The sequence below is a fragment of the Saccopteryx leptura genome, chromosome 6 (assembly GCF_036850995.1).
Source record: "Saccopteryx leptura isolate mSacLep1 chromosome 6, mSacLep1_pri_phased_curated, whole genome shotgun sequence".
Classification (NCBI taxonomy): domain Eukaryota; kingdom Metazoa; phylum Chordata; class Mammalia; order Chiroptera; family Emballonuridae; genus Saccopteryx; species Saccopteryx leptura.
Window position 1 is genome coordinate 25,467,511 of NC_089508.1, and position 551,245 is coordinate 26,018,755.

Below are 551,245 nucleotides of genomic sequence, written 5' to 3' on the forward strand. Positions count from 1 at the left end.
GTATACACATGGACCCTGTGCACACACATGGACCTTCCCGCCTCAGTTTCCCTTTCTAGGCTTTCCAAGATCTCCATGTGTCTCACATCAAAGCTCTAAGGTAGGTGTTGGTCTGTCCGTTTTAGAAATGAAGACATGAAGGTACATTCAGGACTAGAAAGGGCCAGAACAGAGATTTATGTCAAGATTGGTCAGGTCCCAAGTCTACCATCTCCTGCTGTGCCTCACACTTCCTCTGCCTGCAACTCATCAGGGGACCAGCACTTCCCAGGAAACCAGTGAGTTCCGGGGCATGGCCGGCCCTCAGGGGTTCTGTTTGGGGCTGCATGGTGGAGGAGGCAGGGCCAGCTCAGTACATGTGAGCACGAAGCCTGTGTGTGCAGAGTCCATGTGTGCAGGGTCCATGTGTGCCCAGGGTCCATGTGTGTGCACAGGGTCCATGTGTGTGCACAGGGTCTGTGTGTGCCCAGGGTCCATGTGTGTGCACAGGGTCTGTGTGTGCACAGGGTCTGTGTGTGCCCAGGGTCCATGTGTGTGCACAGGGGCTGTGTGTGCACAGGGTCCATGTGTGTGCAGAGTCTGTGTATGCACAGGATCCATGTGTATACAGAGGGTCCGTGTGTATGCAGAGTCTATGTGTGTGCAGGATCTATGTGTGTGCACAGGGTCCATGTGTACACAAAGTCTGTGTGTGTGCACAGGGTCTGTGTGTGTGCAGGATCCATGTGTGCACAGGTCCATGTGTGTGCAAAGTCAGTGGTTATGGGGGGCAATCTCTGCTCCCCCACCCAGCTTACCTTTTCTCACAGCCACCCACCTGGATCTCTGAGCTCCCAGTGTTGGAATCCCTCCCCTGGGCCCTCCCCTTTTGCATCGCCTTTTCCCTCCCATGGTGGGCAGGAGGAACAACGGATCCCTTGGTTGCTATGACCAGAGCTCCTAGATCAAAGCCCAGGGTCTGCATCAGACAGCTCTGAATATCCTCTATGACGTTGGCCTGGACCTCTGCCTCATCTAATCCTGGTTCTGGTTTGTGGGTCTTCTAGTACAGACTGGATCTCACATTGCTTCCAGATCTCCCTGCAGCCTCACTAGGATGGGCTGTCTGACCCCAGTGCAGAGATGGGGGTGTGGGAAGATTTTCTCAGGTGGGTTCCAGACAGAGGGAGAGTGTGCTTGCTATGATCATGTTTTGGGAAGAGAAGGTAATTTATGAGGTCTCCAACAGTTCCGGGGCTTGGAGACATATGTGAATGCCTTCTCAGTAATCTCTCAGTTGGAAGCACCCTCTCCCCAGCTCCCAGCCACAAGAATGTCAGTGCATGAGCTATATACGTCAGGCTTTCCCAGGCTGGAAGCTTAAACCACCATCCGCTTCATTTACGCAACAAAATTGTAGTTAGCACCCACTATGAGCTCCTAGGAACTGGAGAGATTAAATGAACAAAACAGACAAAATTCCTGGTCTCATGAGGACTAGATTCTAGTAAAGGAGTCAAACAACAAATAAAAATTAAATAAGAAAATATCCAATAACAAGAAATGTTATACAAAAAAAATGTAAAGATTTGACAGTGACTGACTAGGAAACTCCTTTGCCTGGGTGGTCTGGGGATCTGAATTAAAAAAATAAAGAAAAGAACATTCTAGATAAAGGGAGGGACTCATGCAAAAGCCCTGGAATGGGAAGATGCTTGGCATGTTGAGGGAACAGAGGCCAACTAACCACATCTTGCATATGAGGTGGGCAAAGCAGCTGCTCAGTTGTTTGTATGGGAAAAGCCACGCAGGTTACGATCGTTGCAGTAACACCATTAACTCCGAAGAATGTCACAATGGCACAGTAAACACAGCTTTGCCCACCCACTCCTGTATGTTGAGCAATTAGTATGTGCCGGGCAATATTCTAAAGCCCTTACAGTTTGTCTCATCCCACACAACCATCCTCCAGAGGAAGGTCTTTATCATTTCCATTCCACAGATGTCAAGAATGAGACATAAAAAGGTTGTCCACGGTCATAAAACCATTTGGCAAAGTTGAGATCCAAATCTAGGCAGTCTGTGCTCTTGACCATCGGGCAAGGCAGCCTGAGGCAAGGACAACACTGTAAAAACTGGTTTGGGAACCTTGAGCACAGATGACATTCGAAGCACCAGGACTGAACAGGCGGCTCAGACTGAGGCAGAAAGAGAAAAGGAAAGAGGGTGGAGAGAGGTCTAAGCCCCGGGCACTCCAGCATTCAGAGGTGGCGCAGAGCCGGCAAGAAGCAGAGAAGGATCAGCCAAGGAGGTGGGAGGGAAACCAGAGCCTTCGTTGTCATGGCAACCAAGGGGGAGCTTGACTCAAGAAGAAGGGATAGGTCAGTGGCCACCTGTGTCAAATGCTGAGGAGAGGCCAAGTGAGGTGACCACAGGGAAGTAACACTGGATTTGGCACCATGGCTGTGGGGAGTCTCTGATGACCTAGAGAAGCACAGTTTAAATGGGACAGAGGGCTCAGAAACCCCCTGGGAGTGAGTGGAGAGAAGCGGAGACAGCAAGCTGAGTTGGCTCTGATGTGTCGTGAGCGGAGCACCGGACCAGGAATCCACGCTCTCCCCCGTGCACTAGTCCTGTGATCTTGAACAAGGGGTCTAACTGGGCTGAGCCTCAGTTTCCTCATCTGTAAAGAGGGGATGATGTTAATACCCACTTTGCAGGACTATACAATGAGAAACCCAACGAGAGAAAAGAGAATGCTTTGAAAACCAGGAAGCCCTATGAACAGACAAGGTATTTTAGGGCTCTCAAATAGCTTCGTTCACGGAGGAGTCGGGATTTGCTCCCCTCCCTCTTTTTCTGCTTTAACCATCTGTCTCTTCAATCTGAAATCTGTTCGGCCTGACCCCTGGCCGACCGGAGCCTTCCCTCTCCCTCTGCCCCGCCACAGCCCCCTCCTCACCATCCAGGCTCGGCTCTGGGGGGCTCTGATGAATATGCAAATGTCTCCCCAGCCAGCTGGTGTCTGCCTCCCAGAAACACATGTTCCAAAGCCCCTCCGCCTCGCTGGGGACACGGGCCAGAGCCTCCGCTGGCTCCACAGCCCAGGGAGGACACGTGGCCGGGCAAGGAACGCCACAGCCAGCAGATGGGGAAGGCTGCCAGGCACAGGCAGAGAGGGCTGGAGCAGGGCGGGGATGTGTGTGGGCAGGCGCACCGGTGGGCACAGGTGCCTGCCCGCTCAACACAAGGGCACACCGTCCACGGGGATGCAGTCACCCCTGCTGACCCATCCAGGGGCTTCTTGGTAAGATGTTAAGGCTTCCAAAATTCTACTGGGTTTTGCAAAATTAGCCTTGCCTACATTATAGACATAAAACACTTAATTGCTTCTCAGCCTTTTGGCTACGAGCAAGTGTAAAATAAAATACTTAAGACCTCTATCAAGAATAATACGAGGGACTCTTATACATTCACCCTCCAGCCTAAGAAGTCACACGTTGTTTTCCAAATGCAAGTGGAGGCCCTCAGGCACCCGCTCCACGTGTACCCCCTCCCCCCAGGGGAACTGCAGTCCTGAACTCAGTGTTTCTCATCCCGGTACATTTCCTTAGACTTTCAGCAATATAAATATACCCCTGAACAAAACGCACCATTTCTGTGCATGCTTGAAGTTTCTATGGCCACCCCTCATCTTCCTCCTTTCTCAGCTTGCTCTTCAGGCTCCACGTTATAATCACGGGACTGAAACATGTTGACAAACCACTCATTTTAATGTGCATCTTGCCCCCATGTTTCACAGAACTCTGATCCCTCAACAGAGGGCACTCAGACTGTGGCATTGAATCACTGGTTCCCCCAACTCCCCTCCCCCTAGCCCAGACAAAGACTCCGGGGGAAATTCAGCTCAAAATCTCAAGCTATGGCCTTAAAGCTGGGGCCTGGCCCTAGCCAGTTGGCTCAGTGGTAGAGCATCGGCCTGGTGTGCAGGAGTCCCGGGTTCGATTCCCGGCCAGGGCACACAGGAGAAGCACCCATCTGCTTCTCCACCCCTCCCCCTCTCCTTCCACTCTGTCTCTCTCTTCCCCTCCTGCAGCCAAGGCTCCATTGGAACAAAGTTGGCCCAGGCGCTGAGGATGGCTCTGTGGCCTCTGCCTCAGGTGCTAGAATGGCTCTGGTTGCAACAGAGCATCGCCCCCTGGTGGGCATGCTGGGTGGATCCTAGTCGGGCGCATGCGGGAGTATGTCTGACTGCCTCCCCGTTTCCAGCTTTGGAAATATTAAAAAAAAAAAAAGCTGGGGCCTGTTTCTCTTTGCAGCTGGTCGTCTGTGAAGACCACAGGAAAAGAGGCCCCTGTGGAGAGAGGGTCCAGTAGAAATCTCTGCTTCTGACCAGTAGGGCTGCAATAATGAACGGGCTACAACAGAATGGATTGTCGCTGCCACCACCACCATCATCATCATCACCGTCATCACCATCATCATCGTCATCACCATCATCATCATCGTCATCACCATCAACACTACCATCATCATTGTCATCATCATCACCATCATCACCATCATCATCATCGTCATCACCATCATCACCATCGTCATCGTCATTATCCACACAACACATACCATGTGCCAGGGGCTACTAAGCACTTTATATGTGTTGACTCATTTGATCCTCACACAATTAATCATATGAGGTAAATGTAATTATTTTCTAAGTGAGGAAACTGAGGCACAAAATGTTCAAGTAACTCGCCAAAGTTAGCGAGCCAGGACTTGAACCTGCGTGACAACACGACTGCCCCCTGGTGCATCCGTGTGTGCCCCTCCCCGTCGACCAGGTAACCGTCACCTCTGGCCAGAGGTTGGTGTCTCCCGCAGTCTACAAGCTTCTGAGCCTGAAGATGCAGCTAAGCTCCTGCCAAAGGCGCCCCATCAGAGCCTCGGGCGCAGGTCACAGCAGAGCAAAGATGCGTGGCCCAGACACTTCCTCCCAGCCCCGCTATAGGCTGCAGGACCCGCTTCCTGAGGGCAGGGGCATTGGGACCCGAGGACAGCTGTGGAATTGGCTATTTTAGTGCAATGGGTTCCTTCTTCTCAAGATTTTGGGGCTAGATGTTTTTTAAGATCCCTTCATCTCCCAAGTTATACGATTCTAAAGTAGACAATGGCAGACATTCTGTGAAGGTCCAGGAAGTAAATCATTGAGGCTTGAGGACTGTAGGTCTCTGTCACAAATAGACAACCTGCCATTGTATGGTGAAAGAGGACACAGACAACATGTAAACTGGCGGGCATGGCTGTTACAATGAAACGATGTTTACAGACACTGAAATTAGAATTTCATATAATTTTCCACTTGTTACAAAATATTCTTTTTCTTTTGATTCCTCCACCACCACCACCAACCACTTAAAGGCGTAAAAACTTTTCTGAGCTCACAAGTCACATAAAAATGGGCGGTGGGCAGCAGATTGCCAACCCCCACACTAGTAGGAAAAGCCAGGATGGGAATCTGGAAGTCCTGGATTAGATTTACACACAGCTCTGCCACTTTTTAGCTGTGCAACCAGGAGGCAGTCCATGACCTCTCCAAACCCCACATCTCCCGGGGACAATGGAGATGCCACCATCTATCCCCCAGACGGAGGGACTAACATGAGAAGATTCAAGGGCATAGCATCAGCCCTTGGCCGTAGAGGCGGTCCTCAGGAATGTCAGCAGGTCCACTGTCCTTCCAAGCTGAAAAGGCCAGGATACTGTTCACGCCTTTCCATTCTCTGCTGCTGCCTCCCTTTGTTCCCCAGCCCTGCATCACCTCTGCTCCCAGCACCTGCTCCTGTGATTGCCCAAGCCACGCAGCTGTGGAGAGTCCAGGACTGGTGTGTGCTCCACCAGCCACCCTGGGAACCGGTGGCCAAGGCGGACCGGTGGCCAAGGCCCTTCCCTGAGAGGGGTGTGTAGTCTCCATCACACCACCTACTCTACCCCCAATCCAGAGCCCTTAGGCAGGGGAGGAAGTCACATGGCTTCTGCAAGAATCGAGAGTCCCCTTATGTCACCAACGTGGCATGCTTTTTCTGAACAATGCCAAAGGGGAAGAGGCTTAGAGCAGAAGGAAGAGATTGTAGTGGGCATCACAGAAGTGTGAGCACCCATCCCCAGGGCCTGGAGGGGAGGTGGGCAGCACTGAGCCCTGGAGAAAGAACCATGGGCAAAGCCTGGCATGCAGAGAGATTCCCCTCCTGGAGCCATGTGCCATCTAGATTCCGGCCCTGCCGGGCGAGGAAAGCAGCGGAGTTCTCTGGTAATTTCAGGCACACGTTGTGCATTTCTGGTCATGGGGAAGGAGGGACCCAGAGCAAGGCACATCCCGGGCAGGTGTCCCCCTGAGACACACACAGTGTCAGTTTGCCAGTACTGCCATACCAAAATCCCATACGCCGGTGGCTTAAACAACAGAGTTTTCTTCTCATAGTTATGGAGGCTGGGAGTCCAAGATCAAGGTGTGGGCAGCTTTGGTTTCTCCTGCGGCTTCCCTCTGGCTGGCACACAGCTGCCTTCTCACTGTGTCCTCCCCCATGCGGTCTTCCCTTTGCGCACGAGCACCCCTGGTGTCTCTCCCTCTTCTTATAAGGACACCAGTCATGTTGGATTAGGGTCCACTCACATGACCTCATTTTACCTGACTTGCCGCTTTGAAGACTCTTATCTCCAAAATCCTGTCACATTCTGAGGTCCTGGGGTTTGGACTCTAACATATGAATTTCAGGGTGTGGCACAGTTTAGCAGCACATAGCACGGTCTCTCTACCTCCACATCACACCGTGCAGCCCATGGTGATGTGGGCACTGGGGGAGCCCTTGAAATCCCAAGTCCATAAGTTCATGCAGACAGGAAGGGGCAGCCTTCCAGGGGGAGGAGGAAATGTTTTTGGAAGTTGGGGAGCGTGTGAGTAGGTGTGGGGTTGGTGAGACAGGGGCCCGTGTCAGTGTGAAAGCGGTACATTCCTCAAGGGCCCAAACGTGGCTGTTTGTGGTTCCAGGGAGCAGCGGTTGAAGGGCTCCTGGAGGGCCCCTCGGAAAGGCCACAGACCACAGCCCACCTTCTGCCGGGCAGCACCTCTGTCCCAGCTCATGTAGCTGGCAATACCGAGCTGAGACAGTGTCCCCATCTTTTGATCCAAAGGCAGTCCAACTGCATGCATCCTGTTCAAAATCACTTTCAAAATCACTGCCTGGGTCCCCTGGGTACCCTGGGTCCCTTGGGTCCCCTGGGTCTCCCGGTCTCCAGCTACCTCACTCCATAGCGACACCCCCCACCAAGGGCACAGGCCTGGGGTGAGTGGGAGATGTGCACAGGGCAGGGGGTGAGTGGGGGATGTGCACCCAGCATGTCCGCATGGCCTTCATCTCAGGGACTCAGGCCTTCCCAAGCCGCGCCCTCTCCTCCGCCCCTGCTAGTGGGGAGAACTTTCTCCACCGTGTGCCTCCCTCCAGCGCCTCCGCCCTCGGCCAGGCCTGTTTCTCCCGGGCCTGTCCCCCCAGGCAGACTCGGGGGAGGAAGCCGGCAGACAGGGAGCCCGCTAACACACCGCCTCTCCCTTTGTGCCCACCTCCCGGTACAATTATTAAACGTAAATGACAAAAGATGTGACCCAAACGATCTGTACTTCTTCTTTCAGCAAGTGCTGCCTGCAGGGCCCTGATTCCAAATTCCGTTTCAATTATCTCAGCCATTTTAGACACAAAGCAGCGGTGTTTGTCATCGGCAGAGAGGAAGGAGGCAGAGGGAGGACGGTCTGGGGGCTCAGACTCAGGACGTCTGCCTCGCCGGTCTGAATTTCCACTTGGGGTGATTAAAGGCAGAAGACGCTGGAACACGCCGCATGAGCACACTCCCCGATGCCAGCAAGGTGGGGTGACAGACACAAGCCCTGGGTTCTGCGGTCCCTGAGATGAAACCACAGAGGCTCCCCTGGCGACAGAATGTGCTGGAGAAGCCGCCTTGCCCTTCCCCTCTGCTTCTACTTGGTGGCATACCCTCACTGGGTTGGACAAGAATAGAAACTTCTAGGAGAAGGAGCCACAATCCTCCCCACCCCCAACCGGGCGTACATAGTTTGTGGGGTCCAGCAGGAGGAGCCTCACGAAGTAGAGAGGGAAACCAGCTGTGAATTTGGCTATGGCCTCTCTCTAGCACCCCTGGTTCCCATGACACAAAACTGTAAACACAGCCTGGCCTGTGGTGGCGCAGTGGATCAAGCGTTGACCTGGAACGCTGAGGTCGCAGGTTCAAAACCCTGGGCTTGCCAGGTTAAGGCACATATGGGAGTTGACGCTTCCTACTCCTCCCCCCTTCTCTCTCTCTCTCTTTCTCTCTCTCTTCTCTAAAATGAAAAAATTAAAAAAAAATTTTTTTTAAACCCGTAAACACAGGAGAATGATCATATCTTGCTCCCCAGTGCGCCCAGCCTGTGGCAATGAAAAAAACAGATTCTAGAGTCCAGGAGGACTGCCCTAATCCTGGCTCACCGTTCACTAGCTAGATGACCTTGAACGAGTTAAATGACCTTGCTAGGCCTCCATCCAAGTCTTCATCTGTGAAACAGGAACGGTCATGTAAACTATACCTTGTAACCTTAGTACAGTGCCTGGCACATGGTTATATGTGTAGTGAATTGGAGTTATGACCCAATAAATCCGGAAGTCTGAGCTGCTCTCACCAAAGCCACAGGTGTAAACATTCCAGCCGTCCTTCCCCTCCCACACTGCCACCTCTCTCCCTCTGGGACACCAACGATCCCGATCCAAGGAAGGGCGTTGGGGGACCGGCCAAACGCTGGGTCTGCTGGCCCCCTGGTCCCCCGAGGGGCCATGGAGAATAGGTCCAGGCCTGGGCAACGGGAGGGCGATTTATAGCCGTGCTTAGCGAGGGCTGGCGAGTCGTTTGTCACTGCGGCCCGGGCACCTTGTTCTACCTGTGTTGAGTGTGTTTTATTGGTGTTGAGCTGAGTGAGGCCAGAGCCAAGTCGGGGATAGGAAACCCACTCAAGTGAAAAATGAGGAAAGCCAAATGGGATTGAGCAGAGCGAAAGCGGGAGAGCCGGCGGGGTAGAGGGTGAAGGGGTGGATTGTAAAACACAAGACGAATGTGCGCACCTGCCCTGGGGTTCACGGAGCGAGGCTCCCAGCTCCTGTGCCCCCCTGTGGGGTGGGGGCCCACGGGCACCCCAGAGGCCCACGCGGCTGCAGCGGCAGCTCAGAAACCTCGAGAGTAGGTTAAGGTCCAGGGGAGCCCCTGAGCCTATGGGCTGGGGGGCCAAAAGAAAAGAGAGTTTTAAAAAGAAAAACAGACCCATCCTGAGTCTTCTGCTCCCCGCAGCCTCCCCCCAGCCAGCTCGGGAAAAGAAGGCAGGTGCTCACTGCTTAGCATTTCATAGCCTTCCCTCTGTGTCCCTCAGCACAGAGGCCTCGAGTCTAAAGTCATGAAACAAGACTGTGGGGGAGGCAGATGTAGAGATCTCCCTGTTAGAGACAAGAAAGGAAAGAGAGAGAGAGAGAGAGGACGCAGAGGAAGAGAGAGAGAAAGAGAGGGGGAGAGAGGGAGATAGAGAGATAGACACTCGGCTTTGTGCCTGCAACAAGCCACTAAAGGTGCATTTTTAATTAAATTTATACAAAATGTGTCAGTTTTATCTCTAGGTTTCAAACCTGACTCTTTTCTATCAAAGAGGAGTATTGATCTCCACTGCCCCGGAGCTATCTGACTGAATTAAACAGAATAAATAGGAGGAGGAGGACAGAAACAACCGGCAGAAAGGCAAAAATCTAATGGCTCCACAGTCATTTGCTGCAATTAAAAAACAAAACCATTTAGAGAGCCTGTTAACACCTTGAAGTCAGAAAACTCTCCCTTCAAAAAAAACGGCTCCAAACAGCTCCCAGGCAAAACATTTTAATTGCTCTCAATCCTTCCATCTTTGGCCGCACTTGGGTATCCATGCCGCTTCCTGCAACAGCCAGCACGTGTATGCTCTGTCCCCAGCGCCCCGGCCACGTCAACCCCAAACCCTCATTAGCGCTGAGCACCTCCCAGCCCCGGACACACACTTGGGTCCAATCAGCTGACTCTCTCACTCACTAAGCAACTACCACAACTCTCTCTACCTCAGTTTCCCCAGCTGTAAAAAAGGTGAAAATAATATGCACTTCATATGCTTATTGCAAGGATGAAATCATGTACGATAATATATGAAAGGGCTTCTTCGTGCAATGCCTGGAACAGGGTCCATCCACAGATACTGGCCAATTCCCCTGAAGGCTGGAGGCTTCGTGGAAATACCGGTTGTGGCACTCTTCCCTGTCTGACCAGCAATGTCCCGTGAGGATTTTTCCTACTGTGTTTTCTTATTTGGAGCTCATAAGACTGAATTGTGAATCCTGGGCCCCATGACCTCCCATTTTGTCTCTATGGGCATCAGAAGGGGACATACCAATCAACTTAGGGACTGCAGAGTGATCAGCAGGTCAGCAACGTGATGGCTCGTCCGTCTGGCTCTCTCGCTGTGGCTGGAATCTGCAGCCTCACGGCCTACAACCTGTGCATCGACAGAGCGCTGTGCCCTAGAAAGGCCCCCTGTGAGGTCTGGGGCTCTGCTCTCCCTGCCTTGAAACTCTCAATAATTTTTGAACGAGTGTCCCAGTGTTTTTATGTTTCACCAGGCGCTGCAAGTAATGCAGCTGGTCTTGACCCCCGCAGAGCCCCGCCCCACCCAGGTGTTCCCTCTGGACTTATTCCTGCCACGCTGAGGGCTGCTCAGGACCTGGAGGTGTCTTTACTCTTCCTCCCTTTCATCGCTACTAAGACCCCAGGGCACTGGAGACCAGATGTCAAATCCCCATTCGTCACTTTCCCTTTGGTCCCAGCACTTGGTGACACGGTTCCCGGCTCAGTTCCTCAGTACCTCGTATCTGGGGGGTTGCAACAGTCCTCCCTTCCCCACTGCACAAGTCTTTTCCTCTCCAATCCATTCCCAGTAGGACACACTCCCACCTGGCCAGTGTCCATCACTAAGGAGAGGTTGGCCCACTAATGTAGCCCTGACAACCACAGCATCAGCACTACCTGGGAGCTCATTAAGTATTCGGATTCACGGCCACCTCCTGAGTCGGAATCCCCAGAGGTGGGCCCAGTCATCTGCATTTCACCAGGCCCTCAGGTGATGGAGGCTCACTAAAGCTTGAGAAGCGTTGCTTCTCAGAGGGCACTGGCCACCAACCACTCCTGCCTCCTCAGCTCTGCAGAACCACTGCAGCCCTTCCTGGGACTCATGCCCCGGCCCTCGGGCCCGTCGGGGGAGGTGGGATGTCCAGGCCACAGAGCCCGTCACTCCTCTGCCTATCAGGAGAACCGATCACCCCCGTCTCCACGTGGGCCGTGGTGGGCTGACCAGCACTGCTTAATTAAATGGGGAAGAGATCAGGTTAATGCCAGATAAGCAGGCAGGATTAAAACAGACAGAAAGAATGGCAAGGGGGAGCTGTCAGCACCCTGGCCTGTCTAGAGTGATTATTAATAACGATAAGCGGGAGAACGGGAATAATAAAGGAATAATGAACTGGTTCTGAAAGTGACAGGAGATGGAATCTGATAGAAGGCCAGGCCCTGGGTGCCTGCTGCCCCGGGGTGGGGGGGGGGGAGAGGCCACAGGAGCAGGGCCTATTTGTGGTGGAGGCCCGCGGCTGGGGAGACGCAGGGAGGCCAAAGACCAAGAGGCCTGTCTGACCCGGGCCAGCTCCACCTGCACTCACTCTTTCCTCCGATGACTCTGGGTCTTAACGCCGGAAGTCCGTCAACTCCACCGGGCACAGTATTTAAAACGCAGATTCCTGTTCCTTTCCTCCCTGGCTGCTTGAAGACTGGAGCCATCATGGAAGACACAGTCACTATCCAGAGCAGGAAGTGAAGTTCATGACCAACAGACTACTTCAGTGGAAAAAAATGGTCACAGATGTCCCTCACCCTGGGCAGGCAACAGTACCTAAGACAGAAATTCGGAGAAAAACTAGCCAACATGCATAAGCCACATCAGGAGTTATCTTTGGATTTGAATTTGGTGGTGGCAAGATAACTGGCTTTGGCACAGTTTATGATTCCTTGGATTATACCAAGAAAAACGAACCCAAACATAGACTTGCAAGACACGGCCTGAATGAGAAGGAAAAGACCTCAAGAATAACAGCCAAGCTTGACCAGGCGGTGGCACAGTGGATAGAGCGTCGGACTGGAATGCGGAGGATCTAGGTTCGAAATCTCGAGGTCACCAGCTTGAACGCAGGCTCACCAGCTTGAGTGCGGAGTCGCTGGCTTGAGTGTTAGATCATAGTCATGACCCCATGGTCGCTCTCTTGAGCCCAAAGATTACTGGCTTGAGCCCAAGGTCACTGGCTCGAGCAAGGGGTCACTCGGTCTGCTGTAGCCTCCCCCAGTCAAGGCACATATGAGAAAGCAATCAATAGAACAACTATGATGCTGCATGGAAGAATTGATGCTTCTCAACTCTCTCCCTTCCTGTCTGTCTGTCCCTCTCTCTAACTCTCTCTCTGTCTCTGTCAAAAAAAAAAAGAAAAGAAAAAAGAGAAACAGCCAAAGGAACGCAAGAGCAGAGTGAGGACAGTCAGGGGCCTGCGAAGGCAAATGTCGGTGCTGGCAAAATGGAGTGAAGATTCTTCAGTGACTTTATCTGTGGTGAGTGTGCCGACTTCTCATGCCAGAATAAACTAACAACTTTTATGTGAAAAAAAAAAAAGAAATAAGATGCATAATCCCAGACCTGGCTGCAGAGATTCTGATTCCCCAGGTCTAGCGGGAGGCCAGGCTGCTGCCACGTGTAAGCCTCCCCAGGATGATCTGGTGTGCAGGTGGTTCGTGAACTCCGCTTTGCAAAATACCGATCTTACATTGGGGAGGGGGCACATTTCGTGTTTGCACACATCTGGCAGCAGCTGCCAAAGGAAAAGAGCAGAGGGGTGGGGCATGGTGAAGCCACACCTGCCACAGAAGCTCTGCCAAGCTGGCCAAGGCAGCCAGCTCGCAGGGAGGGAGTGTGCACCAGCATTGGCCTTGCTCATCAAGCCCGGGTCGCCTGGGCGACTGACAGATACAAGCATTGCCATTTCCTTCAACCAGTGGTCACAAATGTCCGTGGAAGCCAGAGGTGGAGACTGGGGAAGACTGGGCGGCCCAAGCCCTGTCCCTTTTCTCTAATTAGTGCTTCAGGGGGAAACCGGGCCAGATCTTTCCAAAGAAGCAGAGGTCTGTTTGTTTTTCCTGTGGTACCCCTAGATTTTAAATATTAACCACAAATGCGAAAATGTCAAGAAAACTGTTTTAGCCAGCTCTGTGAGTGCTGACTTCAGCCCGCGAATGAGCAGTCTGCAAGGTTCTCAGATAGGCGATGGTCCCAATCACATTAATGAAACCAAGTTCTAGGTCTCTATCTGCTCATCCGTGTGCATGTGACGGTGCTGAAACATCTGGAAGGAAACCCTGGTCCCCTGTGGGCGGGCTGTGGAAAGGGCAGAGCAGGGCAGAGTGAAAGCAATGTTCACTGTATTTCCATATGTAGTTTTAAATTTAGTGAACACATGTTAATTGTATAAGTAAAGATAATATTTTAATAAAGAGAAACTATTTTTTTAAAGATATGCCATCAGTTCTGACATCCCTGCTCCTCCCCCGGGTGCAAAGAACAATTGCTCTGCAGAAGGCGGCTCGGCCTGCGCCCTAGGGCCACGAGCTCTGAAAAGGTCTCGGAAGTCAAGAGTCTCTGTGTCCTTCCTTACTCTGGGCTCCTCAGAGCTGTGCTTCGACTAGAACGTCAAAAACGATCCCCAAATGCCTGTGCTATGCTTCAAATTGGACCATCTGCTGTCTCCAATAGTCAAATTCTCTAGATTTTCCTTTCATGGAAAAACAGCCTGCAGATAAAATGTAAAATAAAAGCTAGCTCTGGAGTCTGAGTCGCCCCCTGACCTGGGGCACAGAGGGTGAGATGGCGCTGTGGGGTCCCTCTGCTCCGACCTAGTTCACAGGCAGCCACCCTCTGCCTTGCGCTGTGGCCAGGAGGTGCTGCAAACAGTGGTCAGATGCAGTTGGACAAACAAAACTCCCCCCACCCCCAAACTCGTGTACTTGAGATTGTGAGTGATGATGGGGAGGATCTTTTTAAAGTCATATTTACTGAGGTATCATTTATGCAATAAATATCACCATTTTTAAGTGGCTCATTTGATGAGTTTCACAAATATAGACAGGCAGGTAACCACCACCACCACAGCCGAGCTACGGAACATTCACATATGTAACCCCCTCCCCGTTGCCAGCAATCCCCGCCTCCTGCACCACGGAGGTTTTGTTTTTGTTTTTCTCTGTTCTCTATATAAAGAGCTAAACTTCCCTTTCTCTCTCTGCTTAGGTTTCCCTACTAAGTACTATCCCCATCATTAGCACCCTAGGAGGCAGCCTTCCTGTTCTGTCTTTGTTTCATTGTCTTTCTCCTTAAAACTGCAAGCAGACAGCACTGCAGAGGGCAGGGAGCCTTGGGTACAGGGAAGTGCTGCCCTCCAGGATCCATCAGAACCGGGATCCATCAGAAGGAGCCTGGCGGTCCCAAAGCCCCGGGCAGCCTCCCTCAGCCGGCAGGGAGCACACCACCCCACGCTGTGCTGCAAAGGCAGCTCTGCTTCCTGGCCCGGCCCTGCCCTGCCCTGCCCTGCCTAGGGCTGGGGTCCAGTCACCTCAAGTCCATCTTTTTTCTCCCACCCCCAGCAGAGATGTCCCAAGTCCTGCTGGGCCTGGTATGCCACGAGAGATCACTGTTCTTTGCCCAGAAAGCCACCAACAGAGACTCATCAGGCCCAACAGCAAACAGCAACAAAAATCTGTTTTCTCCTGCTGAGCAGACACTGAGTTCTTTTTGCCAAATGCCTGTTCTGGTGAGTCAGTTCCTCCTTTCTGGGCCTGCTCCACTGGATTAGGTTCCAAGTTGGCACTTAAGGGGTGAGAGAGGAAACTCCCTCCTTCTATCCACTCCACATAAACCCACACCCAGCCAAGCCCACGGGGCTCAGAGGCGCCTGCCTCTGGAGAAGCCACCGCCCCTCCCCTCACAGGCCCCTCCCCTCAGCCCTGCCCAGGAGTCTGCCCCGCCCACCCAGTCCAGCTGGACCACTCCAGGCCCGCTGTTCTGGGTCCGCAGGGAATCAGACCAAGTAGACTGAGAAAACAAAAGGGGAGAGGAAGCAGGAGTAACAGGAAAACCCTCAGGTGGCCATGCAGGTCGGACACCTGTCAAGAGGGTGAGAAGGGGCCCTGGCCGGTTGGCTCAGTGGTAGAGTGTCAGCCTGGCGTGCAGGAGTCCCAGGTTCGATTCCAGGCCAGGGCACACAGGAGAAGCACCCATCTGCTTCTCCACCCCTCCCTCTCTCTTTCCTCTCTGTCTCTCTCTTCCCCTCCCACAGCCAAGGCTCCATTGGAGCAAAGTTTGCCCGGGCGCTGGGGATGGCCCCTTGGCCTCTGCCTCAGGCGCTAGAATGGCTCTGGTCGCAACAGAGCGATGCCCCAGATGGGCAGAGCATCGCCCCCTGGTGGGCGTGCTGGGTGGATCCCGGTCGGGCGCATGCGGGAGTCTGTCTGACTGCCTCCCCGTTTCTGGCTTCGGAAAAATACAAAAAAAAAAAAAAAAAAAAGGTGAGAAGGAGGAGAAGTAGGCAGCCTCAGACTGGCCAGCCCAAGGGGGAGCCTGGTGCCAAGATTGCCATGGAGGGGACCTGGTGACCTGTACCACTGCCAGGGTTCATAGCTGGCTAGGCACTACCAGGGAAGCATGTGGCTTCGGCCCGGACTCGGAGGCACACACTGAAGGCACCACAGGTAGAAGCTGATGGCAAACTGCACTTCTAGCCCAGTTTTCTTTTTCAGGGGAGCTGAGTGGCTGCACCGCAGGGCTGACCCCTCCTTCCGCGCCTGGCATGGAGATCCTGCTAGCCCATGGATGGGGGGTACTCTCCTGCTCCTGACACCTGCGAGCCAGACATTGTCCCTGCAGCCTCAGGACCCCCTCGGAACACCTCAGTCACGTGACTGAGGCCCTGGCGGCTGCTGTGGAGAAATGACGTGGTTCCTGGAGTCCTGTGAACGCTGAGCTGGCCACTCTTTCCAAGCAACACCGTCTGCCCCAGGGCGGAGTGTGAACAGTTCAGTGCGGGGCAGATGGCTAAGCAGTTACTGGCTCTGGGGTCCTAGGGCTCTGCTCAAGTTCTTGTCAGATGCATGCTGGACACAGGGTCATGCTTCCTGGTCATGGAGGGTAGCCCGATGGTAGGTGCACTGGATCTCCTCCAGCACTTACGTGATTTTAGGTCATACATCACAGGGGGCAGGGGCCTTGGTTACTGACAAAGGACACTGGCCTGCGAGTGAGCACTTGAGTTCCAGCCTCAGGAACACGACCCCGGGTCAGTGTACTTGCGGAACAGGCTCCTCATTGGAAAATGCGGAAGGTGGGCGGAGTCTCCAAGTCAATGGCCACCGTGGCGGGGCAGAAGTGTCCACGTGGTGGAGGACGGGGTGAGCGATGAACCACCCCTGGTCAAAGGAGCTGTTGCTTCTCAACTCCGGCCCACCGCTACCCCAGGGGGCTGGAGCCCCAGAGTGGACAGATGTCCCAATTTTTAAAGAGAAGCTGGAAATCTGGGGTTTAATGTGAAATCTTAAATTTTTCAATGCGGATAATTAACTGAACAATTCAAAAAAATGTGTTAGCCTAACAGTCCTGTAGGTCAAAGCCAGTCTGGGGGCCCCTAATTCATGACCTTGAGCTAGATGCTAACGTAGGTCCTGTCAGTGCCCAATTCCCCTGACTTCCTGTCAGAAGCAATCCGTAAGTCGTTGCCCGTGCTCGCTATGTGATCAGAACTCATCTTCATGGAGTGCCTGCTTGGGGTCAGACCCATGACAAGGATCAGCTCGTTTAATCACCCCCAAAGCCTTACGAGACAGGAATCACTTTCTACCTCACTCTCTAGGTGAGGAAACTGAGGCACAAAGAGGTATGAGGACCCATCCCCAGTTGTACAGGTATGACGTGGAAGAGCACAGTCTGTATTCGTAGCCACTGTGCCTCCTGCCTGCTTCCTCTCTGTGTTGAGGGACACTTTGTACCAGATAAGCAGCCCAGATGACATTCAGGGCTGGTACCCAGGAGGGCGTCCCAAGGCCCCTGTGCATTCCTGCTATCGGAGGCCCTAGCTCCCCCTGCCCCTCCCAGTGCAGTCCCTTGTGTCACACCCTCGGTCTGCTGGCAGGATGTGTGGCTGGAGGGTCGACTCTGCTGCAGCCCGAGATCTGGAAGAGACGAGGATTGCAGGACTCTTCCCGGTCTTCTCTCAGCCCCTCCGCAGCCAGGCATTTCCTTGCGGAGACTGCACGGAGGGCCCCCCCTCAGAAGGCAGGGCTGCTTGCTGCAGCTGCGGCAGATGTTCCCGGGCACGCTGGCCAGCCATTGTTCCGTGGGAGCCAAGAGCCCCTGCAGCCCGGGGATTCTGGGCTAATGCTCAGCCCTGGCATGGTCCCCTCTTTCTCGCTGACCCCTCCGGTCCAGGTCACCACGACAGATGCTGGGAACATATGCCTGGAATTAATTCACTCCATCACAGCCACAAGAGGGACAGCCACTTCCTCTGTCTGCTCCCGACTCCCTTGCTTTCTGATTTCGACCTCAACAGAAGAAAACCCCGATTTTTCCCCTCCTTTGCTCCTAGCCCCCTCCACAGGGCTTTCTCTTCATTATTCTGAGCCTACTGCCAAAGGTATTTGACCCCTAGCGACTCCCCCATCCGCATCCTCAATAGGATCAAAGGGCCAAGAAGCAACCTAGAGTCACCCTTCCTGGCTTTTTGTCTCAGATTATGTGCCAACTTTGCGGGCACTGATGACTGTTTTTTTCCTTTTCTTGGAAAAGGGAAGTTTGTCTCCCTCTTTTAGGAGCCAGAAGCACCCGGCCGTCCATCCTTTCCTGACATCCCGCAGGTCACTCCCGCAGCAGCTCACCCCTGGAAGAGGCCACTGGCTGGACTCCGGGCGTGCGGTGTTGTTATTTCCCACCCTCACTGTTTCCTCTAAGGAGGAGGCAGCAGACCTTCTCCATAAGGACCAGACGGTAAACACTCCAGGCTTTGCTGGCCACGCAGCCTCTGTCACAACTCCGTTCTGCTATTGTTTCACAAAAGCAGCCACAGACGACTGACTCTGTTCCAGCAAGATTTTACTAGAACCAGCAGTGGCTAGATCTGGCCCACGGGCTGCAGTTTGCTGATCCCTGCTCTGAGCGAACCAATTCCAGTTCCGTATTTCTTGGTGCACATATGAAGCTCCCCTCCCCTCTCCCTTAATCTGCTCTTTCAGGGGATCGTGTGGGCTCCTCCATTCACCTGAAAGCCTCTCTGGTTTTCCAAACCAATGCTTAGAAAATATAAATGAGGCCCTGGCCAGCTGGCTCAGGGGATAGAGCATCGGCCCAGTGTGTGGACGTCCTGGGTTCAATCCCCGGTCAGGGCACACATGAGAAGTGACCATATGCTTCTCTTCCCTCTCTCTCCTCTCTCCTCTCTCTCTCTCCTCTCTCTCTCTTCTCTCTCTCTCTCTCTCTCTCTCTCTCTCTCTCTCTCTCCCTTCCCCTCTCTCAGCCAGTGGCTCCATTGGTTCAAGCATCAGCCCCAGGCACTGAGGATACCTTGGATGATTCGAGCATCAGCCCCAGACGCGGTTGCTGGGTGGATCCTGGTTAGGGTGCATGCAGGAGTCTGTCTCTATACTTCCCCTCCTCTCATGTTAAAAAAGAAAGAAAGAGAGAGAGAGAGAAAAGAAAGGAGGAAGGAAGGAAGGAAGGAAGGAAGGAAGGAAGGAAGGAAGGAAGGAAGGAAGGAAGGAAGGAAGATATAAATGAATTCTGTCTGTTTCTCTATAGATTGTGAGCTCCTTAGGGTTAGTGCGATGCCTTATTTGACTCTGAACTCCTGGACTATGCACGGGGCTCAAGAGAAACAACACCCCATTTCATCTGGAAGAAACTCCCAGGCTATGGGGATGGGGGAAGGGGGGAGATGAGCTCTGTCTCTCCACACAGAGATAAGCTCAATGACAGGAAGAAGAAAGGGAGGGGGAACCAGGAGAGTGTGCCTCCTATAAATTTAACAACAACCTTGGAAAAACTATGGAAAGAAGAAAAAAAAAGAAAGAACTTAACCCTGATACCCTAAAACACAAACAGAACTGATACCCTGGAAAACAGTTTGGCCGTTCTTAACAGTTAAACATAAACATACTAGATGACCCAGCAACTTCACTCCTAGGAATCTACCCAAGAGAAATGAAAACCTATGTCCACACTCAGACGTCCACATGAATGTCCACAGCGGCATTATTCATCACACCCCAAAGCTAGAAACTCAAACGGCCCTCAGCTGGTGAGCAGCAGTTAAACAAGGGCGATATGGAGCCCGCAAGGAAAGTCAGCAACCAAAAGAGCGAACTCCTAACACCTGCTGCCACGTGGGGAGCCTGGAAAACATGCTCCACGGAAGTGGCCAGACCCAAAAGACACATATTATCTGAGCCTATTTCTAGGCACAAACGTACAGTCAGAAAGCAGATCAGGGTTGAGTAGGGCTGGAAGTGGGTGGGAGTGGAATTCACTGGAAATAAACACAAGGGAGATGAAAATGTTCCCATACAGGATTATGGAGATGGTTGCGTAACTTCATAAATGTACTCAAATCACTGAATTGTATACTTTCAGTGGGTGAATGTTAAGGCCTGCCTATTATACCTCCATAAAGTTGTTACAAACAAAGCACAAAACCGCTAGTGCCAAGCCATTCAGAGTTCTGTGGGGGGAAGTGAAGGGGGCATCCCCTAGCAATAAAATATCCAGAGCGACTCATTCTATGCTCACTGTTCAATCACATCCAGTCCTAAAGTCTAACAGCAGTCAGCTTTCACTGGGGATCACAATCGCAAGAGGACAGAACAAATATCCCCATTTTACAGTTGAGAAAACAGGATCAGAAAGAGAAAGCAGCTCAGGCAGGGACCCACGGCTACCAAGCGGCAGAGCTGGGACTGGAACCCAGGCCTGCCTGACCCAGAATCCGTGTTCTTTGCCTCTGCTCCCTACCTCCTCCACCGAACCCTTCCCCACTGACTCCCTGGCCCCCAGCAGACGAGGACAGCACTGCTTAGGCAAGAAGGGCAAGGATGCTCAGCCGTCTTGTCTTGCTGTAGCCAATACCGCCTTTCACCTAGATCTCCAGCACCAAAGCTCACTGCCCCCCCCCCCCCCCACTAATCAAGAGAGGCCTTGATATATAAGCAGCACATTCTGGTGTAGGCACTAGCGTCAGTTTCCATCTGGAGCACATACACTGCTCACAAAAATTAGGGGATCAGGGACCGTGCAGATACTCCAGTACTTCCTGCCTTTCGTCTGGTGTATTTTCACCAATGAAATAAAACTTGGTTGTGCATCTCATTTGCATAATTGAACTTTCTTTGACTTGTCCTTTGCTTTTCTGATGTTCTTGTTTAATGAAAAAAATCAAATACTTCTTTTTTTAATCGCTTCATATTCATTTTGAAATATCCCCTTATTTTTGTGAGCAGTATAGTTACAAAAGCCTGTCTTGAGTGCCCTGGGGTTTAGCAAAAATGAGCCAACACTCAGGGGTAGAGACGACTTTTGGTTCAGCCACAAGCCTGCCCAGACGAACTGCTTGCTCGAGCTTTCCACTGGAGCTGCAGGTTTCCGTGGAGTGGTCCACTCCGGGGCCACACAATGCCGTCCTGTCTTTCCAGCACCCCGCCGGAGCCCGCAGCAGCCTCCTGACCTCTGGTCCCGGGCAGACAGAGCTCATTGTTTCCCACTCTCCTCGTGCAACATCAACTGTTTGCTTTCTCCAGGCCAGGCATGAAGAGGCTGTGCAGCCGGTTGGATAGCATTTTCCAAAGGCCCCTGGCAAGCCCGAGGGGGTCTAAGAGCGTCTCTGAAGGGAGTGAACTGCGCATGCCCACGGGCTTTTCTGGGATAAGCACAGGCCTGGGGCCAAACAAGGCAGGGTGGCTCCTCCCCCCTTGTCCCCTCCACTTGAGACACACAGGCTTCCTGCTGCTACTCAAACAAGCCAGGGGCAGGGCCTCCTGCTGGCTCTTCTGCAAACACAGCTCTCACTCCTTGGAACACAGTTCCTCACATCCCCGTGTTGGTCCCTCTTTTACCTTCTTCAGGTCTTTGCTCAAATGTCACCTTTCCAGTGAGGCCTGCCCTGACCACCCCGTTTAAAGGCACAGCCTCCACCCAGCACTCCCTTGCCTGCTCTGTTTATCTCCACAGCATCTATTCCCATCTGACATACCCCGTTTCCCCGAAAATGAAACATCTCCCGAAAATAAGACCTAGTGCAATTTTTTTCAAGCTTAGAAATATAAGGCCTCCCCTGAAAACAAGACCTAGCATGTCTTTAGGAGCAAAAATTAATATAAGACACTGTCTTATTTTCGGGGAAACAGGGTACTACCTGTCTTCCTTATTTGTCCACCCCCCACTCAGCCCCCAGGTGTATGTGCCAGGAGGGAAGGGGATTTCCTCGTCTCGGTCTACCTCTGCCGTGCCTGGAACAGAGCCTGGAACATACTAAGTAGCTATCAGTATCTCAGGAAGGAACAAATTGGCCCACCAGGGTCCGGCAATGCAAAGACACATGGAGATTTTGTCAAGAGACCAGCTGGGACTTCTCAAGCCTGCTCAGAGGCGACACAAGCCAGTCTAGACGAAACCAGTAAGGCCACGGTCCCCATGCCGCAGAGACAGCTGTACCAACACACACCCATGCCTCCCCCATGTCTGCACAGAGCCACACTGTGGGTCCCCGAATGCCTGTCCATTCTGCCATACCTCGTGGGCCATCTTCTTAGGAGGCCCTCTGAAGTGTGGTTGGGCAACCCCGCTGGCTGGAACATAAGGTAGGTATCTGAGCTGTTGATGAAAAACGGGGAGGATGTAGGTTCTGGAACGGCCTGTCATTCTCTAGAAACTCTGAGGAGGTGATGTCAAATGTATTATTGTAAAGGATGAAGCCCAGGCAGGGCGTGACCTGGGCCCAGGCAGGTGACAGGAGAACTGGCCACACGTGGCCTGAGCCTGGCTCCTGTCCGGGCTTAGCTCAAGTAACAACGTTCTACCTCTCCTAGGTCCACGGGCTTTGTCCTCTCCCACCAGGGCCAAGACTCGTGAGCTCCGCCATGCTGAGGGGCTTCACACCCAAGCCTGACAGAAGCCCTCTGCTCTGTGGTCACTCCACACAAAAAATGGATACCTGGTCAAGGAGGGGGGGGCGGGGGGCAGGCAGTTCCTCCCAGCACGCTGCTAATTCTCCCCTCTGTATGGCAGGTCCCCGTCCCAAGCTGAGGTCAGCAGAGGAGGAACAATACCACAGGTGTTAAAAGCACAGCAGCGTCAGACAACTTGGTTTTGAATTCCAGCTCTGGCACTAAGCAGGTGGATAATCTTGGGCGATCTCTTGACCTCTTCGACCCTCAGTTTTGGTATCTGTAAAATGAGCTAAAGACCTATCTGCTTTGTTGAGCAGTTGAGGATTAAGCAGATAATTCCTATGTGCAAGCCCAGTGCCTGGCATGTGGTAAGTGCTCATACATGTTTGATCTTGTTGCTGCTGTTGTTGTACAACAAAGGGAGGGAGGGAGGAAGTCCACCCCTCGCCACGTGGTCTGGCAGGCTGAAGACCTCCAAGGTTATCGGAGTCCTGAGGCAGGTGTTTGCCGGTAATTAACGTACCAGAAATACAGCCTTTCTCCTGCGGGTTTCACAATCATGCAGATGCAAGAAAGACCAGCCTGGATGGGAACTCCTCGGTGACCGTGGGAATTATTCCAAAGAGGGGCTGTCTGGGCTAAAAGTGTGTGACTCTGGAAGACGAGAAGAGACCCCAAAGCCACCAAATCCCAGAGTTTATAATTAGCAGACAAGCCTCCTCTGTGCCGGTTCTGGGGCCCGCGTGGCTCACCGGGGTTAGGGCACACGTAGTCAGACAAAAATAACCCCCCAGTGGGTTCTTGAAGTGTGGAGCCTCTTTGTTTTTCTGAATTTTAATGAAGGGCTCTCCAGGCAGGATGAGAGCAGCACCACGCACTTCGGTGGCCGTGGCCGAGGGGTGGGGCTTCCTCGGCGTCAGCCCGCGCGGGCCTGACCCAGGGCGTCCAGGAGAGGTGGCGGGAAAGCGTCCCCGTCCTCACATGAGATGGCTCGGGGAGAAAGAGAGAAAAACAAAAACTAAAGCTGTTTCTGTTTAGAAACAGGGTTGGGCTCTGTTCCAGATCTTAGCACATTTTGGAAACGGGCAGTAGCGCTGCGTGGGGACGCAACGGAGACCCAAAGGGTCAGAGGGAGGCCCAGGCCCCCAAGAGAGCATTTCTGCGGAACCCTCGGGGCTGCCAAGCTGGCCCCTGCTAGCGGGAACCAGAAACGAGGCTCGGGGACCTGTGGCAGAAGGGAAACCTGCTTCGGGAGCCCTGGGCATGGGTTGCAGGAAGAGGGTGAGAGGGGAGTGTTGTCAGAAGAGCCACCAAACCCCGATGTGAGGAATGGGTCACCTTATCACACCTACTTCTTGCTGTGTCCTCAGCGAAGCCACCTAAAAGCACAAAGGAGACAAGTGCAACTTCACTAATGCAACTGAAAGTCCACACTGAGAGAGACGTCCCGCCAGGCCCAGCCCGGCCCAGCCGGCAGAGCCCTGCGCTCCGGGGCTCAGGGGTAGATGCTGCAGGGGCCACGTGGCCTCTGCGGACTGAACAATGCTAGCGCCTTCTCTCCCCGAGCTAGCTCTCCCTCCCGCTCTCCCACTGGGGACAGTCCCCATCACACTGTTTAACAGCTATCCCCGCACTACCGAAATGGAAGAGACAGCCACAGGAAAAAGCAATTTATTACAACTGAATGAGCCAATGTGGTCACCTGAAAATAAATATTTTTATTACAAAGTACTCCACATAAAAATTCTAAGCTGCTTGCAAGCTTCTTTAGTTTTAGTCTTATTGCATTTTTTTAAGTCCAAAGCAGAGGTTATTTCGTGCAGGGAGTGGTCCTTTGTCCCCCATGGGGTCAGGTGTGTGCAGACTGTCCCACGGGGTCCTCCTTGGCTGTCTGCAGCAGGTCCCACTCAGAGAGGAGCTCCGAGGACACCTCAGTGTACAGCCGGTCCCAGTCCCAGCAGACGTCGTCCTGCCGAGAGAGGTGCGCTGGGTAGGATGAAGGGAGGCCCCCTGCGAGCACAGCCCTCCCACCCGTCTGTGGGGAGGCGGGTCGGCCTGGGAGCCAGCTCGAGGAAGGACGGGCGGACGGAGGAAGGAGCTGCCGCTGCTACCTACCTCCCGGACTTCTGGCTCTGGCGTGAGGACTGCGGAGAGCAGCCTCAGGTCAATGCTTCCATTCTGTGAATGCAAACAAACAAACAAACAAAAAATAAAGAAAAAAGGAAAGAAAAATATCTGTGTACCTCGAGAGGCCTTCAGACAGTTGTCTGTTGCAAAATGAGGAGAACCAGGTGTGTGTGTTAGAACTTCCCAGAGGCAGAGCTCAGGAATGCTTCTCTGAGTAAAATGAGTGGACCGTGAGGCCACTGAGGGAACACGACGTCTACAGGCTGGGCATCCTTTGGGGGAAGGCCCACACTAGGAGGGCAGGGCCTGCCAGCAGCATATCGCCAGGACCAGTGTATCTATGGACCCCAAGTGGGCAGCCACGGACACAGGTGGGATGTGTTGGGTCTAGAGGTACTGTAAGACCCCAGGATGATGCCTCCGGCAGAGGGACTGTTGACAGCAGCCTCAGAGACCCCCAGAGGGCTGAGAAGTCCCTGAGGGTGCTGTCTGGAGCGTACCCCTCCAGGCAGACGTCCCACTCACCAGGCTCTGAAAGGTTGAGTACTTCATGAGGTCGTTGTCCAGGTCCCGGTAGGTTATCACGCGGTTGACCTGGGTGCTGCAGGAAAGACAGAATGTGAGGAGGACCCACAGGCAGGACTGGTCCCAGGAGTGCTGCTGGCCCATGTGAGGAGGACCCACAGGCAGGACTGGTCCCAGGAGTGCTGCTGGACCATGTGAGGAGGACCCACAGGCAGGACTGGTCCCAGGAGTGCTGCTGGCCCATGTGAGGAGGACCCGCAGGCAGGACTGGTCCCAGGAGTGCTGCTGGACCATGTGAGGAGGACCCGCAGGCAGGACTGGTCCCAGGAGTGCTGCTGGACCATGTGAGGAGGACCCGCAGGCAGGACTGGTCCCAGGAGTGCTGCTGGCCCATGTGAGGAGGACCCACAGGCAGGACTGGTCCCAGGAGTGCTGCTGGGCCCGTCCCCAGAGCCTCCCCGCCGCTGGGGAACCACTGAACGGGAAGAAACGTCTACTAAAACGGGAATCCTGAGAGAGAGCCCATCATGGGCACGTGAGGGTCTGCCCGGGCGCAGAACCACGTAGACGGTGTCTGGGGTATATCAGTTCACATGTTCCCTGCCTCCTGCAGCTTCTTCCCTCATTTACCGTACCTGGGAGGGGCCGCCACCTGCAAAGCAAAGTCCTCTTCCTGTATGTCTTCCAGATCCGGAATCACAAGAATATCTGCAACGAGAGAGGCGGCAAAACTGTCCGCAGAATGAACAGGGACCTCACCTCCTCTCCATTTATTACTTGTCGTCATCAACACGCCCACCACGGACGGGGCCAGAGGCTCGGGACAGAGTGGACACGTAGACACAGTCCCTGCCCTCCAACGGCTCCCTGTCTGGGGCTGTGGGACTGAGCTAGAGGTGCACATTCGAATCAAAGGGAGAATGTCAACAATTCCTGAATCCCAGGCTTTACCCCAGAACCAGCAGGATTAGAACCTCCTGGGTGCGGCTCAGGCGTCTGTATTTTTCCTAAGACTTCTTTGAAGATCCCGATGTACACTCCAGGTTGGGAGTCATTGGAGTGGGTCTCCAAGGCGAAACGGAAGGAAATGAGAAGAGCGTCCCAGACAGCACTTGGAGGAGCAGAAGGAAGAGGAATCAGTGAATGGGCCTGGCAGGGTCAGAGACAGAGGAACTGAGGAAGCTGAGTGCCCCGCAGTGAACGTCACTATGCACACACCTCCTCGTGACCGATGAGCCCACTGTAGTCCCTGCAGTCCTCACGGTCCTCATGGCCCTGAGCCTGGGTCTGACGGTCATCTCGCACCGAATGCTACAACCTGGTTCCCCAGCAGTGAGATCAGAGCTCCATGTGCCAGGTCTGACCCAATACAGTGCTGATTCTAAAGACGCCGCTTCTCCTGCTGTCTCCCAGAGGCTGCCCTCTCTGAACTCTCTGTTCGAGACAGACACACAGACATAGACGGAGACCCAACAAGACAGACACACAGACATAGAAGGAGACCCAACAAGACAGACACACAGACATAGAAGGAGACCCAACAAGACAGACACACAGACACAGAAGGAGACCCAAAGCCATTTCTTTCACCAATCTAACAAAGTCATGCAAATGGAGAAACAGAGACAGCACATTTCTTAGCTGTGGCAACTGGCCTAAGGTACAAAAATAGTCCTCTTCTCACGGGGACAACCTCACACCATAGTTTTTCATCTCCAAACGAGTATCACTGACCGGAAGAGGAGTTTTCTTTGTTTTACCCAGACTGCGGAGGGGGCAGAGTGAGAAGGGGCGGGAGAAAAGGCCGGGTGGGTTGAGACAGACCCGGCATTCCCAAACCAACCGCAAACACTCAGAGGAAAACCCTCAGAGACGAGAAAGTGAAGCCCCTTTATGTCTGCTTCCGTGGATTGAATTCAGTTTTTATTTTTTTTAAAGTGATGCAGAGTCATGTCAGGAACAGCTGGGAAGGCCCTGGCCACTTTCAGGTTGTCCAGTACTTAGACTGTGGTTGCTCTGGACGGGTCAGTTCCATGCACGGTGTCTCACGATCGCCTGGCTGTGGGGTTACAGACGCTGAGCCTGGAATAAGAGACCGTCCGCGAGAGAGGCACAGAAAATAAGACACAGAGATACAGGCAGAGAAAGAGAGTGATGAAAGGAACGAAAGGGGTAAGATAAAGAGAAATGGCTGAGGGGGACGTAAAGAACACACACAGCACCCAAAATGATGAACCACAGTCACCAAGTCGTATATCTAGAAAGCTGTTCAGAACTCACTGCATCTCTCTACCCTGCCAGAGAACTAGAAATGGAACTCTCTAAGATTCTGTTGCTTATGCTAATAGACATTCAGCTTTTTTGTACACTCCCGCTCCGCGTGACTAATGCTCCATGGTGAGGGCTGCCGCCCACAGTGCCCTCCGGGGCCCAGGGCGGGCGGGCGGGCTCCTGGGCTGGTGCGGCTGCACCGACTGCAGTGGGGCAGGCAGACGCCGCTGTGCCACGCGCTGTCAGCAGTGTGACAGTTTTGGAGTGAGCCAGTTAGCAGCTCCTGGCTCTCCTTGGATGTGGAGTCCAGCCTGAGATGAATATTCAGAAGTTGGTAAGAAAATGCCTCATGCTGAGCTCAGGGCTCAGGCCAGGGTCTTCCCAGAGTCCCCTTTCCCTCCACAACACTAGCATTTGGGTCCTGTCAACTCTGCCCAGCTTCTCCAGCTCAGAGGAACTGCCCTGCGGCCCGGCCTCCACTCCGCCTCCCCACAGGCTGCTCTCTCCGTCCCCACCCCCCTCCTCCAAATGCGCACGAAGGAGTGTGGGCTGGCCCATCTGTGACAGATCAGAGGTCAGTCCCGGCCTTGGCAGAGGGGCCTCGCAGAGTGGCACTGGTGGGGCTGGCCACACAGTGGGATTTCTCTCTAATTGGAAGCCTGGTGCCCAACAGAACCCGGTAAACTGCCTGAGTGGGACAGAGCCAGCGATGACAGCCAGGCCAAGGCAAGCTGGAACATTCCGGTGCAGTGACAGCTTGAGCCGTCGCAGCCGAGTCAGGCCCTCACGCCGGCCCCTGTGGAACAGGTGGCCGCGGAGCAGGTTGTGGGCAAACTTCAGAGAACTTCATGATTTTATAGTTTCGGACTTGCTCGTGTGTACATGATATGTTCTCGGGAGTTTTTGTTCTTTCTCTGCTTCCCTCCGCCCCGCCCCCACCCCCCACACACAATGAACAAACCTAGAAAAAGAAAGTGGGCCTGAGAAATCCACTTCTTCACAAAATTGCCCACAGGAAACGATGCGGCCCTGCCTAGTCAGCGTGGCTACCTGACCTGCAAGTCTGGCCCGGGACCCAGTCTCATTCAGGGGGTTTCACATTCAAAAGCACATGCTTCCCATACAGACAATAAGAGGAATACAAGAATCTGCTCTTGTACTGTTGAAAAGCTACCACTAGTTTTAAAAAACGAATGATTATGTGAACTTTACCCTCATTTTCTTCTCTCCTGCTAAGAAGAGGAAGACGGTACCAGAAACACGGAGCTAGTTCAGCACATGGGCAGCGCTCCCGTCCACAGGCTGAGAGCGCAGGCTCTGGAGGCAGGGTGGCCGGCTTCAGGTCCCCCACGTACCAGCTGTGTGACTTCCGCCTCTCTGTGCCTCAGTGTCTGCATCTGCGAAACTGGTATGATTATACCCACCACATAACAGTTGCTATAAGTATTAAGTGCAATAATCTTTATAAAATACTAAGTGCTATGCTATTCTTACTCATTTAACATATTGAGCATAAAGGGAAGCTATACCTTCATTTTCTCATTTACTCCAGCCCTTTTTCCAGATGAGAACACTGAGGCTGTGGGACATAGAGCAGTCTGCACGAGGTGAAACCATGAATAATGAACAGAGCCATGCTTACAACGCCAGTCTGACTGCCCCTCAAGCTGCTTCACACCCCACTCATGCTTTCTTTGCAGAGCTAGAGTGCCTTTAGAGAGATCCCTACAGTGGGGGCGCGACAACTGCCTGCAGCCGAATGTTTCCACCTCGCCTTAGACTCCATGTCCTCTGTTGTTGGGCTTCTCTCTCGATACCACTAACCACAAGTAAGCTAAGTCTCTCCCTCATCGTCTGCCCCAACTCACCGCTCTCCCACAACAAGGCCACTGGAGCAGAAAGAAAGTGTGCAGACATTAGAGGGCCCTGGGACTCGTTCTCCGCCCTCCTGGTAACCACCTCCACGGAGGAGGAGATAGCTGGGCACCTGGGACAACCCCAGCAGAGGGGAAGGCCAGGAAGGGGCCGCATCCCTCCCCCCAGTTCTGCCAGCAGGGCCCCACGCAGGCGCAATCCTCACACAGGTCAGCTGCTGCTCTGCCCCAGCTCTGACACCTCAGACTAAACGGCTTTCTTTGGTGGTCTCTGTTCCCTCGCTCTGCAGTCAGCCACCTCAGGCTGTTCAAGCTGCCTGTCTGCCCCCCTTGTGCCAGTTAGCCACACGGTAGGGACACTGCACTACTCCCTTCCTCCCTCCCTCCCTCCCTCCCTCTGGACACCGTCCTTGTCTCTGTGGAGCTCCAGTGTGGTGGGGGACAGTAAACAAGTTCAATTATTTACTGTGAGGGAAACTACCTGGATTCTCTAGCTAAAAACAACAGGGAGTCCTACTTGTCTTATTTTCAAATGCTACAGAAAAGTTTGAAAATTTTCCTTTCTTTATATGAGCCCCAGCTGTCTCCCTAGAGGTAATCAGTATTAACAATTTTGAGTATAAACTCACTGGAAAGAATTTATGCCTACCACAGCACACCACACACATCTTTTTTTGTGAGAGAAGAGGAGGCAAAGAGACAGACTCCTGCATGTGCCCGACCGGGATCCACCCAGCAAGCCCACTAGGGGGTTATGCTCTGCCATCTGGGGCCCTTGCTCCACTGCAACTGGAGCCATTTTTCAGTGCCTGAGGCAGAGGCCATGGAGCCACCCTCAGCACCCGGGCAAGAGGGGGAGGGGTAGAGAAGCATATGGGTGCTTCTCCTGTGTGCCCTGACTGGGAATCAAACCTGGGATATCTATATACTGGGCGAATGCTCTGCCACTGAGCCAACTGGCCAGCCAGCACACATATCCTTTTAAAAATGTTTACAAATAAGATCACTTTCCATACATGTTGTTCTACAACTTGCTTTTATTGTCCTGATAATATACTGATCGTCTATTCTTTGGTGACCACCTGGTATTACTGCACGGTGCTCCATGATGTGTTTTGTCCAGTCCATGGAGGGTCTAATTTAGAATTCTGGGGGTGGGGTGGGTGAGGAGTTAGGAAAGCTCTCTGAATTAGGGACAGTGCAGTTGAACGCTGAAGGATAAAAAGGCTTCAACCAGGCAGGGATGGACATGCAAAAGCACTATGAGGTGGGAAGTACCTCGGAACACAGAAGAAATGAAAGGCCAACCGGTGCGGCTGGCATATAGGCCCAGGGCACAGTGGCACGGGTGAGGCAGGAGAGAGATACCTGATACCAGGAAGAAGATCTGTATCAGCGGTTCTCAACCTGTGGGTCGTGACCCTGGCTTTAGGCGACCCCTGTGTTTTGGTCGTTCGGCCCCCGCCGGGGTCGCGACCCACAGGTTGAGAACCGCTGATCTATACCAACCAGCCAGGGCACACAGACCAGACTCCTCTGGGGCACAGCAGGGGAAACCAAGAGGGACTGAGCCTGGCGAGGTTGCAAAGGGAGGGGTCTATCCATAAAAAACAATAAAAGAGCAGATAAGGAAAATGCATGTACTTCCTTCGTGCATCATCTCAGGATCCAAAAGGCAAGATTCAGAGCTTGCTCCCTGGTCTCTCCACCAGTCCTCATTCAAGGCCGCAGGGTAGGCCTCCCTACCTTGCAGTAGGTAAAGTAACCTTGGCCCTAGTCCTGCCTCCTGGATGCTGAACCAGCTAAGGGCAAGGACCACATCCTGCTCCCTTCTGCATTCCCGAGGGCTGGCGAACTGAAGACAACTGAACAAAAGGGCATCAACAGATGCCCCTCAAGTCTGAAAGTCACACACATGGAGAGCTGTGCGCCAACCCTCTCTGTGTTATTCCAATGACAGCATGAGGGCTACTGAATCCTGAAGTTGTCTGAGTGGGTGCGTTTCACAAGCACAGCCAAGAGCGATCCCTGGATGCTTCCTGGATTTGGTAACATCCCAGCAAAGGCTGCAGATGAAGACCCACTCAAACTTGGCCCACCTGGACCTCCACCCTGAGGCGGGGTCACATGGCTCTCACGTGGCCTGCCCCCTGTGTTTTTCTCCTCAGGTCTCCAGTGTGTCCCACTCTACAACTCACTTTCTGAGAGCCCCCAATAATGGCTTGTTAATGCACAGAAGAAGCAGTAAGAACTTATTTCAAAGAGAAAGACTGGCAAATGGGAAACTCATGATACCAGAACACTGGTCTGCCAATGGATCTACCCAACAAACTATCAGCTGAATCCACAGAAATAAATGAGGGATGCTTAAATAAATACTAGAAATAAATAGTGGGAACACGGAATGCCAGTAGGATCCGTTCCAAGTGGTTTCAAAAGCATGAAAAGCGGCCCCTGCCCTGGAGTACATTCATTACAGACGGTGTCATCACCGCGCACGGGATGCTCACGCCCCGTCCAGTCCCGGAGGCTGCTTTCAGCCCCAGTGGCCTGATGGGAGGAGCCTGCTGCCTCTCCCTGTGGAGGGGTGCGGGCGCGCTGCGATGCATTCTGGGATAGCCCGCATTCAAATCCCACTGTTTGCCAGCTTGGGTATAATTAGAACAGAGTGATCTCTTGGACTGGACTCGGCTTGAAATGAGCATCAGTCAGGCTCTTGTCTTGGGAGCATAACCCTCAGTCCTGCAGGAAGGAGGGAACAAGGAAGGCATCCCAACTGGCCCTTAGGTCCCACAGGGAGCCTTCTTCTCTGTGTCCCTCTTGGTTGGGGCTTCCTGAATGCAATTCCTTGTCCCATGCAGAAGGGTTTCCAGAGAGCTACATAAAGAGTGTACTACACTCCAGCACTGTCTTACTTTGACACCTTAGTGAATAATACAAGTGGTTGGTCTACCTTGTCAGGGTCCTCGGGGCACATACTGATGGCATCTGTCCCTGTCACTTCAACCACCAACTGAGCTCCCCACCACAAAGGCGCTGCCCGGTTACACACAGTCTCTCCCAGAGCGGCCCTCCCACTCGGTGCCTGGCCACGGCAGAGCACCCGCAGGCTGTTAAGGGCTCCTCCCATCCATCACCCATAGCTAAGTTCACTAACCAGTCCACATGCGAGGGATCTGGACATGCTGCTTAAGGACACCCAATAAGAGCTGTCCAGACAACCCCTAATTCTGTGCCCAGAGTCAGCAGACCTCAGCGGAGCTCATAAGCCAAAGGAAACAATGTCTATGGTTTTAGGAGATGGCAACTTTCAACCAGCGGTCATTATAATTTTCTCTGCAGCTGCAAAACTTTGTTTCACTGAATGCCGTTACCTTCCGCACCACGTAGGGGGAATTTTAAACAGGCAAATGGAAGAAGGTCTGATTGAAGATGAAGTTAAGTGAAAGAAATTGGTCTCATTTAGCCCATGACAGGATTCATCTGTGTTCCCAAGTCCACTGAGGTGGCATCATGGGCGTTTCATATTCATGAGCTGCGGCGACACTGTGTCCCCTCATTTACAAAGAGCCGTGTTCAGCAAATTCTGTCCCTGTGGACACTCCGTGCATTTCATGGTCTTGTCAGAGAGACATCAAACGCTCCAGTAACCAAATACCAGAAAATGGCTTTAATTAGTGGATCTCAATCGTATAAATAATTTTTTTTCTAAGTGAAAAATGGAGAAATGTTTTAAAGGGAGAAGTAAAGGGAAAAGCAGTAGGCAACAGGCTTCAAACACCCGAAGGAACAAGGGGAAGAGACGGTCTCAGAGGGTCTCCCGAGCGAGCCGGGCCCAGCGCGCCGTCCCCTGCTCTCCCTGAGTCAGGGTGCGGGGTGCAGAGGCCCGTCTGCAGGTCCCTGGCAGGTCTGCTTTGTGGAGACTTACTCCCTGTGATTTCACCTGGTTCAAGCTGGTCCAGCCACAGTCGTTACCGGCCGAGGAGGAGAATGGCAGAGGACACAGGAGAAGAGTCTGGAAGCTGTGGTGCTGGCCAGAGAGCCAGGCCACAGGCTGAGAAACAGGACTCACCGCGAGCAAAGTGCGTGGCCCAAGGTGCGGCAGAGGAAGAGTGTGACAGACAGACAGGAAGAAAAGCCCGTCCTGAGGGGCCCGCTTGGGGCTGTTTGTTTCACCTGTGTCCTGCATGTTGAAATGCCCCCATGCTCCTGCCAGACCGCATCTGTCCTCCTGCTGCTGGGGAAGACCACAGACCCGAAGGTCAGAATGGCTGATGGTTCCCCACAGCCCCCTCGCTGTGGGGGCTCACCTGGCTGACGACGGTTGGACAGGAAGGTTGGGACTGATTTCGGTTTCTGAGCTAAGCCAGACCTCGGCACAGTGGGGAGAATCTGGCTGGTTCACGAGCAGAGAAGGGGCTTTTTCTTTGCTGAGAGAGGCGACCTAGTCTGTGGTATACCGTGGCGTGTGAAAGCCAGGTCGCACGGCACTACCCACAGAGGGACATGGCACGTTTCTGAAGGAGCCGTGAATGCAACAGCCCAGAGTGAGACCGGCCCCGCCGGCCCTCCAAGTCCATCGAGTGCTGTGTAAGAATCTGTATTGGCCATGCAAAGGGCTGTCAACCAGGACTGAGCCTCTGAGCAAGTCAGAGGTCGTGCTGGTGAGACACAAGCGTGGCCCTACAGGGGTTCTCTGTGAGGAAAGATCTCACTCAGCCCGAGAGCCTGACATTGGGAGGACCCCAGTGTCACCTGCCGGGTGACCTCTAGGGAACAGCACATCACTGGTTCTGGACAGCTGAAGGGAACAAAGAACGATGAATAGGAATGCTCTCTACCGCTCGACAGCTCTGGGAGCTTCGTGGTGTCCCAGCTTTGATCTGCTGAGATCTGTTAAGGATCAGTAGGGGTAAAGGACTTTAAAAATGTAGAGGCATGAAGTGGCTGGAAGGAATGGAAACTGAGGAGCCTCCACTCTCTTCAATAGGACCCAGGATGAGTGACACAGTATTAATGTGACAGAAAACACCTTCTCAGAGCCGCCAGTGGAAGCATGTTAGAAACCAGGCATATCTGATTCCATTTCATCCTCTTCGTGTAATACTCAAAAAACAAGACAAACTACACTGCTTTTATTCTAAATCCTTAGTTTTGTATTTTCCTTATATATATTTATTAAAAAAATGCTACTTTGATCGGTGCCACCCGTGACACCCCACACACGGAACGCTTCTGAGCGGTTCCCTCCGTGCAAGGCCACTGCTGGTGACAGCCAGCTGGTTTTGATCACAGCCACTCCACATCGGATTTTCATAAGATAGATGAGGAGTCTTACTGCTGCTCTCTCTCTTATCAGATGAGAAACGGAGGGGGGGGGAGGGGAGGACGCGTCCTGAGGGAGCTGCGCAACAATCAAGGGCTGCGGCTCTTTCACTGTCCCTCCGCTGCTGCGATTTTCAAAGGCATTTGCCTCAGGCACTTTTAAATGATGGTGTCTCAATTCTGTAATCATCTTTCAAGAACTTTCTCTTAAAGGGTCTTTTAGGTAAACCTAGTCTGTCAACCACACTTATGGACTCAGGAATCACATTCCCAATGTGTCCTGTGTGTATAGACGAGTATACACACACACATACACACACACGCACACACAGCGAACACCTGTGAATTTTTAGAAAGCTGGTAGCACCTAAAGTTAGATCATGTTAATCTCTTGCTAGGGTAAGAGGGTCCCTATCTATACCTTTCTCTTGGATTTCTGTTCTACCTGGATTAGGGATCCTTCTTTAGGAACTAATGTCCACGTGTGATGTGTCAGAAGGAAAAGACTTCTCCACCTGAGGGTTAAGTGATGTGCTATGTCCAACCTCAGATGCATCAACACTCCTGTCCCTTCCCTTCCCACATAAGCGATATCTGGCCGTCACTCTTTAAGCTGCATCATGCACCACATCTCTTCGGAGAACACACACAGCTACCAGTAATCCCAGGCCTCAACGTGCTGTGATTTTGGTTACAAAGACTATTTGGAGCATCTCTATAACTCTACCTATCTTTTCTCTTTGTAGAGAACACATGGCTCTTTATATAGACTCCATCTTTTGAACAGACATCCTAGAACACCAGCCTCTATTACTTTCTAGTCCAATAAAAGTCTAAGTGGGCCCTGGCCAGTTGGCTCAGTGGTAGAGCGTCGGCCTGGCGTGCAGAAGTCCCAGGTTCGATTCCCTGCCAGGGCACACAGGAGAAGCGCCCATCTGCTTCTCCATCCCTCCCCCTCTCCTTCCTCTCTGTCTCTCTCTTCCCCTCCTACAGCCAAGGCTCCACTGGAGCAAAGTTGACCCAGGTGCTGAGGATGGCTCCATGGCCTCTGCCTCAGGCACTAGAATGGCTCTGGTTGCAACAGAGCAATGCCCCAGATGGGCAGAGCATCGCCCCCCGTGGGCGTGCCAGTGCATCCTGGTCGGGCGCATGCAGGAGTCTGTCTGACTGCCTCCCCATTTCCAACTTCAGAAAAAATACAAAAACAAACAAACAAACAAACACAAAACTCTAAGTGGTCTCAGATCTTCCCAGCTGTGGTCATCACCACTGTAGACCTGTCTGCAGTAGGTTCCTCGCCTTCTCACCCTCACTCATTCATTCCCTTCACAGCTGTGTGGAGAAGTATCTGCAAAGCTGCAACACTGCGTGCAGTCACGTCTAGGACCGTCACAAAAGTAAAAGGGGTTGGTTTCATCCTGTCCTGATCCTGTCCTCTTATTCAACCAAGACAGAATGCTAGGAGTTACAGAACAAATACTCTGATCTCGATAATGATTTCAGCAGAGGCGGATTAAGGTCGGTTGAGGCCTCAGGCGCAGAAGAAAATATTGGGCCCCTGTCATTAGAAAAAATTACAAAGTTGGGGTTTTGTGGGGCCCTTCAGAAGTTGGGGCCCAGGGCGTGCCCTGTTAAATCTGCCTCTGGATTTCAGGTAGAGTCAGCTGTCTTTGACTTTCGTCAGTGCTTGATGTTGGATGATTTATTATTAACCATATTCCCCGAAACAGATGATGGCATGGCAGATTGCTGTCGGAGCTTTCTCCCTGTTCCTGAGAAGGTGAATGCAGCCTGCTTCATGTACAGCACGCATGCGTGCATGGCACAAGACCTTTGTTGGGCAGATAAAATGTATTATGCTCACTTTGTTAAAGATAACACGAGGAGGCCGTCGCCCAGGTGATATTAATGTGTGTTGGGGTGGGCTAAAGGCAGGCAGAATCCTTGTAGCCTGGGGCTTGGTTTTGGGATTAAGCCTTTCCTACCCTTTTTGATGTGGGGTGGTACAATCCAATCATGCCTCAGAAAGTGACTTTGTATTAGAGACTTCCCTATTTTGTATATTGGATTAAGGGTTTGGATTTCTACAATATAAAATGGGGACGGAGCGGGAGTTTGTTCTCTTGGTTCCTGAGATTATCATTAGAGGAGGGAGCAGAGCAGAGAGCAGAAAGAGGCCATGTGGCCAGGAGAAGCAGCCAAGATGGTGGAGTGCTGAGTGAGATGCCAGTTTGTGCAGTTTGTATCTGGGATAAGGAAGGAGATGGGGAACTGAGGAGAATAAGGCTGGTGAGCTAGAAACCTTTGATTCTAGGAAACTCGGATAAATCAGTAGCTTTGTGAGCACTGAATGTGAGTGGGTTTTGGAGCCCAGTGTATGTTTTACTTGCCCGCCGGGTGCAAGCTAGGATTAAAGATGACAGCCCATCAGTTCTTGGCTCTGTTGTTTCTTTGCCGACTGTCCGAATCCAATGCGAACCTGCACGGGCAAGGCGGCTGTGATAGTGGCCCTGGCCGTGCCTGCTGGCTTTACAACCTTCGTTTGCATTCTTCCCATTCCAAGTCTTCAGATGGGGAATACAGGTAAGCCGCACACGTTAACAAAGAGAATGAAACCCCAGACAGGTCACTGGGAACTGTGTTTTGGGAGAAACGTGCATGATGGTTGTCTGGAAACTCTGATGTGACCTAGAGATTTCAGGGCACCACTAGGGGCATAAAGCACTCTGTCCCAGCTCTGCCAACGAAGCTGGAGGTCTGGGCGAGACTCTGGGCTGTGCCTGAACCAGAGTAAGGCGGAAGATGACTGAGTTCTTTTCTCCAGAGGACCCAGCATGGGCACAAGAATTCATTATCTGAAAGCAATCTCAATGGATGTGATAGAAAAGACAGCATAAGAGAGGAAGGGGCAACTCTGAAGATTCTGCTTTATGTCAGAGCTTTAAAGACCTGGCCTCTGGCTTTTCCCTACTCAGCCCAGGAGCTGCTATAGATAAGACTTCAGTGAGAGGTTTGACGAGGGCAGGCAGGTAAATCTGAGAACCGGGATAGGGAGCAAACATGCAACAGGGTGGGGACAAATGAGTGGAGACACGCCTCCTCCACCGGCAGGGCCGAGGAACGAACCCACCACTTTTAAGGGCGAGGAGGGCTGCGTGAGAGCAGAGTGATCGGGGCACAGAGACCACATCTGAATTCCAGCTCCACCACTCACGAGAGGGGGTGTACTGGAGCGGCTGGTTCGCACTGACTTGTAAGAACCAAAGACTACATTTTTAGGAATTCTGCATGCAGGCTGTTAAACATAAACATTATTAAAGGTTAAATTACACACCCTTATAATAAAATAAATTATATTAAAAACAAAGGTAATGCTCAAATTTTATCACTTCCTAAATTTTGCTACATTTTACTTTACCTAAGCCCTCGAGATTATTTACACTAATGTAGCAGCAGGAAAATGCAGTTCACTCACTAGGGTGCTACTGCCCATCTCTTCCAAGCTCTGTGGTCAGTGACGTCAGGTTGGGAGCCTGAAATCAACCACGGTGTGGGTATTTACACCACAGAAGCCAGCAAACACAGCCAATGAGGATTTTTCCCCTGAAGAGCTGGTTGTTAAATACGGCAGTCCTCCCTTCAAACTTATCTGCAGGGGATAAATTCCCAGACCCTGGCGAATGCCTGACACTGTGGGTAGTACCAAGCCCTATACATACTGTGTTCTATCCTATATATACATACCTATGAAAAAGTTTGATTTATAAATTAGGCACAGTAAGAGTAACAACTAATAATAAAATAGAACAATTATAACAATATACTGTAATAAAAGCTATGTGAATGTAGTCTCTCTCTGATAACAGCTGATAACAGAGACAGCTGCTAAGTGACTAATAGAGAGCATACAGCACAAATGTGCTGGACAATGGGTGATTCCCACCCTAGGAGGAGCAGAACAGGACGAAGCAAGATCTCATCACACTACTCAGAACAGCATGCAATTTAAATCCTATGAATTGTTTATTTCTGGAATTTTCCATCTATCTTTTCGAACCATGGCTGACCACAGGTAACAGACCACAGAAAGCAAAACCACAGCTAAGGGACGGTGTGCCTGTATTTACCAGCACGTCACTGTGACCTGTGAGTTACTTAACTTCACAAGGCTTCAATTTCTTCCTCCGTGAAAGGGTGATAATCAGTCCCCTCATGGGACTGGGAGAACCACCTAAGTAGGACAGGTAACACAGCACAGTGCCTGGCTCCTGGCAAACACGTCAGCATTAATTATCAGTAGCATTTCTTACAAGACTGGCTTCTTTTTCAGATTTCTAACTCAATACCCCATAAAGAGAACAAAGCACAGACAAAGCAGAGACAAAAGAGGACAGCTACTCCCCGCACCAGTGAGAGCCATCCCAGCACCCCAGCCCGCCACGCCCCACTCCCACTGTGGATGTTTGTTGGTCAAATAAGTTTGTAAATATGATATATATATGTTTGCTCGCTTATAGTTTGCATTGGGTGTGGGGGACAGGCTGTAAACAGGCAGGGTCATTATAGCCTAAGGCTTAGTTTTAAGACTAAACCTTTCCCACCCTTTTAATACTAAGATCTTTTCAAAACTGAGCTTTTCCCCACACCCTTGACTGTTGCATGATGTGGGTGGTGCACTCTCATGAGGAATCCCATTATGCCTCAGATAAGTGACTTTGTATCAGAGACTTCCTTGTCTGTATATTGGATTAAAGATTTTGATTTCTATACTATAAAGTGGGACAGAGGAGCCCATGCTGGAGGAGAGCAGAGAAAGGCCATGTGGAGGAGAGGAGAAGCAGCCAAGATGGCAGAGTGCTGAGGATAAGCCAGTTTGTGCAGAGTTTGTACAGAGAGAAGAAAATGGGGAACAGAGGTGAATAAGGCTGGTGAGGTAGAAAACTTTGATTCTAGGAAACTCGGATAAGTCGGTGGCTTTGGGAGCCCTGAATGGAAAGGGAAGTGTTTTCCCACTGTGTGTATTTCTTGCCCGCCGGGTGCAAGCTAGGATTAAAGCTTATGACCCACCAGGTCTTGGCTCCATTGTTTCATTACCATCTGTTCGAATCCAATGCGAACCTGCACAGGCCAGGCGGCTGTGATGGTGGCCGTGGATACTGGCCTTACAATGTTTAAGTAAAAGGAGCTCCCGCATGTGTCCGTGTCAGGGAAGGGAAGGGGAGGGAGGCATGGATTTAAAAAGACCTTAGCATCTAGTCCTACTGACTTTGAATTTAGAAAAAACAAATTGATTTTAAGAAATATTATTTCATTTAAAAAATCAGTGCTGTAAATTCAATGCAATACCAATTAAAATACCAATGACTTACTTCAAAGATATAGAACACATATTCCAAAAATTTATATGGAACCAAAAGAGAACACAAATAGCCTCAGCAATCTTGAAAAGGAAGAATAAAGTGGGAGGTATCACACTTCCGGATATCAAGTTATACTACAAGGCCATTGTACTCAAAACAGCCTGGTACTGGCATAAGAACAGGCATATAGATCAATGGAACAGAACAGAGAACCCAGAAATAAACCCACACTTTTATGGATAACTGATATTTGACAAAGGAGGTAAGAGCATACATTGGAGTAAAGACAGCCTCTACAACAAATAGTGTTGGGAAAATTGAACAGCTACCTGCAAAAAAAAGAAACTAGACCACCAACTTACACCATTCACAAGAATAAATTCAAAATGGATAAAAGACTTAAATGTAGGCCGTGAAACCATAAGCATCTTAGAAGAAAACATAGGCAGTAAGCTCTCGGACATCTTTCACAGCAATGTATTTGCCAATTTGTCTCCACAGGCAAGTGAAATAAAAGACAGGATAAACAAATGGGACTTTATCAAACTAAAAAGCTTCTGCACAGCTAAAGACAATAAGAACAGAATAAAAAGACAAACTACACAATGGGAGAATATATTTGACAATGCATCTGATAAGGGGTTAATAACCAAAATTTATAAAGAACTTGTAAAACTTAATACCAGGAAGACAAACAATCCAATCCAAAAATGGGCAAAAGAAATGAATAGACACTTCTTCAAAGAGGACATACAGATGGCCAATAGGCATATGAAAAAATGCTCAACATCACTAATCATTAGAGAAATGCAAATTAAAACCACAATGAGATATCACCTCACACCAGTCAGAATGGCGCTCATCAACAAAAAAACACAGAATAAGTGCTGGCGAGGATGTGGAGAAAAGGGAACCTTCCTGCATTGCTGGTGGGAATGCAGACTGGTGCAGCCACTGTGGAAAACAGTATGGAGATTCCTCAAGAAATTAAAAATCGAACTGGGCCCTGGCCGGTTGGCTCAGCGGTAGAGCGTCGGCCTAGCGTGTGGAGGACCCGGGTTCAATTCCCGGCCAGGGCACATAGGAGAAGCGCCCATTTGCTTCTCCACCCCTCCGCCGCGCCTTCCTCTCTGTCTCTCTCTTCCCCTCCCACAGCCAAGGCTCCATTGGAGCAAAGATGGCCCGGGCGCTGGGGATGGCTCTGTGGCCTCTGCCCCAGGCGCCAGAGTGGCTCTGGTCGCAATATGGCGACGCCCAGGATGGTCGCAACATGGCGACGCCCAGGATGGGCAGAGCATCGCCCCATGGTGGGCAGAGCGTCGCCCCATGGTGGGCGTGCCGGGTGGATCCCGGTCGGGCGCATGCGGGAGTCTGTCTGACTGTCTCTCCCTGTTTCCAGCTTCAGAAAAGAAAATGCAAAAAAAAAAAAAAAATCGAACTGCCTTTTGACCCAGCTATACCACTGTTAGGAATATACCCCAAGAACACCATAGCACTGTTTGAAAAGAAATGCACCCCCATGTTTATGGCAGCATTGTTCACAATAGCAAAGATCTGGAAACAGCCCAAGTGTCCATCAGTGGACGAGTGGATTAAAAAGCTTTGGTACATATATACTATGGAATACTACTCAGCCATAAGAAATGATGACATTGGATCATTTACAACAACATGGATGGACCTTGATAACATTATATTGAGCAAAATAAGTAAATCAGAAAAAACTAAGAACTATATGATTCCATATAGAGGTGGGACATAAAAATGAGACTCAGAGACATGGTCAAGAGTGTGGCAGTTACAGGGTGGGGGGGAGGAGAAGGAGGGGGTTGGGGGAGGGGAGGGGCACAAAGAAAACCAGTTAGAAGGTGACGGAAGACAATTGGACTTTGAGTGATGGGAATGCAGCATAATCAAATGTTAAAATAACCTAGAGATGTTTTCTCTGAACATATGTACCCTGATTTATCAATGTCACTCCATTAAAATTAATAAAAAAAAAAAATCAGTGCTGGCTAGCACAGTTTTAAAAAATTGGAGAAGCAAAGGAACCAGGCTTAGGAACCATGTAAGAAGTCCTATATGTTGTACTAAGCCTAAGGAAGAAATGCTAACATGATGGAATGAATGTTCTTACTCAGCCAGAGAAAGGAATGGAGACATCAGGGTTCCAATTTACCTGTACTTAAAGAATTCTTCCCACTTCCCCACTCTCTGCATTAGAGCTCTTTAGGCTCGGAATAACTGCTATTTGCAAGAGAATGGATAAAAAGGATGTGATGGAAGGATTAAGCAAAGAATGAGAAAGAACCCAAAAGAGAGTTAGAAAGCCCAAAGACAGAGATGAATGGGAAGAGGGGAGAGAGAGGGCGACTGAGTGATAGCTCTTTATAGATAGCATTTTTCTAATTCCACTGACAGTCTAGCATCTCACATCTCATCCAGCCTCATTGCTTGGCTGTGTTCAGCCACTTTTACCTATTTTCCCTGTTGACACGAATAGAAAATGGAGCAATTACCCTTAAACTCAGAGCTCTCAGATCATCCAGATTGCTACACTTGCAGAATTAAGTCCCCAATTGCCCCTGGCTAGAAGTGGCTCAACTCAGCTTGTCCTTTAGGAATTAAACATTTTTCGGCTGGCCATAAGGATTTATTATTCGGAAGGTTTTGAGATACTCAATTCTGTCAGAGCTGGACTTCAAGATGCAAAGAGCACAGCCCTCGCCGGTGGGGACAAGGCCTGCCCAAGAGGCACTGGGAGGTGCCAGGAAGAGGGAGCGACAGATCCACCCACAGCCCGGGTTACACCAAGAGGCAATGGTTATACGCAAGAAAGAGCTGATCCGTTTTTATGTAGCTCCTGTTTTCAGGGGCTTTCCACTTTCTAAAGCTGCGTTTTGGGGCTCACAGGCTCTTTGTTAACAAGTCTAACCCTGAGGTAAGTTCTGAAAGTTCAGTCCATATCTAACTGCACTTTCAGAGACTCTCTCAACTTGAACACTGCTCATCTTTTTTAAAGACAAAGAATTTCTCTCCCATCTGTGTGCCTCTCAACGTTCCTTCTTAAAGTTTCACTTTCTCCAGAGCCCACACTCTGAAAGCTGGATTTTAGGGTGGGATACGCTTTTGGGGTTTGAGAGGGGACATGACTTTGCACCTGCTCTCTTCTCTACCAGGGTGCCCCCACCCAACTTCCACCCCCACTGCTGGCAACTCGATCTTCCTTCAAGCTGAAGTTTAAGTCACTTCTTCAGTGGCCTTCCCTCATCACCCACTCCAATCAGTGGACTCAATTGCGATTTGTCCTTATTTAGTTGTGTGACTATTTTTTGTCCCTATTTCCCTAACTAGATTATAAGCTGTATGAGGACAAGGACCATCATATCCCCAGTGCCCAGCCCTATGAATCATACACAGAAGGTATTTAACAAAAGGCGGTTAAATGAATGAATGAATAAGTGACTTGCCCAGAATCACCTGCAGAGATTGGGTTTACTCCTATTACAGATCTGATGTTCTTTCTATAACACATGCAATCTTCCATGACAGAAGTCTAAAGGCCTTAGGGTAAATCAGTAATTTGATTCCAAGAATATGAATGATGTTATCACTAAAAATGGTCATCTAGAAAAATCAGTTTTGCCATCTTACAATTTGGGGATCCTGAGGTCATTTTGGGCTTGAGCTGTTTGTCCATCATCCTCAGCTATTCTCCATAATCATGAATCCCAACTTTCCTTGAAGCACGGTGTTAGCTCTAGCTGTTGAGTGACACCACCTGGAATCAGCAGTCTTCGACTTCACTAACAGCAGTTTATACAGGGACACTGACTGTGAGTAGTTGAGAATGGACCAGAATCAGGCTTAACTCTGCAGAACAGCCTTCTCTTCTATTACCGTGAATTCCTTATCCATTCTCCACATGGAGTCTCCCATCACGCCAGGCTACCTGCCTTGGACGGCCTTTTACTTTCTTCTCTACCTAACCAAGTCCTATCCGTCCTTCAGGACGCACACACATCCTTCCTCAATGCCCTCTGCCCACAGGGATCACTTCCTCTTCTGAACTCATGGCCCTCAACAGAAACCCCCAATAGCAACAACCACTCGCTGCCTTTGCCACCTAACTCCTGGGATGCCATTCCTCTTGTGCGCTGTGTCTCCCCAGCGAAGTTCAGTGTTCCTTAGAGCACAGCCCTATAAGGTCTTAGGAAGGCTTTGCAAATCACTTCCCAAAGGCCTAATCAAATTGGCAGGTGCATTTTGTTCTCTTTCTGAAGTGCTTTTAAAGGATTCTCTCTGTTATTTTGTGAAATACGAATTTGAAAATTTTTAGGCCATGCCCTCTCCTGTCTGGGTTCACCACAGGCCCCACCGTTCTGTAGCTCCATGTGGCTGTACTGTCTGCCTGGCCCCTAAGGGCACTTCAGCTTGTAGCCTGTCACGGTCTTGCAAACAGTCCCCATTCAATACATTCTGGATGACCAACAACCCCCAGATTGCCTCAATACCACTCACTCTCCGTTTCTCATTCTAAAACCACACCTTATCTTAAAAGTTCCTTTCTTCTTCTATTTTGCTGTTCTCTTCCCTCGGAAGCCTGAGGCATCAGTGGGGGTGGGAGAAGTGCTTCTCTTCTCTCCCTAGGCATCTTCCCTGGGGAAGAAGGAGCAACATGGACCAACAGTGAAGCTAGGGAGGCTGAATGCAGGGCGCCTCCTGAGAGTCTTCTGTGAAAGAATGGGGAAAGCAGGACGCAGCTCCCTCGGGTTTGTGCGCAGGGACAACCTCACTCACCACTCCCTCTGGCGCACAGAACAGCACGGGCCACAGAACACCATAAGCAAGCCTGTGGGCTTTCCTCCATGGGGCTGATGGGGAGGAGACCAGCTGCCTGGGGGGGGGGGGGGGACCTGAACTTTAGATCCTAGTTTTTGTTCCCCGAGACTCCTCTTCTCCAAGACGGCTCACCTCGCCAATCACCCACTCCCAGCGAGTCCAAGGGAAACAACAGCCCCTTCCCAGTGTGTTCCTACCACTGATGACCTCAAAGAGCCTGGATGTGTAAGTTCCCCAACAGGTGCCCACGGATCTGTTTACTGTCACTGCTGAATGGGCGTCCAGGGATAAGTCAGGGCAATCACTCGTGGAGTCTCCCCACCCACTGGTTATTCTAGGTTCAAAGGAGCAGCCTTCACTAGCCAACCAAGTAATTCTCTTAGCAAAGATAATTCTAGAAACTAGTTATATGTAACATATGAATCCTACTGCATAATGGATTCTAAACATTCACATACAGTGAAATGGACTAAGTCAAGTGTGAAGTGTAACATATGAACTGATTTCCCATTAAAGGACTCAGGCATGACGACATGGACAACAGATTTATGCCTGGAAGAGGGCTGTCCCCCCCCCCCCACCACCACCAAAAGGAAGATCAAGTGGATGCTCTGACAAGAGGGTTTAATGCTTCAAACCTCAGAGCCAAAATAAAGGCCAAATCACAAATTTCACATTCAAAGTTTATGACAGGAAATAAATGCTAGAGAAGTATTCTTTGAAAATAGGTATCTTTCTTCTCTTCCTTCTTAATGAAATTATATGAAGCCTCCATCCTGTCAATCATTCTGGGCCCTCTATATTACTAACCTGGGAGCTAATATTAATACACCTACTTGTGGAAGGAGATGCCAACATAGCTGGGGGTCATACCATCTGTTACAGCCCAGAGGCCAAGGGCAAGGACTCTGGGGGTCAAGACCTGTATTCAAATCCTGGCCTGGGCTGTGCAGCATTGGTGATGTGGCGGTGAGCACAGTGGCTTCCAAATCCTGGTGCTGCTATGTACAAGTTGTGTGATCTGGGGCAAGGTTACCTTTCTTTACCTCAATCTGCTCATCTTTAATGAAAAGAATAAAGAATAATCCACATGTCCTTTAACAGGTGACTAGATAACCAAAATGTGGTATACCCATGCGATGGATTAGTATCAATAAAAATGAACAGGCCAGTGGTACATGCAACAACATGAATGAATCTCACGATCATTACAAAGAGTGAACAAAGCTAAACACAAAAGCACACACACATATGATTTAATTTACATAAAATTCTAGGAAATGCAAACCACGCTATCATGACAGGAAGTAGATCAGGGGTCACCTGAGGATGGGGCAGAGGAAGGCTGGACTGGGAAGTGGCGTGGAAACTTCTGGGGGTGACGGACGTGTTCTGCTACTGACTGTGGAGGGGTGTCCCGGGGTTTCCGGGACATATACATCTGTCAAAATTCAACCTGTGCACTTTAAATGAGGGCGCTTTATTGTACATAAATTAGACCTCAATAAAGCTGATTTTAAGATACTTTCCCATCGATTTGTTTTGAGAATTAAATGAGAAAAAAACGTGAAACACTGGGCTTGGCCAGCGGTACCTGGTAGATGTCCAGCTGCGGGGCTGGGAACACCGGGTGAGAGCAGTGTTCTCTGAGAGTCGGACCAGAGCTCCCCTCCGAACTATTTTCTTTAATGATCTCTAAGATTCAATTTCTTAACACATCCAATGACAGGTTTGGACAAGACAGCCTGTGCAGCTGCTTAAAGTGCGACAATGTGTTGCTAACGTGATGACACCCTGACGCAGCTGGCATGGCCGCCTACAACGTGCCTTGCAGTGTGTGCAAACTGGAGCACTCAGGAGCCTGTGCTGCAACACGTAACAGTCACTCCCTGAAGCAGAGCATTTTTCACATTGGAAAATAATGGAGAAAATAGGATTTCACTGGATCTTAGCCAAAAGGCCGAGAAGTAATGGAGAAAGTAGGATTTCAGAAATCCTTTGAAGGCATTGGGAAGAGGTCCAAGGAAGGGTGTGGAGAGGCCCGGAGAAGAGCTCCAGTTGAGTAACCCTCTGTAGACCACGGATTAATAAGCATCTCAGAGTTATGAGCATCCTGACTTCCACGCGCACTGCTCCCCAACCACCCAATGGCTTTGTGGACGGCTGGCCGGGCCCCTGCCTCTTGAGTCCTCTGCCAGAGCCTCCTGGACGGTGACCCCACTGCCCTACGCAGCCAATGGCTAAAGCACAGACAGCCTGTGAGGGAAGGCAGGCCGGAAGTCACTGAACCGCCACACTGGCCAGCTGAATACCGACAGAGGGCACCCTAGGGACAGGGCTGGGAAAACGACTTTGGGAACAGCGATGGAGAAGGGGTCACTGGCAATGATCAGTGGGTGCAGAAGTGTGCAGCTACGAGGAGTTTAGTGAGTGGAGCTCAGGAGGACTACCTGACGAACAGAAATGAGCTGGTCAATAAGAGATCAGGGAAGAGCAAAGAAAATGCTGAAGCATGGTGAGAGTCTGCTCATAAGCTCTAACAAACCCGAGCAGGTGGACTGCAGCCCCGCCTCCAGTGACTACCTGTAAGCCCCCCTGGAATGAGTCAGGACAGAAGAACTTTCACACTCCAGCCCTGGGTCCTGCTTTAGAAGCACTACACCAGGGTCGTCAACCTGTGGTCTGCAAAATAGTCATGCAGGGAGTGTATCAAAATTAATGTACCTCCCTGGGCCCCAACAGCAGCTTCTGCTTTATGGGTGGCCTGGGAACCTGCATTTTAAACATCACTCTAGAGTATTTCACAATGTCCTATGTGACCCTCGCCCCAATCCTCTGAGGTAGCTCTGAAACACAGGTAATCATCAAGTTTCACTGACTTAGTTCTCTCCTTCACTTTGTAGTCACATGCAAAGGTTCAGGAGCAGAAGGCTGTGGACTCCACTTCTAGCCCTGAGAGGGTCACTGGTACCAGACTTGCTTTCCTGCTATAAACAATTAGAAATCTGGGAAAAAATGCAAGATACAACTGATCTCAGACAGTGGAGAAACAGCACAGGACTGTGTCCCTGAGAGAAGGGAACTAAGTGAAGGGAGCCCTGTAGTCACCCTGGCTTTCTGCCGACAGGCACCTCCCGGCACAGGGAGGGGGAACCCCAAGTGGAACATGGAGGTCTTGCTGAGGTGAGGAGACAGAGGTCAAAGTTTACAAGTCTAAGATGGCTGGATTTGAGAAGCAGTATATAAGAGGGGAAGCTACGTAGGAAAAGAGCTCTAGAAATCTAGACGGTCTGCACAGTAAGTTGTGTACACACAGGGTCAAGCTCCACAGGCAGGGCAAAGGATGACCATCAGCAAGGTGTGAGCTGAATGACCCCCAGAGCTTACACAAAATGGGAGAGGATCAGCTCCACCCAGGCCAGTGGAGGGTCCCTACTGAACAGTACTCAGAAGAGACACCTGAGTGTCTCACTGTTTATGGCTAATTCCAGACTTGTACTAATAAAGCTTAAAAACAATTCTCAAAACACTCAAGTTGATCAGCCTGAACCGGGTAGTCAGATGGTTAGAGCATCATCCCAATAAAACAAGGTGGCGGGTTTGACCCCTGGTCAGGGCATATACAAGAAATCAATCAATGAATGCATATAAGTAAGTAGAACAACAAACTGATGTTTCTCTCCCTTCCTCTCTTTCTCTCTAAAGTCAATAAATTTAAAAAATTATCAAATTCATCAATAAATACATTAACTGCCTACCAAAAAAAAATATTGGTCTTTAAAGAGAGAAAACTAGATCCAGATACTCAAATGAGTAACATTTACAATAGCCAGATTCCAATCAAAAAGCTATAATCAAGCAGAAAAATATGCCTTGTAACCAAAAGAAAAATTAGTCAACAGAAACAGACCCAGAAAATATACAGATGATAGAATTAGTAGAAAAGACTTTAAAACAGCTACTATAAATGTTAGTATCAAGGAAAAATAAAAACACAAATAAAATAGACAAATGGAAGATATACACACACACATACACACACACACATACATACATATACAGAACTGTGTGAAGCTTCTAGAGCTGAAAAATACAATACCTGAAACAACAAATTCAGTGGATGGGTTTAACAACATTACAGAAGAAGAGATTAGTTACACAGCACGGAAACCAACCAAACTGAAACAGTTTAAAATGGACTAGAAAAATAGAATCTGAGCCTCAATGACCTGTATGGCAATTTCAAATGATATAATCTACAAACCTGTAATTGGAGTCCCAGAAGGAGTGAGAGGGGAGAAAAATATACTCAAAAGAAATATGGCTAAAATTATCTGAATCTGATGAAAACAATAAATCCACAGACTCAAGAAGTTCAAGTAGGATAAATACAAAGTAAGCCACACCAAGGAACATCATAATCAAATGGCTGAAAACAAAAGATAAAAGGAAATAAATCTTAAAAGCAGCCAGAGAAGAAAGACACTGCAGACCGGGGAGCAGAGGTAAGAGTGACCACTGACTTCTCACCAGAAACCATGCAAGCCAGAGACAAGTCAATGTGCTCAGTGGAGAAACAAAGTGGTCAGCCTAGAGTTCCATGTCTGGTGAAAAGTCAAGACATTGTCAGACAAACAAGGCTAAGAGGATTGTTGCCAGAGAACTTGCTCTACAAAAATTGTTAAATGAAGTTCTTCAGGCACATGGAAAATGATACTAGATGGAAACTGAATCTTACACAAAGAAATAGAATGTGGAAATGATAAACATGTGGGTTTAAAACAAAAAGGATTTGATAATTTAGGTCCCAAATATAATCTCCTCTCTAGTAGGTTTCTTGTAAAAATTACACACAAACTAGATCTTTCGCCCCTGAGTTTTGAATGTGGGCTTCAGCTGTGACATGGCTACTGGCCTAATTTAGTGCTGGTGCGCCTTCATTGACAACGCCAGACACTAACGGACTACTGTGTGTCCTGCACTGAAGATGCAAAGACAAGTAAGACACGGTGTCCGCCATCAAGGAGCTAAAAGCCGAGAACAGTCCGTCAAAGAACTAAGGTGTGGCAGCCACTTAGCTCTCTGACTGGGCAGCTTACTTAACCTCTCTGTACTGAGTTTCCTCAACTATTGTATAAAACAAGGATAATAACAGCACTATCTCATAGGGCTGTTGTAAAGGTTAAATGCTTTACATCTGGAATCTGGCAGACCAGTGCCTGATATATAATAAACACCTAGTAAACCTTAGCTGTCTCTGCTGCTGCTGTTACCATGTTGCCCAGGAGGCTGAAGGAGCACAAAGAACATCTGAGTCAGACGGGAATGGATAGGAAAGGAAGAGATTTCAGAGGAGGTGATGCTTCGGCTGAGTTTTAAAGGAGGAGGAGGGTTAGTGGATAGGGAAGGGGGTAAGCTACTCCGGGCAGAGGCAGCAGCTCTAAGTGATGCACAGATGAGGCCACTGCACGTGCCTTCAGGAAGGCTCTGTGGGCCTGGAACATCTCTGGAAGCCCTTTTGACTTCCTCTAAGAGCATCTTACCTCCTCCGTCATCTGATTCATCCAGGCTCTTCTGTCTGAGGCGGTAACTGCCCCCCAAAAGAAGAAAAGTAGAAAATCAGTTTCAAACACAGAAAGAAACAACCCCAATTTTTATGGTATCCATTCTTTTTCCTAGATGCAAATGTCTCTGGATCTACTCTCCTCCATCCACTTGCTCAAATCTAGTTGGGCAACGGGGTCTGCCAACTGTGGTTGCCCCGGCTGCATATTGCACCATTCCTCAGGGTGGCGTCACACAGCCTGCGACATGAATGCTTCTCTTGCCTCTGAAGCTGTGACATTCGATGGCCCTGACTTTACCCTCCATCTTCACCTAGAAACTTAAACAATATATATGTCTTAGAAGGAGGCTAGGTTTAGAAAGCTGGCACTGCTTCTGCCCATTTACTTCAATAAAGTAGACCCATGGGTTGGTCCTCTGACACCTGGACATGTAATTCTAAAGACCACTGAGCAGGAGAGAGGGCGTGGCTCTCAGCCTGCAGCTGCAGCAGCAGTAGTCAGACCCCGGGTGCGGCAGGCATGTTGCCAGCCCAACACCACAGCCAGACGCACACTGCCTACTCTCTGGATGCTGTTCAACCAAGGCTGCCCTGTCAACTAAGTTCACCAGAGGATGTCACAGTATACTAGACACATACTCTTCTATTTCTTCCGAAATCCTCCTTCCTGACCTGAAAAAAAGAAAGAGAAAGTTTATGAGAACCCACTAGTCCAGGGGTCAGGAACCTATGGCTCGCGAGCCAGATGTGGCTCTTTTGATGGCTGCATCTGGCTCACAAATCTTTAATAAAAAAATAATAACGTTAAAAATATAAAACATTCTCATGTATTACAATCCATTTATTTCCTACCGCTCATGTTCATGGTTGTGGGTGGCTGGAGCCAATCACAGCTGTCCTCCGGGACAGCATCAAATTTTTATTAGATAATGTGTAAGGTATATGGGTCGTTGTGAGGTCAGGAAGTAAAATTCCCTCCTTTTAATCAAGTAGTCAGCTAGCTAATTGCAGAAATCCTTTTGACGAAGAAGATGGTTAAAAGAAAAAAAGATGAGGAGTATCGTACTTTTCAGCAGGAATGGACAAAGGAATTTGCCTTTGTGGAGAGAGCAGGTTCTACAGTGTGTCTAATATGCAATGATAAAATTGCATCAATGAAACAGTCAAATATAAAGCGGCACTTTGACACACGTCATACTACATTTGCATCGAAATATCTAGTGGGGGACAGCAGGAAGAAAGCATGTCAAGAGCTACTGTGCAGAGTGCAAGCTAGTCAGCAGCAACTCCGTGTTTGGACCCAACAAGGTGACTGGAATTTGGCTAGCTTTGCTGGTGCTTTAGCAATTGTGAGAAACGGAAAGCCATTCACAGATGGGGGAGTATGCCAAAACATTCATGCTTGATGTTGCCAATGAACTTTTTGATGACTTTTTGGATAAAGACAAGATAATCAAATGAATAAAAGACATGCCTCTGTTGGCAAGAACTGTTCACGATTGTACCATCATGATGGCAAATCAAATAGAGGCAACACAAGTGAAGGACATAAATGCAGCACCATTCTTTTCTCTCTCTTTGGATGAGTCAACAGACATAAGCCATTTATCCCAGTTCAGCGTGACTGCAAGGTATGTTGTCGGTGACACACTACGTGAGGAAAGTCTTGCTGTTTTGCCTATGAAAGAGACAACAAGAAGGGAGGATTTATTCAAGTCTTTCACTGAGTTCGCTAAAGAAAAAAAATCTACCGATGGATAAACTTATTTCGGTGTGTACTGATGGTGCTCCGTGCATGGTGGGGAAAAACAGAGGATTCATAGCGCTTCTTCGTGAACATGAAAAGAGACCCATCCTAAGTTTTCACTGCATCCTACATCAGGAGGCGCTTTGTGCTCAGATGTGTGGCGAGCAACTTGGTGAGGTGATGTCACTGGTCGTTCGGGTGGTCAACTTTATTGTTGCCCGAGCTTTAAATGATCGCCAGTTTAAAACACTGTTGGATAAAGTTGGGAATAATTATCCTGGTCTGCTTCTGCACAGCAATATGCATTGGTTGTCAAGAGGGAAGGTGCTCAGCCATTTTGCGGCTTGTCTGAGCGAAATCCGGACTTTTCTTGAAATGAAAAATGTTGAGCATCCTGAGTTAGCTAACACTGAGTGGCTCCTGAAGTTCTACTATGTCGTGGACATGACTGAACATCATCTGAACCAGCTCAATGTGAAAATGCAAGGCGTTGGAAATACAGTCTTATCCCTTCAACAAGCAATGTTTGCATTTGAAAACAAGCTGGAACTCTTCATCTCCGACACTGAAACAGGTCGTTTACTACACTTTGAAAAACTGGAAGAGTTTAAAGATGCATGCACAGCAAGTGACCCTGCTCAACATCTTCATCTCCAGAAGCTAGCAGGCTTCACACCTAATCTCCTGCAGTCATTCAAAGAGCACTTTGGAGAATTTCGTGAGCGCACTCATCTTTTTAAGTTCATCACCCATCCATATGAGTGTGCAGTGGACAGCGCCGACCTGAGTTACATCCTCGGTGTCTCTGTCAAGAGATTTTGAGCTACAAGCTGCTGACCTGAAGGCCTCAGACATGTGGATGAATAAATTCAAGTCACTGAATGAAGATTTAGAAAGACTTGCATGACAGCAAGCAGAGTTGGTGAGCTAACACAAGTGGGGAGAAATGAAAAAACTTCAACCCACGGACCAACTGATTGTCAAAACTTGGAACACGCTTCCCGTCACATACCACACACTGCAGCGTGTAAGTATTGCTGTACTGACAAGTTTGGCTCTACGTATGCATGTGAGCAGTCTTTCTCACATCTAAAGAACGTTAAGACCAACCTACGATCATGTTTAACGAATGGAAGTCTCAATGCCTGCATGAAGCTTAACCTCACCACGTATCAACCAGACTACAAAGCCATCAGCAAAACCATGCAGCACCAGAAGTTGCATTAATGGTAAGAAGTACTTTATTCATCATTGGTTAGCAACAGCATAACAACGTTATTAAAAAGAATTCAGAGACTTTTTGTACTTTAAAAGTGCTTGTCTTACATAAAATGCACACCTTTACTTGTATTTAGTGTTAAAGATATTATATGGCTCTCATGGAATTACATTTTAAAATATGTGGCATTCATGGCTCTCTCAGCCAAAAAGGTTCCCGACCCCTGACCTAGTCTCACGCACTGGCGTGGTACGCCGGAAGGGGTGGGGCAAATCAGCATATCCCCAGGCCTTATGTGTCTGGATTCCTCTTTACAGGTCAAGGCCCATAATCAGCGTGAGAATTATAGATACTGTAATACTTTCTTATAACCTTTTTTCAGCATGACTCCAAATTAAATTATTGAGTTTAAATACAGGTTCAGTGAGCTCAAAAGTCAAGTGAATACAGATGATACAGCACCCTCCTTTCTTTCAACAACTAATTGACCAGTTTATCGAAAACTTTTTAGGACTGAGACCTTGAGTCCCACGAACAGAACGGGATGAGCCACCATGCAGTTCAGGCTGCAGGTGCAGGGCCTGTCTTTCTGTGTCTTGCACATGAAGGACCAGAAGCCCTGTGAGTGATTCTGGGTGAGAAGTGCCCTTACGATAGATCAGGCGTCCCCAAACTATGGCCCACAGGCCGCATGCGGCCCCCTGAGGCCATTTATCTGGCCCCCGCCACACTTCCGGAAGGGGCACCTCTTTCACTGGTGGTCAGTGAGAGGAGCACTGTATGCGGCAGCCCTCCAACGGTCTGAGGGACAGTGAACTGGCCCCTGTGTAAAAAGTTTGGGGACCCCTGCGATAGATATTCCATAGGAACTGAACTATTCTGTGGGAACTGGGAGCCTGTTTGCACACAGACACCGTCACGGCACTGGTTCTCAGTCTGAGACATCAGAACCATCTGGGATACCTGAGAGATAAGCACATTGCTGGACCTGGCAGCAGCGATGTCTGGATCAGCTGATCTGGGGGGCGAGCAGCCCAGGAATATGCATTGTAAACAAATTTTCAGTAATTCAAATCCAAGCAGGATACTAGTGACACTCTAAGAAACACTGATCTTAGGTTTCCTGAATGAGATTGGCAAATGATGATTACTAAAGTGATGGGTAGGTGATGATTACTTTCTGCATGTCTGAACATTTCCACAATAACAGACGTTTTATTTTTTATGACTTCTTATGAGTTCAAACTCAATCACCAAGATGAACAGAGGCAAAGGATGGTGGCGATGTCTTAAAGGCCGAGGCAGGATGCATGAGAAGGACCTTGACCATGCTGGGCCCACATAGCCTCACCGGGGGGGCCACGCTGGAACCAAATTGCAAGCCCTTCAAAATGCAAGCAATTCCCACTAAGAGTATAATAATAAATTAAGCCCAAGTTTAAATAGACTACTTTCCATGAAACTTAGACCATTCCGACAGTATAGTGAAGGAAGAAAAGGAGGAAAGGAGGGAGGGAAATGTGGGAGGGAGGAAGGGAGGGAATTTTGGCTGAAGTCAGGGACAGAGAAAAGTAAGAGTAGCTCAAGTTGGAAGAACAGATGAATAACTCTGAGGGGACCCCCCAGGCTACAGGTTTTGACTCTTAAAGGGCCTCGTAAAGAGACTGAGCAACTAGGGGAAGGAGGGCGAGGGGGACAGAGGGCAGTAAGAGGCACCAGGTACTGCAGAGATGCCCGGGGCAGCACCACGTGGTGTTGGGGGATGACAGAGGTTTCCAGTGCTGTTCCAAGCCATGTAGAGCCCCTGTCTGTGTGGGAGGGAAGGCTCTGCTCCCCACTCACTACCTCCAATGGCCCTGGTGAAGCTGAAGTCCATAAACCCACTGCCCAAAATGACTCAGTGATTACGATGTCACCAACAGTAGAAGAGCTTCAGTGAAAACAGAGATGAGAGAAAAAAGGGAGCGAAGAGGCCAGGTAGCCTAGGCCAGCACCTTCGGTTGAACATAGGAGACACATCCATCTCTGATTACCCTTAGGAGTCAGGATGGAATTGGTCCTTCCTAAGCAATGTACCAGCAAAAGTAGCGGAGACTTTGTCTGAAGGAGACAATAATGATAACGCTAATCTTTGGGGGGAAGGTTGATTAATTGCCATTTATCCACTCAACATCCAAAAAGGGGATGAATTCCATATTTGGCTTAATTGCTGCTGAGCCCACATCCTGCTCTCTCTCACTCTAGGGGAGCCAAGCATTCTCCGGCATCTCATGTCACCTGAAGGGACAGAGCAAGATGACACGGAGCCCTCACGGCTGATCGGCCTGGATGCCCTCAGGTGGCGCTCTCTCTCTCTGTCCCTGTCCCTGTTTCTGTGTGTCAGCCAGGAGCTCAGGTTGTGTGAGTCTCTGCTCTGCGGGGGAGACGGCAAACGGCACAGAACACCCTGCCTTGGGTGAAGTTGGCACTTCCGGGCCTTATCGAGCTTGCAGGTAAGTTTGGTCTAGACCACACTGCTGTTTGTTTTTATTTTGTTCCGTTTTAACATGAATTTGTTGTCCAAATGGGGAGATTTTATACAAAATTCCAAACTTCTAAATTCTTCAAATACACAGCCTGGCAACCCTGGACTACATTCCCACAAGGGGAACAGGGAAGCTGAGCTGTGGCCGCCCAAACCTCTCCCCTCCCCCGCCCCAGAAAAGCCTGGGCGCCCCGCCTCCCCATCATGGGGTCCAGTGTTCCTCATCGTTCCTTCTGCAGCGCTGGTGTCCTCACAGAGTGACGCCCTTCTTGTAGCTATGCAGCTATCCTATCAACAGGAGGAGGCGAAAGGGAGACTAAGTGGGAAGCGTATTTTAGGAGAACTGGCCGAGAAAATATTTCTTTATAAAAGTATAAATGTGCAAATAACTTCTATATGTATCTCAGTAGTATAATTCAAGTGCTATTCTGAAATAAATCCACACTTCATGGATTTGCTTCACGTACCTGGTCCCCAAAGGGACCTCGGGTCACGTAATGACACGGAGCCCAGTGCTAGGACAGAATCCAGCTCAATGATTTCAAACTACAGGTCTTGGCCCATCATGAAAACAATTTAGTAAATCCCCACCAGCCTTCTCTTAAATAGCATAGAGTATAAAAGAAAGTATTAGTATCACATAATTTAAAAAAAATTTATATACATAAAAGAATGAAAATGCAAAAAAAAAAAAAAGAAAAAAGAAAGAAAGAAAGAAAGAAAGAAAACGCAGTTGGTTTGCCACAGTCCACCAGGGTAGACAGCCAGCAAACTTCCGGCTGAAGTCCTGCCTCGCACAGATCGTGTGGGGTGGAGGCCGAGGCAGAGAATTGTGGGTTCTGGGTCACCTCTTTCTTACAGGTAAACTTCTGAAGAAACTGTGTGACCCAGTCTAGCTCCAAGGCCAGTGACTGCAGAGCTGGTCAGCTCGGCCCTGGGCCTCTGGTCTCAGACTGCACCCTCGCCTGTGTGCCTCTTTCCCCAGAAGTGGCTGCTGGAGGGTTTGGGAACACGACAATGACAGTAATGTCGTGTGCCGTCGTACGCAGACGGACGCTTTCCGATACTCTTCAAGGACTCAGCTGAACGCAGGAAGAGGTGAAGCAGGTGTCGGCGGCACCACCGTGGACAGTGGGCGTTGCGCTGCGCGCTTCCCCCAAATCACAGAGCTAGTTAGTGATGAGGCCCACACAAGAATCCCGATCCCCCGACTTTCACTGCCCTGAGCCTTTTCAAAAGCAGATACCGCTGGTTTTCAGATGTCCTCAGTGTGCCTAGACATCTGGATTTACCGCGCAGACAGTCATTCCTGACTTCCCACTTTAGAAGGCGATGGATGGTGCAGTCCTTACCCAGTGGGGCACCAGAGACTTATACCCAAAAGGTTTTTCAGTGTCCACGTGCTGGGCCTCACCTCAGAGCCCCTGGGGTTGTACGTTCTAGAAATGGGACCCAGTCACTTATATGAGAATCACTGCCCAAAACCTTATTTAAGACAGTAGGCTGAACTCCCCAGTTGCTAAGCAGCAAAATGAGGATTCTGCCTTATCCTTCTGAATTGCCTGCTACCTTCTAACAAAAGCGTTCATGAACTCTGACTTGACCCGCATGCTGAGGACAGCAAGGAGAGGGCTTCACAGACTGAAGCCCCAAACTGAGTGATCCTGAGTTCGCTACCCCGAAGTTCAGACAAGATTCCCTGGTGTTCATAAAAGCTAGGCAGAAGTTCCCCACCCGAGCAGTCCAGGCAGTTCAGATCCAATTAGAGATGCTTGTTCAATATTCAAAATGTAAAACATAGAGGTTGCTGAACCAGCACTTTGAAAAGTTAATTAAATGCCAGGTTTCTTTTTAAGAGCTACTCCATCATTTGCTGATTGCTTTGGCCATTTTGCAGAATGAAGCTTTCACTCTGGACAATGAGAGTCAACGTTCTCCCTCACCTCCCACCCTGTGGAGACAGGGGACAGGAGTAAGGGCACTCTGGCTTCCTGCTTCCCAGCGAGGACGAGGACGCACTGGGCCTGCTCAGTGACTTGCCAGAGGGGAAACCAGAGCTGTCACCAAGGCCCTTCCCAACCACCAAACACACTCAGCCTCACACGAGGCTGCCAGCTCTCTACACAGAGGCTTCTCCGGTGGAAGACCTCAAGGTTAAGGGTGCGGTCTCATTTCTCCACCTTCATTTAAAGCCCAGCCTTTCAGCTCAACCCCCAACAAGACTCCTGGGTTTCAGACCCACGTCTCTATGATCCACACCCCCTGGCTGCACAAGTCACTCCCAGGCCTCAGGGGAAAGCCATCTCCTGGCCCCAGTCCCCACAAGCCTGTCACAGGAAGGATGATGGCTGATAATAACAGAGAGCATTTATTGCGCTTATTGGGTGCCAGGCATTGTCATTATGTTCTCCTATTTACCGTATTTTTCGTTGCTCCATAAGATGCACTTTTTCCCTCCAAACAAAAGTGTAAGCGAAAAATACAGTATTTTATTAAATATTTTAACACACCATTTGGTTCAGAATATTTTTTTTCTTATTTTCTTCCTTAAAACCCTAGGTGTGTGTCAACCTGGGAACGCTGAGGTCGCCGGTTCAAAACCCTGGGCTTGCCTGGCCAAGGCATATATGAGAGTTGATGCTTCCTGCTCCTCCCCCTTCTCTCTCTCTCTCTCTCTCTCTCTGTGTCTCTCTAAAAAACAAACAAAAAAAAACTGAATAAAGTTAAAAATAAAATATTAAAAAAAAACCCAAAACCCTAGGTGTGTCTTATGGTCAGGTACGTCTTATGGAGCAAAAAATATGGTATATGTTACTATTATATAACATATATCATATATTAGACATGATATTATAAATTATTTATCATATTACCTTACTACTCCATCTTACGGACAAGGAGACGGGCTCAGAGAGGTACCGGAACTTGCGTACGGTCACCCAGCTAGAAAGTGGTAGGGCCGGAAGACAAGCTATCTGGTGCCAAAGCCAGTTCTTAACCCCTACATGGGAGAAGGACATGCAGGCAGCGCTACACCACGGGAAACGTGCATTTCAGAGGTTCTGCTTCAAATCATCGGTATTTCCATGACGAGATATCCTTTCAACTTACAGCAGTACTTGTAGCTCTGTCGGGCTTGACAGTTTGGTAGTAATATTGGTTTAATTGGTCAGTGCGATTTATTGTGTATGTTTTATTTACAACATGACAGCTTGCGTTGTGGCAAGAAAAAGAGATTCCATGAGCTAAGTCACCTTTTCTCCCGTGTACTCTCCTTTTCCAGGTTGTTCTGCTCACATGCAGTCCTTTCTTTCTGCATTTAGAGACCACACCGGCATCCCTCAGGCATGGTGTGGTCAGCTGAGGACGAGCTCGATCGCACTGACACATCCGGGACTAGAGCAGCACAGGGCCGCTGCCCAATCCTGGACCCTCAGTTTCGTGCTGGGGCTCAGGGGTAGAGATGTGCTGTCACGTAAGAACCCCACCTGCGAGGTTACGTTCTCCATCCTCCCTGCCATATCAGACAGGCCTCAGCGGCTGCTTACATAGGTTACACGCTGAAGGGTGAAAGGCAGCCCTAATGTAGACATCATCTCAGTTAAAATGTTTCTCTGGAGTTTAATGGAATAGTGCAGAGATCTAAATGGAGATAAAGTGCCACGGCTCAGAGAACAGCCAGGATGCTATCTTTATGCAGCATGACAGTGCTCGGTGGTTAATTAGACACCGTTAACCTATTTTAGCAGGGGACATAACTGGGATAAATGGGGGGAAGTGTCCTTGAAGTCTCTTAATATCCACATCACATACTGGACCCCAGACTCGCCTCCCAGCTATAAGACAGAACAGGCTTTAAATAGACCAAAGTGCCAGGCATCCAGAGCCCTGACTGTCCCCGTGGATGACCCTCTCCTAGCCCCTCCCCCACAGGCCTCAGAAGGCGAGATGCTGTGAAGGGTCTGGACACATGGTTACTATTACAACTTGTTGCCTGTGAGAGAAAACCTAAGCCACAGTAAGGAGCTTACAGGGTTCCTGTTACAAAAAGAAAAAACTGTGTAGCCAGAGGCCAAATTCCTAAAGAAACACTGGCAAGGGGAAGAACAGGAATACCATACCAGCTAAACTTAGGCCAAAAGTACCATACATTTTAAAACCACCCCTCTCAAAGAAGTCAGAATGCCATTTTCTTACAAGGTTTTCTACCCTCATAATTTATAAATGTCCAATAAAAACCTCACAAGTGACCCCAAAGCGCACTAAGGTAAATTTAACTAAGGCCTAAGAAAGAGGAGGTACTCTTTCCTATACCTTGTAACATGTCACCAGCACACCCCAGACCAAGGCTCTGCTTTATCAATTGTGACTCACCGAATGGACCCGCACAGTGAAAACCGAAATCCGAGCAAAGGAAAATTTTGCCATCGTCATCTTGGCTATTGTGTCCATTCAGTATCAGGCAGTAGGCTGGCAAATTGCAGTCCTTCTGCTCTAAGATGTCCCCATACCTGTCACACTGATTAAAAGCCAGATATATCTCATGGACTGAAGTTTTCCTCAGCCAATAGATTTCTCCTGAATGAATGAAATATCTCCTGAAATCTAAAGTCTATTCTCTCTCTCCCCTAGGAACCTAGTTGGTTTTTTTAAGATTTTATTTATTAACAAAATATAGGGGTGACAGAAGATGATTTGACTTTGGGTCATGGGTATACAACATAATTGACTGTCCAAACAATGTGAAGATGTTTTCTCTAACTGTACGTACTCTGATTGACCAATGTCACCCTGTTAAATTTGTCTAAATAAAAAAAAAGTAAAAAAAAAAAGAGAGATTTATTTATTTATTTTATAGCAGGGTGGGGGTGGGGAGAGAGACGCGGAGAAGAGACGGAGGAGCAGGAAGCATCAACTCCCACATGTGCCTTGACCAGGCAAGCCCAGGGTTTCGAACCAGAGACCCCAGCGTTCCAGGTCAATGCTTTATCCACTGCGCCACCACAGGTCAGGCTAGATAGATACCTAGTCTTGGCATTCATGTGTTTAGTGCCCAGCATGTTTTAACTATTTGTATTTTCTCCCTTCCTATAAAGACAAGGAACAATTCCTTAGCACCTAAATTTTGGCACTTTAGGGTTTTAGGTCACATTAGATCATATTTGGCTATTGCTGGCAAGGTGTCAAATCAACAAGGTGTTTCATGAAGACCAATGTCCATGTCCTGTCTATAGACTGCCAAGCCCTATCAAGTTGAAGGTACAGTGAATTACAAGACAATTCCTGGGTGAAGTTTGCCCCCTGCTGGTCAGACTCAAAATAACACCTTTGTTCTGAACCTCTCAAGGAGCATTAATTATCAGGAGGAAAAACAGGTGAAATACATACATATACATATATATATATATATAAACAGTTTTAGTAACTTAAAATAGTTATAGGAACATAAATGTATGTATATTTCTGCTATCAAAAAACTTAAACAATGGAAGAGTTTAGAACTCTAGGTCTTAGAGATCAAGTGAACATTATTTTATTCAGAAACCTTATTGGGAGATATTGCTCAGTACAACCTGGCTGGTGAAAAGAAGGTTATAGAGCAGGGGTCCCCAAACTTTTTACACAGGGGGCCAGTTCACTGTCCCTCAGACCACTGGAGGGCCGGACTATAAAAAAAACTATGAACAAATCCCTATGCACACTGTACATATCTTATTTTAAAGTAAAAAAACAAAACGGGAACAAATACAATATTTAAAATAAAAAACAAGTAAATTTAAATCAAGAAACTGATCAGTATTTCAATGGGAACTATGGGCCTGCTTTTGGCTAATGAGATGGTCAATGTGCTCCTTTCATTGACCACCAATGAAAGAGGTGCCCCTTCCAGAAGTGCAGCGGGGGCCGAATAAATGGCCTCAGGGGGCCGCATGTGGCCCACAGGCCGTAGTTTGGGGACCCCTGTTATAGAGCCTGACCAGGTGGTGGTGCAGTGGATAGTGTCAGCCTGGGACACAGAGGACCCAGGTTCGAAACCCTGAGGTCGCTGGTTTGAGCACGGGCTCATCCGGCTTGAACATAGGCTCACCAGCTTTAGTGTGGGATCACTGGCTTGAGCCCAAAGGTCACTGGCTTAAAGCTCAAGGTCGCTGGCTTGAGCAAAGGGTCACTGGCTCGGCTGGAGTCCCCTGGTCAAGGCACATATGAAAAAGCAATCAATGAACCAAGGTACCACATAAAGAATTGATGTTTCTCATTTCTCTCCCTTCCTGTCTGTCCCTCTCCCCCCCAAAAAAACTAAAAAGGATTATAGAAATGACAGTAACACCTCCAGGAGATTCACACACCACAGTGACTGAGAGATTCCCACCACTCACCCTGTGCACCTTCCAGATGAGGAAATGGAGAGGGAGACCAGGAATTGTTAAAGGGACCTAACTAAAGCCCCAAAGCTAGCTGGACGTGGAGCTGGGACTGGAGACCAAGGTCCCCTCCTTGTCATCTGCTGCTGGTCCCATCATGCCCCAAACTTGACAGGACAAGTGAGGCGGATGCAAGCAAAATGTCATGGGAGCACTAAAAAGAAGGACGAGCCCGCCAATCAGGGCAGCCTGGGGGACTTCCGGGAGGACTCGACAGAGGAGAGCTGAGGAGGCTTGCAGTGGGCACACAAGCTGCGGGAAGGCTTTTCCGGCTGGGAACAGCCCGAGTAAAGGCAGGAAGCATGCAAGGGTCAGGTGTGTTCGGAAAACAGCAGGGGTCCTGGCGTGGCTGAGACAGACATGGTGGTGGCTGAAAGTGAGACTGCATCAGAGCTGGCGGGGAGAGCGGCCCGACTTGAACAAGATGTCATTACACCTTGGAATCCACTCCATAAATACACACCCAACACTGGTCAGGGGCCAGCAGGGAACCATGGGGCTAGAAATCAATTGTCATTGGGCTCCCTTTTTTCCCTTCAAGTTACTTAAGTCCACAATTTTTTTTTTTTTTTTTTTTTTTTTTTTTTTTTTTTTCTGAAGCTGGAAACGGGGAGAGACAGTCAGACAGACTCCCGCATGCGCCCGACCGGGATCCACCCGGCACGCCCACCAAGGGCTACGCTCTGCCCACCAGGGGGCGATAATCTGCCCATCCTGGGGGTCGCCATGTTGCGACCAGAGCCACTCTAGCGCCTGAGGCAGAGGCCACAGAGCCATCCCCAGCGCCCGGGCCATCTTTGCTCCAATGGAGCCTTGGCTGCGGGAGGGGAAGAGACAGACAGAGAGGAAGGCTCGGCGGAGGGGTGGAGAAGCAGATGGGCGCTTCTCCTGTGTGCCCTGGCCGGGAATCGAACCCGGGTCCTCCGCACGCTAGGCCGACGCTCTACCGCTGAGCCACCGGCCAGGGCTAAGTCCACAATTTAAAGAGAGGCTGCAATGAAGAACAGGCAGCTCAGCCCGGACCCCGCGGCACTGAGGCATCACGAAGGGAGAGTGTGAGAAGCTCTGCCCCTCACTGGGGGAGAGGATGGGGGAGAGGACAGGAAGGAAAGCAGCTGGGGGGACGTGCTCTGGACAGGGCTTCCCTAACATCGTCCTTTTCAAACGCTGCCTTCACTAATTCCTGCTATAGGGGTGGGCTCCCTGCGCCTACTTTCTATTCTCTTTGATTCCCTTATTTTACTTCCCAAAAGTCTGAGCCTGGGTTTATTCTTTCCTTGTTAAAAAGGTAGATTAGTGAGGTTAGGAAGGTGTAAAAGAAACCCCAGCTGCAGATGGAGACTTTCCCGCTGCCATGATGGGAGGGGCTACAAGCAGACAGAAGAGGGAGCAGCCTGCCTCTGCCAATCACTGGGAACCGTAGCTGTGAGGACAGACAGTGAACGACACAGGATGCACTGACTGGAAGTACCGGTCCACAAGTCAGGGGGCAAACTTTTATCAGTGTTTCTGGAAACCTCCACTCCAGTCCATTTGTAATTGCTGAACGGGCTGGGTCTTGACTTCTCCTGGAGATCTTCTGCTCTGTGGTGGAGAAACCTGTGAGGATTTCCTCCCAGTCGCTTCTCCATTGTTTTCTCTGCCCCTCTTTTCCATCCCAAAAAACAACGGTCACGCCAAAAGCCCATGAGTATGTGGAGACTCATACAAGTGAGGAGGTGCTCAGAGAGGCGGTGCCTCCTGCCGTTGGGGGACCCCTTCCTGGACGCCAGTGCGAGGCCATCGGCAGTGCAGGGCCATGTGGCAGCCTCCCGGAAGGCTCAGGACCCGCTCCGGTGAGCCCCTGTCCCTGGTCCAGATGAACCAGGGACACCCTGGCCCTTAGAAACATGTTTGCACACTGACCACTGTGGAAGCAGGAGAAACCAGCGCGGCGACCGGCAACCAGCTGTGGTGAGGGTAGCACAGGTCACAACCTAAAGTCACTGGCAGACTCACGAGGCCAGGAAACCTGGATTATGTGAGGAGGCTCAATTTCGTGTGCAAATTCACACTTATGTGTGCCCAAGCTGCTGCTTCTGCACTGAAACTGCTTCTAGTTACTCCTCAATAAAATACTAAAAAGAAAAGAAAAAGTAGGTATGATGTTCACAGACGCATTTTATTTTTGCAAGGCGGAATCCATCAAAGGGAGAACAAGGAGCTCATTTATGTCGGCAGAATTTTAACCAATGGCTGCCATCTCCAGTCATTCCCTCCTGGCTCTTAGCTGTTTGCGCTGCAGAGCAGCGAGTCCCCCTCAGCAGGGAGTGGGCTCAGGGGATGCAACTTTTTTCCTTGAAAATTTTTTTATTCAATAAGATTGCTTCATATGATCAACATCTCATTTCTGTGAGGGTCCCAGAGGATAGCAGTAAAGACAATTTTATTCTAACAGGCTCGCTATTGCACAAATAGCCTAGTCCATGGCCTTTTCATGAACTTGAGATAAATGCGTGCAGCTTTCAAGGTTTGAGGATGGGCATGGCTGCATGAGAGGCACATTCTATTACACTAATTAGCTGTCTGACCTTGGGCAGCGGGCAAGACGACATTTAAAGGCTTTTCTAAGCTAAGATTCTATAACTGAGTCACTTACTCGCCCACCACCAGGCCTCATTTTCTCCATCTCCAAACTAAAGGGGCCACACTTCATGACTTCTCAGGCCCTTCCCCAGCTGAGAATGACATGGACCCTGCCTCTCAGGATCCTGGTTCCACCCCCCCCCTCTGTTCCTCATAAATACTATTCTCAACCCTGAAAACCCCCAAGCAACCCCTTCTCCACAATGGTTTATCCAGTCCTAAAACTTCAATCAACACATTGTCAAGTGCTGGTTTAGAGATCCCAAGGTCAACATGGTGGGGAACAACAAACAAACAAAAGAAAGGAGAAGAGGAAAGAAAGAAAGGAAGAAGGAAGGGAAGGAAAGGGAAGGGACCCTCTTCCTTTCAGTCAATCATTTCTAAGGACAAAGTTAACACAAGCTCTCTTCCCAAGAATTTCAGACATTTTCCTCCTTGTTGTCAAAACCTGCCACGACTTCCCTCATTGCATAGAGAAACTGTATTTCCCCTTTATAGTCCTTTCCTGAATAGTTAACCCACTCCTAACATTCCCACTTGTTTGCTGCCTGCTATGACTCCCTTCTATTTCCTTTCCGAGGAGCTGGAAGAAGGATGTCTGTCTGGACCTACTGAACCCTCTAACAGGTACCTCCAGAAACAGCCCTGTCCTGGTCCGGGAGGGCTCAGTCCCCGCAGCTCAGTGCCCCGGGACCCAGCCAGCCTGCTGGGAGTGGGTGCTGAGGCTGGCTTACGGCTCACAGCAGAGCCCCAAGTATGAGCTCTGCAGTCAAATCAGAGTGTTTATCAGCTGTATGCTCTTGGGCAAGTACCTTAAATTCTGCAAAACTGGTGATAATACCACATTGTGGTTACGGGGATACAGTAACAATCAAATAAGTTAATTAATGCAAAGCAATTAGCATAGTACTTGGTACACGGGAAGTGCTCTGCGAACAGTAGCTGCTCCTTCTACTGTCTTTATTATTATTATCACTCCAGGCTCTATCGCCTACATTGCTAATCCTTGCTTGCGATGCTTTTTCTTCCGTGGTCTTGTCACTGAACCCCAGCCCAGAGATGGGTGCTGGCTCGCTGTGCCCAGCTGAGTCACTTCAGGCTTTTTGCTTCTAGACCCATCGTTCCCCCATCTCACCACATTCCCGCTGGCCCTTGCTGACCGTGCCTGGACCCCGGAGCAGACACGCCCAGCAGCCTGCCCTGGAGATGAACAAGCCTGTCCCACCTGGCCTGCTGCCTCCCACTGCCCGTGAGGAACGTCCTGCCCAGCCCGCTGAGCCTCTCCAGCAGCTGTCCCGGCTTTCCACAACAAGATCAAGTTAGCTTCTGGGGCTCCCCTCCAGGTTTCCCAGCGAACCCCCATCTCACCTTCTCCTTCTCTGCTTTGCTTTTCTGTTCCTTGGTTCCCTTCCTTCATTAGGCCACTCCTGTTTATCCCTGTCTAAAAACTAACTTTTTTTCTGGCTTTTGAATCCTTTCCAAAGGATTTCCCACTTCCGGGAAGCCTTCAGAATTGGGTGAAGTTGTTTCTATGCTACTTAGCGCGACCCGTCTCCATCACACGTAGTCTTTAGAGCAAGCAGGACAGGCTCATCCAGCGATTTCTGTATCTCAACTTGCAGGGGCCAGACCACAGAAACAACTTGGTGCCTCCCTGAAAATCATCTCCCCTTCCTCTTTTTTTTTTTTTTTGTATTTTTCTGAAGCTGGAAACGGGGAGGCAGTCAGACAGACTCCCGCATGCGCCTGACTGGGATCCACCTGGCATGCCCATCAGGGGGCGATACTCCGCCCATCCGGGGCGTCGCTCTGTCACGACCAGAGCCACTCTAGCACCTGGGGCAGAGGCCAAGGAGCCATCCCCAGCGCCCGGGCCATCTTTGCTCCAATGGAGCCTCGGCTGTGGGAGGGGAAGAGAAAGACAGAGAGGAAGGAGAAGGGGAGGGGTGAAGAAGCAGATGGTCGCTTCTCCTGTGTGCCCTGGCCGGGAATCGAACCCAGGACTTCCGCACACCAGGCCGACGCTCTACCACTGAGCCAACCGGCCAGGGCCTCCCCTTCCTCTTTATCCAAACTCCAAAATTGTGTGGGGTAGCAGTGAGCCCACCTAAGGATACTCAATTCCCTGGCCTCTTCACACTGAGGGTGGGCACCTACCACGTTTATGAACAATGAGAAAGACGGAGCAGTCCCTGCAGAGCAGGGCCCGCTCCATCCACAAAGACAGATTCTTGCTAAGGCTCTATCTTCACCTCCACGTCACTCCCCCGTCTTTCTGTCTGGAAAACAGCGGTGAGGCCTGGAGGTGTGGCAGCCATCATACGACCATGAGGCATGAACATGACGACAAAGGCCCCACGCTAAGGGTGGTGGGCAGGAGGATGGACGAAGTTCCACTCTTCCTGTCGTCACGAGCTGCCACACCAGCCCGGGACTCTGGAACCCTGGGCCTCCTCTGAGACAGACTCCCCTGCTTAAGCCTCCATGGATGGGGTTCTCTGTCGCTTGGAGATGAATGCAATCTCAACTAATACAGCACATCCAGTGCAAATGAGGAGTCATTCTAGCTGAGAAGGAACACATATGCTATGAAGAAAACTAATCTCATATAGTCATAACTAGTTAACCTTAATACATGGTCTCATAAGAGAAAGCAGCGATCTGAAATGATACCAGAGGAGTGCAATTCTCAGGATACAAATGAGCAACATCACCAAAATCAGCAGGAATGACAGGTGTCAAACTCCGGGAGAAAAGATGAGCAGGCCGCTCCACAGCTCTGTCCAATCTAGAAGAGGACACCCATCTACAAACAAGGATGAGATACTCCTTAGGAAGAGGACACTGCACTCGGAGAAATGGACGCCATTTTACATCTGCAAATACAGATTGTAATTACACCACATTAAAAAGGTGTTCAGATGAAATGTGACAATGTGTCCCTTGCACCTTGGTCATACTCTTATCAACACTCCAGTGGCTCCCTGATCCCTAAATAATGAAGTGCGTGTTTACGGCTCAAGGCCCTGCACATGGGCCCCTTGCTTGTCTATCACCTTCACTTTCAGGTCATACTGGGCTACGGTCACCCACCCGCTCATTCTGAACACACTGGCACATGCATGTCCCCATGCACACCGCCCCTGTGCCTGAAGACCTGTCCTTGTCTCAGTGTTTGTCAACTGGTTCAAGGCAATGATTCGAGACGAAATTAACTTGTTCCAATCAGCCATCCAGAAAGCATATTTCAAAAGTTCAAACATACTGGTACTTTCTGAGTTGTAGAGGGCCTTTGAGACCATTTAATTTTAACAATGAAGAGACAGAGCCAAAGGGTGCAGAGCTAGTGACACAAGGTCACACACAACCGGTCCTGCTCCTCTCTTTCCCAACTTGTTTCAATGCAGAGAAGTCCTGTATACACCAGGGCTCAGATATTTGGGTTTCCCAGAGTCATAATGCCCTAGGGCTGAAAAGCGAACTTTGAGGTTATTTAGCCCAAACCCCTCAGGGAACCTATGCCCCAAAGGCCCACAGGACAAGATCGTGCGGTGAGTGAGTGGCAGAAGAGGACTAGAACACAGGCTGATGATGTCCAGACTCCTGACACATGCCAGGGGAAAGGGTGGCCCCAAGAAAGGCAGGCCAGAAACGAACTCAGGACATGACCTGCAAGGCGGATGCCTGACCGCATCTGGAGCACCCCGCATTGACATGCACAGGAGCACCCCACTCTGGGCTGAGCAGCCCGACTGCTCTGCTCTGGAGCACCCCGCATTGACATGCACAGGAGCGCCCCGCTCTGGGCTGAGCAGCCCGACTGCTCTGCTCTGGAGCACCCCGCATTGACATGCACAGGAGCACCCCGCTCTGGGCTGAGAAGCCCCGACTGCTCTGCTCTGGAGCACCCCGCATTGACATGCACAGGAGCGCCCCGCTCTGGGCTGAGCAGCCCGACTGCTCTGCTCTCAGCCTTGCACCGGGGACACGGCCGGGACCTGGAGGCGGGCTGCTCGTGCACCGGGAATCAGCACTGCTCCCTCGCCGGCTGGCTGGGAAAGGATCCAGTCCTTGGAGGGCACTGCAGGGTTAGAAGGAACGATCATTTCCAATGCCTAATTGAACTTAATGACTAGCCTAATTAGGCTCTTTAATGGCAGGACTGGCGTGGTCTTGGCTCGTGCCCCTAAGTACGGGTGGCGTGCTTGCACCCCCCGCCTTCTCAGGGTCAGGAGCAGCTGGAGCACAGCTCGGCAGACTGGCAGGCCAGAGGCGGCTAGGACGGGCACGGGTCACGCCTTTATCCCTGCTCTTCTGCCCACAGGCCTAACGTGCTGGAGCCATGGCACGGCCGCCCTCGGGGAACCGGCTGAGGCTCTACCCCAGAAGAGGCACCAGCATTACACCAGGGGCCGAGGGCACGGACACGGAAGGCGGCGAGGCACGGAGAACAAGAGCGTGCCCCCACAGTCAGACTCACCTGGGCTCAGATCCTGCTGCCTACTTACCTACTGTGTAACCTTGAGCAAGTTACTTAACCTTTAACTTCACGTCATCTGCAAGCAGGGATAATAGCAGCAACTACCCCTCATGGGCTGTGTTGAGAATAAAGTGAGACGACTGTGCTTAGCACTGTGCCCACAGGACGGCTCTGCAGCCTGGCCCGGGAAGGCACAATCTGGATCAGAGGACAGAGCTCACAACTGCCTGAAGATGAGCTACTTTTAAAAAGCAGAGGGGAGTGGTAATGGCATAAAAATCAGGAATAACCTCAACGCCCACCAACGGGGGAACAGCACATCCATATCATGGGTTTATTATGTAGCAGTTAGAGAAATGAGGCAAATCTACCTGTGCTGAAAGTTCTCCAAGATGTACCATTAGCCTGACCAGGTGGTGGCACAGTGGATAGATAGAGCTCAGCCTGGGATGATGCGGACCCAGGTTCCAAATCCTGGGCTCAGCAGCTTGAGTTTAGGGTCACCGGCTTAAGCATGAGATCATAGACATGACCCCATGGTTGCTGGCTTGAGCCCCAGGTCGCTGGCTTGAGCAAGGGGTCACTGGCTCGGCTGGAGCCCCCCAGTCAAGGCACCAATGAACAACTAAGGTGCCGCACTATGAGTTGATGCTTCTCATCTCTCTCCCTTCCTGTCTGTCTGTCCCTATGTGCCCCCCCTTTTCTCTCGGTCTCACAGACTATAAAAAAAAAGATAGATGTTCTATTAAATAAAAAAATGAAGAATAACTAAGAAGCAGAACAAATCTGATCCCATTTATGTAAAAAAGTTTGTATATATGTAAATCTACTGTGTAAGACTATACACTGTACATCTACTGTTGGTAAGATATACCAACAAACTATTACCAGTAGTTCCTTCTAAAGAGATGACCAGGCTTGGAGGAGATGGTAGTTTCAGGTAAATTTGGCTATGTCTTGTCTGAATTTTTATATCATTAAAGTGTTCTTGGTTTCCTTGTACAACTAAAAAAAGACTAAAAAAAATACGCTTCCACTGAGTTCCCCACAGTGGAGGAGTTCAAGCAGACCCCTGACCAGAATCTGACAGGAGAGTGGATGAAACGGGCTCTGTGCTTCCAGTTCCGAGGCCTCTGCACAATGTGATAATCCAGATGGACAAGGGAACAGTCCACAGGAGGTCTGCTTTGTGGCTGTTGCTATTTCAAGCACACTCCTGTGTGCCTGTCATTTCTTTCCTGACCCTTAGAGACCCCCCTACTTCACAGTCCTACCCCTGGCTCCAATCACAGGAGAATCTGCACTTCTGCAAAACCAGAGACTGTAAAGGGCCCCAAGTCAGAACCTTCATCGGGCATGTGAAGAGCCCATTCCAGAACCACTCCTGGTTTTCAGCTACAAAAATAAAATTCAAGGGTAAGTTAACCTGTTAAGAAAAAGCTGAAGGCCTGAAAGGGAGCTGGGAGCGGGCTCTGGGGGCGGTGAGGGTCAGGCCTGTGCTGGGCAGGCTTCGGCGGACCTCCCGCGGGCCTCCCCCACGGGCCTCCTGCACGCCGCCCCACGGGCAAACGAGGAGCAGCCCTGCTGGCTCGCCTCCCCCACGGGCCTCCTGCACGCCGCCCCACGGGCAAACGAGGAGCAGCCCTGCTGGCTCGCCTCCCCCACGGGCCTCCTGCACGCTGCCCCACGGGCAAACGAGGAGCAGCCCTGCTGGCTCACCTCCCCCACGGGCCTCCTGCACGCCGCCCCACGGGCAAACGAGGAGCAGCCCTGCTGGCTCGGGCCCCTAAAGCACAGCCACTGAGCGCTGCGGGCCTCAGCTGTCCTTCCCTGGTGCACGTAAGCACCAGGTTCCTCTCCAGTCACTGCATGTGCCTGTCCCCTCCTGCCTGGGCACCAGGCACTCACCTCCGCTCCAGGGAGGGACTGGACAGAGCACCTGTCAGGAAGATGCTCCCCTTTCAGAGTGGGAAGTGACGTATCCAAATATACTGCTCCACACGGGGCTTATGGCAGCAGATTGCTATCACCGTCAATTGGGAGGCACTTGACAGAATTGTAAGACTCCAATTATTTCATATTTAGTCATTTGCATAAGTAAATTGGTTCTGTGATACTAGACAAGCCATCCAGGGCCCTAAACTACAAGGAGTATAACATACAACATCTCTGCTTGCTCTGAACCGAAAATCACTATGTCAAACCAAGTGGAAGCACATGAAAATGCCCCCAAATTCTCAATGAGAACAAGGTGGGTGCATGCTTCATATCTGTCCTCTAGCCTATGGGCTATATATGTACCATGTCCTAAGCCTTGGTGATACTTTCCAAAGGGTCATGTCATATATGGTAAGGACATGAACAAACACTGGAAGTCTGCTTTGTCAGCCTGCGGAAATATCACAACCGCAGTCTGCTCACGATCAGTTTTATTGAGAGAGGAATTCTAGAGTACTATGCAGCCCTTAAAAATCAGGCAGTTAGGCGCTTGCCAGATAGCTCGGTAAGTTAAAGCATCATCTGAAGCACAGAGGATGCGTGTTTGATCCCTGGTCAGGGCACACACGGGAACAGATCAGAGTTCCTGTCTCTCCCTTCCTCTCCCTAAAATCACTAAAATAAACATTAAAAAACAATCAGGCAGTCAGCCCCGGCTGGATAGGTCAGTCGGCTAGAGCATCATCCTGATATGCCAAGGTTATGGGTTTGATCCCCGTCAGGGTACATACTAGGATCGATCAATGAACGCATAAATAAGTAGAACAAATTGATCTCCCTCCCTTCCCAACTCACTCTCCATTCCTCTCCCTCTAAAATCAACAAATAAATTTATTTTTAAAAAAAACAAGGCAGTGCCTGACCTGTGGTGGCGCAGTGGATAAAGCGTCGACCTGGAAATGCTGAGGTCGCCGGTTCAAAACCCTGGGCTTGCCTGGTCAAGGCACATACGGGAGTTGATGCTTCTAGCTCCTCCCCACCTTCTCTCTCTGTCTCTCTCTCCTCTCTCTCTCCCTCTCTGTCTCTCTTTCTCCCTTTCTCTCTCCTCTCTAAAATGAATAAATAAAATTAAAAAAAACAAAAAAAAACAAGGCAGTTATTCTCTAGGTCAGGCGTCCCCAAACTACAGCCCGCGGGCCGCATGTGGCCCCCTGAGGCCATTTATCCGGCCACCCACCGCACTTCCGGAAGGGGCACCTCTTTTATTGGTGGTCAATATGTGGTGGCCCTCCAATGGTCTGAGAGACAGTAAACTGGTCCCCTGTGTAAAAAGTTTGGGGACCCCTGCTCTAGGTTGAAAGAAAGATTACCAAAAAACATTATTATATGATTAAAAAAAATGCAAGCCCTGGCCAGTTGGTTCAGTGGTGGAGCGTCGGCCTGGTGTGCAGGAGTCCCAGGTTCGATTCCCGGCCAGGGCACACAGGAGAAGCGCCCATCTGCTTCTGGACCCTTCCCTTCTCCTTCCTCTCTGTCTCTCTCTTCCCCTCCTGCAGCCAAGGCTCCGTTGGAGCAGAGTTGGCCCGGGTGCTGGGGATGGCTCTGTGTCCTCTGCCTCAGGCGCTAGAATGGCTCTGGTTGCAACACAGTGACACCCCAGATGGGCAGAGCATCGCCCCCTGGTGGGTGTGCCAGGTGGATCCCGGTCGGGCGCATGCGGGAGTCTGTCTGACTGCCTCCTCGTTTCCAGCTTCAGAAAAATACAAAAAAAAAAAAAAAAAAATGCAGAAGAGCTATCCATTTGTGTGAGGCAAGTCAAACAGTGACTAACATCAGAACCGGCACGGTCCCCGTCCCCGCAGCTTCCTCTCTTCTCTCTCCTGTCCTCTTGAGGAAATGACTTACCTGCTCACCTCGGCCACACTTGTGCTTTCAGGTCAAACAGGCCGCACTCCATAAAAAGGCAGGAAAGGGGATTATTCTAACAGTCAGTCCTGGAGGCATGTGCCAGCTGGCTGAGGGACAGTGCTGACCATGTCCACAGAATGAACAAATGTGTGTCGCCTTCACCTCTGCCCAGGAAGGGCGCCGTTCAGTAAGGGCCGCACAGCGGCGAACCCTCAGGGCTGAGTGGGAAAGGACAGCAGCTAAGCCCACCCTGCCCAGCGCGTCTCTGTGTCCTCCCCACCTAACTGACAGCTACCGGAACAACACAGGCGTCTGGAGACAGGAGGGCCGTGAGGACGGAAGGAGCCCACACAGCCCACTCTTTCCCCGCTTCAGCAAGGACGTCTATTTCTCACCAGTTAGTTCAACGTAAACAGTCTAGGTGTTATTTGTTTCATTTCCAGATTCTACTGAAGGGATATGGTTTACAGTAATAATGCAGTTAAATTATAATTTTCTTAAACACACACACACACGAATTCTCCAAGTTCACTAAAGTAAAAAACTTATCTAGATCTTCCTCTATCATCTTTCTGTCCAGGCTCTGAACATACCTTGAGAGCAAAGCAGTAAATTTACCTTTGGGGAGTCTATACAAAACAAACAAACATAGGCATGCATTAAACAGACACGCTGTCACCTGGCCCTGAGACCACCTTTCTGACTTGGCTGTGTCTTGGAAGCCACGTGGAGGAGAGGCACGTACGCAGGCAGAGCAAGGACGATAAAGCTGAGACACTGGTCCAAGCAGGGGGCTCTCACGGCATCTCCAAAAGCTCCAGAAACAGAGGCACGGTGCCTGAGCCCTGCGCAGGGCTATGGGAATGGTGCACAATGATCTACCTTCTCCTCTCAGCTGTCTCACATGCAACCGGCTCATCTGATGTCACCCAACATCGGTCACTCACCTCTGATGCATGAGCTACCTGGCTGAGAACCAAATGGCTGTTCACCCATGGAGCCCAAGACCCGCGATCATGCCATACCAATTCTGAGTTCTTCGTGGCCGAGGGCAGCATGTGCAAAATAAGTTCTTAATACTTCTAAACAAAATTGTGTTTATTGATGAAAATCTAAAAGTCGAGGATTAAGTTCTTTTACTTCCTTGGGGCTCCAGGATACCTAGTCCCTTTTGAATTACTGAAGCTCTGTAAGAAACGCCCAAAATTCACTCACTGATCAAATCTGTACTGAGCAGCTACCAGCTACATGTTCCAGGCACTGTCGACCCAGAAGCAAACAATATAGACAAAAGCCTCTTGCAAAGTACTTATTTACTAGTTACTAGTAATGCAAATGCTAAAGCAGCTGCGGCTTTCAAACAGCTGAGTAAAAAATACAAGCAGAGAAAGAGTGAGAACAGAGCCACACGTGGTAAAACACTTACAACTAGAAGGGCTTATGTACTAATCAGACTGGAGGAGGGCAAAGGCAGGATTACAGGTATAAATTGTATTTCAAGCAGCAAATAGTCAATGAGAAAAAGTGTTCCATGGAAGGATGTCTGTTAATCAGTGAACATGAGAGATACACCCTTTGACATCCTTTAATGAAGTGAAAGCTCTGGGCAACAACCATCAGTAACACTGTGACCATCAGCTGGGAGTCTGATGGGGGCGCAGAATGGAGGCCACACCCCAACCGCACTCGTCAACCACAGCCTCACTGAGCACGGAACCAGACATCTGTGCCTGCTCACGGCAGCGCTCTCAGCTGTGACACAGCAGGCTGTACACAGCACCACCTACAAAGGGTTCCTGCTGGACAGGGAGCCTGACTATGCTCAGGGCAGCGCTCTCAGCTGTGACACAGCAGGCTGTACACAGCACCACCCACAAAGTGTTCCTGCTGGACAGGGAGCCTGACTATGCTCACGGCAGCACTCTCAGCTGTGACACAGCAGGCTGTACACAGCACCGCCTACAAAGGGTTCCTGCTGGACAGGGAGCCTGACTATGCTCAGGGCAGCGCTCTCAGCTGTGACACAGCAGGCTGTACACAGCACCACCCACAAAGTGTTCCTGCTGGACAGGGAGCCTGACTATGCTCACGGCAGCGCTCTCAGCTGTGACACAGCAGGCTGTACACAGCACCGCCTACAAAGGGTTCCTGCTGGACAGGGAGCCTGACTATGCTCACGGCAGCTCTCAGCTGTGACACAGCAGGCTGTACACAGCACCACCTACTAAGTGTTCCTGCTGGACAGGGAGCCTGACTATGCTCACGGCAGCACTCTCAGCTGTGACACAGCAGGCTGTACACAGCACCACCTACAAAGGGTTCCTGCTGGACAGGGAGCCTGACTATGCTCACGGCAGCGCTCTCAGCTGTGACACAGCAGGCTGTACACAGCACCACCTACAAAGGGTTCCTGCTGGACAGGGAGCCTGACTATGCTCACGGCAGCGCTCTCAGCTGTGACACAGCAGGCTGTACACAAAACCACCCACAAAGTGTTCCTGCTGGACAGGGAGCCTGACTATGCTCACGGCAGCGCTCTCAGCTGTGACACAGCAGGCTGTACACAGCACCACCTACAAAGGGTTCCTGCTGGACAGGGAGCCTGACTATGCTCACGGCAGCGCTCTCAGCTGTGACACAGCAGGCTGTACACAGCACCACCTACTAAGTGTTCCTGCTGGACAGAGAGCCTGACTATGCTCACGGCAGCGCTCTCAGCTGTGACACAGCAGGCTGTACACAGCACCACCTACAAAGGGTTCCTGCTGGACAGGGAGCCTGACTATGCTCACGGCAGCGCTCTCAGCTGTGACACAGCAGGCTGTACACAGCACCACCTACAAAGTGTTCCTGCTGGACAGGGAGCCTGACTATGCTCACGGCAGCGCTCTCAGCTGTGACACAGCAGGCTGTACACAGCACCACCTACAAAGGGTTCCTGCTGGACAGGGAGCCTGACTATGCTCACGGCAGCGCTCTCAGCTGTGACACAGCAGGCTGTACACAGCACCACCTACCAAGTGTTCCTGCTGGACAGGGAGCCTGACTATGCTCACGGCAGCGCTCTCAGCTGTGACACAGCAGGCTGTACACAGCACCACCTACCAAGTGTTCCTGCTGGACAGGGAGCCTGACTATGCTCACGGCAGCGCTCTCAGCTGTGACACAGCAGGCTGTACACAGCACCACCTACAAAGGGTTCCTGCTGGACAGGGAGCCTGACTAACTACCAGTGGATCCAGATCTAACTTCCAGTTTCACAGGAACATGGAGGCCAAGGGGACAAGTTAGACATCATGACTAGAAAGCAAGGGGCCAAATCCAGAACGTGGGACACTCTACAGGACAAGATTCTCAGAGAATAAAAAGAACGGCATGGGGAAAAAACAATAGGAGGTGGTGTGCATGTGTGCGTGTGTGCAGGGAGGCTAGAGTGGTGCCGAGTAAGAGACTAAAGACATCTAATGACGAAATGAAAAGGTGTGGACCCTGATTTGCCCTTTTGACAATACAAATGTAAAAAGACATCTCTGAGACCATGGAAGTACCTGAATATGATCTGCGTATCAGATGACATTAAGGAGTCATTATTAATACCGATAGGCATGATAATGGATGATGGTTAATAAACAAAACAATCCTGTCAGTTAACAAAAATTGCCTCTAACAGGGAAGGGAGGGAGGGATGAGGCAATGACATTCTTTATATATTGTCAAGCTCCCCTAACTCATTCTTGGCTTCATAAAAGATAACATGCTTTTCACACCCATCTATACACTTTCTTAAGATTAAATAACTATATAGATCCTTATATATGTAACCTAGAACTTCCCCGTCTTTTTCAAGACTTGGAGCACCTAAAAATATTAATAACATTTGGATTGAAAACTAGGGTGGATCGATGAGACGGCTCCTGGTTATAGGTGACCAGCCTGGGGTTTTGGTGGGTGTAGGGCTGGCCAGCGGGGCCGAGGGCAAAGCACCCATGTCTTGGCACACCTGCTCCCACAGCGCAGCACACAGCATGGCACACCAGCTCCCACAGTGCAGCACACAGCATGGCACACCTGCTCCCGCAGCGCAGCACACAGCACACCAGTGGGGATGCTCTGTGACACTTTCTAAGACACTGACTTCTGTGGGGATGGACGGCTGTAACAGAGCTGGGTCAAGAGGACACAACGTGCGTCTGCTACTGTGCTTACAGAGCCAGGAGCCTAGCAGCGCCGGGAGTCTTCGCCTTTCACACTTTCGTAGCTTAATAAGAATTAACTACTCGCTGCTAACAAGAAGGTAAGACTCTGGTATGGCAATGACACAGAGGGATAGGACAGAGCCCTTAAGTATTCTTGAAACATCAAGGCCATTAAAAAAAAAGCAAGAGGGAGAGGAGGAGGGAAGGGGGCAACCTCAGGACCAGCACACGGCTGTGCCACCGCCATCTTGATGTCCTTGACGCGTGCAGATGGTGTGGAAGCGGCTGGCACCTGAACAGCCGCGAGAAGGAACGAGTGGCCAATGGAGATTTATGTGAGGAGAGTGAGATGGACAAGGTAAAATTGTCAGGAGGAGTTGTTAGAAAGTAAAATATATTGTGACAATTCCACTCCTGCCGTTCATCAATAAACTGACAGATCATTTAGTGTCAATTAGGAGTGATAGATGGACAAGTCCCCGTGATCCTGGGCCAAAATTAATGGCTGGGAGGGAGAGGGTGATTGAAAATGACGGCTGACATTGAGAGCAAAGTCCTGAAAGTCCCTGAGGGGCCATTACTTGCCTCATTCCCTTGCAGATCAATGCAGGGACAAACCCAAAAACAGACACTTTGAGACAAAACTTAATCAAACTACCTTTCCTTCCTCTCTTTACCAGGTCTGGTTGCCTCGCATCCAGCTCCACTCCCCATGGCCAAGCCAGTGCCCACCTCAGCAACTTCAGAGCCAAGGACAGCTTGGCCCCAAGATGGAGTCTTTGGCACAGCAATGACTTTGGTGCCAGGAGAAGGGACAGGTCATGATCCCAGGTCCCAGGTAATTCTTGAACACAGCCCATTCCTGTGGCTCAGGGGTGAGCATCTGAGTCCCAGCATCCAACATCTCTAGCCACTGAGGTGGATGCCACCTGCTCTGCTCTTCATCTTGGGTAATGTCATGCAAATAAAACAAAGGTGTCCCAGAAACTACATCCTGCGGCTGTGACCAGCCCTTCTACTTCCTCCTGACAACATAAACGTAGCTCTACTTCCCTCCTACCCCCCTCGTGAAAAGATGCCTACCTTACAAATGGAAGCCACCTGCCCGAGTCCGTGTAATATACATGTAAGGCGTGAGTGTGGACTGAACGTCTGTGCTCCCCCCCAAATCCTCATGTTGACACCGCAGTCTCCAATGTGATGGTGTTGCAGCTGGGGCCTTTGATAGCTAATTTGGGACAGATGAGGTCATGAGTAGAGCCCCCATGGTGGAACTAGCGCCCTTGTAAATCGATGAAGACACACTGGTCTCTCTCCCTGTGCATACATGCACACCCCAAGAAGGCTACGTGAGGACACAACCAGGGAGAGGGCCCTCATCAGAACCTGACCATGCCAGTACCTGCTCTCGGACTGCCAGCCTCCAGAACTGGGAGAAGCAAGTGTGCGCCGTCTAACCGCTGCCCAGTCTACGGCATTCTGCTATAGCAGCCCAAACTGACGGAGACAGGGCCCAGCACAGTGCCATTACTATCGTCGCACGAGAACTTAAGGTAAGTACACTATTTTTCAGTGTGAATCCTCCGCTCTAACCAAACTGACAATAAAGTTACTGCTCTCCCCCCAACACCTATGCCTACACTGGTCCTTAAACCAAACTGCTCTCCTCACAATCCTCTCAGGCCATCAGAATTCACCCAGGCTGACCCCATCATCTCACAAGGGACTCCCTGACCAGTGTGGTCACTCTCCTCTGAGGCCACCTTGCCAGAGCTAGCCATTTCATTTGCTTCTTGCTGATCATGTGCTCCTTCTGCCCTCCTGATTTCTGTGAATGAAAATGCCTGATCTCCCCAATTAGAATCCAGGCTCCTGCAGAGCAGGAAGCACATTTGCACTCTGGGCTCCCTGGAGCACCTCGCAAATAGCAGGAAACCATGTTGTCCCTCCTCCATGGGGCAGATCCTCAGTGGAGCCCTCATCGCCTCTCTTACCCCTAGTCAATCCCTTCCTCTTTCTGTTTCAGATCTGTTCTACCTGCCTCCAGATGCCAGCTTGCCTTTGCTCCAACATGATCAACAGTCAATTTGCCTTCCTACTTTGAAAAGAAAAAAAAGAGGCCAATCCAAAATGAAATTCCCCCAATTCTCTACTCCCCTCCAGCTTTCTTTCATTTTTTCCTTTTTTTTTTTAGGTGAGAAGAGGGGAGACAGTAAGGTAAACTCCTGCATGAGCCTCAACCGAGATCCACCTGGCAAACCCATCCTGGGCCGAAGCTCAAGTACCAAGCTATTTTTAGCACCTGAGACCAATGCACTCCAACAGAGCTATCCTCAGTGCCTGGGACCATGCTTAACCAATCGAGCCACTGGCTATGTGAGGGGAAGAAGGTGAGAAGGGGAGAAGCAATCGGTCACTTCTTCTGTGTGCCCTGACCAGGAATCAAACCCAGGACATCCATATGCCAAGCCAATGCTCTATCCACTGAGCCACCAGCCAAGGCCTCCAGCTTTCTTGATAACAAAACTAGCCTTTCTAAGCTTTCTCCTGTCATTGAGGAAAAATGTCCCCGCCTCCTCCTGTCCAAGATTAATTAGTTTCTCTTGGAAGGTCTTAACCCTGTCCCTCCTCCAGGATCTGACTCCTTCAAATCCGCCTCATTTCATTTGCACCCACTCTTTTCCCAGGTATTACACACATGACTCGCTACACAGACACTCCCTTCCATATGCTCTTTTTCCTTTGTTTCTCAGAGCGGCTGCCTATATTACTAACCCCACTTCACTCCCAAACTGCACAAATTATCTAAGTGGACCACCACCAGTGCCCCAAGCCAGCTCTCTCCACCTGCAGTCCCTATCTGAGGGCACCACGACCTAACCAGTCATCAAAGCGAGGCACCTTGCAAGTGACCTTCAACTCTTCCCTCTGCCCTACATTCCACCAATGGCACTTCTATTAACTCTGCCTCCAAAACATTTCCACTCTCCTCTCCTACCACACTCACCCGCTGCCCCAGGGCAGGCTTTCCTCATGCTGCGCAGTGTCACCTGCCAACAGGTCTGCCAGCCTTCTAGAGCTCTACTTCCTGCTGAAAGCAAAGCGACACCAGTCAAAAATTCTGACCCGATCATGCACTTGTTCAGTAGTCACTGAGTGCTTATTATGGACTGGCACTGTTTGAAGTAATGAACACATGCAGATAAGAGCGTGTCTCCTCTCATGAAGCTTACATCACAGTAGAGAGAAAAAGACAATACATGTATGTGTACATAACACACATATGGATGCACATGTCAGGTGGTGACACATAAAGCAGGGGACGGGGAGCCTGCCCAGGCAGTGGCACAATGGATAGAGTGTCAACTTGGGACGCTGAGGACCCAGGTTCAAAACCCCGAGGTCGCCATCTTAAGAACAGGCTCAACCAGTTTGAGCGTGGCATCATTGGTCGCTGGCTTGAGCCCAAAGGCCACTGGCTTGAGCCTAAGGTCACTGGCTTGAGCAAGGGCTCACTGGCTCAGCTGGAGCCCCCTGGTCAAGCCACATATGAGAAAGCAATCAAATGAACAACTAAGGTGCCACACCTATGAGTTGATGCTTCTCATCTCTCTCCCTTCCTGTCTGTCTGTCCCTGTCTGTCCCTCTCTTTCTCTCTCTTGCTAAAAAAAAAAAAAAGCAGGATATGGGGAACGTGGAGTGATGAGGGGTGCTACTTTATTGAATATGTGGTCAGGGAGAGCCTTGTGAGCCACAGTAAGGGCTGTGGGGTTTAGTTTGGCAGGAGAAAGCCAATGGAGGGTCCTGAGCAGACATGTCAAATGATCTCCCCCATGTTTTAAGAAGGTCACCTGCTCTGTGGAGATAAGACGGAGGGAGGCAAGGGTGAAAGGCTGACAGGAGGTTCCCGCTTGAGTCAATGCTAGACATGGTGGCAGCCATCGCTGGGCACGGGCAGTGCCGACAACAGGTGTATTTCAAGTGCAGACTCAGCCCAGTTCGCTGACAGACTGAACAGGAGTGAAGACAAAGAGAGGACTCCAGGGTGATCCCACAGTGTCCGGTCGGAGTAACGGGAAGGATGGGGTCACCATTTAGACATCTGGGGAAGACTGTGGGAGGCACGGGTTAGGGGAAGGGGAAGAAGGGGTGGAAATTAAGAGGACCCATTTGGACACGGTAGGATTGTGTTTTCAAGTGGAAATGTCACATGGACAGCTGGATATTCACAAGCAGGACTGGGCTAGAGATATAAATTTGGAGTCATCAGTGTGTAAGTAATAGCTAAACTCCCGAGACTGAGTTGAGATCACGCCAAGAATGAGTGCTAACAAAAAAGAGAGGAAGTTCAAGGATGAGCCCTGGGTACTCCAACATTTAGAGGGGTCAGGACCAGGCCACAGGCTGAGGAGCCAAACAAACGAATCCCTTGACAGTAACACATGAAATGGAAAACATCTCTCTCCAAGAGGAAATGGATTTCATCTGAAAAAATCCTTTATATATTCATTGAGGAATAAACACTTGAGATTCTCTTCAGTCTTCTAAGAAGTAGATATAGGATTTGCCTCATTTCCATATCTTAAAATAAATACCACATATTAAAAGCACTAAAATCCCCTATTAACTCAGAAAAATGGAGCTCCTCACTCACTAGGATATGAGACTTGCATTTCAAAGTCACCTTCTTATTCATGGTTAACTCTAAAAAGTAGTGTTATGCTGAGTAAAGGAAACAGTATGGGCCCTGGCCACGTAGCTCAGTTAGAGCATCGTACCAATACACCAAGGTTGCAAGTTCAATTCCCAGTCATGACACATAAGAATCAAACAATAAATGCACAGGTAAGTGGAAAAACAAGTCAATGTCTGTCTGTCTCTCTCTCCCTTCCTCCCTCTAAAATCAGAGTTTTTTTAAAGGAAACAGTGTGGTACCTAGTTGGCATACAAATGGCCAGAAAGACCAATAGAATGGTGTCACAAGTGCAAAGTAGATTCGCGTACATAAGCAAATGCAGAATATGGTAAAGGTGGCTTCTAAATTCACTGGGGAGAGATGGGTTTCCAAATAAATGGTGCTGGGACACCAGCCACTTAGAAAAAGGTAGAACTAGATCCATACTTCTTACCATAAAATTAATTCCACATGGATTCCAGGTCTAAATTTTTTTAAGATTTTGTTTTATTGATTTCAGAGAGCGGAGAGAGAAATAGAAAGGGGGGAGGAGTGGGAAGTGTCAACTCGGTAGTAATTGCTTCCCATACGTGCCCTGACCGGGCGAGCCTGGGGTTTGGAACCGGCAACCCCAGCATTCCAGGTCAGCCTTTTATCCTCTGCACCACCACAGGTCAGGAAGGGAAGTCTCAATTTTAAAAGTTAGATATAGGGTGTGGTTGCATTCCAATAAAACAATCTATAAAAACAGGCAGCTGGCCTGCGGGCCATAGTTTGCTGAATCTGAATATATGGAAACAAAAAGGCTACATTTTTTTTTTTACAAATTTATTTTTTCACCTAAAAGTTTATGATCTTCTCTCCACATAGGTGAGAATTTAATGAGTGGAATTCTCCCTTTTTGTATTCATAAGGGTATTCTGTGTTGGCCTGTATGTAACAAAGATGTCAGGAGGAAAGACAAGCCTCCCCAAATAGTTTGCCAGAAGGCTACATTTTTAAAATTTATATATGCGCCCTGGCCGGTTGGCTCAGTGGTAGAGCGTCGGCCTGGCGTGCAGAAGTCCCGGGTTCGATTCCCGGCCAGGGCACACAGGAGAAGCGCCCATCTGCTTCTCCACCCCTTCCCCTCTCCTTCCTCTCTGTCTGTCTCTTCCCCTCCCACAGCGAAGCTCCATTGGAGCAAAGATGGCCCGGGCGCTGGGGATGGCTCCTTGGCCTCTGCCCCAGGCGCTAGAGTGGCTCTGGTCGCAACAGAGCAACGCCCCAGAGGGGCAGAGCATCACCCCCTGGTGGGCAGAGCATCGCCCCTGGTGGGCGTGCCGGGTGGATCCCGGTCGGGCGCATGCGGGAGTCTGTCTGACTGTCTCTCCCCATTTCCAGCTTCAGAAAAATACAAAAAAAAATAAAATAAATAAAATTTATATATGCATGCTTAGTTTTTACAGAAAAGAAGTATAGAAAGGGTAAAGCAAAAGCAGTTAGCCGGAGGGGACGGACGGGAATGAAGTGGAGAGGATAAGGATGAAAACAAGACATCTTTGACTATATCTTTCTACACCATTTGATACAATAAAAAAGTATACATTATCATCTGTTCTTGCCAAAAAAACATTCACTTGACTCTAATTATGAGGAATCAAGCAGAGGAATCCAGAATGTGAGACATTCCACAAGAAAAGTGACCTGGATTCTTCAAAAAGGTCAATGTTCTGGGTTAGAGGTGACAGGGGGGTTGGAGTTATTTTAGATCAAGAGACTGAAAGAGACAGAACTACCAAATGCAGCATGTGAACACTGACTGGGTCCTGGAGCTAGCAATAAGACCTTTTCGGGACAATGGAAGAAGTTTAAACTAGATACTAAATCATTATGAAGTTTCTTAGATGTGATCACGACACTGATCATTTGAAGGAGGTCCTTCACCTTTAGCTATGCACTCTGAAGTCTCCAGAGGCAAAATGTCATGGCGACGGCAACTTGTTTTCAAATGATTCAGGGGGGAAAAGCGAGTGTGTGTGTGTGTGTGTGTGTGTGTGTGTGTGTGTGTGCGTGCGCGCGCACGTGCAAGCGTGCATGCGTTTAGAGGTGGGGAGAGGAAGGGAGAAGGACGAAGAAAAGAACTGGAAAAAATATTTTTGATAGTGCTACTTTGAAGAGAACTGCTAAAGGAAATTCTTAAGAGCAATGTGACTTCTTTGAGAAAAATAAATTCCCTTCCTGAGTATACTTTAGGTTATTTGTTATTGTTTATTTAAAGGTTTTACTTACTGATTTGAGAGAGAGAGAAAGAGGGGGGAGCAGAACACATCTGTTCATGGTAGCTGTTTCTTGAATGTGTCTTGACCGGGGAAGCCGGGATTTCGAACCAGCGACCATTATAGGTCGACACTTTATCTACTGCGCCACCACAGGCCAGGCAAGTTGTTAAGCTGGATAGTTGGCCGGCCCACCGGTGTAGTAAATACTTTTTTCGTTTACCTTTCATCTAAAACTTAGTGCAAGGAATTAAAGACCAGAATGATTTGCAATCTAGTACTAACGGGAAATTCCATTCTGTTTAGAAAACTACACTAAGAACAACATAGGATACTACAATATAGATGAACTTGGGAAACACTGTGCCAAGAGAAAGGAGCCAGTCACAAAAAGACCACATATTGTATGACTCCACTCTCTGAAATGTGCAGAGCAGGCAAGTCAGACACAGAAAGCAGACTGGTGGCTGCCTGGGGCTGGGGAGGCTGCGGGGACGGGACGGGACGGCTAATGGGCACAGGCTTCCTTGGAGGGTAATAAAAATGGTGATGACAGCACAACTCTGAGATGATACTAAGAACTGAACTGTACCTTTCAAATGGGTGAATTATAAGACATACAAATACATCTCAATACAGTTCAATAAAAAAGAAAAACAACACAGGGGTGAAACGCCCGAACCCACCCTGCCTGCCCTCACCTCCCCCGAGCTGCTGGCACTCACTTTGAAGCCTTCGCGGAGTCATCTGCCCAGCCTCCGTGCAGGCGGGGTGGTTTGGGAGGGGGCGCCTACAAGGAAAGAGAAGCCAAAACAGCACTGTCACTCAGCAAGTGCATCCAAGCAAGCTGCAGCTCAGGTTAAGGTCACCTGAACCACTAGTCAACCTATCAAAACTTGTCAAGTAAAAATACAGTAACCTTTTCTTTTTTTTTCTTTTTTTTTTTTTTTAATTTTTTGCATTTTTCTGAAGCTGGAAACAGGGAGAGACAGTCAGACAGACTCCCGCATGCGCCCGACCGGGATCCACCCGGCACACCCACCATGGGGCAACGCACTGCCCCCCAGGGGGCGATGCTCTGCCCATCCTGGGCGTCGCCATGTTGCGACCAGAGCCACTCTAGCGCCTGAGGCAGAGGCCACAGAGCCATCCCCAGCGCCCGGGCCATCTTTGCTCCAATGGAGCCTCGGCTGCGGGAGGGGAATAGAGAGACAGAGAGGAAAGCGCGGCGGAGGGGTGGAGAAGCAAATGGGCGCTTCTCCTGTGTGCCCTGGCCGGGAATCGAACCCAGGTCCTCCGCACGCTAGGCCGACGCTCTACCGCTGAACCAACCGGCCAGGGCCAGTAACCTTTACTTTTAACGGAATTTATTAGGGTGACATTAGTTCACATAATTATACAGGTTTCAATAACCTTTCAATTCACTATGAAAATCTGGGCTCTTTCACACCCTCTTGGTGGGTACAAACTGCCAAGATCTGGAGGATAACGTGGCAACGTCTACTGAAAGCCTTAGAAATAAATGCTCGCGTTTTCTGAGTCAGCCATTCTAACCCAAGGAAGTTATCCCACGGAGATAATCAGAAGAAAACATGTTGTCGTTTTTGAATAGTGAATACATCATTGGAAACAACCAAATAGGCAGTAATAGGAATTAAGTAAATCACAGAATATACATGTAAAAATACCCTGCAATAGTGAAAAACTATGTTGAATAAAATAGTTAATGATAGAAGGGTCAATATACACTAACTTTTAAAAACATGTAAAACAGTAAGTATTTGCTTCTGATTTTGTGAAATTATTATTAATACTTATATCTAGTGTTAATCAGCTCTAATTACATGGGTGAAAGGGGACTCCAGTGACAGAATTATGGGAAATCTTCATTTTCCTTCTTTGTACTACTGGGCATTTTCAAAAAATTTTTATAATCATTTTATAATATTTTTATGAAGAAATAAAATAAAAATATAAGAGAAAGACTTGCTTGAAAGACATAAACTATACTAGAGGGTTAAAAATCTGGTCAGATTATTTGGGCAGGAAGCAGTCACCTGCAATGGATACATTCAGAAACCCAAGGAATTCTCGTTCAGCATTATCTCAACTAAAAGTCCCAAAGGAATATCAAGCAATCCACTCAATCACTCAAGTTGGGTAAAACAGCAAAGAACTTTTCCTATTTTAAATAACTCAGCATTCACCTGGATAATTATTTTTTTAATGAGAGGAGGGGAGGCAGAGACAGACTCTCACATGCACCCTGACAGGGATACACCTGGCAAGTCCCCTATGGGACAACGCTCTGCCCATCTGGAGAGTTGCTCAATCAATAACCAAGCTATTCTTAGCACCTGAGGTGGAGGCCATGGAGCCATTCTCAGCGCTCGGGGCCAACTTTCTCCAATTGAGCCACGGCTGCAGAAGGAGAAGAGAGAGATAAAGAGAGAAGTGAGAAGGAGAAGGGTGGAAAAGCAGATGGTCACTTCTCCTGTGTGCCCTGACCAGGAATTGAACCCAGGACATCCACATGCCAGGCCGACAGTCTACCACTGAGCCAACCGGCCAGGGCCTTACCTGGATAATTTTTGAAATACTTCTTTTTTTTCCCCCCAATTACTTCATATACTCATAATTGCTGTTCTAAGTCTAAGGAGACACTTAGATATATGGACTAGAACAAGGGTTGGCAAACTTTTCTATGAAGGGGTAGGTGGTAAATACATATTTTTTATTTTGTGAGCCCTTCAGTTTCTGTTGCAACTCCTCCCCTTCGATACTGCAGGGCAATGAACAGCTGCAGATAATAAGAAAGCAGATGGGTGTAACTGTGTTCCAATAAAGCTTTACAAAAACAACCAGCGGGGCAAACTTGGCAGGAAGGATGTGGTCTCCTGACCTCTGACTAAAATGTGTCACTGAGACGTCCTTCAAATCTGCTGCTTAAGGCTTAACCTAACTTTTGAAGAAAACACTCCCTCAACATGCCAAAATACCTTTATACTGCTGATACTTTTATTTTGTACCAAGGTACGTTTTTGTTCCTGCTTCTCCAGTGGCACCCCAACTCGATGAGGACATGCTCCGTCTAGAGCGGGCCTTCTCACAGGCTGAGGCAGAACCTGCTGGAATGACTGACTGAGAAGCAGCTGAGCGCTCGCATGCCAGTACCCAACCCCCTCCTGGGAGTGTAATTAGTACGCTAGAGAAAACACACTCGATTTCTCTATGCTAGAGGCCAGGAATGGAGCTCAGTGAAGGCTCCGCACATGTGTTAGAAACGACAAGAATAGACGTGAAGAACAAGCTATTGTTTGTCTCTCCCATGGGAGAAATGCAAAGACGTACCAAGAGGTCCTTACCATCATTCCTAGTCCACACGTCCTTTCTGGGTCCCTGCCACACTCCACACTCGCCATCTCTAGGCTGGAAGGGGAGGCCTTATATGCCACCACCCTTCTTCCCTGGACACAGCTGACTGAAACAGGCCTGACCCCATTGGAACCAACTGAATTCTCTGTCCCAGGAATCGGGAAGCGAAGCTCTGAAGTTAGGCTGCTCAGACAGCACCGAAACTGAAACTCCTGGACTCAGAATAACCCACTCTACCAGCAGCCAAAGTTGTGTCTAAGCAGAGACCAAGCACCTGGCCTTGCTGAGCTCTTACCGTAGGTAAGGCACTGTGCTGCAGAGACTGAAATGTTAGGGAGAACTGAACTGAACTCATAGCAGGGCCTTTGAGGATGTTTTGAAACCAATTTGGCTTTAAACCATCCATGCGCGCTTACAGATAACATCTATTATTTCTTTACTCAAGAATAGAACCATCTTGTGATAATATGAATTCCTGAACCTAAAGGTCTAAAACTTGTAACCACAAGTTTTGTTTGGTCACACAGTGGTTTCGTTTGTTTTTATTTTAAAATTTAAGCTACCATTTAAAAAGTTTGGGTGGGGGGGGGGGGAGGCTCCTTTAAGCCTGGCCTGAACTGTCACTTTGATTACTAATGGACATTGTATAGTTAACAAAATTTCCCTATAATCAAAAAGCCAAAATTACCGCTTTATCTTCTTTAACCGCAAACCCCAGGAAGCCTAGCTTTTGGGAAGATGAGTGAAATCCTTCTCACCTGGAAGTAACACAAGAAACATCTTCTCTCTCTTTCTTCCCATCACGAAGTGGTACCAGCTGCTAAGTTAGGACAGCAGCTTCATAACATGGATGGCGAAAAGGGGGCACTGTAACCAACCTAAAAGAGTGACCTCACGGGGGTCCCGTCATGAATTCCTGCCTGTGCAGGCCACGAAGGCCAAAGGAACCGTCCTTCCCGGACCACTCGAAAGCTAACCTTGTCAACTATCTGTGCCTGCTTTCTCCCCCCTTCATGTAATCTTCTTACATTCCTCCTGAACTCTGAAATGTATAAAAGAAACTGCAAAACTGTATTCTCTGGGACATTTGAGATCTTGCTTCCTGGCCATTGTCATCTGGCTCAAATAAGTTGTTATAAAAATTCTTTATAGGTTTGGACATTCTTACATTGACAGAAACAAAAAGATTCCAGGTCGCTCCTCCACATCTAATACAATTTGACAACTAGTTCCAAAATGAAAAATTTTTTTTAAATTTATTTTAACACTAACAACCAAAGACGTCATTATGCAGCATAAGCTATCAAACTGTAAGCTACTCTTCCTGAGATCACCTGAGAGGAAGGGTCACAAAGAAACTCTGGCACACGTGGGGCAGGGTGACAGGTGTCCTTGCTCGCGGAGGGAGCCCTGGCCCACCTCAGGAGAGAGCGCAGAAGCAGACGGGAGATGGCAGGGCAGGCGAAACCTGGTGTCTACCAGCTAGGCTTTGGGCATTTCATGGGAGGTGCCTCCTTCCTGATGGGGAATCCTCAGGTTCGTGATTGAGTACTCTGAGTCCAAGGATAAAAATTTCTTTTGTAAGTAGTATCTACCCCAAGCCTTGGTATAGCAACATACAAGTGCCCTGATTGGGTGAGACGGACTTAATTAACTATTATCAAGTTATAAAGCAGCGGTTCTCAACCGCTGGGGTCGAACGACCAAAACACAGGGAGAACCGCTGTTATAAAGGCTCTCCCCGGAGTTCAACTTTGTTCCCTTTGTGGAGAGCTAAGCACTGTCCTATGCGCACCAGGTGAGTTAGAAAGGCAGGATTTCATCCCTGGCCTCCGATGCTGCTCCAGTTCAACAAGACTATGGCGGAGGCAGAAGCCAGGTGCATCTGGTCCACTTGAAATCTACATGATTGGACATCAGGCTTAATCTGAACCTTAGCTGGCCACGGTGGAGGGGGGAGGTCGGTATCAGGGTGGAGGCACTGAGCATCCTTGCAGGGAGAGGCTCTATTCAGCCAAAGGTGAAACTGAGGAGGACGCCCTCAGCCATGGGGTAGTTCCACTGAATTCTGAAGTTTTCTTGTCACTTTTGGTGGTTTTTATTGGGCCACTTTCTCCTGGGGTATCACTGAAACAGTATGTTCTGACAACATGAGTCAACTTGCAACACATAACTGAAGGCTAACAGACTTGTACCAACTTGGGAAGTGCGGAGGGCAAGGAAAGGTCGAAGAAGCTTTATGAGAAAAGTGGAGCCTGCCCTGGATTGGCGAGATAAGCAGATGGTTAGAAAGCATTCCAGGAGCACCCAGACGCAAGGTGCCAGGCAGCGCGTAACACTCGGGCTGCAGTAAATGCGGTCCACTGATCATCGTACTGGAGGGGGCCCCAGAAAGCCTCTTTGGGGGTACCATGAAGAGCTCCTCAGCACCCATTACTTTACAGTGCAGGATGTAAGATGAGGCTGATGTAACCTGATCATAATGCAGCAGTTTGAAATTAGGTGCAAATTATCTGTTTGATACGTACGCAGGTGACAGGCTTTTAGCAATTTAAAAGGCCTGGTGGGTTTCTGCGTGGATGGTTCAGCCCGACTGCCTGGCGGCTTTCCCTCAGAGCTGCGATGACATCTAAATAGCCAGTTAGCCCCGATTCAGACAGCGCCCCCTGGCTCTCTCCCAGGGCGACCTGAAACACAGGACACACTCCTCGGCCAAGCTGCGCCCTTCAGGACCAGCTGCCAGACTGCTGTGCTTCCCCTCCTCCAGTGGTACCAGACCAGATGCTGGGGCACTCAGGGCCCTGGGTGCCCTCCCCAGGGCAAAGGTCAGAGCCCAGTGCCCGCCTGCAGTAGTGAGAAGTGGTAACCCTTTAGTCACCGATCCTTCCCTCAGGGCCTGGGTCCCTTCCCTCTCCCACCCATCGGGTCTGGGTAGGCCCGGAGAAGACATTGAATATGCGATTTATTTTTTCTCAAATCCGTACATCTGAGTTCCCTGTGTTCTGAGTTCTCTGTGTAATGGCCTGGAAATTTAAACGAAAGGGAACTTACTCTTGCTTCATCCTTGACACTAGGAACTTAATGTCTAGGCAGGCCAAGATGGCTGCAGCCCTTTCCTCACGGAGCACACCAGTTCCAGACTCCTCCCTGGCCCAGCACTTGGGAAGACGTCACCAGTCTGTCTGCGTTATGACTCCGGAAGAAATCTGTCTGCTGTCCCCGTGTGAGAGAGGAAGAAAGAAGAAAAAGCCTGGCTGGGTGAGAGGGAGTCGAGCTCCAGTGATCTCAGCCAGCAAGAAGAGAAGGCCTGATTCCAGAATTCAAAATCCTGGTGTGTTCTTTAAATTGCTCTGCTTGTGAAATTCAGAGGCACAGCCCCAAGACGTCTGCTGGGATATTTCCAATTTTGGCAGATTTTCTGCCAGGTAACATTACCCAAACTTGTTTTTAAATAGAAAGAATCTTGACATGTGTAACGCCAAGAGGGACAGAAATAGGAGCCGCGATGGTGGCCCTGAGGCAGTGCATCCTCCGTGTTCTCTCTGGAAAGCAGAGTCACGTCTCCGAGTGTGGGAAACGAGCAGTCGGCCGGCTCTGCAGCCTGACGGACAGGAGGGCAGGACCCCGCATAGCTCCTGAAGAGAAGCAAAAATGTGCTCCCTCCAAAAATAAACAGGGGCAGGACTGACTGTGAGTGAAGAGTGGGGAGCACATGACTAGTGGTTGCAGTCCTAAAATACCAGCTTTCTACCAAAAGGACCCTGTGACAGGCAGAGAGCGGGAAATTCAGGAAACAGCCTCTTTATATGGTCTCATCCGAATGGGCCAGGATTCAACCAACTGGAATTACCAAGTCACAGGGAGCCTGTAGGGCCAGACTTGTTTCTGATCTTTATATGGTTTCCCCAGATTCTTAAGATGCCAAAATAGAAAAGATGCTGCAGTGCCAAAAAAGGAGCCTTTTGAGTTTAGAAACTTCTCACACATTCTCACAAGTCCCAGAGAAACCCCACAATATGAATCAGTCCAAAAGCCAAACTGCAACCTGTTTCAAAAAGACCAATCCAAACACTTGCAGACATTCCCAGCAGGAGAGACATCTGCGTAAGCAAGATCCACTGCACATTTCACACCTACCCATCTTCTAGGAGCAAACAGTTCCCATGTTCAAAACTTGATTACTGGCTAAAAACGAATTTCCCTTCCTCTCTCCAGCAACTGGAAAGAAGATCCAAAAAAGCTGTTCTTATATGCTTGATGAGAGAGGAGACTGACAGTAACATGTGCACATGTATAGCTTGGTTGGTTGGAATGTCGTCCTGATACACCAAGGTTGCAAGTTCAATCCTCACTAAGGGCACATGCAGTATTCAACCAATGAATGCATGGATGGGTGGAACTACAAATTGATGTTTCTCTCTCTCTCTCTAAAATCAATAAATAAATCAGCCTGACCTGCGGTGGCGCAGTGAATAGAGTGTTGACCTGGGAGGCTGAGGACCCAGGTTTGAAAACCCAAGGTCTCTGGCTTGAGCGTAGGGGTCCGGCCTGAGCACAGGGTCACCAACTTGAGCATGGGATCATCGACATGATTCCATGGTCACTGGCTTGCGCCCAAAGGTCTCTGGCTTGAGCGTAGGGGTCCGGCCTGAGCACAGGGTCACCAACTTGAGCATGGGATCATCGACATGATTCCACGGTCACTGGCTTGCACCCAAAGGTCGCTGGCTTGAAGCCCAAGGTCGCTGGCTTGAGCAAGGGGTCACTGGTTTGGCGGGAGCCTCCTGGTCAAGGCACATACGAAAAGCGATCAATGAATAATTAAAGTGACATAACTACAAGTTGATGCTTCATCTCTCTCTCTCTGTCTTCTTCCCTCTCTCTCCTCTTTCTCTCTTGCTAAAAAATAAAGTAAGATCAATAAATAAATTTTAAAAATGTGCATACACTCCAGTGCTGACACTTATTCCTCAAACCCGCTGGGCATGCACACTTCCATCTCTGCCAACTGCTCTTCCTTCCCCAACCCTGGGTCTGACAACTATTTCATTCTAGACCTGAGTTTCCCCTCATGCAGTGAAGGTTATGAAAGGTAATGGACCGTCTAAGAAGCCCTGTGAGTAAACATAGCTCTTTCAAGCTGAAATGGACATATCAAAACAAAAAATCTGATCATCAATAGATGCTAAAGGCGTTAGGTGCAAGACTGACTGATGGGAAACTGGACATCGCATGGTGCCAAAAAATCATCCCATAGTTACATGCCAGTTGCGCGGGGGTGGGGTGGGGGGAGTTCCTCAACAGCAGAGATACTACCGCCTCCCTAGCTCAGCGATGAAACTGAGCAGCACCACCAGCGGGACCCGAGGTGCTGCCACTGAAGCATGCAGCACCACCAGGAAAACCCTGCCACAGACGCTCCCCCGGAAATCTATCCAAGCCTTCCAATCCGATTTCCAGCTTCCTGGAAGTAAGTTGAAGGAGACGAGGAAGAAGGAACCAGACAAGTTCAGCATGGGGGAAACTCTGTAGAACAACTGGGCCAAACGCTTCAAAAAGTCCACACCACTAAAAAGGTGTGAGAAGATGGGGTAGGGGACTACTCTAAATTGACACAAGAGAAACTTAATGGAGTGGTTCTTGATTGGATCCTGGTTTGAAAAAAAACAGCTATAAAAGACATTTTGGAAACAACTGGGGAAAATGAATTATCGACTGGGTAACAGATGATATTAAGGAATTGTTAATATTATTAGGTGTGGAAAAATAGATTTCTAGGAGAATGTTCCTATTTTTTAGAGATACATGCTAAAGCATTTAAGTGACTTGCCATGTTTGTTTCAAAATAATTCAGCAAAAAATTATATATAAAACACAAATGCAGCCTGACCAGGCGGTGGCGCAGTGGATAGAGCGTCGAACTGGGACGCAGAGGACCCAGGTTCGAGACCCCGGGGTCGCCAGCTTGAGCACGAACTCATTTGATTTGAGCAGAAGCCCACCAGCTTGAGCCCAGGGTCGCTGGCTCCAGCAAGGGGTTACTTGGTCTGCTGAAGGCCCGCGGTCAAGGCACATATGAGAGGGCAATCGATGAACAACTAAGGTGTTGCAATGCGCAATGAAAAAAAACTGATGATTGATGCTTCTCATCTCTCTCTGTCCCTGTCTGTCCCTCTCTCTGACTCACTCTCTACCTCTGTAAAAAAAAAAAAAACAACAACAAAAAAAACACAAATGCATTATTTTTAAATATTTTATAAATTATCATTTAAACGAATATAGCAAAAATGTTGATAACAGTATCTATGGAGGATATGTTCAGCAAGACAGGAGGACCAGAAAGTAGCCTAGTCTAATCCCTATCTATTTATTGAGACAAGCGGACAAAGGGGTTAGGGCAAAGTCTGGGCTAAATAGTGATGCCCCAAATAAACTACCCAGCTTGAGCACTGAGCAGACTGCCAGGCTGAGCTCAGCACACACCTCTGCACCCGGAAAGTAGCTGTGACCTACTGCACAGCACAAGTCTTCTCCTCACACCAACAGGGCAGCAACTTTAAAAAGTAAGAGACCAAATGGGAAGGGAGAAGTGAGTTTGCCAGGGAGAAGGAAAGGGGAAAAGCTACAGTTTTGAAGGAAGGAGAGGGAGGTCAAGGTGTGAGAGGGAAGAGAGGACAGGGGAGGTCAGGGTAGAGGGAGAAGAGGGACAGTCCTGGGTCCAAATTCTAGAATTGTCACTTTCTAGCTGTGCGGCCTTAGCTAGTCACTTTACTAGGCCCTCTTTTCCCCAAGTGTAAAATGAGATTGGCCATGAGTTACTGTAAACACTGGAGACAATCTCTGGTGCACAGCCAACACTTAATAAGTGATGATGATATGACTACTATGTTATGTATCAGAAATAATAACAGTAATAAAATGAAGGCTTTGAGGAAAAAATCTTAATAAAGAGATAATGGGAAATTTTTGTTAGAAAACACCGTAGAGCCTTTTACTTGGGACTGCCTTATACAAGTTCCATCCCCGGGTCCACCTCTTACCTCTCCCAGCTTCCCTGGAGAGAGGGAAAGGCTTTACAGCAGCCTGGACCTCGGGGAGGAAACCACAGCGGCCACTTGCTGGGATGTTGGTGCAATGCACAGAACCACAGTGCCCGAGGCTTACTCTGGTGGTGTCACACTCCCCAAATAGCCCCACACAACCTGTAATAAAAAGCCCCTTATCCCATCGCTCAATACACAGTCGTCAAACTGCCCACTTGAAATGACTCATGGGATAGGCTTCCAGCAGTTTGTTAAGGAGGCTGATCCAAAGAGAACAGATTTCTGCCCCCAAAATCGTTCTTACTATTCACCCTGGATTTTCCTCCCTTCTATGGCATTCTCTTAATCTCAGTTATATCCGATTGGGTCACCCTAAATCAGCTCTCCCCTCTTCCTGGGTCGATACCTCCCAGACACTTATAAAGAAATGTCCTGTTCTCCCATACTTTTTGCAGTTCAGCCAAAATAGACATTCCTCTCAACTTTCATCATTAATCAAAATCTATAGGTTTTTGTCATTCTCCAAACTCCTTTCAGTTTGTTCAGATCCATCCAGCACGTACGGAGCCAGAAATGCGCACGATGTCGAGAGTGGAAATTCCCAGCGCTCCGCGAAGCGAGCCGTCCTGGCACCTGCCACTCCGCAGGAGCACAGTCTAGACTTGCCACCTCGACCAAATCCAGACTGGAGTGACTTGGAGCAAGTTGAGAGCTGAGGAGCAAGCTGACACCTTGACGCTTTAAGAAACCTGATCTCTCACAAGTCTCCGTAAGGGTGAGGATGGAAAAGTGGAGGAAACTAGAGAGTGGTATTAAACCACGCGCCGGCAGCCCCCACCTTACGAGCCCCGGCGGGGAGGCCCGGCTGGGCTCCCCAGGCTGCTCACAGGGTCCCTCACCGCAGCCCCTCCTCATGCAGCCTCGGCTGTGGGAGCGAGAGAAGACACTTCAAGCACACAGCAGGGTCATGGCTGGCGAGTTAGCACTCACTTCACTCTATCCCCATGACAACGTTTCAAGTGACCCCAGTAAACCTAAAGTTTTTTTTAACTTCTCAAACTATTTGCCATATTTCTAGATTTCACAAACTGTCAGTATTTCAACAAACTTTGGAGGGTTGGCTGTGGTTGGCAGCACAGAGTTAACAGTTTTTAATTTTGTTAAGAATGGTTTTATAGAACCACCATTTCTTCTGTTTGTCATTTCATTTAAGGGGGACATTTTCCATCTCACCAAATTAGGAAGGACATAAACCAGGATGATCCTTTAGGCCTTGCTGGTTGGCTCAGTGGAGAGAGTGTCGGCCCAGCATGCAGATGTCCCAGGTCCAGTCCCCAGTCAGGTACACATGAGAAGTAACCATTTGCTCTTCTCCCCCTTCTCCCTCTCTTCTCCTCTTGCAGCCAGTGGATTGATTGGTTTGAGCATCGGCGTCAGGTGATGAGGGCAGCTCGGTTGGTCCAAGCATTGGCCTCAGGCACTGAGGATAGCTCAGTTGATTAGCTCAGTTGATTCAAGCATCGTCCCCAGACAGGGGTTGCCAGGTGGATCCTAGTCAGGGTGCATGCAGGAATCTGTCTCACTATCCCCCCTCCTCTTTTAACAATGAAATGAAAAAAGAAAATTAAAAAAGAATAATCCTTTAGGTAGCGATGGTATCTACCCCCAGGTCCGAGCCTGGCCAGCCCCTCCCTTAGGAGATTTTCAGTCAGCCAGCCTCTGTTCCACTGTAACCAAGCGTGACCTAAAGACGGCGATCAAAAGTGCTGTGATCAAAAATGCTGATGTGTCCAAGGAGGTGCAAGAGGACTCAGTAGAACGGGCTACCCAGGTGCTAGAGAAATATAAGATAGAGAAGGACAATACAGCCCATATTAAGGAAGGGTTTGACAAGAAGTACAACCCTGCCTGGCACTGTATGGTGGGAGGAACTTCAGCAGTTACTGACACATGGAACCAAACACTTCACCTACTTCTACCTGAGCAAGTGGCCATTCTTCTGTTCAGAGCTGGTTAAAAACATGGACCGCGCCATACACCCAGTGATCCATCCACAACCAGGACTGCAGCCCAGATTCCTAATGCCAGAGACTAAATCTGCAGCCTTACCGAAAGGAACACCTTGATCTTGAGCCTTTATTGTGTTGTTTTATACAGGCATTCTCTGCACTCGTTTGCTGTGATGATAAAACAATTAGCAAGAAAAAAAACATGATCCTTTAAATTAAATAAATTTAGTGAATGAAAAACTTACTGCATTGTTCTTGGTTTTCTCATTTTGGTAAAAACTTCCTCGGAGACTAGTGTTAAAGCATGCTGTGCTCCCTTTTCCTCAACTCTCTTCCTACCCTTTCTCAAACAAGAAGGGCTGAAGGCCACTCTGCTGCTCCCAGGTGACAACGGCCTGACACAGAAGGCATAAGATGGGCACAATCTGTAACATGTGCTCCTCAGCCGAGGCTACACAGGAAGACTCCCTGCCCTTGCAAAGGACACTGTCATCTCTCCACCCTAGAGGCCTTCCTAGATGAACGTGTCAGCGCAGCATCTGCATGGACAGGTGCTTCACCCTGGAGGCTGTCTCCCGGTTCTCGGGGCCTCTTCATAGCCATGCTTCAGGCCTTACTTGCAAGCACACCACGGTCAGAACACCTTCTCGTGCAATAGCTAACGTACCTGACTACCTGGCAGTTACCCCAAGAGAAAATCGACACAATCTGTTTCTACAACCACCATTCTTATTCCTTCCTTGCCAACAGTCCCACTGGGAAAAATTCACAGTGTATTCTGAAAAGGTCCAAAAGCAATGGGCTGCTTCTCGATCCAAGGATGTAGGAGCAGTTTGCATTCAACTAACCTCCACACAGGTAACAATGATAAGTGCTGGACAAAACGATGGGCAATGATTTGAAGGCACTGGAGGGCAAAGAAAAGTAGGCAGAAACAGGGAGGGATTTGATCCTTAAAGAAAAGAATTGTACTGGGTAAAAATTCACATTTAAGTGGATTTTCCTTGTGAGTACAATCACCAGTCTGGGCCGCAACTGAGCAGCTAGAATTCAAGCAGAAAGCTGCAGTTTTACTGGTCTGAAGACAAATTTTGGGGTTGCCAGAGACACTGAAAATAGAGAGGAAGAAACCCTAGGAGGAGAGAGTCCCAAATGTGCATACTCCCCCAAAGCCTTTATTTAATCCCTGAACTGCACATGCATGGAGGAGACTCCACGAAACCCAGTGAAAAGCAGCTATTGATGGGCAAAAAGGAAAAAAATAAATAAAAAGTAGAGATTTCAGCTGCTTCCCACTGCAAGGGAAACAGTGATTGGAGTCAGTTCCACAGAGACAGAATGCCTGGCCCACACCTCGGGTTCACCACAGAACAGAAGAGCCACACCTGGGCAGTCAATTCCACAGAGACAGAATGCCTGGCCCACACCTCGGGTTCACCACAGAACAGAAGAGCCACACCTGGGCAGTCAATTCCACAGAGACAGAATGCCTGGCCCACACCTTGGGTTCACCACGGAACAAAAGAGCCACGCCTGGGCAGTAAAGGCCATGCTCCAGGACTAGGGGCATCTGCTCTGAAACTAAGGGCAAAGCCCAAACAGACCTGCCCCAACAAAGCCTACACCCGACTGCTTGCTAGTTCAAGGTAATATAAAAATAATTAAACTGCCTACTAAACAAAAAACAACACTTTTCAAAGGCAGTAATATAATCCAGAGTTTCCACCATGCATTATCCACACTGTCCTCAGTACAAAAAAAATTGCTAAACATGTGAAGAAACATGAAAATGTGACTCACAGTCAAAAAAGTAAATAAATAAAAAATAAAAATTGACCCCAAGATGATCCAGATATTGGAATTAACAGACAAGAGTTTTAAAGCAGCTACTATAAAAATGTTCAAGGATTTAAAAGAAAATAAGACTCGTGCCTGACAGGTGCTGGCGCAGTGGATAAAGCATCAACCTGGAATGCTGAAGCCTCCAGTCTGAAACCCCAAGGTCTCTGGCACTGAGCGCAGGCTCATCAGTGCAGGGTCGCTGGCTTGAGCCAGGGAATTGTCCACACGATCCCAAAGCTTGCTAGCTTCAGCCCAGAGGTCACTGGCACAACAAGCTCACGGTTGCTGGCTTGAGCAAGGGGTCACTGGCTCAGCTAGAGCTCCCCAGTCAAGGCACAAATGAGAAACAATCAATGAACAACTAAAGTGAAGCAATTAAGAGTTGATGCTTCTCGTCTCTCTCCCTTCCTGTGTGTCTGTCTCTGTCTCTCTAGCAATAACAACAACAACAACAACAAAAACTGTACTAAGAAATGCCAAGAAAAGTTCTTCAAGCTAAAGAGAAATAACACCAGATGGAAACTTGGGTCTAGAGGATGAAAGGAAGAACAACAGAAATGGTAGACATGTGATAAGTGAGTGAATATAAAAGACTACCTCTTCTTTCTTTTCATTTCTCTACATGACAACTGTTTAAAGTGAAACGGCAAATGGTATTGTGGGGTTTAGAACATGTAGTTTTAAAATATATGACATCACTAGCACAAAAGATGAGAAGGGACAAATGGGACTTACACTGCCACAAGAATCTCACATTTCATGCGAAGTGGTCTAATAATGCTATGTGGCCAGTGAGAAGAATGCATATTCTAACCCTGACAGCAACCACTAAACCAACAGCATAAAAAGCTATCCTAACAAGCCAAGGTAAAATGGAATATAAAAGTAATCAGCTAAACCCAGTGACATAATTCTCTATTATGCTGAGTAAAGACATGCGACCAGGAAGTTTTCAGTCTATCACCCGTGACATTCAACATTAGTTAGTACCTTTTTCCCATAAAGTATCATTACTGAAAGAATATTTTACTACCATTCTGCTCCTCCTCAGTAAGTATCGACATGCTACATGATGAGAAGAAACTTAGCCTAGCTAATGATTTCAGTGAGGCTTTGTGATCACAACCTTACAGTCCTAAGCCCACTCCATCTCCTGGCCCCTCCTAAACCCCGGCTTGCCCACAGGGACTTCTCGGCTCTTGCAAGTTCTCTCAGAGAGAGCTTTCTCATTCTTTAAAACCCACATGCAAACCAGGGCCCCAGAAAGCATTCCAGCTTTACCTCTCAAAGTTCTGTAGAGCACTGGCTTTCAACATTTTTACACTTGGGGACAGGTGAAAATAGTATTTCAGGGACCGCTAAGGCGGAAATCACCCTGAGCATGCGCAAATTTGACTAAGACTATTGGCTCTATAATCTTCATAGAATATCAGGGTGGTTAACTCTTTCACGGACCGGCACGAAATTTCTGGTGGTTGGTCTACAGATCAGCAGTTAAAAAACACTGCTCTGGGTCATTCCTCTTCCAAATTATTACAGAACACTTCCTTTGAAACTCAAACTGTTCAGCTATATCCCCCTCTTTCCTTCTTCATCCCTGTCACTAACAATCGCCTGAGGACAGACTGATCAAAAATTGGGGCATTCCTGCTCCACCACTAGTCCCATCATTCCTTAAGCCTTTAAATGCCAATGACTTTGTTACTTTTTTAAACTTGTTATAACCTGAAACTGCTCCATCTCTGAAATATCCAGGTCCCTCCTTCCCTCCTTATCTAAGGAGTTCCTTCTTGGTTTCACTTCCTTCCCTATCAACCCAGCTCACTTTCAAGGACCCCATACCTCACTTCCTTACCTTTTACCACATTTCCCCCCAAAGTCCCCCAACCTGGGTCAAGCCAACCATATGCCTCCACTGTGTCAATGCCCAACCTACTGAGGGGTGTTGGAGAAAACGCACAAAAGTGCAAATTAAGGATTAACAAGCTCATGTTTTCTGCCTTCTCTCATCTGGGCCCGACCTGATCTCCCTGCTTCCGGTCTCCCCTTTCTCCAGCCTATACTCCACTCCTGCATGGGCCCCTGGGAGTCACAGGGAGTCTGGGGTAGGGAGGGGACGCTAGGTCTCAGTCAGGAGGCACTTCTCTGCACGCATCTCTGGGACAGTGCCTCACAGGATCTCCAACAGCATCAAGGCTCTAGTAACTTAGCTGTGGTCTTTTCTCACTACAAATAACTATTTACTTTCGTATCTCATTGTGAAGTCATCATTTTGAATCCTTTTTCTTGAAGACGGCCTCTAAGTTATATAAGTTTCAGGCCTCACAAAACCTGGCTCCATCCCTGTCCAGTTACTGCCAAAGTGTTCTTTCTAAAATGCATGTCTGATATCTCTTCCCTGTTTAAACCCCCCCCCCACACACACACACACGCACTGAAGGTCACGAAGGATCCGTGTGCCACCCAAAGGAATCAGAAGTCCTTCCTACATGTTCTTCTTAGAGACCCCAGGATATGTGCTGATGACTTCCACATCTGTTATCACTAGTTTTCAGCTCTCTCTCTTAAGCTCCAGACCAAATGTTCAACTGTTTACTTGACAGACCTCACTGAAAAACCTAAAGGCAACTCAAATTCAACATGTCCCAAACTGAAACAATTATCTCTCCTTGCTCCCTGACTCAACTCTTAAATTCTAGCGTCAACAATCTCATTATCTCTCCAGCCTGTTCACCACACATGCAGTCAACCGCAGGCTCTCCTTCCCTGTCACCACCAGCCGCCCATCTGAAGTATTACCGCACCTTCCCCGTCCCCCCTTAAAAATGGCTCTGGCACCCACTGTGCTCTTCGCCCCTCTGCCAGGCTTTCGTTCAGTTTCCCAAGTAAGGTACATAAGCCACTGTGCACGCGAATGGGAGGTGGCACGTGGATATGACTTCTAAAAAACAGCCATGCATGTATTTTAATGTGTATTAGGAAAACTATTACTATCACAAATTGTAATTTCATCAATAAAGTTTCTCTTTAAAAATAATGTATTTAGCCTGACCAGGCGGTGGCTCAGTGGATGGAGCATCGGACTGGGATGCAGAGGACCCAGGTTCGAGACCCCGAGGTCGCCAGCTTGAGCGCGGGCTCATCTGGCTTGAGCAAAGCTCACCAGCTTGGACCCAAGGTCATTGGCTTGAGCAAGGGGTTACTCAGTCTTCTGTAGCCCCATGGTCAAGGCACATATGAGAAAGCAATCAATGAACAACTAAGGTGTCACAATGAAAAACTGACGATTGATGCTTCTCATCTCTCTCCGTTCCTGTCTGTTATCCCTATCTGTCCCTCTCTCTGTCAAATAATAAAAAATAAAAAAATAATGTATTTAAATACAAAATGGGAGTTGAATTAAACAAAAATATTAACAATAATTCAAGTGGTATGTAGATACCCCAAACTGAAAAACCGGTTTGGGAATGCCTGGAGTTCATGTTCCAACATCTCTCAGGACTCAGGACTCCTCCAACTGCCTCCTGCTAGTCTCCCTGGCAACACCTCTCCCAGGCTCAACCATCAGCCACATAGCTGCTAGATTGGTCTTCCTACAACAAAGTCAATCATGTAATTCTCTGCTTTAAAATCTCTGTGGGCTCTCTACAGCATACAAAATAACCCCTGATTCCTCCACTTGGAACACAGGCCTATGATCCTAATACAGTAAATTGTTTACCATGCCCTGAAAACACTGGGCCCCTATACAGTGGCATGCCTTGGAACAGGCTTTTACCGCTATTCTTCTCCCTCCTTCACAAATTCCTACTCATTCATTTCAACTCGCCTCAAGGGTCCCCTCCTTCAGGAAGCCTTCCTTAAGTCTCAGGCAGGGTCAGTTGCTCCTTCTGTGTTCCCATTCTGACACTACTTAAGTATAAATTATTGTCAAGAGTTATATGAGCCTGACTGGGCGGTGGCGCAGAGGATAGAGAGTTGGACTGGGATGCGGAAGACCCAGGTTCGAGACTCTGAGGTCGCCAGCTTGAGCGCGGGCTCATCTGGTTTGAGCAAGGCTCACCAGCTTGGACCCAAGGTCGCTGGCTGGAGCAAGGCATTATTTGGTCTGCTGAAGGCCCACGGTCAAGGCACATATGAGAAAGCAATCAATGAACAATTAAAGTGTTGCAACGCGCAATGAAAAACTAATGATTGATGCTTCTCATCTCTCCGTTCCTGTCTGTCTATCCCTCTCTCTGACTCTCTGACTCTGTTAAAAAAAAAAAAAAAAAAAGAGTTATATGATTCATTTTTATGTACTGAATTGGAAAGTGTGTATTACATTTAGGATGAATGAATGAATGAATGAATGAATGAAATTCTACTTATAAATGTGTTAAAAAATATACATGAATGGATGGGCGAAAAGGAGTATGGGGGGATCAAGTTCTCTGTTATCACTGGTGGAGAGAAAAACAAGAAGAGATATAGAAAAAAGAGAAAGGAGAGGAAAAGGGAAAAATAGAAGAAGGCTCAGTGGGAGAGGAAAAGGCAAAGAGACAAGAGATCTGGGAAGGAGACAGGCTTCCTACATTCAGTGATGAGTGCATGCACGTCATAATCTATTCATTGAACCCTTCCACAGTAGTAACTGAGAACTGGCCTAGTAGGTGGTACTGTGCTGGCACACACAGAGCCTGCTCTGCTTCCCAGACGAGGACCTCTATTGCTAAATCCAACTGACCTGCTCCAGAGGAAGGGTCTCGCATTCCTGGATGCTCTTGGCAGCAGCAAACACCCTCGACCCCTGAGTCCTTGGCATGCTCTCGTATCTTGGTTTAGGACACCACAGGTGCCTGGTTTTCCCTTCTCCCCTCTGGCCACTCCTTTGAAATCTTCTTTTGTGAGCTGTTCTTTGGCTGTGTTCCTTAAACACAGGTGCTCCTCAGGTTCTGTCCAAGGTCTCTTCTCTTCGTATTCAAAAAACTCTCCTTGCAGACAGAGCTGGGCTTCCACTTGCCACCTCAGTACTAACGGCTTCCCAATCTTTAGCTCCAGCTCAAAGCCCAGTCCAACGAGTCATACATGTTAAAGCCTCCTGGACATCTCCAGTTAGTAGTATCACGGGCACCTCAAACTTATCCACCCTGAAATGCACACATCAGCCCCCGTGCCTGTTCCTCATTCACAGACCGAGTGCTGACTGAGGGGCTACAGAGTGCCAGGGAGCAGGGCAAGCACTTCTAGAGCTTGTGATTAGTGAGAGACATGGATCTAACTAATTACACAAACATAGTTACAGTCTGTTGATGGGGTGACACAGAAAAAGTAAAAAACAAAGAGAAAAGCTACGAGAGAGAATAATAAGGGGGCCTAATTTAAAAGAGAACATAATTTTCTCTTTTAATAGAGGGAGTGATATTCAAGTTGAACCCAAAGAAAAAGTAGGAGTCAGCCCAGAAAAGAGTAATGGTGACTATTCTAGGGAACTATTCTATTCTACTCTACTCTACTCTATTCTATTCTACTCTACTATATTCTATTCTATTCTATTCTATTCTACTCTACTCTATTCTATTCTATTCTATTCTATTCTATTCTATTCTAATCTACTCTACTCTACTCTACTCTATTCTATTCTACTCTACTCTACTCTACTCTACTCTACTCTATTCTAATCTACTCTACTCTATTCTATTCTACTCTACTCTACTCTACTCTACTCTACTCTACCCTATTCTATTCTACTCTATTCTATTCTATTCTATTCTACTCTACTCTATTCTATTCTACTCTATGGAATTACAGTATCTTAAGGAACTAGAAGAAGTAGAGAATTGTGTAGCAAAATAAAGAGTCCCTGAGGCTGTGACAGAGGAAGCAGATGGAAATGAGTTTGGAGATGTAGGCAAAGCCAAAATGACACAGGATCGAAGTAAGAATTTGGGTTTTTATTCACCTAAGAACCATGGGTATCCATGAAAGGGTTTGAGTGTGAAACAAATGATGTACATTTTTATAAGACTGCTCTAGCTAAACTGCAGGAGGGCAGGAACATAAAATGTGAGATCAGTTAGGAGTCAAGCCAGTTTCCAATATTACAGTGGGATCTGACCCATTTCATGTGGAATGGGTCATAAGCAGATAGGTCCTGTAGTTACTAATCACATGTGTGTTCTTCTAATGCAAATTAAGGATGCCAAGAAGTCTAAGGTGGGGGTTTTCATAGTTCTTGAGGCACTGCAATAAGCCATCAAGCACAAACTAGACTGGTATCATTGATTAGTTTACACATATTTTTATTATGCATCTAGCATTTACTTGGAATTAGCAGAATCTAGATAACTTAGTCTCCTCCTCATTTTCTCCCCATGGGCCCATACAACAAAATTATGTAAATCACCTGACCAGGCGGTGGCGCAGTGGATAGAGCGTTGGACTGGGATGCGGAGGACCCAGGTTCAAGACCCCGAAGTCGCCCGCTTTAGCATGGGCTCATCTAGTTTGAGCAAAGCTCAAACCAGCTTGGACCCAAGGTTGCTGGCTCGAGCAAGGGGTTACTCGGTCTGCTGTAGCCCCACGGTCAAGGCACATATGAGAAAGCAATCAATGAATAACTAAGGTGTCACAACGGAAAACTGATGATTGATGCTTCTCATCTCTCTCCATTCCTGTCTGTCTGTCCCTCTCTCTGACTCTCTCTCTGTCTCTGTAAAAAAAAAAATGATGTAAATCAACAATTGAGGATTATTCTCTGGAAGACTGCCAACCTCTAGACAGAGGGTTTTACCTAAAAAAATTTTTAAATAAATAAACACACACACACACACACACACACACACACACGGAAAGGTCTTGGCAAATAACTGGTCGATGGCATAGGCAGAGATACTACGAGAGGAGACAAATAAAATGGGTCTTAAAAGGACTCCTCATCCAAATGTTCCTTTGTCCTAAGACCCAGCTTGTTCTATAAAATAACTATCTTGGCCAGAACTGCATTTGAAGATAAACTGATAATACTTTCTAATTCTCACATGACACAGATAATAACAATATTTAGTACGTGGTGAACACTGTCCTAATAGCTTTATATAGTATGTTCTCTTATCTAATTCTCCGACAACACTATGACCCTCTCCTACTGTCATCTCCATTCATCAGATAAGAAAATAGGCTCAGAGGTTAAGTAACTGGCCCACGGTACATACCAGTGTCAATAACAACAACTGCTGATTTAACGGTGCCCTACACTAAGCTCTTCACATGTATTTCTCCTTTATCCCTCCCTGCAGGTAAGGCAGAGAACCTCAAAGCACTCTTCCAGCAGCACCCTCCAGCCCAGGACTTGCAGGAAGCCAGCAGAGCGAGTCTCTGCTTTACTGAAACGAGGCAGGAGCTGTGGGAAGCAAGTCGTACTGGGACAGTGAAAAGGCCGGGCCCGGCTGGAGGAGACTCTTGAGATGCTATTTCTAACTGCAGGCTCTACCCTGAGCTGACATTCCCTCCCACACAGTGGCGGGCCCCAGGGATGGGTCAGTGATGCACATATGTCCACCCCAAGGGAGACTTCAAAACTGAAGCATGCAAAGCATGACATAAATATGAAGTGTGGAAAACACATTCCTCATGAACAGTTCCACATCGAATTCCCTGCATCCCTCCTCGACGACGTTATCAGAAGCATCCTTCAATCCAGCCCATTGGAGAGGGGCTGTGAAAAAGGCTGAAAAATGTGACCAATCAGGAAAGTTATTTTTGTGAGAAAGAAGAAAAATGTCACCAAAAAGGGTCAGCAGATAACCCGGTCGGGCTGGAAATAACTGCCGGGCTGGCAGACCAGTCAGGGGATGGGTGGAGGGCAGGAGACGCAATGCCAAGCTCCAGGGGCCTCCAGCTGAGCAAGCTGCCAGGGGATGAGGAAACTGGCCTAATTTGGGAACATGAGCCCAGCAGCATTTCTGAGATTCCTTCGAGAGAATCTGGCTAACTTTCAGCCTGAGTCCTCGGAGGAACACTGCAGGGGATGGGGGAAGAGAAGGGGAACAGCTGCGACTCCAACGCTTCTCGGGACAAGTGGGTGAATAAGGGTGATCAAGTGAGAACTCACTCCCTCTCCAAGGGATTCCAAAACAGAGAACAACCCAAGTCTCTCCACTCTCTCCAGAAACCCTTCTCTGCTGGGAGGTCTGTGCGTCTGCCTAGCTAGCAGGTAGGAGAGGTCGGGTGGTGGTTAAACACCTGGCCAGAGCCAGAGGAACCGAGACTAGAGACGGAGATGAGCTGAATGACTCTGGACAAGTCACCCCACATCTCCAAGTCTCAAGGTCCTCAGAGCAAAAATAAGATAATGGGGCCTACTTCAAGAGCTACCGTGAGCCTTAAACAGTATTTGCAGGTAATTAATAGAGCGGTAGCAACTGTTCCAATGTCAGCTAAAATCATTGTTATTATTAAAAATATATATATATTCAAAATAAAAGCTAAGCCAAAAAGAGGTGTAGACCCAAGTGAGAAATGTTCACCCAAAAGACTGGTCAGCCTGGAGAGGTTTCGCCCAAGGTTACTTCTCTGCATGGTAGAAACTGTCAGGTCTTTGCTTGAAGGAGCTGTATAAGAACAGCATCTTTTGAATCGATGAATCGATAAAGAGATGAAAGTTCAAACAGAGAAACCCAGCTCCATTCTCAGAGCTGGCCTCCCCAGAGAAAGTTATACACCGCAGACAAGTGAAACTCATCATGGAATTATCTTCCAGTAACACTGTCAATAACTGTAATGTCAGCTCGAATTGCCAACTGAAATATGTGTCTAGTGACCCAAGCCTGATTTGTGACCGGTGGCCAAAAAAAGCCAAAAAGCAGAAGAGTACAGTCATAAACTTTGTTAGTATTTGCCATTTCTTGAGAGAGTACCGTATGCTGGATACTATGCTGAGCACTTTAAGTGCATTACCTAATTTCATCTTCATTACAACCCTAAAGAATTAGGTACAATTCTAATCAGCTCTGAGGGGGTAAAACTACAGAAAGAATTCATTGTTCTTGTTAATCAGTACAACGAAATAGTTATGTTCTTCGAAATGTACAGAATGACTACTAAGCAAATAGAGACCTTTCCTCTTCTTTGAAGAGAGGGAGGGCCGAGTCACACATACTCTGTAGGCAAAAAGCCCCGGTGGTTAGAGATAACTAGAAGAGGGTGACATAGGCAATTCAAGCAGATTTCCAGGAACTTCGGGTCACACAATTTTTCACTGAACTCTACACAAATTTAAATTACAAAACTGGAGAGGAATGTGGATTTATTTTTTTTTTTTTTTTGCTACGAAAAAATAATCCTTCCCTTCCATACCCTAGCTTACCCTCTCAAAAAAAATAAAATAAAATAAAAAAACCTTTGCATATTCTATTTTTTAAAAAATCAACATGTCAGTGCAAACTGCCTACCCAGTAGCTGCCGTTCTCTTCTCTCTAACGAGAAAGCCCGATGTGTTATGGGTATGGCCACATGCCCAGCTGAAAATTTCCTTGCAAGTTAAAGTGGTTAAGACACAGTTCTGACCAATCAAATGTCACTAGAAATCTTCTTGGCGAGGTCTCTGGCTACTGTTTTCCTAGCCAGCAGGGAGGGACACACAAGTTGGCACGCACCTTGAACTCTTCAACTGTCCTCTCTCTGCCTACCTGGGATGTGGCTCTGATCCCTGGGGAACAACCAGCCACTCTGCAACCAGAAGTCACGAGCTCCAGCTGGCAGAGCTGGGAGCTAGGAGGGCAACACAGGACAGTCTCCAGTGACTGCACCTACGCTGCTCTGCCCTCGAGGCTCTAGGCTTCCTGCTGCGAGAAAAATCATGCCTGTTTGATTCAAGTACTGGGGCTGAGTTTCTAGGGGATGTCGCCAAATCCAACACTAACAGACACACAAGGACACCTGAATCCATCCGAGAAGAAAAGGAGCTTGAAACTTAAACAGAAACAGAAGCCAGGCAGACCACACGTGAGCAAGCCTGCCCAGGCGGGTTTGAAGGAAGAAGTGGCAGAACGGAGAGGCAGGCTGCACGGGAGCGAGCGCGGCCATCAGCTCCGGACAGCTCCGGGCAGCTCCGGACAGCTCCGGACAGCTGGGCCAGGCGGGACGCCCGCCGTCACCCCACTGGGCCGGAACTTCCGGTTTTAAAGAGAAGCCCCAAATCCGGACTTTCACATCAAGTTTTCTAGTTTGTAACTTATAACAACCAAGTTTAAAAGAAATTAACTCTGTCTGGATCAAACAAGACGTGACTGTAGGCTAAATTCAGCCTGAAGACCACCAGTTTTCAACCTTAATAGAGAAGGTCAAGGCAAATTAAAAAGACCACTGGAGTTCTAGAGAAATAATGGTTAGCAGTACAGTAGGCACTAACGTGTCAGACTGCGCTTAGGGCTTTACATCTCTGACCTCGTTTTTCCTCTCTAGCTGCCCTTATCAAGCATATAATATTAATATCCTTGTTTTACCAATGGGAAAACTGAGGCTGAAAGAGGTTAAGTAACTTGCTCAGTCAGAGTCACGGATCTAATGTGTGGCAGAGCAGGCTGTGAGCCCAGGCCTGTATGACACACACCCTCCCCCCACCCCGTATGAGCCCAAGACCTGCACCGTATCCACTCTTTTTTTTTCCTATTTTTTTTTTTTTTCTGAAGCTGGAAACAGGGAGACAGTCAGACAGACTCCCGCATGCGCCTGACCGGGATCCACCCAGCACGCCCACCAGGGGCTACGCTCTGCCCACCAGGGGGTGATGCTCTGCCCCTCCGGGGTGTCGCTCTGCCGAGACCAGAGCCACTCTAGCGCCTGGGGCAGAGGCCAAGGAGCCATCCCCAGCGCCCGGGCCATCTTTGCTCCAATGGAGCCTCGGCTATGGGAGGGGAAGAGAGAGACAGAGAGGAAGGAGGGGGGGGGTGGAGAAGCAAATGGGCGCTTCTCGTATGTGCCCTGGCCGGGAATCGAACCCGGGTCCCCCGCACGCCAGGCCAACGCTCTACCACTGAGCCAACCAGCCAGGGCCCGTATCCACTCTTATAAGGAACACCCACTGCACCCAGAAAGCACACACACTGCTTCGGATCCCTGCTAGACAACCTGCGGATAAATGAGCAGCAGCCCTGAACAGCCTTCCACATCGTTCTAAAGAGAACCAAGCTTACATCCTCGTCCTTTGCTGCCCTCAACTAACAGCAGCAGAGACCGTCTACAGGCTCATTTATTCACTAGTGTACTGACTGAATAAATGCTTCTGCCATGCTTTTCAGTTTATAGTGTTTCTAAATGCATTTCACTTCATCCCCACGCCAACCTGGTAGTATTATCACCATATGACAGATAATAAAATGGAGGATTAGAAAGATTATTGGACTAGTTCAAGATCCAGGCAATTAATTAACCGAGCACCGCCAGCCCTCGTCCTCGCTGCCAAGTCCCGTGCGCTCTCTCTTCCAGCAGACCACTCCTCCGCTTCCTTCACCACGGCTCCCAACTCTACCACCTCACTTTAAAACAAGCCTTCTGAACTAATCCTTCTTAACTCTAAAGTAATTCTAGGGCATATGACAGCTCCCAGGTATCACACTGACGTTTACGTGAATAGCTTCATCCTAGAATATAGTCATTGAGCGGACAAAAATAAACGCATCAAGTAATACACTCGGAATGTAAATGGGCACACACACAAGCCTTGGGATCTAATTTTAGAAAGAAATGGCCAAAAGTCCCACACAGCACAGTGCGCATCTGGCCCCGGGGAGGCTGCCCACGCTGCTTTAAACCTCAGTTAATGCAGGGAGAGAAGGAATCCTGGAATCCTGGAATCCTGACTGGCATTTCACTGTCAGATGTACCAACTGGGTGAAGAACAGAATGACTTTTCATCATGTTCTTCCAGAAAAATGCTAATGCCCAGAGTTTAAAAAAAAAAGTGCCTGACCAAGCAATGGCACAGTGGATAGAGTGTCGAACTAGGACGCGAACGACCCAGGTTCGAAACCCTGAGGTCGCCAGCTTGAGCACGGGCTCATCTGGTTTGAGCAAGGGGTCACTCGGTCTGCTATAGCCCCCCAGTCAAGGCACATATGAGAAAGCAATCAATGAGCAACTAAGGTGTTGCAACAAAGAATTGATGCTCTTCATCTCTCTTCTCCCTTCTTGTCTGTCTGTCCCTATCTGTCCCTCTCTCTCTCTGTCCCTGTCACTAAAAAAAAAGATAAATTCAAATTGCCAAATACAACATATAGGATAGACCTAACAAAAAGGAACTATCTCTGAGGAAGTAGTTGGTGTTCCAGAAAGGCTGGCACCCAGAAGGTCCGTCACAAGTCTGTGCCTCTGGAGTTATACGCTGCAGAACCGACCCTTGCCTGGGAGCCACGGGAAGGGAATGGGCAGGGGACCAGCGCTCACTGACCCTGGCCTAGGAACCAACAGGTGTAGGAATTACACAGGGCTTCCAGGCCACTGGGTCATTCCAGGACATCCTGGCCCATCACAGGCTCACTCACCTAACCACTATAGTCTATCACCTCCTGCAGTTAAGTAGACTAGAAATTAGTCTTCTTAACTGCCAATAATCATAAGAACATAAGTCCATTATGGCAAGGAATCTTGCCTCTTTTGTTCACTGAAATATGCCAACCCCTAAAATGGTGCCTACATACAGGAAGCTTCAATAAATATTTGTTGGATAAAAAAATAAATGACCTGGCATTGGGATGGGTCCTGCTAGAACCACAGCCTAAAGTGGCCAGAGGCCAAGAATAGATTTCCATTAACCCAGTCACTGCCTCGCCCACTTTGCCCTTGAAGATGCACACTGCTGCAGTTCAAGCTTCTGGAGACCCAGGGCTGGGGCTGGTATGTCTTCTTCCACTGTCTTCCTACCCTGTTCCACCATCCCCCATAACTGTGCCTCCAGTTCCACTACCTGCCCACCCTCAACCAGTAACGGCATTACTCAGGTTCTAAGAGCCCCCATCACACACTATGTACTTCACCCTCAGTGTCAAATGCGTGCCTGCTCTGTGCCTGGCACTGTGAAAAACAAAGGTGTACAAGGGCGAGACACAACCCCTGCCTTCCCGAAGCTCACATCTAACGAAGGAGCCGAGCCAGACAGGTACACTGTTAGAATACCACGTAACAAGCACTATAACGGAGGTACTCCAGCCAAAGTCACAAACTGACGACCCTAAAGCCGAATGTAGGCCATATGACAATTTTATTTGTGTAATTAATTACTAACCTCTGAAAATGTGTTGCTTTCACATAAAATTTTATAGACTGCCAACATCTCTTGCAAAGTCAGAGGATCTGGCCATACTGGGCCTGTACTCCCCACAGACCAGTCAGCTCTGGGTCACCCCGGTAGAAGGCACATGTGGCCTCCAGTCCCCACAGTCCCCCCACTTTCCCTGTCCCTACTGTCTTCAGCTTTTCTGTATTGGCATGGCTGGTATCCCAGAGTAGAGAAAGGATTCTCTGTACCCACATTTCTCCAATAAGTAAGAAAACAAAAGGTAAATTGAAAGGACCTTATGGCGCCCTGGGAGAAATGACAGAAAGAGTGTTTCCTATAGAAATGAAGAATATTCCCATAGATGTGACACGTAAGTAAAGTGTGTCAGTGTCTTGTCCCCAGGATGCTGTGCTCATGCACTTTCCTGGCCTATCAGGCTTCTCAGTGACATGCCCTCATTGATTCTAAACCTACTATGTGACATGCCCTCATGTATTCTAAATCTACTATGGGCCCAATGACCTAAACAATTGAAAAGTCAGGTCTCCTGCTGTCTGAGAACTCACTGTCTGGAAGGGCAGACAGACAAGTAAACGAAATGCAGCATTCAGCATATAATGAGGCGTTCTGTGACAGGAACTATGGGAACTGAGAGGAAGGAGCCCTACTCAGCCTGGAGAAGTGAGGAAGAGCTGGCAGAGGGGACTGATTACCCCAGAGCTGACTTTCAAATAGGGCCAAGTTTTTCAAATGGACAGAGGAAGGTGAAAGGGGGCTCTGAGTAAAATGCCTGAAATAGGGCCCTGGCGTTCTGTGCTGCTCACCAGGCTGCCCTACCCTCCACAGAGAAGCTGGATAAAGTCCCATAAGCCCAGGCCACTCAGAGGAAAAGTTTCCAGGAAAGCAAGGCCAGAGCTGATCCCCTTCCTGCCTACAACTATAGAAAGTGCAGGCCACCACTGAAAGCCAACATCTAGTTGTGTAATCTGACTTTAGGTCACCAGCATGCCTCACTGGCCTTTATTCAGCAGAAATAAAAACGTTGGCTTCAGCTAACTTAGGAAAGTTCTTCACTGAGAATATAAAGCAATACACAGAAACTACTCTGGCATCCAAGATAACACATTTCTTTTTCATTTCATTAACAGGACACATGCCAAGGAAGGGAATTCCCAAAACAAGATAGGAGGAAGAGCTGACCTTAAAGAGAAGAAATATGGAATACCAAATCTTTGTTCATTAGGTAATCACTAACTTTTAGTTATTATCTTCAGATTTTTTAACACTCACCTCGCCAGCCAGAGCTGAAGAATTCATGCCACTGAAGTGACTTTCGGCTTGAGCTGACTCCTGTTGAGCTCGGCGACCCATCTTGGCCCCCTATAAGGAGAAATGAGGGGAACTGCTGACCCAAACATCTTCAAGTCATTATGAGGACAAGAATTCTGGGAAAGTAAACAAGAACTGGATTTATGAATACATGGGGAGGATGCGATTTGAGTAATTTGAACATATTCTAAGAAAATGCTCCAAACCCTAAGAGCAAATGAGGTCAGTTCCATTTAGTAGAACAGGAAATTCATGGGTTAATGATCATAAGGTTTTCACTTAACTGCTACAGCTCGTTTCTACCCAAAGACGTGCAGCTAGAGATTCCTCTAGAATGGGCAGAGACCTCATGCCACAGTCCCAGGAAGAGTGTGGTCAAGGCTGCCATGTTCCTATAAAGGATTTTAGGCAGACCTAATTTCAAAGCTGCAGCTTAACATGTAAACAGTGATCAAAAAGGAGTTCAGAAAAAAAGAATTCCTAAATTTCACGGTAACTGCCCCCAGAGAAATACAGATAGCACTTGCTTTAATATGGACACTAATTGGCCTGACCTGTGGTGGCGCAGTGGATAAAGCGTCGACCTGGAAATGCTGAGGTCGCCGGTTCAAAACCCTGGGTTTGCCTGGTCAAGGCACATATGGAAGTTGATGCTTCCAGCTCCTCCCCCCTGTCTCTCTCTCCTCTCTCTCTCTCTGTCTCTCTCCTCTCTAAAATGAATAAATAAAATAAAAATTAAAAAAAAAATATGGACACTAATTGGATTGCCACTTACAACATGAAAGGAAACCTCATGCAAGACTTGTGAGACACCAGCTTTGGAAATCAGAACACTTCAAATTCTAAGTCATCAAAGGAACCATCCACAAGTTTTCCCCAAAGTTCTCCTGGGTTGGAGGCTCTGTATCTCATTTGCTTCCCACCATGCAAAACTTTATTTAGGCAAACCAATAAATACTAAAATACTTATCTATTCATTTTTTGGCTTTAAAAAAACCCAGCACGCATATATATATACTTTTAGACCTCGTTTACTACAGCTTCTCAGAATAAAAGGGACTAACGTCATTGTAAAAATGAGGACACTGAGGTCCAGGAAGGCAATTATGTGGAAGACATAAATCTAAGAGCAAAATCTTCTTGTCTTCAAATCCTGAGTTCTTTCTACTATACCATGCTGAATTTTCAGTTTTAAGATGTTCTAAGAACTAACCGGTGGTGGCGCAGTGAATAGAGAGTTGACTCAGGACCCTGACGGCCCCAGTTTGAAACCCCGAGGTTGCCAGCCTGAGCACAGGCTTGCCACCTTGAGCACGGGCTCACTGGCTTAAGCACAGGATCATCGACATGATCCCAAGGTCACTGCCTTGAGCCCAAAGGTCGCTGGCCTGAAGCCCAAGGTCACTGGCTTGAATCCAAAGTCGATTGATTGGCACGAGCGCCACCCTTCAGTCAAGGCACATATGAGAAGCAATCAATGAACAACTAAAGTGAAGCAATTATGAGTTGATGCTCATCTCTCTCTTCCCTCTCTCTCTCCCTTCCCTGCTCTCTCTCTCACTAAAATAAAAATTCAAAGAACTGACTGCATCAATAAATTGAGAGGGGTTACACAGGAGCTGCATAAACACCCTTACAGAGTGTTTACATGTCAAATTTTAATCAGTTATGTAGGTTTCCCCCCAAGGCAGACAGTTCCATTTCTTCACCTGTGGTTACCCTTTTCCATTTATCATCGCACTGGATATCTAATATGGCATATTAACAGGCAGTGATGGAGCGAAAACAAAAAGCCAGTGATCTTGTCCAATGTTCTTTATAGATGGCTTCTCTAATAATTAAGTACTTCTAAGTTTTAAACTTTGTGAAGACCTTGTATAAGTCCACAGATACGACGGGTAGAAAAACCACATCACTATCTGGTTTTATATATTTTAAATGTCTATTCATTGTCCATCTTGCCCCACTGGAACATAAGCCCCATGAAAGCAGGGACTTTGTTTTATTTGCTGCTATATTTCTAGCACCTAGGACAGGGGTCGGGAACCTCTGGCTCGAGAGCCAGATGTGGCTCTTTTGATGGCTGCATCTGGCTCACAGACAAATCTTTAATAAAAAAATAATAACGTTAAAAATATAAAACATTCTCATGTATTACAATCCATTCGTTTCCTACCGCTCATGTTCATGGTTGCGGATGGCTGGAGCCAATCACAGCTGTCCTCCGGGACAACACCAAATTTTTATTGGATAATGTGTAACGTACACGGGTCATTGTATGGCTCTCACGGAATTACATTTTAAAATATGTGGCATTCATGGCTCTTTCAGCCAAAAGGTATCCCTGACCTAGGATAATACCTAATACATAGTGGGGGTTCAATAAATATTTGTTGAAAGAATGAAGAACTACATTCATATCCCCAGGTACTAATGAAGTTCACATATTCGAAAAGCCTGGTTCCCTACTATTCTTCTTGGTCAGTCAAGTCCTAGAACAATTTGCTCCTATCCTTCAGATCTCCCTCGGAGAGGTGCTCCTATCCAGCACCCTGGGAGGCCATCGGATGCTATCAAGGCATTTAAAAAACAAACAAAAAAACACTTAGAGGTTCCACAGCACAGAGATCTACCCTACCGCTCAGTCTTTTAGTAATTGTGATCTTGACAATTTTAAAGGTAAAAAAAAAAAAAGGCTTGATGAGGCTGTGCTGGATGGAGTTAAGACAAAACAAAAATCACTGAACTTGAGTCTTGAATCGAGCTTGGTTTATCAGGGACTCTATAACCGTGGGTAAATCACAGCTGCAGAAAGCAACAGCTAAGGTCGTCTAATAACTCAGCATATGCCAGGCACTGGGTTACATGCTTTTCCACGTGCTATCCCGTTTCATCTTCACCACAGTTCCTTCAAGGAGGTTTCAACATCATCCTGGAGGTAAGTACACGGAGGTTCCTAGAGGTTAACTTTTTTTAAACCCTCGCAACAGCTTTATAGTCCATCTGGCCTCCGGGCCCCCTGCACGTTATAAATCTGAGTCTTGGCTTCCCGAACTGCAACACTGAGGTAGAGCCCACCTCCTCCTGGGGGTTACGGCAAAACAGGCCTTCCCCGTTCTCTCGCCTGCCTTCCACGCACAAAACAGAATGTTTTTTTACGTAAAGGTGCGGCAGGAAAAGTCAGACGGGAAAAAGCTCCTGGTCGCAAGTGCGACCTCGGCCGGGGCCCCTCGGGTCACCCGCAGAACTGCCCTTTCTGAGGGAGTTCGCACTTGGGGCTCCAGAAAACAAGGACGAATGGGGACGCTTCCCACTCGTCCCAGAGGCCAGCGGGGTGGATCAGTTTCCCACTTCTTGAGCATTTTAAAGGAAGCACCTCGCAAGCTGAGCCCACCGCCGCCCGGGGGCGGGGCGGATGAAGCCACCGCCCCCCGTCCAGCCGCCCCTCAGGGCGACCGGGCCGCGGCCGCCCGGGACAGGCGCTCTGGGGCGCCGCAGGCAGCCGGGACCGGCGGACGCCCCTCCCCACCCGCTGGATTCTGGCCCAGCCCCCCGCCCCCGGCGTCGGTCCTCACGAAGGTCGCCGGGCCGCCGCGCAGCTCCTCATCCAGGTCCAGCAAGTCCTCCATCTCCACGGCCGCCTGGCGTCACTTCCTGGAAACCGAGCGGCGTCCTGGCGTGCCTGACGACGGCTCCGCCCTTCCGTCACAATATTTAAAGGGTCACGGCTTTATTCTTGGATTATCTGTGCCATCATCCCCCTTAAACATTTCCTAAACCGGCCTTGCTTGACTTCTGGAAGAAACTTCCAAGTATTACGTCCCACTAAGACTTATTTGGGACAGTGAAAAAACATCTGTCCTTTTTAAAATACATAAATTATTAAATGCAAAGTATCAGTACTTACAGGAGTAATTATTCTGGACTCTCCCTTTGTAAATTGCTTATTGCAATGCACGGAGGACGTTTACAGGGATTAGCTCACGTGAAGGGCATAATAACAACAACCTTGTGCTGGAAGCAAGATAAGTTGTATTACCTCCATTGGACAGGTGAGAAAACAGGCTACAGGGGCTCAGGTGTTAATACATGGTTTATAATGGAAAATGTTATGGGAGTTGATGCTTCCTGCTCCTCCCCCTTCTCTCTCTCTCTAAAAATCAATTTTAAAAAAATATAATGGAAAATGCAATATGCATAATTTCTGCCTTCAAAAAGTTTATAGATAGGCTGAACCAACACACCAAATACCAGAGTAGTAACTTTCAAAAGTCAAATAATCTCTCCAACAACCCATAAAGTAAGCAGCAGCAATATTCAACAATTCAACTGAGGACACAGGTACAAAGAGATGGCTTGAAGGAAATCGTTAAGCAGCAGCAATATTCAACAATTCAACAACGAGGACACAGGTGCAAAGACGTGGCTTGAGGGAAATCACTAAGCAGCAGAGCCGGGTGTCTTTCTGACACCATATCTTACTGGAGTAGTTTTCTTCAGCATAGACCATTGGTTACCAGCTATCCTCCTAGGCCAGTAGAGGATGATATCCCTCAAATCCCCAGTGCGGGGGAGGAAGAAGCCCTTCTAGGTTCTTTCTGCTGGTCTAATAATCAAATCGATGTGAGACAGAGTAACAAGAGAAAATAACCAAGTAGTTACACAAGTATGGGAACCCCATATACATGAGAGAGTCAGAGACCCTATTATACATGAGAAGTTCAGAAACAAAAAGGGAAAATAAGGCACACGTGACATTCTGAGCTAAGAATGAAGTACGGCGTCTTGGGGGGTCAGAGGGGATGAACATCCTTTGCAGGTATCGAAGAGCAGATGTTCAGTAATTAGAGGTTTGCCCTGCCCCATCGATAGTGATGTAGATATAAAAGGTTATTTCTGGTGATAACTCTTTTTTTTTTTTTTTTTTTTTTCTGAAGCTGGAAACAGGGAGAGACAGTCAGACAGACTCCCGCATGCGCGCGACCGGGATCCACCCGGCACGCCCACCATGGGGCGATGCTCTGCCCACCAGGGGGCGATGTTCTGCCCATCCTGGGCGTCGCCATGTTGCGACCAGAGCCACTCTAGCGCCTGAGGCAGAGGCCACAGAGCCATCCCCAGCGCCCGGGCCATCTTTGCTCCAATGGAGCCTTGGCTGCGGGAGGGGAAGAGAGAGACAGAGAGGGGTGGAGAAGCAAATGGGCGCTTCTCCTATGTGCCCTGGCCGGGAATCGAACCCGGGTCCTCCGCATGCCAGGCCGACGCTCTGCCGCTGAGCCAACTGGCCAGGGCTGGTGATAACTCTTAATATGGGTAAGGCCTCTATTTACATTCTTTAAGAGAGAAGTAAAAGTTTATTATGAACCCACAAGGTCTCCATTGTCTTCAGTTCAAAATAACTCACATGTCAAAGTGGCACATCTTGGGGAGGTCTGTTCGGAACCCCTTCCTTCACCAGCCTAATGGGGCATGCAAGTTGAGTTTGCATTCTCAAGTCAACACTATTGGCTGTGTCCCTGGCACGGGTTACCCAGGACTACTAGATAATAGATTCATGGCTCTGAAAGTGAGCAATATCTCCAATATCACACAGTGGGTAAGGCCTAGAGGCCACTGCTTAAAAGCAAGGACTTGCAGTGTGAGTAGCAACCCTAAAATTAGATTGCAAGCTTTTTTTTTTTTTTTTTTTTTTTTTTAGTGAGAGACAAGAAGGGAGAGAGATGAGAAGTATCAATTTGTAGTTACAGCACTTCAGTTGTTCATTGATTTCTTTCTCATATGTGCCTTGACGGGGGAGGGAGGGGCCTTCAGCAGAGCCAATGATCCCTGACCCCTTGCTCAAGCCAGTGACCTTGGGCTCAAGCCAGTGACCCCATGCTCAAGCTGGTGAGCCTGTGCTCAAGCCGGGAACCTCAGGGTTTCAAACCTGGGACCTCAGTGTCTCATGTTGATGCTCTATCCACTGAGCCAGCACTGGTCAAGCAGATTTCAAGCATTTTGTAAACACCCAGTAGATTACTCAGTTCAATCATGTTTACTGGGTAGGGCTGTGACAGCAAGATCATTGCCTGGATGTCAGAAGAATTGAGATTTCAGCCTAGCTGTCCGAATAACTACCTATGTAGCCAGGCAGAGATTCTCTGCACCTCGTTGTCCTCCCTTGTAATTACTCTTAGAGATTATCCCTAAAATCTTTTACTTACTAACTCTCATTCTCAGTGAGAATACCCTAATAGATTTTAATCTGAAGAAACATTCGTTGCTAAAAATCCAAGACAGATGAAATACAAGCTCCCATGAATCCCTTGTTCCCTTCTTCCTTGGCATCTGAAAGAGAAGAAGGAATTAATCTCTGGACTATTTCATTCTTGTGAATTCATAGTCATACCACCACCACCTTACAACCAGTTTTCAAACCTTCGCTCCCACTTCCTCCCCAACTTCCTGAAAGCAAAAGTTGCCCAGTGCTCACTCTGGGCAGGAAGAAGCCCAAGAGGAGTGGTTTCCAAACCTGTCTGGGTACCAGACTCACCTGTGAGGTTTGTTAAAAGAACATATAACAGGGCCCCATCCTTACAGATTGATTTAGTAAAGGTGGTGTCCAGAAGGATATAACTTTAATAATTTTCCTGCCTATTTCCAAGTGTTTGCTTAAAGGCCTCAGTAAGGCCTTCTCTGATTTAAAATGGCAACATCTGCCCTGGCTGGGTAGCTCGGTTGGTAAGAGCTTCATCACAATACACCAAGGTTGTGGGTTCCATCACTGGGCACATACAAGAATTAATCAATGAATCCATAAATAAGTGGAACAACAAACTGATGTTTCTTTTTCTCTCCCTCTCTCCCTCCCTTCCTTTGTTTCTAAAATCAAATAAGTTAAAAAAAATAAAATTGCAAAACCTATTTTAAAGTCTAACATCCCTCAACCCAGGCACTTCTTACGGGGAGAGACAGTCAGACAGACTCCCGCATGCGCCCGTGATCCACCCGGCACGCCCACCAGGGGCGAAGGGGCGACGCTCTGCCCCTCCGGGGCGTCGCTCTGCCGCCTCTGCTGAGACCAGAGCCACTCCAGCGCCTGGGGCAGAAGCCAAGGAGCCATCCCCAGCGCCCGGGCCATCTTTGCTCCAATGGAGCCTTGGCTGCGGGAGGGGAAGAGAGAGACAGAAAGGAAGGGAGGGGGTGGAGAAGCAAATGGGCGCTTCTCCTATGTGCCCTGGCCGGGAATCGAACCCCGGCCCCCCACACGCCAGGCCAACGCTCTACTGCTGAGCCAACCGGCCAGGGCCAACCCAGGCACTTCTTAACCTCCTTCCCTCTTTTATTTTCTACCATGGCACTTAGCCTTTTTCATTCTACATAACTTACATATTTATCTAGATTATTGCCTTCCCCCCTGTCTACCTCCATCTCTAGAATGTAAGCTTCATGAAGGCAAGAATTTTGTTTGTTTGTTCTGTTCACTGCTGTATCCACAGAGCCTAAAATAGTGCTGGGTATACAGTAAACATGAAAAATAGTTTTCAAAGACTGGCCGAACTTCAGAGGTAGTATACCACAGTTGTTATATTCATAGATTGCAACAGACTCCTTAGTCCAGATCCCAGTGTTGACACACACTGGCTATCTGACCTTAGGCAAATTATTTTTAACCTTTTACACCTAGGTTTCCTCATTTGTTATGCAAATGACAATGCCTCCCCAAACCGGAAAGCCAGATTAAATGTCTCCTCTACCACTCATAAATTGCTCTGTGCCTCAGTTTCCTCAACTAGAAACTGATCATTTGCTGGGGAGTGGGGGAAGGTGCAGTGACCATCCTTCCAGTTAGTAGCGTAGGAGGCAAGAGCAGAAACTAGAGCTGGCTGGAAGGATGCAGGAAGGTTGGGGTGGGGTGGGGTGGGGTGGGGTGGCAGGGAGCAACACTGATTCCCAAGAAAGTGATTCCATTCAGGGGCCAGTCCTGTGTGGATTCTCTTCTGGGAAAATACCTGGAAGCTTAGGCTGAGAAAAGGAAGGGAAGCAGAGAGAAAACTTCCCCGCACCCATCTGGGAAATGGGCTCCTGCCAACTGCTGACTTCCCGCTCGCTGGCGCAGCTCCTCGCGGAACCCCCGGCGGGGAGGGAGGCTGCAAACATCTGGAGGACATTTCTGCGAGAGCGGCTGCAGAGAGGGGCTCCGGGGAGGGAGAGGTGCACTTGTACGCACACGGGACCGAGAGGGAGGCTATTCCCCAAGGGCCCCGGGCTTGTTATCCTCTGCCTCTCTAGACGCCCCTTCTCCCCAGTCCCCAGCCCCCAGCCCCAGCCCCCAGCTCCCGGCCTCCCTGGCTCCGACCCGCCGAGCCTCTGTCACTGGCGGTCTCGCTTCGCCAGAGGGCACCCTCGATCTGCCGGAGAATGCCACCATTTTCAGAGCCCCTGGAGCATCTCCAAGCTTCAGCAAGCTGCCCGACTCCAATCTTGTCAATGAAGAATCGGGGCCAGGATGGCCACGGAGCTGAACCCAACTCCAAGCCCGTTCCAACACCGGGCGTCACCCTCCACCGAGGGTGGCACGGCCGCTGCTGCCCAGTGTCCGGCCTGGCCCGGGGGCGGCCCGGGACGCGGGGCCAGGGAGGGAGCGAGAGACCAGCCCAGGAGAGGACGGACTGACAGCTGGAGAGGGAGAAGGAGTTGGGGGGAAAGGAGGGAGGGGATTCACCGGAGTAACTTTCCAGAAAAACAGTCAACGTGTTGCAGGAGTGACTCCAAGAGGAGGAAAAAAAAGTTCAGTTACCACGTCGAACGAGAGGGCTCTCAAAGTATTTTTCAAATGGGCTCGGCTTTTCCTGTGCCTGTTTAAAACATTAAAAATCGTGCAGCAAAAGAGGCTGCGTGCGCTGGTCCCTCCCTCCCCCACCCCGGACCAGAGACGTCATCGAAGGGAGGTATAAAATTTCAGCAGAGAGAAATAGAGAAAGCAGTGTGTGTGCATGTGTGTGTGAGAGAGAGGGAGAGGAGCGAGAGCGAGAGGAGAAGCAGGAGGGAGAGAAAGGGAGGGAAGACGACAGCCAAGTCCGAGGGAATGAGCAGAGGGAGGCGAGAGATAGGGGAAGAAGCATGAGAAAGAAGGAATACCAGCTTCCCGGAGCAGGCGTGCAGTGAGCTGGCTGCTATTTTATTTTTCTTTTCCTTTTTATTATTATTTTTCTTTTTTAAAGAGAAGCAGGGAGCAGAAGCAATGGCCGAGGGAGAAGACAAGCCGAGGTGCTGGTGACCCTGGGCATCCAAGTGGATTATTGGGGCTGCTCTCCAGGGGCCTGCCCTCCCTGCCTTCCAATTGCACATAACCCCACATCCCAGCCAATGAAGACAAGAGGCAGCGGGAACAAAGTCATTTAGAAAGCCCCCGAGGAAGTGTAAACCAAAGAGAAAGCATGAATGGTGTGCCTGAGAGACAAGTGTGTCCTCCGCTGCCCTCACCTTTAGCTGGGCCATCAGCTGCCCAGCCCTGCCTCTCCCCACCTACTCACTGGTGATCTGACTTTTTTTCTCTCTCTCTCTCTTTTTAACTTTTTTTTTTTTCCTTTTCTTTTCCATCCTTGTTTCTTATTCTCCTTCAGAGCCAGGCAAGGATTCTGATTTTGGGATCCAAGCCATGGTCCTTCTGCTCCTTCTTTAAAAAACCCACTTTCTCCTCATCGCCAAGCGGCCTTTGGCAATATCAGATATCCGCTCTATTTATTTTTACCTAAGGAAAAACTCCAGCTCCCTTCTTACTCCCAGCTGCCTTGCCACCCCTCCCAGCCCTCGGCTTGCCCTCCACCTGGCCTGCTGGGAGTCAGAGCCCAGCAGAACCTGTTTAGACACATGGAGAAGAAACCCAGAGCCACAAGGCACACAGTCGGCTTCTTCGTGCTCAGGGTTGCCAGCGCTTCCTGGAAGTCCTGAAGCTCTCGCAGTGCAGTGAGTTCATGCACCTTCTTGCCAAGCCTCAGTCTTCGGGATCTAGGGAGGCCGCCTGGTTTTCCTCCCTCCTTCTGCACGTCTGCTGGGGTCTCCTCCTCGCCAGGCCTCGCAGCCCCCCCGGCCCCTCTCCCCGGCTCGCACATGAAGATGCACTTGCAAAGGGCTCTGGTGGTCCTGGCCCTGCTGAACTTTGCCACAGTCAGCCTCTGTCTGTCCACTTGCACCACCTTGGACTTCAGCCACATCAAGAAGAAGAGGGTGGAAGCCATTAGGGGACAGATCTTGAGCAAACTCAGGCTCACTAGTCCCCCTGAGCCATCGGTGATGACCCACGTCCCCTACCAGATCCTGGCCCTTTACAACAGCACCCGGGAGTTGCTGGAGGAGAGGGAGGACGGCTGCACTCAGGAAAACACCGAGTGGGAGTACTATGCCAAAGAAATCCACAAATTCGACATGATCCAGGGGCTGGCGGAACACAGTAAGTCCACATTCTCGCTGGGGTGTCTGCTCTGGAGGGTCTGAACTGGGGTAGAGAGCTCCACTGAGAGAGGCCTAGTGATGGCCACACAGCAGGGCGCCCCTGGGCACCCACCAGAGCTCAGGAAGTAGGGATGCGCAGCTGGGGCTGGGTAGGTGGGTGGGGAGGGAGACAGAGCCATTCTGGTAAGATCCGGGCCCTTCTGGGAGGCCGGGAGGCCTGGAGTTGAGCCGCTTGCTGAACTCGCATCACATCCTTGACCGATTTTAATTTGGAATCGCATTGTGTTGTCCCGTTAACGTATGTGCTCTGGCACATGCGAGCAGCTCGGTCACTGGAGGCGAATCAGTGCCATAAAGGGGGCAGGGCTGGCTCTCTCTCAGCTCTATAGTTCTGTGAATCCGGAGACCCCCATCTTCTCCCTGCTTTCCACAACTCACTGTGACATGTCTCTGGTTCAGTGTTTCCAATTCTTGGGAAGAGTACCTGCCCCATATTAATGTATGTCAAGCTTTTAAAGCCCAGGCAAAAGATATCTTCTTGCTGTCTGGGCCCTTCAATCTCCGCTACACACATGACCCACGTGAGTGAGCTGTGGGCGTGGGGGAAGGGTGCACACCTCCATTCACATGTACATGCGCTTGAGGGCAATGTCTAGTCTGGATTTGTACAGTAGACAGACTCATGGGCTCAAAATGGGTGTCTTCCAGGCCTGTGGACAACGGGGAAGCGAGGGTTGTGGCCCTCGACATGCAGCTGATTGCTGGCGGCCCTTTTGTGTCTGCGTGTCACAGGAAGAGTGGGTGGGAGGTGTGGCTGTGGGTGCAGAGGGGGACGTGTGTCTGGGCTCATGTCCTCCCAGGAGGCTCCCGTCTATGCTGAGGAGCTGAGAGGCTTCTGGGTGAGACGTCTGTGTGTTTGTACACGTGTGGAAGTCATGTGTGTTTACTGAACGGGGATTTAAAAAACTTCAACATGAGAGAGAGATTTGGCAGATGTTGAGAAACTGACAGGCTAGGAAGGAGGAGTGTGAGCCGGACTGTGGGAGCAGCTCTGCTTTTCCTACCAGCAGGTGTCCTCGCCACCCGGACTGCCTCAGCACCGGCTCACCTGGGAGGTGGGCAGTGCCCGAGTGGGGGCTGGGGGGAGGGGTCAGCTGGGGGAACTGCAGGGGTTGAAAGGAATCTGGCTAGAGAGAAGAGAGCAGGAGGTGGCTGATGGGTGGATCAGCTCTGGTTGAAGATGCAAAAGGCCCCAGTGGAAGCTGGCTCACGCCAGGCCCAGGAGCCTGTGGTTACTGGCGAGGGGTTCCCAGTCTCGTGTCCTGTGGTTGCCTGAAGCGCCCTGCCTTAGGATGTGGCTACCACGTGGGGGAGAGGCTGGAAAACAAGGCAGGACCAGCACTCCCTGCCCAGGGTCCGCTAGGGTGGAGCGACTCACTGTCTGCCAGAGGCCCACGGTTCCCAGAGGTGCCAGCAGCTGGGTGGCTAAGCCTCCAAACCCCTGGGCACCTCTGAAGGCAGGAGATAGTAGCCATAGACTTTGAGGAGGGTGGAAAGCTAAGGCCAGCAGGAGAGGTCTGAGGAGAGCCTAGCGCAAGAGAGAAGGACTGGGACCTTACTGATCCAGGTCAGGAGGAGGAGTCCCAGGGAGGAGGGATTGTGAGTCACCAGGGCCCAGCCAGCCTGGAATCCCCAGCTGAGAATGAATGAGCCAGAGAGATGCAAGGGCACGCAGGTGCCAGCGGACCTCCATTTTGTGCAGACTCCGGGCACAGAGAGTAGAGAGCCCTGGGAAAAGCCAGAGCAGGGCTGGGCAGCTCCAAGCTGCAGCACCAGGACCCGGAAAGTAGCAGGCAGGGGGTAGGCCTGGGGCCAGGGACCATGGTCATGCAGGGAGCAAACCCAGAGACAGTGAGCAGGATGCTGAATGGCAGGGGCCGGGAACCTGTGGCTCACGAGCCGGATGTGGCTCTTTTGATGGTTGCATCTGGCTCACAGACAAATCTTTAATAAAAAAAAATAATAACGTTAAAATATAAAACATTCTCATGTATTACAATTTATTCATTTCCTACGGCTCATGTTCATGGTTGCGGGTGGCTAGAGCTAATCACAGCCGTCCTCCGGGACAACACCAAATTTTTATTGGATAATGTGTAATGTACACGGGTCGTTGTATGGCTCTCACAGAATTACATTTTAAGATATGTGGCGTTCATGGCTCTCTCAGCCAAAACGGTTCCTGACCCCTGTTGAATGGGATGTGGTATGGAGGGGTCATGGCCCAGTGGGACATGGGCAGTGCCAAGGAGGCTCACAGGTGCACACAGGAAGCAGGCCCAGACACTGCAGCTGTTGGAAGTGACACAGAGGCTAAGCAGACACAGCCCGGGCCTGCCCTGCCGCTGGTCAGGTGCCGAGCCAGCCGCGCAGAGGCAGACGCACGAGGCACACCACTGCGGTGGGCACTTGCACATGCTGGCAGATGCTGCGCGGGGCAGAGAGCCATCATCAGAGGCTTGGGGTGAGGGACGCCTGCCCTGAACTCATCAAGGTGGGCAGGGGGTGGCGCTGGGTCTGTGGTGCCAGAGCGGCCTCTGAGAGGAGATGAGGTCACATTCTCTTCCACAGGTTGTCACTCTCAGCCCCCTCTCTTACCCAGTGGACAGGCACTGAGAGGGAAGTGACGGCAGGAGCTGGGGCAAGGTGACAGGAGTGCCTAGAGAGCAATGAGCAGGAAGCAATAATTTCTGGTGGCACAGGAGAGAGGGTACCAAGGTGAGAGTGGAGAGGGCAGGGCCCATCCTCTGGCTCTGCCCTGTCAGACAGGTACCCTGATTTCCCTGTGTGATAGATTAAGGGACTAAAATGCATCAGTGAAGTAATTTGCCCCCAAAGAGCAGGGACCCTAACTTAGTCCTTCTTTCTGCCTGCAGAATGCACGCTGTTAAAAGCATTAAAACAAATGTGCAGAACACACCTTGTAAGTCCTACCTTTCACCTTTAGACTCCAATAGAATTTTGAGTAACAACATGAATGAGTCACCCTGTGGAACCAAGGTGGGGGGGGGGTGGTTAGGAGCTATTCTCTTAGTAACCTCAGGGGCAGATTGCAGAGCGATAACTAGGTGCCTTCTTTCTTAGCTCTATTTTTATGGCCAGGAGATTTCTACTACCACAAAAAAAAAACATTCTCACAAACTCAAGGAAAGGGTTTTTCTTTATCTAGTGAAGAGCCTCAAGCAGATTGTGTAAGCACACCACATGGAATTGGACAAGTCACCTCTCTGAGCCTCAGTTTCCTTATCTGTAAATCAGAGATAATCTCTAAAGTCCTTTTTAGCTGAAACAACTTTACAGTTGCATCTGGGATGATTCAACAGTCTCTGCCAGGGAGAGAAGGCAAGACTCTAATCCCTTTTATAATTCTCCAGGGTTTTGCTATGGGAAGCGGGTTGGATCTTTCTCTGATCCGTGTGGTGGGGAAGACACAGCCTTTTCAGTTCCTTGGTCATCCTTGTTATCAAGGTATCACCAGCGTGGTGTCATTTTATCTGCTGGCTTGTAATAACCTGTATCTGGTGGGGGACTCTTATTTTCATCAAAGGGCGGTGCTAAGACAACGAGCAAACCCAAAGTTCCTGAGAAAACTTGGTATTTTAACCCTTCTTTTTTTTTCTCTGGCTGCCACACTTAGATTTTGTTCATTCTGAAAATTAAAAGACAAATCGACAGAACCCATTTGTCCTGGCACCTGTGCCCTCCACCACTAAGTCCTGTTTGTCCAAGTGTGGCCCAGAGGCTAGGTAAATGTGACAACCATGGCTTCCCAGGCCCCACCCACCCCTGCAGAACCAGGATCTCTGGGGATGGAGACCTGGGGGATCTGTATTTTCAACACGCTTCCTATTGCTTCTCAAACTCACTGAAGCTCAAGACTCAGGTGAGCTAGGGCAAAACCTTTCCTTAGAGTGGCTGCAAATATGAGCGCCCCGCAGGGCCTGGCAGCTCATGCAAATGACCCAGAAGAAAAGCCACAGCATGGCACCATGGGAAATCATACAGGACACTTGGCCTTAGGTCTTGGAGAGCTGATGGGGGGACCTGGAGGGCACACACCCTGTGATAAAGGGGCACCCTGCTTGGCTCCTGCTGATGTTTGCAGTTAGGGCTACAGGTCCAGCTTGACCCGATCATACCTTTTTTCAGAACAACAGAAAATCTAGATCTTTCTGTGAATTTTTCCAACCTTTAATACTAGCTTAAAATTTTTATGGTATTCTAATTCAAAATTTTTAAAAATGATGCATTGGCCAAACAACATGTCTCATACATTGAAAGGTTAATCCATTCAAAGGTTAAACCATTAAAGCTGTGGTTTCTCAAACTTTCAGAACATCTGGAAGCCATGGTACCCTTTACAGAGCACTATAAACTGTGGTTCTCAACTCTGACTGCATATTAGAATCATCTGGAAATCTTAAAAAAAAAAAAAAAAAAAAAAAAGCAAGCTCAGGACCCACCCACACTCCAATGTAGTGAGAATGTCTGCTGGGGAGTGGGTCGAGGCAGCATCTGTTTGCAAAGCTGTCCAGGTGATTCTAACGTACAGCTGGGATGAAGGAGGTTGGCTACGCTGATATATAGAGTCCCGTCACTGGAACCAGCAGTAATTTTACTGGCAGAAATGATGTATATGGGCAGAGGCACATCTATGAGCCCAGGTGTCTGAAAACATTTTAAATGGCATGGTCTAAAACCATGGTCAGCTGTTTCCAAGTTTTTCCATGAATACTCTACATAAATATTATTTTGCTTGTTTTTCTCTTCCCTATAGCAAAAAAAAAAAAAAAAAGAGAGAGAGAGAAAATGACAGCCATCGATCTATATAGTTTGTGTGTAATGGAAAATATTGGTCACAATTTAATTTGTAAAGGTCAGCCCTCTCGTCCAGCTCTCAATAACACTAGTGTTCTGCAGAAGCAAGGCTGAGCCACAAACCTGACTGGGAATTGGCTCTTGTCTGAGGCTTAGGCTGGCATTCGTAGACGCATCTCATGGAATCCTGCCCCATTTTGTTGGTGAAACCATCCTGCCATTAGGTGAGCTCTCAGGCCCCCTCCAACTTCCAGAGTCTCCACTTCAATAAACGATATCAGAAGACCTGGGTTCAAATCCCACCTCTGCCATCTACCAGCTAAGTGACCTTGTGAAAGTCACTGAACTTTCCTAACACTTGCTTTTCTCATTTGTAAAATGGTAAGTTTTACTTATTCTCATCCTACTCAAGAATCATTAGATGGTCAAATGAGTTAATAAAAGTTCTATAAAATGTAAGATCATGTTATTACATTTTGGTTACTTATTTACACTGACTTATTTCACAAATTACTAAACAAATCATTATTATTTGGTGAATTTTCTTTCTTTTTTTTAGCGAGAGAGACAGAGACAGAGAGAGGGACAGATAGGGAAAGACAGGCAGGAAAAAACAGAGAGATGAGAAGCATCAGTTCTTTGTTGCGGCACCTTAGTTGTTCATTGATTTCTTTCTCATATGTGCCTTGACCAGGAGACTCCAGCTAAGCTAGTGACCCTTGCTCAAGCCAGCTACGTTGGGCTCAAGCCAGTGACCTTGAGCTCCAAGCCAGCGACCTTTGGGCTCAAGCCAGCAACCATGGGGTCATGTCTATGATCCCTTGCTCAAGCCAGCGACCCCGTGCTCAAGCTGGTGAGCCTTGCTCAAACCAGATGAGCCCACGCTCATGAGCTGGCAACGTAAGGGTTTCGAACCCGGGTTCTCTGCATCCCAGTCCGACGTTCTATCCACTGCGCCACCTCCTGGTCAGGCTATTTGGTGAATTTAATTGTCATGAAGATGATTACATTTTCTTTTCTGTCCTAGGATGTTCTTTTTATATCAATAACAGTTGTGTCTGAGCTGTGCTTATTAGTGTCAATTTGCTTCTGTGTGACCCTGGTCAAGACCCCTTTGGACATAAATTTCTTCATCTGAAGGGGGCTGCACTAAACGACCCCTAACATCCCTTCTGACTTAGAAATTTTTAGATCCCAGTGATGAAAAAAATGCCCCTTCACACCTCCTTCTTGAAATCTCCTTGAAATTCCCACCGAGAGGAAGCCTCCGGCTGGGATAGAAGCAGCCAGGAAGGGCTGGCCACTGGGGCGCCTTGAAGACTCTCTCAGCTCATCATTCTCCCCTCGCCCCGTCTCCTGGCCGCCCGCTGTCTTGACTCTCCTCACTGGCACATCCCTTTTTCTGCTCCCCTTTTCCCTTTCACGGCAGCACACACGTTTCACTGACATCCGCTTTACTCCCTCTTTCAACAGCTTCTGAAGGTACTAATATAACTGAAGCCATGTTGATGACAGCCCCTTCAAGAACTAAAGATGTTAGTACTTGAGAGGGTTTGCTTACCCATATCTAGAGGGTTATAAACTTGCAAACTTCAAAACTAAATTGCCATCATGACTCCTCTTCTTGGTCCTATCTGAAATGGTTCAGGGAGTGGTTTGCAGTATTTGTTCTTTTGAAACCAATTATTAATCAAGGCTTCATTAGCTGGCATTCACACATTTGTTCTCCTAACATCTGTTCCATTAATTTTTCTAAGAACCAGTGTCAGGTCCACCAGATGGCAATTTCCAGAAACATTCACTCATCCTTTCCTAAAGATCAGTAGCACATTTGCTTGTTTCCAGGCCTCTGATCCTTCCCGCCTTGTCCGTGACTTCCTACACCACCCCTCGGGTGATTATGAGCTCATTCCAGCCATGTCCATTATGTGTGGAATCTGGGTCTGTGAGCTTGAGTTTCAAGTCCTGTCTATTGTTACCAGTTGTGTAGAAAGTTTTCCTCTGGGTGTTAATGCTGCTCAGGCCTTGAGGTTGTAAAGTATACAAGAGAAAAGACAAGTTCTTTCCTTTATCTGCCTCTCAGGGGTGGGAGAGAACATTTGCTGCCTTCTGTCTCATGGACAGGGACGGAGAGGCCAGTGGGGCGACAGAGGCTGGCACAGCGCGTGCTGACAAGGGAAGAAACCCTTGGAGAAAAAGGAGCCCTGGTGATGGATCAGCTTGGTCTGAAGAAACATCTAAACATCTGTGGGTCTGCCAGGCTTGAGATGTGGGCTCTTTGCCAGACCAACGTTGCCTCATTAGGTCTCAAAGCCAGTGTTGATTATGTCACTGCACGGCTCTGACGCTTTCCATGGCTCCCTACTGTTAAGGGCAGGGGTCCCCAAACTACGGCCCGCGGGCCACATGCACGCCCCTGAGGCCATTTATCCGGCCCCCGCCGCACTTCTGGAAGGGGCACCTGTTTCATTGGTGGTCAGTGAGAGGAGCATAGTTCCCATTGAAATACTGGTCAGTTTGTTGATTTAAATTTACTTGTTCTTTATTTTAAATATTGTATTTGTTCCCGTTTTGTTTTTTTACTTAAAAATAAGATATGTGCAGTGTGCATAGGGATTTGTTCATAGTTTTTTTTTATACTCCAGCCCTCCAACGGTCTGAGGGACAGAGAACTTGCCCCCTATGTAAAAAGTTTGGGGACCCCTGGTTAAGGGCATAAAATCCAACCCCTCCGCCTGACCTTTCAGCCTCCCTGTGGGTAGACCCCAATCCATTGTCTTGACCTGATCTCCTCTGCTCCAGCCTGGCCGCTGGGGGTCACTCTTACTCACCTGCCTGTCCTTCCCGCCCTGCCTTTGTTTCCGGCAGTCCTTCCATGGGAAACTTCTCTCCTCTCCATCCTCAAACCCTTTCCTCTTGCGGGACACACCTCTTCCCATAGAGGGCTCCTTGCTTTCTCCCTCCTCTGATCTCTCTGTGGCAACTTCTGGGCTTCTCTAAAAAGCCTTCAACACTGTCCCTCTGGTCCTGATGTTTAGGTCCACGTATTAATAACCTCCCTGTATGTTAGTGTCCTTGGAGGCAGAGACCATGTCTATTCCTCTTTGCGTTTGGTGTTAGCACTGTCCTTGACACTTAGTATTTGCTCAACACACGTTTCATAAATGAATGAATGCCCGACTGAACAAACACATTGACTGGACCCACTGACTATGACTGAAACCGTTAGGGGATGCGGCTGAGATCCTCTGAGAATCTGTACTTTCTAACAGAGTACCAAAAATTTAAAATAAAAATAAAAGAATACAAAAAGCAGGCCTGCCAGGAGAGCCTGCCAGGGTTGGTGTTGAGGCCATGGGAGGACGGGGTGATTACAGTTGAGTGGCCAGTCTTTAGTGCCATGTCATGGGGCTCCGAGGTCGCTCTGCTCCTTTCCCAGGTCTGTGTGTGACTTCAGGGCCACCAAGGGTCTTCTTCCTATCTCCACTGTTAGTTCTGAGGCCTCAAGCCTCTAGCAAGGCCACAGGCGAGCGTCCGCTGGCATCTCCCAACCCCTGGGTGTCCCTCACCCTGTGCCTCCTCGCTGCTTCGTCTCCTAGATGAGCTGGCCTTCTGCCCGAAGGGAATCACCTCCAAGGTCTTCCGCTTCAACGTGTCCTCCGTGGAGAAAAACGGAACCAACCTGTTCCGAGCAGAATTCCGGGTCCTGCGGGTGCCCAACCCCAGCTCCAAGCGGAACGAGCAGAGGATCGAGCTCTTCCAGGTGAGCCCCCTCCCAGAGCAGGAACCCACCCGGTGGGAAAGGCGGCTCCTTTGCCACGTCAGGCCTCCGCTGGGCGCAGAGTTCGGCAGACCTGGAGGCGAATCCTACCTTTCCGAGCCTGCGTTCCCCTACGTGTCGTTAGGAGTTAGCTAAGGTGCTGGAAGGCGCATGCAGGCACTTCTAGCTTCATCGTGCTCTCCTCGCCTGCCCTTCTCCTCGCCTGCCCTTCTCCTCGCCTGCCCTCCTGCACGGTGACCGAGCTGCTGGGCCTCGGCCCAGGCCCCGGGCGCTTACTCCCTTCTCTGCCCTGTAGATACTCCGGCCGGATGAGCACATCGCGAAACAGCGCTACATTGGCGGCAAGAACCTGCCCACGCGGGGCACCGCCGAGTGGCTGTCTTTTGACGTCACTGACACTGTGCGCGAATGGCTCTCGCGAAGAGGTAAGCTGACTCTTAGCATGAGCATCGTGGAAGGAACCTCAGGCCCCTGGAGACTTCATGAAATAGTGGAAGAAGACAGAACTAGGGAGGGGAGTCACAGATCCGGGTTTAAAACCTCGCTTTGCCGCTGATTCTCAGTGGGTCCTTCCTTCGTTCACTCAACTGTCATCGGTTAAATGCTCGCTCTGAGCCAGGTCCTGGATTCAGCAGCGAACGAGAGCAGCAGACAGATGGGCGTGGACGCAGCCAAGTGGGCTGGGGAGTCAACGAGGTCGGTGGGGCCATGTGATTTCGGACCTGTCAAGCCACGGTCAGGTTTAAGGACGTATTCCAAGGGTGAAGAAGAGATGTCCTAGGAGGGTTGTAAGCGGGTCTGGGGATATGAGGTGAGGTGATTGGTTTTACACAGCCCTCTGGCTGCCATGGGGTTCAGGGGAAAGGCAGGAACACCAGGGAGGGGCCTGGCAGCAGCGTGGATGAGAGCAGTAGAGGCCGCGGCGAGGGGAGGAGCAGCAGGCGCGGAGACCATGTGGATTTATTCTGTATTTTGGAGGAAAACCCAGTAGGACAGGTCTGAGGGCACAAGACTTCTAAGATTTTGGACTGAACACCCAGGTGATAACACTTATTGAAATAGGGAAGGCTGGGAGGAGAACGTGTTTGGGGAAGGCTCTGTTTTGGTCGATTAAGTTTGAAAAGCCCGCTAGCCATCCCAGTGGCGGTCAACAGTTTTTGTTTTGTTTCTTTAAAGTCAAGAGCATTCACGTAAAACCTAGACTTCTGGCTTTTCTTGAAAAAAAACTGGAAGATTTCCTGGTAATGACGGATTGGAGATAAATAGCAGCCACCTCTTGAGGTGGGGCACACTTTCTTCATGTCACCACAGGCTCCACCATTTCCCAGCGTCCCCCCAAGAATGAGGCTGGCAGTTCCTATTTAGCACGAGGTGCTAGCTTGCTCTGCTCGCTACCTATCTGGGCTCTGGAGGCACCCGAGTTCGCAAGTCCCCATCAAGGGGACATTACCTGGTGGCTGAGTTGGCAGATCATGGGCTAGAGGTCCTGTCCCTTCCCGAGCACGAAGGCAGAAGCTTAGGAGAAGCCACGTGGGTTGGCTGACAGCAGCACTGTTGGCAATACTGACTCAGACCGTGCTCCGCCTCGAGCCTGATGTGGCTGCGGAGAGGAGAGGCCGGGGAAATGAACCTCTTAGCTGCCCTGTCTGATTTTGATCAGCTCCACCTGGATTTCTTTGACGCCCTGAGCACTCGGAGTTCTTATTTTCACAGCTGCAGAACTCAATGAGCAGTCTTCATTGAGAATGATTTCCATTCTCCTTTGAGACATCAAAAAGATAATTTCGTAACAAAACCTATGGGTCCTCCACCCACCCATCCCCACTGCTGCCAATTGTGAGGTTCCTTCTTCATCGGAAACTTTGGCAGATGTGGCCTTCTCTCTGCACAGGGAATAGTACACAGACCTTGACTTACACAGGGCTCGTGAGTCTTTTCAGAGTTTGTGGCCCCAAACGAGGCAGCAAATGGACTCCAAATGGAGCAGTAGGTGGTGTGGACTAATGAGGAAACAGAGTCACACATCTGGTCTTGCAGTCATTCAGCAAACGTCTGACAGCCTACTGTGTGCCAGCTTCCCAGGCCCTCCTAGCTCTGAGCTACTGCTCCACACCATGTGCACAGAGCCACGCCTCCCCTAGCAGGTGGGGCAGGTGGCACACCCCACATTGTGGTCCAGGAAAGGCGGGACTCTGGGAAAACACAACTGTTTTGCATCTCAGTGAGTGTGTGGGTATCTTCCTTGGCCCCTCTCGTCTCTCTTTGTCTCTAACAATTAGGCGTGTCACTCTGGCATCAGGCTGCGTGGGTTTGAATCTTGGCTCTACCACTCACGGGTTGAGTACCTTGGATAAGCCATTTAATTTCCCTAAGTCTCAGTGTCCTCGGTTCTGTATCATGAAGGGTAGTAATAGTTCCCACTTTATAGGATTATTATGAAGATGGAATGAGTTAATACATGAAAATCTTGGAGTGGTGCTTGATGTGGAGTAAGGCTCAACAAATGTTGGTGCTTACTGTCCTCAGTCCCGGAGCTCTCTACCTAGACAGAGCTCTTGCGGCCAAGCCAGGGCATCACCGCACACTTAACACCTGTATTTTAACCCCAACTCTCCCCAACACATCTGTCTGCAGACTGATTTCTAACTCATGGAACCCCAGACCTTGTCCATGCCAGGTCTCCCCCAGCTCACTTTCAATCCTTCTGGGTAACAGGAAGCACACTGTGTTTCCTGTAGTCCATTTCAGAGACTCTAGGTCCTTCCTTAGCTGCCTTCAACCGGGAAGAGGACATGCCTTATGCCTTCCTCTCTGGTCACTTATTCTCTCCAGCTGGGGCTCAGGCTCCTTGTTATGTGGGTCCCTTGCCCCCCTCTCCCCCAAGATTTCTGGAACAGACATCTTCAAGCTCGGCAGGTGTCAGTGTGTCCCAGAGGCTGTGCTCTGGGTTCAGGGAAGAAGGGAGAGCTAGTTTTGAACCAGTAGGGCTGGGCCATCCAGGTCTGCGTAATGGGCTTGGGCCATTCTGTTCATGAGAAGGATGCTGAGCTGGCCTGGACTTTTTGGGGTTTTCCCTGATGACACAGTTCAGTAAGACTCCAGGCAGGTCCCAAGGCTGGAGGCGCACACAGAGCTAGGGTGGCCTCAGACAGCAGTAGATGACTCAACGTCCTGAGGCGCTGACCTGACCCCACAGGGCTCCTTCCCCCGTGGCCTCCCCGCACCTGACCACTGCTGCTCCTGGGTCAATAGTGAGTCCCCAGTTGTCCTCCCCACCAGAATTGACATGATCCCAGGCCCTCCCTGGTTTTCCTGCACAAAACTATTGAATTCAGTTCAAATTCTTCCCTTCTTATCTTTCTTTTTTTTCTTCCACTTTACTCAACCCCTTTTACTAATTTCCTTGCTTCCCCAATTTTAGTTACTGAAACACCTGCTCCCACAGTGAGTAGGGGGAAGGGCCAGAGCTGGCCCTCTCGCACCAGAATCCCTCACACTCCCTCATGCTTGTTCCCCGGCCACACGTCGCCTGGACCCTGGGCCGTGGTCCCGGGCTGCCTTCTCTGGCCTGGGCTCCAGTTTCACAACTGACTTCCCCAGCTGTTTGGTTTCTCTCAAGGAGCCATCCACATTTCCAACTTCCCTGTTAAGGTGAACTTCTACCTCCTCACGTCCTTGTCCCTTAAGGAAACTATAGCCACGTGTAGCTGTGATTTTCATCTTATCTGCTCAGGGACCTGCCGCTGTGTGTCCACAGCCCTGGCCCCGGAGCAATGCTGGTGGCTTGCACTGAGACCCATTCTGCTGCTTGTCTGCAGCTGACCTGGCTCCCACACTGCTGCTGACCTTTCACCCTATGGCTCGGCTTGGACTGGCCACCTTCCCCCCAACTGGTGGCCGTTTGAGGTGGGGGCCTTCTGAATCACTGCCTCTCTGCCCCAGAGATCTTCAGTTTTCCCCATTCCCTGGTCTCTCCCACCGACCGTCTGCCTCTCCCCTTCCCCCTCAGCTCGAGTAGCTCCTCCCCCAGGTGGTGGGGACTGTTTTATCTTCCTTCTGCATCCTCATTCTTTTGCTTCCAAGTAGGCAGGTGACAATTTTTTCCCCTAACACCACATTCTTTGAAAATAGATGAGTATAGAAATTCTCCTTCGGAACCCCCACTAGTTTACACCTCCCGACCTGACCTATGTGGAGTGTGGCCACACGAGCAGGAAATCCCCGCCAGCTCCGGGAGGCGCTGGCCCTCCCGGGTGGGCGGCAGGCACACTTCTCCGTCACACAAAGTGCTTTCCTCACCAACCCTGTCTTATTTTGCAGAGTCCAACTTAGGTCTGGAAATCAGCATTCACTGTCCGTGTCACACCTTTCAACCCAATGGAGACATCCTGGAAAACACTCACGAGGTGATGGAAATCAAGTTCAAAGGTAACCAGTGGGTAGAAGAGGAGACCCCTGCCAGACCCCCGGGGAAGGAACCAAGTCCCTCACAGAAATGGCCAGCTGTTTTGTCCTGGAGTAATCTGCTTTGCCCGCCCCAACCCCAGCAATGAGTGTGGCTTTCAGTGTCTAGATCTAGAGAACACATTAGCATTTGGAATACAGCGTGGTGTTGGTAAGAGTAATGAAATCATGTGGGGAAGCGGGACCACCCCTGAGCTCAGTCAGGGCTACTGGGGTCAGAGGGCCTCTGTCCCAGGGGCCTTATGCAAATTCAGTGAGATTACAGAGTCTATAAACACAGCGATAGTTGCCTTCCCCTTCCCTAAGAGAACTGAACTTTGGTGGCTACGGACTTGGAGTGTCCTGACTGCCGAGTGTGCCAGGTGTCACGGAGGCACCTGGTCCTTGCCCAGGGGCGTCTGGGTTGGAATGACCGCTTCAGGGCTCTGGCCTTTGGTGCTGAGATGGCGAAAACGTTGAGAGTCGTTTCTGGTTTAGCAATGTGTTTCTAAGGCGCTCAGCCTAGAGACGGTCTCTGGATCTCAGGGGCGCTGTCTTTCCCTTTCATAGCCCCATGATGGGTAACTGAGGCACAGCTGAGGCCAAGGGCTTGGTCAAGGTCAAACCAACCAAGTCAAAGCCTGTGGTCTGGGGCTTGTCTGGAAGAAGGAGCAGTCTCTCTTGGATCCCTGCCCTGGGCAGTGCTTACCTGTCAGGGGCTTGGTTTCAGAGCCTTTCTTTAAGCCAAGCATTTTACATCCTAATGACACAACCTCAGAGCTTAGAAGATCTTTGGAGTTCTTAGTGACTGGCCAGGGTAGGACAAAATCCTTCCCCTTCCGTTTTGTTCATAAAGATTTTCAGGAAAGGAACTTGGTGACCCAGGCCTCTCATTTATTTCAAGGACCCAGTGCTCCCTCGAGAGGTCCACGTCCCTCCCGTTTCTGTGGAAAGTACGCTCCTCAGGCTCCTGTCCTGGGTGGAGATGGACAGGAGCTGGCAGCTGTCACAAAATAAACCTCCTATCATTGAGACACTTTCTAATTCAGTCTTCATTCTTTTCCTTTTTCAGATGAAATAGCAGCTTTTTCCCCCCCCGAGTGTGTTTGCTAAGCTGTTTGTCGTGCACTTCGTTAGCTCATCTGAGTTTTACAGGGAGAACATTTTGGAAACCTTAAGTGCAGTGTGAATGGGACCGGTTACTCAGTCTCCTTCCTCCGGCTTCCACTCACGATGTCTTAAATTGTGACAGCTTAAATTACAGCGGGGACTCCTGTGCTGTCTTGACCAATTCAGAGTGTAAGAGGAAACTCACATACCCCAAAATTCTAAGTCCCCAAAGGAATGTGAGGTGGCCACCCTGAGACAGAGATGCCTCACAGGTCCCTGAGCTGCCGAGCATCTCGGAACGGCTCGCTGCCCTTTGGAAGATACGTGCACGCAGGGGTCCGAAGGGATCCAACCAGGGGTGTCTTGTGTGACCCTTTGATACCGGTTCCCCCACCTAGACTCTCCCTACCTCGCAGACCACACTGTGCCTCCTGCTGGGCAGAGATGGGGTGGGAGGGGAAAGCGTCTGCCTTCCTCAGACAGGAGACTGTCACCTTCCTTCCTTCCTTCCTTCCTTCCTTCCCCTCTGTAGGTGTGGACAGTGAGGACGACCATGGCCGTGGAGATCTGGGACGCCTCAGGAAGCAGAAGGACCACCACAACCCTCACCTAATCCTCATGATGATTCCCCCACACCGGCTCGACAACCCGGGCCAGGGGGGTCAGAGGAAGAAGCGGGCCCTGGACACCAATTACTGCTTTAGGTGAGCTGGGGCCCACTCAGGATCCCTGAGCTCCTGAGACAACCTTGACTGCGCACCCATTGTGCGCCGGGCCCCAGGCCCACACCACACTCAACCGAGGGGCCCTGATGCTATTCACAAACATCTCCAGGGAAGAAGAGTTAGAACCTCTCACAAATCTCCTTGTTTCTCCGGGAGCTGCAGTTTCGCTGCAGCCCAGCTCTGTGAGGCCCCGGATGAAGCATGCCAGGGGAGTGGGCTGCTCTAACGGTTTGGATGGAGAGAGCAGGCTGAAGCGTCTCCGTGGCCCTCACGGAGGAATCTCCATGAGAGGAGTGCCCGCTCCCTTACGAAGGGCCCACGGATGCTGCTGGATGAGGGACAACAGAGCCGTCTCCACTGGCAGGGGGAATCTGAGCTAGAGAAATGAATGAACTAATTCAGATGGCGTTGAGTCGTCCCTGTGAAAAGAGTAAAAAAAAAAAAAAAAGGAGCCTCTTCTGTTATTTAGGGGTAGTTTACCTTCTTGTTTATAAAGGAGGGGCCATGGAGGCAAGTATAGCGATTACTAAAAGGCAGACAATGGCCACATTCATGAGAGGGTCTGAGGATGATGTGCTTTAAGGATCTGGAGCACCTGTATGGATGCAGGAAGGGCTTCAGGAGGGTGTGGGAGCTGCACCTTCGGGACGAGCGGGGTTTGGGTAGGAGGGGACATGGAGGAGGACGCTCTTCCGGTAAGGGCAGGTGCATGAACAGGAGGATGCCTGGATGAAGCTAGGAAGAATGACTTGGGACATTTTTAGCTCTAAACTCTGTCTTTATCAGGAACAGCTGAATGAATGAGGGATGTTGTGCTTGGGAAAAGGAAGGGGTAGGAGAGGCAATGTGGTCGCCTCCAACTGTCCGAAGGCTGGCTTGTAGACGTGTTCTGTGTGGGTGGTGCTGAATCGGTCCGGAACGAATGCCCTCAGCTGCAAGCAGCAGTGGCCTGAACCACATAGGACTTCTTGTCCACAGGAAGCCTGAGGCTGTAGGTTCAGGGTTGGCCGGGCTCCTTAGTTATGCCACTGGGGATACAGGCTTTCTCTCTCTACCCAGTCTGCCATTCTTAATGCGTTAGCTTGCTTTTCATGCCTGGTTTGTGGTTACAGTGGCTGCTAGAGCCCTGGCTCTCTTGTCCACACTCAAGACGAGAAAGCGGAAAAGGCAGGGCCAGCGGCTTTCCTCTCCCATCTGTGACTTTTATATGGAATCAAATATTTCTTTGCCAGAATTTGCCCTCATCTCCTGCATAACTCTCCTATGTTGGGTTGTGGCTGGGTTACCTGGCCACCCCCACCTGCAAGACGGGCCCGGAAAACAAGTGTCTGGTGTTCTAGACTCTATAATGGGAAGCGGCCAGGAAGAAGGAGGCTGGGAGTGGCTATTGAAGAGATAACAAAGAATGTTGGCCATAGTTCACCCTCAGAACCCACCAGAAGCCAGATTTTGGACAACAGTTGCCTTGCAAGTAGCGAGTTCTAGGTCTCAGCAGACACTGAAGTCCAGACTAGCTGCCCACTTTACAAGGGGTATTGCCAAATGGATTTCTGTCGGCAACAGAGTTGAAGAGGCCTCATAATCACATTTGGGGTGATGTCGAAATCATGAGTCTGGTGATAGAAGGATGTGCCTCATTTTGATTCAGTGGCCTCAAGATCCACTCTAAGCAGTCATCTACTATATATAGTACATAAGCTACGAACTTAGAGTTCATTTCTGGTTGGAGGCGCAGAGGAAGGTGCTAAACTCAACTTCAGCTAAGCTGAGTTGCCTAATAACGTTCAGTGCTTGGTTTTATGTGGAGCAATTTAAGTCTCTGCTTTGATTCATAATGTAAAAGGGGGAGGGCCCTCTTGCCTTTTTTCTCTTCCTCATCATCTCTTTCTGCCTTTTATGTCCTTGGGATTATGGTCTTCAACACAGAAAATGCCTTTATATTCTATTCAGCTCAATGTTCTTGATTGAACCTAGGATGCCTTTTACGAGGACCAGGAAGGACTCCAAATGCAAATATGAGGGCCATTTGTGAAGTTGTTTATATTGGTGGTTTGCCTTTAGGTTGCTTTTCTAGACACGTGTTTTGTGTTGCAGCAACGTGGAAGAGAACTGCTGTGTGCGCCCTCTCTACATCGACTTCCGTCAGGATCTGGGCTGGAAATGGGTCCATGAACCTAAGGGCTACTACGCCAACTTCTGCTCAGGCCCCTGCCCGTACCTCCGCAGTGCAGACACGACCCACAGCAAGGTACGGAGCGGGGCTCACGCCATGGGGCGCACGGGGGCTGAGTCAGCCGGCTGCTTGTTTAAAATGTTAGGGGAAGGACTGAATGTTGAATGAGCGATGAGCTGGAGTGAGTAAAATCCCTTTTGTGAAGATTCTGATGTTGGCACCCTGGTCCAACTCTACGTGGGCACATTCTGCCCTTTATAATCTCTTACCTAGTTTCGACTAGCCTTTTTATTTGTTCTGTCGAAAGCTTTTGTCCCGTTCTGAAAATTAATTAGCTATCACATGCCACCCTTTGTGTCAGAGGTGTGTGCACATGGCTGGCAAGGAATGTTGGGGCTGAACAGCTTCTGCCGTCAGTTCAAGGACTCTGATTCCAGCCTCTTGACTGTAGAGAAATTATTCTGAAAATGTCAAGTATGCAGAAGCAGCTACATGAAACAATAGGAAGAAAAGCTCAGAGAGAGAGAAGTCCATGACTCTGAAAGCAGCTTGTCTTTCCCTCAAGGGGACGCAAAACCAGGACAGTAATTTATGAAGCACGTTTCCTTGTAGCTCATTATTTTTGCATCTCGTCTGGGGCCCCACACTTGCCAACTACTAAATGGCAGTGTTTTACGAGAACATTTCTCACCAAAGTGACCAGTTAGAGCAAGGAAGATCAATATAGGAATGTTTTCATAACAGAGAGAGAATTCCATGAACAATTTAAAGGCCCCCGATAGCTGTAAAAATGCTGAAACTGTGAACAAACAAGAACAATGCTCCCATGCCTCCTCTGTGGACGAACAGTACTAGCCACTCTTCCAGACGGTGAGCGCATCCGTCCATGCACATGCTCAGTCTTGGGAGCAGCCTCGAGAGGGTGGGGAGTGTTCCAGGCCTGAGCCCGGCTTCCCAAGCTCTAAATGATGTATCCTCCCCAGGTGCTGGGCCTGTACAACACCTTGAATCCGGAAGCATCCGCCTCACCTTGCTGCGTGCCCCAGGACTTGGAGCCCTTGACCATCCTGTACTATGTCGGGAGGACCCCCAAAGTGGAACATCTCTCTAACATGGTGGTGAAGTCCTGTAAGTGTAGCTGAGATCCTGCCTGCGGCAGAGACAGAGGAGAGACAACTGCCACTGCCTGCCCGCCCGCTCCTCGGGAAACACAAAGCATCAGACCTCACCTAGAGGCCTGGAGCCCGCAACCCACTGCTTCAGGCCAATGGCTGAGACGGAGGTTCCCTTTTGGAACATTTATTTCTTGCTGGCTCTGAGAATCACTGTGGTAAAGAAAGTGTGGGTTTGGTTAGGGGAAGGCCGAACTCTTCAGAACACACAGATCCTTCTGTGAAGCAGACAGAGGTGGTGGGGACGGAGGAAGAGGGGTGGCAAGTCGACAAGTCGTGCGGCAATGGGGTTGGGGATCCCTGGGGAGGAGGAAGGGCACAGAACGGCCGGACGGGGCCAGACCGGAAGACACTTCTCATCCGAGGTCAGATTTGCTCATCGCTGCCCCACGTCTGCGCTAGGGAGTCTGGATGACGTTATCCGCGGCAAGCATTTTCCTTCAGACAGTTTACCAAGACATGCTCCCAGCGCTGTGTCTAGTACTGCCTGGGTTGAAGGACAGACACAGCACTTATTTTTGTAAACTGTCCCCTTTGCAAACTGTCTTCCTGACACCAGTCAGCATCAAGGGTCGTCACAGGGAAAAAGTCCAGGTCATGCAGGTCCAGGGCCATCAACTATATTGGGCCCTGTGGATACAATGAACTCAGAGGCAGGTGGGAATTCGCCCTCTCCTGTCTGCCCTGGGTCCCTCCTCTCACCTTCTTTGATCGTCTTTCCCCTTGGACATCTGGCTAGACACCTTCCAGGTCACGGTGCACATATCTGCATTTGGGGTCTGTGCAGCCTTTGGGGCACTATGGGTTTCCCCTCTCACCCCTAAGACCCTGTGCTCATCTGGTGTTCCTGGAAGCAGGTGCTACAGCGTGTGGGGCCTGCGGGGACGGCGTGGTGCCACACGGCGACCTGGCCCCAGACACGTAGGCTGAGGTAGAAAGACAAATACAAATATTACTCTCAAAATCTTTGTATAAATAAATATTTTTGGGGAATCTTGGATCATTTCATCTTCTGGAAGATTGTTTCTAGAACAGTAAAAGTCTTATTCTAAGGTATAAGTCTGACTCGATAAATATTTTTGATCATCATTTTCTTAATTTCATGTCCTGGAGGACATGAAATCAGAGGTAACTAGAAGCTGGGGCAGAGACTCCAATGTCAAATCCACTGCATAGTGTGAGTACCCTGGACAGCGGTGCACCACGCTGCCTTCCCCGAGTGCAGACTGCACTATTGCTTGTGTTCCGTTTTCTTCCCTGTCCTTGTTCTCAGACAGAGGAAGGGGCTCAGATTTGCTGAAAGAACAATCTATGGATTTGACTTCTGCTTAACTGTGGGCAAAATCACTATGGGTGTGGACCCTTGCATATGGAAATGTGTTGTTTTGTACATTCCCTATAAATGATCATCTCACCCCCCTAATCAGTGAAATCAGACTGTCCGTGGCGAATAGCCTAAGAATAAAAGACCGATTCTGTTGTCAGGTTAAGCCTAGCAAGAGCTCACCGGGAGCCCCTGCAGACAGTGGGTCTCTTGTCGGGGCTCTGGGAATGGGAGAGGGCCAGGAAAGCACAATTCCAGAGTTCTCTGCGGCCATGAGGCCGCAGATCCCAGAGCGATGCAGAGTTCTGTCATGGTGTCAGTGTGCACCTGACACAAACCTCGGCAGTGATCGAGAACCATCCAGCAGCTCCGCAAAAACACGCTCTCCAGGGAAATCACTTTACTGCTGGTTAAAAAACAAAACAAACCCCCCCCCCCTGAAACTGTCTGAAGCTAAAACCTGCAGGTTGAAGGGTGTGTATGAACCACTTTGGGGGGTGTGGACCTTGCTCCGCCAGGGTTCTCCCAGATTGAGCTTCTCACTTTGGTCACCAGGAGATTTTTCCTGCTTTGCCCAACCAATTCTAAGGGCTTCCCTCTCGGCCTTCATTCCACATGGCACCCATTCCTCCCGCTGTACTGCAGGGCCCACCGCTGCCACAGCGGGGGGGGGGGGCTGTCTTCCCTCTGACCCCCGGGAGCTGGGGGGGTCTAGAGAGGGATGTAGCATGTCCAGCATGTCCAGCTGGACGGGGGCCATCGCGATCCCAGCTTTCAGAGTCTATTCACTTGTGGCTGGCATTCTCCTTCAGTGGGTATGACCATGACCTGAGTGTTGATTAAAAATGAACAATTGCAGGCTGCAACTCTAGAGATGTCTTTGGGCCTGGGTAGGGTCCCAGCTGCCTTTTAAAAGCAACATTTTGAGAAGCGGTATAGGCCGTCCCCAGGTTACAAACAAGGTAGGTTCTGTAGGTTTGAGAATGTTGAAGTGTGTATAGGCACAGAAACGTTAAAACTGAATACTATGTAAAGACAAACATCTGTTTAAGTTGCATTTAGTACGTAAATGTGCCTGTTCCAACTTACTTACAAATTCAACTGGAGAAGAGACCTACAGGACCTATCTCGCCTCGGCCACGACCCGGGGTCTGCCGGGATACCGTGCCTGACATGATCGGTCCTTACTTGAAGCTTAAGTAAGAGGGAAATAATCTCTGTGGCCCTACAATAAACCTTTCTTGTTATACAAGCTCACAGGACATCACTGAAACACTGGCCTGTGGTTCATCCTGGTGAACCAAGGCAACAAGACGTGTTTCCTGAAGTGTTCCAAAGAAAACAGAACACACTGCGATTCCAAATATCCTTTTTATATTAGAGCTCCACTCTTCTCTTCATCAGCAGAGACAAATATGGGCGGGGGTCTGATGTCCGGGTTCCCCCACTCCACACGTCACTACAGAAGCTTGAACTATGATGGCTTGTCCATCTACACAAATACATGCTTGTGCCGGGGAGGGTAAGGGGAAACGCTGGAAATGATACTGCTGTTGGAGGGGGGACCATGTGGTCTGTCTGGTTAGTTACCGAGAGAAACCTAGTTCCAGTAAAAATGACTTGAGCGACCCTGGGTAAATGAAGAGCGATCTGGAGTCTGGTCCGACAGCTGATCAGCACACGGTGAACGCAGAAAGGAACTCCAGGACCCCTTCGGAAGAATGACCAAGGGCGGTTCCAAGCACTCTGCTTGGTCTACAAGTTCTTTCGCTGGGCTCACACTCTCTTATCCTTTCTCACAAGATCTGCATGGTGAGTCCCCCTGGACACCGGACTTGTCTCCTAACTAGTTCATAACTAACTTAGCCAAGAGGAAAGGTGACCCTCAGACTACCGGGCAGTCCCCGGAACATCCAGCACACATTCTGTCTTCTCCTGCAACCGGCAGACCTTCATCCTTCACAAGCAGCAAGGATGCTTGTGTGCTCCAGCCTTTGTTTCCATTCACTACAAAGGCAACAAAGTCCCTCTTCTCTCTGCTTGTTTGGGTGTCATTTCTCTTTTGGGGGTTTCAATGCGGAGTCTATAGGGCTTGTTGGAGACAGCCCGACTCTGGATTCTCACTCAGTAACGCCCTAGGGCAGCTAAGTCAGTCCTTTGGTGGCCTCTGCTGCCGCGTTTTAACCTTTCTCCAGCAGAGGCCAGAGAGAGGACCTGGGGAAGAGGAGGGAGTGGAGAGTGGAGAGTGGAGAGCAGAGGCAGGCAGGTGGGGAGCAGGCAGGGCTGCGTCCCGCCTTAGTGGATTGTTTAGGTAAACAATGTGCACTTGGACACAGTCACAGGCCGCTGGGGGACCTGTCTGCTGTGGCCTGACAGTGGAGACACTGGTACAGACCAGCCTCCCAGGTGCGGGAGTTGCCCTTGTGGAACATCCTGGACCCACTCTGGTAGGCAGGTAGACAGACCTGAGCAGAGCAGGGACCCTAGGCCAGCCTCAGGTCACCAAAGAAAGCCCCAGGAGCCTAGCAACAGCCAACACTGGGAAGAAAGACAAGGACCTCGCCCCTAAGGTGACCTTTCCTCCACTGGCATATTGCTGGTCATGTGGGCTAGACCCCTTAGCAGGGGAGTGAACCGGGGGCCAGAGAATACCCTAGGGGTAACATCTAGTCCTCAGATGCATTTCAGCTCCAGGCCCAGAAAAGCAGCAAAACCAGACAAGCAATGCCACCGCTGACCTCAGGACCAGCTGCACTGACTAATGACCCCCCTGCGAGACTTTCTCATGCTAACATATACGCTCAGCAGTGACAGGATTACTTCCATATGAAAAACGAATCTCATAGGAATAAGAGATTTAAAACTAGCAATGGGGAATGATAGGGGAACTCAAGAGTTAGAAATTTAGCTTTAGTAATAGTAGCTTTTAGTTACAATCAATAGGATTAACGACTAAAGCAAAAGCTTTGCTCCAGGTGCTGGATACATGCATGGGCCTACGTGACTTCATGAGGCTGCAAACAATCCACCTTTGTGCCCCAGGCCCAGGAGGTCTGCAAACAAATGGTATCTAAGGACACAGATAAAGAATTACTGGTCAGCAGATTTAATAATGTTAGAAGAATCCCTGGACTGCAACTTTTATCTAATTGCTTCTCCTTTAAATTCCACACCCCTTACCTACACCTCTCTTCCCCTCATAAAAAAGATTGGCTGAGACAAAGTAGTAAGATGGTTTTTGGGCACGGAACCCCATAGTCTCAGATCAGCCGCCTGAATAAAGCACCCATGAAGATTCCATCCCTGTCTCCGCTTATTTGGCTGCGTGGTGACAGGCAGCACCAGCGCGGGTATCTTTCCAGTTTCACCGCCACCTGCTGAAGCGAAGTGTAAGAAAACACCTCTTTATAGCTCACATTTCTAAAATGAAGTTTAAAAAATTTGCCCAGCAAAGAAATAAAATGAGAAGTTGGTCCCATGTTAGTCTCGTTGGTGAATAGTAATTGGTAAGAAATTAGTAAATGGAAAAAAAGAAAATAAAAATAGAATTACTTTATTAATTTTAGAAATCAGTAATTCCAAAGGGTGCCTTTCCTGGGGCTCGGGCTGGCAGCGCACTGACTCCTCTCCGCTCTCCGGGAGACCCCTGCTAGCCGCTTCCCTCTTCCCTCCAAACCCTCTGAAAAGGGAAGAACAGCTTTGGTCGATCGTGCTGTTGGGACTTCAGGCTTGTAGGAAATAAAGCTTAATACTGCAGTCTGGAAAAGAAGAGGAAGCAAAATGCAAATAGCCAAAGAGCCTCTTTTATATCATCTCTGTGGTGGCAGGAGAGGGCAGGGAAGGCCTAAGCCGGCGGGGGAGGGGCGGGGAAAGACACGTGTGCGCTGATGGGGTGGGTAATGCATCCGGTGAATGTCCCCGCTGCCAAGTTCCATCAAAATCCAGCGGATGTGTTTTCCTGTGCTGACTGGCAACAACCTACTGCCACTTCTGCTCGAAGGCTTTGGGGACTGAGGCAGCAAAAAAATACTATGGACTCCTCGCAGCGCTGGTGGACGCTTCACTCTAGGTCGCACACCCAGTAGAGAAGTCTGTAGGTTCTTCCTCCGCATGTTTGTGGTTCATCTCTTAGTGGGAGCTGGATCTGAAGAGAGAAAGTCAAGCACTGAGTGAGCACGCCGAGAGCAGCGTTACCGAAGAACGAGGAAGTGTAGTCCATGTAAAATGATGGTTCACCTTTAAGTGTTAACTTTTACTGGAAATCTTCCTAAAACACTCCTGGTTCTGCTGCTGCTTTTTTGTGTAGTTCCTTTAGTTTTTCTTTCCCATTTTCCCTAGATTTTATCCCTTTTGCTGCTTAAGGAGAAGATGCTAAAAATGTTAACCATTCCTAGACACTCAGGGCCAGTATTATTAGCCTTCAATATTGGAACTGTGGATGAAAAAGGGGCCACATGCTGAACCTGACCTGCTCAGGGAGGTCTGCCTGGTGGCCTTGCAGACTCAGTGACCTAAGTAACACACAGGATGGTCTGAAATTGGGTACTCATGTCCTAGGGTGGTATCTTACTCTGACAAACGTCCATGCTTACCTTAATGGAGCCTGTCTGTGGGCTTTTGCATCTATAACAAGGCACCTGGTAACATACCGTTAAAATGTAAGAGTAATCTGCCCCCCTCCCCTCAGGGCACCGCCCCACCCAGAGCAGAGACCTCAAATCCCTCCTTGTTACTATCCTGTTCATTGTTAACTGTTAACTGTCCAAACCTGCGCTGTAAGCGAGTCTATTCCTGTTACTTCTCACCCAGTCCCAGCGAGTTCCCTGCTGTGCCTTCTCCGGCCTCCCCAATCTACCGCCAATGGACGTCAAGTAACCCTTACATCTTCCCCTTTGATTCTGATGTATAAATAAGGGGTGAAATTGCCACTTCCTGGGACGTTTTCTCAATCCACTGAGATTTGGCTTCCCAGCAACTGTAGACCGTGGCTCAAATAAACTAATGAAAAACTCTTATAGGTTTGGACATTTCTTACATTGACAAAATGCATGGAAACACCGCTCTGAGTTTGTCTAAATCTTCCCTTAGTGTTGCTGTCAGATAACACTGCGCTCTGCACCCCCTGCCCGCTCCCACCGGACACGTACGCCCCACCTCCCAGAGTAAGAAATACCACCATTACCCTGAAGCTCCTGAGACTGTCCCGATCCCTTCCCATCCCTACTATCCTGAAGTTTGTGTTTTTCTTTCCCTTGTTTGCTTTTTGAAAAGAAGCTTATTTACTATATACTTATACAGTGGTCCCTCGTCTATCACGGGGGTTGGGTTCCAGAACCCCATGCGATAGGTGAAAATCTGCAAAGTAGTGACCTTGTATTTATTTTATTATTTATATATATTTTTAGGCTTTATAAACCCTCCCCACACTCTTATAAACCTTTCCCAAACTTATTTTGCTTATTTTACCACAAAAGTAATTAAAATATATAAAAATGCCTATATACCGCAAAATCCCACGATACAAAATTAGATATATACAATTTAAAAATCCGCGATACAGTGAGACCGCGAAAAGTAAACCGTGATATGGCGAGGGACGACTTTGGTATCCCTAAATACTCTATTGCTTTGCTTTACGTGGTGTTAAATTTTGTATTGCTGCTGGGACTATTCTTACATGTGATCTCGGTGCCCAGCTGAAGAAGCTGTCTAGGTACACTTAGGAGTGGAACTGCCACAAACACGTGAATCTTCAACTGTCTAAAAACAATGCCTTATTCTTTTCTAAAGTGGTGGTGCCAATTCACTCCTCTCTGGCAGTGGACGAGCTCCCCCTGCTCTGCAGGGTATTCCCAAATTTAAAACCTTTGCAAATCAAGTAATACAGTGGTATCCCACCCACTGTGGTTTCAATTAGCATTTCCCTGATTGGGAATGAGGTTGAGCATCTTTTCAAGTATTATTGCACATAAGTGTTTTTCCTGTTGTGAAATGCCTGGGCATGCCTTTTGCTTATTTTCCTACCAAGCTGTTGTTCACTGATGTTTTCATAAAACAGCTTTATTGAGATAGAATTCACATACCGTATAATTCACCCACTTAATGTGTAAAATGCAGTGGCTTTTAGTTATATTCAGAGTTGTTAATCCATCACCACAGTCAATTCTATAACACACTCATTGCAGGAAAACAAAACCCCATACCTCTTCGCCATCAGCCCACACGTCTCATCCCGAGCCCGAGGCAACCACTAATCGACTTTCTGTCTCTAGATATGTCCATCCTGGACATTTCCTGTAAGTGGAATCACACAGCACGTGGCCCTTTGTGTCTGTCTTCTTTCGCTTGTCATGTTTTCAAGGGTCATCCACATTATAGCACACATCAGTGCTCCATTCCTTTATGGATGAATAATATTCCATTGTGTGTATATATTGCATTTTATTTATTCACTCATGAGTTGATGGGCATTTGGGTTGCTTCCACCTCTTGGTTGTTACTAATAATGCTGCTATAAACATTCACATACAGGTTTGTTCAGAAAAATATTTTCATTTTTGTTGGATATATGCATGAGTGGAATTGCTGGGTCTTATGGTAACTCTGTGTTCAGTGGTTTGAGAACTGGCCAAACTGTTTTCCAAAGCAGTTGCAGCATTACAGTCCCATCAGCAATGTATGGAGCTTTCAATTTTTCTGTATCCTTACCAGCACTTGTCAGTGCCTGTCCTTTCGTTAGGGCCATGCTGGTGCGCGTGGAGTGGGATTCACTGTGGTTCTGATTGGCATTTCCCAGTGGCGAAGGATGCTGGGAACTCTTTCGTGTGTTACTAGTGCTATCTCCTTTGTGTGTTCACATCCTTTGCCCATTTAAAAAACTGAGTTGTCCTTTTTTATTATTAAGTTGTATGACTTCCCTGTATGTTCTAGATACAAATCCTTTATCATATACATGATTTCCAAATATTTTCTCTCATTCTGTTGGCTGGCATTTCACTATCTTGACAGTGTCCTTTGAGGCACAAAATTTAAAAATTTTTGACGATGTCCACTTTGTCTATTTTTTTGTTTTGTTACTTATCCTTTTGATGTTATATCTAGGAAAACTGCTTAATGATTTTTAAAGTTCTTTAATATCTTGGGTATAATTTCTTGGTTCTATGTGTTACCCAAATGCCTTCACCTAGTTTGTGATTTGTCTAACTCTCTTTATGGCGCGCATATATATATATATATATATATATATATATATATATATATATATATAATTTAAAGGTTGCTTCATTATTTATTAATTTATAACTAAAGTCTTACTCAGAAATAAAAATTAGACTGCATTTAGATACTTAACAAGTGGCCTTTTCAGAAAATGGTTTTTAAAAAATGTTAAGATGTCTAAAAAACCAAGATAGTCATCATAAAAATAGATGGTTTCTTTTAAAAAAACATTTTTGCCCTGGCCGGTTGGCTCAGTGGTAGAGCGTTGGCCTGGCGTGCAGGAGTCCCGGGTTCGATTCCTGGCCTCGATTCCCGGCCAGGGCACACAGGAGAAGCGCACATCTGCTTCTCCACTCCTCCCGCTCTCCTTCCTCTCTGTCTCTCTCTTCCCCTCCTGTAGCCGAGGCTGCATTGGAGCTAAAGATGGCCCAGGCGCTGGGGATGGCTCTATGGCCTCTGCCTCAGGCGCTAGAATGGCTCTGGATGCAATAGAGCGACGCCCCAGAGGGGCAGAGCATCGCCCCCTGGTGGGCATGCCGGGTGGATCCCAGTCGGATGCATGCGGGAGTCTATCTGACTGCTTCCCCGTTTCCAGCTTCGGAAAAATGCAAAAAAACAAAAGAAAAAAAAAAACATTTTCAAGTAAAAAATTTCAAACATACACAGAAGATAGGATAGTACAAGAAGACACCTCCATGTCCCCATAATCTACCTTCGATAATCATCAACAATCTACCTTGTTTCGTCTCTCTCCCAGATTTCTTCCTGGCACACTGCACAGCACACCCACGACAGTGCTTCGCTTCACCCATAAATCTTCAGTATGTACCCCTAATGTCTAACGACTTAAAGAAAAGAGAAAACAAAACAGCCCCCCGCCCCCGCACACTATCTTTATGGTGTCTTAGAACTAGTCTGAATTCTTCATTTGAATCAAGTCACATCTATCACTGTTCATCTTCACAAGTCTATACTTTTGTGGTCTAATTTAAAATCCTTCCCTTTCACCACGGACACAATGATACTGCCCTATCATTTCTCATAAAAAATGGACACTGCTTTTCATAGTTAAATCTTTAATCCATTCTAAATTTGTGTACAGTGCGAAGCACAGATCTAATTTCATTTTCCCCACATAGTAATGAGTGGTCCCAGCACTGTTGAAAGGCCCACTCTTTCCTCCTCTGACTGCCATGCTTCTCTGCCATAAACTGCTTCCACACAGCAGGCCAACCTTCGGCCCTCCTGCCTGGCTGGCACCACGCTCGCTCTCTTCATTACCCTAGCTTCCTGAGAAGAGTTCCCGGTATATGGTAAGACAAGCCCCTATCTCTCATTCCCATTCTTCAGGAATACAGGGTTATTCTTGGCCTTTCCGCTTCCATGTAAATTTTAGAATCAGCCTGTCAAGTTAAAAAAACAAACAAACCAACAAAGAACCAAAAAACTAATAAACTCTCAAATCTACAGATCACTTTTGGGGAGAACTGACATCTTTACTAAATTTTTAATCTATGAACATTTATCTCTCATTAATTTGTTTTTTTTAACTGACTCAATAGATTTTTATGTTTTATTTTCTTTTTTATTAAAATTATTTTCTTTTAACTTGTTTTTAGAGAAGAAAGAAGAAGAGAGAGAGGGGAGAAGGGAGAGAGGGAGAGAAAGAGAGAAACATCGATTTGTTCCTGTAAGTGCCCTGACTAGGGATTGAACTGGCAACCTCTGTGCTTCAGGATGAGCCTCTAACCAGCTGAGCTATCTGGCCAGGGCTTTATAATATTTCAAAATAACAGGTCTTACAACTCTTTCATTAAACTTCCCCTAAGTACTAAATACATTTTGATAGTTATACCTTTGATACACAGGGTATCTTTTCTATAATCATACATTCTCCCTGTTTGTTCCTAATGTATAGAAATGTAATTGATTTTGAAAACTCTCTTCTGAACCTAATCATTTATTTGAACATTCTTCTGGTTTCCAATCAAACACATTATCTGAGAATAATGACAGAATTATTCTTCCTTTCTGATTCCTGTCAGTTCTGTTCCCTTTTTTCTTTATTGACGTGTCTTTAGCCCACCACGCAAGGGCAGTAAGGGTCTCCTTGTCTTGTTCCTCATCTTAAAGGGAACGTTTTCCAAGTTTCTCAGTTGACTGTATGATAGTTACTCTTGAGTTTTTGTAGAGATACTTTATTTTTAGGTTTCCTTCTATACTTAGTCAGCTAGGATTTTTTTTAAAGTCATAAAGTTACTGAATTTTATCAAATGCTCATTCTGAATCCATTGAGAGGAGCCTATGGCTTTTTTCCTCTTTAATCTGTTACTACATTAAAGTACATTCGTTAATTTTTAAATATTAAAACAATCCTTGACTCTCTGTGATAACCCTAACTTGATCATGATGTATTCTGTACAACATTGCTGGACTCAGCTTGCTAATGTTTCATTCAGAGTCTTTTCACATTTATAGCCACAATTAATAAGATTGTATACCTTTTGAACTTTTGTGGGGGAGGCTGTCCTTGTTAGGGTTCGATATTAAGATAATAAAAGCTGGGAAGTGTTCCCTCTTTCCCTCTATCTGGACTAGTCTGTAGAAGATTGGTGTATCTGATCCTTGGATGTCCAGTACAACCATAAATGCCTGGTGGTTTATTTGCAGAAAAGCTTTTGTTTTTGATTCGCTCTCTTGATAACTAAAGAAATATTTGGGCTTTACATTTCTTCATGAGTAAAAATTTTAAAGTTAAATACTACAAATGTAATCCAAAACTTCACCAAAGTTTTTAAAATGTATCAGCATAAATTTATTCTTAGTATCTTCCTACTACTATCTGTTTAAATCTCTGAGGCATGTATGATAATGTTCCTAATCATTCCTCCTGCCTGTATGTTTTCTATTTTATTAATTTCCTCCTTTATCTTATTTATTTTTCTTTACTTTCCAGTTTCTTTGGATTTATTTTGTTCTTTTTTTATGTTAAGCCAGATACTTAGCACATTAACTTCCAGCTTCTCCTCTCTTTACTGTGTCAATATCCCTTTAATATTGCTTTAGCTATATTCTTCAGGTTTCTGATAAATAGTAATTCCTAATTATGATTTTCTTGCTGAGTTAACTTCTTACTTTCTAAACACATGAAGATTTCCCAGTTATCTTTTTGTTACTTCATTGTGATCTGGGAATACAGTCTTTGAAATGTGATTTAAGGCCTAGTACAGTTTCTGTAAACACTCATGGACGCTTGCAAGAATGTGCATTACGCATTTATTTAGTGTGATGTTCTATAGATCTATTCGATCTGTAAATTGTATGGTTCAAGTTTCCTGAAACATAAGTGATTTCAGACTGCTTGATATACCTATCACTGAGTTACATTAAAACATTCCAATATGAAGGTGAATTTGTCTATTTCTTTTTGTGGGTCTGTTAGTTTTTTTGCCCAATAGATTTTCCATAAATATTCATTTTATTTAATTTTTAATATCAGTAAATATACCAGTTAAAATAAGTCAACAAGGTAAACTACTTTCCTGGTGAATCTTTAGAACTTTTAGCCATAATGAAGTGAGTGACCCTCTTTATTTCTTGATGTGCTCTTTGCCCTAAAATCTATTTTGCCTGATGAAGATAGCTACATTTCCCTGGCATATCTTTTCCCAACCTTTCATCCTTTTAATATCTTGATGTCTTAGACATCTCTTTTAAATAGGCTAAAAATGAATTTTTAATTCTATGTTGACAATTAGACCATTTTCTGCTACCTCTCCTGCCTGACGTAGCAGCCACAGAGATCCTGTTAAACCAGGGGTTGGGAACCTATGGCTTGCAAGCCAGATGTGGCTCTTTTGATGGCTGCATCTGGCTCGCAGACAAATCTTTAATAAAAAAAATAATACGTTAAAAATATAACACATTCTCATGTATTATAATCCATTCCTTTCCTACCGCTCATGTTCATGGTTGTGGGTGGCTGGAGCCAATCACAGCTGTTCTCCAGGACAACACCAAATTTTTATTGGATAATGGTTAACGTACATGGGTGGTTGTGAGGTCAGGAAGTAAACTTCCCTCCTTTTCATCAAGTAGTCAGCTAGCTAATTGCAGAAACCCTTTTGACGAAGATGGTTAAAAGAAAAAAAGATGAGGAGTATTGTACTTTTCAGCAGGAATGGACAGAGGAATTCACCTTTGTGGAGAGAGCAGGTTCTGCAGTGTGTCTAATATGCAATGAAAAAATTGCATCAATGAAACAGTCAAATATAAAGTGGCACATTGACAAACGCCATACTACATTTGCATCGAAATATCCAGCAGGGGACGGCAGGAAGAAAGCATGTCAAGAGCTACTGTGCAGAGTGCAAGCTAGTCAGCAGCAACTCCGTGTTTGGACCCAACAAGGTGACTGGAATTCGGCTAGCTTTGCTGGTGCTTTAGCAATTGTGAGAAACGGAAAGCCTTTCACAGATGGGGAGTATGCCAAAACATTCATGCTTGATGTTGCCAATGAACTTTTTGACGACTTTTCGGATAAAGACAAGATAATCAAATGAATAAAAGACATGCCTCTGTCGGCAAGAACTGTTCATGATCGTACTATCATGATGGCAAATCAAATTGAGGCAACACAAGTGAAGGACATAAATGCAACACCATTCTTTTCTCTCGCTTTGGATGAGTCAACAGACATAAGCCATTTATCCCAGTTCAGCGTGACTGCAAGGTATGCTGTCGGTGACACACTACGTGAGGAAAGTCTTGCTGTTTTGCCTATGAAAGAGACAACAAGAGGGGAGGATTTGTTCAAGTCTTTCACTGAGCGCTAAAGAAAAAAAAATCTACTGATGGATAAACTTATTTCGGTGTGTACTGATGGTGCTCCGTGCATGGTGGGGAAAAACAGAGGATTCATAGTGCTTCTTCGTGAACATGAAAAGAGACCCATCCTAAGTTTTCACTGCATCCTACATCAGGAGGCGCTTTGTGCTCAGATGTGTGACAAGCAGCTTGGTGAGGTGATGTCGCTGGTCATTTGGGTGGTCAACTTTATTGTTTCCCAAGCTTTAAATGATTGATAGTTTAAAACGCTGCTGGATGAAGTTGGGAATAATTATCTTGGTCTGCTTCTGCATACAATGTGCGTTAGTTGTCAAGAGGGAAGGTGCTCAGCCGTTTCGCGGCTTGTCTGAGCGAAATCTGGACTTTTCTTAAAATGAAAAACGTTGAGCATCCTGAGTTAGCTAACACTGAGTGGCTCCTGAAGTTCTACTATCTCATGGACATGACTGAACATCTGAACCAGCTCAATGTGAAAATGCAAGGCGTTGGAAATGCAGTCTTATCCCTTCAACAAGCAATGTTTGCATTTGAAAACAAGCTGGAACTCTTCATCTCCGACATTGAAACAGGTCGTTTACTACACTTTGAAAAACTGGGAGAGTTTAAAGATGCATGCACAGCAAGTGACCCTGCTCAACATCTTCATCTCCAGCAGTCATTCAAAGCACGCTTTGGAGAATTTCGTGAGCACACTCGTCTTTTTAATTCATCACCCATCCACACGAGTGTGCAGTGGACAGTGCCAACCTGAGTTACATCCCAATGTCTCCGTCAGAGATTTTGAGCTACAAGCTGCTGACCTGAAGGCCTCAGACATGTGGGTGAATAAGTTCAAGTCACTGAATGAAGATTTAGAAAGGCTTGCACAACAGCAAGCAGAGTTGGCGAGCTAACACAAGTGGGGAGAAATGAAAAAACTTCAACCCGCGGACCAGCTGATTGTCAAAACTTAGAACGCGCTTCCCGTCACATACCACACACTGCAGCGTGTGAGTATTGCTGTACTGACAAGTTTGGTTCTACGTATGCATGTGAGCAGTCTTTCTCACATCTAAAGAACATTAAGACCAACCTACAATCACGTTTAATGGATGGAAGTCTCAATGCCTGCATGAAGCTTAACCTCATCACGTATCAACCAGACTATAAAGCCATCAGCAAAACCATGCAGCACCAGAAGTCGCATTAATGGTAAGAAGTACTTTATTCACCATTGGTTAGCAACAGCATAAAAATGTTATTAAAAAGAATTCAGAGACTTATTGTACTTTAAAAGTGTTGGTCTTACATAAAATGCACACATTTACTTGTGTTTAGTGTTAAACATATTGTATGGCTCTCACGGAATTACATTTTAAAATATGTGGCATTCATGGCTCTCTCAGCCAAAAAGGTTCCCGACCCCTGTTTTAAACCCCAAATCATCTCATGCACTCCTCTGCTCAGAAACCGCTGGTGGCTCCTACTTCACACAAAGGGAAAATGAGTGCTTTCCTTGGTTTACTGGGTCTTTCATGATCTGGCCCTTCACCATCTCATGAGCCTCATCTATGCCCTCTCTCCTCCTTGCTCCCCACATGCAGCCCACTGGCCTGCTCGTGGTTTCCATACATAGCAGCCACAATGCCCCGTCAGAGCATGTGCTCAGGCTGTTCCTCTGCCTGGAATTCCCTCCCCTTGATATCCACAGGCCTACTTCCTCACCTCCTTTAGGTCTCTACTGAAATGCCTCTTCCTGACTACTCCTATTTAAAACAGTGACTCTCCCCATTCTGTCTTCTTTCTGTGCTTTATTCATTATTTTTGTTAATTTTTTTATTTATCAATTGATTTGAGAGAAAAAGAGAGAGAGAGAAACATCAATTTGTTGTCCCACTTAATTTATTTATTCATTGGTTGATGCTTTTATATACTCTGGTCGGGGAATGAACCCACAACCTTTGCATATTGGGATGACACTCTAACCAACTGAGCCACCAGGCCAGGGCACTTAATTTATTTTTTTCTAGAACGCTCACTGCTATCTAATGAACTATCTGTGTTACTTATTTGGTTTGTTGTCTATTTCTCCTTTTAGGGATTTTGGGCTGTTTGGTTGACTGATTACTGGTAGTACCTAGAGTGGCGCCTAGCACATAGTAGATGCTCAATAAATATCTGTTGAATGATCCAATAACTGACTTTAATAGAAACATTTAGTCCGCTCACATCTGTAACTTACTACCATTCTTATTTATTTCTACTGTCTTCAGTTGGGTTATTTGTTCTACCTTTCCTGTGTTTTCTTTCCCTCCTTATGAATTTATTTTTTCCTCATTCCATTTCTCTCTACTATTTTAGAAGTTTTATATTTCTATTGCTTTAGTAGTTACTCTATTCATTTTTGTATTTGTATATATTAACTAAAACCCAAAATTAATCGTATCTTTAGCCTCCTTACAGTATAAAATCAAGTTAGACTGCTTAAACTCCAATCACATCCTCCGGCCCTTGATTTACACAATACTGGTGTTGAATATTTTGATCCCCTTCCTCTAACCTCATGAGAACATTATTGTCATTTTATTGTTGTTTTCGTATTTTCCCACAGTTTCACACACTCTGTGCTGGTAATTCCTCCTTGCATCTCAGACCTTTTTCTGATATCACCTTCCTCTGTTGGAAATACATTCTTTAGAATCTCCTTTTGTGGAGGTTTACCAGTGACCAATTATTTGGGGTATTAGGTGTTGGAAAATGTTTAAATTTGATCCTCATCCTTGAAAGATAATTTTGCTTAAAATATATCTCAGGTTTGGTAATTACTTTCTTTCATCAATGGCAATGCTGCACTGCCCTTCCACTGCTGCTGTTGAGAAGTGTGCGCACTGTCAAACAGACTGCCCTGCTTTGCTGAGCCTTCTTCCCACTCTGGCTGCTTTCAACATCGTTGCCTGCGCTGTTCTCAAGTTTCAGCACGCTGTGTCTAGGTGTGGATTTCTGGTGATTCGCTACAATTTGTGTAACATTCACTAGTTTGGGGAAATTTTTAGCTATTATCTCTTCAAATATTGACCCTCTTCCATTTCTTTATTCCCAGAACTTCAATTAGACATGTATTAGGCCTTCTCACTTGTTTTTTTCCATCACTTTTTCTTTCTGTGCTGCATTCCAGATAACTTCTATAAAAATATCTTCCAGCTCATTAAATTTCTCTTCAGCTCGGTCTAACCTGCAGTTAAGCCCACCCATTGATTTTTAAACTGTAATTACTATGATTTTCCATTCTAAAAATGCTATCTGGTTCTTTTTCAGATCTGTTTAATCATAATTTTAACCTCTTAATTTTTACTCATACTTTTCCTCCCTCCTTTAATTTCTCTAGATATATAAGAACATTTATTTTTTTACTATGTATCTGCTAATTTCAGTATCTTAGTTTTTGTAAGTCTAATGCTGTTGCTGGCTTTATGGTGTCACATTTTCTTACTGTTTCTGATTTTAAATTGTGATCTCAAAGTTCTTAGAACTTTACTATAGGAATTACTAGAAATTTGAGTTGAAGATTTCCTTCAGAAGAAAATAAGTATTTGATTCTATTAAGTGCCTAAAGCCACTACTAGCTTAGGACCACTTTAAGCTAAATTCTCAATCTGAAGTTTTTCAGGGCACCTAAGGAATATAAATTCATACCCAAGCTTACGTGGGGCCAGCTTGTAGTCATGAATGATCAGGGGTCTCCTATACCATCTCACGTAGCACCAAGGTTTAAGGCAGGTAATTTTCTTTCAGAACTTGTGGTGGTCGAGGTAGAGTGGAAAGGGAGAGATTATTCCCACTTGACCTTTACATGTAAGTACAGCCCCTTGGGACATCTATATATGAGGGGTTTCCCACTAGACTTGCTACCTTGGAATTTACCTACTGTCCTTTACATACTGCCATAATTCTGGTCCAAAGTGGCTTTGGTCACACTTCTGCCTGGTGACTCAGTACTAGGACCACAAGGGCTGGAAAGGTACACAGGAAATAATGTGACTGCACTTCCCCCTCACCACTTTGGTGGCCATGAAATAGCCTGACTCTTTTTTTTTTTTTGGTAGGACTTTGAAAAACCAGTCATTTAAGTTAATCTACTTTCTTATTTTTCATTTTGATGTCCTGGCCTGAAAATTCCTCTTTTTGTTTGGTCAAATGTCTATGGATCATATTGTCTATTTACACATTCACTTGGTGTTTATCAAATAAATGAAGTTACATTATTTTAGATTAGTTCTAAAGTCAATAAGCAACACAACATAAAATATAATGAAAATTACTCTTAAACTTTTAAAGCAAGATGACATCAGAGTAATGGCAGCGTGAGAGATACCTTTGATCTCTCCCCTTAAAATTTCAACAAACTGAACAGCTATAATGCAGCATAGTAACCCCAGCTGGGCTCTCAGGCTTGCCTAAACAACCCACAGAATCAATTAAAGGTGGGAAAAGGTAAGAAAGGGGTGGAAGATAAGACACGCTCATGGTCAGGCTCCAAAGAGAAGAGAAACCCAGACTGTCTGGGGTTTTTGTCTGCCGGGGCTACAGAGTGGGGAGAAACTCAAGAGTGACTGGGTCTCCCTCTGCCAGGAGGAGGAGAGACACCGGGGACAGGTGGGGAGAGAGTAAACCAAAGTGGTGGTAGAACGACAGGTCACTGCCAGCATTCTCATGGTCTGCTGGCAGCCTGCACTTGGGACAGAGACAGGGAAATACAAAGTGTGGCCCCCTAAACTCCCAGATCCCACCTCCCTCACCTTGCATGGTACAGAGAGTGGTAGAGATACACCCCACAGCTAGTTAGACAGGGCCACTCTTTCTCCTGAAGAACAGAGGTGCTCTGTGTCTGGTCACCTGATCGAAGAAGACATGGGGAGGAGCGCCCGGAGGCCTGAGATCGCCATCGCTAAACCTGTAAGACCCTCGCAACATGCTCCACCCATCACGGAGATTGCAGCCTTGCTTCCATCATTATGACAGTGACATCTCGTGGAGGTTAGCTCAGGATTTTTATAGAGCTAAAACTTATAATCCAGTGTCACCTACTAGGAAAAAAACCCAGAAAAAGCTCTTAGACCTGAATTTTTCTTTTTTCCTCTTTTTTTCTTTTAAACTTTATTTTTTTTTAATTTTTATATTTTTATTTTTGGGTATTTTCTTTGTTATTGATTATTGTTTCTTGTTCTTTGTTTTGTGTGGATTTTCTCTTACTTTTTATTATTTAAAAATCTTTCCTTTTTTTTTGTACTTGTCTTTTTTGTTTGATTTCTTAATAATACCACTCTCAAATGCCATCAAGGCAGAAGAAAAACTAACACTATGGCAACATAAGAAAGAGATATTGTTCAGAAAGAAAATGAAAACTCTCTACTAAGAATTTTTTTTGTATTTTTCTGAAGTTAGAAGCAGGGAGGCAGTCAGACAGACTCCCCATGTGCCTGACCAGGATCCACCTGGTATGCCCACCAGGGTGCTGCTATGCTCTGCCCATCTGGGGCGTTGCTCCACTGTGGCCGGAGCCATTCTAGTGCCTGAGGTGGAGGCCATGGAGCTGTCCTCAGTGCCTGGGCCAACTTTGCTCCAATGGAGCCTTGGAGAGGAAGAGAGAGACAGAGAGGAAAGAGAGTGGGAAGGGTGTAGAAACAGATGGGCACTTCTCCTGTGTGCCCTGACTGGGAATCGAACCCGGGACTTCCACTCTACCGCTTTGATGCTCTACTGCTGAGCCAAACAGCCAGGGCAAGAAATCTTAATACATGGAAACCTTGGAGTTAAATGACAGAGAATTTAAAATTGAAGTTCTGAAAATATTCAATGAGATGCAAGAAAACACTGATAGGTGATTTAATGAGCTCAGAAAACAAAATGAATACCTCACCAAGGAGACTGAAACTTTAAAAACAGAAATGAAGAACTCAATACATGAACTGAAAAATGAGCTAGAAAGTTTAGCTCGTAGAACAGGCCAGATATAGAAGAGAATCAGTGACTTTGAAGACAGGCAACTAGAGATGATACAGAGAGAAGAAAGAGACTCGTGAATTAAAAAAAAAAAAGGAGTGAGAATTGTCTGACTTCATCAGAAAGAACAATATAATAATAATGGGTATATTAGAAAAAGAAGAGAGGGAGAAGGGAATAGAGAGCCTATTTAAACAAATAATTAATGAGAACTCTGCAAGTCTATAGAAAGAGTTAGATCCTTGAATCCAAGAAGTAAATAGAACACTGTGTTGCTTCAACCCAAATGGGACTTCTCCAAGGCACACTGTAATAAAAATATCAAAAATCAATGACAAAGAATCCTCAAGGCAGCTAGGGACAGAAGAACATATAAAGAAAGGCCCATCAGGATATCACCTGACTTCTCAGCAGAAACTCTACAAGCCAGAAGACAGTGGACCGAAACATTCAAAGTACTGAAAGAGAGGAATTACCAGTCAAGAATACTATGTCCATCAAAGTTATCCTTCAAATATAAAAGAGAAATAAAAACTTCTCCAGACATACAGAGGCTGAAGGAATTTATCACCAGAAAACCCTCAGTGCAGGAAATATTCAAGAGGATTATAAGAACAAAACAAATCAAAACTACAAGTAAAAGCTTGAACCAGGTCACAATAAAAACAAGGATAATTTTTGACAACAATAACATAAAAGAGGAGAGGATAAAGATGTGCAGTAATAAATGAGGATGGAATACAGAAGCACTCATAAAACAAAGGACTCTTATACATATGAAAAATTTTCTCTTAATAACTTAATGGTAACCATCCAAAAAAACCAATACTGAAACACATAGCTTAAAAAATTAAGAAACAGGGAAAAGAAGTATGGAATACCACCAAACAAAAACAACTGACACAAAAGAGAAAAACCACAGGAGACACAGAGTTATCAGAAAACAAAACATAAAATGTGATAAGAAATCCTCAAGCGTCAATAACAACCCTAAAATGTAAATGCACTGAACTGACCAATAAAGAGGCATAGAGTAGTAGATTGGATCAAAGAGCAAAACCCAACCACATGCTGCCTTTAGGAGACACATCTATATTGCAAAGACAAAAGTAGACTCAAATTGAAAGGTTGGAAAAAAATCCTCCAAGCAAATAATATTGAAAGAAAGCAGGTGTAACCATACTGACAATGCTGACTTCAAGACCACAAAGGTAACAAGAGATAAAGATGGACATTTCATAATGATAAAGAAGACACTATATTAAGAAGACATAATACTTCTTAATATATATGCACTGAACCAAGGAGTACTAAAATACGTAAGACATTTACTAAGAGATATAAAAACAGAAACAAAAAGGAAACACATAGTTGGAGATCCCAACACCCCATTGACAGCTTTATATTGAGCATTCAAACATAAAATCAATAAAGAAATATTTGCCTTATATGACACAGTACACCAAATGGACATAACAAACATTTACAGAACATTTTATCCCAGAACATCCGATTACACATTCTACTCCAGTGTGCATGGAACATTCTCAAGGACAGACCATATGTTGGCCCACAAAACTAACCTTAACAAATTCAAGAAGACTGAAATTATACCAAGCATATTCTCTGACCACAGGCTTTGAAATTAGAATTCAACTGCAAAGTCTAGCCTGTGGTGGTGCAGTGGATAAAGTGTCAACTTGGAATGCTGAGGTCACTGGTTTGAGATCATAGGCTTGCCTGGTCAAGGCACATATAACAAGCAATCAATGAACAACTAAAGTGAAGCAACTATGAATTCATACTTCTGGCCTCAACCTCCCCTCCATAAAATCAATAAATAAAATCTAGAAAAAAAGAAAAAATTCAACTACAAAAAGGAAGTAAAGAAACCCACAAAAATTTGGAAATTAAACAACATACTTCTAAAAATGACTGGCACAAGGAAGAAACAAAAGGAGAGATCAAAAGATATAGAGAAACAAATGAGAATGACAACATGGTATATCAAAACTTCTGGGTTAGAGCAAAAGCAGTAATGAGAGGGAAATTTATATTATTACTGTCTTCTATCAATAAACAAGAGAGATCTCAAATAACCTAATATTACATCTGAAAGAAGATGTAGAAAAAAAAGAACAAAGGCAACCCAAAGTCAGCAGAAGAAAGGAAATAGTAAAAATTAGAGCAGAAATAAATAAAATAGAGAAAAAAATCTATAGGAAAAATTAATCCAACAAAGAGCTGGTTCTTTGAAAAGATCAATAAAACTGACAAACCCCTGGCTAGACTCACTAAGGGAAAAAGAGAAATGATTCATATAAACAAAATCCAAAATGAAAGAGAAATTGCCACAGACATCATAGATATACAAAGGATCATACTAGAATAGTATACTATGGAAGATTATATGTCACCAAATTCAACAATCTACAAGAAATGGATAAGTTCCTAGAACTATACAATCTTCTTAGACTGAGTCATGAAGAAGTGGAAAACCTAAGTAGACCCATAAGCAGGGAGGGAACTGAAACAACTATCAAAAACCTCCCCCAAAATAAAAGTCCAGGATCAGATGGCTACACTAGTGAATTCTACCAAATATTCAAAAAAGGTTTGGTATCTGTTCTTCTCAAAGTCTTCCAAAAAAATAGAAGAAGCAATACTTCCTAGGACACTTTGTGAGGCTAACATAATCCTGATACCAAAACCTGGCAAGGACAACACTTAGAAATACTACAGACAATATCTCTAATGAATACAAATGCAAAAATCCTAAACAAAATACTAGCAAATCTAATACAACAATACATTAAAAAAATAATACATCATGATCAAGTGGGATTTATTCCAAGAGCACAAGGATGGTTCAACATATATAAATTGATCAATGTAATTCACTACATCAATAAAACAAAAGACAAAAATCATACAAACATATCAATATATGCAGAAAGGCATTCGATAAGATACAACATCCATTTATATTCAAAACTCTCAATTAAATGGGTATAGAAGGGAAGTACTTCAACATAATAAAGGTCATATAGGATAAACCATCAGCCAATATCATACTAAATGGTGAAAAACTGAAGGCCTTTCCTTTAAAATCAGGAACGAGACATGGTTGCCCACTTTCTCCACTCTTATTCAACATATTACTGGAAGTCTTAGAACAATCAGGCATGAGAAAGAAATAAAAGCCATCCACATCAGGAAAGAAGAAGTAAAGGTTTCACTTTTTGCAGATAACATTATCTTATATATAGAAAATCCCAAAGACTCCACTGAAAAACAATAAACAAATATAGTCGTTTCAGGATACAAAATCAATATACAGAAGTCTACTGCTTTCTTATTCACCAACAATGACACTTCAGAAAATAAAATGAAAAAAAAATCCTTTTACAATCACAACAACAAAAATATACTTAGGAATAAATTTAACAAAGGATGTGAAGGATCTATATACTGAAAACTACACAGCATTATTAAAAAAATTGAAAAATACACAATGAAATGGAAAAATATTCCATGTTCATGGATTGGAAGACTCAACATAATTAAAATGGTGATATTGCCCAAGCAATATACAAATTTAATACACTCCCCATTAAAATTCCAATGCCATTTAAAAAAAAATAAAACAAAAAAAAATCACCAGATTTATGTGGAAGCATAAAATACCCCAAATAGCCAAAGCAATCCTGAGCAAAAAGAATAAAGCCGGAGGTATCACACTACCTGACTTCAATAATCAAAACAGCATGGTATTGGCAGAAAAACAGATATACAGACCAATGAAATAGAATAGAGAGGCCAGAAACAACCCCCCCCCCCCACACACACACACTCACATCATCTTCAACAAAGGAGCCAGAAGCACACAATGGAGAAAAGAAAGCCTTGTCAATAAATGGTGCTGGGACAATTGGAAAGCCATAGGCAAAAGAATAAAACTTGACTACACCTTGTCCCCATGCACAAAAATTAATTCAAAATGGATCAAAGACCAAAATATAAGATCTGAAACAATAAATTACATAGAAAAAAAAAGGAACTAAATTTATGGACCTTGACTGTAGAGAATTTTATGAATTTGACCCCAAAGCTTCTGCACAGCAAAAGAAACAACAAAACAAAAAGGCAGCCAACCAAATGGGAAATGATACTTACAAACAACAGCTCTGATAAGGGGTTAATATCCAAAATATAAAGAACTCACAAAGCTCAGCAACAAACAATCCAATTAAAAAATGGGGAAAGGACCTGAACAGACACTTCTCCATGAAACCATACAAACAACAAATAGATATATGAAAAGATGCTCATCCTTGCCAGCTATTAGAGAAATGCAAATCAAAACCACAATGAGATACCACTTCACACCTGTTAGATTGGGTGTTATCAACAAGACAGGTAATAAGTAGTGTTGGAGAAGCTGTGGAGAAAAAGGAACCCTCATTCACTGCTGGTGGAAATGTGAATTGGAACAACCATTACGGAGGACAGTATTGTGGTTCCTCAAAAAATTAAGAACAGCCTGACCAGGCAGTGGCACAGTGGATAGAGCATCAGACTGGGATGCAGCGGACCCAGGTTCGAAACCCCGATGTCACTAGCTTGAGCGCGGGCTCATCTGGTTTGAGCAAAAGCCCACCAACTTAAACCCAAGGTCGCTGGCTCCAGCAAGGGGTTACTTGGTCTGCTGAAGACCCACAGTCAAGGCACATATGAGAAAGCAATCAATGGACAACTAAGGTGTCGCAACGTGCAAGAAAAACTAATGATTGATGCTTCTCATCTCTCTCCGTTCCTGTCTGTCTGTCCCTGTCTATCCCTCTCTCTGACTCACTCTCTGTCTCTGTAAAAAAAATAAAAATAAAAAATAAAATAAATAAAAAAGAAAAAATTAAGAACAGCTTGATCAGGTGGTGGCGTAGTGGATCGAGTGTTGGACTGGGAGCAGAGGATCCAGGTTTAAAACCCATAGGTCACCAGCTTGAGTTCAGGCTCATCCAGCTTGAGTACAGGCTCACCTGCTTGAGTGTGGGATCATTGACATGACTCCATGTCACTGGCTTGAGCCCAAAGGTAGCGGGTTTGAGCAAGAGGTGACTTGTTTTGCTGTAGCCCCCCTGGTCAAGGCACATATGAGATAGCAATCAATGAACAACTAAGGCGCCGCAACAGGGAATTGATGCTTCTCATATTTCTCCCTTCCTGCCTGTCTGACCCTATCTGTCCCTCTCTTTGTCACATACACACAAACACACACACACACAAATAAATAATTAAATTAATTAATTAAGACTAGAACTACCATATGATCTAGCAATCCCTCTACTGGGTGTCTGCCCCCAAAACTTGAAGACACTGGTACACAAAGACACATGCTCCTCCATGTTCTTTGCAGCATTATTCACAGTGGCCAAGACATGGAAATTAAAGTGTCTCGTCGATAGAGGATTGGATAAAGAAGATGTGGTACATGTATACAACGGAATACTACTTAGCCTTAAGAAATGATGACATATTGCCATTTACGACAACATGGATGGAGCTTGAGAACATTACACTAAGTGAAATAAGTAAATCAGAAAAAGCTAAGAACTATATGATTTCACACATAGGTGAGATATAAAAATGAGACTTACGGAAATAGATAAAAGTAAAGTGGTTATCAGGGTGAGGAGGATGGGGGGAGGGGAGTAAAGAGGAACAAATATATGTTGATGGAAAATGATTTGACTTTGGGTGATAGGAACATAACACAATCAACAGTTCAAATGTTATAGAAATATTTATCTGAAACCTATGTACTCTAATTGATCAATGTCACTCCTATTAAATTTAATTTTCTTGGCCCTAACCGGTTTGCTCAGTGGATAGAGTGTATGAACGTCCTGGGTTTGATTCCCCAATCAGGGCACACAAGAAAAGTAACCATTTGCTTCTCTTCCCCTCCTTCTCTTCTTCTTTCCTTCTCCCCCTCCTGCAGCCAGTGGCTAAACTGCTTCGAGCATTGGTCCTGGGCGCTGAGGATAGCTCAGCTGGTTTCAAATGAGTCAGCCTCAGGTGCTAAAAATAGCTCAGCTGACTCAAGCCCTGGCCCCAGACAGGGGTTGCCAGGTGGATCCTGGTTAAGGCGCATGAGAGAGTCTGTCTCTCTGTCTCCCCTCCTCTTACTTAAAAAAAAAAAATTTTTTTCTAAATTAAAAAAAAAAAAAAATAAAGATATGTATACAGATTAAAATAAAACTCTTAAAGCACCTGTAAAATACATTATTTTGTATTTTGACAAATACTTAGACAAATACCAGAGAGTCCAACGAGCCCTATTTTTCTTCCAGCCTGCTGTTCTTCCATTAGCACCAGGTTAAAGTAACTGGTTATGTTACTTTAACACAGTGAATTAAAATATCTTTAAACACGGTGATTGACATTTGCTAAGGCAAAATACATGACAAGAGGCACCTAGGCCCGGAGAACTACCGAGGGGCCAGCGGATTTACATTCCTTGCTCACTCAGAGGCTTCAGATCCCTGACGGGAATGGTGCACAGACTTTTCTAAACTACTGAAAAATCTGTTTCTTTCACTTTATTTTTTTTTTTTGGGGGGGACACTTTGTCTTGCATATATCATTCATTTTCCATATTACACTCTTTCAAGTGCAGAAACCACATCTTACAAATCTTCATATGACCTGAGCTCCCAGCATTCTGCCATGTAAATATTTACATGGGAACTGCTGGGTAAATATTTGATTGGCTGATGTGGGAAATGATCGTTAGCAGTGTTACCTCACGGGTAGCAAAAGACTCCCAACTGACATACAAGCTATACAACTGGGACCAGAAAAGGCCTGGTGTAATTAGCAGCAACGCACACCCTGACCAGAGCTCCTACCCCCTCATCAGCTCTTTGAAGGAAATGGATACAAAATTTCAATGCCATTATCTGAATGGTGGCTTCTCCAGTTGAGAAAAGATAGAGACTTCATCATGACTTCCAGATCAGTAAAGTAGGCCCAGACCCCGCCTTGGCCAGTTGGCTCAGTGGTAGAGCATCGGCCCGGTGTGTGGAAATCCCAGGTTCAATTCCCAGTCAGAGCATACAGGAGAAGCGCCCATCAGCTTCTCCACCCTTCCCCCACCCTTCCCCCTCTCCTTCCTCATTATCTCTTCCTTCTCTTCCCAACCCGCAGCCAAGACTCCATTGGAGTAAAGTTGGACTGGGCACTAGGGACGGCTCCATGGCCTCTGCCTCAGGCGCTAGAATGGCTCCAGCTGCAACGGAGCAACGCCCAGATGGGCAGAGCATCTCCCCCTGGTGGGCATGCCAGGTGGATCCTGGTCAGGCACATGCAGGAGTCTGTCTGACTGCCTCCCTGCTTCTAACTTCGAAAAAAAAAAAAAAAAAGGCCCAGATCTCAAACAATATGAACATATAAATGGAGTGATTTTTTTTATATCTCTCTAATGTCTGAGGTGAAGAAGAGAAATAAAATTAGAAACTTAATTTTAAAAATTACCTAAATGTAAAGACTTCATAAATTGTGCTTCTTAGGTCTGTTCCTAAGGCCTTTCAACTGATCAGCGTGGCCCTGGTAGTAACTCCTGGCTTGGTAAGAAAGAGACTGAAATTTTGGTTTGGTAAGAACGCGACTGAATGAATCAATTTATTTATATCTTGAGTGACATTAGGAGAAAGAAACAGCTGGGGAGTGAGGGCCAACCTGCTGGCCCCTCACCTTCCTGGGCACAGCTCCAGTATGTAGGAATGAACAACACAGGCACAGAGTATCAGATCCATTTCATGAAACCCTGCCTGGGTGACACAAAGGCGCCGGGCACAGCTGCAAGGAGTGTGCTCAGGGCCAAGGCAGCCCGAGTCACGCTGAAACGCAGCCGCACGGGAGAAGGGAGCTGGCTGACCACACAGCGCCACCAAGCTCTCGCCCCCTCCCAGAAACCCTCCTGCTCCATTCCTCATGAACATTACAGGCACTTGGCTTAACTCTTACATTCTAAAACAAACATGGGCTCAAGTGTCCATCTGTGGGGGAGATTTACTTTTTACTTGCAAAATAAGTGTTGAGTAGTTTCAACAAAACAGTTTTAAGGAATTCTACCATAAAGAACTAAAGTCTTATATACAACAAGCTCAATTCTTCTAGGAAAAATGTGCATAACTCATTTCTGAAAGTATACTGAATTCTTATAAACCTGTAAAAAACCATGTTCCCTGTACTCTGTGGCTCCTTATTACAATAAACTTGTTAGATGGACATGATAAAAATTACATCATGGAATAGAAAGATATAAATCTATTTGAAGGACTTTCAAATGTCTTCAGTGAAAAATGTTTATTTTTGTAACTACATGTATATAGTTAGTATCCCAAGGACAGGCCATTTGAACATGTTTGAGGTTTTCTCTTTTTTCCATAAGGCTACTTAATAACTTCCCTTTTATGAAAATTTAAAAATTGCAAAGCTGATCTGAATCAAAGTTCTTGGAATCTAACTCTTAAGATTTATCTACCTTTATCTAGAAGCCTAAGCCATATACACATATGTATTTATATGTTTATAAATAGAAAACATATTTATAAATTAATAAATCATTAAAAAGATGATTTCAGAAATTTGTCTTTACTTTCTTAACAGGATTAATTTCTTTACAGAGAGATCTATTAATGACTAATGGCAGAGATGTGCAAATGTATACACTTCAAATTAATTTCTGCTATAATATGTTATTAGCCTTCTAATCTTTGAGATTTAATAATAATGATTGCTTTCTGATTATAGGATAAATATATGCTCACTGTAGAAAAATATTCGATGGGGTTTAAAAAGACTTTTATTTAGCTTTGAGTGAGTTCAAACTGATATACAGATTTTGTCTATTCTAGAAAAATAATTTCTAGCCTGATAAAACCTAGTCTCCTTCCTCCTAGAATAGATGCAACATTAATTCAAAAGGGTACTGAACACCAGTTCTTTGCCTAAAGCTCAGGAGAACAGCAGATTTTCAACTACTTGATGAACATAAATGAAGGCACTCTAGACCAGTTACTATCAATTTTTTTTTTTATTGGAACAAATAGTAAAAAAATACATCTTATAGGAACACACACAGAAATATCTTTATGACTTAAACAAAAGTCTCATAAAACAATCAGACCTTGGTATTTCTTCTTTCTATTTCATTCTGTTCCGTTGGAGGGGGTCGGGGTGGGGGAGAGAAGAGATGGTTATGACCAGTGGTATGCTAGCTAGTAAATGTGTAACAACTGGCTCCCTGTGGTAAGACAAACAAACAAAAGCCCCGACTTTGTGTTGTTGGCTGATTTCCACCACGATGGAGTTCACATATCCGACACAAAGTTACTGAAGGCAGAGTCAAGGAAGAGACACGCACCACCCACTCTCATCAGCCTGGTTGTGACCCACTCGCTAATTGATCTGATTGATGACCCATTGCTAGGTCACGGCCCACAGTTTAAAAACCGCTGCTTTACAGTCTAGACCACTGGTCCCCAACCTTTTTTGAGCCATGGACCGGTTTAATGTCAGAAAATATTTTCACGAACCAGCCTTTAGGGTGGGACGGATAAATGCACAAAATAAAATTATGTGACCAGCGTCAAAACTGTGGTATTTTAAAATATTTATATAATTGTCAAACTTATGAGACAAGCGTCAAGAGTGAGTCTTAGATGGATGTAACAGAGGGTCATTTTTAAAAAATAAAACATCGTTCAGACTTAAATATAAATAAAATGGAAATAATGTAAGTTATTTATTCTTTCTCTGCGGACCGGTACCAAATGGCCCATGGATCGGTACCGGTCCGCGGCCTGGGGGTTGGGGACCACTGTCTAGTTTGGTCTAGACAACCAAACTCCTTAGTAGTTCACGGGAAGGGGCCAGTAGATGCGGCTTCCAGGAGGTACTGGGTGAGGGGCATGTGCTCGGGAGGACAGGCTGCCTGGGCGCTCGCGGGCAACTCCTCACACCGAGCCGGACTCTGGCCCCTCTGCCTCCAGCTTTCCTCAAACTGATCATCTTGCAAAAGTGAGAGGTACCCAGCAACCTTAGGAAACCACAACCTCTCAGCTTCGGTTCTCTCTCTCTCTCGTAATATGGGAATAATAATTTGTGTACTTCACTGGGCTGCGGTGAAGGCCCACTGAGATAATCCATATGAAAGCATTCTGAAAATTATCAAGAACTCTACAGAGTAGTATTCATATGAAAATGATTCAATTTAACAAAACTTATTCATAGTCAAATAAAAGCATTTGTTTTAGCAACTGAGTCCATCAATCACCCAGCCCTCCCTCGTGATCGCTCCTCTGTGGGCCCCTGAGATTGGGACCATCCGAGTGCCCCCTGCACTGCTCCCCGGCTCCTGCCTTGCCTCTGCCTTTCGCCGCTCTTGTCCACATCCTGAGTTTCTATCCACTCTCCACTCTCAGCTCTGACGGGCTGCTCTGTGAGGATGGTGGCGAAACTCCCGTCAGGCTCGAACTGCTCCCTGGCTTTTGAGAAGACTTTTCTGAGTTCAACGTTCAGCCATCGTGTCACATTGGACTTTTAAATTACCAAGAGTATTATTGGTCCCATTCACCAACCGTGCTGGGTGGGTGCTCCAATTCTGTCAACGGCACCCGTATTATCTCAGTCCCCAAGGTTTGATTTAAAAGACTTTGAACCACCTCACTCCTTAGCATGGTTACTACCAAAGATTAAAAAAATGAAAATAGAAACAGAAAAGAAAATAACAAGTGTTGGTGAGGATGTGCAGAATTGGAATCCTTGGGCTTTGTTGGGAGGACTGTAAAATGGTGTGGCCACTATGGAAACAGTATGGCGGTTCCTCAAAAATATTAGACAAGAAATTACTGTACAATTCAGCAAGTCTGCCTTCTGGCATATACCCAAATGAACCAAGAGCAGACTTGAACAGGTATCTGTGCACAATGTTCACAGCAGCGTTATTCCACCAAAAGGTGGAAGCAACTCAGGTCTCCAGTGACAACCGAGTGAATAAACAAGATGTGGTCTCTCTAGACAATTGAGTATTATTATTCAGCTTCACAGGCAGGAAACTCTGACCCATGCTGCAACACGGATGAACCCTAAAGATATTAGGCTGAGTAAAATAAGCCAGTCACAAAAAGACAAATACTGTCTGATCCCACTTTTATGCAGTATCTAGAACAGTCAAACTCACAGACAGAAGGGAAAACGGTGGTCATTGGAGGGGGAGAAGGGAGAATAGGGAGTTAGTGTTCAATGAATATCAAGCTTCATTCTTGCAGAATTAAAAAAAAAAAGTTCTATAGATAAATGGTGGCCAATGGTTGCAAAACAATGTGAGTGTACTTAATCCACTGAACTGTAAACTTAAAAATGGTTGAAACGGTAAATTTTGTGTTATGTGTATTTTGTGACAAATAAAAAAATATTCAGTAGTAGATACTGACTTATCATTATTCTGCCCCAGGCACTCTATTTGCATAGATGCTAAGAAGCTAGGGGTGAAAAGTAGGGAAAATCTATTGTGTTTGTGGGCCTAAGCATCCCTTCCCATCCGCCTGTGGTTTCAGCAACTTTTGCTTCCTTTGGAAAACTGTTCCCCATCTGCTTTATTCCAATCAGGTGATTATGACCAGACTATAAATGTTAGTCCCATACCCTTTTTATCACAAAAGTTGGCAGGTGACCCAGGCCTGGTCAAAGTCCCATCTCCTTGGCCATAGCAATTGCCTTAAGAGTTGACCATGTCACCCAAGCCAAGCCAGTCACAGCACTTCCTTGGGATTTATACATACTAGTGTAGAAAGATAAATGCTCTCGCCTGAACAGGCGGTGGTACAGTGGATAGTGTCAGACTGGGATGCGGAGGACCCAGGTTCGAGACCCGGAAGTCGCCAGCTTGAGCATGGGCTCATCTGGTTTGAGCAAAGCTCACCAGCTTGGACCCAAGGTCTCTGGCTTGAGCAAGGGGTTACTCGGTCTGCTGTAGCCCCACAGTCAAGGCACATATGAGAAAGCAATCAATGAACAACTAAGATGTCGCAACAAAAAACTGATGATTGATGCTTCTCGTCTCTCTCCGTTCCTGTCTGTCCCTATCTATCCCTCTTTCTGACTCTCTCTGTCTCTGTAAAAAAAAAAAAAAGAAAAAAAGAAAAGAAAAATAAATGCTCTCTTTAGTCTGTGATCACAAAGCTGGAAAGAATAAGGCTGGAGCTGCTCAAACTACACCCCTCCATCTGATCGTGCTGCATGGAAGAAACCATATAAGGAGGACTGAGGAGAGAGACAGAGGGAGGTCAGAGAAGCTGTGAAGAGAAAGGAAGAGATAAAGATGGAGGGAAAGCACATGGCAGAGAGGGATGGTGAGGAAGCAAGATCTGACCACACTTAGTTCTTATCCATCCTAATTGCCTCTCATCATGCGAGCCAACAGGGCACCTTTATTTCTTAGATGTCTGAGTTGGGGTTTTTATGAAAACTCAGTGGATTCTGGATACCACCAGTGGAGACTCAGATGTCAATCACTGAGAATGAAGGTGGAAGCTGAAGATCTGAAAATAAATAAAACAAGCCCACTGAAAGAAAACCCAGGCAGAACTGACCCACTGCACCCCTCAGAAGAAAGGCCACCCTGATCTTTGCTGAAGCAAGGTGTCAGTCAGGCATTGAACAGAAAGTTAATCTTGGAACCTTGTCCTCTCTATTTTCCACAAAGTTCCAGAGGAAAGAAGATACAAGTCTCAGCTAAGAAATGAGGCACAAGAAACATTCCTCATGTGTTTATTGCGATGAGTAAGTAAAAAGAATCCACCTGGGACACAGCAGGTACTCAACTGATAGCTGCTGTTAGCATCATAATTTTTCAAACTGCAACAACAAAGAGAGTTGGAAAACTCAAATCGCCATATAGGGAGAACAGAGCATGAGTTTAAAGGCTTCATATAGTAATTTAAATGTAATTTCTTCAAGGTTTTCCTTTTTAAAAACTGTTTCTACTTCTGTTTTTAAACGTAATCCATGCACAAATTAAAACAAAAAGAAACAATACGAAAGGTATAAAGTTATTAGTGTGTTTTCTATCCCACACTCATCACTGACGTGTATGTGTGTCTCCTCAGAACAGTCTATGCACATACAAACTATCTTCCTTCTCTCCTTTTTACACAAATGGGAGCAGACGCTATAGTGGAGTGGGGGTTTTTTCTTTCTTTTTTTTTTTTGGTATCTTAAAAAAAACAAACAAGAAATGCTGCATTTAATTTAATCAACTTACTCATCATGTAGTTTATTTTAGGTCGCATTATTGCATGAAATTTCATAGCATCTTTAGCACTTGTTCTATTGCTCTATTTTTTAAATTGATTTTAGTGAGAGAGGAAGGGAGAGGATGAGAGAAAGGAACATTAATCTGTTCCTGTAAGTGCCCTGACCAGGGATAGAAGAACCACAACCTCTGTGCTTTGGGACAACGCTGTAACCAACCGAGCTATCTGGCCAGGGCTTTGGTATCTTTTATTTAACACTATCTCAGAAATTGTTCCATACCAACATAAACATCTCCGTCAGGAGAACTTTTTAGGTAACCCATAGAAATACTATTCAAATTCCAAGACGTCTTTTTGATGCGAGGCATCACCTGAGACCCTCCCACCATCTCACTCTCTAGTTCCACCGCTTTGTAAGGAAAACTGAAATGGATCCTAGAACCAGTCTGTCATCTTGGTATCTTGCAACCAGGAGATAACAGGAAACAGCTTCTTTCTCCCTGAAAACAAAGGGCCACGCCAGGGGCAGATCCAATAAAGCAGGAGCCACATTACTGGAGCTCAGTATCCGGAGATGTTATTAAAAATGAGAGCTTGTTAGAGTGCCCCGAAAGGTACAGGGAGAGTTGGATTTCAGAGTAGCATCCTTGAAGAGAGCGGTTTCCAAGCACAGGTCCGCGGACCTGTGATTTAAGAGACCAAAAAGGCAGCTGTTGGTGGAATGAAGCTTGACCTTGGATGGGAATAATGACTACTTTGCCACATGGACTCTGATGGTTAGACAGACATCAAGTTGACAATGCTACTAATTTTAGAGGCTAAAGCTACTGGAAACTCAGTGTGCTTACTGAGGAATCAGATGTCAGCTCGCTCTCAGCACAAAGCAGGTGTCCTCTGAATCCTCTGAACTAAAGCTTGGGTTCAGCCACGGTCCATCCTTCTGTCAAGTTCTTCCTGTTAGTTCTTAAAAGGCTCCCGAATAAGTCCGTTACTTTATATTTACTTTCTAAATGAATTCATACAGCCCAGTAACTGTTTTTATTACTCTTCACTGGGTTTTCTAAACGGTTTCCTCTTTCTGGGCACTGTGGTTCATGGCATGCCCATCTCTAAGCTACTATCCTGTATCCTTCTTTTTGTCTGTTAACAATAAAAAAATGATTAGAGCAGTTTTTCAACATTTTATGACCTATGCTCCATCAGCCAAGAAGACTTAGCTCAGTTTTACTTTCTATAGTTTATTTTATGAAAGCTATTTCTTACTTTCCATGCACAAAATTATATTACAGTTTGACTATGCTAATTTTTTTTACTCCCCTTCTGGTTTTCACTTACCCCCTCTAGGTATGCACCCCTGGTTGAGCATCTCTACAATAGACACAGACATAAAAGATTCATTGTAGGTCCCGATTGGTGGCTCAGTGGATAGAGAATCGATCTGGCATATGAATGTCCTGGGTTCGATTCCCAGTCCAGGGCACACAGGAGAAGTGACTATCTGCTTCATGCTCCCCTCTCTCTCCTCTCCCCCTTCCCTTTCTGCAACCAGTGGCTCGGTTGGTTCAAGCATGGCCCCAAGCGCTAAGGATAGCTCTGTCAGTGTGATAGCCTCAGGTGCTAAAAATAGCTCAGTGCTCTAGCATTGGCCCCAGACGGGGTTGTTGGGTGGATTCCTGTTGGAGCGCATGTGGGAGTGTGCCTCACTATCTCCCCTTCTCTCACCAAAACAAAACAAAACAAAACAAAAACAAAAAGACTTCAACATATAAATGGGAGGGGGCACATTTTGGTCCATACGTAGCCCCTTAGAGAGACCCAGTGGAACGAGGCATGCCAGCACCATGTGAGGGTACCTGGGAGCAGCTGCCCTAGTTGCCCCTTCACATGCTGTCATGGCTCTCAGCTGACAGCCTGACTACACCGTGAGAGACCTGGAGCCAGAGGTACCGGCTGGGCTAGAACACCCAGCCCACAGAAACTGTGAGATCATAGTTTGTTTTCAGTTCTAAGTTCTGGGATAAAATTTGTTATACAGCAATAGATAACTAATGCAAACAATACCCTTTTGTACCAACCAAGAATACCCTGTATTAACTGGAATTCTTGGGCAAAGGATATTGTGGCTATTTGAACTATTTTGTTGACTGGGGCTAAGGCCAAATATTTCTTTGTTCCAAACCTTGTTGCAAATGAATCAGTGAAGCCTTTGATGATAATTAAGAAGGTTTGAGGAGTCACCTGATAATAATAATAAAAACCCAACACTGTCACTTGCAATATCTCAACTAGCTTTCACAGCGACCCCATGAGGAAGACATTGCAACTCTTCTAATTCAGTTGCCAAGCAAAACACCTGACACAGCAGGCATTCAAAAAACATTCTAAATGAATGTATGTCCACTCACAGATGATAACACTGAGCCCAGCAGAGTGAACTTGTTCAAGATCACACTGTTTCTCAGTGGAATGTATGATGTACAGAATCCCAGTCCAGGATTTCTTCTACAGTATCATGTTACCTTATATATATGCTATTTGCATTTTTCTCCCTTTATGAGTAAAAACATTAAATTTTTAAAAAAATGTATTGATCTTAGTGAGAAAGGAAGGGGAAGAGAGAGAGAGAGAGAGAGAGAGAGAGAGAGAGGAACATCGATCTGTTCCTGTATGTGCCCTGACCGAGGACTGAGCTGCCAACATCTGTGCTTCACGATGGTGCTCCAACCAACTGAGCTATCCAGCCAGGGCCATCATTTTTTAATCGTAACAACATTTTTGGTTAACTGACACTTTCTTTTTCTTTTCTTTTTTCTTATGGAGGCTATGTTGGGATGAATGAAAAATAGAGAGAAGCAAACAACTACATTCTAAAAACAATAAAGAATGAGTGCACACATCCTGGTTTGCTACTGAGTCAATTTTAGAAGATTCACATTAAAATCTTATCTTCTCAACAGTCCGTGAGCAGTGGACCTGCCACCTTTAGCTTATTAAAGATGGGTACTCTATTGTTTCCCCACGCTTGTTTCACCCCATTTCTGGGTGAATGAAGAGACCCAGCCCCTGAACAGTAGGAAAAGCTGACTGCAAAAATGGTGTAGAATTTCTGTTTCCTCCAAAAGTCTAAGGGACAGAAGCAATTATTAAAATATCCAGAATTTGCCCTGGCCGGTTGGCTCAGCGGTAGAGCGTCGGCCTAGCGTGCGGAGGACCCGGGTTCGATTCCCGGCCAGGGCACACAGGAGAAGCGCCCATTTGCTTCTCCACCCCTCCACCGCGCTTTCCTCTCTGTCTCTCTCTTCCCCTCCCGCAGCCAAGGCTCCACTGGAGCAAAGATGGCCCGGGCGCTGGGGATGGCTCTGTGGCCTCTGCCTCAGGTGCTAGAGTGGCTCTGGTCGCAATATGGCGACGCCCAGGATGGGCAGAGCATCGCCCCTGGTGGGCGTGCCGGGTGGATCCCGGTCGGGCGCATGCTGGAGTCTATCTGACTGTCTCTCCCTGTTTCCAGCTTCAGAAAAATGAAAAAAAAAAAAATCCAGAATTTATAGGATATAAACACTTCATAGCTGATCCTAACATTATCTAGACTCTAGACTTATTTATGTTAAGTCTTACAAAAAATAGCAGTAAGTATTGACCTTTTATCCCACATTCACCTGATGAATACAATACTATTGTATATGTGCTCAGCACAATGAAAATCACTGGTGATTTAGAGGCGAATGACATATACAGTATTCCTAAGCTCTCTGGGAATGTATAATCTACAGACTAACAGGTAAAATAAAATAATATTTTTGTAAATTCTATTACAGAGGAAGGCAAAGGGTGCCACAGAGCTGACGGTAAGATATGGCAGTGAGAGATGACAAGAATGGGCAGGAGTTAGTCAAGGTGAGATGGGACCTCTTTAATGAAAAAACATGTGCAATGGCACAGCAATCTGAGATAGATAGTGTGACAGGTAGTTCCGAGTGACTGGAATTTAAGGGATGTGTTAGGGGAGTGGTGGAAAATATGGGAAACAAGAGAGCAGACCAAGAAGAGCTATGGTTACCCACTGTAGGAGTTTACCCTTTAAATTATCTTATTTATTCATTTTAGAGAGGAAAGAGAGGAGGGGAGGAACAGGAAGCATCAACTCCCATATGTGCCTAGACCAGGCAAGCCCAGGGTTTTGAACTGGCGACCTCAGCGTTCCAGACTGACACTTGATCCACTGCGCCACCACAGGTCAGGCGGAGTTTGCACTTTAAAGGAAACTTTTGAAAACTTACTAGTGAAGAAGCATCATAATTATAATTCTTTTTAAAAGATCACTTTAAGATCAGTGTGGAGGAAAAAAGCAGATGAGACTGAGGGCAAAGAGATCCGCACGGAAAACACTGTAGTCATTCAAACAAAAAGAGATCTGTGTCTGAACTAAGGCAGTGAGAATGAATGAGACTGAACGTCAGATCTGAGAGGTGTTTAAAGGGAAAAACCAGTGGGATATGTGAGGTGAGCGGAATAGCTAGAGGGATTCTCAGGCTTCCTTCACCTCGGAGGAAGGTAAACGGGATGGACCACAGGAATGTGCCTGAGAGGATGACGGGTTGTGTCGCATGCGCTGGGTTTGAGATGGCGGTGGGAGATTCAGGAGCGAGGTGTAGTAGTGGTGGCTGGGGAATACCGACCCAGAGAGAAGTGTGGGCTGGAGACGGGCTGCTGTGCTCATGTCTCATGTACAGGGCACCCCAGAACCACTCAGTGCGCGCCCATGTGTGGAGCTGGGTGTGGCAGCCCTGACTGGAGAACAAGTTTGGAGCTGTCAGATATGGAGGGCAGCTGGGAAGAGGGTCAAACACCAGCTTCTGAAGAAGGAAAATCACAAGTAAGCTAAGGAACAAAGGTCTTCATAAAGGAGACTAAGAAGGAGGTGAGAAAGGAGAAAACCGACATTACCCAAGACCCCATAGTGAAGACTGACACAGGATGCAGGTGACAGCTCTCTAAACTGAGCGATTAAACAAACCAGCCTTACTTATTCCTGCCAAGATTCATCATTAGCCATACTTTTTAAGGTGTTAGGATAGACTGGCCAAGGTTATCTTAGTGAGATAATTCTATCAATGTTTATACCAGGTAAGCTGCACTTTCTCAGCTACTAAAAGTACCATTTTTACCTGATCCTGTTTTCACATCTTTTACCTCAGGTCTCTCCTATCTAATCCCTGACTCAGTTTTATGTTTTCTTACAGTGCTGCCTTGAATTCCTCGTTCTCTGCATCTTCTCAGTAGATATTTAATCAGTGATATATGCTAACATTTCTCCAAATAGAAAATTTTAGTCATTCTTTTTCTCATCCGAACATCTGAACTTCTCCCTGTACCTATGTTTATTCTCTGAATTAAGATCAGGGAACCTTGTGACTTACTTAGTTCATTCCTGGCATGCGCCTCATAGTGTGCTGAGCTTAATCATTTATCCACAGAAACTTCCCACCGCAGCCCCAAAGGCCCCATCTGAAAGGTGGAAGCAGAACACCACAGTTCCAGAAGCCTTTTCAAAACTCGTTACAAGCCTGTGTCAGTCTGAATAATTGCTCTGGCTCTTAGGTTCAGTTTTTAAAACTAGAAGTGACCTTGCCACAAAATTGTTTCTTTGTTACCAAGATTGGGATTTGAAAGCTGAGTGGTACTTTAAGTTGAGGCTGGTAAACAGGGCATGTGACTGGCTTCGGTTTTGGAGCTGAGCTCCGTTTCTCAGCATCAGATGTTAATCAGCATTACCGGCAAAACAGTTCCAGGTCAGATCAACATGAGAAATGCTGGGTTAAAAACAAGTTTCTTTATTGAAAGACTCCTCAGAGCCTTTGTTATACTAATATATGACTCTTTAAAAAAAAGACCATAGAGCAAATAGCATTTCCCAAACTTATTTGACTGTGAAGACTGTATTTTACACAACACACTTTGGGAAACATGACTCTAATTTTACAGATGGGGGTCCCGAACCCACAGAGGTTTGGTGACTCTCCCAAGATCATACGAATAGTAGCAAAGCTGAGATGAGTGCTGATCCTGTAACTTTTAAATTGGGTCCCTTTTCATTACACTACACTGCTGATACACTCCTGACTTTTTATCTAATCCTTTCAAGGAGAGCAGAGCACAGAATTGCTACCAGTGACCCACAGAAACCCTGCCTTCAAGACTTGGAGATTCCCTCCTTCTGTAGCAATGACAAGATGATCTTTCTGGGAGTGTGTCAGCTGCTCTGTGGCCATGAAATCAACTGTGGGCGGGGGAGGAGCCCAAGAGGAGGAGCTCCCTGGGATGCTTTAGGGTGCTTGAAAGAAAAATAGATTTATGCCGAGGATCATTCCTGAACAGATGTGAAACCAAATACTTCATATCACGCTCCTGCCCCCACCCTTTCTGAAAGGGAAATGAAATAGCAGGATTAACCTGCTCCTCCTCAGATCATGGTTTGTTTCTTTCAAAAATCCCATGACCGGGGCAGACTCCATTTCCTGCTACTCCTCTTCCGACAGCGTGGAGGGGAGAGCCCCGGGGGAGAAGAGGCTTTCCTTCTGCTCGGCTGGCTCCAGGAAGACAGGGGGGGACGCAGGACAGCGCCCGCAGGGCCCGCCACACACTTTAACTTCCAATGCCAGGCTGCCTCTTTCCCTCCACAGGCCTTCGAGAAATTCTTGTGTGAATGTAACGAACATCTTAGGACACTGATAAATATACCGCTCACAAAAATTAGGGGATATTTCAAAAATATGAAGCGATTAAAAAAAGAAGCATTTGTGTTTTTTTTTTAATTAAACAAGAACATCAGAAAAGCAAACAAGTCAAAGAAAGTTGTTTGATTATGCAAATGAGATGCAAACCCAACTTTTATTTCATTGGTGAAAATGCACCATACAAAAGGCTGAAAGTACTGGAGTATCTGCACGTTCCCTGATCCCCTAATTTTTGTGAGCAGTCTGGGGAGAGGAAGAAATGAGAATTTGTTAAACTCTAGGCTCTCTGAAAGGAGCACTTAAAAAACTAAAGTTGGTCATTTTGGGGCAGGGGGCGGGGGCATAAAATCCAGAATTTGAGAGATGGATGAATGTTTAAATAAACTATAACATCTTGACCAGGTAATGACAGAACAAAGAGAAATATAGTGTGTAATATATATAATCATCACAAAGCCAGCTGTTCCGCGCTTTAAAGGGATTTAATAACTCCAGTGTCGAAGCATGAACTCTTCCGTAAGAGCAAAAGGGCCTGAGGCTTCTCGCTGTCTGCACTTAGCCATGAAACACTGCTCCCCTCACCACCCCGGTGGCTGGGCGGGATCTCAGGGCGAGTCAGCAGCGATTGCCTTATTTCCAGGCCAGGCTTGACTGGAAAGTGTAACTAGCCAACAGAAGATCCTTGCTGCTCATGGCAGTGATCAAGAGCATCCTGGCAAGCCAGGGGCTGGGTCACTTGAGGTGTCTCTAAGAATCACCTTTCAAAGCCCAAACCACTTGTTCAGTTGCAACACAAGTGGGCAGCAGTGTGAGGGAGGGGCGCTGTGGATGGTGGAATGAAAGGGATTCGCCAGGGGAGGGAAGCAATTGGTGGCACGGCCAGCCCCATTCTCAGCTGCTCTGACTTGCATTTGGAGCACAAGGTGAAGCTTAAGGCTCGGAAACTACAGTCTAGGTCCTTCTTGCTCTGTACTGACTAAAGCAACTGGAATACCCTGGAGCCCAACACCTTTCCAAACGGGAGAAAAGCGAGGGAGGCGCGGCCCGGGGACAGCTGCTGTGCCCCAGCGCGCACCTTACTTGGAAGTGCACAGAGCTGGGCCCAGGCCTCTCTTCACCTAGGACCTTACAGCCCACTGAGCACAAAGGAGGCAGTCAGGTATTTGTGGAATTAACGTACAGGAGGCACTAAATAAGTATTTATTGAAGAATTTGGCTTTCTAAGAAGTAAATATAATTTGATTGCTTACACTGAGGCTGTTTTATTTGTTACCTTTTAAGGTATTGGCTAGTAAGTTTTTAAAGGTTTGAGATATGTATCACATACTAATAAAATTCATCTATTTTAAGTGGTCTTTAGTGCATTCACAGAGTTGTGTCACCATCACACAACCTACTTTTAGAATATTTTCATTGCCCCCAAAAGAAATCCTATACTTGTTAGCAGTCACTCCCCATGGCCCCTCCTCCCACCCAGTGCCGGACAGCATTCACCTCCTTTCTGTCCCTATGGACTTAACTGATCCGGACATTTTGCATAAACAGAATCATAATATGTGGTCCTTTGTGACTGGCTTTACTCAGCATTACATTTTCAAGATTTATGGCCAGGTAGCTCAGTGGTAGAGCACTGGCCCAGCATGTGAATGTCCTAGGGTTCAATTCCTTGTCAGGGCACACAGGAGAAGCACTCATCTGCTTCTCCATCCCTCCCCTCTCTCTGTCTTTCTCTCTCTCTCTCCCACCCCCCCCCCCTGCAGCTATGGCTTGATTGGAGTGAACTGGCCCTGGGCACTGAGGATGGCTCCATGGCCCCCATCTCAGGTGTTAAGAAGAGTTCAATTGCTGAGCAATGGAGCAACACCCCAAAAGGGCAGAGCATAGCCTCCTAGTGGGTTTGCCAAGTGGATCTTGGTCGGGGTGTATGTGGCTGGTTCCCCTGCTGTCACTGAATAAAAAAGAAGAAAAAAAAAAGATTTACCCATGTTGTAGGCATGTATCAATACTTCACTTTTTTAAAAATTAAATTATTTTTTAAAATCATTTTTATTTACTTATTCATTTTAGAGGAGACAGAGAGAGAGAGAGAAGGGGGAAGGAGCAGGGAGCATCAACTCCCACAGGTGCCTTGACCGGGCAAGCCCAGGGTTTTGAACCAGCAACCTAGGTGTTCCAGGTCAACGCTTGATCCACTGCACTACCACAGGTCAGGCAATACTTTACTTTTTTAATGGCTGAATAATATTCCATGTATGTATACACATATTTTGTTTCTCTATTCATTATATGAGAGACATTTATGCTGTTTTCACATTTTGGCTATTGAGTAATGCTGCTATGAACATCCATGTATAGCTTTTATGTAGACATATGTTTTTATTTTTCCTGAATATATGTGTAGTGGTGTAACTGCTGGGTCATACGATAACTGTATGTGTAACTATTTAAAAACTGCTAGACTCTTCCTCCAAATCATTGCACCATTTCACACTCTGGCCAGAAATGCACTAGAGCTCCAGTTTCTCCACATCCTCACCAACACTTGGTATTGTCTTTTGGTTACAGTCATCCAGTGGGTGTTAAGTGGCATCTCATTTCTTTTTTTTTTCTTCTTTTTGCATTTCTCTAATGCCTAATGATGTACCTTTTCAGGTACTTATTGGTTATTTGCATATCTTCTCTGCAGAAATAGCTATTCAAACTCTTTGGTCATTTCAAAATTGAATTTTCTGTCTTTTTACTATTAAGCTGTAAGAGATCTAAGCAAATTCTGGGTATATGGCCCTTTCCAGATATATCATTTGCAAATATTTTCTTTTATTCTATGGACTTTCTTTTCTTTCTTTCTTTTTTTAATTGAGAGGAGGGGAGATAGACAGACTCCCACATGCTCCTTGACCAGGATCCACCTGGCAACACCTGTTTGGGCCGATGCTTGAATCAACTGAGCTATTCTCAGTGCCTGAGGCTGATGCTCAGATTAATTGAGCCACTGGCAGCCAGAGAAGAGAAAGAGAAGGGAACGGGGAGGGGTGGAGAAGCAGATGGTAGCTTCTCCTGTGTGCCCTGACCAGGGATTGAACCTGGGAAGTCTACACACTGGGCTAATGCTGTATCTACTGAGCCAGCCAGCGCCAGCCTTTTCACTTTCCTGATGGTCCCTTTGGAGCACATAATATTTAAATTTTAATAAACAAAGTCCATCCTATTTAACTTTTTTTGTTGTTGCTTGTGCTTTTTTGGTGTTGTATCTAAGAGAAAAAGATTTACTTCTATGTTTTCTTTTATAAATTTTATAGTTTAGCCCTTATATTTAGATTTTTTAAAATCAATTTTTAGTTAATTTTTATGTACAGTGTGAGGTAGGGGTGTCCAACTTCATTCTTTTATATGTGGATAACCAATTGTTCCAGCACCACTAGTCTCTTGAATCACAAGTTGAAAAGACTATTCTTTCCTCACTGAATAGTCTTGGCACCTTTGTTGAAAAGCAATTGGCCATACATGGATTTATTTCCGGACTCTCAATTCTACTCCATGGGTCTATCCTATATTGCACTGACTTGATTACTTTAGCTTGTTCATTGTTAAATTTAAATGCTGCTTAAAATTCTTGGACTCACTACTACTAGGCTCCAGTTCTGTTCTTTCCAGAGAATCTTGGCAAAGACCTGGGTACAAGGAAGCTTTTCTTTAAATGAACCAGGAGTCATTAATAACCTCTCTCATTTTTTAAAGCAGCTGTACTGTGAGCAAAATCTTGGAAGACAACACACATGGACAGAATTTGTTAGTGCAATAAAATTAAACTTACAACAAAGTTCACCTGGATAATTTGAGTATATATAATCATTCTGCTATAGGATAATCAGGAACAAAATAGTAAATAACTCATGTAAATGATACATTTATATTATACACAGAGAGATTTTATCATTTTAACTAATAAACACATTTATAGAGTTCCCCCCCCCCCCCAATGGCTCATTTTTTCTATCCTCCTCACTTGTGATGCCCTTTCTTTCCGGAAAATGGGGCCTCTGAAACCTCTGCCTAAGTGGTGCCCTACCCCATGTAGTAAGAGCTAGGTCTGGTGAACTAGCGTAAAGGAGCAGCATCTCCACTGGCGGCAGTCAGGGAGTTGGTGGGAGGGGCTGCGGAAAGGTGATGGACTCCACTCAACAGGGGAGAAGACTCTGGGAAGAAAATGCCTTGTGGCAGAAACTGATAGATGTTTCTCAACATTCATTTTTCCCTTCTCCCTCGTTCTGCATGGCAATGTCCCCAGCTGAAAGACGACCTCTCCAGACTCCTCTGCTGCTAGGGAGAAGTGGGCCTGGGATCCAGGGCTGTCAACAATGAATTAGTGGGAACTGCCAGGCTTTCAAAGAAGCATCTTTTGAAGTGGACAGATTTAGCAGGGGTCTGTCTTTGCCCTTCCTCCCAACCCCCCTTCTTGCCTGGAACATGGACACAATGCCAGTAGGCACAGGAACGACCTTAAGACCAAAGAGACGGACGCCAACGCTGCAGGGTTAGCAGAACCAAAGAGAGGAGCCTGGCTTCCCAGTTACATCTCTGGAGAGCTGCACTAGCGCTGGAATTCCCGTCTCTAAACTTCTTGACATGTAAGAGAAATAAATCCTTGACTCATGGAAGCCACTGAATTTTTGAGTTTGTTACCTGCAGGGAATGTTCTCCTAACTAATCCAGGGTGATTCCCATGCCCTCTGACATCCTTCCTTCAGCTCCACCCTCCACGGCAGAGGAACTGCTGCCTTCAGAAGCATTCGGAGGTGTGGGCAAGACCACCGCCCCCACGCCCCCACGCCCCCATGCCCAGGCATGGAGGCAGAAGGCCAATCTTTTTTTTTTTTGTGGCAGAGCCAGAGAGAGCCAGAGAGAAGGACAGACAGACAAGAAGGGAGAGAGATGAGAAACATCAATTCTTCGTTGCAGTTCCTTAGTTGTTCATTGACTGCTTTCTCATATGTGCCTTGACCAGGGGCTACAGCAGACCGAGTGACTCCTTGCTTGAGCCAGCGACCTTGGGCTCAAGTTGGTGAGCCTTGCTCAAACCAGATGAGCCCGCACTCAAGCTGGCAACCCTGGGGTCTCGAACCTGGGTTCTCCGCATCCCAGTCCGATGCTCTATCCACTGCGCCACCACCTGGTCAGGCAGAAGGCTGATCTTGATCCTTACTCTCCCCCTTCTCAGCTCTGACTCCATCCAGAAGGGAAGTTGAATGGCTGGATTAGAGGCTAGCCAGCCTCACCTGCACATGCCCTCACTGTCAGGCAGCCCCTGCTTAGTGATTAGCAACAACCACCAGACACTCAGGGAGGTCCAGGTGGGAGAACCTGCTCACCAGCCACGTAGCTTCACAAAGAAAGGAAGCTGGGAAAACGAAATCACCTTGAGGGGCCTGGAGTTCTGATGTGAGGAGACCGTCCAGCAGGTTCTGGAATTAAGCCACCTGGATCCGAATTTAGGCTCCACTACTGAGTGTGTGGGTTGGACAAGTTACTGAACTTCTCTCAGCCTTAGCTTCTTCCTACATGCACAAGAAATACCAAAGCCACCTACTTTTGCAGGGCTGAAGAAGATAAAATGTGACAGGTATACAATGCTTAGCACCGTCCCTGGCATATAATAAGTGCTCAATAAAATGATAACTGCTGTTGTTATTATATATATAGTGGTTAAAAGCAATGGCTTTGAAGTCAAATCTGGTTCAAACCTGGATTCACTACCCGTCAGTTATGTGAACTTGGGCTGTTTCCTAGTCTCTGTCCTTTCTTCTCAAAGTGAGAAAATCACTCACTCGGTCATAAATACTATTGCAGGCCTGTTCTACACCAGATTTACACTTAACCCCAGATATATGAAGGTTAATAACAGAGACACAGTCTCTGTCCTCCTGTAACTTAGAGTCTTGGGAGACAGGCACCAATAGAGAATCACAAGCGCTACGAGGGAGAGCTATCCAGGTCCCAGTGAAAGGGGAGCATGCCTTAATCAGAGCGGCCAGAGAAAGAAAATCTGGGGGACGAGGGACAGAGACTCCAGGGGAAGAATCCCCGCAGGGGCTCTGTGGGGATGGACCGTGGGGAGCCCCAACGGCCAGGACGGTTAGCGCGGATAAGCACTGGGAGAAGGTGGTATGAGGAGAGAATGCAAGGTAGGCAGGCCATACGAGGTCTTTTGTCTCGTTTTATCTTTATCTTAAGAACGGTAAGCTTTTATGAAGGGCTTTAAGTGATGTGTGCATGGGCACGTCAGACACAGCCAGTTTGCATTCTGAAAAGCTCAGTGACGTGATGTGTGGAGCATGGAAAGGAGGAAGGCCAGACAGAGTGAGAAGCTAGTGTGGTAGGTCTAAGTGAGGGCGTCTGGTGACTTCAGCTGGCTGGGGAAAACAACCCGTTTCAAACTAGAGAGTTAAATCAATGATTATGAGTTTTGGGGTCAAGCTGGGGATCCTTTCTCCCAAAAAGGCACAAATGCAGCACACTTGATGTTCTGTATGCCATTTTAGGGGATTCATAGATTCATAGATCGAGGAAGCTACAACTTTGCGCCACAGCTCTTAGGTCAAGCTCCCTGAATTAGGTAAGAAAGCCTGATTAACTCTTTGAATGTATCATGATGCCTTTGTTTTATTAGGAATTCATCCTGAAGGTAATCCTCTGCCTGTCAGACCTCCTCTCTCTGTTCTCCTATCTCCCTATCCCTACACCAAATGTCCGGAGAGGACAGAGATGAGTCAGTTTTCCTAGTCCCAGAAATAGGAGCTGCCTGGTGACCAACAAAACAAGGGAATGGTCTTGCTCTGGCTGGATAGCTCTGTTGGTTAGAGGCATGGTTTTTCACCTTTTTACACTTGGGGACCAGTGACCTAGTTTCCTGGAAAGGGAAACACGCGACAAAGAAAGTTTGTCATACTGCGTACAACAGTGCAATACTGTACAAACTGGTGTTTGATTCTGAACTCCGCATGTATGATGCATTGAACACTATATAAGTTTGTCTGAGTGCTTTTTGTCTATTGTGCATGATTTGTAAATGCTCTGCACAATGCAAAAGGTTGTTTGAATGAGCCTACAAGTTCTAAAGCCACCTAAGCCAACTTCAATAGTATTTTCATCGATGATACAGGCTGATAAGTGGCAATCACCCTGAGCATAAGTGAATTCGATTAAGATCATTGGGTCTATAATCTTCATACAACAGCAGGGTGATTAACTCTTCCATGGACCAGCACGAAATTTCTGGCAGACCGATATCTAAAAAACACTGTGTTAGATTATCGTCCTGATACGCCAGGGTTTTGTCCTTGGTCAGGGCACATCCGAGAATCAACCAATGAACAACACATCAATAAGTGGAACAACAAAATCAATGTCTCTCTCTTTCTTTTCCCCCTTCCTCTGTCTAAAATAAATAAATAAATAATAAAAAACATTTTAAGAAAGAAGAGTCTTTGTCCCTTTCAGCCACAGATCCTTATAAAAAACTCCATCTCTTTTCTTATTCCCGCAATTGGTTTAAGGAGGAAGCAGATGACAGAGTGAGCTATGCTCTCTTCACCCTACCTTCTAGAGCTCTTCCCATAAAGGTTAGGCACTGTCACTAATGTGGACGGTGGGTATGCTAGTCTCTTCATCCTACCTTCTAGAGCTCTTCCCATAAAGGTTAGGCACTGTCACTAATGTGGACGGTGGGTATGCTAGTCTCTTCACCCTACCTTCTAGAGCTCTTCCCATAAAGGTTAGGCACTGTTACTAATGTGGACGGTGGGTATGCTAGTCTCTTCATCCTACCTTCTAGAGCTCTTCCCATAAAGCTTAGGCACTGTTACTAATGTGGACGGTGGGTATGCTAGTCTCTTCATCCTACCTTCTAGAGCTCTTCCCATAAAGGTTAGGCACTGTTACTAATGTGGACGGTGGGTATGCTAGATGGCGCTGAACTGGAAGCAAGAGCAGGTGGGAAGCTGAAGGTAAGGGTTGAGAGTTTTTTAGTTTTGTTTCTGAGAACACTGTAGGTTAAGCATTTTACATGAAACCAAGATAATAGAGGAAATAGGCTATATTCCAGAAAAATTTTGCATATTTATATATTTTTTCTTTAGGGCTGATATCACAAGGTAATGAAGCACTCTGGGTGTTGCTAGGGATTCAGAGAATATATAGAATGTAATCCTACCCTTAAGGAGTGTATGGTCTTACTGAAGAGACGGTTCACCCAAGTAGTAGTGGTAAAAGATGGCAAAATACAACAAAGCAGTAAACTTTGTTATATAAATTGTAATGCTCTAGGGATTTTAAAAATGGTAAGGTAAATGTAATTATAAAAATCAGGATAACTGCCTGACCAGGCAGTGGCGCAGTGGATAAAGCATTGGCCTGGGATGCTGAGGACCCAGGTTTGAAATCTGGAGGTTGCTGGCTTGAGTGCGGGGTCATAGACATGACCCCAAGGTTGCTGCTTGAGCCCAAAGGTTGCTGGCTTGAGCAAGGGGTCACTGGCTTGGATGGAGCTCCCCAGTCAAGGCACACAGGACAAGCAATCAATGAACAACTAAAGTGCTGCAACTATGAGTTAATGCTCCTTATCTCTCTCCCTTTCTGTCTGTCTCTCACTATAAAAAAAAAAAAAAAGAGTATAACTGCAGAAGACACAACTTAACCGAATAGAGGATAAGGAGGATTTGCATATATGGACAGCTGTTGCAAAAGAATAACCAAAGACAGAACTATGATAATTCACCCATTCACCTATTCAATCAGAATTTCTTCCATTTTTTTCAATTTTTATTTATGGATTTTAGGGAGACAGGGAAAGAAACAGAAACATAGATCTGCTCCTATATCTGTCCTGACCAGGGATCTAACCAGCAACCTCTGCACTTCGGGATGATGCTTTAACCAACCAATCTATCGGGACAGGGCCAGACTCTAAGTCTATACTGTGGTCTGGGCACTATGCTATGCCCAGAGGTTTCAGAGTCAAGTCAGACCTCATGTTGATCTTCCAGGGAACGGCAGCCTAGTGAGGGGAGAGTTATGCAATCGAATGCCACGGCAGATAAGTTAATTACAGAGTTCCATCAGAGCAGAGTTGAAAGCTTCTAAGTTAGAGTGGGGGTGGGAACGGGATCAGGCTGGAAAGGAGAAAAGGAGGACAAAGACAATTGGCCACACAAGGAGGAGGCAGACAGTGCCTCGGCAGAGAAAATGAGACGTAAATAAAGGAACGGAGAACAACCTGCCATATCATGAGGTGGGAATATTGCCTGGCTTGCACAGTTCCCACCAGAGACTGCCTCTGGCACCTGCTTTCCAAAGCACGTGGCTGTGCCTTCAGCCAGGAATGCAGAAGACCAGGCATCGCGGAGGCCTCGCCGAGGGGCACAACCAGCTCTGGTCAAGCGGTCAACTGAGAGAAGCTAGAATTAGGATTGTCTAAGACACATGCAATCCACCCATTCCTCTGCGTGGTCAGTATCTCACCCTTGGATAATGCTGGACCACAAAGAACTTGGACCATGTTAGTTTTGTCCCTCACAACGCCGGCTTCATTGACTTGCAATGTAATGATGATCTGCTCTGTGTAGGTCGTGCCGTGCCAAGGAGTAGCCTTGTGACACCCACGCTATGTTAGCTTGATGAGGACACTATTACTTCACTCGGAGTCCTCTACATAAAGTATGTAAAATAGTTCTTACAGAGTAAGAGCTAGGAAGAGACCATTTTCCTCCAGAGGATCTCCTCTCTTTTGAACATAAGAACTATACACTGATTTACCATGCTTCCCTTTTTGTCCTGCCTACTGGAGACTTAGAACCAAATTTAAACTCAATTACAGTCATTTTATTTGCCTTATAGTTGAAAATTTGAAAGATTTTGGGATTTGGCCCTGATTTTCCCTTTGTATTTTATTATTTTATTGTCTGTGGTTTTATATTTTAAAACTTTATGTTGGCCCTGGCCAGTTGGCTTAGTGGTAGAGCGTCGGCCTGGCGTGTGGAAGTCCCGGGTTCGATTCCCGGCCAGGGCACACAGGAGAGGCGCCCATCTGCTTCTCCACCCCTCCCCCTCTCCTTCCTCTCTGTCTCTCTCTTCCCCTCCCGCAGCCAAGGCTCCATTGGAGCAAAGATGGCCTGGGCGCTGGGGATGGCTCCTTGGCCTCTGCCCCAGGCGCTAGAGTGGCTCTGGTCGCAACAGAGCGACGCCCCAGATGGGCAGAGCATCACCCCCTGGTGGGTGTGCCGGGTGGACCCCGGTCGGGCGCATGCGGGAGTCTGTCTGTCTCCCCGTTTCCAGCTTTGGAAAAATACAAAAAACCCCACAAAAAAACAACAAAAAAAAACTTCATGTTAGCTACAATCCCACCTGCAGAAAATCACCAGAAATGCCTAAGCTGGCAGCTCTGAGCCCCATAATCACGCCACACCTGCAGCAGGCCAGCACGCCGGGAGAGGCAGCCTTCCCGTGGCTTCGCACAACGGGGGCACTTTGTCGGCTGAATAACCGCAAAGTGGTATCAGTCTCTGCAAAGCTGAAAGCACAAAGTGGAGGGTGAAACAACCACCGGAGAGGAGGAGTGATGAGCGAGGCAGAGCTGTCAGCCTGGTGGACAAGGCAAGCCAGCTGCTCAGGAGACCACACCGAGCTGGTCACAGGGAGGGACTGACGGACTTATTGTTTAGCCACTAGAGCTACTAATTATCCCAAGTAACGCTGCAAGTTTTCATGAGGTCTGGTTCTTGAGACTGTTTCTTCCCTGTGTTTCTGAACCATAACTTTGCTTAACAAAGCTAACCAAAGAGCGTATCTCTTCTTGATAACAAGGCTACTTTGGACAACTCAAATTCTCTGCGTAAAAAGAGGAGGGTGATTTATATTTGAGTGTAGAAGGATAAATAAATATAAAATAGAAGACCTGAGAAGAGCTGTATTTCTAAAATAGAGTTGTAGTTTTAAAATTTTCATATTCTGATATCTGATTTAAAACTATGAACAATCATTACCTAATAAATTTTATAGCTCTGCCATAATAACTTATATAATTTGTCAAATTCCAAAAATATCTTCATTTGGGCTTGTTACATGTTTTCGTTTCTGTAGAGAGCAAATTAGAAGTGAATGAAAGGGGAGAAATAACCTCAAAGTCACTTTTCAGTCCAAGAGAAATAAAAACGAGTGATTCCTCAATGTAGTAACAACAAATAAATAACACTAGCATAGCTATTTCTATTTTTGAGTCTTCTTTTCCAAGTGAGAGAAGGGGTGATACAGAGACAGACTCCCGCATGCACCCTGACCAGGATCCACCTGACAACCCCCATCTGGGGCCATGCTTGCAACCAAGCTATTTTAAGCACCTGAGGTGCTTGGAGGTCCATGGAGGAATCCTCAGCGCCCCAGGCCAATGTGCTTGAACCAAGCAAGCCATATCTGTGGGAGGGTAAGAGAAAGATGAGAGAGAGAAAAGGGGAAGAGGGAGGGGTGGAGAAGCTGATGGTCACTTGTCCTGTGTGCCCTGACTGGGAATTGAACCCAGGACATACATACACTAGACTGATGCTCTACTACTGAGCAAACTGGCCAGGGCCCAGCACAGCTACTTCTAACCAGCTTTTTTTCCTTCACCTTATCATCTTACAAACCAGGTTGGCTTTCCAAATTGTATCTCCATTTGATACTGTGGATACATGCTATGCTTTATTGATGTAGCTAAAGAGACATCCCACACATCTAAGCTGTTCCTCTATGATATCAGATAACTAGTTAGCCTGGACTTAGATTTCAAGAGAAGAGGACTCCCTGATACCTATGGAAGCCCTAAATGGAAGTACTCGCATGCTTGAAAGATGAGAACAATGAAGTGTAATAGACTGCTGTTTTACTCTTACTAGGGATGCTCTTTATTCTGCGGAATAAAGAGCCTAAGTCTTTTTCTTTATAACCATAATTAGAAAGAAAGGGCAAATATCAAAGCCAATCAACAGGGCAGTACACTAAGTCATCATCTTTCTTCATGCCCTGCAGTTACACACCTACACTCTTTGGGTCCCAGTTCCAGTTCTACAGATCAGGCAAGCAGAGTTGTAAATATTTCCATGTGCAAAGCTCTCTTTTTCCAAAGGCAGGCATGGCTTAGCATGCCACTTTTGTTCTTTAGAACTTTTAGGAGCAATTATGTCCTGAGGATATAAGGATGGCAAAGTAAAGGCATGTGCCTGTAACAAGCATCGCATTGAAAGTAGCAGCAAGATGGGATGGATACCCACAGAGTACAGATGATAACGCAGTGATAAGAGTAAGGCACTGTTGTGCTGGTTACCTGCTCAGTTCCGGCCCACGAGAATAAAGAGGACCTCTTTCTACCCAAAGCAAATGGATATGACATAGGACAGGACAAATCTGCTACAAGATGCAGTGGCAGGTACAACTCTAATAATCTAGGCTGCCAGGAATTTTTCCAGGAGGTGTGTGCGCTTCTGCAATAGAAATGTAATTTGAGAAAGGGGTAGGCACCTCCCTTGTCTCTTTATAACAAAGTAGTAATTGTTAACAATTGAAGACTCATCTCTCCTCTCTTGGGACTTTGCCAGCTCGGCAAGAGACAATATCAATTTTCAGATGTTATCTTTCTCAGTAGTCCATTTCTTAATCCATTTCAGAAAGAGTTCTCTGGTTTTCTTCAAGGCAAGTGAACCCCCTTTGGGTGGGTTCTTAAAAGTAGCTCGTTGGTCCCCTCACACTGGAAGCTGGCTGTTTCCTCCCCCACTCCCAACCAGGTTGTTCAACTACAGCTAGTTTTGTTTCTAGATGTTGAAACAGTCACTAAATGAAAGAGGCCTCGGGACAGGAAAGCATGAAATTTCAGTGGCTGGCAGCCAGGCAATTTTGCCATGCAAAGGGATCCACATCCTTCTTGTGTGGCTGCAGCCGCTGGAGGCTGGCAAAATGCACTCTGTAAAAACATCACTGCTGTCATACAGCCTATAATGAAGGAAATACGACGACTAGTTGCTTAGAACTAGGTGATACAAACCTAATTGATTCCGATTTCCCCCTGGTTCCTTATACTGTAAATTAGAGACAGTCCTCCTGTCTGTTCTAAGAATATGCATGCTGGGTATGCTATGGTACGTTGGTGCGGCCACAGGAGGAGAGACGAGGCTTGACAGGGAGAAGCTGACTTTGCTCATGCGCCCCAGGAGAGGGGTTGCCGCATGCCATGCAGGGCCACAGAAAAAACACCAGTGGTCAGGAGACAGGAGGCAGGTGTGAGGTGCAAGTCTAGGCCAGGGCCTTATTTGGGGTTTCCTTGGGAAAGGCAAGGCAGGACAGGGAAAACAGCTCAGGACTGGCTAGTCCGAATAATTCTGGCGGGCTCTGGGCTATAGGCCTCTGGTTGCCGGGTACCTGGCCCTGGAGTGATTTAGGTGGGGCAAGGGAAATTTTGACTTGCCTTGCGAGAGTTCTTCAGGAGGTGGTTGGGACTATAAAGTTGGGAACTGGTTGGTTTGCATATGAAGGGCATATTCCTGGGCAAGTTGTTACTATCTAGGAATTAGCTAGCCCTGAGAGGGGCAGTCTCCCTGGGTCTGTAAGGTTCCCCCAAATGCCAAAGGATGAAGAATACAGAAAATAACATTGTCCTCATGATGTACAGATGCCAAACAATACAGAATCTAAGAAGACACAGAACACTGTATGAATTAAAATATGACACTCGCCAGGGGCAGATTAGGGGGTCTTAGACAGGCTTTAGTCCCAGTATCCTTCAGTGCAGCTCCTTCCATTCTTTGATGAGGACCACCGATGTTTACTTACCTTACATAACAAGCTGCAAACAAACTTGGAATCCTCTCCTTTAACCTGACTGCCTCCCTGAACACATCTATAAAGAGGTTTAAGGCTCATTACAGCTGGAGATGACTTTCATTCGGAACTGAGGTTGCAGGGACCTCTGCCCAAGCAGTGATGCAGTCTAAAACGCAATGCACTTACACAGGAAGAAAGCATGCACTCAGCTGATGGGCTGTGGACTACGGGGTTCTGCCTCCCCGTTCCCCTGCTCAAGGACAGGCAGCCCACTGCCAGTTGCCAGACTCCTGGGTCTGCTGCTGGAGCCTCCCGGCAGTTATGCTGTGCCCTGGGAGGCTGGACTCTGAGGCCCTCTGACCCATTCTGTCTTCTGAGTCCACACACACTTGGCATGTGCTCTCGGCCCTTCCGCTAATTACAAAGGCCGGCATCACCAGCCCTAGTGTACATACATAGCTCAGGCTCGGGGGCTGTGTCTGTCACAGGGATGAGTGTTGAAGGCGAGGCTCTTTTCCAAGGCTTCTTTGCTGATGATCCTATTTTGCCATGTCAGGCTCCGGGTGGATTGTAAGGGATATTAACGAAATAGGTTCAAGGAAAGTGATATTACAATTGTGGCAGGTCCAAGTCTCACAGTCCTGGAAATGGATGGACATTAGTACTTCTTGGCAGCCCCTCGGTTTGGTTTGGAGCTTGATGTCACATTCATTTTTCTGGCTGCCAGTCTCCTTAAGGAAATACTGAACTTCTCGTGTTAGTTTTCTATATTTTATTAGTTGTTCATCATTGAACAGGCTGCTCAGTACCGGCATTAACGGACCCTTGGCTAAGTATTACCACGAGAGCCTGGCTGTTTTCAGTTTCTCGGGTACATTCTGGTAGAAGAGCAAGCCATGGATTTGGTGTTCCCTTCTCTCCTCTCATTCCGTTTTGGAAAGAGTTTAGATGAGTTGGGGAAAGATATTTGAAGTTTTCTGATCCAATGTAAATGAATCCTGTGGTGGGTAAATAATTTTCCTCCCTCTTTTGCTCTCCTGGGGTATTTTGATGAATAATGCTTCTCAAATAGGCTTATAAATATTCCTCTAGAGGTAAGAAGAGTATGAAACTCATAGCAGGTGTGCCATTAATGCTTTAGAGTGTTGTAGGGTAAAGAGGAAAGGAATCATCAAAACCTTGCGGTACTCCTAGCATTTTCTGGAACGTTTTGAACAAAATATTTAGGGCAGCGCTGTGAAGTGTGGATACAGCCTCACAGGATCACGTCAGGCTGGTCCTTCTGTGTAGAAGGGTTTTTTGGATGGGTAGTAGAATGGGCTTTTATAGTTTGTTTTGCTGCCAATTATGGCATATATTTATCTTAACTCAGTAAAAAGCATAATTAATTGATTTCACCAGAAATTTTAAATTGTTAAAAGTTTTTTTAATTGTTCCCTTTTGTGTCCCATTTTCTGAAAGTCCAATTCCTAACTACCCAACTCTACTCTTAAAGATTTCACTAATAATCACTTTCTACAGAAGCAACTGCAATTTGACTTCAAATATTATGCTTTTCAGTTTATTCTGTTACATTTTACCTGTAACTCAATTATGGCTTTAGTGTTATTCTTTGGCCTTGAAGTCCCCACATTTTGAAACAAAAGCCTGTGATAGCAAGGGAATTTATTACTGCCATAGCGCCACCTACTGGTAGGCCACTACAGAAGCAAGATAGTTGTAGCTTAACTGACCCACAGTTTTATTAGTCCTGAATTTTGGTTTTATAAAATCTCAATTTCCTTGCCATTTTGAGAAAGTATCAACTTCTCTTGATTGCTATTGAGTCTCTTGCTGCAGCATAAAATCAGCAAGTTAGAATAAAATATATGTTTTAACTGTTACCTTAAATTGGCCCTGACTTCACCGACTTTGATTTTCTCTGTCCTACAATTGTAGCAATGTCTCCAGCTTGTGTGGGCAAGGGTTTGGATCTGGCGAAAATAACTTGGGGAGCTTCCAAATATTCTGAAAAATGTAAAAAACAAAAAAAAATCCCTACTTAACACTTTATTTGGTCTTGGCTAAAAGGACAAGAGGTCAAACCTAAAACTAGGTTTTAGGGCATCACCGTCCTCCCAGCTGCTGCCACCCCACTTCCTACCAAACGCCAATCCATGCTCTCTTTCTGGCTCTCCAAAAGCGTCAGAGTGGGCAACCTAGCCACATCCTTATCCTTCTGGCTCTGGGAAGAGAAGAACTTTTGGGGAGCAATAAAGGATAAAATACAGTAGGGTGACCCTGGCTAGTTGGCTCAGTGGTAGAGCGTTGGCCTGGAGTGCAGAAGTCCTGGGTTCAATTCCTAGCCAGGGCACACAGGAGAGGCGCCCATCTGCTTCTCCACCCCTCCCCCTCTCCTTCCTCTCTGTCTCTCTCTTCCCCTCCCGCAGCCAAGGCTCCATTGGAGCAAAGTTGGCCTGTGCACTGAGGATGGCTCCATGGCCTCTGCCTCAGGCGCTAGAATGGCTCTGGTTGCAACAGCACAACGCCCCAGATGGGCAGAGCATCGCCCCCTGGTGGGCATGCTGGGTGGATCCCGGTCAGGCACATGCAGGAGTCTATCTGACTGCCTCCCTGTTTCCAACTTCAGAAAAATACCAAAAAAAAAAAAAAAAAAAAAAGATAGTAGGGTGAACATCTCAAGAGCTTTATTTATTTTTATTTTTAATCTATTATACTCTAGAGATCCACCCAGGATCTCCAACAACTATAGAAGGCATGGTAAAAAAATAACCTAATGGTGAAAATATCTCACTCCACTGATAGCTGCCAGGCAGGTTCTTTCACTTGGAAGCGATTTCTAGATCCTTAGGGTTTAGCCTGACCTGTGGAGGCGCAGTGGATGGAGTGTGACCGGTCAGGACACGTACGAGAAGTGATCAATGAACAACTAAAGTGAAGCAACTACAAGCTGATGCTCCTCTCTCTCTCTCTTAAAATCAATAAATAATAATTTAAAAATTGATCCTCAACTTTTAAATTATTATTTAAATTAGGGTGTAAGCTCCACTGGGTTTACTTACTACTAAAATCAGTTCCTTGTCGTCTCACTGAGAGACAATGAAGTGGGCAGGCAGTCACCCTGATGTGCTGACACACATCCCCCTGCAAAGTGCACAGAGCACAAGTGCATTCTGCTGGGGCCTGAAGTAACAAACATTTAACAAGGACATGGATTCTCACTTCTTGTAAATGGAACCCATCACTGCTTTTCAAAAGGTGGTAAGGTTTCTTCCAACTACAGACCATTAAGAGCTTTAAAAAAAGGGCAAGGGGGGGGGGTAGAGACTGGCTCCAGGACAGGAGAGACAGTGACAGGCACTAAGGGCAGCAGCAAGGGCAGCTGGTGTGCCTTCAGCCCCCCACAATAATGGCAGTTTACACTATCAAATCAGCACGAGAGAAATGCCAGTTCTCTATCTGCCTCTCTGCTATTTCAGTTCACCATTGCCACTTTAGAACTCAAGAAGAACACCATGGTTACAAAGAAGGAAGGCCCATGACTATGGCCTTGAGCCAAAGGCCTTCGCTACTGCTTCCCTCTCAAGTTTCCCCATTTGCTGACTCTATCCCTTCCCTTCCACAGCCTGAGAATATAGAATTCACAGTCTGAGGTAAGGAAGTCAAGGAAGAATACCATTCATGCAGCATCCCAGGCAATCTGCTAGGAGCTTTTCCCATTCACTCTGCATTAGAAGTCCTAATAAAAATGTCATTACGTTACCATCAGCGCAAAAGGACCGAGTCTTTTTCAACAGTGTTCTGAGATAAACTACTACCTCATTCAGGCTTCCTGAGAACAAAGTCACACAGCTTTACGGCCTGGCTGGCCAGACATGGGGAGGGTCAGGGGACCAGGAACCAGACTTTTTCTATACCCATGGACTCATTCGTAACCATGTTTAATGAACTGAGTTAACTGGACCAGACAGGAGTTAAACACCTTTCAAAGCAGTTTAGCGGCTCCTGCATAGGCACAGACTTCCCAACTCTGAGAGATGTGCGGACTTTTTGACTTACTAGGCTTAAAGAAAAATGTTTCTCATAACAGCCTAACCTCCTGTTTGTAGGACACCTTTCTCAACCCCTTTTAAGTCTACGCCTGAGAGAGACAAACACACGACTTGCCGTTGAAACAAGGAAGTGTCAGGTAGCCATTTACTAGCTGTATAAATAACTCTAACAGGGTTAGTTACTACTAGCAGACTGCTAAGGTACAATGTTTACTGGGAAATGTGGAAAATGCCCAAACCTATTATAGCAGGTACATCCATGTTTCTTTAAGGATCAGGGACATCAGACAAGTCATAGAACAGAAACAAACTCGAGGGACTGTAGGGTCCAAGAGTCATTAGGTGACATGAGCAGCAAACAGCAGGCTACCTGAGCAGGTGAGAAGAAAGTGCTTATCTGAAGTAAAAAAGGGGGAAAGGTAGACAGTAGAATCCCGGGAGAAGTAGAACTTCTCTTTGCTCTGTGTGGTTTTATGCTAATACCACATTCAGTACGAATACTACAAAATCTTCTAAGCAACTTCAAGTATGTAAATATATATTATTCAGGATCAAGATGATGAAAATTTGAACCCTATCCCCGGGCCCTCAAATTTCCAACCTACTCAGCCAGAGTGCATGCAAAGAATTCAATTCAGTGCTGAATTCATCAATGGAATAGGCCAATCAACTAGGCTGAGTTCCTAGATCTCCTAGGCTTTGGAAACCTCTCCAGCTTCAGCAAATCTGAAGACCCGAAGGGGCTCTAACTAGATAGCTGTATCTAATGGATATCCCTCCAACTAGATCGTGAGTCTCTTGCCCACCCACTTCTCAGTCCTCAACCGTTCCAGGTACAAATTTTAATTCCTTAAAAATTATTACCATGTTCTGGTAATTCTTCATTGGGGGGGGGGGGGGCAAGTTGATATTCACCAAATATTTCTTGAATTCCGTTTCTAAGGTTTTAAGTGCAGAATAGAATCTTTATCCTTTTATATTATTACCTTACCCGGGTGTAGTTATAGAACCTTTCTCCATATATTGCATCATTTAATCCCCATAGGAAGCCCATGAAATATATGCAATTAGCCCCATGATACAGTCAAAGAAACCAGGCTTCTCAGAGATCCTGCAATCATTTAAGGGTGTATTATGTCAAACCACCATCCCTCCCCCCGCACACGTTCTTTGATGGCTCCCTACTGCCCACGCGGTGCATACACTGGCTCTGATGCTTGCCTTCTCTCTGGCCAGTCCCTGCCCGCGCCCTGGCCTCCAGCCTCTCTGACACACAAGGGCTTCCGGAACAGAGCCTTTGCACGCCGTCCCCTTTTCCTAGACCTCCCTCCGCTCCCTGCCTCCCCTCTCCTGGCTGACTTGTTCATACTCAACCTCAGCTTCAGACGTTTCTTCCTCTGAGAGGCCCTCCCAATCCCTAGAGAGCCTGGGCCTGGGTGCTTGGGTTCAGACACAGCCCCATTTATTTATTAGCTGTGGAGTTTTAGTCACGCTTCATAATCTGTATGTGCCTTTGTTTCTTCTGCCATAAAATGGGAACACAAGTCCTACATCACGTGTGTTTCTTGTGAACAAATGAGTTATTACATGCAAAGCAATCAGAAGTGTGTCTGACACATGGCCAATGCTCATCCAGGCTTGTCATTGTTATTCTGCTGTCCTCAGCACCTGGTGTCACCGACCTTGGACCATGTCCCCTGTTGACTTTTCTCTCACCTGAGCCTGTAAGTTCTCTGACAGCAGGGACTGTCGTGTTCACCCTGTATGCACACCTCGGTGCCCAGAATGTTATTTTTTCCAGAGTAGGTGATCAATAGTAAATATCTGTGTGGAATTCAGGCGATTTTCTTCCAATGTTATTGTTATGTATTAGTGTACTTTTATGAATTATTACTCAAAGAAAACTCTCTGTAGACCAAGGCTGCCCAACTTATATGTAGGTCGCTACTTCAGAGGCTTTAGGCCTTCAGCACCTACCTGGCAGGGGACCGTGACACGAGCAAGACAGGTCTCAGATGAAAGACCAGAGCTTTGACTTTCTCCTCTATGCCCCTCAACTTTCTGAGCCTCAGTTTCCTCACCTGGGGTGGAGGACATGATGACCCAACTTACAGGGCTGCTGTGAAGACTAGTGAGAGACACTACATGTGGAAATACTATCTAAACAGTGAAACGCCAATCAAATACAGATATTTTTTACTTAATGCTACAAATCTGATAGGACCCCACCAGACTGGGATATTTCATCCATCCCAAACCATCCAGAAAACTATTGAATCCTAAGCTGTCAACATCACGTTATAGAAGAATGTAACAAACATGCTCACTTGTTAATGCATCAAGAGCCTGAAGGCCTGGGTCTCCGTTCTCTGGACTAGAGCTCTCTACAGAGGCAGAAGAGAGAATGTGCCATCCCCTCTCCCCGGGCAGGACAGCTGCTATGCCCACTCACCTGAGGGGCTGGTGACGGGCACACATGCTGCCGAGCTAAGGAGTCCGTTCAGCTGCCCTTCCGTGGCGGACCCTCTGAAACACAAGCAGCTTGGTTAGACGTGGAGACGGGAAGGTAAGGTCAAGTACAGGCCCTCAAAGGCTTTGCTTTTTGCTCCTGTGTTCCCTCTCATGGGGCTCATTCTCTGGCTTCTTTCAAGACTTGGCTGAAATGTCATCTTACAAGAGAGGGCTTCCATGACCAACCTATCCCCTTCTTCTGAAATAGTTTTTAATGTGTTGTCCTTCTCTCCCCGCTGGAATGCAACCTCCAGAAAGCTCGGGCTTTGATCACTGCTGTGTCTCCAGGGCCCAGAACAGCGCCTGGCACCTAAGAAGCACTCGGTAAATGTGAGGTTTGGAATGGACAAGCTAAGTTCCTGGTACTCACTTGCATGAGACATAAGTAAAGACATTCAAAAATAGGAAAAAAAAGCTTCATGTAGAGCAGTGGCTCCCAATGCAGGGTGAGGAGGGTCAGATTTTGCCGCCTGACCCCACCCCTGCATAAGGGACATTGGGCAATGCTGAGACATTTGTGGTTCTCACTACTCTGGGATCTACTGGCACCTAACGGGTAGAGGCCAGAAATGGTACTAAATATCTCCTACAGGGCCCTCGAAAATGCCTTCAAACAAAGAACAATCAAGCCCCAGATAGCAATGGTGCCGAGGTTGAGAAACCATTGTGTAGACGCACCTCCCCTCATGCCAACTCTGACAAGAGACAAGGCAGGGTACACTGGATCCCCCAGCCACGTCTGGGAAATCCTATGACCAGCTCGGGGCCCTACAGACCATTTCAGGTCTCCCTGCAATTCTTTCATTGCATTTATTAAACTCATGAAATTGTATAACTGGCTGCATAACATATTCTCCTTGTTAGAATGTAAACTCCATAAACAGAGAGACTGTATCAGTTTCAAACAGTTATGTCCACATTGCATTAGGCATTTAATACATATATTTACACACACACACACTCATTACCTCCATAAATATACTTACCTGTTGGGTCCACTACCTTGATTTCAGTTGATATGCAGAAAGTTTACATGGGAGAGTGAAGTTTTCACATGCCCAGTTCTTTATTTGTTCACCAACATCCAACCCAACTCTTAGTACCCCTCTCCCAACACCAATTTTCCATTCATCCATTCACACAGAAAATATTTATTAAGCGTTCTTGTGCTTGGTACTGGTGAAGAGGCAGACGTTAAGCAAACACAGAAGATAGAAGCTGTGCGCTAAATGTTAAGGGAAGAAAGCACAGGGGCTGCGAGGGGATGGAAGAGGAGAACCGGACTCCGATGGCAGGAGGGTGGTCAAGGAGGAGCTGTCTGAGGGATCAGGTTTCAGCAGTCGTGCAGTCATGAGGCGGCAGCATTAGCCAAGAGTAGAGCTTGTCACGGAGAAGCAGCTTATATAAAGATCCTGAGGCAGCAAGGGGCTCAGAATGTCCCAGGAGCCTTTCAAGACCAGCGAGGAAAGGCGGTAGTCAAGCACTGTTTGGCACACTTGCTAACCAAACACCTTCCTGGCCTCTCAGTTGGAGCTTTTGGTCCAGCGACTTGGGAATAGGGCCTGAGAACCTGGGCTTTTCATAGCTCCCTGGAGAAGTCAGGGAAACACTGGCTCGTGGGTCAAAAGGAAGGTGGCATGAGTACCAGCTGGAGAGCCCGGCAGAGGCTTAGGTCCCAGGTGGTCCCTACACTGCTGGTGGAGGCTTGTCGCTTGAGAACACACCCCATCAGGGGCGCAAGGATCACGGTCTTCTACCCCACCCCCTCGCACCCCCACTGCGGTTTGTCCATCCCCCACCCTTCTGCCTTCATTCTGAGGGTGCCACAGAGGCGAGAAAGAACGGGCTTCCTCCTGTCCCAGAGTTTCACCCTTGGCTACCTACCTCTGGAAGGCTTCTGCCTTTTTCTAGCTCCCTATCGACCCCACTCCCGTCAAACATCCAAAATATCCACAGCTGATATTTGCTCTTCTAGGGCCAAGTGAAAAAAGAAAAGCTCTGAAAGGTCTAGGATGAACTCTTCTTTTACAGATGTGAAAAGCCCTTAGGGCCATTCACCTGTGTAAGGAACAGTCAAGTAGATAGATAGATAGATAGATAGATAGATAGATAGATAGATAGACAGACAGATAGAAGAGGCCATGCAGGGCTGGTCTCAGTCTCACAGGGAAAGCAGGCAAAATTTGGGGTCAGCAGAAGAAACAAAGGCCACACACAAGGAGATTCAGAGTTAGACCTAGCAAGTTCTGGGTCCCCGAACTCTGAGCTTCTCCCTCCCCTCTCTGGAACTGCCGCCCTCCATCCTCCCAGGCTTTCTCCTGTTTCTCCAGCAAAATCTCCTGAGCCTGGGGCCCTCTGTACCCAGCTCCACTCCCTCCTCCCTCCTCGCCCCTCCCTCCACGCTCATCACGGGCCTGGGGAGCCACCACTGATTCACTCGAACATTTCTAACCACTCTACTGTTTCTAGTGTAGGGTCTCCCTTCCATAGCCATGCAAGAGGAAATTCTGAGTGAATTTTTCCATGAAAACATGGTACACAAAAATGGTTTGGGTCTATGTTTTTACTGCTCTAGGCACATTATGGGTAAATATGCTTTTGTTGTGATAACATCATTTCCTTAGGAAAATGCATTTCAACTTCTGAACAACCCACTCCTAAACGAGAACTTTCGAATACAGCTTGTCCGATGCCTGCATGTGACTGTGCGCTCGCTGGTCCGCTCCTGCGAGGGTTCTTTGCTGCTTTCCTGCGAACACTTGTGTTTTTGGGAAATAGATATAGGAAGGTATGCATGTGTTTCCTTGGTTGTCTCTAAGTCAGTTGCTATGTTTTAACATCACAATAAAAGGACCTACCTCATGGAGTTGTTGAGGATTAAATGAGATGGTGGATGAAAAGCACATCTTAGGACAATATCTGGTATTGTATTAAGGGCTAAGTAAAAATAATGACTAGTACTGCTATTTTTACTTAGGCATATAGACAATATTTGCATTCACTGTAAGTTTACCACACAGAGAAAAATTAAATTGGATGACTCAGTGACTCTCACTCTGTGGACTATTAATGCTGAACTGTAGGAGAATGACCACAAGATATTCAGAATCCAAACGTGAACAGCAATTTGTTATTAATGCCTAAAGGTAATGAACTGGCAACATGTAGAAATCTCAGTCAAAATTATTCTTAAAATTCCTTAGGAAGAAAGGACTTGGTTGAGATTGACAAACCATCTTCTAATAAATGTAACACATTTTTCTTGTTTGCCAGCAACAGAACGAATCACTGCTTCTTCAGCTGTGCACCCAATGAAGTCACTGGCTTGCAGCAAGGCGCCATGTTGTGTAACCTGTCTCTGAGCATGAGAAGAACACGAGTGGGCTGCTCTCCCTGTGAGAGAGGCTCATGGCAACGCGGCTGCCTGGAGGAACAACGCATCGCCCCGAGTGGACCAGCAAGTGGAATCTGCCATTTAATTGAAACCATACTTTTTTTTCTCTCTGAAGAGCCGAACGTGCCGTTAAATGTGTGTGAGCCGCAGCGCCGCCTGCTGTTCTCTGACCTCCGCACTTTCGGAATATGAACAGGAGGCTAATGATGGTCTCTGAAAACCCGGAGTTACCGAAGTTTGAGAGTTTTATGGTGAGAAATACTGAAAACAGGAAAGTTGCCATTAACTTTAGATCAGACAGATCCCATCTGCGAGCCCGAGATATGCCTCTCTGGTTCTGTAAGTGTTCCTGAATGGCTCTTCTTGGAAATGGTACGGGTTCTAGGAGGAGAAGTGTTGGATGCAGTCAGAGGCTGAGAGTTAGAGGTTCAGTATAGTCCAGCTGTGGTACGGGCTGAGCTCATCTACAGAGGAGCTTGAACTATCTGTCTGATTGTCCAAAGATGCTGAAGGGCAGGCTTCCTGATTAACGGAGGCACTTAGAAACCAAGATAAAAAATGTGGCCAGGCATAGTAGCAAGAGAGAATCAGACTTCCATTAATAGCAAAACCCCCTTTTCAATTAAGGCAGGTCTTTCTCTTGGGATTTGTGTTTAGCTAGTACCTGAAGCTTTCCTTAAGTATTAAATGTACATTTCTTAACCTAGAAGTCGGTGTTCTTGCTCCATTCCTATCTACTCCTCTTGCCTTCCTACTTTTCTGAACTGCAAGGAAAAGCCAGGCATGGGCATCGTTCCTACTCTGAGCAAGGGGGAACAGCTCTCCCGGGCTTTTCAAACGCATCATTCAATGATGCATTACAAACAAATCATCTCTCTATACGCTGAACTGTTGCCTGCATTTATCATTCTGAAAGATTTCTTTTAGTGCAAGGGTCACGATCAAATGGCTGCCTACGAATTCCACTCACATCAAGCCCAGACCACACCGTACACCCAGCCTGTAGAACAAGCCGCCAGTCTAGGAGAGGTATAGTGAGTAAAATCCCCACGACCCATCTCACCGGTGTCTCGTGAACCTTTAGTTCCTTTATTTGTGGTTTCCTCTGTTCTCCTCCCACCCCATTATTATGATCAGTGGAAACTTTTCTGAAAGTGATATTCTTTCTTTAAGATCTGTTTTGTTCATTACTTCACAAGGTTGACAGTGGTCTGGTGCTGTATTGTTTCTCTTCGGGTTCTTTTCAAGGCGTCCCACATCTCTGACACAGGGGTACTGGTTTTCTATTTCAATGGTTTAGTAGAGGTTTATCTTGGATTCGGGCCACCACATCAAGGATGACCTTTCTGTAGAAGGAAAGACCCACAAAAGGAAAATACTCAAGGTTTTACAGGAAGAGCAGAACTAGAAATGCTGATCTCGCCAGGGCTGTGGCCAACAGACACGATGGCATTCATGAAGGTCCTGATAAGAAACATCCCCAAACTACATCATTTTTTATAAAATATTGGTAACAACCAACCTCTTTCAATTCCCAAAAGAAAGAAGAAATCCCAAGACACAAGTTAGGTTCAAGAACTAAGTTCCGAAAAAAGAACACAGGCTTTTCTTAGCAAACATTTGCTCGCAGACTGAATATCTCACAACTTTCCGTACAACACACCTACGTGCACACAGGTGTCTATGTGCCTCCTCCTTTACCTATCAGTCCAGGGGTTAGCAATACATTCCACAAATAGAACCTGATATGCTAATACTTAGCAAATAACAACGAGGACATTGTTAATTTGGGTCTGGTTACAAAACCAATTCAAACAGTGAAGTCAACTTCTGTGGACTAGTGGTGCATAGGATTCCATTTTATAAATATACTACACATCACCTAATCCACTCTATTTGTCATTACGTTTCTTTTTATTCCTAAAATTATTTGTGAGCCTTTTCCCTTTTTCATTAACCTTTCCAGAGGCGATCCTCCCTATTGTGAAGGCAATTTCACGCACTTCCTCACTGTGTATTTAACAAACACCTGACATGTGCCAGATGCTGGATGAGGCGCCGTTCTCTTGCGTTCTCCCCTGCGCTGGGCTGTTCTTGGTGATGTTTGTATTTTTATTTGGGTTAATTTATTTAGCATTTCAAGTTAGGTGATTAACTCATTTTCAATACTTCTTGTCTTTGTATTATTTTAATTTTTTTTTTTTTTTTTGTATTTTTCTGAAGTTGGAAATGGGGAGGTAGTCAGACAGACTCCCGCATGTGCCCGACCAGGATCCACCTGGCATGCACACCAGGGGGCGATGCTCTGCCCATTTGGGGCATTGCTCTGTTGCAACCAGAGTCATTCTAGCACCTGAGGCAGAGGCCATTAGAGCCATCCTTAGCACCCGGGCCAACCTTGTTCCAATGGAGCCTCAGCTGCAGGAGGAGGAGAGACAGAGAGGAAGGAGAGGGGGAGGGGTGGAGAAGCAGATGGGCGCTTCTCCTGAGTGCCCTGGCTGAGAATCAAACCCGGGACTCCTGCACGCCAGGCCAACGCTCTACCACTGAGCCAACCGGCCAGGGCCACTTGTCTTTTTAATAAACACAATTGAGGTTACAAGTTTACCTCTGAGTGCAGCTTTGGCTACTCCACACATTGATGTGTGCTTCCACGGACACACAGTTCTTAATGTTTTATGATTTTCATTATGATTACCTCTAATTTAAGTGTATTCATTGTAGTTCAAATGTGTGAACTATTTGTTATTGGGTTTTTGAGGTGTGTGGAGCCCTCGTTCGTGACACAGTATGTGCTGAATTGTGTTCCACATATACTTGAAAAGAAGGTATATTCTCCCTTTTGGATTCAGGAGTCCATGCACAGCTATTAATGTTTTTCAGACTATGAATTGTGATTCATAAGGGCATTGTAAAATTTAGAAGACACAATCAGCATTTTAAAAACAATAAGGAATAGTATTTTGAAAACCTTTTGTTTCATATACCTATGGATAGCTATTTCTACTTGGTTATATTTAAAATGTATTTTTATAATTTTAAGTGGTGGTCAAAGAAATATTAAAAGCCACTTAATAGGCCCTGGCTAGTTGGCTCAAAGGGAGAGCATCAGCCCGGCATGTGGAAGTCTCAGTTTTGATTCCCAGCCAGGGAACACAGGGGAAGCGCTCATCTGCTTCTCCACCCTTCCCACTCTCCTTTCTCTCTATCTCTCACTTCCCCTCCCACAGCCAAGGCTCCACTAGAGCAAAGTTGGCCCAGGCACTGAGGATGGCTCCATGACCTCTACCTCAGGTGATAGAATGGTTCAGATTGCAGCAGAGCAATGCCACAGAGGGGCCAAGCATTGGCCCCTGGTGGGCATGCTGGGTGGATCCCGGTTGGGCACATGCAGGAAGGAGTCTATCTGCCTACCCCCACCCCCACCCCGGCTTCTCACTTCAGAAAAATACAAAAAAAAAAAAAAAGCCACTTAATAAAGCAAACTGCTGATTCTGCACTTCAAATATCCAAAATCCTCAGAAATTTCTGCTTGAGTTACTTACACTGATAGGAGTATATTTAAATAAACCACCCATTATAATAATAAACTGCCAATTTTTCTTTATAATTTTGTCACTTTTGATTTCTATATTTTGAATTTATGTTAAATGCATACAAGTTGCTTTTATTTCTACTAATGCTTTTTTGCTTAATCCTATTTTATCTATTGCTATACTAGTTTTCCTTCTAACCAGCATTGCATGGCTTATCCTTTTCCAATCCTTTGCCATTCTGTGAGATTGCACTTTAGGCAGGTCTCTTTTAAGCAGTCTATAACAGAACAAAAAAAAATGCAACTTGATAATCTATCTTTTAATAGAAGAGTATAATCTGTTAATATTTACTGTCCTTACTCATATATTTGGATTATTTTTATTATCTTCGTGTTTGTTTTCCACTTACCATCCTTTTCCTTTTCCTTTCTTCCCCTCTTTCCTGTTTTCCACTGGATTCATAGTTTCCCCGTTCCCCTTTCTCCCACTCTGTTGATTTGAAGGCCACAGACTGTACTCAACTATTTAGCTCTTGTTTACCTAAGAAAGTGTGAAGCCATTCAGTGTTTCTGTCTTGCCTTATTCTTTTTTTTTATAAATAAATTTTTATTAATGTTAATGGGGTGAAATCAATAAATCAGGGTAAATATATTCAAAGAAAACATGTCCAGGTTATCTTGTCATTCAATTATGTTGCATACCCATCACCCAAAGTCAGATTGTCCTCCGTCACCCTCTATCTAGTTTTCTTTGTGCCCCTCCCCCTCCCCCTCTCCCTCCTGCGCGCCCCCCCCCCCCGTAACCACCACACTCTTGTCCATGTCTCTTAGTCTCGTTTTTATGTCCCACCAATGTATGGAATCATGTAGTTCTTGGTTTTTTCTGATTTACTTATTTCACTCCATATAATGTTATCAAGATCCCACCATTTTGTTGTAAATGATCCGATGTCATCATTTCTTATGGCTGAGTAGTATTCCATAGTGTATATGTGCCACATCTTCTTTATCCAGTCTTCTATTGAAGGGTTTTTTGGTTGTTTCCATGTCTTGGCCACTGTGAACAATGCTGCAATGAACATGGGGCCGCATGTGTCTTTACATATCAATGTTTCTGAGTTTTGGGGGTATATACCCAGTAGAGGGATTGCTGGGTCATAAGGTAGTTCTATTTTCAGTTTTTTGAGGAACTATCATACTTTCTTTGGTTGTACTACTTTACATTCCCCCCAACAGCGAATGAGGGTTCCTTTTTCTCCACAGCCTCTCCAACATTGCTATTACCTGTCTTGTTGATAATAGCTAATCTAACAGGTGTGAGGTGATATCTCATTGTAGTTTTGATTTGCATTTCTCTAATAACTAATGAAGATGAGCATCTTTTCATGTATCTGTTGGCCATTTGTATTTCTTTCTGGGAGAAGTGTCTGTTCATGTCCTCTTCCCATTTTTTTATTGGATTGTTTGTTTGTTGTTGAGTTTTATGAGTTCTTTGTATATTTTGGATATTAGGCCCTTATCTGAGCTGTTGTTTGAAAATATCAATTCCCATTTAGTTGGCTGTCTATTTTGTCAGTTTCTCTTGCTGAGCAAAAACTTCTTAGTCTGATGTAGTCCCATTCATTTATCTTTGCCTTCTCTTGCCTTTGGAGTCAAATTCATAAAATGCTCTTTAAAAACCCAGGTCCATGAGTTTAGTACCTATGTCTTCTTCTATGTACTTTATTGTTTCAGGTCTTATATTTAGGTCTTTGATCCATTTTAAATTAATTTTAGTACAAGGGAACAAGCTGTAGTTGAGTTTCATTCTTTTGCATGTGGCTTTCCAGTTTTCCCAGCACCATTTGTTGAAGAGGCTTTCTTTTCTCCATTGTGTGTTGTTGGCCCCTTTATCGAAAATTATTTGACCATATAAATGTGGTTTTATTTCTGGACTTTCTATTCTGTTCCATTGGTCTGTCTATTTTTCTGCCAATACCATGCTGTTTTGATTGTCGTGGCCCTATAATATAGTTTGAAGTCAGGTATTGTAATGCCCCCAGCTTCATTCTTTTTCCTTAGGATTGCTTTGGCTATTCGGGGTTTTTTATAGTTCCATATAAATCTGATGATTTTTTGTTCCATTTCTTTAAAAAATGGCATAGGAATTTTGATGGGAATTGCATTAAATTTATAAATTGCTTTGGGTAATATGGCCATTTTTATTATATTTATTCTTCCTATCCAAGAACAAGGAATATTTTTCCATCTCATTGTATCTTTTTCAATTTCTTTTAACAATGCTTTGTAGTTTTCATTATATAGGTCCTTTACATTCTTGTTATGTTTATTCCTAGGTATTTTATTTTTTTTGTTGCAATCGTGAAGGGAATTATTTTTTTGAGCTCGTTTTCTAATATTTCATTGTTGGCATATAGAAAGGCTATGGACTTTTGTATGTTAATTTTGTATCCTGCGACCTTACTGTATTGGTTTATTGTTTCTAGTAATCTTTTTGTGGAGTCTTTGGGGTTTTCGATGTATAGGATCATATCATCTGCAAAAAGTGATACCTTTACTTCTTCTTTTCCGATGTAGATGCCTTATTCTTGACACAAGACCTAAAGTACCTTCACTATCCCCTGACTACTCTGGTCCCTGAATCTTGGCTTTGTTGTCTTAAAATAGTTTTTAATCTTTTTAAAGCCGACCAACAATTACTTTTATAGTCACTAATATTTATTGATACTTGATAACATTTTTGTAGTTCATTGTTTCATGTTACCCAACACTTTTGCATTCACTTTTACCCTACACAGTCTTTGTATACAGCAGTTCTTTCACTGAAGGTCATGGGTGGTATATACTCTTAGACTTTAAATATTTCAAATTACTTTTATTTTGCCTTTTCTCTTGAATGACAGTTTAGCAATGTATAAAATTCTTGAATGACAGTTTAGCAATGTATAAAATTCTTGAATGACAGTTTAGCAATGTATAAAATTCCGGACTGAAAGTTACTTTACTTCAACACTTTGAAACTATTAGTTCTTGTTTTCTGCCACCAATGACTGCTGGAGAGAAGAATGCTGGTATTCTGTGTTCCTTTGTAGTAAAAGTGAATTTTCTCAGATATATGTAAGACTTCCCTTTATGCTTAATGTTTTGCAGTTTCACTAGGATGTGTCTAGAGGTACATTTTGGTACATGGAATAAATTTTTTAGCTAAAGATGCATGTCTTTGATTTCAGAAAATTCTCAGTTATTACTTTTTAAAGAATTGCTTGTCCACCTATATCTCAGGTCTCTCCACTGACACTCTTATCAGAGTCACATGTCATGTCCCACAAGACACCTATATCAGATACATGACCCAACATGTCTGACCACTTAAAAATATTAATTTCATCTGTAAAGAAATTCATGTCCTAGTTGTTGCTTTTGTTGGTACCTTTCTTAATATTAGATTTATTCATGTGTTTTAGAGTTTTGGTTTGCAGGCTCATTTTGAATAGGAATGAGTCTCCCCTTGCCTCTCTACTTGTTTAACCTTCCCTATCTGAAGATGTTCTAGTTGCCTCCACCCAGGCCCCTGGACCCCAGTCCAGACCAGACTTTATGATGGCATTTTGGTGCCCTGGCCTCAGCAACATTTGGAAATCCAGGTGAGTTTTGAGACATGAACAGTTGTCAGGGCATGTCATTACCTGCCTGACTGTGTAGGCCCGTAGTCTCATATAACAAGGGCCCACACCAGTCCTACCAGGCTCCCACCAGGAGAGCCACTGCGTTCTTCAGCTCAGGCTTTCTTTCTTACCTTGGTACTGTTGACATCTTGGACTGGATAATTCCTGGTTGCGGGGAACTGCCTTGTGCTTTGCAGGATGTTAGCAGTATCCCTAGACTCTACTCACTACATGCCAACAGCAGACCCACCACCCCAGGCGCCCTGTTAGGAAAACCAAAAATGACTGTAGATATTGCCAACATCATCCCCAGTTGAAAACCACTGCGTTCTTTTCCACTAATGAGCCCGGTTTGAGTTTCTCCTCTGGGGTAGGGCACTCGCAGGCCCTGGTACGCCACCGGAGCTGAGCCCCAGGGGGCCAGCTTGTTTCCAAAGCAGAGTTCAGAGAGCTTGTTGCTGCAGCCTCCTTCGCTGGTTCTCATTACTTCTGTACACTTTGGGACCAAAGAGGTTTCTCTTGTTTTGTAGCTCAGCAATGCCCTTTTGGTTTTCTTCTTTAAGCTTTTTATCTCTGGCTGCTCTGTGTTTGAAGCAGAGGGAGAATATTAAGTGTGAACTTATGGAGCCAACTTGACTGGGAGTCAGTAGGTCCAAATCTAATCTTTTGTTTTGTTTGAAACTCAGCCTTTGCCTTCAATTGTCATCAGAGTTATTAGTGTTCAGGAAATCAGAATGTGTTTGAATTTCCATAGCCTTGCTAGCTAGAGCCAAATCACACTTATGGATATCATCTTACTAACAACAAAAACACGATTTCTCTTAACAGGGAACAATAGCAGCAGCAGAAACTACCACTACACCAACCAGCACGCATGCACACCTCATATATGGCAGGGAAATACACGATCTCATTTAATCCTAAGAAAGACTCCATGATGTAGGGAATCTTTTACAGATAATGAAACAGAAGCTAAGAGATATCCCTAAACAAGTCAATGAAGTGAAGGAACCTGGATTCAAATCCAACTGGAAATCCTGGGCTGTATGCAGTTGTGCTCCACTGCCTCTCATGACACTCTCCATAGTATGAATGATCAGTAGTAATTGTTATTGACTGACCCTTGATGCATACACCTTGGTGCAAAAGACTATTTCACTACCACTAGCATCATCCGAATATAAGCTATATAAGGAGCTGGGGCCTGCATTCATCTCTTTTTCCTCAAAAACAAGCTTCATGAAAGCAGGGCTCATGTCTGTTTTGTCCACTGGTGTTATCAGCGATCTCCAGAGCAACGCACAGCATAGTAGACTTTTAGTATATACAGATGGGAAGCAGAACACATATAGAAAGAAAAAAATAAGAAGAGGTAGATGGCATAGTCAGATGAGGAGCTAAGGTTGGGGCACTTACTAAAGCAGCAGCAAGGTGATAAATTAAAACTTGATCTTGAATAAAAGGCAGGACTTAAGATTCAAGAGGCTACGAGGCCTGGCCTGTGGTGGCACAGTGGATAGAGTGCCCACCTGGAATGCTGAGGTTGCTGGTTCGAAATTCTGGGCTTGCTGGTTCAAGGTGCATATGACCAGCAACCAATGAACAGCTAGAGTGAAGCAACTACTTCTCGTCCTCCCCTCCACTTGTAAACTCAGTCAATAAAATCTTAAACAGGCCCTGGCCGGTTGGCTCAGCGGTAGAGCGTCGGCCTGGCGTGCGGGAGACCCGGGTTTGATTCCCGGCCAGGGCACATGGGAGAGGCGCCCATTTGCTTCTCCACCGACCCCCTTCCTCTCTGTCTCTCTCTTCCCCTCCTGCAGCCAAGGCTCCATTGGAGCAAAGATGGCCCGGGCGCTGGGGATGGCTCCTTGGCCTCTGCCCCAGGCGCTGGAGTGGCTCTGGTCGCGGCAGAGCAACGCCCTGGAGGGGCAGAGCATTGCCCCCTGGTGGGCAGAGCGTCGCCCCTGGTGGGCGTGCCGGGTGGATCCCGGTCGGGCGCATGCGGGAGTCTGTCTGACTGTCTCTCCCCGTTTCCAGCTTCAGAAAAATACAAAAAAAAAAAAAAATAAAATCTTAAACAAACAAACAAACAAAAAGGCTACAAGCATTCTGTAGAGAGGGGCTGACATGAGCATGTAGGAACAACAGCGGAGCAGACTGCGCATGTGGGTAGTCCAGTTCAGGGACGCCCGGAGACAGGGTAGATACCATGCTGCAGAAGGCTGCACTGTCAGAGTAGGGCTTCAGCTTGCTCTAGCAGGCACTTGAACGCCTCCAAAGACTTCAGGAAAAAAATTCAATATTTTAAAATTGCTTCCTAGGCTTACTAGTGCACCCTATTTCTTTAAGAATCAATTTAGACTGTTTAAAGACTTTTGCCTTTCTCTACTTGGTTTTCTCTTTAGTCAAGAACCAATTATAATAGTTTATGTTTTTTCAAAATGATACCTTTCATCCACTTTTTAAAATTTAGTAGCATACAATTATGCATAGTGTTCCCATAACTTTTCAAAATCTTTTCTCTTATTTTAATTCTCTTATTTTTCTGGCAGAGTTATGTTGATTTTCTCTTTCCCTGACCCCAAACTAAACAGTGTTTTGAACTTAACTAATTTTATTGCTTGCTTTTCATTTTACATAACTTTTCTTCTTGATTTTCCTTGATCTGTTTTTCTTAGCTTTTAAAATTTATTTTATTTAATTATTTTTTTTTTTTTCATTTTTCCGAAGCTGGAAACGGGGAGGCAGTCAGACAGACTCCCGCATGCGCCCGACCGGGATCCACCCGGCATGCCCACCAGGGGGCGATGCTTTGCCTCTCTGGGGCATCGCTCTGTTGCGTCCAGAGCCATTCTAGCGCCTGAGGCAGAGCCACAGAGCCATCCCCAGCGCCCGGCCATTTTTGCTCCAATGGAGCCTTGGCTGCGGAAGGGGATGAGAGAGACAGAGAGGAAGGAGGGGGAGGGGTGGAGAAGCAAATGGGCGCCTCTCCTGTGTGCCCTGGCCGGGAATCGAACCCAGGACTCCTGCACGCCAGGCCGACACTCTACCACTGAGCCAACCGGCCAGGGCCTAATTAATTTTATTTACCCTTTTCTAACTGCCAGAGATGAAAGCTTAGTTCAGGTGTGACACCAAAGATGCGTGCATACTCACCAGATTCAGCATCTGCCCTGTCTGTGGCAGACATTACTAATCAACCAAAGCACTGTTTTCCTCCATTGATTTGAAAGACAGAGAGGAAGAGAGAAAGAGGGGCAGAGATGAGATGGAGGAGAGAGGAAGAGAGGGAGAGACAGAGAAAGAGAGATAGACTGACAGACAGAAACAGACAGGAAGGGAGAGAGATGAGAAGCATCAACTCATAGTTGTGGCACCTTAGCTGTTCATTGATTGCTTCTCATATGTACCTCAACTGGGGGGCTCAAGCTGAGCCAGTGACACCTTACTCAAGGAAGCAATCTTGAGCCTTCAAACCAGTGACCTTGGGCTCAAGCCAGCAACTATGAGATCATGTCTATGATCCCATGCTCAAGCTGGTGACCGGGTGGTCGAGCTGGTGAGCCTGCACTCAAGTCAGAATAGCCCATACCCTAAGCTGGTGACCTCGAGGTTTAGAACCTGGGTCCTCAGAATCCCAGGTCAATGCTCTATCTATTGTGCTACCACCTGATCAGGCTGCATCAAATCTTTAAATCTTTAGATTGCTTTGGGTACTATGAACAGTTTAACAATGTTAATTCTTACAATCCATGAGCATAGAATATCTTTCCATTATTTGTGTCTTCTTCAATTTCTTTCACCAATGTCTTATAGTTTTCACTATGTAGATCTTTTGCCTCCTAGGTTAAACTTATTCCGAGGTATTTTATTTTTGATGCAATTATATATGGGATTGTTTTCTTAATTTCTCTTTCTGATAGTTAGTGTATAGAAATGCAACTGATTTTTTGTATATTGGGTTTGTATCCTGCAACTTTACTAAATTCATTTATTAGTTCTAAGCGTTTTTTTTGGGGGGGGGGAACTTGAGGGTTTTCTATATATAATTAATGTCATGTGCAAATAGAGACAGTTTTACTTCTTCCTTTCTAATTTGGATGACTTTTATGCTTTTTCTTGTCTAAATGCTCTGGCAAGGACTTCTAGTACCATGTTGAATATAAAAAATGGAGATAATGGGCATCATTGTCATGTTCTGATATGTACAGTTCTTATTCAATATAGTTTGTAATAGAGTTTTGATTCAAGTTACTTTACCTCTTTTTATTGTAAAGTGGTTAGAGTATGAGGACTACATATTTTCTTTTTTTTTTTTTTTTTTTTCTGAAGCTGGAAACGGGGAGAGACAGTCAGACAGACTCCCGCATGAGCCCAACCGGGATCCACCCAGCACGCCCACCAGGGGCGACACTCTGCCCACCAGGGGGCGATGCTCTGCCCCTCCGGGCATCGCTTTGCCGCGACCAGAGCCACTCTAGCACCTGGGGCAGAGGCCGAGGAGCCATCCCCAGCGCCCGGGCCATCCCTGCTCCAATGGAGCCTTGGCTGCGGGAGGGGAAGAGAGAGACAGAGAGGAAGGGGGGGGTGGAGAAGGAAATGGGCACTTCTCCTATGTGCCCTGGCCGGGAATCGAACCCGGGTCCCCCGCACGCCAGGCCGACGCTCTACCGCTGAGCCAACCTGCCAGGGCCTATATATATTTTCTACTTTTCAAGGATTTCATTGAAATGTTCTAGTTTATAAAAATATTCTATCAGAGCTCTGCAGGATATACAGTTGTATATCTATTAATTTAATCTCATTAATGGCATTGTTCAAAACCCTGTCATTATTTTTGGCCTATTTTGCCAATAATGACTATTGTATTCTCAGTTTTGAAAGGTTTTGCTCTATATTGTCTCTCATGTTTATCTTTGTATACTTTTCCTCAGAACTTTGGCAGAAATTTTTGAGATTTGTCCTTTATTTCACTAATTAAATTTTCTAAAGTGACCAATCTCTATTCACTGTGTTCAACCCAATTTTTCACATAGTTATTTCTAATTTCATGCAGTCCTCCCTGACCTCGGGCTGCTTGCTCTCTCTATAGGAGAGCTTTCTCTAGATGAACTCCCTCTTAGACTTTGTCAAGAATATACACAAGCCTGACCTGTGGTGACGTAGTAGATAAAGCATCGTCCTGTAACGCTGAGGTCGCCAGTTGGAAACCCTGGGCTTGCCTGGTCAAGGCACATATGAGAAGCAACTACTACAAGTTGATGCTTCCTGCTCCTCTCCTGCCCCCTTTCTCTTTCTCTCTCTCTTTCCTCTCTTAAAAAAAAAAAAAAATCAATAAATAAAATCTTAAAAGAAAAGAATATACATTAGGAATTTTCTAAAATTTTTCTTTTTTGCTTTGACTTATTTCAGAGGTTGGCAGCTCCTTTGAACCTTCTCCATGGGGCTTTCCTTAAGCTGTACTACCTATTCCCAGGACCCAAGGTTTAAAATATTTATTCCTCTTCAGAAAGGAAAGTCTAAGTTTAAGGACTTATGACCACGGAGGAATGGATACAGATTCTGTCAAACACTGGTGTAAGTTCCTGTCTCTTTTAAAAGGGATTTTCATAGTCAGAAAAGAAGAAAGGGAAGTGAGAGATGGGAAACACCTGGCAGTTATGTTACCATTTTAACAACTGGTTTAACAAACGGGGGGCAGAAATGAAAAGTTAGATTTCAGTTTAAATCACACATATATGAACTATCAAAGGAAGACTCAGCACTCCATTTCTTCTCCCTGCTGGACCACCCCCCAATGTAACTTTTGGTTAGGTGTGGTTATCGTCGTGCCCAGCTCTCTGAGGGCCACCACTGACTGAGGCCCAAGTGCAGACGGTTGGTAGAGGAGAGAGGCTAAGCGGCAGACTCCTTGACTGGCCCCATCTCGCTCCCCCAGCGCCGACCCTCAGAGTGAGGGCATTCTCTGGGGTATTCCAGGTCTGTCACTGAGTCCCGACTGCACTCTTATAGGAAGGTAGGGTATAAAACCCCTTAATGTTGTTCTTCACTCTAATCCTCCTACATCTAACAGAAATCCGCCCCCCCCCAACCTCAGCGTAAGAGTGACACATTCTTCCCTCTGCTGAGCTTTTTATTGGCCTTGTAAGTGGGAAAACTGGTGTGAAAGGGGAAGAATGGAAGTTCTTAAGTGCTTACATTGCACTTTCTCAAAGGCAGTATTTTAGGATGATTAATCTGCCATTTGCTGTAGAGAATGGATCTGAATAATTGGTGGGTCCTTTGAAGTGAGTGGTCTACTGGGAAGAGCCTGGGGTTAGCACAATAGCTGAGGTGGACTCCAGCCCCGGCTCTGCCACATTCACAGCCCCACACCATGCCTCTGCACTACACATCTATGATTAGTGTGAGAGTGTGATTTATGATAAGAAATACACTTTTGGTCTTCCTCCTGCTTCTGGCTCATAGCTGACCAAACCCCTGGAATTTCCTAAGTGTTAAGAGTGATAAAGGTGTCTTTTGCTCTATTACTGAGGTGGCTTTGGAATCACCTAAAAATGGGGGCTGGATGCCAGGAGAACCAACCATGTAATTAGAGGGCTGGAGCTTTCAGTTGACTCAAACACTAATTGGCCAATGATTAATCAGTCATGCCTATGTAATTCAAGGCTCCACAGAACCCCAAGATAATGAGGTTCGGAGAACTTCCAGGCTGGTGCACACATGGAGCTGTAGGCAAAGCGGTGCCATGGAGACAGCATGGCAGCTCTGCGCCCTTATCCTACACATCTCTTCCATCTGGCTGCTCCTGAGTTGCAGCCTTCTATAATAAGCATGTTTCTCTGAGTTCTGTGAGCCATTCTAGCAAAGTAGTCAAACCGAAAGAGTGGGTTTTCGGAATCTCTCATATGTGGCCAATAGGTACAGGTAACCTGGATTTGCACTGGCATTGAGTTGGAAGGGGAACTTCTAATCTCTAGCTGGCTGGTCAGATGCACAGGTTACAAGTCTGGGTTTGTGACTGGCATCTGAATGTATGTCTGTGTGTGCATGCGCGTGTGTGTGCATGCAGTCTTACAGGACTGAATCCTTAACCTGTGGAATCTGATGCTAGCTCCTGGTAGACAGAGTCAGAATTGGGATTCTTGGACAACCTGCTGGTATCTGAGACTTACTCATTCATGTGAAGGGAAACCCTCCCCCTTCCTCTGCCCACACTGGAATTGGGTCCAGGAATCTTTTTAAAATTTTTTTATTTTAACTTATTGATATTTAGGGAGAGAGAAAGGAAGAGAAAGAAACATTGATGTATTATTTGATGCATTCATTGGTTGATTCTTGCATGTGCTCTGACTAGGGAATCAAACCCTCAACCTTGGTGTATCGGATGGTGCTTTAACCAACTGAGCTACCAGGCAAGGCCAGGAACTCTTTTTAAGTATATTTTTTGGAAATGCATAATTTAGAGAATCCTATACTTAAGGAGGGATATGCCACAGATCCAATCATATTTCTTAAAACTACAAATGAGAAAAGGCTGAAAAGTTGAAAGAGATGGTTAACCTACAATATGACACCTATGCTCACTCACATCAAGAACCTACTGCTGGCCCTGGCCAGTTGGCTCAGTGGTAGAGCGTCGGCCTGGCGTGCAAGAGTCCCGGGTTTGATTCCCGGCCAGGGCACACAGGAGAAGCGCCCATCTGCTTCTCCACTCCTCCCCCTCTCCTTCCTCTGTCTCTCTCTTCCCCTCCCACAGCCAAGGCTCCATTGGAGCAAAGTTGGCCTGGGCGCTGAGGATGGCTCTGTGGCCTCTGCCTCAGGCACTAGAATGGCTCTGGTTGCAACAGAGCAACGCCCCAGATGGGCAGAGCATCGCCCCCTGGTGGGCATGCCGGGTGGATCCTGGTCAGGGGCATGCGGGAGTCTGTCTGACTGCCTCCCCATTTCTAACTTTAGAAAAATACAAAAAAAAAAAAAAAAAAGAACCTACTGCTGGACCATCATAACTCCCTATCATTTTGCCTCACTTTAGAGAATCAGATGTTAAAAAGATACTTTTTTTTTAACCTGATCCTACTTTTATATTTTTCTGACATTAATTTCTGAGCATCTTTCATCATATTTCTGACATCACCCAATGCTTGGGTTGGCTTAGCTGGCATTTGGTTGTACTGCACCGCTGAGCACCGAGGGCCATCCTCCCTGGATGCCCAGCAGCTTGTAATGAACGCCCTTGTCCTGGTGCTGAGACAGAACAGCAGTCACCTTCCAGCCCCAGAGGTCACCCTGAGGAAGAAGTTCCAAAACCTGGGGAAGGAAAGTTAATCCCAGCTGTTTAAAGAAAAGCACCTTGGTTAAGTCTGGAGTTTCTTACCGTCTTCTTTCTTCAGAGGAGTCCTAAGGTACGACCGCTCTGACCCTGCCCTTCCAAGCCATCTCTATCTAGTCTATGAGTGATGCCCAGGTCCCTGGCAAACTTGCACTGCTCAGGTTTCTCTCCCTATTTCCTGGAGAGAGTTACGCTCCAGGCTCTGCGGGAAAGGTCATTTACGAGGAAGGGACGATTCGTACGCATGTTGTTGTTCACAGGCTGTCACACTTCTCAGTTCAGCTGACCGCCTGGAAGAAATACCTCCAATAGTTTGGAAAGGAGGATCTGAAGTGGGTACTAACTTATGAAGTGTTGCAGACATTAGAGAGGAAAATCAAGGCAGGCTACTGGCACTACAGAAAAGGTTAAAAACAGTCTCCATCAGTCTCTCCACAGAATTGACCAATGCCATTTAGCTAAAGGAGATGTAAGTGTACGCACTTGAGAACTCTGACAAAGAACTGCTGGGCCAAAAATGGATGATGAGAATGGCTGGGAAGCATCAGGATTAAAAAACAAATGTGCTCATAAAAAAGCTTTCAATGGAACAGACAGAAAACAAGCTATTTTGGGTAATTATTCAGTAGGGACAGTGGTTTTGTTTTACAGATGGGAAACTTAAACCTTTAGAGGGAAAGTGACCTGAATATTATCATAAAGAAACAGGACTCCACTGTTCTGATCCTCAACTCCCTTTGCACCAAAATCCAAACGACATTCCATCTTTTATGTCCTATTGTTCTCTAAAATCAACCGTCTAGGATGTGGAAACTTTGATGCTCTTGGAAATTGCTTCTATATTTGTGTAATGCCAACTTCTGTGCTAGGAGAATTTTGAAGTTCAACCCCAAAACACAGGGCTTGGCATGGTCAACAGCTCATTACAACTTCTCATTAGTTGTGTCTCCTGGGGCAACTATGGCATTCCTGAGTGTGACTCAGTATCACCAGTCACAACGGAGGGCTCCTGATTAGTCCAAACTGAGCTGAAGTAAAGGCTACAATGAGCTTTGAGCCAATGAAGTAAAACAGCTAGGATGAAGAAAGCAAACAAATATAGACGAAAATGTCATGAACTGCCCTCTCAGCGTTAACTAGAATACCTAACACTTACTTTATATATGTTAGGTGCCAGGCACTGTGTCCTTGGCATCCATTAATTCATTCATTTTGCCCAATAACCCTCTGAGGCAGGTACTATTATTATCTTTATTTTAAAATAGGAAACTGAGCCACAAAGACGTTAAGTAACATGCTATGCTAGCCAGACACATGAATTACTTTAGAATAAGAACATATCAACGGATACTGAGGATCCCAACTTGAAAAGCCTTGAAAGGTTTCTCTAGGTTAAAAATAACTCATCAATCCAAGTAAAGTATGGAGTTTAGTGCCTAGTAATGCACCAATGGCAGTTTCTTAGTATGGTACGTTCTTCAAATGTACCATAGCTATAGAAGACGTTTACGGTGGGGAAACTGGGTATACTAACTTTTAATGTGTACTATCTTCAAGACTTTTCTATAAATCTAAATTTATTCTAAAATAAAAAGGTTATTTAAAAAAAAAAAACACCTCTTATCTGGATTCTTCATAAAGGGAATTTTTCATTGAGTCAATATAGATAAAAACAATGTTTTTCTTTTTCCTAAAAATCAGAACACTGAAAACAGGGGGCCCTCACAACACCGTACATTTTACATGTATGAGAGAACGTTAAGGTCTCCATTAGTGCTAACTTATTTAGCTTCAGAGACTTGTGCTAGAGTTTTAAAGGCAAATTGGAAACTATTTCCTGGAACAACGCCTCACAGCATGCCTTTTGATTCTTGGATTATATTTCTTAAATACTGAAGAAATCTGCTTTTCCCCCCCTTCTGTGCATTTTTGGTGCTGAGCTGTTTCCGGTTTTCCCACACTCCTGCCTGTCAGAGAGGAGAAACCACAAAAATGCAGCAAAGCAAAGTCCGTCCACAGAGCTGCAGTCCCACCTCGGAAGGTTGAAGAGTTCTCTCGCCAGCAGCGAGTTGAGGGCAGGGCGTGGTGTTCTCCAATGTCCAGCCCTGCTGCCTGCTGACCGAGCCTACCTCTCTACCAGCAGGCCAGCTAGCCACACAGGCCACCACGGGCCAGGTTGGGGTACTGGCAGTAATCAGAGAATCCACAAACAGAAAGCACACCCGCAAATTCAACATTCACATTCAACTCACTCATTTTCCTACCTAGCTGTGGGCTTCTCAAACCTGTGAAGGACAGAGTAGTTAGGATGCTGGTGCTGGCTCTCACTCCATGTACTGTACAGGTAATAACTCTGATAATATTTACCACTGTCCTAGGAAGATGTTCTTTTTACCCCCATTCACATGTGAGGAAACTAAGGCCCTGAGATTAATAACCTGTAACCTGCCGAAGGCCTCAAGTCAGTGAAGTGTGGAGCGGGGATGGGAATCCAGCAGTTGGGCTCCAGAGGGGGCGCCCTGAAGGTTTGCCTCTCCCCTTTCTAAAGTGAGGGGCCGACCAGCTTCCTTCCTATGGCACTGCTGGCTTTTCACCACCAACTGCAGCCTTCCTATTGCCCTTCCCTACGGCCCCAGAGAATTCTGCAAAGTGATTACAATGCCAATTATTCCCAGACCAGTGCTTGGCACTTAGTAGGCACTGAATAAATATTTGTTGGATAGATGAATAATGGTAGCAATATAATTAAAACAGTCACAAGGGACTGTTTTCAACCCAAATTCAGAATTTGATTCACTGTGCAAGGGGAGAAAAACAGTAACCGTTTTTGCAACATCATAGGATTCTTTCTTACAACTGGATTTGGTTTCGCAAAGGACAAATGAATGAGGAGCCGGGGAGCTGTAATGAGAACAGCAGAAATACACAAATCTCCTCTAGGTGTTTACACAAGAGATGTTTGCCTGCCTCTTCCAAACATCTTGGAAAAGTTCTCCAGTCTAAAATGGAGAAGGACTGTTAGAACCAACATCCCTTTACCAGTTTACCTCTGGTTCACTAGCTAAAAAATGGCAGGAGGTAGAGGAAGGATGTGACCGACAAAAATGTGACGGAGGAGAGAAATGCGTTTTTTGAGATAAAACCGACAGACTAGCAACAGTGCTGGCGGGAATCAATGCTGCAGCCTGAAGCTGGCTTTCAGGTTATTGACGTTAGGCTGTTAACTAAGAAACAAGACTCAGAGGGAGACTCTGACCCGCCCCTCGTTCCTGCTTTGGGAGCTGAGCCTTGGCCCAAGGACCTGGAGACTCCTCATCCGGGCAGGAGGACTCCCCACTCCCCACCTGCAGCTAGATGCCCCTGTGCCCACTGTTTCTGAGCTGCCTGGCAAGAAGTTTTCTGTCACCTATGTCCCCTCCACCTCGACTCCCTGGAAATCACCCATTCTTATTTTGGAAATCTAAGACCCCCACAATCTCCCTCACTCTCTCCTTTGTCAAAAATGTCGTACACACCCAATGTTCTTCATTCTCTTTGGAATTTTCATGCATATGTGAATTCCCTGCGTGCATGTATTAAAACCTTGATTTTTCTCCTGTTAATCTATCTCTGTTAATTTGATTATTAACCCAGCCAGAAGAACTTAAAAGGTGGGAGAAAAAGTATTATATTTTTTTAGACCCCATAGTATCAAGAATGTGGCCACACAGAGCCTGCTGACTAACGTCAGGGAAGTTCATCTTCCCAATAAACCCCACTCCTGTCCCTAGTCAAGTGCCTAAAAGTGAACAAACAAACAAGGGAAGGGCGTAGGGTATTGATTTTCCCATGAAACTCTATAGTCTGACTCTGTAGAATGACCAAGAGAAGAATACCTCCGGGAGAACTTCCTTTCCTTTCCCCAAGCCCACAGGCCAGCACTGTTACCTGGTGCACCGTCTGACTGGAGCTGCTGCCAGAGGCTGTAAGAGGTGGTTAGCAACCGCCGGACTCCCGCTGGTGGTGGCAGCTCTCTCCCAATCCCTGGGAACCTAAAAGAGCAGTGCCTGCCCCTCCCACAGGGTAAGCAAGAGAGCAAACTCAGGCAGTTCCAGTAGCTCCCCAGGCGAGTCTTGTCTGTAGCCAGAGCTGAGAAGCAGAGTTGCCTTTATCGGCCATCGGGTATACTTGTTTTCAACAAGTCAATACAAACTGTCTTGAAGATGCACAAGTAAAGAGTACTATTAGCACGGAATTGACACGACCAGAAGACTGCTGAAAACTTACTTGGAAGCCCTTTGGAATGTTGCCTTTCTGAGGACTTGTCTGTGACTGGATGGGGGTTTGGGGGCCAGGGAGGAGGAAGAACTTGGAGGTGGCACCACTTTTTGTGGCAGAGTGGTTGGCTTCTGGCCGCTCGCTGTGGCACTTGAAATTCTGCAGGCTGCACCATTATTCATCACCCATAAATTGGAGCTCGGTAGTGTGTGGCCGCCAAAGATGGCCTGTGAGAGAGAGAAGAAACAACGATCTGTGGTGACGCCCTTTACAGTCCCTTTGCTGTAAGAGAACGAGTGGTTTGTAACCCTCTGGTGAGACAAAAGGAAAAGGAAAACTGTCAAAATAAAGTAATTTTTGGGAAAAATCTTCCTAGTAATGCCATTGACGGCCAAGACCCAGGGAAGGGAAATCTCTTGAAGCAGAGTTGAGACGGTCTTGCTGGAAGACCCTGGGCAAGGAAGCAGGGCATCTGGGTACTGCACACGGGTCCACATGCATGAACTGGAAAAGCATTTGTTCTCTCAAGTCTGAGTTTCCCTCAGTGTTAAATTCAACCGCTATTTAACAAATGTCTCCTACTGGGGGTCAAATATTAGAAGTGTATCACCTAACAAGAGTGGCTCAAAGCTTGACCCAGCCACAGAGCTCTGCGCTCTAGAAGGTCTGCCCGTCTGAGGAAGGGAGTGAGTCAGCACGGGTCAGGCACAGGCGAGGACACAGAACGAGAAAGAGCGCTGAACAGGCACCATGAGCCGCCACCATGGTCCGAGTGCTACTGGCAGAATTCGCTACCAGTTGCCACTTTGTTGACCTAACGTTAGATGTACATTTTTTTTTTAACTTTAAAAAAACTTTTTTTATTGATTGATTTTAGTGAGAGAGATAGACTGCACTATCAATATTTTTTACCTTTATTTTTTAAGGTAAAAAGGAGAAACTGAGTAGCTTTAGTGAAGTGTTAACTAACCCTTCAATACTCATGTGTGGGAATATCCCATTTCAGGGAAATGTGTGTACGGGTTCTGGGCGAGGCAGATGTGAGGGGGACCAAGGGGTCGTGCATGCAGTGACGTGTTTCAGAGACCTGACAAAGAACAAAGTGATTTCAGAGGTGGAGGACTGCAGCACTTTCAAAAGAACCAATCTGAGATGTTCCATATCTCTGCAAACAACCCCCAAGAGTTCACTCAACTGACTTTCCTCTCTGAGCCAAAGAAGGGGAACAAAGAAAGCTGAGTCCGTGGGCAAAGCCAGGAGTGCAGCTCTGTGGAGTGTGGCAGGTTTGCAGAGGGTCCGAGAGGGCCCAGGAGCCCTGCGGCTGCTCCAGCAAGCCTTCTGGGGACTTGAACCAGAAGGAGCACCAGGAGGCCAGGCTGGGGCACTGGCTCCAAGACAAGCCCATTCCCCTCCACCACTGCTGCCACAGCTGCCAGCCTGAGGGAGAGACCCAGCGAGGAGGCAGGAGGGAGGCAGGAGGGAGCACCCTGGGCTTCTGCTTTCACCAATACATCCCAGTCAGTGAGCTTAAACGTGAAGAGTGCTGAGAGATACTCCAGTCAGGATGGGGAAGAGACCAGGAATCAGTGTGAGGGCTGAAGAGTCCTACTGTCCCACAGACAGTTTCCCTGGATGAGTAGCAGAGGAGGAAAACCGTTGTTAGTAAAGAGCTCTTGGAAATAAAAATATTCTTTATTGAGTTAGATTTTTTCACGTTGTTTGGGAACTGTTATTAGTAAGAATATCTACTTATGTTGCTGTGGCAGCAATCATATTTTCAAATTCAATGATTTTTTCTTCATTAATTTCAATTTTTATTTTTTTAAATATTAAAACAATTGGATCAAAGACCTAAATATAACATCTGAAACAATAAATTACATAGAAGAAAACATAGGTACTAAACTCATGGACCGTGGCCATAGAGAACATTTTATGAATTTTACTCCAAAGGCAAGGGAAGTAAAGGCAAAGATATATGAATGGAACTACATCAAACTAAGAAGCTTCTGCACAGCAGAAGAAACTGACAACAAAACAAACAGCCAATTAAATGAGAGATAATATTTTCAAACAACAGCTCAGATAAGGGCCTAATATCCAAAATATATAAAGAACTCACAAAACTCAACAACAAACAAGTAATCCAATAAAAAAATGGGAAGAGGACATGAACAGACACTTCTCCCAAGAAGAAATACGAATGGCCAATAGATATATGAAAATATGCTCATCTTCACTAGCTATTAGAGAAATGCAAATCAAAACTATAATGAGATACCACTTCATACCTGTTAGATTAGCTATTATCAACAAGACAGGTAATAACAAGGGTTGAAGAGGATGCGGAGAAAAAGGAACCCTCATTCACTGTTGGTGGGAATGTAAAGTAGTACAACCATTATTGAAGAAAGTATGGTGGTTCCTCAAAAAATTAAGAACAGAACTACCATATGACCCAGCAATCCCTCTACTGGATATATACCCCCCAAACTCAAAAACATTGGTACATAAAGACACATGCAGCCCCATGGTCATCACAGCATTGTTCACAGTGGCCAAGACATGGAAACAACTGAAATGCCCTTCAATAGAGGACCAGATAAAGAAGATGTGATACATATATACTATGGAATACTACTCAGCCATAAGAAATGATGACATAGTGACATTTATGACAACATGGATGGACCTTGATAACATTATACTGAGTGAAATAAGTAAATTAGAAAAAACTAAGAACTGTATGATTCCATACATAGGTGGGACACAAAATTGAGACTCATGGACATGAATAAGAGTGCAGTGATTCCCAGGAGGAGGGGAAGGGAGGAAAGAGGAGGGGGTCAGGGGAGGAGTGGGACATAAAGAGAAACAAATAAAAAGGTGACGGAGGACGATTTGACTTTGGGTGATGGGTATACAACACAATCGAATGTCAAAATGTAGAGATGTTTTCTCTAAATCTATGTACTCTAGTTGACCAATGTTAAAATTAATTGTCTAAATAAAATACTAAAAATATATATATTAAAACAATTTTTATTGACTAATTTTTTTAATTTAAAAATTTATTGATTGATTTTAGAGAGAGCAAAGGAGAAAGAGAGCAGAAACACCAATCTGTTTCTGAACGTGCCCCAACTGAGAATCAAACTAGCAACTTCTATGCATCTCGATGATGCTCTAACCACCGAGGTACTGGCTAGGGCTGATTGATTGATTTGAAAGAGAGAGGAAGAGAAAGAGAAGGAGAAAGAGAGAGAAACATCAATTTGTTGTTCCACTTATTTATGTATTCATTGGTTGATTCTTATATGTATCCTGACAGGGATCAAACCCACAACTTTGATATCAGAAGATGCTCTAACTGAGCTACCTGGGCAGGGTAAGTTTTTCTTCATTTAAAATCTTGCTGGAACATCTAAACACAAAGACTAAATAAGAAGAACGAGCATAGTAAACACAAAAGGAATAAACACAAATGTATATATGTGACAACCCAAACACAACACAATGTTAATATCTGCATAGAAAAATTATGGAAGATACAAAAAAACTGGTAACTTCATGGAGAACTGGTTAGCTAGACGCTGGCGTGGGAGGGAAACTAATTTTTTACTTACTATATATCATTTATACCTTTTTAAACTTTGTACCATCTAGGCCCTGGCCGGTTGGCTCAGTGGTAGAGCGTCGGCCTGGTGTGCAGGAGTCCTGGGTTCGATTCCCGGCCAGGGCACACAGGAAAAGCGCCCATATGCTTCTCCACCCCTCCCCCCCTCCTTCCTCTCTGTCTCTCTCTTCCCCTCTCGCAGCCAAGGCTCCATTGAAGCAAAGTTGGCCCGGGTGCTGAGGATGGCTCTATGGCCTCTGTCTCAGGTGCTAGAATGGCTCTGGTTGCAACAGAGCATCGCCCCCTGGTGGGCGTGCCAGGTGGATCCCGGTCGGGTGCATGCGGGAGTCTGTCTGACTGCCTCCCCATTTCCAACTTCAGAAAAATAAAAAAAAGAAAAAAAAAGAAAAGAAAAGAAAATAACATAAAAAACACAAAACTTTGTACCATCTATATGTACTTGTTGTTTTTTAAATATCCATTGATTTGAGAGAGCGAGGGGGGGGGGAGAGAGAAAGAGAGAGAAAGAGAGAAGCATCAACTCATTGTTCCACTTCGTTGTTCCACTGAGTTGTATATTCATTGATTGCTTCTCTTATGTGCCCTGACCAGGGATCAAACCTGCGACCTTGGTGTGCCAAGATGACACTCTATTCACTGAGCCATCTGGCCAGGGCCTATATGTAGTTATTTATAAAAAATAAATTATAAAAAAGTCCAAAGGGTCTGGCTGGTTGGCTCAGCAGTAGAATATTGGCATGTGGAAATCCTGGGTTCTTCCCGGTCAGGGCACACAGGAGAAGCAACCATCTGTTTCTTTATCTCTCTCTCTCTCTCTCTCTCTCTCTCTCTCTCTTTCTCTTACTCTTCCCCTCCTGCAGCCATGGCTCGAATGGTTTGAGCAAGTTGGCCCCAGGTGCTGAGGATGGCTCCATAGCCTTTCCTCAGGCACTAAAATAGCTCGGTTGCTGAGCAATGAAGTAGCAGATCCAGATGGGCAGCGTATCACCCAGTTAGGGGTCTTGCTGGCCTTCCCAGTCTGGGCACATGTGGGAGTCTATCTCTGTCTCCCACCTCTCACTTAATTAAGAAAAAAAAGTTAAAAGGAAAGTGAGTTCTAATAATATTTAAGTAGGTAACAAACAAGTTGAAGTATCCAAATGAAGTTCAAGTTTCAACCAGCTGGGTAGAAGACTGGCCATTACACCAGCGTGAAAAAGGAATTGACTGTTTAACATTTATGGCTACAAACCAGATGAGGTCATCAGTGAAAGACAGGGTCTCCGGAAAGAAAAAGCATGGCTTTGCAGTCAAACGCTGCCTAGGCTCAAAGGAAGCTCAGTCATAGATAATGAAGGGTGACCTTTGCAAGTGACTTAACCTCTCCAAGCTTCAGCTTCCTCAAAAGCAATAATAATTACCTTGTTGAACTGTTGGGGATTAAATAAATATGACATAAGCAAATCTAGCCCAGGCATTCAATAAAGATTTCTTGAAATAATTAAAGTACCAGGTATATAGAGCAGACACTCAGTAAATGACCCATTCCTTCTCAAACCTCCGCCTCAGTTTACTGAGGACTGAAGGGCGGCAGGATGTGCGAGTCTGCCTCTAGCTGTGACGATGTGTGAATGGTAGTTAGTGGCTTATGTACTCTTCTAGCCTTACCACGATGCTCACTAGCTGTGAAAGAAAACTCTAAAAATGAAAACACATGTTTAGGTTTCCAGATCATATTTGCTCAATTTTCTCTGGGAGAAATGATCTTTTCCTCTTTTGAATGCTTATAAAAATTTATTTGTATGTATCTTATCACATTTAGCACATTCTACCTTGTATTACAGCCACTTATGTATGTATTTTTTTCTCTGTCTGGACAATACACAGTGAAAATGGTTGGATTTATGTCTGATTATGTTTTGTTTCACCCACAGTGCCTAGAATAACTTACTTGTTCAGAGAAGGTGCTTAAGAAACATTTACTCCATAAAGAAGAACAAACAAAAAATCTTCACTTTATAACAACGATTCATTTTTTTAGCAACAGTAAATTGCTATACAAGAGAATAGGCACAGCTGTTTACACAGAAATGTAATCTTATAACAGGACCATTCTCTGGACTTTGGGGCCTAGCATGTTACTTATAAGCAAGTTGCACTCAGCCACAAATGTTAAGTAAGCCCTCTGTAGATCCCCCTCAAAAATAAATTCCCCTTCCTAGATGCGGACTTTGTGGCAGGACCTTCAACATCGATGTCCTGTAGTAGTAAGATCAGTCTTTACCTCAAACAACAACATACAATCAGTCAGGCGACCTTACTGCTTAGGAGACTGCCTCTTGCCTATCACTTCGCACTTTCTTTCTAATAACCTTACCTTGATTTTGTTTGGGTAATGTGTGTCCAGCTAAAAAATTGTATTTCCCAGTTTCTCCTGTACCTAGAAATAACAGTTCTGAAATAGAAAGTTTCCAGGTGTAGTTTTGGGGAAAGCTCTTTAAGGGGGGTAGACAGGGCTGGTATACAAACTTTGCCCTTCACTGTTGTTCTTCTTCCCCAGAACTCGATCCCTAGCCAGGGGTGGACAGGCATCAGGGGAAAGTTACTTGCTAAAGATACAGACAGAAGGAACATGGGCTCCTGACAGCACCATGGAATCCAGGTGAGATTATCTCTAGATTTTTTATTATATGAAAGAACAAAATACATCTCTAACTTATTGAAGCCACTGGGAGAGGATGGGGGAGAGGGTTCTGTTACACTGCGGCCAAGTGGAATCTTAAGTGAGCTGAGAAAAAATTCTCAATCTACTAGAGTCAAGCTTGTTTAAGTCTCAATACAACCTATATGTACTGCATCTTAAAAAGGCAGATACTCTTTCCAAGTACAAAGCTTCTAGCTTCTGACTTGTTTAGTGAGGATAACGGAATGATTACAATCCTATACCATACCAAATTCCAGAAAGTCAGCAATGTGGACAAGTCCCCAGGTGTTTCATCAAAGCCAAGGCTAAGTGGGATGAGATTAAAGCAATCAAATATGATAAGAAACCTGGCAAATACCCAGGCAATGTGAAAAGCAAACATATATTAGACTTGGGCAGAAGTCAGCCCCCCCCCCCCCAGGTCCCCATAGCCTCTATTAACCCCAATCCTTAAACTCTACCAACGCCAGAGCATGTGAACTGTTTTGCCTTGATAGTCATTCATAAATGGACAGAAAAATTATATAAAGTTTTCGCTGTATAATTTCTAAGAAATGCGAGGTTTGAACATACAATATTAGCACTCTGTACTTGTGGGTTAAGAGCCCAGGGATGAGGGCCGCACTGTCATCAGTCAATGTCCTGGGAATGGGAGAGTTGTGTAAGCACTGGCCCCCGCTCAAGACCTGGTCATCATATACAAGACTTTTGCTTCTTTATTGGGTGTGGGAAACAGCCATGCTTCAGCAGGGAGACTCAGAGCAAACCACAGTTTGAGGGTTGGCTTCGCCCCAGGCAAAAGACTGGAAAGGCCCTCCCTCTCCCACAACAGAAGGGTACTCGTGGGTGGGAAGGAGGAATTTCTGATAGACAGAACACAGACTGCAGCTTGGAAGGTTACGGGGAAGCAAGATCTGGGCTCTCTTACTAGAAAGATAATACTGTGCAGAGATTAAATTCTGGGAGGTTTTTTTTTTTTCTTAAATTCCTTCCAGAAAAATACTCCTTTTATTCTTTACTTAGGCTTCTTGGTGATGGAGCAGCAGAGCTAGATGGGTCTTTGCAGTAAAATAACTTTCTAAATTCACTCTTTGAAAATTAAGGGGGATAGAGTAAAGCCAATGTTAATCTCTACTTGAATGAGTTAATGTCTCTTTGCGTTCCCTCATATCCCCTTTTAAATGTTTATTTTATTGACTTTACAGAGAGGAAAGGAGAGAGCCGGAGAGAGACAAGAACATCTGTTCCTGTCTGTGCCCTGACCGGGAATTGAACCAGCAGCCTCAGTGCTTTGGGATGATGCTCTAACCAACTGAGCTATCCGGCCAGGGCTCTTTGTGCCCCCTTTACTCTGAGTTCAGGAAAGCAGACATTTCTGGGCATTATTCTCCTCACATGCGATTTTATCCTAACTTGGATGCAGTTCCAACTGCACAGAAACAAAGCCACTTCTATCATGTTCTCTCTGCAACTCAAATCCTGGGCTGGTGTCTCTTCCTAAGCATGTAAGACACGAATACTTTCCTACTACAGCCGGGCCCAGAGCCGCTCAAAGAACACATTATGTCCTTCATGCAACCATATGATGCTGTTAAAAAGCTCAGGGCCGAGGTGAGGGTGAGGGTAGCTGTTTCTATTTGGCAAAAGCAAGCTTCCAAAAGGCCTTTGTCTCACACTGTATGGAGTTCTTGGCTGTCTTCCACTCACAATGTTTGTCAGCTGGGACAAGACTGAAGGCTGAGCAAGAGAAACAGCCCAACTCTGGTACTGCACCAAGGCCCTGGGCAGTGCTACATCCCCGACAGGGACGGGCAGAAACCCCGAAAATGCTACCGTTCACACAGAGAAAGACTAGTGCCATAAACATCAGAGATAAGACTTTGAGTCGCCACAGACACTGGAAGTCCTCTGGCACAGACTTGCACATCTAAAATCAACTAAGAGGCTCCTTCTCCGTCAGCAACTAGGGAAGAAGGCTCTTTCCTAGTTCAGATGATCTACTCTAATGGATGTGAATACAGGTTCTCTCTTGGACAGAACAACTTAGGAGAAACGATTAACCAGCCAAAGGAAACCCCTGTGATTCAGACAGTCCCTAAATCAGCTATACTTGCTAATATCTGAGCAGCAATGCAGACCATTAAAAACACATATTCAAATATACTCACAAGCCTCAGACTCCTTTATCTAACCAGACACCAACAGTAGTCTCTGAGTTATTTTTTCAATAGTGCTGAGACACTTGAACTGTCTTAGACTGGGTATATTGTCAAATCTACCAATTTTTCCTTCACACTTTGTAAATTTATTATTAACCTCAGGGAGGCCTTTTGTACACCAAGACCATTAAAATTTCACCCACCAGTAATCAATAAATGTAAATAAAAATGAGATTTAATTTTTTTTTTTTTGTATTTTTTCTGAAGCTGGAAACGGGGAGGCAGTCAGACAGACTCCCGCATGCGCCCGACCGGGATCCACCCGGCACGCCCACCAGGGGGCGATGCTCTGCCCATCTAGGGTGTTGCTCTGTTGTGACCAGAGACACTCTAGCGCCTGAGGCAGAGGCCATGGAGCCATCCTCAGCGCCCGGGCCATCTTTGCTCCAATGTAGCCTTGGCTGTGGTAGGGGAAGAGAGAGACAGAGAGGAAGGAGAGGGGGAGGGGGGGGGAAGCAGATGGGCGCTTCTCCTGTATGCCCTGGCTGGGAATCGAACCCGGGACTTCTGCATGCCAGGCTGACGCTCTACCACTGAGCCAACTGGCCCGGGCCAGATTTAATTTTTTTTAACCTATCAGATTCATTCATTCATTTCCTCAACAAATATCGTCAAAGATTCATTATGTCAGTGGTCTCCAACCCCCCGGCCGCGGACCGGTACTGGTCCGTGGGCCATTTGGTACCGGTCTGCAGAGAAAGAATAAATAACTTACATTATTTCCGTTTTATTTATATTTAAGTCTGAACGATGTTTTATTTTTAAAAAATGACCAGATTCCCTCTGTTACATCCGTCTAAGATTCACTCATGACGCCTGTTTCGGTCACGTGATACATTTATCCGTCCCACCCTAAAGGCCGGTCCGTGAAAATATTTTCTGACATTAAACCGGTCCGTGGCCCAAAAAAGATTGGGGACCACTGCATTATATGGCAAGTATTGTCATAAGAACTGGGGATCCAGGAATAAAGAAAGCAGAAAAAAAGTCCTGCCTTGTAACATTTACATTCAATTGGGTCTAGATGAGCTATAAACAAGATTAAGTAAACAAGAATAAGTAAACAACATAAGATATTAGAGCAGTGATTTTTAACTGGTGTGCTGCAAGAATTTTTAAAACATGCAGTACCTATTTAGTCAGGGGCACTGACCCCTTTTCCCTTAGTCTGTCAAATAAAAAAATGACAACAGCCAACACAATAGCCATCTGGTGTGAACTAATAAAAATTATACTTATTTTATTTCATTTTTGTCAGACTGGCAAAAAATGTGATATATTTTTGGTGTGCCGCAGAATTTTAGTAACTGGTTAATGTGTACCATGAGGTGGAAAAGGTTCGAAAGTCACTCGACCAGAGAAATGCTATGAAGGCAAAGAGGACAGGGTATGCTGGAAGATGAGACAGGAGGCACTCTAAACAGCATCTCCAGGGAGGGTCTGCCTCATGTGTCATAGAACTGTGTTGAGAACAGTGTTGTGAAAAAAAATCATGTTCTCTGTATCTTTTCACATATGCTGGATCATTTCCATAAAATCATTTCCTTGAAGAGGAATAGCTAGATCAGAAGGTGGCAGCTTCGTTTATTTTAAATCCTTTTTTATATCTATTCTCAAATCGCCTCCTGTCATGGTTACATTTTCATCAGTATGTTCAAGAATAATTTCCTCATCTTTCCTTGGTTACTAAGGAAATAGTATGTGTGCCATGAAAAGGTGGCTCATAATTTGATGCTAACACTGTTTCCTTTTTTTTATGTTTATAAGGCATCTATGCCTTTGGACAAACATGCTACAATCAACACAGACATTCTCTCAATCAGTTTATCATATTCCTTACTCTTTCTATTCTTCTCACATCTCTCTCTAGCAATTGTGAACAAATTAAATTGTATATTTTTTATTGTCTAAATGAGCAAATAGCAGTAAAAAGATAGCTAAGAAATACTTTATGAGCCTTGAACTTCTAAAACATCTTTTTAAATATAATTTTCACTAATTTTTGCTTCTGGCACAGAAGGTTTAACTAAAACTCCCAAGTTGAATTATAACGACATGTATATTTAAGGTCATAAGTAATATATAGTAGAAGAGGTATTTTCACACATGCTTATTGAAGATTTATTCACAATAGCTAAGATGTAGAAGCCATCTAAATGCCCATTGACAGATGAATGGGTAAAGAAAATGTATATACCTACAATAGAAGATTATTCAGTCTTAAAAAAAGAAATCCCATTATATGTAACAAGATGGATCAAGCTTCAGGACATTATATTAAATGAAATAGGCCAATCAAAAAAGACAAATTTTAATGATTCCAATATATAAAGAATATAAAGTAGTCAAACTCCTAACAACACAAAGTAGAATGGTGGTAGCCAGAGCTTAGGGGAGGAGGATATGGGAAGTTATTCAATAAGTATAGAGTTTCAGTCATGCAAGATGAATAAATTACAGTGACCTGTTGTACAAGACTGCATATAGTTCACAATACTGTACTGTACACACTTAAAAATTAAGAGGGTAAATTTTTAAAAAGATTTTTATTTATTGATTTTAAAGAGAAAAAAGAGAGAGAGAAAGTAGTGGTGAAGCATTAACTAATAGTTGCTTCTCTTATGTGCCTTGACCAGGCGAGCCCAGGGGTTTGAACTAGCGACCTCAGCATTCCAGATAGATACTCTACCCACTGTGCCATCACAGGCCAGGCAAGAGAGTAAATAAATCTATGCTATGTATTTTTACCACAATAAAATAAAAAGTGATATATAACACTAAGACCAATAAACTTTTACTGAGCTTTTTTTTTTTTTTTTTTTTTTTACCATGGGCCAGCATTGCTCTAAGCACTTTACACATTACCATTTAATCCTCCCAAGCATTTGAGGTGGGTCCTATCATCATCTCCAGGCAGAGTAAGAAACCAAGGTACAAAAGGGTCTATAACTCGCCCACGATCACACAGCTACTCAGTAGTAAGCTGGGATCTACCCTGTGGAGGAGTCTCATTTCAGAACCCACTCTATGACACTGCCTTCCTTATTCATGCTATGCTGACTCCCTTTTAAAGTAAACTCATTGAAATAAAATCTCCCTTCCAAAGAAAGTCTAAAGCAAACCTGGCGGGATGTCTGGTTTTCACCAGATACATTTATAAGACAGATTACACATTCTTTACTTCAAGAAGAAAAGGTTGAAAAATATTGTAAGCAAATGATCATTACTTATTTTAAAAGTTAAATATGTATGCATGTTTATAAAAATAACTTCAAAAAATCAGCAATGACCCCAGGCTAAGAGTTCAATTAGTGAAAAAAAGATAATTTATAGCCTCATTTTCAATGACTTCTTCAGATAAATCCATTATTTGCTAGCAGATCTAGGGAATTACTGATATACATACATCAGGGCACTTGTTTCCTAAAACGTCTGTGTCTCACATCTCCTGAACGGTTAAAGGAAACAGACAAGGCAATCTCTAAGTCCCCTTACACCTTTAAATTCAGGCTTTACAGATCATCTAGCTCGTCTCCGTCTTCAAATGTACAGTTTGCTCTCTTTGGCTCAGAATCCCATGCGGCTGACCTACTGTGCATCTTGCACAGACCTTGCTGTCACATGTTCATCAGGCTTTTGCCTGTGGCTGCGTCCATCTGCGGTGGATGGGGTTCCTCATGTATAAGTACGAGGTCTTCCCTCATCTCACAAAGCTACTGCTGTGAGCCTCTCACGTGCCCACAGACAAACAGAAACAAAGCCCAGGCAATAGTGCGGGGGAGGAAACAAAACTTGTCACCAGGCAGCTGTAGCAAAACTACATTTTATTTTTTATTTATCTTTATTTTTTTTTACAGTGACAGAGAGAGAGTCAGAGAGTGGGATAGATAGAGACAGACAGGAACGGAGAGAGATGAGAAACATCAATAATTAGTTTTTTTCGTTGTGACACCTTAGTTGTTCATCGATTGCTTTCTCATATGTGCCTTGACCGGGGGCTACACAGACTGAGTACCCCTTGCTCAAGGCAGCGACCCTGGGCTCAAGCTGGTGAGCTTTGCTCAAACCAGATGAACTCATACTCAGCCGGCGACCTCAGTGTTTTGAACCTGGGTCTTCCGCGTCCCAGTACTATGCTTTGTCCACTGCGCCACCACCTGTCAGGTGCAAAACTACATTTTAAGAACATTCAACAAACAAGATCGATTTCAAGCAGCTGACAGGTGATTTTGATTCTTTATGCTGACCCTTTCTTTTATATATTTGTGTATACGGGTGTAAAGCAGAAGCAGTGGCAGAAGCGATAAAATTGGAACGCCTATGTGATGGATGACAAATGTATAAAACAAGCAGCGAATGAAGTGTCACTTCTATCAAGGAGAGGGTGGTAGAGTGAAAAAGGGCTTGGGAAGCCCTCTGACCTGGTTTGAATATCATCTCTGCAATTAGCTAGCTGTGCAACCTTGCCTAAGTTACTTCGATGTTGTGAGCGTGTTTCCTCATCAGTGGAGTGGAGATGATTCTACCCCTAGCACTCAGGAGGCACTCACTGTACGCCCATTTCCTAGCCCTCACCTTCCTTCAAGAGTCCAGAGGGATGCTTCAGTTCAGGAAACAACCTGCTGGAAGCCAGGGACTTCTATTACTATTAGTAATGAATCAGCATCACACACTGATGTCTATATTGTAGTAACACATCAAGAATTACATTTACAAAGTACTGAAAAAGCAAGCATAATGTTAATCATGCAAAGGTTTCATCTGTGGTATTCACATTCGTCGGCACCTGCCACATTTCCCGGAAGTCTTCTCAAAAACGCCTATCGTAGAAATGAAATTAAAATAGTATGACCAGTAAAAATAAAAGAGTTGAAAGGCCAAACAGTACAATATACAGACAATGCATTATAGAACTGTACACTTGAAACCTACATAATTAACCAATGCCACCCAAATAAATTTAATAAATTTTTTAAAAAATCTAAAGCGGAATTAAAGAGACAACTCCTGTTATTTATTTATTTATTTATTTATTTGTATTTTTGTATTTTTCTGAAGCTGGAAACGGGGAGAGACAGTTAGACAGACTCCCGCATGCGCCCGACAGGGATCCACCCGGCACACCCACCAGGGGGCAACGCTCTGCCCACCAGGGGGCGATGCTCTGCCCCTCCGGGGCGTCGCTCTATCACGACCAGAGCCACTCTAGCGCCTGGGGCAGAGGCCAAGGAGCCATCCCCAGCGCCCGGGCCATCTTTGCTCCAATGGAGCCTCGCTGTGGGAGGGGAAGAGAGAGACAGAGAGGAAGGAGAGGGGGAGGGGTGGAGAAGCAGATGGGCACTTCTCCTGTATGCCCTGGCCGGGAATCGAACCCGGGACTTCTGCACGCCAGGCCGACGCTCTATCACTGAGCCAACCGGCCAGGGCCTAACTCCTGTTATTAATAACAATCCACATAAGTGCTCTGAATCTGCAAACTTCTAGAACATTGTTTCAATTGTACGACCCAGTAGTCCTTGACCCCATTACTGAATGATACAAGCAGAAGAGAAGGCAAAATATAGACATTTCTAAGAGTTTTGAGCCCAGGAAAACCTTCTTAAGACATTTAGGAATCTGTGGTAATTGTGATAATGTCCCGGCCTAAGTTTATAGATGTTTAAGTAAACAATTTCCTTTGCAACAGTACAGATATATAGGAGACCAGTTAAGGTAACCCAGTATAACGTTTCTTTTCTTTTTTTTTAGATTTTTAAAATTCATTTTGAGAAAGAGAGAAGAGAGAGAGAAAACGGCGGGAGGACGAGGAAGCATTAACTCCCATATGTGCCTCGACCAAGCAAGACCAGGCAAGTCCGGGGTTTCGAACCGGTGACTTCGGCATACCAGGTTGATGCTTTATCCACTGAGCTACCGCAGGTCAGGCAGTATAACTTTTCAAATACAGTTTTAGGATGTGAGGATGATCTGGCTGCAACATCTGTCACCCATTGATTGCCAGGGTTGATTCAGTTGATCTGGCTGGCTAGGTGGGTGTCCCCTTCCTCCCTCACTGTTCCATGTGTGTCCCTCTCAAACCTGTGCACTCAGTCAAAGAGGATGACCTTTTCTGATAGAGGAGAGGACCATTGTTCGGTCAAGGGTATACAAGTAGCTGTGCTCTCCTGCTAGAAGCTCCAAACAAGCTCTCAAATACAGTTTTATAGGTGTCAATAAGTACTTGCTGAATGTATCAACCGCAGCTTAAATTTTATGTACTAATTCATATTGCTATTATGTATTGAATGCCTTAGTATATTGTCAGGGAAGTAGAACAGAGCATGACCTTCAAGAGCCGGGACGCTGGAGACTGACACCCCTTCAAGAGCCGGGACGCTGGAGACTGACACCCCTTCAAGAGCCGGGACGCTGGAGACTGACACCCTTTCAAGAGCCGGGATGCTGGAGACTGACACCCCTTCAAGAGCCGGGACGCTGGAGACTGACAGCCCTTCAAGAGCCGGGACGCTGGAGACTGACACCCCTTCAAGAGCCGGGACGCTGGAGACTGACACCCCTTCAAGAGCCGGGATGCTGGAGACTGACACCCCTTCAAGAGCCGGGACGCTGGAGACTGACACCCCTTCAAGAGCCGGGACGCTGGAGACTGACAGCCCTTCAAGAGCCGGGATGCTGGAGACTGACAGCCCCTTCAAGAGCCGGGATGCTGGAGACTGACAGCCCTTCAAGAGCCAGGATGCTGGAGACTGACACCCCTTCAAGAGCCGGGACGCTGGAGACTGACACCCCTTCAAGAGCCGGGACGCTGGAGACTGACACCCTTTCAAGAGCCGGGATGCTGGAGACTGACAGCCCTTCAAGAGCTGGGATGCTGGAGACTGACAGCCCCTTCAAGAGCCGGGATGCTGGAGACTGACAGCCCTTCAAGAGCCGGGATGCTGGAGACTGACAGCCCTTCAAGAGCCGGGATACTGGAGACTGACAGCCCCTTCAAGAGCCGGGATGCTGGAGACTGACAGCCCTTCAAGAGCCGGGACGCTGGAGACTGACACCCCTTCAAGAGCCGGGACGCTGGAGACTGACACCCTTTCAAGAGCCGGGACGCTGGAGACTGACAGCCCTTCAAGAGCTGGGATGCTGGAGACTGACAGCCCTTCAAGAGCTGGGATGCTGGAGACTGACACACTTGGGTTCAAACCCCAGCTCTTCCATCAATACTTCTGTGACCCTGATAAAGTTAAAATTTTTTTATACATATTTTTTAAAATATTTTATTTATTGATTTTTAGAGAGAGGGAGGAGAGAGAGAAGGGGGAGGAGCAGGAAGCATCAACTCCCATATGTGCCTTGACCAGGCAAGCCTAGGGGTTCGAACCGGCAACCTCAGTGTTCCAGGTCGACGCTTTATCTCACTGCACCACCACAGATCAGAAAAGTTAAATTAACGATGCTCTGTTTTTTCCTCTATAAAATGGGGCTAATAAGAGGGCACTTGTGAGGACTCAATGCAATAACACAAATAAAACTCTGGTTCAGTGCTTTGCACACAGTCAAGTCCTGAAGATGACAGTCCTCATGATAACTCACAGGTATATACTATCATCTCCAAATTAGAGATACACACACCAAGGTTCAAAGAAGTTTGAATGCCTGTCCCAGGTCATGGGCTAAACAGGGCTGAGATTTAAACTGAGGATTATCTGACTCCAAAGCTTATCCAGTGTGACTATTTTAAACAACTGAATGTAGTTTTACATGTATTATTTCACATATTTTCAATGTGTTTGTATGAAGTAAGAAGAGAAGAGTTTGATTTGGCAAAATCTACTGAATCAAATGGTTCTAGGAAAATTCATCATCATCATTATCATCATCATTACCTAGAAACTACACATTTTATGAGTTTCTGACAAGGGTCAGAAGGAAAAACAAAATAGAACAAAAAACCCAAACCAAACACAACCAAAAAAACAAAGCAGCAGAGGGTTATGACACTTGAGTCAACCTGCTCCAGAAATTCAAGCACACAGGCCTAAGCGCCTTCCCTTGCACACCCCGGCCAACCCTCCCGTCAAGTCCTCTGTTAGAAAAGCGCAGAAAGACCCGCCTGCACAGTGAGCCTGTTTGTTCGCTGTGTGTGCCATGCCGAGGAGCTAGCGGGTTATTGCTGGCCACCTGGAAAAGCCCGGTGCCTGCTGAATTTCCCGTTCTTCCCCTCCCCCACAACACAAACACACAGCAGCTGAAGGCCTGGAGAAACAGTATCATTCCACCAGGGGGGCAGAATTTTTCTAGACACATGCAATGAACTTTTAGGAGCAAAATAACAAGACTTGGCTGGGTTTATATGGGAATCCTTTCCATACCTGTGAGGTTGTGCGTGTACACACACATACACACACACCCCATTAGCAAAAGGCTCATTACATATGGCACTCAAGATACTACGAGCACACTGAAAGACCCCTAGAGGTGAACACTGAGCTCCCCCACCCCACTCGTTAGAAGAACACTGGAGTCTCTGTTGGCCCTCGGTGAACCAGGGTTAGCCTGCTGAAGCTGGCCACGGTGGGCAGGGGAGGTAAGGAGCAGATGCAATGAAAGGATGAGAGGAAGTTAGGATGCAGTTTTCTTGCCCTGAGTTACCTTAACCGTGTTGAAAAGTAAGTCTACAAAAAATCGAAGACTTTGGGAACCCGTGAGAGATTAAAATCCCCCTCCCCAACTTTGTTGTTAAAAGAAATTTCAGCATTCTGATATGGCCATCGAAATGTCCTTAATTTTTCTGCTTTTTGGGCTTTATTTCAGCCTAGATGAGGCAGAGAAGAGTGGGAGGGAAGGAGAGGGAGGTTGGGAGCAGAAGTTTAACAAAGGATCACTTTAACAGAAACTACTGAGTAATCGCTCTGTCCCAAGCCAAGAATAACATCAGCTCAATGGCGGCAATTAGAATCAGGTCAGTCGGGCCTCACAGCCGTGAAGCCCTCCTCATAGACCCCAGCGTGGAGGGCTACTCATGCTGATGTCACCAGCAGTCACTGTTGCCCATGAGAGTCCCACAACTCAGCTGACAGGAAAGTTTTTAACCTTCTCCTTCAGGGGCAGGAAGCCAGTCTGAGAAGGAAGCAGGAAGCAGTGAGGGAGACTAGAGAGGAGACGCACAGGGACACATCAACACGTAACACAGTCATCTGACCGTCCCTGGACTATCGAGATTCTGCAATTTCCCCTACCATTCCGAAACCCATTTTAAATGAGTTAATAATATGTAAAGCACCTGGAATAATGCTTGGACCACAGTAAGTGCTTATTAAATGCCAGCTATTATTATTAAAACAAAGAGCATCTGCCCCATTACTGATCTCTTGTCCACTATGAAACTTGAATCCTGGGAGGGAGCAGCGATTGCTGAGCACGGTGTACCCTGACAAGAAGAACAAGCAAGAGGCTTTCAAGTTTGGAAAAGTTATGTATCCGGAGACTGTAGTAGAGGGACTGAGAAAGACAGAAACAAAGTTCCTATAAAAATGATTGCTGTAATTTTATAAGGGCAACATTAAGGTTAACACATCCAGTCTCCCTTCCCAAGGACGGAAAACAAATAACAAAGAGGAGATATTTCTAATCTCTTTCCCTCAATGGTTCTCAAAGCCTTAGTATCACCTGGGACCTGAGAAACAGTAAATAAGTGCGCCCCATCACAAATGTGCTGAATCATAAATGGGGCTGGGGAAGCAATTAGTATTTTTAACAGGCTCTCCAAGGGGGGTTGTTGCTCAAAACAGGGGATCTCAGAAAAGGCTTGCAGGCCCAAACCATCCTGCTGCCTGTTTTTGTAAATAAAGTTTTACTGAAAAACAGCCACATTCATTCATTTACATATTGTCTATGACTGTTTTCATTCTACTATAGCTGAGTTGAGAGGTTGCCACAGAGGCCCTATCTATAACCTGCAAGGTCAGAAATATGTGCTAGATAGGCATGTATAGAATAAGTTTGCTGACCTCTGACTTAGAACAATGTCTTTTTTTAAAAACTGCTTGGCTTTACCCATCAGTGTGTAAAAGCTCATATTTCAGTTTTGTCTTTTGTTTGTCATGTTATCAGATGGACGGGATCCTGCCTATTTCTTTGTACCTCTGTCCCTGGAGACCTTTGCCAATGGCTCTGCGTGACTTTCCTCTCCCATGACCACATTACAGGACCAGTTTAATTTAGAAGAGGTAGATTCAGAACATGAAAATTTCTAGATTTATGAGTGAAGTGCTAGACAGAGATGAAGAGCAAAGCTTACTCTGCATGAATGGTTAGAGATGCCCATTTCCAAACTAATATACTGAATCAGAGAGTGCCTTCTTGAAATTAATACCTGCAATAAGCTGGCTACCTACGTGCAGAAAAAGGATGGAGAACTTCCCCTGCAAGTAATGAAAGAAAGGCTGCAAGAACTTTCCCAAAACATTTTTAGGAGATCACTAGGAAAGGCAGCATCCATGTACACAATATACAGTAATATGACATATAATATGATATGTACTATATGATATGTCACAGTGTAATAAAATATCATTTTTAAAATATAAAGTCACCTTCAATGTCCTGTTGCACAAACAGGTCTATTTTGTGGATGAATGCTAGATAAATCAGATTTCAATTCTACCCACTGCTCTTAGTTATATCAATGGCTATCTACACTTAAATAAAATGAATCCAAAGCATAAGAAGTTCATCAGACAACCTATCTCTATTTTAAAGGTTAATCCAAGAACAGAAATACAGGACATACTGAGAATACAAACCACGCTTCAATCAATGATTTAGTTGTGATTATAATGGTGAGGTCTAGCACAGTCATAGGTAAGCAAGCTAACAATAGAGGCTTAAAATCTAGTAGGGTTTTTTTGTTCCTTTTGTGAAGTGATTTTTGTTTCCTGAAATAAAGTGCCCTAAGTTACTAACTATGATTTTTTAAAAGTTATTTATTTTATTGATCTGGGGGGAGAGAAACATCAATTTGTTGTTCCACTTATTTATGCATTTATTGGCTGATTCTTGTATGTGCTCTGACCAGATTGAAACCTCAACCTTGGCCTATCGGGCAGCACTCTAACCAACTGAGCGACCCAGCCAGGGCCTAAATATCCTTAATGTTAGAAAATCTAATAGCTTATTTGCTATGTCAATAGTTACAAACTCTTCAAGCTAATACAGCTCTCTCCCACAGTCCCAGAACTTTACCATTCCTCATTTTTTACCTAAATAAAACTGTGGATTAGAACAGGGGGAAGAAATAAAATTATGTTATAAACATACATAAAATTATGATGAATGATTTTCTGTTCCCTCTCCAGGAGGCACGAGATAACTCCCTTCTTGGGAGTTCTGACTCTTCTCTAAGACAGACATTCTGACAGATTGTAGAAAACATTTTCCATATACTCCATAGTTCAGTGAAACAAAACCAGTATAATCCTCAGTGAAAAAACCACAAGAATAATAGCTCTCCGAATTTTCAAAGGAATGTGAGATGCTGGAAGCTACTCAAAAGAATTAGAGGAACTTATACGAAGCAGTTTCTAAAAGTGAACATCAGCAAAACTGTGTCTCCGTCTTCAAAATTTCAATGCCCTGAAAGCACCTCTTTTTTTTTTTTTAATCACCCACCATTTCAAAGTATGGAAGCGTTAAAAATTATAAGGGACTAACTGTCTAGATACGTTAGAGTTAGATGAAACTCACATGAGAAATAAGGCGACATATGATACCTCCACTGTGTAGTATCCGATTTAAGTTGGCATTCTCAAGTACTTTGAATGATGTTGAAGTTTAGAAGTTTAAAGTGTCTTTAAAAATTTACATAGACTAAAAAAAATCAAAGATATCCATTTATATTTGCAAGTGTGAACATGCAAACTGGCTGAAATGCCTCAACTATCCTAGACTTTCTAAAAAAGGAAATTTCTACCTGACAAAAGGCAGTGTGGCGATCAAAATGAGATGTTGCATCCAGTATTTTCCAGATAAGAAGTCTGGATATTTCTCCAATAAAAACGACCTCACGTTTGGCTTTAACAACTTCACAAACGGCTGCACTAGAATTTCTCAATTACAATGAGTTAATGTAATACATAGAGTACATTAAAAAATACATAGAGTACCCTATCACCGATAAAGATGATCAAGTGATGAATGATACTGAAATAAAGCATGTCTGAACCTGGACAATGTTGAAGAGGTATGTAAAGATAGCGCAATGATAATTGTTTCATTTAGAAGAAAAATCTTTGGTAAGTGCTGCCTTCGTGTTAGAGTAAATATTAATTTTTCAGAAACTAATTGCACACAATATTTTTATAAGAAAGAGCAAACGACAAGAGATTAAGCTGATAAAAGATACTTGTTCAGATAAACAAATATCAGGGAAGCTCACAGAATCAATACTGATTCAGCCCAACAGAACATGTAACCAATTCTCATAATAATCCTGAACCATAAAGGAAATTTTAGCTCTTTATGACCTGTCTTTTCTGTGAAGTCCCCCTTTGCCGGTACCTGGGGCCACACTGACACAGTGTGATACACTCAGACAGCTCCCTCCCATCTGGACTCTTTGTGGTACCTGGGGCCACACTGACACAGTGTGATACACTCAGACAGCTCCCTCCCACCTGGACCCTTTGTGGTACCTGGGGCCACACTGACACAGTGTGATACACTCAGACAGCTCCCTCCCACCTGGACTCTTTGTGGTACCTGGGGCCACACTGACACAGTGTGATACACTCAGACAGCTCCCTCCCACCTGGACCCTTTGTGGTACCTGGGGCCACACTGACACAGTGTGATACACTCAGACAGCTCCCTCCCATCTGGACTCTTTGTGGTACCTGGGGCCACACTGACACAGTGTGATACACTCAGACAGCTCCCTCCCACCTGGACCCTTTGTGGTACCTGGGGCCACACTGACACAGTGTGATACACTCAGACAGCTCCCTCCCACCTGGACCCTTTGCCGGTACCTGGGGCCACACTGACACAGTGTGATACACTCAGCTCCCTCCCACCTGGACTCTTTGTGGTACCTGGGGCCACACTGACACAGTGTGATACACTCAGACAGCTCCCTCCCACCTGGACCCTTTGCCGGTACCTGGGGCCACACTGACACAGTGTGATACACTCAGACAGCTCCCTCCAACCTGGACCCTTTGCCGGTACCTGGGACCACACTGACACAGTGTGATACACTCAGCTCCCTCCCACCTGGACCCTTTGCCGGTACCTGGGACCACACTGACACAGTGTGATACATCCAGACAGCTCCCTCCCACCTGGACCCTTTGTGGTACCTGGGACCACACTGACACAGTGTGATACACTCAGACAGCTCCCTCCCACCTGGACCCTTTGTGGTACCTGGGACCACACTGACACAGTGTGATACACTCAGACAGCTCCCTCCCACCTGGACCCTTTGCCGGTACCTGGGGCCACACTGACACAGTGTGATACACTCAGACAGCTCCCTCCCACCTGGACCCTTTGCCGGTACCTGGGGCCACACTGACACAGTGTGATACACTCAGACAGCTCCCTCCCACCTGGACTCTTTGCCGGTACCTGGGACCACACTGACACAGTGTGTTACACTCAGACAACTCCCTCCCACCTGGACCCTTTGCCGGTACCTGGGGCCACACTGACACAGTGTGATACACCCAGACAGCTCCCTCCCACCTGGACCCTTTGTGGTACCTGGGGCCACACTGACACAGTGTGATACACTCAGACAGCTCCCTCCCACCTGGACCCTTTGTGGTACCTGGGGCCACACTGACACAGTGTGATACACTCAGGCAGCTCCCTCCCACCTGGACTCTTTGCCGGTACCTGGGACCACACTGACACAGTGTGATACACTCAGACAGCTCCCTCCTACCTGGACCCTTTTTGGTGCCTGGGACCACACTGACACAGTGTGATACACTCAGACAGCTCCCTCCCACCTGGACCCTTTGTGGTACCTGGGGCCACACTGACACAGTGTGTTACACTCAGACAGCTCCCTCCCACCTGGACCCTTTGTGGTACCTGGGGCCACACTGACACAGTGTGATACACTCAGACAGCTCCCTCCCACCTGGACTCTTTGTGGTACCTGGGGCCACACTGACACAGTGTGATACACTCAGACAGCTCCCTCCCACCTGGACCCTTTGTGGTACCTGGGACCACACTGACACAGTATGTTACACTCAGCTCCCTCCCACCTGGACTCTAAAAGGTTTCTGTCACTTCACAGACTGAGGATGGCGGCAGTATTTCACTACATTCCTGAGTTTACTGTTATATTTTTGTATTCGTTGTTTTGAGTACAAACTATCAAACCAGAAGACTAACAAATTAACTTAGGACCATTTTCTACAAGAACTGGATGGAAAGCGACTGATTCCTTGACAATCTCCATAGGTCATGAAGATTAACACGCGTGCTCATGTAAAGCAAGATGATGAAGGCAAGGGTGGAGCACATTACTTACAATGCGAGCTTTTAGGTGTCTGGGAATTAGACCATCGGGAAGTCACTAAATTAAGATCGTATAACAGAAAGGGTAAATATTGCAATAGAGACTTTTGTGGACAAACATTCAAATGAAAGACTGTCAAAACTGGTTCAGCATCACTTTCCAGCAAAGCCAATGATACGGCCTCAGAACATTTCTCCCCTAAGAGTAGATTCCCCAAGCACCATCCAAGCCATGGTGATGGTGGTGTTGGTAAACTGTATTCCTACATTTTCCCATAGATGATATTATTATTATTATTTTACCAACAGAAGGAAGATATTAGCACTTGGAAAAGTCTTATCTTGAATTACCTGGTGCCGGGCTCGACTCTGGTCCAGAAGTTGCCGGGACTGCAGTTTTTGCTGTTCAAGTTGCTGCAGCGCAAAGTGGAGTTGGTAGCTGCCGGCCGTGGGGTGGTACTTCTGCTGGGGGATCACCCCTGTAGCCTTGCTGTAGGCGTTGTTCTCCACCTCTCCCTCCCAAGCAAAGCCACCTGACTGGAAGCTCCTAAAGGGAAAAGAGAGCAGATTCCTTAGAGTTGTTGTGTGAACAAACTAGAGAGAGAAATGTCTCAGGTGTTTTTCCTTCATAGATAAAACGAAACAGTCTGAATTAGAAATGTTTGTGTGATACGTTATCTGACTCGCCCACTGAACTGTGGTTCCATGATCACAGAGACAAAGTGTGCTCTGCTCTCCGCTCCATTCATAGTGCTTAGAAAGCCTGGCACATGGCCAATGCTCAATAAATGGCTGGTGAATGTTAAATAATTAAAATAGCAATTTCCCTTCCCGGTGAGTACCACACGGACCTCCAAGAGGGACCCAGAGAGCTTCAAAGGCAGGAAAGTGGGCTATGTGAAGGTAGAAATAGAACCACATCGTCTTCACTAACAGCAACTTTAAAGTATAGGGGCGAGCTATAAAGAAGTCTTAGTTTTTAAAATCACCAAATTGTGAATTATCTAAGTATTTTAAAGAAGTATTTACATATATTTGAGCTTGCAGTCTCATCATGGGATGAAATAACTTGTGCAAGAGGATATTTTGTCATCACTCTAAACTCACCTCACCGGTCTTCAGCCAGGCTGACAGCCAGCTGCGCACATCTTCCAGGAGGAAGATGAATGGCGCGTGCCTTTTGGGCTGGCTAGTATCTGTGCTATGCTATTTGTTAAATACCATGTTCCGTGCTCAATGGGAGACCTTGCTCAAGGTCTAACATTTTAGATTCTCGTGCCTTGTCTGTGACCGCCTGAGTCAAAGTCTTCACAACTACAGGTTCCTGCACATCCCCTTTCAGTCCATTTCATCCAGGTAGAAAAGTCCCCATTTATACCACAGAACACCCATTAGGATAACTATTATTAAAAACAAAACAGAACAAATGGAAAATTAAAAATGCCTGCAAGCATGTGGAGAAAGTAGAACTCTCGTGCATAGGTGACTGCTCAAGAAGCTAAAAACAAAACATCATACGACCCAGCATCTCCACCCCTGGCTTTATATATCCAGAAGAACTGAAAGCAGGGACTCAGAGAGTTGTACACCAATGTTCACAGCAGCATCATTCACGATAGCCAAATGGTAAAAAACACTCAACTGTCTATCAACAGATAAATGAATAAACTAAATGTAATATATACATACAATGGAATATTACTCAGCCTTAAAAGGAACTGAACTTCTGACATGCTACAACATGGGTGAACTCTGAAGACATGCTAAGTGAAATAAGTCGGTGACAAAAGGACACATATTGTATAGTTACTGGATGGGAACTGGGCTCAGAGTGGGTTTGTTTCAGGCTCACCGGTAGGTAGTGTGTGGGTTCTTGAGTTCATGCAGAAAAGATTTTATGACACCAATCCAGGTAATTTTGAGAGTACATTTTTAGCCCTGGCCGGCTGGCTCAGCGGTAGAACATTGGCCAGGCGTGCAGAAGTCCCCGGTTCAACTCCCAGTCAGGGCACACAGGACTAGCAACCATCTGCTAATCCACCCGTCTCCTACCATCTCTCTTTCTCTTCCCTTCCTGCAGCCATGGCTTGAATGGGTCAAGCAAAGTTGGCCCCAGGTGCGGGGGATGGCTCCGTGGCCTCACCTCTGATGCTAAAATAGCTCGGTTGCCGAGCAACAGAGCAGTGCCCCCAGTTGGGCAGAGCATCAGTCCTAGACGAAGGTGGCCTGGTGGATCCCAGTCAGGGCGCCTGTGGGAGTCTGCCTCTCTGCCTCTCACTTAAAAAAGAAAAAGAGTCATTATTTGCAGATGACATGATATTATAAATAGAGAACCCTAAAGTTTCCACCAAAAAATTACTAGAACTGATAAATGAATTCACTAAAATAGCAGGATACAAAATAAATACCCAGAAGAAATCAGCTGTATTTAAATAAAAAAAAAAAATTTTTATTTATTTATTTATTTTTACAGTGACAGAGGGAGAGTTAGAGAGAGGGATAGATAAGGACAGACAAACAGGAATGGAGAGAAGCATCAATAATCATTTTTTTGGGTTTTTTGTTTGTTTGTTTGTTTTTGTATTTTTCTGAAGTTAAAAACGAGGAGGCAGTCAGACAGACTCCCGCATGCGCCTGACCGGGATCCACTCGGCATGCCCACCAGGGGGCGATGCTCTGCCCATCTGGGGTGTTGCTCTGTTGCAACCAGAGCCATTCTAGCACCTGAGGCAGAGGCCACAGAGCCATCCTCAGCACCCGGGCCAACTTTGCTCCAATGAAGCCTTGGCTGCGGGAGGGGAAGAGAGAGACAGAGAGGAAGGAGAGGGGGAGGGGTGGAGAAGCAGATGGGCGCTCCTCTTGTGTTCCCTGGCCGGGAATCAAACCCAGGATTCCTGCACGCCAGGCCGACGCTCTACCACTGAGCCAACCGGCCAGGACCAATCATCAGTTTTTCGTTGCAACACCTTAGTTGTTCATTGATTGCTTTCTCATATGTGCCCTGCCCGCGGGCCTTCAGCAGACCGAGTAACCCCCTGCCTGAGCCAGTGACCTTGGGCTCAAGCTGGTGAGCTTTGCTCAAACCAGATGAGCCCGAGCCCAGGCTGGCGACCTCGGGGTCTCGAACCTGGGCCCTCTGCATCCCAGTCTGATGCTCTATCCACTGCACCACCACCTGGTCAGGCGCAAAAATTTATTGATTGATTTTAGAGAGAAAGGAAGGGAGAGAGAGAGAAGGACAGAAACACCGATCTATTTCTGTATGTGCCCTGACCAGGGATGGAACTGGCAACTTTTACATATCAGGTTGATCCTCTAACCAACCAAGCTATCTTGCCAGGGCAAAATGAGTTGCATTTTTATATACCAATAATGAACTATCAAAAAGGGACATTCAAAAAAACATCCCATTCACAACTGCATCAAAAAATACCTAGGAATAAATTTAACTAAGGATGTGTAAGACTTGTACTCGAAAAATTATATGACACTGAAGAAAGAAACTGAAGAAGATACAAATAAATAGAAGCATATAGTGTTCATGGATAGGAAGAGTTAACATCATTAAAATGTCCACACTACCCAAAGCAATCTACAGATTCAACACAATTCCCATCAAGATACCAATAGCATATTTCACAGAACAGAATCAAATGTTCCAAAAATTTATATAGAATCACAATAGACCCTGAATAGCAACAAAAATCTTAAGAACAAAGTTGGTGGAATCATGCTACCTGACATCAAACTATAAAATAAGGCCATAGTAACCAAAACAACATAGCACTGGCATAAAAAAAGACAAGCCCTGGCCGGTTGGCTCAGTGGTAGAGCATCGGCCTGGCGTGCAGGAGTCCCGGGTTCAATTCCCAGCCAGGGCACACAGGAGAAGCGCCCATCTGCTTCTCCACCCCTCCCCCTCTCCTTCCTCTCTGTCTCTCTCTCTTCCCCTCCTGCAGCCAAGGTTCCACTGGAGCAAAGTTTGCAGGGGCGCTGAGGATGGCTCTGTGGCCTCTGCCTCAGGCGCTAGAATGGCTCTGATTGTGGCAGAGCGACGCCCCAAGATGGGCAGAGCATCGCCCCCTGGTGGGCATGCCGGGTGGATCCCGGTTGGGCGCATGCGGGAGTCTGTCTGACTGCCTCCCCATTTCCAACTTCGGAAAAATACAAAAAAAAAAAAAAAAAAAAAAAAGGCCTGACCTGTGGTGGCGCAGTGGATAAAGCGTTGACCTGGAAATGCTGAGGTCGCCGGTTTGAAACCCTGGGCTTGCCTGGTCAAGGCACATATGGGAGTTGATGCTTCCAGCTCCTCCCCCCTTCTCTCTCTCTGTCTCTCCACTCTCTCTCTCTCTCCCTCTCCTCTCTAAAATGAATAAATAAATAAAAATTTAAAAAAAAAAAAAAAAAAAAAAAAAACAAGCTATACTTTAAAAAAAAAAAAAAAAAAAAAAAAAAAAAAAAGAAAGACACACAGATCAATGAAATAGACTAGAGAGCCCAGAAATAAATCCACACCTTTATGGTCAATTAATATTTGATAAAGGAGGCAAAAATGTACAATGAGGACCATCTATTCAATAAATGGTATTGGGAAAATTGGATATGTACAAAAAAATAAAACTACACCACCTTCTTACATCATACACTAGAATAAACTCAAAATGGGATTAAAGATTTAAATGTAAGAGTCAAAACCATAAAAATCCTAGAAGAAAACAGGCAGTAAAATCTCAAACATTTCTCATAGCAATATATTTTTCTGATCTATTATTCTGGGCAAGGGAAAAGAAAAAATAATCAAATGTGACTATATTAAAAGAAAATGTTTTCCACAGCAAAGAAAACCATCAACAAAATGAAAAGACAATGCATCGAATGGAAGAACATATTCGCCAATGACACATCTGATAAGGGGCTAATTTATGAAGAACTTATAAAACTTAACAGCAAAACAACAAAATCATCCAATTAAAAAATGAGCAGAGGACCTGAATAGACACTTCTACAAAGAGGACATACAGATGGTCAATAGACATTTGAAAAGATGCTCAAGGTTACTAATCATCAGAGAAATGCAAATGAAAACCACAATGAGATATCACCTTGCACCTGGCAAAATGGCGCCCATCAATAAATCAACAAACAAGTGTTGGCGAAGATATGGAGGAAAAGGAACTCTTGTGCACTGTTGGTGGGACCGCAGACTAGTGCAGCCACTGTGGAAAGCAGTGTGGAGTTATCTCAAAAAATTAAAAATGAAACTGCCTTATGACCCAGTGATTCCACTTCTGGGAATATATCCGAAGAAACCCAAAATATTAATTTGAAAAAATATATGCACCCCTATGTTCACTGCAGCATTACTTATAATAGCCAAGATTTGAAAGCAGCCCAAGTGCCCATTGGTAGATGAGAAGGTAAAAAAGCTGTCCTACCGTTTACACAATGGAATACCACCTGGCCATAATAAAATCTTACCTTTCGCGACAGGTATGGACCTGTAGAATATTATACCAAGTGAAATAAGCCAGTCAGAGAAAGACAGACACCATATGATTTCACTTATATATGGAACCTAATAAGCAAAATAAACTAATGAACAAAACAGAAACAGACTCATAGATACAAGAACAGACTGCCAGCTGCCAGAGGGAAGGGGGTGGGGGGTGTACTGGAAAAGGTGAAGGGGTTAAGTAAAGAAAAAAGTAACTTGTAAGGTAGACGAATATGGTGAGGACCAGAGGGAAAGGTGGGGGCGGGAGGCAGAGGAGGGCAAAGGGGGGGCAAACGGTGACGGAAGGAGACCTGACGTGGGTGCTGACACAGTGCAATGCACAGGGGATGTGTGACAGAACTGTGCACCTGAAACCTGTATAACTTTATTAACCAATGTCACCCCAATAAATTCAATAAAAATTAGAAAAAAGAATGGTACATTTTATGTTATGTGTATTTTACCACAATTTTTTAAAAAACGGTCCTCATATATTTTAGAACAGCCTCATTTGGCAGTCCTTCCACCTCCTTAATAGTTTTAATTATTCACCCAGCCTTTTTTTAACTATTCTGTATTTGTTTTCTTTTTAAGGTACAGTGGCCAGAAAATTGTACAGAAGAAACATTAAAAATCTCATTGTGAACGACCTTATCCCAAACCCTGGTTAACGGAGCTTCCAGAAATGAAACAGGGCCTAATTTAAGAGAAATACGCATAGCACCTGAAATCATCCTGTTACTCTTTCCTCTGTAAATATCCTTTGGTATTAATGGTCATTTCAATGGCAGAGATTCAGCAACACTGGGGTGAGGTTAAGCAGACCTTTCTGGGTCGCAGCCTGCAGGCTTCCCAGTAATTTACAGCCTGGATCCTGCTGATCCCGACAGAGACCTGCGGAAGGGATGTCTGCGAGTCCAGAGTCCATGCTCCTTTCTTGACCACCCTCAGATCTTGGTCGTTTCAGGTCTCTGGTTTGGTCTCCCTGTCTTTCTCAAAGAGATTTCCAAACAGCTAGTTAAGAAAAAGTCTGTGCAATGTATCCTGAAGTCCATGGATGAAAGGGTTTCCACTCACATAATCTCACTGCTCACGTGTCACACGCTTTGATCACCTCCTCCCACCGTTTGGCTCCCCCAGTTCAGGTGCACGATTACACACTTCCAGCTAATCTTGGAGAACTAAAAATCTCAAAGCTTATTTAATAATTTTTTTGAGCATGACATTTAATCTTCAGGGATCCCTCTTGAAGTACCTCAATGTGCAAACCATTAAACAGTTAAAAAGACATGATCTTTTCCAAGAAGCTTCCGGAGGTATGAAGAAATGTGGCCACCAGTGACCGAAAACAAACATGTTCTTAAACACATGAATAAAATGTTAACATGATTCACAAAGTGAAGTGCTGAGTGAGCATCAAACAGGAGCAACAGGGTTAGGAGAAGAGCGGCCAGAGACACCTGTGAAGTCCTTCCTCAGCGAGGGAAGTGGTGAGCTGACCGCAGGAGAGCTCGCAAGCTCTGAGAGGAAGGACGGGCAGAGGAGGAAGGAATCCAGCTATAAATGAAGAGAAGGTTCTAGGCAGAGTGGACCCATGCAATGAACAAATGAACGTGAGGGAAGAGACAGATGAAACACCAGGAACTGCCTGCCTGAATAACTTTGAGATTTCCATACCAATTAGGGTTGGTATTTAACTCCAGAATAAAACTATTATTTATTATAACTAGATCAAAGGTCAGAATTCAACAATTGTTCCTCTACTTCCACTCCTGGCTTGCAAGTTTCTAGCCATGAATAGCAATCTAGATTCAGGAATTAGATGTTAAAAGATTTATGCAATCATGTAGCTTATATCAGAATTCATCTCACTGGCCAGCTACATTGGTTTTATTTCTAAAAACTGCTTTAATAACAAGCATTCCTGAGAGACAGTTACTTTAATGTCTTCTCATTATATACCAGACGGCAGAGTCTATAAGTAGGCGCCCTGACGTGGGGATGAACAGGGACCGATTCTCAGGTGTGTGTATGCAAAGCAGAAGTTCATGGATGCAGGGGTAGGACAGTCAGCAAGAGAAAAACCAAACACGGGACTTTGGGGAGGAGGAGGTTTACTCTTCCAATTGCACACATATTGAACCCACTGTAAAATGGTCAACTTTTATAGTGAAAGCTGTTTTTAATCTCATCAGTAACATAAGCCCAGTCTCCAAAAAACAAAAGGAAGTTTCTCAAGCAAGTAGAGGCACTTAGCAGAGAGGCAGGAATTTTTATAGTGTGACACTGGGCAGGGCAGCGCTGCTCAGCTGTGTAAGGCAATGCGTGAAGTGCCAGGAGAAACTTGCTTGCTTTGAATCACAGTGGGCGTTACTTGACCGCGGTATCTCACAATTAAAGGACAAGTCTCGGGGTGTGCAATATGCCAGTGCTATAGTGACCGACGCAGAGGAGGCAGGTGACTCTCACTTCGGCTTTGCCTGAGACTAGATAACTACACATTCCTTTCTATAGCATCTAATAGTTTCCTTTCCTGTCCAAAATTCCACCTTTTCTGGAACCTCAGCTCCAAAATTCCATCCCACTTTCTTGAACTTCGATTCATTCTAGTTCGCTGGTTATACATTTTCTATTCATTCTAAAATTTGGGCTTTATTCTATTTTCCTCCTAGTATTTATTTCTGCTCAATACTAAAATATAATATTGTATCAATATATATTCCCTGTAAACAACTTCTAATAGTTTTATATCATTTCTAGAACGAAGTATATAGGGCCAAGTAAGTTAGCTATGAAAATGTTTAACATTTGATTCAAATTCAGAGATTCTAAGTGAACTGTTTGCCTTTACTATACATGTAGCCAATAGGTCTCATCAGCCTGTTCATTAAGAACCTCATCTGACCTTCTATGTAACCTGTGGCACTGCAGGACTCAGTGCTTCTGTAACCGCCTTCCCGTAGAACACCCCCAACCTCTAGTCAATACACATTCAAGGGCTCTGGTCTCCCGTGCTTTAATATCTGGTTCATCAAATGCATGTTGGTTCTAAGGAACTTGGAGGCAATATGTAAAATGCACTGGTCTTTAGTAAAGCAAAATTTGCTCAGCAGGCTGTTGCCCTTTCCGTAAAGAAAAGCTTTCCTGAGAATGATGTGGTGTCACAAGAGTGTAGAACAGTGACAAGGCAGAGGAATGTGACAGTTGTACACAGGGAATGAGTCTGCTGTCCATTTCCCCAGCCTTCTCCACCCATCCCAGTGAAACCTGAGCTACATGTACAGGGATGCGGCTCCCCCTCTTCAGGGCGTTGGAGAAAGTGTGTGTGCGCACTTTCAATGGGCATACTAATGGGGGTGGGAGTTACTGTCCTTTAGTAGGTGGAGTTCAAGGTGACTATGTATCTAGAAATGGAAGGAAGGGTTCCGTACTAGGAAAAATATGAACTGCTCAAAATGCCAATGGTGCATTTAATGAAAAGGCCTGAAAGAAGGCTTTCTGGGGAGAATCTTACTATTTCTTCACAAGAAAAACTACCCATTTCCAAGGCACTCTATGGAATGTCTAGATATTTAAGAACAGCAGAGGCTACATTTTATCAGTCTATATTCTCAATTTCAGACAAAGCAGTCCTGGCACATGCTAAAAACCCTAAATGACAGAAGGGCTCCCATGAGCAGTACAAGGCAGCATGACCAGAATAAGGAAGCTACATGAGCAGAGAGGCATTACATAATGTTGTGGGGACTTCTCTGGGCGTTGGGGGTTATTTCCTTGGTTTTAGGTGTATTAATAAGTAATACTGAAACCGTCTACTAACGAATTTAAGACTTGCTATTGGTAACTGGTGACTGGGAAGAGAGATATCTAGCCAAATAAAATTAGCGCCTACAGTTATTTATTTATTTATTTATTTTTTACAGGGACAGAGAGAGAGTCAGAGAGAGGGATAGATAGGGACAGACTAGAACGAAGAGAGATGAGAAGCATCAATCATCAGTTTTTCGTTGCGACACCTTAGTTGTTCATTGATTGCTTTCTCATACGCGCCTTGACCGTGGGCCTTCAGCAGACCAAGTAACCCCTTGCTCAAGCCAGTGACCTTGGGTCCAAGCTGGTGAGCTTTTGCTCAAGCCAGATTAGCCCACGCTCAAGCTGGCGACCTCGAGGTCTCGAACCTGGGTCCTCCGCACCCCAGTCCGACGCTCTATCCACTGCGCCACCACCTGGTCAGGCACGCCTACAGTTAGTGGAATGAGTTAAATGGACCAGCCAAGAGACTTGATGCTCATGGTGACATGTGCTTTGTTTCCTAAAAGAATTTTGATGTTGGAATGTGGTTTTAAAATGATCTCTAAAAATGTAGATGCTAAATACTAAAATCAAAGTTTTTACTTTTGAGTTTGCTCCCTAAGATAAGACTATATACTTTTAACCTTTTCTGTTTTGAAGCTATGGGGTTATATAGAGATGGTTCTCTTGCAGAAAGAGCTGAAGTACAATAGAGGCAGCGTTAAAGACACAGGAAGGCTCAGAAACAATCTGGAAAAACTGTGAACTTCTGATGACCTCTATGCTGGGTCAAAAGCACAGAACTATATGAAATTATAAATGGAAGCTGAACTTTCTGCTTGAGAACAGGGCGAAAGGGCTTAAAATCTTTATTTTGTTTACTTGAGAGGATGAAAGGCTCTCGGGAAAGGATTAAAGAAATAATCCAAGGAAGAAGGCAAAAAGAAATAAAAGGGTTTGGATGCTGGAAAGTAATCAAAAGCAATGCAAAAGCTGGGTTAGTGACAGAATTCTGGAAGAAGAGCAGAGGCCCCAGCCCTGGGATCGGCACCACAGGTTCCGAACTGGATGTCCCTCAGAAGAGCTCACCTTAGTGGCCAGGAGCTGGGCTTTAGGACAAGGCTGCTAGGTTCAAATCCTGGCTCTACAACTTAAGGCAACATAACCTCTGTGCCTTGGTTTCCTCAGCTGTGAAATGGGAATAAAAAGCAATCCCACCTCTCACAGGGCTGGTCTAAGAACTAACTGTGATGGTCCATGTAAAGCATTTAGCACATGTCTGGCACCCAACATAATTGCTCAATAAATGTGAGCTGCTGTTATTTGACATTTTTCCCATGAAAAGTGAATCCAAACCTGTGGGAAAGCAAACAATAAGAAGGAACAGGTGTGAGCAAATCTATTCCTTCTCAAGCTAGATGACGCCCTAACCATAGGCAGGGTGCTGGCCCCAGTGGGCAGTGAGGGTTCACTAACAAGGCTGGTTACCAGGGAGGGGCGGCGGTCAGGCAGAGGGTGTGGGCGCTGGTGAGTGGGGGCGAGTACCACAACCCTCCGCCCCACCTCCAATTTTGTGAATAAAAGCCTAAGTTATCAGAAGTGGCTACATCCCCTTTTGCCTTTTCAAAATGAAACAAAACAAGTAATTTTTTTTAAGGAGCAAAAAAATATATATATCCTCAATACCATAACCTGAGAAACACACACAAAAATGCAAAATGCAAAAACCAAAAGTCCTCTGTCATCCAACAACCAAGACGGCTACTATACACACTCTGCCGACATTCTGTCTGAGCCTCCTGTGTGCCCCTCCCCACACTGCAGAGCGGTCCTGTGCTATCTGCCTACTGCCTGCGCCTTCCAAGGGGCAAGATGTTGTGAAAAGATTACCACAGGCTAGCACTGGTTTCTGGCAGGTCTTACTCCTCTGTTACCTTCTCTCACAATTAAAGTCAACCTAAACCCTTAAGCCTTCTTCACACTTGAATTCTGGAAGCCATGTGAAGAGCTTTCTGTTTTTCCTTACTGAATTCCATGAATTAGACTCATCATCCTGGTCTAAGTCATTGTGGATCCTGACTGTCATCTAAGATATTCATATCCCACCCTACTTCACGTCATCTCAAAATAAGATTAGTACGTCTTCTAGATATATAAGAGCCTAGAAGAGTTTAGTAGGCACTTAGATAAATATACATGGATAAATGAATTCATTGAGAAAAATGGTGAACTAGTGAGCACAGAGCCCCAGAGACTTAATTCTTAAACTTACACTGATCCATTGTTTGGGTACAGTTGCCTATTTAGTCACCAAATATTCCTAATGAGAATATTGTCTTGTTTGCATTTCTCTTTATAATGCTCACAAGATTTCATTATACTTTGCAGAAACCCCAGTTAGAGTAATTCTTTTTTAGTCCCGATCTTCTTTGACTAAAGTAATTCTGACACATACTACCTACCGTGTGGTGATCACTAGAGGGAAAAGAAGGTGGGGCGGGGGTAGAAGAGAGTCAAGGGGGACACATGGTGACGGAAGGGACTTGACTTGGGGTGGTAGACACACAATACAGTGCACAGAGGATGTGTTATAGAACTGTACACCTGAAACCTGTATAATTTTATTAACCAATGTCACATTCAATAAAAAACACTTCTTATAAAATAGGTTAGAATAAAATGAGTGCTCAATAAAAAAATAAATAAAGTAGCTCTACCATGAAGGGAAATGAGGGTTAGTCTAGCCTGACTTATTTTTTTCATGAATCAATCCTGCGCTTAAGTGATTCTCTTTTCCTTCTCCACAGCCTGCCCAATCACTGGATTGCTAATCTGTTAGGTTTTGGCTTGAAACTGACATCTCAATTACCAGTTTATATATTCAGCATCTAATTCATTCCTGCCTCTTCCCTTCCTTTCCCAGTACATGAGCTCCTTTGTTGCACATTAAATCACATGCTGAATCACAATCACAAATACCAGAACCATCAATCACGAATTAGTAATCATAAGAACTGCTCTTTGGACATAATAATTCAATTATTAAGTAGAGAAAATAAGATTGATTCAATAGTTTGACCCTTGTGAGTTTCATTTTCCTTGAGGAATAATGGATTTGGATAGGACAAGATGTGCCCTGAACTAAGAACCTACATAAGGAGAAGACTGCATATCAATTGGCACCTAAAAAATCTGTCACCTATTGTTTGTACACATCTTTATAGAAAAGCCGAAAGTAGAAGTGGGATAAATTAAAATAAGGTGGTTCTAAATCAATAGATGCAAAAAAGAGAAAAGAAAAACGGTGCAAGAATCAAAAGAAATTAAGAATATGAGTAGGATCCAAATAAGATCTATAATTTGAAATACATAATTACAAGCAATTCTGATTATTCAGTCAATAAGGAAATAAAGTAAAAGAAAAAGGATCAGCAGTGATGAATAAAAGTCTAGGGGGGATATCTGAGCTAACTACTTTGATTTTATTAAATGCTGTGTGACAATAACATAAATTTCGAAAGAACATACTGAGGTATCAGGTCAAAAAGCTAAGAGCTGATACTCCTATCCTTTAAAAGTACAGTGAAAGTCCAGCCAGCTGGACGTGACAATGGATACAGAATGGGAACCAGACTTCTGCTGTCTCCATACTGGTACCACTCCTTGGTTGATGGAATGATCCCCAGGAGGAAAAAATAAGGACAAAGTTGGATTTCTCAGTACATCTGGCAGAAACTCTAGGGACAAGCTTTATGGAACACAAAGCTGGATATAAAACCAAACCTTACAAAAGGTAAAGGTCAGAGCACCATTTCAGAAGGCAACTTAGAATTCTGGGAGCCGGCCAGTTACGTAGATGGAGACTCCTCGGTCCTTTATCTATTAGCAATCTGGATCTGAAAAGACAGATTGATCCTTAGCTTTATTAACAAGAAACGTCTTTGATCTAGCTCTTTACTTTGGCATAACCAGCATACCACATGAAGCCTGAAAAAATGTGAACTAAAAAAGAAGTGAGCAAAGAGTGACCTTTAAGAAAGCCAAAAGAGAACTCCCTGACACCACTTCATTCAACAATGAAGGCCGCGTCCAGCTCAGCGGGGTTTTTATCAAAGTCTGGTGCCTTTGTGACAACAACGCAGGTACACATGAGCACAGCTGGCTCTGTAGACCTGGACCACCATCACCTAGCTTTCACAGCCTGCAAAGGCAAGCTAAGACGTTTTGAAAGTTAATGTGCAGATTGTCTAGGGCAGCCGATGTGCCAGTTTCTAACTACTTTTACACTGACTTGAAGCTGGGTTCAAACCTAGTGCAAACAGCTCGCAAAGTGCCACAGATACAGAATTCTTGCCTCGTCACATCAGTTAGGCTCCTTCAGTTGCTACTCTCTTCCCCAGGAAGCAACACAGCAGGCAACTTGGAGCAGTCAGAGTCTACAGCTTTTCTGGCTTCTGTAACCTGTCGCCGCCCCCTTTCTTTAATTGGCCAAGGGAAAAGGGAGACAATTCCAAAAACTCCACCTTTCTTTATTTCTTTTTTTAAACCTTTTCTGCTTGTCATTTTTCTTTTCTTTATGAAGATTTTTTAGCTCTGGCCGGTTGGCTCAGTAGTAGAGCATCATCCCAACGTGTGTAAGTCCTGGGTTCGATTCCCAGCCAGGGCACACAGGTGAAGCACCTATCTGCTTCTCTAGCCTTCCACTTCTCCTTTCTCTCTGTCTCTCTCTTCCCCTCCCACAGACAAGGCTCCGTTGGAGCAAAGTTGGCCCAGGCACTGAGGATGGCTCTGTGGCCTCTGCTTCAGGCACTGGAATAGCTCCAGCCACAACAGAGTGACGCCCCGGATGGGCGGAGCATCATCCCCTAGTGGGCGTGCTGGGTGGATCCTAGTCAGGTGCAGGCAGGAGTCTGTCTCTCTGACTCCCTGCTTCTCACTTCAGGGGGAAAAAAAAAAATATATATATATATATATATATTTTTTATATCATATATAAATATATCATATATATATCATATATATATCATATATATATATGATATATATATGATATATATATGATAGGAAAATACTAGAGAAATCACAAGAAAAAAGACTTTTTACAAAAGTCATTGGGTCAAAGGATGGGGAAATAAAATGTGTATTAATAGTCAAGCCTTTTTCTTACTGGTGTGTGTGTTGTATTATATTCAACATACAGTGTATGGAAACAAACCTTTATTGCACCAGGAACTGGCCTCTTAATCATCACGTCCACAGCATAATCACAATGGCACACGCTTCCATTATGTCAAGACAAGTCTAATAAAATTTGATGTCCTCGAGACTTACTAGAGGGTCTTAGTCCAAAGTCACAGCTAGTGCAAAAGAGAGGCACCTGCTTCTGATAGGATCAGACCATTATCCAAGTCCTCAGCTGTCTGTACTGAATTACCAGCCCCAGGAGAAGCTGAATGGCACAGGACGGTCATTCTCAAAGTGTAGCCCCTGGACCAACAGCAGAGCCTCACCTGGGAACTTGTTAAAATAAAAAAATCAAGTCCTGGCCAGTTGGCTCAGCAGTAGAGCGTCGGACTGGCGTGTGGAATTCCCAGGTTTAATTCCCAGTCAGGGCACACAGGAGAAGCATCCATCTGCCTCTCCACCCCTCCCCCTATCCTTCCTCTTTCTCTCTTCCCCTCCTGTAGCCAAAGCTCCACTGGAGCAAAGTTGGCCCGGCGCTGAGGATGGTTCCATGGTCTCCACCTCAGGTGCTAGAATGGCTCTGGCCACAACAGAGCAATGCCTCAGATGGGCAGAGCATCGCCCCCTGGTGGGCATGCCAGGTATATCCTGGTCAGGTGCATGTGGGAGTCTGACTGCCTCCCCGCTTCTAACTTAGGAAAAATACAAAATCAAGCCTCACCCCAGATCCACTGGGACCATAAACTCTGGGGTTGGGCTCAGCAATCTGTGTTTTAACAAGCCCTGTCCAGTGTCTGGTGATCTGGACACACACTACTGAGAACCACCAGCCCAATGGTTAAGAGCATAGATTCTGTGACTAGCTGTTTGGGTTTAAATACTGCCTGCCATTCACCAGTGTGTCATCTTGGGCAAGTCACTTCATTTCTCTGTGCTTAGTCTCTTCTCCATCTGCAAAATGGGGACGATAACACTACTTATCTCACCGACTAGCTGTGAGCACTAAGCCAGTTCATACATGACACGCAAAGCTTCAAGAACAGCTGCTGGCACACAGTAAAAGCTATTAAGTGAGATAAAATACAGAAGCATTTCGGGCCTGGCATACTGTAAGCACTACATGTGACTCTTAACTATTTATAATTACTTATCTATGATCTTATTTTTGAGGTTCAATGGGACATAACCTGGATTTCTCAAAGATCAAGAGGCAATCCATATTCTTATATGGTAAACTGTGTCCTCTTGGTATAGAGAAACTAATTAGCTTTGGTATGAATATGATAAAAGTAGAAAGACAGAATTTGTACTTTAGGAATGGAATCAAACAAAAATTCTTTACCTCTAATTGCTCTAAATCCAGACATTACACTTGCTGATGAAGAAATGGATGATTCATCTCTGAGTCTGGCTACGCTGGATTCCCCACACACAATGAGTCCATAAATGGCCAGGAGGCTAAAAGGAACATCTTTCACTATCTCTTCTTCTTCTTTACATCCCTTTCATGAATCATGGTTCCCTTCTACCCTTAATCTTAGCCAAAAGACAAGAAGTGATGGGTCCCTTCTAAAATACCATAGTTGTTGAACAATGTGTTTGTTAAACCATAGCTAAAACGACAAATCACATTTATAAGACATGTTGACAAGCAGCTGTATAATCAGGCCACTGCAAGAAACCAAGAGGACCAAAATTTCCATCCTCTACCAGGCATCCCCAAACTACGGCCCGTGGGCTGCATGCAGCCCCCTGAGGCCATTTATCCGGCCCCCCGCTGTACTTCCAGAAGGGGCACCTCTTTCATTGGTGGTCAGTGAGAGGAGCACTGTATGTGGCGGCCCTCCAACGGTCTGAGGGACAGTGAACTGGCCCCCTGTGTAAAAAGTCTGGGGACCCCTGCTAGGGCCTAAAGTCACGAGAAGGCCATTGTTTGGAATTACCCACCAGCTAAAGCAGCCATTCCAATCTGCCTGACCTGCTGGTTCAAATCTGTGAAAGAAATTAAGTTATATCCAGAAGAGTCAGCATACAAAGCAAGTAGAAATTTAATCCAAATTGTAAACACAGGCCATGCACCTGTAGTTAGCTTCTTCAGGCCCCTGATGTTTTCTGCCCACACACAAAGCACGGAATTAGCATCTGGTGAGTGAAACATGGGACAGATTCACAGACTATGGTAAAGGTACTCGCAATGCTGGGTTATATTGCTCTAGCTACTAAATTTTTTTCACTTTAAAAATTTTTTATTTATTTATTCATTCAGTTTAGGGGGGGGGGGAGAGAGAGAGAGAGAGAGAGAGAGAGAGAAGGGGGGAGGAGCAGGAAGCATCAATTCCCATATGTGCCTTGACCGGGCAAGCCCAGGGTTTTGAACCGGCAACCTCAGCGTTCCAGGTCGATGCTTGATCCACTGCGCCACCACTGGTCAGGCTTCTTCACTTTTGTTCACAGAAAGATTGTTTCTTATACTCCATCAGTGAGCGTGTTTCAAGAAATAATGTCACCTCTGCCCCCTTGCACATTATCACCATTAATAAATAGGGCTAGAGCAGCCTGGGATGCCACTGTGAAAACACTGTTACTGACTCTCCTCTCCCGATAAGTAGAGAAGTTAAACCAGGGGAAAGAGTGTGGGCTTTCCCATCAGAAAGTGCTGGCCCCAAGGATAACATAGCTAAGGCTAGGTCCTCACCTGTACTTGAGAACAAAATTGAAGTCACACCCATGTTTTAGGAAATAAACAGAATAAGTCATACACAGCACAGGCCCTGGCATGAACTGGCCACTCGATAAACGTTAGTCCCTTCTCCCCCTTCCTTTTGTTCCTGTCTTTAAAAACTGGCAAAATAGAATCTTATCACTTCAAAATAAGGGAGAAATATTTCTGAATGACTAACAAATTGCAAGACATGTTAACACAAAAACCAAGTCAAAATTAATACATGCTGACTATGAAAATGTGTAAGTACTGAAAAGTATAAATAAAGTAGGAGGAAAAAAAAGCCACCTATAGTCCCATTCTGCAATCATGGTGGCTGGAAGGTTTCATTCTAGGCTCATTCTAGTACACTGTAATTATATTATCCAGCTTTAATCATTTAATGCAGCCAAGACATTTGGATATACTTATTTATGTATTTAAAAATATGTATATTTATGTATTTAAAAACTGGCTGGGTAGCTCAGTTGGTTAGAGCATCGTCCCAATACTCCAAGATTGCAGATTTGTCCCCAGTCAGGGCACATATGAGAATCAACTAATGATGGCATGAAGGCGTGGAACAACGAATCAACATTTTTCTGTCTCTGTTCTCTCCCTTCCTCTCTTTCTAAAAATCAATAAAAAAATTTTTTCTTTAAAAGAATTAACAATGAATGCATCAATAAGTTAACAACAAATCGATGTTTCTCTCTCTTCCACTTCTTCTCTCTAAAATCAATCAATAAGTTAAAAATAAAATAAAAATATGTGTATATATATATATATATATTTTGTGTGTGTGTGTGTGTATGTATGTGTATTTTTCTGAAGTTGGAAACGGGGAGGCAGTCAGACAGACTCCCGCATGCACCCGACTGGGATCCACCCAGCATGCCCACCAGGAGGCGATGCTCTGCCCATCTGGGGTCTTGCTCTGTTGCAACCAGAGCCATTCTAGCGCCTGAGGCAGGGGCCACAGAGCCATCCTCAGCGCCCGGACCTACTTTGTTCCAATGGAGCCTTGGCTGCGGGAGGGGAAGAGAGAGACAGAGAGGAAGGAGAGGGGGAGGGGTGGAGAAGCAGATGGGCGCTTCTCCTGTGTGCCCTGGCCGGGAATCAAACCTGGGACTCCTGCACGCCAGGCTGATGCTCTACCACTGAGTCAACTGGCCAGGGCCAAAAATATGTATATTTTTTAAAAAGAAAAAAAATCTACTACTCCTCCTCAAACTCTGTATGCCACTGTGCTGGGAACAGGACACTAGCTTTAGAAAACAAGAGGAAAGGGGCAACTTCCTATGGGAGAAATCAAGGAAGGCTACAAAGTGGAGGTGGTCTCAAAATATGGCCAGCAATTTGACAACCAAAAAGGACACTGCAGGCAGGAGAAATAGCATATAAAGGAGCAGGGAACAACAGGAAACCCAGTGTGGCCAAATGGTGGGGGAGGTTGAGGATGGAGAGATGCTGTAATTAAAGCTGGTAAGACCTGGATCTCTCATATACTTCAAAACAGAAATCTTACTGGTCAAAACTGCCACTGAAGCACAGCGCAGCGCAGCACAGCACAGCACAGCACAGCGCAGCGCAGCTTTAACTGGAATCACCCGTGTACTCATAAAGAAGGCAATGAAAAGGTTAAAAAAGGGAAGGGTCTGGGGAAGGCAAAGGGCGTGAGTGAGTGTGGCTTAGGATAGCCACGCACAGACAGGCCAAGTCCTACTGCCACTGCTACAGAAGTGTGAGGGCTTTCTAAATGCCTGACTCAAGCTAAGCCCCTGACATACCCCACCACGGTTAGCCTTCATGGCAACCCATAGAGAAAGATATTATTACTATTCTATTTTATAGATGAGGAAACTGAGGCTTAGGTCAGATAACTTAGGTATAATCTTACACACAGAGTAAGTGAAAGAGCTGCTTTAGAATCTGTATAATTCCAAAGTTACAATGAAGAACAGAAGATTAGAAACTAAAATAGTCTCCGCCGAAGGCTTTCTGACGAACAGTTACCGCTATAGGCCTTTGATTTGAGAATATCAAATCATCCGAGACTCATACAAATATGATCAACTGAGTATTGACAAAAACCAATACAATTGAGAAAAGCTAACCTGTTTAAGCCTTTGTAACAAATGGATCTGCAGCAATTTCTCAACCTAACCTCATACTTCTTACAGAAATTATTTCAAAATTACCATGGATTTAAATGGAAAACATAAAACTATAATATCATCCCAAAGATAATTTTTAAGAACAACTGAAAAAGAGATGTTTCAGTTTTACTGTCGGCGCTGAGGATAACGATGAAGACCAGAGAGGAGGAGACGCCAGGCAGTGTGCTGCTACACGCTTTCCACGCTTCAACTCACGTAAACCTCGAGCGTTTGGAGAAGGCGGAGACTAACGTTACAGACGTTACAGACGGGAGGCCTGAGTCGCAGAGGTCAGGCTGACACAGAGGCCGAGCACTCGCCCGCTCGCCGTGCCGCCTGCCCCACTGCTACCGCTGCCCTCCACTGCCGGGGCGGGGGGCTGCCCCTCTGAAATGATCCATATTGGACATAAAAAAAACAAATTTTTCTTTCTGATGCACAATAGACTTTTAAGGATACCTGAACTGAGTTCAAATCTAGATGAAAGAAAAGAGATCACTGAACCAGGACCTTCGTTCGTCCCGTCACCTCTTTTCATTCTCCCTCTGGATAAATGGCTGGGCCAAGAGCACCTGTCCTGACCACCTGGAAGTCGTAAGGTCCGGGGGTGCCCTTCAGCTACAAACCACCCCAACCCAGGGAGGCAGGCGTGGACTCCAGATCCCACTGGGGTATGCCTGATGCAAGGGACTGCCTGTCTGTCACCTAGGTGTTCTCATCTCCTTGTAAGCTCCCCTTTAGACAGCAAGGGGAGAAGAGAGCATTGCTCAACCCCGGTAAGCTACTGGTCAGGCCCCTGCTCCTTGTCCGGTATTAAACCCTAACTCAGAAAGAGAAACTTAGGCATCCTGTGAGGTGTTTTGGCAAACAGTTGTTCCCTTCCGTTCTACTCCTTGCGTCCACTTTCCTTCTTTCGGCCATAATGGCAGGAGGGACACAGAAATTCTCTAAGCACCAGAACTGCCAAGTGGACAGGGCCCCTGCAGAGCTGGCCGGAGCGGCCCAGGGACGGAAGGGTTAAGGCGCGTCCTGTGCTGCTGGCTCTCCATCCCTATCACTTTGAAAAGCCGCTGGGTTTACAGGAAGAGTGTGAGAATGTTGCAGCTTTCCCAGCCAACATTTGGTTCCCATTACCGTGAATAATCTCTCTCCTCCCTCCTGCCACAGTCCCTACCCTTTTTCTACTTTTTCCACATTTTATATTAAAAGTACATCAAACACTTTTCTTCCTTTTTAATATTTTCCTTAAGCTTCCTTCACTCAATCTGCTGGGTTCTGTGACTTTCCTGGTTATTCATTACTCAAGGAGGGGGGAGGGTCAGGCTCCTTGGATGAAATCAGTCAAAAACAAAGCAGGGAGAGAGAGCGCCTAAGCAGTGTGGGGGACAGCTGACTCACGGGTTCTTTCTAGGCTTGACTGATACTAAGAAAAGAAAGAGCCCACTGAGAACCCTTTACCTTCCTGCCTCTCGGCCCCATCTCAGCGGCATACCTGCCCTAAAACATAAGAAAGCTTCCCTAAGGTAATGTATCTAAAGACAGGGGCTACTCTGAATTTCATCAGTGAGAACAGGAGAGAATTTGTAAGAAAGAGGTAAGTGAGAGTCTGGAGACAGAGAAAGACCAGTGGTGTGCTGCCATGTTGGCCAGGATGTGGGGAAAAGGGCACCTTCCAGGCTGAAGGGTATGCTGATCTAGCCTTTTCAGAGGCCAATTGGACAGTATCTATAAAAATTCAAGGTATATATATCTTTGATCCAAAAAATTCCGCTTCTTGAACTGTATCCAATAGAAATACTTGCCCACGTGCACAAAGATATATGTACAAGGTAGTCACTGAAGATGCCTAAACTGGATACAACTTAGTGCTCTTTAATAGAATGACAAAATAATTATGGTGTACATGCATACTTGTGTAAAATACATACCGGCTAAACTGTATATAACAAAACAACAAAAAAAGAAAAAAGCATGGAGATATTGGAAATACAAGAAGTCAAGGAAAAATATATGGAAAAATACACAAATGACCTTTTCACTATGGATACCTTTGAGGAAGGGACTATCTCCTCATAAACTATATATTTGTATTTCTGTTAGATTAGTTTATGATGTGGCTTCATATGTGCACTACTTAGAAATTAACTTTATAAAGTATAGACATAAATATTTTAGTCTACAGAAAACAGGAATAATGTAATATATAACTATATGTATTATATATTGTAATATATATATATTCCTTTAATTTAGCCCTATTAGAAGAAATGTGAAACTTAGAACATTTCTTCATTTTATAGTATGTACCAAGTTAGACTTCAGAAAGTAGACAGTCTAGAAAATTATTAAGGGAATCCCCCAGAAAGTCAGACAGAATGACAGAGAAATGGATAAGTAAGAGAGAAGAAATGATGAGTCTAAGAGGCCCAAGAGTTTTCAAGGACAGAGTCATCAGAATGAACACAGGGAACACTGATCTCACCCATAACTCTACTGCGTGTCTACAGCAAGGACAGCAGGAGGTACAATATGTGTGAGTGCGCGGCTGGAGCGGGGACAGAGAAGGGAGGTAGTCCAAGAGTGCTAAACTTCCATCTTCTGATAGGAAGCTAATAAATAATATCTGAAAGGCCCAAAATGGTAAAATAAACATATGATTTAGAAATGTGAAGGTAAATAACAGAAGAAACAGTTAAGGAAAAACAAAAGGAAGGCTGAAAGCAGCTATCTCTTGGGGAGTGAAAATTAAGGCTGGATAGCAGTGAGAAGACAGGAGACAACGGGTTCCCATTTTCATTATAAACCTTATAGGATTACTGAACTTTTAAATCTATGTACCTGAATTATTGTGAGAACCAGCCTTCAATATAGCCCCCAGTGACCCCCACCTTCTGGTGTTCATATCCTTATATAATCCCCTCCCAGACTGAATAGAGCTGGCATGTTGCAGAAATGATAGTGTGTGTGTTTGAAAGACCAAAACTTAAGAGCTAAAACTATAAAACTTCTAGAAGGAAACACAGGGCAAAAGCTTCACAACTTTGGATTTGGCAATGATTTCTTGGCTATGATACCAAAGGCATAAGCAACAAAAGAAAAAATAGAAAAATTATATTTCATCAAAATTCAAAACTTTTATCATCAAAGGACACTATCAACAGATAAAAAAGCAGCCTACAGAATGGAAGAAAATATTTGCAAATCACGTATCTAAGAAAAGATGATTATCCAAGACCTACAGATACTTTGCTCCAACCTCTACAGAGACTGTATCCACCAATTCTCCCTATAAAGAATTCACTGACCATTTAGTAAAGACCAACACCAGAATCTCTGTGCAGAGGACCCTGGCTCCCACTGTGGCCACCAAGTAGTGTATTTATACAGGAAAAATGGAGTGAATTAATTAAGCTTAAGAAAAATGGAATTTTCACATGATCCAGCAATTCCCCTTTGGAAATATAACCAAAAAACTGAATGTAGGAACACTAATACCTATTTGTGCACCCACGTTAATAATAGCATTACAACAGCCAAAAGGGAGAAGCAGCCACAGTCTCCCTCAACAGATGAACGGGTAAACACAATGTGGAATACACACAATGGAGTATCCTTCAGCCTTAGAAGGGAAGAAAACTCTGACACAGTTATACCAGGGATGAGTCCTGAAGATATGCTGAATAAAATACCCAGTCACAGAAGGACAAATACCGTGTGACTCCATTGTATGAGACACTCAGAGTAGTCAAACTCACAGAGACAGAAAGTGGGAACGTGGTTGCCAGGGCCTGAGGGAAAGAAAATGGAGAGTCTTTTTTTAATGGACTGACTTTCAGTTTTGCAAGATGGAAAGAGATCTGAAAGTGGATGGTGGTGATGATTGTACAATATGTGATGTACTGAATGCTACTGAACTGTATACTTCAAAATGATTAAAAAGGTAAACTTTGTTAGTGTAGTTTATCACAATTAAAATAAAAAAAAATTTTTAATGATGGAGTATTATTTCTGAGGCTAGGTCTTAAAAGACATGTGGCTTTCTCCTGAGTCAGTCATTTTTGGGGAAGCCAGCTGCCATGTCAGGAGGACACACAGGCAGCCCCGTGGAGAGGTCTATGTGGTGAGGAACCGTGGCCTCCTGCCAGCAGTCAGCATGAACTCATCATCCACGTGAGGCTGAGCCACCATGGAAGCGGATCTTCCAGCCCAGATCAGTCTTCAAGTGACTGCAGCCCTCTTGGCTGACATCTCAACTGCAACCTCATGAAAGCGCCTGAGCCAGACTCGTTTAAGCTGCTCGGTCTCTGACCCACAGAAACTGAGATTATGTTTATTGTTCTAAGCTGCTAAAATTTGAGAGATACTTTGTTATGCAGCAATAGATACCTCATGCAATTACTTAGGTAACAAATTTTAAAAGGGAAAGAAAAATTAGTTTTGAAGCACTATCATAGCAGGGTGGTCTGCTATCCTACCACAGCACGCACCGGGGCACATTATCGTGACGGTCTGCTGCTGGATTACAATGCATCCCTTCACTGAACCTTGAGATTCTCAACTGTCCTGTGCTGAGGAAACGTCACGGTGTGTCAAGTTTGGTCAGTATGCAAAATATACTTAGATATTTTAACACAGTGTTACAGCTATGTCTGTCGGATGAATGCTGAGCTGGTTGATCTTGCAGCATGGTGTTGAGCAGGCTATCTTTGCAATATGTAAGGGGTGAAATAGATCAAACTGGTGCCAAATATACATAGTGTGCATTAGAATATGAAGAAACTTTTCCTCGTGAGCATCGTAGTCAGGGCAGTAAATAACCACTCCAACAGCCGTGTGGTCCTGAAGGATGGCCCAGTGAGGACAACTGCAGCAGTTTAATGGACATGGTGAGATATTGCTCTACTTAAGCCATTTTCAACCGGTGTGCTGCAAGAATTTTTAAAACATCTAATACCTGACTATTTCATCAGGGGCACTGACCTCTTTTCTTTTAGACTGAGAAATAAAAAAATGACAACTGCCAACACAACCACAACTGTCTAGTCTAAATGCCTTTATATAAGTCATATAATAATAAAGTTGCATCTTATCGGTCATGTTGCATAATAAGGTTGCATCTGATTGGTTAATTCCTGGTACCAGAAATCCTTACTTACATGCAAGCATAGACACCTGATCACTTTTAAAATTTTAAATTAATTAATTAATTTTAGCAAGTGAGAGAGAGAGAAAGGGATAGACAGGGATGGACAGACAGACAGGAAGGGAGAGGAATGAGAAGCATCAACTCGTAGTTACTGAACATTAGTTGTTCATTGACTGTTTCCTGATGCATGCCTTGACTGGGGGGCTTTGGCCGAGCCAGCAACCCCTTGCTCAAGCCAGTGACCTTTGGCTCAAGCCAGCGACCATGGGGTCATGTCTATGATTCCATGCTCAAGCCAGTGACCCCACGCTCAAACTGGATAAGCCCATGCTCAAACCAGCAACCTCGGGGTTTCCAACCTGGGTCCTCTGTGTCCCAGACGGACGCTTTATCCACTGTGTCACCGCCAGTGGTCAGGTTGGGTTGGGTATTGAGTCTTTTAATTGCTTTAAACATATTGAGCCAAGTTCTAGATGTGGAATTATGTTGAAAATAAGAAAAGGGCAACAACTGCTGCTTTGAAGGTACTTGACTAGCTTAGTGCTAAGGTTCCTTTATAGAGGAAGCCAAAGCTCATAACCAAAGATGGCAAACATGTTGAGTTGGGGCTCTTGAGTGGATCCATCCAAATTTCTAGTGCCCAAAGGTAGGCATTAGCTAAAGAGCTGCCCAGGATAAAGTCAGGTATGTGATTACGAGTCTTGGTATTTAAATTCATTTGGTATAAATTAAATTAGTGGATATTATGTGTCAGAAACTACATTAAAAGACAGGAGTATAAAGATGTGTTAAGTCTTTGACTTAGAGGAGGTGGCAGAGGAAGGACATAAAGATCGACAACAATATAAACGCTACACTACAGACAAGAAGGCCACCTCTGGCGGGGGAGACAGCAGAAGGTGCAGAGATGAAGGGCTGGAGTTGGGCTGGATTCAGAATGAGAGAAAGAATCTGCCAGATATGAATGGGGAAGGGCAAGACAGTGGAAACATTAGGTACAAAAACTTTCCTGGCTTCACCAGGTGACATGAATTAAAAGGGCAGATAATGGGACCAAATCCCTTAGCAGGGCTTATCAGGCGCCGTAACTTCCCATCTCGCCTCAACTGCCCCCTACCTGCACACCCTTCTCCCTCAGTGCCGCACGTCAGCCATGCTCCTCCATGCCTCCCTGCATTCACACAAGTCTCTGCCACTTTCACCAGGTTCAGTAACCACCCATCTGCAAAGTAACCATCTGTCTGCAAAGTCTACTCTGGTCTTCCTCTGAAAGCTTATTCCTTGAGGCTCCACGATGCCTTTTATTGGCATGTTGTCTGTGTTGTGAATGTTCTTCCCTGTGACTACTTATTACCCAGTGGACCAACCATTAAGGCAGTGAGTTCACTGTTCTGGTCTTTGTCCACCCAGAGCCTGGCAACATCACAGTCATGCAATGTTTGCTAGAAGAGCTAACGCACGAATCAATGAACACTCCCCTCTCTGGAGTAGTCCTGTGTTCCACCTGAAGAAGGGAAAAAACAAATAAACCTGTGAGGAGATAGAGGAATCAAATGACAAATTCACCAGGCAGAGAATCAGAAGCCCTAGATTCAAGTCCTTACTCTATGACCAGGTAGGCAGGAGAATTTGCACAAGTCACTTAACTTCTCTCGATCTCAATTTTTAACATCTATAAGATGAGATATGGGCAGATAATGTGGAAATATTTACAATGATTACTACTTACTAAACACTTATTCTGTGGCAGGCACTGTATAAAAGTGCTTTTCTTATGTCATTTAATTTCACTTGCTTCTTAGAACATTCCTAAGAAGTAGGCATTTTCTCCTCATTTAGAGATAAGATTAACAGGTTCAAAGAATTTACCCTAGGCGACATAGACAGTAAGTAGCTACAAAGAGAAGGAATCCAAATTGGTCTGCTTCTTCCCTGGCTGGTGGCACAGTGAAAAGAGTGTCATCCTGGAGTGCCAAGGTTGCTGGTTTGATCATGAGGTCACTGGCTCAATCCCAGGGTTGCTGGTTCAATCCCAAGGCACCAGCTTGACCCCAAGGTTTCTGGTTTGAACCTCGATCAGGACATATAAGAATCGATCAGCCAAGTAGGTGCACAACCAAGTGGTTGATGCTTCTCTCTCTTTCTCCCCCTTCCTCTCTCAAATAAATAACAACAACAAAACTCCCAAGTTGGTCTGCTTCTAAAGCACATCCTCTCAAACACTACATTATAACACTTAAATGTTGAGTTCTTGGATATTTTAAAAGAATTTGGACCTTCTTAAGCCAAAAAGCAGCACAAAAAATGGCAGTGCTTGTTCATCTGCATTTGAGAAGATGCCCCAGGGTGAGAAGGACTGAGTGGCCAGGTGCTGAGGCACCGAACATCAGTCCTGAAAGAGGAGACAGCCTTCCTGAAGGACAGGTCTGAGTTCAGAAAAGAAAAGGCAGGATGACATGACATGGGAAGAAGAGACTGAGGGACAGCGTCACAGAAAAGCAAGGGCAGGGAGAGGAAAACGGGAAGGGACCCGAGCCGAGCCACATGGCGCGCTGCTCAGGGGCAAAGGGAGAGTGATAAAGGGGCAGGGGCAGTTGCTGGGCAGAGCTGCGGGAGGCGGGGGCCACACTGATAGGAGGGTCCCCCAGGACAGCAATTTCAGCCTAAACTGGGAAACGACATGGACTATCTTGCTTCTCCCAGAACTGAGGGGTTAAATGCGAGAGCTCAGCCTGGGCCTGAGGGAAGAAGGCGGAGACTAGTGAAAAAAAAAGAATGACCCCACAGGTCTGAAAGGAAGAACCTGCAAACTGAGAGAGAGGTGATGACAGAGAGTGCCTGGAATGGACCACTCCATGCTTTAAACCCGTGCCAAGCTGAGTAATGTGGGACTGAACTTGTGATTTCCCTCAACTCTGGGAGAGATCAGTCTGCGTATCATCTTCAGCACAAAGAAGCATTACTATTTATTAGTGGTAAGTATTATGAATACTGAAAAGACCTAATCGTGCGCAGGACGTCCTGGTTCACAAAAGGGGGTTTGCGTGTATGATCTCACTGAACTCCCATGACAATGAGGCATCATCCCTTTCCACATGGCGGAACGAGGCTGGAGTTCTGTCGAATGATCGACCCTGGAAGTTCCAGGTGGATGTGGCACTGGCAGCTGCGTCTTCCCAGTCCTGGTCCAGGGTTCTTTGTGTAGGAATATAATAAAAATATACCCTTTGTCTTTAATTTAATAGACTTGCATCTCAGGAGAGACAGAACAAAGACATATGTTCTGTGTAATATGCTCATTACATAAGGGAGCATATACTGTCCTCCAAAAGAGAAGAGTTCACAGAAAGCAAATTTGGGAGCAGCTGGAATGGAAGAAAGAAATGACTAAGCAGGGAAGCAGGGCAAGCTCAGAGTGGGGGCTTTAGTGGGGTCCTCTACCCCCCCACAGCCGAGCACTTGCATGTGCAATCATTTAACAAATATTTATTAGCTGACACTGCTAAATGCTGAGGATCAACAGTGAACAAGATCTACATTCAAGAAATTCACTACCAAACCAAATGGGTTAGAGTTGTATGCCGCAGGGTGTCATCTGTTCTTTTTTTAAAAAAGAGAGAGAGATAAAAAAAAAAAAAAAAAAAGAGAGAGAGAGAGAGATGGTCTATTCTCAGAGCGATGCCCCAATCCATCAGAAAAATGTAGGAGCTCCAGTTTTTCATATCTTACTTCTTTCCCAAAATAGAAGTGGACTCTGTTTGCCTCTCGTTGGGCAGGAGATCAGAAAGGGCCCAAGCTGAAAGGAGAACTGGGAGCATTAAAGTGGCTATTTCACGGCAGTCATAGTAAAAAGAAAAAGCAAGAGGGTGTGTTTAGCAACCTACTCCATGGTGTTGTATTTACCCTCCCACCATCCAAGCTCCATTGTGCATACTATGCACATAAAGAAAAAATGTGATATGGGAACACAGTGCGAGAGGCTGCAAAGTGCTGAAACAGCATACCTGGCAGCTGCTAAAACAAAACTTCAAAGATCTGGCTTCTTTGAAAAGCCATCAGGCAGGACCCCACCCGCTCCCCCTGCTAGCCGCAGCTTCCCTGGGAGCGAGTACACGTAACCACTTGTAACCACTTCCGCGTGTTTGGCTCTGTTCCCCAGGGCTATCGCAGCTCTATATGCCAAGTCAGAACTGCCAGCCAAGCAGGTGGGGGGCTGGCTTAGTGTAGGGAAGAGCAAGACCTCTCTACCCAATACCCAGCCATGGGCATATCTCAGGAAAAAAAATATAGCTGGCATCTGCTTATAAAGCCCCTTGCTTTCAGTCAGCCCAGCTCTGATTGGTTAGATGCTAGTAATAATACAGAAGCTCTGGGCTTGAGGTTCCCAAGACATTAGAATATGCCCCTCCCAGCACCACAAACTAGTTCAAGAACAGCATCTGTGGTAAATCTCTAGCGCCAAACAAAAGAGGCTTGACATCTATAGAAGAGCCTAAGAGGATAATCAAGATTATGCTTTTCTTAGAAATTCCTTTTTTTAAATTTTTTATTTTTTATATCCACTGACTAAGTTTGGGTCTTTATCACATCTCTGTGTCAACCATCTAGTTCTATGCTGCCCAATATGGCAGCCATGAACCACATGTGGCTTTTGAGCATCTAAAATGTGGCTAATATGATTGAAACTGTATTTTTCGTTTTATTTAATTATTTAAATATCCACATGTGGATTGTTCTTGCCATATTGGAGAGCACTTATCTAGTCACTTTATTCACCAAACATCTCTTAAGCATGTGGTACAGGGAACTGTAAGACTATAAAGATGTATAAGACTCAAGGCTTGCCCTCATAAAGCTTCCAGAGGTAAGACAAATACACAAACCACCGTATTATAATAGAAGGAGAGGTGGCAGGAGTCAGAGCTGAGGCAAACAGGTAACAGCAGAACTTGAAGTAGGAAGATGGTGGCCCGACATTATGGATCCCCTACACTAACAACTCAGGGAGGGATGCCAGTAAGTCTAGCAAATGAAGGACATTGAGGAGGGAGGAACTATTATAAAGAACACCAAAAAGCTGGAATGTCACAGAAACACATTCAGCACACACAACTTATTAGTAAACCCACATGAAAAGGCGGGAGTAAAAAGACAGCTACCTTAGACTGGACTGTCAAAGATGATGGACTCCCTTTCACTCAGAAGTATCTCCTAGGAGTGGCTCTTAATACTCCTAGGGGTTAGGCGGGGTGGGAGAATGGTAATAGAAAGGTTCTCTGCTTTTTCATCTTCTCCCACACTTTGCCGCTACACCCTCTCCCATTCTCCACACTTTGGGGGGCTTCTTGCTTGTAGGGCACTTTTGATACTGGATAACTAGGAAAAAAAGTGAATAAAGTCCAAAAAAGTGGCGTAAGGACCTAATGATGACTTGGAAAGCAGAAATGTGAGCTCTAAATTCAATGAGAAGAAATAGGACTTTTATCCTAGTGTCTGGTTTACTAGGACAGGAGAGCCACAAAGGTCCATTCTCTAGAAATTACAATCGTGCCCTCAGCCCGAGCTTCCTTTGAGGTTTATCTTTCAGGAACACACGTCCAGTGCGTGAGGAACAGAAGAAGAACCCTAATGACATCTGCTTGGGAGGCCCGGGAAGGTCGCAGGGAGGCTGGGCTGGGCTGAGCCTTTCAGGAGAAAGGGGTTTGGACATGCAGAAACGCAGGTGAGGAGCAGGGTGTCCATTCATTCATTCTTTCACTTAATATTTGTTCTTTAAGTGCCTGTTTACACTAGTCCTTTTAGTTATATGAACTAAAAAGTCTTCTTCAGTTAGAGCCAGCTTGGTTTCAGCTGTTATCAGTTGAAACTCGAAGTGTTTAGACGAAGACATTATTTCTAGTGGAAACGTCCTGCTTCCGCCAGGCTGGTCCTCATTCACTGCCCCTTGAAAACGCCTCACACACCTCGGACACCACGTTCTTTTCTCTTATCTCTCTCCTTCACCTGTCTGCAGCCTAGACGCAATCGAGGCCTGGATAAACCCTACCTTAGATCCATCCTCTGAAGAGTCTTACTTCCATTTCAGTATCCTTTATGAATTGAGAACTTCTCTGAACCCATATGCCCTTTTTTAATAGCTCTCTTTGTATTTCACTTGCAAAAACAAAGTAAGCACACACAGGGCGCTGTTCTTCACACTGTCCTGCTGAACTGTCCCCTCTAAATGAGTAGGGGCGTAGATCCCATTTCATTCACTTCTCATAGATCCTTGCACAGGGTCAAGCACAAAGCGCATGTGCAACACCAGGCTCTTTGCCTGTCCGAGTGTTGTCTATCTTTCCAGATTCAGCTCACACCCCTTTCTTCTCCATGAAGTTTTTGCCACCTTCTCCTATCAGAGTGATCAATTTCTCCTCTGAACTTGTACCACTTACAGCCTCATCCTCTTATTCAACAATTAAGTACATATTGTTTTATAGTACTTGCATTAATAAGTTATGTGACTATTAACTTTCCTCTTTGAGGACAGGGACCTTGCCTCCTACCCCCTCCCTCAGAGCCCAGCCCACTGTCTTGCATCTATGGGCTATTCAGTAAAGGCATGCTAACTTTTGGGTGATAATACTGCTTTAGCAACTACCAGATGAAGCCGTTTCCCAGTGGGAACATTAGTTATTACCAGTTTCACCTTGACTCTTTTTCAAATATCTCAATACGCTAAATATTTGGTGAAAAAGTTTATAAAACTCTTCTTTTGGGGGCTTCTATTTCAAATGTTGGGTTCAAGCAGCTAGCAAGCTATTGGAGAACACTAATAATATAGGCAGATTCTTTCATTTATTCTATTTTCCTTGGTGCAACCAAGTTTCAGAGGGACACAATCTGATTTCCTCTAGCCTTAAGTACATCCCCTTTATTAACCCCTTTACGGTTTCCTTACCCGCTGGGCCAGAAAACCGGCTTCTCTCATCTAAATCCTTCTAGATTATGCTCACATTACTGAGATGCATCCATATTTTGCTTTCATTACGGAAAGATAGTAAAACTTATTTTTAAGAACAAGGCCAAACATGGTATTGATTATTGGCTTTGAAGCCAAATTAATACAAGTCTTTGCTTGATAATTCATGAAAGCCAAAAGCATCCCTTTACTGCCTCTGAAGCATAAAAATGGTCCAATTAGAACGAGAGCTCTACTGTTCCTTATTAGGAACACCTGGGCCTCCCATATGATGCAACATTTTGAATTCCTAAACTCTCATACTGCCTCCTCCCAATGCCAGCCTTATTCGCACTTCCCAAAGAACACATGGCTCCATACTTAAATGGCCTTTTACGTTTAGCTTTCTTAGTTATCTTTAGGGGCATTTTAATGGTTTGTAATCAAAAATTTAATGAAGGGATATTTCACAATAAAAATAACTTAAACTTCAGCATTGTGATTAGCTATAACTGTTTCCCTACTATGGCAGTATATGACATTGCACGTGAGTGACAGCTGGCTGTACCTAAAGTAGGCACTAAACCAAGTGCAGTAGCAATACCATAACCTAAGCAAGTCTAATCTTAGGTTCCTCTGTTTTCTGGGAAGGGAACTAAGAGTTATCAAGAAGCTACACCAAAACCAGACCTTTATTCCTTTCTAGATGCTACAAGTCTATTGTTTTCTTTTACTAAAACACAAATACTGGGAGTTCTTTTCCTTTCAGACTCTTAAATCCTAGGGCCTTTTTTTTTTTAAAGCTTTTATTCCTTACTTGCACTTGGTCAGTAATATGCTTTTAAGAGTCTTTTAGCAGAAAGATGGGCAGAAGGATAGAATGGGATCTTTTACCAAAGGTTCAGGAAAGCCAGCTGGTCTTCTTTCTAAATTTGTTGAGTCAACATTAAGTAAGCTTTAAAAATGAATCATCAATGTTTCTCTACAGGAGTCAGAAAGAAAGATACAGTGTTTCTTCACCACTCGTTCCTTCCAAACTCTTTCAAGGAGGTAAACAGAGTTAACTTGGAAATACCGATGATAGAAAAACCATGTGAGAATTAAACTGAATTATGAATTAACTCTGATCTAGCTTCCTAATTCTAGAAAAGAAGTCTCATTCAGCTTAGTACATGGATTTTTGTCATACAGGCTTCTTAAAACCAAAACAACTATCAATTGTGGATACATATAAAATTACAAAGAGAACAGTTAAATAAGATAAAATTTCGTTTTTAACAAGGACTCGGTGTGTGTGTGCACGTGTGTGCACATGGGTGTGTTAATCTTAGGGAAATGTAAGGTGGTTTATCTTTAATACGTTGGTGGGGAGGGGAGAAGGCAAACTGAGCTGGAAAATGCTACCCTGGCCCACCACCAAGCAGGCTGCATCTTACCCTGGCGTACAGGTAAGAAAAGATGCACTTCTTGTACCCTGATCCTAGGCCCAAACGTCCCCAAACTTACTTCACCTAGGTCCTGGTATGATGTCTAGCCAGCTCTCTTTGCCATATTTCCTAAATTTACCAACATTCCTTCAACAGGCAGAAGTCCAATCGTTCTGGCCTTGGCACAAACACCCATGGCACTCAGCTCTCTTAGTGAATAAGGGACTGTAGAATCTGTCACAGAGCTTGAAACGACACAGAGCATAACTCCCGAGAGGTTGTGTCTGACTGAGTGAGAAAAGAAGCAGAAGAATCTCAGATAGAATTCTGCACAGGCATTACTACTCATGTACCAGAGAGACTTCTATTCGAGGGGCAGGGATGGTGAGAGCTAGGGCTTGGGGGGTGGAGTGCCGGGGGGTGGGGTTCAGGTAACTTTATTTTAGGGGAAAGAAGGAAGGAGGAAGAGTGACATATTACTTCTACAGAACTCTGAATATGAGTTCCTTTTTTTCTTCAGCCCCCACCCCCACCCCAAGTGGTTTCTTTTTGGGATCGTGCTCTTTGGCTAGAGAGTGCTGTTTATATAACAGGATAAAGTACAAAACTGTAAGCTCCAAACTCCTCCAGAGCAAAGCTCTCCCAAAGCTCGACCCCCAGGATAGATGGAAAATATGAGTGTTTACTGGCTGGAACATCAAGCTGCAATGGAAATTTCAACATTTCGAAGAAGATAGCAGACGAAGGGCCTGTTGAGTAGGAAGAAGTCACTCTTCAACAAAGAGGTCAAAGAAAAAGGAAGAGTCTCCTGTTGTCCCCACTCTGGTGCTTCCCTTCCACGGCCAGAAGGGCCAGGCCTCTGTAACCCAGCGCCAGGAGCACGCTGCATGTGGAAGATGGCCAGTTTCCTCTGAACTAGACACTACAACAAGTGCCACCGCAACACCACATCCCAGGCAAGTCCAGCTCAGCTTTCCTTCTTTCTGTCTTTCTCTCTGGAAAGAAAGTACTATCAGGAACCTACACCCAAACCAGGCACTAGACTGGCTACTTTCACATACACAACTCAATTACATCTTATAAGTACTCAATGAGGTAGGTTTTATTCTCTGTATTTTAAGCCAATGGGAAAAGTATGGCTCAGAGAAGCTAATAACTGACCCAAGGTCACACACTCAGTAAGGCAATCCCAGATCTGTCTGACCCGAACGTTCCTTCTCTTGTCACTACGCATGCCATCGCCTAAAAGGGGGTCAATGGCCTCCTTTCCTAGAGAGGTGACAAACTTTTAAATAAATAGAGGCCAGCCTGACCAGGCGGTGGCACAGTGGATAGAGCGCCGGACTGGGATGCAGAAGGACCCAGGTTCGAGACCCTGAGGTTGCCAGGTTGAGCACGGGCTCATCTGGCTTGAGCAAAAAGCTCACCAGTTTGGACCCAAGGTTGCTGGCTTGAGCAAAGGGGTTACTCGGTCTGCTAAAGGCCCGCGGTCAAGGCACATATGGGAAAGCAATCAATGAACAACTAAGGTGTAACAACGAAAAACTGATGATTGATGCTTCTCATTTCTCTCCGTTCCTGTCTGTCTATCCTTCTCTCTGACTCTCTCTCTGTACCTGTAAAAATAAACAAACAAACAAACAAATAAATAGAGGCCATTTGAGTGACTAGGTTCTGACTAATTCCCTTCAGGGGGGGCAGAGGATGGAAGCAAAACCTTTCCATTTTGGTCACTGAATAATTTTACTGAACTTTGGGGCTCTCAAAACCTTACATACTCTTCCCTCCTCTTCCTTTTTTACTGTGGTACAAAAAGCATAACTTTACATTTATCATCTTAACCATTTTATTCTTATTATTCTTACTTAACCAACTATACATTTTTATGCACAGTTCAGTAGTGTCAAGTATTTCACACTAATGTGCACCAGATCTCGAGAACTTTTTCATGTTGCAAAATTCAACCTCGACAGCTGTTAAACACTAATTCCTTCTCCTCTCTTCCCCCAGCCTTTGGCAACCACCTTTCTACTTCCTGTTGCTATGATTTTGACTACTTTAGATACTTCACACGAGTGGAATTATACAGTATTTGTCTTTTTTTTTAGTGAGAGGAGGCAGAGACAGATTCCTGCATGCATCTCAACCAGGATCTACCCAGCAAGCCTACTAGGGGGCGATGCTCTGCCCATCTATGGCCATTGCTCTGTTGCAACCAGAGCCATTTTTTAACACCTGAGGTAGAAGCCACGGAGCCATCCTCAGGTTGACCAGGGCCAACTTACTTGAGCCAATCGAGTCATGGCTGTGGGAGGAGAATAGAGAGAGAGAGAAGGGGGAGAGGTGGAGAAGCAGATGGTCTCTTCTCCTATGTGCCTTGAAAGGGAATCAAACCTAGGACTTCCATACACCAGGCCAACGCTCTACCGCTGAGCCAACTGGCCAGGGCACAGTATTTGCCCTTTTGTCACTGGCTTATTTCACTTACTTGGCTGTCCTTGAGGCTCACCCATGTTGCAGCATGTGACAGGATTAAATCCACATACACTTTTCTTGATACTCTTTCTTCTAATTGTACCCCACAACTGAAATTTTTTTTTTATTTGTTCATTTTAGAGAGGAGAGGGAGAGACAGAGAGAGACAGAGAGAGAGAGAGAGAGAGAGAGAGAAAGAGAAAGAGAGAGAGAGAGAGGAGAGACAGAGAGAGAGAAGGGGGGAGGAGCTGGAAGCATCAACTCCCATATGTGCCTTGACCAGGCAAGCCCAGGGTTTCGAACCGGCGACCTCAGCATTTCCAGGTCGACGCTTTATCCACTGCGCCACCACAGGTCAGGCTAACACAACTTAAATTTTTGACACACGTCTCCTGACACTGTCAAGTGTTTCACACGTGTATGGCTCCGTCCCCACATCATGATCAAACACCACGTCTCGTCTTTACATCCTCTCAGTCCCCAACATTCTGCAGAAAACAGGCAGGATACATCCCGGACAATCAACTGTGCGATCAGGAGCTACTGTGATTTACTTATCGCTACTCCCCGGCATCTAACATAACACATAGAAGATGAATAGAACAGATTTTTTTAAAGAACATAAACTCCAAACTTCTGAGGACTAATCAAGAATTAAGAGATGGGAAGCGAGAGACGTAAGTCTCTGGCAACATTTGGAAGACATAAGCTAAAGTTAAAGTTCTGATGTGCAGCTTTCTCTGGAGTGGGAATGACCAGGCTGAGCAACTGTGCCCGTGACGTCTGTCCTGTCACAACAAGAAGGAACAAACTCAGGGACGGGCTTTCCCCCACCTTTAATATCGAGGAACAGACAAATCCTCAGGTTGCGTGTGTGAAAAAGCCAGAGATGGATAAAAATAATTCAATGACAAATGCTGGAAAAACATACAAAGGGGTTGAAGCCAGACATTCGTGGGATTCCCTGACAGCTCCATCTACAAGGAAGGGCTGGACTGGAAAAAAACAAGGCCTCAGGTTTCTGCCAAGCCGTCTGAGGCCCTGTCCTTCCCAAATCATTCCAAGCAGCAGCCAAGACTTTACAGTAACCCTTCTAGGTCTCACAAAGAAAGATCCACTGTGAAACACTGTGAGCTCCTCACCCAGAAAGCGCTCCCCTCTGACGTGGTTCAGCTTCACGCACGGCGGACAGTCACGAGAAGACGCCACCGCCTATCAACTCTTTAGCTCCAAAGAAGTCCCCATGTGCCCAGAAAATGGATAATTAAAAGATAGCTTGAAAAATCCAACCCATTTCATTGGCTAAAAAAAAGTTTATTAAATAGCAAGGAATCACCATCTAGAAACCGAATACGATCCCTTTAAGAAAAAAAGTGGTCTCGAACACTTGGTACCTGCATCCCGGAGGCTCTATTGTATAATTCTAAATTGGCCTTGCTCAGAGGCACACCTCAGGCTTCTAAACATGTGACTGTATTTGGCCCTGACTACTTTCTCTTCTGGAGAATGGCCTGCAATTAATCTCACTTATTACCTCTGAAAAGTAACAACAGAGGAATGGCTGGCCAAGTCCAACTCCGGAGTGTCTAGGGAACTGCAAGCTACATGGCCAGGCCTCAGACTGTCTGGGCAAGTCGTGGGCTCTCTGCCTTCCTCTCCCACAACAAAGCCTGAACAAGGACTCCAGACAGACCAAAGGAACCGAGGGATTTGAGGAGCTGGGGAGCTGGGCTGAGCTCACACTGACCCAATGGGAGACAACAGCCCTGAGGCTACATTTGGGATGGTTTCAAAAAGCGGGGGAAGAACAAGGTTGTCTGGTGAAAACTTGTGTGATCCATAAAATTGAGAACAATAGCAACACCACAGAGAAATGAAAAATAACACTATTTGCAGAGTTCTTGTGAGTCACCAGTTTTCATTCCTGTGGCTACCAAGTCACTGAAGCCTGATGAAACGTACAGGCAGTAGTGGGGGCTCTTACATCGAGTCACAGTTCAGGACAGCCCCGTGTGGTGAGCCATTGGAGGGTATCAGCATTGGAACCCACTGCTGCTATTGTGGAAGAACAAGTAAGAGTACTTCTTATTTCCTTAGCACCCACTTCTGGGGAGATCAAAGTGCTTCATGGCAATCTAAAAGCTCTCAAAACAGGCCAGTTTTTATGTAAGTATTCTTACCTAATAAAAACATTAAGTGAATAATTTAGGGTCACTTAGTGTAATAAAACTCACATCTCTAAGCTACTAATCCCATATTCATTAAACTTAGTCCTCTTACTACTGAGGGAGGAACAAGAGACTAAATAAATATCTACAGAACAGTGACTTACCAAGTGACAACAGAAATCGGGCACAGGAGGGTGTAGAACGCTGGCTGCAGCCCACACCACAGCCAGGTCTCAAGGACCTCTGATTCCCGTAGGGCCGCTGTAGGGTGGGCACCTCTGGGAATTCCACCTGGACTAGAACTCCTACATGAAGCCCCCAGGCTGTCCTGGCAACCAGAGGTTACCTGAGTGCAGAGAAAGATTTCCCTCCGACCCTGGACTGAAATGGGAGCTAAGATTTGGCCCTTACGCTTGAAGAAAAGGTGAAGAGAAGGGAGTTGTAGGTACAACTAACCCAAAAAGGGAAGAGCAGGAGACTTTGTGGGGGCTGCTTTCTGGTGCAATGGCTCTGAAGTTGATCGCAGAATGTGCATTCCACCGGTGCTCATGAGCAAGTCCGGCTGGGAGAGCCACTCCCAGGGTGAATTCGAGTCCCAGCTCTGACCCAGACAGCTCCCCTCATCTCTCTATGTTTCGGCACTGACAGATGCAATACCAAGAGAAGGCTCTACCTTTTATTTTTTTTTAATTCCTTCATTCCATCTATAAGTATAACAAATGCTAAAACTCTACTTCTCCAAAATGTGTAATTTTGACACTTTGTTTATAAGTATGGACAACGGCTGTAGCTTTGTCATACAGATAATATAGCTAAGATCACAGTGAAAATGTTTTCACAGAAACAAGGCTGACTGTAAAATGAAAATGGGAGTATTTGGAAATATTTTATATGGAAAATAAAGATCTGTGGTATAAACAGAATTTCCTTTTTACAACTTGTGTTTTAGGAATGTGTTTACTATAGACGGTAAATCATCCAATGACAGACTTCTCCCGAGAAGAGAACTGTGTGGGAGGATGTCCTGTCTTGAAAAGTTCTGGCTCTTAGTCTCCAACGCTTCATAATTCTCCAGAGATGGTTCTTTTCACTCCTGACCACAGTGATTACTGGTGTAAAATGCACGGCCGCGGAGCACGTGGAAATGGGTTTGTGTTGTTTCCCGGGCAGAGCCTGTCTCCCAAATCAGTGCCTTAAGAACTAATTCGAACACCAACATCCTTTAACAACAGTTAGGTATGTTCTCCACGCCCAAGTCTTGGGTCACTCCTCCCAGTTTCGGGGCCAGGCAGCATTACAAAGCTGGCTGGCAGAGGCGGGGCAGGCGGGCCAGGAGGTGGAGACTCGGGGACACCTGTGGCGGAGCATCTTTATTTGGAGAACGACAGCTCAGCTAATCAAGTACTCGGTAACGGTCACAGTGCTCTCCAGCTCACCAGACTCAGGGACAGATGAGATGCAGTGAGATCCACCGTCAATAGCCACAGAAGCAAGGTCTACTGGCATCCTCCTCTCACGTTGTCTTATACAGGGGGACTCACATGGATTGAGACTAGAATTCATACAGTGGCCTCTTGTTTAATCAAGAAGCTGCTTTACGGCCAGAATCTCTCTGGATTTTATCCTCTGCCACTTGTCTCAACTACATGAAGGAAATTTCCTCCCCGCTTCCCAAATAAACACTGTCCAGGAAGGCTGTTCAATTATATAACCTACACAAAAACATAAAAAAAGAAAAGCAAATATGTCCTTCAAAAGAAGATTTCAAAGTTACTCAAACCCAATGTAGTACAAGGTACAAAAAAGAGTAAGATGAGGTGAAAATGTCAAAAGCCAGTACATGAAAATGTTAACTATCGGCAGGGATTAAACAGAGTATAAATTCTTGCTCTTTCACCCAGAAGTGAATATATTAAACTTTATCAGATATTTCCTTTTCATTTGATTTGCCTACAAGCTGTCTTACAAGCAGACCGAGGCTGCAGGGCTGAGACAGGTGGGAAAGGCGTGTCTTACCAGAGTGTGTGCAGGTAGCTCAAGGTGAAACGCTTGCTTAGGACCCAGGCCAGCCCTGTGTCACCAGATGCCAGCTCCGGGGCCCTTCACATACCTGCTTGCAGGCTGGGGGTCTGACTGTATTGACCACGCCGGGCCACCAGGACTGAAGACAGGCCGCAGGGTGGGGGGCGTTGAAGCGCTGCTTCTGTTTACGATGCCACTTGCCAAATTCAGGTTCGTTACCTAGAAATGAAGTGAGGGAAATAACCTGGTTTTACAGAGTTTCAGAAAAGTATTATTAAAAACACATGAGAAAATCAAGTCGAGTCCAGGACTTGCTGACTCATCTGAGCGGAAACAGTGGCTGCGACAAAGGTGTCCACTGACGCTGGCTCTGCACACACCGAAGACTTCGCCGGAGTGAGGGTGGCTGGCGTCAGCGTACACTAACGGTGTCAGCTCCCTGTGTGTGCGGAGCACTACACTGTCCCAGGCACCGCGAAACACAGGCGCACGACAGGACAGCAGGAGTTACTGAGTACTCACCGTGTGACAGGCAAGGTTCTAAGAAAGGAGGCAAGCTACCTAGCCTCTCTGACCCTAGTTTCCTCACCTGAGAGTTCCAAATGCTTAATAAGATTTAGTTACAAATAATAATTATTATCATAATATACAAAGACATGGATTTAGAAAGAAAAAGGATGCATAGTCACTAGAAAAAATGGGCATTGACTTCAATAAACAATTTATGAAAAAGGAACACTGTTAGATAATTAAACATTTAAAACCAGTCATTTCCCCTGGCAATCAAAACCCACAAATTACAACATAGCACTTTTATGTGTTATATTGGCATACCATAATAAAAACCATAGTATCTAATAACAACAAGGCAAGGGGTGATATTAGCTAGGTACTTATATTATTTATGTGACTATAAATTGGTAGAATCTTTCTAGAAAAAAATATGGCAATTTATTTTCAAAAGTATTATTAAAACGTTTGTACACTTTGATGCTACACTGGAACTTCTAGGAACTATGCCAAAAAACAATTGCATATGATCAAAGACAGTGACTGTTATAGTAATTACTATGTAATAAAACTTAAACAATGTATAAATTATATGCATTGTTTACATTGATACATTATATGCATTGAATATACAATGCATACATTATATGCATCTCATTTCAATTACCATATTCTGTTGGTAAATACTATTGTAATCTCCATTTTACAAAGAGGGAAACTGAAGCCTAGGATTGCACTGGGGCTTGGAAAAAAAATGGCAGAACTGGGATCTGAATCATGATCTTTGGAAGCCTGTGCCCTTATACATGGCACTACACTGTGAATAGATTTTAAAAACAAGCATTGATTTTAGCATTAAAAAAGGAGATCTAAACAGCTAACAGCATTGTTAAATAAATGTTGCCCTATCCATATAAGAAAATATTCTGTATCCATTAGAATTTTTAAAAAATACTAATATATGAACATGCTGATGTTTTAAAAAGTCACAATCTGAAACTGGACAGAGCAGCTCCGAATTTCCTTAAACACAAACACAGAGGTACACATTCATAAAGGATAAGAAATAAAAGTCCAAAACATATAGTATTCTTTTCTGAATGGTGACTTATTTTCTTCCTTATGCTTACCTCTATTTTCCAAATTTCCTACACTGGGCATGTTACTTTTATAATCCCAAAGAAAAATGTTAAGTCATTATGAAAAACACAGATGTGAGGTAATAAGCTTAGAATCCAGGTGGTAAGAGTAGAATCAGAAATAGTTTGAAAAGTACTTCAAAACAAGATGCACGGGGAGGTCGCAAAGGGGGACACAAAGCTGAACACGGGTGCTGAGCGCGATACACTGGTGCCGTAGGAGACATAAACTCCAAAGCACTGGTCTTCTATAAGATGTCCTAAGAAACTAATAACTTTGACATTTACAAATAGAGAAATTTGGATTTTTAAAAAATCTGAGAATTCTGGAAGGAAAAGTCATTTTTAGCACGAGTATCGCGCTGCATTCCTAGTTACAGAGCTCATTAAGGAAAGATATCCTAGGACTGTGACTATTAAGTGAACACTACCTGCCCTTCTAAACATTTGATTCTTTCTTCTGTGCTTCTGTCTAGGAGACTTTCAGCACCTATGGTATAATTACCCCCATCCCATCGAGCTCTGTCTTCCTAGGACATACATTGCTTATAAATGATCAAATCACTTGGGGCCCACTTAGATATGGCCTCAGAATCTTCTTTACACAGTCCTGTAAGCAAACCAACACCATTCAACAAGTAAAAAGGAAGATACACACCTATTTCCAATCCCTGTTCTAGAACAGCATTAGAAAGTACTAGAAAGTCAACAGAAAGTACTGCGATGATGGAAATGGTGTATAATCTGCACTGTCCAACAGAGCAGCCACTAGCCACATGTGGCTACTATGTATTTGAAATGTGACTGGTGTGACTAAAAACTGGATTTTAGCCCTGGCCGGATGGCTCAGTTGATTAGGGCATCATCCCAAAGCACAGAGGTTTCTGGTTCGATCTCCAGTCAAGGGCACATATGGAAACTGACTGACGTTCCTGTCTCTCTCTCTCTCTCAAATCAATGAAATAAACATAAAAAAAAAAAAAAGAACTGGATTTTAAACTTCATATAACTTAAATTTAAAAAGCCACATGCAACTAATGGCTACCTTAAGAGACAACACAGCTCTAGAGCCTCAACTAGACCTGGCTGCATCTTTGGTGTACACATTTATGTCCTGCTAAAGTTTGGTCCAAACAAATTATCTCTAGATTGAATGAATTAAGAAATCCTTTGGCCCTTCCTTTCAGCTTCCTGGAATGTGCAGAATTAGTCACTTAACTAAAATGGCCCTAGAAGCACCTTGAGTTGGCCAGATAAGACCGAAGGTCAGGGCAAATCTCCCAGCCCTGACCAGACCTTAATAAACTGAATAAGCCAATTAGGGTTCACACCTGGTGGCTTCTTCCCTAACAGGACAAAGGGATGATAAATATGGCCGATACAGGTCGCCAGCTTGAGCGCGGGCTCATCTGGTTTGAACAAAGCTCACCAGCTTGGACCCAAGGTCACTAGCTCGAGCAAGGGGTTACTCGGTCTGCTGAAGGCCCATGGTCAAGGCACATATGAGAAAGCAATCAATGAACAACTAAGGTGTCGCAATGCAACTAATGATTGATGCTTCTCATCTCTCCGTTCCTGTCTGTCCCTGTCTATCCCTCACTCTGACTCTCTCTCTGTCTCTGTAAAAAAATTAAATTAAATATGGCCGATACCAGGTGACATCCGCTTGTAGAACCAACTTTTTGTTTTGTTTTGTTCATTTTTTCGAAGCTGGAGACGGGGAGGCAGTCAGACAGACTACCGCATGCGCCCTACCGGGATCCACCCGGCATGCCCACCAGGGGGCAATGCTCTGCCCATCTGGGGCATCGCTCTGTTGCAACCAGAGCCATTCTAGCGCCTGAGGCAGAGGCCACAGAGTCATCCTCAGCACCTGGGCCATCTTTGCTCCAATGGAGCCTTGGCTGCAGGAGGGGAAGAGAGAGACAGAGAGGAAGGAGAGGGGGAGGGGTGGAGAAGCAAATGGGCGCTTCTCCTGTGTGCCCTGGCCAGGAATCGAACCTGGGACTCCTGCACGCCAGGCTGACGCTCTACCGCTGAGCCAACCGGCCAGGGCCTAGAACCAACTTTGATTAGATGAAGAGAAAATGATAAATGGCACTTATATATACCTGATTTGCAATGATGATTAACATTTCGCTACTTTAGAACATTAAAGAAAACCAGGCTTATAGCACGTAAAGACATGGGATCAGACACAAAACAGATGGCTCATCATTTTTGTTAGGAGTATTGGTCTATTAAGGTGGAGGTTGTAGCCACTGGGCCAGTTGACTTCTCTGGGCTAATAACCAGTCTCTACTACTAAATGCAGGCTGGCCAACTCATGAAGTCATGCCTTTGGTCACAAAAGGGTCTGGAAAACAGATGAGATAGTTTAACTAAAACCCATTTTAATTACTGAAACTATGACTCAAAAAACACGCCTCATTGATAATGGATATCAACATCTTTCTGTGCAAAAGACAGTACACTCATGTAACACTCATGTAAGAACATTTAAATCTATGTTTGGCTCTTTAAAATGTTCTACCATAATCAATATTTATGTAAATATGAAAACTTCCAGGTTCCCTATAATAACTAATAATAATAAACAAGCCATATTAGCACTAAAACTGGCTAAATTCAATGAACAGTTTGTTTTTGCCAGGCATTGTTTTAAGCTATATATGCTCATTTAATCTTCAAGACAACTCTGTTTGATAGGTATAATTATTTCCCCCACTTATAGTTGGGAAAATTTAGGTTGAGAAGTAAAATAACTTGCTTAAGAAAAAATTATTACATGTCAGCCCCTAATTTCAATTCCTGGTCAACCTGATGCAAAACCTTCCAAATCTTGTAGTTCTAACCAGTGTTGCTCCCATGCCTGGAACCACTGAGCCTCGAACTCACAATTCCGTCTGTGCACCAGCAGCAACTGCACTCGCTAACCATGCAGACTGAGCCCGCCCTCAGCCCCAGCGAACCCGAATCTGCATTTGACAAGATCCACGGTAACTCACCTGCATGGTAAGGTGTGAGAAGCACTTGTTCTAGGGGATGGTAGAAAAGAAAGGAGAAAACAGGAGAGAGGAGCCACTCAGTGGTTCTCCTCCATAAAGCTTAGGGGATCTCCCAAAACCAGCTTGATGGGGTGAGGAGCAAGATACACAACAATCAAGGGGAAGGAGTAGAGAAAATAATTCTATGAGGAACTTTAAGGTCTTACTATTTCTCAATGCTGTTTGTATGTTCAAGTATTAATATGAGTAATTGTTTAATATGCCAAAGTTGCAAAAGTGGAAAATGCAATTCAGAACAAGCTTCAAAATATTCTGAGTCTCCTTGTTATGCTGACATGAGAAACAGTGGTTATTAAAAATAAACCAAAACATTTGAGCCTAAAAACAATCAGCTTGTTAAATATTGCTCCACCCTTGCCTTTCTCTAGCTGGTTAGCTAAGCGAATGACTGCCTGCAGGAAAATCCAGTCGTGGATCCCACCCGCACCTAAGGCGTAGGCAGCCGTTTCACCCCTTGCCGTTCCCCTCCTCCTCCTCCTCCTCCCCCTCCTCCCGGTCCTCTGCTCCCATCTCCTGGAGCAGCTTATCCAGAGGTTCCACTCTTGTTCCTGTCTTCACGTCCATGGCCACAGTGACCTCAGTGCATTTTTTTTCTTTTAATACCAAAACACTGTTTATTTTACAGCCAGCCTTCCGAATAAGGCAGGTGAGCAAATATCTGAATGTGTGGGGTAGGGACACATTGCACGCATTCCATCTAGACAGGTGTTTAAATTACAGCAGGAATAAATACAGGTGATGGATTGAAGAGAAGGTAGGAGAAACAGGGAGGGAGCCAGTTTCCGGCGACTGGCCCGCCCAAGTGTTATTGCTTGTTACTGCTGTTTGCTAAAAGTAGTGCTGCTGCCAGCGCTATAATTAAAATATGATGGTACTGCCCTGATGGCTTCCCAGAATATACCCACCACCCACCCAGATGCATAACCTTTTGGTATCCGAAGAGGATTTGGGGCCTAAACTAGATCCCTGTTGCTCTAGTTGGCATGCTCTAGAAATACTGCAGTCCTGAATGCTCAAAAAAGTCCAAATCTCAGATAATTCAACAAGCATTTACTGTATTGCCTGTCATAGGCGAGGCCTTTGATAAAGTCCTAAGGGTACACACAGGTTAAATTGTGGCCCCTGCCCTGAAGCCATGAAGGAATGTGTGGTCTAGTAAGTGTAACAAGACACCTAGACAAACAGCGAAATATAAGGCCTCCAGAATGTAAGTGTCATAATAGAAGTGTGAAGGAAATTCAGAGAAGTCACCTGAGCTGGGCCTGGAAGGGTAGGTAGGAGGCATGGGGGGGGGGGGTGTTGCTCATGGTTACTAGCTGGAAGGAAAAAGCAGAAGTAACACAATGACAGATAAACAGGAAGACTGTCTGAGACACAGAGAGCAGCCTAATTTGGCTATAACCTAGAGCAGTGGTTCTCAAACTTTGAGGTCGGGGAGCATTTAAAATCCTACAAATAATTGTAGGCGCACTATATACAAATTTCTGAGAAATATGTTATAATAATTAAGTCAAATATTGAAGAAAAAAATATAAAGTCCAAGTGTGCTTTTATGGTAATTAAATGAAATAAATATGACAAAATAAAATTTATTCTGACATTAAAAAACATTTTTATGTTACATTTTTGAGTTATGCTTTTTAGAATTTGTAAAAAAAGGGGTTAAAAAATAAAAAAATGACAAAAAAGTTATCTTTTTATATATATAGATACATTCTTAGTAAGATTTAGTAAATTCGGCAGGTCCTGGCATGAATGTGTTAAAGTTTTTTCATTCTTGTGTTTACGAGAGACATGAGCCTGATGTGTGCTAGCCATTTCTTCAATGTTTGGACATATATTTGAATGGCAAACTCTCATTTCCTCGTCAATGCATTGAAGAATTCCTCTCTTTTTACTCCTAATTGTGTTGAGGGTAGAAAATCCTAATTCACATAAATAGGATGTTGAAAATTGTAGTAAAATGTTCAAAGCTTTTTTAGATATTGCCACATATTCTTCTTTTATAGAAATCCAAAAGGCTTCAAGAGACAATTCCTTATGTTTAATCATCAATCCACGATCAGGGGATACAGCTGCCAGTTCTTCTTCTGTCAATATTAAACCAAAATCACTTGAAGCTTCCATGAATGGGTTTCTAATCCAATCGTATTGTTCAGTGTTAAGTGGTGGAAAATAAGAACCCTATTTTTCTTCTAAACTTATTAAATGTTCAACTATTATTGGAAGTGTTTCATTTATGCAAGTGTTATTTACCAATGGAAACATTTCCAAATTACCTTCAACAGCTTTTCTTTTCCAAATCTGTAGTTTTCTCTCAAACGCTTTCATTTTGTCAGTGGATGTGAGAATATTTTCTTCTTTCCCTTGCATGCTATATTCAAAATATTGAGCTGCTGAAATATATCGGCCAAATACTGTAACCTGGCAATCCAAAATTCGCCCAGAAGGAGGTTACAAAAATGTAACAGTTTCATCTCTTCAAAAAACACAAGAAGTTCTTGTAGCTCGTGTACACAACCCCTTCACAACCACCTCACAACCACCTTCACAACCACCTCAACTCAGTGTGTAAAAGCAGCCATCTGTGTAGTGAATCCATATCGATACAAAGCTTTTCGAATAAACACTATTTGACAGGTCTTGTTTTAATAAAGTTTACCATCTGAAACTTGATCTAAAACTTCTCTTAATTTTTCTCCCAATGTTTTTGCCATCAAGGCCTCCCTATGAAGAAAGCAGTGAGTTACAAAAACATTCTCATTTCGTTTTTTTACAAAAGATGTAAGACTCTTAACCTACCATGGAAGGGGCGCCATCTGTACAAATGCCTACACACGACTTCCATGTTAGCTGCTATTTATTAAGGTAGTTATTCAAAATGTTAAACGTCTTCACATTTTGTAGACACACCTAATTCTTTGCAAAAAAGAAACTTATTTACTATTTGATCTTTATTAATAAAATGGATGAATGCTAACAATTGCGCCATGTTGGTAGTAGTGTCTATTGACTCATCAACTTGCAATGCAAAATTTGAATACTGAAGCCTATTACTGCATACATTTTTCTCGATATCAGAAGACATTTGTATAATAGGCCTGTGAACTGTATTGTTGGAAGAGGAATCTTGCTTATTTTCATTGCTGCTTCATTTCCTAGCATTGTCATGACCATTTTTTTTTTTTTTGCATGCAGGCAAAGTAAGTGACTCACCTACAGTATGAGCTTTCATATTTTTTGCTATCAGTTCTGAGACTTGATAAGAAGCCATTTGAGCTTTATCAGAAACAGTCATTATACTTTTAAAAGAATTTGCTGCTTTTGTTTGCTGTTCACCCTTTTTTTCCCTACAGAGACAGAGAGAGTCAGAGAGAGGGATAGATAGGGACAGTCAGACAAGAACGGAGAGAGATGAGAAGCATCAATCATCAGTTTTTCGTTGCGACACCTTAGTTGTTCATTGATTGCTTTCTCATATGTGCCTTGACTGCGAGCCTTCAGCAGACCGAGTGACCCCTTGCTTGAGCCAGCGACCTTGGGTCCAAACTGGTGAGCTTTGCTCAAACCAGATGAGCCTGCACTGAAGCTGGCGACTTTGGGGTCTTGAACCTGGGTCCTTCCGCATCCCAGGCCGATGCTTTATCCACTGCGCCACTGCCTGGGCAGGCTCTGCTGTTCACTCTTGATAAAACTTACAGATTTATCTTGTAAATTAGAGTGCATGGTTTTAAAATGTTTAATCAATTTACTAGGAAGCAATGATTCATTTGCCATTTTACATCTACATACTAAATATAGTGGTAACGAATGATCTTCACTTCCGGTCCAAGTGAAACCACAGCTTAAATAACTTTCGTTATATTTGTGAGTAGGCCATGATTCTGCTTTATTACTTGCACTTAACTTTTGCTCACTTCCATAAAGGATTCTTCAATATCACACTTCTTTTTGAGAAATCTATCCATTTTATTTGGGTGTATTTATCTAAAAATGATTTATCTAATGATATATTAATAATAAATATAATAATGTGTTAACAAAAAGAGTGGTATTTCCATGAAATGGTATAATAGAGTAACTATATTTATCTTTATATCTGGGCACATGCTGCAAACCAGCACAGCTAGTAATTCCAGGTCCCAAGTGGGAACAGTGTGGAATTAAGAAAATGCGCAGAATTAAGAAAATATGGGGTCAGGAGGGCCCTGTAATTGCTGCTGGCAAGAACAAAGCGCACCCCAAAACCACATCTTGCTTTATTTATAGGGCAAAGTGAGGCCATTAGCAAATTAATGGTCTCTGATCATGTTTTCAAGGTAACCCAAGAATTTTACCAAGTGCAGAAAACCCTCACCATATATATCATCTTAACTTTACACCAAACAAAGGATAGAAGAAACTTGCCTCCAGTCTTTCTGGGGAACATGGGGGTAGTATAAACAATCCAGCTCCATAGCTTAACAGACTTTTGCAACCTAATCAGCCAAGTGAGGTGGGGGGTTGGGCAGACTGTCAGCTTACAGCCAATTCCCCACACCTCTGTCCCCCCAAAATCTAAACTCCAAAAACCCTGTTGGTTTTTTTTGGTCCCCAACAGGCACATATTTCTCTGGAATACCGTAGGACGCACCTGGAAATCTTCTAGGGCGCACCCGTGCATCCTGGCGCACACTTTGAGAACCACTGGCCTAGATCTAGAGCAACGGAAGACCGAAGAGACAGACAAACAGCTAGGGGCAGTCTCTGAATACCACACCAAAGATTTGGTTGCTGAGTTATTAGAAAACAGCTCACTCAAGGGTTCTGACAGAGTGGTGCTACATCCAAATCGTGGGGTAGGTATGTATACCTAGGGCTGTTTTTTTTTTTTAAACATTTGACTTTTTTTTAAATTTATTTATTCATTTTAGAGAGGAGAGGGAGAGAGAGAGAGAGAGAGAGAGAGAGAAAGACAGAGAGAGAGAAGGGGGGAGGAGCTGGAAGCATCAACTCCCATATGTGCCTTGACCAGGCAAGCCCAGGGTTTCGAACCGGCGACCTCAGCATTTCCAGGTCGACGCTTTATCCACTGCGCCACCACAGGTCAGGCTACCTAGGGCTGTTTTTGTGGGATGGGTTGAAAGGGGCTAATAAGGAAAGCTCAGATCAGGTGAGAATCACAACAGTCTGGTGAGCAGTAATAGAGCTGGGAGGCAGGACAAACCACCGCTGATCTCCCTGCATTTCCCTGCGAGGCTAATGAAGAGTGCTGGGCTGTGGGGCTGGAGAGCTGAGTTTGTGATACAATAAATTCATTGAGGTCACGTGTTCTTTTCAGGTTGGCCCCCTTCTGGATCACATTTTCCCATGCAGCGAGTAAGGAAAGATGGTGCTGCCTGCCACTTAAGAAGTCAAGTCAGGCCCTGGCCGGTTGGCTCAGTGGTAGAGCATTGGCCTGGCGTGCGGGAGTCCTGGGTTTGATTCCCGGCCAGGGCACACAGGAGAAGCACTGATCTGCTTCTCCACCCCTCCCCCTCTCCTTCCTCTCTGTCTCTCTCTTCCCCTCCTGCAGCCAAGGCTCCATTGGAGCAAAGTTGGCCCGGGCGCTGAGGATGGCTCCATGGCCTCTGCCTCAGGCGCTAGAATGGCTCTGGTTGTAGTAGAGCAACGCCCCAGATGGGCAGAGCATCGCCCCCTGGTGGGCATGCTGGGAGGATCCCGGTCGGGTGCATGCGGGAGTCTGTCTGACTGCCTCCCCGTTTCCAGCTTTGGAAAAATACAAAAAAAAAAAAAAAAAAGAAGAAGTAAAGTCAAAGAGTGGGAATCTGAGGCCAGCTTTGGTTTAGGCTCTATGAGAAAACGCACCTTTCCTTAGATATATCTTTCCATACATCTCTTCAACAATAAAATGGTTTTAGGATCAAGACTAGGGGATGGGGTTGGGAGCTGGCTGGATGGCTTCTGTCTAGGCCTCAGGCCTGGTGGGTAAAGGAAGACACTGGAGCATAGGATGTCTAGCCCAAGTCACCAAAGCCTGGGATTCCACAGGAGTTTAGGGCCAAAAATCTTATAATAATTGAAAGGAGGCTTCCACCTAAAGGACTGATTCCCTTCCAGCATCTCTTCCTCAACCTCAACAGTGACTGTGGAATCCTGGATTCCAACCACAGTTCTCTTTGAATCAGTGTTTAATGACCACGTGTGCAGTAACTTCTAGCTTCTCCACAGAGCACCAAAACCAAACAAACCAACACTTAAAGATGGTGAGGTTTCATTAGATATTTGAAAAAACAACACAGGTTAATGAAAGAAGTGGGCTGCTGGTTTGTGAGCGAGCCCTGAGTCCTCCACCAGCTCCCTCGCTGGCCAGCATCTGCCCCGTGCACCGTGTACTTTCAGTCCTTTAAGAACAAGGCACTCCACTCAGAGCAGACCACAGATTACTACATTTCTATCAAAATGGTTTGTTTGTAAATGTAGTGGCAAAAACCCTCCTCTAACTGAGGCTTGCAGATCTCACATGCCTTTACCTTCCTTAACACACAACTAAGGTCTATTTTATCATTGCTACTTGGGAAAAACACAACCAACAAATATATCCACAGCTATGCTGGGGGTGGGGGGATTACCCCCAACTGGAAACAGATAAATCAGAAGCTTACTTGGTGTTTTAATCACTGGCCCAACGAAAGTCCTTCCAACTATGTCAGTAGGATACTGAAATCTTGTTGCTACCACCTTGTGCTATACTTTCCAATGTCAAATTTATTTTTCATAAAAGCTTGCCCTCAGCTTTAAAGGATCCTTGCCATTAATCTGCTTCAAGAGCACAGTGGTTGGGTTGAAAGAACTTCATGCCATTATTTTGTATTGTATTATAACTGCAGGTTTGTCTGTCTCACCCCACATGTGACATGCTCCTTTAGCACAGGGACTGTACCTTATTCTCCGCTGTAGCCCCAGAGCTTGGCCCCATCAGTAGGGAGAAAAGCGTTTACATAGTCAAGGAAGTAGGTCTCACCTACTCCCAAATACACATGCACGTATACACACACTCACACCCTGCCTCCAGCTAGCAGCTAGTTTCACCAGTGAGGGGAAAGTGATTAATGTCACTAGCAGGTTAGCAAGGAAATGAAAGGCTCCAAGTTACCTCTTTTAGCATAGACCACAAGGAGGGGCTGCTCTGGAATTAGGGGGAATAATCAGTGCCTGGAGTTAGAGGTAAGTGTTGCTCTTGCTAGCAGCCTGCGTAATTTTAGAGATGAGTTCTGCCTGGTCTGAAGCCTTGGGAAGATTCTCAGGTGGTGAAATAACAGCTTTGACATACAGACTTTGTCCCCTGTCTACCGATATGTATATTATATTTGTTTCTTCTTGGCACCAAAACCTCAAAGGACTAACACCCCATTTGTGATTTACTTTGTGAACCTGAGGTTCACCAAAGCTGTTTGGCAAATTTATCAAATGGAGATAGAAATTCAACATAAAAAATTACTAACAGCTTTAATTAATAATAGCTTAACACACGAGCAAACTGGTGGCTTAGCATTCCCAATGCAGCTCACAATACTGGCAAAGTTCAATTTCCTCATTCTAGCATGGTCAATAAAAACCTCAGATAATTCTTGTCTGATGAGGTCCACAGATAGGCTCCAAAAGATTATTTCACCAATTCAACAAATATTTACCAGATACCTACTCCATGCCTGGCATTCTTTTGAGCATTGAGGATAGAACAACAATAAAAAAACCCTTGCCTTCATAGAGGTTATAACCTTGCGGGGAGTATATCACAAATATATAATGTGTGAAGGAAGAATGACCACCAGTTTGGAACTATCACTTTTTGCCAAATTACTGATATTAATGGCCATATGTGACCTAAAAGTTTTCAGAGGTTCTTAACTTGGAGACCATGGGTTTGGGCATCAACAGGGAGCCTAGCTGGGGGAGTTTCTATAAACCATTTGAAATTAATGCAAATTTCTAAGTGTCAGTGCAACATTTTTTTATTTTTCAGGAGAAAGACCATAGTTTTCTTAAAAAAAATTTTTTTTTAAGACCATAGTTTTCATTAACCCTTTGAGAACTGAGTTTTTTTCATGCCTGCTGATCCCCGGGAATGAGCTTTTTTTCCCAAAAACTAAAATTAGTTCCAGTTCCAGTTTTATTAGCTTAAAATCTTTTTTGTTAGATAAACAATATATGGACACAAGAAGAACATACATTTGCCTTTTTTTAATGTTGCCTTATACATTTTTAAAAAACCGATCATACTCTGGATGGTCAGGAGGCATGAGGACATACATGAACGTTCATACTACTGAAAGGGTTAAATTCTCAAAGGGATTTCTGACTCAGAAAGGTTAAGAATCATTTGGGCCAACATGAAGATGAATTTGTCTAAATCAGCATTCATACTGTCCTCGGAACTATATCAATAGCTAGTGAACACAAAATACAATCAATATACAGATGATGTGTTACAGACTTGTATACCTGAAACCTACATAATTTTATTAACCAGTTACCTCAATAAATTCAATAAAAAAATTTAAGAAAGAACTACATCACTATCTTCTTAAGAATAATATTCTGTGTCATCCATGTACAAAGGCATATAAGAATATGACTGGATCAACTGACCTTTCCATGAAAACTGTCTTTCCCCCAACCATGGAGCTCTGAATGATTTAAAATGGGGACCTGCTGTGACTATTTCCTCCTGATTTGTTTAGGTATTTTGCTAGACTAAAAAAGTAATCTTTGAATAGGAAACACCAGTAGACCAAGGTGTGTTTCACTCAGGATAAAAGAAAATGAAGTGTCAGATCTGCACGTCTTACACGATTTTCACCATCAGAGAAATATTAGAGGATATATTCAATCAAGAATATAAAAAGAGCCTGAGCCAGTGGTGGCGCAATGGAGAGAGGAGCGTCAGATTGGGATGCAGAGGACCAAGGTTCGAAACCCCAAGGTTGCTGGTTTGAGTGTGGGCTCATCAGGCTTGAGCGCGGGCTCACTGGCTTGAGAGTGTGATCATAGACATGACCCCATGGTCACTGGCTTGAGTCCAAAGGTCCCTGGCTTGAGCCCAAGGTCTCTGGCTTGTGTAAGGGGTCACTAGCTCTGCTGTAGCCCCGCCCCCGAAACAAGAATGTAAAGCCAGTTTGCCTTGGCCACCATCACAGCCACCTGGCCCATGCAGGATCGCATTGGATTCGGACAGTCGGTAAAGGAACAACTGAGCCAAAAGCTGATGAGCCATCATCTTTAATCCTAGCTTGCACCCGCCGGGCAAGTAAAAACACACACTGGGCTTCAAAACCCACTCATTCAGTGCTCACGAAGCTACTGACTTGTTGGTCAAATAAGTTTGTTTTTTTTTGTATTTTTTTTTTTTCCTGAAGCTGTTAACGGGGAGGCAGTCAGACAGACTCCCGCACATACCCGACTAGGATCCACCCGGCATGCCCACCAGGGGGCGATGCTCTTCCCATCTGGGGCATCGCTCTGCCGCAATCAGAGCCATTCTAGCACCTGAGGCAGAGGCCACAGAGCCATCCTCAGCGCCCAGGCCAACTTTGCTCCAATGGAGCCTTGGCTGCGGAGGGGAAGAGAGAGACAGAGAGGAAGGAGAGGGGGAGGGGTGGAGAAGCAGATGGGCGCTTCTCCTGTGTGTCCTGGCCGAGAATCTAACCTGGGACTCCTGCACGCCAGGCCGACGCTCTACCACTGAGCCAACCGGCCAGGGCTGGTCAAATAAGTTTTTAAATATGATATATATATTTGCTCGCTTATAATTTGTATTGGGTGTGGGGGGACAGGCTGTAAGCAGGCAGGGTTCTTATAGCCTAAGGCTTGGTTTTAGCACTAAGCCTTTCCCACCCCCCCTTTTTTTTTTTGTATTTTTCTGAAGTTGGAAACAGGGAGGCAGTCAGACAGACTCTCGCATGCGCCCAACCGGGATCCACCCGGCATGGGGACAATGCTCTGCCCATCTGAGGCATTGCTCTGTTGCAACCAGAGCTATTCTAGCACCTGAGGCAGAGGCCATAGAGCCATTCCCAGCGCCCGGGCCAACTTTGCTCCAATAGAGCCTCGGCTGCGGGAGGGGAAGAGAGAGACAGAGAGGAAGGAGAGGGGGAGGGGTGGAGAAGCAGATGGGCACTCCTTCTGTATGCCCTGGCCGGGAATCGAACCTGGGACTCCTGCACACCAGGCCGACGCTCTACCACTGAGCCAACAGGCCAGGGCCTTTCCCACCCTTTTTGATGTGGGGTGGTACAATCCCATCATGCCACAGATAAATGACTTTGTTTTAGAGACTTCCCTATTTTGTATATTGTATTAAAGGTTTGGATTTCTACACTATAAAGTGGGGCAGACCAGGGGCTTGCTTTGTGAGCACAGAATGAGTGGGTTTTGGAGCCCAGTGTGTGTTTTTACTTGCCCTCTGGGTGCAAGCTAGGATTAAAGATAATGACCCACCAGTTTTTGCCTCCGTTGTTTCTTTACTGAATCCGATGCAAACCTGCATGGGCCAAGCAGCTGTGATGGTGGCTGTGGATACTGGCTTCACATGACTTATCCGAGTTTTCCTAGAATCAAAGGTTTCTAGCTCACCAGCCTTATTCACCTCTGTTCCCCATCTCCTTCCTTCTCCCTGCACAAATTCTGCACAAACTGGCTTTTCACTCAGCACTCCACCATCTTGGCTGCTTCTCCTGGCCTCCTCCACGTGGCCTTTTTCTGCTCTCTTTTCTCTGCTCTCTCCTCTAATGCTAATCTCAAGAACTGAGAGCAAGCTCCCAGTCTGCCCCACTTTATAGTGCAGAAATCAAAACCTTTAATCCAATATACAAAATAGAGAAGTCTCTAATACAAAGTCACTTATCTGGGGCATGATGGGATTGCACCACCCCACATCAAAAAGGGTGGGAAAGGCTTAGTCCAGAGGTCTCCAAACTTTTTACACAGGGGGCCAGTTCACTGTCCCTTAGGCCGTTGGAGGGCCGGACTATAAAAAAAAACTATGAACAAATCCATATGCACACAGCACATATCTTATTTTAAAGTAAAAAAAAAAAAGCCTGACCTGTGGTGGCGCAGTGGATAAAGCGTCAACCTGGAAACGCTGAGGTTGCCAGTTCGAAACCCTGGGCTTGCCTAGTCAAGGCACATATGGGAGTTGATGCTTCCTGCTCCTTCCCCCTTCTCTCTCTCTCTCTCTCCCCTATCTATAATGAATAAATAAAATATTAAAAAAAAATAAAGTAAAAAAACCAAAACGGGAATAAAAACAATATTTAAAACAAAGAACAAGTACATTTAAATCAACAAACTGACCAGTATTTCAATGAGAACTATGGGCCTGCTTTTGGCTAATGAGATGGTCAATGTCTGGTTCCATATTTGTCAGTATTAGCCGTAATAAGTGATATGACATGCTTCCAGAGCCGTGACTCGTGTGTCCCGTGTCACTGGAAGTAGTACTATACGTGAGCGACGCCGCGCTTTGCGGCGCTGCCACATACAGTAACTCCAGGAGCACCAATGAAAGAGGTGCCCCTTCCGGAAGTGCGGCGGGGGCCAGATAAATGGCATCAGGGGGCCGCATGCAGGCCGTAGTTTGGGGACCCCTGGCTTAGTCCTAAAACCAAGCCCCAGACTACAAGGATCCTGCCTGCCCACAGCCCGCCCCCAACACACATTAATATCACCTGGGCGACGGGCTTCCATGTGGGCAGCGCCATCTTTAACAAAGTGAGCATAATATATTTTATCTGCCCAACAAAGGACTTATGAGAAAGCAATCGATGAACAACTAAGGTGCCGCAACAAAGTACTGATGCTTCTCATATGTCTCCCTTCCTGTCTGTCCCTATCTATCCCTCTCTCTCTCTCTCTCTCTCTCTCTCTCCCCGTCTCTGTCACACACACACACACACAAATATAAAAAGAATCATTCTTAACAGTTATATTTTAAACATCCTCCAAGGGCACTTCAATAGCATTTATTAAATCATTAGCTACCACAAACAATGTTTTAAACCACAACGACCAACATGTTCTAAAGTAGCTCCAACTGCTGTATCAATTCCTGAATGCTAATAAAATGAACCGCAAGAAAATGACAGTCTAATCACCAGGAGATAAGGGTTAATCAAATTTTAAAATGAGTTGGGAAACGCAGGGACTCTGGTACACTGGCACTCAGCACTCCTGACACACCTTCCCTCTTTGAACTTGGTCATTTACATAATATACATACACACAGAGCCAGTGAGTGTTCCAAAACCCAGAAAGAATTCCAGATCAAGATTTACCAACGACATTCCTGGGAAACCTTACAGAATGGTTAAACCCCTTTGTTGTGTTTCCAATTTAGACATTCATGGTGAGTCGAGGGGGGCTGCCCCCACTGTAATAAACAGAGCCCTTCTCAATGCACCTCTGGGGACTAACAAAGCTGAACTCGGCCTGCTCAGAGGATCAGCTGACTTCACCATACAATAATCTGATAAGGAATTCACTCAACAAATAGCTGATAATCTAGACAGAGCCACACATTTCTCAACCTGCTTCAGGGAGTGAAAAAGCCTTTCCTGCCATGAAATGCGGAAAAGGCCAATGGCTTGTTTCTCTCAGCAGGCTCAAACACTGGCTGGGCTACAACTCTGGGCAATGTCGCGGGAACCACAGGCTCAGCGTTAAGCTTAGTCATTTCAGTCTCATGAGAGGTTAGAGTTCTGATTCGAACAGGAAAAGGTAGAAAAGCAAAAAGGGAAAGAGCATGGAGTCAGGCAGGCCTGGACTGGAGTCTGGTTCAGTCACTTTCCATCTGTGTGACCTCGGCAGTCACTTATCTTCTAAGCTTCTATTTTCTTCATCCATAAAAAATAAGTATCTACCTCACCGGGTTAAAGAGATGAGGCATATAAAGTGCTTAGTGCAGTGTCTAGAACAAAAGTAGGCATTCAATTAACGTCAGCTGCTTTTTTATGAAGGGCAGGGATGGTATTATCAATTTTAAAATGGAAGAGCGATAGTAAAAAATATATATATAAAAGCTGACAAAACACAGGAAGATGCTTTTTAATTTAGCAAGCATGTGGTAACTGTCACCAAGTGCAAGGTGCTGTGCTGGAGAGGGTTAGACAGAATTGCCAGCAGGCAATTTCTAACTCAACAGGAAAGAGATGCAAAATAAATGCAACAGTATTACTGAGAGCGATTAATGACTAATGCAGGGCTGAAGGAGCACAGAGAATGGACAGATGACTTGTAGCTGGGGCAGCTGTGACCGCTTCATGATCCATTTATTTATTTATTTAAAAATATGTATTGAATACTTATGCATCCTGGCTGGGAAAAAAAGGTAAAAAAAGGGAGGGCATGGTCCCCCTCCTCAATCAGATACATTCCAGTCTGAGAAAACGAACAAACGTACTGAGTAGAGTCTGGCCTCAGGTTCTGAGGCAGCAAAGCACACTGCCCTTGAAGAGCTCGCTGTCTGCTAAGGGAGGTGGCTCTCTGGGCACACGCAGTGTGGTGAGTGAGGTACGCATAGGAGTGAGGTGGCAGCTATGCTGAGCCTGGACGGTGCATAAGACTGGACATGGTGACCGGGGAACACTTCCTGCGAGAGGACAGCACAATGACGCATGGAGACAACAGAAATTCTGGTTGAACGTTACAAAAGCATGTGTGACGGGCTAGAGAAGCAGCCTGGAGCCAGGTTCTAAATTAAGGCTTTGAATAACATTTAATAGCTTGGGCTCAACATTGTAGATAACAGGAAGCCCCCTTGAGATTCTTGAGCAGAGGAGTGCTATTAGCAGACTTGTGATTTAGAAAGATTCCTTCAGAGCAACGACCAGGGTGAGGAGGAGGAGGCTGGCTGGGAGGCCATTTAGGAGGTAATTGTAGCTGTCCAGCTGAGAGATAATTAAGGTCTTAAGCAGGACGGTAGATATGAAAGTGAAACCAAGAAGATATATATCAGGGACATTACAGAGTCAGAACCACCGAGACAGGGCAACTTGCCTGAACCAGAGAGAAGAAAAAAGCAAAGAGACAATGATGAATGAAAGGCTCCTTCCCTAAATTCCTAGGAGAACTGCAGTGTCAACTAACATGGAGAGGAAAAAAGGGACAAGAACAAATAAGTTTTAGATGTGCTAAATATTTTCCGAGTATTTTCAAAATATGTTTAAAATTTGTTGCCTATTTTAGATGCTGGTAATGCAGTTAGGTGGGAGAGCCTAGCAGGCAGCTGGAATCTGGACTTGGACTCAGCAGAGAGGTTCAAACTACAAGACACGTACTTGGGAGAAACCCAGAGAGCAGAACCAGATGAAGCCATGAGAAGGGAAACCAGAGAGAGGGGAGAGCTCTGTGGCGCCTGGGATTCGGGGACCTGCCGGAGGAGACAGCGGCGGGCGGGGCAGAAGCTCACGCGTCCTCCCACCCCTTCAATCAGAGACTCCGCCGAGAACAGAGACCTGCCGGTGCCAGCTTGTGTATTCGAGGTCAAAAGAGAATTGTTTTCAGGGGAAATGAGCTCTCAGAGGGATCGGCTGAAGGAGCTACGGGAAGTTTTCGGGTAGGAGGTGGTCAATCATAGCGCCACATGCTCAAGGAGAGTGAGGATTACAGATAGGTGACTGACGCTGCCAATTTCAAGGTCATCAGGGACCTTTGAGAGAAAACCGGACAAAGTGGTCAGAGGTGAAGTCAGACTGTAAATGTAAGAGGTTGGGGGAAGACTGAGGGCGGCAAGGGTGTGTTACTCCAAAAGAAATAAGGCAATATAAGGACCACAAGGGCTGGGGGGGGAGGGCAGGCAAAAAAAAAAAAAAAAAAAAAAAAAAGAACAAAAGACCATGCAGTAGGCCAAGGCAGGAAGGACCACGAGACACACTGAGGGGTAGGAAGCAGACAGGTCAATGGGAGCCCGGGCCCAGAGCGGAGGCACAGGGGTTCCGGAGCAGGGAGGTCCTGACGCTGCAGTGATCCCATCTCACTGATACAGAAATCAAGGCACCAGGAGGTTCAGTGACTCGCCCAAGGTCTCACTGACTCAAGGACTTCTGCTTTTTGCACTTACACTTTCTGTTTCTAGGAATGAAGAATAAGGCATACACTACAAAGAGGCTATACTAAAGATGTAAAGACTTAAAAAACAACCACAAAATCAGGACATGATGTACAGTAGTTAGAATGTGTCCACATAAACTAGGCAGGCAGGAAGTAAGTCCCCAGGGCCACATGCCCATGCTTGTGATACAAACTGAGGGTCATCTGCCTCAATCCTAAAGAACATTTGTAACGAGGTCAAAAATTTAGCTCCCTTTCTGCCAATTTCTCTTTCAAATTGAAATTTTTGAAATTAAGATTCATTCAGGGTCTACCGTGGACCATGAAGAAATCAGAACTCTGCTACAGCAGAAGAAATGAAAAGGAATTCCTTTGTGAATTCTTCGAATTCATACGAATGAGGGTGAATGAGTAACTGGTGCGAACCCAACGTTCTATACCTAAGCATGCATCCTCCTCTAGCACTAGGCAGGAAAAGTATCAGGGCAAGGAGCAAAGAATGAAAGAAATTAAATGGTTTTCTTGTCTACTCTCCATCTAAATGAAAAATGTGAGAAGCAGAAAGTGTCTCCTCCCTCCTCTGCGTCTGTCAGCACATTTCCAGGAGGGCCGGCCACAGCCCGGGCACTGGCTGGCTGGGGAACAGAGACTGATGGAGCACGCGTGTTGGCGTTGGAGCCCTCGCCTGGGTGGTCTGCTGTTATCCCTTTGATTAAAGTCCCAGGCTGGAAGAGCTGGAGCAGCTCCTAATGATAGCTGGGTCCTGAAATCTCACGCTCGCCCGCACAGAGAGGGCCACTGCTCCCTGCCTCCCACCCCTCACCGCAGAGCTGGGCTAACTCGCCACATTCCTCCATTCACTAAAAGCAGTGACCACAAAGGGCTGCGTCTGTGCAGGGGCTGCCTTGGTAAAGAACACCTCTGCCAGCCCCGAGCGGGGCAGAGATGGTGACGCCTCACACGGAGGTAGCTCCAGCACCCCGTCAGCTACCACAGGTGAAGGATGCTTGTGGAAAACCCTGCTTGCAAGGATGAAAGCTACTGACTCGCAGAGGCTCCCGTCCCTCCAGAATAGGCAGCCTTTCCCACGACAGGGGAAAAGCCTGAACTTGATCCGCCCGAGCTCAGACCCATAAGGTGTTTGCTGAACAGCCATGCATTAAGCACATGTATCTCTTCTATTTCAAGCAGACTTGTGCTGCACAGATATTTCTCAAGTGGACACTGTGGCTAGTTCCTGTGGTCAGGAAGTTTGATATTCTTATGTGTTCTAGGCTCTAAATAAAGTCTGATCATAGCAGAAGTAGTAAAAATAATGACAAGGTAAATGAGGTTTTTAGCTATACAAATTCATAGAATCTAGCCTCTAATGTAAATTCTAGATAACAAAGTTTTATTTATCAAATTTTGGGGTTGTCAGAGTACTTGGCCGGGTTACTGTCCCTCTGCATCTTCACCAGTGAGCAGGACGAAAAAAAGGTGACACAGCCTCTTCCTCTGAGCCCGCCTCCTCCCAGCTCCCCGAGAACCAGCTCGCGGTCTCTGTGGCTCCTGCATTTCTGAGATGGAGAGTGAGATCCTGCAAGGGCATCCAGAGCTCATCATGAGTCAGCCCTTTCTTCTCGTCCAGCTTCTATCCGACCTGTCCCCTGGGCACTCACTCCCTGTCCTCCAACCCCACGACCGGTGTGAGCTAGCTCATGCTGAGGACTCTGTCTTCTCTCACCCCAGAGCTTAGTGCCCAAGTCTAGAACACTGGGATGAGCTTAGTCAAATGTTTTTGAATAAATACATTTAAAAAAACACACCTGAATACAAAATTTTTATGGAGATTGCCACTAAAAACTTTAATGGGCTAAGTAGTTGAAATAGTGGACAAAATAAAATAATTTTCCAGAAATACCATTCCTATTTTTAGTATCTTCCAAAACCGCAGGATTTAAAATCAGTTTTCCCTATTTAATAGAAGGCTTCTTAATATGTTGCTCAAAAAAGCAATGTAAAGGTACATCAGTTTGTGTGATATAATTAAATCAATGTTCAGAGAAAAATTCATAGCTTTAAATTAATTTTTCAAAAACGAGAATAAAAATAAATTAAGCACCCAACTCAAAAAACTGGAAGGAAATAACAAAATAAAGCTAAGGCCCTGGCTGGTTAGCTCAGCGGTAGAGCATCAGCCCGGTGTGTGGAGGTCCCAGGTTCGATTCCCGGCCAGGGCACACAGGAGAAGTGTCCATCTTCTTCTCCACCCCTCCCCCTCTCCTTCCTCTCTGTCTCTCTCTTCCCCTCCTACAGCCAAGGCTCCATTGGAGCAAAGTTGGCCCAGGCACTGAGGTGCTAGAATGGCTCCAGTCGCAACTGAGCAACGCCCCAGATGGACAGAGCATCACCTCCTGGTGAGCATGTCAGGTAAATACTGGTCAGGCACATGCGGGAGTCTGTTTATCTCCCCTCCTCGCACTTAAAAAAAGAAAAAAGAAAGAAAGAAGCTCTGGCTGGATAGCTCAGCTGGTTAGAGTGTCATCCCAGCATGCTGAGGTTGCAGGTTCATTCCCCAGTCGTCAGGGCACATACAAGAATCAACCAATGATGGCATGAAGGAGTGGAATAACAGATCAATGTTTCTATCTCTTTCTCTCCCTTCTTCTCTAAAAATCAATAAATAAAAATAATAAAAAAAAGAAAGAAAAAGAAATAATCTCCAGTAAGAGGAAATCAAAAGCATTTAAAGTGAGTACCAGATACAAGGTTGTTGCTGACGAGACTAAGTTTCAACTTGGATGCCCTCAGTCCAGAGAGAAGAGCAGAGCTCCCACCAGTTGCTGTTTGGACCCCCAGCTCTCACCAGAGAGCCACGGACACTGTATCACTTGCCTCAGTGAGTAAGAAACTAACTCAGTCAGAAACTTTCTTCCAAACACAGCTAGTAAACAAATGTACCAAAGTCTATTTTAGCCACTATAACATGTTATTAATTATCAGAAAGAAAAAATAAAAGGCCAGTTCTTTCAAAGTCCAAACTAAGGAATTACTAGCTCTGAGGGGAAGGGATGGAATAACATGTAATCGAGCTTTGCAACAACCAAGCTCATTTTGGTAACATTTTAACCCAAAACTTACTTTTTCAAATCAAATTAGATAAACTGTATTTTATTATTGAAAGCCTTTTGTGGCCAAAATAACATTATTTTCAAGTGTATGGCATTAAGACTTTACAAAGAGGTTTTGCATACCATTGTCATGATGCTGTTGTATTTTCCCCAACAACAAATAGAGGCCCTCAGGTTGAGAGAGGTTGAGTGACTTTTCCAAAATCACAGAGCTAGTTCCAGATAGAAGGCAGGTCTTCAGATGGCTAATTCCGCGCTCTTCCTGCCACTGCACCTTCCAGTATATATCCCAGCACCTCCGCCAGCATCGTTCTAAGTACTAGTCACCCTATTGCCACGACTAAATGTTAAGACTGACATCTAATGGCAGGTTCAGATCTGAACAAAGAGGCATCTGATGGACTTCTACAACTTACTGGCACTGAAATTCTTCTTAGATGAGAAAGACTGATGGGAGATGACTTTCCAATTAGGATACAATCACCATGATGTCACAAGATCAGGATCCTGTCATTTTACAAGGTTTGAAATCCACCAAATGACAGGAGCTGAAAATATGTAAATACCGATATTGGCTGTTTTTTACTTTGCAAAGAAAAAATGTTAGTCTTGGTGCTTCTAGCTGCTCATTTATAAACTGGAGACATGCTCCAGTCAATGGCCCAGTGAAAACAAGTGCAGCAGGTCACTGGCCCCTTTCTCCGTTCCTCAAAGCCACTTCCCATTTCAAAATTCCTTCCCACCGTGCTGTGGTCAGGATACTCGGTCCCCCTTCCCATCATCCGATCACAAACAGGTAACTTCCAACTCCTTCAATTCTCAACACCGCCTTTCCGAGATTCTCTGCTTCCCGACTGACATTAGGCTTCCTCACCTACTCCCTTCACATGATCAGAAACAGAAAATTAATTACATCCCCCCACACTGAGGTGGGGCTGAAAAGCTAATGCGCACCTTTAATTTTGGTCCTAAATTTTATACAGAGAAGGAGGGTGCCACCAGAGAGCAGTGTGCCGTCTACACTGAATTCGTGCTTCAAGTAATTTTCAGCTCCACTTTTTTCTACGCTTGATATCATTATAGAGTTGCCGCCTTTTAAGGAATTTGACACAACAGAGATACAGCAAACTATAACTGTAGCGTTAAGTTATGACCACTTCTTTGGAGGACTTTGATGCCATTTTGCTTTAAGGAGACAATATGGTTTCTACTTTCAGTGATATATCACGGCGATAATCAGCGAGGAAGGCAAAAGGAACCCAAAGTTCTTGAAAGTTTCATCTAACCTCATTGTGTCATAAGTTTGTTATTACCCATCAAACTTAAAGGCAGATACCAAAATAAATCCTGGTATCTATTTCCAGCCAGCCAGCCAGCTTGGCAGATGGTACTGACTAGATCATTTCTTTCAGCCTCAGTTTTCCCCATCTATGAAATGGCGAGAATGACATGTATTGAATAAGGGTACACTGAAATACTTCATTAGTCAGAAGCTATTAAACATCCTGAGATCATGAGATGAAAGACAGTACAGTAAAAAAAAAAAAAAAGAAAAAGAAAAGAAAAAAAAAGTAAAGTAAAAGGTAATATTATGTCATTCTGGTAAAAAGCTTTTTAAGACTAGAATTCACTAGAAAATTTTATCAAAGAATAAAGTTATTTTTAAAGATCCTTTAAGAGTACATTTACACCTAAACAATCAATACTGTTTATCCATGAAATAGTGTATCAGTCAGCAGCAGACTTAACTTTGGAATACCTGTAACATCATTTTCTTTAAAGTTGAAGAACAATTTCATTCTTTAGCTTAAAACCAGCTAATACTCATTCAACAGTATATGCTAGTTAGTCAAGACAGGGAAGGAGGACAGAGCACCCTGCTGTTAATCCTGCTGGGGCCCAAGGGGCCCTCCGTGCATACCTGCTGGGTGAGGAGGCTGATGTGCGCGGAGGGAGAATACTGCCTTGCTGCCTGCTTCTCAGCTAGCCGCTGAAGTTCAGCTGTAACCATACTTTGGTTGTGCCGTCTGCTGTACGAAGAAATGTCTTCTCCCTCCTTTTGCATTTTGGCTACTCCTGAATGCTGCTTGTTTGGAAGACCTAAACCTGCTAATAAACAAACAAACAAAAAACAAACAAATAAATAAATATTTTTTTCTCATGTTAAAAAAAAAAGGCCCTGAAAAGTTTAGGATGATCATAGAGAAATCTCAGTCAGATTACTCTATTCAATCCTAGGAGTCTCTGACAACATAAGCAGCAATAAAACTATCTTCCAATGCTCACAGAAATAAAAAGAAATCCTTACCATCCCTAAAAACTCTTCTTATTGCCAAACTCTTACATGCATTTATTAATGTGGTTTTGTTTTGTTTTTTGTATTTTTCTGAAGCTGGAAATGGGGAGAGATAGTCAGACAGACTCCCGCATGCGCCCAACCGGGATCCACCCGGCATGCCCACCAGGGGCGACGCTCTCCCACCAGGGGGTGATGCTCTGCCCCTCCGGGGCGTCGCTCTGTCCAGACCAGAGCCACTCTAGCGCCTGGGGCAGAGGCCAAGGAGCCATCCCCAGCGCCCAGGCCATCTTTTGCTCCAATGGAGCCTCGGCTGCGGGAGGGGAAGAGAGAGACAGAGAGGAAGGAGAGGGGGAGGGGTAGAGAAGCAGATGGGCGCTTCTCCTGTGTGCCCTGGCCGGGAATCGAACCCGGGACCCCTGCACGCCAGGCCGACGCTCTACCACTGAGCCAACCGGCCAAGGCCACTTTTTTTTTTTTTTAACAGAGACAGAGAGTCAGTCAGAGAGAGGGATAGACAGGGACAGACAGACAGGAACGGAGAGATGAGAAGCATCAATCATTAGTTTTTCATTGCGCATTGCGGCACCTTAGTTGTTCATTGATTGCTTTCTCATATGTGCCTTGACTGTGGGCCTTCAGCAGACCGAGTAACCCCTTGCTCGAGCCAGTGACCTTGGGTCCAAGTTGGTGAGCTTTTGCTCAAACCAGATGAGCCTGCGCTCAAGCTGGCGACCTCGGGGTCTCGAAACTGGGTCGTCGGCATCCCAGTCCGATGCTCTATCCACTGCGCCACCGCCTGGTCAGGCTGTGTTTTTGCTTTCTATGATAGCTTCACAAAAAAAAAGTTTTCATCTTGTGTAGTTGAAAAATAACCAATCCTAGAATTTACTAATCCTGAACAAAAGGCAGTCCTGAAATTGACGGTAATTCCTGACTTTCTTGTGTGGCTGTCCGTCGTCTAGGCAGCCGCTGGCCACTTATCCACAGTCCTAGAAAAGCTCTGAAATCAGAGTTCTATTATTTTTGAGCACTGAAATCCTGGGGAAAAAAAATTTTTTTTTTTTTGTATTTTTCTGAAGTTGGAAATGGGGAGGCAGTCAGACAGACTCCTGCATGCGCCCGACCGGGATCCACCCAGCATGCCCACCAGGGGGCGATGCTCTGCCCATCTGGGGCGTTGCTCTGCTGCAACCAGAGCCATTCTAGCGCCTGAGGCAGAGGCCATGGAGCCATCCTCAGCACCCGGGGCCAACTTTGCTCCAATGGAGCCTTGGCTGTGGGAGGGGAAGAGAGAGACAGAAAGGAAGGAGAGGGGGAGGGGTGGAGAAGCAGATGGGCACCTCTCCTGTGTGTCTTGGCCAGGAATTGAACCTGGGACTCCTGCACGCCAGGCCAATGCTCTACTACTGAGCCAATTGGCCAGGGCAAAGAAAAGAAATTATTTAATATAAAATCAAGGTTCATATTTTTTCTGTGCTGTCACACAGCTTATTAAAAAATTATTTTAAATCCAAGAAAACAGAAACTCTGTAAGGGGCTTCCTTTCTGTCTTATTAATGTTTCTCTAACTGGGATCATTCTACATGCACAATTTGGTGACCTGCTTTAAATTTTTTAATTTTTTCATCATTATTCTGTGATACATACAAAATATTATTTACAAATGATATGTAAGTTATAAAGCATGAACACCTGAGAAATTTCTACCCAACTCAAGAAGAACCACATTACCAATTAATGTGCATCAATCCATGTGTGCCTCCCGATCCCTTATCTCCCTTTATCATTCATTCCCTTCCTTTCTCAAAATGTAATTTTATATTATGTATCTATGCATCTATTTGTGTGTATACATACTTAACACTAGATAATTTTGCTTGTTTTTGAGTTCCTGGGACTTGCTTTTGTTCTTCATTACCATATTCCAAGATCTAGCCTTTCTAAGTACATTGAAATTTACTAATTTTATCTGCTGCTTGGTATTCCATTTTGCAAGTACACTGCAATTTATTTTCTACTCCCCCATCAATGGATATTTTGGTTATTTCAAGCTCATTGCTATTACAGGCAGTGCGGCAGTAAACACTGTTGCATAATCTCCCGGGGTATGTGTAGAAGAACTTCTTTTGTGTACACACCCAGGAATAGGTCATACAGTATGGTTAGGTCATACAGTGTGCTGAGTTTTCAATTTATGTGATAATATCAAAGTGGTATTTTTTACATTTGTACAAACTAAATATAAGAATTCCTGCTAATTCACATCTTCTCCAACATTAAGTTTTGTCAAATATCTTAATTCTTTCTAAAGAGGGTGTAAAATCTCATTGTAGGCTTCATTAACACTCATTTGATTAATAATGACATTGAGCATATAGGTATTATGTCATTTCTGATATCACTTAACATTTTTGTATTGGGTTGTCTTTTTCTCACTGATTTATAAAAGTTTTGCTTATGCTTTTATTTTTGCTTCTTATTATAGGATCTTAAAGATGACCTGGTACTTTATAAGTTTTTACAGAAATGTGTGGTAGAATTGGGCACCCGAAACATTTATAATTATGTTAACCAGTGTCACCCCAATAAATTCAATTAAAAATAAATACATATCTTCAAAAAAAGGGGAAGTTTTAAGTTTCACATCTAAAATTGATTTTATGCATAGTGTGAGGCAGGGATCTAACCTCACTTTTTTCCTGTACATAGCATCGTCTATTGAGAAACCCTTCCTGTTACACTATGGACAAAACCATCTCTGTCATATATCAAAGCTCCATGTGTGATTGTATCTAACTTTCTATTCTGTTCCACTGGTTAACTAATCTGTACCTTTGCCAATGCTATACTGTCTTAATTCTCGTATCTTTATCTTAAGTCTTATAAAGGTGCTCCTCCACCTTAGTTTTCTTCTTCAGTAGGTTCTCACTATTCTTGGCTTTTTGCCCTTCCATTATTATTTTAAAATAGGTTTGTCAAGTACAACAAAACTGTTGACTGGTTGGAATTGTATTGACAGAGGACCCACAGACTACTGACAAGTACAGTCAAAGAGATCAATTTAATCAGAACTGACACATTTATGACATTGAGTCTTCCTATCCATGCACATAGTCTATTTATTCACATATGTAATGTCTCTCAACATAGTCTCACATAATTTTCTTATAAAAGTCTTTCCTAAACTTACCCCTGGACAGCTTATAGATTTTATGCTATTGTAAATGTTTTTAAAATCACTTTTCTTGGTGGTGATGGTTTAACAACAATGTGAATATACCTAATGCCATTGAATTGTACACTTAAGATAGTTAAAATTATACAGTTTATATTATCTATATTTTACCACAATACAAAAAATTGCTTTCTAATTCCTTATAGCTAATATATTTAAGCTATGATTTTTTTTTAACGTGCACATCAGAGAGAGGGAGAGAGACAGGAAGGGAGAGAGATGAGAAGCATCACCTTGTAGTTGAGTCACTTTTAGCTATTCATTGATTGCTTCTCATATGTGCCTTGATGGGGGTGGGAGCTCCAGCTGAGCCAGTGACCTTTTTCTCAAGCCAGCAACCTTGGGCTTCAAGCTAGTGACCTTTGGGTTCAGGTCAATAGCCAGAAGATCATGTCTATGATCCCATACTCAAGCCAACGATCCCGCCCTCAAGCCAAATAAGCTTGTGCTCAAGCTGGCAACTTCAGGGTTTTAAACCTGAGTCTTCAGTATCTCAGGTCAATGCTCAATCCACTGTGCCACCATTGGTCAGGCACAAAAAGCTATACATTTTTAATATTAATCTTATAGCCATCTACACTGCTAAAATAATTATTTCTAAAATGCATCATTTTCAGTTTTCTATGTAGATAATGTATTATGTGCAAATAAACGTATATTATTCCCTCCTTTTGGATACTTATTCTTTTCATTTCTTTTTTTTTTTTTTTCCTGTATTTTTCTGAAGCCGAAAACGGGGAGAGACAGACAGACTCCCGCATGCGCCTGACCGGGATCTACCCGGCACGCCCACCAGGGGGCGATGCTCTGCCCCTCCGGGGCGTCACTCTGTTGCGACCAGAGCCACTCTAGCGCCTGGGGCAGAGGCCGAGGAGCCATCCCCAGCGCCCGGGCCATCTTTGCTCCAGTGGAGCCTCAGCTGCGGGAGGGGAAGAGAGAGACAGAGGAAGGAGAGGGGGAGGGATGGAGAAGCAGATGGGCGCTTCTCCTGTGTGCCCTGGCTGGGAATCGAACCCGTGACTTCTGCACGCCAGGCCAACGCTCTACCACTGAGCCAACCGGCCAGGGCCCTTTTCATTTCTTTATAGTGTCTTATGCTGGCTCTGACCTCCAAAGAAACACTGAATGGAAGCAATGTCAGTGGGCATCCTTTTCTTGCTCTTAATGTTAGAGAAATGCTTATAACATTTTCCCATTTATACTAATACCTCTTGTAGGATTATGGCAGGCACTCTTTTTCAAATTATGCTGAGACTTATTACCATAAATCAGCAGAGAGTTTTATCAAATTCTTTTTCTGCATCTACTAAGATGATGAATACAGTTTTTTCCCTTTAATCTGTTAATGTAACAAGTTGTCACATATATAAATTTTTCTTCTTCCCATGGTTTAGAATTACTACATTTTTATTCTTTTAGTGGTTACCTTTGACATTTGCTACTGTACATTTATCTTTAAAAAGTCTAGAGCCTCCACTCTCTCCACTCTTATTTAACGTGGTGCTAGAAGTTCTGGCCAGAGCAATCAGACAAGACAAAGAAATAAAAGGCATCCATATTGGAAAAGAAGAAGTAAAGGTATCACTTTTTGCTGACGATATGATCCTATACATCGAAAACCCGAAGGACTCCACAAAAAGATTATTAGAAACAATAAACCAATACAGTAAGGTCGCAGGATACAAAATTAACATACAGAAGTCCATAGCCTTTCTCTATGCCAACAATGAAATATTAGAAAACGAACTCAAAAAAATAATCCCCTTCACGATTGCAACAAAAAAAATAAAATACCTAGGAATAAACATAACAAAGAATGTAAAGGACCTATATAATGAAAATTACAAAGCATTGTTAAGGGAAATCGAAAAAGATACAATGAGATGGAAAAATATTCCTTGTTCTTGGATAGGAAGAATAAATATAATCAAAATGGCCATATTACCCAAAGCAATATACAAATTTAATGCAATTCCCATCAAAATTCCTATGACATTTTTTAAAGAAATGGAACAAAAAATCATCAGATTTATATGGAACTATAAAAAACCCCGAATAGCCAAAACAATCCTAAGGAAAAAGAATGAAGCTGGGGGCATTACAATACCTGACTTTAAACTATATTATAGGGCCACAATAATCAAAAGAGCATGGTATTGGCAGAAAAATAGACACTCAGACCAATGGAACAGAATAGAAAGCCCAGAAATAAAACCACATATATATGGTCAAATAATCTTTGATAAAGGGGCCAACAACACACAATGGAGAAAAGAAAGCCTCTTCAACAAATGGTGTTGGGAAAACTGGAAAGCCACATGCAAAAGAATGAAACTCGACTACAGCCTGTCCCCGTGTACTAAAATTAATTCAAAATGGATCAAAGACCTAAATATAAGACCTGAAACAATAAAGTACATAGAAGAAGACATAGGTACTAAACTCATGGACCTGGGTTTTAAAGAACATTTTATGAACTTGACTCCAATGGCAAGAGAAGTGAAGGCAAAGATAAATGAATGGGACTACATCAGAATAAAAAGTTTTTGCTCAGCAAGAGAAACTGATATAAAAATAAACAGACAGCCAACTAAATGGGAAATGATATTTTCAAACAACAGCTCAGATAAGGGCCTAATTTCCAAAATTTACAAAGAACTCATAAAACTCAACAACAAACAAACAAACAATCCAATTAAAAAATGGGAAGAAGACATGAATAGACACTTCTCCCAGGAAGAGATACAAATGGCCAACAGATATATGAAAAAATGCTCAGCTTCATTAGTTATTAGGGAAATGCAAATCAAAACTACAATGAGATACCACCTCACCCCTGTTAGATTGGCTATGATCAACAAGACGGGTAATAGCAAATGTTGGAGAGGCTGTGGAGAAAAAGGAACCCTCATTCACTGTTGGTGGGACTGTAAAGTAGTACAACCATTATGGAGGAAAGTATGGTGGTTCCTCAAAAAACAGCAAATAGAACTACCTTATGACCCAGCAATCCCTCTACTGGGTATATACCCCAAAACCTCAGAAACATTGATACGTGAAGACACATGTAGCCCCATGTTCATTGCAGCACTGTTCACAGTGGCCAAGACATGGAAACAACCAAAAAGCCCTTCAATAGAAGACTGGATAAAGAAGATGTGGCACATATACACTATGGAATACTACTCAGCCATAAGAAACGATGACATCAGATCATTTACAGCAAAATGGTGGGATCTTGATAACATTATAAGGAGTGAAATAAGTAAATCAGAAAAAAACAAGAACTACATGATTCCATACATTGGTGGAACATAAAAATGAGACTAAGAGACATGGACAAGAGTGTGGTGGTTACCAGGGGTGGGGGGAGGGAGGACAGGGGGAGAGTTAGGGGGAGGGGGAGGGGCACAGAGAACTAGATAGAGGGTGGCGAAGGACAATCTGACTTTGGGCGAGGGGTATGCAACATAATTTAATGACAAAATAACCTAGACATGTTTTCTTTGAATATATGTACCCTGATTTATTAATGTCATCCCATTACCATTAATAAAAATTTAATTAAAAAAAAAAAAAAAAAAAAAAAGTCTAGAGCCTGACCAGGCAGTGGCACAGTAGAGAGAGTGTTGGCCTGGATGCTGAGGACCCAGGTTCAAAACCCCAAGGTCACCAGCTTGAGTCAAGCTCACCAGCTTGAGTGGGCTCACCAGCTTGAACATGGGGTTGCCTGCTTGAATGCGGGATCACAGTCATGACCCCATGGTTGCTGGCTTGAACCCAAAGATCGTAGGTTTGAGCAAGGAGTCACTAGCTCGGCTGGAGCCCCCTGGTCAAGGTACATATGAGAAAGCAATCAATGAACAACCAAGGTGCTGTAACTATGAACTGATGCTTCTCATTTCTTTCCCTGTCTGTCCCTCCCTCTCTCTCACACACAATTAAAAAAAAAGAGCGAGAGAAAAGATCTCAAGTTAGTTACTAGACTTATTGTGGTGATCACTTTGTTTGTAAGGTATATAAATGTTGAATCACTATGTTGTATACCTGAAACTAACATATTATTTATGTCAACTGTAATTAAAAATCAATTTGAAAAATTAAAAGTCTTGCATCAAGTAATGTCTTAATCTCATTCCCAAACTATTCATTCACCACAGAAAAATGTGACTCCCATCAGTTATGGCTATTATTGTTGCTTATGATATATCAGTGTCTACTACTGTTTAAGCCACTTAGAATATGTTCTTTGACCACAGTAAAAATAAGCTAAAAGCCAACTGGAAAAAATAGTGAATACCAACTATCTGAAAACTAAACAATAAATGTACTTGTAATTAATCCATGGGTAAAAGAAGAAATCACAATAGAAATTAGAAAATATTTTCAAATTGACTAGCTTCTTCTGTTCTCTATCCTTCCTTCAGAAAAATATGAAAAAGTAAGATTTAAAAAAATCTTACTTTTGATAACAGGGTATTGGAGACAGTGACCTTACTGAATTTCTCACATGAGAGAAAAAAGTTCAAATAAAAATTTATTATTACTGATTTTAGAAGATTAAATCGTAAGAATCACCCAGAATTAGCACAGACACAAATACATGTATATTTATGACTTATTAAAGTAAGTATTTAAGATCTCAGATTCAAGCTGCATATTATAATATCCATTTCATTTAAAATCAGATACTGATTTAAAAACAGATTGGCTATTTATAAAACATACCTCAGCTGTAACTCACCTTAACATGGATAACACTAAAATAGTTAAAATTTTGACCAATGTGAAAGATATTCCCAGCCCTGGCTGGTTGGCTCAGCAGACAGAGCGTCAGCCTAATGTGCAGACATCCTGGGTTTGATCCCCGGTCAGGGCACACATAAGAAGTAACCATCTGCTCTCTCTCCTTCTCACTCCCCCTCTCGCAACCAGTGGCTTGACTGGTCTGAGCATCGGCCACAGACACTAAGGAAGGATAGCTCACTTAATTCAAGCATCGGCCCCAGATGGGGGTTGCTGGGTGGATCCCAGTCAGGGTGCATGTGGGAGTCTGTCTAGCTCCCCTCCACTCACTTCAAAAAAAGGAAAAAAGAAAAACAAGTATTTCCCAGAGTTTATTAAAATTCAAAACTTTGGTTCTTTAAAAAAATAAAAAAACAACCAACAGAAAGGGAGAAAATCTTTCTAAATCATGTATCTGACAAGGGACTTATAGCTAAAACATATAAAAAGACAATAAAAAGGAAAATATTTGGCTCAGTGGTAGAGCGTCGGCCTGGCGTGCAGAAGTCACGGGTTCAATTCCCGGCCAGGGCACACAGGAGAAGCGCCCATCTGCTTCTCCAACCCCCCCCCTCCTTCCTCTCTGTCTCTCTCTTCCCCTCCCGCAGCCGAGGCTCCATTGGAGCAAAGATGGCCCGGGCACTGGGGATGGCTCCTTGGCCTCTGCCCCAGGCGCTGGAGTGGCTCTGGTAGCAACGGAGCGACACCCCGGAGGGACAGAGCATCGCCCCCTGGTGGGCAGAGCATCGCCCCTGGTGGGCGTGCCGGGTGGATCCCGGTCAGGCGCATGCAGGAGTCTGTCTGACTGTCTCTCCCTGTTTCCAGCTTCAGAAGAATACAAAAAAAAAAAAAAAAAAAAAAAAAGGAAAATATCCCAATTTAAAAATGAATAAAGGATTTGAATAAACATTTACCCAATGAAGATATACAGATAACCGATAAGCACATGGAAAGATGGTCGATATCATTAGTCATTAGGGAAATGCAAAAAGATAAACACAAAAATGAGATACTACTTCAAACTCACCAGGATGGGTAAAATAAAAAATACAGAACATAGTGTTAGCAAAGATGTGGAGAAACTGGAACCTTCATACACTGCTAGTGGTAAAATGGTATAGTCACTTTGGAAAAGTTGGAAGTTCCTGAAAAAGAGGAACTATAGGCCCTGGCTGGGTTGCTCAGTTGGTTAGAGTCATCCCAGTTATACCAAGGTTGCGGGTTCAATCTCCGGCCAGGGCATATACAAGAAACAACCAATGAAAATATAAATAAGTGGAACAACAAATCAATGTTTTGTTTTTTTTCTCTCTCCTTTTCTCTAAAATTGGTAAATTAAAAAAAAAAAAGAGGAACTATAAAGTTACCATATGACCCAGCAATTCTACTCCTAGGTTTACACCAAACAGAAATAAAAACACAGATCCACACAAAAACTTGTACTTGAATACTAATAAAAGCATTACTCATAACAGCCAAAAAGTAAAATCAACTAATACATAGAATGACAAAATGTGGTACATCTATCCAATGGAATATTATACAGCCATAAGAAGAAATGAAGTACTGATCCATGTTACGACATGAATGAAGCATGGTAAGTGAAAGGAACCATTCATAAAAGACCACCAACTGTGTGACTCTACTTATATGAAATGTCCCGAATAGGCCAATCTATACATACAGAAAGTAGCGTCGGCAGTTGCGATGGGCTGGTGGAAGGAGGGCACAGAAGTAACTGCTAATAGGTATGAGATTTCTTTTGAGATAATGAAAATGTTCTAAAATAAGGTCGTGGGGTTGCAAAACTCAAAACCACTGAATTATCCACCTTGAATGAGTGATAACAGTATGTGAATTAATGTGAATAAAGATGTTAATCAATAATGGGGGGAAAACTTGAATGATAATATGGGTCTACTGTATTTAAAATTAGACATGCTATCTTACTAGTATTTAAAAATAGATACCCCGTTTGGTTATTTATTCAGGTCACAGTTGACTTTAAATATATTGAAAAATAAACTACTACTACTTTGAGGTCAGGAATAACTATCTGAATCAGAAAGAATGCAGACAGCATACTCACAGGTCCATGATTATCTATGATGGGAAATCTCTTACCTAGACTGTAAGCTCCTATTACCACAGAAGCCTTGTCTTACTCATTTCTTAATCCCCAGCATCTAAAAGTCCTATTTTATTTTGCATCAATGAATGAATGCTACCAGACCAAATGCAAGACTCTTAGCCATATCAGAACGCCTTCCATTTTCCCACTCACCAGGCTTTGCTGATGAGGGACGAGACAGTTTCTGGCTATAGATTTGGGCAGCACCTTGGAAAGAGGAAAAGGGGCCAATGGTGTAACTGCCGGACCGACAGCGTGTCAGGCCAGCGGGGCTTGGTGCACTCTGTGTCCCAGGATGTGTGGACGGAGAAGCACTGTCTGGGATGGTGCTCACTAACACTGCCGGCTGCGGAGGCACGCTGGGGATGGCCGGAGGGATCTGAGAGACAGGGGAATGGTGGCCAGGTCCTGGTGAGGGGTCAGAGGTCGTAACCATAGATGACAACTGGGTGTTGGGAATTTTCTGCAGAAGAGGAGCAGCAGGACCAGAAAAAGAAGCAGAGGGAGGACTGGTACAAATGAATTTTGCTTCTTTTTCTCCTGAAGTGGTAAATCCTATTAAAACAAAAACAAAACAAAATAAATAATCATTTTAAGAAAAACTGACATATCACAATAAAGCATGATATAAACTTTTTTAAACATCAAAATAATCTTATCATGAAACAGAAATCATGAAAATACACTTTAAAGGGCATTCATCATGAATACAAGGGGTTCTGCCTACGGAGACAGGCAATAGAAATAGTTTTAGTCCTTTCTTAAAGCTGGAGTTGGGACCAGCTCCATTAACCAGAGCTGGAGTTCTACAGATGTTAGGGTATCAGATAAAGTTTCTGGTAGTGACAGCTAACACCCTTCCCTCTGCTTTTCACCCTTTCAGAAAAGTGCTCAGAATTTCTAAACATTAAAGTGACAAATTCCTTGGAAGGACAACAGGTTATCAGCAGATAAGAGGAAATTCTAAGCCAAAAGGAAGAACAAAGAAAAGACACTTCTTTGGGTTTCTCATTCTCTGGAATCATTTAGTATTTGAAGACCTTTTTTTTTTTCTTTTAGGGATTTATCAGTGAGCAGCAAGTCTATGTAGTTTGAAGTCACTCACGAGACAACTTATCAGAGTGAATGTCTGTTGCCTGATGCTGTTTGGGCTGCTTTATTTTCACTTCTTCCATCGTCTCAGGGTGATCTGAAATAAAAGATATATACTGACCTTGGGCTCTTCTATTAATCAAATGTTAGGACATCACTACACATAATTTTTTTCCCAAAAGATAACACAACTTGACGGAAGGGGGGAAGCAGAGGAAGGAACGGGACAGATAAACGATGATGGACAAAGACTTGACTTGAGGGGGGTGAACACACAATAGGGTGTACAGAGATATGTTGTAGAATTGGGCACCTGAAACTTTTATAATTATGTTAGCTAGTGTCACCCTAATGAATTAAATTAGAAACAAACAAAAGTATATATAATACAACTAGTAATCAACCCTAGGAAACACTGTCTATTTCACCACTTTTCCCAGGATGGCCAGACCCACTACTCTGGTGAGTGGGCAACCAAACAAATGATTCCCAACTATCCCCAACCTTAGCTCATGCTAACTGAACCAGGGAAAGACATTTAAACCCAGGGCAGCCATCCATGGACTGCCAACAAGCTAGGACGTGCCCGGAAAGAATATGAGTAAGGGCAGCCAGATGCCTCTGTCAAAAATTCAGACTATAGGAATAAGAGACCAAGCTGGTCGCTGGTGCCCACTGGAGCAGAGAAGTCATAATATGTATGGAGCAGGGCAACTAGCAATAGACAGAAAGCACAGCCCCAGTATTTATTGGCATGACCCCCAGATATTACAATAGCTCTGTATCTTAAAGTAAACTCCTTGGTTTTACTTCAGTAAGCAGAGTGAGTTTACTAGATAGGCTGATCAGTTTATTCAACAACAAAATCACTCTAATAAACTAAACTTCTACTCTAAGAAATTAGTTTTGTTTGTTTTTTACCACAGAATTCTGAAAAAGGACAGTCAGAACTTATATTTAGGGGAATAGTCAATAATCTTTCTCAAGGGTTAGGCTCATAGAAAAACGTAAGAAAGGCCCTTTCCAGATCATTTTTCGGAATGGAAGAATTAAGACACATGAAATCTCCTCTCCCATCACTACCAGCCCTGGTCATTCTGTCACACACTTGTGTGCTCATGTTTGAAATGAGTCCAGATACTATCAAATGTCATAATGTTGTTTCCTTGGTTGAGGCCTTCTGGTTGCCCCTCTGGTTCATTCCTGTCGGTATAGACAGGTATAGATCTTCTTGTATAAGGTAGTCCTTAACACATGAACCCTAGAATTTCCAAGGCCCCATTTATAAAAATAGCCTAGTACACTCTGTTAGGACTTCCCCCACTACTGCCCAGGGAGAAGTTATATTCTGAATTCCAACCTAGGCCCTCACATCCTAGGTTAACACACTGTTCTCTACCCCAACCTCATTAGAAGAATTCCTCAGCCTCCCTCCTCCAACACTTCCTCCAACCTTCTTCCTGTATTTACTCATCCAGCTTCATCCACTAGACAATAAATGCTGGAAAGTCAAAGACTATGACAGTTCTGGTCATTGTGTACCTACAACTCTCACAATGCCTGGCACATCATAGATGTCCAGTAAAAATGTTTAGGAGGAGTGCATGAACAGAGGGATAAACTAGCTTCAGAACTTAGATAAGTTAAAAAAGCTCAAGAAGAGGGCTGGGCCCAGAAGGACTTCTAGTAATAGAATAATTCAATTATACAGTGAACTAAGTATAAATAGGCTTTCATGGACTACCCTCTGAAGCTAAATATTAACAACATCATTTGGGGGGAAAACAAACTCACATTTTAAATGGCCAATTATCCTGGCCATTTTCACACTAGACAATAGTAGCCTTAAGAGCAGGGAAAAAGTCTCTATCTTTGAATCTGGTGTCTAGCTCCTTGATAAAATTAGTTTACTGATTACCTATATCTTACAGTTACATCTAGATTTTAAATGAATCTTACATTTAAAGCACAGAGCTTTGTTCATAACAGACTATCACTGCTATTTTTTGATCATATGAAGTAACCTTGATACTTTGATCCACATCAATGCCAAAATCCCCATCACAGAGTTTGCCATCATTGAGAACTTCTACAAACATGTGTTAACATTCTGGGTTATCACAATGACTAAAGAAGGTTCATGGAATTTAGTGAATGGGGCTAAGGATATTAAACACCCCACTAGATATGGAACAGTCCTACATGACAGAGAATTCTTCTACCCCAAATGCTAATGGTGATGAGCTAGAGGAAGGAAGAGTTAACAAAAGTGAGACAGCATCAGGAGAGGTAGGAAGACAAAGTAAGAGCACAAGTTTGTTGTTTTTTTTGTTTGTTTTTGCATTTTTCTGAAGCCGGAAACGGGGAGGCAGTCAGACAGACTTCTGCATGCGCCCGACCAGGATCCACCCGGCATGCCCACCAGGAGGGGATGCTCCGCCCATCTGGGGCGTTGCTTTGTTGCAACTAGAGCCATTCTAGTGCCTGAGGCAGAGGCCATGGAGCCATCCTCAGCGCCCAGGCCAACTTTGCTCCAATGAAGCCTCGGCTGCAGGAGGGGAAGAGAGAGACAGAGAGGAAGGAGAGGAGGAGGGGTAGAGAAGCAGATGGGCACTTCTCCTGTGTTCCCTGGCCAGGAATTGAACCCGGGACTCCTGCACGCCAGGCCGACACTCTACCACTGAGCCAACCGGCCAGGGCCAAGAGCACAAGTTTTGAGTCAGGGCAGGCAGGCAAAGGTTCAAACTCCTGTCCCACAGCACATGAAGGGCACCCTTGAGCAAGACACCCAGTATCTTTCTGCTTCTATTTTCTCATCTATAATAGCACCTACTCTGTATGATTTTTGGAAGAAAAATAAAGATCACCTCCAGATAAACAAATAAATGCTCACTAAATGTCAACTATTAATAGATCTTGAAAAACTCTGTTAATTATCATTAAAAAATATCAGATCATGTGCGTCTTCTATCTTTAGCACAAAAACGTAATGCCTCCTTCTCACCCACCCCGACATTGTAAAATTCCACCATCTTGGGGCCTACTTGTCCTTAAGCAGCACATTATTCTTGGCTCTTCTTTGTGTATCTCATTTTTCACTCATTCTTCCTCTTTTTCATTAATTAACCAGCATACTTACCACCCTTTGCCCCACTATCAGAGTAACTGTTGCTGTTTTTAGAACTTTTTGAGTGAGTTCCCAGGAAGACACTTGTAGACTTGTTTTTATGGGTATAGAAAGTCAACACCTCCTCCAGATCTGCCTCACTGAAATGAGGAGAAAAAGTATGGTCAGAATAGGAAGCTTCTCTGGAAAATCTTTCCCCAGATTTTATTACAGAAATGGAGTAAGACGGAGAATGGGACGATGAGAAGCACTGCTGAAAACTCCCAATTCACAGATAGTGAAATACAATATAAGTAAATCTAAAAACGTAAGGCCTGATAAGGCTTTATTCATTCCACAGTGAATTTTCTAGATCTACACTGTCCAATAAAATAGCCACCAGTTATATGTAACTATTTAAATTTAAATGAGTTAAAATGAAATAAATGTAAAGATTCTTTTCCTCAGTTATACTAGCCACATTTCAGGTAATCAGTAGCTACAACATAGAAAGTTCTATTGGTTAGTCATGTTCTAGATCAGGGGTCAACAAGAATATGCTATAAAGACCACCTGCAGCCCACAGAGTCTGAAGTATTTCTTACCTGGCCCTTACAGCCTGCCCACCCCACATTGGGACAACTGAAGTATACTCACCAAAGGAACCACGTGCCATTCTGTTTATGTCAGCTAAAAGGGGACCCACCAGCCTAACCACGGAAGAGTGCCCTGACCATCTATACAATGAAGGAGAATGAACTATACGTGAAATTATATGTGTGCTTCACGAATATCCACAAAATGGAAAGTACAAGGAAATAGATGAAGGCCTACCAGATTCTTCTAGTACACATCATGCATGGATTTTGTAACTATCTAGAGGAGCCTCCAATGGCTTTTTGTAATTTTTTCTAGAGTCTCACTATGTTCCAGGTAAGTAGCCTTCAAATAAGCAAAGTAGTCCCGCATTATTACAAAGAACCTATACCCCGTTTTCAGCACACACTATAATGACAACGTCAATGAATTTCAGGGTGAGTCCCAAATCTCCAAAGTAGAAAAGTGTCACAAAGTAAGTATCTCAAGTAACCACCGAAGACCTAAAGCTGAAGCTGCAAACAGGAGACTGCCTCTGTTTGTCAATGTTTTATTTGGCCCTTCACAGAATACTAAAAGGGAAAGGTCAAAATACAGTGGTACCTTGAGATACGAGCAGACCAGCATATGAATTTTTTAAGATACAAGCTACGACTCAATCCATATTTTTGTCTGAGATCTGAGCAAATTCCGAGATACGAGTTGTGATTCGGGAAGCTGCCACTAGTTGGTGCACGGGTCCAGTATCGGCAGCACAACAGGAGCATATCGTTCTTTCTCACGTGTTACCCGTGGAATCAAGTCGAATCTCGTGCGCTGTACTTGTTCTTGCATCATTTTTACATTTTTTACTAACTTTTTTGTGTACTATCATGTGGCCAAAGAAAGTGAGTGTAAAGGACAGTGGTGAGAAGAAGAGAATGATGTCAATAGAAGTAAAGCAGGAAAAAATAAAAAAAAACATGAGCGTGATGTACGAGTGATTGAACTGGCAAGACCGCACAACCTCAATACATCTACAATTTGTACCATCTTAATACAAAGGGATGCCATCAAAAGGAACTACAATTCTGTTCCAATTAAGGACAAATATCCATGAAGAAATGGAGAAGCTTCTACTTACTGGTGTGGGTGAAAGAGAAAGAGCTGGCAGGAGATACAGTGATGAAGACTGTAATATGTGAAAAGGCACGTATTATTTACGGCGACTTGAAGAAGAAAGAACCATCAACCTCAAAAGAGGCAGCAGAAGATATGTTTAAGGCAAGTCACGGCTGGTTTGAAAATTTCAAGAAGAGATCTGGCATCCACTCGGTGGTGAGGCATGGTGAAGCTGCGAGTGTTGACGTTAAGGCAGCTGAGGAGTACATCGCACATTTTGCTGCGCTAATCGCAAAGGAAGGCTACATCCCCCAACAAGTGTTCAACTGTGACGAAACAGGATTGTTTTGGAAAAAAATGTCCCGGAGGACTTTCATCACTGCAAAGGAGAAGAAGCTGCCAGGCCAGAAACCCATGAAGAACCGTCTGACCCTTGCATTTTGTGCAAATGCTAGCAGTGAAAGTAAAGCCACTGCTAGTGTATCATTCCGAAAACCCTCGAGCCTTTAAGTCTCACAAGATTTTTAAAGAAAAACTGCAGGTTATGTGGCGTGCCAATGCTAGGGCATGGGTTACACAGTAGTTTTTTATTAAATGGGTAAATCTTGTCTTTGGTCCTGCAGTGAAGAAATATCTTCAAGAAAATAAACTCCTGATGAAAGCATTACTAATCCTTGAAAATGCTCCAGCCTCACTCACCTGGTCTTGAAGATGACATTCTCGATGAGTTCAAATTCGTGAAAGTTCTCTACCTCCCACTCAACACGACTTCAATCTTGCAACCTATGGATCAGCAGGTCACTTCCAACTTTAAAAAGCTTTACACAAAGCACTTGTTCTGCCGCTTCTTTGAGGTGACTGAGAATACAATTCTAACCCTTCGAGAGTTTTGGAAAGATCACTACAACATCATGATATGTTTACGCATCATTGACTTGGCATAGCAAGAGGTTACAAGAAGAACCTTGAACTCGGCATGGAAAAAGTTTTGGCCTGATGTTGTTGCAGACAGGAACTTCGAAAGATTCGAACCAGAGACTGAGACAGAGGTAGAAGCGTTGGAGGAGATTGTGTCCCTCGGAAAGTCGATGGGTCTGGAGGTAGATGAGGGTGATGTAAACGAGCTCGTCAAGGAACATGAGGAGGAACTCTCAACTGAGGAGTTGAAGGAGCTACAGATAATGCAACATATGGAGCTTCTGCAAGAGATTAGTAGTGAGGAGGAGGTAGAGTTGAAGGAAGTGATTTCTACAAGTGAAAATAAAGACGTGCTGGCAATGTGGGAGAAGCTTTCAAGTTTCACTGAAAAGAAACACCCAGAAAAAGTTTCAACTAGTCGTGCTTCAGCACTTTTTTTTTTTTTTTTAGATTTTATTTATTCATTTTAGAGAAAGGAGACGGGGGGGGGGGGTGATAGAAGGGGGGAAGAGCAGGAAGCATCAACTCCCATATGTGCCTTGACTATGCAAGCCTGGGGTTCTGAACTGGCAATCTCAGCATTCCAGGTCAACGCTCTACCCACTGTGCCACCACAGGTCAGGCCGCTTCAGCACTTTTTAATGACACTTGTTTGTCATATTTCCGTAACATTTTAAGATAGAGCATCGGACTGGGATGAGGAAGGACCCAGGTTCGAGACCTCGAGGTCGCCAGCTTGAGTGCGGGCTCATCTGGTTTGAGCAAAGCTCACCAGCTTGGATCCAAGGTCACTGGCTCCAGCAGGGGGTTACTCGGTCTGCTGAAGGCCCACGGTCAAGGCACATGTGAGAAAGCAATCAATGAACAACTAAGGTGTTGCAACGTGCAATGAAAAACTAATGATTGATGCTTCTCATCTCTCTCCGTTCCTGTCTGTCTGTCCCTGTCTATCCCTCTCTCTGACTCTCTCTCTGTCCTGTAAAAAATAAATAAATAAATAAAATTTAAAAAAAAAAAAGTGCAGCCAAAAAGGCAAAAACAGGTGATGAGTAAATGAAAAATATGTAATGTTAAGCTTAGGTTAAGTTTAAATTTAAGAAAGTGCATTTTTTTACAATTAAGTTTTTGTGGTTTCATTTTAAGTACAGAGAGTGCAGTTTTAGTTTTGTTTAAAGAAAATGCAGTTTTAGTTTACATTTAGTGTTAAGAAAGTGCAGTTTTAGTTTACGTGTCTACAGTGCCTGCATCTTCCTCCCTCTCTCCTCCTCAACCATTCACCTCCATTAGCTGTACTCGTCTGTCTCCAAGGTAAGAATACAATACTAAATAACACTTTTTCTTTTATTTCATAAATTTGTTATGCATTGGTAAAGTATACATGTGTGTTTCTTAATTAAAAACGTCTTTTTTCATAATTTAGGATGGTTTGGGGATGTTTCACAGGGCTGGAACGAATTAAATCTATTTCAGTTATTTAAAATGGGAGAAATTTGTTTGATATACAAGTTGACTGACTTACAAGCTTGTTACAGAATGAATTAAACTCGTATCTCAAGGCACCACTGTACAAACTGCTTTATGCCTCCTGTCTTACTCTCTGCCCACTTCACCATCCACGTTTCCCTGCCTGACCCTGCAGGTGTGTGAGGTTACCAACTCTGACAAGGGTATCCACATACCACCCAAATGTAATAAAGGAAGGGATACTATCGTCTATTTACAACAATCAACATTTAATCCACACTCAGTAGTAAACTCAATCTCCAAATCTATATCCAAGTCGATAGTACATATAATTCATTTTTAGTCTCAGATTAGGCCTGGTAGGGAAATACACATGACTTTTTTAAAAGTTTTTTTTTCTTCTTTTTTATATTTTAGGTATTTTTAAGATTCCTAGGAGCAATTTGAAATTAATCCTTTTATTTTAAAAGAACCGTTTTCGGAACATAACCTAGTTTTTTTATTTTCTAGTTTTCTGATGTTGGTGTGAGGAACTGCTTCTTGCTTTGTTTCTATACCTGCCTTATCGATCATATTACTTAAGACCCAAGAATGTCAACAAAATGACTACATTTAATTATGAACTCCTAAAAAAATGATGTACCTGCTGTGTGTTAAGCAATGCCACTGAGGCTGTGGTGGGGCTACACAGGCATCAGGCACGGATCACACTGTTTCGGTGACTGGTAATCTGCCACTGACTGGACTTGAACAAAATCAACCAAGAGGTGGTTTTTCTACTGCTTTTCTTCCCACTGTGACTTTAATCATTGAAGATTAATTAATGGGGCTACACAAATGTTTTATCTTTTATTTTAGTGGTTTTATGTATGTCTGTTTTAGGCAAAGGCTTTTAAGCGTGAATTATACACAATTTAAAATTAAATACCTTTGTTCCCTCTTCCATCAGAAACACACTGTGAATGGCCTGATTTATATTAAGATAGAAAGCCAAACGCTGAAATTTCAATCCCTAAAGGCTAAACCTTAAGCATGAAGGACTTGTTCTATTTTATATCAATTAGGCGTAACCCTCAGTGCTGAGGAATTGCCAATTCCTCAACCCACTCAGCGTAGGCAAAATTTGGTCATCTCTCTACATCAGTAGGCCAGGGGTAAATTCAGATCCAGTAAACACTAGAAGCCTCTAACTCAACTTTCCAAAGGGCTCTCTCCGCACTTTGAGTGATGTATACTTTGAAGGCTGTCTAGAAATACAGCCCAGATACCCGGCAGCAGTGTTGTGATAACTGAAACCATGACAACAGCAACATAATTGGCTGAGATAGGGAGAGGACAAGCCTAAGAAACGTTTGTGTTTTTTTTCCTTCTAAGAGTAATTTTACTCACATCCCTATGTTAGAAACAAGGAAATACTGGGAATTCAATGGGGAAGTATGGAACACAGAATAAGATAGTTTTTATTCTTCAAAAATGTCTTCTACCTTGCTTTTCTGATGAACTCCCGAAAACTTTCTGCATTCACCCCATCTTCCTCTTCTTCCTCAAGTTTCTTCTTCGATTTCTTTTTGGCCATTTGTTCTGTTTCCTACCCAGTGTCCAACCCCCACAGAAAAACAACAAGATAAAACTGTCTCCTGATAAATGCACATTCATCAACTGGTTTCACAGCTTGGGTTAATCTGTCTTTATAGTAAAGATACTTCATTCCTCCATGTCCTCTGGCCACCTATAAATTTGATATATTACTTTCTGCCATTATTTCATGAAACACTGTGAAATTTCCAAATAAAAGTTGCAGAATAAATGTAAATTTTTATCATGTGTTTACTTTCTACTCACATAGCCCTGAGAAAAGGGATATTTAGAGTACTTTTGCAGGGTCTGTGGTCACACTGGGAGCTTTAACAATATGACAACAGAGAATGCATTTTGTTACAATTAAGGAGAAGAAAGATAGGTTTTCAAAGATACTCCTCTACCAGCACCCAAACTGAATAAATTCTTCACTTATAAAAGACATATCAAAATTCTCAACAGATCTGGAATAAATCATGTCTATAGATTGGGTTGTGTTAATATTGTACCAATCAACCATTCCATGCATCTTTTAAAAAGCCATTTAAAATTTCAGGCCTCAGCTTTCCCTTCTGCAAAATGACCATACATTTTATAAACAGTAAAAGATATTTCTAGCTTTGGCCAGTTAGCTCAATTGGTTAGAGCAGTGGTCCCCAACCTTTTTTGGGCCACGGACCGGTTTAATGTCAGAAAATATTTTCATGGACTGGCCTTTAGGGTGAGACAGATAAATGTATCACGTGACCGAGACAAGCGTCAAGAGTGAGTCTTAGACGGATGTAACAGAGGGTCATTTTTAAAAAATAAAACATTGTTCAGACTTAAATATAAATAAAACGGAAATAATGTAAGTTATTTATTCTTTCTCTGTGGACCAGTACCAAATGGCCCACGGACTGGTACCAGTCCACAGCCCGGGAGTTGGGGACCACTGTCTTAGACGAATGTAACAGAGGGAATCTGGTCATTTTTAAAAAAATAAAACATCGTTCAGACTTAAATATAAATAAAACAAAAATAATGTAAATTATTTATTCTTTCTCTGCGGACCGGTACCAAATGGCCCACAGACCGGTACCAGTCCGCAGCCCGGGGGTTGGGGACCACTGGGTTAGAGCATAGTCCCGAAACACCAAGGTGGTGGGTTCAATCCCCAATCAGAGCACATAGGGGAAGCAACCAGTGAATGCACAGCTAAGTGGAACAACAAATGAATGCTTCTCTCTCTCTCTCTCTCTCTCTCTCAAATCAATCAAGTATAAAAAAAAGAATTTCTAAAGCATTCTGAAACCCTAGGATAAAAGATGCTTTGCAAAATATTATAACCAAGTAGCATATTCCCTGGGCTTCGCTGTAAAGTGATGTCACTAGTTAAAATGTTCTAGAGAACAAAGTATATATAACTCTCTTGGGCAAGGAGATTATCATTATATTAAATCCACAGTTTAGATTAGTTCTCAGATAGTCAATTTGCCACTATCTACAGGCAAAATCATGACAGTGCACATTCCCAGAGCCCAGGAGTCACCTCAGGTACAGTAGCTCAGAAAGAATGTGCCTTCTGATAAGAGTTCACTATGGCCACTGGGGCCTTCAGCAGTACTATGTAAGTAGCTTTTCAGCCGGTTGGGTTAAGGCAGGGGTCTCAAACTCAACTCAGCATGTGGGCCGCACTAGGTCTACAAAAGGCAACTGTTACGCAACACTTTTCTCACTGCTGTTGAAAACAAGAAAAAATCAGTACAACAAGCACAATCATACATGCAGTTTACTCAGTGTCACAAAACGACCAGAAACTGTAGTTCACATCACAACTGCTGTTAACTAAGCTAATATCTAGCTAGGATGCTAGAGAAATGAAAAATACAAGTAGGCCCCTAGGCTTACTTAATTTTATCCAAAATGTTTTGAACTTCGTGGATTAGTCTGCGGGCCGCACAAAATTGTTCGGCGGGCCGCATGCGGCCCGCGGGCCGTGAGTTTGAGACCCCTGGGTTAAGGAATGAGGTCCTGCTCCCTACAACAGTCACACACAGGGGATAATGATGCTAGATAAGAATGAAGGACCTCTCCACCCAGTGGGACAGAGGCTTCTAGCCCGTTTCTGACAGTGTGTGGCAATCTAAAGCAAAGATCAACAGATAAACCACCTACCTTGTTGTACACAGTGATGAAGTCACCCAGTTGGTGGGCCAGGATTCTTTTGCGTTCCAGAAATGCCAATCGTCGACTGGGTAACACCATCCTCAGTGAGTGTTGGAGGTTACTGGATGCCCGCTTGAGGAAACGAACCACTAGCTCCTATCAGTTAAGAGTCATTGGGGAAAAAAAGCAGGGATTGTGCTAAGCAACAGAAGACAAGCTATCAAGGGATTACACAACTGAGAGGTGAGAAGAAGAAAACTACATTTCAACAAGTAAGACCCAGAACAAAAAGAAGGAGGAAGGACACAGAAAGACATAACAAACCAACAGAAATGCATTCTCTTCCCTCCATAAGCTGGCAATCAGAAAATCAAAATCAATAACTGTATAATAAAGCAACAGCTATAAAACTGTCATAATTCATGTATAAAAAGTACTATTCAAATTGCAGAATTCAGTTCTAATAGGGTTATTAGGGAAAGCAGCATTCAAAGATAAGTCGTGGAATGAAAATCATGGGAGCAGATGAAATATCAAAGGTGAAAAGGGCGAGAAAGAATCAGAAAATTGTCATGCTTAGAGATATAGGAAGGAAGAATCAGAAAAACAAAACAAAAACCAACAAAACACACACACACACACACACACACACACACACACACACACACACACCCGCCATGGCAGGAACATCAGAAATGAAGAAAGAAACCCAAGAGAAAACAATGTCATGGAAGTTAGGGGAGGAAAGGGTCCCACGTCCAAAGCTTCTTCCCAAGACTGAAGCCAGCAAGGACCATGACCAAGACAAGGCCCTTGGTCAGGCCAGCATCTGAGACAATTTTAAGAGAATACTTTCCATAGAAAAAAGGGAATAGAAGGAAGCAGTTAAGAAATGCATGGATAGTGAAGAATACAGGTGAAGAGTAGAAACTACTGATTTAAAAAGTTTAGTGACAAAGGGAAAGAAAGAACTGCTACTATGAGTCAAAGATGATATTTTTGTCTTTCCCAAGGAAAAGAAAGCCTTTAGAATTAGGGCTTGGCAGGCAGGGCACAGTGGAAGGTCATTAAGGGAAGAAGAATGCACCTCACTTGAGGACAAAGGATTTTGAAATCTGAATATACACCAATCAGATCATTCATAACATCACAAATGCTTCAAAGAAAGATTTTGCAAGGCCACAGGCCAAACACAATGAAATTGCCTTAAGATGACAGATGTTGGGACCGTATATTTGATGTGCCTTCTGTGAGTTATGTAATAAAGTCTCTAACCCTAACCTGGACCAGAGAGGCAATTCTACACCTACCTTCCTCATAAACAAGACCACTGCCACAATCCTCAGGGAACGGGTTAGGGTTTGCTCTCTAGATGTATTTTCAAAAATAAATGCACAGAACTGGTATTAAAGTTTTGCAGTGATGATCCTAAATATTCTTGTGTGAATTCTGAGCCAACAGTTGCGTGGTTATTCTCTGCTGAGCTATTTTTTTCTTCTTGAATTTGATTTCGGTTCATTGTCCTTTTGTGCCAATTTGCTTCAGTATAAAGAAATAGTCTCATAACCAGAGGGTTGGATTTCATAGTTCTACTCCACTCTCTTTACTATAGGGTGGTTTAAGCTGTTATATTAAAACATTATTTTTTCACAGTGGAGCAGACAAACTGACTCTCAAAAAGGCAGTTTCAATTTTCCACTTGGAAAGAGCAGAGCTAACATTTTCCACTGAGGGCTGAAGGATTATTCACAACACACAAGTTTTTATCTCTGCGTTGTACAGGCTACTTTAAATTCACAAGTTGTTTTCTGGGATCGCCATCATGCTTTTATAATAAGCCTGGCATATTGTAAGGCTCTTGAATGGGAAGAGCTGGAAAGGACAGCATGAACACCACTGAGCTGGACAAAGCATGCAGCTTCCTCAGGCTTAAGGGCCCCTCTCTTACTTTGGTGACAGACCCCTGGGGTTAAAAAGGCTAGAGAAGGGCTGCGACTTCTTCCATCAACACTGGCTTTACCAAAGAAACTGAAGTTCCCTGTCACTCTAATCTAAAAAGGAAAACCTCGCTAGAATATCAAATTCTAGGCATGTTCAAATGACTGATAGATATAAAATTATTATACAAGTTTGTTTCCAGTAATCTCAGAATTTTATCAAGTTACAACTAGTAAAAAGAAAATGTTAAAATGGAGGATGTTACATAGAGAGCCTATGATAATGTGCTGAATTTCAAGAACTCGACACCTCAGCCCAGGAAAATAAATGCCTTAGGACTCCTGGGAACAATAGGAGAGCAAATAATGTACAATTATAACATCTGAGTTTGTGTTCCATTTCACCACACACAAGCTGTGGGACAACAGTCAAGTTACCTCCCTTCTCTAGGTCTTGGTTTTCTCTTCTGTAAAACAGGGATGACAATGCCCCCCTCCAAGAGTTAATAAAACATAAATTTGCTTCTGAAAGGATTCTAACTGGTATTCTTTCAAGGGATCTGTAAGCACCAGACAGCTAATGAACAATCAGTTTCCATTTTCGGAACAGACATGCGGTGTGATGAACACGGCTCCAGAACGTTTACTTCATGTTAAAGTAAGAGAAATCTATAATATAAGCTAAGCCATGAAATAATTTCTTTACCAGAAGAATGCATTGCTCTTTACCCTGACAGAGAGGGGGGGGGAGAGAAGGGAAAGGAAAAGGTTCCAATGAGCAGAGCCTCACCATCTGTTCGTCTTCTTTGGCAGCCCAGCTGGCACCGCACGTCTGACCTGCGCTGTCTTTCATCATGCGGATTTGAACATGCTGGAGATAGGCAGAGAATGCTATTCGGGCCTGCACTTTGCTACAGAAATCCAAAACAACATACCGTTACAAGACAGAAAGGCAAGCCTCCCAAACGGGCACTCGCCCCTCTCAAAGTGGCCTCTGAGGATCCTTCTATTAGGACGGCTGAGAAAAATAAAGCCTATAAACCAGAGAGTAACTGAATAAAGATTCCTCCTCAACAATAAGTGAGATTTTTTTTATTTTCATTAAGAAAAGTCAAGAGATTTTTCTCATTACTACCATGGGGGGGGGGTCAAACAAGAATAGAAAATGAGGTTTCCTACCCTTATATATCTCTTTGAACTTTTAAAATAACTTTCTTGGAGAAATGGACAGGAAAAGTATTTAATCTTCACGAGAGCCTTTGTGTTAATGCAGACACGTTTCTCTGCCCTGGAGGCGCGTAAGAACGTACTTATCAGTTAGTGCAGTAGAATGGCTTTTGCTATGGAAACTAATATTTCTGATGTGCAAAAGCCTCCAAAGCAGGAAACAGATAAATCCTACAAAGGAACTTTTGAGACCAAATTTTAAGGTCATGCTTTTCTCACTGCAAGTCGGGAGTGGCTGAAGCCAGAACAAATGAGCAAGGTCCAACGAGTTTGGCACGGACAGCTAGGACAAGCCCAGATGTTCGGTGGGAAAAGAGATCCTCACATACAGTAAAAAGCACCTCGGCGACATCAGTGAAGAACCCACCTGACTTCTGACTGGAGGTCTAGGTAGGAAACAAGGACATCTGATAAGTGACAGTTTGCAAGACAGAAGTCCCCAAGAGACACTGAACGGTTTTTCCCTTTAGCTGCTAATTGTAGCCGATCTGTTTTCTTCCAGGAGAGATGGTGGTTACTTCAGCTGATCGGCCTCCTGACACTCTAGCCAAAATTACATCAGTGAAGATTGGGGCCCAACACAAACTCTGTTTACAATCCTCACATATGCAATCATTGAATGCTTTCTACTCACTGCTCCTCCAAGGTTAGGATGAGGATGAGGGACCCGTCCAGAGTAAACTGGAAATCCCAAGAGGGTCTAGGTCTAGCTTCTTATGTGTGTTGGAGGTACTGAAGGTGAGGGGACTCAGCTTGGGGATCTATTGCTTTTGCAAGTTTAATACATAAGATCCTCAGAGCATGAAACATAAGTAAGACTACATCTTTGTTATTAATAGGGACAGTCAATGGGAGTACAGTACGATTTTGAGAAAATAAATTTATCCAAACGTTTCTCAACAAGGACAACAAGTATGTATATTCTTGTTCACCTGGGGACCCTATACCACCTTCCCCTCAGCCATTCCCATAAGCTTTACCTCCATAACAAATTCCTTTCAAGTCAAATGAAAAAGATTCTCCATTTTTTTTAACGATTGCCCTACAATATAATGAGCTAGAAATAGCATGTGTCAGAAACGTCCATGTGTGGCAGAATACCCAATTTTATTGATTAGTCCTTTAATACTAAAACATGGAGGTCCTTGGATAAGGGAGTTATGGCTTGGAAGTTAAGATTTCAATCATTATTTTGATGCAAATCATTGTTGAAAATCAAATGAACAAGTACTGAGTCTTCTCCTCTTGTTAAAGAGATCCCTGAGATGTTAATCCTGAATTTATCCCTAAGGTATTAGACACACTGGTCAGCTAGTCATTTGAAACAAACAACCCCCCCAAAAAAGATGCAAGAATGAAAATTACAATGATTTACACTGAAGAAACCTATTTAAAAAAAAAATAAGACTCCTGGTTCGAAACCCTGGGGCTTTCCCAATCAAGGTACATACAAGAAGCATTTACTACGAGTTGATGCTTCCTGTTCCTCCCCGCTTCTCGCTCTCCTCTCTCTAAAATCAGTAAATAAAATCTTAAAAATAAAAGTCCCTAATCTTGAAAATGTCTCAAATCTTTGGCCCTGGCCAGCTTGCTCAGCATTGGCCCAGCGTATGGACATCCCTGGTTTGATTCCCGGTCAGGGCACATAAGAGAAACGACCATCTGCTTCTCTCACCCCACCCCTTCTCTTCCTCTTTCCCTCCCACAGCCAATGGCTCAGCTGTACAAGTGTCGGCCTCAGATGCTAAAAATAGCTTGGTTGATTCAAGCATCAGCCCCAGACAGGGGTTGCTCGGTGGATCCCAGTCAGGGCACATTCAAGAGTCTGTCTCACCATCTCTCCTCCTCTCACTTAAAAAAAAGGTAAAAATAAAAGCCTATGTTTATCCTTGGTATACAAAATATACAACGGGATGGGGTGGGGGCTGGAGTCTTGAATCCTTGCCATTGCCCTCCCCCAGCTTCCCAGTAGCCACTGAGATGTCTCACAGAATGATGGGCAACTACAGGAAATAGTCTAAAAACCACCAATTTATATTAACCCACCCTGGAATTACAACAGTTTACTCACTGAAAGTGAGATCCATAAGATTTATGAAGAAGTAATTTATATCCACAACAGCTAAGTAGAATGTTATTGCTGGAAAGGACCTTAGGATATAGTCCAGTGGCTTTGAAGTTCTATTTTAATTCAGTGGAATCTTTTTTCCCCTCCAGAAAGCAGAGTTTGAAAAACACTTGCCTAATCCCATTCTTTGGCCTAAAAGAAAAAGAAACTGAGGCATAGAGAAGCTCTCTGACTGGTCTGTGATCACTCAGCCAGTTGGTAAGCACTAAAAAGCCAGAGCCCAGGTCTCCTCACCAAGTGCAGTGTGCTCTTTACTAATGAAAATATTCTCATTCTCTACAACACTGTATTCTGCTCTCCGATAATCACATGACTTTCCACCTTCTCATATCATTCAGGACTCACCTCAAAGGTTACCTCTTCATGTCTAAACACCAATCTAAAGAAAACCTCTGCCCAATTACACTCTAACACCATACCCTGCACTGTCTTCATAGCATTTCTGACTGCCTGAAATCACCTTGCTTCTGCTTACTGCCAGTCCTCCCCACTACAGTAAGCTCCATGAGCTTGTCTTGGTCTCCACTGTAACACTATACAGCCCAGCACAATTCCTGGCACAGAACAGGTGCTCAATAAATATTCAGCGAGGGACTGAATGAATGACTGTGCGGTCACACATCTGTCTTCATTTCCTCAACTAGCTCTCCCACACTGGGCTGGTCCCTCCAAAACGTCCTGAAATCCTACTCATCATTCAAAACCTGGTTCAAATATTGCCTCCTCCCTAACATCTCTCTAGCCTTCCCAAGTAAGACCAATCAGTGTCTTTTACTGTGTCCTAAGAGGACTGTGTTCATATTGAGGCCATAACTCCCACTCTTTAAGTGTCCCTACACTAAACCACGAATTGCCTGAGTTCCTATCTCAGTCACCTTGTGCTCTGACAGACACCAAAACCCAACCAGTATTCACCCAGTCAATGAGACCTGGGTTAGTATCCTAGCTCTAAACCTTGGACAAATAACTTCCTTAATAATAGCAAATCACAGTCATTACCTCACAGGACTGCTGTGAACAAGGAGTGAAACACGGCTGTAAAGCCGCCGGCACAGTACTTGGAACACAGTACAAGTCAGCAGTTAGTAGTTTTACCATTATAATTACAGAAGGTACATACCTAAGATTGCCATTATCTTGCAGAATCTGCATCAGGTTAAATTTAGGTTCTGGCTCCTGAGTGTCAATTCTGCAGCACTGTTCACCTTTATCAGTCCATTCAGGAACTTTCATGGCATTTTCTTTGGGTGAATTCTCTACCATAACGGCCAACGAAGATGTGTATTTGGCTTGATTTTCTCCCAGGGACCCTGCAAACTCCTCCTGGGAAGCTTCCTGCTCTTCATCTTCATTGTCTAGCGCAACTTCTTCCTCTTCACTCTCTGTCTCAGTTTTAACATTCATTTCAGCTGGTTGGGTAATCACTAAATGCGAAGAATCACTAATGTTGCTGAAAAAAGGGTTAAATGTTCCTCTCTCCCAATACCTTCATCTTTTTAGTAAAAACTCCTATCTAAATCAGATCACAAATAGCACAAAATTAATAGCATATAAATGTCACTCTCCAATGTTATATATTCTAAACACCTAGAAATGATCTTCATTACAGTTGATGTCTCTCCTCATACTACCCATAGCTCTCTCACGAAGTAAGGCAAGAAACAGTAATCTCTAGAGTGTATTAGAGGTTGTCAGAAGGGCGCCTTTCATGAAGCTACAAAGAGCAGGGGAATATCTTTCTCTCCAATGTTTATTCATTATCTTTCTCCTTCACTGCCTTGGAAGGTCTATAAGAACAAGGACCAAATCTTTTTTATTCACCATGAAACCCCAGTGACGAATGCGCCTAATACAGGTGCTCAAAAAATGAGGGAAGGAGAGAAAAAACAAGTCAGTTAGTGACAAATAGATATGGGAAAATCTGGGAGAGAAGGAAGCTCCCCTTTGTCTGTTCACGTTTAAAACATTTACACCATTCGGCAATGTCAAAGGATAAACTGGACTTAATACCTAATCATGGAAAGCCTGAACAATATTGCTCAGGATTCTATTAAACTCAAGCTAATGCCATTTCTAAAGTATCAGGCATTAAATGATGCTGAAATATGAGCAAAAGCCAAAATGTATGTGCTTCAGATATTCAATACAAATATTACAGAATGGAAGGTTGAAAAACTTAGAATCCTTCTGAAATTCAGTTTCAGAGAAAAAGGACTACAAAAAACTAAGTATAAGTGATCAGGAAGATTCTGATTCATGGAGCATTAGGAGCTGATTAAATGAGTCCGACAGGGCCCGGATACGGGCCTTTGGTGCAGGCTCCCCAGCACGTACCTGGGTATTTTGGCCTCATCATCTTCAACCTCCCAGTCCGCCGCCTCCGTTTTCGGACCTCCAAGGACAGGAGCTTCCTCTCATAAAGAGCAGCGTGCAGCCTGGCTTTTGAATTCATACTCTCTACCCTCAATTCTGGTGCTCCATCAGTAGTTATTCTATGGGGGGAAAAGCAATCTTCAGAAAGTTCTCTCCTTTATTCTAAGGTTAAGCTTGGCAGAAATTTGTAATAATGACACATGGGGCACACACAGTAGGTAATGCTAGTGAATTCTAAAAGCTTTGACAGATGAAGCAAAATACTGGAATCTACATTAAAACTTCACCAATGACCTAAGTTTGTTAAGCGTTCTTAACAAAAATATATCTGAAAACCATGTTTAAGTATTTTTAAGTATTCAGTAATATTAGCTATTTATTGCAGCAATCACAAAGTGCTACCCAAGACCTGATACCTTAAGAATAACTGGGAGATACTGGTAATATTTTAATTCTCAGGCTAGGTGGTGGTGACAGGTGTTTATTTTATCGCTAATCATTATAGCTTAGAGTTATAAAAATAATCTTTTGAATGTACAATATTTAATAAATATAGCAGAGGCTGAGACGAGGGGAGGAGTGGCTGGTAACCTGTGAATATGGTAGCACAGAACTGACTGAGACTCACAGGCAAAAAGTTACCAAGACCTTGGGACAAACCAGGTCTCAAGCACTCCAACATGAGCCACGCCTCCCTTAGAGCCTGCTTATAGGAGTAGGTGGGGAGAGGAGGCAGGGACTTTCCAGGTGTGGGGTGCAGGTCAGGAGTTAGAGCTGGAGGCACAGACAAAAGCAGGCAGCAGATGTAGCACAAGGTCAAATTCAATCAGCTCATAAACAGGAAATGGGATGGGAAAGGGGGTGACGGCAGCTACAGTTGCCATTAAAGTAAATCACAAATTAGAGAAGTGACAGGTATCAGCTCCAATCCAGACAAGGACCAGGCAGAGTGCAGGGCAGCAGAGATAACCAGGTAACCAGAGAGAGGGTTCGTGGTCATTGGGCCGGAGAAGTATCCCTGTTAGTGTCTGAAAGCAGGACACTTTGAACTCTCTAGAAATCATAGTCTATTCCCTCTGAGGTCAAAGACTCATTCTCACTCCTCTGGAAGTGTTCAGTCTCTGAGTTCGATGAAAAGCCTGTGTGTCTTTTGGTCCATTTAGGACTTTCAGGGATTTCTGGGTGGGTGAACAGAACAGTAAATCTTTTGGAGGCCTTCTCTTTAGAGAAGGAAATTGAGCCAAGAACAGGGAAGGTCCTGAAATTAGGGCCAGAAATGGGAAGCAACTAATAAACTTTAACAGTTCAAATTCAGCTTATGATAGTCCCAGAAACTGAACACTGTCCCACCCTCTCTCATACACACACACACAGAGCTGTGAAAATAGATTTTTAGCCAATTAAATAATAAAGAAAACAAAACAAATCTGATAAAATTTTAAGACAGATAAATGGTAAGCAGTACAAGGGATGGAGACAGGCAATGCTGGGGAAATCAGAGATCTGTAAACAGGAGGCAAGGAACACGCCTGTCTTGTTGATGACTGAACCAGTGATGATCATGAGACGGTCCAGCACACAGCTGACATGTAAATATTTCCAAATTAATAAACAGTTGAATTCTCTATAAATAAGTGTAATACCTTTCAGCTACATCCACTTCATTTTATTTTGCCAACAATTTTTATAAATATTTAAATGAACAGAAAGTTTAAAAATTGTACAGTAAATATCCATTCCCTGCTGCGTGGTTTCTACAATGACTATTTTACTGTATTTGTTTCATCACATGAATATCCAGTCTTCCATTCTTCTACCCATCCATCAATCCAATTCATTTTTAAAGCGTTTCTTTTTTTGGAAGGAATCAAGATCTTTTTAGAATTTTTTTAAAATTTACTTATTTTAGTGTAAAGAGAGTGAGAGTGAGAGACAAAGAGAGAGAGAAGGGGGGAGGAGTAGGAAGCATCAACTCCCATATGTGCCTTGACCGGGCAAGCCTAGGGTTTTGAACTGGTGATCTCAGCATTCCAGGTCAATGCTTTATCCACTGCGCCACCACAGGTCAGGCTTTAAAGTATTTCAAAGTTGGACACAGATATCAGTACCCTTCGATCCTAAACACTTCAGTATATGTATCATTATTTAGAATTCAATATTTGTTTTGCATTTTGGGGGTTTTGGGTGAGCTAAAAACTAAACACGGTGAAATACACAAATATTAAATTTCCATCTAATGAGTTCTGACAAACGTCTACAGTGATAAAACCCAAACTCAGACATTACTGTCCCTCAGAAAGTACCTTTCCCATTCAATCCCTTTCTCACAATGTCGAAGAAAACCGCTGTCCCCAATTTTTTCATCTCATATTTAGGTTTGCCTGTTTCAGAACTTCATAAAAGTGAAATCAGCCAGTATGAACCCCTTCGTGTAAGTGTCCTTCCATACAGCATGTCTCTGCGGTTCAGCCACGTTGTGTGGGTCAGTAATGATCCCTTTTCATTGCTGAGAATCGGTCCATTGTATGAAGAATTCATATTTCCCCTGCCCTCCTGTCATTAGACACCAGGTTTCCAGTTTAGGGATATTATGAATGAAGCTACTTACTGTAAACATTTTTGTAAAAGTAATTTGTGTGGTTATAGTTTTCATTTCTACTGGGTAAAGTTCTCCAAGAGGAATTTTCTAGGCTTTCTAACCAACTGCCATGCTCCTTATAGAGAGCTTGTACTGGTTTATACCGCCAGCGACAACTTGTGAGTTCCATCAGCTCCACGTCCTCACCATTAGATGTTGTCAGTCATTCCCCCCAGCTTTCCTGAGGTTTGATTCACAAATAAAACTGTAAAATATTTAAAACATATGTGATGATCTGATATAATTTTATCTATTCTGCTGGATGTGTAGTGGTATCTCATGACTTAATTTGCAATTATCTGATAACTGCTGTTCAGCACACTTTCACAAGCTAGTCATATATGTTCCTTTGATGGCTTGCCTAGTTATTTTCTTAACAGTATCTTATGATAAACAAGTTTTTTATTTCGAGATAAATCAAACTTACCATTTTTTCCTTTTTATTACTTTCTGTGTCATGTCTAAAAACTTTTGCCAAAAGTCACAGATACTTTCTTCAAGAAGTTTCATAGGAATAGCTTTTATGTTTATGTCTATGAATCATTTCTAATTTTTGAGAGATAGGGGTTGAGTTTCATTTTTAAAAGTATTGATATCCAGTTTCAGCCCCATTTGTTAAAATTTTCTTTCCCCACTGGATTACTTTAAGCCTTTTGCTGAAAGTCAAAGGATCATATAAAAATAGGCCTATTTCTGGGTTCTTTATTCTGTTCCAGTGATCAATTTGCCACAGTTCTGATAACTTTGGCCTTAGAGAATTTCTGCAAGTCAGGTACTCTAAGCCTTTTCCAAGATTACCTTAGATATTCAAAGTCCTTTGCATTTCCATATAAATGGGGAATAAACAGTGGGTCAATTGCTACAAAAATATCAACTAGACTAATAATTGAGATCGCACTGGCTCTTTAGGCCAATTTGGAAAGACTGGATATTTATAATATTAAGTCTTCTAATCCATGAGCATGATATATCTCTCTAGATTTGTGTGTGTGTGTGTGTGACAGAGACAAAGAAAGGGACAGATAGGGACAGACAGACAGGAAGGGAGAGAGATGAGAAGCATCAATTCTTCCTTGCGGCACCTTAGTTGTTCATTGATTGCTTTCTCATATGTGCCTTGACCGGGGGGCTACAGCAGACTAACCCCTTGCTCAAGCCAGTGACCTTGGGCTCAAGCTGGTGAGCCTTGCTCAAACCAGATGAGCCCGCGCTCAAGTTGGCGACCTCAGGGTTTCGAACCTGGGTCCTCCATGTCCCAGTTTAATGCTCTATCCACTGCACCACTGCCTGGTCAGGCTGTACTTTAGATTTTTAAAAATCTCTTTCAGTTAGTATTTAGTAACCTTTACTGTGTAGGTAATGAACATGTTTTGTTATATTTATCCCTAATAACTTTATATTTTCAAATGCTATTATAAACAGAATTTTAAATGTCACATTCTAATTATTTACTGCTAGTATTAAAAATGTTTCCTAGCCTGACCAGGTGGTGGCGCAGTGGATAAAGCGTCGGACTGGGATGCGGAAGGACCCAGGTTCGAGACCCCGAGGTCACCAGCTTGAGCATGGGCTCATCTGGCTTGAGCAAAGAGCTCACCAGCTTAGACCCAAGGTCGCTGGCTCCTGCAGGGGGTTACTCGGTCTGCTGAAGGCCCGCGGTCAAGGCACATGTGAGAAAGCAATCAATGAACAACTAAGAAGTCGCAACGCGCAATGGGAAACTGATGATTGATGCTATGCTTCTCATCTCTCTCCGTTCCTGTCTGTCTGTCCCTGTCTATCTCTGCCTCTGTAAAAAAAAAAAAAAAAAAAAAAAAAAATGTTTCCTAGTATACTGACCTTATATCCCAAGATCTTGCTAAGTATACTTGTATCCTCTTGTATTCTCTAGATACCTTGGGATTTCTATTAACTTGTTTAAGAATATAAACAAGTGTCTATATTCTTCCTTTCTAATATATTAATATATTCCTTCCTTCCTTCCTTCCTCCCTCCCTCCCTCCTTCCCCTCCTTCTCTTCCTCCTTTCCTCCCTTCCTTCCCCTTTATTGTACTGCTTAAACCCTCTAGTACAAAGGGAATACATGTGGTGAGAGTAGGCATCTTACCTTATTACTAATCATAGGGAAAAGTCTTCAATATTTCACCATTTGGTATGATATTGGAAATAGGTTTTTCATAGAAGGCCTTTAACAGATGAAAAAAGTTCCCTTCTATTTCTAATTTGCTAAGAGTTTTTCTTACAAATGTGTTAGGTTTCATCAGATGCTTTTTTCTCTTTTTTCACAGGTAATAAAATGATCATCTGATTTTTCCCCTTTATTTAATATAATGAATTATATTCACTACTCAAATGTTGAACCATCCTTGCATTACTGAGAAAAATCTCACTTTACGTATTCATATGTATTATTCTTTTTATAATATATACTGGTGGATTCTATTTGCTAATATACTTTTAAAAAATTCTGTGTGTATGTTCATGAAGATATTAGCCTGTGATTTTTTTTTTAATGTCTTTGTCAGATTTGGGTGTCAGCTATGCTGGCATCATAAAATAAATTGGGAAGTGTCCCTTCCTAGATTTTTTTTAAAAGTCTGTGTAACGAATACTACACCCATCAAAGCTATCCTTCAAATATGAAGGAGAAATAAAAACATTCACAGATACAGAAAAGATGAGGGAATTTATCATCAGAAAACCACCACTCCAGGAATTATTAAAGGGGGTTCTCCAATCAGATACAAAGAACAAAAAAAAAAACAAAGCCACAAGTAAAAGCTACAAGAAGAACACAATAAAACCAAATTTAAACTGTAACAACAACAAAAAGAAAGGGGGGAGAGGATGCAGATTAACAGTAGCAAAGGACAATGGAGTGCAAAAGTACTCACAAAATAGTGCGCTACAATGAACAGGGTAGGAACCCTTTTCATTACTTAAAGGTAACCACCATTGAAAAAACCACCACAGAAGCACATGAGATAAAAAAGATAGCAACAGAGGAAAGATGTATGGAATACAACCAAATAAAAACAAAATATAGAAAAACGAAAGAGAAGGATCAAACAAGACACAAAACTAACAGAAAGCAATCTATAAAATGGCAATAGGGAACTCAGAAGTGTCAATAATTACACTAAATGTAAATGGATTAAACTCACCAATAAAAAGACACAGAGTAGCAGAATGGATTAAAAAAGAAAATCCAACTGTATGCTGCCTACAGGAAACTCATCTAAGTAACAAGGATAAAAATAAATTCAAAGTGAAAGGCTGGAAAACAATACTCCAAGCAAATAACATCCAAAAAAAAGCAGGCGTAGCAATACTCATATCTGATAATGCTGACTACAAGACAACAAAAGTACTCAGAGACAAAAATGGCCATTTCATAATGGCTAAGGGGACACTGAATCAAGAAGACATAACAATTCTTAATATATATGCACCAAACCAAGGAGCACCAAAATATGTAAGACATATTTGACCTTAAAACATATTATTGACCTTAAAACAAAAACTGACAAAAATACAATCATACTTGGAGACCTCAATACACCGCTGACGGCTCTAGATCGGTCATCCAAACAGAGAATCAACAAAGATATATTGGCCTTAAACAAAACACTAGAGCACCTGGATATGATAGACATCTACAGGACATTTCATCCCAAAGTGACTGAGTATACATTTTTCTCCAGTGTACATGGATCATTCTCAAGAATTGATCATATGTTGGGCCACAAAAACAACATCAGCAAATTCAGAAAAATCGAAGTTGTACCAAGCATATTTTCTGATCATAAAGCCTTGAAACTAGAATTCAACTGCAAAAAAGAGGAAAAAAATCCCACAAAAATGTGGAAACTAAACAACATACTTTTAAAAAATGAATGGGTCAAAGAAGAAATAAGTGCAGAGATCAAAAGATATATACAGACTAATGAAAATGACAATACGACATATCAGAATCTATGGGATGCAGCAAAAGCAGTGATAAGAGGGAAGTTCATATCACTTCAGGCATATATGAACAAACAAGAGAGAGCCCAAGTGAACCACTTAACTTCACACCTTAAGGAACTAGAAAAAGAAGAACAAAGACAACCCAAAACCAGCCGAAGAAAGGAGATAATAAAAATCAGAGCAGAAATAAATGAAATAGAGAACAGTAAAACTATAGAAAAAATTAATAGAACAAAGAGCTGGTTCTCTGAAAAGATCAACAAAATTGACAAACCTTTGGCAAGACTTACCAAGGAAAAAAGAGAAAGAACTCATATAAACAAAATCCAAAATGAAAGAGGAGAAATCACCATGGACACCGTAGATATACAAAGAATTATTGTAGAATACTATGAAAAACTATATGCTACTAAATTCAACAATCTAGAAGAAATGGATAAATTCCTAGAACAATACAACCTTCCTAGACTGAGTCAAGAAGAAGCAGAAAGCCTAAACAGACCTATTAGTAGAGAAGAAATAGAAAAAACCATTAAAAACCTCCCCCAAAATAAAAGTCCAGGCCCAGACGGCTATACCAGAGAATTTTATCAAACATTCAAAGAAGACTTGGTTCCTATTCTCCTCAAAGTCTTCCAAAAAATTGAAGAAGAAGCAATACTTCCAAAAACCTTTTATGAGGCCAACATAACCCTCATACCAAAACCAGGCAAGGATGGCACAAAAAAAGAAAACTACAGACCAATATCTCTAATGAATACAGATGCTAAAATACTAAACAAAATACTAGCAAATCGAATACAACAACATATTAAAAAGATAATACATCATGATCAAGTGGGATTCATCCCAGAATCTCAAGGATGGTTCAACATACGTAAAACAGTTAATATAATACACCATATCAACAAAACAAAGAACAAAAACCACATGATCTTATCAATAGACGCAGAAAAAGCTTTCGATAAAATACAACACAATTTTATGTTTAAGACTCTCAACAAAATGGGTATAGAAGGAAAATATCTCAACATGATAAAGGCCATATATGATAAACCATCAGCTAACATCATATTAAATGGCACTAAACTGAAGGCTTTCCCCCTTAAATCAGGAACAAGACAGGGTTGTCCACTCTCTCCACTCTTATTTAATGTGGTACTAGAGGTTCTAGCCAGAGCAATCAGACAAGACAAAGAAATAAAAAGCATCCATATCGGAAAAGAAGAAGTAAAGGTATCACTTTTTGCAGATGATATGATCCTATACATCGAAAACCCCAAAGAATCCACAAAAAGACTACTAGAAACAATAAGCCAATACAGTAAGGTCGCAGGATACAAAATTAACATACAGAAGTCAATAGCCTTTCTATATGCCAACAATGAAACAACTGAGAACGAACTCAAAAGAATAATCCCCTTCACAATTGCAACAACAAAAAAAATACTTAGGAATAAACATAACAAAGAATGTAAAGGACTTATATAATGAAAACTATAAACCACTGTTAAGAGAAATCGAAAAAGATATAATGAGATGGAAGAATATTCCTTGTTCTTGGCTAGGAAGAATAAATATAATCAAGATGGCTATATTACCCAAAGCAATATACAAATTTAATGCAATTCCCATCAAAATTCCAATGACATTGTTTAAAGAAATAGAGCAAATAATCATCAGATTTATATGGAACTATAAAAAACCCCGAATAGCCAAAGTAATCCTAAAGAAAAAGAATGAAGCTGGGGGCATTACAATACCTGACTTCAAACTATATTATAGGGCCACGACAATCAAAACAGCATGGTATTGGCAGAAAAGTAGACACTCAGACCAATGGAACAGAATAGAAAACCCGGAAATAAAACCACATATATATAGTCAAATAATTTTTGATAAAGGGGCCAAGAACATACAATGGAGAAAAGAAAGCCTCTTCAATAAATGGTGCTGGGAAAACTGGAAAGCCACATGCAAAAGAATGAAACTGGACTACAGTTTGTCCCCCTGTACTAAAATTAACTCAAAATGGATCAAAGATCTAAACATAAGACCTGAAACAATAAAGTACATAGAAGAAGACATAGATACTAAACTCATGGACCTGGGTTTTAAAGAGCATTTTATGAATTTGACTCCAATGGCAAGAGAAGTGAAGGCAAAAATTAATGAATGGGACTACATCAGACTAAGAAGTTTTTGCTCAGCAAGAGAAACTGATAACAAAATAAACAGAAAGCCAACTAAATGGGAAATGATATTTTCAAACAACAGCTCAGATAAGGGCCTAATATCCAAAATATACAAAGAACTCATAAAACTCAACAACAAACAAACAATCCAATAAAAAAATGGGAAGAGGACATGAACAGACACTTCTCCCAGGAGGAAGTACAAATGGCCAACAGATATATGAAAAGATGCTCATCTTCTTTAGTTATTAGAGAACTGCAAATCAAAACTGCAATGAGATACCACCTCACACCTGTTAGATTAGCTATTATTAACAAGACAGGTAATAGCAAATGTTGGAGAGGCTGTGGAGAAAAAGGAACCCTCAACCACTGTTGGTGGGAATGTAAAGTAGTACAACCATTATGGAAGAAAGTATGGTGGTTCCTAAAAAAACTGAAAATAGAACTACCTTATGACCCAGCAATCCCTCTACTGGGTATATACCCCAAAAATTCAGAAACATTGATACGTAAAGACACATGCAGCCCCATGTTCAATGCAGCATTGTTCACAGTGGCCAGGACATGGAAACAACCAAAAATCCCGTCAATAGATGACTGGATAAAGAAGATGTGGCACATATACACTGTGGAATACTACTCAGCCATAAGAAATGATGACATCGGATCATTTACAGCAAAATGGTGGGATCTTGATAACATGATACGAAGTGAAATAAGTAAATCAGAAAAAAACAGGAACTGCATTATTCCATACATAGGTGAGTCATAAAAGTGAAACTAACAGACATTGATAAGAGTGTGGTGGTTACGCGGGAGGGGGAAAAGGGAGAGGGAAAGGGGGAGGGGGAGGGGCACAAAGAAAACTAGATAGAAGGTGACAGAGGACAATCTGACTTTGGGTGATGGGTATGCAACAAATTGAAAGACAAGATAACTTGGACTTGTTATCTTTGAATATATGTATCCTGATTTATTGATGTCGCCCCATTAAAAAAAAAAGTCTGTGTAAGACTGGTATTCTTTCTCAAATGTTTGATAGAGTTTACCAGCAAAACTACTGGGCCTAGAGTTTTCTTTGTAGAAAGGTTTTTTATTACAAATTCAATATTGTGAATAGATACAGTTATTCAAAATTTTAATTTTGGTGTATTTCAGTTTTGCTATGTGTTCCATCCCCACAAGGAATTCAGACAATTCTCTTAAGTTTTCAAAATAGTGGAATGAGGTTAATAATATTCCTTAATATTTTTTTTATGTCTGTAGGATCTATAGTGATATCCCTCTTCCCTTCTACTCTACCCTAATTGGTAATTAGTATTCTGGTTTTTTCTCGATGGGTCTATAGTAGAGGTTATTAATTCTGCTATCTTACCAATAAACAATTTTGGATTTTATTAATTTTCTTGTCTTTTTATTTTTTTTATATCTACTCTTAATTATTTCCTTTCTTCTACTTATGCTGGGTTGCTCGTCTTATTTCCATTTTCATAAAATGAGTATTAGACCAGTGATTTAGTCCTCTGTTTGTTTTTTTTGTGGCAGAGACAGAGAAAGTCAGAGAGAGGGACAGACAGAGACAGACAGACAGGATGGGAGAGAGATGAGAAGCATCAATCATTAGTTTTTCGTTGTGACTCCTTAGTTGTTCACTGATTGATTTCTCATATGTGCCTTGACTGGGGGGCGACAGTAGACCGAGTGACCCCTTGCTCAAGCCAGCAACCTTGGGCTCAAGTTGGTGAGCCTTGCTCAAACCAGATGAGCCTGAGCTCAAGCTGGAGACCTCGGGGTCTCGAACATGGGTCCTCCACATCCCAGTATGATGTTCTACCCACTGTGCCACTGCCTGGTCCTCTGTTTTCTAATATGAGCATTTGAAGATAATACAAATTTCCCTTGACATGCTCCTTTAGCTACATCCTACACATTTTAATGTTATATTTTTATTCTTGTTCAGTTCAAGAATTTCCTAATTTCCTTTATGACTTCTTCCTTCTCCTATGGATAATTTAGAAATGTGTTGTTTCATTCCTAAATATTTGGAGACTTTCTATTGTTAGTGATCTCTAATTCCACTGTGGTCAAGGAGCCTATTCTAAATGATTTTAACCTTTTTAAAGTATACTAAGACTGGTTTGACGTTCCAGCATGTGGTCTGTGGTGCCCCGTCATTCCCTCTATACCACCAAAACCCCCTGATGAGGGCCATATAGAATGAGTGGCAATTGATAGCTTATACTCTAAGAAGCATATTCCTTGATTAAAAACTGAGAAAAGTTATAAACTAAGTGTGACTTTTGTTTAGAAACAAGCTACAAACTTGATTCGTCTCAGTTTCCCTTTAATTAAATGGCAATGTTTAGTTTTCCTTTTTTTAAAAGAAAAATCAGATCTATGCTTCAAAAGATTTGGATAGGAAACCAACTTTACTTTCATTCTTTTTTTATTTATTGAATTTATTGGGGTGACATTGGTTCACAAAACCATATAGGTTCCAAGTGTACAGCTCAATATAACACCATCTGCACACCGCACTGCACACCCTCCGCACCGAGCAGAGCCTCTCTCCATCCCCATTCCCCACTCTTTGCCCACCTCCACTCAGCCCCCACCTCCTTCCTCTCTGCTACCATCATTGTCTGTGTCTGTGTACAAAGGGGATGTGTGTAATGTCTCAAACCACAGGGCGTGTGTTTAGGCTGAAGAGGTTTTGCTGTGGTTGGAGTCTTTCCTTAGGTAAGGCCGTCCCAGCCCTTCTTCTAAGACCTCTGTCCTCTGCCAAAATGAACAGCCACAGGTATTTTGCATCCTTGTGATTCCGTGGCAAACTGGAAACAGTTCTACTCAGCCCCATAAGATACAGGGCTATATGACCCAGGTATGTCAAGGCCAAAACATAACCTCTTATTTGAATCTAACATGAATAGTCTTGAAATTGCATTCATACTTTGGTCTCTCTTATATAGTCAAACAAGGATACTATTATTATCAGTTGAAATAATATACCTATAGTTATAAATAAGTGCATAAATCCCAAACTTCATTTGTAAAAAGTTGCCATGGAATAGTGTTCCAATAGAAAACATTTTATGTTATTGCTCAAGTTTAGCCAAACTTAAAATGGTTATATGAAGTATCTATCACGCTTAGTCTGTGCATGGTCACATATTATGCACATGGAAAAAATTGCTCAACTTTTAAAAATCAGTTACCGTGTTCTTCCTGCCAATAAGCTTCTTCTTGGGTTTCCCCTACAGAAGTAGAAAGGACAAGTGGGTTAGAGCACTATGTGGATAGTCTCTCCTGAGTTCACACACACACACACACACCTGCAATTTGTACTGTAGAGATTCAACCCAGAATTATGCCAGGGAAGGCATCTTGAGAGAGAAGATGAATTGAGAACACACTCAGAAAAAAAATAGAGTACTCTGAGCTTGAGGGAGGGTCAATAAAAAACAAAAGGGATAGAACAAATGAATTCCAGAGAAAAATCACAACAACGACTTGCATGGAGTATATATATAGTCACACTATCCTTCACAATAATCAGGTGAAGGTTATTATTAGCTCTACTTATAAAAAGACCATTCTGTGACATACCAAGGTCAGAGTGTAAAAGTAATAAATTTGAACTCAGGCCCAGTTGGCTCAGCAGCACAGTGTCGACCCAGGTTCTATTCCTGGTCAGGGCACACAGAAGAAGTGACCATCTGCTTCTCCACCCCACCCCCTTCTCTTTTTCTCTACCCCTCCTACAGCCATTGCTCTACTGATTCAAGCATGCTGGCCCCGGCAATTGAAGATTGCTCCTGAAGCCTCTGCCTCAGGTGCTAAGAATACCTATAGCTCGGTGGCCAGCGGCCCCGGATGGTCAGAGCGTCGCCTGGTAGGGGGCTTGCTGGGTGAATCCCGGCTGGGGCACATGCAGGAATCTGTCTCTCTATTTTCCTACTTTCACTTAAAAAAAAATTAAACGCAGGGTTTAGGTCTGACACTCCAGTGCTTTTCATACTTTCACTGAACTATATAAGGAAAAGAAACCAATCTAAATTCTCATGAGATTCAAAAAGCTGCTCAGGAGAAACGGATTTTCCATCAGGGACATTCTGTGTCCCTTGTCGAACTCTAACTGGAGGAAGTGAATGCCATTCATGTTTAAATTGGCTTTTGTTTTTCTTTTAGAACATTTTCTCCACATTCAATTCTCTTTTACCTAACACTCTTTTTAAAATTTCCCCTTTTACTTGCACTCATTTGTAAATGTGTATGTTTGGTTGAGTACAACTTTAGTGTATGTGCTGCTGAAGCGAGCACTGGTTGAGTACAACTTAATGTGCAAGTTCACATATCCAACTTAAGGATCCCATGTTGCCCTTTTATGAGAACACACCTCTTATCTAACCCTAGCCTCCCTGTAATCTGTTCTACATTCTAAAATTTTATCATTTAAAAATGTTAAATAAATAGAATCACACAACATGTAACCTTTGGTATTGGTTAGTTTTTTTTGTTTGTTTGTTTGTTTTCTGTATTTTTTCTGAAGCTGGAAACGGGGAGAGACAGTCAGACAGACTCCCGCATGCACCCGACCGGGATCCACCCAGCACACCCACCAGGGGCGAGGCTCTGCCCACCAGGGGGCAATGCTCTGCCCCTCCGGGGGCGTCGCTCTGCCGAGACCAGAGCCACTCTAGCGCCTGGGGCAGAGGCCAAGGAGCCATCCCCAGCGCCCGGGCCATCTGTGCTCCAATGGAGCCTTGGCTGCGGGAGGGGAAGAGAGAGACAGAGAGGAAGGAGGGGGGAGGGTGGAGAAGCAAATGGGCGCTTCTCCTATGTGCCCTGGCCGGGAATTGAACCCGGGTCCCCCGCACGCCAGGCCGATGCTCTACCACTGAGCCAACCGGCCAGGGCCCTGGTTCGTTTTTTAAAGACACAGATGTAATCAATATCAAGATTTTCTACCTGTAGCAAATCAAGTGAAAAGTCTGTCTTCACCAAAATGCTTTGTCTTTCCCTTCCCATGTCTTCTATTTGTGCTAATGTCCTCATACTGCCATAATGTCATCAGAAAGCTAATGCTTCACATTAGCATCACTTAGACAGCTTTTTAGTAAGTACTCATACTTCAGTCTGGGGGTGGGGCCAGGGAGAAACATGGTTTACAAGACCTCAGGTGTTACTGATAAGACAGGGTTAAAAATACTGCCATATGGTGAGAAAGTATAAATATGTAAGATACTGTTTGCAAGAGCAGAGTGGGGAGGTGAGGTAGGAGTGTGGGACAACAGGAACAAAATTCACCTAAATGACTACAGAATTAGTTTGAAAGTAGGTCTGACAACAATACAATGGAATCTGCAAGAGGGAAAAACATCCATTCAGATCAAAGAGAACAGACTTATTGGAAGATATTAGGGCTTGCAATAAATACAGTATCAATTTTTTTCAATGCATAGTTTTTTGTGAACATAACAAAGTACTGCCTGACCAGGAGGTGGTGCAGTGGATAGAACGTCAGCTTGGGAAGCTGAGGACCCAGGTTCAAAACCCTGAAGTTGCTGGCTTGAGCACGGGCTCAGCGACTTGAGTGCAGGGTCACGGGCTTGAGTGTGGGATCACAGACATAACCCATGGTCGCTGGCTTGATCCCAAAGGTCGGTGGCTTGAGCAAGGGGTCACTGGTTTGCTGGAGTACCCCAGTCAAGGCACATATGAGAAAATAATCAATGAACAACTAAGTAGCACAACTATGAGTTGATACTTCTCATCTCCCTTCTTGTCTGTTTATCCCTGTCTCTCTCTTTCTCTTACTAAAATAAAATAAAACTCTTTTAAAAATCTTTTAATTTTTAAAATTTATTGATTTGAGAGAGACACACACATCAATTAATTTGTTGTTCCACTTATTCATGAATTCACTGGTTGCTTCTTGTATGTGCAGGGGATCAAACCCCTGCAACCTCAGTGTATAGGAATGATGCTCTAATCCAGTGGTTGGCAAACTCAGTCAACAGAGCCAAATATCAACAATACAACTATTGAAATTTCTTTTGAGAGCCAAACTTTTTAAACTTAAAACTATATAGGTAGGTACATTCCTTACTGAGGTAGCGCCTACATGTGGTATTTTGTGGAAAAGCCACACTCAAGGGGCCAAAGAGCCGCATGTGGCTCGCGAACCGCAGTTTGCCGACCAGGGCTCTAACCAACTGAGCTACCCCGCCAGGGCCAGAGTTCCTACTCCTAAAAGTCAACTTGTAAAGTAGACAGACTAGTTAGTAAACAGGCAATTATAATATAATATAGGAGTCTAAATCAGAGTGAGGGATAAAAAGAGCTGGGAGAAGCTCCTCTTCATCTGGGTGAGAGGATGAAGGACACAGAAGAATTTAGGGATGGAGTGAAGGTCACCATAAGGAGCAGTGAGTATATAAGTAGACCAAAGGGCATGAAAAAGTAAGTGGATGTCGTCTGGCTGGTCGTAGCTGTGTGGAGAAGTGCAGATTAGGCTAAAAGGTAGTCAGGAGGAGATAATGAGGGTCTTTCTTTGCTAAACAGAGAAATTCAGGGTTTTTTGAATCCAAGTTTTTAGAATGCAGAAGTGTTAAATGGGGCCTAAAGAAAGATGTCAGGGAGTGAGTAGAAAAAACATTAATCTTTTTAACTGAAACTGAGCATTTTCTTCATATACATGTAGAAAACAATCCTCAATAGTGCTAGTGTGACTTCATTACCTAAAGAAATAACACCTTTTCCCATAATACTTCAGAGCTGTTAACAAGTGTCTCAAAACGTTGCCAACACATCATGTTTTTTTAAATTATGGTGGTTATCAGACCCACGGCTAGATTTTGTTACTGAATGTGTTAATAAATATAAAGTACATGTTTTATTACATCTCTAATTTTTTTTTTTTTTTTTTTTTCTGAAGTTGGAAACAGGGAGGCAGTCAGACAGACTCCTGCATGCGCCCGACCGGGATCCACCCGGCATGCCCACCAGGGGGCGATGCTCTGCCCATCTGGGGCATTGCTCTGTTGCAACCAGAGCCATTCCAGCGCCTGAGGCAGAGGCCATAGAGCCATCCTCAGTGCCCGGGCCAACTTTGCTCCAATGGAGCTTGGCTGTGGGAGGGGAAGAGAGAGACAGAGAGGAAGGAGAGGGGGAAGGGTGGAGAAGCAGATGGGCGCTTCTCCTGTGTGCCCTGGCCGAGAATCGAACCCAGGACTCCTGCATGCCAGGCCGACACTCTACCACTGAGCCAACCGGCCAGGGCCTCTCTAATTTTTTTTATTTTATTGTATATTACCCCTAGAAGAATGTTTCCTAATTTTGGCTTTTGTGGTACTCTGCCTTCTTCGGCCTCCATGGGAAGCCCAGACATGGAAAGACATAGCCACACGCACAAAGTCCATGTCAGGTCAGAAGTAGATCAATACAACCTGCGAGGAAACTCATGCAACCTGCCCACCCTAGGTGAACAGTCCATTACTTATAAATATGACTAGAAATCAAAGATCACCAAATATTTTTTTTTGACAGACAGAGGGAGGGACAAACAGAAAAGGAGAGATGAGAAGCATCAATTCTTCATTGTATCAATAGTTCCTTAGTTATTCATTGATTGCTCTCTCATATATGCCTTGACTGGAGGGCTCCAGCAGAGTGAGGGATCCTTTGCTCAAGCCAGTGACCTTGGGCTCAAGCCAGTAACCTCGGGGTCTCGAACCTGGGTCCTCTGAGTCCCAGTCTGACACTCTATCCACTGTGCCACCACCTGGTCAGGCAGATCACCAAATATTTGAGGAAATAACAATATAAACTAGAAAGAATGACACGAACAAACAGAACTAATACAGAAAATTAAATATAATGCAAAAATACAAAAACAACACCAGAAAGAACCATTAAACAAACTAGATAGTCAAAGATATGTGAAAAGATATTATTTATATCCATAAACTATGAAAACTAGTCAGAAAGCAAAAATAGTTCTTTGAATTAAAATCATACTTGACAAAATAAAAAATAAATAAATTGAATAATCCGCTTCTGTACTGGTCTTAATAAAATAGATAAGGCTGAGGTTTTTAGAGTTTAGATTTACTTAGAGTTTTAGGAGGCCCTGGTCAGTTGGCTCAGTGGATAGAGCATCAGCCTGGTGTATGGACATCCCAGGTTCGAGTCCTGGTCAGGGCACACAAGAGAAGTGCCCATCTGCTTCTCCCTCCCTCCCTCTTCCCCTTCTCTCCCTCTATCCCTCCTACTTGATTGGTTCGAGTGACCCACCCCACCCAGGGCAGCACCAAAGATAGCTCGGTTGATTGGAGCATTGACCCCAATGGGTCTTGCCAGGTGGATCCCCTTTGGGGCGCATGTGGGAGTCTGTCTCACTATCGCCCCTCCTCTCACTTAAAATATAAAAATTAAATTAAAGAATCATAGGAGACAAAGGTTAAGAAGTCTCACAAAATTTAAAGCTAAGAGACAGTGAAATTAAAAGTATGAGGAAAAAAGTAAAGAACTATGGAGGACATAGCAAAAGACCCAAAATTCATCTCATGGAAGTTCCACAGGGAGAGGAAAGATGAGAGGTATATTTCCCACGGCTGAAAGACCTGGTCTTCAGACTGGAAGGACTCATCCAATACAAAACCGAAAGAATGAAAAAGTTACACACTAGAACACATCTTGGTAAAATCTATCAACTCTAAACTGGGGAGGCTTATAAAAAACTAGGCTTCTAGGTCTTCTAAGTAAATCTGAAGATCTCTTTCATTAGAAGTTGCACAGTGTAATTAATTAATCAATGGTAATAACCACAAATTTACACAGAGAAATTGCAAATCCCATATATATTTCCTGATAACAGATCATGAAATTACAAGAAATGACTGAAATCTATTTTCAGAATCCTACAAAAAAAGACATATACCCTGAATCTGACATAGGTTTCTCTCAACAACGAAGGCACCTTATTTTCATAGTCAATTACTGAACTGTACTGTAATGCAGCTATGTCTCAGGGGCAACAGAACTATGTGGGCCTAAGGGGTCTCTGACTGCTGTGCTATTTGAATTCCAATGTCTGTTTTCCATCATTTCCTCCTATTTTCGCTTGTTTCGAGGTTATCAGTTGTCATTTCTTACAATTCTCAGTGTATTTATTTTGTGAATTACCTTCCCTCCACCTTTTCTAATCTGATCATTCTAATCTCTTCTCGTCTGGAAAAACAGATGATCGTGTCTGCTAAAACTGTGGCTAAAGTAAAAAGGCACCAAATGAGGCCCTTCCTTTAAAAAGAATAAAGTTTAGGGCATCTAAACTTTATTTAAATTTTTTTATGGTTTAACTTTTCAAATTAAAAGATCTTTAAAATGTATGGATCTTTATGCTTTAATCCCATCTACTACTATTTGCTTGATATTTGAAAACACCAAGCAAAGTGGTTAATATTCAATAAATATATTAATAAAAAGGCCTGTTCGTCAGTAGGTAAACACATCTTCCCCACATAAAAGCAGCTCAATTAGTTTACCATTCTTAGCCTCTGGAAAAGTTACAAAGTGCTGAGAGTAAATGAATTCTGGAAAAATGGGCTATTACGTTGTGTTTTCTGCAAGGCCCCTTCTATAAATATAAAAGATTTTACAAGCTTTTATAAAGTTTTTCCTTCATTTGCATGTATTATTTCTTAATGCTGTGATCTAGTCGTACCAAACGTATAAGAACGGCAAACCTCACCTGTCCTGGAAGAGCCGTGTTGCCAGCATATAGTTCATGGAGGTCTTATGTTCGAGGTAGGACCTGAAAGACAAAGAAAGGATCTGGTTCTTACTCAAGCTTATTGAAGCCAGAAAATATAGAAATAAAACCCTGAACCAAGCACAGCAGTGACAGGTACTAATATACTAAACTATTTCTAAAGTAGCAAAGGAGGAGGCAGCTGCTCAAATTAAAACAACAATATGCTAGAGCGGCAGCAAATATAATAAAATGAAAAAAATTTAGAAACGTAGAAATAAAAACAGAATTTCTTTTATTACTAAAAGGTGACATACTAAATTCAGAAAGTAAAATTGAAAAATAAAACAAAACAACTGCCAAAAGTCATATATAGCTGGGGGAAAGGTCAACTGAAGCTGGGCATGGGGGTGCAGAAACATGACAATGTGGACAGATTGTTTCAACCAAGATATTCCTCAAGAACTTCCCATGGCTCCTTGATGCCTACTGCTGGAGGCATACACTTTCTCTTCAAAGCTTCAAAAGTTGGATGATCTATACCAGTGGTAGTCAACCTGGTCCCTACTACCCACTAGTGGGCATTCCAGCTTTCATGGTGGGCGGTAGCAGAGCAACCAAAGTATAAATAAAAAGATTTAACTATAGTAAGTTGTTTTATAAAGATTTGTTCTGCCAAACTTAGCGAAAATCCGACATAAAGTACTTAGTAAGTAATTATTATTATATGCTTTAACTTGCTGTAACTCTGCTTTATAAATTTTATAAAGTAAAGTTACTTCCCAACTTTATAAATCATCATTACTGTGGAACCAGTGGGCAGTCAGAAAATTTTACTACTAACAGAGATACAGAAGTGGGCGGTAGGTGTAAAAAAGTTGACTACCCCTGATTTATACCATCAATTCATTCACAAGCTGTCCATACAAGTGCCCCAAAAGGGATCCTGCAGCACAGCCAGACAAGTGTCCCCAATATCCCCTCACACCACACTTCCAATGGTGCCTCTGTCTGGACACCAGTCATAATCTATTCTTCAAAAGCAGCTCAAGCCCCCTTGCTACAGGAAGCCTTCCTCATATGAGTGCTCCAAGTCTACAGGGGTGCCCTTGTCTGACTACCCTGGCCTTTGGTGCATATCTGAGGGACCTGTCATACATTGTCACATAGAGTAAAATTTTTCTTCCCGGAAAGCAATTTGATGGAGGGAGAAAAAAGTAGGATGTGGAGTCAAAATCCCTGAATCAAGTCCCACTGTGAGATCATGGATAAGTCACGTTATTTTATTGAGCCTTACTTTCTCTAACATAAAATAAGAGTAACAATGATGTGCATTAGTATATTATTATTCACAGAGCTACATAAATCAGAGCTATTTTTATTATATGTATAATTTCTCCATAATCATACTGCCAACTCTCAAAGAATAGGGATTCCATAAAATATTTGTTTTAGACTCCAAAGAATCAAAGTGCTAGATGCTTGATTAATAATAAATATATATTAACAAAAATTTGGACAACTGGATTTCACCGAAATTTAAAACTTCTGTTCTTTAAAAGCTACGGTTATAAAAATGAAAAAGCTAGCCAAAGACTTGAAAAAAAGTCACAATATAACCATCTGAGAAAGTACTTATATTGAAAGTCCTTTATAAAACAATAATAAAAAGATAAAAATCCTAAATTTAAAATAGAAAAGATAAACAAATAGCCAAAAGCACATGAATGCTCAATATCATTATCTATAAAAAAAAAGCAGTTAAAACCACAGAGATACGTTACTACTAAAATGCCTAAAATTAAAAATCTGACAATAACAAGTATTGCCAAGAATGCCAACTGTTTCAGTATATGAACAGAAAATAGAATGGGGAGAAACTGTAACTCTCACGTCATACCGGTAAAATGTGCAATGGTACTACTGTCCTTTATCCCTTATCGTAGGATCCACCTATTCCGTTCCTAGGTATTTATTCAAGAGAAATAAAATCATATATCTATACGGGGACTTGTACACGAATGCTAAGAGTAGCTTTCTCCATAATAGCCCCAAACGGGACACAGCTCATACGGGACACAGCAGCGAAATGAATAAGCCAACTGTGGTACGTTCCTATACTGAAACACTACGGGACAATAAGGAGGAATGAACTATTTAAACAACAACATGGGTAAGTCTCAAAAACACCGCACCAAACAAAAGAATCTGGACACCAAAGAATATATACTATATGATTTCGTTTATATGAAGTTCTAGAAAAATTAGAGGAACATAAAGTCTCAGCAGACATCTGAGACTTGAGGTAATGAAGGGACTGACTATAAAAGGGTATGAAGGAACTTCTGGAGGTGACGGAACTGTTCTGAATCTCGATTGTGGTGATGGCAGTCATTAAATTGGTGTTTATATTTGTTAAAACTCATTATCAAACTGTACACTTAAAATGAATGCATTCTACTGCACGTAAACCAGATCTTGATGACTAAAAATAAACAATATATTATTTTGGCACAAATATCAATGATGAAACTTTTTTTTTTCAAACCAAGGTAATGATAAACATAAAATTTAGGAGGGCCCAACCCTGAGTTGGAGGGATAGTTAGGAGGCTAGTTAGGAAGGAGGCAGGGAATTATACAAAAAAATAGGGGGTGAGGGGCAGTGATGCACAAGTAGATAAATTACTGGTAATGCTCTAGTTCTTGGGTTGGGCAATATTCATACTCTTATAAATAAGGAAGCAAAACAGGAAAGGCACCATGTGGGGAGCAATGATGACTGTGTGTCATAATTAATCCAACTGTGTGAACTTGAGGTAGAGATAAAAAAAAAAAAAAGGTAGTCACCTCACCCATATATTTCCCATGTCTCTGATGTAGGGAATATGCGAATAAATCCACCTCTCCGGTCATTCTCTTCCTTCACTCTCCGCAAAACTTTGATCTACGTGGAGAAAGAGAAATAAAATGAGTGTCTATTTTGAAAACTGGAATCCATGTGGTTATAGGACAGAAGAAGAGAGTTATGACCCAAGAATATGAAAGAAGAGGGAGAAATTAACTACACTTAAGATGCTGTTTTCTGAGAAGAAATTTTCCCCGTCTTGAATCTTTCTCTTTTCAATATAAGATGGGAGTTGGTCATATATATTACAACTAACTCATTTTCCCTGGCCCCTGTGTTAACCCACAGAAGCCTGAAATGGAGTTCTCTTTACCTCCTCCATCGACAGACCAAGCACAGAACCACCTAACTTCCCCGGCGCCTTCTCCCGGGCTGAGCCCACGAGGTTCCTCATCTCTGCATCGCTGGCAGAGAGTGGACGGGAACGCTAAAACGGAGGAAAAACAAAATCAAACAAAAAAGCCATTTTCGTTATCTTCCTTCATTTCCCTCTTCGGCCCCTTGACATCATTTTTCCGAATATGTGTAAGCTCAAATCCAAAGCCTATTTTCTGTAATTAATCTCTTAGCTTGAAAGCCTGGGAAATAGATAAAATTTAGTAAACTCAAGGGCAAGAAAAGAAAACAAAGAGAAGGAAAATACTATGGGTTGAAAGAAACAAGTAGAAAAAAGGAAGATGTTCACATGTCTTTCTAAGCTAGTATTCCTAATCTTGGTTGAGAATACATTTAATAGTTTCAAAATATGGAAAGAATTCTGAAAAACTTCCATATAAAGTTGTGTATTTATTTCAGTAACTGTATTCTTTTCAGCACTGGGGAAGGAGAATTAGAATTGAGACCTAAGACAGAAAACCAAGGAGCAATCTGTAATGTCACAGACGAAAAAGTCGGGCTGCCAGATGTATTAGAACTTGAAGGGGAAATACTGACATAAGTCCTCAAGTGAAACACAGAAGAGCTATGACCAGACGACAACCTGAGAAATACTTAGGCTGCTGGACTCTAAGAGACCTGAACTGAGGACGACTACCCTGGGAACCCACGCAGGCAAACACATGTGCCAAGCTTATCATGGCTCCCCAAAGATGATCTGTGCTAGTTCCCCTTCTGAATGTTCAGGAAGGTCATTTGAGAACAAAAGTTTTAAATGACTCTGATGCTATGTGAACAGAAAAATACAAAGCTAACAAGGAAAGTCAGATTGATATAAAGCATGAGAACAGACTATTACTGAAACAGAAGAAGTCACTGATAAGACAAATCTACCAAATAGAAGAAATTGAAATAATTCAATTTAAAAAACTAAAATAATTACGTAAATGTAGGTGTAAACTAACGCTCTAAATTCCTAGAAATAACTTGGACCAGAGAGAAGCCCTATTGTCAGAAGCTACTACTGCATTCACTTTTCTTGGTGTTGACTACAAAAAGGCATTCTGCTAACTCACTTTGACCTTTTTAGCAATACTCACTGTTACAGACTGATTGCTTGTGTCCCCACAAGTCCGTATGTTGAAGCCCTAACCCCCAGCGTGCTGGTATTTAGACGTGGGGCTTTTGGGTGGTTATGAGGGATAGATGAGGTCAGGAGGGTGAGGTCCTGGTCTGATGGAATTGGTAACCTTAATAAAAGAGACACTAGAGAGCTTGTGTTCTCTCCCCTCCCTAACAGCCCCCCGCAAGTGCACACAAGGAAGTGGTCATGTGAGAACACAGTGTGATGATGGCCACCCACAGTTAAGAGAAGAGGCCTCAAGTGAAACCTGCCTTGCCAGCACCTTGCTCTTGCACTTCCCAGGCTCCAGAGCTGAGAGAAAGAAATTTCTATGGTTTAAGCCACCCAGTCTATGATTATTTTGTTATAGCAGCACAAGCTGACTAATACATCCCTGTATACAAATATCAATGAATGGCTTTACCTTTGGACACAAGGGAGACAAATGCATACTAATCTTCAAAGCTAGCATGGGAGTTATAAAAAATAGATTTTCTGATAGGTAACTCCATGATGAGATATCTAATGTATATGAAGAAAACTATGAAATAAGCAGGGATATAAGCAATGCATGAAGGCAGGGACTTTATCTGTTTAGCTTTGCCTGTGGTATCTTCAGCATCCAGAATAGTTCTCAGCATAGAGTAGGATGCCAATAAATATTTGTTGAACAAATAAATACATAAGTGTGCTGAAACACAGATCAATCATGGGTAGAATAAAATTTAGCAGAAGATTTTGAGAAAAATTTTAATTCCCTTCCAATCTCTGAAAATACATTAAACAGTACATGCTGGGATGAAAGGGAAATAAAAGAAAAAGTTTAAAGAGTTAGAAAGGAAATCAATATAAATAATATCTTTAGAAGAGATGGTTAAAGTGTGAGTGCTGTCTGACCAGGTGGTGGTGCAGTGGATAGAGCATTGGTCTGGCACACAAAGGACCCAAGTTCGAAACACTAAAGTCACCAGCTTGAGCAGAAGCTCACTAGCATGAGCACAGGGTCACTGGCTTGAGTCCTAGGTTGCTGGCTTGAGCAAGGGGTCACTCACTCTGCTGTAGCCCCCCCCCCATCAAGGCACATATGAGAAAGCAATCAGATGCTGCAATGAAGAACTGATGCTTCTCATCTCTCTCCCTTCCTGTCTGTCTACCCCTCTCTGTCCCTCTCTCTGTTTCTCTGTCTCAAAAAAAAAGTGTGAGTGCTTATTTAGTGAATAATTTGGAAAAGTCAAAATATTAATGGATGCTTTAAAAACTTTTCTTATTTTCACGCACTGTTTGCTAAAAACACTTATCTACTTTACACGTTGCAGCATGACTCTGATCAGAAAGGCACAGGCAGTAACTCCCCCAAAGACAAGTTACCTCACCTCACACGACTAAGTACCTTAAAGTCCCTGAAATTATGTAGGAAGACAGTACAAAGCAAGCACACATTCAAAAACATTAAAAGTTTTAGAACAGAAAGAATATTATTTAAAAGTGTTGATAAACTAACATCTGTATTAAAAGGTTAATAAAAACAGTTTAAGAAAGTTATTATTAGAATAGTTTGTAAAAATGCAGGGTCATATTTATAAGAACATGGATCAACAACTACTGTATAACATCTAATAAACACCCCAATTTTTTTAATTAGAAATTTGTTTTGATTTTTGTCTTTTTGTTTTTGGTATTCATTTTTTTGTGGTCTGTTTTTTTTTTTTTTTAATGTTTTCTTATTTGTTGTTCATTTTTCTTTTTATAACATCACTTTTTTCTTTCCTAGGACCTAATTTTCACCTTTGTGGAGCTACTTCATGATAGAATGAATGATATTCCTCACTCCTGGAGATTGGAAACATAATCATGCTACAATTTTCCTCTACTAATCTAAATCTGTTGTGTGAACAATGAATTAGCACCCCAAAACTCTTTTTTTTTTTTAGTGAGAGAGAGGGAGAAAGATGGAGGGACAGACAGACAAGAAGGGAGAAAGATGAGCAACATTGATTTGTAGTTGCAGCACCTTAGCTGTTCATTGATTGCTTTCTCATATGTGCCTTGACGGGGGGCTGCAGTCAGGCCTGTGACACCTTGCTCAAGCCAGCGACCTTGGGTTCAAGCCAGCGACCTTGGGTTCAAGTCAGCGACCTTGGGCTTCAAGCCAGCGACCTTGGGATTTTGAACCTGGGTTCTCAGCATCCCAGGAAACAAACCACTGGGTAAGAGGGTAGAATTTGTGGCTGACATTTTAGAGTGGTCAAAGAAGTTCATTGTCTTTCACATACAACTGAGAAGAAAAGTCTAAATTTAGTGTTCTCTATTTTCCAGTGATGACTGATATAATTTCTGTTAATGATTCTTTTATATTTATTGGGATGACACTGGTTATTAAGAATCTGCCAGTCACTTTCAAAGAGTTTTCTCCCATACACATTCACAACCACTCTTTTTTACTCATAGCTCACAATTTTAAGTCTAGCTACCATGGGCTTTTTTGTAGGCTATTTGATTGAGCTGTAGAAATTCAGGCAGGTGCTCCTGGCTGGGGCATTTGGGAGATTTGAAAAAGGGAGGGGCTGAGGACTAATGGTGCTTGTTAAATGATATCCCAGCTCTTAACTCCCTTAAGCTTATGGTTTTACTCTTTCATTGTCACAAATATCACCAGGCTGCAAAGAAAATGTCAATGCTGCTCCAAGAGAAAAAGCAAGGCTAGAAACTGCTTTAGACTCTACCTATTTATTTCCATCTAACCTATTAAAGTAGCTGAGAGAAAAAGATGGGAAAAGTTGTAGCTACTAAAGTCTAGGTATCTCAAATGCCTCTAAAAATCCACCCAGGTTTCCAGTGTGTTTGGGGAAGCTACTAGATTAGGGGTGGAAAACCTATGGCTTGCAAGCCAGATGTGGCTCTTTTGAATGGCTGCATCTGGCTCGCAGACAAATCTTTAATAAAATAATAATAACATTAAAAACATAAAGCATTCTCATGTATTACAATCCATTCATTTCCTACCGCTCATGTTCATGGTTGCGGGTGGCTGGAGCCAATCACAACTGTCCTCCAGGACAACACCAAATTTTTATTGGATAATGCTGAAAGTACACGGGTTGTTGTGAGGTCAGGAAGTAAACTTTCCTCCTTTTAATCAAGTAGTCAGCTAGCTAATTGCAGAAACCCTTTTGATGAAGAAGGTGGCTAAAAGAAAAAAAGATGAGGAGTATTGTACATTTCAGCAGGAATGGACAGAGGAATTCACCTTTGTGGAGACAGTAGGTTCTGCAGTGTGTCTAATATGCAATGATAAAATTGCATCGATGAAACGGTCATATATAAGGTGGCACTTCGACACATGCCATACTACATTTGCATCAAAATATCCAGCGGGGGACAGCAGGAAGAAAGCATGTCAAGAGCTACTGTGCAGAGTGCAAGCTAGTCAGCAGCAACTCCATGTTTGGACCCAACAAGGTGACTGGAATTTGGCTAGCTTTGCTGGTGCTTTAGCAATTGTGAGAAACGGAAAGCCATTCACAGATGGGGAGTATGCCAAAACATTCATGCTTGATGTTGCCAATGAACTTTTTGATGACTTTTCGGATAAAGACAAGATAATCAAACAAATAAAAGACATGCCTCTGTCGGCAAGAACTGTTCACGATCGTACCATCATGATGGCAAATCAAACTGAGGCAACACAAGTGAAGGACATAAATACAGCACCATTCTTTTCTCTCGTGTTGGATGAATCAACAGACATAAGCCATTTACTCCAGTTCAGCATTATTGCAAGGTATGCTACTACATGAGAAAAGTCTTGCTGTTTTGCCTATGAAAGAGACAACAAGAGATGAGGATTTATTCAAGTCTTTCACTGAGTTCGCTAAAGAAAAAAATCTACCGATGGATAAACTTATTTCGGTGTGTACTGATGGTGCTTCGTGCATGGTGGGGAAAAACAAAGGATTCGTAGCGCTTCTTTGTGAACATGAAAAGAGACCCATCCTAAGTTTTCACTGTATCCTACATCAGGAGGTGCTTTGTGCTCAGATGTGTGGCGAGCAGCTTGGTGAGGTGATGTCGCTGGTCATTCAGGTGGTCAACTTTATTGTTGCCCGAGCTTTAAATGATCACCAGTTTAAAACACTGCTGGATGAAGTTGGGAATAATTATCCTGGTCTGCTTCTGCACAGCAATGTGCTCTGGTTGTCAAGAGGGAAGGTGCTCAGCCATTTTGCGGCTTGTCTGAGCGAAATCCGGACTTTTCTTGAAATGAAAAACGTTGAGCATCCTGTGTTAGCTAACACTGAGTGGCTCCTGAAGTTCTACTGTCTCGTGGACATGACTGAACATCTGAACCAGCTCAATGTGAAAATGCAAGGCTTTGGAAATACAGTCTTATTCCTTCAACAAGCAGTGTTTGCATTTGAAAACAAGCTGGAACTCTTCATCACCGACACGGAAACAGGTCGTTTACTACACTTTGAAAAACTGGGAGAGTTTAAAGATGCATGCACAGCAAGTGACCCTGCTCAACATCTTCATCTCCAGCAGCTAGCAGACTTCACATCTAACCTCCTGCAGTCATTCAAAGCGTGCTTTGGAGTATTTCATGAGCACACTCATCTTTTTAAGTTCATCACCCATCCACACAAGTGTGCAGTGGATAGCGCCGACCTGAGTTACTTCCCCGGTGTCTCCATCAAAGATTTTGAGCTACAAGCTGCTGACCTGAAGGCCTCAGACATGTGGGTGAATAAGTCACTGAATAAAGATTTGGAAAGACTTGCACGACAGCAAGCAGAGTTGGCGAACAAACACAGTGGGGAGAAATGAAAAAACTTCAACCCGTGGACCAGCTGATTGTCAAAACTTGGAACGTTGCCCTGGCCGGTTGGCTCAGCGGTAGAGCGTCGGCCTGGCGTGCAGGGGACCCGGGTTCGATTCCCGGCCAGGGCACATAGGAGAAGCGCCCATTTGCTTCTCCACCCCCACCCCCCTCCTTCCTCTCTGTCTCTCTCTTCCCCTCCCGCAGCCAAGGCTCCATTGGAGCACAGATGGCCCGGGCGCTGGGGATGGCTCCTTGGCCTCTGCCCCAGGCGCTAGAGTGGCTCTGGTCGCGGCAGAGCGACGCCCCGGAGGGGCAGAGCGTCGCCCCTGGTGGGCGTGCGGGTGGATCCCGGTCGGGCGCATGCGGGAGTCTGTCTGACTGTCTCTCCCCGTTTCCAGCTTCAGAAAAATACAAAAAAAAAAAAAAAAAACTTGGAACGCGCTTCCTGTCACATACCACACACTGCAGCATGTGAGTATTGCTGCACTGACGATATTTGGCTCTACGTATGCATGTGAGCAGTCTTTCTCACATCTAAAGAACGTTAAGATCAACCTATGATCACGTTTAACGGTTGGAAGTCTCAACGCGTGCATGAGGCTTAACCTCACCACGTATCAACCAGACTACAAAGCCATCAGCAAAACCATGCAGCACCAGAAGTTGCATTAATGGTAAGAAGTACTTTATTCATCACTGGTTAGCAACAGCATAACAATGTTATTAAAAAGAATTCAGAGACTTACTGTACTTTAAAAGTGTTTGTCTTACATAAAATGCACATATTTACTTGTATTTAGTGTTATACATATTGTACGGCTCTCACGGAATTACATTTTAAAATATGTGGCATTCATGGCTCTCTCAGCCAAAAAGGTTCCCGACCCCTATACTAGATAATATCAGACTAGAAAGTCAGAAGTATTTTGCCAATCTCAGCTTTTCAATAAATTTTGAGATTAGTGAGTTCTTTTTGTAAGTGAGAAAGAAACTGAGAGAGAGGCAGGAAGGGAGAGAGATGAGGAGCATCAACTTGCAGCTATATCACCTTAGCTGTTCACTGATTGCTTTCTCATCTGTGCCTTGACCAGAGAGCTACAGCTGAGCCAGTCACCTCGTGCTCAGGTCAGTGACCTTGGGTTCAAGCAAGCAACCTTGGGCTTCAAATCAGTGACCTTTGGGCTTGAGCCAGTGACCATGGGATCATGGTGATGATCCCATGCTCAGGCCAGCGACCCCGCGTTCAAGCTAGATGAGCCCGTGCTCAAGCTTGCAACCTCAGGTTTTTGAAATTTGTCCCTCAGTGCCACCACCGGTCAGGGTAGAGAGAATGTTTTAAACCAACATAGTATGTGCTATACTGGTTTATAGAGAAATGTATACATAAACAATAATGCATTATTATACTAGACCATTGGTGGAATCCTACCAATAATTGTTAATGAAATAAACTATTAAAGAATGTGACCCAAATTATAGAGACAGATGTGAGAAAAGGCAGTAAGAAAAGGGGAGAACAGAGAAGGAGGAGAAAGAAGAAAAAGAGACGAATAAGAGGAGTAGTTGAGGGGGGAGGAAGGAAGATGCTTATGAATGCCAAAGAGACATACCTGGAGATTAAAAGCAAAGTAAAGAAAAGGAACTGACCAATTGAAAAGATCATTAAGAACTACCAGAAACAAGAGCAAAACAGTCCAAATGCAAGCCATTTTGTAGTTCTGACTTTGGGCATATCAGTTCAGCTACATTCACTAGGTGACAGAATAAATCCCCATATTCCAATGGATTGACTGAATGCACTAAAAAAACAAAGCATCTCTGAACTTACAGAGAACCACTGTTTCTGGCTAGATGACACATGATTTCAACTATGGGGTGCTTATAGATTTTAAACTGCAAAATACTGTGTAGGTAAGAATTCTGCCACACAACATGGGTCAAGATGTTAACTTATCATTAATACAACTTATGATTCAGAAATATACCCAGAAATACACATCCAACCTTTACTGCGAGGGAAGAACTGCCTGAGAATGTGAAATTTTTAAGACAAAGAACCACTCGTCCCCACTAAAAGCAGTAGGAAACAGACACTGAATCAGAGTAATGATTCTCAGCCTAAAGAAAGCTGGCAAGGACCAGCAATGAGAAGAACTGGACAAAACACAGAATATGGAAAAGGTGAGGCATTTTAAAAGACATCACAACTGAGGGACAAAAGTAAAATCTGTCTGACAGAGAACACATGCAAAGAATAAAAACGTCCCAATGCTATTTACACAGTTTAGAATTCTGTGTTAAAACAAATGAACTAGGAATAGTTCAATTTATTTGTGATGTATGTTGTCATCTAGGAAATAAAAGGTAAAATCAAGTTTAAAAAGCAAAATGGCCCTGGCCAGTTGGCTCAGCGGTAGAGCGTCGGCCTGGCGTGCGGGGGACCCGGGTTCGATTCCCGGCCAGGGCACATAGGAGAAGCGCCCATTTGCTTCTCCACCCCCACCCCCCTCCTTCCTCTCTGTCTCTCTCTTCCCCTCCCGCAGCCAAGGCTCCATTGGAGCAAAGATGGCCCGGGCGCTGGGGATGGCTCCTTGGCCTCTGCCCCAGGTGCTAGAGTGGCTCTGGTCGCGGCAGAGCGACGCCCCGGAGGGGCAGAGCATCGCCCCCTGGTGGGCAGAGCGTTGCCCCTGGTGGGTGTGCCAGGTGGATCCCGGTTGGGCGCATGCGGGAGTCTGTCTGACTGTCTCTCCCCGTTTCTAGCTTCAGAAAAAATACAAAATAAATAAATAAATAAAGGCTATTGAGCAATAAAAAAAAAAAAGCAAAATGAATTACTTCTTTCAAATTAAAGAAAATGAACAGAAAGGACCAAATATAAATAAATCTGAGGTCAACTAGACAAAAAATGGCTAATAAAGAAGGTTTAAATATAACAGTAACCAGAAGTATACTTTGAAATTAGGAGGGGAAAAAAAAGTAAGTTATAGGCTTGTGTTATAATAAAATAGAGATTTGCAACATCTGGAAATTTGGAATAAATGTAAATCAACAGGTATGAGGACATGCACCTCTTATCAAGGGAACTGGCTTGAAAAACAAACAAAACCCCACAAGCACTTATATTAATGTCTGAGAAATAGTGAAGAACTGAGGAGGTCCCAGAGGACTAGAAAGTACAAACGAGGCACCCGTCTTCACCAGCGCAGTAACTGTGCCCCTGTGGTCACTGCCGGGTAAGTCTACCCTGAATCCCTAGTAAAATAGTGAAGAACTGAGGAGGCCCCAGAGGACTAGAAAGTACAAACGAGGCACCCGTCTTCACCAGCGCAGTAACTGTGCCCCTGTGGTCACTGCCGGGTAAGTCTACCCTGAATCCCTAGTAAAATAGTGAAGAACTGAGGAGGCCCCAGAGGACTAGAAAGTACAAACGAGGCACCCGTCTTCACCAGCGCAGTAACTGTGCCCCTGTGGTCACTGCCGGTAAGTCTACCCTGAGTCCCTAGTAAAATAGTGAAGAACTGAGGAGGTCCCAGAGGACTAGAAAGTACAAACGAGGCACCCGTCTTCACCAGCGTGTGGTCACTGCCGGGTAAGTCTACCCTGAATCCCTAGTAAAATAGTGGAACAAATATTAAAAGATAAAAATCTATAAACATTTAGTTTAATGGACTCATGAAATATAGTAGCATGAAGACTGCTTTATGTTAAAACATAATTTACAATTTCAATTTTTAGCACATAGTTACAAAAAAGGGAATATAGCCAATACATTTAATGTCTTCGGATGTTACAAAGCAGCTGTAAAAATTTCAATAAACTTCTTATTCAAAATTATATTCCCAATCAGGGCTTAATGTCATGATGTAATGAATAAAATACCCCAACAAAAACCAAAAACAGTTAAAAGATGTAACTAGGATAAGCTATATAGCAGTGAATCATGTGAGGAAGTGAATTGCAAAATGGGTCTTAGGCATTATTTAGAATCTTCATTTATGTATGGGCAGGCTCCTCTGGTTTGAGCAAAAAGCTCACCAGCTTAGACCCAAGGTTGCTGGCTCGAGCAAGGGGTTACTCGGTCTACTGAAGGCCCGCAGTCAAGGCACACATGAGAAAGCAATCAATGAACTATTAATGTGTTGCAACACGCAATGAAAAGCTAATAATTGATGCTTCTCATCTCTCCGTTCCTGTCTGTCTCTGACTCTGTCTCTGTAAAAAAAAAAAAAAAAATGTATGGAAGGATGGATAGATAAATAATAATTTGCATTTGTGGATGACAGCAAATGTGAAAAACTTAACTATAGAAAAATGAGTATCAAAAAACAAACAAAAAAAACCACCAGACACTATCAAATGGATAAAAGAAAAATCAATAGAACTCAAAAGTGCATGCCCTGGCCAGATAGCTCGGTTGGTTAGAGCATCATCCCCATACACAAGGTTGCTGGTTCAATCCCCGGTCAGGGTTCTTACAGGAACAACTCAATGTGTCTATCTGTCTCTCTCTCTCTCCCCCTTCCTGATAAGTCTAACTTGAATCCCTAGTAAACTACCCCTCTCTCTAATAATCAATAAACAAAATTAAAGAAAAAAGTATGAAGGGGATTAAATCTTCTGAGGGTAAACTATGTCTCCAGAGCTATGCTAAGTATTTTACCATTTCTTTCTCAGCATAACGCCATGTCTGTATTACTATTCTCGTTTAACAGATGTGGGAAGTGAGCCTCAGAGACTTAAGGGAACTGGCCCAAGGTCCAACAGCTAAGTTAATGGGAGAGCAAATCTGAACTCAGGTCAATCTAACTCTCAAGTCCATGTTCTTTCCACAAATCCATGCTGCCTGCGTTGGAACACTGACAAGCAATTTCTGGTGAGAAACTGAACCATCAAATTCAAGGCAAGGAAAAAAATGTACAAAGAGATAATAGATTAAAAGGAATAGTCAGACAACCAACAGGCAAAGAACTGTGACTTCACAATCTGACAGCCACAGAAGAAGAAAACCTGACATAGTCTAAAAGCCAGAACAGAGAATTCTTTTCTTTTCTTTTCTTACCGAGTTCTGACTAAACGACTGTGGAGTTGAGAGTGCCTCGTTAACAGAGACAAGTATAACACTGCAAAGAACAGTAAGAATCAAAGAATTCCACAAGTATGAAGTTTGCTGAGTAGAACCGGTAAGGCTCTGTGCCACGTTAGCAGTGTTCAAAGACACGACTGCTGGAGAGGCCTTGCTCCCCCCACGTTAGCAGTGTTCAAAGACACGACTGCTGGAGAGGCCTTGCTCCCCCACAGGCTGGTGTACCTGGGGCTTTACTGCAGTGGAGTGGATGTACTGGAGTTCAAATGGAGAGGGAAATTAGGGTTAGAATTACACATCAGACACACTTCCTCAAAGGCAAATCCAGAAGGCTATGAAACAGTACTTTTCATGTTCTCCTGATTAGTCTAAGATATATTTAGAATGTAAGCTCTCTGAAGTCAACAGCCTTGGGTTTGGGGGAGGGGGCTTGCTTGTCTGCCATGGAGAGCAGCTAGCATACTTAGGTACTTGCTAAATATAAAACACTCAGTATTACAGATTTGAATTCTACCAACTAAACACCGAAACACCTATTACAGACCCACATTAACCAGTTACCAAATACCAGACAACCAATAAGTTTCCTTTTTTCATTTCTTGGATTCAAATAAATAATGCGAATCACTTTATCAAAAACAGTAGCTAAGAAAGTCATGTTTCAAGTTCTAAGCTTACTAGAAAATGATTCAGAGTACAAATGTCAAAATAAACATGCTGGAGCTTGCTGCTAAAGAACTAATAGCTGCAAGTGACACACTTATGTGTGAAAGAAACATCTTCTGTCCCTGATATCAAAGCATCAAATAGCAGGAGCAGGACTCTCACTGCTAGCTTACCTCTCAAAACGATGCTAACAAGAACAATAAGAGGGCAAATGCTGATCATTAAGAGATAGAGATAAAATATTTTGTCTTTATTTTAAAAATAAAGAGACATTATGCAGAGTTTCTAAGAGTCATGTAACTACAAATCACTACATGCAACAAATGTCATCTATTGAGAAACTCCACTACAGCCTGATACCCAATGTGAAACATTTCCAATATTAACCTACAGACTCCAGTATATGAACTGTTGTATTTCCCTTCTGGAATAGTTTGGGTAAAGCCATAGCTATGACGCCAAACACTGTTCATCATTTAAATTCAGCTGCCTCCAACACAGCATGATCGAGAGAAGAGGATTCATAAATTCCTGCAACCTCTGCTCTTAGGTTCTATATCCAAAAAGACCTCTGTGCATTCATTTTCACATATTCTATTTTATGTTAAACTATTCAAAAAGCAGGTGCATAAAATATGTATTATGGAAGAGAAAAGCTAAAAGGAGTTTCATTCAGGGAATGAAAATAAAAATCAGAATGAAGTTTCCAAATGATCCAGAACTTACCTGCTTAGTGTTTGATGACTGAAACTGTGCAGATACTGGACGCTATAAAAGACAGAAAAACGAAATAAAGCCTTATCTTTTCCTAGCATGCTTATATTTTCCAACTCCTAATCTATGATATAAAAAATAAAAAGATGACTGCCATGCAAAAACCAAAAGCAAGTAATATGAGCATTTATTGTTTTTCTCACTGCTTTCTCCTACAGTGTATTTATTCTAGTTTTGTTTTCTCACCACTGAGGACACAACCCTACTGTCACCTACTGAAGCCCCTCCAGTTAACTACTCCAGTTAACGTGTTTCGCACAGTGCACACAAAACAAAACAAAAAACCCTAGTCTATAGTTTCTTTAGCCTTTAATAAATGTCCTGTAGGCTACTTAAATGTCTGTAGGCCCCTTCTGAATGAGGTCATGCCATTACCTACCAGGTTGCAAAACAAATGGTGATAAATTGTCTATGATTTGCAAAAAGCCCACAATAGAAGCTGACAAGGTAAGAAAAGGGAGCAGGCCTAAACAGGCAGTGGCACTGGGGATAGAGTCGGACTGGGACACTGAGGATCCAGGTTCAAAACTCTGAGGTTGTTGGTTTGAGGGCGGGCTCATCCGGCTTGAGTGCAGGGGCACTGTCTTGAGCATGGGATCATAGACATGACCCCACGATTGCTGGCTTGAGCCAAAAAGTCGCTGGCTTGAAGCCCAAGCTCTCTGGCTTGAGCAAGGGTCACTTGCTCTGCTGTAGCCCCCCCCCCCTTCAAGGCACATATGAGAAAGCAATCAATGAACAACTAAGGAGCCTTAATGAAGAAATGATACTTCTCATCTCTCCCCCTTCCTGTCTGTCTGTCCCTATCTGTCCCTCTCTGTCTCTCTGTCTCTGTCAAAAAAAAGGGGGGGGGGATCAGGACATGGATGGTGGCTCAGTGGATAGAGCATTGGTCTGGTGTATGGATGTCCTAGGTTTGATTCCCAGTTAGGACACACAGGAGAAACATATGCTTCTCTTTCCCTCCCTCTTCTGTTCTCTCTCTTCCCCTCTAGTAGCAAGTAGCTTGACTGGTTCAAGCGTGGCCCTGGGCACTGAGGATAGCTCAGCTGGTCCAAGTGCATCAGCCTGAGGTGCTGAAAATAGCTCAGTACTTGAGCATCAGCCCCAGACAGGGTTGCCAGGTGGATCCCGGCTGGGGCGTGTATGGGAGTCTGCCTATCTCCCCTCCTCTCACCTAAAAAAAAAAAGAAAAGAAAAGAAAAAGGATCAGTTTATCCAAGACTGACATACAGCTCCCCCGGAGTAAAAACTTGGCAGAACTATGTTAAAGCTGTAAAGGAACGTCACAATCTTGTGGCTCTGGCCACAAATACTGCAGAAAACAATTTGCAAAGGAATGTGACTGCTTAAATTCAGTTTTCCTAGTATACCTAGGTTAATCCTCTACTTTTTCTTATTAAAAATTAAAGAAAACCCTTTGATCTGTGAAGATGTACTGATCAAGCACAACCCTGCTATCTGGTTTTACTTCTAATCCAAGACAATATCCCTTAAAATATAGCACACCCTGTTCCACACAACACTGTCCACAGCAGGGGGTCACAGGCAGGTAGCCCACAGACTGCGTTCAGTACAAAGACATGGTATGTTGGTCTGCAAAACATCTTTTTTAACTGAACTAGTTGCCAATATTTTAAAATAAGATTTCTGATTCCTCTTGATAGTAGGACAAGCTGACAACACTTGGTCTACACTCAGAGATGGCAACATTTGGTCCACACTCAGAGATGTCAGCTAGAGCACATTAGTGACACAGCTGCCCCTTTCCTAGGAGGCGTGCCCGCGCCAGTTTCCCGCGGTCACATCGCTCTGGGCTATGTTCATCTGGCCCTATTTCCTCCTTGTGGGCCTATAGCCCCTATAGGCGTTTGAGTTTGCAAATCCTGTTCTGATGAAAAGTAATCTCAGTAAGTAGTATTATATGAGCATGACAAATAGAAATAGCATTCCTCTAAATAAGACCAGCAATCAGGAGGAAGAGGAGGGAGAGGAGGAGCGGGAGTGGGAGAAGGGAGGAGAAAAGGGATTAATGGAAAGCTAAATTGGGGGAGGCAGGGGAGAAAGGGCAAGGGGAGCACGGGGAGGAGAAGCCGTTTCTGCCTTCAGAGAGCTTACACTCCAGCCAAGGAGCAGTGGACCATTAAAAAGCCACACACCAATGACCGCAAAACAACACGACAGATAACAAGTAAGTAATACTGAAATAAAACGTAAAGGTAATGACAGAAGAGGATGGATTTAAAGAAATACTCTCCAAACTTCTGAGCAGGTAAGGGAATCCAGACGGGAAGAGAGGAGAACGTGGACCTTTTAGGTAAGAAGAAATGTTCAAGACAAAGAAACAAGTGGAAACTAGCCAGGTGTAGATAGGCAGGAACTGATTAGATGGTGGCATGAGTACACAGAACGATTAGCTGATCGGTATAGTGGAACAAAAACACCAAGACTGGAGCAGCGCTGGATCCCGTGATGTTTCAGACACACACCGGTTTCCACACACATTTTATCTCGTTTAACTGCCATCAACACCTCATCACCACCGATTCTCTCCTTTCCAAGAGAATCACTTGTAGAGATGATAAAATTTCAATTGAACATCTTGATGAGGCTAGTCTGAAGTTCGAAAAGAATGTGGCAATATTGACTAGGAACTTGTAGGCTCCCTCTCTTGTGCCTTGTTTATGAGCAGATCAACTTGAGAAAGAAGGAGGGCAATTTTCAAAAGGAGAAAGAAATAAAAGAGCAAAGATAGTGGGAAAAGAAGCCAAAAGGAACAAAAAAACAGCAGACCGTAAGTGTTTGAAAGAGAAAGCTAGTAGCCACAGCTGACTTACTGCCGTCCATCCAGAATGGTCCCCAAATTCTCCAGCTCTGAGTGACGTCACACCCATGGAGCTCAGATCCCTTACTCTCACTTCCAGTCACCTCCCCAGGGCTCCCTGAGGCTGAATTTGCTTACCTGAGGTTTCTGGAAAGGGTTTCGTTTGGTTGATTCAAACGTGGGATAAATTGGTCGGGTTGACGCCCGCTGGGCAGGATCTTGGCACACAAATCCTGAATGGAGAATGGGGACATTAAAACCTGCCATTTTCTAAGAAATCAGCAGGTTTAGCTGCACCTTTTCCTTAAATGGGTTAACTCAGTTTCAACATCATAAATATTACAGAGGTCCATCCTCATGAGGATTAGACATGACTCCTATACACACATTCTGCTTGAACTTCCAACCAGCATGACTGGGAAGAAGAAAGGGAAACACACAGCTACATCAGTCTTCCTCGCTGGGGAGCTGAAATGGGACTGGCGGAAAAGAGATGCACAGTTTTGATGAACTTCAGTACAAAGGTGCAAACCACTATTTAAAAACACACAGTTGTTAATGCAGACAAATTATTTTAAAGCGGCTTCCTGGATGGAATCTGGAAAATAATGCTGTTTTTACTGGGAGAATACAGAAGCAAGTGAGGAGTCTTATCCTGTTGCAGGATCCACTTCCAGAACTGCTGAAGGTGTTGTTCTAAGACAACTTTCAAAATGAGCTTTGTGGGGGGTACCTGGTGATGAACAGAGACTTGACCTGGGGTGCTGAACACACAACACAATGTACAGACGATGCATTATAGAATTAAACACCTGAACCCGATATAATTTTATTAAGCAATGTCACCCCAATAAGTTCAATGTTAAAAAATCAACAACACAGAAAAAAAGAGCTTTGTAGCCTTTCTATGGTTTACGAGATTAGGTGTGGGCTAATTTCACTTAAATCCTAAAAGGAAGCATTCCCAAGGGGGAGAGTACCTAGCTTTTACAGCATTTGCTGGTACACCGAGTACTAGTTCATTTCAAATATATTTTATTATGTCTTTCGAGCATACTTTAAAAAAAAACAAAAAACCCACAACGTACCCACCTGACTGCCCATCTCCATTTCAAAGTTTTGGCTTATATACTCAGAAAGGGATTTCTTCCTTGAACTGCTTCAGTTATAACTAATTCAGTTATAACTGCTCCAGTTATAACTACTACAGAGATCATGTTGACAGCAGCAGAGGCTGGCGAGCAGAAACACAGGCAGTCTCCTCTGCAACAAAGCTTCTTCAGTGGGTTTCACTGTCCCAGCTCAGAGGAAAATATACTTTCTCCAGATCTTTGCTTAATTCTCTTCCTCAGCTCATAATCCCTGTGCCCAGGAATTAGGTCTCAGCCCTAGTTGTGGTTCAACCTCAGGACAGGATGGAGCCAGGGGGAGCAGAAACACATAAACACTTCTCTGAAAATATAATTTTTTAGTACAAAACATCCAGCATGGCTTAGGAACTGCCAATTGGCAACACCTATAGAGCCTGAAAAAATGGATGCCCTGGGTAACCTTTCTGTGCGTTTTCAGGAAACACCACTACTCACCTACGACAGTGAACATATCTGAAATCATACTGGCTTTAATCTTTAGGTCCAGAGGCGCATCACTAACAGAACAGAGAGAGAAAAGCGCAATCAATAGTTTTATAGGTTAACATAATAGCCGCCCCCAACGGGCCCCAATACAGCACAGCTTCCAAATGTGGATGAGCAGCAACACATAAAGCACATCAAATTTGTGGAAAAAGAAAAAGAAATCTGGCAAAAATACTAGAAATAAAAGCTCAGTGTTCAACTCATCCTCTGTAAGGCAGGCCTGGCACCAAGTGTTGATTCCCTGACATGCTTTTTTTTATTATTCCAGAAGGTCTTGTGCAATTCAAATTTTGCACAAATCCAGAATACTGCAATGGTCAAATCGCAGCCGCATGCAGGAGACCTCGGCCATCTCCGTCCTTTTTTTCAGACTTCACTTTCTGTTCTAAATCAATTTGCTTAAGCTCAAAGGCTTGCAAATGAGGGCCTTTTAAAAAAATACAAGCTGTACCAAACTATCACCAGAGGATGCAGCAGGAGCGCAGGTGGGAACAGGAACAACCCAGACTGAGAGCCGGAGGCCTCTCTGAGGCAGGGGCTCCCTGTCGGCCGCGGCACTGGGTGCTTTCTCCACGACCAGAGCATCGGGCTGCTGGGCCTGGTGCAGCACTCTGGGCGTCTCTAACACTGCCTGATGCACCTTGCTGGGCAAGCTGATACACTGAGGGCACGGAAGTGTAGCACAGCACCTGAAGCATCTATACATCCAGCTCCACACCTTACTCTTGGGACTAAGCCAAACTCCCACCCCACAAAGTAGTCAATCTGTCTTTATTTGATTCCTTGGCATTTTGCCAACATTGCTCATCCTTAAAAACACAGCAGCAGGGTGGTCCTGGAATAAATCTCTAGCTGTTTAGAGAAGCATTTAGCTAACAGAAACTCCAGCTGTAGCTGCAGATATAAGCAGAACCTTCTCTAGGATTGAAAAATATATTTCTTTCCTTCTTCTAATAGGTAGGTTAAAAATGGTTTGTAATTATTTGAAGGTTTTAGATTTTAATCTTGGATGGAGACTGGGACGTGGACAGGGCAAAAGGACCAGCTGTTATCTACACTACTCACAGGCCCAGCTCTGTATGTTTATAGTCTATGTGAATTTGAGTTGGTATAAACCTTCCATAATAAAGGAAATATAATACCACATGTATCTCTTTAGCCATAGCAGACACCTGCAAAGTTAGAAGAGAGTGAGAGCAAGAGCTGGGGATAAAAATGAATCCAAACCCTGGCCGGTGGCTCAGTGGATAAAGCATTCTACCAGGGCACCGAGGTTGTGGGTTTGATCCCCGGTCAGGGCACATATGAGAGGCAATCAACGAGTGCATGACTAGATGGAACCACTAAGTGGAACTACAAATTGATGCTTCTCTCCACCCCCTCCTTCCTCCCTTTTTCTCAAATCAATGGGAAAAACTAAAAATCCAAGAAGCATCCCTTAAAAGCCCCGTAAGCCAGTAAACACAGCGCAAACTGACTGGTCAGATAGAGAGCGTGGTTGCCTGCCATATGGACCTGGACAACATGCCACAAACCTCCCAAATTTAGAAATTCCAGACATCTCTATCTAACGACTAGGGAAAGAAATCTCCTAGTGCCAAAAGAAATGACAAAAAAAAAAAAAAAAATGTTTAACTGCTGTTTACTGGGGGATTCCCCTTTTATAGTAGATGGAACAGACTACTTACCAAGCTAAAGAAGGAGAGAGATTCACTTCCAACAACCATGGCTTCAGAGTGGAATCTATGAGCACGTCAAAGCCATAGAGCTCTAGAAACACAACACAATATACAAGATCATTTTCCATGTCACAACCAAAGGTGTGGAAAATGCAATCCAATCAGCTCCAACAGAGGCCGAGAAATTTGCTGACTATAATAAGTGGAAGTAGAACCAGAGAATTTTTCAAGTGAAGAGAAATTGCTCAAGCTCTAGAGATAATTAGAAAACAATGCTATAAAATTCCACAGTTTTTGTTATCTACTGTACTGACGGACATTCCTGAGTTCTCCACCAAAAGCAGCCTGACCCTCAAGGCTGGGGCTGAAACGATGTGGGGAGAAGGCGCGCCCCAGTGCATCCAACATCAGCGCTGCTCTGGGCTGCTCAGGATTGTCCCCATCTCTTCCCCACCACACCCCGAAAACAGAAAACTCTGCTGAAGGTTCTCTCTAGGGTCCTTCCATCACATTTTCTTAAAGCAAGACCTTGCGTTTGCTACCTAGTCAAGATGACATCTAAGTGTAAAATATATATATATATATATATATATATATATATTTTTTTTTTTTTTTACAAAGGCAGAGATAGACAGGGACAGACAGGAACGGAGAGAGATGAGGAGCATCAATCATCAGTTTTTCATTGTGCGTTGCGACTTCTTAGTTGTTCATTGACTGCTTTCTCATATGTGCCTTGACCGCGGGCCTTCAGCAGACCGAGGAACCCCTTGCTGGGTCCAAGCTGGTGAGCTTTTTTTGCTCAAGCCAGATGAGCCTGCGCACAAGCTGGCGACCTCAGGGTCTCGAACCTGGGTCCTTCCACATCCCAGTCCAACGCTCTATCCACTGAGCCACCACTTGGTCAGGCACGAGTGTAAAATATTTATATATTCATTCCCTCCCTTCCCTATAGCTTCAATTTCCCTTTGAAAATAGAAAACAAAATACACTGTCTGGGGTAGTGAACACACAATACAGTGAACAGATGGTGTGTGGTAGAATCATGCACCTGAAACCTGTATACTTTTGCTAACCAGAGTCACTTCAATAAATTCAATAAAAAGGGAGAAGAGAAGAAAAGAAAATTCACAGGCCTGACACAGAAAGAGAAACAGAAGGAAGGAAGAGGAAAGCCAGTGGCAGCAGAGCAGGGCTGTGACAAGCCACCTTGCAGCACTAATTTTAAGCCCCTCTGCACCTCCGGGAGGGAGCCGGAGATCAAATTCCCATGGCTTCTGGGTCCTTTCCTGCTTCTCTTACCCTGACTCCCCAAATGCTGCAAAGAGCAAAGCAAGAACCATGAGCAGACTCTTCTACCAGAAAGCAGGGATGAGAGGCTAATTCTGGAACCTCGGCTGGCAACCCTTACTGTCATTATTAGTGTTACTGAAGACACCCTCTCCGTGGTCCTCCCTGGTATACACATATAGAATACACCAGAATTCCGGAAGTCCATCATTCCTAAACATCCCACTCTGTTCTTCAAATAAACTGTTTATACCTTCCTTACAGGAGAAAACACTAGCTTCCTTACAGCTCGACCCCAGGTCACAGACCACAGCTCACACCCACAAAACACCACCAGGTATTTTCCAGAAATTTATTTTGAAACAAATTTCTTTACAAGAAGGATTTTTCCCATTTCTCAAGCTTCTCAAAAACATAAAGAAATAAATGTAGGATTCTAAAAAGATAGTGCCAAAGACTCTCTTCTGGAACATAAGGAAGTCTGACGGCATACCGAGAATCCTGGAATGGGAGCCCACACCCCTGGCTCCTCGTCAGGACTCCACCACTGATGCGCTGTGCAACCTGGGGAACGCAGCCCTCTCCGACACTGCTTCAGCGCCCTCCGGTTCCCCTTCGCTCCCTGGTAATCAGTATTTCTCAGTATGTGTGTACTCAGTCAACCTACATCCAGAATTCCTATTTATGCAATAAGGATTCAGACAGACATTCACATTTAGCTTTTCTCTTGGGAAATGTTTCCACGAGTGAGTTGGCTTATTTAAGATGCCATTTAATTTGCAAAAGTAATCACAAATTATTAGAGTCTGAGTTGGGATTCATCTTCATTGTATCTACACAAAAGTCACATATTAGCTGTACTTTAAAATGTAAAGAAAATAAAAGTCCTTCACCTATCTTTCGGTAATGAATTATATCTTTTATGATCAGTACACTCTTCTAGATATTTTACCTAACCTTCAGTCATCAACAGACTATTCCCCTGACAATTGAAGAAACATCCCTTGTGATATGGCACTAAATAAGGTATTTGAAAGGAAAAGTTTAACTGCAAAACCGACAAGTCCATGTTAACAACACACAAGCAAGAGAGAAGAAACTATGAGCCTGATTCAAGCCAAAGAACATTCTCTTCAGTGCTTAAAAGCTGAAGCACAGGATTCAACTGTTTCACAAAGTGCTCTTGTTATTGATAATAAGAGTATGAGGAATAGGGTGAGAGTCATGATAAATCCCCATACTGATCAGATTTGTAAATCAGCCACAAATTAAGACAAACTGAAATCAGAATAACAACCAATGAGACCCACTGTCTCAGCACCTCGTATTAAGAGCCAACACATTTACTTAATTCGTTCCCAAATTAAGAGGCAAATTCCAAGAATCTCAATTGAAAGGCTGAGAGCCAACATCTGACAAGAAAAACATGACCCCAAAAGAGAAAATACCTTTTATAGAGACACCTTAATTTTTACTGGGTGAATAAAACCCAGCAGTGCTAAACAATCTCATAATCAGCTTTGAACCGAACTATTCTGAACAGGTGCCAGGCTTGGATCTACCACCACGTCTGAGTGGGATGATGTGATAGCACTCCAGTATGGTACAAAGCCCAGTGCGCCTGAGAGGCTGGAGCTGGGGGAAAGAAAGGGGATAGAAAGATGCCATCTGCACCAGGTTTATCTCTTAAAACAATCAGCGCAGCTTAAGAAAAATAATTTGGGTCCTTTGCAAGCTATTAGAGTCCTGATAACCCTTCTAACTTAAGATTGGTCTGTTTGTGGACATTCAAGGTTTTAAAAGGTAAGAAGTAGGTTACACTGAGAATATTAAACTTCCTCACCCTTTAATATTGTGTGTTTTAGCAGCAGTGTCTAGAATCTCAAAAAGTCAGTATCGAGGCTGAGATCTACCAGTGCTCCTGTCATAAAGGGTGCAGGCAAGCTGGCTGTCCCAGCTCGGAGCCACTGTCTTTGCTCCCCTGTGTTGTCTTCATCACGCCAGGAGAGCGAGTATTTTTGAAGGACTGTTGCTACCACCTTATTCAACAATGTTTCCTCAAGAAATTTTTCCTTGGTGAGAAATACTTCCTTCAGCCCCCAGCCAAATCAAAACAAACTTGAAAATTTTACTAGTGAAAGATAAGCAGCAGACTCCGCTTCCTACCGTTACACTGGCACCTTATCTCCCCATGTCTTTAAGGCAGCTTCTGGGAAAAGCAATCCACTCCTAGCTGCCTATTCACTCCCCAGCCCCTAGGAATCTGCTTCTGCTCCCACTCTCTCTCGAGTTGACTGTTCTCACTGGGATCACCTAAGACCATCTACTGCTAAGCTGACCACCTTACTGCTAAGCCCCAGCACCTGAAACTGCTGACCACCCCTTCCTTATTGAAACTTCCTTCTCCCTTGGCTCCAGGCCACTGCTCTCTGCCGAGTCTTCTTCCTTCCTCTCCTCCTTTCATTCCTTCTCTTCTGCCCAGCTATTCAATGGTAGGTTTGCTCAGGGTCGCTTGTTCAGATCTCTTTCCTGCTCAATTCTACTTCTCTTCTAGGGTGATCACATGTATTCTCATGGCTGTAATTAATATTATGATGATGACATTCAAATCTACATCTTTAGTCAAGTGTATCCTGAATACCAAATCCATAATTACAGCTGCCTGCCAGACTTCACTGCATATCCCATGAGCACTCCACACTCAACAAAACATAACTCGTTTCCCCCAAACCTGTTTGGCTTCCCATTATTCTTCACCTTGGAAAATGGAAACTCCATCCATCGGTCTCCAAAGCGGAAAACTCTATCTTCACCACCTCCCAAATCCAATATATTACCAGATCTCACTCTCTTTATTTCTCTTTAATCCAAACCTTCTATACATATATTTCCTTTTAAGATATAATTTACAGCCTGACCAAGTGGCGGTGCAGTGGATAGAGTGTCAGCCTGAGACGCTGAGGACCCAGGTTTGAAACCGTGTGACCTTGGGATCATAGACATGACCCCAAAGTCGCTGGCTTGAGTCCAAGGTCACTAGCTTGAGCAAGGGGTCACTCACTCTGCTGGGGTCCCCAGTCAAGGCACATGAGAAAGCAATCAATGAACAACTAAGAGGCCGCAACGAAGAACTGATCTCTCTCCCTTCCTGTCTGTCCCTGTTGTCTCTCTTTCTCTCTTTAAATATATATATAAAATGCAATGAACAGATTTTAAGTATATAGTTTGATGAATCTTGGTAATTGGATATGATCATGTAACCCACAATCTTATCAATCCACCCAGAACATTTCCATCATCCAGGAAGGTCCATGCTCCTTCCTGGCAAACACCTGCTTCCCATGTCACAACCTCAATCACTATTCTTCTTTCTTCCACCATAGACTAGCATTGCCTGTTCTAAAATTTCACATAAATGTTCACATGCAGTATATACCCTTTTGTGTCTGGCTTCTTTCATTTAGCATGTTTGTGAGATTCATCCATCACCATTTCCTGTTTTAATACAGGTTTATGAAGGCATATTTACATATAATAAAATTCCCACTTTTAAATTGTAGTTTGATGAGTTCTGACAAATGTACACAGTTGTTTAATCACCACCCCCACAAATATAAAGCAATTCTATCACAAACGGTACTTTGTGCCCCTCTGTAGTCACTCCTCACTCCCTAGCCACCAGCAACCACTGATCTGATTCCCGCCTTTTTCCAAAAAGTCAAATAAAATCATATAGTATTTAGTCTTGTAAGAGTGGCTTCTTTCACTTTGCATTGTACTTTTGAGGTATCTATGTTATTATATGTATCATTTAGTTCATTCCTTTTATTACTGAGCAGTATTCCATTTTATGGACACATCACAATTTATGTACCCATTCAACAGATGATAAACATTCGTTCTGCTTCCAATCTCTGGCAATTATCAATAAGGCTACCATAAACATTCATTTACAGATATTTTTGTGAACATATGGTTTCATTTTTCTTGGGTAAATACTTATAAGTGGGATTGCCGGGTCAAAGGTAAGTATATATAATCACTGCAGCCCTCTTCCCTACAGAATTATTTCCCTAGCCTAGTCTCTCCCCACTGCAGTCCATTCTCCACATGGCCATCACAGTGACTTTTCTAAGACATAAACCTAATATATAAATACAGGCAGTAACTGTTAGCAATAGACACTGATGTAATGTTGAACAATTTTCCCTTTGTTGTAATTCTATCATACCAAGCTTTGGGTCAGTTCATGATAAAAGTTAAAGAAAATAATAATAATCCAATTGCTTCCCCGCTCAAAAGCCTGCAGTGGCTGTCAGTTGTCCGCTGGGTAAACACAAGAGTGTCAGGCCTTTACAACCGGGCTACAATCGATTTCCATAATCTTCTCTCCCACCACCATCCTAGGCAGGTTACATTTAGTCACACTGAACTTGCCACTTCATAAAAGGCCACATCCTGTCATGACACTGCATTTTGCATGTCACAGTCCCTCTGCCTGGCCCCCCTAGGCAAGGCTGGTGACTCTCGTGTGTGACAAGAGCATCTGAGCCACTGCACTACTAGTGCTGCCCATTGTCATTTCATGTCTGCTCCTGCACCACCAAGGGCAGGTGCCACATCCCACTCACTCACCGTTACAGAACAAACAGCCTGCACCAAATAAAGAACTTAAGAAGCAACCAAGAAATACTGAAGAAGAAAAAAAGGAAGGAGGAGAAATTTTTAAGTAAAAAGCACTGTACAACTTTTGAGAAAGATAAAATAATTTGCAGGTACTCTCCCAAAATATCCCTGATCACAAGACTTGAAATATTTATAATAAAGCCACTGACCATAAAGAAAATAAGAGAACTTCTCACTAAGATTTTGACATATTAAAGAAAAGCTTGATAAAAGATGGGTCTAGGAAGGGAGGGGAAAATAATGACTTGATAGAGAAAATAATAATGCATCCAAGGCCTAAGAGATTACTAACTATGTCTCACCACTGATTTTGGAATCAATCCACTAACCCTCCCCAGAACTGAAGTCCCAGCTGAAGCTGTAATCCCTAAGGCAGTGGAGAGTGCTGACATTAGCCAGTACTCGCTGTCAGTCAAATGCTATTGTATAAAGGAAATTCTTTTTCCCTAGCCTTTGGATTTGAGTTGAAAACCTAAGGAAGAAGTCTTTATCTGGGGTCCAGAAGGAGAATTTGGAAAAAAGCAGATCAAGGTCCCATAGGAAAATGAACTAAATAAAAGAAAAAGCCCAGAGCCAATCTGTTAACTAGTCCAATAAATCAATCCGGTATCTGGCTACCACATGTAAAGGTAGATGTGAAAGGAGTAGCGAGGACTTAGTCCTGCCGAGTAGAGCAGAGAGCCTGTCCATGTTCAGTCCTGATCCCCTAGAAAGGACGGTACCGTTTTTCCTGAGATTTAGTTCCAAGAATGCAGGAGAATCCAGGAGGAGATGGGGCTAGCCAAATGTGGCCAGACACATCAGAACTTGTCTTTAGGTGGGTAGAGAAAGAGCCAGGGAGACCTGCCTCTCCAATTTGGCTTTGCCACTTATTAACTGCATGACCTAGGACAAATTACCTAACCTCTCAGAATATCCTTTCCTTGTCTACTAACAGAAGTAATAAGTATAAACTGTTAAAAGAACTAAAGGAAAGAGCCAATGAAGAGTGCTGGACAAACTGCTTTCTACTAAGTCCATTCTACAGTAAACTTCCCTTCCATCTCGTGGAATATGGGATGAACCAGAAAAGACGACTATCTCAAAAAGAGAACTATTTGATGACTTTCATTATCTTTTTGTTGGTCAAATACTTTACATTGTTGGAAAATGTGTATTGCCTCCTCTCATCCTTTAACAAATATTTATGGGCATTCTCCCTTTAAGAAAGTAAGCTTATCCTGACCAGGCGGTGGCACAGTAGATAGAGCGTTGGACTGGGATGCGGAGGACCCAGGTTCGAGACCCCGAGGTCGCCAGCTTGAGTGCGGGTTCATCTGGCTTGAGCAAAGCTCACCAGCTTGGACCCAAGGTTGCTGGCTCCAGCAAGGAGTTACTCGGTCTGCTGAAGGCCCGCGGTCAAGGCACATATGAGAAAGCAATCAATGAACAACTAAGGTGTCCCAACGTGCAATGAAAAACTAATGATTGATGCTTTTCATCTCTCTGTTCCTGTCTGTCTGTCCCTGTCTATCCCTCTCTCTGACTCTCTCTCTGTCTCTGTAAAAAATTTTAAAAAATAAAAAAATAAAAAACAAAAAAGAAAGTAAGCTTAACCTGTAAAACAGTCTAGAACAATAGTAATGAAAGGTCAAACCAGCATTCATTGTGCAAAAAGAGGTATACTGAGCATGGTTTGTCCAGAGCCAAGATGTCACCGATCTCTGACCTAAACAAAGCCAGCCATCCATCTTACAAGTGATGTAACAGCTAGTTCATATAACCCCAGGCTGAACAGGAACAAGGTTGTAGTCCGTCACTTGAGCCATCTTCACACACAGACAGATAAAACCACTGTCAGCTGCAGCATCTTTAAAGAGAAGCTAACATCCTGTTGTTTTTGGCTGTTTTTCTCCAACTGGTTAGACAGCTATTCTCATAGCCAGTTATCCCACAGTGCCAATTTCCTAAGCATATTTAAAGGGTTGCTGTTTAAGCATATATTTCACATGGTACCATTTTTTCACAATCTCGAAGACAGTAAAAATTAGATTGTTAAAAATCTGTTTTATTGGGAAAGGCATCAAAAGTTCTATAAACCAAGAGTCCTATGATCAAGGTGACTCATTGTCAAAATTCATCTTCTGACCCCTTTCCTCCAAGCTGAATTGCTGTCATCTGAGTCTTCTCTCACTAGTTCTAGAACCGGAAGTAAGAGTCTTAATTTCTCAGGATCTCAATTTCTTTATACAGACTAATTATTCTCTGAGGTCCTTTCCAGATGTACAAATCCATGAAAAAAACATTAAATGGCTAAGTTTTGGGTGGCTTGTGATGGTTCCTATGTCTACATTTAAATGTTAATAATACAATGCAGATATATGTATATATCATCCCATGTAACATCTGTTTTGAGAGGAACAAACTCTTACGATATATGCTTAGCACAGAGCAAAAACTGAAAAAGTGTAATGCATAAATAAACAAATTAGCGGGAATACTGAAGGTACCTGGAAACACGGTCGGACATTAGTGATGGCGAGGTGGAAAGAAATGACAGGACAGAAGCACTTAGGTGAAACCGAATGCTCCTGGCAAGGATCCAGAATGTGGAAGGGCAGAAAAGCAAGCAAAAGAATATAGTGAACCCATCACCGGACTATTGGCTTCCTCTAAAAGCACCGAATGCTCTGTTCAAGCCAAATTCTTCTGGGAAGCTCTCAATTCCTGTTTATTCTAAAACAAATGAAAAATAAAAGGAGGGGAAAAAAACAGCTTATTCCTTGTAACTGAAACCCGGGGGAGGTTAGGAATCAGTGGGAGGCAAAGCGATTCACACAAATATACACACGTTTACAAAATCGTATCTGATGAGGGAGGCGAATGAAGCACACAGGATCCCAGGCTGACAGGAAGTGGAATTACAACCACAAAAGCCAAGAAGACAGTCAACAACTTAAAAAACTCCAGATGCACTCAGTTTATTAAAAGTGAACACAAGTAGGGAGGGGGAAAGGAACCCCACAGCTGATGGCATGGACCGGGGGTACTTCAATGGACCAAAGTCACTAGAGTTCACATCAGAACTTCCACTGCCATTAAGTTTAAGGAATCCTTAAACTTCCAAAAGGCAATCAAGCAATAAAACAAAATAGAAAAGGAAACATTTAGAAAAACTTGTGTTGATTTCTAGAATAAAGATTTTTTCATTTATTTATTTATTCTTTTTAGACAGGGGGGGAGAGAGAGAGAGAAGGGGGAGGAGCAGGAAGCATCAACTCCCATATGTGCCTTGACCAGGCAAGCCAGGGTTTTGAACCGGCAACCTCAGTGTTTCCAGGTTGACGCTTTATCCACTGCGCCACCACAGGTCAGGCCTAGAATAAAGATTTTTACACCGAGAAATTACCCTCAGATGAGCCAAGAAATGTGGAAAAGAAACTTTTATTTATTTTTTTAATCTAGTAAGGCTTTTGAAGTTGGAATTATATTCCCTACACCCCCTCCTCAAACAGTTTGCAATAATTCTAAGAGCTGCAGGCTCTGACCAAACCAGACTCACTGTGAGGCCCACTATCAGGCCACCAAAAGGCAATTAAAACAAGTGTCAATCAGTCACTCAACAAATATTTTTTAAACATCCTTTATGAGCAAAAAATACGCTGCATCCCTAGGAGGGGCAGAAACGAGGAAGCTATGTGGCTACCCCCGGGAGCTCCTGGCGCAGTGTGGGGACAGACTCGTACACGGGTACCAGACAACATGCAGGGACCACTGCAGGGTACGAACAGAGTGCCGGTGGCAGGGAGGCTGACTGTGCCTGGAAGATGTAGGAGAAACTTCCCCAATGAAGTGATACTTGACTTCATCTTGAAAGCTGTCCTAATCTGCTAGGTAAAGTAACATGAGAAAAGTATTTCAGACACAGGATAAAGCAGGTAACAAGGCAAAGGGCCAGGAAAAGACCCGGAGGTCCAGGGACATGGTGAAAAGTTTGGTTTGGCAGAAATAATGTGGGAGGGGCAGGGGAGACAGTGACTACTAAGAAGTCACAAAGGTAAGCTCAGCAACCACCAGGGCGGTATACGTGTGAACAAACACCACAATTCAATAGGAAAGGCATATACCAGAACAAGTACAGAACAGCACGGGGGAGCAGACACAACAGGACACTTTGTCACACAAGGATTCCTGCAAGAAGTGATGAGAAGCTGAGTCTTGGAATATAAACAGGAGAGTGCAAGGCAGACGGACCGAGAATGTCTTAGCCGGAGAGCAGAACGCGTACAGAGGCACACAGCATGGAGTGCTCGGGGGTATAGCTGGGTTACAAGGTCTAAGAGGGGAAACAGAATTCTAGAAAAGTCAGCTGGGGTCAAATCCTTCGAAGCTTGAAGTTATACCAAATTTCTGTTTCGGACTGAAACCTACAAAGCCATTTAAGGGTTTTAGAAGATAACATAATTTGCATTTAAAAAATATATCACAACCTCTTCTTTTCCTATATAATTTTAGGTCCTGGTTTATCTGCCACTTTCTATTTAGTCTCAACCTCCCCCTTTGTTTAGTGTCCCAAAGTACAGATTGTTATGATAATCCATTAAAAGAGATTAATAAACAATGTCTAATTATAAAAATAACAAAAAAGTTTTTATTGAGCACAAATGAAGAGCCAGACATGTGCCAGGTGCTCCACATGCATCTCTGCACTTGCTCCACATGGGCCTAAGGAGGCAGGTGCAGCACTGCAGCCATTTCACAGGTGAGGACACCGATTAGAGCAATTTGGTGGAATCAGAACACTATGAGAGGCACAACTGGGTCTCAGATTCAGGCTGTCAGGCTCTAAACTCCACATTCTTGGCTTTTCTGTTGCCGTGCCTCCTAAACAAGCAACGACTTACTACAGTATTACTTCAACTATCCCCCATCAATGGCTCTAGTGTGTTTTAACTAACAAAGCTAACACCTGCTGAGATCCCACGTGACTTTTCTGGCACTCATAAAAGAGTTCACGTCCACGCAGGGAGCAAACACTCCAGTCCCAGCTAGTGGGTCAGAAGGCAGTAGGCTTCCTGACCCAGTAACTGTGGACGGTCCTGCTCCTTCCCTGTGCAATCAGGGCGTTAGGGGTGGCAGAGAAGGGGAGGGGAAGAGATGGAGGAGGAGAATGCAGAAGAGGAGGAGAGGGAGGGATCCACTAGAGAAGACTGAAACAAAAAGGAGGAGTCATCAGAAAATGGGAGAAAGCACACGCTGGTACCAGCCAGCGCTTCTTGGAACAGTTCCCAGTCTGGCTGCCAAAGAGCTCTGGAATATATTTGTTAGAGCTGGATTCCTGTACAGTCCATTGCAGACTTTTTCTGATTACACTCTGACAAAGAGACCCATACTTTAGTTCCAATCCCTGCTTCCCACACAGAAAGCTAGTTAGCTCTCAGGGGACCTCCAACTAAGCTCACCACTGGCCTCTTAGTACAATCTTCATGTGAGTTTAAAAAGACATAAAAATCCCCACATCCCTTCCTTCTGTAGAATCTCTGACCCTCTCTGCTCCGGGATCCCGTCCTCAAGCCCCCTTTCACACAGCGCTTTGAGCTTCTTGAGTCTCCTTACCAAAACAGCTGCTGCGATGAGGAACAAAGGTTTTACAGGCTGTAGCAATAGCTAGTTCAGCAGAGATGACGGTCTTAATGATCAGGTCTTCTACATGGGCCATCAATGCTACAAAAAACAAAAAAGGGAAGAAGAAGAAGGAAGAAACACTACAATGCATGGATTAGAAAGACTGGGTTCCAGAACACAATCTGATACAAAAGAATGTGCACCCATTCACAGTGTTTCTAGATGGCAGTCTCATGAATGAGTGCTCCAGCAGCAGGTGTATCTGTGACTAGAGCGACACAGTCGAAAGACACCACAGAATGGAAAAGGGGCCCTATCCCCCTCCCTTGTTTCCATCGCCCTTCCCTTGTGGACTGGACTGCAACAGGCCTTGAGGCAGCTGCCCCCTCTGCTCGAGGCTCAGCAATGGTGTCCATTTTTATTCCAGGCCCTGCACTCAAATCGACACTGTCCATTCTCCAACTTAAGCAACATGAATGAGAAATGAACTTAGAAAAATTTGAACTTGGGCCAATAAGGAGAAATTTTGTTATTTAAAAAGTTGGGCCTGACCTGTGGTGGCACAGTGGATAAAGCATCGACCTGGAAATGCTGAGGTCGCCGGTTCGAAACCCTGGGCTTGCCTGGTCAAGGCACATATGGGAGTTGATGCTTCCAGCTCCTCCCCCCTTCTCTCTCTGTCTCTCCTCTCTCTCTCTCTCTCTCTCTCTCTCTCTCTCTCCCCTCCCTCCCTCTCTAAAATGAAATTTTAAAAAAATAATAAAAAAATAAAAAGTTGGCAGTATTTTATGTAGCAGTTCAACATTCACGAAGGATAAATTCACTAAAAAGTAGAAGAAAGGGCCCTGGCCGGTTGGCTCAGCGGTGGAGCATCGGCCTGGCGTGCGGGGGACCTGGGTTCGATTCCCGGCCAGGGCACATAGGAGAAGCGCCCATTTGCTTCTCCACCCCCACCCCCTCCTTCCTCTCTGTCTCTCTCTTCCCCTCCTGCAGCCAGGGCTCCATTGGAGCAGGGATGGCCCGGGCGCTGGGGATGGCTCCTTGGCCTCAGCCCCGGGTGCTAGAGAGGCTCTGGTTGCGGCAGAGCGACGCCCTGGAGGGGCAGAGCATCGCCCCCTGGTAGGCAGAGCGTTGCCCCGGGTGGGCGTGCCAGGTGGATCCCGGTCGGGCGCATGCGGGAGTCTGTCTGACTGTCTCTCCCCGTTTCCAGCTTCAGAAAAATAAAAGAAAAATAAATAAATAAAAAATTAAAAAAAAAAAAAAGTAGAAGAAAGAGTTATGCCTTTCAAACTAGAAACAAGGAAAGGGATTTCAAGGGTCACGGAAAGCCTTTTCTCTATCTTGTAAAGGGCAGGAAAAACTGACACCAAAAACTGTGAGGCCGTGAGCTGTCTCAGCAATAGCATTAGAATAAGAAAAAACGACTGCTGGTGAGAGACAATGGTCAAGTTGACACAAACAAGGGAAATCAAAAAGAAAAAAGGCCTGGTACTCACCAGTTGTATCTTTGCCTTCTTGTTTCAGATACCTAAGCATAGCACTCATGCTCCATTTGTTCCCATAATCCTCCACGTCTGGGTCATCACAACTAAAACAAAGTCATAGATTAAGGTCACATAGGCTACTAGGCCTGGCGGTAGAAACAAATGTTTTTACAAATCACTTTCCTGTGCTTTTAAGTCTTTAGAAAAACATCCCCTTTTGCTGACTTCCACTTCTCGCACTTTTTCTTAATCCTTTTTGTCATAGGTCCCTTTACACCAATTTCTTCTCTCGAAATGAAAATGCATGTAGCTTGCCTTATTGGGGTGTAGGGGAGCAGGTGGCCAGTTCTTCCTTAACCAAACAATTATGCATCATGAAAGAGCAAAAGAAACGTGTGAAAGAAAGTAAACAAGTTTCAGAATGGTGACAAATACACTGACAGACTGAAAGGTTTGGAGTGAAAACCTAGCCTTTGCGGTCAGTGTCACATTAGCCCACAAAACAATTTCTGATGCCACTTTCAGACCAAAACTGAGTCTGGATGGCCAGCAAGATAACGCAATGTAGTATTTTAATGAGCTAACCAAGCAAGAACTGCCTTAGCATCGGAAGCAAGCTCCCTCCTGTCTGGTGGCAGACTCAGCTCTTTAAATATACCTCTGGGCCTATCCCTGAATGGAGAATGCACTGCAGCAACAATGAAAGTGATGAAGTACAACACCACTACAGCAGCCGAGTGGCACTCCGGGCAGACCCCCGTGACTGTGAGAAGGGTCCTGCAATCTGGAACTTGGGTTTTGTGGCTGCCCCCTCACTCCCTACCACGACCCACTGCCCACCAGCTGCCTCTTTGCTCCTCTTCTAAAGTGAAGGATATATCTTCAGCCAATTGCTAATACTGGTCACAGGATCCTCAATGAAATCTCTATCGCTCAGCCACCATGCTGTCACTTTATGCTCCCTCCCTCCCTCCCTTCTCTTTCTTTCTTTCTCTCTTCTCTCCCTCTCTTTTTTTTTTCCTTTGGACTTTCTAGGCACCTATTTTTAGTCTGAGTAAAAAGTAACTGTTTGGGTTTCTTTTTTATTTTTCCACTTTATGACAAAATTATCAGGATGAAAGAAAACAGGGTAGAAAGAATATTTCCACACAGCTGGGCTGGTACTCTCTTCCAATGAATCCTTTCCTGAGATGGCCTCATTTCTTTCTTTATTTAATTTATTCCTAGGTTTTTTCCCTCCTGATCATACAACTATTTATTTTAGAAAATACATAAAAGCTCCGAGAAGAAAACAGAAATCACACACCCATAACCCTACCCACTACGCTTAAGAACTGTTAACATCTTAGTATAATCGTTCTAGTTTTCACCCCCTTCAGCAAAAATAAACTTTAGTTTATTTATATGTTCTTTATATGTTCAAAAAAGGAATTAACTGCGTGTCGTGCCCAATAATCTGTTGTGTCTATTGACAGTGTGTTGTGATGGGTCTTCTCGTCCCTGACCTTGCGTGTACAGCCCTTTGTTACTTCGTAAGGTTAACGTTCTAGGAATGGAATTGCTGGGTCAAAGGGTACAATACTTTTAAAGCTTTTGACATATTTTGCCAAGTGCTGAAATGACCTCATTTCTTGATTTTTAAAAAGTCTGCAATGAGTATTAAGTCCCCACCCCTAAGTCAAGTGAGGGAAGACAATGAGGATGATGAACCTTGGGCAGACATACTCTGGCAGAGAAAGGCGATGCTGTAACAGGGTAAGCAATGGAGAAGCAGCAGCAGATATGCCTCCAAACTGTGTGAAATGACTCTGACAGCTGTTTGTAAGTTACATGGATACAGACATACAGCCAGCCTCCAGTGCAGCACGGTGACTGTACTTCTACAACACCCGCCTCGGAGCCTGACGTCTCCGGCTCCTGGCTCAGGCGCAGCCAGTACCTGACATAGTCTCCACTCTTCTTATTCACACTGTAGTTTGTCAGGTGCATGAACTGGTTCCGAATGTTCTTGGCTCCTTGATCATATCGCACAGTTGCAAACCTGATAGAAAGGTCACAGGTTAAAAGCCAGAAACAGGTTTCAAGGAAATAAAAGCTAGAACTCAGGATCAAGAAGATTTAATAAAAGGAGGGGGACATCATTAATAAACACTGAGTACCAACTGCCATACTAAGTGTTTCATATAGAATATCACACTTGATTCAATCCTTAAAGCAATTCTCTGAGGTAGGAAATGTAATTTTTAAAAACAGGTATCAAAACTAAAATGTGATCTAGAAAGATTAAGTAAAATCACACTGACTCCAAAACCCACGTTCTTAACCACCAGATGCTGCTTCTGTTCTACAGAACCTTAGACCGATAGGAAGAATGAAAAGTGAAAACAGAGTTATTCACAACCTGGGACATTGTGTGTAGAATGCTGAAGATGACAAGGCATTTGCGAAAGCTGGCCAAGAAACACCCAGTGAGTGAGTGCCCCATAGCGCTCGGTCCTCCGCCACTCTATGGAAAATACTAAGCAAAAAGAAGAAAAGGACCGTGTAACAACATAAAGTCTTAGAACTCATATCCAAAGAAACAACAGAACTGATGCACACAGTTCATTTAAAAACAACATGTCAGCATTCACAGCAGACAAAGCCTGAGTCGGCAGAAGGACATAAATACGAGCACAGCACGGGAGGCTGGTTCCTGATTTGGAACGAAGGAAAAGACAGAGATTAAACATGGAGCCCACTGAAAACAGGGCAGTAATCTGATATCCTGGACTCTTGTCAAAAGAAGACCAACACATGAAATCTACGTGCCTCTGAAGAAAACAACCAGGGCAAGAGAAAACTTTCCAGCCATGCTCAACATCAACAAAGGGACACTTGAGTCGAACGGTTATGGTAAATATCAACCCCTGTTTACATACCACAATAACCATATCACCCTTCACTAGCGTGGTTTTCCCAAGAGGCACATCCAAGTGTGTGAAAAAAAACCCTCCTGGAAGTCCACAAGTTTATTTTCATATGATTTACAAATTATTTACATATGCCATATGCCCACTCAGACTATGAAGTCAACACAAATTTTTACCACATTAAAGGGCAGCATTTAAAAGTTTTCCTTGTCTCTATTTCTTCTCACCACCCACCCACTATATCCACCCCTAATTCCCTGTATGAGAAATATAGAAGCCAAAGAAAGAAAAGTGTAAAAACAACAATAAAAAAAACTAATAAACCAGAATAAACGTGAAGCCAGGAAGAAGGACACGGACAAAGAGCAAATGCTGACCGGGCGTGAATGGCTAAGGGGCAGGTGTGATGAGCATTAGGTCTACACACAGAGGAAGCTCAAATTTCCTAGGAACTTCCAGTAGTCACCACCTAACTTCCAGCTGTGTCGCTCCATGGTGAGCAAACCTTGCCTGGATATACCAACCTTCCTTCTACTGATTTTCTTCAAGCCGGGGGGACACAGTCATTCTCTGAATTCTTGTAAAATGCAAAGGGGGCCCATGCTGACCCCACAGAGGCTGCCTGCCTCATCCAGACATTACCTCACAGTGACATACCTCCTGCCATCCTCTCCCCCCAAAGAACAATGATTTAGAGGGAGGGAAAAGGTTATGCTTCAGAGAAAGATTTTTCGTCTCTCCTAAATATGAGCAGCTGATCTAATCGGTCAACAACATGAAAAGATTGGCACAAGCCTGGTGGTTAACTGTCACCCACACATCCGTCACTCCTTTTTCAACAGGACTGCCTCTCTCAAAAATAAGTGCTCTTCTTCCTAATCTTCCTTTTTGCTAGGGAATTTACATTCTAAACCCCACACTAACAAGATGACTAATGTCAGAGCAGGCTTTTATAGGGCGTAAAAAGTGAGTAGAAGTAAAAATTAGAGAAATGAAACAAAAAACTGTAAGCTCAATCAAAAAGTTACCCAAGAGGACAAAAGTACTACAATCTATTTTACTTAGAGTGATGGGACCTGCAGACGACAGTGTAGAAGAAAGCTGGGTGTGTTTCCTTGTCTTTCCTCCTGACCCAGGAAGACCTATGAGTATAACTAAAACCCCTATTGCAGACCACATACATCTCTGATCATCATTTGCAATACTTCCTTCTTCTTATTGTTCTAGACCAGCGGTCCCATTAGTCTCAGATCTGACATAAGAATTAAGTTCTGATTCACCTACAATAATGTTCCTTTTTTTTTTAATTTGAGTTACTTGGCCAACTTTAAAAAAGCAGATTTTCCTTCCTGCAGCCTAGTGGCAACCAGTGCTCATGTGAGGAAGAGGTGGACAGGATGGGAAGGCAGCCCAGAGGCAGTAAATAAGGAGGTTATCTAAGCAGAGTAACCCAGATGGCCCCACGGGGGTCAAAGTCCACACAGGAGGGCATCTGAGTGGGGCAGCAATCAGGGAGAGCAGGAGACTGGCTACAGACAAGAAAATTGAGTAAATAAATTTTTTGAAGATAATGGGAGTCAGATTTTTCATTGTTGGAGAGATTTTTTAAAAAGAAAAGGAAAAAGCTAGAATGAACCCTGTAGTTCTGAAATAGAACAGGAGGTATTAGTATGAACCCCTACTTTGCAATACAGGGTGGGGCAAAAGTAGGTTTATACTTGTTTATTTGGTAAATATGACAATGATTAGTAAATAATAATATAAGAATAAGCTGTGTTTTGCATATTCACAACTATAAACCTAGCTTTGCCCCACCGTGTATACAAATACAGAGGCAGATGTGTTATGTTAACAGTTACAGCTGTAAATGTGTATGCACGTTTACACGAGTGCCCACACATACCCTATTTCCCTGGTCTGTCCTGGGACCGGAGCCCGAGCGCAGAGACATCTCTGAGCAATGCGCATTATCTAGCACCCAGATCTTCACCCCTAAATGCTATTCGCCATTAAAAGCAACCAGTGCTCCTTAAAGAAAATGACTGAGTCCAGGGCTGGGACACAGAAAGAACAAGATGAGCCTGATACATCATGTGCTCAAAGAATAAGGGGACATGTCAATAGAACAACAAAACCAATTTAAAGGGGCTCCCATTGTCCAAATCTGGAACAACTGGAGCATCAACATAAATCATGACAATAAAGAGTTATGGTCCACTAAATAAAACAGGGATCCTTGAGTCCATGTGGCTATATATAAATAAATGAATAAATTAATGAAGAGAAGCTTTTTCTTGGAGTAAAATAGCAAATAAAAGTAAAAAGAATGATGAAATTAGAAAGTCATCATTTGGCCACCATCATAGTAATAATTCACTCAGGCAAGAAGCAACAATGGATATTAAAATTATTAGGTGAAAATGAGATGAGGAATGAGATTTTACATGGTCCCAAAGTATCTCCTCAAAAGGCACTTATGAGTTACAGAGGGGAAACAAAGTAGGTTTGTGGTGGGGAAGCCTGGCAGACACATCTTAGTCATGTGGTCAAACACATCTAGTTGTCAAGTGCCATCAGATATAATGAGGACACGGCATCACTTCTGTGGCATTCTGGCCAAAAATACACAACCTGAGTCTAATCATAAGAAAATCTCAGACGAACTCAAATTGAGGGACGTTCTACAAAATGACTGGCCCGTAATCTTCAAAAATACTGAGGTCATGAAAATCAAGGAAAGACTGAGGAACCGTTCCAGCCTGAAGACTACAGAACATGACAACTAAACATAACAACATGTGATCCTGGATTGGATCCTCTTGTTAAAAAGAACATTATTAGGACAGTTGGCAAAATTTGAATGTGGTCTCCAGATGAAAGGTAAAAGGCAATTCTCAGTATTATTTTTGCAGTTTTTATATAAATTTCAAATGGTTTCAAAATTAAAAGCCTACAAACAAAGGTAAGTCTCTAGATAAAAATCTAGATTTTTCAGTCTCCCTTAAAACACACACACATACACACACCCAGGATCTGGCAATATGATCTGTCTTAATCATTTGGGCTGCTCTAATAAAATAATATAGACTGTATAGCTGATAAACAACAGAACTTTGCTCCTCACAGTTCTGGAGGCTAAGAAACCCAAGATCAAGATGCAGGCAGGGCCTGGCCTGTGGTGACGCAGTGAATAAAGTGTCAATCTGGAATGCTAAGGTCACCAGTTCGAAACCCTGGGCTTGCCTGGTCAAGGCACATATGAGAGTTGATGCTTCCTGCCTCCCCTTCTCTCTCTTTCTAAAATGAATAAAAATCTTTTTTTAAAAAAAAATGTGATAATAAGCCCTAAGCTTAATGTCCCCTCTCTCAACAAAATTTCTAAAAATAAGTAAACAAAAAATAAGATGCAGGCAGGCAAACTACCTTCCTGCTATATCCTTCCATGGTGGAAAGGGCGAGCAATCTCTCTGGGATCTCTTTTATAAAACAGCACGAATCACATTCATGAGGACTCCACCCTCATGACCTAATCACCTCTCAAAGGCCCCACCTCCTAACTCTATCACCTTGAGGAATAAGATTTAAAAATGAATTTGGGAGCCAGAAAAGACAAACATGCAGAGAAATTCAAAAATGAAGAGAAAGCTGAGACTCAAAAGTGTCACAATAGAAGAATTAGGGAAGATCACCAAGGACAAAGATGTGTCATTAGAGACCAAGGCTAAGATCATCCAAACCCTCACCTTCCCAATTACCAAGTACAAATGCACAAGCTGGAGGGTGAAAAGGGCTGCAGGTAAAAAACTGATTCATTTGGAATATGCTCTACGGGTACCTGGACTGTCAGAAAGACAATCAAGTGGGTCCTGGAGCAAATTAAGTTGGAAACATGACTAGAGGCAAAAATGGCAGAACTGAAGCTGTCCTACTTCGGACACTTCATGAGAAAGCAGGGTTCTTTGGAAAAGACAATAACGCTGGGAAAAACAGAAGGCAGCAGGAAAAGAGGAAGAGCAAAGAAGAGATGGATTGGCTTCATTAAAGAAGCCACAGGCCCTGGCCGGTTGGCTCAGCGGTAGAGCGTCGGCCTGGCGTGCGGGGGACCCGGGTTCGATTCCCGGCCAGGGCACACAGGAGAAGCGCCCATTTGCTTCTCCCCCCCTCCCTCCTCTCTGTCTCTCTCTTCCCCTCCCGCAGCTGGGGCTCCACTGGAGCAAAGATGGCCCGGGCGCTGGGGATGGCTCCTTGGCCTCTGCCCCAAGCGCTAGAGTGGCTCTGGTCGCAGCAGAGCGATGCCCCGGAGGGCAGAGCGTCGCCCCTGGTGGGCGTGCCGGGTGGATCCCGGTTGGGCACATGCGGGAGTCTGTCTGACTGTCTCTCCCCGTTTCCAGCTTCAGAAAAAAAAAAAAAAAAAAAAAAAAAAAAGAAGCCACAGACGTGGGTCTACAGGAGCTGAGTGGACCTCTACAGGGGCTGTTGAGGATAGGACAATGTGAACGTCATTCTTAAAGTTGCCAGGAGTCGGAGTCGGAGCCGGAGCCAACTCAAGGGCAGGTAACACACAAAAATTCAGACCACAGCACCACCGCACTACAATGACTTGCTGGCACTGACCAGTAATGCCCTTTAGGTGGGACATGTGATCTCCAGTTCTCCAGTTTCCACCTGGCCAACTTTCCAGTGAATGTCTTTGTGAACATTTAGGTTTGTGTCTCTTGATTTAGGCTTTCACATATCAAATTTCATCCTATTTAGGTCTGAAAGCTTCACCACAATTTGTTTATTAGAAACTGTCTAAAGGGGTCATTCTCTGTTAGGTGCCCCAGGATCAAGTTTGCAAATACTTATCCTAACACATACTGAAATTTACATGATGAAGTAAGTCTTGAACCTCCCTCTTAATAAAATCCAAATTTAGGGAAAGCTCTCGTGACAGAATTTTATAGCCTTGATCTTTAAGCAAAAAGGGGGAGAGGGACTCTACTTTCTTCGTCAAATCTGAAACTGGGTTCTATTTTGCAGCCTACTGATAAATGAAAATACTCCCCTTCTTTTTTTTTTTTTTTTACCACACTAAAGCATATAGGGATTACCTTTATTCTGACAATAAATTCTTCCATCAAAAGCTACATTTCCGGCCTGACCTGTGGTGGCGCAGTGGATAAAGCACCGACCTGGAAATGCTAAGGTCGCCAGTTCGAAACCCTGGGCTTGCCTGGTCAAGGCACATATGGGAGTTGATGCTTCTTGCTCCTCCCCCCCTTCTCTCTCTTCTCTCTCTCCCTCCCCCTCTCTCTCTCCCTTCTAAAATGAATAAATTTTAAAAAAAAGCTACATTTCCTTTTCACTTTTTAATGTTTCTCGATGAGAATCAAGACAAGGGTAATAAACTCTTGGTGAGCATTTGCGTGAAGGAAGGATTTCAATGTTGGACATACAGTAGGTACTTGATAGGCACTAACTGAAACTGCACCTGAGTCACTAATTCCAGGCTCTTTACCAATATAGAACCGACGCATGAAGGCAAGCACAGATAGTGAGATCTTTAAAACTCTCTTCCCCATTCAAAAACCATGTTGTTCTTCTAAGAGTACAAGACCATAGTCAGAGTCGCAGCTAGTCTAGATGTAGGACAGTTAACCACCCCCTCTCTGATAGTTACATATTCTAACACATATTCCCTGCAAATGTACAAAGAAAACAAGGAGGCTGGCTCTGAGGAGACCCTGATACATGAGTTATCTTTCAGCAGGTGTAGCCATTCAGAGCCAAAAAGGCCCAGAGGATGGAGAGACAGCACCTCAGGCAGCCCTGCCAGGAGCCACTGGGTTTCATCCTCGCCTGACCCAGAAAAATCTTATGGAAGAGAACAAGGGGCCCAAGAGCTCTCTGATCTGCTGTCAACCAGCTGCAGCCCGGAGACTGCCAAGTGCCGCAGTGACTCGGCAGGCAGCGCCCTACGGAGCCGTCTGGGAGGGGATTACCAGCCTGATCCCCTGTCTTTAGAGCCAGAAATGACTCAAACTTCACAAACAGCAAGGGCCTGCCAGGGAGGGTGACAATGAGCACTGGAGAGGGTTTGCTCCCCCTCGCTGGTGTCTCTCCCCCCTTCTCGCTGCTATGGCAGATTCTGGACAGTGTACAGCCTGTGAGGTAATATGAATTCCTTGGCAACCGGCAAGTACCTGAATTCTTTCAAAACCACAGGAATCCAGCAGAGAAAAGGTAAATATCCCTGCGGAGCCAGTGTTAATTAGCAAGGAAGGCTACTGAAGAAGGAGCTGGGGGTGGGGAAGAAGGGGAGGCATTACAAATGCTTTGGGGTCTTTTCTAAACTTCCACTGAGGCAGAAAGAAGGCAGTGGGTGGGGGGCTTCAGTGTCCTCTTCCTGCCCCCCGCGTGAGCGGGTCTCTCACTTCCCTGGAAGGGCACCTTCATTTCACCCGCGATGCTAGTGCTACCTATCTTTGAATTTCTGACAACACATTTGGTTTTCAACTCAATTTTGTTTTAATTTTTTTAGCGTTTTATTTTTCCTGTTTCAGTAAAAATTTGGCTATTAGCTCTGTCTCAAAAAAAAGCCCCCGTCAAATCGTTTAGACCACATATTGGATCCACCTAAAACTGTAAAATCCAGGACAAAGTCTTTCTGGATTCCCCCTCTGACAGGAAAAGAATCTACACCATTCGGGAGAGAATGCCCCCACTCTCTGGAAAGCGAGTGTCCCCTGCTGGTGCAAGGCAGCAGCACACGCACGTTCAGTCAAAAGCAGGGGGGACTCTGGAGCAAACTGCTGGACCCAAGTGCCAGAAAGACGACTTTTTTGACCACCTCAACATTTTGCCCATGTATAAGCAAATGACGAGAGTTTTCCTACTACCTATCTTAATAAACAATAAGAGCTACTGAAATTATTAATATAGAAACAAACTATTGAAGATCCTTTTCTTCAGTAGGTTTAAGAAGGTAAATAATTTACACAAAATACTTATTTCACATACTGTCTTAAGCAATGAACTTAATCTTTCTGTCACCTAAGCTTTCATTTGATGCCCAAAACAGAAAAGACGGGATAAAGCCATTCCTTTCTAAAGAAGGAAACCAATTATATTTGCTGCAGTTTTGTCTCTTCAGGAAAGATTATGGTTTTCCTTGCTGAGCCTCGAAGTATAATGACTTTGTGATCTCATCCCAAACTGATTATCTTAGTAATGTCTACATAAAACGCACGTGACCCAAGATTACTACAGGCTGCAGACCTGGAGATGCTAGAGACTCTTGTTGAATGTAATGACACAGTCGAGCAGATCCTGAGGATTAAAAAGCAGCAGACAAACGCCAAGATACACAGTGAGTTAAGACACAGGAACACAGGCACATGGAAGTTAGCGCAGAGAGCAACATGCCCTCCCAGGACTCTGGCTAACAGACTGTGTCATGTGCTCTCCTTTTGACAGGCTTTCACATTCACCTATACTTTTACATAAACGGAGACAAAGCCCTGAAAAATTCATAGTTCTTGGGGCAATTTGGCCTGAGTTTTTAGAAAAGCTATTCCCCAAATTATTCTGAGAAGAAGCATGCCTTCAAAAATATACGAGGGTGGGCAAAAGTAGCTTTACAGTTGTAATACAAATAAATAATACAAGAATACACTATTTTGTGTACTCACAACTGTAAACCAAATAATACAAGAATACACTGTTGGCCCTGGCCAGTTGGCTCAGCGGTAGAGCATCGGCCCGGCGTGCGGGGGACCCGGGTTCGATACCCTGCCAGGGCACATAGGAGAAGCGCCCATTTGCTTCTCCACATCCCCCCTCCTTCCTCTCTGTCTCTCTTTTCCCCTCCCGCAGCCAAGGCTCCATTGGAGCAAGGATGGCCCGGGTGCTGGGGATGGCTCCTTGGCCTCTGCCCCAGGCGCTAGAGTGGCTCTGGTTACAAAGCGACCCCCCCCCCCAGGGGCAGAGCATCGCCCCCTGGTGGGCAGAGCGTTGCCCCTGGTGGGCATGCCGGGTGGATCCCGGTCAGGCGCATGCGGGAGTCTGTCTGACTGTCTCTCCCCGTTTCCAGCTTCAGAAATAAAAGAAAAAAAAAAGAATACACTGTTTTGTGTAGTCACAATTGTAAATCTACTTTTGCCCACCCCTGTACACACACTAAGTTTCCACTGGAGGCAAGAGGAATTCCTCAGGTCAGAGAACTCTGACTTCTGACACAAGCAGCCAAGGCACTGGCTTTTCTGTAGTACTGTCTATTCTATAATAAACATTGGTATTGCTCTCTTTTGTGTCTGAACCATTGAGGTCTTAAAACTATGCCACATTTTAGCAACAGAGAGGGCTATTAATACTGTGGGTGAAATATCTTTGAAATAATATGCAAAACATGTTGGTATGATATATATATTTTTCTCTTCTTTTCCAAGTGAGAGGAAGGGAGATAGACTCCCAATGCGCCCTGACTGGGATCCACCAAGCAACCCCCATCCGGGCCGATGCTTTTCCTATCTGGGGCCATGCTCTCAACTGAGCTATTTTTAGCGCCTGAGGTGGAAGCTCCATGGAGCCATTCTCAGGACCCAGGTCAATGCGCTTGAACCAATCAAGCTATGGCTATGGAAGGGGAAGAGAAAGAGAAAAAAAAAAGAGAAGGGGGAAGAGTGGGGTGGAGAAGCAGATGGTCACCTCTCCTGGGTGCCCTGACTGGGAATTGAACCCGGGACATCCACACACCAGGCCGACGCTCTACCACTGAGCCATCTGGCCAGGGCCAATATATTCTTGAGAAATCGTGAGCGTCCCCTTGAGGTCTTTTCCCTATTCAGGAAGTCTACCTTGTGGCAGGACGCAATCAGTCCCGAGATGGGAACAGGAGACAAGCTGGGATGAGGACAGGTAGAGAGGAGGGGAAGAAAGCTCATGGTACACAGAGAGAAAGCTCAGATACCTCAAACTACAAAACTGAAAACCCTTAGCACATTATACACTTGAGCAGAAGTAAGGGGTATATTTTACCTTCTTTTTGTTCTAGGTAATATAGAGACTAGGCTTTTTTGGGGAGTGGGGGGCTTTTAAAACTGTACTTCAAAGCACAGGTGCATGTGGCTACAAACACTATAGAAAACTTCTTTCCTATGAATCTGATTAGAGCTAGTAGTCAGTACGTGATCAAGTGCCTGGTTCAGCCCTTTACCTAAAAACAGAAATATTTTAGAGTTCCCCTCCTCAGTTTTGAGGAAAGAATGAGAATAGGGAATATGTAAAATAGAGTCATTTAACTGAACTGCTAAAATTATTGCCATTACAAAGGTAGAGGCATGAGGAAAAACTCTATATTGTTCCAACTAGTCTGGGAAATTAAACTTGTTGAACTTTCCTGTCCTACATCCGTGCCTGCCTATACCATCTGGACAAACACCAGACTTCCAGATAACCCTGTGATCACCTCCTGAATGACTCACGTATCCAGACTTCCTGACTTCCATTATCCAGAACCCTGGATGTGACCAGCCCAACCTCCCTCTGCCAGGCCACCTGACATCTGAAAGAGAACCACCTGGACCAATCCTACCGCTAAGAATGCAGAATTGATTGTTCTCAAGAGTGTACTTTTTACTACAAAAAACCCTTCACTTTTCTTCCTTCTTTGGAACACTTCTGGATTACTGCCTAGTGGTGTTCCCAGTTTGCAAACTCTAAGACCCTTGAATAAACCTTTATCATTTACTTCTAGCCAAAGCTTCCAGACTCCTTTAAGTTCAACAGATAATTTTCAAGGAACCAGAGACTAGAACTAGGGAACCTTAGTAGCCTCCAGTGTTCTAGGGCTCAAATTCATAAATCTTAGTTAAGAATATGACAGGGCTAATAAATGCTGTCACTGCCACCTAGAGGTGAAGGGAAGAAACGGCTCAACCAGCCAGAATCTGATTAGCCCTTTCTCACTCAGATTGTAGTCACAGAATATGTCAGAAAATTTGAGTATATAAAATAATTAAAACACCATTCTAAAATAACAGTTGTCAGAGTACGGTAGTATGTGTCAAAGCACTTAAATAGGAAGGTGTCTTTTAACCATTGTATTTCCCATCTTCAAAGTACATTTTCTAAAATAAAAAAACATACAGACCAAGCCTGTCATGACTGCTCACAGATGGAAAACCACCTTCTAAACTGCTACGTTCTAGAAGGCCACTCTGCAAAAAGGAACTTCAGGGAAAGCTAGTTGTTAAAACACACACACAGCCTGACCAGGCAGTGGCGCAGTGGATAGAGCATCGGACTGGGATATGGAGGACCCAGGTTCGAGACCCTGAGGTTGCAGCTTGAGCGTGGGCTCCTCTGGTTTGAGCAAGGCTCACCAGCCTGGACCCAAGGTCGCTGGCTCAAACAAGCGGTTACTTGGTGCTGTAGCCCCACAGTCAAAGGCACATATGAGAAAGCAATCAATGAACAATTAAGGTGTAACAAGGAAAAACTAATGATTGATGCTTCTCATCTCTCTCCATTCCTGTTTGTCTGTCCCTATCTATCCCCCTCTCTGTCTCTGAAAAAATAAAATAAAATTGAAAAAAAAATTTATAAAACACACACACACACAGAATGGAGCAAAAGCAGGTTTACAGTAGTGAGTATGCAAAACACAGTATATTCTTCTGAGTTAGTAAGGCTATTATAACAATCATATAATGCATGTCTTTTTCCATACGAACTGTAAATCTACTTTTCCCACCCGTGTGTGTGTGTGTGTGTGTGTGTGTGTGTGTGTGTGTTTTAAATGTGGGAAGAACAGAAGCAAACCAGTTATATACCTATTTTAAACTATTTAAAGGGTCTATGAAAACACTGTCACCTCTAAAATTCTCTAGTTAAGAGAAACAAAACTTCAAATTATTATAACTTGAATTGAATTTTTTAAGTCACATTATCATAAAACCCCAAAAATACTACCACCGTAAAGTATATTACTTGCAGGTTAAAAAACAAAACAAAACAAAACAAAACAACCAGCTAATGTCTCCTAAACACAAAAGGGCCTGAAACAGCTCAGACTTTGAGCTCTGGAGCTGAGTCCATGAATTCAAATTCCTGTTCCACTACCAACCAGCAGGGTTATCTCAGAAAAGTGACTTCAAGTTCCCTTACCTCTCTAACCCTCAGTTTCCTCAACTGCAAAAATACATCAACTATAAGGTTATTGTGAACATTAAACACCTGGCATACAGTGGATAAATGCAGGATTTTTTTTATTCTTTATAGATCAATTCCAAAGAACCATTACAGATTATCTTAATACCCTAGGCTCATCACAGCTGCCACTGCATGAAAATACGATGTGATCCTAGGTCGCGGCTGGGAAAGGTGTGTGTTTCCGTACACGTGCTTATTCATACGTGTGTACATGCAAGTGAGACTGTACATGAAGACCATCTGAGTACACTCTCTTTTCCTGAGTCGAACTTAGCAGAAAGAAAAAGCCTGATCTTCACATACTTTTTAATGGGGCTGCTCTAATAAGCACCCTCCCTCCAAAAGGCCTCTTACCTAGCCAATCCTTCTTCATAGAGATAGATGACAAGAGGATCATAGGAAGTCACAAGCACATAGAGGCGCACATCAAACTTGAAATCTAGGAGAAAAAAATTTAGAATTCACAGGAGAAACTGAATTCACTTGTTTTCTGTTACAGAAGAAACAAGATAATGTAACAAAGAAACATAAAAGACCAGCCTTCTTCTCCCTCCCAAAATACACACTGCCCACATACCTTTTGAGGATAACTAATAAGTAAACCTTTCATATATATCTATAGTAAAACAGAATTTGTATATATGTACTATACAGTTTTCATATATATATATATATTACTGAATAGCTTATAAAACACTTTCTTTTTTACTATCTCGTTTCATCTTTAAAATAATCCCATGAGGTAGGTAAGGAACCAGCCTTAGCTCTAAGTCACAGTTAGCAAGAATTTCACATTAGCTTAATAAAGACTTACTAGCAAAAACTATGAGAATGTTACAAAATTCAGCAAGATCTAATCCAATCCAGCCAACAGCCTGATCACAACTCACCATCTATGAGCAGGGGGTTGTTAATGTAACGGGAGACCAGGATGTTCTCTTCCAGGGAAATCTGGTTTGGCTATTAAGTAAAGAGAAAGAATGAAAGGACAGAAATGCAAAGAAACCCTAATTTACAATACAAGAAGGTTCTTAATCTTCTAGAAAAGGATAACATAAAAAACTAAAACCCTAAGAAAAGTTTTCCTCTAAGCAATAACCCATATATTCAATTGGCCATATATCATACCACTTCTATAAACACTGTAGGTTTCCAATTACAATGGGGGGAAAATAAATTTATACAGCATCTCTCACATAATAAATAAAGCCTAAACAGCTTTAGAGATTTATACACATGATATTGCATAGTTACATGCCAAGAAAATAAAAGGTACTTAAAAATAAAAACTTGCATTCTCCCAATGTAAAGTATGATGCAAATTTAAAAATACTACCATTATTCTTCAATAAAGGTTTTCGTCAAGTTGCTTAGAGAATTTACAGATGTTTCCCCTGTAAAATGGGATGGCTGGTTCACTGATTCACTCATTGGTACCTGCTATGCACTGTATGTAAAGACAGAACTAGACATTTTAAAGATTTTTTCAATGCGAAGTGTTGCTTTTATAGTAAGTAATTGTGAATATTGCTGGATACTTTATAAGGCACTAGGCAATACACTGATGAAGTAAAAAAATATAATCCCTGCCTTGGAGCTTAATCCTTACTCCCACAATATTTAGGTAGACAGATGGCAAAATATAGAACTGAAAAGAACACAAAGCAGCATATCTGCAAGTGGCAGAGGTGAGGCTGCGAAGTGGAAAAGCTGACCAGTGAAGTGGGACCAGTCAGGCTTGTCCCGGAAGAGCAGGTGCAGAAGTGAGGGTTGGACGCTATCAAGCACAGGAGGGAAAGACCCCACTGGCAAAGGGATCTGAACCCCCAGCAAGGGGAGGTTAGGCTGAACATGGTGGGAAGCAGGAAATTACTGTGGTGTTTTGATTAAATAGTACAATTAAAATATTTGAAATAGAGGACAACTCTATGTGAGATTAGATTAAGATAGAAGTCAGCTGAAGTCACCACCATCCACATGGGACAAAGAACTCCAAAAGGGAAGTGGATGTAATAACTGTGATAATAATAGCTGCAGTAGCAGCAACAGAAATAACTACTAACATCTGCAGCAAAATACAAAATTTAATAAATGTATTGACTATTTGCTATGTGTTGTTCTAATTCAGTGGTTTTCAACCTTTTTACACTTGGGACTGATGAAAATAAAAGAATTATTTTGGGGACTGCTAAGGCAGAAATTACCCTAAGCATAGCACATTCAACTAAGATCATGGGTTTATAATCTTCATACAACAGCATCAGAATGGTTACTTTTGTTTTTGTTTTCGTATTTTTCTGAAATGGGGAGGCAGTCAGACAGACTCCCGCATGCGCCCGACCGGGATCCACCTGGCATGCCCACCAGGGGATGATGCTCTGCCCATCTGGGGCATTGCTCTGTTGCAACCAGGGCCATTCTAGCACCTGAGGCAGAGGCCATGGAGCTATCCTCAGCACCCGGACCAACTTTGCTCCAATGGAGCCTTGGCTGCGGGAGGGGAAGAGAGAGTCAGAGAGGAAGGACAGGGGGAGGGGTGGAGAAGCAGATGGGTGCTTCTCCTGTGTGCCCTGGCTGGGAATTGAACCCGGGACTCCTGCACGCCAGGCTGACTCTCCACCACTGAGCCAACTGGCCAGGGCCAGAATGGTTACCTCTTTTGTGGGACGGCACAAACTTCCTGGCGGACCAGTCTGTGGACCGGCGGTTGAAAAACACGGTTTTAATTTTTCACAAGTATTTGTCGTTTAATCCTCACCTAACTCCATGACATCAGGTATGTCACTACACAAATATCAGAGATGAGGAGAGTCAGAGAGGGTTAGGAACCTGCTTGAAGTCATACAGCTAACCAGGGACAGAGAGCAGCGTTTGAACCCAGGCAGTCTGCCTTAGAGGCTTGACTCTTAAGCAATATTCTCTTCCTCCAAAGTTCTGAACTAAAAACGATTGTCCCCCAAAAGTAAAAGTTTGTCTTTATAGTAATGCATTTTCTATCCCTAATTCTGCAGTTATCATAAAATAGGGATAATTTTGTGACACACAACATTTTACAACCATGACGAGCAACTCCAGAGTCAGGAGAAGGAGATTCCCCTCTCATTTCCCACTGTTGCTACCTTAGACTCAGAGCACAACTTTCACAGCCCATACATCATAAGGACACCCTGACATCAGTGCTGACTCATACTTATGGACTCAGTCACCCACACCGTTTCCTGACTCCCTTACATTTCTTGATCACTTTCTCAGTACTATCTCCATTTTGAGTCAGCTTAGTAAGAATTGATACAGTCACAGTACAAAACAGCAAGCTGCAGGCTGCACTCCAAAACTAAAACAATTGCAGCTCTCTTTCCAGTGAGGAACACCTAAAGGCTACAACAAATGTATGACCACTCAACTTTCCCCTGAACCAGAGAAGATGCTGGTAATGGTCTTCATTCCATGATGCATCTAATGTCCAGCCCACTTCCTCTCTCTTCTTACCACACTTGTCCTCTGAGTTATGCATAACATACTCTCTTACATTTTTGTCCAATGGTCTGCTCCTCTCATTTTTATCTGCATTAGGAATTAAATTGTAAGCTCAGAAAAGAATGGTTTGGGTATAGTTTTTTTTTTTTTTGTATATAATAGAAAATTTTTATATCTTCAAGCCTATTTCCTTTTTATCAATATCCAATTAACTCATTTTAAATTATTTCAATTCCAGAATCAAACTGCCCTCCCAAGTAGGCAAAAGCAAGATCCTGAATTGTTGAGAAAGTTGGGAATATACATTTTTCTAAGTGGACTTTAAGATGAAAGCTCATAGTATCTGTTGTGTCACTGTAAGGTAGAACGGTATACTGGTTGGAATGTATGCTTGGGAATCAGCTAGACCTGATTTACAATCTTGCCTCTGCCACTTACTAAGGCTTTAACAGTAATTACCCATAGGGTCCTTATGAAAACTAAATAAGATTATATTGGGGGGTGCAAAGTGGTAGGTACATATTAAATGCTCAAGAAATACTGGATGCTACTATTACTGCAAACTCAATAGTATCTATGTGGTTCTATTTACGAAGGTCCATAACTCAGGAGCACACCCAAGGCAGCAGGCCACATGCCCTTCTACTCAGAGCAGTGCACTGAGTTATAATGAAGAGCCATAAGAATTAGGAGATAGTCCTTATCCCTCAAAAGGTTTTAAGGAGTGATTGCACTGGGTGCACAGCAGGCACTCCCTAAACAGTTGTTGAACAATGAGAAAAAATAGACTGCCATAAGATAACAACATACAAACAAACAGAAACTAGAGAGCTGTAGAGATTACAGCTACAAGTATAGGAGTGACTAGAACGACCTAAACACTCTTCTGCTACTTTAAAATTTCAGAGAAATATTAATTTTGTATTTATCATGGATACTGTATGAGACAAAGAAGACTAAATCTGACTTCTATAAACAAATTCATACCCTAATAAGAAAACACCAGATCTTTCCCCTTCTTGATTTGACTATACTAAATTGGGAAAATATGGTCTTTAGTCACGGTTACTAAAGGAGCTGTATCAAACACAACTCTGTTCCTGTATGATGTAGTTCTAGAGTTAAAGAACACATTACTAATGTGTTCTACATTAGCCAGTCGGCCAAGATGCTTCCATCTGTAGGCACTCACACTTCTGTCTCCAGTATTACATAAAAGTAATGCTTTTTCTACCCTTTATCCTGTTCTCGTAATGGTAAAACTCGCTATTTGCAGATATTTTCCAAAAGGTTATGACTGTTACTGGGTATGTTTAATAAGAGGGCCACCCACTCCAGCAGGAAGACAGGGAATGATGTTTCCATTTGGCCCTCACACCTAATTCCACCCACACCGCTCCTTACCCACTCACATTATCACACCTAACTCCACCCACACCGCTCCTTACCCACTCACATTATCACACCTAACTCCACCCACACAGTTCCTTACCCACTCACATTATCACACCTAACTTCACCCACACTGTTCCTCACCCACTCACATTATCATACTAACTCCGCCCATACCGCTCCTCACCCATTCACATTATCACACCTAACTCCGCCCACACCGCTCCTCACCCACTCACATCAGTGCTGCGCACAGACCCTCTGCTGCAGCGCTCCCTCCTACTCCCCAAAATCTGAAAGGAAAGCAGGCAGCAGCCCTGGAAAGAGTTACTTCATCCAGTTGGCTAATGGGTCACATATTCCATGGGAAAGGATCCAGGTATGGAAAAGAGGGACGGTTAGGCCTTGTGTGTGCAGAGAGAGAAGAGCATTAACTATAAGGTTCTTAGGTCTCAGTAAAAGGTGATAAAATTCCAGTTTGGGAGTGAAAGAGGAATCTTTCCCATCACATCCACATGTTGCCAGCTCCCCTGGTACCCACTGGCATCCTCCCAGGCTTCTGTCTGGCACCTCCACCAAATACCTCAAAGAATCAGACTCATTCCAAAGCTTCTCTGAGGAGGAGGGGGGCCAAGGGTCCAGCCAAGTACTTTGATCTATGCAGGGGGTCCCCAGGGATTCAGCCCGGGGAGAGGTGGGAGAAAGGACAGCCTGCCAAATGCATACTCTAAAGACTTGTCACCCCCTTTACGAGACTCAGCATCCAGGGAAGAGCCAGGGCACGGGTTCTCAGCTCCACCAAGGAAAGTTTAACTTTTCTATTCTTTATGATGTTGGTTTTAAAATAACAAATCACTAAGGCAAAATAGCATTCCAAAAGAAAAGGTTCCAGATGAGCCAGGAATATATCCTATTCTTCTGGACTCATGTCTAAGAAAATCAAAAGCAAACTTGTATCACCACTGACTTTCAATAGCAATTCCATTTGGCAGCTAAAAACCCAAACCCAAACTAGCGCTGTCCGTGAGGCTCAAACAACACTGGCGCTCCTGGCATGGAGCCGGTGGAAAAACTGTTGGACAGGAGCCCTCACGCCAAGGTCAGAACAGAGACAAGGAAGGAGAGCCACGGCATCTGACAAGGGCCTTCTGCCACAAAAGACCCAGGTGGCTTCTGGAATGACTCAGGCCATGTAACAGGACGTGCTGTATCAGAATGAGATCCTACATGTCTTCAGCACAAAAGGTCTGGCCATCAGTGTTTACACTCCAGTTTTTAGTGCAGGCGAATTTAAGGATTTTCCAATGTGAAAGACCCCTCAGAATGTCAGCTTCTGCACATGCAGGAAAAGCTCAGAGCATGTGAAAAGAGAACAGGGGATTTAAGATCAAGTTCTGACCGCACACACACTATACCTACCTCCTCTTCCTCTCTTCCAGCATCTCACTGGAAGGATAAACAAGGTAATTTCTAAAAGAATAAAATGATAACAAGGCTAGAAAGCCGTTAATGGAGCCAACAACAGACCAAAAATTTAAGGAGATCCTGGAACACAGAAAGCAGATGGGATCAGGTTGAGAAAACAGAGCAGAGGAAGCCTAGCCCAGAATAGGGGAGGTGGGGGTGACCTTCCCAAGGTGGTCTCTGAGAAGTGGCAAGCTGGTGGTGAGCGAGCAGGAGCAGGAGTGGGCTGAGGAACAAGATCAGACAAGAGTTAAAACGCAGCATGTGGAACAGCAAGGCACATGGCCTTCTTTAACACCCAGAGCTTTGCCCTCTGGATGGGTGCAAGGATCTTAGTGAACTTGAGGCCATGCTGCCCCCCAACAGATGCAAAGGAGAAAAGAAAGAAAAGGCAGCACTGGCCTAAAGAGGAATCACCAACGTCTTCCTCCATCTTCGCGGTCAGCCTGTCCTATTTGGGAGAAAGGAAGGAAGACGCATGCTCCTCACTCATGTCCCCTAAGCTGCAGCCGGACAGTCACACGCTCTGCTCTGGCACTAAACTCACAATCTCCTGTCTGGAGAGAAGCTAGGGAATCAGTCCTACATAACAGAAGGGTAAACTCAGCCCAGCTGTCAATTTCAATGTCTAGTCTTTTGGCCATAAGTGTGACTCAACACATCGAAGGTCACTGAAATTGAGAAAACCCAACAGCAAGAAAATAAGATGATCCCTAAGAAAATTCAGAAAACCAAAGAGAACTGGTATCTTCAGAAAGACCAGCAGGCAAACCGCATCCATTAAACAATAACAGACTGTTAACAAGAAAGCAAATCAGAAGATAAGAGTTTCTACAAACTATAATAGCCGATACAAGAATACAGGAAATGGATAGATCTCAAACTGGTGGTCCAGTAGATAAAGACAGTGGAAAGACAGAATTTAAAATGAGAGAAAAACTGACATTAAGGAAAGACCTAGATGCCTCTAACAGGAGGTCTAGAAGGATAAACAAAAACAAAAAATAAAAGGTTAATTTCCCCTGAACTAAGGAATAAAACTAGTTTCTACATGAAAAGGACCAAATGTCCAGGAAGGAGAATTAAAAATAAGACTCAGACTGAAATACTGGTTAAATTTCAGAATTCCATGCTGTAAAGTTTCCACTGAGTTTAAATCGATAAAGCAGAGAAACTGAATCATAGTTATTGAAGAGAAAGTAAATGTTAAAAACTTTTAAAATACAAAAATAATAAAAAGTAATCAAACTTGGAGGCAGAAGGTGGAAGGGAGGGTAGGAGGTGCTATGAGTACAATAAATATCAAACTGGGAATTAACAAACACAATGCAAAGTTGAGAAAAGAAGAAACATGATTCAATTCTATTAGGTTTATGACTACTATATAAATCTACAGAGTGACTGTGGTTGGGGTTTTATTTACTCTGTATTATGTATCCCAGTTACAAACAACTTTTAATGAGGATTTTACAAAGATCAAAATACTGATGACTTTTGAAGAAATAGGGTGAGGAGGAGGCCTGGAGGGAGAGAGGGAGGGAGGGAGGAGGGAGAAAGGAAAGAAGGGAGGGAAGAAGGAGGGAGAGAGGGAAAAAGGGAGGGAAGAAGGGAGGAAAGTGCAACAAAGATGCCACAGGATCTGGGTCATTTCCTGATGACCTTGAGGGTAGGATCCCACAGTTCTGCTCACAATAAAAACTAATTGTTTATGCTGATAATAATGCATAGTGCTGATGAGTTAACGCCACAGCATGCTGAAAGCAGAAAAGGGACCTCTTTTCTGCTGACGCCAAAGGCTGCACTCTGAAACTGGATCAAGTAACTTTTCAGCCAGCGTAACTTGTCATGGGAGAAGGTTACTGCCAGTAGACAGGGCATCCCCACCTTCAGCTCACACTTCTGAATGCAGATTTCAGAAGGGAACACCTGCTCTTACTGATGAGCAACTAGGACAAAGGGTGCAACAGGGAAAAACAGAGACAAAAGAGGTTGCCATGTGCTGAATACTTACGTTGTTGATCAGGTAGACGCCCCGTCCCCTAGATGAGGCCACTGGTTTTACTATCCAAGGTCCCCGATCCTTTGAATATGAATCTGCTCAAAATATTGGGAGATAAAATGTGGGAGAGAGAAACAAAGAGAAAGAAGGGACATGAGTTTATCGACTTAAATTTCAACAATGCTTATCTACTCAGGTACCCAAAGAATTTTCCAAATTTCTAAGTAGAGGGCAGCAGCTAAAATAACCTATATTGTCAGACTAGTCTTAAAAAGTAAACAAAAACAGAGACAGAGACCAATAGAAAGAGGAAGGGTGGGTGGGAGGAAGAAAAAGGGAGAAAGACAAAAAAAAGGACAAAGGATGAGAAAGAGAGGAGACAACAAAATTATAGCAAACATATTTTTTCCACCATTTCCCCCTCTTGGATGAGAGAATAGAACGAAATAAGGCAAATATCTGGAGATTAGTCTGTTACTGTCATGAACAACCTTCATGAATCTCTTGAGATTCTCGCTTCCATTAACCAAAGGACTACAGAGCTAACATTGCAGACAAGGACTGCGTTATTGCAGAATCTCACAATATGAACACTTTGTTTCTTTTTTGACAGAGACAGAGAGAGAGAGTCAGAGAGAGGGACAAATAGGGACAGACAGGAAGGGAAGGAAAGAGATGAGAAGCATCAATTCTTCACTCCAGCATCTTAGTTGTTCACTGATTGCTCTCTCATATGTGCCTTGATGGGGTGGGGGGAGCTACAGCAGACCAAGTGACCCCTTGCTCGAGCCAGCAATCTTGGGCTCAAGCTAGTGAGCTTTGCTCAAACCAGATGAGCCCGCTGGCTCAAGCCAGCGACCTCGGGGTTTCAAACCTGGGTCCTCCACGTCCTAGTCCAATGCTCTATCCACTGTGCCACCGCCTGGTCAGGCACAATATGGACACTTTCCTTAAGCAATTTCTCTGAGCTTATAAGAAAAAAAATTATCTAAACTCAATGTGCAAGTGGAAAGGAAAAACACTAATTTACTTAAGTAAAAAGTACTCTTTCCTCTGTTCCTTTCCTGGGTTCAGGTTTACACCTGAAATACCTTCGGGTCATGGGAAGAGAAACCAAACAACAGACACTAAGGCCTGCAGATGGCTGTGCCCTCCACTTAGGGAAGGTCAAAGGACATCAGAGAAAAGTAGAACAAAGAATTCTCCCTCTGTTTTGTCTTATCAAGGCCTCCCAACAGGCACTTGACAAACCATTTCACCAGAAGGAGGAAAACAAGGTCTCCTTGTCCTCTCTCCCCCACCTCCCCCTGCTGTTTCCCTTGATGAACGTAACAGAAGTAGAAAATAAGGTGTGCCACACAGAACGTAGAACTCTGAGCAGTTTCACTTCTAGAAAGGCATCCTCTAGTTCTACTCACACGTGTGTGAAATGTACATACAAGATTATTCAATGCTGCGGGAGAGTAGCAAAAGATGTCCATCAATTAATTAAATACATTATATTGCATCTACATGAGGGACCAGCAAACTTTTTTTGTGTAGTAGTTGCTTGTTGTATGTGCTGTGACTGGGCAAGCCCAGGGTTTTGAACCGGCAACCCAAATGTTCCAGGTCGATGCTCTATCCACTGTGCCACCACAGATCAGGCCAAAATTTCCTAAACTCCATTTATTCAATACTTCTAAGTACCCAATCTGTGTCCATCAGTTTGCTAAGTGACTGATTCACGTCAATCAGCTTAACACAGTAGTGAAAAAGACAGGCTTTGCCCTCATAGAGATGAGACTAGCAGAAGAGACAGACACTGATCGAGTCATTACAGACACACTGAGTGGTGAAGAGAAAGTGCAGGTGCTACAGGAATGCCTCAGGAAATGACCAGCCCTGTCTGGAGCCAGCATCCTCTGCAGTGACAAGCAGAGGTATAAAAGTCTCACTTTCAGAAAAGAAAAAAATCTAGCTAACCGTAATTTTGCCACCTAACACTTTAAAAAATCTTACTTTGTGAACCAGACTTATCAGAAGTTTCTTCTTTTTCTGGTGCCTCGCTTTTATCAGGTTGTTGAAATTCTAAATTCCAAAGATCTGTCTTTCATTCTGGCTTTTATCCTTGATGTTTGATATTTCAGAACAAAGAGTGACTTTTTTCACAGGTTCTAAAATTGTGGGTACGATGCAAGAAAAATCAGAGGCAGAGACGAGGCACCACTCGGCAGCCCGCCAGGACAAGGGTGTCCTAGATGCACGCTGCAACCCTTGCCCGTGCCTCCCAGGGCCCGCTGGGGCGGCCATGCCGTATAGTGGGAGGAGCACCGACCCAGGGGTAGAAAGAGCTGGATTCGAATTCCAGCTTTTACACTATGAGTACTTAGAACTATCCAGTCCCTCACAGATGCTAACAACTGATGGCTGCCAGAGGGGAGGGGGTTGGGAGGAAAGGTGAAAAGGTGAAGGGACTGAGAAGGACAGACTGGGAGTCACAGAATAGTCACAGGGATGTCAAGCACAGCATAGGGAATATAGTCAGTAATACTGTAATAACTATGTGTGGGGCCAGGTGGGCACTGGAAATATCAGGGGAACACTTTATAAAGTATATGAATGACTGTCTAAGAACTATATGGTACACCTGAAACTAATACAAAATCATATTGAATACAGACTATGATTGAAAAATAAAAAATTTTAAATAAATTAATAAACTACCCAGTCTCATCTTTAAAAGGAGTTTAGTCTAACTAGCTAAGATCTCCTATAATTCTAACATTATGATTCTATAAATTTACTGACTGTTTTGAAACCCAGCTACCTGTAATTATGAGCAAAAATTAAAACTTTGCTCATTTCTTAGAATTACTTTGCAGACTCTCTCACAAGTAAAGATGTCCACAGGACCCAAGTCTGGCCAGTGAGAGGTCAACAGAATCCTGCTGGGGTTTGGGAGGGAAGCTTTGCTTTTCTGACATTGGTGCTACCCTAGCTTTCTTGTTACCCTCTCTGCCCCGAATGCTGCCATCTGGGCAGGACGTGGCTGGAGCTGACAAGAGACAGTTAGGTTCTTCAGGGCCACAGATCTCCAACGGTACTACATACTGTAACTAGCAACAGTGCGCCAGGGGTCTAGAAAGATCTATACCATGTATTCCTATCCTCACCCTCTAATTTCTGGCGGTATCCAAACTTGCACATCTCTTGTAGTGTTTAGTCTCTGGGCTAGATCTCTACACAGATGGATTTAAGGTTTTTTCTTAATAGAATAAAAGCCATAAATTCATGAATCCACCTTGACTGGTGTCTCCAGTGTCTTGAGGCAATCCTCAGGTCGGTTCCCTTTCAAAGGCCCTGCACAAGCGCTTCCCACACCCCTCTGCCCCTCCTGCACACCAGACCCATCCCTCGGCCTTCACTCCTGCCATGTGTCCTCATCACCCTACTTATCAAGAAGGCTGGGAATTTGTTACATAACCCACTCATCTGCTTTCCTCTCTAAAATTTTAACTGGGTCATCACTTAGCCTTCTTCCTTTCCTTCTTAGGGGAGAGACGTGCCCACCTCCTTCCTATAGCTCACCCTTCCGCTGGGTTCTGCACTTAACCCTCTCCTGCCTCTTCTGGGACCGCAATCCTTTGCTTGTATCTCTGAGCTCTCTTTCCCCTCTCATTTCTCCGTGGCACGGCTTCTCATTGCTGCTCTCTCTCTTGTAATCACATCCACCTCCAGACCCACCAATTCCAGAACCTGCATATATGGCCAGAAATCAAAACCACCTTTAAGACGGCCTGCAAAACATCGCGACATGGATGTCTTTAGAAACCTCAACTCCAAACCTGGTCCAGAATGTGATACTCGCCCTGTTAACATGCCTGTATGTTCCTGGTTACACTCTCTGGATAGACTTACCGATCCTCCTAGCTGCTCAGACTCACACCTTTGGAGGTACCTTTGACCCCGGCTAACTACTCACAACCAGTCAGCAATCCTATTTAGGCCACCATTCTTCCCACTCCTTCTGCCCTGTTCAGTCCAGCTACACTTCTTATCAGGGTTACTAACCGTCCAAGCGACCACTGCTTCTCCCCCTGTGAATAGGCTCCCTCTTATTCATTTCATGTGGTTGTTTTTCTAAAGGCCAACCTGTTACCTCCCTTTCCTTCTCAAACACCTACTGCTCATACCATTGTGAGCACTAGGGCATCAGAAACATAAGCGTCACTAAGAAGACAAATTTTCCAAGTTACAACATGGGAGGCGGACACCAAAGGAAGGGAACTTGAAAACAGACTTTATGAAGAAGGGGAATGTCTCTGAGAGAGGAAGTGGTAGTAACAGATGGATTTCTCCCTAATATGTAAATTTAACAACACAATTGGCCTAATGAGGTTGGATTTCGCCCCAGTGGATTTAAGCTTAGAGGTCACGAACTCTGGACAATCGACAAAGAATGCCTGGCACCCCAAGACTGAAACAAGAAGATTCCTCTCCACTACCACTCTGTCCTCTCCTCCCTGTCCCCCACGCAGGGTAAGTCCCTGCGGGGATCTGCGGGTGGCAGCGGCAATGAGTGATTTGTTTGGGGGCCTGAGGAACACCATTTGCCTGTAACAGCAGCCCCGGGGCTAAATGTGGTGGCTTTGGGTTGCAGCTGTATTAATTCTATGCGCTCTACCGACCTTCTGAATTCATTTTTGTTAAAAAGTAAAATACGAGGTGGGGTGGTGAGCACACAATACAACATTCAGATGATGTATTAGAGAACTGCACACCTGAAACCTGTATCATTTTATTAACCAATGTCATCCCAATTCAATTAAAAATAAAAACACTTAACAATAGTCTATATCATCAAAACATTAAAAAAGAAAAGAAAAAGGATCACACGAGAGTTTGACTAATTACTGAAGAAGCAATTCTACTGAGACAGGTCAGGCTTGAACTGTGGAGAAATCCGAACTCCATCTAATCCCCTGAATGACTGCCCCTGACCCTCACCTGACTCCAAGGCGTGCGCAAGAACAGCAGACTAAGAAACAGCAGAGAGAAAAGAAAATTTTCAACTTAGATTCCTTTAGTCTTAAATAGAAAATAATTCTGGACTTGAATTTCTCACTAGGAATTCAACCTCAGGAGGAGTTCACAGCGGGAGCCCTTCCACACTGCCGACATGCTCGTTGAAGCATCTGTATGCTACCTTGTTGGCTTATTTTAAAACTTTTAACTTTTATTATGTAGTGATGTGTCTCAACATAACTTCAAATAAGTAGTAATACTGAACGTTTATTAAGCACCCATAAAGTTCCATTCTAAGTGCTTTCCATGTATTAACCTCTTTAAACATCCCAACAATACAATAAGGTCAGCACAGGTAACAAACAGTCTCTTTTCACAGAGGAGAAAGCTAAAGTACAGAGAGTTATTAAGCAACCTGGCTAAAGTCACATAAAAATTCTTAACTACAAATTTTCAGCTTTGAGTGCAGCATAGCTTTGAAGTTAACTTAACTCATCTAATTAACACTCTATTCAACCCATTTCAGAGCCCTCCGTGGGCAAACCCCGAACTGCCCACCTGTGCGCCCAGTGGGAGCAGCAAGCACTATCAGGGAAATGCCTCGCCACAGGAGATCCTGATGCCTGTCCCTGATGACAGAAGTCCCAGAGGACGGACACAGCACCGGGTGACCGGACCAGGTTCCTAGGTCCAAATGGTGAAAAGTATCAACAGTCAGGAAGACTAGAGACCTTTCTCTTCCTCTCTCCATGCTTCCCCTACCCTAAGGTAGGAACAGTCTCTCTCTCGGACTTAGCAAAAAGAAAACGATCTGTCTGTCTGTCCTCTCTGTGCTGTACCTGCTCCTCCTCACAGACGTGACTGCTCCTTTGGCGCCAGTGGGAAAGGGTCATCGTGTTCATACTGCCTGGTGTCTTCAGCGATAAAGCAGTGACGAAGAGCATGGCCTCTGAAGCCACACTGCCAGGTTCGAATCCTAATCCCACCATTTTCAAGCTGCCTCATTTACGGAAAGTTCCCTTACCTCTGTGTACCTTAGTTTCTTCGTCTGTAAAAGCGGGAATAACACTGGCACCTGCCTCAGAGTAGCAACGCCACTCAGAGGGGGCCTGATTGAAGGGGAATGTTCATTAAGTGCTAGCTGTCAGCACTGTCACAACTGAGACTCACAGAAGCCCTCCTCCTGTAGCTGTGCCCTGACCTTCTGAGTCAGGCCCTGCCCACGAGGGAAAGCCTGAAACTGCCCGTCTCCTCTGCCTGGACCTGCGGAGGTGAAAGGAACACAAAGCCCACTGGCACCTAGATGCAGGCCACGTGTCCCTATCTCACTTTCCCAGCAGCACAGCTGACACTGAGACCCCTACTTGGCTTCCATTTATATTTTATAATTAGTCTGAACTCCAAGAAAATAACAGTGTGACTAACTGGCACCTCCAAACACCAAAAGATACATGATACTTGCTCTCCAAGGAACATAAGCCACACAAGAAATCAAGGTGACAGGAATATTCACTAAATAGCAAGAGGAAAAGACACCAAAAAGGGTGTGTATGTAGTTTATATGCAGAAGTATATACACCCTTACCTGCGCACTACCTCTTGTCAATGAAGAGACTTTTGTGCAAGACAAGAGCACATTTATATGACACCAATGTGTCCTTACATAAATGATACCGAGAAGTCTCACTAAGGATAAACGTACCAGTACACAGTCAGAATAAAAACAGTTTTAAAGTTATCTCTGCAGCTGTTTCACTAAAGAGGCACAAGTGTTTTAAGGATGTGGAAAACCCTGATTGGTGCCTGACTCGAGCAGCCCCTAAGGACGTCTGCCCGGAGCTCAGTGGCTGGGGACGGGCACACGAGTGCCAGCACTTACTACAGAACTCCGCGTACTCGGCGGGCAGCAGGAAGGTCTGAGGGAGGATGTGGAAAGCCTTGAATCCATGTGTGTGTTGCATTCGAACGATGTTTTTGTACAGTCGGTCCTTCCGGGTTAGTTCATATGACCTAAAACGTCACAAAGGTATTTCCACTTCAGTCCATGTGGCCCTCAGGTTCCCGGTGTTGGCACACGCTAAGACCATGTGACCCTCAGGTTCCCGGTGTTGGCACACGCTAAGAGCTCGAGTGCCCGGTTCCGGAGCAGTTCCCGAGGACAGCAGTGCAGCCCAAATCCATCGCTCCAACCCCAAAGGTCTATTCATCTTTTACATGAAATGGGTTTCTTTGGTCAGATTTATTCATTAAGGTATAATTTACATACAGTATAATTTTCCCTTTGTAAGGAATAATTCTGTAAGTTTGGACAAACACATATGGTTATGTAACCACCACAATCAAGATATAGCACAGTTTCAACATCCCCAAAAGTTACCTCCAATCATCACCAGGCCCTAGTAAACATTCACCCCTTTTCTGTCCCTGTAATTCTGCCTTTTCCAGAAAGCCAAATAAAGGGAATCATATGATGTGCATCCTTTGGAGACTGGCTCCTTTCACTGAACGTAATGCATACAACTGCGATTTCTCCTTGCGTCTGCATGTGGCACTATGCCATTCCTCAGCAGCAATCCATTGTTTAAGGGTCCAGTTTGTTCACTCATTTACCAGTTGAAGGACAGCTGAGCCACTTCCAGTGTTTGAAGATGATGAATAAAGCCACTATAAGCATTGGTATACAGGTTTTTATATGAACATGTTTTTATTCTTTGTGTTTACATACATTTTCATCTCTCTAGGAGTAAGGTTGCTACGGTGGGTTTTTTTTGTTTTGTTTTGTTTTTTGTATTTTTCCGAAGCTGGAAATGGGGAGACAGTCAGACAGACTCCCGCATGCGCCTGACCAGGATCCACCCGGCACGCCCACCAGGGGCGACGCTCTGCCCACCAGGGGGCGACGCTCTGCCCCTCCGGGGCGCCGCTCCGCCGTGACCAGAGCCACTCCAGCGCCTGGGGCAGAGGCCAAGGAGCCATCCCCAGCGCCCGGGCCATCCAGGCTCCGATGGAGCCTCGGCTGCGGGAGGGGAAGAGAGAGACAGAGAGGAAGGAGGGCGGGGTGGAGAAGCAAATGGGCGCTTCTCCTATGTGCCCTGGTCGGGAATCGAACCCGGGTCCCCCACACGCCAGGCCGACGCTTTACCGCTGAGCCAACCGGCCAGGGCCAGTTTTTTTTTAAGATTCCATTTATTGATTTTATAGCGAGAGAGGAGAGAGGGAGCGAGAAGTATCAACTCATAGTTACTCTACTTTAGTTGTTCATTGATTGCCTGTCATGTGTGCCTTGACCAGCAAAGCACAGGGCTTCAAACCTGCGACCTCGGCACTCCAGGTGCACGCTTTATCCGCTGTGCCCCCACAGGCCGGGCTGACTGCTAGGTTTAATAAGGTTCTTTAGTATGCAATATTAGTTGTCTATTGCTACCTAATAAATTACCCCAAACATAGCCACTGAAGAAAAATAAATATTTTCTATCTCCACAATTTCTGTGGGTCAGGAATATGAGAGGGGTAGGGCTAGGTAGTTTTGTCTTAGGGTCTCTCATGAGGGCACAATCAAGATGCTTGGCTTGACAAGTGGTGGTGCAGTGGATAGAGCACTGACCTGGGACGCTAGTCCCAGGTGTGAAATTCCAATGTTGCCACCTTGAGTATGGGCTCATCCAGCTTGAGCGCAGTCTTGCCAGCTTAAGCGCAGGATGGATGGCTTGAGCACCGGGTCGCTAGCTTGAGCCCAAAGATTACTGGCTTGAAGCCCAAGGTTGCTGGCTTAAGCCCAAAGTCACTGGCTTACGCAAGGGGTCACTGGCTTGGCTTAAGCCCCCCAGTCAAGGTATGAGAAGCAATCAATGAACAACTAAAGTGATGTAACTACGAGTTGATGCTTCTCATCTCTCTCCCTGTCTCTCTTAAAAACAAAACAAACAAACAAACAACAACAACAAAAACCACTGCTGGCAAAGGCTGAAGTCATCAGGCTTCCCTGGGGCTGGAGGATCCACTCTGCAGATAGCTCACAGAGGGCTGGCTGTTGGCAGGCAGCTTCAATTCTCTTGATGTGATTTCTCCATAAGGTTAACTGAGTGACTTCATGACATGAGACATGGTGGCTGTTTTTTTACCAGATCAAGTGATCCAAGAAAAGAGCAAAATGAAGCTGCAACATCTTTTATGACCTGGTCTTGGAAGTGATACAGCATCACTTTGGCCACATTCTATTCCTTACAAGTCAGTCACTAAGTCCAGTCCACATTCAAAACCCAAAAAATTAAGCTCAGCCTTCTGAAGGCAATGTCAAAGAATTCGTGGACACACTTGAAAACCACAACATAAGTAGATGTCTAATTTATCAGAAACTGCCAAACTGTTACCCAAAGTGGCTGTACCATTTTGCATTTCCCAGCAGCAAAATCTCAGTGTTCCAGGTGCACTGTTTCCTGACCAGCACTTGGCATGTCTGGTTTTCTGTTTGATTTTAGCCATTCTAATAGCTGTGCAGTTGACCCTCATGTGGTTTTAACTTGCATTCTGCTGATGGCTGTTGATATCAAACATCTTCCTTGTGCATCTTTTTATGTCTGTGTATCTCCTTTGGCGAAGTATCTGTTCAACTGTTTTACCCATTTTGAAAAACAGGTTGTTTATTATTGAGCTCTGACAGTTACTGTGTATTCTAAATATCAATTCTTCATCAGGTACATGTTTTCCAAATACACTGCTCACAAAAACTAGGAGGTATTTCAAAATGAATACAAAGCAGTAAAATATCCCCTCATTTTTGTGAGGAGTATATTTTCTCCCAGTCTCTGGCTGGTCTTTTTACAGTCTCTTTCAGAGACAGATATTATACATTTTGATGAAGTTCAATTTATCAATTTTTTTCTCTTATGGATTGTTCTTTTACTGTTTTATCTAGAAATCTTTACTTAATCCAAGATCATGATGATTTTCTCCTATGTTTTCTTCTAGAATTTTAAGTTTTTAGGTCTTACATTTAAATCTATGATAATGTCAAGTAACTTTAAATAGAACAAAGTAGCTATAAGAGCATTACCTGGGAAAGTGATTAACCTTTTGTGCTTCAGAGAGGGTACGAAGTAAGAAGGGCTTCAGGTGGGATCCTGTCCACATCAGGTTATACTCTGTGCTGCTTGGGTGAACCTCAGGGCAGATAAAAAGACAAGGTAGAAAATATCAGCAAGGCCCTGGCCAGTTGGCTCAGCAGTAGATTGTCAACCTGGCATGTGGAAGTCCCAGGTATGATTCCCAGTCAGGGCACACAAGAGAAGCAACCATCTGCTTCTCCTCTTCTCCCTCTCCTCCTTCTCTTCCTCCCTCTCTCTTTTCCTCCCACAGCCATGGCTCAATTGATTTGACTGCATTGGCCCCAGGCACTGAGGATGACACTGTGGAGCCTCCACCTCACATTAAAAATAGGTTGGTTGCAAGCATGGCCCCAGCAGGGCAGAGCATTGGCTCCAGACGGGGGTCACAGGGTGGATCCCAATTCGGGCACATGTGGGAGTCTGTCTCTCTATCTCTCCTCCTCTCACTTAAAAAAAAAAAAAAAAATCAGTGACAACCCCTCTCTAGGAAGAGCCATGGCAGAAAAGACTATAGAGCTTTCTCATCCACAGACTACTCACATGGGTAGCCTATTAGTATGTAGGCCTAGCAAGACAAAAGTTAAGTACACAGAACATGGGGACAATCAAGTCTAAAGAATGGGAGAGTTGGGCAAATCCCAGACACAAAAATTAATCCTTCTTCAGAAGTCTACAATGCTCCTAATATTCTTGTATATCAAAGTATGAGAAGAGGGACCTACGCCAAAACTCCTTTTCAGAGTGTCTTTCTTTTCTTGAAGATGCTGGGTATAAAGTACTAATCAGAAGTAAAAACTTATATAGTAGCAAACCAACTTAGAATTCATTCATTCATTCCATTCATTCAGAATTCATTTGTCCATTCATTCAAGAATAATGTATTCTGTGCCTATGACATGGTAGGTGTCATACTGGATATAAAACAGCAACAAGACAGGAGATAAACTGGTATCAGAACTTCAAAATGTCTACTTCAGACCTCAACCTAAGATAAGGAGCAGGCAACAAAACCTTTATCAAAATCTCTACAATGAAAGTTTGTCCAGCATTTTTGCCTGTCCCTTTTGATGTCAATATCCCAATTTTCCCAGTTTTCTTTGGGAATAAACATAGTCTCTGGTTTTAAAGGACATGCCAATTACCTGTTCCCCTTTCCCCCAAGGAGTGAATCCATGACCAAAGCTGGGCCAGGCATTCTATCTCCAGAATGTGATTTTTGTGTGTGTGTGTGGCAGAGACAAAGTCAGAGAGAGGGACAGACAGACAGGAAGGGAGAGAGATGAGAAACATTAATTCTTTGTTGCAACTCCTTAGTTGTTCATTGATTGATTTCTCATATGTGTCTTGACCAGAGGCTACAGCAGATAGAATGACCCCTTGCTTGAGCCAGCAACCTTGGGTCCAAGCTGGTGAGCTTTGTTCAAACCAGATAAGCCTGTGCTCAAGCTGGCGACCTCAAGGCCTCGAACCTGGGTCCTCCACATCCCAGTCCAATGCTCTATCCACTGCGCCACCATCTGGTCAGGCCAGAATGTGATTTTTGAGTGAAGAAAGGCAAAAGGACAATGAATGGAGCTGAGTCACTTCCAATGGCAGTGCCCACAGGAGATGGTCCTGAAGATTCCTGGCCCAGATGCCCAGAGCTATCCTGTCTCTCTCTCCCCAAACGTCTGCCTTTCAGTTCTTCCTCTAATTCTTCCAGCCATCTTGTATACACTTTTACTATAACTCCCTTTTGATTTATGTTACATGGAGTCTCTTTCTGTTGCCTGCCATCAAAGTAACTTAATTGAGTAGCAATTCCCTTTGGGGATCTCTGCCTCTAACTTAACCCTAAAAACATAGCAAGAAAAAAAATTTTTTTTTACTTGTGGAAATGTTTTCCATGTGTTGTAGGGAAAAACTAGAAAATCCACTTAGAAATTCAATGCAAGTTCTGCATCACCACTAAGCATTGGTCCCATGTATTTCTAGAGCTGGTGCTGGTAACTGATAGTCAGGTGGCTAATATTTTCAACTTTAGACAGATCATGTGAGGTACTAAAAATGAGCTTACTTCGTGAAATCCATGGGCTGTCAGAATGCTGCGGACCAGGCGACTGTCTGTTCGCACAATCTTATAAGACAAATGATAACGTTCTAAAAAACAACCAAAAACAGAGAAACAAGTTCAGTAATCAAAAAGTTAACTGTAGAGACAGAAATAAACACAAGAGGGTGGTTTGCTTAATTATACTCAACAACATTATACTGCTATCCTTATGCTACTAAAAGTAGAGGTTGCAGATTATTTTATTATTTTTTTTTTCTTATCTCTGAAGCTGGAAACGGGGAGAGACAGTCAGACAGATTCCTGCATGCGCCCGACCGGGATCCACCCGGCACGCCCACCAGGGGCGAAGCTCTGCCCACCAGGGGGCGATGCTCTGCCCCTCCGGGGCGTCACTCTGCCGAGACCAGAGCCACTCTAGCGCCTGGGGCAGAGGCCAAGGAGCCATCCCCAGCGCCCGGGCCATCTTTGCTCCAGTGGAGCCTTGGCTACAGGAGGGGAAGAGAGAGACAGAGAGGAAGGGGGGGGGGGTGGAGAAGCAAATGGGCGCTTCTCCTATGTGCCCTGGCCGGGAATCAAACCCGGGTCCCCTGCACGCCAGGCCGATGCTCTACCGCTGAGCCAACCGGCCAGGGCCAGATTATTTTAGACCAAGGGTTCTTATCCTGAAATTTGTTGGGTGTTACAAAATATGTATGAGGAAAAAATGACATCTTTGTTTTCACCAATTTCTAGCTGAAATTTAACATGATCTTCAATCAGTAATGTAGGTAACAAAGCAGAGTATTATTAGCAGTACCTATGACCCTGCCACAAGTAGATATCAGGTATTCTTAATATTATTTTATAGTTGTTATAGTTATCTTGAAATATCACTTATCCTCAGTATTTAAAATTATGGAAGTTAACAGACCTACCACTAGGTCATTATTTAATGCACTAATAAAAAAGCATACAGAGCCTGATCAGTGGTGACACAGTGGACAGAGCATCAACCTGGAGCACTGAGGTTCCAGTTCATAACCCAAGGTTATCAGCTTGAGCCCAGCGTTGTTGGCTCAATCCCGGGGACACCAGCTTGAGCCCAGAATTGCCAACTCAAGCCTGAGGTCACTAGCTCAAGCCCAGGGTTGCCAGCTCAATTCCCAGGTCACCAGTTCAATCCGTAGGTAAGGCACATTATGAGAAGCAATCTGTAGATGTACAACTAAAGTGGAGCAACAAGTTGATGCTTCTCTTTGTCTCTTACTTTCACTCAAAACAAACAAACAAACAAAAAAACAAAAGGCATATATATCACAAATTTGGGTTTTTGGAAATATTTTGATATTTCAATACAATGGATTTTCTTTGCAGTCATATGTAATTTTTTAAATATACTTAAATAACATTATTCTGAGAAGAGATTCATTAGGGTCCATTGCACCAAAAAGGTTAAGAACCCCTGCTCTAGATCACACCCTGCATGCAATAATTCTGGTTACCAGTATATCTCAGACCAGAGGTCAACCAACATGCAGACATGGGCTGTTCATTTCCCATTGTGCTTTAAAAATAAAATTGAATTAATTGCTAACCTTTTGAACTTGGAAGGATTTATATAAAAATTTCTGGGCTTCTTTGAAAACCCTGGGCTCTCTCTCTCTGGCATGACAAGAGCCAACTGAGAAGTGCAAGTGCCTCCTCCAGGCAGGCTCGCACTGCCCAGGCTGGCAGAGTCCCCACCCGGCCTGCTTGACTCATTCATATCTCCTGCCTGGTGCTGCCAGCATTCTGTGCTGTGAACCCTGTCTAAGAGGAGAGTCTGCAATCATGTGAGATTTCTATATACCTCCAGGTACTAACATTTACCCAGGCCCATTAAATTCAACCTCTTTCTACGCATCAGTACAAACTGCTTGGAAAAAGTTAGCTAAGAACTCTAAAGAAAAATATGTTTTAAAGGTGTGCATATTGCCTTTGTTCTTAGAAGAGATACATACTTAAGTATTTAGGCACGAAGCATCTGAACTAACTTGCAAATGGTGGGGAAGGGGGAGAGAGAAAAGCAAATAGGGCAAAATGTTAATAATTGGGGAATCTATGGAAAGAGTATATATGTGTTCACTGTATTCGTCTTAAAACTTAGAAATGTGAAAGAATATGAGGTCTTTCTGAAATGATAACTGATCACTGACATCTCCATTTCTGCACTTGCAAAAAGCCAAAACCTCAGCTGCTGGAGACCAGGACTGCTCCAATCCTGCGCCCACTCTGTAGTACCTGCCTCGTAGAACCAGGCCACCGGGAGGTGCGGAAAAATAGAGAATGATTCCACCGGGACTGGGGGGGGGGGGGGGAGATGGGGGAATAGTAAGAGAAAGAGTACATCTCTGGAACCAAACTGTCAGGATTAAAGTCCTGGCTCCACTACGTCCTCCTCGCTGTCATCTTGAATAAGTTCCTTCATTTCTCTATGCACAATTTTCTCACCTGTAAAATGGGGTTGAGCTCAAAGATCCTTACCTCACAGGGTAATTGAAAGCACTAAATCAGTTAATACATGTGAAGCTTTTAGAATAGTTGTTCATACATAATAAAAATTTTTATAAAAAAGTAAATACATTGTAAAATAGCTAATAATACATAATAAAAAGTTTTATAAAAAAGTAAATACATTATAAAATAGCTAATAATACATAGTAAATTATACATTTTATATATCAAATAAAAAATACTGTTAATACTCTTTCCCCTACGTCTCCTAACATAGAAGGAACATGTAATTATAACTACACTCAGTGGCAAGCCTGATTCTCACAGTATATAAGTAGTAAGCAGCGGCCAACTCCTTTTAATCCACGCCCACCAGCTATAACCCAGCTCAGATACACTGAGCATGTTCCGAAAGGGGAGTGCGGAAAAGGCCGGTGGAAGGATGGAGAGCAACTGTGACTGCTGGCAATTTTAACTCAAATTCACGCTCTGTAGCCAAAAGCCCTGTGAATGGTACTGCTGATGACCTCGAGTCTATGTTCGACCAGAGGTTAAAAACTGGTGCCCTGTGCGCCAAATCCAGCTGACAGACATGGTTTGTTCACTCCTTGTGGTGGCTTAAATGTAAAATTGAATCAGTTTCCAACCTATTAAAATTGAAACAATTCAGCCCCTTCTGCTCTGTGCGGATACAACAAGAAGTCTTTGGGGACCCAGAAGAGGGCCCTCATCCAACCATGCTGCACCCTGATCTTGGACTTCCAGCTTCCAGGATTGAAAGAAAAATTGGTTTAAGAATAGAAATTAGAGACCTGAAGATGGCAGTGGAGTAGGCAGACGCACAGACTCCCAGCTCACACCACCGAACTGGATTGTAAACCAATTTATGAACAATCAGCATGAAAAACCAAATCTGGGCTACAAGAACAGCTTTCAAAAACCAAGGAGCAAAGAAGAAGCCACAACAAACCTGATAGGGAGTGCCTGAATCTCCCCTGCTTACAGGAACAGAGCGGGGGGGGGGGGGGGTGAGGCTGGGCTCTCACTCCAAGGAAAAGAGCAGTAAATACTGCTCACGGCCACTTGCCTGGCAACCAGGGAACGAGGTGTGTTGAAAGGGTCCGCTTGTCTTCCAAAAAGAAAGGAGAGAGAGAGAGAGAGACGGATGGTGAGGGGGAGAGGAATACAGGTGATGACATGAGAAGTTGACTCATTCAGTGCTGGAGGCGGCCAAAACTGGGGGAGGGGCTGATCCTTCCACAAAGCAAAATACAAAAGTACTTCCAGGTCACAGAGATACAGACATCTCTCCAGCTCCAATCAGCGCAACAAGACACAGCTGAAAACAAGAAGTGGGGAGGAGGGGCAGTAACTCAGGTCTCCATGGAGATCTGAGATACACCTCCCCCTACTGAAGCTGAGAAAGCAACCCACCCCCAGAGAGATTAACTGGCAGAAGAGGACTTTAGAGCCTCAGGTCACACCCACCACATTCCTGGATACAGTTTCAAATAAGCCCCCTGCTGAGATCAGCAAAAAAGACAATCACCTGTTGAGAAAACAAACAAATCAAGACTTCAAAGCCGCCCAAATCCGAAAGTGGATTACAAATAATAGCTGATGCCAACCCAAGAAGACCTAGAAACAACACAAGTAAAAACTGGATGCAGACAACACCAAGCCTAGACTCAACCAGCTCTCCAAAGAAAACACTCAAACACACAGACACAATGAGAAGACAAAGAAGTGCAATCCAAATGAAACCACAAGAGAAACCTTCAGATGAACTGAGTGATATGGAAATAATCAAACTTCTGGATGCGGAGTTTAAAATGATTGTAAGGATGCTTAGGGATCCTAGAACAACAATGGATGGTCATCACAAACATCTAAATAAAGAAATAGCAAGTATAAAAAAGGATATTGAAATATTAAAAAAGAATCAGTCGGGATGATAAATACAATATCAGAAATGAAGACCACAGTGGAAGGAATTAAGAACAGGATGGATAGAGCTGAGGATTGAATCAGCGAGTTGGAGGAAAACTGGAATGAAGGAATGAAAGCAGAGAAGAAAAAAGAAAAGAGACTCAAAAAGTCTGAGGAAACTCTTAGAGAGCTCTGTGACAACATAAAGAGAAATAACATACGCATCATAGGGGTTCCTGAAGAAGAAGAGAAAGAACAAGGGATAGAGGCTTTGTTCAATCATATCATAGCTGAAAACTTCCCTAAATTAATGCAGGAGAAACTCTCACAAATTCAAGAAGCATAGAGAACTCCACTAAAAAGAAACCCAAAGAAACCTACACGAAGACACATCATAATTAAAATACCAAAGCTAAGTGATAAAGAGAAAATATTAAAAGCTGCGAGAGAATAAAAGGCTATCACCTACAAAGTGTAAGGTCGGTGGATAATGGGGAACTCAGACCCTCGAACTTTGGCTAGGACCGCCCACAATCAAGCGCGCCAAAAGGAGGCTTCACAGGAACTGTTTGGAAAAAAAGCTACCGTCTACCAGCCAGTGGGATTTTACCACGTCATGTTAGCTCCACTTCCCTAGAGGGACCCCTTTAAATATCTCCCACACGGTTTAATCCATGCAACTTCTGTAGCCTCCATCTTTCTTTCCTCGAGGCCAGGGAACCTTGCCGGGTGGGATGTGCGCTCTGTACTCAATAAAGCCGTTTGCTATTCCACACTTTGTGGCTCTGGCCTCTTCCTTCCTTCTCGGCAGGGAAAAATACCTTACACAAAGGAGCCCCCATAAGGATGACATCAGACTTCTCAACAGAAACACTTGAAGCCAGAAGGGAATGGCAAAAAATATTCAAAGTAATGTAGAACAAGAACCTACAACCAAGACTACTTTATCCAGCAAGGCTATCATTTCAAATTGAAGGAGAAATAAAAAGTTTCCCAGACAAAAAAAAACAAAACCTCAAGGAATTCATTACAACCAAACCAATGCTGCAGGAAATGTTAAAGGGCATGGTGTAAACAGATCAAAGTGGGAAAAGAATATAGCAAAAGAGGAATATAGTTTTAAAGAACAAAATGGCAATAAACAACTACATATCAATAATAACCTTAAATGTAAGTGGATTAAATGCTCCTATCAAAAGACACAGGGTAGCTACATGGATAAGAAACAGGACCTGTACATATGCTGTCTACAAGAGACACACCTTAAAACAAAAGATGCATATAGGTTGAAGGTAAAAGGATGGAAAAAAATATTTCATGCAAATGGAAATGAAAAAAAAGCTGGGGTAGCAATATTTATATCAGACAAAATGGACTTTAAAACAAAGAATATAGTAAGAGATAAAGAAGGCCACTAAATAATGATAAAGGGAGCAATCCAAAAGGAAGATATAACTATTATAAATATCTACGCACCTAATATAGGAGCACCTAAATATATAAAGCAGACTTTGATGGATATAAAAGCGAGATCAACAGCAACACTATAATAGTAGGGGATTTTAATACCCCACTAACATTACTAGATAGGTCCTTAAGAAAGAAAATTAACAAAGAAACAGCAGACTTAAAGGACAAACTAGATCAACTCGATTTAATAGATATCTTCAGAACCTTTTACCCTAAAGCAGCAGAATATACATTCTTTTCAAGTGCTCATGGTACATTCTCTAGGATAGACCACATGTTAGGGCACAAAAGTGCTCTCAACAAATTTAAGAAGATTGAAATCATATCAAGCACTTTCTCTGATCACAATGGCATGAAACTAGAAATCAACCACAACAGAAAAGCTCAAAAATTCTCAAACACATGGAAACTAAATAGCAGGTTGTTAAATAACAAATTGATTAAGAATGAGATCAAAGAAGAAATAAAAAAATTACTAGAAACGAATGATAATGAGCATACAACAACTCAAAATTTATGGGACACAGCAAAAGCAGTACTGAGAGGGAAGTTCATAGCACTACAGGCACACTTTAAGAAGCTAGAAAAAGCTCAAATAAACAACTTAACCCTGCATCTAAAAGAACTAGAAAAAGAACAGCAAGTAAAGCCTAAATGTAGTAGAAGGAAGGAAATAATAAAGATCAGAGCAGAAATAAATGACATAGAGACTAAAGAAACAATACAGAGGATCAATGAAACTAGGAGCTGGTTTTTTGAAAAGGTAAACAAGATTGATGAACCTTTAACTAGACTCACCAAGAAAAAGAGAGAGGACTCAAATAAATAAAATTAGAAATGAGAGGGGAGAAATAATAAGTGACACAACAGAAATACAAAGGATTGTAAGAAAATACTATGAAGAACTGTATGCCAAAAAACTAGACAACCTAGATGAAATGGACAAATTCCTTGAAACATACAATCTTTCAAAAATCAATCTAGAAGAATCAGAAAACCTAAACAGACCGATTACACCAAATGAGATCAAAACAGTTATCAAAAAACTCCCAACAAAGAAAAGTCCTGGGCCTGATGGCTTCACAAGTGAATTCTACCAAATATTCAAAGAAGAACTAACTCCTATACTTCTCAAGCTATTTCAAAAAATTCAAGAGGAAGGAAGACTTCCAAGTTCCTTTTATAAGGTGAGCATAATTCTGATTCCAAAACTAGGCAAAGACAACACAAAGAAAGAAAATTATAGGCCAATATCCCTGATGAATATAGATGCTAAAATCCTCAACAAAATATTAGCAAACCAGATCCAACAATATATGGAAAAAATCATACTCCATGATCAAGTGGGATTTATTCTAGGGAGGCAAGGCTGGTACAATATTCGCAAATCTATCAATGTTATTCATCACATAAACAAAAGGAAGGAGAAAAACCACATGATAATTTCAATAGATGCAGAAAAAGCATTTGATAAAATTCAGCACCCATTCATGATCAAAACTCTCAACAAAGTGGGAATACAGGGAACATACCTCAACATGATAAAAGCCATCTATGACAAACCCACAGCCAACATCATACTCAATGCGCAAAAATTAAAAGCAATCCTCTTAAGATCAGGAACAAGGCAGGGGTGCCCCCTTTCACCACTCTTATTCAACGTAGTCCTGGAAGTCCTAGCCACAGCAATCAGACAAGAAGAAGAAATAAAAGGCATTCAAGTTGGAAAAGAAGAAGTAAAGCTATCATTATTTGCAGATGATATGATATTGTATATAGAAAATCCTAAAGTCTCAGTCAAAAAACTACTGGACCTGATAAATAAATTCAGCAAGGTGGCAGGATATAAAATTAATACTCAGAAATCAGAGGCATTTTTATACACGAACAATGAACAGTCAGAAAGAGAAATTAAGGAAATAATCCCCTTCACTATTACAACCAAAAAAATAAAGTACCTAGGAATACATTTAACCCAAGGAGATTAAAGACTTGTACTCGGAAAATTATGAAACATTGATAAAAGAAATCAAGGAAGATACAAACAAATGGAAGCATATACCATGCTCATGGTTAGGAAGAATAAACATCATTAAAATGTCTATATTACCCAAAGTAATTTATAAATTCAATGCAATACCAATTACAATACCAATGACATACTTTAAAGATATAGATCACATATTCCAAAAATTTATATGAAACCAAAAGAGAACACGAATAGCCTCAGCAATCTTAAAAAAGAAGAATAAGGGGGGAAGTATCACACTTCCTGATATCAAGCTATACTACAAGGCCATTGTACTCAAAACAGCCTGGTACTGGCTTAAGAGCAGGCACATAGATCAATGGAACAGAACAGAGAACCCAGAAATAAACCCACAGCTCTAAGGACAACTGATATTTGACAAAGGAGATAAGGGCATACAATGGAGTAAAGACAGCCTCTTCAACAAATGGTGTTGGGAAAATTGGACAGCTACCTGCAAAAAAATGAAACTAGACCACCAACTTACACCATTCACAAAAATAAACTCAAAATGGATAAAAGACTTAAATGTAAGGTGTGAAACCATAAGCATCTTAGAAGAAAACATAGGCAGTAAGCTCTCCGACATCTCTCGCAGCGATATATTTGCTGATTTATCTCCACGGGCAAGGGAAATAAAAGACAGGATAAACAAATGGGACTATATCAAACTAAAAAGCTTTTGCACAGGCAAAGACAATAAGAACATAATAAAAAGACAAACTACACAATGGGAGAACATATTTGACAGTTTGTCTGATAAGGGGTTAATAACCAAAATTTATAAAGAACTTGTAAATCTCAACACCAGAAAGACAAACAATCCAATCAAAAAATGGGCAAAAGAAATGAATAGACACTTCTCCAAAGAGGATATACAGATGGCCAATAGGCATATGAAAAAATGCTCAACATCACTAATCATTAAAGAAATGCAAATTAAAACCACAATGAGATATCACCTCACACCAGTCAGAATGGCGCTCATCAACAAAACAACACAGAATAAGTGCTGGCAAGGATGTGGAAAAAAGGGAACCCTCCTACACTGCTGGTGGGAATGCAGACTGGTGCAGCCTCTGTGGAAAACAGTATGGAGATTCCTCAAAAAATTGAAAATCGAACTGCCTTTTGACCCAGCCATCCCACTTTTAGGAATATACCCCAAGAACACCATAGAACGGTTCCAGAAGGAGAAATGCACCCCCATGTTTATAGCAGCATTGTTCATAACAGCGAAGATCTGGAAACAGCCCAAGTGTCCGTCAGAGGACGAGCGGATTAAAAAGCTTTGGTACATCATTTACAACAACATGGATGGACCTTGATAACATATACGGAGTGAAATAAGTAAATTAGAAAAAACTAAGAACTATATGAACCATGCATAGATGGGACATAAAAATGAGACTCAGAGACATGGACAAGAATGTGATGGTAACAGGGAGTGGGGTGGAGAGGTGGGGAGGGGGCAAGGAAGGAGAGGGAGGGGTAGGGGAAGGGTAGGGGCACAAAGAAAACCAGATAGAAGGTGACAGAAGACAATTTAACTTTGGGTGAGGGTATGCAGCATAATCAAAGGTCAAAATAATCTGGAGATGTTTTCTCGGAACATATGTACCCTGATTTATCAATGTCACTGCATTAAAATTAATAAAAATAAGATAAAAAAAATTGAAACAATTCATACAGCAATCCAGATATCTGGACTTCTCTTAAAAAACTTGGCAATTCTAGGCTCTCTCTTCCCTGACAAGTCAAATGGAAACTTGCAAGCATAAACAACCTGACCTACTACCCAACAAAGAACCCATGTTTCTCAGGAGGCAACCTGAACTGCTGGGACCCCCGACAAGCTTCAGGGCTGACTAGCAAATAAAACATGGGACCAATCATCTAAATGTCAGCCCAGAAGCACCTAGGGAATGCTGAAGTGCCCTAAGGGGTTTGGTCAAAAATAGCATGGGAAATTAGAATGAAGATAAAAGTGATGTTTCTGACTTCTAGAATACAAGAAAAACCCCTTCAATGGCAACACAGTTGTAGTAGTAATATAAGGTTATAGTAATTAAATATATATAGAAATATAAAAATATAAAAGATATATAAAAGTAATTAAAATGACATTAAAATAATTATTAAAATTAAATAAAGTTATGCCATTTGGATAGGAATTTATATAGTGGCTTGGTGCCATAACTGTAATGTGATAAACAGACTCTGATTTACAAGCAGGGCCCAGTTAGGATGTGTGTGAAGTTACATAGATAAGAAGTGGCTTGGTGCCATAACTCTGTAATGTGATAAACAGACTCTGACTTACAAGCAGAGCCCAGTTAGTATGTGTGTAAAGTTATACCTAGATAAGAAGTGGCTTGGTTTAAACATTTCAGTAGATTGACATAGAGGGGAATCCCTGCGAGGAACTCTCAAAAAGGTGGTTTGAGGTGATAATCCTGTACATTGACACCTGTTAGAAAGCGTTGGCCAGCAAAGGTACTAAAGCTGAGGGGCTCCGTGCTGCACTAGTCGCCCAGACTCCAACGTTGATGTGGACTGTCTCCACGCCGCTCTGAGCTCTAACCAAAGACAGTCGAGAGGAGCATGCCGACGGGGCCCCCTTAAGCTGTACCCAGGCACGCCAAAAGGATTTGTGAGTAATAAATTGCCTGTGTAATTATTGCAACTAATTTGTGTGTCAGTCGTGTCTTTCCTCTGGTGGCACTTAACAGTAGCATCCTCATAGCTGTCTCAAGAGTAGTCTCGAAGAGGCTGCCAGCCCTGCTGATAAGCAAGAGTGTCCCACTGCACGGGGAAGTCGAATCAGGGATGCCTGGGACAACAGTGAAGTCTGCTCTACTGTCAGAAAATTACAATTGCACTGTAGAATATGGTAACCACTAGCCACATCTAACTACTGAGCACTTGACTAGTGTGACAGAGTAACTGAATTTCTTATTTTAACTTTAATTAATTTAAATACTGATATGCAATTTAGTTATTGAAAAACTTGTTTAAAATAACTTGAGCATATAAAGTTATTTTTATTTGATTTGATTGATTGGTTTTAGAGGGAGAGGGAGAGAGAGAAAGAAACATCGATTTGTTGTTCCACTTATTTATACATTCATTGGTTGATTTTTGCATGTGCCCTGACTGGGTATTGAACCTGTAAACCTGGCTTATCAGGACAATACTCTAATCAACTGAGTTACCCAGCCAGGGCAAAAATTTATATTTCAACTATAACATTTATGTAATCTAAATGAAGATCAAATATTCCCAATGAAAATTTTACACCATATTGAGATATACTGTAAGTGTAAAATACACAATAAATTTAAAACATCTCAATGATTTTTTTCTATTGAGTAAATGTAGAAGTAATATTTTGGATTAAAATATATTATTAAAACGAATTTCACCTATTTCTGTTTACTTTTGTAATAAGGTCACTTATTAAAATTTATATATGCCATATTTCTATTGGGAGCAAGTCGATACAAATGCAACTTATGAAACTGACACATTCAGAAGCAAATTATAAAATGATACTTCATTCTAGAAGTTTACTTTAAACTGAAAATATGTTGTCTCCAAAATAAAATCCCATTTACATGTTCAAAGTATATATAACTGAAAAAATAAAAGAATATAGTAAGGAAAAAAATATTCCTAGAATATTTACCAAAGCACATGAAAACATTGTAGCAAAAATATTAACAGTGAACACAACTAAACATTTACTAGATAACAGACAAAAAAAGTTGGCATCTAACCTAAGATCAACGGAAGATAACTAATGCCCCACATACACTTCTCAAGAGGATTTAACCACAGGATTAGGATCTCACAGATCTATGTCAGCTATTTAGGAGAGCAAAAAGGGAAAAGAGACTAAGAGTGTTTAACAATTCAGAAATCTGAGACAGCAACTAGCAAAAATCACTAAAATTGTTCTTTGCATACGGACAGTGAAAATAATTATTAAACCTCAGGAACTGGGAACAGAAAATTGAAAAACAGAGTTTGAGAAAAATTTAGTGGCTTTTTCTTTAATCATAGGAATGTGTAAAGAAAAAAAAAACAAAACAAGCCCAAATACTTATAGGTTCTAGGAAACGGTAACTGAATAAGGGGAAAGCTTACGTTGATGGATGCTAATTTTAAATGTCAGGTATTCTAAAAATTAAGGGTCTGTTCATTGCCATGAAATACAGATTAATTTATGTGACAAAACATCAAAAGAAGTATGTTTTGGGGGGATTATTTACTTCTCTTGTTTTCAAACCCACATTTGATGTTTTGACTCACTCATATTTTGAGGTAGTTTCTCAGCAAATGTTAGCAAATCTTTAGTTGTTCAGGATTCAGAGAATATAAATGGACTATGTCCCTTTAAGTGGTAACTAGCAACTTGCTGAGGGGATTAGAACAAAATGATCCCAAGGAAGAGAGGAAGATTCAAATCCCAGAAGCAGGTGCTTCTAAACTCCTGGCTTATTATGGAGCAAGGACAGACTTTAAAGGCATTTCAAAGTACAACAGATCCTATTCAACAAGTAAGCTTTGAGTGTGTACTAGGCAACAAACATTAAATAATATTTATTTCTCACAATGTCTGAAAAATAGGTATCATATCCATTATACTAACAATGAAATGAGTTAAGATGGCTTCATGGGTGAATTTTATCAAACACATTTTTTTAAAGATTGTGTTTACTGATTTTAGAGAGGAGAGAAGAAAGAGAGAAATGGGGGGGGGGGGAGCATCAATTCAAAGTAGTTGCTTCACGTATGTGCCTTGATAGGGCAAGCCCAGGGTTTTGAACCTGCGACTTCAGCGTTTCAGATCGACGCTTTATCCACTGCGCTGCCACGGGTCAGGTGAATTTTATCAAACATTTAAATATTAATACCAATCCTTCTCAAACTCTCCCAAAGAGGAGGAGGAAACTCATTCTATGAGGCCATCATTACCCTGATACCAGAGCCAGATGAAGGCATCACAAGAAAACTACAGATCAATATCCCTTATAAACACAAGTATAAAATTCTCAACAAAATATTAGCAAACCAAACCCAGCAGCATACTAAAAGGTTACACAGTAGGACCAAGCTGGATTTATCTCAAAAATGCAAGGGTGGTTCAACATACAACACTCAATCAAAGTCATACACCACATGAAGAGAATGAATGAAACAAAACAGAATCATCTTCAATGATGTAGAAAAAGCATTTTACAAAATCCAGCACCCTTGCATGGTAAAAACACTTGAAGAAGGACTTGAAGGAGACTTCCTCAATATGATAGAACGCATTTTGAAAAACCCACAGCTAACAACACCCTGAACGGTGAAAGACCGGAAGGATTCCCCATAAGATCAGTAACAAGACAAAGATACCCACCTTTTACCTCTTCTACTCAGCATTGTACAGAAATCTCCAAGCAGAGCAATTAGGCAAGGAACAGAAGTAAAAGGCATCAAAGTTGTAAAGGAAAAAGCCAAATGACTTCTATCTGCAGATGATATGATCTTGTTTACATCAATCCAAAAGAACCCCCCCCACACACACACACACACAAAGCTATTAGTGATTATGAACAAGTTCAGCAAGGTTTCAGGATATAAGATCAATAAACAAAAATCAACTGTATTTCTACACACGGGCCATTAACTGTTGTATCAAAAAGAATAAAATATTTAGGAATAAACTTAACCAAGGAGTTATAAGACCTGCACACTGAAAACTATGAAACATTGCTGAAAGAAATTAAAGATCTCAATAAATGAAAAGACATCCTTGCTCGTGGACCAAAACACTTAACATTAAGATGGCAATACTCCCAAAAGCAATTTATAGATGGAGGGCATTCCCTATCAAAACCCTAATGGCCTCACTGCAGATATTAAAAAGCTTTATCCTCCCTCACCTAACAGTTTGGTTGGTTAGAACATCGTTCCTAAATGCAAAGGTTACCAGTTTGATCCCTGGTCAGGGCACATATAGGAACAGATCAATGCTTCTATCTATCTGTCTGTCTCTCCCTCTCCCTTCCTCTCTTTAAAATCAATAAACAAATTTTTTTAAAATAGCATTATCCTAAAATTCATATGGAATTGCAAGGGACCTTGAATAGCCAAAAAAAGATCTTGACATAGAAAAACAAGAGGATTTGGGATTTGCATTTCCCAATTTCAAATATTAGTACATAAGTACAGTAAGTAAAATGACATGATACTGGTATAAGGATAGACATATAGATCAATGAAATATTAAAAGTCCAGAAATAAACCCATACACTTATGGCCAACTGATTTTCAATAACAGTGCCAAGAGTATTCAATACAGAATGAACAGTCTCTTCAACTAATTATACTGGGACAACTAGATACACACACGCAAAGGAATGAAGATAGACCCTTATTCTCACACTATGTTAGAAAAATTAACTGAAAATAGATCAGAAGCCATTTAGCTCTAAATATGAGAGCTTAAACTATAGAATTCTTAAAAGAAAATCATAAAGATCATGACCTTGGGTTAGGCCAGAGGTAGTCAACCTTTTTATACCTACCACCCACTTTTGTATCTCTGTTAGTAGTAAAATTTTCTAACCGCCCACCGGTTCCACAGTAATGGTGATTTATAAAGTAGGGAAGTCACTTTACTTTTTAAAATTTAAAAAGCAGAGTTACAGCAAGTTAAAGCATATAATAATAATTACTTACCAAGTACTTTATGTTGTATTTTCGCTAAGTTTGGCAGAATAAATCTTTATAAATCAACTTACTATAGTTAAATCTATCTTTTTATTTATACTTTGGTTGATCTGCTACCGCCCACCATGAAAGCTGGAACACCCACTAGTGGGTGGCAGGGACCAGGTTGACTACCACTGGGTTAGGCAATAGTTTCTTAAATATGACACCAAAAGTATAAGCAAGAAAAGAAAAAATAGAAGCCCTGACCGGTTGGCTCAGTGGTAGAGCATCGGCCCGGTGTGCAGGAGTCCCAGGTTCGATTCCCGGCCAGGGCACACAGGAGAAGTGCCCATCTGCTTCTCTACCCCTCCCCCTCTCCTTCCTCTCTGTCTTTCTCTTCCCCTCCCGCAGCCGAGACTCCATTGGAGCAAAGCTGGCCCGGGCACTGAGGATGGCTCTGTGGCCTCTGCCTCAGGCACTAGAATGGCTGATTGCAGCAGAGTGACGCCCCAAGATGGGCAGAGCATCGCCCCCTGGTGGGCATGCCAGGTGGATCCCCGTTGGGTGCATGCGGGAGTCTGCCTCCCCGTTTCCAACTTCGGGGGAAAAAAAAGAAAAAAGAAAAGACAAAATAGAAAAATTAGATATCATCAAAATGAAAATGTTTGGATCATGAAAAAAAGACTATCAAAAGAGTGAAAGGACAGACCAGACAGACCACAAAACAGGAAAAATTATTTGTAAATAATATTATCTGATAAAGGTCTAATATTCAGAATGCATTAAGAATTCTTATAACTCAAAAAAAAAGATATCAACCCAATTAAAAAATAGCCAAATGCCTTGAATAGACATTTCTCCAAGGAAGATATACAAATAAGCAAAAAAGACATGAAAAGATACTCAATGTCAGTAATTAGGGAAACACAAACCAAAACCACAGTAAGATACCACTTCACAGCCACTAATCTAGCGACAATCTAAAAAACAGAAAATGAGTGTTAGTGAGAATGTAGAGAAATCAGAACTCTCATATATTGCTGATAGAAATGTGAAATGGTACAATCACTGTGGAAAACATTTGGTGTTCCCTTAATAAGTTAAACATAGAATTACTATACAACCTAGCAATTCTATTCTTAAACATTTATTGAAAAGAACTGAAAACTGGTGTTCAAACAAAAACTGTATATGAATGTCCATAACGGCACTATTTACAATAGCCAAAAGGTAGAAACAACCATTCATCAACTGATAAACAAATGTGGCATATGCATACATGGGATATTTATTACTCAGCCATAAAAAGAAAGAAGCACTGATACATGTACAACATGGATGAATCTTGAAAACATTATAAGAAGTGAAAGAAGTCAGACACAGCCTGACCTGTGACGATGCAGTGGATGGAATGTTGACCTGGAACACTGAGGTCGCTGGTTTGAAATCTTGGGCTTACTCAGTCAAGACACATACAAGAAGAACTACACGGCCTGACCTGTGGTGGCGCAGTGGATAAAGTGTCGACCTGGAAATGCTGAGGTCGCCAGTTCAAAACCCTGGGCTTGCCTGGTCAAGACACATATGGGAGTTGATGCTTCCTGCTCCTCCCCCTTCTCTCTCTGTCTCTCTCCTCTCCCCCCCCCCCATCTCTCTCTCTCCTTTCTAAGGAAAAAATTTAAAAAAAAAAGAAGCAACTACTACAAGTTGATGCTTCCTGCTCCTCCCCCACTTTCTCTCTCTCTCAATTCAATAAAATCTTAAAAAAAAAAAAAAAAAGCCAGATACAAAATGCCACATAGTGTAGGAGTCCATTTATATAAAATATCTAGAATAGGCAAATCCAGAGTGACAAAAAGTGCATTAGGGGCTGCCAGAGCCTGATTATTGACCACTTAAATGGGTGCAGGATTTACCTTTGGGATAAGAAGGTTCTGGAACTAGACAGTGCTAATGGTTGCACACTGTGAACGTACTAAATGTCACTGAATTGTACACTTTAAAATGGTAAATTTTGTTTTGTATATTTTACAATAAAATAACAATAAGCACTTATATACATAATTCCAAAAAAATTCAAAAAGGAAAAAAAATTTAATATGCAGAAAACAATTCAAGAAATCATGAATAGTTAGTAGCCCACTCCTGGTACCAAAAAAAAAAAAAAGGAAATCATAAATAATCCTTTTAAGTATAACAAATCAATAGAGTCTTCTCATGGCCAAGGCTATTTCCTTATCTATAAGTGTTATCAATTTTTGCAAGACAAGGTTGTCAGGGTCATGCCCCAGCCCTGCCTTCCGTGAGGGAAGTCACACTCACCTCCAATCACTCGAATATTGTTGTCCTTCGTCAGAATTGCTTCAGCATAGAACACCAAAACTGGAATTCTCCTGCAGCCTCCAGTCCACATGATACATGGATGATCCCTACAGCCATAACAAAAGGTTTTATTAATTCGTGACTCAAAATCTGAATGAACTGCTGAATAGTTGGCTGCATAACTCTTCCCCCCTCCTTCTGACACAAGAACCCTGAATGTGCTATGGGAAACCATTCATCTTCCACTTTCAGCCACGTGGTTTGTTTCAGATTAATTCCATCCATTCTAATTCTCAATTACAGTGGCTGCTTCAGGGACGAGCACATAAGCCAACTGGAGCAAGTGAGGGTCTGGTGACACATTGTGAGACCCTCTGAGGAAACAATGCTTTCTCTTCTCTAGCTGCTTTGGAAGAGGTGGCCTCTCTTCCCCTTAATGGTGCGGGAGACTGAGAGGGCTGGAAGTGACACTGTCATTTTGTGACCTGGGCAGGATAGTCTGGAGTTGACTGCAAAGGAGGAGCCAGTGGACGCCTGACCAGAAGAATGAGAGGAATGAGATCCTGACAGGCACACTTAGAGCTGCAGAAACGAGTCTGCCCTAAATACGAGTTAGTGAAGTCTCTTTATTTTGAGGACAAGTATGTTTTAGTCCCCAGCACACATAAAGAATCCTAACAGATATACCCCTTAATACCCTGTAGTCCTTCTGAAGCCAATTTGAAGACCCATCCTAAGATTCTCAGCTAAGAATGCTAAATTAACACCAGCACCCCAATTAACGCCACATATTTTATTTTTCATTGATTGGTTTTAGAGGGGGGGGGGGAAGGGGGGAAAAGGGAGATAGAGAGAAGTATTCATTTGTTGTTTCACTTAGTTGTGCATTCACTGATCCCCAGACTAGGGATCAAACCCACAACCTTAGTGTTTTGGGAGGATGCTTTAACCAATTGAACTAACTGGTCAGGACCAAACCAGTTACCAGTACCTCCTACATGCCAGGAATTAAACTAAAAGCTTTCACATTATCTCACATAATCCTCTTGCCCCTTCTATGAACTGAAGAGAAGGTGTTGCCCAAGGTCATGCAGCTAGCCGAGTAAAGGAAAGGTATCTGGACCCAAATGCCTGTGCTCTTTCCACCCTCCCATCACCATAGGCACATTTCAGTGAGGTTCTGTGCAGGGAGCACCTTAAACAACCCTTTGGGAATTTAAACTAATCAATTTCTTAAATGGAATAAGATCCATTGAGCCAAGATTCAGTCTGACCTCAAATAAAGACCCACACTTTGAACAAACAAGTTGACAGACTACCATCCTAGGAGTGAGGCAGCCTGCAGACTTGGGACGAGCTGCCAAAGCCTTTTAGTGGAGAAATCAAAGAATGTCATACCTAGTCCATTATCTATTTTCTAGAAATGAAATGCAGATAGATGCTCACTGTTCTTGTTCTTTGAACTGGGTGATAGTGCCCAGTTGTGAGAAATGGTGTTTATAGGGTACACTATTTCAGCAAGAAGTATTTTTTGTTTTGCTTGCTTTTTAACCTGAACACCTGTAAAACATGGGCATGGGGCCAGATTATTCCTGTGATTTCTTCCATCTTTAATTTTTCCACTATATTCTAAGTCAGAGGATGGAAAGGAGAAAAACAGGCAGCCTGAACTACACAGTCTTGGACAGAAACTCTGTAAACTATCCAAAGTGCTTTGTCAATCTAGCACAAGCTACAAATCGACACCACTGTGCCTTGTCACTTATAAACAATGGATTACTGCGATGAAACCGACAAGATTCAAACACAAACAACAGGTACACAGAGGAGAAGAGCCAAGGCCCTAACTACACTATCTGTGGAAAGCCAAACCCCTAAGAAAGAAATCTTTCCACTTACAATCAATAAAAAAAATTAAAGAGCCTGACCAGGCGGTGACGTAGAGAAGTGGTCCCCAACTCCTGGGCTGCGGACCGGTACCGGTCCGTGGGCCATTTGGTACCGGTCCACAGAGAATGAATAAATAACTTACATTATTTCCGTTTTATTTATATTTAAGTCTGAACGATGTTTTATTTATTTATTTATTTTTATAAATAAATTTTTTTTTAATGGGGTGACATCAATAAATCAGGGTACATATATTCAAAGAAAACATGTCCAGGTTATCTTGTCATTCAATTCTGTTGCATACCCATCACCCAAAGTCAGATTGTCCTCCGTCACCTTCTATCTAGTTTTCTTTGTACCCCTCCCCCTCCCCCTCCCCCTCTCCCTCCTTCTCTCCCCCACCCCGCTCCTCGTAACCACCACACTCTTGTCCATGTCTCTTAGTCTCGTTTTTATGTCCCACCAATGTATAGAATCCTGCAGTTCTTGTTTTTTTTCTGATTTACTTATTTCACTCCGTATAATGTTATCAAGATCCCACCATTCTGTTGTAAGTGATCCGATGTCATCATTTCTTATGGCTGAATAGTATACCATGGTGTATATGTGCCACATCTTCTTTATCTAGTCTTCTATTTTTTTTTTACAGTGATTAAAGCCTTTAAGCAAGTTCTTGGCCAATACAGCAAGAATCCATAAAAGAGTAGTTAGTGTCCTTAACATGTTCACCAAGTCCAAGTTGGCCCCAACATCATGCCAAATCCCTGAAAAATGCAACCCAACCCCAGTTCAGTCTGTTAGGAGCTGTCACAAGGAGCAGGAGTCCAGGAAAAGTCCATATCTAGGAAAAGTCCACATGGCACTGGAATTGTCACAATTCTATACTTTGCAGCTCATGTCCAACGATGTTTTATTTTTAAAAAATGACCAGATTCCCTGTTACACCCGTCTAAGACTCACTCTTGACGCCTGTCTCGGTCACATGATACATTTATCCGTACCACCCTAAAGGCAGGGCCGTGAAAATCTTTTCTGACCATTAAACTGGTCCTTGGCCCCAAAAAAGGTTGGGGACCACTGGCATAGAGCGTTGGACTGGGATGCGGAGGACCCAGGTTCGAGACCCCGAGGTCGCCAGCTTGAGTGCAGGCTCCTCTGGTTTGAGTAGGGCTCACCAGCTTGGACCCAAGGTCGCTGGCTTGAGCAAGGGGTCACTCAGTCTGCTGTAGCCCCCTGGTCAAGACACATATGAGAAAGCAATCAATGAACAACTAAGGTGCCGCAACGAAGAATTGATGCTTCTCATCTCTCTCCCTTCCTGTCTGTCTGTCCCTCTCTCTGACTCTGTCTCTGCCACCAAAAAAAAACAAAAAAAAACACACGAAAATTAAAGAGGTAGTAGACAAATTATTCATTCAATAAGGTCAACTAAAACATACTTGAGGCAAATGCTAAACTGTCATTAAAACCATGCTCCCACCAGGTGGTGCTAAAGGGAAAAGATTCAAAATGATTAGGAAATTGAAAATTGGGATCTTCAATTTTCTTTCACTCCAGAAACTGGTATATCTTAAGAAAATGTGCTTTCTAGGCATGAAAGAACAAAGTATTTGAATGATTAATGCTCCAAATAGACCCCTTTTATGGTTCACTTTGTTGAAAGCCTAAGAATGTTTTGGTTTTTAAGAAGCAATTTCATGAGGAATGTAGAATGTATTTTATCATTCACTCCTGGGATGCAGCCTACATAACTGGAGCTCCCGTGCCAGATTAACAGCAGTGGCACTGCTGGAAATGCCTTCCCCGCCTCCTCCTGCTCATTTACTCCCACTCTCCAAGGCCCAGCTCAACGCAGCTCCTCCCTCCCGTGGTGATATCTTCTTTCTCTGAACTCCTGTAGAACTCGTACAATCATTTGTTGATGATCTTTTATTTTTCCATGTAAATGTTGATGATCTTTACAACTGATATAAAGCCAGTTTTTATTATAGAAATTAGTGTTACTATTTTTTTCAGTGACAAAAGAAACATCAGCCTGACTGGGCAGTGGCGCAGTGGATAGAGCAGGGGTCCCCAAACTACGGCCCATGGGCCGCATGCGGCCCCCTGAGGCCATTTATCCGACCCCACTGCACTTCCGGAAGGGGCACCTCTTTCACTGGTGGTCAGTGAGAGGAGCACAGGATGCATCCTGTGCTCCTGGAGTACTGTTTGTGGCGGCGCTGCAAAGCGTGGCGTAGCTCACGTACAGTACTACTTCCGGTGACGCGGGACGCACGCGTCATATCACTTGTTACGGCTAGCAGTGACAAATATGGAGCCGGACATTGACCATCTCATTAGCCAAAAGCAGGCCCATAGTTCCCATTGAAATACTGGTCAGTTTGTTGATTTAAATTTACTTGTTCTTTATTTTAAATATTGTATTTGTTCCATTTTGTTTTTTTACTTTAAAATAAGATATGTGCAGTGTGCATATGGATTTGTTCATAGTTTTTTTATAGTCCAGCCCTCCAACGGTCTGAGGGACAGTGAACTGGCCCCCTGTGTAAAATGTTTGGGGACCCCTGGGCTAGAGCGTCGGACTGGGATGCAGAGGACCCAGGTTCGAGACTCTAAGGCCGCCAGCTTGAGTGCAGGCTCATTTGGTTTGAGCAAGACACACCAGCTTGAGCCCAAGGTCACTGGCTCGAGCAAAGGGTCACTCAGTCTGCTGTAGCCCACCAGTCAAGACACATGTGAGAAAGCAATCAATGAACAACTAAGATGCTACAACAAGGAATTGATGGCCTGACCAAGCGGTGGCGCAGTGGATAGAGCGTCGGACTGGGATGCGGAAGGACGCAGGTTCGAGATCCCAAGGTTACCAGCTTGAGCACGGGCTCATCTGGTTTGAGCAAGGCTCACCAGCTTGAGCCCAAGGTCGCTGGCTTGAGCAAGGGGTTACTCAGTCTGCTGTAGCCCCCCGGTCAAGGCACATATGAGAAAGCAATCAATGAACAACTAAGGTGTCGCAATGCACAACAAAAAACTAATGATTGATGCTTCTCATCTCTCCGTTCCTGTCTGTCTGTCTGTCCCTGTCTATCCCTCTCTCTGACTCTCTCTCTGTCTCTGTAAAAAAAAAACAAAAAAAAAAAACAAGGAATTGATATTTCTCATCTCTCTCCCTTCCTGTCTGTCCCTCTCTCTGACTCTCTCTGTCACAAAAAAATAAATAAATAAATAAAAGAAAAAAAAAGAAACATCAAATCCTTTTATGAAAACTTCCACATCTATATAAAAAATTGTATTTGGAATCCCCAAGCAAAGTATAAAATAAGAGCACCCTTTGACATTTACTACTTGAAATAATGCCATGCAAAACAAGGACTGCGTGGAGAGTTTCTACTCCTTCAGTCCAGGATCAAAGGCATTAATCCTTTAATACAATCTAGGAATCTGAGCAGATCTAACAGATGTCCATAGATGTGCATCTTTGGATCAAATCAAGATCCTGAGATGATTTAAGGCCTCCAAACTTCCAAAAACGTTTTAAATATAAGCCTATTGCTCTAAGTGTGAACAAGATTGACTTAAGACTCTTTTTCTTTTTTTTTCTTTTCTTTTATTTGGGGGGGGGGTATTTTTCTGAAGTGAGAAGCAGGGAGGCAGAGAGAGACTCCTGCATGTGCCCGACAAGAAACCACCTGGCATGCCTACCAGGGGGTGATGCTCTGCCCATCTGGGGTGTTGCTCCGTTACGACTGGAGCCATTCTAGTGCCTGAGGCAGAGACCACGGTGCCGTCCTTGGCGCCCAGGCCAACTATGCTCCCATGGAGCCTTGGCTGCGGGAAGGGCAGAGAGAGATAGAGAGGAAGGAGAAGGGGAGGGGTGGAGAAGCAAATGGGCACCTCTCCTGTGTGCCCTGGCTAGGAATCAAACCTGGGACTTCCACGTGCCAGGCTGATGCTCTACCACCGAACCAACCGGCCAGGGCCAAGATTCTTAATATACAAAACAAGTATCTGATAGACAAGACATGAGCTGATGGAACAAGATTAACAGTCAAAAATCAACAGTAAGAGTCTGAAAGAGCCTGACCAGGTGGTGGCGCAGTGGATAGAGCGATGGACTGGAATGCGGAGGACCCAGGTTCCAGACCCCAAGGTCGCCAGCTTGAGCGCAGGCTCATCTGGCTTGAGCAAAGCTCACCAGCTTGGACCCAAGGTTGCTGGCTCCAGCAAGGGGTTACTCAGTCTGCTGAAGGGCTATGGTCAAGGCACATATGAGAAAGCAATCAATGAACAACTAAGGTGTCGCAACAAAAAACTGATAATTGATGCTTCTCATCTTTTTCCATTCCTGTCTGTCTGTCCCCATCTGTCCCTCTCTCTGACTCTCTGTCTCTTTAAAAAAAAAAAAGAGTCTGAAAGAAAGGAGAGCAAAAGGTGCATGAATTTGTGTTGGGGGAGAGAGGAAATAAGGGAGGGGAGCATTACACCTTTATTTTTACTAATTTCTACTAGAAATTTACCAATTATCAATTATGAATATAGGCAGCAAGCACTGCACTATCAGCATTATCTGAAATTAAAATTTTATACCATTTTATAATTAATGCCAGTATATTAAAACATCATTTACATTTATCATTACTTCTAAATTATATTAGTTATTAAACTTGCCACTAGATCGCCTGTGATCACAGTTGTATTCATCTGGTGTGATGAGGCTGGACAATGACTTGGCATCTTTCCCCCAACAATTATTCAGCTACCAAATGGTAACATCTCATATTAGTCCAGACATCTATGCTATTTCCCAGTATTCCCCACTTCTAAGTGTCAATCAAAGACCATTCCACAGTGTAATGATTTTATGCAAATTAAGCAAACATAGTCTTTATGCTGCTGTCTTTAGAAAATAAAATTTAACTTCCCCTTGTTTTAAATAAATGATACTGTCATTTAATGTATAAGAAAGCACAAATTATTGTATCACAAGTAATTTTTTAAGAGTTTTGATAACTGCATTTCAGTGTAATTAGTATTTTTTTAATGGTCTGTATTTTATTTTTTTTAGCGCACGCGCACACGAGAGAAAAAGAGAGAGAGAGACAGACAGAAATAGAGAGAGATGAGAAGCATCAGTTCTTCGTTGTGGTACCTTAGTTGTTCATTGATTGCTTTTCGTATGTGCCTTGACCAGGGGGCTTTAGCCGAGCCACTGACCCCATGCTCAAAACAGCGACCTTGGGCTCAAGCCAGTGACTCTGGGCTTCAAGCCAGTAACCTTTTGGGCTCAAGCCAGTGACCACAGGGTCATGTCTATGATCCCATGCTCAAGCCGGCCACCCCACTCAAGCCGGTGACCCTGTGCTCATGCCAGAAGAACCCGTGCTCAAGCCGGCGACCTTGGGGTTTTGAACCTGGGTCCTCAGCTTCCCAGGCCGACACTCTATCCATTGTGCCACAGCCTGGTCAAGCTGTATTTTATTTTAAGCACCCAAAAAAGCACCAAAAAGATATTATTCTGTCAAGGGATCAACAGCATTGAAAAGGTTAAGAACATCCTGCCTGACCTGTGGTGGTGCAGTAGATAGAGCATTGACCTAGAATAGTGAGGTCGCCAGTTGGAAACCCTGGGCTTGCCTGGTCAAGGAACATATGACAAGCAACAAGCAAGCAATGAACAACTAATGTGAAGCAACTAGGAGTTGATACTTCTCAATACCCCCCTTTTCTCTCCTCTCTCTGCAAAATCAATAAAAAAGATCTAAAAAAAAAGAGTGTCTGAAATAACATGATCTAATTTATACATTTATTTGTTCACTCAATCATTCAGTCAGCAAGTATTTATTGAGTATGCAGTATAATACTAGGTTTAACCATCTGAAATTGTCACTATTTGACTGTTTTTGACCTACCAAAATGGCAATTTCACATGGTTCAACCTAATACTTGTGGGTTCAGCCTCTAAATATACTAAGGAGACAGGTATTTAAGGAGGAAAAGAATAATCTTGAAATTGAAAAGACTGATGCTTGGAGTAGAAGTTAAAATTTTGGCCCTGGCCGGTTGGCTCAGTGGTAGAGCGTCGGCCTGGCGTGCAGAAGTCCCGGGTTCGATTCCCCGCCAGGGCACACAGGAGAAGCACCCATCTGCTTCTCCACTCCTCCCCCTCTCCTTCCTCTCTGTCTCTCTCTTCCCCTCCCGCAGCCAAGGCTCCATTGGAGCAAAGATGGCCCGGGCGCTGGGGATGGCTCCTTGGCCTCTGCCCCAGGCGCTAGAGTGGCTCTGGTCACGGCAGAGCGACGCCCCAGAGGGGCAGAGCATCCCCCCCTGGTGGGCAGAGCGCCGCCCCCTGGTGGGCGTGCCGGGTGGATCCCGGTCGGGCGCATGCAGGAGTCTGTCTGACTGTCTCTCCCTGTTTCCAGCTTCAGAAAAATACAAAAAAAAAAAGAAGTTAAAATTTTGTGGAATTGCTATGAGGCAACACACACAAAACAAGAAGTCAAAAGGAGGCAAAGTGACCAGAGGGAATTATCCTGAATGAGAATGACCCAAATCTAATGTCAAATCTCTATTATTTTCTACAACCTAACAAGATGAGAAACCTTTCCCCAAAGCTTTATTAATGCTTCAATAATTGTTTTCAAGTTATAATATTAAATCATGAAATCTTTCATTTTATAATAAGAAGTCACTTTAAGTTCAATATTAAAGCAAATAAGAATAATGACTTATATGTGTATGGCACTTAATAATTTACAAAGTAATTTCATATATAGTATTCTATTTGATCCTAACCATACTCCTACACAATAGCCTGGCAGATATTTTCCCCATTTTTCAGTTTATACAATATGCACGTATCGAAGGGGACTTGCAGAAAATCTTAAAAACTGATCTTAACTATACGCCAGTTTTTCTCTTTGTTTGCTGTGCTAAGTAATAAGGTTAAAGGAGGCAACATAGCAAAGTGCTGGCCCTGGCTGGTTGGCTCAGTGGTAGAGCATCAGCCTGGCGTGCAGGAGTCCCGGGTTCGATTCCCGGCCAGGGCACACAGGAGAAGCACCCATTTGCTTCTCCACCCTTCCCCCTCTCCTTCCTCTCTGTCTCTCTCTTCCCCTCCCGCAGCCAAGGCTCCATTGGAGCAAAGTTTGTCCAGGCACTGAGGATGGCTCTGTGGCCTCTGCCTCAGGCGCTAGAACGTCTCTGATTGCGGCAGAGCGACGCCCCAGATGGGCAGAGCATCGCCCCCTGGTGGGCATGCCAGGTGGATCCGGGTCGGGCGCATGCGGGAGTCTGTCTGACTGTCTCCCCATTTCCAACTTCGAAAAAAAAAAAAAATAGCAAAGTGCTTCAAAATTTAGTAAAACTAGGTCTGACTCTCAATCCATCACTCAGTCTCTACACATCCCTAAGGAGGTACTCTGATATTTGTGAGAATGAGTTTAATAAAGTGGGAATAACATCTTCAGATTAAATGAGATACAGTAAAGCCCTTACTATCATCTATAGCTGCTGTACTTACCACTAGCATTTATAATTTTACTATGAGAATCCAGCAATCAAGAACTTTGACTATTACATAAAAGGACTCAGAAAGCAATGTGGTTCAATAGACACAGCACAGGCTATAACACTCTAATGTCCTGCCCCACAATTACTCTGGTAAGTCACCTGACCTTTCTATAGTATCATCATCCTACCATTGCAAAGGTTTCTGAGAAAGTAACATAACCAATGTCACAGTGCTTGGAACCCTACTTTTCAATTAGCTAAACATTTAAAAAATCTCCTATGTTAGGATCTCTGATCAGGAGTTTACTAAGAGCTACTACTACCTGGAACATCTAGACCCAACAATGTTCAGTCACAAGTCCAGAGCCTTATCTCATTTCAGACAAAGACCAAATAATACGAGCTTTAAGTAGACAATGAATAAAAGCTAAAACAAGAGTTAAGACATTCGGAAAGGAAGGATATTAGGTAAAAGAATGTATAGGAGTAAGGCCCCGGCCAGTGGCTCAGTGGAGAGCATCGGCCCAGCATATGAAAGTCTTGAGTTCGATTCCGATCAGGACACACAGGAAAAGCTACCATCTGCTTCCGGCACCCTCTCCCTTTTCTCCCTCTTCTCCTCCCACAGCCAGTGGCTCAATTGGTTCCAGCATGGCCCAGGAGCTGAGGATAGCTCCGTTGGAGTGCATCAGCCTTAGGGGCTAAAAATAGCTCAGTACTCAAGCATCAGTCCCAAATGGGGTTACCAGGTAGATCCCAGTCAGGGTGCATGCGGAAGTCTGCCTATCTCCCTTCCTCTCACCTAAACAAAATAAACAAACAAAAAGAATGTATAGGAGTAAAAAGAAATATTTTCTATTGTAGAGGTAAAGGTTCAAAAGCAGGAAGCTCTTACTTACTCTTGGCTTACTGCCTCCTCATCCTCTGAAGATGATGCTGTTTCCTCCAGGTCCCGGGCCATCACGATTGGCATTTCCTTTAGGATTTGTCATGCAGAAAGCAGACAGGGGCCTCAAAGACCTTTCTTTGCAGATTCACTGGATCAAACAATTTGGGTGGTACAGAAACCTATAGAAAAGCCAAATAATATGAAACATGATGCAATCTCTATTTATTAATCATTACTGATGATCCTCCAAGTAATGAAAATGAATATTTACCTAAATGGTGCCCAACCTCTAGAAGGTTACCTTCTATCACAGTGCCTCACATATGCCCCCCAATTAAGGTTTGTTTTTTCCCCTCAAACATACTGTTTGTCCTCTGTATTTGAAGAACTGTTAATAAGTTCAAATTTCTCATTGTTCTTTTATATACAGTATCTAACATGCACCAAAAAGACACACTTACTTAACTTTTAGGGAAATCTGAGGTAGGAGGATTGTCTAAAACAAAGATTCCTTGCTAGGAAAACCTGACCTGGGTTAAAAGTAAAAACTCAAGATTTAAGATCGTTGCCAATATTTCCTTAGCCTCTATGACAAAATTAGATAGAATGCCCTCATGTTTCCACTAAAATTTAACTACTGAACCAAAAGATTAATGTATTCTCCCGAATCAAGTTCATAAATAGCTGGGGGGGGGGGGGGGGAGATGTCCTTCAAACAGTCTCAAAATTACTCTCCCTTGCTAAAAATCACAAGCTATGACTTGAATCTCAAAACATTAAAATTAGGATATTTCCAATTTCTAACTTAAATTTTCCCATAGAAGTACATGGTTCGTTGTGTTTGAAAAAGGAATAGAAATTGAATAAAGAAAATGAAAATATTTAAAGGATCAAAATCCCGTAATTCAGATACCCACTTGATGTGAATCTTTTCAAACCTCATTTTGCAATGCATTCATATATATGATAAAATTACAAACGGAACCAAAAACGCCAATAACGATCCCTACACATCTTCAGCGGAATGGGCAATATCTAACAACCTTCCCAAGGCGTTCCTCCGAGGGTTCCCAATAGGATTTCTCGGTCTTTCCCAATGTTGACATGTCCCTTCAATTAAACAAAACCTCCAACCACAAAGGGCTGCCCGCAGAGCGGGAAGAGATAGGTCAGGGCGTTCGGAAGATTAAGGACACTCGCCCAAGGAGCGTCTTCGCCCTGAAGGGATCGGCCCCTCAGCCCCACCCCTGGCTCACCCCAATCCCGGGTAGGTCCGCAGATGCTCCCCACGGGAAGGTCGCGGGCGACTCCGCCGCAGCGATTCAGCCCGGCGCGCCCGGAAGCCTATAGCTGCGCTCCGAGACTCTGTGAGGGAAGTGCAGCGGACCGCACCCGCCCAAACGCGGGACCGCAACTCCCTCGGGCAGCGGAGCGCGCCGGTGCAGGCGTTTACCTGTCTCATCTTCCCATGGCTCGGGGCGGGCAGGCGGGGACCGCGCTCTGCGCCTACCTCCCTCCTCCTTCCCCAGCCTGGCTCACGGCGGCCGCGGACCGCTGCTTCCCTCGTTACTACAACAACCAACAAACAACCGCCCGCTCGGAGCCACTGCGCAGGCGCCCGTCACCCGGCGCTGACAACGTTCGGCTTCAGGCGCGGACGAATGTCGTCACCGACGCGCAGCGCGGGCTCAGAGCCCGCTGTCAGCAGAAGAATCTTGACTTCTTTTCTCCGCTTTTTTTCCTCCGCCCCTAAAGGGTTGAATCCGCGCCCAGAGTTTTTCCGCCACGCTCAACAGGCGGGTTCACTGTGTGAGCGGCGTACGGGAGCTGAGGCTTGGACAGCGGCAACCGCTGATTGGCAGTCAAGGGGTTCACGCCCCATCTCCTGCTTGAGCAGAACCAAAACAACCAATCAGAGCGAGGACTGACAGAAACGACCCAATCCCCGAGTCTGGTGAGGACGGGGGCGGGGGCAAATGGCTCAGGTGGACTCCTGGCTGGAGCTGTCTTAGGGTAACATCTTTGCTGCTGCTACTGGCACGGGGTCAGGTCGTCAGATAAGGACGACTCTTGAGATAGTATTTTTCATTTATCTCCAATTTGCAGGTAAGGAAACCTAGGTTGTAAAGTGTAAATGATTTGCCCAGGGTCACATAGCTATTAAATGGTACTGCCAGGAGGAACGCCTCTCCCGTGACTCAAGTTTCAACGCCACACCTTTGCTGGGCTGGACCTGGGCAAAGCTGAGAATAAGTGTTGGATACTCGGAGGCCCTCAGGTTTTACGGAAATGGTGTTGAAGGATTGGTAGGGCAGTTCCGAAGAATGCTCAGGCTCTGCTCTCATCAGCTGACTGTTGGGGTTTCTAAGAGCTTCTGCAAATTGAAAGGGATTAGTCCTGTCAAAAAAAGAGGGGGCCATCCTTGCAACTTCTCTGACCCTGGGAAGAATGAGGCTGAGTCTCCTACTGAGGGAGGGTAAGAAAATAAGGAGGGGGTGGGGATCTTGGCCCAGGCTGTAACTGCTTGTGATGTCGGGTAAAGCCTTGTATTCTCTCTGGACTTGAACAGAGCCCACTCTTTGATCCACCTTTCCTCGAAGAATTCGTCGATTCACCCTTCCTCTTCTCTAGTTCTTTTTCGGTTTTTGGTGCTTCACATTGTCTTGGGTCATGGCTGACTTTAATATCGGTTTCATCTGGGTAGTGTAGGACCATACTGAAACTTTTACTGCCAGAATGACAAAGGAAGCCTGATAGGTTGTGACCACTTCAAGCCCAGAAGTCAGCAGATAAACCCTGGGCCAGAAAAACATAATGAAGATGGGAAGAAGTAATTTCATCATTAGATTCTTTATCTATGTGGGTTTTATTTAAGTCAAGCTAATTGAAATCAATGCTCAGCAAGGGTTAATCACATTTTTTTTAAAAAGGACATAACCTAATGGTATTTTCTATACAACTTGAAGACAAAAGAGAATATATTGTAGTACGCTTGTCTTCCTCAAAAATGAAAACTTCATCAAAATAGTCTCAAACAATGAGGCAGTGTTGCAATGCAGAGCCCAGGAGACCATACTCCATATCTCAGCTTGGCCATATATTAGCTGTAGAACCTCAAGCAAATCACTTAACCTCTCTGTGTAAAATGGAAATACTAATAGTGCCTGCAGTATATGTTAAGTGCTTGTCCCAATGCATGGGACACATGCGGGTGTCCAGTAACTGTTAACTGTTATAATTTCTCCTACAACCCAATGCCAACATTGCTGTTTCCTTCTCCCTATAATTTCTTACTAGTTCTCAAGTCATAGCAGTTTATTTATTTATTTATTTTTTATGTGCCTTGACCACGGGCCTTCAGCAGACCGAGTAACCCCTTGCTTGAGCCAGCGACGTTGGGCTCAAGCTGGTGAGCTTTTTTTTTTTTTTGCTCAAATCAGATGAGCCCTCGCTCAAGCTGGCGACCTTGGGGTCTTGAACCTGGGTCTTCCGCATCCCAGTCCCACGCTCTATCCACTGCGCCACCGCCTGGTCAGGCATAGCAGTTTATTTTTAACTTTTAGATTGTTCTTCTAGTTTTAGAGCATGGTGTACCTCAGAACCATAGTAGGGAAAACCTGAGGATGTAAATATTGCCCTCACACCACTGATTCTACTGAAATGTGTAACGTTTCTATGCTCTTGAAGGATTTGTCGGCCCTGGCCAGTTGCTCAGTGGCTGAGCATCAGCTGGCATATTGATGTCCTGGTTTCGATTCCTGGTCAGGGCACGCAGGAGAAGCACTCTTCTGCTTCTCCACCCTCTCCCCTCTTGCCCTTCTCCTTCTCTCTCTCTCTCTCTCTCTCTCTCTCTCTCTCGCGCGCGCGCGCGCGCCCTCGCCCTCTACTGCAGCTATGGCTTGACTGGAGCTAGCTGGCCCCGGATGGCTCCATGGCTTTTGCCTTGGGTGCTAAGAAGAGCTCAGTTGCTGAGCAACAGAGCAATGACCCAGATGGGTACAGCATCGCCCCCTAGTGAGCTTGCTGGATGGATCCTAATCAGGGCACATGCAGGTGTTTGTCTCTGCCTCCCCTCCTCTAAATTCTAAATCAATAAATCAATCAATCTGTCATCAATAGCCAGGCAGGTATCCGGTAGTAGATTTATACTGACCTTGCAGCTACTTGAATTACAAAGGAATGACATGAAAAACCAGTCTAGAAATAAAGATATAACATGACTGGCCCTGGCCAGTTGGCTCAGTGGTAGAGCGTCGGCCTGGTGTGCAGGAGTCCCGGGTTCGATTCCCGGCCAGGGCACACAGGAGAAGCGCCCATCTGCTTCTCCACCCCTCCCCCTCTCCTTCCTCTCTGTCTGTCTCTTCCCCTCCCACAGCCAAGGCTCCATTGGAGCAAAGTTGGCCCGGGCACTAAGGATGGCTTTGTGGCCTCTGCCTCAGGTGCTAGAATGGCTCTGGTTGCAACATAGTGACGCCCCAGATGGGCAGAGCATCGCCCCCTCATGGGCGTGCCGGGTGAATCCCCGTTGGGCACATGCGGGAGTCTGTCTGACTGCCTCCTGGTTTCCAACTTCAGAAAAAAAAAAAAAAGATATAACACAACTGATTCAGCCAAGAGGAAGGAGTTCTGATGTGGGGTAATATTTTGGAGAAATTGCTCAAGACAAAGATAAGTACTGTGTCATTTATTTTCTACCGTTGATTCACCACTATTAGTATGACTAAATATTGAGACTAATTTTTGTAAGCCTTCCACATTTAAATCTACCTTATTACTTTATGTTAAAATTTGTACACCTCCTCTTGTACTGCTTCCTTTCTTACCTAGTTTTTCTGCTGGGTTTGTCATTTCTAACCACTACATTATTTAGCCTTTTTCACTCTGGGTAAAGGTCAGCACACTTTGGTTTACGGCACATATTCAAAGGCATTGTGCTAATTCTGTAACGGTTAGAGTAGTGTTTTAAGGTAATCAAGGATAGATGAGGCTAGCGGACTTGCAGAGGAATTTATGATATAATTGACAAAATAAGCTTAGTACAGCCCACATGAGTGGGACACAGGCTGTCTACAGGGGTGACAGAGCTTATGATTATAGAAGATTAACCACCTGTTGTCTCATGTCCTTTGCCTTTGTTTCCAAGAGAAGAACCCCTCTCGGATTTGAGGGTTGTCATGAGCCGTTTCCTGAATGTGTTACGAAGCTGGCTGGTTATGGTGTCCATCATAGCCATGGGGAACACGCTACAGAGCTTCCGAGACCACACCTTTCTCTATGAAAAACTCTACACCGGCAAGCCAGACCTGGGTAAGAAGTCGAAGAACTACAGCTTTTGCAGGAGTAGTCTAAATTGTGGTTCCCAGACCAGGCTATACATCAGAATAACCTACGAAGTGCAGATGCCCATTTCCCTCTCCAAACCTACATACTGAAACTTTCACCCCCTCGATGGAGCCCAGAAACCTATTTTTTAATAACTATCTAGATGATTCTGAGGCCTAATCTAGCCTTTGGCAGCCACTACAGTAATAAACTTTGTGGGTAGCATTTGGCCCATTTTTCCTCCCAAAGCTTCTCTGAATACCTTTTAACTCATTTTACACTGCCCTAGGCAGTCTGTAAATAAAGCATTACAAGGGCACATGAGGAAATAAAATGACTTGGTGAATCTGTGATGCCCCACTGGAAAGCCATAAGAACCTTTCTGTGTTATCTCAACCGTCTTCAGAAATCATGTCATGGCACATGCGGTTACGTTCCATGTTGCAGATGGAGAATTGCTAATCCAAGGTCTTCCCAAACTGTGACATAGTCTGAGAAGACCCAAAATCTCTCCACATTTGTCTCCCCAAATGGAAGTTCAGAAGGCCCATGCTGGCCTTTCCCAGTGTCCCGAGCCTCTCTGCTGAATGTTTTCCCATTTCAGTTCACACTTCTTGTGTGGATACGTGGGGTTGTTTGAGCTGCAGTGCGATTTCATAGCACCGGACAATTTTGTGTCACATTTATAGCTAACCCAGATTCAGGCTCTGACCTAGCTCACTTTTCTGCAACATCTGGGTATAAAATGAAACTAAGTAGGCTAAGGCTCATTTTGAACAAAGCTCAAACACAGTAGGAGTAGTGAACCTGGAAAGGGAGCAAGACCGATCCATTTTTTCTCCCCCAAACGCTGCCCTCAGATGGTCCAGGAATCCTATATAGATTCACAGGATTTTAGAGGCTATCTGGTCTAGCTCTTTAGGTTGAGTCTGGTCGGTGGTGACACAGTGGATACAGAGAGTTGGCCTGGATCGCTGAGGTCCCCAGTTCAAAACCCCAAGGACACTGGCTTGAGTGTGGGATCACTGATATGATCCCATGGTAGCTGGCTTGAGCCCAAAGGTCACTGGCGTGAAGCCCAAGGTCACTGGCTTGAGCCCCCCAGTCAAGGCACATATGAGAAGCAATCAATGAGCAACACAACTTTGAGTTGATGCTTCTTGTCTTTCTCTCTACCTGTCTCTTTCTCTCGCTAAAAAAATAGTAATAATATTTAAGTTGAAACAGAGAAGCCTAGAGGTCATGTGTCTTGCTGAAGGGCATAGAGCTGAGCCAGATAATGTGTGTGTGTGCACATGTGAGTGTCTGTGAGTCTTTCTGCCCAGCTGCCTGTCCCTAGCACAGAAGCAGAGGCTGCCTCCTCCTCGTGATCTGGGGGCTCTCATGGTACTCTGCTGACCAGATCAGTACTGTGGGAGAATTTTGCCTAACCTGGTTGGGATAGGTGAAATATTTCACTTTCATATTTCACTAACTACAGAAATCTCCTTAGTCTTTGCATCAGAAAAGCTATCAAGTTGGTTTACAAAGAATGTAGCCCACTGGGGCTAACTGCTAGATTTTGGTTGGAGTATAGAATTATTTTTCACCTTACTGCTACCCAGAGGTCTTCAGGGTTGTGAAATAAGTACCACTGTCTGGTTTTCCAAAGGCTGGAAAATTCTTGAAGCCCAAGTAAACATGAACACACCCTTCAGTTTTCAGTCTTGTCCTTTCAAATTTCTCTTGTTCCGTAGACCAACAAAGAAATATCTTTGCATTCGCTGTTCTGGCATTTCGACCACAGAATGCCTTAGATCAATGGCTGTGAATTACAATCACCAAGGGAGGGGGTTTTCAAAAAATACTTAGGCCTGGGGCCCACCCCCAGAGAGTATGATTTAATTGGTCTGATACCCAGACCTTGGTAATTTTATAAAACCCTTTTCAAGGCCCTGGCCGGTTGGCTCAGTGGTAGAGCGTCGGACTGGCGTGCAAGGGGTCCCGGGTTTGATTCCCGGCCAGGGCACACAGGAGAAGTGCCCATCTGCTTCTCCACCCCCCCTCCTCTCCTTCCTCTCTGTCTCTCTCTTCCCCTCCTGCAGCGAGGCTCCATTGGAGCAAAGATGGCCCGAGCGCTGGGGATGGCTCCTTGGCCTCTGCCCCAGGCGCTAGAGGGGCTCTGGTCCAGCAGAGCGATGCCCTGGAGGGGCAGAGCATCGCCCCCTGGTGGGCAGAGCATCACCCCCTGGTGGGCGTGCCAGGTGGATCCTGGTGGAGCGCATGCGGGAGTCTGTCTGACTGTCTCTCCCCGTTTCCAGCTTCGGAAAAATACAAAAACAAAACAAAACCCCTTTTCAGTTGATTCTAACAAATGCCCAGGGTCCAGAACTACTGTTGTGGTAGAATGATACATACTTTCAGGACAAGATATTTAATACAGTAGTGTCAGAACAAAGTCACCAAGTACACAGTGGTCTTGGCAAACACTAAACAGTGCTTTGTTCTACTGCCTTGTGTACAGGAAACCAGCCTAGTTTGGGCTTTGTTCAAATAATATAGATCTGGATTCAGAGAAGACCTGGGGACTTAGGTCTCTGAAAGACCACATGTGCCCATATAAATGGGCTCCATTATTTCTGAGCTCTCTCCTACACCAGCTTGAAGGTCTGCTGACCTCCCAGGCACCTTGCATTACCAGACCACTGTGGAACATTCCCGCAAACCTGTCCTGATCCAAAATCACTGGGCTTCACCAACACCAGACTGGCTTCTAGGGCAGAGGTGTGAACTACTGCATCCAGGAGTTACTTACCCAAGTGGGCTCCCTGTTGGCTTTCCAGTCTTGGAACGCCCCTGCCCAGCGCTCGATTTCTGCGGAGGAGCTGAGCAGTTCTCATTCTGGATTTCCTTCTGGTCCCTCTGGTTCCACGGGCAGCACCAGAGCCTCCACCCCGCCCGGCCACACGAGCTCAGGCTCAGCACCCTGCCTCCCGCGGTGAAGTAGGAAGAATTTGGAGGGGACCCTAACCTGCTTCTCAGCACTCTTGCTTTTTTCTGCTACACAGTGAACGGCCTCCAGGCTCGGACCTTCGGGATCTGGACGCTGCTGTCGTCAGTGATTCGCTGCCTCTGTGCCATCGATATCCACAACAAGACGTACGTAAGGGCAGGAAGAGCTGTCACTACAGTCCTTTTGTTTGATCAGGGCTACGTGTACCCGCTGTGGTCCTCCCGGTGGAGACCCGTTAATATTGATACATTAGCCTAGAATGTGGATAATGAAAGGTTAATTAATAGGTTCCATTCCTTCCAGGCCTAAAAAACAAAATAGGCCTAAAAGGTCTTTAAGGTTTGAAAATTCTTTTGAACTGACATAGCAAATTGGCAAAGCCATGATCCAGGGGCCTGCATCTAACCCACTACTTCTGTGCTTTCCCCTGGCTGGGTTGCTCAGTGGATAGAGCATCATCCCAACATGTGAGCTTGATCCCCAGTCAGGACACATATGAAAAGCAACCAATGAGTACACAACTAAGTGGACCAAGTCGATACTCCTCTATCTCTTCCTCTCTCTCTCTCTCTCCCCCCATTCTCCCTCTTCCCTCCCCCTCCCTCCCATCCTCTCTCTCTAAGTCAATGGGAACATTTTAAAAAGAAAATCAGTTTTTCTACTCAAGTATAGCAGTGTGCTCTTTAGAGCGGCCACCCACACATACCTTATTCCTCCTCAAGCACGAACGAACAGAAATCACATCCCATGAGAAAAAGGAACCCACAATTAAATTTCTGGGTGCTTATGCAGATGGGGTTGAAAGAGAACCCAGGACTCTGCTGTTCTTGCCTCTCAAGGGCACTCAAATACTCGTGTGGAACCGTTGCCATCTGGCCTCTTGTCTAGAGGATGCTGTAACTAGTGCTGGCCACTTGAGGGGGCTCAAGCCTTGTTCCCAACAACCATCCTCACATCTTGGTGGAAGAGTTTGCTAGTGGGTGAGGCCAGGCCACCGAAACACCAACTTCACACTAACTATCTTTTTGTCTGACTCAGATCCTCCCCATCCGGGGAGGAGAGGAGGTACTATTTCCTGAGCCCCTCTTATTTTGTAAGGAGCTCCCATCTCTGTGACCTTGATATGTCTCCTCCTGGCAGCCCAGGGAGATAGTGATTTCCATTCCTGACTTTGCAGAAATATTTATTAGAGACCCAATTAATTTAATCTGAGGAAGACTGACTCGAGCAGAATTTAAAGCAGGGCTCTTAGCCCTGCAATCTTTCCAACTTTATTATTATTATTTTTTTAACTTGAAACTGTGGTTTACTGTTCTAGATTCACATGTAGTTTTGGAAACTGTGGTTTAGCGGAAACAGCCTGGGACCTAAGAACGGAAACAAAATGAGCCCTGGTCTCGGTTCTATTAGTCACTAGCTTTGTAGCAGCAAGTTCATTAGATACCTTCTCTGCATCTCGGTGTCTTCGTGTATGCAATAGACCAGGACTTCTGTTCTACCTCTCAGGGTGACTGCCAGGGAGTAAAGATGGAATAATCATTTTAAAGACTTTACCCTGATGAAGAATTGCTAATAGGCTAGGGGTTTATCTTTGTTTGCTGTGTTTTTGAAGTGAGCAAAACCAACTCAGACTTACCTTCACCTCGATTACCCATTCATTCCCCCTTCTGGTATAGGACAGCTGCAAATGCTGACTTCTGTTTCCAACCTTTTTTTAGCCTGGGGCTTTTGTCTCTGTGCTTCTGATGTGATTCTAATCCCTGCCTAACTAAGAACTCAAAGTCAACTCCCGTATTTACTAAGTGTATAAAAACATGCACAGGAAGGATAAAAATCAGATTTAAGATATTGATTTCTTCTCAGGGAGGTAGGGAGGCAGGAGAATGGGATCAAGTGGGATAAGGATACCCAGGCTGCTTTAACTGATAACTAATATTTTATTTCTTAGAAAAAACTATCTGAAGCGAAAATGTCAAAATGTTCATATTTGACCCTGGCCAGTTGGCTCAGTGGTAGAGTGTCGGCCTGGTGTGCAGTAGTCCCAGGTTCGATTCCCGGCCAGGGCACACAAGAGAAGCGCCCGTCTGCTTCTCCACCCCTCCCCCTCTCCTTCCTCTCTGTCTCTCTCTTCCCCTCCCACAGCCAAGGCTCCATTGGAGCAAAGATGGCCCGGGCGCTGAGGATGGCTCTGTGGCCTCTGCCTCAGGCGCTAGAATGGCTCTGGTTGCAACAGAGCAATGCCCCAGATGGGTAGAGCATCGCCCCCTGGTGGGCATGCCGGGTGGATCCCGGTCAGGTGCATGCGGGAGTCTGTCTGACTGCCTCCCCGTTTCCAACTTCAGAAAAATACAAAAAAAAAAAAAATGTTCATATTTGATGGAGCAGGCTGTTGGTTGCATCAAGATTAATTATATTAATAGTATCCTATTATCTATAATTTTTTTTATATATATTTGGAGATTTCATAGTTTTAAGTTTTTCAGTTAAAAAAAAGATATCAGCAAGCCAGATGGTCGATCATCCTATAACCGACCTTTGCCCCACCTTTTAGTCAAGGCTGAGGAACAAGTTCTCTTCTCCTAAGATTGTCACCATGCCCTCTATCTGACCATTTTCGCAGGCAAAGATAAAACTAACCAGCCCAGTCTGATCAGTGGTGGTGCAGTGGATAGAGCGTAGACCGGGGATGCTGAGGTCCCAGGTTCGAGACCTCAAGGTCGCTGGCTTGAGCTTGGGCTCATCTGGCTTGAGCACAGGCTTGCCAGTTTGAGTGTGGGGTCACTGAACAACTAAAGTGATGCAACTACCAGTTGATGCTTATCTCTCTCCCTTCCTGTCTCTCTCTCTCAAAATAAATAAAATAACCAGCCCACATGGCAAGCACCATCTAAAGCCCCTGAGAGGCCCTTGATGCTCGTTCCCCCTCCAGCCCTTCATTCTGTGGCATCCATCATATGAGCACTGACCAGGCCCTGGCCAGACGCCTGCTGGACGGGCTCAAGTTACAGTCAAGCCAGTTTGAGTACGTGGAATGTGTAAGCGTGGTTGATCCAAGATTGTCTACCCTGCCCGGACTGCCAGACTGCAGACCCTGCTTTGCTATAGCTGGCTCACCACCTTGCTAAGACTTAGAGATCACTCTGGATTTCTGCACGCTTCCCCTCTGTTTAGCAGCTGGAAGCTTCAGTTTTGCCCTGGTAGAGAATGGATGTGATCAAGCAAGGCAGGTGTCTCGCGGGACCAAGTGTTCTTTGCCTTCAGCCCTAGTCCCGTCGCGCGTTTTTATTCGTGGGCATCAGGTCAGCCTGCCGCCCCTCCTTGGCACAGAACAAGCCGTACCTCAGTTCCCGTTTCTGTCTGCTCCCCGCAGGCTGTACCACATCACGCTCTGGACCTTCCTCCTGGCCCTGGGGCACTTCCTCTCGGAGCTGTTTGTATATGGGACCGCAGCCCCCACGGTTGGCGTCCTGGCACCCCTGATGGTGGCAAGTAAGCATGCCAGCACTGTGCCTCCCACGGGAACTGGCCCAGCCCCAGCCCCAGCTGACGCACGAGGGGCACTAGAGCGCACTGTGCTTTGTCAGCCTCTGATCGTCTCTCTGTGTTTAAGGTTTCTCAATCCTCGGTATGCTAGTTGGGCTCCGGTACCTAGAAGCAGAACCGGCATCCAGACAGAAGAAGAGAAACTGAAGCCAACGTTACCGCCTCCGAGACTTCATCTTCCACTTGGCCGTCGTCTTCCATGATCCTCTCTGCACTTTCATCTCTTTCCTGCTCCATTCTCAGCTCCCTTCTTCACTTCAGGCCTTTTGTTTTTTTTTATTACATTAAAAGTTTTTAAAATGTAACATGCATACAGAAATGTAACACGAACAATTTCAAGAATCATTTTAAAGCGATTCCTGTGTACCTCCCAACCAGATCAAGAAATTGCCGGCGCCTCAGAAGCCCACTGTGTGCCCTTCCCCCACCCGCAGCCTCTCTGAGGATCTTTCTCAGCCTGCTTTTTCCCTTTTATTTCCATCTCTTGACTTGCCTTGGGGGGGGGGGGGGGCATGTGGACTGTGAAACGTAAAGCTGCTGCACTGCCCAGAGCAGCCGCCGCCAAGGGCTGCGTCAAGGGGTCGCCCTTGCACGCTGGGCTCTCTCTGCTGCTCGACCCAAGACACCGAGCCAGCTGGGGAACAGGCACTTCTAAGAAGGGCTCCCTGGGACTGAGCATGGTTTACATCCTGGTACCTACATATGGATTACAGTTGGAAGAGCCTGGGCTGTTTTTAGATTTTCTGGTCTGCTGTATTTGTGTAAGAATTTTGTAATAAAAATTAAAACCCTCTGCTCTGGTCAGTGCTTGTACTTTGACCTCCCCTAAGCCAATAGCACCCCTGCCCTCCTGTGAGCCGTCACATAGGAGAATCACAGCTTTCTGTGATCGAATACTCCACAGTGAGCGGACAGCTCAAAACCCAGGCAGACGTGGCTGCCCCCAGCTCCTTGCGTCACTTGTCCGTTTCCCTTGAATACAGTCTTCCTCCTCTCCTTCCTCACCTTCAAGATTCTGAGTTCACAACTGAACAGGGAGGACCCTTGCTTGTTTACTTCCTAAGGAAGAGAAAGCAGAGGCAAAACACAGAACCAGGCAGCACAGAAGAAACAGCTACATGACGATGAAGAGAACAGGGAACCCCAAGAATGACGTGCTGGAGCAGACAGTGTCCCCCAGACACAGCCCTGAAGGGCCCCACGCTGGCTGGCCCTCACACACAGCATGTAGGCCCAAGGGCCCATTCATTAGTTCAACAAGTATTGAACACTTACTCCATGCCAGACACTTGGGAAAGAGATGTGAATGATCCAGGCAATGACGCTGCTCCCGTGGTTCTTATGTTATATTCAAGGAAATAAATGATAAAGCCTCAAGTGAAACAAGTTCAGACAGTGATAAGGATTCTAGAAAATAGATATTGTTAGATATTGCAATCAATAAAGGGAGGGGATCCTGAGCTGGCGGTAGTGCAGTGGATAGTGTCAACCTGGGACACTGAGGTCCCAGGTTCGAAACCCTGAGATCGCCAGCTTGAGCGAGGGGTTGCCGGCTTGAGCATGGGATCATAGACGTGACCCCGTGGTCACTGGCTTGAGCCCAAAGGTCACTGGCTTGAAGCCCCAGGTCGCTGGCTTGAGCCTAAGGTCCCTGGCTTGAGCAAGGGGTCACTGGTTCGGTTGGAGCCCCCCGCTCAAAGCACGTATGAGAAGCAATCAGTGAACTAAAGTGCCACAATTAAGAGTTGATGCTTCTAATTTCTTTCCCTTCCTGTCTCTCTTCCTACCACCACCTCGCCTCACTCTAAAAAAATAAAAATAACAAGAAATAAAATGAGAGAGGAGTGCATCAACATCATTTACAACCCCAGGAAATAGGAGGTAAGATTTTGAGACTTGAATGCCCAAGTATCATGTGTCTTAAGATATCAGCAGGTATTTAGGAAAAGAGGGAACAAAATCTGGAAGGCAGGAACAATCTTGTCCAAACTGGTCAAGTTAGGACGTGGAAAGCAGCAAACAGGTCAGAAAGGGAGGCAGGGGACTATAAAGGGCATGACAGGAGGCTCGAAGTTGATACTTAAATGCACTGGATGTTCTATATCAATTACGGCTCTTTAAATGAAAGGAGCAAAAGCTACCTCAAACTAGCTGAAACCACAAAGTTAGCACTGGCTCACAAAACTGTAAAGAGGATGACAGGCTTCAGGAACAGTCTGATCAGGACCCAGCTCCGTTTCTCCAATTCTTTTGGCTCTGCCCACTTGTGTTGGCTTCATCCTCAGGCTGGGTTCCCTCATGGTGGCAAAAAATGGGTGCAGCAATTTTGCCCACATCCCCACACTACTACAGGCTAGGAAGATAGCTCAGAACTGTTTCCCTTACTCACCAACTGTGGTAAGGCAGCAGGGAGAAAAGCAATGATCTTACAGAGAGTTAACATTTGAGTGGAGCTCCAAGTGGAGCACACCTAAAGAGTAAATGAAATCATATGATTTGGGCCCTGGCCGGGTAGCTCAGTTGGTGAGAGCGTCGTCCCAATGCACCAAGGTTGCAGGTTCAATCTTCAGTCGGGGCTCATATAAGAAGCAACCCATGAATGCACAACTAAGCGGAACAACACAGTGACGTTTCTCTGTCTCCTCTCTAAAATCAATGAATCAATAAAATTCTTTTAAAAGAAATCATGATTTGGATCCTCTAGGCATGCATCATAGAAATATGATTCCAGCCAAAACAAGAGATCCCAAGCAATCTAAAGAGATGATACAGAGTATTTAGCAGACACTATGACTATTAGATTTCTTTAACGACCCAGACCTGGCTCCCTTCCTAGATGACTTAAAGTAGAACTGCTAAGGGATACGGTGCCTGAATGCCACAGACAAGTGTCGCTCTCTAGGGAAGACATGGACGAAAAAACACAGCAGCGTATCCAAGTAACAGCTACCAGGTGAGCAGGACTGGGAAGGGAGGAGTAGCAGTAAGTAGCACAGTTTGGAAGAAAAATCACAGCCCAGGACTGCAGAGGCCGACGTTGTGGACCCCGGCCAAAATAAGCTGGTGCGTGGCTAGGGTGATGGCAGAACAAACAGTGCAGCCACCCTCTGAGGCAGAGCCAAAAACAACAGTGGGCTCTCTCATCAGCACTCACACTCGGGTGAACCCTCATGTGTGCGCAGCGCAGAAAGCGGTCAGGGTCGAGTGTGGGACGTTGAGTTGCAATCTCCCACGTAGGCTGACAGTAACCTTTACATCCCCGTCTTTAAAAAATCACCCACCTGGATGGTCACACCTATGTAAACAGAGGACCACTTCTGTGGAAGGCCACGGGAGCGGCTCCTTCGGCCCCAACCCCACTCCACCCCCCGCACCCTTCCGGCCCTCAGACATGTGCAATAATCTCACAGGGACTACCAAAAAACCATCTCTGCCCTAACAAATGACAAGGCAGACCACTTGAACAATCTTTTATTGCTTTAAAACATCTGGTTTACAAATAGAAAATACAAATTATGTTTTTAAAATAAAGCAATGGCAGCCCTGGCCAGTTAGCTCAGTTGGTGAGAGCGTTGTCTCAAAACACCAAGGTTGTGGGTTTGATCCCCTGGCAGGGCACTTAGGGAAGGTGACCAATGAATACACAACTAAGTGGAACAACAAATTAATGCTTCCCTCTCTCTGTCTCTCTAAAAAAGGAAAAAAAACAATCAATAAAAAAAAAGATGTTTTAAAAAATAACAATAAAATAAAGCAATGGATTTGGTAAACATTTTGTTAATATATTTTAAGAGACTGAAGAGTAAACACCTTTCTCATTGCCAAAAATAAGGTATAGTTTTTCTCTCCACCCCCTTCCACCCCTAACTCATGCCCCCCACCTAAGTGTGAATGTCTTTTATTACATACAGTGTCTGTACATACACACATGTGCACACACCCCTGGCTCCTGTGTCAGTGGCCTAAGCACCCCAGCACAACCACCAGCGCCTGCCGCCCCCATTTGCGGGGTCCAGGGCAGCAGCCAGCAAACCAGCACAGTGGTCACGATGGCACCTGCTCGATGTACAGGAAAAAATTACCAAAATATCTTATTTTCAGGAGTTGCTACCAAAGCCTAGTACAGCCAGGCTGCTGTTTTGGCAGGAGAGGAGTTCAGCTTGAGTTGGCTTAAAGCGAATCCCTTTGGCCCTGGCCGGTTGGCTCAGTGGTAGAGCATCGGCCTGGCATGCAAGGAGTCCCAGGTTCGATTCCCGGCCAGGGCACACAGGAGAGGCACCCATCTGCTTCTCCACTCCTCCCCATCTCCTTCCTCTCTGTCTCTCTCTTATCCTCCCGCAGCCAGGGCTCCACTGGAGCAAAGTTTGCCTGGGTGCTGAAGATGGCTCTGTGGCCTCTGCCTCGGGCACTAGAATGGCTCTGATTACGGCAGAGCAACGCCCCAGATGGGCAGAGCATCGACCCATGGTGGGCATGCCGGGTGGATCCCGGTCGGGTGCATGTGGGAGTTTGTCTGACTGCCTCCCCGTTTCTAGCTTCGGAAAAATACAAAAAAAAAAAAAAAAAAGAGAATCACTTTCAATTTGGAACATCTGATAGAAGGTTATCGCCATAAGGGGGAGAGTGTGCAAATATCGCCTCCCAGTGGTGGGATATGCTTTACTCAAGCAAATTCAATTCCTCTTTCAAAGGCCACCTTTCCTTGTGCCCCTCTCCTCTCTCCTCGGACACAGCCTTGGACTTCTCAGGGCAGAATGAATCAAGGCCCATCTTCAGTAAAGTTTACAGGAAGTTGGCTGGTATTCCCACTTTCCAGAGAAAACAAGCTCTTAGTTTCTTAAGGCAGTGTCCACGTGAAGGCACCAGAGGTGACAAGGACACAGCAGATCCCTGGGTAAGCACTTCTTTTGTAGAAAAGAACCCCCCAGTTCCCAAAGCGAGCTACCCGAGTTCCCAAATATGGGCCTCCACACACACACTTGGAAGGCAGCCCCCAGCACCCTCACAGACCCAGGAGGTTACCTTGCCCAAATCAGTTTCTTCTTCATGGCCACAACAAAGTCTTTCTCAAGTTTATTGAGGTTTGGTTTGAAGAGCTCTTAGGAAAGAGGGTCTGGAGACAGACCCTCGACATTAGGCCAGAGGACCCCTGGGTTTGTCCCAACGGTGCTTTCTGTCCCACAGAATGTTAGCAGTCTGATGACCTGAGAGTGACCCTCACCAGAGCGGCTGCCGCTCCTTAGAATTGGGTGTCTCAGGGTCTTAAGGCACTAGAAAAAGTGACTATCCTGAATACGCTTTCTTTCCGTGATAATTTTATAGGCTTTCTCCAGGAGGGATGGAGGTGAGGAGGGAAGGCGAGGTGCAAAGCCAGGATTGACCCCACGACACACCAGCTTCTCCCAACACCAGCCCCCAGACCTACAAAGGGGAAGGGGCAGGAATGGAATCTGCATTTGGTGAAAGGTGTGATTTTCCCCCCCCGACTAGACCACGCAAGCTCTTGAGTGGGTTCCAGAAACACAGGCCCGGCCGTGCGAGCCACAGACACTCCCGCCAGTCCCCTCCACCGCTGCCCCGCGGAGACCTCCATGCGGAAAGGAGAACCTGCTGACTGAGGGGGGTGTTCTCCGCGCTCCCCGAGTCGCCAGCGCCCTTTTCTCTCAGAGACGCTCCTCAGTCACAGTGGTGGGGGCTTTGCTGGTGTCCTTTTCCTCCTCCTCCTGGAGTTTCTACAAGGCAAAACGAGCAGGCGGCCCTGTGGGTGGGTGAAGAGGCACAGGACTCTCCCCTGGCTGGAGCGACTGCCCTGCCCGACTATCTGTCAGGGACTCAGCAGGAAAAACAAGAGCCAGAGGCGGCCCAGCATCCCCCACAGCGAACATAGGGAACAAGAAAAGAGCCAGCCCCTGGCACAAGCGTGCTCCCTGAACATGCACACACACACACACACACACACACACACACACACACACGCACACAGTGCCATCAAAGGAAACACCAGAAAGGCCAGCTTTCTGCGATGCCAAGGTCACCACAAACCATTCCTCTCCCAGTGCCACCGTGCTCCCCTGCTGCTCCCTCCCCAACCTGACAGCCTGAAAATCATCACCCTGACCACCAAGTAAGTGGCTGCCCCAGTGCCACCTGCACAGCTCCCTCCACTTCTGACGACCCCCGTGCGGAGGCTGCCCCAGGGTGAGAAATAGTATCATAATGTGCACGTGCATGGCAGGGATGCAACAAAGACAATTTATAAAGGCAGCATGCACATTTGCATCTATAAAGTCATGACTAAAAATATGTATATATATACTTCATGCCTAGAAAAAGAGACTTGGGGTCACTTTGGCTTTGCCTTTCTCGGGGATCTTATCACAGGATAAGAAGAGTCTTCTGGGTCATACTTGTTAGGTGGGTTTGGAAGTAAATATGGCCTGGAAATGATCCTGTGGGGACACAAGGTGCACACTGCCATGTTGGGCATTTGCCCCTTTAAGGAGCGCTCTGCTTCTTAGCTCAAGGGTTCGCCTGGTTGGAGAGAACTTGGGCACAGCTAACACTGCACAGCAGCACCACTCACAGGCTGGAGGGTTGCAGGCAGGGCGAGCTAGAGTCTGGTGTCAATCAGACACGTGGGGCTTCCCCAGGGAGCGTCTTGGGGCCAGCCCATGGCAACAGCAACAGCTGTAGAAATCCAACCTGCAGTCTCCTCTCTCTCTCTCTCTCTCTCTCTCTCTCATGCACGTGCCCACCAGCCGCTCACAGAACATAGCCTGGAAATCTCACTCAGAAACACAGATTAGTGGGAGAATGGAAGTATAACCACTCTTTCAACTGGAAGAAAAATGAAAATCCAAATCAAGATTTTTACAGTCAAGGTCGGTTCTTACCCCCATCTCGTAAGTTCGGTCTCTTTTTACCAGAAATGTACATCTCACTGATTAGAAAGAGCAGTTCTGGCCAGATCTGCTGTGTACCCTGTCCTTACCAGGCTCTGGTAATGAACTAGTGTGCTAATATGCAGTTCTCACACTGACCACCACGTCATGATCACCGACAGCCCTGATTTCCTTAGGTGTTGAGCCCAGCATGACTCTGACCTCCCCATAACACCAAGCTGCCCCAGATGCAAGTAAGGTCCAAAGAAGCATATTGTCTTATCCAGGACTAGGAATAGGAGTAGGAATAGGAAACAGTTGAGAACCATCATCAGATTTGTTTCCTGTTCCTACTCAGTGCTATTTCCAATACTCTAAGAAGAAGGTGACTGAGCAACAACCTTGTATAACAAACCTGGTCTACATGTACAAGGACCTGATTGCAAGCACAGTGAAATATTGGAGCACCCTCAATATCCAACAAGAGGAAATGGAGCCTGACTGGAAATGGCACAGTAGATAAAGCGTTGACCTGGGGCACTGAGCTCCCAGGTTCAACACCCCGAGGTCACTGGCTTGAAGCCCAAGGTTGCTGGCTTGAGTCCAAGGTTACTGGCACATCCCATCAAGTCACGTATGAGAGGCAATCAATAAACAACTAAAGTGCCCCAACTATGAGTTAATGTTTTTCATCTCTCTCCCTTCTTCTCTTTCTCTCTCTCCCTCTCAACAAACAAACAAACAAACAAAAAAGAAAACGGGAGGGGGGATTTGAAATGCGTGTGTGTGTGTGTGTGTGTGTGTGTGTGTGTAGATACGAGATTATAGAATGTAGTGGTGTGAAGTTTGTCAAGCTGTATTAAGTAGACAAGCAGGGTAGAAAACCAAATGTGCACAAGCATTCCCACAGAAAAGAACAGGGAAAGGTAGACTAAAATGTTACGAAATGGAAAAGTAGACTAAAATGTTATGAAATGGAAAAGTAGACTAAAATGTTACGAAATTCTCTCTGGGTGCCTCCACTACAGGCAACCTTGACTTTCTTCTTGTTTGCACATAAAGTAACTGTGGCAAAATCTCATATTCTTTGAGACAGTATGTGATATTCCAAATTGAAATCTTCTCATGAGATATCTATCCTGTTTGATTTCAGGCACATTTCCCAGGCTCAGCCTATATTCAGCAATGTGTTCCAAATCCCTGTTTCACGCGCATCGCACAGGTGGAAGCCCATCTCCACAGTGTCAATGCCGTGGTCCTCACACCTGTCTAGAGAACAGCGTTCCTGCCCAAAGGCTTTCCCTATCTCCCACGGAATTTCAGGTCCTTGCTCCTCCCTCGACGTGTTATTGACAACTCTAGAGAGTAGTATCGGGAGACAAATAGGAAAGTACTAAAGAGTATCATCTATCTCCCAACAAACATCCTTAAAAAGCTAAATACATCTTTCAGATACTATTTTTGCTTTAGAAAGTTGACAGAGTTTTCAAAGAGATAAACACTCAGAGTAGTCACTATTCATACACTGACTGCAACAGTGTTGTAAATTCATAGTACTGAGAGTGCCTTTCTGGAGGACAGGTAAGCAACACATACCAAGGTCTTACAAACGTGCATGACTACCAATCCATTTCTCAAGGAAATACTGTGTGCTTCAGAACATGGACAAAGATTCAGTTTTCCGGACATTAATCACAATGTGGCTTAAAAAAATTGGAAACAACCTTAATGTCCATGGACAGGAAAACTGTTAAACAAATCAGTTTACCCACATCTCAGAACACTGTGCAATCATTAAAATTATGTTAAAAAAAGTTAAGTATATTGTAGGCCTTGTTACAGTCAGAGCGCCATCCCGAAACACCAAGGTTGTGGGTTCAATCCCGGTCCAGGCAAAACACGGGAAGCAACCAATGAGCACACAACTAAGTAGAACAACAAATGAATGCTTCTCTCTCTCTCTCTCTCTCTCTCTCTCTCTTTCAAGTTAATCAATTAAAAAAATGAAAATAAATAAAAGTATTTGTAAAGGGCTGATGAGCTAATAATTGTTCACAAGTAAAAAAGCAGATAGAGCAAGATTCTCTTTTTGTTCAAAAAAAAAATATATGTGTGTATGTGTATATACATACACACACATACATATATATATATATGCACATATACATTATAGGGGGATATGAACAGGTATAAGTCAATGCAACAAAACAGCATCTCACCTCTGGATGATGTATAGTATTACGGGATAATTTTTAAATTATGTACAATTTTCTGTATTTTTAAATTTTTCTATGAAGAACATGTATTACCTTTGCAATAAGTTTTTTTTTTGGGGGGGGGGGGGTTGTTTAGTTTTGTTGTTTTAAGCTATCCCACTTTTACTCTTTCTCAGATTTGCAATTCTTTTCATCCTGGCTCAGATTTGACACCTAACATTTTGGTTCAAATGCTTCCCAGGGATTAGAAGAAGGGAAACACATTCCCGCTGTACACAACACGCCTGGTTCTCTCCGCTCCTCCCACCACGAGCTCCTGCTGCCTGAGCTCTCTGGTCAGGGCCCTCCTGGCCGCCCCTGGGCTCCAGTCCTTCTAGCCCCACTGCACTAACCCGGAAGAATGGCTGTCACATGCCAGGAGGACCACTGCCTTGGGGCCGCCACCACCACGATAGAATGAGGAGCCAGGCTCCCCCCTCTCCTTTCCGGCCACGAACCCCAGGCTGAAAGCATCGGAGCCAGGGCCTCAAGACTGGGCTCAGGGTCCAAGGGGCGGGTGCTGCTCACAGCAGACTGTGACAACAGTGATACGCTGTGCGGACCAGAGCAGGGGAGACAGGAGCAGGGAAAAGCGGTGCCGGGACAGCCACTGAGGAAACTCCCTGGGTGCCATGTTTGTGAGAGCCGTGCTGGTCTCACAGGCTCCACCAAGCAGTCTGCTCCGGGAGGCCCCCCACCCCCGCCCACACTGCTGCACCCTCAGCCCCCCGGAGCCAGATTTCAGCCCCACAAGCTCCCACATACATACATTCTCAGGAGTTTCTTTGTTTGCATTCTGCCTCCGGAGATCTGCCTTGATGAAAACTAAGGTCAAGGGATCGAGAAGAAAGAGCAACAGACATACAGTTATCAACAGACCGACGTTCAAGTTCATCTAAGAAAGCAAGCCCTAGTTTTCCTAAGGGTCCCAGGAATCCCAGACCTACTCCAGATATTCTAAGAAGTTAGGGCCACAGTGTCACTCAGCTTGATAAAGTCTGGAGATCACTGCTGTCCATATAGGCAGAAACCAGTGACAGTGGCCTCAGAGATCATTTATATTTGCCAAGAGTAGGTCTACATTGCTCTAATCCTCACAATCATCTCCATTTTACAGATTAGGAAACTGAGGTTCTCAGAGGTTAGTCCACTTGCACAAAGTCAAACAGCTATGGTGGTCAGTGTCACAGTCTGGGATTCAAACAAGGGTCTTTATCTCCAAATCCAACAGCTCGTTCCACCAAAACATGCCAACGTCTCGCAGATTTCCTGACAAGCCATCCCCTCTGTCCTGCGTGTGTACCCCTGACCTGTACAGTCCATCCAGACTGGGTCCCAAACTGCCTAAGCCCGTGAGCAGCCAGAACCTCAGCTTGTCCTAAGGCCCCAACTCACCCGTGAGGGCTGCTCCAAGGGTGAGGAACACACACAGAAAGATGTTCCCGTGTGTGGTTCCGTAGTGTTCGATAATCTGGCCCTGGGAGATGGTGAAGATGATACCGAATACCTGGAAAGGCACAAAGAAGACTGGAAACAAGGCCCAGCCCGCCAGCCCGCGTAGAGCTGAGCTGCCACGGGCAGGGCCTGTGCAGCCGAGCAGGGCAGGCAACGGAGCCGCTGCCAGGGGCCACCACCGAAGACCTACCTGGGCAGACACGTTGAGGAGGCCAGACGACATGCCCTCTGACTCTGGGTACGTCAGCTCCACAGCAAACTCGAATCCCAGAGGGAGATAGCCAGTCATAAAGAACCTGAGGCCAGACCACAGAAACCAGTGATGGGGAACTTCTAGAACAAGAAGGATAGGGAGCGCTCCTTCCCCCTTAGAATTCCTTCTCCTGCTTTGTGTCTATCCATCAAGACACACTAGACCCGTGAATGATCAGGCCACCCCGTCGGTGGCCGTATCAAGGACAGAGAGATCCCTGCAGGCCAGGAAAAAGTTTATACATAGGCTTCATACTCAAGAGGCCCGCTTCTGCTACATCTATCCATCAGCCGCAGACAGGGTCAGCATTCCCAGAGGGTGGGGGCGCCTGGGGTGCTCACCCTCAGCTGAGAGACTCTGCTTCGTGAGTACACAGGCCTTGCGCTGGGAGCGGGTTGGCCCTGGGGACTGAACCACACCTCCATGACTCTGTGCGACCTGGAAGGAGGAGCTCAAAGTCCTCCTTATTTCCCCCCAGAGTCACCAGCTCAGATGAGTGTCTCTCTCTCTCTACACACACACACACACACACACAGATCCTTAGGGATCTCTGTTTCCTCTGCTTTCTGATACAGCAGGTCTAAAAAACCCCAATTCTAATTCCTTACCCCTGAACCGCTCTTCTTGCTGCTTTCACATCTGTCACCTCTCTCAGTCCTTCCAACAACTCACTCTTATCTTCATTTACACAGGAGGAGATGGAGACCCGGAGCAGTTAAGTGACATGCATGTGGTCTAAAAGTCACCAGCAGAACTGAGACCAGGACCCAGACTTTCCATGACCCAATGTTGTCCCAGGCAGAGCTAAAAAAGACTCTATAAACATTTCCTAGCCTCCCAGAGGTCTGTGAAGAACACACTCAATCCCAATAGCACAGATGAGCCTGGAGGCTCCGGGTGGCCTTTTGAAGTGCTACACATAAACAAGAGCTCTGGGCACCATGTCCACATCGACACAGAGGTCAGTGAGCAGGCAGCAAAGGGATCAATATTACATCCGAGGATGTCAGCAGCTCTTGGAGCCACGGGCTGGTGCTTTTTAGTTAAACATATTAGAGGTGAAACTTACCCCAAGGTGCCAGCGGTGATGAACACTACCCACAGGTGCCCCAGGTTCAAGGTTGCTGTGTACACCACCATGCCCACCACAGTCATGATATAGACCACCAGGGTTGTCTCCCTACAAGCAGAGACAAAATACTTGACTCACACACTTCTGACTTTAACAGAATCTTTGTTCATTCATTCATTCTACAAGTATTCATTCATTCTACAAGTATCTATTGGGCTTCTGTTATAGGTCAAGCCCTCTGCTGTGTGGTGGGACATCTGCTGTCACAGAACTTTATGTCCATGAGGTTGATGGACACTGAACCAATTAGCATACAGATAGTTATTTAATTACATGTGGCCATTGCCACAAAGGTTAAGACCGAGAGAGCATAAAGCCATCTTTCTGCATGTGTGTTCTCCTCCTGCAGAGCCCTCGCAACAACATCAAGCCACACTTCAACTTGTCAGTTCCTGCCCACAGCAAGAAGGGCACAGCCCTTTCCTCTCCTCATGCCCCACCAAAAAAACAAACAGGACAAATATGACTGTGCGGGGCTACCCCAGAAGCCATCCAATTCTGCATGTCTGCTTTGCTTTGCCCAAGATCCCATGGCAATGCTGAGAAGTGACCTGCTTTTAGATAGATTCTCCACGTCATCTCTGCATTCTTCCTGTTGCCACTTGCACAGGTGCAGCAGAGCTCTTCCTGCTGAGTCTGAATTACTCCAGACAGCAGGAACTACGAGAACATTCTCCAGCCCTGAACTCAGTATCTGACCCCAGAGTGAGAAAGCTCCGCCCACTCCCTGTCGCATTTCCCTTCCTCAGTCCCCTCAGAAGGACCACCAGCAATGGGCTGGTTTGTTTCAGGCTCACCCTGCCTGTGCCCCCCAAACTTCTCCTATGGCACCCACTCTGGGCACTGCTGGGGCCCTGATACCTGCTGGACCTATATTCCCCTCCCCACCCTACTTGTTGCAAGGAACCAGCTCTGCACATGCCTCTGCCCTCCTGCCCCAAACACCAGGTCTCAGACGGTGACAGTTTAAAGATTTCGCACACCTCCCCTGAAGCCAGAACTGTGGTGAAGGCATCAGCAGACATATACCATGGTATGTCAAACTATTACCAGTGTCTGTTGGGAGCCAGGGTTCTCTTAAGAATCTTACATTCATTTATTATTTCACTCAACCATTACAAAAGCCCTGAAAGAAATGTATGGCTATCTCTACTTTTACAAATGAGGAAACTGAGGCTCAGACTAGTTAGGCTACCAGTCCAAAGTCACCCATTGAGTAAACTGTGGTCTTGAATCCAAAGCTGGGATTGGAACCCTGCACTCTTTCTACTATTGCACAGGGAGCACGAATACGCCCTGTGGTTGCAGCTTCAGAAAACCTCAAGACCAGAGCCTCTGAAGGATGCCCCTCCCATACGGCACTTCAAAGCTGCTGCGTGTAAAGGAGCTTTGTTGTTCCTGGGTCCTGCTCCCCTCATCTAGACTGACCCACCCTGCAGAAAGCAACTTCAGGCCCTGGCTGGTTGGTTCAGTGGCTAGAGCATCAGCCTAGCATATGGATGTCCCAGGTTCAATTCCCAGTCAGGGCACACAAGAGAAGCGACCATCTGCTTCTCTCCCCCTCCCTCTCCTCTTTCTCTCCCTCTTCTCCTCCTGCAGCAGAGTCTTGACTGGTTCAAGTATTGGCACAGGGCACTGAGGATAGCTCCATTGGTCTAAGCACGTCAGCCTCAGGTGCTAAAAATAGCTCAGTTGATTCAAGCATCGACCCTAGATGAGGGTTGCTGGGTGGATATTGGTTGGGGCATATGCAGGAGTCTGCCTCACTATCTCCCCTGCTCTCACTTAAAAAAAAAAAAAGAAAAGAAAGAACTTCATAGACACCATTCTCTCTCGCTAACCCCACCAGTTCTTCTTTCACCAGATTTGTTTAACCATAGCTTCATCTTAAACCACTAATCCATCTAGAAAAACAATCTGTAGTCCCAGCCTAAGATAAACCAACATGACTCTCCAATTTCCAGCCTCCAAACCAGACAGGACAACTCTGGGAGCCTCAGGGAGAAAAGAACTGGCACCGAAAGGTCCAGATCACAGTTTTCGCACATCCTTTCTCTGCCCGGTTGCAGCACAGGAATGTCTCCTGCCGACTGCAGACCTCGGCACCGGCTGGCACTAAGGAACTGGTGATGTCTGGGCTCTGAGGTGTCCCCCCAGCTCTTACACTGTATTTTCATCTGAATCATCTGCTGCCCACATCCCAGCCTTGCGACATTCCAATCCCTCCTCGTCCTGCCGCAGAGCAGGCCCTGGGAACAGAGACGGCGCTGTTCGCTGGTTTGGGGAAGGCCAGGCCTCGCTGCTCTCATGTGTGGCTGAAGCAGCAACTGACAGATGACACAGACGAGACGGCAGCCAAACTCCAGCAGCAGCTAATTAAGCCACGCCAGGTCCTCCATCATGTTCAGCCAGGGCTGCCACATCCTCGGGGATGGCCTCAACTGGCCTTTGACAAGCAAGGGCGGCCACACTGAGACCCAGTCTGACCAGGGCTTCACAGAAGTGGGTTTGTGTGGCAGAGAACAGGTCTGCCACTGTCTGTCGCCTCCAGACACTGGGAACTCTGGAGACCTCGACAAAGCAGCCCAGAATGCCACGTGCCCCAGCACAGGGCAACCCTGGCAGCTGCCCTGTTGGGCAGCATTAATTGAGCACCCAATGCATGCAGAGCGCTGAAAAGATGCGGTGAGAAGGGAAGGATGTTGGGCCTCTGTTTTTCCCGGAGTCTTTTCTCTGAGCCTCACTACTGAATTGAGGCCAACTGTGACAAATACCGACTGAGGCAAATGCAGATTCCCCTACTGAACTGGCCTCCAGGATGGTGGAGCCCAGGAGTCTGTACTTTTTTTTTCTTTCTGAAGCTGGAAACGGGGAGAGACAATCAGACAGACTCCCGCATGCGCCCGACCGGGATCCACCCGGCACGCCCACCAGGGGCGACGCTCTGCCCACCAGGGGGCGATGCTCTGCCCCTCCGGGGCGTCGCTCTGCCGCAACCAGAGCCACTCTAGCGCCTGGGGCAGAGGCCAAGGAGCCATCCCTAGCGCCCGGGCCATCTTTGCTCCAATGGAGCCTCGGCTGCGGGAGGGGAAGAGAGAGACAGAGAGGAAGAGGGGGGTGAAGAAACAAATGGGCGCTTCTCCTGTGTGCCCTGGCCGGGAATTGAACCCGGGTCCCCCGCACGCCAGGCCGACGCTCTACCGCTGAGCCAACTGGCCAGGGCCGAGTCTTTACTTTTAATAAGCATCCTGGATTAGTCTGACATACACTAAAATCTTAGAAAAGCCACTCTGGGCTCTTAGAAATGCACTGGGCATTCAGATCCAAAGCACATCACACTTACCAACAAGGCAGAATTAACTGCAAGACAACACACTGCAAACAAAGTAAGCTCCGAGCACCACGGCTAAGCCCACGGGGTCCGAGGAGCCGTGAGGATGGGTCAGCGGAGCCGCTCCCTCCTCTCCACTCTCTGGGTTTCCCAGACTTTCTAACTGCTGACGTTTTTCTGCAATCATTTCCATTTCTCTCCCATCTGCCCCTTCCATAGCTACTTGGAGGTGAGGGTACTGTGCTAGCGTCAACCTCCCTAAGATCCCCACAGGGTGGGTAGTGTTTCCCTCATTTTATAAATGAGGAAACTGAGGCTTAGAGAAAATAAATTTGAACTGCCCACTTGACCACTCAGCTGCCACACCCAAACCTTTTGAGCTGTACTAATTAATATGTCATTTCAAAAATGAGTCCCCACCCTCCCCCCGCCAATTCTCAGTCCAAGAAGAGGAGTCACTTACTTGTAGGTTTTGGACTTATCCAACCAGATGCCTGAGATCATCGCCCCAACCATTCCTGCAATGACAATGGTCAGGCCTATTCTTCCAGCATTCACTTCTTCCCCCTGGGAAAGAAAACCACAGCCCCCAAAGATCAGCCGGAGACAGGACAAGACACCAACAGAGCGCAGTCACCATGAGGTGAGAGGGCAAAGGCAAGGAACTCGGGCTCCCTTAGGGACAATTCTCAGAATGTTATCAGGGCAGGACAGCCTGTAAGAAGCTGCCACCAGGGAGATAATCCTAGAATAGTTGCTCACCCCAACATAATACGACCCTCAATGTGTCTGCATGATACTGGATGCTGGGTGAACCAAATTCTGTCCTTAAAACCACTTTTAGGTAAGATTATTTTTTTTAAACATAATACTGATAACAACTCTTTTGTCTTATTAATCATTATTCCCATTTCACAGATAGGGAAACTGAAATATGGAGATTCAAATACCCCCTACTTAGGTTTTTTGAGCTATTAGTGCCAAAAAAAATGGTAAAATAATAGCTATATATACACATATATATATATATTTTTTTTTTTTTTAACAGAGACAGAGTGTGTCAGAGAGAGGGATAGATAGGGACAGATAGACAGGAACAGAAAGAGATGAGAAGCATCAATCATTAGTTTTTCGTTGTGACACCTTAGTTTGTTCATTGATTGCTTTCTCATATGTGCCTTGACTGTGGGGCTACAGCAGACTGAATAACCCCTTGCTCAAGCCAGCGACCTTGGGTCCAAGCTGGTGAGCTTTCTCAAACCAGATGAGCCTGCACTCAAGCTGGCAAACTCGGGGTCTCGAACCTGGGTCCTCTGCATCCCAGTCCAACACTCTATCCACTGTGTCACCACCTGGTCAGACAGTTATATATTTTGGGGCCTTTCTTATTATGAGCTAGGCACCATACCAAGGATTTTACATCATTATCTTACTTAACTCTCATAATTCCCCACCAAAAGGTTAGCAATCAGTATTCCCCATGTTTCACATGAAGAAATTGAGACACAGAGAGATTAACTTATTAGTCCACAGTTATGAGGCATTTCTTAAGTGCAGAGCTAGGATTTGAACTCCTACCTGCCAAACTCCAAAACTGGACCACTTAGCCACAGTGCCTCTGCAACTGTGAGACCCCGGTCCTTTATAAGAAGGTTGGACCTGGGACTCCTGATTCCGGGACACTCTGTATCCCATTCCCAGTATCCAACCCTCACTGGGTCTTGAAACATTTAAAAATACTTTCAGTTGAGTAACTGAGAGCACAAAATTAAACATTATCCATATTTTACAAATCAAGTATTTCAGACGTGACTCTGCACATATGCTTACCAACTGAGGTGCCAGGCCCCATGCTCTGTGCTTCACGTGTATATGATATATGAAAATATATACATAGACACACACAATATTATTTACTTTCTAATCCTAAAAAGTCATCTTTCAGTAAGTGATTATGCTTCTTTTGCAGAAGACAGAATGGAAGCTCAGAGGTACTAACTAGCGTAGCACCATACCACACTGCCTAGAAGCGGGGGTGGGAGGGTTCAAGAGTTAACTGCTACCCCAGCTCCTGCTGAGACAGACTCAGAAGCCTCAGTCTCTCCTGGCCCAGCAGGCTTACCTAGGGGACTCCCTTACCGGATAGTGCATGATCACCATGCGATTCAGCAGAGTGGACAAGGCATAGAAAACCCCAGTATTCAGACCTAAGGAGGGAAGGAGAAATGCACAGCATTAGGGCGGGCCTTCTGCTGGGGCCACTGCTAACCTCCCCGCAGCGGTTCAGCAGGTCAGAAGTCCTCATCCTCATTGTCACTGTGAGTGGGGTCCTCAGAGAAGAAAAATCCAGCAGACACGAGGCTACTACGCAGTATTCCTCAAAGAAATACTCCAAAACAGCCAAAAGTAGCCATTTCAACCTGTTCTTAGCCGCACATCAATGCCCTCTGATCCCGTTAACTCTGCCCTGGAAGAGCAGGTTTGGAAAGTATTACTCCCAGGTCAGAACCGCCAGCATTCCTTTCTTCAGCCTTGGCTAGTCCTGCGAGCTAAGTGGAACTACGGGACACCTTCCACCTCCTCCTGATGACCTTCCTCTCTCCAGAGTGCTCCAGACCTTTGACGTCGGACACCGCTCCCTCTGTGGGTGGCTTCTCACCTCTTTCCCCATCCCTCCTTCAGCTTTCTCCTCAGAGTCAATGCCCCGCAGAATCCTGTATTTGAAACCAGAAAGGACTCTACGGGTTGCCTCTCCTAATTCATTGACTCATTCAACAAATAAATGAAAAACCTAGAATATACTCTAAAAATCTGTGTCCTTAAAGAATGAGGTCATTTATCTAAAGCTGTACTGTGACTTTAGTCACTAAGATGGGACTAGAACTGATCCCAAGGAGAAAGGGCCTCCTGCTCTCACTTCCTAATAACCATGATGATGACAGCAACAGCATATACTTAAGTACTAGACACTGTTCTAAGCCCCTTACAATCCTCCCAACAATCTTAGGAGGCAGATCATATTATCATCCCCATTTTATAGATGAGAAAAATGCACACAGAGCTAAAAAACAAATGCACCGGGAGACTTTTCAGGTTTAACTAAACATTGAGGCCCACATGTCTACCATGGGCGCGCCTGACATTAGATGCACTTAGAAGGGACACAGCTCTGAGGCAGGGCAGCCTTTAGGAGCTCCTCTTCAGTGGGACCAGTCCATAGTACCGCAGGCCACTGAGCCATCCGGAAGCTCTTCTCTTTTGTCCCCAAGGGGATGGTTCAGGTGTAGGGAAAGGCAGCTATGGCAACCACCCTGGCTTAGCACCTGACAACAGCCACTATCGCTTGAAACAACTCAACAGGCATAGTTTCCAGGGTCCCCACAACGGACAAGACAGTGAAAGAGTCACCATACTCAGCAAAGCACAAAGAATGGCTTCTTACCAGATTGGAAGACGTCTCCTAGTTCAGTTGCCGTCATTTTTATCATAAGCAATGTTGCATAAATGCAGCTGACTTACTCCCTCTATCAGGTTCCCAAAGGAAGGGCATACATAGTGAAGTTCAAGTTCACATGCAAAATGCGAAAGGAAGCTTTTCTTTCCATTCCCACCCTCACAGGGGTAGTAAGTGGTGGGGCTGGATCCAAACCAGACTATGCGGCTCTGAAGTCCTTGCTCTTAAAAATTACTCTGTTACACCCTCACCACACTGATTCTCAACCATTTCCCCAACTTGTTACTGAAAATTCCTCAAATTCCTGCCTCTCCCAGCAGTCACCTCAGGGATACAACAAAGGTGGGTTCAGTGCCCCCTCCTGAGGGGCACAAGGTCACACTGAGTTGGCAAACCAAGGAGCGTCACCAAACATCACTACAACCGCCAGACCAGGTCATGAGGACTGTGTCCACCTACCTAATAACATCCAAACCTGGCGAGAACATTTATAAAACGTTCATTTGAGTCAAACAGAGAATACATCTGGAAGCATAATTTCAACAGATTAAGAAAAAATGCCTCAGGAAACAACAATTTACAGTTCCTTTTATGTATTTATATTTGAGATACGGAGGGGACATAAGATTACAGTAAGGTGGGAGAAAGCAAGGCAGGGAGTGGACTGCAGGGTGGTTCCGATTCAGTGCTGTCTTGAGGGTGGTCACACTTCAGGAGGAGGGTGTGAAGGGGGCATTGCAAAGACGTGTTCACCTGGAGGCACGGACACATGGACAGGGCTTGCTTAATGTACAGATAAGCCTTTTCTAAAGAAGTTATATGCCTGGGGTGTGACTAGCCCAGCATGACCTGCCCAGTTAGGAATTTATGACCAGATCACTCTGTGAGATTACTCTCCATACCATCCCTTTTACTGTCCATAACTTTGAGGATCTCAGCAAACCTCTCATGCAATAAGCATGCTCAACTAACCTTTACACCACACGCCCAACCACTTGGGAATTCCATTCCTGAGTCCAGAGACACATTCCTGAAAAGGGTGGTGGGGTGGTATGCGGGCTGGAAGGACAAGGAGAGCAGCCCCTCGTCCTGCTCCTCACACCTCTGTCAGCCCCTCTCAGCCTCTGGCCCGAGCTTCACACCGCAGGGGACAAGAAATCCCTCCAAGTCATGCTCAGCTTCAGGTCTGACCGCTACTCTCAGCTTGGGCCCAACTCGAGTGAAGAAAAGGGGCAAATCCATAGGAAACACAGGGGAATTACCCAGCAGTGAGGCAGCAGAGAAAGAAGTTAGGGCTAGCTCCCAACAGGGGGAAGGAGGAAGGAGGGCAGGGCCTCAATAGGCCACTAGGTCCTCTCCTCAGAGGCCCCACCTCCTCTCCTGATCAAAGGGAAACAGTTTATGGCAGGAAACTCTGCAATGGTCTAGATCAACAACAACATGCGGACTGGCTAAAACCAGATCAACCCAAGATGAAGGAGAAATTGACCAAAGAACACCTCCAAAGCTCATTATACCATCATTATAATGAAAACTGACACCACAAGAAGAATGAGTTCAAGGGGTGTGAACATCATGACACTTCCTGAACAGACCCTATTAGGAACCAGACACCCTTCCAACCAGAAAATGGAGACAGAATTTGGTGCCAAAAATGCCATGACACTTCAGAATGGCCCCTATTAGCAACAAGACCGCCCCCAACCCCAACCAAAAGGCAGAGTCTGAATTTGGCACCTCCAAGTTCAGAAACAACCCACCCTTGGAAACAAAAAATGCCAAGAACCAATGGACCCAGCCAGCCACTCACTCACGAGTTCGCCCACGTCCACTCAGACGTGTACTTTCACAGTGGCTAGGGGAGCAGTGGACGGCGGCAGCTCGTCCTGGGCTCACCCCTAGATCCCGTGTCCAGGAACCCGCAGCCTAGCTCGTTTCCCTCTACCTACGTAAAATCTGCTTTTGATTTCGCTTGGACAAGTTCTTGAACTTTTTCCAGCCTGAGTCAAGACCCCGGAGGTCGCAGACCGTGCTGGGGCAAAGCTGCCCTGGCTTGGAAAGGGTCCGGTGACAGGACTGGGAGCAAAATAGCCCGTCTTAAACACCAGCACTTCTGTGACTCTGAAAGAGGCAGAGGGAAGCCGAGTCCTGAGCTGGCTGAGCAGCCTGTTGAAGCTGAGCACTTCCCTGGGGACTCGGTGGTCTAGGGAAGCCAGTTCCAGATCAGCAGCACCTGAGAGCTCGCTAGAAATGCACATTCCTGAACCCTCCCCAGACGGACTGCAGCAGAAACTCTGTGGTTCTATAATCTGTGTGAACAAGCCCTCCAGGGACTTCTGACAGTGCTCAATTTTGAGACCCACTGGCTCAGCTAAACTCGTCTGGTTATCAAGAGCCACCCCCTACCAGGCAGCAGGAGGCCTCACAACCTGCTGCCACCCCGAATTGCCTCGAATGCTTGTTTGTTAAAAGTAGATTTCCAAGGGTTGACGGAGACTTTTTGATTTTCAATGTCCAAAGGAGAGGCATGGAAATCTTTGCACACATTCAACCCAAGCACCCCAGGGAGTTCCACCATCAGGCAAGCCTGGGAAACACGCATCCCAGATCCTATCTCTGGGTTCTGGTTACAATGGAGGGAGTTCCACCATCAGGCAAGCCTGGGAAACACGCATCCCAGATCCTATCTCTGGTTCTGGTTACAATGGAGGAAGTTCCACCATCAGGCAAGCCTGGGAAACACGCATCCCAGATCCTATCTCTGGTTCTGGTTACAATAGAGGGAGTTCCACTATCAGGCAAACCTGGGAAACACGCATCCCAGATCCTATCTCTGGGTTCTGGTTACACTGTGCTCATTTCCCTTTTGTCCTTCCGAAACTTGTGGCGAGCCCCGGTTTTACAGGGACAGCCTGACCTCAGCAAACTCCAGGGAATCAGGAGGATTTCACACCCACTCGTAAGCCAGGACCTGAGAGGAGGCGCCTTTCCGGGGCCCGTGGAGTTAAATAAGGACAGTGGTGAAGCCCCGAGAGAGCCCAGGAAAGGTATCTTCAGGACACATGCTGAGGTGCCAGGTTCAGATGCTCAACACTGGAAAATACTCTCGGTACTGGAGGCAAGGCTAGGGAAATGACATGGAAAAGTGTTCCCTCTGAGGACATTCTTCCCAAGAGGAAAACTGTCAACAATCCTTGTTAACAGGGCAATTATGATGCCCTGTTATCCATCACCATTGATGAAAAGCCATCACCATTAATGAAAAGAGATTAAAGGAGGAGGTGTGAAAGCAAGACCTAGAGACACAAAGAGAAGGTGGCCAGAGAAGGGTTCTTTCCTGCCCCCACCCTCCCTGCTGAGACGCATCACAACACCAGCCCTGCCCTAGACTCTGCTAGACACTCAGAGGGTCTGGTTCTAGCCCCAGCCTCCCTTGGCCAAGCTTGGAGGAGGGAGGGCGTCTTCCTAGAGGAGGAGGAGGCAGTTCCTTCTTGCTGTGATAGTTTGGCAACATCCAGCACAAACCCACTTCTGCACCTCCTCCCCTCGAAGCTGGGCTGCCAGAGTGGAGAGAAAACAAAAAAACAAATAGCGTACCTGGTTACATTTGAATTTCAGATAAGTGAATAATTTTTTAGCATAAATATATCTCAAATATCTCATGGAAAGCATTTGTTTATACTTAAAAAAAAAGAACTGTGGTTTATCTGAAATTTAAATGAATTTGATAGCCCTTATTTTATCTCAAAATCTACCTCTAGGGCGTGGCCAGAGCCTATAGGGAAAATGTCTCTGAAGTCTTCCTGTATCACTGCACCCAGCTCTGGGCAGCTGACTCAGCAGCTTGGAAAGTGCTGGAAAAGCAGGACAGATATAACACTGGCCATCCCACCAGCTGCATGAGAGCTACTCCCTACTTGGGGACATCTAGTTCAGTCCAGCAAAAGAACATAGGAAATCAGCACACTTATCAATGCAATAGCAGTGTGGTTTTTTTTTTAATAATTGATACTTTATTTTATTTATTGATTGACTTTAGAGAGAGAAAGAAACATGGATTTAATTTTTTTTTTTAATAATTTTTTTTTTACTGAGACAGAGAGGGAGTCAGAGAATAGACAGGGACAGACAGACAGGAACGCAGAGAGATGAGAAGCATCAATCATCAGTTTTTTGTTGCGACACCTTAGTTGTTCATTGATTGCTTTCTCATATGTGCTTTGACCACGGGCCTTCAGCAGACCGAGTAACCCCTTGCCCGAGCCAGCGACCTTGGGCCCAAGCTGGTGAGCTTTTGCTCAAACCAGATGAGCCCGCGCTCAAGCTGGCGACCTCAGGGTCTCGAACCTGGGTCCTCGGCATCCAGTCCTACGCTCTATCCACTGTGCCACCGCCTGGTCAGGCAGATTTGATTCTTGTATGGGCCTTGACCAGGGATCAACCCATAACCCTGGTATAGTGGGACGATGCTCTAACCAACTGAGCTACCGAGCAGGGCCAAGCAATGTGGATGTTTTTACACTGCTCACAAAAATTAGGGGATATTTTATAACTTCGTATTTTTTTGAAACAGCCCCTAATTTTTGTGAGCAGTAAATTTGCAATTACCTGAAAAGCCTTCATTTTCATGCAGAGGAGGACTCCAATGGGAAGCCAACGCTATTAGTATTTTGTGTGGAGAGGAGGGTGGATGATTAGAGACGAAGGATGGAGGAAGGTGTACACTCTCAGGAATTGGCAGAGCTGCCACCTGAACTAAGACCGCCCACTCCAATGTGCAGATCTCACTGACCAGTCCAGCATTCAAGGCTCTTTCTCCAAGGCATGTCCACCATGGCCTACAAATGTGTTTGCGAAATGCTCTCATCTTCTGGTTCCCAGCCATGTGCTCTTAAGTGCATATAATTCAGAGGAAAATAGAATATCACATGTACAATATAAAAAGTATGGACCATTTTCCTCTTCAGCATCTATTAAATTTATAGTTTTTGTTGTTGTTGTTGTTGTTTAATTTGGACCGGTCTGATCTGTGGTGGCGCAGTGGATAAAATGTCGACCTGGAATGCTGAGGTCACCGGTTTGAAACACTGGGCTTGCCCGGTGAAGGCACATAGGAGAAGCAACTACAATGAGTTGATGCTTCCCAGTCCCCCACCTCGATTTTTTCTCTCTCTCCTCTCTCTAAAATCAATAAATAAAATCTATATATGTATGAGTTTTTTTGAACAAAGAAAGTAAAAGAAGAAAGCAGAGATTTTCAAGTGCACTACCTTTATGTGACCTATAAACCTCAAAGAGACACACGAAGGCTGAGACCCCCATCCCCAAATCCCAAGATGGCTGACCAATAAGTTGGTCCTGCTTCTAAAACCCTGTATTTCTAGATCCACACCCTAGAAGAAAGCAACCCCCAGGTAACTGGTCTGTAGAATGAAATCTGAGGATGAACATACTCCCCTAGGTAGACACAAAGACCACTCAAACAAGTAGGCTAAGGGAGGAGCCCCAGCTCCATCTCCAAGAGGCTGCGTTCTGCATGGGGAGGCAAAATGGCACAGTGATTAGAAAGATGGGCTCTGGCATCGAACAGACAGACATGTATATCTAAACTCTGTTGTTTGCTAGCTGTCCAATGGTGGGCAAGAAACTAAACCAGAGCCTCAATTTGCTCAGGTATAAAATGGAAAAGAGTTGCCCTGTCCTGGTAGCTCAGCTGGTTAAAGCATTAACCCAATACACCAAGGTTGTAGGTTTGATCCGTGGTCGGGGCACACTTAAGAAACAACCAAAGAATGCATAAAGAAGTGGAACAGCAAGTCAGTGTTTCTCTCCTTTCCTCACTCTCTAAAATCAATAAGTAAATTTAAAAAATTTTTAAATAAAATAAAATAGAGTTAAGGACCCATGTCATAGGTTTGTTTTGAAGATTAAAAGGACAATGCAGCCCTGGCCGGTTGGCTCAGTGGTAGAGCGTCGGCCTGGCGTGCAGGAGTCCCGGGTTCAATTCCCGGCCAGGGCACACAGGAGAAGCGACCATCTGCTTCTCCACCCCTCCCCCTCTCCTTCCTCTCTATCTCTCTCTTCCCCTCCCGCAGCCAAGGCTCCATTGGAGCAAAGTTGGCCCGAGTGCTGGGGGTGGCTCTGTGGCCTCTGCCTCAGGCGCTAGAATGGCTCTGGTTGCAACAGAGAGACGCCCCAGATGGGCAGAGCATTGCCCCCTGGTGGGCGTGCCGGGTGGATCCCGGTCCGGCGCATGCGGGAGTCTGTCTGACTGCCTCCCGGTTTCCAACGTCAGAAAAATAACAAAAAAAAAAAAAAAAAAAGGACAATGCATGTAAAGTCCTTAAGAAGGTTCCTAATGCACAATAATGGCTCAATTAAATATTTTTTCAAATCTGAGATTAAGCCCTCGGAATCATTTTCTTGTTGGCAAAGAGCCTTGTCTCCAAGTCCTATTCTCTACCATGGGAATTGGGCTTGTGGTTCTCTGAAATGAGTACGAACATCTAGACTAGTTTAACTCCCTCTCACCAAGATAAACCCAGGCCTTTGAGAAACATGTTAAATTCTATCCGTACACAACAGAGTCCAATGCTTCCAGAGACTCAGGAGTGAATTGCTTTGCCCATCAACCCATACAAGCCAGTTTATTATTGTAGATGAATACAGAGGTATAGTAGGAACTGAGAAGCTGGGGAGAATGAGGAATGGAAACCTGAGATCTTGAAGACTAATCTAGTTATCTAGGGCTATTCCAGATGAGAGGTCACCCAATATTGTATATGCTTGGAAAACTTAGGCATGCTTCTCTACCCATGAATGATACCACCTCTTACCAATGCTTCAGCAGATAAACACTTCAAGATAAAGGACCCTGATTATCCTAAAATGAAACTATGGCACAATTTGAGGAAGGACTATAGGCAATTATGTAACAGGCATCAAGAATGCAGGTGTTGGAGTTAGACAAACCTGTATTTGAATCCTGACTGTGCCGCTTAAAAGCTGTGTGAGCTTGAGCTAGTTACCTAATCTCTCTGAGTTTCAGATTCTTCATATGTTAAATGGGGATAGTTACAATATCTATCTAACATGAATGTAATGGAAGTTCAATAAAAACATATGTGAAAAGTCTTGCCCGGCCTGTGGTGGCATAATGGAGGGAGCGTTGACCTGGAATGCTGAGGTCGCTGGCTCAAGCCCCTGGGCTTGCCTGGTCAAAGCACATACATCAAGCAACCAATGAACAGCTAGAGTGAAGCAACTAAGAGTTGGTGCTTCTCACCCTCCGCCACCTCTTCTCTCTTTAAAAGCAATGGATAAAATCTTAAAAAAAGAAAAGGGAAAAAAAAGTCTTGGCACATACTAAATACTACTATATGTTACAAAACACATGGTTTGTGAACTTAGAGAGAACATAAGATTATAGTCAACTGAGGCTTCACCAAAAATAAATCATGTCAAGCCAATCTCATTTTTTAAACGTAGTTACTGTGCATTTTACATACTTATTGACTTGATTTTAAACTAGCAGGTGAATTAAATGGTCAGATGTCAGATGGATAGCAGTACAGTTGGGTGGATCTCTTTATTAGAATGCGTGAGGTTCGGGCCTTACGCTTGTCTGGTCTAACGTTCTTATTAAAGGGTGGGAAGAACATACAACACCACGCTGAAAAAGTGGGGGCAAAGATTAAACCTTATCTTACCAAAAGTCTAAAAAATGAAATGAAAGAGGAATATTGTCTTGCATTCAGATAAAAAAAAAAAGAGTCAGTGTTACAAAATGAAGGAAGATTGTTTGAGGAGTGGTTCATATGGCAAGACTCATTTATATATGCAAGCATTTATTAATTGATTCATTCACTCAATAACTATAGGAGTACCCACTGCTGATGGTAAAAAGACATAAATCTCTGCTTTCAGGGAGGTTACAGCCTAGTGCCGTGATGGTGAACCTAGGACACGCGTGTCAGCACTGACACATATAGCCATTTTCGATGACACTGCGGCCGCATATCAGAGAAGTATGGGGCCACATGCCAAGAAGGACGTTTCATCCTTGACTCCTGCATGGCCAGGTGCAGTAGCCGAGGATAAAACATTTGCTGTAGTGTACACACTCTGTGCCAGAGGTCTGTAGGCCAAAGCAATAGAACTCCGGCACAGTGTCTAGTTCTGGGACTTCTGGTTAGGCCATTAGGGGATCTTTGACCTCACTTCTGGCCGGTGGAGCAGGGAGCAGCGGAATGCCGCGGGGGACACATCTCTGGGGGCCCTGTGATCCCCATTACCAGCAACCACATAACCACAGCAACCATCATCCAATCTACTCTTCTGGGGTGTCATGGATTTCTAATTGACCATTGTTACTGAGATAAGTGAGGGGGAGGCTGGGAGAGGCGAGGGCCTGTGCTATGGGTGCCGTTTCCCGCCACTAGAAATAGTGGCTGCCATCTTAATTTACATAAGATGCAACTTGCAGAATTTCAAGACAGCATCTGGGGTCAGGTGTTTGTCAACTTGAAGTCAAAGCTTGAGAATCTGGAAAGGTACCGCTTGGAGAATCAAGAGGAGTGTCACTACGAACAGGAAATTTGGAGTGCCTGGAACCGATTACAAGACACTTCTAGCACCCTGAAAAATATAGCAATGGCTTTACTCACAATTTTTCCCTCTATATACTTTTGTGAGACCTTATTCTCGCATTAAATAATATCAAAACCAACAAAAGAAACATTGACAGATGAAGTTAGTAGCGCTTGCTTGGGCTTGAAGTGTCCAAAATACCAACCTTCAATTGAAGATTTAGCCAATGAAATTCAGCAACAGAAAAGTCACTAATAGGCAGGTTAGTTAAAGAATTCCCCCTCCCCCTCACTTATCTTAGTTCACAGCACCCCACACAAGTTAAATAATATCAAGACCAACAAAAGAAACCAACTGACAGATGAACAAAGAAGTCACTAAGCAGGTAAGTTAAATAATTAGTTTCTGGTTTATTAACTACAGTTATATATTATAATTATACATTTTTGTTATTTAAACTATAAGTATCACGAAATTATGGTTTTTTTTTCTCGAATTGACACACCACCCCCAAGTTATGCTCGGTTTTTTGGCGAATTTTGACACAACAAGCTCAAAAGATTGCCCATCACTGGCCTAGTGAGAAGGAGGACCTGGAACTGGAACAACACAAAAGAGAGGAAAGATCGCCTAATACTGCTTTTTAGTGATGATACTAAGATGAGACTTGGAAGATCCGCAGACATTTCTAAGATAACCTGATATGGGAAAGAATGGTTTTCTAGGTGGACTTTACAGAATGTGCAAAGGCCCTGAGACAGAGCTGACTTTCCTGGTTGACCCTAAACAATTACTTTACGTACATATCTGGGATTTGAAAAGAGCAAGATGCAAAAATACATCAGGCCTCTTGTCTCACATTTCCAGTTCAAATATACTTACTCCCGGACACATCTTACCGTAGGTGATGACAAGCAGCACGAAGTTGAGGTTTTTGAAAATCCGGACGATAGAATTCAAGTACAAAGTATCAGGTGGTGCCAAGGAATAGCTCAGGGATTGGGCCCTGCTGGGGGGATGTTTAGGCTTCTCCTTGAATACTGAAAGGAAAAAAAACAGATCACTGAACATCCCTGTGGTTACAGCCTGGCAGAGATACACGTGGACAAGAGCTGGCTTCGTCCATTGAGAAAGAGCTAAGACCTCAAAGGAAATATTAATTCTTCAGTTAAACCCTTTACAGCTTCCTCTCTTGAAGCTGCTTTTCACTATCTACGGCTGAGTGAGTGGTCTACTGATTACTTTTTCTTAATGGCCTCTGGACAGCTGCCATCATGTGGCCTCCCAGGCAGTGTTCAAGGATCACGGAGTCCTATAATAACTAGGAAAAAGCACACTGCAGAGCACCAGAAAAAAACCCCACAATAGTAACACATGGATAGAAAGGAAGTGAGTGCTGAGGCTTCAGGATTAGTGAGCCCGGTTAATGGCTTAGCACAAGAGCTCCTCCACAGAGGGAAGGGACTGCGTTGCCCAGGCTTAGCACAGAGCCTGGCACGTGGCAATCAATCAATATTCCTGAGTAGAGGAAAGGATCTTTAACTAGAAAAACCTGGAGTCCCCTCCTAGTTTCTCAAAGTCGGAATCAGACAGTTGAGAGGATTAGCACAGGGCCCTGTGGGAATGGCTACTCTGATATAAGGACTGGGGAGGGACAATGGGTAAACCATTCCTCTTCTCTTCCATTTTCAGTACAACTGGGACAATTTAACTGCACTGACTGCTGTTCAGTTCTCTGGAGGGCAGATCAGCTTGACCAGTTTTTTGGCTAACCTGGTTCCCCAACTGAGTCCAAGCAAGCAGCATGCGGCCTCACCCTCACCCTGGGAGAACATTCCTTGTCCAGTTAAAGGAAGCTCTGGAAATGAGATTTAATTCCTTGAAGGTCAAAGTCTCTCCCTTTAACCACCCTGCCCCTTCTTGGGAAAACCTCCAGCGCTGAATTCAGAGCCCTGCCTCTTCCATCTCAGAAAGTAGTCCAGGGTAATTTCCTCCTGGATAACTTCCTGCCGTTAAGAACCTCTCATCCATTGTCTTGCCTGTTCGCCTCCCCTTCCACTGGGGAAAAGGAAGCAAGGCAAGAGGGTACTGATCTCTGCAACAGCAGGGATTACTCAAGGACTTGGCATCCACAAACCAGAATTCAGATAAGATCCATCAGTTCTTTATTCAACAGCTACTGTCCGTGCTTGACAATAAAGTGCCAAAATGTAGCAATGTCCTACCTCCAGGATCTCAACTGCAAAGAACCAGGACCTCATCTACCACAAACACAGGCATTTGGAGCTGGGCATAGTGCAATCTGTCCTCTGTCCAAGACACCCTGTCGGCCTTCAGAAGCCGCCCAGCAGCCCTCTCTCGGCTTGGACCCAGGGGAGAGGATGCCACGGTGAGAACAGCTGAATGAGGTGAACAATGAAAATTGTGAAAAATGTTTGACTCTGGAGGTGAGGCCAGAAGGAATGAAACCTTAACAAGAGTGAGCGAAACTTTCAGATATTAGGAAGAGAACTGGTTAACCTTTAGACGGGTCACTAACTGAAAAGGAAACCTCTACCTGCTGTCTCTGAATTTATCACAGCCTATGTAATACCACTCAGGTTATAAAAGAGGATATAAAATTATATTATCCATCAATTATATGGTGATGAATGGTATCTAGACTTGTGGTGGTGATCACTTTAAAGTGTATACAGATGTTGAATTAGAATCCTGTATACCTGCGCCACCACAGGTCAGGCCTTTTTTGTGGTTTTTTTTAATAATATCTCTTTCCCAAAAGAAATGAATTAAAAAAAAAATACTGTATACCTGAAACATAAAGAATTTTAAAAAATTATATTAGCCAAATATCTCAGAGATTAAATATATATATATGCATATGAAATTAATAGTGATTATCTGAGGTTAGGATTAACTTATACAAGGCTAAATTAATGGTCATTATTATGTTTTCTTTGTATTTTCTAGATTTTTCCATAATGAGCATATCAGTGCTCTTATAATTTTTTTAAAAAGGCATTAGATAGGTGGTACGCAGGTATTCTTGGGTGAGTCTATGGAATTATTAATGTTTGTGGGTTCTGTTTTGTTTTGCTCTGTTCCAGAAAATTACAGTATGACATTAGATAAATAGGCTTAAATCCAATCTCTGTCACTTCCCAGCTATCTAATCTTGAATAATTTATTTCACTCCCGTAAATTCTCCTCTTTGTTAAATGGGACTGATAATGGTGCCTTCAATCACAGGGTTGTTGAAGATTACATGAGATCAGGTATGAATAGCACAATGCCTGTGATGTCATATGTGCTCACGGGTTCCACAAAGGGGATCAGCAGCCTGACCATTAATTCTGGTGAGGCCCATTGGAGAACAGTTTTATTACAAATTACACCTCTACTGAACCACTAACCAAGTGCACTAGGCCAGCTAGCACTGTACTGGAGGCAACTGCTCGGGCTAACGCGTCTGAAAACCATCAGAGGCCTGGCCTTCAGTTTCTGTACATGTCCACCATATTCTGGGGTCATGTTCACAAAAGCCCCACCAAAGCCAGTAAACCTCCCTGCCCCGCCGTCTACTAATGAACTTACCGATGATGACAAGGATGAAAAGCAGAGTGGCGACACCTGCTATCATGTAGAACATGATGCTGATGCGGTAGGTAAGGAAGTCCCGGTCTTTGCTATTAGGTACCAAAACAGGGGGGACCAAGAACCCAATCGCAATTCCAAGCTATAGAAAACAGAGACAGTCAATTAGAGTTACCAATGGCCAAGAGGTGATGGCACAAGTTTAAAGAGACTTCTAATAAGAAACACAATCTCAGTTTTTCTTAAAACCTAACCAGGAACTGTTGTTTCCTCCTCAAGACACTAAAGAGAGCTTTCTTTTGATTAATACCTCAATTCACACACACCCCTGACCACCCTCACCATCAAGACCTATTGGAAAAAACTATGGTTGGGGTTCTCAATGCAGGCTGGCTCTTCTCTTCTCTAGCTACACACTAAGAATGATGAATCCTATTATCTCATCTCTAGCTACAGTAAAATGATGTTCAATTTTTCCTGTAACACTTAAATTCTTTTTTTCTTTTTTAAATTAATTGACTTTCTAGAAAAAGACGAAAAGAGAGAAACATCGATTTGTTTTTCCACATAGTCATGCATTCATTGGTTGATTCTTGTATGTGCCGTGACCAGGGATCAAACCCGCAACCTTGGCGTACTGGAACCTAACCAACTGAGCTAGCCAGCCAGGGTCTTAAATTCTTGATTTCATTGAATCTATTAACCAAGAGCTCAGAGACCAGCTGGAGGAAAAGTTGAAAACTTCTATATCGTAAAACCCCAAGAACTTGAATTCAGTAAGACTCTGAAGCCTAAAGTTATTACAATTTATAAACATAAAAGCTTAAGTTCATTGTGTAAATAACTTAGCAATTGATAAGGCATCTGTAATACAAAGTCATACGCAACTGCATGCATTTATACACACAGGACATGGGCACATGCAAACTGGCTATATACACACACACACACACACACACACACACACACACACACACCCCAACAATAAGAAGTTAAAAACATACCTGCCTTCAAGTTCAAACTCAAGTAACCTGACATAATGTGACTTGGGTGTTTCAGAGGTCTGAAATGCCTTGAGTCAAGAATGATAGCTGTCACGCAATTCCCAAAGCCCTTCCACTACATGTGATACCAAAGCAGAAGTTGAAAGCAGCCTGAGAACTCCTGAAAGCGCCAAGTTCCCAGATGGAAGAAGGAAGATAAGTGAGTCCATTATCTTAAGGTCCCACTTTTCCTTTATCGTACTTGAGAAAGAAACTATAGGTAGAGAAGCAATTTGTTTTCATCCCACACTAGGACACCATTCATCAGTGGCAATCTGCTGACCATCTTTGATTGGTTTTCCAATCTGTCAATTAAAGCCACTAAGGATGGTCATTAGTGCTTCTCAGCTCAGGAATATTCACAAAAGTCATCATCTATACGCCCAGTGCAGGGTTCTTCCAATGTATACCAATCTATAATCAATAAATCAAACAGACCTTTAAAGCATCTACTATGCAAAAAGCATTCTGCTAGATATTTCAGGAGGTGCCAAGATGTACACAGCAGAGCTCCTGCCTTCAAGGAGCCTCATAATCTTGTGGGGCAGCAGGGATTTAAAACGGAGATTAAAAGATAATTCAAATGATGACACTTGAGTGTTGAAATTATAGAATGCTACAGTTTGGAAGTTCCTTTGTCATCTTCTATTACAACCTAATTATTAGAGGGCCAAATGGAGGCTAAGTGAGGTTAAACTCTCGAGGTAAGTGACTTACTTATACAGGGTCACATAGAGTTGTGATGAGAAAGCAGATGTCCTGACTTGTCAGCCAGCTTCTTCCCCACAGAGCCTGGCAGTGCCCTCCTGAGCTAAGAACGCTGAGAAAAGCCCCACGTGAGTAGGCTTCTCCAGGAGAGAAGATATTCCACGTCCTTGGGGCTTTATCTAATCTTCGGTCCCACTTATTTGTCAGAATCTAGTCTGGCTTCTTAACTGCTGATCTGGAAGACTTTGAGAGTAAAAACCAGCCTAGAGAGAGGGACAAATGCAACCATCACAGCTGGGAACCTGGGCCCACCGCAGGGCACATCCGCACTTGGCAGATGGAAAGCTACAAGTTAAGTAGGATCCTGGAGGGCCCCTTTTGCAAGAATGAGGGAAGTTATAGGGCATCGTCCACAGCTCTGTGATTCTCTCATTCCCAAAGGGACCCTGAGATAGCATAACTCAATCCCTAGTAATCTTCTACCCTAAGAAATAAAAATGGAGAGGCAGACTGGGAGACTCAGTTTTTACTTTCTATTTTATTTTTGTCCTTTCTGCACTAATCTAAACAATGTTACAGTATCAGTGGTCACAAGGACTTGCAGAGCAAATGTCACAATTAAAAACACATCTGTCCAGCCCAAGGGCTTTGGGTGACAGGAAGAAGCTATACTTTGTGTGGTGTGATGCATCACTTGTCTTTCTGGCTCATGCATTTGGCAGAGCAAAAATAAACCCAGAAAACTACTGGGCTGCATCTGCGGTGAGATTCCCACACTTTACCCACTACACACACCACATTCTAAGAGCCCTAGAACCTCCCCGTCACCATCCACAGTGGGGCACTCGGAGGAGCTGACACAAAGCGGTCCTCCCAAGTGCTGCCTGGTCATGAATATTCCCAGACCATCCAGGGAAGACACTGGGCTTCCAAGAAAAGCAGGGAACTCTATGTCAACAGCACAGTGAGGGCTTCGGTCCTCATGGAACAGAGACAGAAAAGTGCCCTCTGCTAGGACCCCAGGCACCTCGTTCCTCCTGACCCAGGCCTTGTGCACGTTAGACGCTGCTCTTCTCGGTAAGAGGCAACCATCTCAGCAAACAGGTTCTCCTTCACCCAACCTCATTCCTCCTCTGCCCACCCCCTCCTCCCAACCTGCCATTCAGAGAATAGGGAGCTAACTCTCAGCCCCAGGGTGGGGCCCTTATTGCCTCATTCCTTTTCCTGAGAGACAGTCAGCAGGTCAGAGCTGGGATGTCCTCTCAGATTTCAGGGCTTCCAGGAACTGGCTCCCTCATTGGGTTAGCAACTTTCCCTGCAGCAGGGACCTCCAGCTTGAAGGCTTACTTCAAACTTGGTCTCCCTAGGATCTCCTCTGGGACTCACTCCATGTCTTTCATTTTAAAATGAACCCCTCACCTTTTTTCCTGGGGGACATCTTCTCTCTAACACAGTGGTTAAGGGTCAGGCCTAGGGTCAGAACACTCTCAGTTCATATCCCAGATCTACCACTTACTAGATGTCTGACCTTGGCAAAGTTCATTCACCTCTCTGTGCCTGTATCCTAATCTACAAAAGGAAGCTAATACTGTATCTACTTATACCATCCAGCTCACGGGGCGTCCTGGGCACTAAATGAGCTTGTTTGAACAGTCTATTCAGCAGAATGCTTTATACCAGACAAGGTAATCGCTCCCCATCTGCAAGTCTGGCTCTTCCACCCACAAACGTAAAGAGCCATGGGATCAGGCGGGACACGAAGGGCCACCAGGACTCATAAGACATGCTTGATTTGCTCACAGCAGTCACAAACCGGCCTCCCCTGGCTCTCTTCCTCTTCCCGGCCCGCTCCTTCAATCTGCTCTCTCTCTCTGTTCTCTCGGTCACCCTGATAGCCCCCTGCCCTCCACTCCGCCCCACACCTCCCCACGCCTTCCTCGGAAGCCCACTTTGACTCTAAGCCAGGGGTCCCCAAACTTTTTACACAGGGGGCCAGTTCGCTGTCCCTCAGACCATTGGAGGGCCGGACTATAAAAAAAACTATGAACAAATCCCTATGCACACTGCACATATCTTATTTTAAAGTAAAAAAACAAAACGGGAACAAATACAATATTTAAAATAAAAAACAAGTAAATTTAAATCAAGAAACTGACCAGTATTTCAATGGGAACTATGGGCCTGCTTTTGGCTAATGAGATGGTCAATGTGCTCCTTTCATTGACCACCAATGAAAGAGGTGCCCCTTCCGGAAGTGCAGCAGGGCCGAATAAATGGCCTCAGGGGGCCGCATGTGGCCCGCGGGCCGTAGTTTGGGGACCCCTGCTCTAAGCCCTCCACCCTACACAGTACGCTCAGGTGCACGGTCCCCAGCACTCTGTTGACCACAAGGGCCTGCTCAAGGACCTCCAGGGAGCCAGCCCCCTCAGACGGGACACGAAGTCCAAACCCCTCAGCCTGCTGTTCTTGCTTTTCTCCACCTAGTTTCAAGTTACCTTTCCACTCCCAGGTCCGCCTACTTCCTCTATGTCCCCAGGACTTCAACTAGACTTCAGCTTCACAATTCCAACCTTTTCATCATCTAGTCCAGGCATGGCCAACATGCGGCCCGCGTAATGAGTTTATGCGGCCTGCGATTAAATTTTTAATATTTTCTACTACTTTAAAATCTCAGCTACTCAGAAGTGGAAGCGTCTTTGATTACAGGAAATCGAGATATTGAAGAAGATAGTGATACGTGGAAAAGAATTCCGCGTGTGACTAATCTAGGGTTAACTTCCAATAACTGGTCGAATGGATTCGCGATACTTCTTTATTTTTTAAAAAAATTCCATTATAAAGATTTATAACTTTTGTACTCATCTGTACTCGATATGAACTGTTTGACATTTAGCAGCGATGTGAAACCCACATTCTTTTAGGCGGAGTTTGCCAGTGTGCACCCAAGGTCAAACAATTTGTTATTTTTGTGGTCAAGTGTGCTGAATCAAGTGGCATTGTAGCATAGACAATAGCTGCAGTTGATAACTGAAAACATGTCCAAGCTGTTTGTAAAACGAAATAATTGTTTTATTTACAATATAACCCCTTCAAGCTCATTCTATTAATTAAATATTGTTTTGATTGATTGTGATACAGTTTGGATATTTATATGGTATGTAATTATATTTTTATTAAAACATATATTTTTTTAAGATTTTATTTATTCATTATAGAGAGGGGAGGGGGGGGAGCAGGAAGCATCAACTCCCATATGTGCCTTGACCAGGCAAGCCCAGGGTTTCGAACTGGCAACCTCAGCGTTTCCAGGTTGATGCTTTATCCACTGCGCCACCACAGGTCAGGCCTAAAATATATTTTTATTAAAATAATATTGTATATTAAATTTTTTTCACTCACATTCATAAACAAATTACATAATAAAATTTTGTTTACTTAAACAAATCATTTTTGTATTTAACATTTTTTAATTTTAATATTTCTTCCAACCTATGAAAAAAGTTTTCTTTCTAATCTGGCCTGGGGGCAAAAACTGTTGGCCATGCCTGCTCTAGTCCCTACTTTTTTCTCTAAACAGTTCCCTCACTGGGAAAGGTCTCCCTCCCTTAACCGTTCAGAGCCCACCTCAAGGTCAGTTTTTCTTGACTATCCTAGCTAGGCACAATCTCCTTGCCCTAAACTCCTCTAATCCTTTGGTTTCAGCTATTTTTATGACATAATCTGGTGCCTGGTAAACAAAACTGGGGCTTATTCAATACATGGGTGTTGCCCTGGTCAGGTAGTTCAGTTGGCTGGGGTGTTGTCCTGGTATGCCAAGGTTGTGGGTTCGATCCCAGGTCAGGGCACATATAAGAATCAACCAATGAATGCATGAATGGGTGGAACAGCAAATCAATGTTTCCCTCTCTCTCTAAAATCAATAAAAAGAATTAAATACGTAGGTCCTGAATGAATGGGTTGGAGTTAACTAGCATGTCAGAAAAACATTACTTCCCTTCAGATAAGCGTGAGTCCAGACCTACAGGAAGATGTGTAGTTGGAAAGTTTAATCTAGACAAGGCTTTCAGAAAAAGTTTGCTATTTAAAAAAACAAAACACGGTTGAGGGTCCTTTTAAAATCAGAGATACTGGCCCTGGCCGGTTGGCTCAGCGGTAGAGCGTCGGCCTGGAGTGCGGGGGACCCGGGTTCGATTCCCGGCCAGGGCACATAGGAGAAGCGCCCATTTGCTTCTCCACCCCCCCCTTCCTCTCTGTCTCTCTCTTCTCCTCCCGCAGCCAGGGCTCCATTGGAGCAAGGATGGCCCGGGCGCTGGGGATGGCTCCTTGGCCTCTGCCCCAGGCGCTAGAGTGGCTCTGGTCACGGCAGAGCGACGCCCCGGAGGGGCAGAGCGTCGCCCCTGGTGGGCGTGCCGGGTGGATCCCGGTCAGGCGCATGCGGGAGTCTGTCTGACTGTCTCTCCCCGTTTCCAGCTTCAGAAAAATTCAAAAAAAATAATAATAATAAAATAAAAATAAAATAAAATCAGAGATACTGTGGTGGTGAAGTGGATAGAACATTGAACTGGAGCAATGAGCTCGCTGGTTCAAAACCCTGGGTTTGCCAGGTCAGGGCACGCACAACAAGCAAGCAATGAATGGCTAATGCGGAGCAACTATGAGTTAATACTTCTTGCTCTGTACCCCCTCCCCATAAAATTAATATATAAAACCTTTAAAAAAAATCAGAGCCACATGAAACATAAGTTGGGGTCAATATAGATTTCCACCCACTTAAAGCCCATCAGCCTACATGAGTCAGCTTAAAGCACACAGCATGATGCCCCCCTCACCAAGGATTTATATAATGAGTGACTGGGTACACCTGTGTGTATCCACGCATCTCTGTGGACACTCCGTGGTCTTACAAAAGATTCATCTGAAGCTAAGGTTCACAGAGTACCACAGTTGAGGAAAACTTAAGCTACACAGACAAATGTAGGAAAATGTGACCATAGAAAGGGTCGTTTAAGTCCATACAGAATTTATGGGCACTAAAATGTACTAAAAATGCAGTATGCCTAATTTCCATTCCATTAAAAAAAAATACCCACATACCCCTGAGACTGTGTGGCTTGACACTGATGTGGACAGCACAGCCACCAGCCACCAGGAGCAGGGAGGCCATGGCTGAAGCTTTTTCTCCCAGGACCACACCCACGTGGGGGGTCATGTGGAACACTGGGAAGTGACTTCAGTACTCACTGTCCTGGTGTGGGCATTTAAATGCCTCAAAGATGGTACCACAGAGGCACACAGACATTCTTATCCTATAAATATCTGTCTTTCTCTTTCTCTCTCTCTCGTGTCACTTAGACATTTGCTTACCAGGGGTAGTCAACCTTTTTATACCCACTGCCCACTTCTGTATCTCTGTTAGTAGTAAAATTTTCTAACCGCCCACTGGTTCCACAGTAATGGTGATTTATAAAGTAGGGAAGTCACTTTACTTTATAAAATTTATAAAGCAGAGTTACAGCAAGTTAAAGCATATAATAATAATTACTCACCAAGTACTTTATGTTGTATTTTTGCTAAGTTTGGCAGAATAAATCTTTATAAAACAACTTGCTATAGTTAAATCTATCTTTTTGTTTATACTTTGGTTGCTCCGCTACCGCCCACCATGAAAGCTGGAATGTCCACTAGTGGGCGGTAGGGACCAGGTTGACTACCACTGGCTTATACTTCCAGTGAGTAACTAATCAGGGCAAAATTGCACATAAACAGGGCCCGCAGGGTCCTAGATGTAAAGGACTAGGTTAGAGTGAAGGCGCTCTGCAGGAAAGCCACCTTTGTACCTGGAGAGGAGGCTCAGAGGGGGTCTTGGGACTGAGTCTGCGAATGCCCCGAAAGACACAAGGAGAATGAGGTGGCAGCTAGCGCCCTGGAACATTTGCATTGAACAACAGATTAATCATGGAAGACAAGCCCCCAGCCATCTAGGAAGGCCAGGCAGTGCTTAGACCAGGGGTCTCAAACTCAACTCAGCATGTGGGCCGCAGAGCAAGATCACAGCCATTCGGCAGGCTGCACTAGGTCTACAAAAGGCAACTGTTAGGCAACACTTTTCTCACTGCAGTTGAAAACAAAAAAAAATCAGTACAACAAGCACAATCGTACATGCAGTTTACTCAGTGTCACAAAACGACCAGAAACTGTAGTTCGCATCACAACTGCTGTTAACTAAGCTAATATCTAGCTAGGATGCTAGAGAAATGAAAAATACAAGTAGGCCCCTAGGCTTACTTAATTTTATCCAAAATATTTTGAACTTCGTGGATTAGTCTGCGGGCCGCACAAAATTGTTCGGCGGGCCGCGAGTTTGAGACCCCTGGCTTAGACAAATGCCATGTTAAGCAGTAGTATGCATGCAAAGCCTGCTCGTATGACGGTATTTTTGAAATCTCCAAATCCAATGCCTTGGCATCTTTTGAAGAGACCAGCTCAGGATTGAGGAGGTAGCAGACCTTCAGGAACTAAGAACAATCACACTGATTTGGGGAGAAATCACTCAAGACAGGGGTTTACGAATTTAAAAGGCTAAACTTTGGCCTCTAAGAATGTAGGGAGCATGGTGAGAACTGGTCAACTCTAACCTTCATTAAAGCTATCTCCCAGACAAAGCTTTGTCCTTAAAGCTGTGGTTATGGTTTAAGCTACCCTGACAGGCTTGTATTTCCTCAGTCCTAGAGGTTAGGGGAATGCAGGAAGCAGCAGCTACTGAAATTAGGATAGCATGCTGCAAGGACTGACTCCTAGGGAAGGTAAGATCAGTAATAACAGCTGATACATTATGCTCACCATGCCAGAGGCACCATCCTAAGTACTATTAAACACTAATTTAACATTGAGAAAACTGACATTTAAGGAGCTTGCCCAAGGTCCTGTAACAGTAAACGATACAACTCGACTTCAAGTTCAGGCCATCTGTACTAGAGTCTAAACACTGTACTCTTAGGCTAAATGCTGAGATCTTGGCTGCTATCCAAACAAGAAAGAAGAAAACTAACACATAGTAAGCAGCATTATCTCTTATCTTTTACAGATAAGAAAACATCTGTAATTTGGCCAAGGTCGCCCAGCTTCTAATGACAAAACTGAGATTCAAACCTATGGCTGTCTGACTCCAAATCATTTGAACAGGGTGAATGCCACAGAAGTCCCTGCCCTCAATGATCTGATGATTCCTCCAGTCTTATATACTCAATTCTGTAATTCTATAATTCAAGCACCTCCCTATATATCTAGAAGTTGGGGGACACAATGGTGACAGGTGTCTCCAGCCATAGTCTCTTTTTGTTTACCACTTAATTACACTCTACGGGATCTCATGTGTATAATGCTTAGTTTGGGGTTCTTTCCCTATAGGGTGTTGTTGCTCTAACTAGATTGTTAGCACCATGAGGACAGGGGTGTTGCCTAACATTTCCTCGTGTGAAATTTCCCCACCCTGTACCAATACAATGTCAAGAACAAAGATGGCAAACAGGAAATGTCTTCTGAATAAAGACATAACTCTTAAAAGCTCAAACCTAATTCAAGTATATCCAGTCTCCTCTACAGCAAATAAGCTGAGCACCATAGCAGCTTGGTGTATCGCATGAGTTTACCACAAAAGAAAACAATGTGAACGACAGAGAAAACCTCAAATCTGGAGCTCCCCATGATAAGACACAGACGCCACTAAAATATAGGCTGATCTATTTTCCACCTTCAAGCCTACACTCAGCACTTACCAAAAGAGAAAACAGATGCAAGACAAAGAACTCATATCACCAAGCTTATAAGCTATCTAATATACCTTAATCTATTTTTCTACTTTGTGACAGAGACAGAGAGAAAGACAGGGAGAGAGAGGGACAGACAGGAAGGGAGAAAGATGAGAAGCATCAATTCTTTGTTGCAGCACCTTAGTTGTTCATTGCCTGCTTTCTCATATGTGCCTTGACTGGAGGCGGGGACCTACAGCAGAGCAAGTGACCCCTTGCTCAAGCCAGTGACCTTTGGGCTCAAGCCAGCAACCATGGGGTCATGTCTATGATCCCATGCTCAAGCCAGAGACCCCTTGCTCAAGCTGGTGAGCCTACGCTCAAGCCAGATGAGCCCGTGCTCAAACCGGCAACCTCAGGGTTTCAAACCTGGGTCCACCGTGTCCCAGTCCAACACTCTATTCACTGTACTACCACCTAGTCAGGCTAGTATACTTTATTCTTGACCTATATATAGCCTTGGTGCTGGGTTTCCTCCTCATCTTTGGGGAGTGCAAAGTAGCCGAAGAGCAGAGGTCCCCTAGGCTGTGAACAGAGATGCTACATTTAGGGGAGGGGTCTGAGTTCTACAGGGAAAAATTTTTGTATTAAGAGTGAGCCTGACCTGTGGTGGTGCAGTGGATAAAGCACAGACCTGGAATACTGAGGTTGCCAGTTCAAAACCCTGGGCTTGCCTAAGTCAAGGCACATAAGAGAAGCAACAATGAGTTGATGCTTTCTGCTCCTTATCCCTGACACCGCCTTTCTCTCTCTCTATTTCCTCTCTCTAAAATCAATAAATAAAATCTTAAAAAAAAAAAAAGAGTAAAAAGGAATGCTGGCAAAGGGCTTTATTTCTTTTAGCTGAGCCTCACACTTTTGCCTACTTTTAATTATCAACTCAAGAGGGCTCCTGGTACACATCCCTCCTTTTAAGGGTCAGTGTTCCTCTTGAACTTGACCTTGTGGGGACATGTGCAAAGGGTCAGTCTAGGTCAGGGGTCCCCAAACTACGGCCTGCGGGCCGCATGTGGCCCCCTGAGGCCATTTATCTGGCCCCCGCTGCACTTCTGGAAAGGGCACCTCTTTCATTGGTGGTCAGTGAAAGGAGCACTGTATGTGGCAGCCCTCCAACGGTCTGAGGGACAGTGAACTGGCTCCCTGTGTAAAAAGTTTGGGGACCCCTAGGTAGACCTAGGTCTACCTGAGAGCCTACCCTTTCGCCGAGAGCCCGAGTCACTGCTGGCTCCAGCCCTCACAGGTCCCTATGATGACACTGTTGGAGGTCAACAACCACGGGCTTGCAGAACTTGCCCAATGACTCAGCTGGAAAAGAGGAAAAATTAGAGGGTGCCTTTTGAACTAGCAGGCCAGCCAGAGTGGCAGAGTGCAGACCTCATTATTTCCAAGCTTCTAATCAAACGCTTTGGCACTTCCCAGCTGTCCCAGATGCCAGCTCGCAGCAGCCAGCAGACAGATCCCACTGTCTTGTGGCCCTGGTCAACTTGACCACACCCTGCTTTTTGACAGATGGCGGTAAAATAGCCCAAAGCAGAAGCAACATTGTCTTACTTGTCTGCAATGTCACATGCTGTCATTCATGTGACAATAAGTGTATCTAATCCTCCCAAGTTTTCTTCCAAGTCTGACTGGACTTTCTGTGTAACAGTCTTTACCTTCCCACTTTCAGGGCTGGAGCTCAGACCCAGGCAATGACTCATGCGCAGACTCTGGAAGAGCTGTTGCTTCAGGGCTACCCTGAGCTGGAGCCAGTTTCTCTGACCTTAGGGTGTGTCTCCAGAGACAGAGTGGGCCCCACACAGCTTTTTCTCTCTTTTCTTTTTTTTCCTCTTCCATTTTTATTGAATTTGTTGGAGTGACGCTAGTTAACAAAATTATACAGGTCGGAGGTGCATAATCCTACAACACGTCATCTGCACACTGTATTGTGTGTTCACCACCCCATATAGCAGGGGTCGGGAACCTATGGCTCACGAACCAGATGTGGCTCTTTTGATGGCTGCCTCTGGCTCACAGACAAATCTTTAATAAAAATAATAATAACATTAAAAATATAAAACATTCTCATGTATTACAATCCATTCATTTCCTACCGCTCATGTTCATGGTTGCGGGTGGCTGGAGCCAATCAAAGCTGTCCTCTGGGACAACACCAAATTTTTATTGAATAATGCATAACGTACATGGGTCGTTGTATGGCTCTCATGGAATTACATTTTAAAATATGTGGCGATCATGGCTCTCTCAGCCAAAAAGTTTTCCGACCCCTGCCATATAGTTTGTTTGTTTGTTTGTTTGTTTACAGAGACAGAGAGAGAGTCAGAGAGAGGGATAGATAGGGACAGACAGACAGGAATGGAGAGAGATGAGAAGCATCAATCATTAGTTTTTCATTGCGACACCTTAGTTTTCATTGATTGCTTTCTCATATGTGCCTTGACCACGGGCCTTCAGCAGACAGAGTAACCCCCTTGGTCAAGCCAGCGATGTTGGGTCCAAGCTGGTAAGCTATGCTCAAACCAGATGAGCCTGCGCTCAAGCTGGCGACCTCGGGGTCTCGAACCTGGGTCCTTGGCATCCCAGTCCAATGCTCTATCCACTGCGCCACCGCCTGGTCAGACCCCATGTAGCTTTTTCTTAGGATACCAACTTCATAAGTGAACTAACCCTGCCTCATGATTCCAAAGAGAAATGTGAAAAGGAAAAACAAATCTAAACCTCATACCAGGGCCTGACCTGTGGTGGCGCAGTGGACAAAGCATCGACCTGGAATGCTGAGGTTACCAGTTCAACACCCTGGGCTTGCCCAGTCAAGGCACATATGGGAGTTGATGCCTCCTGCTCCTCCCCCCCTTCTCTCTCTCTCTCCCTCTCTTCTCTCTCTAAAATGAATAGTCTTAAAAAATATATAATAGCCCTGGCCAGTTAGCTCAGTGGTAGAGCGTTGGCCTGGCATGCAGGAGTCCCGGGTTCAATTCCCAGCCAGGGCACACAGGAGAAGCGCCCATCTGCTTCTCCACCCCTCCCCCTCTCCTTCCTCTCTGTCTCTCTCTTCCCCTCCTGCAGCCAAGGTTCCAATGGAGCAAAGTGTGCCCGGGCACTGAGGATGGCTCTGTGGCCTCTGCCTCAGGCGCTAGAATGGCTCTGGTTGCAACAGAGCAACGCCCCAGATGGACAGAGCATCGCCCCCTGTTGGGCATGCTGAGTGGATCCAGGTTGGGTGCATGCGGGAGTCTGTCTGACTGCCTCCCCGTTTCCAACTTCAAAAAAATACAATAAATAAATAAATAAACCTTGCAGGAGGAAAACTATTAGTCACCCATATCTAACACCACCCCAAGAAAGCAGCACATCAAATCTGGCCCTGTAACTTAGGGAGTTATCCAGGAACCTATTTACACAAAAACATTTCCCAATATCCTGCTCCGAAGTCACCTTCCTCTTCCTTGTCCTGCCATTTTCACCATTAGTCACTACACAAGTGACTGCTTTAAAGTCTAATCTCTCTTCCTTTAAATGTGAACACAGGGATCTTTTCTTTCCCATTCATGGCTGCGTCCCCAGAGCTTAGAATGTTGCTCGGCACTGAGCAGATGCTCAATAAATACTTGTTTAAAAAACAAATCAAGACAATAATGCATTGGCTCAAAAACAAACAAACAAAAAACCTTAGCTCCCAAGAACTGACAGTAAAGGTAAGAGCGCTAAGTCCTATGAATGGAGGGTGTGGCTACTAATCCTACGTGTCCTTCATGAGACAGACAGGCCACGGGGATGACAGCCTTCAGTCACGGACTCTCATTTGTCACACTTCCTGCTGTCAACTGGGGAGACTCAGAGACCCTGGATGGAGGGGGATAAAACCCAGGACAAGCAGGTCAAAGAAAGACCAAGATTGGATGGTATAACCACGCAGGAACCTTATTTTCTTTAATTTGCTCTTTATTTTGATTTTTTTCCTTCGACCAAACTCATGGAGTGCCCTGACTGACCCACTGCCCTCTCCCTTGCTTAATCATTAATCATGCAGCACTCAGGACAGTGCAGTTCTGGTCAGCCTCCGGTCGTCTTGGGAACAAGGTCCTGGATCTATTGACTATAAAAACAGAGTTTTCAATCAAACTAAAGACAATATCTTGGCCTCCGTTGTGTTTTAGCTCCAGAGCCAGGAAAGCAGAATAATACCACAAAACAAGTCCTTGCAAAGCTGGACAGAACAACCCATGGTTGAAGAGAGGACCAAATGCGATGATCAATTCCTCCCTACACTAGCACCATCCAGTCAGCAGAGACCACCCTCCAGACTCCTGTACTCACTGAATAATGATTACTTTTCTACATAATCCATCTCCCGGAAGCCATGGGGGAGCCGGGTCTTTGAGCGTTAGCTACCTGTGACTCTGGGCTTAACACCATCTCCTTAATAAACCCTTACTGACTGCAAACTCCTATTTGTGTCTCATCGGGCTTTGATGTGCCAAGGCAACCAGACCCCTTCAGTCCGCTAACAACGGGGCAGGGGCCTGTGTGGGTTATTTGCAAGGGACAGAGACCTGGCCCAAGCTGGAGCCACCCTAGTAAAGATCATGGATTTTTGTGGCAGGGCATAATAACTCAGGGCTAGGCATTCCTGAGGCAAGTAATATGGTACCTACCTTCTTTCCTAAGGAGAGAGAGAGAAACTCAGAAGAGAAAACACAACATCTTCACAAGGACTGTCTGAGCCTCACCTGTCCCATTTGTTACCACTGACTGACTACTGCCACCTGTGTAGTAAGGCTGGGAGCAGCAGGCCCTCAGAATAACACTTCTCAATCCTGGGCCTATCTCCTGATGGCAGGGACTGAATCTGTTCTGCACTAGGCCGCCACCTCCCACTTTCCTCCATGAAGTAGGGAGCCATCCTAGGCCCTTCTTGGAATCAAAAAAATAAATAAATAAAATAAAAAATCAGAATGCCCACAGGACTCCTGGAGCCATGGCATGGCTCAGCTCAAAGGGATAGAATCAGTGGGGATGCTCTGGCGCCCAGCTCTGGGAGAGGGGCTGCTCCAGCCAGGATGACCAGGGCTGCTTCTGAAACAAAGAGCTGACTGTCAAGGTAAGAACGCTGGGCCCTATAAATGGAGGTGCGGTCCCTGCTCCAAGATTGCACCTCACGGGACAGATAGGACATGATTTGTGTATAGGGAAGCCCTTTCAGTCTCTGACCGTCATGGGGCAAGTCCAGAGTCTTTTTTTTTTTTTTTAAGGGCACTTAAAAGCTAGCATTTACACACAGTATTTCAGTTTCCGGGACACGGCACATCCAGCATATAAAACTAGCACGCCAAACCATCCAGTGAGCTAATAGCGGGGTGGCCAAAGTACAGACGAGGCAACAGCCCTAAGCGGTTGTTGAGGCAACAGAGCCCTAAGCGGCTGTTTTCTCCCTCTCATAACTGAGCTTAAACAACGTGCTGAAATCACAGTCAGTCAGTGGTAACAAACATCGGGGTTTCTGATAGTCCCATCCTAGCCCTGCTCTCTTCCCACAGAACCTTGCTGAGACACAAAGCAGTGAGCAGACACATGTCCCAAGGAGACATGACCTGAGACTCAGGAATGATCCAGGGTCTGAGGAGATTGTGGACAAAACAGGATCTTTAATAAATCTGATCTCTGTGTGATCTGATCATAAAGTCCAAACTGGACAGGTCATGGTAGAGTCATGCCCAGACTTATGAAGGTTTAGCTTTGCCTTAAGCAAGCCCTATCCATTGTTCTCCAGCATCTAGGTTAACACACCTTTGAAATGCCATTGTAATCCTCTTTCTCAGAGACCCAGGAAGCATAACCACCCTCCGGGGAGCACATCACATTGTTAACGATCTTGCACAGCCTGCTTTTCCCCCGCCTTCATGAAGTCTGCCTTAGACTCCCTCCTTAATATGAAATGTACAGACAGAATTGCAAAACTCATTCTCTGGCTTTATCTGAGATCTCGCTTCCCGGCATGTCCTCAGTCTGGTTCAAACAAACTCTCAAAAGAATAACCTATTTACTCTGCACCTCTTATCGAAGTTCTTCCTGAACAGTGAGTCAGAGACAGTCCAATGAGAGGGGATGTCAGTGTCCCTGTAAGTGCCCAAACACACTTCCAGCCAGTGATCTGGGCCCTGAGAACACAACTTACTCCCCCCATCCCACAACACAGACACACACACACAGCCTTCAGAGAATCAAATGTTAGCAAGGACTGTCCTCACTTCACAGATAAAGCAAGAGACTTTCAAAATGACTGTCCCAAGGCCAAATAGCAAGCCTCAGGCTGGCACTGTCTCTCGGTGACCCGGACAGTGACACTCCACAAAGAGGAGGCTAGTGAGGAGCTAGAGGAGAGGAAGTGGGTGCAGAGAAATAGGGACCCCTGATGTTCCCAGGCCCCACCCACAGCTCAGCCAGCCATCAAGAGGGAGAAGCTCTACCACCTGCTGCTCCCGGAGAACAGGCTTCAAAGGCTTTAAGAAGTGAAGGGGTAGGTGGAGGGGATTATCTCAGGACAACCAGTTCTGCATAAAAGGTGAGAGAGATTAGTAAGAGAGTTGGATCATCAAGCTGCATTCTTTCCCTACCCTCACCCTCACCCCCCTAAGGATATGGCAATCACAGAAAATGCTCTGGAATCTTCCTTCAGCAATGAGAAGATAATGCCTCAAAAAGCACAAAACCAGAAGACCAGTCATCCACCTTCCCTCCCTCCCCCGAAACGTTCTCAGTGCCCCCGGGTGCCAGGAATGGTCTCTCCTAGTGAGTGCACTAGCAGCGAGGTCTCGGGAGGGCTGACCTCGACCTAGAAGGGTGGTGGCCTGGACTCAACCTCACTCACCAGCAGAGAGTGGACAGGTGGGTCTGCCTAAGTTTCCAGGGTGTAACAAATGAGAGGAGGATTGGTCGGCAAAACACTCTAGGGATGGCAGCTGAGATGAAAGAGAGTCGCTAGATTCTAGAGAGAGGAAGGATGCTTCAGTAGCCGAGTTAGGCAGCGAGTACGAGCACCGGTGTGGATTCAGTAACTGTTTGTGGTGGGCTTATATCAGACCTCTTCAATTACCCTTGCTGGTGCCCTCTGAGACAGGCTTTCTCGTTACGGATAAGCTGATGCCCAAAGAGGGCTGGTACCCTGCTGGAGGCCCCGGACCCAGCGGCCAGCAGAGCCAGGTCCAGGTTCCATGGCTTCCACACTGGAGCTCTCAGACTTTAGGGGACATCAGAATTTCCTGGCGGAGAAGCAAAACCACAGGTTCCTGAGCCCCACCCAGAGAGGCTAATTCCTTGGATCTGCTCTGGTGCCCAGGAATCTGCATTTTTAATGAGCACCAGGTAGTTCTGGTGCTGCAGGTTCGTGGACCACACTTAAAAACAACTGAGGACTGCCCTGGTCGGATAGCTCAGTCGACTGGAACATCATCCTGAAGCACAGAGGTTGCTGGTTCGATCCCTGGTCAGGGCACGTACAGGAACAGATAGATGTTCCTGTCTCTCTTTCTCTCTCCTTTCCTCTCTCGCTAAAATGTAGAAAAATTAAAAAAAAAAAAAAAACAACAACTGAGGACTGCCCCAAAGAGAGAAATCAAGAGATACTTCTCAGCGGCTGGGTTCCCAGAGCGTCCTATGTAGGGAGGGTGTGGGAGAGGTGCATGCTACTGCCTTGGTCCTCGGTGGAGAAGAAACAGGTCTTGAATGAGCTCATTGAGCGGCTCCAAAAGATGTCCAGCACCAAACAGGAAGCCTGGGACAAAGGTCTGAAGAAGTGCAGATTGCTCGAGGGGCAGCGACCATCCAAACAAACAGCCCATTGGGATGGCCCTGCTTTGACATGATGATTGATTACTTCCTACCGACCCCAGAGCCACTGGACATCATAACATAAGCTCCCTGGCCTCGTGCACAGAGAGAGCTGCTCCAGAGCCACTGAGGGACAGCCAGCTATGTTAACACAGGAATTTGGGCATAAGTCGGGAATGCTAGGGCAGAGGAGAATGTAGAAAAGGAGAAAAAGCCCCAAACTTGCTTCAACTTCAGTGCCCCTCCCTTCTGGGGTGAGCAGAGTTGTTCAATCAAAAGTGGTCTCCTGGAACTGAAGGGGGCTTGTGTTCTCCTCTCTAGAGAAGGAATCAGATGGGATAGAAGCCAAAGCAAACACTGCTCCACCATGGCGTTCTGAGACACACTGTCTAGTTTCAAGAAGTTGGTAGCAAGTGAAATCCAGCCCCGGCCCCCATCTCCCCCTTCAGCAAACATAGATGGTGCTGCTGCTACCTGGCTTCACGCTGGGGCAAGGCCTCATCTTGAATTGTGTTGGAGGAAGAAGCTGAGCTAATGCTTTAGTGCCACATGAAAAAGGGAAGATGCCAGCCTTGGCCGGTGGTCTCAGTGGAAAGAGCATTGGCCTAGAGTATGGATATCCCAGGTTCGATTCCTGGTCAAGGCATACAAAAGAAGCAACCATCTGCTTCTCTCCCCCATCTCTCCCCCTTCTCTCCCTCTTCTCCTCCCACAGCCAGTGGCTCGACTGGTTCAAGTGTTGGCCACGGCCCTGATAGCTTGTTGGTCCAAGCATCAGCCTCAGGCACTAAAAAATAGTTCAGTTGATTCAGCATCATCTATCTCCCCTCCTCTCACTTTAAAAAAAGAAAAAGAAGGAAAGACCTCATGAGGTCAGACAGCAGAAGAACCTGGAGGATGCCATCCCAGCTCTGAATGACTCAGCAAAGGAAGAGGTCCTTGGTCCTGGAGAACCACGGAGAGTGGCTCTCTTGAATTAAGTATGGGAATGGTACTGGACAGAAGTCAGAAGACAGAGAATGCAAAAGGAGAAGAAACACCAACTTCCACCTGAATGCTGTGGTTCCTCATCCCCGATGGTGCCCCCACCCTCGCCATCCTGCAGTCCCCTCGGGGCTCTTTGATGTTGGCGGTTGGGGGCAGCTGAAGTCCAGGGAAGGACATCCTGTTAACAGCATGGCTGGAGGAAGATCAAGAACCAGACGGGGGAAAACAGCTGTGTCCCCCTGATAAGCCTCAGCGCCCACGTCCTTCAGCAGAGTCTTAGATTTGTGAGACTATGAAATGATACGTGGGGTTTGGGGTTGGCTTAGTATCGACGTCATCCCAGAGACCCCAAAGTCTTCCCCGCAGACAACAGGCCTCGTCAACGGCACACTTGGAAACTGCCACCATCTCCTACCATCTCCTAGCGCCTGCACAGTTTTTGGTTGTGTAGCTCTTTGGAGGGACCAGTCGCCATCAGATACTGCCTAGAAACTTTCTGGAACGGCCCACCCTCTCCTATGCACCCTACACCTGGTCACTTCACTCATGAAGAACTATTACCATCACCGCCTCAGGGGAGCTGTCCGGCTTCCTCTCCACTGCACTCGCACTGGGGTGTGCCCTCCCACAACCTGTGACCCCTTAACGCCCTGCGCACACAAATCCTTGAGCCTGCTACACGGTATATATTATGAGCAATTAAGTGTTGGCCTCTCCTTGATCAGGAGCCCCTGCAGACAGGACACCTCTACTGCAGACAGACAGCATTTGTTCTTCATTCCCTACTTCTTATCTGATCCGCTCTGCCTGCTAAGGGCCCTCCACTCATTGTCCTCTCCTCTACCTTTTGCAGGAGGCAACATTACCTCCATCTTACAAGAGAAGAAGTCAAAACTGAGAGAAGTTAAGGGATGTATCCGAGAGTACACAGCAGAGGTGGATCTACATGGTGTCCTCAACGACCTTGGGTCTGGCACAGTTTAGGCACACAGTAAGGACCTATAGCTCTTTCCACTGAAAGAATAAGACTGAGTCATAACCCCTTTCTGCAGCCATCTGAGCTCTTAGTTGACTGACTGCCATCTTAATTCCTTTCAGGAAATGGGAGCCTGTTTAATAATTTGTCCATCCATCTGCAGACACCTATCCCAGAGTCCTGAGATGGAGGAGAGATGTCTCAAGGTTCTATCCCTTGGACAAGTTTCCCATTCAGTCAGAAGAGGAGGTGGGGAGGAGGTAAAGAGGACAGAAGAGATGAGGAAGAGGGAGAAACACAAACCACCAGAATCAAAGGCCAGCACCCAAGTCAACTCAGCAAGCAGAGAGGCTGTGGAGATGACAGCTGGTGAGCAGCACCCAGCCAGAAGGGAGCACCTCACAGGCAGTGGGGGCTCTGGGGAGGGGAGGGGTTGGCGATGGTAGCAAAATATACACAGTATAAAATGTACCATTTTAACCATTTTTAACTGGACAGTTCAGTGGTATTAAGTACATTCACATTATTGAACAACCATCCTCTCCACCCATCTCCGCTTTTTTCATCTTCCTAAACTGACTGGGTATCCCTTTTTTTAAATTTTTTTTTTTTTTTTTGTATTTTTTTTCTGAAGCTGGAAACGGGGAGAGACAGTCAGACAGACTCCCGCATGCGCCCGACCGGGATCCACCCGGCACGCCCACCAGGGGCAACGCTCTGCCCACCAGGGGACGATGCTCTGCCCCTCCGGGGCGTCGCTCTGTCGCGACTAGAGCCACTCTAGCGCCTGGGGCAGAGGCCAAGGAGCCATCCCCAGCACCCAGGCCATCTTTGCTCCAATGGAGCCTCGGCTGCGGGAGGGGAAGAGAGAGACAGAGAGGAAGGAGAGGGGGAGGGGTGGAGAAGCAGATGGGCGCTTCTCCTGTGTGCCCTGGCCAGGAATCGAACCCGGGACTTCTGCACACCAGGCCGATGCTCTACCACTGAGCCAACCGGCCAGGGCCTATCCCTTAAACAATAACTTCCCATCTTTCTCTTCCCCCACCCCTGGCCACCACCATTCTACTTTCTAGAGTAGAATCTGACTACTCTAGGTACCTGAGGTACAATAAGAATATATTTGGTGGTTGTCTCAGTTCTAGTCACAGTGCTCTGAAAATATTTGGAATTTCCTGAGTGACAGGGGTGTCTTTTGTTATTCAGAAGCGGTGGTGGGATTCAGCCAGTTCACACCAGTTTGGCAGAACCGATACCTAATTTTTTGCTTAGTTTGGTGTACCAGTTGTTACAATGGCAGTTGTCATCAGGGTTGTCTCTAAGGTGGGAGCCTGGGCAGCTGCCCAATGTGAAAATCACAAATTGACATTCTTTACTCTCCTTTAACGTTCATCTGCACAACAGCGTACTCTAAGTGCCCGTAGTAATGTTCATTCCATCTATAGGTGAAAAAGATTTGATGGAACTATGCTTGTAATATTTATTTATTCATTTCATAAAACTCGTTATACCTTTGATGAAATACTCCATTTTAATTACCTCATGTTTATTACTTCAGTAAACAAACATAAAACATAAAAAGTGCCAAACAACCAGGGGGTGACAAGCTGTCATTTGTTTCAGCTTTGTGTTACCCCCAAAATTACCCTGAGATATTATGAGTATTATTTAATATTTTTCATTACTATTTTTAAACTCCTTCATATGACATAATCTAGTTTGGTGTATGTCTTTTATTGTTCTTGTCTAAGTATTAAATGCATGAAATAATAAACTACCTTTCGGCATATCGTGGGGTTTTTTTTACACTTAAAAAGGTCATTCATGCAGAGAACCAGTTGTTGAATTATTTGAATCCCACCGCTGTTCATAAGGAGCCCCTTTCCATCACATCTGAGTGTAAGCTAGCAAGGTCACTTAGTTAGCCTCAGGATGAAAGGGGTCACCAGAAGGCTGGTGACTAAAGTTTGAGAACTTTCAATCCCACCCCTCCGCCCACCTCTGAGGAGAAGGGAGCTGGAAATTAAGCTTTGTAAACATTCTTGGACAAAGACATTCAGTGAGCTTTTCAGGTTGGTGAACACATCCCATCAAAGTGCTGGTAGGGTGCTTCTACCCCATACCTTGCCCTGTATCTGCTCCATTTGGCTGTTCCCGAGTTGTATCCTTTATGATAAACCAGTAAATGTACATTAAGATGTTACCGGAGTTATTTAAGCCATTCTAGCTAATTACAGAACCTGAGTAGGGGTCATGGGAATCCCCAATTTATAGTTAATCAGAAGTATAGAATTATACTATGCCCCTGGGATTTGCAAATGGTGTCTTATGGGGAGGCAGTCTTGTGGAATGGAGCCCTTAACTTGTGGGGTCTGTGCTGACTCTGAATAGTGTTAGAATTGCACTGAATTACAGGACACTCAGCTGGTGTTGGAGAAGTGGAGTGCTTTGGGGAGTATGACCTTAGCAATATTGGATCTTCCAATCCATGAACACAGGATGGCTTTCTATTTATTTAGGTCTTTTTTAAAAAATGTTTATTTTATTGATTTTAGAAAGAAAAGAAGGGAGAGAAGGAAGGAGAGAGAGAGAAAAAAGAGAGAGATAGAGACAGGAACATCAATCTGTTCCGGTATGTGCCCTGACTGGGGATCGAACCAGCAACCTCTGTGCTTCAGGACAACGCTGCAACCAACCAAGCTATCTGGCCAGGGCTATTTAGATCTTTAATTTATTTCAGCAACATTTTATAGTTTTCAGTGTATAAATCTTTCACCTCCCTGGTTAAATTTATTTATAAGTATTTTCTATGCTAGTATAAATGGAATTATCTTCTTAATTTCCTTTTTTAAAATTTATTTTAGAAAGAGAGGAAGGGAGATAAGAGGGGGCAGGGTAAGAGAGGAAGAGAGAGAGAAAGAGAGAGAGAAACATCAATTTATTGTTCCACTTATTTATGAATTCATTGGTTGATTCTTGTGTGTGCCCTGACTAAGAATCAAACCCACAACCTTGGCATACTGGGACAATGTTCAAACCAACTAAATTATCTGGCCAGGGCCTTAATTTCCTTTTTGGATTGTTTATTATTAGTGTATAGAAATACAATTGGGTTAAAACACTGCAAATCTGGGCCATGGCCGGTGGCACAATGGATAGAGCACCGTCCTGGAGCACTGACATTGCCTGTTCAATCCCAGGGTTGCAAGATCATGCCCGGGGTCGCCAATCCAGAGGGTGTCACCTCAATGCTCAATTCTGAGGGCCTCAGCTTGATTCCCATTCAGGGCACGTATGAGAAGCAATCAGTGGCACAACTAAATGGAACGAGTTGATGTTTCTCTTTCTCTCTCTTCTTCTCTCACAAGGAAGAAAGAAGGAAGTAGGAAGTAAAGAAGGAGAAAGGGAGGGAGGGAGGGAGGGAGGAAGGGAAGGAGGGAGGGAGGGAGGGAAGGAGGGAGGGAGGGAGGGAAGGAGGGAGGGAGGAAGGAAAAAGGAAAGAAAAAAAGAAGAAAAGAAAAGAAGGAAGGAAGGAAGGAAAGAAAAAAAGAATCATGGGAAGGAAGAAGGGCAAGTCTAAGTAAAAAGGCCATGAAATTTCCTACCATTTTGATTGTGATTTTTTTCTTGGTTGAGCATTTGCTTGGTTGCTATAGGTCTTTGATTTCCAGAGCTCCTATAAGAAAGTTATTTCAGCCAGGTCCTAATTTGTTTAATGTTTCTGTGGGGGAGTGAGGGTCTGGATTTACCATCCACCATCCACCATCTTGTTAACATCACTCACTGCGTGAGGCTTAGTCCCCAAGCAGGGTATCTTCACAGAGATCATTAAGAAGCTATCAGAGCTGAGAGAGGAGGACGGGAGGGAACAAGAGGCAGCCTGGATAGGAATGCGGAGGGAGCAGGGGACCTGGAATGCTAAACTGAAGACTCAGACTTGGTTGCACGGAATTAGTGGGCAGCTGGAAGACAGACAGACAAAGCGGAAACAGTCCCCCAACCTCCTCCAGTGCAGACAAGAAATTCACAGAGACAAAGGATTAGGAACATCTGAAATGGTTCCACCTCACATTCCATCACGAACTCCCCCTCCTCCCCACCTCCACCCAGGGTTTTCAGTACATTTTCAGAACCCTAAGTGAATCAGAATGATGAGCCCCCAACCCCAGCCCAGCCTGTTCCCTCAGTCTGAAGTTCCCAACTGCTTCCGCCTGGACACAGGACCAGCACACAGCAAGCACGCAGTAAGTCACCCTGACAGGAACATGGCTGCAGGCAAGATGGTGCTTTCCCATGATGTGCTGGTCCTCCCTCTTGGTAATTTCAAAAATTCTGATCATGCCTGACCTGTGGTGGCACAGTGGTTCAAGCGTCTTCCTGGAACGCTGAGGTCACCAGTTTGAAACCCCTGGGCTTGCCTGATCAAGGCACATATGGGAGTTGATGCTTTTTTGCTCCTCCCCCACTCTTCTCTCTCTCTCTGTCTCTCTCTGTCTCTCTCTCTCTCTCTCCCCCTATGCTCTCTAAAATAAATACAGTCTTAAGAAAAATTTTAAATTAAGAAAAAGAGTTACCTATTATTAAAAAAAAAAAAATTCTGGCCCTGGCCGGTTGGCTCAGTGGTAGAGCGTCGGCCTGGCGTGCAGAGGTCCCGGGTTCGATTCCCGGCCAGGGCACACAGGAGAAGCGCCCATCTGCTTCTCCACCCCTCCCCCTCTCCTCCCTCTCTGTCTCTCTCTTCCCCTCCCGCAGCCGAGGCTCCATTGGAGCAAAGATGGCCCGGGCGCTGGGGATGGCTCCTTGGCCTCTGCCCCAGGCGCTACAGTGGCTCTGGTCGCAGCAGAGCGACGCCCCGGAGGGGCAGAGCATCGCCCCCTGGTGGGTGTGCCGGGTGGATCCCGGTTGGGCGCATGCGGGAGTCTGTCTGACTGTCTCTCCCTGTTTCCGGCTTCAGAAAAATACAGAGAAAAAAAAATTCTGATCACTAGTCCTAATTTGGAGACCAGTTGAAAATACAGGAGTCTGGGCCCCTCCCCTAGAGAGTCCGGTTAAGGAAGTCCACATGGCGGCCCAGGCACCTGTATTTTTACCCAGGCCCATGGTGAGCCCAGCGACAACCATTTCAGGAGGCACATGCCTCGTTTCCTCACCAGAGTTGCTAGCCGCTAGCCTCTGAGCTCATTTCCACCTGCCTGCACGCTGGGGATGCTTTCCCTGAAGGGAAAAGGAGAATCAAAATTCAGTTTTTCAGGATCCTCCTCCCAGAAGTCTCAAACAGGGCAGTTTTATCTGACTCACAGACTCAAACATAGAATGTTATTTTTAAGTTTTGAATTAGTTATCAGCGTTTAAAAAACAGATTTCATAAACCAGACACAGAAAGCCAAATCGTATATGAATCCTAGAATAGGATTCTATGCCGTATCTAGAAGAGGCAAATCCACAGAGACAGAAAGCAGGAGGAGGAAACCAGGGGCGGCAGGGAGGGGCTGGGGGAAGCTGTTGTTTAGTGGGGAGGGTTCCTGGGGAAGACGAAAAAGTTTTGGATATAAATAGTGGTTAATGTTTACAAAACATTGTTAAGTGTACTTAATGCCATTGAATTGTACACTTATGAATAACTAAAATGAACAACATTATGCTATGTATAATTTACCACAATTAAAAAAGAAAACAAAACAGATTTCAGCCCCACCCGGGTAGCTCAGTTGGTTGGAGCATCAATCTGATATCCCAAGGTTGCAGGTTAGCTCCCTGGTCAGGGCACATGCAGGAATCAATCAATGAATGTGTGAATGAGTAGAACCACAAAGCCATCTCTCTCTCTCTCTCAAATGAATCAAATTTAAAAAATTTTTTTTGAGTTTTCTGGGTTTCTGTCTTCTCTGTAAAGAGAAGATCTATCTGACCTGTGGTGGCACAGTGGATAAAGCGACGACCTGGAACTGTGAGGTCTCCAGTTTGAATCCTGGGCTTGCCCTGTCAAGGCACACACAGGAAGCAGCTACTATAAGCAGATGTTTCCCGCTTCTCCCCCTCTTTCTCTCTCTCTCTCTCTCCCCTCTCTCCAAAAGTAAAGAAATAAAATCTAAGAAAATAATAATAAAAATAAAGAAAAGAAAGATCTGACAACACTGGACCATGCTTTGTATGGCAATGGCTGGTGAGAGCTGAAGCAGCTGCTGTCTTTAGATGGGACATGTGCTCTCCTGTTTGCTGTAGTCCCACCACACTCCAAAGTCACTTTTGCGATGTCACGTCTATATGACCCGGCTCCCATGAGCATTTGAGGCTCCCAGCCATTCTCATCTTGGCTACCACTAGCCTTGTTCTGCTCCCCAGTCCCTGCCTATTTCTCTCTTCTAGTGCATAAGGGGAGGCCAGAAAGTGGTCAGCCACGTGGGCAGGCACTCTGTGTGCCTTCACAGTAACAATCAATGGAAGAGGTCCTAAAGCCAGGTAGCTCAGTTGGTTAAAATGTCATCCCAATGCCCCAAGGTTGTGGGTTTGATCCCTGGTCAGGGAAGACACAAGAATCAACCAATGGCCTGACCAGTGGTAGCTCAGTGAATAGAGCATCTACCCGGGACACTGAGGTCCCAGGTTCGAAACCCTAACATTGCCAGCTTGAGTGTGGGAACATCAACATGATCCAAGGTCGCTGGCTTGAGCCCAAAGGTCACTGGCTTGAAGCCCAAGGTTGCTGGCTTGAGCAAGGGGTCATTGACTTGGCTGGAGCCCCCAGTCAAGGCATTTATAAGAAGCAATTAATGAACAACTAAAGTGACGCAACTATGAGTTGACGCTTCCTTCCCTTCCTCTCTCTCAAAAAAAAAAAAATCATGCCCTGGCCGGTTGGCTCAGCGGTAGAGCGTCGGCCTAGCGTGCGGAGGACCCGGGTTTGATTCCCGGCCAGGGCACACAGGAGAAGCGCCCATTTGCTTCTCCACCCCTCCGCCGTGCTTTCCTCTCTGTCTCTCTCTTCCCCTCCCGCAGCCAAGGCTCCATTGGAGCAAAGATGGCCTGGGCGCTGGGGATGGCTCTGTGGCCTCTGCCTCAGGCGCTAGAGTGGCTCTGGTCGCAACATGGCGACGCCCAGGATGGGCAGAGCATCGCCCCCTGGGGGGCAGTGCGTTGCCCCATGGTGGGCGTGCCGGGTGGATCCCGGTCGGGCGCATGCGGGAGTCTGTCTGACTGTCTCTCCCTGTTTCCAGCTTCAGAAAAATGAAAGAAAAAAAAGAAAAAGAAAAAAAAAATCATCAACCAATGAATGAATTTTCTCTCTCCCTTCTTCTCTCTCTCAAAAATCAATTTTAAAAAAATAAAAATTTACTTGCTCTTAATTTCCAAAAAAAGAAAATAAGGAAACAGTTAGACCTGCCTGTGTGTTTTTATGCCAGGTTTGATGATGAGGGAACAGCCGTGGATGAATATGACAGGTTAGATGCATGAGGGAATTACAGTAAACTAGGGGAAACTGAGCAAGGTCTGTGTATTCAGAGACTCCCTTCCCCTGTGGCTCCAAGAACTGAGTTTGTAAGGTAACTGGATTTTTCTTGCCTGGAATGCAAACTGATTCTACTCTGTTACTGGGTGGCGCTGTGCTCTGAGCCGTCCAAGAGTTCTTGAGGAAGTCCCTTCCCTTCCGGGTGCTGGAAGCTCCTCACTGGTGGGGGTGTGGGGGAGTTAGAGCTGAGTTGAAGATTTCTTTCAGCTCCCACATCTCCCTCATCCTGGACCACCAAACTATCACCAGACTCTAACACAGGCTTTCTTCCAACTCCTGCTCAGTAACAGCGTGTTCACACGGTGCACTCTCCCTCTCGGGAGCACGCCCACGCCTTCCCCTGCCCCCTATTCCCCCCACCCCCAGGCACATTACCTTTGCCTTTTTCCTAAATTCCAAGGACCTTTCTTCTGCATCTAGAACTTGTTTCCTGAGCCTACCCAGCCCAGCTGGCTCGCTGCTACTACCTCTGTAACTTTCGAAATAAACTTCCTCTTATAATTTGAAAGCTATATAAAAAAAGAAAGTGCCCACATCACTCAAAACCCCACACAGATCATTTTCCCTTGAAGCAATGGAGTAAATGTTGCTAAAAATACAAACTAACTAAACGAGCAAGAGCCAGGGCTGCAGTCTGAGCCTCCTTCCCTCCTCTCATCTCAGCTCAGGATTTCCCAGTTCCTTCTTCCCGGAGCCTCGGGCCCACCCCACCTTCCAGGGCCTCCCGCACTGAGTTCAGAGCAGCAGCTCCAACTCATTAGCAGTTTGCAGTGCGGCAGTGGGGGTGGCAATACTAATACGGGGGACTTCAGAAGACTGGAGCTAGGCTCTCAGATTCTAGAGGAAACTGCGGGGCACTTTTCACCTCCTGCAACCCTTGAGTCATGATGGGCAAAATCTGAACCTCAGAATCCTGCCCCCCCCCCTTTTTTAATGCTTTATCTATGTGAAGACTCAATGCTGGCCAATTATCGACATGCGCTTTGGAGGTAGAATGGGTTCAAATCTCCCTTTTGCCACTCAATCACTGAAGGGTCCTGACTAAGGTTGCCCCCTTTACCTGTCTCAATTTCCTCACCTACCCCACAGCACTGAACAATTAAATAAAGGGTGAAAAAGTGCCTGGCACACAATCGGTGTTTGATATTTAGCTCCCTCCCCCTTGTTTTCCCATAGCAATTAGGCAAAGAGGATGTAAAATCCTCGTGGAGAACTGAACATTGATCCTTTATACTCTGATCAGTTTTGCTATTTAAAAAAAAAAAAATACCTGGCCCTGGCCGGTTGGTTCAGTGGATAGAGCGTCAGCCTGACATGCAGACATCCTAGGTTCAATCCCTGGTCAAGGCACACAAGAAGAGCGACCATCTGCTTTTCTTCCCCTCCCTTTCCCCCTTCTCTCTCTCTTCCCCTCCCACAGCCAGTAGCTCAACTGGTTCGAGCATCATCCCTGGGCACTGAGGATGGTTCGGCTGGTCCAAGCACATCAGCCTCAGGCACTAAAAAATAGCTTGGCTGATTCGAGCATCGGCCCCAGACAGGGATTATTGGGTGGATCCCTGTCAGGGTGCATGTAAGAGTCTGTCTATCTCCCCTCCTCTCACTTAAAAAAAAAATCTGAATCTTGCAGCCTGGTACAATAAAAATCTGGTGTGAGAACTATAAGGGCAGGGGTTATGTCTGCAGCCTCAGCACAGCATTAGGCAAACGGGTCATTGTTAGGTGAAGAGGCTCAAAAGAGGCCTCCCCAAGACAGGCTACTTTGGCATATGGATTGTTTTGAGCTGAAAGCATTGAGGCCCTGCAGATGCAGAAGAAACTTCTTCCTCTCCCTTAACTAACTAGGAGAATTTAAATTGGGAGCCGTGTCCATAATAAAAGTTATTAGCAGAAATAACCCTGATGATCCATCTAAAGAGCAAAGCAAACTTCTAATTACCGAACATCCACTCTTCTTTTTTTTGTTTGTTTTTTGGTTTTTGGGTTTTTTTACAGAGGCAGAGATAGACAGGGACAGACAGACAGGAACGGAGAGAGATGAATGAGAAGCATCAATCATTAGTTTCTCGTTGCGTGTTGCGACACCTTAGTTGTTCATTGATTGCTCTCTCATATGTGTCTTGACCGTGGGCCTTCAGCAGACCGAGTAATCCCTTGCTAGAGCCAGCAACCTTGGGTCCAAGCTGGTGAACTTTTTGCTCAAACCAGATGAGCCTGCGCTCAAGCTGGTGACCCTGGGGTCTCAAACCTGGGGTCCTCCGCATCCCAGTCCGACACTCTATCTACTGCGCCACCGCCTGGTCAGGCTACTCTTCTTATTGTCCTGAGAATGACCTTCCCTTTCCTGCTCAAGCCCCAAGGCATCTTATTTTAGTCCTTGGCTCGAGATGTTTTATAAACCTCATTTTACCTTTCTGTCTACGAACCTCTCGTGTATGTGGGGTTGCCATATGTACTTGGTGTTTTCTTCTCGTTCATCTGTCTCATGTTGATCTCATTATTAAGCCAGCTGAAAGAACCTAGAAGGGGAGAAGAACTTTTCTTCCTCCCTCACATAGGTAGACGCTTGTTGAATGGATGAATGAATGAATGAATGTTGAACTGGATGCAAGCAGGGGCTGGTGCATGTGTGGAGCACAGAAGCCGCACTAGAAGAGAGGGGTCGGAATTAACAGGATACAGGGGTTTTGCTGATCAGTGTCAAGTGTGCAGGCCATGAAGAATTATTCTGGAGAATGACATTTAAGATCTGTTCAACAGCTTTGTGGAGTCGTTTTTCTAAGCAGCAAAGCTCAAGGTGCTTCGTTAATATTTCTCCTCCACTCAATCATTCTTAACTCAGAAAGGTTAGGACATATGCCTCTCTGTGTGAGGAAGCAGAAGCAATTTAGCTTTTCCATAATGTTTTGGTTTTGAACTTAGCACAGTGGGTTGAGCTTAAAAGAGCAAAAACTAAATGGATGCCCCTTCAGGATACAAATCTACAGGGTGGAGCAAAAGTAGGTTTACAGTTGAGAGTATGCAAAGCACAGAGTTTATTCTTGTAATTACTATTCAGTAATTATTGTATTCTTTTCCATAGGAACAACTGTAAACCCACTTTTGCCCCACCCTGAACACTGTCAGTGTGTTTATATTATTTATTTATTTTTTTAAATTTATTGAATTTAGCAAGAGAGTAAAGGAGAGAGAGACAGGAACATCTACATCTATCTCTCTATTCACATATGCGCCCAGACTGGGGACTGAACCGGCTTTGGCTTAGGGGACAAATGCTCTAACCAAGTAAGCTATCCTGCCAGGGCATTGTTTTAAAATGCAAAATTCTAAGCACTTTCTGGCCTGGGTGGGGAGTAGGGGTGGTGAATGAATAACTATTCTTACTAAGTTTTAAAGATCTATCTGGTGTTAAGTTCCCTCACAGGTGCGTGAGGAAGGGTCTAGAAGCCTCTTAGTTTACCCTCACGGTTAACCGAGCAAGTGCCGGATTCTCTGATCTCACCGGACCCCTGAGGGTTTGCTCCCAGCTAGTTCTGCCCTGCCCAGAGGGTTCAGGATTGCCGAGGCCTTGTCTGTAAAGGGCTCTACTGCAAATGGGGAGATTTATCTCTCTGGAAGCTTGAAATGTGCTGACCTTGACCCCCAACCCCCTGCTTTACCCTCCAGTAAAGGAAAAATCCAATAATGTCAAATCCACCAGTGGGGCTGCAATGGGGAGGTTAAAACCCAGTCACACAGACGCTGGCATCAGTAAATGTCACCCTCAAGACCTGTTTTTTCAGTTGCCCCGAACAAGACACATCTTGTTTCACCCCCCCAAACCTCCCAATCAATTCAATCTTCAGAACATTCCAACCTATAGGTGAAAAACACAACAAAACTGGGTGAAGGATTGTATGTTGCCTGTTTGCGTGCTACAGAAGGCCTGTTTGTTTTCATTGATTGCTTACACTATTACCCAAGTGGCAGGAATTACTGGCTTGGAAAAACTCAAGTCAACTTCCTGGTAGTGAAGATGAAGAGAATAAAAATTTGCCCTTACAGGAGTTTTGGGAATGTCTGACCTATGTGAGAAATTCCTAAATAAAAGGTTAAATTTTCTAAATGCCATCAGGAGGTAAGAGAAAACAGGCCTATATGAACTAAAAGTTCCTGGTATTCTTTAAAGACATAGACACAACAAGTGTGCTTGGGAAGCAGTGAGCCCGGGATGCAGAGGTCCAGAGAAAGAAGAAACCCATATATAATCCGCTTTAAATATTCTGGAGAAGACAATCAGACTCACAACATGCCCAACTTTCTGGGTCATAACCACATTGAGATGCAAAGAATTTGAGATGCTTCTTTTAAAAAGAAGGAAAGAGAGGTATTAAAAGATGAGCTTTTCCAGGCCTTTACAAGGTTTCTAGTCTTTGGAAATTGAGAATGAGATTTCTACTCCATCCTGCTTAACTTGGCTCTAAACCCGAGGGAAGGAGTTTGGCACAAAGCATTGTTCCCACTGTCCTGACTCTAGCTCTGTATAAAAGACGGTAAGAACAGTGCCAAATGCGACCAGGGCACTGCTCTGTGATTCTGGGTAGTACAGGAGACGCTGCACTCTAGGAAAGCTGGTTGGTCAGACTAAAAACACCTGCTAAACTCTGTTGGTACCAGAATAGTCTGATGCCCTAGAGCGGCTCCCCGAGAAAGGAAAACATTCCTGAAGTGAAAGATCTAAGCTGGTGGACTGACAGTTTCAGGATGAAATCATAAAAACATCGTATGTTTCAAAAGCATGCTTTCTGCTGGGGGCAGGAAAAATTGGGGGTCAAAGAAAAGGTCCCCTCCATCAACAGCACTATCACCCTGAAGGCACCCGATCTCATCTGATCTCAGAAGCTAAGCAGGGTCGGGCCTGGCTAGTACCTGGATGGGAGAAAAGATCCCCTCCTTTAGTCTCTCCTGCACTTCCCTTACACAGTCACCCAATCATAACCACTCACTCACACCCATCAATCACACCCAGCCAGAAAGTCACCCAGTCACAGAGTTGAAGTCAGAAAATTAGTCTCCCACACAGTTAAGTACAGTTAGATACAATCTAACACACTCAGTCCCACAATGACACGATGCCCATTTCTCTGAACACCCACAAACCCCTTTATACCTACCTGATTGCCAAAGACAGCTATGGAGCAGGCTGTTGAAACTTCATTAGCACCAAACCAGACGGACGCAATGCGGGAGGGCATGCCCAGGATGAAAACCTGCGCCATGGCGCAGATGACCTGGCCCAGCATAGTGACTGGGAAGAGATGTGGCTTCAGGCTGCCCAACTTCACCCAGGCCCCCAGGCAGTTGAGGGCTGAGCCGGTGAGGGCGATGGTGCGCAGGCCAAATTTCTCGAGCATCCAGGCCACCGGCAGTAGTAAAGGGATATAGGTCAGCATGTAGCACATGGACAGCCAGTCGATGGCAAAGGCACTGACCCCGTAGAAGTGCGTGAAGATGTTATTGATGGAGCTATACTGGATCCACTGGAAGGCGTTGCACATGGAGTAGCAGCTAAACACCAGGACCACCACCCAACGGCGCTTGCTCACTTTGATCACACTGAGTTCCTCAGGGCCTGAGATACCAGGTTGGGCCAAGTTACCAGCTAAAGCTGAACTGCTGGGGTTCGCAGAGACACTGGGGTGGAAGGAGACGCTGGGATGGGCCGAGACGCTGGGATGGGCTGAGACGCTGAGATGAGTGGAGATGCCCGGATGAGCCGAGACGCCGAGATGAGCGGAGAGGCCGGGGTCGGTCTGGAGCGCAGACTCCTGCTCGGGGGTGCTGCCATCGTGCTCCGCCAGGTTGGGATCTTCATCCACCATGAGCACGGCTTCTTCTGGAGCCCTGGACAGGTGCTGAGAACTCCAGCAGTTTTAAGGAACAGTAACTTTGCTGGTCCCTTAAAGCTGACCAGGCAGTTGTCCAGGTCTGCCCCAGAAGAAACGGAGACCCAGTCCTGTGTGACCTCCATGAAATAAATGTAGAAAAGAAAGGCTCTTAGCATAAGTAACTTTTAGCAGAACTTACTTTCTTTAAAACAAAAAAACTTTCAGCAGAACTTACTTTTCCTAAAAGACTCCCTACCCCTGGCCTTGAGGCTGGTTTCCCAGGCTGTGGCCTTGGGATAGTTCCACAAAGTTGCAGACGTTCCCAGAATGTTTCTCCCTGAATTAATCCTATAGATAAGCATTGTAAAAGAGCTTGTTTCAACTGCTTTGTTTTACTTCTAGGCTTCCCCTCCTCCCCATTAATTTTGTCTTTAAAAGCTAACTTCAAACTGCCTGACCTGTGGTGACGCAGTGGAAACGCTGAGGTCGCCAGTTCGAAATCTGGGCTTGTCTCACACATATGGGAATTGATGCTTCCTGCTCCCAACCCACCCCCCTCTCTAAAATGAATAAATAAAAAATACTAAAAAAAAAAAAAGCTAACTTTAAACTGTGTTCAGGGCCACAATGCGGACTTAGGTCTCCCTGTAGTCACTGGCTTTGAATAAAAGACTCCCTTAAATTTGAACTTTGGTGTAGAGAACATCTGTATACTCTCGCTGGTTTCGCTACAACTCCCAATGCTCACCTCCAAGCTTCTGCTCTCACTTTTCCGTGGGGCCCACTGTCCCCGACCGTTGCCCCCAGGCCAGCTGCAGACGCCTCAGCCCCGTCCTGGCCGCGGTGCCTTGATTTCTACGGCGTTCTGCTCACGTTCTGTCCCTGGGTCCAGGAAAGAGCTCCTAACGCAGCCACTTCTCCGGACTCTGTTCTCCTGGGCGGGCGTGGGGCCTCGCCCCTAGGGCGCACGTGACCGCCCCGCCCCCGTCCGGCCAGGCTTCCCCTACCCCCCCCCACTCCGCCTCCCCTCCCTCCCGCCTTCTCCCGCCTTCTCCCGCCCCGCGGCCCGGCGGCCCAGCAGCCCAGTTGTTTCGCCACAGTTTGCGGGGTGCATTTGTCCCCCACGCCCCAGGCGCTATGGAAACCGCCCGGTTAACCCCACCCCCGCCCCTGAACTGCTTGTCAAAGTCATTTGCCCCCTCCCAGAGGACCACGCGAGAAAATCCCGCCCGCCTTTACGAGGTAACCCTCCAAGAACAGTTTCCTCGCGCGGGTCCGCATCTCCGGCGCGCGTGCCACCGATGCCCGGCGCCTCCAGAAAGCTGGGGAACCCAAGAGGAATGCCCAACTTTTTCCCACTTGGCTGGGCTCCCAAACCCTTCCAGAATGCCGATATAGAGATTTATCGATTTCGCGGTCTGGTTGCGCTCTTGGGGTAAAGAAGAATTGCAGAAAACTCACTTTGCCGGTTGTTTTCGGTGCGCTCGTAGTCTTACTGGGGAAACTCATATTGGAACCTGCTAGGTAGGACTATTCTGTTTTGATGGATACCGCGGCTGCCTCCTAGGCGAGGACCTGTGGGTGGAGGGGAGAGAGAAGTTGGAGATACTTAAGAGCTAGCGGCGGTTGCGTGGTGAAACGCACAGCACCTACACAGCCCTGGGCTGCCACCTGCTGGTCCCAGCTTTTCCAGAGGGTAAAACCTTTAACTCATGGCATCTAGAAAGTCAGACTTGCGGGGCAGAAGTGCCTTTACCCGCTGATCGATTTCAGCCCCGGGGAGGGAGAAGAGCCCGCATTCTCCCTGGATTCAAACACCAGTTTAGCTACGCCTGGGTGCGTAAGGTAAATTAAGGTACTCCACCTTTTTGTGCCTGAGTTTCTTTATCTGTAAAGTAGAGATGATGAAATAATAGTACCCACCTCACAATGTTGTTTTGGGACTTAAGTGAGTCAAGACATGAAACACTTTGAAAAGTCCTGGCAAATAGTATTTCATGAGTGTTGGCTAATCTAATGATTAAGCAAAGAAAAAAAAAAGTATACACACAGTGTGGGGATTACAGGAGAGAAAGGGGTGGGGGGAGGAGGAGAAGGGTAAAGGGGAATAGATAGTGATGGAAGGAGACTTGACTAGATGGAAGGTGAACACACAATGCAATACACAGATGATGTATTATAAAACTGCACACCTGAAACTTGTATAATTTTATTAACCAATGTCACCCCAATAAGTTCAATAAATAATTTAAAAATACATAAATAAAAAGCTAACATTTGTTGTATTCTGCTAAACATGTTTATTTCATTATCTCACTTAAGCATCATAAGAATTCTATAAAGTGGTTGCTATTGCTTGCCTACATTTTTGTTTTGTTTTCTTTTGTTTGTATTTTTCTGAAGCTGGAAACGGGGAGAGACAGTCAGACAGACTCCCGCATGCGCCTGACCGGGATCCACCCGGCACGCCCACCAGGGGGCAACGCTCTGCCCCTCCGGGGCATTACTCTGCTGCGACTAGAGCCACTCTAGCGCCTGGGCCATCTTTTTTTTTAATTTTTTTTATTTTTTTCATTTTTTCGAAGCTGGAAACGGGGAGGCAGTCAGACAGACTCCCGCATGCGCCCCACCGGGATCCACCCACATGCCCACCAGGGGGCGATGCTCTGCCCATCTGGGGCGTCGCTCTGTTGCATCCAGAGCCATTCTAGCACCTGAGGCAGAGGCCACAGAACCATCCCCAGCGCCCGGGCCATCTTTGCTCCAATGGAGCCTCGGCTGCGGGAGGGGAAGAGAGAGACAGAGAGGGGGAGGGGTGGAGAAGCAGATGGGCGCTTCTCCTGTGTGCGCTGGCCAGGAATCGAACCCGGGACTCCTGCACACCAGGCCGACGCTCTACCACTGAGCCAACCGGCCAGGGCTGAACTTTTTCTTATAGTTTGAGTCTTGGCTCTGAATTCTTTCTCAGCCAGAATGCAAGTAACAAGGTTGCTGAACCAAGGTCTGGTCTGACTCCATTGGTCTAACACCTGGTTCCCACAGAAGACCCTACCAGGGGTGCTTAAAGTTGCCCTCATGTTGAAATTACCTGGGGAACAAAAACATGCAGGTATCAGGCTCCACCCTCAGAAGAGCCTGATTTGGGCTGTGGCTGAGGCACTGGAAATGTTAAGAGTTTTATTTTTAAATTTTTATTTATTTGAGAGAGAGAGAGAAACATCAATTTCTGTTCCACTTATTTATGCATTCATTGGTTGATTCTTATATGTGCCTTGATTCATGATCGAACCCACAACCTTTGGTGTAGTGGGTCAATGCTCTAACCAACTGAGATACCAGGCCAGGGCTCTCCCATGTGATTTTAATGTGCAACCTAAGTTGAGAACCACTGCCCCAGAACTTTAAATTCATTTTTGGTTTAAAGTTTGAAAAAGAAAACAACAGCCTGACCTGTGGTGGCACAGTGGATAAAGCGTCGACCTGGAAATGCTGAGGTCGCCGGTTTGAAACCCTGGGCTTGCCTGGTCAAGGCACATATGGGAGTTGATGCTTCCAGCTCCTCCCCCCTTCTCTCTCTCTCTGTCTCTCTCTTCTGTCTCTCTCTCTCCCTCTCTCTCTCCTCTCTAAAAATGAATAAATAAAATAAAATTTAAAAAAAAAGAAAAATGTCACTCTCTATAAAAAAAAAACAGATTAAAAAAAAAAGAAAAAGAAAAAGAAAACAACAAAAAGCAGTGACACCCTGTGGCTCTCAGATTTTATTATGCAAATAAACGCATCACCTGGAGATCTTCTAAAACACTGCCTTTAGTTCGGGTCAGCGGTGGGCCTGGGCTTCTGCCCTTGTAAGAAGCTCCCAGGGGTCGTCCACACAGCTGTCTCCCAGGCTGCACTTGAGTCACCAGGCTGTAACTGTAATATTGACTCGCTGGAGAAGGCTCTTCAGGCTAGCTGGGCCCTTAAGGAAGAAGTTACTTGACTTCTATGAGCCTCAGTTTTCTGACCTACATAAAATGTTCATTAAGAAAGTCACAGAGGTAGAAGAAGGTAGCTGTAGAAGAAATGGGCTCAGAAACAGGTTACAAAGGCAAAAGAAGAGCCCTTGGAGTTTAGGAGAAAGAGAGAGGCAAGGAAGAGGTGCCTGGGGAAGGCGGGGGTGAAAGGTGTGGGAGTGCTTCCTGGCGCCATGGTGGGTTTTCTTTTTTTTTTTTAACAGGACTTTTTAGGCAGGGATTTCAAGGGAGATTTTAGGAGAAGATCTCAAAAGAATATTAATCGGCTTTCCGGGTGTGGTCTTTCAGGGTCCTGGTCTGCACTGATTGGTCGGCACCGAGGTCATTAGTCAGTGCAGCTAGTCCTGTGGTCAGCCAGCTGTGGCATTGCTGATCTGGTTTTGCTGCTTTTCTGGGCCTGGAGCTGAAACACAACTGAGGCCTAGATGTTACCCATGGCGGTTAATGCTTAAGGGAGTAGTCGTGCAAGGGGCCACTTGGGAATCCCAGTGAGGCCACTCTTCGTTCCCCTTATTCTTCCTCCTAGGTGGTCTACTGCATGACTAGCGACATGCCAGGGGAGGAAAGGTCAGGGAAGGGTCCCAACCACATGACCAGCGATGGGAAAGGTCAGGGGGTCTAAACCACATGACCTGCAATATGTGAGGGGAGGGAAGGTTACCTTGGGAGCAAGGTTCTTGTTTTCCCAGTTCTGCCAGACGCTGGGCACCTGGGGCTTTCCGCCCTTGTGATCCTCTGTGCCTGGCCCATTGTCCTTGCTCTGCTCATGCCTGTCTGATTGACTCCCACAGAACCACCTGTTCACTGCTTGAAGGCACCCACTTTGTGGTAGAAATTATAGATTATGATGGACCATAATAAATGTTTCAAGAGGGAACTTATATCCATCTAAGAATTTCTACACTAACTTAACATTCCCAACCCTCTGTCCTGGTTGGGTACTCAATTGTTTAGAGTGTCATCCTGATATGCCAAGGTTGTGGATTCAATTCCCAGTCAGAGGACATGCAAGAATCAACAAATGAGTGTATAAATAAGTAGACAACAAACTGATGTTTCTCTCTCTCTAAAAACCAATAAATTTTTAAAAATCCTCTTATCAAAGTTCCAACGGTGTTTCTCATCATTCTCTAGGGTGAGCAGAATCTTCATTCTCTTAGAACGACCTCTCACTGTTTCTTTTTCCCTAAGGCATCATGTCCTCTCCCAAAAGTCCTTCAGAGTATATTCTGAACAAGCAACAATAAGACAGATGTTCTGAATTCCATGAAGCCTCTCCCATGTGCTCTTCTGGGGCCGTGCTTCAGCTTGGTGACAAATCCCAAAGGGTTGAACCTGGGAATCCACCTGATATTTGGGGTTGCCTTTTCCGACGGAGCGAGTGGGTTCTATTGTGAGCCCCAGCGTCAGTCTACTCAAGGTTTGAAGCTCTGTCCTGCCATTATTCGCTTTGGGATCTTGGGCACTTACTTAACCCCGCTATCCTTCAGTTTCTCAATCTGTAAAAGGAGGACTAAAAAGACCCACCTCATAGGGTTATTGTGAGAATTAAACAAGATAATATGTGTCAATTTCTTCAATAATATTCTGACAATCACCAGCGTAGTGCTGTCTCTTCACTGATTCCCACCAGAGATACAGCAGCTATATAAATATTGGGTAGCTATTACATGGAAATATTTTGTATTCATCCATTGATAAAACCTTTATTCAGCAGCTTACTATGTGTTATATTTATTTGTCAATATGTTCTGTCTCTAGGTATCTATAGGTACACCTTGAAAGGGAAGGAGAAATACATTTTGGAGGTTGCTTTCTGAAAAGGGGCCCTAGTTCCTGGTTCTATCCCAACTAACTCCCCGAGGAGCTTGAGGGAACCTCTGGCTTTGAACTCAGTTTCTATGGCTCTCTGCAGAATGGTAGCAAAGTCTGCCCCCTAGAGGCGAACAACAACTCCTGGTTGTAAAAGCCAAACTTGCAAGTCAAAATATCAATCTTATTAGTAGCATACCACCACCTGAACAGGGGCTGTAGATGTGGAAGACAGGGAGTTTGTTGAGTGGGTGGGAAAGCTAAATTGCTAATGAATGAATCAGGTAGAGACCCTGGACTATTCCCCCTTAAAAAAATACTGACACTTGGAATGTGTAAAAATGTCTTTAGATATTTTACATGTGTAATTTATATGTGTACTACTTCATATTCACCAACATCCTATTTGCTTTATCTTCCACACTTCACATATATTTCCAGCTCCTAAGGACTTGGGTATATCTTTGTATTCCCTGGAGAATTTTCTGAAATAAGCTATATAGCATATATTCTCAGTCCCTTTTGGTAGAACTGAGTTGTGTTACACATCACCATGAAATTTCAGATGACTTGGACAAAGAGGAGATCCAACAGGTTTTCAAAGATGAACGGTTTCATAAAACATTTCCCCCAAAAAACAGATGCAGAATGTCGTCGGAGTTATCATCTAGCCTGGAAATTGGAAGTCAGAGGAACACTGCTTTCTAAAGAAAAAACATTTTCTGGTTTTATACCAACCTACCAAAAGAAATTTTATACCAACCTACCGAAAGAAAAGAATATGAGAAGAGAATCAAATATTTTCAAACATGATATGCAAAGTTTCAAAGAAAGGTACTGCCTTGTCCTCTCAGGAAGCTAGGGAAGCTAGTCAAAAACCTCCAGGAAAGATTTATTCAAGGAGATGATGACCTCAGGGTTTCGAACCTTGGGACTTCAGCATCCCAGGTCGATGCTCTATCTACTCCACTATCCGTCAGGTGTGACATTTTTGATACACGACTAATTTTGATTCTTTAACTAGGTATAACCTTGGTTGTTTTTTTAAAAAAATTCTAAAATTTAAAAATGGAATCAAATTGAGTGGAGATTGAGCTACTTCACCGAGGCCCATGGGAGTCTAGGGGTGTGGTCACTTCCATCCTGGATTTTATGTTGGTGCTAAAATGGACACCCAAGACTCCAACCTTGGAACTGCGAAGATGTCTCTTCAGTTGAAATATGTCCTCCAACGTTATACCAGGATGTCACCTCAGAAAACTGGGTGACAGTTTCTGGGTGCATGGTCAGAGGCCCTATTATCCACACCCTAGTCTTACTTGACTCTTCTCTGCCCTTTTTCCTGCTTCTATAAGTGACTTGCACACTTACATTGTGGATTTTGTGGGGGTCTTATCTCTTCTTTCAACTTCGGTCCCATCATCCAAAGACCATGCCAAAGTCTGTTTCTTCTGTTTCTTCTCTAGAATTCTTTCTATCAATGAATAGCACTGCCAGCTCCCAGTCAGCCAAACCCAAATCTTGAGACCTACCCAGAGCCCACCCTTCCCTCACTCCGTGTCCATTGGATGCTTATCTCCTTAGCATCTTCCCTCCTCTCCTTTCCCTTTGACACCAACTTAGTTCAGACTCTCAGAGCTTCTCACCTTGATCCTATGACCCCCTCTTCATTGGCCTAACTCCTCCAGTTCACGACACTTGATAGGTCTTTCCAATTTTCTTCAAGGCCCTCCCCTGCCTTGAATCCTCCAGGGGCCACACCCAGCTTGCAGAGCATTCACACTCCTGAGCTTAGCACATAAGGCCTTGGTGATGTAGCTATGGCAACATCTCCCACCACTGCCCAATCCCACTTTTCACTCTAGGAAGGCAGAACCACCTGCAGCTTCCCATAAGCATTATGAACACATCATGCCTTGCACATGTCATCCTTCACAATGCAGGACAACCATCACCTCCTCCAGGAAGCCTTCCCCAGTGCCTTAAGTATGATTCAGAAGTGTCCTTCACACCCTGCATGTATATCTTTATGGTAGCTGCTGTCACACTATATCTTAAATGTCCTTGAGGTTATGAATCACATCCTATTCATACTCAAATCCTGATCTCTAGCTCCATGTCTAGCCCACAGAAGGGAAATGAAAGAATGATTGAATTCTAGGATGCGATTCCTAGATGAGTCCCAGTTCCAGATGACTTCAAAATGAATGAAAAATGTTTAGCTTGATCTGAATGCTCATGCCCCCTTTGTTTCCCTTTTTATTTTCTGGGGTACCTCCCCCATGGGGTTTGGAGCTCACCACCACATCTCATGGAGCCCTTCCTAACAAAGGCCGTGCTGTGCGGAGTGGATTCCTTCCCCTCTAAGATCCTCTTAGTTCAGAGTCTCTGAATCTGTCCTTGAAGGGAATGTGTCAGGGCCTGCGGAGGCACAGGGAGGAGGGAGACCCGCGTTCCTTAGAGAGAGTCGGGGATGAAAACCTCCCGCCTGGACAAGGAAACACCAGGCTCTGTCCTGGATGTATTGTGTGAAATCGACGTTCCAGTTCCCTGGAAATACATGGCTGTCCCTAGGGCGGCCTCAGATGGTATTAGCCGCTCTGTAAAGAAAAGGCGTATGTAGGTGGTCACATGTTATTTCCTAGCTGTAGGTTCTGCAGTATGTCCACGGGTCTCCACGATGTTATTCTACAGACCTTTTTATATATTTTAAATACTTCTTACATAAGTAGAAAACAAACTAACAAAAAAGTTTTTTGTTTTTTTGTTTTTTTTTTGTATTTTTCCGAAGTTGGAAACGGGGAGGCAGTCATTCAGACTCCCGCATGCGCCTGACCGGGATCCACCTGGCATGCCCACCAGGGGGCGATGCTCTGCTCATCCGGGGCGTTGCTCTGTTGCAATGAGACCCACCCTAGTGCCTGAGGTGGAGGCCATAGAGCCATCCCCAGTGTCTGGGCTAACTTTGCTCCAATGGAGCCTTGGCTGCGGGAGGGGAAGAGAGAGACAGAGAGGAAGGAGAGGGGGAGGGGTGGAGAAGCAGATGGGTGCTTCTCCTGTGTGCCCTGGCCGGGAATCGAACCCGGGACTCCTGCATGCCAGGCCAACGCTCTACCACTGAGCCAACCAGCCAGGGCTAAAAAAGTTATTTTACAAACATGAGAAAAACCTACCTAAAAAATAAGTCAAAGAGGAAGGAGATGTTAAAACTGCTTTTTTTTTTTTTTTTTTTTGCAAAAGCCCAGAGGTGTGAGGCTTCCTTTACATAATGAAATAGAGGAAACTGAGGGAGCAATGAGTTTGTTGATTGCCAGGGCAACTGTTAAAGGCACATGGGTGACAACGCGGAGGGTGCTGACGGGCAGGGTTTGTGATGTTGAGACCACAGTGTCAGAAAAAAAGACAGATAGAATCCTCCGTTTCAGCTCCTCGGTTTATAGGGGACAGCACCCAGGCCCTGGGAGCTATCTTAACAGAGTCATTCATTTATTTACACAGTCATCTCCTGCAGGCCAGGGCTGTGCTGGGTGTCAAGGAAACCAACCCAGCAAAGCCAGTGGTTCTCACTTTCTGGGGCTCCACAAACTAGTGGTGAGACAGATGTGTGAGCAGGCTATTAAAGGGCAACGCAATAAACGCATGGTGGTGGCCCACGCTGATTTATGGACTGACGAAGCCGGGAGCCAGAGAGGGCTCTAGAGAGATGTTTGAGCAGGGTCTTACGGGGTAGATAAGACTCAGTGAGGTCCTGTGGCTGGAGCTGAGGACACAGGGGTGAGCAAAACAGGGTTCCTGCCCGCCCTCACAGAGCTTACCATCAATCAGATGTTCACACACTGTAAATAAACTGTGATAAGCACTATGAGGGCTATTTGTAAGAATTTGGAAAGTACAGATGAACTAGATTGACCGTTTTCAACCAGTGTGCTGCAAGAATTTTTAAAACATGCAATACCTGACTATTTAGTTAGGTGTACTGACCTCTGTTCCGATTGTCAAACAAATGACAACAGCCAACACTACAATAGCCATCTGATATGATTGCCCTGTCTTGAACCATAACTATACAGGTCATATAATAGAGTTGCATCTTATTGGTTACATCATATGATAAGGTTGTGTCTGGTTAATTCTTGGTACCAGAAATCCTTGTATATAAGTATATATAAACACTTGATTTTAAAAAAAGTCACTTTGGAGCAAAAAGAATAGGTAATTATTATTATTACTTTGTAAATCAATAAAAATTTTACCTTTGCCTGACCAGGCAGTGGTGCAGTGGATAGAGCGTCGGACTGGGATGAGGAGGACCCAGGTTTGAGACCCCGAAGTCGCCAGCTTGAGCGCGGGCTCATCTGGTTTGAGCAAAGCTCACCAGCTTGGACCCAAGGTCGCTGACTTGAGCAAGGGATTACTCGGTCTGCTGTAGCCCCATGACCAAGGCACATATGAGAAAGCAATCAATGAACAACTAAGGTGTCGCAACAAAAAACTAATGATTGATGCTTCTCATCTCTCTCCATTCTTGTCTGTCTGTCCCTTTCTATCCATCTCTCTGACTCTCTTTCTCTGTCTCTGTAAAAAAAAATATATATATATATATGTGTGTGTGTGTGTGTGTGTGTGCTGCAGAATTTTAATAATTTGTGTGTGCCATGAGATGAAAGAAGTTGAAATCGTTGAGCTGCTAGATCATAAACCAGATCTTAAGAAAGAGTGGGAATGGGCCTGGCCTGTGGTGGTGCAGTGGATAAGGTGTCAAACTGGAACTCTGAGGTTGCCGGTTCAAAACCCCTGGCTTGCCCGGTCAAGGTACATACGAGAAGCAACTGTGAATTGGTGCTTCCCATTCCTCCTTCTCCCTGCCTTTCTCTTTCCCTCTGTCTCTTCTCTCTAAATCAATAAAATAAAAATCTAAAAAAAAAAAAGATATTAAAAAAAAAGAAAGAGTGGGAATGGCATTCCAGGCAGAGGGAACAGTACGTGCCAAGACCCTGAGTTGGGAGGGAGCACGGTCGTTCAAGGGGGTGCACGAAGTCAGTGTGCCAGGAGCAGAGGGAGGGGGAGGGTGCGGCCAGAGAGCAGCAGCGAGATGGTGTCACATTAATTAGGGATTTTTTACTTTTTCCTAAGAGCAAAGGAGAGCCACTGAGAGATTGTAGGTATATTTGTCACTTGGCAGGTTACACTGGCTGTTTTGTGAAGAACCCAGTTGGGGTAGAGGGCAAGTGTGAGAACAGAAACTTTTAAGGAGGCTGTTGTGGTCACCCAAGTGACCACAAAATGAAATCTTCAGTGAAAACGGCGGTGGCAGGAGCCTGGGGAGGAGGGGGCAGGTGAGAGAGAGGTAGGCGGTGGACCGAATTGGATGGGGGGAGGGGAGAGTCAGGACCATGCCCTCAGGAGGGAGAGTAACAGCTTCTGCCTGTAGATCTTGCAGGGAGAGAAGTGAAGTGGTGAAGGACGGGTGCGCTGTGTTATCACCCCTGCCTCCTGTTCCTCCCTCCTTCTTCCTGGATCCGCCCCCGCCCCTTCCAACAGCGACCTCAGCCGCTGCAAGACCAAGAGACCAGAGAACCTGCTTTAATTCCAGAGTGCGAATTCCCATGAAGATCCCATATGAAAGTAACAGCCCTGAACTCATCCTCTGGTCTTCCACTCCGGCATCACGCCCCCTCAGGGAGGCAGGGTGGGGCACCTGGCTCACTTCACCTTCATTCTGTGAATAATTAGAATAATTAGAAACAAGCCAGAGTAATAATGACCAGGAACATCTGTGATGACCACGGCTGCCTGTGCTCATTTAATTTCTCATGCATGATAATTTGTGTGTGTGTGTGTCTGTGTGTGTGTGTATTTTCCTGAAGTGAGAAGTGGGAAGGCAGAGAGACAGACTCCTGCATGCGCCCCACCGGGATCCACCCGGCATGCCCACCAGGGGGTGATGCTCTGCCCATCTGGGGCGTTGCCCCATTGCAAGGCGAGCCATTCTAGCATCTAAGGCAGAGGTCATGGAGCCATCCGCAGCACCGAGGTCAACTTTGCTCCAGTGGAGCTTTGGCTGCAGGAGGGGAAGAGAGAGAGAGAGAGAGAAAGGAAAGGAGGAAGGGTGGAGAAGCAGATGGGCACTTCTGTGTGTCCTGGCCGGGAATCGAACCCGGGACTTCCACACCCCGGACCGATGCTCTACCACTGAGCCAACCAGCCAGAGCTTCATGCACAATAATTTTTGTGATTCTATAGGTGACTAGAATCCAAATGCAGCTGTGTCTTTGCAGTTGGTATTTCTTGCTGTTATAGATCTCTGTGTGACAGCTTACCTTTCTGGCATCCTCTGCCTTAGTTCTTATTCCTTAGCATGCTTCTTAGTCCCTAATGCACTCAAGAACTCTTTTACCTGCCCAACAGGAGAGCACAGGTCTGGGGTGTGTTTTTTTTGTTTTTGTTTTTTTTTGTATTTTTTCTGAACACAGGTCTGCTTTCTGACCCCCAAAGTCCCAAGAACACTCTTGTTTTAGAGCTGGGGGACATGTGCCAGTGATATGTGAAATGGTTTCAGGTGCCACGTGAGCAACACAAGGGTCAGTGCCCAGCTGAGGCCAATACACTCACTGTCCAGTCCTAGGAGGACAAGCAGGCCCACCTGGGAAGGCAGGACGCACGCCAGCAGTCCCCTCCCTTCCAGGTCCAGTTCTAGGTCACTTCGCTGTGATCGCTTCTGAAGCTTAGCTTTCTCCTCTGCATCCCCCAGTCTTCCTCCCTTTAGAGTTTTAGGTCCCGCCCTCACTGTGTTCAACTCCTTAGCATCCCCTTCCCTGAGCCACACCCTGCTTTTGCCTCAACCCATGCCTGCTCAGGTTTCCTTCTGGCTGTCCTCTCCTACACACCAGTCCCAGGCCCTGCCCCTCATCTCAGCACTCTGCCTGGTCCATCCCTCACCTCACCCGGACCCCCCACACCTGCAGCGCCTCAGAGTCAGCCCCCATCGTTCCTTCGCTTCCCGTGACCTCCCCAGGTCCAGCTCTCCATCCCCGGCTGCAGCCTTTTCTCCCTCCTGCCCAGGAGATTCCTAGGGCCCTTCGGCCTCTCCCACTTCCTCTCTCTTCCTCCCTCTGCTCTGCCTCCTGGGGCTGGGTTCCCACTCCAGCCCTGCCCCCTGCCTTCACCACCCTGCCTCCTCTGCCTCCCAACCCTGCCCCCTGCCTTCACCACCCTGCCACCTCTCCACTCCAGCCCTGTCCCCTGCCTTCACTCCCCTGCCACCTCTGCCTCCCACTTCCCCCTGACCCTCTTCCTCTGGGACAGGGTTTGTCCTCCTGGACTCTCTTTCTGTCAGTTTCCTTTTATTTTATTTAAACAATTTTTTAAATGTATTGATTTTAGAGAGAAGACGGGAGAGAGAGAGAGAAAGAAAGAAAGAAATGCCAAATTGTTGTTCCACTTATTTATGCATTCATTGGTTGATTCTGGTATGTGCCCTAAGTGGGGATTGAACCTGCAAACTTGGGGTATCGGGACGACATTCTAACTGAGCTACCTGGCCAGGGGCTGTTAGATTCTTTTTAAAACACACGTGTACAAGTAATAAAAGTGAGTTGATGTTTTAAATGAAGTCAATCCCTGGCAGGTTAGCTCAGTTGGTTAGAGCGTAGTCCTGATACGTCAAGGTTGCGGGTTCGATCCCTAATCAGGGCACATACAGGAATCAACCAGTGAATACATGAGTAAGTGGGGCAGTGGGTTGATGTTTCTCTTCCTCACTCTCTCTTTTCCTCTCTCTCTCAAATCAATTTTTGAAAATGAAGTCAATAACACTGCAAGTAGTTCATGGATACAGCAGAAGAGGTTTGGGAAATACCAAGTTAGAGGAATAGGTATAAACTCAGATGGGAAACAGTCACCAGACTCACACAATGACAACACGTGGCTGTCCCTCACATACTTTCATCTGTTGATGTGGTCTCGCTCTGTCTTCAAATCAGGTAACCACAACACAAAACTACTGACACAGCCACTTTCTATCCCCTGCGGGCTCTGCAGCACGTGGCCAGGACTCCCATCTCCCTTCTGTGCCAGGACCGAGGTGCCATCCAAGAGCTCGTTTCCCTCTTTATGTCAGACACTCATTTGGACGCTGACAAAGCTCCCCGTCTCCATGGCTATCCAAGGCCTGCTCCTGGCTAGTGTGTTAGGAAAGTTTGGGACATTAGAAGGAAACTATGGGGACTTGGCAGTGAGCATTCCCTCCCTCCCCTTCACTGAAGTTAGTGGGAAGCGGTGAGGAGGCAGGGATGGAGGGTGGTGTTGGGGTGGTGATACCCATTCATTCATTCAACCAATATTGTGGAGCCCTGACTATGTGTTCAACACTGCTCTAAGCACAGGGGACATAATGGTGAACACACTGACAAGGTCCTGAACCTCTTGAAGTTTGCAGTTCCGTGGAGAAGATGATCAATGAATAAACAATGAACATAATATCATATAAGGTAATAAGATTGAGAGTAAAGGGGTGGTTAAGAAAGACCTCTCTGAGGAGGTGACAGTTAAGCAGAAGTGAGGAAACAATCTACATGGATATCTGAAACAAAAATGTCCTAGGCACAAGGAATGGCTAGTGCAAAGGCCCTGAGGTGGGAACATGGTTGGTACGTTTGAGGCACAGCAGAGGTCAGTGTGGTCGGAGTAGAGAAATCAAGAAGAGGGTGGGGGGACAGGAGGTCAGATAGGTACATGGGGGCCAGATTGTGTGGGGGTCTCACGGGCTTTGGTGAGGACTCGGGCTTTAGTTGACGTAAGGAGCTACCAAAGGGTGTTAAGCAGAGGAGTGCTGTGATTGACTTGCACTGTTGACTGCCTGTGGAGTAGACAGGGGAGTAGCTGGGAGATCCCAGAGAGGAAAGAGATGGAAGTGTCTGCCTTGCGGTGAGGGGCATGGATGCACTGAGAGGTGGGCTGTCAGTTTGTGTCACCAAAAAAATGGGGGAGGGTCTCTCAGTAAATGTAACTCAGCAGTATTTTCAGAGGTAGTAAAGTTAGGAAGAGATAGAGCCTCTCTCCAGCCAGGAGACCTCAAGCCAGGTGATGATAGCATCTCCACGTTGTTTCAGGCCACAGTGGGGACATGCTGTTCTCTCTACCTAGAACGGGCCTCTCCTTCTCCAACTGCTCAACATTACTCATCCTTTGGTGCTTGATCGAAATATCACCTTCTTAGTCAAACTTTCCCAGACCACGCCTCCTCCCCACACTAGATCTTGTCCTCAGGGTGTATGTCCTCCCAGTTCTTCTCTTCCATTGTACTTATCACAGTTGTCATTCACTAATTAGTGTAGTAATTATAGTGCAGTAATTCTTAGATGTCTGACACCCCCCCCCCCCCAGAATATAGGCTCCATGAGGGCAGGGATGGGTCTGTTTTATTCATCCCTACATCTCATGTCCCTAGCAGTGTGCTTGACATAGGTGTGTGCTAAATACATTTTTGTTGAATGAATGAATGAGTATGCAAATAGGAGAACAGGTACCAGAGATGCAGCAGAAGAGGGTAGTTGATTCTTAAAGAGAAGAGATACAAACAGGAATAGGGCTGTGTCAGCGTAGAAAACAAAGGACTGACAAGCACCTCGTATGGAAAGCATTTGGACTTTGTCTTGTATTTGCATACAGACCCAGCCTTCCAGACCTGCCCACACGTGTGCAAACACATGTATGTGTGCACATGGCAGTAACAGCAGTACCTCCCAATATGAAACATAAAGATAGATTGAAAATCTCTACTCGGGACACTTACTGAAGCTGGAGCTGGAACAGGGACTAATGTTTTGATGGCAAGAAGTTTTTCTTGATGCAAATGATTCAATCAACTCACTCCTTTGAGCCTCAGCGGAAACCAGGATCAACCTTGACAGAAACCATGGTGCACACTCAATTTAGTTTTAGTTTTAATGCCTCAAGCACCCATCCTCCAAGTCCCCTCCCATATCCCTTCCTTCCACTTCTAGCATTCTTTTTTTTTTTTTTTTTTACAGAGACAGAGAGAGAGTCAGAGAGAGGGATAGATAGGGACAGACAGACAGGAATGGAGAGAGATGAGAAGCATCAATCATCAGTTTTTCGTTGCGACACCTTAGTTGTTCATTGATTGCTTTCTCACATGTGCCTTGACCATGGGCCTTCAGCAGACCAAGTAACCCCTTACTCGAGCCAGCGACCTTGGGTCCAAGCTGGTGAATTTTTTGCTCAAACCAGATGAACCCGCGCTCAAGCTGGCGACCTTGAGTGTCTCGAACCTGGGTCTTTCCGCATCCTAGTCCGACACTCTATCCACTGTGCCACCACCTGGTCAGGCCACTTCTAGCATTCTTATGCCCTCTCTACACTCCTGTGAATCAAAAGAAGACCTTCAGAGAAGGAGAGGCAAAAATTTTGTCTACAGTGTAAATGGTTGATAAGACAAAGTTTATCAAAGCTCCTGGTATTCCTCTTACTAGGAACACTTACCCTTTGGTTGTAATAAATACCTTAAGCCTCAGGAACAAAATTAGGAGTTCTTATGTTCTTGTGATTATATTCTCTGGGCAGCCCCCTGCCTCACAAAAGTTGTCCTAACCTTCCATTCACTGCACTTGGAAAGCACTTGACATGACTATTTTATTTAGTTATTTATTTTGTTTTATTGATTGATTTTAGAGAGAGAGAAAGGGAGAGAAACATCAATTTGTTGTTCTACCACCCCCCCCCCCCCCCGCATTCACTGGTTGATTCTTGTATGTGCTCTGATCTGGTTTCGAACCCACAACCTTGCCACATTGGGACAATGCTCCAAACAACTGAGCTACCCAGCCAGGGTGATGCGGTTATTTTAGCACAAGAACAATTTGTCAACGGGTCATTATTATATACAATTTAAAAAAGCCATTAAGTTTTCAACCATTAAAAAGTAATCCAGCCTGACCAGGCGGTGGCGCAGTGGATAGAGTGTCAGACTGGGATGCAGAAGGACCCAGGTTTGAGACCCCAAGGTCACACTCCAGCTTGAGCGCGGGCTCATCTGGTGTGAGCAAAAAGCTCACCAGCTTGGACCCAAGGTCGCTGACTCAAGCAAGGGGTTACTTGGTCTGCTGAAGGCCCGCGGTCAAGACACATATGAGAAAGCAATCAATGAACAACTAAGGCGTTGCAACGAAAAACTGATGATTGATGCTTCTCATCTCTTTCCGTTCCTGTCTGTCTGTCCCTGTCTATCCCTCTCTCTGACTCTCACTCTGTCTCTGAAATAAATAAATAAAATTAAAAAAAAAAAATAATAATAATAATAATAATAAAAAAGTAATCCAGTATGTACTTAACATATCTCTTCATTCTGTCCCTGAACCTCATGCCACCCTGGTCTCCAGGCCTTCCTTCTCACCACTGATGACACATTGTATCAGTTGCCCGATCAACATGGCCGGTGAGTCATTCTTCTTCATGTCAAGTGGGTTTACTTCTTGCAACTATGAGGACATCTTGGTTTGCTAAATCGTGACAAATGATGACAACTTCTGACTCCCAGTTCCATGTTGCATGCCTGGACTACACTCTCTACCAGCAGCCATGATACTTGAGTCTTGGGTGCTTACCATGTTGACTGATGAAAGGTTTTTACCCTGCCGGTCTACCAACGGGTTTCATGGAAGTCTATGAACCCCTGAAATCATATCATCCAAATTTGATGACTACTTATATATTTTGTAAGGGGAAGGAGGCATCTATGCTTTCCATCAGATCTTCCATCAAAGTGGTCTGATGACCATCAAATGTAAGAAATCACTGGTTTAGGTGAGTAATCCAGATATTTCAGGTTTAAAAAAATGTTGGCATTAGAGCATGCCACCTAGTATCTGTTCTCACTAATACACGGTATTTGGGAAGATGGGCAACTGCTTTATGTAGCACATAATCTGAAGTGGATTTCTTGTCACAGAAGATACACTTTGAAGGCAACCTTTGAGGACTAACAGAGAAGTTACTGGATTAATTTTGGCCAGAGTGAAGAATGTGTTCGGTGAGACCATCCTGTCTTCTAAAAGGTGACCCTCAATTTTCTCTCCATTTGCAACAAAGTTCCAAGAACTGGATCTAAA

General features: G+C 44.9%; 5 protein-coding genes and 1 pseudogene across 22 annotated transcripts; 3 read left to right on the forward strand and 3 right to left on the reverse strand.

Annotated features, from left to right (window-relative positions):
• Positions 1 to 24,020: 24,020 nt before the first annotated feature.
• Positions 24,021 to 116,745, reverse strand: IFT43 (intraflagellar transport 43). Its single transcript, XM_066343444.1, has 9 exons — positions 116,676 to 116,745; positions 113,062 to 113,151; positions 84,973 to 85,037; positions 50,895 to 50,927; positions 50,233 to 50,279; positions 25,653 to 25,725; positions 25,018 to 25,093; positions 24,481 to 24,543; positions 24,021 to 24,334 (listed from the first exon to the last, which is right to left on the reverse strand). The coding sequence occupies exons 1-9, from the start codon at positions 116,727 to 116,729 to the stop codon at positions 24,215 to 24,217; spliced, it is 621 nt and encodes a 206-aa protein (XP_066199541.1). The 5' UTR covers positions 116,730 to 116,745; the 3' UTR covers positions 24,021 to 24,214.
• Positions 95,248 to 96,682, forward strand: LOC136375813 (dynein light chain 1, cytoplasmic-like; annotated as a pseudogene).
• Positions 116,746 to 122,077: 5,332 nt separating the features above from the next.
• TGFB3 (transforming growth factor beta 3) lies at positions 122,078 to 142,809 on the forward strand. The gene is made up of 7 exons (XM_066342981.1): positions 122,078 to 123,532; positions 132,012 to 132,175; positions 132,489 to 132,618; positions 136,514 to 136,621; positions 138,279 to 138,450; positions 140,566 to 140,719; positions 141,628 to 142,809. The coding sequence occupies exons 1-7, from the start codon at positions 123,193 to 123,195 to the stop codon at positions 141,784 to 141,786; spliced, it is 1,227 nt and encodes a 408-aa protein (XP_066199078.1). The 5' UTR covers positions 122,078 to 123,192; the 3' UTR covers positions 141,787 to 142,809.
• Positions 142,810 to 146,080: 3,271 nt separating this feature from the next.
• TTLL5 (tubulin tyrosine ligase like 5) lies at positions 146,081 to 459,609 on the reverse strand. 11 transcript variants are annotated; one of them, XM_066341426.1, is made up of 35 exons: positions 459,225 to 459,609; positions 457,782 to 457,950; positions 447,484 to 447,590; positions 430,557 to 430,639; positions 428,449 to 428,555; positions 425,275 to 425,405; positions 418,401 to 418,483; positions 410,947 to 411,016; positions 410,411 to 410,495; positions 397,891 to 397,992; positions 395,964 to 396,055; positions 394,459 to 394,566; positions 382,897 to 382,978; positions 381,158 to 381,219; positions 379,710 to 379,804; positions 376,700 to 376,741; positions 364,221 to 364,334; positions 363,855 to 363,946; positions 361,001 to 361,063; positions 354,465 to 354,503; positions 342,406 to 342,563; positions 341,192 to 341,495; positions 337,507 to 337,627; positions 334,789 to 334,935; positions 332,538 to 332,641; positions 327,007 to 327,134; positions 323,881 to 323,964; positions 322,929 to 323,330; positions 312,247 to 312,431; positions 287,494 to 287,624; positions 248,249 to 248,444; positions 224,839 to 225,056; positions 201,588 to 201,661; positions 196,968 to 197,090; positions 146,081 to 147,284 (listed from the first exon to the last, which is right to left on the reverse strand). In XM_066341426.1, the coding sequence occupies exons 2-34, from the start codon at positions 457,853 to 457,855 to the stop codon at positions 196,969 to 196,971; spliced, it is 4,005 nt and encodes a 1,334-aa protein (XP_066197523.1). In that variant the 5' UTR covers positions 457,856 to 457,950; positions 459,225 to 459,609; the 3' UTR covers positions 146,081 to 147,284; position 196,968. The 11 variants fall into 11 exon arrangements, with proteins under 11 accessions (XP_066197523.1, XP_066197526.1, XP_066197527.1 ...); XM_066341429.1 differs by having other exon boundaries at positions 312,247 to 312,434; positions 341,192 to 341,453; positions 459,225 to 459,608; XM_066341422.1 differs by having other exon boundaries at positions 146,082 to 147,284; positions 312,247 to 312,434; positions 459,225 to 459,607.
• Positions 459,610 to 459,614: 5 nt separating this feature from the next.
• Positions 459,615 to 470,421, forward strand: ERG28 (ergosterol biosynthesis 28 homolog). 8 transcript variants are annotated; one of them, XM_066341448.1, is made up of 6 exons: positions 459,743 to 459,891; positions 462,362 to 462,443; positions 462,915 to 463,078; positions 466,141 to 466,231; positions 469,456 to 469,574; positions 469,696 to 470,421. In XM_066341448.1, the coding sequence occupies exons 3-6, from the start codon at positions 462,946 to 462,948 to the stop codon at positions 469,773 to 469,775; spliced, it is 423 nt and encodes a 140-aa protein (XP_066197545.1). In that variant the 5' UTR covers positions 459,743 to 459,891; positions 462,362 to 462,443; positions 462,915 to 462,945; the 3' UTR covers positions 469,776 to 470,421. The 8 variants fall into 8 exon arrangements, with proteins under 8 accessions (XP_066197547.1, XP_066197546.1, XP_066197545.1 ...); XM_066341444.1 differs by having other exon boundaries at positions 462,920 to 463,078; XM_066341450.1 differs by lacking the exons at positions 459,743 to 459,891; positions 462,362 to 462,443 and adding an exon at positions 459,615 to 459,725 and having other exon boundaries at positions 462,920 to 463,078.
• Positions 470,422 to 473,083: 2,662 nt separating this feature from the next.
• Positions 473,084 to 534,231, reverse strand: FLVCR2 (FLVCR choline and putative heme transporter 2). The gene is made up of 11 exons (XM_066342226.1): positions 534,041 to 534,231; positions 532,579 to 533,429; positions 500,573 to 500,714; positions 497,878 to 498,018; positions 487,075 to 487,142; positions 485,399 to 485,502; positions 481,542 to 481,652; positions 480,410 to 480,515; positions 480,160 to 480,271; positions 479,534 to 479,589; positions 473,084 to 475,360 (listed from the first exon to the last, which is right to left on the reverse strand). The coding sequence occupies exons 2-11, from the start codon at positions 533,284 to 533,286 to the stop codon at positions 475,292 to 475,294; spliced, it is 1,617 nt and encodes a 538-aa protein (XP_066198323.1). The 5' UTR covers positions 533,287 to 533,429; positions 534,041 to 534,231; the 3' UTR covers positions 473,084 to 475,291.
• Positions 534,232 to 551,245: the final 17,014 nt, after the last annotated feature.

Bases quoted from the DNA above. Each gene is read 5' to 3' on its own strand.
- IFT43 (XM_066343444.1), bottom strand. From the start codon at position 116,729: ATGGAGGACTTGCTGGACCTGGATGAGGAGCTGCGCGGCGGCCCGGCG. The intron at 50,280-50,894 runs GTATGTGTCTAG...TTTGGGGGGCAG, and splicing joins ATTTCGGAAGAAATAGAAGA to TTACCGCCTCAGACAGAAGA. The intron at 25,094-25,652 runs GTACGGTAAATG...TCTTTCCTGCAG, and splicing joins CAGGTGGCGGCCCCTCCCAG to CACCCAGGTCAACCGCGTGA.
- TGFB3 (XM_066342981.1), top strand. From the start codon at position 123,193: ATGAAGATGCACTTGCAAAGGGCTCTGGTGGTCCTGGCCCTGCTGAAC. The intron at 132,176-132,488 runs GTGAGCCCCCTC...TCTGCCCTGTAG, and splicing joins AGAGGATCGAGCTCTTCCAG to ATACTCCGGCCGGATGAGCA. The intron at 136,622-138,278 runs GTAACCAGTGGG...TCCCCTCTGTAG, and splicing joins GATGGAAATCAAGTTCAAAG to GTGTGGACAGTGAGGACGAC.
- TTLL5 (XM_066341422.1), bottom strand. From the start codon at position 457,855: ATGCCAATCGTGATGGCCCGGGACCTGGAGGAAACAGCATCATCTTCA. The intron at 418,484-425,274 runs GTAAGTGCTGGC...TATTTTGAGCAG, and splicing joins CGAGTACGCGGAGTTCTGTA to ATTCATATTCAAAGGATCGG. The intron at 225,057-248,248 runs GTAATTCAAGAT...TCTCTCTCACAG, and splicing joins AGAGTCGAGCCCGGCACCAG to GCCATCTTTGGCGGCCACAC.
- ERG28 (XM_066341443.1), top strand. From the start codon at position 460,096: ATGCTCAGGCTCTGCTCTCATCAGCTGACTGTTGGGGTTTCTAAGAGC. The intron at 460,248-462,914 runs GTAAGAAAATAA...TTTGTTTCCAAG, and splicing joins GAGTCTCCTACTGAGGGAGG to AGAAGAACCCCTCTCGGATT. The intron at 463,079-466,140 runs GTAAGAAGTCGA...TCTGCTACACAG, and splicing joins CACCGGCAAGCCAGACCTGG to TGAACGGCCTCCAGGCTCGG.
- FLVCR2 (XM_066342226.1), bottom strand. From the start codon at position 533,286: ATGGTGGATGAAGATCCCAACCTGGCGGAGCACGATGGCAGCACCCCC. The intron at 485,503-487,074 runs GTAAGGGAGTCC...TTTCTTTCCCAG, and splicing joins TGGTGATCATGCACTATCCG to GGGGAAGAAGTGAATGCTGG. The intron at 480,516-481,541 runs GTAAGTTTCACC...GTCTGGCCTCAG, and splicing joins ATCACCGCTGGCACCTTGGG to GTTCTTTATGACTGGCTATC.